The sequence below is a fragment of the Melopsittacus undulatus genome, chromosome 2 (genome assembly GCF_012275295.1).
Source record: "Melopsittacus undulatus isolate bMelUnd1 chromosome 2, bMelUnd1.mat.Z, whole genome shotgun sequence".
NCBI classification, from domain to species: Eukaryota; Metazoa; Chordata; class Aves; order Psittaciformes; family Psittaculidae; genus Melopsittacus; species Melopsittacus undulatus.
In genome coordinates, this window is record NC_047528.1 from 9,354,727 (window position 1) to 9,890,210 (window position 535,484).

Genomic DNA, 535,484 nt, shown 5'->3' on the forward strand with positions numbered 1-535,484 from the left:
TGAGCAAGCTTTTATGTACACAGGAACAAGATGCCGGTGTTAGATTGCTGAAGAGGAATAACACGGGCTGGAGATTGACAAGTGCTTGGCAAGCCTGCGTTCCTGAGGCTCATCAGACATTCACGACTCCTATGTGATGCTGGTGAAGAGCATACTCAAGTGGCTGTATCATAGCCCGGGTGACATCTGGTGACATGCAGTTAGGCCTGTTTGTGTTTTTCTGGGCTGAATTCATTTTCACAATATTTGAATGGAATCCATTTATGCAGAGTGGAAATATTCTGGCATATGCAATAGACTTACAAGACAGTAATATTTTTGGTCCATCTTGTATTTGGTGACAAAAGTGTAATTAGCTGCACTTAGCCACGTGCTATTTATGGAGTGGTTTTCTGGATTTCTGTGCTTTCCACTGGCTCTGCTTCTCTGCTCCCTTCTGATGCAGGTAGCTATGACTGTTGGGATGAGATGAAATGAGCACAGGTACACTTGGCATTTTCCTGTGGTCATAGCTGGGGCTTCTACACAAATGTGTCTGCTGGCAAGAGCTGCCTTTTCTCTCCCTGTAGCAGCTGTAGGGTTTACATTGCTCTAAACAGAAGCTTGGACACTAAGTGGGTTTTGATCCTCTTATATGCTCTGCTTTGGTAGTGAAGTCTATTACTGTTTCTCTACCAAGTTAGTTGGTCGTTCTGCTTTGGTGTTGCTGAAGATAAGTGTTGGGAATTGCATGGTTTAGATTTCTTTATTCCCTGACCTCCCAGAATATGATTGTGGGTTTGGTTCAGCATTTACCTCTGAGCTGAACTGAGGTTTGGAACAGGGTCTTGTCTCTGTTGGGAGTGCAGCTTTAGCTTGTTCTTCAGCTGTGACAGAGGTGCAGAGAAAATAGGATTTCATTCTATAGAAAATGTTTTTATGTTAAAAATCCAACTGCAAACAGCACATTTTGCTTTTCAAGCACTGCTCTTCATGACAGATGTCAGAGTTTCTGTGGAGAGCAAATGCAGGGAAATGTGTATTTGGAATAAAAATCCAATTTTTCCTGAAAGGATGCTTCTGAAGGAAAATCCTCGACTAGGTCTATTGAAAAATCCCCTTTCAGGAACTTTTATGCAGTGAAAGCCCTACAAGTTTATGGCACACCGAGGCACAATGCATGGCTGTGTGTGGTGGACCAGCACAAGTCCACGAGATGCTCTTATGCCAGGGAATAGCTTGGTGCCAGGCATGCTGGACTTAGGCTGGATCAGCGGCAAAGTGTGACCCTTATTGTGATACCTGTAAATAAGAACAATCTTGAAGGCATGTTAGCCTACTGCCTGGTCCACAGCAGCTAGTACTCTCCTGCATCCCATTGGGCCATTCCCATAAGTGATGGGGTGGCAACATTAAGATCAGCTGAGGCTGCAAGAAGGTTCCTCTCTTCCAAGAAATGGTGATAAAACTCTCGGGCCATTTCAGATGTTGAAATCCAAGAGCCAGATAGCAGTTGTGTCGTAGCACTTTGTACAGGACCAAAGTATTATATAGCTGGATATGGCCAGGCTGTGCCACACAGCCTGGGGCTGGGCAAGTGGTCCTTGTTCATATTTTATTGATTGGTAGTGTATAACTGTGTGCCTCCAGTAACTTCAATGGAGTAAACCTGATGGAGTAAACTAATACAAAAAAATTACATGGTGCTTGTTGTAGGTGAGATATGAGTTGTACCAGGAGTACAGTCAGGCACATCCACTCTGATGTCTTATCCTGCTCTTGGTAGGAGCAGCCTGGGGCCACGGATGTGAAACACACGTTTAGCAGCTTGTGTAGGGGTAAATCTGCTTTCTGCAGTCACTGTCACACCCAAGTGCTAACGATTGTTTTGCTGAGAGGGGTCTTTGTGTGTCCAGCTGTGGAGAACAGGATGAACAACAGGGAAAAATGCTCAAGTATGGTTTCCAAATGTTCTTCCACAGGCTGCGCCTCTGGGTCTTGACACATGCTCTGGCTTGGGCTCTGGTTAGGAGTTGTCCCTCGGGCAAGCTGGCGTGTAGGTTAGGTGTTGCAAGGCAAAGTCATTTCAGGTTAGCCTAGTTCTACACGCCGGGTGGAGAAATCCGATGGAACTCCTATTTTTGCTATTTAATTCCCTGTCTTTGGGAGAAAGGCATTCTTCTGGCTCACTTTGTAAATACTTAGTCCCAGTCTTCCAGCCTGGTGATTTTTTGGTGTAAACCCCCCCCCCCCCCCTTTTTTTTTTGCAGAGAAATAATGTTATAATTAAAGAAAATTAAAAAGTGCCTTTTAAACTTGCAGAGTGCCTATCACAAGGTAAGGATAAAAAAAGTTCCTTGTTAAAATGGGCATTCTGAGAGTGCCGTGAAGGCATTTTGGAGCATAGAGGTGTTTTATTTTTAATGAGAAGAACTAAAGAATAAAAAATGGTAGCCTTGGAGAATTGCAGATCAAAGGTTTCTTCATTGTAAAACAAATGAAAGGTCTCAGTCCTAGAAGTGATGAATAAATTGATAAATTTTTAATAGGAAGAATAGGATATAAATGGTAATTTAATTCTTTGGGGGAGAGAATCATTTAAGCACTGTTTAAAAAGTCCAGATTTTTTTTGTGTGTGTGAAGATTATAATGGTATGTAAGGGGATGACTGGGAAAGCTCATGGTTTAGCCAGGGCTGCTGTGCACAGTGCTGCTTGCACTCACTGCAGGAGTCTGGTTGTGCCCTTTCTATTGAAGCCAGATGGGGGGGAAAACTGAATGCTTAAAGAAGAGTCCATGCTTATCAGTGTGCCTGTGCTTGCCCCTCTGCACCCATCTATTGGCTTTGCAAGAGGTAAAGAGGCTTTGCAAGAGGTAAAGAGGTAAAGCAGTTTGGTGACCAAGAGAGCCCACCCCTGTGTCCTTGTCGCAGACTGCCCCTCTGCTCAGTGCTGGGGATGTGGGATTGAAAATGGACCCTTTTGGGGGGAGAAGATCGCCCACAAGTGGTGGTGGTGGGAGTCATATGGGGCAGACAGGGGATGGGGTGGGAAGTGCAGTGCTGGGAGAGAAGGAATGTGGCCCTCATGGGGGCACAGGAGCATTAAGAAGTGTAGGCTGGGAAAGAGCATTCCATAATGGCATTCACTGAGGGCAGCTCACTGCTACTGGGCTGACAGGCTGATGGGTGCTGCCACATTTGCATAATAATTCCAGTGATGAAGGCCTTGGGGTCCCTGCTGATTGCCCCTCCATCAATCGCAATGCACCGCTATGTAGCCATGACCCACTTTTCACACTCAAACCCCAATTTTATTTGTCAGTTGTGGTGTAGCCTGGCCCAGCTCTATGAGGAGACCTTGTCAGCTCCTATAAGGTGTATCTGCGTGCCATGGCATGGCCAGTGGCTGGGACCACGACCCACCGCCGTATCCTGCCCTGGCTGTGCTGTGGTGCATTGTCTGGGATGCCAGCTTTCCAGTTTGTGTCTTCCATCGATGCTGTCATACTCACTAACTCATCCTACTCATTCCCCTTCCTTCTCTTGGCAGCGCTTTTAAAGTTAAAGCAAAGGAAAAAAAGAAAACCTTTGCCTCTAGCTTGATATTAATTCAGTGATAGTATTTTTTTATCCATTTTTCCATTTCCCAGTAGGATCTTCCCCTTGCTTTCACATCACCCATCTCATGAGCCTCGTGGATGGAGAAGCCTGTGCATGGGGGTGGACTGGCTTTGCAGACCTGGATGTCCAAGCTGTGCCTCGTGGGCCCGGGGTGGCAGCTATTTTGGAGAGAAAAATGTGCTGCTGCTTGCACTAGTGATTGAATTCTGACTTCTCGCTGACCTTACAGCAATGCAGGAAGCAGAATTAGTTGTATTTGCAAGGTTCAGAACAGGAAGAGTAGTTTTGTCAGTGTATGTGTCTCTGTCACAGATACAGAGGAGTATCTGTAATTTTTTTAAGCTAAAAAAGAATAAAAAGCCCACTTTGACTAAAAAGTTCTGTAAGAAAAGGTACTGGTTTTGTTGGCTGTTACATTCTCAAATCAGTTTATACTCAAGAGGCTTAGGAGGCATGATGGGACTTGTTAGTCATGGGCATAAGTTTTTGGTCTGCTTTCTGCTTACTGGGAGTCAAATGTACGTGTGCATTCAGACCTTTGCTGTGTCACTGGATTCCTGATGGTATGCCTAAGCTCTAACAGCTGGTCACAGTGGCAAAAAGCTCCAAACTGAGGAGCAGAGTTAGGCTTTCCAGCTTTAACCCTGTGGGGACTGTAGATGGGCAGTGATAATACTGCAAGGAATACTGTGTGTAGTTTCAGTAGCAGCACTGTCACCTTGTATAAGGAAAGATGTGCCTATAAGTTTTCATCATTTTATTTCTTAGCCTGTATCAACTTCAGATGACAAATGGACCATTCAGTGTTATTGATAAGAGTGTAACTAAAGTTGATCTCTTCCAACAGGGATTTTACTTTTTATCTTTGCAGAGGTTTGGCAAAATACTCATTTCAGGTGGATTCTCGTATCTTGTTTCAGTACTTGGGAGTGCTGCAGATTTACTCTGGCTGATCCAAGTGGCTGTTGTTAGCCCTAAATCAAGCCTAAATCCTGAAGAAGTCAGGATATTAAAGGAATAATGTTCAGAGGTCGCACTGGACAAAAGGGGTTCACCTTAGAAAATTCCTATCTGTATCTAGTTCACTGTTCTCTTTAACAGCTTATGGGTCTGATTCTTCTTCATGTTTATTTTGCAGCATTGCTTTAGGTAGAGCTGCTGCTGATTTTTCACTGATGTGTGAGATCAGAGCAGTGCCTTGTGGTGTTTAACTCTTTGCACTCACAGCAATAAGCTTCTGAGAGCTCTGTTGAGCCCATTTTCAGCAAAGTAATACTTTCTGCACCTGTTTTTCCTTGCTGCTTCAGGAGGGCAGCAATGGGGACCTGAACCTTGCAGTGAATGCTCAGGAGGCTTAGACTTTTTATCAGACACGCTTATATGAATGCACAGATTTATGCAAATTCAGTTCAGTTTAACCCAGTGAAAGATTTTGCTTCTGCAGAGAAATAAACCCTTTGCGTCTCATCAGCTTGGATGTTGCAACAGTGCTTAATGCATGTAAGCCTGAAAGTTCCATTCAGTATGGCCGCATTTTCCCCCTCTCTCTGTAGCCTGTCTGAGAGATTGTGCAGAGTAAACCAACATGGTGAGTGTTGAAAGAGTTTGTGCAATGTATGTGAGGACATTACTATCTTGAATATACTTTAGCTTGACTCTTTCCCACCACCCTGCACTATTTTTAATTATCTTTAACATCTTCATATCAGAGGAAAACTGTGTTGCCTGAAAGCTTTCTTTGTCTGGCATTGTGGAAATGCCGGAATTCAGGTGATTTTTGAATTTAGTTTGCTGGTCCTCAAATCTTGCCTTCTCTAACACTGCGCTCTAGTGACTTGCACCATTGTGTTTGCTGTGCTTACTCTTATCTTCTAGATTTGTGTGTGTACATACTGCTTGTTCAGCTGTTACTGTTCAGCTTAGCTCTTCAGATTCTGGTTGCCTGTCCGTGCTTCAGCCTGTGTTCATTGTAGATGCTGAGTTCCTGCAGTGTTTTTCTTTACCCCTTCGACCTAAGAGACCTGTGCTGAAGGGGTGGCATTGGTGGCAAAACTTCTAATGTCGCTTAATTCCAACTCCCTTTGTCACTGGCAGTGACACTGTAGAGTTGTACAGACAATGCTGGTCTGAGCATCATTTAGTGATGTGAAAGGTGTTTTCAGACATGGTTGGAAATTGAGGAGGCTTCTGTAACTTCCTGCTCTTGCAAGGGGCTGCATGGTGTCTTTGCTTTATTGTGTTATTGCTCTTTAATAACTTTACATGGGTTTAAAGCTTGAGAAATGGAGGAAATATATATGGGAAACATAAGAAGTGTGACAGTCAATCAGATAGCATATGGAAGATTGACAGGAAAAGAGGTCATAGCCATCAACACTATTATAGCAATGTGCAGAGAGAAATCCAGAATCCATGTTGCAAACCTGTTCCTTTGATTGGAAAAGGGAGAATTTCTTGGCACAGCACTTCATGTGTTAAAAATAAAAGGTATATAAGAAGGAATGTTTTTTTCTTTTGAATGTACTTTGCCATTGGCTAGCAAATACGTAAAATGATCATTTAAGACTTCTGTTCATTTAAAGTGACACTTTATTAACAGTTTTATGACCTATGTTTCCAAAACCAATTTCTTTACTTGTTTAGCGGAAATTAGCTTAAACTGGATATTCAGCCTTAACAGAATTGGTAATTTTTAGTCTTTGTGCTTAATATTCAGAGAATCACAGACCAACTGAGATGGGAAAACATCTCTGGAAATCCTGTAGTCTAAACCCCTGCTCAGAGCAGGGTCAGCAGCAGCAGATTGCTAGGTCCATGTCCAGTTGGGGTTTGAATATGTGCAAGGATGGAGACCTCTCTAACCTCTCTGGGCAATGTGTGCCAGTGCCTGACCACCCTAGAAAGCACGGAAAAGTGGAAAAGGGGTTACGTATTTTTATGTTTAAAAAGAATTTCCCGTACTTCAGTTGGTTCCATTGCCTCTTGGCCATTAAAATTTTTCTCATAAGAATAATTTGTATTCAGCCTTTTGTCAAAGTATATTGGTTCAGTTGTGCTTGTAATTTCCTGAAATATTAAGATGATTTTTTTTTTAATAGGGAATGTGGCTGAATCAGTGTTAGAAAGAATTTTGTTTGCAGAAATCACAATGTGAAGATAGGTCTTTAAAGATTAGTTTGTCATTGAATAAGAACTCTTACCGACCTTTCTTTCACATGGTTTTATATGTGAGGGGGTTGTTAATTCTTTTTTCCTCCCAGTTAAGGGTTATATCTATCACCAAAGAGCATTTTATCAGATCTTTGTAGTAAGTTGCCTCTTCACTGAACGTATTATGTCATGCAGTCGAGTACTTACAAGATCAGATTTCTGATTTTTAAAGACTGTCATAAAGTAACTTCTGTGGGGAAAAAAAGAAATGCAGTAGCAGAAGTAAGACCTGAAGCCTCTTTCCCAGCTTTGATCATCCTTAAATAACTCAAAATCACACTGGACAATTCTCAAGTCATGTGCAAAAGTGGCATCTAAGAGATGGAAATTAATAAGAAACTTTCAGCTGTCCTCTGGGAATATGCCTTAGTGCTTCTGTGTGCTTTAAGGCTGCCAAAAATATCCCCAGTAATTCTCAAGCTCTTTTGGCAGATGAAGGCGGAATGACTGGTTTTACAACAATCAAGATCAGATGGTGGCAGTTCTATCATACACTTTTCTATATTAAGAAATACGTACACTGGGAAATAAGCCGCGATCATATGTTCTGTCGATTTGTTGCTAGTGAGTTAGTGTTAGCATTATCGTCTGTAAAAGATGGAAGGCAGGAAAAGTTCAAATCATTCTGCTGCTCTGTGTGCTTTTTATGTCAAATATTCATAATGTGGTTTCATTACTGTCTTGGGGGAAAAAAGAAAGTTCAGTTTTCTCTTTCACCTGACTAATAATGAGCTACTTTCAGACACACTTTGATACTTCTGTGGCTTGGAACAGCACCGGATGCAGAGAAAAATACACCTTTTTCTGCTAAGTCTTTGTTTTTTCAGTGGGAGATGAGCTTATACATTGCTGGCAAGAGATACTGCCTTTGTTCTACAAAGATGTATCATTTGAGCTGTGGGTGAGTCTTGGAAAAATATAAAAGCATTTAATTTTCTATCACAACTGAATGATCTGTGTGAGAAACCCTGGCTCACACCATAGTGTTTCTGCTGCATGTGCAGGAACAACCTGGGCTCTTTTCGTATGTGCCTGTTTCTTTTGAGGGATTCCTACACTTTGTTGTTGTTGCTGTTTTCCTGAGGGTTTTGTTCTTAGAAACAGCTCTAGAATTTTTCTTATAGTTCGCTTTATCTTCAGGCAGTTTCCCAATCCACCAGGGGCAATTGAAAAGCTGCTTCTGCATAAACTGTAACTAAGCCTTATATATGCCTGTAAAATCATATCTCCATGCTGGAAATGCAAAACCTCCTCTTTTCAGGGTGTGTGTGCAGTCTCACTGGTGTTTGCTACCATCACAGTGGTGTGAGTCATCTCCTATTTAGAAATGTAATTTGACTTGCTGAAATGGACAGTACTATCTACCTACAACCTTAGTTCAGGATGACCCTTATTTTCCTCCAGTGTCTTGAACCAGACTCCATATCCATTCTGTCATCCTCGAGCCCAAGATAAACGAATTGGTTCAGATCTGAAAGAAGATTGTGTTCAAGGGGTCATGCTAGTCTCAGTTCCTTTAGGTAGTTTGTTGCAGTGCTACAGTTCAAAGCTTGACTTTTTGCGTATCGGTCTTGTTTACAAGTCTATATAGCACTGAATAAAAGGATTCAGAAATTGCTTTTCCTTTTGGATGGCGCTGTGTATTATAAGCTATAATTACTTTCCTCTGAGATAAAGAACCCAGGTCTGGAGTCAGGAAACAGGGATGCTGCAAGAGCCCAGACAGTTGGTTTGTAATAATTACTCAGGAGTCTGTCGATGGGAAAGCCTGCCCTGACATTCCAAGCATCTGGCCTCTGTCAGGCTGAGGGGGAACCTCCATCCTTTATTTTTCCTCTCTTAATTTCTGATCCAGAGTTTACCAGCAGGAGGAAACCTCCCTGGCCGAACCCCAGAGCCAGTGTGCTCTCCTCTCGGTTCCCCCACGCGTTCACAAGCCTTTGCTCTGCCATCTCCTTAGCAACTCAGAGCACACCAGCAGCACAGAGCCACACAGCCCCCGGGGGCTGCAGCTCTCTATTTATAGGCAGTTGAGCCTGGATGAAAATTTCCAGAGAGCTATGGTAAGGCCTCTATAGGAACAGAAAACTTGTGGGTCCTGCTGGAGGATCTGGCTTGGTGCCGTAGCTGAGAGCCGTGCCCTTTGCGGGATGCTCAGGCTTTGCAGTAAACCACATTCACTGTGATACATAGAGAGCGTTTGCTGTTTGCATAGCTGCTAATTAACCTCTCTAGAATAATTGTCTCTGTAAGCCAGGTTAGGAAGTGAAATGCAGGTGCAAAAAACAACAGCCTGGGGTAATACCATGTTGTAACAAGCAAAGTCTCAAAGATGATGCCATGTCTGTGGGGTTTTTTTTTTATTCCAGGGATAGGGCTTAGTGAAATCCTAGAAAACAGGAGAGGAAAATAGTTTTTCTGAGCTTTGTGGTTAGTTTTTTTTTTTTAATTTAATTTCTTCAGGCTGAATTCTACACTGAAAACAAGATTTAATCACTGGTTATACTGCTTAGTGTTGCTCTGCAAAGGCTTATTGATTCAGCATTTCCTTTAGTCATGTGGCTGAAAAATGAAGTAAAGAATGGGTGGTGGTGCTAAGAGCAACTGCAAGTATTATGAATACATAAGAAATAAATGATAAGTATGAATAAATAAGAAATAAATAATAATCCATGCAAACAGGGTAGATGTTGGCCTTGAGCAGAACCCGTGTTCTCATGAATACTTTATGCTGAGCTAAAACTGAGACATCTATGAAGGAATGTAGTATATTCACCTTTTAGGTGAATCTGAGGAGGTTTTTGGAGATCCTGAAGTTACCATATCTACTTGTCTAACAACTTTGTGCTTTTTTCCCTGGGCAGAATTATAATTAAAGACTTCCATAAGGTAGTGAGTTTTTTCTTGTCCTTGTATCTGGACCTTGTGCACCACTGTAGGAGAATTTTGTGTCCTGACCCTAGGGCTTCCCTCATGGATTTTCCTCATACCCTGCATTCCCTGCCAGTGACTGCTGATGGGAAGAGCCTTGGAGGAAATGTCATTCTGCTTTTAAAATACTATTGGATGTCTCAGAGTCTTCACTATAATTGTTCTCCTGGACTTACTGTGAGAAAATAATGCCTGTCTTAGATATGAGGAGCAAGGGAAGTCCAAAGCAATGTTTAACCTACTCCAGTTGATAGGAATGTGGGAATTACATGCTTTTGTGTGTGTTTCCTGAGGGAAGAAGGAGCCTCTACATGCAAGGAGAACATGGGGAGGTGAAGACATGCACAGTAGAGGCAGGCTGATTGACAGCCCAGCTGGTGCAGATCAGTAATTGGAAATTCATTGCACATAAATCTTCTAGTACTTATCCTGAGACATGGGAAGGAGAATATCTGAGCTCTGAAGCAATTAACTCTTTCAGGGCCATCTGGGGAGATGTTCAGCTTTCAAAGTAGCAAGGCTGTTTGAGTATTTCTCTTTAAAGCCTTCGTTTTTCTGTTGTAGCAAGAAGAATGCTGGTGGAGGAAAAAGCCGCCATGTGCCCCAAATGGTAGCATATAGGTGAACAGCCTTAAATATTTAATGTTTATTTCTTTCACAGTGCAGCTTCAGGTTGTCTTGGGTAAATTCATCTTTGTATTTGGTGCTAAACACATTTTTGCCTTACGAAACGCACCTTGCACATGCTGCCTGCCAATTTCACGTCTGATTTACCTGATTTGTGGCTCCACATTGGTGGGCTTATTGTATGTTTGTCCAGGTGCCAGCAGACTCTGCAACTGTATTTTAAGAGGTCTGTTCATGTCTAAATATTTATATTCTTTTCTCATGGAAAAGACTGATTGTATGTGCTAGGAACTTTGTCCCTGCACCCTCTTTATCCCCCCAGTCCAAGTGTGTTGTTGGTGCATTTTCCTCCTCACTTGATTTCAACACTCCAGTGGTTTCCACTATGCAGCTTTGAATGTGTAATTTGTTTCTGGTGACCGCATCTTTTCTCATTTATTTTGGGCTGCCTCCATTCTGTTACGCACATATTTGTCTCTCCATTAATGTCAATGTGAATTACAGATGAAAAGCTAAGTGTAGATAAATTAGTATCTATGCAGAACGGAAGGTGGCATTTAACTTTCTCAACGATTTGTGTGGGCACAGGACAGCTAATGAATACCTGAGGATCTGAACAAAATGAGCAGTGCCAGGATGTAGGGCTCTCTTCTCCATGGGGCTCACAGTATGGTGGTTGGAGAAGGTGGGGGACAATGCAACTGCACTGGGTTTTAACACCCACTCTTCTGGCAAGTGCTGTGAGTAGATGGAAGTGCTGGTTGTGGGTTTGGAGCCAAAAATCATGGTTGCCTCTAAGGGAGCAGTTGCCAATGTACAATAAGTAGAAGGATGAATAGTCTGCATCTCAGTCCATAACATACTGAGAGTTCTCTTGACTCTAAAACTGTCCAAAACTGTGTTTCTTGCTGTAAAATCCCAGCACTTGGATGAAAGCCTTCTTTCAAGATGGGCCATGTTCTCTGCTTCACTGCCTGTGGTAACACTTTATTCATTTATGTCAGGAGAAAACCTTTTGTCTTCAGCAGAAACAACTTCTGCTTTGCTTGCGGTGCCCTGTAGAAGCATTACAAGAGGTTTCTTTAAAGGGAAGCACTTGGCTATTTTCTAAGCTCACTTTCAAAGTACTCTGAATTAATTATAAATGAGTAAAGCCGTCTGGCTCTTGATTACATAATTGCCTATCCTGGATTCCCTGTAACAAAATGTAAGCTGGCCCAATAGTAGTAAATCAGGAGGTGCTTTTGGAACCCTATCTATGATACGAGCTGTTCTCAGATCTACTGTTCTGATTCTTGCAGGCTGCAGTTCCGTCACCCTTACATTTCCTGCTTTCTCTCCCGGCTACCCTGTTTTTATTAGGCTTTTCTTTCAGCTGCACTTATGTGCCTATATCCTGTTATAATTTCCATTGAAAGTAGTTAACACACGTTGATACAGTGTCTTTTTGTGCTGAGCTAACCCAATGCATTTTATTTATTTAAAGGATTCTAAGTGCCTGTAGTGTCTAAGTGTTTGACAAACACATAAAACCACACAGAAGTCAAGCACTTAGCTGCCCTGAGAGGATGGGTTTTCCCTCTGTCTTTGCCAGGAACATCCATAAACCAAATTACACAGCACATAGTTTAGTAACAATTAAACTTAATTCTGTGCTTTCTATATGGTGAATCGTCATCTCTTGTCTCCACTGTTTGCCACAACATGAACCTCACAGGATATGCATGTTATACCATCAGTCTGTCATTTTCTGTTCTTGTTTTTGTGTAGTGTTGGATAGTGTGGGCAGCAGCTCTTCTCACTTTTGTCACATTTTCACTGGGTTTTACTGTTTTTTAGATGGGATGTGAAGTGACTCAGTGCCAGTGATGTAGATGTCCTTTGCTCTCACGTTTGTATTCTGTGTAAAAGGGCAAGAACAATGATAACCTGTGCCAGAGGAGGTTTAGACTTGATATTAGGAAAAATTTCTTCACTGAGAGGATGCCCAAGCATTGGAACAGGCTGCCCAGGGAAGTGTGGAATCACCGTCCATGGAAGTGTTTAAATACCTCATAGATGAGGCCCTCAGTGGTATGGTGTAGTGGTGGACATAGCAGTGCTGGGGTAATGGTTGGACTTGCTGATCTTAAAGGTCTTTTCCAACCCAGCTGATTTCATGATTCAATGATTCTATAAAGTCTTGGTTTACAAGGTGAAGACCCAACCTGAGTTTCGGAGTAAAGGCTGTTGAGCCCTAGCACAATTGAGCCATGGCAGACATGGTGGAAGTGATGCTGCTCCTTGCTCTGTCCATTGGGGCTGCCTTGTAGTGGATGTCCCAGCCTTGCTTTTGGCCTTTCCACTTGCTGAGGAAGGATGGATTCTAAATGTATTAGGACAATGATAACAGTCTTTCCTACCAAAATGTAATAAGGGCAACTTAAATTTATCCACCCCTGCTATTCTCCCCTCTTCCTTGTGTTAGTTTAGGGAGTTGAAGAAATGCTAGGGAAATGGATGAAGCTATAAATTGTCATCTCTTCTTGTAACAATAACATGGGATTCTCTAAGGATAATGGATTTTCCTAGGCTTTGGTTTATGTCTTTGTTGGAGATAGAGAACTCCATACTGTTGGTTGCCTTGAGAAGCAGCCTGTATATGCTGAGTTACCATTCTCCTTGCCTGTGGGATCTGAAGCCCATGTTGATGGATACTGTTTAGTCCCAGAATTACAACAGAGGTGATACCTATCTATTACTATGCCAAACTTGGAGTCATTTCCATTGAAATTGATTTGGAAGGGGATACCTGATTGCTATTTTCCCCTTTCACTGAGAAGTTCCTCACTTCTACCAGTCCACCAAGATTACACCATCCCAGTTTCCTTTTTCACCTGCTTCCTTCAGCTCCTCTGTGCCAGGACCTGAGTTTGCTTTTGTGGATCATACAGAGCTTTCAGGGCTTGTTCCCACATCCAGTGCCTGGCTTTGATAAAGACACCATCCCTGCCAGGTTTAAACTCCAGCAACCACAGCAAACAGCTTTGCAGGATCTGAAAGAGTAGTTCTAAGCACAAGACTCTTTAAAGATCCACACAGTTCACTTGAGTCCTTCCTGAGAGGGATGGGAGTTGTCACTTGATAGCATTTAGCAAATAGGCAGAACTCTGAGAACATCTGTTCTGAAGATGACAGAAACTGTCAAAACTGTGAGGCAGTTATGCTAATCCACCCTCTCCTAATAGCAGGCCCATCATCTGGCCATGCTGGAAACCTGTTAGAAATATATAGTCTGTTACAGTAGTTTCTTTATTTATTTTCTCTCCCTTCCTCTCTGAGGCATAGCTGAGGCCTGCTACTTCAAGTACAAGTACTTAAAATTGTGGAATATGTGGGGAGAGGGGAGAAGAAAGAGCTTCAGTGAAAAAAAGCAATACCAAAAGAGTAGGAAGCAAGGCTTTAGAGGACAGAATTATCATTTTGCTTATTTAGTGTAGGACTAATATATTTGAGCTACAGCTTGACCTCCAGGATTGCCCCTGAAATGGGAAGGTGAGCTCAGTAGTCATCCTCTCCTGGTGTGCCTGAACCCACCCTGCAAATTGTACCTCACTGGAAAGAGACTCTCAGTGGGACTGTCCATGTATAACACAAGTACTTTTGACCTGCTCCAATGCAATGTATATTTCTGTGAAAATATGTTGATGAGGATTTTGACTGCTTGACCACAGTGGGAGTGGGATGTGCCAACATGCATTGTGCTGGGTTAAGCTGGCTTCCAAAAGATGCTCAGAAGAGTTGCTGCTAAAATAAAACTGGAGAAAGAGTAAAGTATACACGCTTGCAGTGAGCGGGAGACAGAAATCCTAGGCATTTTGTGATCTCTTGCCAAATCCATCCATCTCTTTTCCCACATTCTCTCTCCATTTCTGAAGAAGGATGCTTAGCAGTTACTTTCTGTCTTCAGTAGTAATAGATGTGAGCAGCTGTGATGTGGCAGGGTTTTACATTTAAGCTGTTATTAGCATGTGTTAGAGGGATATATCCAAGCAAAGTGGCACTTAGCATATATTCCACATTGTATGCCAATATCCTATAGAAAGGCCTGACATAGTAGTAACCAAAATTAGCTGTGGAGCCATATCATCATACAAGCTGTGTTTCCTCAGTGGAATCACAGACCAATACACAGCAATTTATTTAGGTACTTGTAATGTTTTTACTCATACTTACATTCCGTCCACTGGGCCCATGTTGTTGATTTTCCAGTAGACAGTTGCTGGTGTGCCCTGACCAATATAGGCACTCTTTGGTCTTCATGTTATGATATAAATCTCTCTGCCTTTGAGCCAGCATCATTTCTAAGCTGCCAAGCTGGAGTAGTGGGGGTAGGCTTCCTTGACGCAGAGGAGGAGCTGAAGCACAGTGACTCAGTCTGCACTGGGAGAAGTGATTGCATAGAAAAACTGAGAAGAGTTGTCCTTTGTTAGTGCTCAGTGCAAGCAGGATTAAGGGTAGGGATGGGAGATATATAATGTAACGCTAAACACATGGTAGAATGGGCTGTGTCAAGCTGGCAGCAGTGTTGAAGCAAGATGGCCATGCACTTTATGGTGCTGAGCAGATGCTCCAGGAGCCGACCTGCAGGTGCCCTGGGAGCCACAACCAAACAAAATCAAGTCATATGAATTTCTTCCAACTTATAGATTCATAGAATCATAGAATGGTTTGGGTTAGAAAGGACCTTAAGATCATCCAGTTCCAACCCCCTGCTATGGACAGGGACACCTCACACTAGACCAGGTTGCTCAAAGCTCCATCCAATCTGGTCTTGAATGCTTACAGGGATGGAGATTCACAGCTTCCTTGGGCAACCTGTTCAGTGCCTCGCCACTCTCACAGTAAATTTCTTCCTTATATTTAACCTAAATATCCTCATTTTTTCTTTTGCTTTCAGATCATTCTACAAGGAGCTTCGTCCATCCCAGTAAATTACAGACATTTCTAATGCTACAGTCAGAAGTGTGAAAAGTGTCCCAGCTAGCTTTTACCAGGCTTGCCTGCGTGGTTGCTTTATGATGGTATGGTCAGTGGTCAGTCTCCGGGATCCTGATTAGATTTATGTGTCCCATGCTCCTGTTTGTTGCTTCACTGGTGTGAACAGCAATGCTGTTCAGTCTACTTTAAAATTAGTTTAGGTTTGCTTATTTGTGCTTCAGGCAGATTTTGGGTACGGCTCCAGCACCTTGCTAGTACAGAACATGAGCATCTCTGGTGGGAATGCTGAGAAATAGCTATTGCTTTTGAAATCTGCACTTTATCTTATTTTCCAGTACCTCTCTCAGGAGAGTATGGTTTGTGCCCACTGACTAAATTGCTTAAAGGCGTGCAAATTAGATTGAGCAAGATTGTTTGGTCAGTTACAATAAAGTGCCTTTGTGGTGTGAATATCAGGCACCCCCAAAAGACGTCAGGACCGGAGGAAAGCTTCTGGAACAATATATAGGTGTTGGTGGCTGGAGGGATATAATGTGCTTGTGGGGCTGTATGTTTTGTGGGTGCAAAATTGTTCCAGGACCTGGTTTCAACCTACAAAAGCCCTTTCCGCATATCTCTCCCCTTTGGAGAGTTTGTTGGCAGCATAAGGGTTGAAAGAAGATGTCCCAAACCCCAGTTCAGCTGGCTCAGGACTGCCTTTGGAGCATGGCTGTTTCTGCACAGAGTGCAGTCAGGACTTTGTGCCTAGCTCCTGAAAGCTCAGGCATGGAAGTGGATTGGAGTGGGTACCATGGCTCCGTTTAGGTTTGCTAGGCCTCTGCGATGGATGCTGCCATGGGGGTAATCATGCAACCCCACAGACTGGTGGCTGCACATTTACTGAAACCCCATTTTCAAAATCGGAAATTGGCCTTTTATCTTTAGTACTCACTACATAATGGTGAAGGGCATTAGTCAGCTGAACCTCACCATGGTTTATTGTGCAGCTGTAAACTGTAATTGGCTGACTAACCTTCTCTGATGTTAAGTGCCTTAAAAGGTTGCTTTTCCTTTATTTTATTTCAGTTTTTGTTTCTGGCTTCATGTGTTCTTTCTGTTTATTTTGCTACTAAAATGTAATTAGAAATTAAAAAGAACAAAGCAAACCTCCAACCCTACTGATGTAAAGTAACATGAATCATCATCTCTTGGAAGTGTGTGTAATCCAGAGCTCTGCAACCTGATATACATCCCCTTCATTTGGTAAATGTTTGAAATATCCCCAAACATTTTTTCACATTCTTGAGCAAAGACCACATCACCATGTGTTCACCCTTATTTCTAAGTATTGATGTCTTGAAGCCAGGTTTTGTTTAATTAAATCTATTTATTTTGTAATTTCTAGTATTTATTGTACTATATCAAATCAAATATAAATGAAGAGAGAAAAACCCTGCCAAATTATTTGCCTTTTAATAATCAAAATGAGTATATTAGAAGGAAAATGTAGCAGTTTTAAATAGTGCCAAAGGCTGTAGTCTTTGAGAACAGTTGAATCAGAAAGTTTAGGTAATGAACGGAGTTGATGATGCCTGTAATAAAGTGGATTAGCTGCTACAAATTGTGTTAAACCATGTATCTTTACATAGCTAATCTCTCATGTTTGCAAGTTTGGTCACAGGTTCTTCAGGAGTACACAGACAGATTGTAGTTCTACAAAGATTGTTGCAAATACTGACCATTCCCCATATAGTTTTTGAAGGAGAAACAAGAAAATCTTCATAGTATTTCCTCTGGAACATACGTTTCTGCCCCGTTAGCAGTCATTAGTCTGCCTTCGAGCAGCAAATACTGATTTTTCTCTCTTTTGGTAACAGCTCTTTACTTTGATACTTCTTTCAGCCTGGACTTCTGTTCAATACTCTTTACAGCTTTGGTAGAGTTGGCTTTCATGTGAATGAAGCTAATTCTGAGAACAATGCAAGCGGATGTCCTTCCTCCAAATTATATTAGGCTACATAATGGGCTGGTTTGTGGATCATGTTTTCGGTATCATTAGGGCACAAGCTCTGCACATGGGCAGCACTGGTGGGCCCATGAATTGAATGATGCTGATATCTGAGGGCCATTGCATGGGGTAGGGTGCCTAAGGGCTGTTGTGGGAGAGCAGGACTTCAGGCAGCTCACCAGGGTGTTTGTGAATGGGAGGAATCTCTTGCCCAAGTCATGGCAACAACACATCCCTCTTTCTTCCTTCCAAGGGTGGTTCTGTTGGTAGCTAGGGACGAGGACTATCCCTATGGCACTCAAAGATTTGTGCATTCAATTAGATGTTAATCAACAATTTGGTCCGATTCTGGCATGCTTGCTTACTTTGAGAAATGCTTTCCATACATTTTTCCTCGCACATATGTGGTGTCCTTCCATGCAGTTCCCCACTGGCTTGAAATGTCCTGCCAAACTGGGGCTGTAATTCTCATTGTGGAGCGATACTGAAATTATTTTCCAGTAAAATAATGTGAAAGATGAAATTTTGTTTGGAATAAAACTTGTCAGTGTATACGCATGCGGGGATTTCTTAGGCAGCACAGGAGCTCCTTAAATGCCATGAACTGTGCTTTGATTCATGCTTAAGAGTTGACTAGAATGATGCTGATACTTCTTTTTTTAAGGAACAAATAGCTTGACTTTCAAAATATGTCAAATTCAGTTGCTTGTGTTTGAAACAAGAACAGTCTTTGCAGTAAAGGGACTTGAAAAGCCTGGAATCAGTTCCCTGCTATTCTCCAGCACTTCTTGCATCTCCTTGGGGAGGCAGTTTAGGCTTTCAGTGTTCAAATCATCATCCCTAAAATGGGGATAATAAAGACTTTCCTAGTGCCTAGGAGTGTTGAGGTGGCAGATCGACTGATGGATCATTTATGGGTTCCAAGAGCACTTATGATCCCCTCTGCAGCTGTAAACCTCAACCTTTCCCAAAATGCAGCTACCCACTGGACCTTTTCAACCTGTGTATAGTCAGTGGATCATTGCAGTCCTTATTGCAGTATTTTTCTGTGTAAATAATTTGATTTCTAGAGTGAGTTTCCCCTGCCTTTTGTCACATGGGGCTTGAAGTCATCAACAGTTCCTGACTGTAACTGTGGGGAAAAGGGCTGTTGCCTGGTGCCTTTTGAGGGTGTTTCCCTTTTTTTCAAGACTTTCCTCAGCTATCCTGGCTGAAGCTTGGCTTCATGTTTCATGCGTTCATGGAATGTGGGCACATTTTCTGTAGCAGATGGAATGTATATGTTCTTTCACTCAGATGGGATCCCAAACAACTTGCCAAGTGCTTTGATCCCCTTGCAAAGAGAAGTGTTCTGTACAAGGTTGAGGCCACTTTCAGGGACACTTTAACCAGCTGACGTTGGCCCCTAAGTTAGAGTTGGGGGCTGATAGGGAGATGCCATTTTGTAGACTGTGGGCCATCCGATTGTTATTATCAGCAGTCTCTGTATCTCATTTGAAATCCAGTATGTGATGCTAGGTCAATAGGAAGCATGAAGCATAAAGATCTGCATCGTTTTCTGTGATGTCCTATGAATGTTTTCTGTGTTTTCCTCTTGTTCAAATTGCAACCCAGCGTTGCCCTGCTTAGTGCTGTTTCTCAGGGATACTGCTTCCTTGACCCTTCTTGCACCAAAACCACATTAGCTAGATTATATTTGTGAAGTGAATACATGTAAAGTGCAGCATCTTTATCCTGAGTACAAAGGCTTGGAATTACGGTAGCTCAAGAAACATGGATTTCATGTGCACAGGCAACACACTTGTGCTTTTTTAGGTCTTCCCATGTAAATAAGCCTTTGGTTTGTGATACCTGTTGGGATGGTAGACCACTGCTTGGGACTTCTGCATACTCCATATTTATCTAACTGTGAAGGATGTTAGTAGGCATCATAAAGAATATGTGACAAATAGTGTGACTACGAGTCACTAACTAGTAGTATTTCATCGTGCTGTTGGGGTTTTTCCTCCCTGAGGTAGAGGGAGAGCCATGACCTTAACATTACTTAATTGGAGGCTTTTTTGCGTAACTCTCCACTGACTTTGGTAGCATGGTTTTACGAGTACTTTAAATTGATCTTATTTTGTATGGAAATGCAGTCTCCAATTAATTTAACAAGACTAATTCAAGTCACTGGTCAACCCAGCTGTTCAATCAAAGATATTGCTCAGTGCTATTTATTTGGTCTGGTTTGAAGATTATGGCCACCCCAGAAACAAAAATGGAAAAGATGGTGTTGGTGAAATCCTGTATTTGTAGGCAGGTTCACCGATGGAGATTGTTAGCTTGGAATTATACTATTATGCTATTATTATACTTGGAATTATAGCAAGTAAATATGGCTTTCTTTTCTTTCCACTGAGTTTCACAAACACAAATAGAAATATGGCAAGGAGAAGGGGAGCTCTTAACCTGAGAATTTCAGGCCAGTTGGATTTAAGCAAACTACCCATTTATTCTTAGATTAATGGCTTGCAGGCAGACTCTATCAGTTGTGGACTGCAGTGCATTAATTTGCAACGGCAAGAGTTAATGCTAGTAATTGCTTTTCCTCTATAGAGAGAGGCTGTAGTAGATTGTTTTTACATGGCAATCTGTGATTGATAGATCAGGGAAAACAGGACCAAAGAAGGTTACTGCCTCCCAGCCACCTCCTCCTTTGGATTAAAATAACTTGCAATTTGTAGGATGCCCTGTCGCACGTGCTGCGGGAGCGAAGCAGTAAACACACTAGGGCTGCGTTCCCTTAAAGCAGTGAACCTCTTACCTCATTTCTTTCATCAAACCAAGCAAGTCATGTTGCTGGAAGGCCACTGAAAACAAGTGTGCTGGTGAAACAGCCCCCAGACCCCTTCAGCAAACTTCCTGTACGGTCAGGCAGCGGACCTGATGAAAGAGCCTGTTTGTGAACCTTTGGATTCCTTCCATTGATTTGTAAATCCACTTTAATAAAGTACTGCCCAGGCTAGTGAAATGAGCAGCTGATGTTGGGCTTCCATCAAGTTCGTAACAAATAATCTGATGCAGCTTGTATCACTGGTGCTGCAACGTGCTTTTTAATGTATTTTTTTCTCCGCTGCGTTGGATCATTTGGAGACTGGGGGAGTAGGGAGAAGAAAACCTGCCGTCTCCATCAGCTACACATTACATGGCTGCTTTATTTTTCACTGCTGCTAAAACTCTGCTTATTTAATATCGATCATACCAAGGAGCCAGCAAAGTACGGTGTTAATTGGGTCCACTGGAATTCTTGTCCCTTGGGAGGGGAGAGCTTCCTAGGCAGGGAGGGCGGAGGGAAGGAGGGAGGGAAGGAAGGAGGGGAGGCAGGCAGGGAGGAGGGGACCCACTGTGCGCCGCATAAAATGTAAGTGCACTAGGACATCAAGGCTTCGGCTTGCAGCGCTGGAAAGCAGTCGCGGCGTTTCCCACCCGCCCCCCTTTCAGAAATCAGGCAACTCGGTTCTGTTTTTAGTCTGGTAGCTCTTCTTGCATTAACAGCTCCTTTCTTCTCGCTTATTTTTCTTTCCCTTTTTTTGTCTTTTTTTTTTCCCCCTTTGTAGAGCGTTTTCTTTCTTTTTTTTTTTATTGTTTTCTTCTCCTTTCTGCAAAGCTGCAAAAGCTCTGCTTTGAAAACTGCTGCCCCAGAGTGCAGTTGCTTAGCTGTCCTGTCAGCATTGTTCTAATGCTCATTCCATATGTATGTCACATAGGAGCAGTACCCTCCTCCTCTCCCTTCCCCCCGTCCATGCATTTGATTCTTTTTTCCCTTAAAGACTGTTATTTTTATATATGTATTTTTTCCCCCAAGGCGCTTGCAAACAGGGGCATTCAAACTGCATGATTCTGTGCTATGGTTACTTCCACAGCCAAGACCAGGTTTCTCTTAGAAAAAGTGTTTGTGCCTTCTTTTTCCCACTCCCTCTCTTTCTTCCCTATAAGCACAAAGACTTTAAAAACTAAGATCTGTAGTTCCTTTTGCTTTTCCGCGTTACCGTGACAGCATGTATCTCTGTTGCTGAAGAATGAAGCAGGCAGGCTGGAGTTTTTTTCTGTTCAGTGCTTTTGGGACCACTAAAGACAAGTCCGCAGAGAAATATGTACAGCAACTGTGCCAACTGAGTTTCTCATGCCTGTTATCTGTCACTTATTCTGACTAAAAGGTAAGGGGTTCTTTTTCCGTTCTATAGATTTCTTGTTAAGGTCTTTGTGCATTGTTTGTGCAGTGTCATTTGACATGTGCAACTAACTGGCTCAGGAGGGAGGTGGGTTATGGAGGTTTTTGTGTTAAGGTATTATCGGGCATCCAAGAAAAAAGCTCTTTGCATCAGAGGAGGTTAAAAAAAACACCTTGTTTCTTGGAATTTTTCCCCTTTTCATCTCACATGTTCCCTCCAGCTTTCCTTGCTCCTGATTGAGACATAAAGCCGGGGCATTATCACTGCTGCTTATCTTTCCTGGTGCTCTTTCTCTACCTCAGCAGCACACGCACCCAGTCTGTGTGTGCGTGCGCATGTGTGGGGTAGAGCATAGCCCCTTTCCATGGGAAATACTTGGCAACATGCACGTTCTTCCTCATTTACTGTAACTAAACGTCTTCAAACACTCTTTGCAAGGTAAGAATGCCTTAGTTCAGCACACTGCAGCTTATGCCTGTTTAAAATTATTACTTGGATTACAGTGCATACTGTGGAAAGTTATTAGTTTCCACAGAGACCGATTTAACTGGGGGGTATGTGTGCAGCGGTTCAGTTTTGTGCTTTACATGCACTGCTTGTGGGAGAGTATGAAATGTTATTTTTTCCCTTAGTTCTTGGGAAGGGTGAAGTTTACACTGTCTGTTAGGCATAAGTAATGAAGTTATGGCTGAAATCGATTAAAGCTGTAGAGAAGCATATCCTTACAAGGCTTTTCAACTTAGCCTTGAGAGTCAGAAGATAGTTTATGAAAGCATTTTTTTCTATTGCACTGCATTGTAATATGCAGAAATGTTAGTGGGAAGGTGTCTTCACCAAGCAGAAAGAGCAGCAAATGATGTCTGGGCAGGATCATTATATCATTTATGCATTAGAAACCTGTTTAATCCATAACCTTGGTGTGCACTGCTTGTTTGTGTGTGTGTGCTGGATGCATCTTTCAACAGCCTCTTAGTTCAAGAGGGCTTTGTTTTATAAAATGTGTTTCAGCTTTGCAAGCAGAAGTGCACTCTGTGACTGTCCCCTTAGCTGTGACACGGTCCTCTTATATAGAGGCTGAGTTTTTCGGGCTTGCTTTGGTTTCTTTCTCAGGTATTTGTGTTCCTACTTCTTAGCTGTTACTTCTCTGCATAGAAAATGCATCTTCAGGGTGTTCATTTCTCGTGCTTTGAAATGATCAGTGGCTGAGACAGTTGACCAACCTCATATCTAATAATACCACTTTACCTTGAAGGTTGCACTGCTTGTTTGAAGAAGTAGGAATGGCACCAAATACATAATTAGTTTAAAAACAGTCTAAAAATGCAGAGTGTGAAGGAAGAAAGTTCTGTCTGCAGGCATTAATTTCTTTCTTTACTGTAGCTGTTTATAATGTCATTTCAAAATCAGATTATTTCCTAACACATGCTCTGTGACTCTCTTTTCCCATGATTGTTGCTTTGTATCAGCACTGAGAAAACAGTCATTTAGATAACAGGTTTTCATTGACATCCTTTCTATAATATAGAAAGGAAGAAGCAGTAATAAGTTAAATTGGCATCTGCTAATTATACTGAATACAGATTGTGAGCTCTGCAAGCCGTCCCTTGCCTTAATGCTGTTAGCATATTTTAGCACTGGCAACCAAAAGAAAGCAACTGGAATGTTCCTGCTTGTTGTTTTATGAGGGGAAGTAAAAAAGATGACTTGCACAGAAATGTGAAGTTTGGGTGGGTTTTCTTAATGTTTATATGCTGGTTTTGAACAGGAGGGCATCACATAGTTTGGTAGCACTTGGTAGAACTGGTTAGAGATGCTTGAGAGAATGACTTGTCTGGTGATCATTAGAATTAATTTTGACCCTTGGTGACAAAACCATTGTTGTCCTGTACAAAACTTGGTCTTTAGGCAGGAAAGTTTGAGTGTTTCATAGTCAGTAAATACCTGTTTCTTTTGGGTTTCAGAGAAATGCTAATCAAAAAATACTGTTGTCTTCTGAACTTAGCTGTGGCTCTTCATACTAAGAGGTTATTCTGCTCACCTCATCTCAGAACCCGGAGTCTTGCTCTCCTGTGGAAGCAGAAGAGCAGCACTTCTGCCCAGATGTGCTCATTCCTGCCTTGTGGCTTTCCCATGTGCAGCAACATCCCTGCCTGGCTGTGGCACCGAGCCCTGGCTCAGGAGATAAGGAGCTCAGCTGGTGGTGGCTTTACCACCGGACACGCTCCAGCCCTTGTACCGTTGGCAGCGGCAGCAGAAGACATGCGAGCGGTTATGGTGGGTCAGCCACTAGAGGGGAGACAAGAGCTGCGCTATGTTAATGTCTGTCACCACAGAGCACCACATACAACGATGTCTATGTGTGGGTTTATGGTATGCGGTGGAAAGAGCCAGCCTGTCCTGCATCCTCTGCGTGCTGGGAGCATCCAGTGGTGCTCGTGTGGGGCGTAGCATGGGCTGGTACAAGCCCTTGTCCTCAAGGAACACCACGGTTCTGGGGTGAATGGTGCTCCCTTGCAAGTTTGGATATAGCAGAAATGTGTCTATGCTTGTCTGTTGTTTTGTGTGTGTGGATCTGTACAGCCTCCCTCTTGGGTGCTAGTGAGCCCAGCCTTATTGAAAGCATCCAAATTCACTCTTGCATCTCTGTAGAGGAACTTTTTGCTGAGGACTTGACAAAAGCAGGAGGCTGCTGTTTGTTTGCTTCTGACATCTGTAGATCACAGTGGTACGCTCACAGATTTCTTTAATTGGAGTTAATGGTGAGAGGTGGCTGGTAGGCACTGGCTCAAGACCTCAAAAACTAAAGGAAGTATCTTTTTTTCCTTTCTTGGCTGCTTAAATCTTCTTTGGAGAAGAGAAGGCTGCATGGAGACCTCATAGCAGTATTCCAGTATCTGAAGGGGGGCTACAGGGATGCTGGGGAGGGATTCCTTATTAGTGACTGTAGCAATAGGACAAGGGGTAATGGGTTTAAACTTAAACAGGGGAAGTTTAGATTGGATATAAGGAAGAAATTCTTTACTGTAAGGGTGGTGAGGCACTGGAATGGGTTGTCCAGGGAAGGTCTGAATGTTCCATCCCTGGAAGTGTTCAAGGCCAGGTTGGACAGAGCCTTGGGTGATGTGGTTTAGTGTGAGGTGTCCCTGCCCATGGCAGGGGGGTTGGAACTGGATGATCTTAAGGTTCTTTCCAGCCCTAACTATTCTATGATTCTATGATACGTAAAACTTTTACAGGTAATGATGATTTGCCACATAGATTTATTGTAAATTGTTTCATCCTTCTGTAGAACTTAAAATATTGTCCTGAGTGATGGGAATGGGCCCACGGGGAAGTATCCTCTGCAGAGACATAAAGCAGAGTGGAGGTGGGAGTCCTCCAGGTCAAGGTGAGGTTTCCTGGGGGTGGGCAGCACAGGAACCATGTGTTTTGGTGTAGTGTGTTACAGCAGTGCTCTAACTCCTGTCTTCATGTGAGCCTCATTTTGCTGAAAGTGGTGTCAGAGTCTTTTTAATAAGATGTTATGATTTTTGGCTTCAATCTTAGGTTTTCTTACTCTCTTATGTACATGTGTGAAACACAAAGCATATTTAATGAGAGAATACTTCAAATGCTTCCAAATTAATTAAAAGCAGTTCCACATCTGGAATAAATCCAGTACCTTTCATGGATGGCTTTTTCTTCATGGGTTTTCTCTCTTGTGAGAAGCCCTGTAAATATCCGTGTGCGGATGCTTGTGGAAGCTGAAGTGGAAGAATCCAAGCTTATTTTACAAAAGGGAGAGATCTGAAGCCCACAGAGATCAATGGGATCTCGTCCTTTATTCCAGCAGACTTCAGATGAGACCTAATCATATATACAATTATGATATGCCTATGCACAGTCAGGTATTTTCAGGGTACGGGTCTTAAGGTAGCTTTGCAAGTCTTAATTAAAATGTGTGGTTCCTCATAGTTTAACTGCTGTTTAAATGAGTGCAGGTTTCAGTGGGGCTTGAATTAGGCACCACCAACAAAAAAAGCGGTTTTATCATGAACTTTTTTTCTTCTCCCTCCTCTGTCTCCAGAACTAAATGAAATGATCAGATTTTTTCTCTATGGGAATGTTGTGGTATAAACTGACACCACCAAGTGACCTAGAGATAGGCTTATTGCACAGATAAAAATGCAGGGTTGGGTTGTTTGAACTGCATTAGCATCAGAATAAGAAACTGCAGGGCAAGTTGGCTGAGGTGGCCATGCAGAACTGGGGAGGGTTCTTTGGAAACCCTCAGAGCTGGGAATTCTTTTCCATAAATAAATAAATCTGTGTCCCGAGCAATTAATGAATACAGAAGTCTGGGCAACTTTTAAGCTGTTTGGGATATTTGAAAAACCCATATGGTGCTCATATTAGTGTTGTTGATTTCCATTCCCCCCCCATTATTTCCATTTTAAGGTGGGCTTTTATTTGACTTTATTTTTGCTGAAAGATGCTGATGAGAATGTTTTTGCCAGCACTTTTCTGTAACACCGCTGTTAACACCCACATCAGTTCCAGCATGTGTTGCAGCAACATGCTGCCCCTGAAACTTTTGATCCTCCAGATACAGATCGGGATTGCAGGCAGCTTAGTGCATCAAGGACTTTGTTGTTGGACTTGTCTTTTGGCTGCTTGTGCTGGTTACTCTGGGGCTGCCAAGGAAATTATCTTGCAGGGATCCCACTGTGAATGCATATACAGCTTTTCTGGGGGATCTCAGTGTGTTTCACAGACCCAAGCTAATTAAACCTCATGACACTCATGGCAAGCAGATAAGCACGAGCCACAGTAAGCTAAAACATAGAGGTGATGAGCTCAACTTTCCCATGGTAGTGAACAATGACATTCCCGTTTAATGGAGTTGTAGGTGCCTTGGAAATGAGGCCACTGGTAGCTTGGCTGGAGAGCTACTGTTTGGAGATGTACTTTGTGGAGGCAGTTAATATTTGCAGTTTTACAATCCAGCATTTGCCTTTTAGAGACCAAATTAGTTCAGATCCCCTCAATGTTTCCTTGCTGGTGAGTTCATGGTGAGTCTACATAAGCAGCAGCACATTGGGAGGTTACTGAATTGTCCTCTTACCCTTCTAGACTTGAGTTTTCTCAATTGTCCAGCTTTGGTTGGAATCATAAGTTTTAAATATCATTCTGCATTAAGTGGAAAGTCCCTGACTAAGGTGTGCCAGCTCTTACAGTGCTAACAGCTTTTGGAAATTGCTGTGCTTTTAACTTCATTGGGGTAGTGTTTCCAGTAATTCCATCTCTGATGTGGCTTTTGAGAGAGGATTGATATGCTTGAGATTACTGATGTGGTCACTGTTGGTCATAGGCAACAGAAAAAAAACAGTGCTGGTGAAGTGGACAATCTGGCAGTACAGTTAAATGGAGTGGGAATGAGAAAGTTCACTTACTTAACTGCTTCAAGTGCACAGTTCTTTCAAGTACAAGAGTACCAGACAATGTCTTTAGAAAACAAAGGTTTAGCCAGTCTGGTAACTCATTTATGTAATTATAGAGGGGGTTTAAAGAAAGCAATCTAAAGAGGGATGTAGGGAAGCATCAGATAATTATGGTACTATAGGCAGGTTTGCAGATACAGGGATACAATGCGTAGGTTTCCATTAGGGCATGCTGTACAACTGGGATATATTGACAAAGAGAGAGGAAAAAGCAGTAGTGAGAGAAAGCGATGGCTCTAATTTCTACAGCCTTTCAAGAAAATGTCTTAGGCATAGGAGCCAGCTAAAAAGGTTAATTGGGCAAGATCAGTTATTGTGCTGTGTGAAACTGAGCTTCAGAGCCTGAGAGGAGAAAGCATCAGACAAAGCAGAGAGGTGTTTCATGAGATGAAGCTGTTTGTGTGGTGGTGAGAAATGAGGATTAGCCCCAGTCTGGAAGAGGGGAGGTATAAGGAAAGAGACAGGATTTACTGAAGATGTCAATGTTGTTTCAATGATCCAAGATCCTCAAAGCGTTGTGCAGACGGAAGGAGAAGGGCAGACAAGTTGTCTTTTTGTCTGCATAAAGAGGCAGTGAGGGTTATAATGGGAGAGGAGTAAAGTTTGGGAAAACCAAAGGGACAAGGCACAAAAGAAAAGGTGTCACAAAGACAATAGAGCCTTTTGTACCAACTCAGCACAGTGCCTGAGAGCATCCCAAAAAGTGACTGAGTTGTACTCCAGCTGGGCAGGGACTGGCAGCCAGGTTATTCTAGCACTTGGCTATCTCTGCCTGAGGCCACACTGGAAATGCTGTGTGTAGCTTAGGCTAACTGCTTTTATATAAAGTGTTACAGCCATGGAAAAGAATGAGCCAAAGGGAATGTAAAGGTCACAGAGAAAGATTACAGGGGCATCCAACGGAAGAAACAGGGATGTTGAGGTATGTGCTCTTATAAAGCTGTCACACGTGCTGGAAGGGAGGAATACCAGAGTTCATCCACAAAGTGACGGGGTGGTTGAACCTGCTGGAACAGCTTTGTCCTCAGTGGCTGTTGGGTGGAATAAGCTGCCACAGAAATGAGGAGAATAAATGAATGCTTGCTGAAATTGAGACTAAAAGCTGATGATTTGGCATGGTTATCTAAGTGCTAACATCAAAAAGCAGGAGTTAATTTTGCACTGGCCTCCTTGCTGTAGACCTGCCTGTCTTCTTGGGAAGCATCCCTGAGAATGAGCTGTTGATAGTGAAGCACAGGCATTCATTTTTAAATTAATTTGAATAATGTGGGCATAAGTCAGTTTGTGTTAGCGCTTGATGCTAATGAAATGGATTTCAGACCATCAGGCTCTGGGGAAGAGCGGAGCTTCAGCATTTCCCATTGCACATTTCAGTCTGCTGAGAAGTTGGAGCAAAGGGCCGCATCTCTGCTTCATTTGTTGCTGGTTATGCAGTTTAATTAGTGCCCATCATTACACATTTCTGAACAACTCTCAGGAAGCTGAATATGGGCTTAGTGAAATCCGTAACTGCAGAGGAACTCTGTAACTCGATGCTAAGAAAGGGCTGTTCATACGCAGGAGACAAAAGGGTCCTTTATGCAAAAGTAGCTTGTTAGCTTTTTGTTTTTAAGCTGTAGCATGTCTAAGCGATCAGGGTGTCACACACTAATAAACTGGCCAGCCCTCTGGAATAGACATTCTTGGTGGTGATTTAGAAGGTGCATTTATACAGTAGTTTCCAACTTCATTACTGCGCTGTTTCCTTGGATACTGAGTGTTTTGCATATAATTACGAGAGGGACATTAACAATGCTTGGTGGTTCTAATGGTTTTAATAACATTTCTCATATTACCTGGTTAGTGATTCTCTTTTTCCTTTTAATTTCCTATATCAAAGAGGAAAAACAAAAGGAAGTGATTTCTGTCAGCTAATTTGCACAACTTCTTTTGAGCCAAGAACAGGTTTTATTTCATAAAGTGTGGAAATCCTGCATGCTGTTTGTAGAATTATGTCGCTGAATGGGCTGTAAATAGGAGTTGAAGTGGTACTATTCATCGCAACGTCAAATTCACACTGTTTGGGAACAATCTTACAATAGTAAAGAAAAAGCTGTTTAAATGCTGGGCAGTAAACAAAATTTGTTATGGGTGTGAAAGCATTTAAATACTTCATGTGTTTATTTAAGACTTGGGTATTTTGATAGTGCTCAGTATGTTTCTCGAAGGTACTTTCTGCTCTTTACACACCATCTTGGTTGCCTCAACTCCGGCTGTTGTTTGACAAACAGTTTGATCTGCCATGGACATGGAAAGGATCCCTCCTGCCTGCCCAGGCGCCCGTTCCCATCTCCCTCCCTCCCTTTTATTCACAGGCATATTTGCAATAGGGTAGCTCAATCCACAGGGAGAACAAAATCAACAAAATATACTCCAGAAAGGAGGGGAAAGGAGGGAAAGGACTTGGGAGGGGGGGATAAACCCAGGACAGCTGGTGGCTATGGTGGCTTATTCGGCTGTAAAGTGATCATCAAGCTGTGCTCGAAGTGATTGTGCCTGAGTATAATTTGGCTTAGTTGTGCAGGGTGTCTGCAGCACTTGTGAAGAAGGTTGTAGGAGCGTCGGGCCGTGATGCCTGGGCTGCAAAGGATGCATTTGTATGCGCTTGAGGAATGTCTGTCCGGGAGCAATATTTCTGCATGTCAAAAAAGAATTAATGCTTTTGTGTTCTCTGAGACTGCATTGGACCTCAGGATATCCCCTAGAAACACAGCAACAAGGATTTAAACTCTTAAATGACTGTTAACTGTCACAAGCTATGTAGTTACGTGAGATATGAGGGCAGCTGGGCATGATGAAATAGGCTATATGTGTGTGTGCAAACACCCTCCCCACACACACTACATGCGTGCTCACTTATTGAAACTGCTTTTTAAGTTCAAACAATTTTTTTACTGATAAAAGAACTACTTTATATTCCTCCCAGTACTTTTTCTTCAGAGGAACAATTGTATAGTTCATTTAATAAAATACAATCATTTTTCCAAAAACCACAGAATACAGAATTTAATACAGTAGCATTTGACCATAAATTCTAGGGATACATGTGAGATGGCTCTTTTACAGTACACTCAGTTTTATTGCAGTCCTCATAGTGGCTTTCATATGCCAAAAGCTATTCAGAGTCTTTTCTTATAAAAGTGCTATAGAAGTATATTATATCCACAGACATTTTGTCCTTACCCATTATAGTTTCACAAGCAAGGCATGCTTCCTTTTTCCCCTTTCTGTATGGATGTGTAGTATTGCTAGGTTTGCTTTAGGAAGCTGATGCATTGCTATTTTATAACTCTTCTGCCTTTTCTGTTCCCTACTTTCATCTTAAAAATACAGAGAGAACAGGTAGTGCAGCTTCAAATAAGACAGAGTTATTCCTGATGACTTTGATTCTTTCACCTTTTTACCTTTCTGGAGATTTGCAGGGGTCAGATTGAAATTGGCAGCTGACTTTCAATCAGTGCGTAGCAGAGCTTGAGGAAGAACTGTACGCAAGTAGTGCCTTGCTATGTGAAACTTCATTTTCAGTTGAGGTTTTAAATTCAGCAGCAATGAGCCTCACTGGGCTAAGAGTTGTTATTTAGGCTGGAAACTATTTTATTTCAGCTGAGCAGCTTTCCCAATCACTTATCAGAACAAAAAGGATAGGAAAATGGAGAGCATGTGGCTGGGAGACACAGGGTGTGAGTTTGCTTCTGTGGGATGCTCTAAGAAGGAACATCCACATGCCTTTTTATAGGGCAGTCCCTGGGAGCTGTGCACCACCAGCATGGCACCTTTGGCACAAGGTGGGAGCAATGAAGCAGCTTGGCACAGCCAGGCCTGAATTTTTAGGGATCTTGTGGGATTATATGGGTTTGCCAGCACTTCCTTCTTCCCTCCTAGTGAGCAGACAGAAGATGTAGAGCCAATGGCTTGCTGTGTTTTGGGGACATGGATCAACAGCTCAGGGATATGTGACCTGCCCCATTTATCAGTGAGTGCTAAGGTGGATGTTCAGCATTGTGTGATGTGTGGTGTCCCCAGCCAGTGTTTGGTGTGCATGTGGCATTTGCTTTCTGTCCAGAATTTGAGGGTACAGGCTTGCGACTTGACCTTGGGCTGCAGGTGATCCTGACTGCAGGAGAGCAAATGGGGAAAGGTGAGGCTTTAAAGAGATGCAACTGTTCTTCCTAGTGGCTGCTGTTTTCAAAGATATCATGGGGTCACAGAATCACAGACTGGTTTGGGTTGGAAGGGACCTTAAAGTTCATCCAGTTCCAACCCCCTGCCATGGTCAAGGACACCCTCCACAAGACCAGGTTGCTCCAAGCCCCTGTGTCCAACCTGGCCTTGAACACTGCCGGGGATGGGGCAGCCACAGCTTCTCTGGGCAACCTGTGCCAGTGCCTCAGCATCCTCACAGTAAACAGCTTCTTCCTAGTATCTAATCTGAATCTCTCCTCTTTCAATTTGAAGCCATTCTGCCTTGTCCTATCCCTGCATGCTCTTGTAAAGGCTTTCTTGTGGGCCCCTTTAGGGCGCTGTTGTTGATACCCCTGCCTTAGTACCCTCCATTTAATAATCAGTGTCTCCAATTCCAAGATCTACACATAATTTTGAAGACTGAACCCAAACTCCTGACCTGTGAATAAGTGATGAGTTTTGAATGGTTGCCGCTAAAATGGTAGTGAGAAACATAACTGTGTGACCCTCTGTTCTGGAGATGCAGGACAGTGATGCTGGCGAGCGTTACTTTGTAGAGAAACCTCATGCAGGTGCAGAGAGCAGTGTACTGAGGTGGTAAGAGCTTGCAGGGCAGTTGGAACTTGATGATCTTAAGGTCCTTTCCAACCGTAATTAGTATATGATTCTATATGGGGTGTCTTCCATGTGGCCTGGAGCACATGGGCTGGGCTGCTGTGCTTGTTTAAAATGCCTTTCATGGAGAAAGGGCAGATCATAGCACTGTAAAGCTGTTTTCCCAAGTCTTCCATGCAGGAATGCTGTGGATATTTGAGGGAACATGTTTTTCCCAAGGGAAGCATGGAGCTTTGTTAGTGATGAGGGCTAAAAAACCTTTCAACTTCTTAAAAAAAGGGAAAATAAAATCAATTATGATTGTGACATATGAAACTGCTCATAATGAAACGATACTCTTCCTGAGGTTCTGCCTGTAATGCCAAACAGTTTAAAGGCACTTTTCCAAGGTGATTGTTGAAACTCTGTATTAAGATATACCTCATTTAATCTAGCATATGCTGATTGCCATGAAGAGATTTTCAACAGATACTGTACCGTGGTGTCTGTTATTCTCCAGGACATAAATAGCTGCTGGACTGTATGTGACTGTGTGGGTAGCTGGCGGCTTATGGGTAACCTCTTTTCTGGCACAGAAATAATGGGCTGTTTGTTCCTCCAGTTGAAGTCCTGATGTGTTTTGATGTTTCTGATTTACATTTTTAGTGCTGTTCCTGATACCATTCAGTGTTCTGGGAATGGTCTTTAAACTTGGTGTTTATTTTGGAGCGTTGGTTTTCCAGCAAACAAATATGTGATTAGCAATTAATGGTTTTGCTATAAATAAACAAAAAGGGAACAGTTCAGCTTTAAGTAGTGATCTCTGCTCTGCTGAGCTTTTAATTGGGCTGTGTCTGCAAAGTTGAGCCTTTCCAAACACGCAACAGGCTTTGAGGGACTCCCAGCTGCGGTGGCTGAACTGGACGGGTTGGAAAGCTGAAGCTGTAGTGGTTTGAGTTAATGTATGGTTAGCTGAAAAATGGTTATCATCTCAAATATCTCTGCATGAGCCAGCTATTAGAAGAGGGCAGAAGTGTTCGTGGTCTCAGTATGGATGTGATGGAAGTTCCAGCATGCAGAAGACTTTCAATGCCTTTCCCTTGCATGCTGCTCACAGTGGGGTGGGTGCCTGATGTAGCTGGTACCAGAGCCAGTGTTGTGTGGCCAAGGCAGATCTGTCTGAGCAACACCAGCACTCCCTTGTATGCATCAAAAATAGCGTATTATAATATCCCATTTGAAGTAATGGCATTCAGCATCCTATATGGATTCAGGTATTTCTGATGTAGATATCGGAAAGCTTTCTTCCTTGCAGTGACCAGGCCTTCACACATGGGCTGGAAAGGAAGGACATTTCTAGGTTTGTGTCATGTTATGTTTGGTTTAAGGCTGACTCCATCTACCTTTCTGTTTTCCACATATCTGCAGTGTGGATTCCACTTACTTGAAAGAAACTGTGATGTATTTGACCCGATATATCTGTGAGTTGCTTATTAGGCAGGCTAACCAATTTCCATAGCCTGAGCTGGATGTGATTTTAGGAAATAGTAGCAATAACCCTGCCTCTTTTAACAAGCAGTAACCTTTCTGTTGTTTTTTTTTTATTGCACAGCAATTTAGCAACCACTGTATTGTATCAGTGATTGTTTTTCTCTGTGTTTTTGTGTACAGTTAGGTTAGGGTTCCTTAAGTTTTCAGAGGCTACTTCATCAGAGGGCCAGTGGGAGGCTGGTTTTGGGAAGCTGCTTTTAAGAAAGGTGGCTGCTCTGCAGTGCCTGGAAGGCAGACCCATGTGGCCATCTCTAGTTGGTCATAGACAACACAAGTGAGTTGCTGCAGATGCAGCTCTGTGTTAAGCCTGTGGCACAGAAGCAGGTGCCAGCACCCTGCAGATTCCTGCCCTGTCGAGAGAAAAATGTTCACTGCTAAATCTGGGTTTTGTTCTCAGATCTCAAACTTGTTGAGAATCTCAATCAAAATATTTGCTCCTTGCACTTTGAGCATGATCTCTCTGTATTGCAGTGTGTCACAGCCATCTTGAAGAGAAGTGACATTGCAAAACCAGCAATCCCCTTCTTACACCTGAGAAAGAAATATTTTTTTCTTTCTTTTTTTTCCTCTGGAATTGTAAGATTTAGGTTTTTCTCAAGTGGTTGTTCTGTTCAATTATGGCTTTTGCTTTTCTTAATGGCACCTGGATGCATCCGTATGTCTTCTTCCAAGACTTCTTCCTGTATTGCTCAGGCAATGCCATTTTCTCAGGTCACTTTGTGTGTTGCTCCTGCATGGACCAAACACAACCAAGTTATGGTAGAAACTGGAGGATCACCAAACCTGGCTGCACATTTGGACAACAAGCCTGGTGGGCAAGACGATGCCTCTGCCTGTGTGCATGGTAACTGTCACTATGCTGGTTAGTGGGTTGTGTCCCACAGTGCTGCTCACCAGCCCTTCTCACCAGGTCCCATGCTCTCTCTCTGTTCATGTGTGGAGTGAAATGTTTTATTCTACAGTCCCTTTGTAAAATCCTTACTGAGCTGTCATTATTTTGACTCAGCATCTTGTAATCATAGAATAATGGAATGGTTTGGGTTGAAAAGGGCCATTAAAGATCATCTAGTTCTCCAGAGTCTCCTGGTCTCTTTTATACTGTGGTTTTTTACTTGGAGCTGTCAACTGAAAAGAAGCTTTTGTATATTCATCTCTTTTTTGAACACCTTCCTTTTGCCCATATATAAAGGTCTGGACCATTTGAGCTGCCTTACGTCCACGCACAGAGTGTCTGAGGGAGATATATGTATAGTATTTTCCCCCCCTGAGAGTAACAGCTTACCCCAGTTCTTACACCTACATACCTATTATGGCCCTGGAAACAGTAGTTGTAAATCTCAGAGACTTCTTTCTTACTATAAACTATATCCAAATAGTTTATACAAGCCTGTGCAAGCTGTCAGAAGGAGCATGTGCAGCATCCTGAACACAGAACAGACTGGTGGCAGCACCTTGGCAGCGTCTGGAACAAGCAGGAGTGGGTTTCAGGAAAACTACCATGGAAAAGAGTGCAGGATGGGAACAGCCTTGAGTAGGAAAGATGACAGATGCTTTTATCATCTGCAGGGACACATCTGCATCAGTGCTGCACTGTGGCCCTCCTAAGTGCTCATTCCATGGTGCTGCATGGCAGGGTGTGATCCTGCCTGTGGGTCCTCAGCAGCAATTCAGGAGGATGAACAGAGCCCTGGCCCCTGAGAGGCAGAGCTACAGCTTGGTAAAGAGCTGTTTATGGGGATCCTGATTAATGTGTGGCAAAGGGAGAGATGGGGAAAGACCAGCAGTGACAGGAGTGGGACTAACCAGTCCTAGATTTTTCATATTGACGTTGCACCTAGAAAGAGTTTCCAAGCCAGGGCTCCTTGTATGGGAGTCAAAGTAGATTTATGATATAAACTGAAGGAAAACCAACCCCAAACCACCAGATAAGGTCAAATTGTATCCTTGAACGTGTTTCATAAGGAAGCACGTAGCCCCCTTGAAAATAATTGGCTCATTTTGAAACCGCCCAAAGCTTCCCCATTTTACAGTGATTAAGAAGCAGGAGCCGGGGGGAACTGGAGATACACAAAGCATGAAAACTGGATATCAGCCTTTGTTTCCTTGGGGGCAGACCACCAAGGGACAAGCTCAAATCCCTTGTAAGGTGGCTCCCAGGAATTCGCTTTCAAACAGATCTCGCACGGAGGCGAATTATTCCTCCTTTCTCCCTCCCCTGCCCTTTCCCCAGGCCACATTTCATCCTGGAGGGGGAAGGGAGAGTCCAACAGACCCTTTGCATCCTCTCCCTGGGCAGACAGACGATGCCTGGCTCCTGCTCACAAGTGGAAGCATTTGCTCATGAACTGATACTCGGCAATAATTGGTGTTGCATGGAAAAAATCCCAGCACCTGCTAGCAAAACAAAGTTATTCATAACATACGGCTGGGTGGTTAAATCTTCACTTCCTAGGGACAGCCTGAATTACACTCAATACATGCTGAGCAGCCTTTCTCCTGTGTGGAATTATATGCAGGCAGCAGGAGGATTTGCAGCTCTAAGGACGGTTAGGATTTATAGCGCTGTCTTCTGCAAGGACTTACTCTGCAGAAATGGTCGTTTTGTGTTCATCTTCTCTTTTTGGGATAAACACATCATGATATAATCATATGTATGGAAAAGCAGATCTTTGTGCTCATCAGGGAGCAGGTAGCCCTGTGAGTATATCCCCTGTTGTAAATCTGTTGGTGTCAGTCAGGTTTTTTTCCCCCTCCTGCCTAGAGTTGAACACGCATTTCTAATTCACTTCTGTATGGCACAAATTCTGATTTCTTATTCTGTTTTCTGATTCCTTTTCCTGGTCAGTAGATTTTAGCTTTTCCTAGCTGGGTAAATGAATGTGGAGTGTAGCTCAGGGAAGGTGTCTGGCTAGATGAAGTGCCTTTTAAATGTGTTTTATCCCATATTCTCCTTTGGCAGCATACTAGCGATACTGGTCGTGTAATGAGGGGAGGGTATGAAATCCATGGCTATCTTTGGTCTGTGCCAGAGCTTTGCTGGTAGAATGATATCTTGGTCTTTAAACTCCATGTTCCTTAAATACAAATTTCCATGACTTTGAAAGTTTTCCATAGGTCTATGCTATTAAAGAGGCTTCTTCCAAGAGGGGGCACTGATGTACATGGGCTCCTACCTCCTATAACAGATTGTGAAATACATCTTTTCCTATCACTGATGCAGCTTGACCAAAGCTTTTAATAGGTGACAACTACAAACCAGTTAAGATGCTCTGTAACCTTCATTGCACCCTTTCGCAGGTCCTCATAACCTAATCATGCAGGAGTTTTTGTTGAAACAGATGCTTGTTGTTGATAGAAAACAGCACTGAATAAGGGGCTTCATTCAGGCGCATGGATTTGCCTGTGTGACAAGCTTGTAAGTTTAGTGTTTTGATGGTTACACCATAAGAATAGGGTACTGCCAATGGTGACATTTGAGTGAAAGGAAGGAGTTACTCCTAAGATTGAGGTCACTTCAAACAAAATCAAGAGCTTCTATTCTTGCTGCAAATGCATGGCTTTACTCCTATTAAGACTTGGTGTGCATGTGAAGTTAATGTTCTTCTGCCTCCTAGAAGGGACTTTTGTATTTTCAAATACAACTTTTTTGCTGTAAATCTGTTCATGTAAAAGAATTTAAATAACTACCTTTTGAGAGAGAATTGTGACAACTCTCCTGACAAAGGAGCAATAATTCCAAATTGACATATTTTTCATACCATGAAGTCACCATGTTCTTCTGTGTGAGGAGGCACTCTCCCTTTCCCAGCTTCTTCAAGAGAAATAGCAGTCAAGATAAACATCTTCAAGTGAAGGTTTTGTGACCATTTTTTCCCATACCATAAATATTCCCATATCCATCATAAACATCTTGACTCTCAGAAATTTGTCATCTGGAGTTTTGAAACTGGTTTTTCTCCTCCCAGCCTAGAGGACCCTGCAGGTAAAAGCTTTATTGGGTCCATTTGGTGAAGATGAAAGTTTAGGCACAGATCAGTTTCTTCTCTCTTCTCTTTCAAAGGATCTGTAGAAAGTCTTAAATAGTTGTGTTGTATTAGCTTGTCATGTTGCCTAAGTTAATTTACCTGACGGTCAACTGGAACAATCCTTTTCTCGTATGTGTAATTGGGCTTGGAGGGTAAACAGGGAGAGAAGAGAAGGGATTTATTTTCCCGTTATGGCCAGCTATGGCCAGTAAAATCTTACCCCAACTGCTTGTTGAAGAAGTTTGCCTGCTGTATTCATTGTATTCTATAAAAGTCCTTTAGCTCATGTTTATGCAGGAGGAATATGCATTGTTTTGTTTTTCAAGGGCTTTTTTATGGTATGGAAATCTTTAGAGTTAGAAGAAGGAGCCTAGGGAGAAGGAATCCAAGGATCACACAGCACTTGTCTCATATCTGCACATTGAATTAGAGACACGGTTTTGGTGTGCAGGCATCGTGGAAGTTCTTGGGACTTGAATCTTCCCTCGCAGTCTGGTGGGGTGTTAAGCTTGGATGCAGCCCAGAGGCTGCCAGGGCAAAGATGAGAAAAAAGAATGATGCTCGTACCTCTTGCAATTCCTCTAAGGAGCACCAGCCACCTGCAGGTCTCTACAGCTACTCTGAAAGGTTTGGGTCACATAGTTAATCTTTGTTCAAGTAGAGAAGGAAAGTGACCAGATGGAGAACTGAATGTGAAATTATAGAGTGATATGAAGTTCAGATTTATTTTAAAGAGTATTAAGAATCAAGACACACTATTCTGTTTCTCCATTCCTCTTTCTCACTTCAGTGCCAGAGTACTTAATGTGAGCCAGAGTGGAAAGATGGTGGACTCCTGTGCTATCTTGTCACCTCCTTGCTTATTTAGGAGGTTCTTCTTTTAGTCTGTGCTCTTGTTAGAGTGGTTTCTTTTCTGCAGACTAACCATGTTAAGCAGTACCAGTGGATATATATATATATTTTTAGTAGCTCCTGCCCAAACATTATAAAATCAGGCAAAAGTAATCACAACCTCTCTCTTCATTTGAAACCATAACATTTTTTTGACAAGAAGTGCCTTCAAAGAAATGCTTCTTAATTTATGGTGGGTTGCTTTGTACTTTGTTTCTGTAACCTATCGCATTACATTTCCTGTGCGTTGAGTATGTATGTATTATGAGCTCTTAAAAACAAATATCCCAGAAGAAAGGAGCTCAGTAAATGAATAAACATTCTTGGGTCTCACAAGTGGCAGTTTAATAGCTCATCCATTGAGACTTTCAAATAATATAATGATGATGACCATGTAAATATATGGATAGATGAAAAACTTCAATGAGGAGCTTGTTACAACTCTGCATACCACATCTGAAATGAAATCAAACTCTGAAAGTGCTGCCTGATGTGAAGGTCCAATTTTTCCAGTGCCAACGTTGAAATTATACCTAAAAATACAGAAGTTGTGTGTTTGTGTGTACATATGTATACTTAAGTAAAACATGCACTCAGGGAAGCACACATATATACTTATGTTGTTCGTAGGTGGAATTTAGTGTTTCAGGAGTGATCCTGATTGCACTGAACCACTAAAACTTTTTAGACTATTGACATGACTGAATTTACAGCAGTGTGTTTGAGATTAGGTTTTAGCCCTGACTTTCTCTAACAATAGATAAATGGAATGGGAGCATAAGGTTGTCATGTTATATCGCCTGGGATATACACAACTTTTTCATTAGGTTCACCTAATCACATAGCTTTGTAAATATCTATTTCGATGCCAGTCTGCCACAGCAGAGTCTATAACCTTGGTTAGCCTTGGGAGCAGTTAGCATGAAGGTAGGTAAAGTTTTACGTATTTTCTTTGCTTGTAGCAATGAATTACTCAGGAAAACTGATTTCTGATTATGGTGGACCTGGAAACCTGATGTTTATGGCTATGAAAGGTGGAAACAAAACATTTCAGGCTGAACTATGAGGTCGATAGGAGAAACTAGAACACCAAATGAGATGTAAATAGGATAATACAATTAATTTCATTACACCAGAGAGACCTACTTCTGAGAAGCTGCTGAGCTCCAGTAAAAAGAAGTCTGGGAGTTCATATGAAACATAACATCAATCTGCATCATAAGCCAACAAAAAAAATCACTTTCTCTTGGCAGTGAGGAGAGGCTGGTATTGCAGTATAGATGGAAGATGCTGAAGTGCTCTTGGTGAAAGGCATCAAAACAGTGATTTGTCTGTTGAGTATTTTAATAATGCCTCATCACAGAAGAGGCTCAGCCCGTTGTTATATGTTGGGTTTCTACAAATTAGAATTTCTCATTCCCCTTGGCTGGCTTTTCCTTGGCAGCATACTGTATATTGGTTGTATTTTCTACTTGAGAGCATTGTCTCCCACGCTAGGCTGAAGCAGCAGCTTTTAGTGGCAGTACTCAAAGTGATCACATAAAGCCCCATGAAAATAAGGGACTTTGAGATTTTCACACCGGTGGATTAAAGTTGATGAATGCTTGTTGTGCTGAAAAACAAGGTGTCACTGCTCTGATCTTTTAGCCGAGTGAAATGACAACAACAATATAAAAGGCTTTCCTAGCTGAAGTAGAAAAATTCCATCCTGGGTCTCCTGGGTATCAACCCAGAGCATAGGGAGAGCACAGGGAGACTTGATTCCTCATGTACACAAAGAATATTGGAGAACTGTGCATATTTGATATATAAACTGTATGAGATGTTAATCATAGGACTCGTGATACGTGCTCAACAATTGAGTGGGCATATTGAGGAAAGGACCTGCCACATGTAGTTCTGTGGGGATTTGCCTGTTACTAGGGAATGCAGGTCCAGGAGATGATAGAATCTTGAATTTATATTATCTTTTTTAAGAGTTTCCTTCTTTTTTATTTTATGGTATAATAGAAAAGAAGAAGAAAACAAAATAGGGGGAGAACTGCAAAAGCAAGTGTATTGAAAGATGAGTGCCTTGACAAACACTTGGGAGAATTGATTAAATTGATTAATGTGTTAAGCAATGGGGTATAGACTGTGGGATCAGGAAGTTAGGTGTTTTGTGTGGACATTATAAAGTAAATTGATTGTCATTAGTACTTAAAACTGCAGTTGCCATTCAGTTCTATTGGAAGTGATAATTAACTTGAATTCAAATTCCAAAACTTGCATGCAATTTATAAATCTCCTTGGGGATGCTGAAATCATGTTGGAAATTTAAGTTCACTGCTGTCATTATCGACATCTTTTCGTATCTTTTTCCAGTGTGTATTCTAGAATGGAAAAAGCTACGTTTTTGAGCAGCTTTTTAAATGACAATGAGGACAATGTGTGTGTGCAGTGGGTCTTTCAAATAATTGCCTTTTAAAATTGATTTTTATGATTTTCACGAGTAGCAGAGAATTTACTCTGTAACAAAGAAGCTTATTCACACTGCCTCACTGTAGGCACCTGCCTCGTTTCCTCAGGCACCTTTCTTCTCATCTCAGTGGGAAGCAATAAGCAAGACCTGGCTCACAGCTTCTACACCCTCCAGTGTCTTCAGCCAGTGTCTCTGCTTATGCTGTCACTGTTTAACCTCCCAGTTTAGATCACTGAAGTGAGGCACTGAGGCTGTTTCAGAACAGGACTGTATGGAGGTACTCCAAATCTTCCTCAAATGGCTGCTTATTAATTGCATTTGAATATTTACATTTATAATGAGCCTTGTGAAGTCAATAGAAAGGCTCTTGCTGCTTTGAGGTGGCTGGAGTGGGACAGACTGGATTGAGACTGATGGCAGTGGAGCCTTATTTGTAGCCAGATTCTGCTTGGGGTTACCAAAGTGAAACACAGTATAAGCTGGAGTTCACTCTGAGCAAGGATGCGTTCATTCTCTTGCTGGTCAGGCTGGCCTGTGTGTGGCAGGACATTAAATTTAAGAGGCCTTCACGTTTCGTAGGTTGGGATGTCAATAGTATCCAGCAAATAGAACATTTATTGGACATACAGAAAAAGCTGTTCCATCTGTGGCCTCATTTAATGTATGTTACCCAGTGTTACTTGGTGAAAAGCTGTGACCATAATTACAGATGTGTCATGGTACATATGCAAGCGTAGGGTTACATCTTGTGGGCTAGATCAGGTGTACTGTTTCCTAACCTGAGTCTTCACCTGGGAGCTTTATTGAGCAGTTTTATTTTCTTAATTATATCTCGCCTGTTCTAAGTATCTGGGTATGTGTATGCATATATATGTGATTGCATTTAATTAGCTATAATTCTTCCTTAATTTTGGTTTATCTGAAGGTAGCTGTAGTTAAACTAATGGCTGGGTAGTGACTTTTACGTGCTACTTGTTCTTGGTGGCTCAAAATTCATCAGCCTTGTGATCTTCTTTAACTGTCCATAAAAAAAATGGTAACATTTGCCTATCACAGCACTGCACACATAATAAAAATGCTGTCTTCTTTCCAAACACTGGAACTAAAAATGACTTTTCAGTATGCTCTGAAAACAAACAAGTTTAGGCTTAGTTGGAGCTACTGGTAAATAAAAACAATAATTTCTGTATGTGGTTCATCTTCTTATATAAACTTATTCAAATGCGTGCATCTGATTCTCATTTTTTTCACTGTGGTTGTTGGCTGTGTGCATGTGTGTATAAATGCAGTAGGATCTCAGAGTTTTTTATGGTATACAGTTATGTATATGTGTGTCTACGTGTGCATGCATACATATTACACACTCACACATGAAAAAATATAATCCAAAACAGATGTGGTTGTGTGTATGTGTGTGTATATAATATTCTTCCTTTATGTTTTCAAGATACATAGTGACTATATGTTATATGTATTTTTAATTCGGAATTTAATAAGTAATTTTGACCTGACACTTATCATCTATTTTGTGTTTTCTCTCTCTCTCACAGGGTGAAAGAATGATGTGATGGAGGTGAATATGGGCCGCTGGTCAGGCTCACGGCCACCTCTGTCATGCCTTGCCTTTCTGATTGTTAAGCTCCTGGCCTCTGTTTGCCAGGTTGTTCATGGGACCACTCCACTTGGCTTTCACTTTACACATTCCACTTACAATGCTACGGTGTACGAGAATTCTGCAGCCAGGACTTACGTCAACAGTCAAGCGAGGATGGGCATTACCTTGGCTGACCTTTCGTGGGATATCAAGTACCGGATAGTGTCTGGTGATGATGAGGGCTTTTTTAAAGCAGAGGAAGTCATCATTGCTGACTTTTGCTTCCTAAGAATAAGGACTAAAGGTGGGAATTCTGCTATTTTGAACAGAGAAATCCAGGACAACTATTTATTGATGGTGAAAGGGTCTGTCAGGGGAGAGGACTTGGAAGCATGGACAAAAGTGAACATCCAGGTTTTGGATATGAATGACTTAAGACCTTTGTTTTCACCAACCACGTACTCTGTCACAATAGCAGAAAGCACTCCTTTAAGGACTAGCATTGCACAGGTAACTGCAACAGATGCAGATATTGGGTCCAATGGTGAATTTTATTATTACTTCAAAAACAAAGTTGATCTCTTCTCAGTTCATCCTACAAGTGGTGTTATCTCCTTAAGTGGACGGTTAAACTACGATGAGAAAAACAGATATGATCTTGAGATTTTGGCTGTGGACCGTGGGATGAAGCTTTATGGAAACAATGGTGTAAGCAGCACTGCCAAGCTTTATGTTCACATTGAACGTATAAATGAACATGCACCAACAATAACTGTGGTAACCCATATTCCCTTCCCATCTGACAAGGAGCCTACCTATGCAGTTGTTAACATTGATGACCTAGATGAGGGAGCCAATGGAGAAATAGAATCTGTTTCTATTGTGGCTGGAGATCCACTAGAGCAGTTCTTTCTGACTAAAGACAGTAAATGGATGAATGAATACAAAATCAAAGAAAGAAAGCCTATTGACTGGGACAGCTTCCCATATGGTTATAACCTGACTCTCCAAGCAAAGGACAAAGGATCTCCTCAGAAATTTTCTGCGGTCAAGCTGGTTCACATTGCTAGTCCCAAGAAAGATACTGCCCCCATGAAGTTTGAAAAGGAAGCCTATGATTTTTTGATCAGTGAATTTTCCCCTCCTGGTGTGGTGGTTGCAGTAGTTAAGCTGATATCTGAGCCACAGGGTGTGGAATACAGACTATCTCCAAGTGAGGAAGCTGAGTATTTTAAGATCAATCCAAACACAGGCCTTATTACTACTGCTCGTCCTTTGAAAATCATTGATAAGGACCTTTATGAATTAGAAGTATATACAAACAAAGGCAGTGATTTAAAAGCACACGTTATTGTCAGGTTAGAAGATGCCAACGACCACACTCCAGAGTTCCAGCAGCCCTCCTACAGTGCATTCGTCAATGAAAGTGTCCCTGTGGGATCTAGTGTTTTGGCAGTTTCAGCAGTTGATAAAGATATGGGAGAGAACGGATACATAACATACAGCATTGCCAGTCTGAACTCACTGCCATTTACAATAAACCAGTTTACAGGTGTCATTGACACATCTGAAGAACTGGATTTTGAGTCCTCCCCAGAAAGCTACAGGTTCACTGTGAGAGCTTCTGACTGGGGTTCTCCCTACCGCCACGAAAGTGAGGTGAATGTCACCATATACATAGGCAATGTCAATGATAACAAACCCCTCTTTGAAAAAGTGGCATGTCAGGGAGTGATTTCCTCTGATTTTCCAGTTGGCGGTCACATCACTGCTGTTTCTGCAATAGACATAGATGAGTTAGAGCTTGTGAAGTACAAAATAATCTCTGGAAATGAACTTGGCATTTTTTATTTAAATCCTGACTCTGGTGTCCTGCAACTTAAAAAATCTCTAATTAATTCTGGCATAAAGAACAGCAATTTTGGCCTTAAGATAACGGCAACTGATGGAGAGAACTTTGCTGATGCTATGTTTGTCAATATTTCGGTAGTTCATGGGAAAGTGTCTTCAAAGACCTTTAGCTGTAGAGAAACTAGAGTTGCTCAGAAGCTAGCAGAAAAATTACTCAAAAAGGCAAAAGCAAATGTGAAGCTGAATTTGGAAGACGGTTTTCTTGATTTTTATTCAGTGAACAGGCAGGCACCGCATTTTGACAAATCCTTCCCTACTGATGTAAAGGTTTCGGAGGATCTGCCAGTTGGTGCCACCATCCTGAGGATAAAAGCCTATGATGCAGATTCAGGCTTCAATGGAAGAGTACTTTATACAATTTCTGATGGTAATGTAGATAGCTGTTTCAACATTGACATGGAGACGGGGGTGCTTAATGTTCTTATGCCCTTGGACCGTGAAAAAAGAGAGCTTTATGTCCTTAATATTACAATTTATGATTTAGGTAATCCACAGAAATCTGCGTGGGGACTGTTGACTGTCACTGTGGAGGATGCAAATGATAACAAGCCTGTTTTTTTACAGGACAGTTACTCAGTTAATATTTTAGAGAGTACAAGCCTTGGTACAGAGATTATCCAGGTAGAAGCCAGAGACAAAGACCTAGGAGCTAATGGTGAGGTGACCTACTCAGTACTGACAGATACCCAGCAATTTGCTATCAACAGTTCAACAGGAATGGTGTATGTGGCTGATCAACTAGACCGGGAATCAAAATCAAACTACACACTGAAGATTGAGGCTAGGGACAAAGCAGAGAGTGGCCATCAGCAGTTTTCTGTTGTGCCTCTGAAAGTGTTTTTGGATGATGTCAATGATTGCTCTCCAGCCTTTATCCCATCCAGCTACAATGTGAAGGTCCTTGAGGACCTGCCTGTTGGCACTGTCATAGCTTGGTTGGAAACTCACGATCCAGATCTTGGCCTGGGAGGTCAAGTCCGTTACTCGCTGGTGAATGATTACAATGGGCGGTTTGAGATAGACAAAGCAAGTGGTGCCATCCGCTTGAACAAAGAGCTTGATTACGAGAAGCAGCAGTTCTATAACCTGACCGTGCGTGCAAAGGACAAGGGGCGCCCGGTTTCTCTCTCATCGGTTTCTTTTGTGGAAGTTGAAGTGGTGGATGTTAATGAAAATCTTTATACCCCCTATTTTCCTGACTTTGCTGTCATTGGATCTGTAAAGGAAAACTCCCGCATAGGTACAAGTGTTTTGCAAGTTGTTGCTCGAGATGAGGACTCCGGAAGGGATGGAGAGATCCAGTATTCCATCAGAGACGGCAGTGGCCTGGGGAGATTCAGCATAGATGAAGAAACTGGTGAGTTTCTGATTTCCTTTTCCCTTTGTAGAGGTTTTTGCACAAGCAAAGCTTAGGAATAATTATGTTCTACCTTTAACAAGAAGTTCAGTTCTTAACAGGCAAGCTGAAATTATAAATAAGGATTATCCAGGTATAGTGATGACATGATTTAATTACCTGGTTACATTCATCATTCTGTAGGTGTGAAATAATACATGATCCTTTTCAGCAGCTATTTGATCACTCCATTTAGAAAGCAGTGATAGTTACAGAATGACTCGCTTCTAGTCACTATTATCTGTTGATCGTTGTAAATTACTCAAGGCATCTCCACAGAGTCACAACACTCATGACCTTGAGTGCAGTGTTAAAGGCAATGAAAGGAAACAAGGAGCATGAAACAAGAATTATGTGATCCTGAAACCTATTTGTGGTCTTGTCCTTGTTGTTGTTGTGAGTCATTTTTCATGGGAGTTAGCAGTCTGAAATGATACGCCATTCTGTATAATATGCTTTCTTGTGGCACGGTGTTCAGTGTTGGCATGCTTGTGAACAGGTAGAAATACAGGGGACAATGCTTAGCTGTAAACCAACTATTCTAGCTTTCCTTTAGTGGTGGTAGTATGGTGGACATTGATCTTAGAAAACACTATTAATAGGGGAAAGATTTTGAAGATGCTGAATTTCACTGCCATGCCACCATATTGGAAAATGTGGAAAATACGAAGTGTAAAAGGCTGTCTAGTAAGCCGCTTGACAAACTGGGTGTTTAAATGTCTGATAGCCGTGGGGAGTCATGCTGCAGCTGTGGAACTAGGACTAGTAAGGAACATAGAAAATATTAGTCAACAGTTTCAGAAATTACATTAAATATGTTAGGTCTGTGGGTTTACTGTGGTTTAAGCAGACTTTGTATGTCTTTTTCTAAAGCTTTTAATTGAGAATGTGGTATTAAAACATAAGATGAAAATGTATGTTTTGGCAAATTCAAACTGTTTAATCAAATGTCAGCTTTCTCGACTGAACATTATGAAAAACAGATGACATTGCAAATGCTGCGGATCGCATCTGAGCGTAAGCAGGGAAAAATATTTTTCTTCTATTTGTGCCATAGTTTCTCTGCTGCAGCTGTGCACAGATGATAACAGTCAAAACCGTGTGTCCTGAAACATCAAACTTGAGTGTCAGAAGCCAAGAGGGCACCTACTCTAATTTCCAGAAACATTATGAACTCAAGAGTCCTACAGTGCTAATAACAATTGAAGGCATTTGAGCAACATTATTTACCCTTTTGAACATGAGTTTCAGTTTCAAGCTCCTACATTTGAAAGTTTTAGCCGAACTGCTTTTTGAGTAGCATCAACTTGAGCTAAACAGGTTCCTTATAAAGCAATGGGATACTGGTCCAACTGCTGCAGTATTGCTCTGGAAATCTCAGGATTCAGCATCTATTGCACTGAAAGGAATTGGTGGGGGAAGTGTAAGTTAGTTCATGTTGCTCATTATTAAATGAATCAGGGTTGTAACCCTGTGCCTAGGTAGGTAGGGGTGTTACCCTGTAGTAAGTTAGGGGCCCTGTTCAGTAAAGCAGGAATCATGGAGCTGCTGGAGAGGGTCCAGAGAAGGGTCACAAAATGATCAGAGGAATGAAGCACGTCTCCTATGAGGAAAGGCTCAGAGAGCTGGGTCGGTTCAGCCTAGAGAAGACTCTTGGGAAAAACCTTATTGTGGCCTTTCAGTTCTTAAAAGGGTCTTATAAGAAAGATGGGGAGAGACTTTTTAACAGGGCCTGTTGTGATAGAATCATGGAATAGTTAGGGCTGGAAAGAACCTGAAGATCATCCAGTTCCAACCCCCCTGCCATGGGCAGGGACACCTCACACTAAACCATGCCACCCAAGGCTCTGTCCAACCTGGCCTTGAACACCACCAGGGATGGGGCATTCACAACTTCTGTGGGCAACCCATTCCAGTGCCTCACCACCCTTACAGTAAAGATTTTTTCCTTATATCCAATCTAAATTCCCACTGTTTAAGTTTTAACCCATTCCCCCTTGTCCTATCACTATAGTCCCTAAATAAGAGTCTCTCCCCAGCATCCTTGTAGGCTCTCTTCAGGTAGGACGAGGGGTGATGGTTTTAGACTGAAAGAGGGGAGATTCAGGCTGGATATGAGGAAAAATTTCTTTACAGTGATGGCGGTGAAACACTGGCACGGGTTGTAGATGCACCATCCCTGAAGACATTCAAGGCCAGGCTCTGTGCAACGTGATCTAGTTGAAGATGTCCCTGACCATGGCAGGGTGTTGGACTAGATCCTTTGAAGGTCCCTTCCAAGCCAAGCTATTCTGTGATTCTATGATTCTATGTTCTGACATGAGTGGGAATTATTATCAATATTCCACATTATCCATATTCCATATGAAACATAATTAATTTCTTTCCAGAACTGAAAAAAAGCTCAGAACTCCTAAACTTTTAAATTTGCAAATTTTTGTCTACCATTCACTCTTTCACAAGTATTTTTATGAAAATCAGCCTGGGCTGTTTCAAGAAACTCTTCCAAAGACATCAGATAACCCAGCAGATCAAAAGACTATTGGATTCTTCTTCTATCTCTTTTCCCCAACTCTTCAATACAACTAAAACCTTCTTGAAACCTACTTGGAGAACACTGGTGAACACTTGATGCATAGCTGCAGCTAGAGCAACAGGGAGAGCAGGGGCTGAACGTTCAGAAGTTACTCCAAGTTACGCTGTTGTAAGGCCAGTGCAGAACTTGACCTGCTGTGTCAAATAGGGCACAGCATTAATACTCTGCTATTGAACTGGTGGCAACTTAAATGCTGCTGAATGATGAATCAGCTTTCTAGCTGTAGAAGAGGACTCAGATCACATACTGAATTAATTTACCAAGAGATAGCTGTTTATTTAGTTTCAGTGCAGTTCATTTGTCACTTTTAAACTGACCGACTCTATTGGCTTGTGCATCGTCTCTCCTGAAATTTGTGAAGGTAAGCAGGAGCACGAAGTACAGCAAATCAATATTTTTTTGTTGCCTTAATGAAAAGAAGACTGCAGTATCCATTATAATCATTAGGATATAAACTGGGCCAAATTCATCCTGCTATGTGAGCAGGCTGGACTCCAAGCAAGTCTGTGATTTTAGCAAAATTCTGCTCAAGTACATTACTTTTATTCTTCTGCAATATTTCATCTTAATGGTGTCAGCTCCTATGCTGAGCGTGAAGCGCCTGGGCTCCCTGAGACACTCTAAGGAGAGGATAGTGTGCAGAGATGCCCAAGCAGAAACTGGCCCTCATGGTGGATCCACACCACACCATGCTGCCTCCCACTTGGCATGGTGGCATTGTTCTTTTTCCACCATAGATGTATTTAGGTATATACAGGTGCATCTTGTGAGGAAGGGCTGAGGGAACTGGGGTGGCTTAGTCTGAAGAATAAAAGGTTCAGGGGGACCTTATTGTTCTCTACAGCTACCTGAAAGGAGGCTGGTCTCTTCTCCCGGAATAAATGATAGGACAAGAGGTAACAGCCTCTAGCTGTGCCAGGGGAGGTTTCTATTGGATATTAGGAAAATTCCTTCACCAAGAGGGTGATCGGGCACTGGAACAAGCTGCACAGGGAAGTGGTGGGATCGCCATCCCTGGAAGTGCTCAAAAAATGTGTAGGTAAGTCCCTTAGTGACATAGTTTAGTGGTGGACTTGGCAGTGCTGGGGTACCAGTTGGACTTGCTGATCTTAAAGGTGTTTTCCAACCTAGTTGATTCTGTGATCTAACTGAGCTTGACCTGGATTTGGTGTGGGGTCCGGAGCAGGCTGTTCTCAATTCAGGTGTGAACAGTCTTCGTGGTGAGCAAGCTTGGGAGTTCACTCCATATTGGCCAGTGTGGATCTCTCTGCATAGAGTATATGTGCAGTTCTTGGTGCTGTGGCAGTTTGGTAAGAGATGTGACATGAGCGGGGAGCCTGGGACTTCCTTCCCACAGTGCTGCTTTTTGCCTTGTGAATTTGCCATATAAGATTGGTTTTGAGGATTGTCGTTGTGTTACAGCATTCACTGCTAAATGCCTCAGTTCATGTGTGGTAGTAACCAGAAGCATAGTGAGTGCCAGCTAGAAGTATTTGAGGAAGTGTAATTTTACTTGAATTTGGTCCCACAGCCTTGTGAATTACTTCCAAATTTGTTTCAGTGAATTTATTTTCCTTTTCCAGGAGGCAGAGCCAGTATAAATTTATAAATCAATGAAAACTCTCCTGAAATAGAAGGCAGCAGTTCCTGACCTCCTCCAACACCATCCGTAGTTTCTCACTAGTACCTTAGCCAGCAGACTAAATTTCGCATGGGTTTACATCTCAACTCATGATTCATAGCTAAAAATCTGGTTTAAGACTTTTCTGGAGGTAAAAAAAAAGAAACTTTTTCTTTCATAGAGAACTCTTATTTATTGATTCCTTCCTCAATGGAGACTGAGTTTGTTGTAAGCCTAGGTGTGTCATTCGAACTGTCTTAATTGGGCTATTTATTGGCTGTTGGTATAAATGTCACAAGCTTGCCATTTAAGATACCCGCACTGAGGAGCATATAACATGATCCTGCCATTTATGGGTTTTCTCTTTCTTTCTGTCTTCTCCTTCTTTATTTTTGCATCCCTCTCTTTTTTGGGCTCAAGGGATGTAATCTATATGATGAAATATGATCATCCACAGTCAGAACTAGTCACTACAGGATTTCTTCATAGTCAACAGAGAGAAATGGGCAATTGAGGAGCATGATTCATTTTACCCTAATGTAAAAGTAGGAAATCATTTGGATAAATCACATCCTAAAAATGAGCAAAGGTCTTTTGTATGAGTAGCTGAGAGACAAAAGTCTACACTAAACACCTTGTTTTGGTCAGATGTCACCCATTCCTGTTGCCTGTAAACCCAGAGGGGGGCCACAGAGATGCTCAGAGGGCTGGAGCACCTCTGCTCTGGAGGCAGGCTGAGAGAGCTGGGGTTGTTCAGCCTGGAGAAGAGAAGGCATGGGGAGACCTTAGAGCAGCTCCCAGTGCCTAAAGGGGCTGACATGAAAGCTGGAGAGAAGCTTTTGATAAGGGCCTGTAGTGGTAGGACAAGGGGGAATGGCTTTAAACTGAAAAAAGGTAGATTTAGATTAGATAGTTCTTCCTGGTGAGGGTGGTGAGGCACTGGCACAGGTTGCCCAGAGAAACTGTGACTCCCCCATCCCTGGCAGTGTTCAAGACCAGGTTAGACAGGGCTTGGAGCAAACTGGTCTAATGGAAGATGTCCCTGCCCATGCCAGAAGGGTTAGAAATGGATGACCCTTAAGGTCCCTTCCAACCCAAACCATTCTGTGATTCTAAGATACACTGTCAGGTTTACATCCAAGGTAATTTGTGATGACTACTTTCTACCAGCCTAGTTTCAGGAAGTTATCTCTCAATATGATACCCACACATAAATGTGCTTCTAGAAGTAAAAAGTGGAAAGAAGGTTTTTAAGGGTATAGGTGATGAGAGTTACACAACTAATATTTTATGTTTTTCATTTTCTGAGAATGCTTTGCTAGACAGAACATCCCACCTTCTTTTCTGTCTCTTGAAGTCATCAAGATCTGATGCTTTGATCTTACTTGTGGAAGTGGGTGGTAACCTTCCCCTGCGCAACTCAGGCTATGGAGAAGCTCAAGCCATTTCTTCATCTCTAGTAGTGCTTCCTGCCTGGTATGTTCCTCCACACTCCTCGCCAGTCTGCTAATGGCAGTTCTGTAGAAGATAATTGTGTAAAAACCCTCTGTATTTCCAGATTATTGTAACACAAAATAAGGAGAGATCTGTTTTTATGATTTTCATGGGATGGCAGTGTGCTCTGAGTTTTCATCAGTATGATAGCTCTCAAAGATATAACTACTCTTCTGGAAACGGTCTCTGTCAGAGGTCCTCTACTCCTTTCTTAAAAAGCTTTGATTTTCTCAGCTCTGGTATGCACATCCCTCATGGTGCTAATACACTACAGCAAAGTGGCGCATTTTGTCTCAAGAGCTGGTGGTAAGTCCAATATATGCGTATGTGTTTATGATACCACCTACCTTGGGTGACTAAATACCATCTAGCAGTACCTCTTTTCTGGCTGCAGCGGAGACTTGGACTTCCTAACTTCTCAAAAGGTCAAATTAGATGAGATCAGTCCTAGCTTAAATGATGAAGTCTTTCTTTTAATGATTTGTGGTTCAGCTAAACAGCACTTTTGACTCAAGCTCCACTTTTTAGTTTGGCACGTGTTTCTGCTCCCTGCATGGTTGATGTAACAGCCTGGCGTTCAAAGAGTTTCTATATTTACCCCTACACTACGCATAGATGTACTAGTAATAGCAAATGAACAAAACGAGTTCTAGAAAAGCAGAGAGACTAGACACGCTCAGCGTGTTCTGCTGCAGTGACTTCTGTAGGCTTGGTGGGAGTTGGTATGGCAGTGCTCCAGGCTGACTAATTCCCCTGTATAGGTGGGAAAACTGAAGCAATAAGTCTGCTGCTGCTTCTTAGAAAAGAATTGAAACATCTTCTCAAGTCCCATTGAAATGGAACACAGAGATAAAATAGTGGTATTAATGAAATGGTTAGGGGATCTTTAATGTTCTTGCAAAGCCCATAAGTAGGGACTTAAGCAATGCTTTCAGAACTTACTAACCTCATTTCCTAAGGTTATTTGGGAGTCTGAGTCCTCTGATTTTCACTGGGACTTTAAATTTAGGCATTAACCAGCACTAATTTTCACCCGATAAAGGCCTTCTTGATAAGAATGCAAGCTGGAGATGACCCTATTAACTTGTTATCTTTAGGTGCTTTCAGCCCTGAAATTCAAATTAATAAGCTAAGCCTGTCTTTCACAGAACTGAAATCTTGCAGATAATATTAAATGGAGATGGAGTTCAAATTATTACAGACTACATGGTTTTATTTGTGGTGCTAAGGATAGCAGTCTGATCTTCTATTTTGATACCTTTTAAGGTACCTCAAGAGTGATAGAAATTCCTGACAAACTGTGACTTGAGTCTGAAAAAGAAGCCAGTCGGTGCTGGAAAACCCTAGTCATGGCTTCAAACGGTTAATAATGGAAACTAGAAATGCCAGATGATATAGTTTACACTAAACCAGACCTGCCTGCAATGTTATACCTATTTGGCAGAAGGGAATATATTTATTGCTTCGGACTTCTCCCATCTTGTCACTGTCTTCTAAAATGCTTTTCGGTTATTGTGTATGTAAGTTGAAGGATAGTTTCATTTATTACAAGTTGAGTGGTCTGATGCATATTTATGTGGGACCATTACTAGTATTTCCTTTGAAACAAAATTAAGTGAAAATGAAAATACATTGTGGTACATGATGGTTTTGCCTCTTGCTTGTTTAATTTTATGAAAGCTTGTAGGAGCTGGTGGGTAAATCCTGGCAGACTCACTGGTAGAACTGAATTCATTGTAGAGTTTTGAGGCGTTGCTATTACAGATGTTCTTCATTTTCCTGGTAAGTGTAGGCAAATTTCATTGCCCACGACCAGTATTTTTGAGACACTTAATTATCCCAGACTTATAAAACCAGTTTTCAAAGTAACTTCAAGCCGTACAACAAGAGAAGTGTCAATGGGTGTTTCTGGGAGGTGACTCTGGAAAGGGGGATGCTTGCAGCAGCCACTCAGGACTGGATATTATCCGTCCTCAGCCTGGCTGTGAGCAGCCTCTCTGGGAAGCAGCATGCCAAGCAGATCACAGAGCATGGTCCTGGCCAAAATGTGGTCTGTCATCCTGTGTCTGTGTCAGGCATGAATAAAGCATTCCTGGGAGCAGCTATTTCTGAATCTACAGTACCGTGTTATCGTTGCTCTGCAAGTTATCTCTGGCAGCTTTAAACAGTGCAGGCTTTCCTTAATTTATGATTTCCAATTTTAGGAAAGTAATTGTTAACATTTTTCTTTTTCTTTAAAAGCAAAAAAAAAAGAAGTTTTGGTGGAAAAACAAAAGTTTTTTTATATATTCTCTGTGTTTAGAATGTCCTTGTCATTTGTAGCCGTAAATTAGTAAAGGAACAAGGCTTGTCTTGGTTCCATTGGAGTGAATTTGTTTTAACTTTTTATTTAGTAATATGAACCCTAAAACAATTCATCAGCTTACAAAAACACTTACTTCAAAGGGCCCTTAGTATCATTCTGACATCCTTTCAAAGTTTCCTAAGTGAGGCCAGTCGTGCAGAATTGTTCCATTCAAGCTGTTCAGCTTTCTTGGCTTTACACCCCATAAAACAGCTCACGGTGTACAGTTTTATAGCTAGCTGTAGTTTGCATGTTTTCCCTTCTTTGGAAAATGTTTAGAGATTCTCCTTTATTATTCAGGATGCTCCTGGTGATGGCACATTTTGTATCAATCTTCAAGTAATTTATTAATAACTAATGTGCAGTTTGCATTTCCTCTTAACTTTTACCACCCTTGAGATTTGTTTACAAGAGTATTTTGCATTATTGTGTGTTATATTGTTCTCTCCCTCAGTGTGTAAGCCCAGAGTGATCCCTACATTATCCTGTGCATCATCATCCTTTATATATTATACCCAGGTGCTCCTGCAGAAAAGCTTATGTTCAAAGTGCTGCTGGTGGGACCATACTGTAAAGTAGTCAGATAATACTAGAGGAAAACTGACTCCAGTGCCTGGTGCTGAGCCTGAGCATCTGAGCACCAGCTTTATCCTGGCATCACTTCAGACCATGTTTTGCCTTCCCATGTGAGCAGTTTCTTGTAGTTCAGGGAAAACTGGATAAAAATCCATTTTAGCTCTTCCAAGGCACCAGTGGAAGCCCAGAGGCACGGAGAAGTGATGTCGTTAATGCAAAACTGCAAGTTTATGAGCATGTGGAGAGCAATATGAGCAGTCCTGTCTTGCTGGGATGTACAGAGCAGGATGTTTCAACAGTGTCTAAGATTACATGGAGCCACTTCGGTGTGCTGCCTAATCCTTTCCTGAAACAAGTCCAGAAGAGAGAAACATGAAGTGGCAAATAAAATCAGGGACAAATCCTGCTGTCTGACCCTTGCAACACATTGTGGGGCTTATAGGGAGCAGTAGAACTAGAGAGAGTTAATCAGGAATTTGTGGAGCAGTTTGGAACAGAGGCAGGTGGTGACAGTGGACTGATCAAAAATAGAAGTCTACATACCAATTTCCCTGCTTCAGTACATAGGCAAGCTCCAGGATTTACCTTGGAAGCCAGATTAAAGGGTACTTTTTACAAAGCTGTTTGCTGTTCAAGGACTACAAGTAATGGCAAATCCAGCACTGGCTTGGAAAATTCTTCCAATCTTTCATTGCTCTCATTGCTGAAAAATTATGTTCTATTTTAAGGCTGTTTGGCTAATTTCAGTGTTGAGAAATTGGAACTTTTTAGGTCTTTGCCAGCAAGGTAAAACTGAAATAAAATAATCATACTCTTCCACTCTCAGATCTCTTTCTATTCATACATATATGTTTACCTGAAAATAGATGTTTGGATGAAGAGCTTCTATAGCTCACGGAACAGATTCTTTTAATCTGTAGTCTGCTGTTTAATGTAAACATATTTGTTACATTTCATACACTTATGGTGTCTTATTAGCATTAAAGTGTTGCCAATAAGAAATAACTGAGAGAAAGCCAAACAGAGTGCATGTGGGGAGGGAGCTTTCATCACAGTTGGTTTGCATTAGGCATTTGCGCTAATGCGTTTTTTGTGGTTCTCAAAATTAAGCTGTCCACTGGCATTGACTTGATTGTTTTGTCTGTGGGTAGATCCCTTCAGCTGTGGTTAGGAGATTGTCACACAAGTTGGGTATGAACATGGTGCTCAGCTAAGGGGAGATGAGCCCGATCCTGGGTGGTGGAAGCTGGGTGGGTGAGACCTGCCAGTGGTACCTGCCCTCTGTTAGGCAAGTGTTGCTGCAGTGTACCTGGGGAGCAGGAAGTGTGTGAAGATGTAGGACTTTGCTTGGTTTCCTCCATGCTCTCTACATTGGGAGAACAAGAAAGAAAATGGGAGCATGGGTTTTCTGAGAGCTGTGGTACCCTCCAGAGCATCCCCCATCTAAATGACTGGAGACATCAGAACATGCTGCAGAGCTTACCTGCCCCCTCCACTTATTGATGTTTTTGCTCTTGATGGCTGTACCATGTCCTGAAGATGCTACCAAACTTTGTAGGCAACTTTGTCTCAACTTTGCAGCTTGGTTACCCAAAGACCCATTCAAGAGGGAGGCAGCCTGAAGCTGTTTCTCTTAGGAAATGTTTTCAGTTACTTTGAGGATACTGTCATCTTGGAGTTGGGCAAAATGTGCTCACTGTACATGTAATAGTGAAACTTCTCCGAGGTGATGGAGCAGAGAGGTGTGCAGCTCTGGAGCTAAGGAGATGCTGAGGTTTGGGTCTGGCTGCTTTTGCCAGTGAAAATCACGTTTTAGTTATAAACCTAAGCTCATGACCATTGCTACTGATGAATAATCATGCTAGCAACTGTAAGGAATGAAATTAAATCTTGCTTTAATTTATGTAAGGACTAATTATGAAGAAGTGTTTACATTGGCCTCAGGGTAATCTGATTGTATGTGGTTTCAGTAGCTATCTGCTTCCACAATGAGATGCTCAGATCTGCTCATCTTGCACAATTGGAGCTTTAGATTTTTCAGTTTTATTGAAATTTGCATAGCAAATTAATTTGTGATTTTAGATCATTGCAGCCCATAATGAACTGCGTGCATAATTATTTGTGGATTTTTCTTCTTCATTTGAAATTTTTACTGAGAATTCCTGTTCTGGGAATGTAACTTTACACACAGGTCATTAAAAATAGTTTTGCTTCTCATCACTGGTGCGGTTTATAAGATAAAGATTTTGCAAAAAGAAGAAAACAAACCCTAACTGTGAATCAGTTAAAATTTTAATATTTTTTCCCCCAAAAGCTTTATTTTTATGTGAAAATAACTATGGGATTTAATTAAATTTGCCAGAATACTTCACAGTCCCAGAACACCTTTCATCTAAAGTACACAAATTATTTTTCACATTTTAATGAAGGAAGCTCTTTGATGTACAACGTTTATGTAGTTTCCCATTTTACTGTAAGGGTGTGAGAGGTGCAGATAAGTTAATAGTTTGATTCGTCTTCTTTGGCAAGTGGAGAAATTGCAATGTAGAAATGCATTAAAATAGTGGGAACTTGAAGTGCTCAACATCTCTGTGAATGCCATAGCACACAGTGGTGGATGGGAAAGATTGTTCCAACTCTCAGCATGTCTTTCCATGTGAGACCACCCTTCTTGCACTATAGAGGGTCTTGGAGCTGGTTTTAAAAGGACTGGATTGAGATGGTCTGTAAGGATGAGCAAGTTTGTGCTGCACTGCTTCTACTGGCCATATTAGTTGTGGGGTTTTAACATTGCCTTTATTATCATTAAGCAGTAACTCTCAGGTGATGTAGATTGCTGCCCAAGCCATTGTCAGTGATTAGCACAGCTTCCTCTGGGATGATAATCTGTGGGGGAAGGAGCCCCAGATAGTCACAAGCAGCAGCAGCATGACCAGATACAGGGATAGCTGGAGTCCCTGGGCTGCTGTGGTGGTTCCATGGGCTAATGGCAGCTGGAAGGGGATCACAGCAAAACCTCAGCAGAAACTCTGGGGCTCATTCTTCTGAGCATCACTTGGTGCTCTGAGCAGCTACAGCATCCTTCTCAGGGATGGAGCAGCCTCCTTCAATTGAACATTTTCGGTGCTGCTGTTCAGAGCCACTCACCTCATCCTTCTCTTCAAGGAAGTCCTGAACACAGCAGGCTCATCCCACATCAAGCTACTGATGCTGCTACCTTTGGAAGCCTCACAGACTGTTTATGTGTGATTTTTATTCCCATAGTACCAGTGATGGCAAAGTGTGTTCTGTACATTCAATACCTACATGCAGAGCTAATGGTATGCTTTCATCTCCATGATGTGCAGTTACACCAGCCATTTGCTAATGAGATTAAGTGCTTTTTGTGAGTGTGTGGCTCCTTTGCATCCCTGTGTGGCTCTGCCTTTAATAAGGTATCTTCCTTTTAGGAACTTGTAGTTCAGGGTGGGCAGCAAGCTGCTTCTGAAGTGCAAAGTGTCATTCTGGAGAAAGGCAAAATAAACAGAAAGGAAGATTGTGCTTACAGTGACGTTTGGAGGTGAGATGGGGACTATTTATGAGGCAGGAACAGGACTGTCATTTAGCTGTGCTGTCTGAAAGATAAATAGCAAAATCTGTTTAGTGAATGTGACCTAATGAATTTCGGACTTCTGACTCTAGAGTTTGGCCCCCATCAGTTTATTGTCAAAACCCATTGCTGCTTCCCTCTAAAGATGGAAGGTAATACCTAAATTATGTCTTAACTATGTGAACTATAAAGATTGAATTTGTTGATGTTGAAAGTGGAAGCTCTGCTGGTGGAGGTCACTGGCTGTAGCTGTTGCTGCAATGCAAAGTGCTGTATGAATTGTTAGGAAGACAGAAGGGTTTGTGTTGCCTTTGTGTAAACATACCAGTGTTTAAAACCTTTTGCATATGTTTCGGCTCTTGGATTAGGTTTTCCTTTAATTGCTTAATCTTTCATAATGAACATTAATCTGTCACTGGCAAAGATAAAATCCAGCTAATTCTCAGAAAATCTGTTTCTCCTCTGTATCCACGAATTTAAACTCCTCTGGTACCATTTGGAAGCTGTGTCTAGAAATTGAATGCGGTTAGGGATAACCATGTGGTCACAGGGAGGGTTACTAGGCTGCTTTACACTGTCAGTCATAATCCAGTCCACTTTGACAAGGGAGTTTTGGTTCTCCTTGAAAGTTCCTGGATGGGAACCTCTGGCAAAGGAGCTGTGATCCCTTTTTCCTAGTCATCTGTATCCAGGAGATACTGCCTTCCCCAGCAGGGTTCCTAAAGGGCTGATGAATACAGGAAAATAGACAAACCAGTCTTTTGTGTATTAACTTGAATTGCTTGTGAAGAATCCCATCTTCTCAGTAAAATAAGACTTTTCTTCCCAGCTCCCTTTAAACCTGGCATACATCTGATCACAGTGAAGGCAGCCCATTCCTTGTCCTGACTGCTGTTTTTTACCTCCTCCCAGCAGTGGCTCTGGTTTTATACCTAGCCACTTGGTGAGCCAATTCAGGAAAGCTGCAAGAGAAGAATTAATCTCTTCCTGAGTGAGGGTATCAATTCCCTGATAGGATTTATGGGCCCCACAAACACCAGGCATTTTGGTGGAGGTACATTTTGGAAGGAGAACAGGTACAAAGCTAAGACTCGTGTTGCCCTTTTGATGTTTGTGACCCTATAAGCTTGAGAGCATCCATGCATGGAACTATAAAAGTATAGCTCATGTCATGTTCAGCTACTGCTGAGCCCAGGACACTCATCCTGAGCCACATATAGACATTTACAACTTGCCCATGTAGGAGAGCTGTAATTCCCTGTTTTGTAGAGGTTGCTCAATGGAGTGTTGTTCTAATAAGCTGGAAGGAAGGTGGAGAATGGCTTGGATATAACACTTGGTGAGAGCTGCTGCTTTGTCCTGGCTTTGGTGTGGAAGAGGCAGCTGTGATGGAGCAGGCAGGATGTGTGCACAGATGGGGATTTGGTGCATTAGCTGATTAGGATGCTTATTTGCTACGTGGTGTTTATGGCGTGGGCCCCTGAGCCTCAAGCTGAAATCACAAGTCAGAGCAACTACCAAGATGCTCTGACTGGATGGATAAAGCTGCTTACTGCATGTTACAGAGAGAGAAGAAATCCCCCTGGCAGTGCGACTAACCTTTTCATGCCTCACTTTACCTGTCTGTACAATAAATCTAATGATCATCACATTGTCAAAGGCATTTTTGTGCCAGTTATGATGCTTGCATGATTAATGGCTTTAAAATGCTATGAGTGATTTTGATGGGAACACGTATAAAAATGCATTGCAGCAGTTGTGTGTAATGCAGTCACTTGGTATTTTGAGTTGGAGGGTGTTAAAGGAGAAGCCCCTTGGGGACTCAACTTCTTTCCCAGTCTAATCTCTAAGGAGAGCTGTAGCATCGCAGTGACCTATTTAAGCTATTACATTTATTCCAAATAATTAACTACGGAAATGTTACATTCACTGCAGTAGACAAACCCAACAGCCGTGTGCTCAGGTTGCCCAGTCATTCCTTTCAGTATTCCAGAGGTGAATGATGCTTTGACTCCTGATTTTCTGCAGTGTTGGGTAGAAATACAGAATATATTTCAGAATCAAGTGAGAAGAATCTTTATTGTTGCTCTATGCCTGCTGTAACCACTGTGTCTGTTTGGCCTGGCCAAGAGACTGGCCATAGCACCATGCTGCAGGTAGTCCAATGATGGTGGAGCTGATGGCCAGATGTGGAAAGGGCTGTTGGAAGTTCCCCTTCATAAAACACTCCTTTGAAGAAATAAATGGCAAACCATTTTGGTGGACTTGGGAGTTTCTGGACCATTGTGGTCCTGTCTCTCAGGCGCTGTGGGAAAAGGATGCTTAGGTGTTCCTGAGTCAGGTAATACTTTCAGTGATACCAGAAGTAATTTATGGAGGGTACAGTGTGAGATGGAGCTCTGCTACTAACCAGAACCAGAGGTTTTATGATAGATTATCCCCTGGAGGATCTCCAGCCCTGCATGACCAGTGGTGTGCCCAGCTGCATGACAGCAAACAGCAAAGCACGCAAGAAATGTAACTTTTGCATCCATGCCATGGCTTGATTCACATAACATGAGCATAGCTGGATGGGAAGGCTGCAGGTGAGGGTGTGCACACTGGGAGCTTGGTTGATGCTTCTCTCTTCATTTGCCTTAATGAGCAGTTTCAGCAGCTTATAGCTAACCTGCCTGCTTAGGGTAGTTTCTGTGTCAGTAAGGAGCCCTGCCATGGTGTCCTTGTTTTAAATCCAGTATGAGGCTCACCAGAGAGGTGACAGGAATTAATCCAAGCAGCTAATTCCCAATTTTGGGCTCAGGGCCAGGCAGTTCAAGCAGCGTGCTGAAGCCAGGGAAGCACATTAATGCTGCCTGCAGCACGTGATACTTTGGCTCAAAAATTTGCTGAAGGAATGTGTCTAGCATGGCTTCACTGCCTTGCCAAAGCATTTGCTGTGTTATGTGGCATAAGAGACAGTAATAGGTCTTTTAGAGAAGTATGCTCCGCTGTCTCATATTCCTCCCATTTTTCCACTGTTTCAGTAACTGTACTGACTTCTACCCCGAAAGCAGAGCTTCAGACCTCTCTCTTCTTTCATGTGATGTTTGACCTTCTCTGCTTTATTTGAATTTTTGTTCTATTTTGTTGTTTTGTGGGGTTTTTGTTTGGTTTTTATTTCTTACTTCAGTGCATAGGAGCATCTTCCTTACAGTACAATCTAAATTTCAAGCTATTTCCTATCAAACCCCCCATTTTCTCCATGTTGCAGTGCTTTAATTCCAGAACCTATTTGTTTATTTATTTGCTTCAGTTTTTCACTAATCTGAAGCTAAAATGCAAGTTGGAAATCTTCCTGCAGATATCAGGAATCTATTGGTTATAGTGGTTGGGAATAACCTCAGCTGCCACTGTCACAGCCCAGCCTGGTTGTGGGATCAGCGCCTAAGAGGAGGTGCCTAAGGATTAGGGAAACACAAAGATTAGTGATACTACAGCCTTGGTTGAGTTGTTTGATGTCACTGAAGTTAATTTATTTATTGAGTTATGTGTTTTATAGCTGTGGAAGCCTTGGGATTGGAGATATTACAAAGACTTTAAAGAATTATTAAACTACACAGCAATAGGATGTCTTTCCCAGTCCCTAGTCATTCATATATTGTCCTTCTTTTTGTGTGTGAAAATGGCTTTTGTTTCTAATCAGCCAGTAAGGAAGTAGGTCTCTAGGTGGTGATATTGCTAATGGTGATAAGCAAAGGCAACATGGGGAGGGAACATGTGCTGAAGCTAATATTCCCTGGTCCTTGTCACCAGCCTTCGGTTTGACTTTTTCATTTGCAGTGGTGATGAGTGATGTTAAGAGTGTCTCCTGGGCAACATACTGCCTGTGTGGTGTGATTTATGGACTAGTATTTTAGAGGAGCTGCACTATTCTGCTTCATTCTGAAGAGAGCTTTAAAAAAAACACAAAAGTTGGGAAAATATTATCTGTCTTTTAAAAACAAGATTCATGAACAGATGTATATATCTATTCTGTCACCATACAGATGGGCAGAAAATGTTTAGTTGTCATGGCAGCGAAATGTACAGTATTGCAGATGAAAAAGAAACAGGAAAAAAAAAACCAACCCAAATTACTGTCTTGCCAGTTGTTATACTGGCAGCAGCTGCTGAATTTGAGTTTTATTGTCCTGAAACTTCAACTTAAAAATCCTCCAGATCATGTTTCTCATCAGTGGCAATATCTGCATCCCGTAACCTTTCTGCAATTTGCCTTTAGAGCTCTTCATCCCAGGAGGCATTGGCCTTTTCATCTCTAGTTATGTATTTAGATATGGTTTCTCTCTGGAGTGGGAACTGGGCAGTAAGCAGTACACAGATATCTCTGCCCTCATGAAGAAACTCCTAGATGAATTAATGTTTCTATTTTGCTGTTAATTGACATTTCCATATTGCTGAGTGTGATGGGTTACACCCTTAATGTTAGGGTGTTTAGGCAGTAATCAAAAATCTGGTGTATTTGTATATAAAATGAGCAGAAGGAAATGAGTGCATTTGCATTATTTGTTGTGATATTCTGCACTGAAAAATCAGTCTGTGAAAATTACTTGAGACAATTCAGATCACTGTGTTATAGTGTGGTGTTATAATGGTGGCTTGGGAAGTGTCCTTTCAAGGGACCCCATTGCTCACCAGCATGGGGTCAGGTTGTGTTGATCACCCCTAGACCTGGCTGCTCAGGCTGTGGCAGTGATGGACCTTGAGGGTGGCCTTGGTCCTTCCATAACACCTGAGATGGGCATATGAGCACCCATTGTGTCTGCACCCATGCAGTGCTGCTCTTTCACCTGGCTCATAAATACAAGGTATGTGCTAATATCAGCAAGAATTAATGGGCACATGAAAGGATAGTAACAATTCAGTTGTTGTTTATAGTAAACTAAAGGAGATTAAGGTTAGATGTAAGGAAGAAATTCTTTCCTATGAGGGTGATGAGGCCCTGGTACAGGTTCCCCACAGAAGCTGTGGTTGCCCCATCCCTGGCAGTGTTCAAGGCCAGGTTGAGTGTTCAAGGACAGAGCTTGGAGCAACCTGGTCTGGTGGAAGGTGTCCCTGCCCATGGCAGGGGGTTGGAACTGGATGATCTTTAAGGTCCTTTTCCAACCCAAACCATTCCATGATTCTATCATCAAAATTACTTCTACTGCCATGTGCTGCTTGATGCTTTTAGACTGATTATTAAATTGTTTTCCAAGAAAGAGAAGAAGAGTTTTATCTTCCACCTGACTTCACTTCTGGGTGCTGGTACCAGCTATCTGCTCCGTGGGTTTTGTGTAGTATTATCAGTGTTTAGGATGCATCCTCTTAGTTACTGCAAATATAGTGTAGCCATTCCCATTTAAATGACCATTTTTTATCCTTAGCTCCTTGAAACAGTGTTTTATTTTTTGAATAAATAAACAGCGTGCCAGGCTCCCTGAAGGTCAGAAATGTTTACAGAGCTCTTCCCTGCTTTGCTTTTGTTTTCTCAAAACAGAGGAAAAAATAAACTGGGATTTCTGGGATTTTAGGATTAGTTAATATATTTACCCAGCCTTTAAAAGGTAATTTTCATGGGATAGAAAGATCTTGTTTACAATGTGTATAAAAAGATTAAAAGGAATTAATTTAATTGTGTAAAACTATTAAGTAATCTTCTGCCTTCTGCTGTGAACCTATTGTACCTTCAGCTCTGTTGCACTTTCTATTTTTACTTCTTCTTAATCTTCAATTAAGTAGAAAGCTTTCTCCCATTTTTTAAATTCCATGTCTTATTCCCTTCCAAGCCCTTCTCCAGCAATATTATACATACCCTGTATGTATGTATGTATGTTCTCTTCTCCCATCTATTTGTCATGGGGTTTCTTATTGTCCCAGCCACCAGCATGGAGCCCTGATTCAGTTAAGTGCTTTAAACCTATTGAAACCATTGGGATTTAAATATCTGTCTGAGTGTTTTGGAATGGGATTAGCCTTACTGAACTCAGCCCTTTTTGAAGGCAATTTTCAGTCTCCATCTTCAGTTGTGAAAATGGAGAGCTGAACCAGAGAGAAGATACCACTGAGAAGAAAGATGTTCTCTCAGTTAGTTTGCAACCACTGAATATTGAGGAGCTTCTGCTGATATGGTTTAGGCCTTCAAATTCCTCTATCATTCCGAATGCCTATTGCCAGAGCTCAGATCCAATGGACCAGTCATAGAACTGGCCCACCATGGTAGGTCCATCTTCACCAGCACAAGCTTGTTCCTACTGGAGGAAGAGCAGTGACTGAACATGGAGGAAGAAGTTAGTGGCCAGCCTTGCCTTGATGTAAATGCCAGTGCTTTAGTTCACCTAACATGACCATGTCCCTGCTGCAGATGATTTCTCTTTTCCATATCATCTCCTTCTTTCCCAGCTGCTGTTTGTTTCTTCTCTTTCCTTTCATGATCCTAAAGTCTTTACTCCTTGTACACAAGATGCCAGCACTGTGATGTCTTCTGCCTTTACTCACAAAACAAGACCAGTAAATCTTTGTGTTGAATTACTGCCAGACAATCACATTGCCTCTTGTAATGGTCTCTGTCTGTCTTTTCCTAATGACTCCAGGCTTTTCTTTCTGGGGGTGGCAGACAGAGTGGTAGCTACCCATGAAAGGATGTCTCCTTGCATGGACCTAGTCTCCACTTTCTTTTATTAACCAGCTTTATTGTGCTGTTGCTATTCTTCAGAGTAGCCCATGTAATGAAGGAGCACAAGTGCCACTGGAAGTCAGATTTGCTATGTCTTTCTTTTTTGTTAGGTTTGAAAATCCAACCTTATTTCTATATGGGTAGTAAGGTCAAGAATCACAAGAATACCGTTGTCCTCATGCTTTCCTTGTGCCTAATTTTATGTGTTTCTGGGTCAGAATTTGTATTTGACCTTAACTAGGGCCAAGTTCTTCACTGAGCTTAGTCCTAAGCTTAGTCCTTAACTGGCATTTACTCTACCTCTTCCACTGGAAGGGTTCCTCCAACAGAGGATGGCTCATTTTTAGATGGTTCCTGCCATGGCTCTTGCTCAAAGTGTGGCAAACTGCATCAGTCCTGCAGATAGAAAACTTCAACTGTAATTTTCACTCTGTGTGCATATTACTCGTGATCATTGGGTCTGATCTTCTGGGTACGTGCTAGAGCTCACTGCCTTCTTGAAAACACTCATGCAGCGTGGAAAGATTCATGGATATGATCCCTCTCTAGTTCACAACCGGTAAATGAGCTAATGATGATACATCTTCCCCTCCCTGCTGCACTCAGAATTTTTATTACAAGGCCAGTGTCATTTGTTTTCATCTCTCACAAATCCTCCCTACATCCTTCCCCATCATTTCCTTCGAAAAACACCTACTGCAGTGACCTCCATTTGACTGCAAAATTGAAACAACTAATCAGCAGGGCTGGTATTGGTGAGGTTTAGGAAGTGTTGTATCCTACAGACCCCTTTCTAGCTACATTAGCCCCAAAAAGGCAATGCTTACATTTTTTAAGCAGTCCAGAGGCAGATATTTCCTTATATGTGAACATTACGTTTGTTTTTAGAAGTAAATTGAAGGACTCAATTTGAGTCTGTTTGCAAAGTGTAAAGTTCACCATTAGTTTAACCCATTACCCTCCAATCTAGTAGGAGTCGTGTAAGATTAAACATGTTCAAATGAAGAGCTTTGTGGTCTCAGGAGTATCCTGCATGATATTTTCTGTGTGAAAATCTTAATTTTCAGGATCCTGGATCCTGAAGGAAGGATCAGGAAAGATCTTGGTGTCCTCTGGCTCTGCCTGTAGAGTGAGCCCCACCATGAGTGTCTCCTTTATGAATGGCATTTCCACATGCCCACGGCACACAGAGTAGTCATAAATCCTACTTTAATGTCAAATGCTTGGGTGTGCATAGCTCCTGTTTCAATAGAAGCCAGGACATGAAGACTGGAGCATGTGCCTCAGTGGAGATACTGAGTTTTGGAAGGTGACTTGGCAGGTCATGCTCTTATCTAAAGAAATACATTTTAGCTGAATTTTGAAAAGGACAAATGTGTGTCTGCATTATGAATTTAGTACTTAATGTCAAGAAGTGAAGTATGGGTTTGGCAGAGCTGTGTCATAGATGTCCATGAGAGACTCTGGCAGCCAGAGCTGAATGAAAGAGCAGATTTGTGGACTAACATCCCTGTAGCGGAATTGTTTTGACTTTGTGTAAAATTTGTTAAAATGTGTTTTTATTCTGTTTTGGTGGTGGTACGTGACTAATACATTGGATAAGTGCATGAGTACAGAAGCCTGCTGAATGGGGTATTGTTTTTAATATAAATAATTCATTTCCTGACTTTTTTGAGTACTGGATGAAGTCATTAAAGTCAGTGATCAGAATTACTTTGACCGCTCTGATCACTTTATGCTTTTCCTCACCCATTGCATTATGACCTTGGGCCCCCCCAATGTGGGGATGTTCACCTTGCAAGATTTGCTTTACTAGCAGAAGGATGTGTGACTGTGTTTGGGCAGGGCATAGAAATTCATGCTGCTTTTTCTCAAAAGTACTTTTGATACTCAAGCAAAGTGCAGGAAGCCTTTTCCCTTCTCCATCTTGGGGAGACTTTGTGCACAGGTACCTGCCCCTCTTCCCACAGCGCACGATGCACTGATTAAGGATGATGTCCTTTCTGCCAGTTTGGTACCCCCCTCCTCAGCCTCATCATTACTTCAGTGATGTCCAAGTGTCTTGCATGGTGACAAATAAGCCCTTTCAGACATCACTAGTTCGGAGAGCTGAAGCTGAATCCTGACGTGTCCCTGGGCTCTCCCTGAGACCATGTTTTTAGCTGAAGTTCATGCATTTGTTTAAATAATTATATTTTTAGCACATTAGAGGGCCCCTTCCTTCCCCCCCTTGTCTTCATACCTTATTAGTCATTCCCAAAGTAAATACTGTGGTGCCTCCCAAATTACTTGCGCCATGAGGGAATGCAGTTTTCTGTCTCAAGAATCCGATCTGGTTTGTGCTGCATGGGAATGATGGATTTGTCTCACGGATAAATTTACAGGGAACATTTTTCATAACTGTTTAGCTTGGGGCATGTTTGTGTTATTGAATCAAATCTCACATTTTTGGATGTTTCTCTTTTTTTGGAGGCTACTACTGTCTCATTCTTTGAAGAGGAGCGGAGTAGCATTTCTAAGTGATGGACTCCTTAGTCCTTTGAGGGTACCATTCTCTCTCTTTGAGCTACCTATTTCTTATATTCCAGCAATGTGGTATAATTTGGTAGCATTTTGCTCCTTTTTGGTTGACTACCAGTTCCTTAACTGAAAAAAAATGGCATTATTTCAGCTTTTAATATCCTTCATATGTCTCACACTTTGGGAATGCATATTTAACTCTCTGGAGCATTGCTCTCTGGAGTTAGCTGGCAGGAAATGCTCGCCATGAGATAAAGGTAATCAAATGATGAAGCTGCAGTCATGCTTTGAACTCCTGATTTAATGAAAAAATCCCCCAAACTATAAAGTGTGCAATTATGCTGATTTTCATGACATTTAGGTCACAAATGGATTCTTCCTTGTGTATGAATGACATCAATTAATACCTGCTATAGCTTTCTGCTAAGACAGAGATTTAACAATGCTTTTATATTAAGTGGGCATTACTTCTTGCTAAATTGTGAAGTGAGTCTTTCTGTATTACTTCTTCCATCCAAATACCTGGAGACATCCTGCTTTGTAGGAATGCTAGAAGAAGGTTGTGCCATGGAAAGTTCCTTCTACTGGGAGCATATCTTGGGGAATAAGTAATTTTAGCTTAAAAAATATAAATAATATTTTCAACTAATTTAATCTTCTATTTTGATGAAAGTATAGATTTATATGGAATATTTTATAATGTTCATTTCTATATTGTTGAATGACGGCTATAAAGGCTGTAGTTCTCCGCTTGTACCCAAAAGGTTTAAAATACAGAAGACCAAAGGAGAGATGCCAAATTCCCTGGGCACTTCATTGCTAGCATCCAGAATGAGTAGGGCAATACTGCTCCGTTTAATGCTGATATAAATCTGTCTATTGCAAAGGTGTGGTACGTGGCTAATGTGAGTGCTGAAACTGGAGTGGGTTCACAGACAAATACAATCCAGGCAAATTCATAGTACAGATAAAAGAATCTTTGTAACATATGGTAAGAGCATTGCACAATTAAATCAAAAGCCAAAGTCCAGCTGAGACTGGGAGGAGAGTAAGGAACCAGGTTTCTGATGTCCTCTTGCTCTTAGATGAACATTTTTTGCCCTTAAAGTATCTTAAGCACTTTTAAAGAAAGTACTGTTTCAGTGGTATGCAGTACATATAGAGTATGTAATAGGGTATTTCATATATATATGAATTTTACATATCTTTAAATGTATGCAAACTGCATAGTAATACTTTTCCTCAGGTTCTTTATAAATCTCTGTCGAAGACACTGCTTTTTCTCCCTTTAGTGTCATGTTTTGAACATCCTCCACTGTTACTACTCTATGATATTTCATTAATTCTGACTACATTTTGTTGGCTGAATGATAAGTACGGTTCTTATTTCTGCAGAAATGCTAATAAAGGATGGCATGCCATATTTGGGATTTTTATTGAATCTAATTAATAACAAAGTGAGTCAATCAGGTAACATTCACCTTGAACTTTTTCCTTGAAAAGAAGATAATTTCTCATCTCTTGCATTTTTGTATTAGGCAGAAAATTTCAAAGTATATTCTGGCAGCTGCATTTGAATATCTTTGTAGAATCTAGTTACATATTCTGTTTATAAGCTCGCTGCTAAGTGATCTAATGAGCACAATACCCATCTCTTGCCATATTTTATCTCTCTGATTCTTTACAGTCAGGAAGTATATCTGGATTCATTCACCATATAGAGCCATTGTCAGCTGGTATTGTTTAGTATGATAGGAAATAAAATAAGTTTCTTTTAAAAAACATTAAGTGCTGACAAATTATCTTTTTCATGTTTAAATCCTTGTATTTTGCACTCTGAAGAAACCCTTCATTTTAGGGCATTCAGTAGAAAATTAGATCAGTGCTGTAAAATAATGACAGTATTTCACAGCTACACACTAGTTTATATTGCAGGGTAGTGCATATGCAAAAGTACTCACTTTTTCCCTTAATGGAGTAACTGGATGTGGATTTTGTTGGAGTGTTGCCAGCTTCAGCCAATTTTCTGTATGAACTATTAGGACAAAAAAACTCCTTAAAATAGGTATTCAGAACATGATGTTATGGACATAATTCATAAAGCTGCAGGAACGATTTCAAGAAGAAAAAGTAAGGCTGTATAAAATTACATTATAAATCTCGAGCCGGGGAGGGGAGGAGTGGGAGGAAGATGTCAGAAACATAAAGAAATTACCCTGGTCTTCAGGGAGAGAAATGTTAATCCAACACTGAGTGTCTTTGAAAACTTCACCCTTTAGTATTCATATACTCATGGCTCTGCCTGCGATACTGCAGACTGAAAGTGCATTAAGAGTATGATTAAGTTTGCAAAGTCAGAAAACTTGCAAGTTAGAGAAATGCCTGTGCAAATGTGGTCCACTCTGTAGTATCAGCCACTCTGTAATTATGCTATCAATACTAGTAGCAGTATGTTAGCCTTACTTTGATTATTGAAAGCACAGTTTCTTGGGCACTGTTCATGACTTTGCTTTTCCCTTATCATTCATTTGGGCCTGATTCACTGTAAACATTCTTGAGGATCGTCTCCAACAGGACAAATTTCATTATATTTAACAGGCTTCCTTTGATGCTTTTTACTCCTCACTGTGTATCTGTGTTTCTTATCATTGGGACCCTAATTAGCTGTGGAAGTTAGGGTTAGGATTCAGCCCCAGGTGGAGATTGGCAAGTGTAAATATATGGGCTTGATGTCAGGGCTTTCTGAGTATGAGCCTGATGAAGGGCTAGCAGAGTTATTCCATACAACACAGCATTGCCTGCCCAGTCTCCTGCCAGAACTGCAGAGGAGTATCAGTACATGCATGATTTCTGGCACATCTTCCTGTCCCTTGAGGATATCTCAGATAACATCTGGGGAACTTTCAATATCACTGGATGCCAGTGAAGAGGGAACTGGATTTTTGGATGTTCTTTGAGCGTGAGGCGAGTGTAGGTGTTTGGCTCACATGGAGCCACCTCATTTAGGAATCTGAATCTGGACTTGGACTCCAGCCTTGATGTTAATGTTATTAACACATTGAACATGGGAGGGAGAGGCCCAAAGAAATGAAGACAGAAAATATGCAGACTTTTTCTTCTTGGCTGTCAACTCCTCACATTGCCTTTTGCTTCCTGAGCACATTTTGCTCACTGTGAGCATGGGATGCCCTTCCAGATGCTGCCTTCTGCAGCGGGATCCAGTGGTCAGCAGCAGCCTGGACCAAGCTCTCCAATAACTTCAGTTACCTCTGTACCTGACTACCACTTCTGAACCTTTCTTTGATATGAATCATGGAAATGCCATGGTCTCATAGAAAATATTACTGGTTTTTAACACTTAAAAATATTTTTCAGTAATACAATTTCTGTTATTAATTTAAACTGAACTATAGGAAAAGGTTGAGTTGAAGGCAGGTATGTGGTAGAGATGGTTTAGTGAAAAAAATGTTTAGTAATGGGGCAAACTTTCAAACAAATGAAGAGACGTACTTCTGAAATTAGTTTCTAGCAATTTTATTGCCAGTAGAACAGCCCAACTGTTTTAGCCAAGCTAATAAAATGTGTTTATAAAATTGCATGTGTACACTTATTTTATGATATGAGAGGAACACCGAGCGTGAGGGCTCCAGTTTTGCAAATTGGCTGTTTCCCTAAGTTATGTATAGAAATAAACTACATTTAATGATTGCTGTGAAATGCAGTGATTGCACAGGGAAAGCAGACATGGTTGTAAAGATAACGCTAAACTGAAAAGGTGACTAGTGATGCCTGTAATGAGATTTGTTGTTGTTAATCAGCATATGTTAATCACAGAGGGGTTTTTTTTTTATTAAAAGCTGCTTGAAATAGTTGTCATATTTACTAGTAATCTTCACAGTGGTATTGTCAGCACACTTTGGTTTTACCACTCTTGAGATTCTGATGCCTGATATTAACATCTTTTAATAAGTACAAGCTTGGTCTAAGCCCCATGGGGTGGGCAGGCTGAAACCTTTCTTAGCTGTAGGAGCAAGAATAAATCAAGAAGAGGTTTATCTGCAGCCGACTCTGGATTATATATTTGATACGCTTCCTCTGTAACAGGCCCTTCTGAGATGCTGCGGTTGGTTTGTCCTCTGGAAATGTCTTTCTCCACTGGCTGCACAGTTGATCAGACCAGATTGGACTAGACATTGAATTTTTAGACACATAAGGATAGTTGGAGAGAAATTGTACCCTTAAATCAAATACAAACCGACTTCCAGGACTACAGAAAAGGACACCAATCTTCTTGCTTAACATTAGCCTCTTTCGTTAGGAAACCAGTCCCAGGAAGCTTTGGGCTTTCTGGTCTGCTGTCTTAGTTAATCTTTGTTTATTTTGCTGTGGCCAGGTCACATCGACCAGTATGTCCATGGAGGAGAGTCCAGCTGTGCCCTGGGGAGGAAACAGATCAGTGTCCTATGGAGCTCATGTAGGGCAAAATCATGGGAGTAACAGGAATACCATCCAGAAATTTCTCAACCTTCTGAACACAGAGTGAGATTTAGGGATGATGCACATCTGTTAGTCAGTCCTTGAGTTATCAAATCAAGTGTCAACTGTTTCTCCCATCATGTTTAGGTCTTCTGGACTTTCCTGTTCTGCTTCTGGTTCTGCTCCCATCTCATTTGAATGGACTTAATCTCTTCATCTGCGCTGTATTTTCTTTTTGCCATGATTTTAGGTGCATTAAGGACTCTTTGTTTCATTGTTAGTCTTAGAAAAGCATGGCAACAGTTTTACTTTTCTGAGATTTAAGGGAAAAAAAGATGTTATTTCAGAACAGAAGAGCTTGATGTACAGGTAATTTTAGTCTTTTTTGTTTGTTTGTTTTTTGTAGGAACTTCAGTATCTGCCAAAAAAAGATTTATTTTATGGTTTTGTGTCCTTGGAGAAGAGGAATCTTTTTCTCTCCTTCACTTTAACCCAAAATTATGTCAGAATTTTGTGAGCTGTAAAGAGGAGCTTTTATTCCAGTAGATTTCAAGATAAGGTCTTGCATTTTTTTACATAGCTGATTTCAGGTTAAGACCCTAATTTAAATGCATTTGAAGTCAAAGAATGTTTGTTTCTTTTTACTTTGAAAGCAAGATGGATTTAAATCAAAGCTTGTAGAACAGTTCGGATATGTTCTGTAAATTGTTTGTATGAACTATATGAGAATAAATAGCAAGGAGCTTTTAACTCTTCCTTTCTAATTTTCCTTGGGTTTTAACTTGTTTATTCAGAAGTTAGAGTATCAGTTGTGGTATTTACACTGTACAGAAAATCAGCTGCTCTCCATGTTCATTGTTTTTCATGCTGTGAGATGTCCGACAGTCAGGGTGGATGGAGAATCAGAGAAGCGGTTATCCTGGAGTTTTCCCTGTTTTCTGTCTCTATCCTCCATCTCTTACAGCTTGCCTTATTTTCTCCATCTGGTATTTATAGCAATTGTAGCAATTCAAATTTCTTTTTCCTCTTATGTTTCCTCAAAAAGTAAAATGAAATAAAGAAGACCCCAAATGCTGCCTCTTTCTGCTTGAGAAGTTTGAGGGAAGTGCCTAGATTTATGGAGGAGGTTTCTTCCTCCCATGCCTCCTTACTGCTCTTATGTTACAGGATTGCTTCTGGCAGCATTTTCCAAAGAGAAATTTGGAGAAATGTGTAAGGGCTTATGGCGTTGTTTGCTGTAACAGACTTTTTCGTTTATAGCCCTGGGCGGAGAATGTTGCCATCTGATATCAGCTTGGTAACTTGCAGGAAGTGATTTGAAGGTATCCTGTATTTTATAAGGGCTTTTTTCATCTCTTTTTAAGGCTGGGAATATTTATCATTATTGATGTTAACCATTTTGGAAGGGATATTGGGTCTTGTGCTTCAAAGTTTCGTCCAATGAGTTCTGAATTACCTTCTGTTGTGGCCTTATGTTACTTTAATAATAACCTAAACATCAAATGAGATTGAATTCTGGGTGGTTTGTAACCCCACTTGTCACTGCCATAACCCTGCTTGTGGCTCTGGGTTAGACCATTTTTGTGACTTCTGCTCCTCATGTACAGTCTTTCAAAAGTGATTATTCCATGTATTTTTATAGGCACCTGCTGATGCAATCCTTGAAGAAGGTCAGTAAACTGGTGGTATTTTTGGTCTAATCTTTTTTAGATGAAAATATGGTGAGTTTTCAGGCTTTAGTTTGTATTTTATGTTTGCTTTCAGGTTTTATTTTTGTGGCTTAAGATTTAAATATGTAAAATAGTGTAGCCTCTGAAAAAGACAATTCTTGCTTCAGAAATGAAAATCCAGAGGCTATGCCATGTATTTCATTTGAATGTGTCGCCTTTTTGGCAGGTGTCAGTGCCAAAGGTTTGGAGAGCTCCTCTTTCTCCAAGCACACTGGTTTCCACTGGTGCTGCCTGTGTGTGACTGAGATGCAGATGTGACTGCTGAAGTTTCACCTTCCCTAGTGAATTACTGACCATGTGAACAGGGAAATGACAGAAGCAATTCCACTAAAAATGAATAAAATCCTTGGGGTTTTGGTTTAGATTACCCAATAAATTTCATTCTGTTTCTAAGAGTAACTAGAACTGTCCATTAAGGTAAACAATTTCACAGTCCATTTGGCATCACACAATGAAAGACTGAGTTCAGAGATTGCTCAGGTACATCCTATTAGGCAAGGGAAGGAGCTCTGTTAGTGTTAGTATTTTATCCCTCTGCTAAAGTTTCTGGAAGTGGAAAGTCAAGCAATGAGCAAGAATATTGTTTGTCTACATTTAATTTAATCCCAAATATGTAGTGGCAAGGAGCCACAAAAATGGCTTCATCCTTGGTAGGAATTAGTTTCATCTGGGAGTATCTTTGATATTTTGAAGGCTCTTCTTTCTGGAATAGATCCAAAAAGCCCAAACCGAGACTAAGAACCCAGCAAATTTGGGACAAGATGAAGTCAACTGTTTCAGTTCAGGGTTTTAATTTTTGTGTTGTAGTTTTTGTTACTTTTAAGCTGAACTTTTTCAGTGAACTGAGAAACACAATTTTTCATTCTGAAGCTCTCAAAGTAGAAAATTCTTATAAATTTTGTTTAAACTTCTGACTTGTGAATTTATTGAATTAGTTGCAGGTTTAGCAAAAACTAAGAAAAAAAAAGAAGAAAAAGAAGAAAGAAAGGGCAAATGAAAGGAGAAAAGAGACAAAAAGATGTGTGTCCAACCGCTAAACATTTTTGGAGTAAAATCCCAGGCTGTTTCCAGTTTCTCTGCTGTGTACAGCTTCCTATGAGTAAATGTCATCTCTTCTCTGGAGAGCAAATAGCTGCTGTAGTGAGAGGAGAATCTTCAACTGTTTCACACTATTATCTCTTATGTACGCAGCAACAGTATCCACAGCATTTTAATATGTAAGTCAAAAAGTTGCAGTTTGGAGGCACACATAGGGGGCCTCTTTCTTCAGGAATTATAATGGGAACTGAAAGGATTACCTTACAATAGACTTCCTAATCTTTATAGAGCTAAAATAAGATGATTTCCATCCCTGCTGTTCAGGTTCAAATATAAAATCCCTGCTCTTTTTATATACCTTTTAATCACAACATTACTCAAAGAGACGGCTGAAGTGATGTATTTATGGTTGTTAATAGAGACAAACAAATTTCTTTCTTTTTCTTCCTCATTCAGGTTGGGTCTGAAGCATTTATTTGAAATGCTCTATTAGTTGTAGCCAAAAATAAGCTGTCTTATCCTGCTCCTTTTTTTTTCCCATGTCTTTTAGGGAGCTCTTCTCTTGCTCCTTATCTCAGGAGACCCCTGGGTTTCATGTTTCTGTGTAATAGACTCGTGCTAGAGGCTTTGCTTCCTGATCGTGTACTGTGGTTCAGTCTTTAACATCTGTCCTTCATAGGAGCAAAAAAGTGATTTTCCCTACTTTCATCCCAAACCTTCAATGCCTGCTGGTTTACACCCTGCTCAACAGAGGCTAGAGGGCACATCTCAACATCTGCTTGTTGGTTGCATCCCTATGAATCACAGAATCACAGAACAGTTTAGGTTGGCAGGGACCTTCAAAGTTCATTTAGTCCAACCCACCTGCAGTGAGCAGGAACATCCTCAACTAGATCAGGTTGCCAAGAACTACATCCAGCCTGACCTTTAATGTCTCCAGAGATGGCACATCTACCACCTCTCTGGGTAACCTCTGCCAGTGTTTTACTACTCTAATTGTAAAGATTTTTTCCTCCCATCCAATCTGGATCTCCCTTCTTTTAGTTTAAAATCATCACCCCTCCTCCTATCACAACAAGCTACAAAGTCTCTCCCCATCTTTTTTACAGGCCCCTTTATGTACTGAAAGACCACAATAAGGTCTCCCTGTAGCCTACTCCAGGCTGAGCAAACCCAGCTCCCTCAGCCTTTCCTCACAGGAGAGGTGCTCTGTTCCTCTGATTATTTTTGTGTCCCTTTTCCATCCTTCTGATCATTTCTGTGGCCTGGTGGAACTGTGCCAATGGTCACCCACCAGTGGGGACCAGCTGGGCTGCTCCGGGGCACCCACATCTGGATCCCATAGCACTAAAGCACGGAGCCTCAAGGTGCTACTCTTGCAGCCATGCTCCTCGCACACCAAAGGAGATTTACTTACCTGACCTTCTAGCTACAGGAAAGGTGATGTAAAGCAAGAGTGACTGGAGGTGTTCCAATAAGCTTCGGGCTCAGATGGGATGATTTGGAGGCTTGCCAGCAAAGAAATATATAAGAAGGTACAAACATAGGAAAGAAAGAAAAAGAAAGTGTAAACGAAGGAAGCCAGCAGCTTGTGTTAATTGTGATGGGATTTGGCCTGGCTTTAAGATCATTGGAGTCTTTTCTCAGCTCTTAAGATTTCTTTCTTTTTGTGGTACATTCTTCCAAATTAGTATTTAGTCATAATCAGGAGAAGGGAAGTAATCCTGTGGTACTTTGCACTCCTGAAGGCTGTAATAGAGCCATCTCTGGGGGAAACGTGCTGTATTTTACTTCCCGTTATGTTTTCTACTGTTTAGTCTGTTTTAGTTCTAAACCACTTGCTTCTTGTGGACATTACAGTGCTTTGCTTGAGAGGCATTTGGATAACAGTCCATGGCCAGATGCAGAATGATATTCCTCAAATGGCTCAGGGATAACAAAAGTTGTGTTCAGTTTCCGTGTTACTGAATTGCTTCACCTGGAGTCAGCTCATTTCCCCCTGAACCTTTGGAACTGACACAGCAACATGCTCTTGCTTCCTCAGAGGATGTGAAGCCTTCTGGAGGAAGATGTTTTGGGGTTTGTTTCATGGGTTTTTTTGTTTGTTTTCATCAGAATTATTTTGCAGTTGTAGAACCTTAGTTTGCTTTGTTTAACGCAAATTGCTGCATATTAATGGGTCAGAGAAAATTTGGTCTCTCAGAGTGCATGTTCTTTACCAGGGGAGAAATACATGGGGCATGATATGTGTTATATTTATTCTTCATCTGGGAAGAGCTTACTCTTCCCCACATTTTGTACTGCTTGTAAAGTACCAGTCCCACAGTAGCTGTTATTCCCTAAACTGCTCATATTTGACCCATATTGGCTTGCAGACCCCCAAGAAACCACTTGTGCTCAGTGCAGGGTTAAGTGGGCTACCACACTGCCTGGAGCCTTTCGGAGATGCTGGCTTGGCTTGGCATCCTATGGCCTTTCTGAGCAGCATTGGGGTATTTATTGTCAGGATGCCTGTCCTTGCAGTTACAAAGTCTGGCTTTAGAGTAACTTCGAACACCTCTCAAGACAGCAATGGGAGTAGGATTCAGCACCGTCTCTTATTTTTAGGACAATTGTAGCAGATACATGGATTCAAAAAGGACACAAAAAACCTTACTAATTCTATGTAAGATCGGGGGTCTCTGTCAGTAATCCACCAAAGGGAAGCTCTTTGGAGATGCCTTGTTGAAGGTCTGCCCTTTCTTCAGGAACATCTGAGGATGAGGTGGGATTCACCCCACCTGACTTTAGCTATCTGGAAGTTAAATGCATAATTTTAGGTAGTTTTCTGGGCTCTTGCTCTAATGAGTAGAAGTAGTCTTCAGGGCAGTGCCATCACTCCTGAGTCGGTTACCTGATATGGTTTGTTGTATGGTTTTGAGATCCAGTCATGGAGAAGAAGCATCTTTCCCTTAGAAGAGAATATTTCTCTTTGAATTTGTTCTTCACAACAGTGTGGTCAGTAAGCAAGATGGGTCAGTTCTAGTTCACCTGCCTTCACAGCGTGGGATGGCAGGTAAATATCATGGTTTTCAAGTAAAGACAATCAATACTAGAAGGAAATTATTTCTGGGAATATATAAGCAGGCTATTGGCTCAGTTGGAATGTTATTGTTTTCAGAGCAAACCTTGAAACAGTCCTTAAAGGACCACAGGAATGGATGTCATTTTGAGTTGAGGTTAGCATCTCTGTCCCACCTCAGTACTCCTAAGCACTTGATCCGGATGACTACTAAAGTTTGCTCACACTGCTCCTGCAGTGAAATCCATCTATATATAGTGACTTCAAGTAAACTAATGGACTTGGTTTTATACATAAGCTCGTTGATTTAATAGATATTATTAAGCATATAAAGGTTGAAGGAAAGTTAGATAAAGAAGCCAGCTAATTAATCATGCAGACTGCGTGTTTGTGCCTGAGCTATATTTGGTGTCTGCTTAGCAAGTAAAGGGTGAGTAGGCTTGTGCTTGATTACATTCAATGAACTCTGTTTTGGCAGGGGGGTGAAAGCAGGTTTGTATTTACTTTTAGGGACAAAAGCAGCACTCCTTTGACATGTGAGTTGTACTCTTTAACTGCTTACATCCCTGTTTAGAGTAATTTACACCCACCATGCAATTTACCCACCGTTTTAAGCGCCTGCAGGATTTGGCCCCAGCAGATTAACATGCATTTACAAATCCAGCTGGCTGTTTGGAAGCTCCCAAAGGAGTACTTGATTGCCAATTACACTGTTTCTCCTTTCTATCAAATTGCCAAGAAACAGTAACTCAATTGATTTAAAATTATTTCTATCCCACACAGCCTCTAAGCCTTGCAAGCAGGTTATTATGCTCACTTGCATGGTGGTGTTTCACCCCCTTGAATTGTGTTTTTGGGATTGCTCATCATGTGCCCAGTTGGACTCTATTTAATAAGTCGCTTGTGCTATGTTAGCTGTTTCCTATCAGATAATTCTGCTTTCCTGTTTGAAAACAGTGTGTCACAGTAAAAGCAAATACAACAGGTGTAGATTTGGCAGGTAAGTTTCAAAGCAGTGATAGCTGTTTATTATTCTGTTTAAATGAAATAAAAAGACAGTTATCACAGGCACAGAGGAGCCAAGTTGCCTGTCACTGAGAGAACAAACTGTGTCTCTGCTTATGCTTTGCAAAACTATTATGTTGAAAGATTAATAAGGTGATGAAGGCAAGGGCTCGAAGTTAAGTGATGGTGGGAAGGCTGCCCATGGTGCCTTGTCTCTCCTGTGTCCTGCTGTATACACAGATTTGAGTTTAAAGAATCTTACAGTCATTTTTGCTGTGAGCTGATTACTTTATTCAGTTCTCTCCTTTAATGATGCTTGGGCTTTGAGTGACTGTTCAACTTATTTTCCATATTCAATTTGAAGTGTATAGAGCAGCATTTGAATAGAGGATCATAGAATCATAGAATAGTTAGGGTGGGAAAGGACCTTAAGATCAGATGAATATAGAACCATAGAATGATTTGGGTTGGAAGGGACCTTAAAGATCATGTAGTTTCAACCCTCTGGAGTGTGGGTACAAGCTTCCCATTAAGCACTTGATTCAAAGTAAGTGTCTATGGCAGGAGAAGGGTTGGGATGCATTTGCCCATGAAGCTTTCAAATGAACTCTGTTCTTCCAACCCTTTTTCCTTCTCCCTGCCTGCCTTCCAGCTTGTGTAGCAAGTGGTACGAGCATCCTCATGAACAATAAGCCCTTTGCAGGTCTGTGGTCCTGACTTATCTGAGAGCAGCTTCATTGCCCACAGGCAAGGAGAAAACAATCATAGGGGGAAGAGCTCAGGGTTAAAACAAGTTGGAAGCTAATTTCTGTTTTCCAGCACTTGACTTTGCAGTAGGGATTGTGTTGTTTCAGCAGAGTTTTCAGCATGTGATTTCCTTGGTTTGGAAAGGAAAACATAGAAGTACCCTTGTGTGGCAATGATGAATGGCAAATACAGTTAGTAACAGTCTAGTAGAAGCCATAGTTAGGCATGTGTGAAACCCACTCTTCCATCAGACTTTGCATTTTTTTCCTATGAAATACTGAGATTCAGGAATTTTCTCACTGTAGGCTTTGAATGAGAGCTCATTAGGCACAGGCTTTTTATGCCTGTCCCTGGTGTAACTTTTTTCTTATCCTCTCCTCCTCTTGTCCTTTTTGTCCCCTGTTTTGGCTCATCTGTCCAGCCTAGTAATCTGTACTTTGCAATATTTAGGTTTTTGTTCCAGTCCCATCCTCTGGACTCTATAACTACCTCCTTTTCCTTCCTTGGCTCGCATTCTCAGACCTTTTTCTCCAGTATCCAGAAAACTATGTTCTTAGTTTTGCAGGAGTCCTAGCTTCCTCCTGTACTTTAAGTTCTGGTCTCCTCTTCCATCTTCTCAGGTTTTCATTCCCTGTTTTTTTTTTCCTCAGCATCCTTGACATAACCTCTTCTCCCTATTCTTCTTTGTCCCCCTCATCCTCACTTGCAAGTTTAATTATTCTCAAATTTGTGTATGGTTTTTGAATCATTCCTTTTGTTACCATCTTGGGAGACTGCTGAGAGCACTGGTGTGCGTAAGTGCCTGCATTCAGCTCTGGACAAACAGGTAGCAAAGTCCAGTACAGCCAAAACCAGCAGTATCACCCTATTTGGAGTGGATCACACCTGACTTGCAGGGATATTGCACAGATCAGCTCTGAGCTTTTAGAAAAAGAGCAGCGAGTGTTTGTGAGTGACAGTTTTTGAAGGCTTATAATTTGGGAGAGAAAACGGACAGCATTTTAAAAGAGGAAAAATCAAATATATCTGACACAAAGGCTGCTCCCATGCCAATAAAAAGTCCATCTTCCAAAAGACATGGATAGTAGAAGTTTTCAGACAGCTCTGATTTATTATCAGTCATAATGAAGTAGTTGTTCTGCCTTCAATAAATTTCAAAGGTGCTCACCATGGTGCAGGAAGTCTGGCGTGGAAAATCTCAGCCAGTTACAGGTTACAGTTTGGACAAGTAGCAAGTAAGCCATCAAAACCAGTGTTGTGTGAGGCATTTTCAGGCAACCAAAACACCATCTGGTGATACCAACCCCAGCTCTAACAAGCGTGGGTTTGTGCATGCACCTGCATAGCACAACCACTTACTTTTCATATAGCATTTAGTACAGTCGGCTATCAACAAAATCTTTTCTTGCTTAGGAGTGCTATGCTTTAAGGTTAAAATACCAGCTTAGTTTTGGACAGCTGTTCCACTGGAATAGAATAACCTCTGTTATAAATGTGATAGTTAACATTTATTCAAGGAGTAGCTTAGAAAAGCAAGATAGAGATGTCCACAGTGTCATGCAGAGGCACTCTGTGATTCAGACAGGCTGCAGCCTGCTGTTTGCCTGTGCTCCCTGGAGCATTGCTCAGGCTCACTCAGTCACCAAGAAGAGGACAACTTCAGTAATGGGCAGACTTCTTTATACAGGCGATTTGTAAAGCCTTTGGAAATAGTATTAAATAAACAAGACACTATTATACAGTTGACCAGCTAAGTTGAGCTTTAGCCAGTAATCCTGCTTAGTAAGCATATTATCAGAAGGAATACCTAGTCTAGACACTTCTTGTGATTTTTAACTTTGGTATGTGGTTACTCTGAAATAACAGGCTTTGAAAGGAAAATTGTCTGAAATGCTTGTTCTTTACTGCAAGCATTACAGACCTTTGAGGAGAGAAAACATTAAGCACTAAAGGGCTCTTCAATCTCACGGGGGAAGGCATAGCACAAAAGGGGTGTCTGAAAGCTGGGACAGACAAATGTGCATGGGATGTGAAACACATTTTTAACAGTTACAATCCATTGGAATAAATTATCATTGAAAGTGGTGTTTTTTTCTTTCTGTTCTTAAGTTAAGGCTGGGTGTCTCGATGACTCTTGGTTTAGCCCAGCAAAACTATGCTTCAGTGAACACAAATTATTGGAATCTGTGTGGGAGTAGCTGGTAGTGTATGTTTACCTGTAAAATACAGATCAATTTTCATGAGTTGATGGAGTTTTCTGAACTTAAATATTGGGAATTTAACAGCAAATGCATGTCCATGCATTTTCTCAAGTTTCTCAAGTTATCCTCCATGTTCCTTCCCTTGATTTCTAGCTTGTTTGTACATGCACATTGATGCAGAGAACTCCATACTTTTGGTTTTGATGGGTTTTAACATCGTCTGGAGCCTCACTGTGTCCAGGCACAGGTGATATCAGAAGTGTGATGGTGTGTGAGAGGAGTGAAATAGCCACTTCCCTATAACACAAATGCCTCCAGCATATCTCAGTGCCCTTATCTTGCACTCTGCTCAAGATCTCCTATATGTATTAGCCTCCAGCCTGAAAAGGGTTCTTCTGCTTCTTGATGAATTGGCTGTGAGATGTGGAAACCAACCTGAGTTAGTTCCAAGGAAACCCATATTAATCACACCATCATGAAAACCATATATGGCAAACCCAGCAGCTGCTTTCAAAAGCTTTGGGAGACTTTAAAGCATAGGGACAAGAGCCATACTTACATACTTCTGACAGCTAAATAAAGCCTTGGTGGTAAGCATGGAGCTCCAGCAGGCAAATGACATGAAGCATCTGGATTCCCTTATTGTATCCTAAAAAAAAGAAAGAGATTTGAGCCTAAGGAAAATGATCCTTGAATCTATGAGCTGAGAAGGGACCCTTGTGGGGATAACAAGGAAGAATCCCTTGGGTTTAGGTGATACCCGGGACTGGGCTCTTGGGATCACATGCATGCATTTACCTGGCCACCAGTTTAACTCAGTTTAGGTAGATAGTCAGGATCTTGTTGCCTCTGCCTTTATCTTTGAGGTGGCTCACAATGTAATAGGGCAGATTGAAACCTGTGTTGAACAGTGACTTTGTTTCAGGAGGTGTGCCCATTCTGTGCCTTTGGTGAGCAGGGATGAGGAGGAAGTAATAACATGCATTGGACTAATTGCACCCTGTGCCCAAAAGCAGGGGTACAGGAGGCTGCAGATAGCCTGGGCATGCTGAGATCTGGCATTGGTGAGTGTTTGTGAGTTGGGCTTTGCAAGGTGCATAGCATTGCACAACAAAGAAATTGCATGCAATTAAAATAATGTTTTGTTATTAATTATTTAAATGTAATTAAATTGTGATTAATTGGCTGTGTAAGATCATGCCCACACCTAAACTCTGCTGTGGCTCTGCATAATGCTCCTATACACCAGCCTTTCTGGAAAGGCAAATCCACTCATTAGGAAGGTGTTCCGTTGCTCACTTTGTTCTGTTTTTTCCTTAACATTTTGCCCGGGGGGGACCTGATTATTCACTTGCAATTAGAGGAAATCACAGCTTGTTGAGAGTGAGTTGGTGTGGGAGCAATTTTCACCTGCCTTGAAAGTTGTTTTTGTTGGGTTTTTTAATTCCATCAGTGAGTTAAGCTCAAGGAAGAAGTATTTGGAAAGCCTGTGCTTTATGGAGGGACAGGACTCTGTTCCAGGAAGGCTTGGTTTGTTTAGGGTTTCTCACCTGCCCTTCCTCTGGCTCAAGCTTGTCTTGTTGTTTCTCTCCTTCCCTCCCACCCATCCCATTCCCTCATTGCTTCACCTTTTTTGTTTCTCATTCCTTTTACATCCCAGCAACACGTTCCTTCTTCACCCTTTTGTCAGTCATTCCTCACTTCTTCCTATTTCTCATTCTGTCCACTGCTGCCCTGGTTACTTCCCCCTTCTCTCCTTTCTGTTTCTATTTTACCCTTCTGCATCTCCCAAGCACCACATAATGAGGAACAGATTGGATTCCTTACTGGGCTCATCGGCGAAGAGCACCATGTTGATGCCAGGTTGAGCTGATATGATATGATACTACAGACAGGAGTTGGAAATAAGTAAACGTGGTTATTGTGGCACATTGAGATTCTTGGCTCTGCCCCAAGGGATTTATAAAAACTAAAAGAAGAAGAAAAGTGAAGGGGGGAGGGAGACACCAGCTGAAGAGTCTGTTGCAGCTCACTTAGAAGGAAAAAAACCCTTGCAGAGCATCAACTATATTTTTCTGGAGCTGATTTTGTAATGGTTCCATCAATCACGCTACTTTATATCATTGGATAACACAATGAAAATAATGTGCTTTATACTTCAATTTGGAAAGATCTCCCAGCACCACTGGGAGCAGATTCTTTGAGGACTCCATAAACTGCTTGCAAGATAGGTGTTGGCATCTTATCTGGGTATCACACATAGCTGATATGTGATATTTAAGTTGGTTGCATGTTGTATATATATATATATATATATATATATATACACATATATATGTATACATGGTGTTTTCAGTTTAGAGGAAGCCTACGATCTGACAGTCCAATACAGATATAGTATTTATATAGTTATTGATGGAGAGCTGATAACCTGCCAGGTACTTCTACAAATAAAGCAAGCTTGAGCATGATCTGAAGTTAATGGCATTCTGTCTTGGTACCCATATGCACTATTTATTCATGGTCTTTATTTGATTATTTTCATCTTTTCTTGGCTGTAGAATCACAAAATGGTTTGGGTTGGAAAGGACCTTCAGATCATGTAGTTCCAGCCCTCCTGCCATGGACAGGGGCACCTTCCACTGGACCAGGTTGCTCCAAGCCCCATCCAACCTTTCCTTGAACACTGCCAGGGATGGTGCATTCACCACTTGCTTGGACAACCCGTTCCAGTGCCTTATCACCCTCACAGTGGAGAACTTCTTCCTTATATCTAACCTGAATTTCCCTTGTTTAAGTTTGAACCCATTGATCCTTGTTCTGTTGCTGCAGTATGATGAGTAAATAGATAATGTAGGAATAAACCACCCATGCCAGATAGAGATTTGGTGGGTCCCCTGGACAGTATGAACTGCTGGGGGTGGGGGCTTTGAGTGCCATTTCTTACCCTACGAATGATATATTGGAAGATTTTAAGCAAATCTATAGGTCCAAATTCCCTTAAAAGTATATAGGCAGCTCCTCCTGAGCTTGGACGGAGTCTGCTATGGAGTATTTCCAAGACTCGTGCTTCTATCTTCTAGCAGGGATAAAAGTGTATTTTACTGAAGCGATGCTGATGATGAATATGTTAGCTGTCATGAGGGCCTTCAGTACAAGGGAGATGAGAGCCCTCTCAGGATAAGAGTACACTTGAGGCTCGATGGTGTTTTTATTGGAGGCAATTGGTTGGGACAATGAAACATCAGCTCCCCAGGGGAATACTCTTGCAAAATCAACCTTTCTTCTGGAGGCAGTGGATATACTTTGTCATGATGGTAGGGGCTGATGGGCTTTCAGAATTGACCCTCTTTTCATTGCATGCATCAGCCAAAAGGAAAGGGAAGCAAATGTCAACAACAGTGAGGCTCATCCCAGGTACAGCAGTGCAGTCAATGCCATTTTTTGTAAGTATTCAGCACTTGAGGCTCCACTCTGCATTTCAGTCCTCCTTCGTTCCATATGTGAGTGACAGCCTTGACTACACTGCTTGACTGGCATTTTCTGCTGCTAAAAACATGGTTTGGGCATCATCCTACTGTAGAAAGGCATTATATTGCCAGTGAGGTGGGAGAGGGGATACACAGTTCTCAAGGTTTTAAAAGACATTAATGCCATTGTCAAGATTTCTGAAGTAAATGTTAATCAGGGCTTTCAGTATGATTATTTACTAGGACTCATCATCCTGGGTAAACAGTTTAACAACTTGCCAGTTACACTGCTGTACAGTGCACTGGGGGAAGTAAGAAAGGAACCATAAAGATGTGCTAAAGTTCAATAAGCCCATCCTAAGGCTGCTTTGCCCTGTAGCATTTGATATTAAATGGATCTGTGATTATTTAGCAGAAAATTAATATTGATAATTATAGGGGTTCTGTTAAAAAAAGGAGAACAAATACTGGTACACACACAGACTGCATCAACAACAAATTTGTGTTTCTGTGAAGTTTGGCATTTGTTAAATGGGGAAACAAGCAGACTTTTAGGGATGCATTATGTGTCTTCTCACATGCATATTAGAGTGAAATCACTCTTGCTTCAGGTGAGATAGTAATATGTTTCTTTTCTTGACAACACTTCAAAGTGTTCTTTGCTGTCTCTGAGAGGAATGCTCACATGAACCTTTCCTCCACAAACTGCCACTTCTATGGGCAGTGTGTCAAATAATGACCTTATTCCACATGCTGCAAAACAGAGCTTTCTAAGAATCTGTTTTTCACATTCCAAAGAATGTAGATCTAATCTCTGCCTCGTGATGATATTGATGTTTATATTTCTCTAACACCATTAGGCATCCTAACAAAAATGAGTGGAACTCTTCTAGCCCTTCCCCCTTCTCCCTCCACTGCAAAGCCCTCGATCTGTATATTGGCTATAAGATGATATTAGTCTGATCATATAGCATGCAAACTCATACTGCACCAAGTTTCAACTCCATCGCACATTACCCATTTTATGGCATTATGTTTTCTGTAGTGAGACTATTTTCCCTCCAATCTGAGATGCAGTCCTCTTGTGTTTACATTAAACCTTAGCAATGGTGCCCTAATGTATTGTTAGATAGTCTGGCTCGACTGCCTCCCTGCTTTCACAGCTATAATCTTGGGCATTAAGTGAGATGGCCAGAATTTGTGTTGTGTGGTTCATTCCTGCCTGCATGGAGCAATGTGTGCGTGCAGGGAAAATGTTTTGCTTGGTAGCATTTTTGCTTTTTGTTTTTAAGTATGCATGCCTACTCCATGCCTGTATTCCTGGAGGAATTAAATCTGCGGTCTTGGACTTGGCCCCAAGGATGCCCTTACTGTAGTGCACTGAGTGATTTAAGCCTTATGGTAGACATTCTATTATGCTGGAGACACAAAAGCAGGTCTGAAGAGAAGTATCTGTGTTGGGCTCCTTTACAGTCCTGCTTTATGCAGACAGAGAAGGAGAGGACACATTTTTCTCTCACCCCTATGGAAAAGCCTGGAACCTGCAGGATGCTATGGGGAGTAGGATTCTGGAGGGTGAAGAAAGTGCTGCCACCGTCACACACAGTAGTATCTGGCCTGAAGTAGATAGGTGCTTGGCGGCCGTGGAATTGCCCAAAGCCTCTTCCATCAGTTGAACCTCAGTTCTTCCCATGCATCTGACTGCTTTGAGTCAAAGCCTTCAGATCTGGCATGGCAGAAAGCCATGTCTGGAGGATGGCCAGAGCCACCATCGGTGACTTCCAGTGGGAGGCTCCTCAAGGCTGTTGTTCTGTGCTGGGATTTTCCTGTTTATTTGGTGTTTTTTTAATTTTAATTCATTTTATTTTCCCATTTCTTCAGGGATGGTTTCCATAGTGTGCTGTGTCTCAGAACAGTGAGGAGCACTAGTAGCAGAGCTTTGTTTGTGGATTTTACTGTTTTCCTTTGTTTTCCAGGGCAATCCTTTGGGAATTGTTTAAATACAACATTTCAGCTTACACTATCTTAGTCCTGTTTCTTTCCCATCCCATAAAGAAGACTGGACGAAAGAAACACTGTCAGATTCACAAAAATCTTGAATAAAATGAGCTAAACTAAGGATAAACCCCTAAGTAGTGTAAGGGCTGTATCTACAGCTGACCACTGTGTTTGGGAATGAAGTGGAGTTACATCCAGAAACAAGGGGCACATAGTTTCCAGGGTGTATAATAAATAGGGAGGGGTATTAGTATTTTGGGAAATACCCATGGAAATTTTCATTGCAATAAACACAAAAATGGATAAAGCAAACACGTACAGTAACTGCAGCATAATGTCATCTGCAATTATTTCTGAAGTCTAAAGCAAACAAATGTGATGTAATGGAGAAAATACTTTGAAAGCCAAAAAAAAGGAGGAAAAAAAAAGAGGGGGTGTGCCTAAGTCCATGGATCGTGCCTTTTTTGTTTGTGATAAATATAGAAACCATCTAATATATTGTCCAAAACTCCAACAATTTCAGACAAAGAGTACCAAAAAAAAAAAAGAGAAAAAATTGGCTTAAAGCTGGGAAAAAATAGTGTCTGGAAATACTGTGGTATTTAGTGGGAGTTTTAATCCAAGAAAGTGCCTTATGCTTTGTTCTGATCTACACTGAGGGCTTTGTGGTGTGACTGCCTGCCTCTGCTACACGGTGGTGACAGGAGGGTGGTGAGCTGTGCAAATGGATGCATGTCCTGGGGGATGTGCATGACACAAAAATAGCTGTAATTTCTCACAGATTCAGGCAGAGGTACCTGCATTTCAATACACTGGGATTAGATCACCCAGCTGCTCAGTCCCCTTGGGGCAGTGTCCCTGCAGTGGCTGATGTGGTGGGACCCAGTGTCAGTTGTGTTACTGAAAAGCTTAATACTGATGTGTCAGTATGGACTCAGCCCCCAAATGTCACCCTAGGAAATAAGTGTTTTTTCCCAACTTTTAAAAGATTCTGATAATTTTTATGATCTCTACTCACCTTTTGCATGTAGTGTTTGCTCTCCTCCAACTTTGGGCATGGATATATTTGGATCAAGAGGGATTTTTGGAAGCAAATCAGGTTGTGCTCACTTTGTGGGCTTTGGTTCAGGTTGGGAATGGTCTCAGAGGGCCCAAATCTGATTTGTTTTCAGAAAACTGAGCTAGGTTCATGTTCATATGCACGTGGTGCACTCCAGCAGCGTGGGTATGCAGCCATGGGACCAGGCTGGAGCACAGCCCTTTAGAACACATTGGGCTTCTCAGAACCCATTACTTTGCTGTACAGATCCACTGCAATTGCATCTTAAGGCTATGCATAGTTTTATTCTATCTGATAAAGTCTTGGAATTTAAGACCTGAAAGGACCATTATTCATCTTTCTGAATAATGGAACCAATATATTACTCAGTGATTCTTTCAGCTTCATGATAGCACACACAGCTTAGACAATTTTGGCCTAGGAAACAATGGATCAATTTACAGATTAATATGATGGATTTCTTTCTACTCTCACTGTGAATAAAGGGTTCAATTCTATTCTGAATTTGTTGGCATTTTCTTTTTTTATTCACACAGTTGTTGACAACTGCTTTTTTGGCCCTGTTTGGATGGGTTTTTTTATCCCTTGTCTGCATCTTCTTCCATACTTCACCTGTTTTTTAGGTAAAGCCAAAGGCATTGCTCCATTGTAAAACTACATCATCTATAAAGGTGGTTTGTGCCAATCCAGGATTGAGAGACATATTTGATAACATGAAGTCTGCTGTTACAGTGTACTTACATTTTATAAGGCTTTGGACTTGGTGCCAACTGGTGTAGACATAATAGCATACAATGGATTTAAAACTGTGGGATATCAGTGAGGAAGTTGTTTCTCACTAGATACTTCTGGGAACAGTTCTTGTGCTGATGCTGCTCAATATTTCAGTATTTTTAATATGGTATGAAATCATTGCAGATGACATAAAGATAGGTGAGGGTGCTAAAAATGAGGAGATCATTTGTCAGTGTGGGCAAAAAGAGCTGATTCAGTCCTCTAATGTGTAAAAGAAGGTGAGAGGAGGTTCTATCTCTGAACTGGCCAGGGCAACATTCTGGTGCTGGCAATATGGTGCTGAGCAGAGACCAGAGGAGACTTCAGTCACTGCAAAAAGACACAAAAGCAAGGACTCAATGTATTTGCTTTTGTCAAAGAGAAGGTTGCTTGGTGTCTTCATCCCTCCATGTGGATATATGTGGAAGAGTTAGTGAGACTGGAATCTTGGTGGTTCTCTTGGTGGAAACATGACAAGATCCAATGACTGAAAGTTGATGTGAGAAATCTTTTCTCTGGACTGCTACTTACTAATGAAAGCCACTAAATATCAGATTGGTTGCAGAGGAAGGTGATTGCTCATAGGCTTTGAAAAGGATTAGTTATTTCTGAAAAAGAAAAGCATTTATATATTACTGGTTATTTGTGCTTTGTGCTCTTGACCTTGAAATCTAGAAGTGATATATCCACCTGCTCATCCTGGCCCTTAATATCCCTTGAGGAGAGTGAAGATTACCTGTGTAGCCTTCAGGAGGTTTTTAATACTTGAGGCTCTCTGTGTTGCTGATAAATATAATCAGTTCTGTGTTTCTTTTCTCAAACTTGTTTTCTACCAGGGTCAGAATGGATGAATCGCTACTTTCTTTCCCAACACATGATTACTGTGGGATGTGCTGGGTCTCTTTGTCTGTTTTTTTCTCTTGGCTGAGATTTTTCTTCTTTATTCTTCCCTGTGGAGGGAGGGTCCTTGTTTGGAGGTAAGAGACTGAATGAATGCTTGGTCCTGTCAGTTTGGCCAGGGAGGCTCAATTCTGTGGTCAAGATCACAGCAATAGCTGTTTGAAGGGGAGCAGAGATTTTTCCATGGCGTGATCAACAGAGAATTTGGAAAAAATTCATCCCTGCAGCAGGGCTCATTCGTCATCCAGGGCTGTCATTTTTGCCATCTCTTCCCTACTCATTTACTGCCATGTCTCTAGTAGGAGCTGTGAGCACCAAGGCCACTTCTTGCTTTCAGCTTCAGACATCTTGAGATCAGTTCACCTTAAGGTCAATGGCTGAAACGTGTCTGAAGAGTCACCTAGAAGTGCAAGCCTGTGCATGCAGACCTGGGAGAATCATGGGTGTTGAGTACATAAGTGTTAAAGATGCCCATGTTTTGGCCCTGTGAATCTGTGGAGATTCCAGCAGAAGCCTTGCTTTGTTTCTGCTTATCAGCTTTATGCATCAGCAGTGAGAAACCAGTGCTATTTCACTTGGGAAAGACAAACGAACACTATCTGTAAACACTTTTCCCCAAATAGTTAGTTTGACTCTTGGAAGCAGTTGTGGACCTCAAGACAACTTGACAAAGGAGAGTAGAAACAGAGGACGGCTGTGGGTCAGATCACATAGAGAAGGTTATCTCTACAAACGTTAGAGGCCAGCAGCTTAATTTTGATTGTGTAAATGAAAGCTTAAATCTGCAGATGGCTTTGATAAGGCAGCACATTGATTTTTCATCTCCTGTTTGTTATTACTGTGAGGTCGGGAAAGGGCCCTGCGTTAAGGATATCTGAGAGGAGGAAAAAAAGCAAGGAAAGAAGGAGGAAAAAAAGTGTAAAGTCTTCACAGGCCCAAAGCTATAAAGGGAAGAAAGCCAGTCTTTCTAGAAATGGCACATCAAAGCAGCTTCGGGGGATAGTATCTGTTTGTATTCCCACTGTAGTTCCTCTTTGCCACTACCACCCCCGGAGCACGTTCTTGACCTCAGCAGTAAATTATTACAGTAAACGCTTTTGTTTTTATGTTTTTATTTTGGGGAATGAACAAAAAAGGTGGTGTCGGGCAGGGGGTGGGCAGGCAGACAGGGAAAGCAATGTTTGTCTCCCCTTGCGACGAAATAGAGCAGTCTATAATTATGATTTATTTAGTTTCGATGTGCGGCACACGGAACTCTCCTCTGAGCCGCATTTCTTACTGTGCGGATCAGGCACTAAAATGCAGCTCCTGGTAACAACTGTGATTGTTCAGGTATTTGCAAAATCCCTTGGAAATAACAGAATTACTTGTGGGTTGGTGGATTTGTTGGAGCTTTTTTAATGCTTTCTCCCACGTGGAGAGGATATTATGTGCAGCTTGAAGTCTAGTAAGCAGTCACTTTGATGTTCTCTTTCTTTTCTCCTGCCTCTTCACACTGGAAAGATAAGATAAATTCTCCCTGCCAAAGACAGATTGAGTTGGGAGGGAGCGGGGCAGTTGCCCACTGCTCACCCTTGCTGCTTCTTCACATCTCAGTGCTCCTTATTTGGAGCTGAATTTGCTTGGTGCCTCACCAAAGTATCTCCCTCCAACCCAGCCTATTAATCCACCTGCACTTTAATTTTTACTCCTTATTAGGCACAAAAGGGCAGGTGATTTAAATACAGCTATTTAAAATGCATGTGCTGTTCTTACACAAAGCGTTGGTATTGTTTTAGTGCCTCTTTTTATGTCTTCCGAGATGAAATCAGCAGAGGATGGTCAGTGAATTTTGGCTGAGTTTCTGTGTGTGTTGGCTACCGTTCAGAAACCCTCTTTGGCTGGCTGCAGTTCTCTTCGTCTCCAGTCTATCTTATGAGAAGGTATTTGCTTTTAATGATTCTTGCCTTGTAGCGCTGCTGGCAGCTGTTATGCCATCCCTTTTCTGAGTGACAGCCCCCGTCCCAGCCTCTGCTGCAGAGATGAATATGAACGGTTGCCTCCGAAACATTTTAATCTCACTTTTGGTTGTAATGAAAAATGGGTAATCAAACCCTGTAAATCATCGCCAGGAGACAGTAAACACTGCTCAGAAGTGTTCAACACCAGACATGGATTGCACCTTAACCTTAAATCATCGCTGCCCGCACCCAGGCAAGCTCATCGCTTTACCAAGCTGGCATCTTGGAAAGGTGCTTCATGAGTGATGCCAAGGGGTGACTTGTGCTCCCGTCTGGCTGAGCTTATTTGAGCTTCATTTCAGTTTTGTGTTGGATTTTGGCTGTGGCTGGCAGGGTGGCCCCTCACCATGCCTGGGACTCTCTGGGACAAGCTGGCCATGAACAGCTTGTGTGAACCAGGCACAGGTCTGCTGCACAGGCTGCTGGTGTGAAAGAAGAAAAGGATATTTGCAAGGATCCTAATGGAAACTTGTATTGATCAAGCACCTCTGTAATCTTTAATGGCTCTTTATACGAATGCACTGGGATTTGAGCTGAAATGCATGTACTCTGTAATAATTATAGTCATAGGATGGTTTGGGTTGGAAGAGACCTTAAAGATCATCCAGTTTTCACCCCCCTGCCATGGTCAGGGACACCTTCCACTAGACCAGGTCACTCAAGGCCCTTTCCATCCTGGCCTTGAACACTTCCAGGGATGGGGCGTTAATGACTTCATTAGGTGACCTGTTCCAGTGCCTCACCACCCTCACAGTAAAGAACTTCTTCCTTAGTAATTTCCTAATAGTTTCTTTCTTAACAGCCCTCAAAACTATTAGTCTGTGGAAATTTGTCAGTGAAAATTGGCTTAGTTTGCTGAAAGAATAATTCATCTGCCTTATTTTCGCATGGCAGTTATGAGACTTTATAGCAGCATTAGGAAAAATTAATGCAAAAGAATGTTTTTCATTCCTAAAAATGACCTTTCCCTTTTTTTTTTGCCCAGCAGTCAGGCACTTGTCAAATGATGCCAGTAAGTGAAATTCCTGAAATGCATTTGCTGCTGACCTGAAAAACTCCTGAGGGAGATGCTTATGGCACAGACATCATGCTCAGACACCTTGTACAGCTGAAATTTGTTAAACTGCATGAAGGTTCAGTGTTGGTAAAGGAAACAACCCAAAATCTCTAAAACTGCTGCCAGCGTATTAACGTCAATGTTTCTGAGATAACAGAAAGTTGGAACAATTGAGGTGGAGGCCATATGTTGCTGTTTAAATACAGCTTCATTAAATACAGCTTCATCAAGCCTTTCATTTTTAATGCAAGCAGGCAGATGCTGCTGAGGGTGTCACCTGCACCCCACCATCCAAGGGTATGACCAGGTCTGCCTACAGCAGCCACAGGGCACACAGGAGCTGGAAGGGGTTTGTGTAGGCAGTCAGTGGAGGATTAAAACTACAGACAAGCTCATGCCAAAACCCACCAGAAGCAGACTTATGTTGAATTCATCAGGCTTTGGATGCAGAGGTGGTTTGCTGGGGTTTCTTATTTTATCATCTTCATATTTGACTTAAATTATAAGCGCAAATGAAATGTAAAAACCTCAGCAAAGCTCTATTAGCCCAGGTTTTTCCTCTGTCTTCCTGATCATGTGCAGCTCCTGAGAATTTAAAGGGACCCCCCAGAGGCAGTAGGGGACTGGTAATGGCTGAAGTCATGCAAGTCCAGACTTCAGGTCAGGGGAGGCACCAACATTGCTGAGCATGCCAAAAATAGGTTTTGACTACACGTGTTTCTAGGTGATAATGTTAGTCTATATCTCCTAGGTCTTCAAATAATTTTCCTATATTCAGCCCTATTTAAAAAGCATTGTAAAAGCTGTTTTTCATCTGGTAGGATGAGGAACTGTTTTACTGTTACTTTTTATTCTTTTCTGTATTGATGCTGTTTATTTGGGTGTAATTGAATTTGGGGGTTTTGCCAATTTTAGGTGAGCATCTGCTACTTTTTACTGGATGAGTATTATCACCAGCAGTATGTCAGAGGGATAATCATAGGTAAATAAAGAATGATTAATAGTCTTATCACTGTCGTTAACAGTTTTCATAATGCTAATAGCAGCAGTTTAAGGATATGGACAACTGATTATCTGGCTGGGGTTGATGACAGCTTTCATCTAGGCTTTGCTTTCTGTGAAAGGTTGTACCTGATGATCTTTTGAGGTTCTTTACAACTTGGGCAGTTCTGTGATTCTAACATCTTCTGAAATGTGTATATCAGCATCTCTCAGGAGTCCTCCTTCCTGCTCAGAAACAAACCTTGCTTAGTAAGAAATCTGTAAAGTAACATTTTTTTTTTCTACACCTATCATCTGCAACCATTGGACTATGCCATTGGAAGATGATTTGGAAACTGCATTATCTGAGCTATCATCAAGGTGGTGGTTGCTTTTCTAAGCCATGCTTGTGCTCCAGCTACACTCAGATGATCCTAGCACTGCCTGGCCCTGTAAAACCAGTGGAACTTTGTGAGTCTGACATAGCTTCCAAACCTGCAGAGCAAACAGAAAGAAAACTCATCCTTCAATAACCTATTTCCACAGCCCCAGGGAAAGTGCCAGGTGAGCAGCTGGGACCTCAGTTTAATGGCAGCTTGCAGAGTTCTAGCTTTAGTCTGTTTGCAGAGGCTTCTGTGTATGGTTGTGTAGAACTGGAGGAAGAAACCCCATTGCTATCAGTAACTTTGATACCATTATCCTCACACAGAAATACTGAGACTTGTTACTAGCTGAGGGTACCACATTGATACAGATACTACAATCAAAGACTGTGTAAGTATTGTATTATCATTTAAAGGCTATTAAACAAAGGTGTAGCAAAGATTAAATGATATGGTTCAAGGATCTTGCAATCACAGCCAGTGGGCTGAATGCATACTGGAGAGAGACTAGGAAGGGGGAAGCCACACAGAGTAGTGTGAGGTCTGTTTGAAATGGGGATGTTAAGTCATGCTCCCAGAAAAGAATGACAAAAGAAAATGAATGGAAGTGTAATGTGTCTGAGTGCAGGTTGGAGGGATTTCTTATACATGTACAGTTTCTTTCTGTTGATTTAGATATAAAAGGAAATTTCTATTCTAAAGGAAAAGGACACCTCCACTCACAGAGTCTCTCACACATACATAAGCCCATGCCATCAACAAGCAAATGGTTACAATGCTTCCTCTTCAACACTGGGCATGGCAGGGTGGCCTGCAGAAAGAACAGTATTTCTTCCATGCCCTTTCAGCTTAGGTCTGTGCTGATGTTACCACCTGTGCTCTATAAGAGCTGTCTTTGCTGTCGCTGCTGACCTGGGGATTCAGGCTAGCAGACAGAAAGATGAAAGACTAATACCTTAATGCATTTCATGGAGCCATTCATTCCTCAAAGGGTTTGCTAGTAAATGCTCCTGCTCCTTGGAGTTCTGGCAGGTTTTGATACACTGTTAAATGGTGAAGATGCATTTTCACACCTTTTTTTCTGCTTTTCTTGTGGTCATAGCGCTTACAAACTCAAGTTCCTGTCATCTTGTCCTCATGTCCTTCAAAACTGCTCCTATTGTGTATCATGCATATTCAAGGAGCTGTTTAATTTTGCTTAGCTAAGGCGATTTACATGCTTAATTACCGCTCATAAGCTTTTCCAATGAGCTCTGTGAAGGAGCTGAATATAAGAACAAAAAGGGGGGGGGGGAAAGGAGGAGACATTATAGAGGCATGATTCTCTCCAATAAATAACCACAGACAGCTCTGGATGTACTCAGTGCCAGAGCTGCCTGTCCCTGGGCAGGAAAAGAAATTCTGGGGCAAGTGAAATCAATAAGTCAGCACTTGGAAGTAAACAGTGTCAAAGTAATACCCTGGAGCAGTTTTCTGAGGAAAGAAAGATCAAGTCAGTAACAGAGCTTGCTGGTTGTTTTTGTGAAATTGCCTTTTTTCCAATGGGAATTGATGTGGGTGCTTGTAATGCTGACCACGAGAGCCAAATCCAGTAAAAATATACTGGGATTGCTTGTCCCATGTTGCCATTTATTTTTGCTGTTGACTGATTTTGGTCATATCCTGAAGGGTTCAATGTAGGCAACCTTGAGGGGATGGATTTCATGTAGGATTGCACTTCAAAGGTGTTATTTTCTATGTCAGATATCTTTGAGTTTTGTGTTGTGACATTTCTGGAATCAGCTGGGTTGCTCAGCATTGGATCTGTAATCCCTGGATTTGACTATAGTGCTACTTTCACTTGCAGCAGAGATATTAATTAAAACTGATGGGTTTTAGGAATAATTGAATTCCTTGAGACCCTTTTGCTTTTGTCATGGAGAAGGAAATTCCTCCACATGGAAAGAGTCTGGTGTGTAGGCAGTCCTAGGTGTCTTCTGGCAGGAAGGAGAACATCATCCTTCTGGTGCCCCTTGGCCATCTGTAGCACAGAGTGAGAAGGGTTTGGCACACTGTGCCAGTAGACAGTTCTTGGAACATGAGGGTTTGGGCTCACCAGGAGCAGGATATGGATGGGCTATCATGTACAGCAAACCCATGTTGCTTTCCAGCTCGGTTCCTGTCTCTGAGCACTTTGTAATCATGGGGAGGGAAGTAATTAGCAAGTAGACTAACAGGATGAAGGTGTTACAGAGATTTAACTTCCTGGAGAACAACTTCCCATATTGCGGAGGGGGGAAGGGAGGGCTGGTTTGTTTTGTTATGGAAAAGCCAAAATTTTCCAGCTGAGCTCCGGCTGACATAAGGATTGCCTCTGTCTTCCTTTCTAAGAGCTTTAACAAGCAGCTGATTTATAGCTTCCAACAGTAAAGTGTATTATGAAGGGGAACCTTGCTGAAAAGCAGAGAGAAGCAAACACAAAACAACTTGGAGATGCACACAGTAGGAGTGTGCTGTTTCTGAGCAACCTGTCGCTCCTAGCAGTAGTTGGTGGCTGAGCCTCTCTCTCCTGTTCCCACATGTTTATCTATCATACCTCTGTGTATGTCTTTCTATGTGTGTACTTAGATTGTGGTCATTGTCAATCCTGGCCCTGTGTTGAAAATCAAATCTGGAGCCAGAGGAGACATTCAGTCTGCTCTGGTCGTACCCCAAGTGGTGGTAGGGCTCCCTGTGGATGCCAGGATGTGCCGAGGATGTGGTTTCCTCTCTTGACTAAGTGGTCTCCATATTATAAATATTTTAAATGAGTTTTGCACAATAAATGAACAGGATTTTTTTTTTTTGTTAAAACTTGGTTTTCAGCCCAGGTAATTTAAATAATGACAGAACAGAACCTCTGCAAACTTTTCACCCTGGGATTTGTGCAGGCTGCTTCCCAGGTTATGTGCTGCTGCTGCTGAGCTTTCTTTTTCATCTGCTGTCAGTACCTTCAGCTCATAAGTGAGCTACAGATTACCTGTCAAGGCTGGGCTGGTTTACTTTGCAATGGTAATGTGAAGCTTCCCAGCATGAGGAGCTTGGGTTCTCTGGCTGCCTTTGCTCCAGAAAGTGTCAGTTTCAGACCTTTGGGACACTTGTAAGACCAAATAGTGCCTTCTCAGAGGCCCCTTGGTCTTCAGGCATGATATTTTAAATTGGTTTTTGAGTCAAAGGTTAAATTTATGTCTTCATCCCAAACATGGAGTGTTTGTGGGGTCGATGGGTCGATCATTCATATGGGTCGATCATTCATATCACTAAATATAAGCTTGCTTTGCTTGTTTTAAAGGACATTGATTTTGTGATTACCCCAGAGATAGCCACTGAAAACCTCAGGAATTTACAGCTTAATTGAAATCCAAATATTGAATGCTGTAGGAATGTGTCATTAGGGAGCCCGGTGATGGGTTCTGCCATCTAGTGACACCCACAAGAAAGAAGGAAATGTTAACAAAAACAAACCAGCTCCCACATCTGAATATTTGTAAAGGCTGCTTGCTATGACCCTGGGTCATAACCAATGAAACACCTCAGGCACAGTGGTGTTGTCCTTGTCTGACAGCCTGGCTCAGCTTAGCTCAGCTTTGCTTTGGCCTCCTTAGCTGTGCAAGGAGATCTGTGCAGATTAAAACCACCCTATGTTTTTACTGGTTTGAGTATTTACTCTTTCAGGAAGGTTGAGTCAACACCTGGCAATTAACTCTATAAGGGGTCCTGTTCTGTGTGTTTTGGCAAGCAGGACCAAACAGCAGTGCCCTATCCATGGGGAGCCCTGTACCCAACCAAGTACTTAAATGCATGAAGTCTTGAAAAACATTTGTGAGATCTTAGAATGCAGGTCTCACGGTGTCCTTCAGTTCATCCTATCTATCTAAAACTAGTTCTTTTCCCTTTATTGATCTTCCAAAGGGCATCACAGCAGGAGCGTGTATCTGTTTATTGGGGGGGTGTTTGCAATTGCTAGTCCTCCCTGGGCCACAACTTGGGTGATGCAGGGCACAGCACATTCACTCCACTGGAGGCAAGAGTTGACCACTACATCAAATGGCAATGAAGTGCCAAGGAGGACAGGCCTCCCCTTCTCCTCCTCCTTCCCTGGGAGCATTGCTTGGCATTTGCACATGCCTTGGCTCTCTGCCTGTGATTCAGGGGCACAGGGATGCTTATAGCTCACAAACCTTGTGAAAATACAAAAGCCTGTTTCAACTCAGAAACAGACTTCAACTTGGCTTTCTACTTGTCTGGCCAAGTGCTGGCCAAGTTTTTTCCATCTCTTCTATTTCTTTCCTTCATCCTGTCAAAACTTTCTCTTTGAAACTGTCTTTTTATTGTCTTTCTATATGCACGGTCTTTCCTACCTAAAGGGTTTAAGCTGTCAGGAGTTCCTATGTTTTTCCAGGGCTGTTGGTATTAAAATTATCTCTATTACTGATGTTTTCCAAATCTTTTGGCTCAATTCAGGAATGAAGTAAAATCCTCTTGGAAAGTTATGAGGCATATGAATAGTTAAGCACACGCCAAACTGTGGGAGCAGGGCCTCACATAACCCTGTTTCTCCTGTCTTTGCTTCTGTAAGGTCTCATGGCCTCCATGCTGTCAGTCAATGTTAAATAATGTCCTACCAGTATAGAAGAGCAGTAATGACTCCATATCCTCAGTCACATCTGTGCTCAGTGAATAAAACTATAAAGCTTCTATAAGCTTGACGCATTTGGCAAAGCTCTGGGGCTCTAATCTTAACTTTTTCCTGCTCCAGCTGTGTTATATCCCTTAAACATGAATAAAGACCTTTTCAGTCTTAGAGTAGAAGACAGCCAAGAGAGGGGGGAGTGGAAAGGAAAGGGAAAAAATATAGAATTGAGGTATTTTAGATGGCATTGAGGAGATGGATTTTGCTGGAGGAGTCTTTTGCTGAAGATGAAGCAGGATCTAATTGAAGAAGAGGTGATGTGATCTGACCTGTGAGCCCTTTCCTCTGCACTGACAGACTCAAACTGTCACTTGTCCACAAGTTTAACTCTGGGAGGGCTCTGATAACTGTTTTAAAGGACAGCATTGGCTTTGCCACAGGGGAGTTGGGGCTACGTGGGCTGTCCCACCACCTCCTCTGGTGTTTAGGCTGAAGCAAGGAAGCATCTGCTCAGCATCATCCACCTGACAAGCCCCTGATGCCTTTACGTTGAACAGAAATGATTGCTAAATACACTGTGGAGTTAGGAGCAAATTTAAATGAATCAGGATTTCACTGTCATCTTGACCTATTAATTTCCATTTGTGAAGACAGTGTTGGGGGGCTCTGGGATGTCCCTCCTGTGGGTGATGGTGCTCCTTGGGAAGAGATGCAGGGAGACCGAGGTGATGCAGGAGGACACCTGGGAGCAGCTCCCAGCAGCATCAGGCCTGGTTGGGGTCTTTTGAAGAGCTGAAGGTAGAAAACAGGGAGAGCTCATGTGGTTTGTGCACCCAGTTGGATTATTCAGGTGGTGACCTGTCTGCTGTGCAGAGCCTGCAGGAGGGAAGCATTAACACATGGAAACGGGGCAACCACAGGAATACATTTGTCTTGCCATTGTTTTAACCTGGGTTTGGGAAAGGTGGTGGTACTGCAAGAAGATATTGCTTCCCTGGTATCATGGTGGCTGCTTTCTAATGCAAAACCTCTGTTTGTGTTGGCATCTGAGCAGCTGCCAAAGTGTTGTGTGGTTTAAGACATGACACTGTCATGTGCTATTTTTCGTGCTGCTGTGCTGTATTTTAAGTAGCAGCACTTGTCAGCACACCTAGCATTGGAAAGCAGCAAAAAGAAATTACTCAGATGCATTGAAATAGACAGAAAAATCCTCAGAATACAGCAAATCTTCGGTTATTAATGTCTAAGACATGTTCACTTGTTATTGTTTAAACAGAAGCTATTAACCTTTCTGTCCCTAACACTTATTCTTTCCCTACTTTTTTCTGCTCGTGCATTTTGCAGCCCAGATAAGCATTCACTGGCTAGTTTTACTAAATGATTTCTTATTTTCAGAGGTGAGGCAAGGAGCATAAACGTTGATGCCCCGGTTTGTATTAAAGAGGTTGTAGATAATTAAGCAGTTGCCAGGGCCTGGGCAGTTTGTTGATGTGGTTTTTAATTTACTGGTGAATGAATGATGTTCTTCAAAGAGAGCTGTCATTGGGGAAATCAGAGACGTACTGAAGCACACTTGTGTTGTCTGTGCTGTCATGCTCAGTGCAAGTCCAGCAGTATTATAATGAAGCTTATGGGCAAAGCTAATTATGCATCTGTCAGATGCTGTGACAAATGCTGTGTGCATCCCTGTATTAAACTTGTGAAAATCTGTGTCAGGTGTGGGGGTTTCAAGTTGTATTCACAACAGCTCACCACGTTGTGAGGTGTAGATGCTCTGTACACCATCTATAATGTAAGAGACAGGCATCTGTACAACAAAATCAGAGCTGTGGTGCGTTGACCCTGGCTGGACGCCAGGATAGAGCCAAGCTGCTCTATCACTGCCCTCCTCAGTTGGACAGGGGAGAGAAAATGTAAAGAAAGTCTCGTGGGTTGAGATAAGGGCAGTGAGAGATCATTCACCCATTGCCATCATGGGTAAACCAGACTCGACCTGGGGAAAATCAATTCATTACCAGCCAAATCAAAGTAGAATAATGAGAAATAAAAGCTAAATCTTAAAACACACACACAGATCCTCCCTTCTTCTTGGGCTCAATTTGACTCATGATTTTCTCTACCTCCTTCCCCCAAGTGGCACACGAGGATGGGCTGTGGTCAGTTCATCACACATTATCTCTGCTGCTCCTTCCTCTTCAGGAATCCTCACACTGTTCCCATGCTCCTGCGTGGGTCTGTTCCATGGGTGCATCCCTCAGGAGCAGACTGCTCCAGCATGGGCCCCTTCCACGGGCTGCAGGTGAAGATCTGCTCCACTGTGGACCTCCATGGGCTGCAGGAAGACAGCCTGCTTCACCATTGTCTGCACCATGGGCTGCAGGGGAACCGCTGCCCTGGCACCTGCAGCACCTCCTCCTCTCCTCCACTGACCCTGGTGTCTGCAAGGATGCTTCTCTCACATATTCTCACTCCTCTCTCCACCTGCAATTGTTCCTATGCAGTAACTTCCCCCACTTCTAACTATGTTATCCCAGAGATGCTCCCACCATCACTGATGGGCTTGTCCTTCCCCAGTTGGTGGGTCCATCTCGGAGCTGACTGCATTGGCTCTACTGGAGGACACGGGAAGCTTCTAGCATCTTCTCACAGAAGCCACCCTTATAGCCCCCCTGCTATCAAAACCTTGCCATGTAAACCCATTACTGAAGTGAAGAACAAAAGATTGCCACAGCATGTGGAACTAACCCATGACATTTTGTAAGACAAGGATGGAATTTGATTTGCTTAAGGGATTCACTCTGTGAAGTGTATGACTAACTTCCCTGTGTTGCTCTGAAAGCCTTGTGCATCAGTCTCTTGAAGCATTACTTCTGAAGTGTGACGCTGAAGCAGCCCAGAGCTGTGTTAGGCAGGGAAAGGAGACACAGAGAGCGAATCCTGTTTTGCTGTAAATAGAAAGGGTTCTGGTCACAGTCCCCTGTAAGGATACAGAAGAAACCCTCCTATGGACCCAGGGAGGTTTGCTGGTAGTAGCTTCAGAGGGACCAGGCTCTTGACTGTCCTTGCATTTGCAGGCATGCTGCAGTTCTTGCTTCCCAAAGTTATGAGGGATTGCAGTGTCAAGTCCTCACAAATGCTGCTTGTCTCTGCTTTGCCCCCATTGCCATGAGTTGAACTGCTTGCTGGTACTTTCCAAATGCATGGGCAGCAATGACCAATTTCTGGTGCCTGATGCAGAGTGCAATCTCACCCCAGTCAGAATTTTGTCTTATTTCCATTAGGGAGAACAGCTTTTTCTTCAGAGCAATTTCCATGAGACCAGATACAGGCTGCTCATTACAAACAGAACGATGCTCGAGCTCAGTAACCTGCCTGGAGAGGACAATGCCATTTAAAGCCCCAAGTTAATGAAAAGTCCACAGCACACATTTGATAAGCTTTGTCATCCCTTTGTCTGCAGATCATAGACCCTGCATTTTAATTTACTATACATAATGCTTTCTTAATGAGTTCCAGTGGATAGCCATTGAAACATGGTACTGCAGCTGCCAGCATGATTATGAAAGAGAGGAGGTTATTTGATTTACGTGATATTCCGTTATGGTAACTAATATTTGCAGACAGGATACAATAGGGGAAGTAAAAAGCCCTCCATTTAGATTTTGGTATCTCAGGCCTAAGGTGCTAAATCAATTTATTTTTCATGTACGTGGGCAAACTGCTAATTGAAAACTAATGGAATTATAGTTGAGTCTTGGAAGTCTTGAAAGACTCCCGTTTGCTTTGCACCATAAAGTTCAAGCAAACCAGTAACACTACCAGGATTTTCAAAGTGCAAATGAGCTGCTTAATTTAGTACCCAGAAGCATTTTATAGACAAGGTCCCTCATCTCCTCCACAGTTTCAAAACAGAAATGAAAATAACCAAAACTTGGGAACAACAAAATTGTAATGCTGTGGCAGAAGGGATGCATTGCTGAGGGTAAGCTTTTGTTTTTCAGGGAGTTGCTTTCTTGGCCTCCTTTCCTTTTCTTCAGCTGGGTCCTGTGAGCAAGCCTTTATCTGGAGCTCTTTGTGTGTGTGTATGCTGTTCCCCTTTCCTATACATCCTTGCATAGCACCACAATGCTGTCTTCTCACACAGAGGCACTATTTAAAGGGTTTATAGGGTTGTTCTGTTGTTCTTCCTGTTATTTTTTCCTTTTTATGGGGCTGGGAGCCAGGATGCCTTTGTGTGCTAGGCAGTAAACAGAGTGAATTGCTGTGCTGATCATTTAGACTGAGTTTGTATGTGGTGAATGAACACATACGTTTATGGTGGGATGATACTGTGGGACCCAAGTCTAGGAACAGATTTACATTCTGGTGCCTAATTCAAGACACAAGCTGCTGGAAAAAAATGAATGTGTGAATATGGGATGTGTTAAGTTTTGTACGATGGCAGCTTCTGGCATTTTCCAAGTTAGACCACTTGACTTGACTGTCAGCATTCTTAGTGGTTTTCTATTGTTATTATTATTGCTGTTGATCTTATTAGGATTTTTATTGTTGTTGTTATTATTCCTCTATGTGTTTGGAAAGCCAAACAGGGTTAGCAGGGGGTAAGACATGCCTGTGGGTTTTGCAGATACTTGAAGGCGCTCTGAAGTGGTGAGACTGAGATTTCCACATTCTAGTCCCAGGTGTGGGGAAGGGAGTTGTCACAAGGCTTCACACTACATTGTCCTCTCATTTGTCTGTCCTAGTCCATCTCTGTCTTCCCAATATAGTGCTCCCAAGTTTTCCCTTTCCTGGAATAGGCTGCCCGGGAAAGTGGTTGGGTTGCTGTCCCTGGACCTATTTAAAAGACATGAAGATGTGGTGCTTAGGATCATGGTTTAGTGGTGGACTTGGAAGTGCTGGGTTAATAGTTGGACTCAATGATCTAAAAGGCCTTTTCCAACCTTAACAATTCTATGATTCTATGATCATATACCACATAGTATTCCATATAAAAATACCCCTTGCCCAATGACTAGCAAGGTGTCTGGAGCAGCAGTTACAGGAACATCTCACCCTGGATCTGCAGTTTAGACATCATGAGCATCCTGATGAGTCAAACACAAGTGCATCTCTAGTCATCCCATGAAAATTGCAATTTTCCTCACCAAATTTGCAAAACAAAGTATTCTATCCAGAAAATTAGATAGTTTTGGCTTGGCCTAAAACGAAAGAGTGATAATAATTAATTTTCTCTGATATAGATCTCCAGTATGGAAGTTTAAATGCTGAATCGTTTAAATTTGGCAAAGTGCGAAGGAGCAGAACCCTGCAGCCAAAAGCATGTACAGTAGTGGTGAATGGACTTGAAGCTCGCATTCCCCATCTGTAGAGTGTGAACATATGTCTGTATATGCATTGTGCAAGGCTGAGTCATTAGTGTTACCCCTTTGCCAAGACATGGAGCCTCTGAAAGAATGAGAACTGTATGTGAAAACACACCCGTTGCAAGATCATAGGGATGTGGCAAGTGGGGAGCTGCAGGAAAGCTGCAGGGATGCTCATGTGTGTGGAGTGGGTTTTGTGTGAGAGGAGATTAAATGGATACAGATTGTGGCTTGTAGAGAGGTAACACAGAGTGGAAATGCCAGAGATAGCATTTCTGAAGTGGTAAAAAGCGAAGGTGGAAAGGTGTGAGTTTTCATGGGTGTGCTTCTAAAAGGTCTAGGGATGTCAAATGAAATGACCAGAGCAAACAAGGAGAGTGTGTTTTCCTCAGCACCACATACTGGGATTGCACAGCTCTGCACTGAAATGGGTTCACAAAAGGGCTGCAGAAAGTCATGGGTGAAAAGCCTTCTGAGAGCTATTACTTACCAAGAAACAGTTACTTCTCATGGCTCAGGAATCCTCTGATTTTAGCTTGCCAGAAGCTGGTATGGTCTGCCTGGGCAGGTCTCACTGTACTCATGTAGCCTTCCATCTGGCTTCAAGCAGCAGCAAAAATGAACTCATGGTTTGGTTCAATCCAGCCATCCTTCTGCCTGTTATTTTGCTGAGCTTTTAAATTAGTCCTTTTTCATATATTTAGATGTTTATGAGAAGCTATTGCTTTACTAGAACTGTAATTAAACTCCAGAACTCTTTATAACTCCCGTTTGGAAGTAGGTCAGTTTGCACTTACTTGTCTTGAAGGTTTTTTTCCTTTTTTCATGTCTTAGTTGAAGGCTGACTTACCATCTGCCTCGTCTTGGCAAAGCAAAGGAGCGGAAGATAAGATTTGTAAGATATAATTGGGCTATTATTAATCATTTATCTCCCGTGAGGTAAGTCACTGGCAATTACCCACGACCATGTTTCTGCATCTTTGTGGTTTTCTATGGTAGACTTCAAGTTCAGAAAGCCTTCCCAGTTAAAAAAGTCCCAATAAAAGACTCATGCTCACTCAGATACCTTAAAATTCTATGTGGACAACAGGCAGTTGTTTGCAGGGCAGCAGCTGAGTGTTGCACACTTGGGAAATCATGGGGTGAGACAAGCATGATGCAGGGATGATTGCTCACCCCCGGGGTATCACCAGGCGGTTAGGCTGTCTCCCCTGCTGCTCTATTGCACTAGGTTATCAGTGACATGTAGGAAAACAGTTGTGTATAGTCCATGCTTACTTCACCAGGTAGGATTATTTATTGTAATTTTAGCATAAGAAATCTCCATAGTCAAGGAATGTGTGAATTCATGCATCCTGTGTTTGTCATTCCATAGACATAATCAAGAGTTTGCTGATTTCCTCCGTTTTGCAGTGAATTTTCAATAAAAAGGTTGAAAAATACACATTTCCTGCAACATCCCCAAAGTAATTCTGCTTTTGGTCCAGCTTATTGAGTTTCTTTCCCTCCAACAACTGGAGGCTAAATGAGCAGAGGCAGCTTCCCTCCTCCTTGAAGCAAGACCAGACAAAACGCTGCCTTTAAACATCAGCATAGTCCCTTGGATTAATGGCTGCACCCAGCAGCTAGCCATTGCTAACCCTCCTTTTTATATATATAAGAAATTTGTATTTGAATCTAAGTTATCAAAGACAAAAAAACAATTGAGATGCTTTTTCCTTTGCTGTTTGTTGTTCCAGGCCTCCTGCCATAAGTTTTTTTCTGACTTGAATACAAACTGTTCTTCTTACAGCTTTCACTTTGAAATGGTTTCTTTGTTTTATCTGTGTTTGTGTGCGTACGTGTGCTTTTAAAAGCTTGCAGATGTTTTTTTGTCACCTCGTCATTATAGCTAGCCATTATTTTTGTGTTCATTTGGATTTTGGCTCAAAAGTAAGGCCTAGAGGAGCAGGAGATTATTGCTCAGTCCTAGGAAGGGAGGAGATGGGTGTTTGGAAGCAGATGGGAACATGTAGAGGTTTCAGTAGCGGAGTGTAAGAAAACAAATGCCACAGATTATTAAAACTTAATGAAATGAGGGGCTTGTATAATTATTGCATTTGCAGCTTAAAAGGAAACAACATGCCATAAGTATAAATTAACCTTCATTTTTCATCATCTTTCTCTACTAACAGCTATTGTTATAGGACAAAACACTATCTGTTATTTTTTGCTCTTTTAAGGTCAGCTAAAGCAGCTGACAGCAGCCCACTTTTCCTTTGCTTTCCCATGCATTTCATAGCTGTTGGACACTGCAGCCTGCCAAGTTGCTTGGTGATTAAGAATCAAACAGGATAGTAAAGTTTACAAGCGTGAAGGCTGGTAGCACACAGTGTGATATTGGGTGTCTGGAAATGTCTCAGTCTTTTTGGCTCAAGCTGTAAAAAGCCTGTTGGCCTTCTAATTATTTCTGCAGACCTATACTATTATGACTATTTTCATATTGTACAGAACTGAATGTTTAAGTTTGTGGTTGGATGATACCTTAATGAAATAATCAGGCTTTCTGACAGCAAAAGGAAAGGAGAAAGAAATAACCTGTGACTTCTAATATGGTTCACAAGGTCTTGGAGAGGTTATATCTGTGCTCCCACCTGAGTCAGACAAACTGGTAAGGAAATAGAAAAATGACTAGTCATGGGAGTAATAAGACTGTTTTTCAGTGAGAAATCTTAAAATTGTAGGATTTGTGGTACTTAATTTATCAAAATAGATGAAGCAGTGATTGGTGAACATAGTAAAAGCTTTCACCCAGTACAGTGCAAAGTGCTGTGGGTGTCTTCACTGCAACAGAGAAAGGGGAAAAGACCCGAAAGAGGGGAGGTTGTATCCAGATAATGTGAAGTTGGATGTCAGAGCATGAGCCACTGGAACAGACTGTGCCCCATCTCCCTGGGTCTTCAGGAAAATCAGGAATACATAACCTGCATAGCCCAGGGTTTGAAATTGAATCAAGGGTTATGAGTGAAATTATGTTGTCTGTCTTATATGAGAGGTCATATTAGGTAATCTAATGATCCTTTTTGACCTTAAAAGCTATTATTATGCACCATTATCCATTTCAGTTATGGATAGGCCACATCTGTTACACATAGTCCATGGTTATGATACTGTTTGGCTGGAGAAAAAATGTCAAAATTAATAAGTAGAATCTGACTTTTATAGCTTTGTACCAGATTTCTTTGGGGAAATTTCCTGAGGTCTTTTATTTTTAATATAGATACAGGCTCTGGCTTTGGTGATTTGTCTTGCTGCCAGATAAAGTTTGTTGAAAGGAACATAGTGATTAATGGCACAGACATTTTAAAATTCTTATGAGATGGGCTAAGATTATTATTTTCATTCTTAGAGTTTTACCATGTAATGTGTGCTGTCAGAAGATAAGTGCGATGTGACTTAATCATCACTTGGGGAGAAGCCATTAGTGATGAATCCAGTACTACAGGCGATCGTGTAGATGACTGAATAAATAGTGTTCTTTCTGTACTAGCATATTTTACACAAAATACCATGGTGCTGGTGTTTGACTGCTACAAGTTGAATGAGTTTTTGCAAGGTTTTATATCTCACGAGGACAGCAAAACCGCATAAGAAGCAGATGACTGAAGTAGGAACAGTGTAGTCCTGATTTGCAGAGGAAGAAATGAGTTTGGTTTGATACTCTCAAGCCCTGGAAATGGGGTAAGAACCTAGCAAAGCAAAATAGACATGTACGAGCACAGTGAAAAGTAATTCAGCTTTGAGTAAAGGTTTTCTAAGAGTCACAGGGTCAAAGTAAACTTGAATTTTTGTGTTCTGCAAAGGGATAATTTAAAATGTATTCCGAAAGTAAAGTTTGTTTAAAAAGCAGATAAGGATTAGGGTGAAAGTAATTTAGGGCTGGGCACAACACAGGGATATTGCAGCTATTCCAAAACAAACTTAATAAATGCAGTATATCTAGAGGTACAGTTAACCTTACAAGAAATCAAAGATGTTAAAGAATAGGAGTGCAAAATCAGTTAACCCAAAGAATTTGAATGTGTTCTGTAAAAAGGTCAGGTAATATCTGTATGGTTACAGTGAGTGAGTAATACAGTTTTATTCTTCAAGTCCTGGAATATTTTAAATTGGTCTTTTAAATAATGTTTTCCTCTTAACTTGTACCTGCAGGATGAAGATATGGTTAGAGTAGGGTCTGAGGAAGGTTGCTACCAACTCATTTTCAATTGATTTTAGTTCATAAATGACAAATGACCCTATTTATGAGTTCTCAGAAAATGCCATCTGAACTTTCTGCTTTGTGGGCAAGATGTGGTATATTCTATAGTTTAGGCTTTGCTTTTAATTTAGAACTCAAAGTAGTCTTTATCAGGGAAACTAAGTGGCACTTCTAGAGTGAAAGATCTGCAAATTGTTAGAATTTTATGTGAAAAATGACTCAAGAAGACTTTGAACCTGAGAGAAATGTTACAGGCAGAATTGCCAAGGGAATGGGATGAAGCTGGGTATTTGCCTGAATGTGAGTTGAATCCTGCAATGGGGCTCAGAAAGGGAGAGCAGAAAGAAAGGCAGAGTCAAGAACTGGCCAGAGAAATTCAATGATGCATCTATTCTGAATGGAAACCCAAGCAATGCTGATGCAGAGCAGTAGCTCACAGGTGGGTGAGAAGGCATGGCAAGTAAAGGACAAGGAATCTCTTCTTGGATACCAGTAATTGGGTTTTTTGGGTGGGTACGGGAGCCTGGGTACCACTAACTATGCAATTAGTGAGACAGTGCTGGAAGAAGCCATGAGAAACACCTCCTAAACTGCAGTTGAAGGGATATCCTTCTGTAAGGAGACTTTCTCATGTTGCTGAGCTCATGCAAATCCATATCCCTGGTGGACTCTGAGGTTTGTGAATTGTGGAAGTGGTCCAGATGACAGGGATATTGATCAGTCTGCTGCGGAAAATGCAGATCCAGTGATACATTCAGACCCTAGCATGTGCCAGGACACATGGAAAGGGAATATCTGACCATTGGGACTGTCACTGTTTCACTGGAGCTGTTGCTAGAAATAAAGCACATTTCCTTGGGATGAAGGGGGATTTTGGCTTGGTGTAAGGCTGCTTTAGTGGATTTTGAGGCAGCAGAGCACTTCACAACCCTCCTGTAAGATCAGGAACAGCACAGGACACCGAGTCCACCATATGTTCATGTTTAATAGCAGTTTAGAAGTCTGTGAATTTTGCCTACGGGATGCCTAAGACTCTGGGGTCATGTAAATTGAAACAATGCAAACTTTATTGTGCATTTAACTTAATTTAAATACCTAGAAACAAGCACAGGGGGGATTCTTACCAGTTGCGGTTATTGGTTTTAATAAATACCGTTGTAATTGAATGTGATTTAATAAAACCAGTTTATTTCCAGCCTTTTGGAGTGGGAGTGTGACTCCCTGAGGGGAAGAAACAGAAGGGGTTAATCAGAATAACGTTTATTCTAACTCAATCAGTATTAGTGAGCCACTCAAAGAAGTAGGTGGGCATTTGGTTTCATTCGCACCAGCTACAAACTGACTGATTAATCTTGGTGGTGATGAAAAGGTCTGCACAGAGAAGGTTACTTCACTTGTAGATCAGTATCATGGTCTTTTTCATAGGGATTAATGGAGGAGAGTGGTGACACTCCTAGTTGACCCTACTGGCTTTCAGAGCTGAGGAGATGCTGGCCACGGGGCTGCATGTCCATGGCTTTGCCCATCAGTGGTCCTCTTTGTGTTTTATTCAGTGCAATGTGGTCCTTGATCTTCTGCAGTCTAATGTGATCTCATCTAACATAATCTGTTTGTGTTCAAAATCCCAGTTGAAGTTAGAGGCAAACTTAGTATTCATTTCAGATGGTAATCCTGGAGAGAGGTGTGTGATTGCCATGTGTTGTTTTAATAGCAGATTCCCTAAAGCCATCACCAGATTGGTCAAATCTGTGTTGCATTACTTGTACCCAGCCTGTTTTATTAAAAACATCTGGGTGAAGCTAAAAGTTATCTGGCACCAATTGGATATCCAGCATCTAAAAGCTATCCACTTGTTTATGTAGTATTTAGGGATCAGAATAAATGCTTTCATCATAGTATCACTGCTGAGGAAATCAGTTTTTAAGGCATAACTCAAAAGTCACTAATAAATTTCCTCGTAGAGATGCCACCAGATAAGTAAAAGGGGTCCGTGACACAGCATTTAAGGTATTAGTCTGCTTTAGGTATGAAGGTGGAATCTTTATTTTGCTTGAAATGGCATAAGGGCATCAGAGATGGTTTTTGTATTCCATAGAATCACGTGGAATCTGTATGGTTATTACAGAAAGAAATAGGATCTCTAAATTTGGGGTAAGATCAAGGAGAGATCTTATAGTTCTGTGGCCACCATAATATTACATTTTTCTAAGCTTTGGAAAACAGTGTGTACGGTTTGTGAAGTGTAACAGTAATTTCTTTTTTGATGAGGGCTCCAATTACAGTGATTTTATCTTATGATGTTTGATTGTGTAATCTTTAGAAAACCATTTAGACATGCTGAAGCATTAGCACCAGGTGTACGGTACCATGAAATCTGTTATAAAACAGCTGTTAGCATCGCATTTGCCAAGTATCTGTAAATAATTGAAAGACCCAGTTAAGAAAATACTTGTTATTTATGCAGTATCACCTTGTGAATGCTGTGTGCGGTAGCACAGCACAAGCTGTGTATCTATCTTGCTGAAACTTCACTGAGAAGCCCAATACTCTCATCTGTAGGAAGCTTTGGTACTTGGTAATAATTGTAGTAAAGTGATTAATGGGATCTGGTAACAATAGTCCTTGGAGTTTGATTGTCAGTGAAATATGGAGCTTGTGAAAGCGGTATTTCTGGGGCCACTGAAGCTTGTGATCCTGATGGCAGAGTTCGCAATCAGTGATATAATAGTATACAATTGTAGAATCATAGAATATTTAGGGTTGGAAAGGACCTTAAGATCATCTAGTAATCAGTGGTATAATGCTAAATAAAAGACAATAATGAATAAAATGATAATCAATGCTATAATAATAAATGATACCATAGTGATAGGAGAAGTGTGTCAGAGGTACCACACTCCTATAACCCGTGAGTCTGGGAGATGCCCATGTGCCATTGTCCTCCTTTTTGTGCACTGACAATGAACAAACAGCCCACCAGCTGCAAAGCTTGTTTAGAAAAGCCCAAATTTGATTCAAGATCTGAAACACCACAGAACATGAATAGAAGAGTATTTGATAATATCTTAATAAATATTGTCCTTTGACAGATGTCCTATGAATACTGTATTATCCTAGAATGAAAATGAGATTAAAGATAAAAATGAAGAAGCTGGCTCTATTAACACTAAAGGTCCTCTGCAGGTTTCCCTATCTGGGCCAACTTCTTTGTGTCTTCCTCCCTCAGCGGGTCCATGTCGGTTTATATTTCATCAGATGATATACATTTTAGTCTTTACAACTTTCTCCCTCTCATTTCTCTCCCGTCATTTATTATTTAGCCCTCTAAAGCATTTTATGCCTTTGTGAAGTGTCATAAAAAATAAAGTTGATTGCTATAAATATTGTATTGTGATATTTCTATGTTTCTGACCTGTTTTTTTGTTGCCTTACACAGCTAAGATACTAAATATTAGCTTAGATTTAATGCCTATTTGGCATTAATGATGTACCTGCGTATGTGTAAATTCAACTATATGTCCAATGAAGTTAAAATTCTCAGTGTATAACTGTATTGGTGCCTGTTCATTAGTGTGTATTGCAAGCTGGACAGATTTCTTGTTTACGGATAATTATTTCCTGTGGCATCAGAAATTCTCCAGAGTGCTGGTTTTAATTTAAAAAGGAAAATAAAAAATCATATAGTTGGTAAAATAGTTTTACAGAAACCCTGCGCTTGGATTCATAGCTTTCATTGGCAGCAAGTGTTGTGTATAGCACTTGGCTGTCCTGTTTCAGTTAATTAAAAGAATAGTAAAAATAAAGCAAGAAATAACCTCAGTTTGAGTCAAGTTTGTCCATTTCTCTGGATGTCAGTTTTTTCACTAGGTTGGATCCCCAAACTGATAGATGTATAGCATTTTATTTATGGTATTTTACTGAGGTGTGGAGACCTGATGTAGAGTCATGATTTCTGGTTTTGTGCCTTGAATATGGAAGCATTTCATCCCCCTCTCATTTACACCAAGGAGGAGGTGACCAGTATCAATAAGAGAGAAGGTTCACATGACTGACATTAAACATGGTCAAGGAAGACCATGCTATATGGAGACCTCTGTTATCTAAAGTGCCAGGTAGACAGAACTGTGTATTTATAACTGAAAGCATAAAATGGATTATACTGGAAAAGAGTGGTATGTGGGAGAGAAAGTAGAAAGCAGAGATTACTTTAGGTACTTGGAATGAATCTTTCTTTAATCAGAGCCCTGGAGAGAAAATCCAAAGATTTAAAAGGTAGTGTGGATCGAGGCCAATAACAACAGTTTATCAATTTTAGTGGGCTTAAGTTAATCTTAATGCAGACAGAGAATTTCTAATAAATTAATCCTTAAAAAGAAAAAAAAAAAGCAACCAGGACTATGGATCTCTTTATGCAAGATAAATAATAGGAAAGGAAGCATTTCTCCTGATAAGGTGACAAGTGCAGAATAATCCTGAAGATGCCTTTACGCACAGTGCTTTGGTTAAGCAGGCTAAATATTTATGGAAATCACAGGCAGTGGAACTTCTGTGCTACTTTATTTCCAGATGAAGGACATTTGAGTCACCAAAAGAAGAGCGTTGAATAAGACTAGTGGGTTTTTACAACATTAGTTTGAGTCGTTAGGTGAACCCGGGTTCCATTTACACCATTCATGGGGTGGGTCTCTGTGGGGTGATGTGCCAGATAATATTGTTCCAAGAGGAAAATATCTTAAATGGAAGTAAAAAAAAAAAAAGAATACACTAGTTAGTCCTATGATCCTTTGGGAAACCCCTTCCCACACGACAGTGTTTTGTAAGTCTTTGGAAGGTGTATTTTCCACCAGGAGATTTCCCAGCCATGCAACATACATACAAGGATTTGGGAGATGGCAATAGAAGTTGTTCTGAATGTCTTAGTTCCTCCCTGTCTTCTCCAGCATTGATGAATGGGAGAAGAGGTTGAAAAATGAAAGCAAAAAGAAAATAAAATATTTCTAGTAGTTTTTCCCCCAAACCCCATTTTGCTGTCTCAGAAAGGCCTGGTTTTAACCAGGCTGTTTTTACGCAAGGTGAGCAGACCCAGATTTTCACAACAGTGATGCTCAAGGTATTGCTCCTGGTATTTGCAATACCTGCAGTTGAAACGAAGTGCGTAGTTCATGGCTCAGAGCTACTACAATCAGGTTATTTGCAAACCTAGTCAGAAATGACAAACTGGGGGCAGCCTAGGCATGGAGGTTTTTGTAAGGGTTGCATATCTCAGGAAGGTCAGATAGTTTCCTCTCCTGTATACCGAGCTTTCTTGCTGGGAGACCGTAAACTTTGAGAAACATGGCTAGCAACACTCACCTCTTATATTTGTATTTTTCAACCCAATCTGCAGATGGTTTCATCCAGAAAGCTTATTTCCTTTGTACCAGTTCTATCTTATGAATATTTCAGGGGAATCTGTGCAAAAGAAAGGGGATTTTTAGCTGAAACGCTTTTCCTGCTTTTCTGAACTGTGCACTGTCATCCTGTTGTCTGAACTGTAACTGTTCTGCATTGCTGGTGCTCTGGGAGCAGACTGCACACTCAGCATCCTCAGAGATCTCTTCTTTCTCTCCACTCCCCAGTAGCCCAAGGATATCAGGTTTTCTGACACAGCTGATTTTTGAGTACATCAGAGATCAAGATTTCAAAGCTAGTTTGTATACAAGATCTCTAGGATGGCAGAGCACATTATATTGTGGTCATCTTATTCTTGCTGACATATCCACGTGATAGAGTTTGTGTGCGTTTGTGTATCTGTGTCTCTAGGGACTGTTTATTAAGGGAAAAATGTGCAGAAGAGCCAAAAAGAGGGACTGAATATCTGGCATGGTTTCTCTTGAGATTTCTTCCTCTTCTATTAACCTTTCCACCATAACCACTTTTGTATTTCTGGTCTTAATTAGAATTTCGAGTGGAGCTGTGGAAGGAGCGTATCTATCCCCCAGTTGATTCCTCCATCTGATTTGGCATCCAGAAATACGTTTCTTAGGAATTAATTATAATTGCTTTTGATGGAAAGCCAACTTTTTTTCATGTGTTAACTGTTAATTCTTAGCTCATTTAACATGTGATTAAATAATGATGATAAGCCTGAATGCAGGCTTTCTGTATGTTTGTGATTAGAAAGGTTGTGTATTTCCGACTTGGTATGGCTACGTGGCTATGGTATGTTAGCGGTAAGCAAGGAGGTGCATGCTTTGGAGGGGCAAGAAGACAAGATGATACCTAAAGAGGCTTTTAGGCTTGTGTTGGTTAATGAAAGGTTCAACTACTACCTTTTGGACTGCATGACTACTTTGCAGTCTGCTCTATAACCTCCCCAGCTGTATTCAGGTTGGAGAAGTTTATTGCTGTGGTTTATTCTTATTTCTCCTCAAGAAAATGACACTTACTTCTCGACAGCTGCATGTTGCTGAGGAGGGGACAGGAGCATCTTGTTTCTCGTGAAGTTTTTTGCATCATAGGGACAATGCATAACACCCAGCTTCTGTGTCGGAAAAAGATGCTGTAGCCTCTGCTTTGGGCACTCCCCATGAGAGGCCCCTGGAGCTGCGGATTTTCTTTTTTTTCTGGGTTTTTCTGTATATCTTTTTGGTATGCCTGTTACTCCAGCTTCCAGGAGCAGCTCCTCATGCTGGTAACTGTTTTTAATCCTTGTCCTTTGCTTGACAGCCAGAGATGTCACCCAGGTTCTTCAAGACAGGTTAAAACATCTTTAGACACTTTATAACTATGCTGCTGGAATCATTTGTGACTGTCAGGGAAAAAGCCTTTACTGGGTGATTTTATTCTGAAAACTGACTTTGTAAAAAGAGATGTAGCTGTCCAAGCACACATCTTTGTCAAATTCACTGAGCTTACAAGTGCGGAAGAGCTTTTCCTCCTGCCAGGTTTAAAAACTCATCCCAGTGCCAATCACTACGTGGATTGTTTTCAGTTGAGACCAACAGTTTGTCAAAGTCACAATGGTTGTGAGTAAAGAAGACAAAGGCTTTTCTTTAGCTCAGTGAGTGTAGCTGTGTATAAGCTGTACTTCTGGGATGTAGGATCCTTCCATAGCCTCATCATAAATGGGCAAAAAGTAGGTAAAAGATACCTTGTTAATGTCAAACACTCGTTTGTGCTATTAATTTAGGTGATGGGATTTTTTGCGACAGCTTGCAGTATGATATGAAAAGTGGGACCCAGAAATGCTGTGTGGGTAAGTGCTTTGTGCAAGTATAAATTGCAGGTTATTAGCAGGAGATGCTGCTGGGAGGCACGCAGTGAAGGCAAAGCGCTGCACACCTCTGGAGCAACTCTGACAGGCAATCACTTGCAACAGGCTCCAGCACAACTGTACAGCCGCAATTCAGCTGCCGCTTAGAAAGGGGCAATCAACAAGAGTTGAGGAATCGTCACTTTGAGTCCATCTTTTGGGTCCAATGTGATTTCTTTTCAGCTAGGCATAAAGCTATCCAGTTTATCTCCTAGACAGTAAGCAGCCAAAGGAAGGCCTTTAAGTGAGTAGTGAAATAAAAGAAGGTTTTAGACTTGCTTAGAAACTTCCAGGGCTGCCACGAAATCAAGGGTACTTTTGGTTTGCATTCCATGATTAGCCTTGTCAAAAAGGAGTAAAAATTATGTTTTTTTAATAATAGAAGTATTAAATGTCTAAACTTTATCCCCTCACTGAGAATTGCTGTCTACAGTGCCTGAGATCATCCTCAGCTTTAGCCCTGACCTGGGAGCTCCTGAACTCAAACTAGGGCTAGAGATACAGCCGAGAGGTTTTTTTGTTTCATGTTGCTATGTTTTTGTTCCAGGATGAATTGACTATCTTTGTAAGCTTTTAGCCTTTCCTGACCAGAAGTGAGCTCTCTATGGAAGAGGCATTACCTGGGATGGGATAGAATAGATGGTGAGATTGCTAGTAGTTGGTTTGGTTTGGTGGGGGCTTTTGGTCAAGATCACAAGATGCGTTAAGAAGTGGTGATGTTAGATAGTGAATGAAGTAGCCGTATTCTATGAGACCAAACTCAGAGATGTTTTACCATGGCCGAGAGCTCTTCTTGAGCCTGTACTAGTTATAAATGGTGGGACACACATCATGTTGCAGGAGGAAGAGTTATGATTTTGAGAATATTTGTTCTTTTGCAGTATTGCTTAGGAACTGGTTGGGAAGGTATAAAAAATTACTGGAACCTGGATGTGGCTAATTGCCAAATCCTATTACATGGCAGTGGATTGATTTTCATGATCAGCAACCTCAACTAATGCTGTGTTTGCATAACTTTGTACGATATCTTCAAGGAGGTGAGAAAAGGAACTGAAAACATCCTTTTTTTTCCTGTGTTCAGGCATTTGTTGTCCTGTATCTGTGTGCAGCAGATTAGCAGAGGAAGGACTGTGTAGGGCAGCAATTGCTTCCTTCTGCCCATGATGGAGATGACATCCCTGTTCCACCCTCAGGGCCCCTCAGAGTCAGGCCCCTGGAAGTGATTATGAAGTCTCCTGGCAATTGCTGTATCTCTTGTGCACACTATGTCAGGCATCCTCATTTGCACGGGCACCACTGGTTTATTTATTGCAGTGTAATTGCTTGCTGTGTTTGTACTGCTTTCAAAAGCTCACGTAAATGATCCCGCTCCACTCAATCCGCTACGGTAAATACTTATTCCAGCGTACTCTCTCTCACCTTGAATGTCCTTTATCACTGAAGTAATTCGATTCCTCACTTGGCTTTCCTTGATAATCTTTCTATTCCCTCTTTAACTACTTCAGCCCAGTGAGCCGTCTTCCTTTGGGAAGCCTCTCCTTTTTGTGCTTAACTGTGCTTTACCCAGTGGCACACTAAGCTCCTGTCTCTTCCCCACCAAGGAGACACCTTTTCCTCACCTCCTTGCCACTTCTGCCTTTATTTTTTCAGGATACTTCTACTCCTTTAGGAAACAAAGAAAGAGTTTAAGTGGTTACAATGGTCACAATAGTTGTATTTATCTCTGCCTGTGGTCCTCATTCCTTTGCACCTCATGCAGGAGAGACATGATGAATAAAACCCCCATGTAAAATTGTACTTAAAGAGTTACAGTACTGAGAGCTCTGCTGGTTTCTCGCTATTATTATTTTTAGCTGTGGCTCATCCTGCCTTGCTTGGCTGACCAGCCTTTGGTCCCACGGCTCTCTTCTGCCATCTAACCTGCAAAATCTCAGGTGGGTTTTTTCACCTCCTCCCCAGCATGTCTCTCTCTTCAGTCTGATTCTTGCTTTGGTGGCATCTTCTTCATCACCCTTATCCTGGATTGGGGAGTTTCATTTGTAATCGCACCTGCAGCACGTCCCTTCAAGTCCCTCAAATAGGTTCTCTGAGGCATTTTCTTAATTCCTTCTGTCTTCTTGTCACTGAAGGTGCTAGGCAGGTCACTAGCAAATCATCACATCATCTCAAGTAACGTCTTTGCCGGTATACCCAACATGTTCAACTGTTACTGTTTGGACTTCAGAGTATTGTTTACAGTTTACTTCCTCCCCTCCCTCCATCATTCCCTAATACCTGACCCCCTGTCATGGTGCTTGTTGGCATTTTAAATTTTCTCCTTTTCTAAATATCCTTTAAGCAGATTTTCTTACTTTTCTGTGCTCTCCCTCTGGCTCTTTTAATTTCAGCTGTCAGTTCAGTAACAGTGACTGCAAAGATCCTTGCAAAGTGCACCAAGGTGCAGGGCTTAGTGCATCGCAACCTCGCCCCTGGTATTTGCTTTTCTTATTATGAGAGGTGAGCAATTACATAGGTAATTTTTACCTAGGTGGTCCAGCAGTTTCATAAGGAAAGCTGTGAGTTATATAGCAGACACATCAGGCTGTAGGTATAAAATTTTGCAGAAAGCATCAGTGTGATCTTCTTTGCCTGAGGCACAATGTACATGAAAAGAAAGGCAGGGACAGAGGGAAAACATCATTCTAATTTGCCACTAGACAGTTGAGCTACAGTGAGCTGTAGTGAAGATTCTGTCTGAAGCATCAGCTTAGTAACACAATAAAAGGCATTTTTGTTCTAGTGTCTGTTGGTGATAAGGCAATAGTTTCTCTCAAGTTAATAAATTTTAATTAAAACTGCACACAGTGATGTGAAAGCAGCGTTTTATTTACCTCAGCCCTAAGTTAAGGAGAGAAATCTAGCACAATAAATAGGATGGGATTTTTCTTTTGAGCCTCCAAATTCATTACAGAAGAAGTGAATGGAGACCTTTGGTGGAGGCTGATATGATGCAATAAGGAATTGCTGTAAAATTAGGAAAAGTCCAACTTCTCTTCAGCATCTTCCAGATAGGAGGTACATTTTATTGTCTGTTTCCTTTGGGAGTGTGCTCATTACAGTAACCATCAAAATAGGAGTCCTTCATCTGGAGACACTGCTTATGTTTTCTATCTGGCTGTTTGGGGAATGAGATCTTTAATTAGTTCAGGATATAAAATATTACACAGATTTCCCCTACAACTCTTCCTTTGTTGCTGGGGTCACTAAGTGCAGCCTTTTTGTAATTGTGGTTGTAATGCTGTTGTCCTTGTTTAATCCTAGCATATATTTGTTGCCCTATAAACTGTCAGGACATATTTTTGCAGTCTGTAAATACCATAACAATTTGTATCCCAAAGTTGATAATAAATACAGTGTAAACAGTGATCTGGTTGACACATACATGTTATCCAGAGCAGTGGAGAAGTTTTATAGCTGCCCTTACAGCAGACTTTTAAAACCAGAGGTTGAGAACTGGATTTTTTGCAAGGGCATGAAAGATTTAAGATTGGTGTGAATGGCATTATGATTTCATGCAACATTTGCTGAGAGGTTATTGCTGTAGTCTTAATGGAAATTCAGGCAAATAGACTTCTTGGGAATGGTACTTGTTACTCCTCTGTCCATGTAGTAAGTGCAGATGGCAGCAAGTCAAAGTCATTGCTTCTTATAGCCAGACAGAGCTCAAACCAGAAGGGATAGGAAGACACAATAAGAGTATACCGTACTTTGTTTAACCTAGGTGCTGTAAATGCAGTTCAGGTTTTAAAACAGAATATGTGAAAGGATGCTGTGGCTCTGTGGGTAAATCTGGAAAGCCTTTTTCCAAACTGCTGACACACAGAGGCCTCAGAGGGCCAGCTGAGGAGGATGTAGTAGGAGGGCACAGCTCTTCCCCTTGGCCAGGAGTAGCAACCAGTGTTGTTTTGGGATGGAAATTACCTTCTTTGCTGTTCCATGTGAGACCCACATGAACAAACCTTATTCTTCCTGCTCTTGACTTCAGTCCCTTGTGACCTCCTTCGGTTGCTGTTCGTGCCACCTCGCTTAACCCTGTTTTCTTTCTTGGCATCACTTCAGCTTTCAGATCTGCCTTTGTGTCCCTGGACAGCAAAAAAATCCACAGTTCTCCAAGCATATCTCTGCTGCCAGATGCCCCTTTTCCTTTTTCCTCCTACCCAAGCGCCTTATTCCTGCTCTGTATTCTGGCTGCCTTCATCTTCCCACTGCCAACTCTCTCTTTTCTTGTTGAATTTCTGCCCTCTCTACTCCACCGAGATTGCAGTTGACTAAATCCACAAATTATCACCTCCTGGCCAAATCCCAAAGCGTCATGCCTGTCCTTGGCCTTGCCTTGTTTTCATGTTCACTGCAGTTGACCCCTCTGTCCCCTTCAATTCACTCTTTTCTCTGTAGCTCTTGGCAGCTACGATTGCTTCGAAGAATGGCTGGTGCCTCTTATCTCAGAAGTGTGTTGTTCAGTGCCTGCCTTGGCAGCTGTGTCTTGTCCATATCCCCCTCATCTCAATACTTAGCAAGGCTGAAGCCTCAGTTACTTTCCTTCTCCTTCTGTTCCTGATCACTTAGAAATTTCACGTGTTTTACTGCATCAGCTTCTCCTTCCGTGCTGACTGCTCAGAAATAATACCTTTTAATATAGAAACTTTCATTCCGGTTGGAATGAAAATTGGTATCTATTCCCAGACACCCCCTGCTAGTTCATTTGCAAGTTGCTGCAATCAGTTTGTGTATTATCCCTTCCTGAAATCCCTATTTTGTCTCCAATATAGGGGGGGGGAAATACCCAAACCCATCTCTTTTAATCTGGCTGAACATAGATAGGTCATTCGATGTTACTGCAGGATTCTCCTTCTGCAGCACTTCCAAAATGCCTTTGTGTATCTCTGCCCTTAGCACCAAATTGACCTAATGGTTGACCTAATGATCTCTGAAGTTGATGCAGAATATCTTTTGTCCTTATGCTCAGTTCCTGATTACCTCTTTGATACAAAATGTTGCTTAAAAATCAGAGCAAGGAAGTCAAGTTGTATTCCACAGGGTGCATTCAGGTTAAACACAACCTCTGCATGTCTTACAGTAGAATATACCGAAAAAAAGACAAGTTTAAAGCAAGATAGGCAACACGTTGGTGTAAGAGCAATGGGAAGAGGAAAGTCAAGAAGAAACAAAGGACTAATGTGATTATGTATTAAATGAGGTGCTTTGAGAAGACTGTGTGGAGACCTCATAGCAGCCTTCCAGTATTTGAAGGGGGCCTACAGGGTTGCTGGTGAGGGACTCTTCATTAGGGACTGTAGTGATAGGACAAGGGGTAACGGGTTGAAACTTAAGCAGCAGAGGTTTAGAATGGATCAAAGGAAGAAATTCTTTACTGTTAGGGTGGTGAGGTACTGGAATGGGTTGCCCAGGGAGGTTGTGAATGCTCCATCCCTGGCAGTGTTCAAGGCCAGGTTGGACAGAGCCTTGGGTGATATGGTTTAATGTGAGGTGTCCCTGCCCATGGCGGGGGGTTGGAACTAGATGGTCTTAAGGTCCTTTCCAGCCCTGGCTATTCTATGATTTCACATATGTATAGGAGGCACATTGGTAGTGTCAAACCATGTACACGGAATGTTGCTGGTGTAAAAGATGGCAAAACCTAGTCCATGAACTGTATCCATGCTCTGTTTTCAGGAGCCCACAGGGTTCAGCATTAGAGACCATCTGGAGTTCTCCTTAAATACTTGATTTTGCTCAGAGTTCACCTCTGTGGTGTTACTTACAGATTTCCAGCAATGCTCAGAATCTAATCATTTTACTGCTGCGGTAACAACCTGTATTGTAGAGATTGCTGGATAATAATGACAGTAAAAAGTAATTCCAGCAAAGTATTCAGTTTATGTATGGCTATAACCTAGTAGCTTAATATTGCTACTCTCGTGGAAACCATGTAAATGCCTGGTTATCTATACCTATTTAAACCCCCCCACCACACATTTATTCATAGCAAAAATAAAAATAAAACATCAGTTTGTCACTGGGGAAAACACACCCTGCATTGTGCTATTATAGGCCATGCATGTATTGAGATTTTGCAGTCTCCAGTCCTTTAATCATCTGAGTTAATAGCCTGTGCCATTAGACTGTGTGAGCTCGAGGGAGGCCTCCCCTCCTCAGTGCAGTGCTGTGTGTGCTGCAGCGTGTTTACCCACTTTTGTCAAACTTGCTCCATTTTTGCCTGTTGAGCAGCTGAGCATGTGTTGTAGCAAACTCACGCAGTCCATCCGTGAAACTGAAGATGCACTGGTTAACAATGTGGGAATTTCGTGCAGTTCTTATGTGCAGTCGGGATGTCAGTGCTGAAGTTGGTAATGTGTATGTGTGCCTGTTTGTTTTGCCTTTTTTAGGCTTGTTTTGTCTGGCTGTTGTAAGAATTAGCAGATGTTCCATTTGATTCATGACGCTGGGTGTCACCTCCTGGAACTGGTGTTTTAATTAGGTGGCACCAGATGCTTGTTTGGTAGCGAGTGAGTTGAGGCATACTCATGCTGGGAATGCCAATGTCTTTGCAGTGCCATTGCTGCTTGGCCTCTCATTTTGTCCTTGGAGCAATGTATGTCTCTCTCCATTCCCAACCTCTGCTTTACTATTAGGTTGTGCCTTCAAATCCCTTGCAGGGACCTTGCTTTGTGTGCCACAGTGCATTGCTTGAAAGTTACTGACCAGCCAGAGTAATGTTTTTGTCTTCCCAGGGACTTCACTGATGGCATGCAGGATCAGAAACCTTGGCAGCAGTTCCTCTTGGAATTGCTAATTGAGATAAAGGCAAAGTCTGAGCTGCTGTTCTGTGGCATGGTCATAGTGCCAAATAACAGAGATCCTGTAAACTTCTTCCTGTGCCAGCACTATCCAGATGTAGCCTTTGAGAGTCAACTTGGGCATGCAGGAAGTGGTGATGTGGTCTTTAGCTGGGAGTCATTGTGTCCATCAGACATCCAGACACAGTGAAACACCATGACTTAGTTCCCGTGTAGTGTTCAGTTTATAAATGGCTGCAATATAAAGTTTAATTTTCTGCTCAGCTGAGAGCCATGTGGATACCTTATTGTTGCTGTGTGCATCAATGGCACGCATACATAGCAAAATACTCCTTAGTTAAGTTCTTGGAGACTCTAGTGCAAAACAGGGAGAAGAGTTGATTTGTCTGTCACCTTTTTTCTTCATCATAGAAAAGGTTAGGTTGGAGGGGAGCTTAAAGATAGCCAGTTCCAACCCCAGGATAGAGCAGCTTGTATTTCTTGTTCCTGACTGCCTCTAGACGCTACTTAAACTGCCTCAACCTCCATGGATCCCTATTTCCACTTTGTAATGACCCCAGAGAGTGTTTGGGAGATGCCTGGTGCTCACTCATGCAGTGTGTTTCTATGCTGCCAATGGGCAGCCTTGGGGCACAGCTGCCCTGCTGCGGTTCATTGTAATTTTCCCCAGACCTTACTAGCACAACTATCAATACCAAGCCTTAACCTTAAGTTGAAGCTGTTTGGGGTATGTCAGCACCATTCACAGTCACACCTCTGGAGTATGAACTAGAGTACACCCCATTCAGATGGTTTGGCCATGGATCTTTCCATTCTAGACCCTGTTATGATGATTGTGAATGACAAATTTTCCTCTTGAATGTTTGCCTTCAGGGTCCCAGAAAATTAGTGTTTTACTTGGTATCAGTGGTGCAAACATTTAGTCGTTCAGAATGAGCACGAGTGATTCATCTGTTTATTCTTAGAGGTTCAATGCCTGACCACAATATGTTTTCTTAAGTTTTACAACTTAATGGCAGCCTGGGGTGCTGTATTAATTTTACTTTACTGCTCCAAGAGGCTAAGATACTGCTGTTCAGTTCTCTCCTGCTTTAGTTTAGCATTACTCTGTGAGATTAAAATGACTGCTTGCTAGCTGGAGCTTTCCTCTTTCCCTTCTGACTGTTGTATTTCTGTTGTATTTCTGACTCTCTGATACCCCTCTGTTAAATAATGCACAGGCACCTGGCTGCTGGGAGTTATATTAATGTTTGTCAAGAGCTTCTGAAGTGATGTTGTATAAGGTCTAAGTATTTTCTAAACAATGCCATCCTTCAAACACTCCTGTACCCTGAGTCCTGGGGGAGGGAGCTTGATTGCAGACCACCACATTGGAGATTATTCTATCTGGAAGTAAGAAAAAATGACTGCTGAAAGCTGCCTTGTATATTTTCTTCTCACTGGCCTGTCACCCTGTACCCTCCCAGGGTCAAAACAAATCTAATTCCATCTTGTAGCAGAAAAAGCAAATAAACCCAAAGATATTAGTGTTTGTTACTGGGGTTTTGGTCCTCACCACTGTATGTTTATAAGGTTTAATGGAAGATATTTAAAAGTACAATGGAACCGACTTACCTGTTCAGGAGGCGAGTTTTGAATTGCAGTTTCTTGAGTAAGCTTTCCTGAAGGAGCCAGCATTTATCAAGCGTGCTGTCAGAGTTTTAGTGCTCAGTGCTGGACAAGTGGACACGTTACATCTCAGTTAAGAATGGAAGATAAATGGGTGGCAGTAAATGGAGTTCATAGGTTAGAGGCATTTAATGGAAGAAATGGAAATGAAAATTGGAAAACAATCTAAGGGATCTTGAAAAGATAAGAGCAAAGGAAACGCAATTAGAGGGAGCCTTGCTTTTCCCTGCTGTTGGATCTGGGATAATTTCCTGGGCTTTGTTTGGTTGGGTTTATTGCTTCCACAGTCGGCAAAGTTGCATTATAAATAAATAATTGAATTCAATTTTACTGTTTGCTTATACTGATGCATTTCAAACAATGAAAAATATCATCTCCATTTCAAAATTGTGTATAAATAGACAAATAGACTTTTTCTATCTTAAGTGCAGCTTATCGATTAGCCCTAGGCAATGCCCATGCTGGTATTTCTGAGTGTTTAAGAACTTAAAGCATAAAATGCAAAGACATTTTTAAAAGCTAAAATATTCAAAAATGCAAATTCAAATGCTAAGTGTTTATTAAAGCTTTGAACTGGATACAGTGATGGATTTTTAAGACAATCCATGCAGAGAGAGCATACTATGTATTTATGGTCTTGCTATTTACAGAAATGAAAATAAGTCACTTTCTTTAGCCCTCTTTCATTTGGAATATATGTATCTGCAGGGGGATGTGTATGTGTTTTTTATACACACCATATCTGTCTGCATGTATATACAGTATTTCACCAAGATGAATGAGTGTGATAAAGTGATAGAAGTTGCTGCAGTGCATAATGAGCACTTAAGGGTTGTGTCCATAGCAAAGACCTTATTTGCTGTGTCTTATTTCATTAGGGCTCATGCTTGTGGTTTCCCTCAAGGGATCACAGAGTGTATATTGGTACTGCAGCATTTCATTATTTACTTTATCGAAATGCTGACTTTCCCCTCCTCTTTAGGGAGCTCAGTCCGCCTCTTCATAAAACACTCTACAATTGAGCTGCTGCAGTTTATGTGCATGTACATATGCACCAGCTGGGGAATGCAATGTTTACTGTTACTGAGTGCATCAGAGCCTTGCCCCAAATAAGCAAGGGAGCATATGGGTGGATGCTGATGTCTCAGCACCCGTTGGGTGCCAGGCTGCCCACTGTGCTTCCCAGCTTTTTGAGCAGGTCCACATCTCCTGGAACAGGGCAGGGAAAGCAGGCACAAAGTACCATGTTTCAGAGGACTCTGATGGTATAAAGGCTGAGTTTTCTGTCTTAACATGAAAGGCTGCACTTTGGAGAGCAGCAGCCAGAGCACATTTATTTGTTTCACTCTGTTCAGAGCCAAAAGGAAGCACCCACCAAGTCACTGGCACTGTTCCCAGTGATCATGATAGGGTTGTCCACATTAAGGCTTTTATGTACTGCTCTGATTTGCCACGGTCCCTTGTGTATCTCAGCTTCCCACTCCCTTCTGTTTTCTTGTCTGCAAAAAAGTATCCTACCAGTGGAAGATTTTTGAAGACACATGTCAGACTAATGCTTCCCCGAGATTAAAAGAATGGGGCTTTCTACCAATATACTCCAGCATATTCCCTTACACTCTCTGAAGCTTGGATTTATTATCACATAGAGTATGGAGAGTGAAACAGAAGTACATCCATGGTCTGTCTGTGCAGGGTCCGTGCCAGGTTTGCTGTTATAACCCCAGCTCCATTTCTTCTCTGCAAGGTAGAAATTAAAGTTCTGACTGTCTTAATGATCACCTGCAGATTTTTTGTGGAGTTACCACAAGGTTGTTTTAAGGGGTTTTGGAAAACAATCCAACATGGAAATGAATTCTAGCTCTTTTACTATTTGCAGTTACAGATATGGCTGTAAGTGAGGCAACTCCCATGCGATCATAGTTTAAGCTGAAACAAGGACACGTGCAAAGCGTGTAGCTCTCTCTAAGACCTTCCTATTAGAAAGATGCTTAGAAGCATTCAGGATTGCTCTTGGCAATTTCTGTGGATACTTTTGCTATACTAGGAGAGAGTCGGCTTAGTTGTGGGAGATCTTTGAACACTTATGTCTGCCTTTGGTGAAAGATCTATATTGTTAGGCTAGATGGTGAGAAAAAGAGGTTCAGAGAAAGTTGTGGGAGCAGCCTGCTGTCTTCCACACAAAAGACCATTAACACCCCCCTCCTAACTTTCAAGGAAGGTGAGAGTATTTGAATTACATTGAGGGCAGGATTTTGGGGCCAGTGAAGTGCAAAAAGTGACTTAGAAGCTGATGATTTCAAGTAGGTGGCTCTTTTGCCTGCCCATTTGGGCTTCAAAAGACTAAACTCTGCAGTTACTTCAGTAGGGCTACAGTGAAATTCAGCATGTAGTCAAGGCCTGGACTGGACTGAACTGAACTGTCCTGCCCCTTTTTGCTCATTCTGCAGATCTGCATGTTCAGGTTTCAATTAAAGGCCACTTCGTCAGTGGCCTAGATTGTCAGCTCAGATGAGGGCATCAGGAGTTTGTTGTGTGGTTTGTGGTATGAATTGGTAGATGCCAGCTTCTCAGCCACCTGTTACCAGCCAAGCACAGATGGTTGTGGCCCTCCTTGGTTAATAATGGAGTTATAGCATGGATGAAAACATGATGCCAGTTTGGTTTCCCTGCAGAGGTTCGGCACCTATGGAAAGAGGACTTGCCTTGCAGAGGGTAATTCCCCATTAGTAAAAGAGGTGTAAGGTGTAAGAACTATTCCTGTACTTAGGAGTGCAACCAGACCTGCTCTTGTACCTGTTGAACAAGGGAAACTGAAATCCCATAGCTTCTCAAGCAAACAGCAAGAGATGCTCCAAATCTTTTTGACGCTGACAGGTGATTTGAACAAAATTTTGGCCTTCAGGCAAACCTTTTGTGTTGTTTTCTGCTGCAGCCACTGAAACGTCTGCTCAGAGCAAAAGCAGCAGCTTGAAGTAGGTTTACACCCTTTGGGCATGAAGGATGAAAGCAAAGGGATGTCTTCTTCAGCCTCTCTAGAGAAGAGAGAGTACACCTGAAAGTGTACTTAGGAAAAATGGAAATGCTTTGCTTCTCGGCAGTTTAAAGCAGTAGTGCTGATTCAAAACAAATCATCCCTTTTTTGACATGCTGACTGTTCTGTATCCTTGCCCCTGTATGGAAAGCCAGTGTGATACAGAGGAAAAAAAACTTCTTGGCCTGAGGAAGAGTTCTACAAGTGGGCTTAGATAAAACTTCAGGTTTTCGTGCATCCAGTCTGCATTTTGCTGGGAAACAGAGTGTGTTGCCTTTGAAAACAGCGAAATTCTGCTACAGCATCATGGGTAATATTGATGAAATACATACTGCTTGGAGAGCCCTTATCCACTGGAAAATTCACTCAAATTGACACAAGGGCAATTGATTGTTTCTACAAAGCCATGAGGTTGGCTACCTTAGAGCCTCTTGTAATCACAGAATCATAGAATGGTTCCTCCTCGGGCACAGAAGGGGTCCAGGCTGTTTGCTGCCTGCCACCCTTGTGGTGCAGGTACATCCCTCCTGATGCTCAGCCTGTGTATGTTGCTCCAGGCTCACAAGTTATCACAGACAGCAGATGTGCTGCTTCTAATGCCTTATACACATCTCCTGAACAGGCTCTTTGGTTTCTTGCATGTCCTTATATGTGAGAAGAAACCAGGAGCTGCTTCTTCATTAGGTGTATTCCTCCCCTTTGTAGGGATGCCAACACAGAGGCTGTTGGGCAACAAGAGTGACTGTAGGAGTGGAGACGGGCAACTCAGCAGTGCTGCCGCAGCCCAGCACCATCCAGTGAAGCTCCTAGCTGGAAGCGCCTTAGAGATAACAGCTGGACAGTGTTCACAGATCCGTAGTGCTTAAAGCCAAAAGAAACAAGATCATTTGGTTTAATCCCCTTTATATAGAATCATGGGATAGTTAGGCTTGGAATATTTCTGTCTGTTGTATATCACTTTTATACCTCTTTACTGGGTGATTTTTCTCTAACTAAAGCATAGCTTACATTAGCCACGAAACGTTCCTCCCCAAACAGTTTGTAGCCCTCATTTGCAGATGTCTAGAGATAGGAAGAAATTGTTCCGGGAGTTAATCACCTGCTTTAGAAAAATAAATAATAAAGAAGGGTATCAAGCTGATTGCTAATTTTATTTTTCCTGGCTTCAGTTCCCAATCATTAGATGTTGTTCCACCTTATTTTGTTAAAGAGCCCTTTACTTCCCAGTAATATTTCCCCATGAACTTTGCATAGATTTTTCTCATCAAGTTGCCTTTCCATCTTGTTTTTAATAAGCTTAGCAGATTAAAATCGTAAACTGTCTTTACTGTAATTCATTGTCTCCGCTGCTTATATTCATTTTGGAGCTCTTATTTTAAAATCTTCTGCTATTTTCGTGACATGTTTTGTAAAATAGACTCGAGTCATGCATAGTACCTGAAAACACAGCTGTGCTGTGCAGGGGGTTTACATGATGTGCTGGTACTGTCTCTGTGCATCACAATCTCCTCTTTCCTGCAGTGTTCATGTTCAAGTGCAGTGTAGCTATTAAACCCCTTTCAGAGGTATTATTTCCTTTTCGACTGTTCTTCTGGGTTTATGTCTGGATCGAGAGAAAGTTAAAGACAGATTTCAGGGTTAATGGGACTTTTTTCATAGGGTTGCGCATTTGCTGTGGACTGAAAGAAACAGCAACAAAGGGAAGGGAGGATGACTCTATTTCCAGTATAATGTATAATAATACTCTATTTACAGTGTAATATATATAACTAAAAGGTGAACGACATTTACTAGGTTGAATATTCCCAGCAAAAAGCACTTATTGTCTGCTCTGGTCAGCCGTTCCAGGCAAACACTGCAGTACTGAGATTCATCAGAAGAGTCAGTGCATCTTTATGCTGTAATTGAGGCACTGCTTTGCTCTCCAGGGCAGCCTCCCCCAGAAACTAGGATTCCCTGCAGAGCTGCATCCACTTCCCTTCCTTACCACCACCTGCAGCAGATTGACACAGATTTTGTATAAGGGTTCTCAAAACAATCTCTCATACTGTAGGCAGTACAAAAGATACAGAGCTCCATGTAAAGGAAGAGGACTCTGCACACAAGTCCCTTTGCCAGGACTTCTATTATAATCCTTTTTAAGCATCCTTTGCCATTTTTCTCCATCTCCCTGCTTCAGTTTTGCTCGACTTTTGATCTCATTTCTAAAATAACCAGGAGCAAACCCTTCTTTTTAAAACAGCTTCTCACTCCTCCTCACAGAGGACACATAGGTCTGGCTTTGGTCTCTATTAATCTACTAAAGAGGATGTACAGAAAATCTGGGTTACACTGGGCATTGGCCAGACCCTTTGGGAAAAAAATGCCTCATACAAACAGGTTATTATGGAGGTCTAACAGCCTTCATCACTGGAGCTAGCAATGTGAGGATTTCTGCTGATGCCATCCCCATGTTCAGTTTGGATGGGAAAGATGCAGAGGTGGGCCCAAGGAATGCTAGAGTTTCGTAATCCTGGTGGTGCTCAGAAAACAGGGCAGAACTCATTGTTTGCTGTAGGGACAAACAGATACAGAGGGATAAATGCATACGAAGAGGTTTATTGAAGAGAATTCACAGTTTGTAATTCATGTAGAAGTGGAAAACCAGGAGCCGTAAGTGCATTAAAAAAGGTAAATAAATGAGTAATCAATAGAGTGAAATTATCCCATGAACTGTTGTTCTTCAGGGTTGCATTAACCATGTGTTCCCACACTAGATCTTCCTGAAAGGGTTTATAAAAGCTTGAGTTGTCTGAATTTTGCACGGCACTTGCCACAGTTGCAAAAATGCACTTTTCATTTGTTTTCCCTGCTCCTTTGGCTGAAAAGTAGATCCTGCTCATGTCCACTGAATAGCACAAGGTTCACCCCATAAATAGGCATCGTATTTTGCTGTATCTCTGAGACCGAAGAGCAAGGTGGACCTACCACCATTAAAGGGACAACAGCAGCATCCCCCTTCATAAAAGTTGAATGGCATGGCTCAAGCCATGCAGGTTGACAGCACATTCCGTTGATCAGAGCAGTGTCTCATGCATTGTCCCGTTGTTCTCAGGCACTTGTAATGAGTAGGAAACAGTACCTGGCAGTGGTTTAGTCATTCCTAGAGCTTCATGGCTCCTCTCAGCCTGGTTTTACTGCAGGGTTTTATTGTATTGTTTGGCAGAGATGGAGTGAGTTAAGCTTTGAAAGAGATTATTCATAAATGAGAGGCTCTCTTTATGGGACTTGTGCTTTTGAAGGCAATTTGGTTCATCCAGAGCTGACCATTGCGGGTTATTTGTTTATCCATATAAGATTGCTCTTTTTTTCAACACCCAAGCAAAAGAAAATATTAAAGGAAGATGGATATGGATATTTCTTTAAATAAGTAGAGGGATGTGATGGAAGATACAGAAACTGTAATAGAGCCTAGTCAGGTAAAAATGTTGACACATCTTATTTCATTTAATTCATAAATGGAAGAAGATAGAGAATTTATTTGACTAAGCCTCTGTTTCAGTGTCTTGATGATATGTTTGGAAAATTGCTCTGGAATTGATGTGTAAGTGACCTTGAAAGATGCTGTATTTAAGTGATAACTCATTTTGAGGTCAAGTTGTAAGCGTTCTCCCTCTGCATCAAATAAAGCAAGCAAAGGAAATCAGTAGCACTGAATTTAAGTCATGTGAAGGTAAAGAAGAAAGAATGTCATCTCAGTACTCAAAATATAAGTAACCTAGAAGGTCAGGCACCTAATCTGAGATGTGCCTGTATGTCAGTGCCATTAAAATTCTGCTTTTCTAGGAAGCCTGCCCTCGTGGCAGCAGTTCTGTAGCCCGGTGTCTCCTTTGGGACATGTGGACAGCTGCGGTCAGACCCCTGAGAAAACCCAGTCCCTATGATGGGTGTCACTGCTAATTCAGTGTGCAAACATATACCCTTTGAATCACATTATTAATATAGATATAAATGTATGTATATATATATACACACACTCCATGTTTGTGGTTATTCATATATACAGCTAGAAAAAGATACATTCATAAATATTAATATATTCATGTATATTATTATAAACAACCATGTTAGCATACATATATATTTAGTCTCAGTTATTTGATTTGAGGAGGTACTGGCCAGGCCTGAACTTGATTATTTCATTTAATTAGTTGAGCTTCACTTCTACCTGTAGTAAATGAAATAAATGCATTTGTGTTTTGGAGCCTGAGACAGGCTGGCCGGGGTCCCTACTAAAGCAGGACACCATCCCCAGCCTGGTGTCAAGGTCATGCCCATGCGAGCTGTGCTGGTGAGGCTGTACCTGATTGAATGACCCCCTGCCAGACCTAATGGTGTATCCAAGTCTCTTTAGTATAGCAGACTTCAGCTGTGCTGTTGGCTGGCCCAAGGCTTCAGAGAGTTTTCATATGTACCTGAACTGGATTTCAGACCAACCAGCCAGACTTGGTCTAAACCATTGCATGGTGGGGGTTTCTTCCATAAACAGAAGTGATTTACAGCCTCTCTGTACACTCCGTGTTGTGTGCACAACAGCAGTGGTGGTCCCTGCTTTGTAAAGAGCCCACACTTGAGATTGCTCCTGCAACACATAGTAGCACATCATGTCCAGTAAGAGTTATAAACTGTACATTATCTACCCACTTATTGATTACATGAGGATATATTACATTTACTAACATGTTGAATGTCCTTGTCATAATCCTGGCTGGGTGTGATGTTGATGATATTGTGTGTAATAACATGGTGAAAGGTTTATTTGCAGGGTAATCCAATGTCAGTAGAAATAGCATTGCTGAGGATTGGCTTTCTAAGTCTATTTTACTGCTCTGGGAACTCAGATAAAATATTCACTGCAGAAACTGCATTTTGAGGTAGCAATTCATTACCTCAAATTTGTACATTCAGAACATCAGTAAAAAAGAGAAAATTAAAATTTAAGCCCTCAAAAGGATTGTTGCCTGTCTTGTGTTGTTTGACCAGCATGGTTTATTATATGTGTTTTATATTTGAACCACACAAAAGAATATTAGGAAGTTCTAGGTATGTATAGCCTCACAAAGTCAATATTGCTTTTGGACTCATTCCTGGGCATGATCTAATCTCCCTTTAAGTCAATGGGGATATTTCCATTCGCTTCAATAGGAGTCGGGTTTGTGTTTTAATATGCATTAAAGCCTACAAAATTTGTGCAATAAAATTAAAACGGGAGGCCACACTTTGCACAATGGGGGACCCTAAATGAAGGCGCTGAAGTAGCATTTAATCACCAGAGTAAGGAGCCTGATTTTCAAAGCTGCTGGCTGTGAGCAGTGGGGGGGATGAGCGATAAGTCTCCTTCATGCTCCAGTTGAGTTTGTGGCTGATGTGATACCGCTGTCCGTATTCAACTGGCACTGGTGATTCACGGCTCAAGAAGGCTTAAAAAGGGGGTGAATATAATGTGTGGTTTATTCTGATTCCTACTGGCTTCGGTGGCCCCATTGTGCTGAATCAGTCTGGCATTGGTGCTCAGGTTCATGTGTTCGTTATGCTGAAACTGTTTCATCCTGGGGGTTATATTTACAGTTTATCCTTAATGGAAATAACAAAATGAATACATATATACATATATACATATATATATACACAGAGCCGTTTGATGAGAAGGGCCTAAACAGAAAAAAAATGTATGGGTTAGACGTAATGTTAGCTTTCAGAAATCATACATTTTCTTCCTTAATAGAGTGTGAAATTCATGTCTACAAATCACAGCATTTTGGTTGATTTTACATTCGTTGGTTTGATGAATAATGGGCTTGCAGCATTTTTAAACTTTTCCTGCCCATGTTAGCTGTCTGCTAAGTGTCCTTCAACAATCACACCTTTGCTCAGTGGAAGGAGTCTGGATTAGCTCAAACAACTGCATTTACACTCACAAGACTGTATGATCCCTCTGTGCAATGACATGTAAGGGGCAGGATCGGTCTGGAGCTTGGAGGCAGGAGCATGGGTAGGTGGCTGTAAAGCCTTCATCTTGTTGCAGCGGGTTGAGGTGTGGAAGTTCCTTCTTCCCCACCTCTGTATTTTAGACCAGCAAATTTTGGATAAAATGTCATTATTCAACAGTTTTCTTCTAAAACTGCATTTATTTATTACTGTTTTCCCAGCAAAGCAATGCAAGGAACGTTGGCTGATGGCTCGGTGACAAGCAAGGTGGTTTGTTTACTGCCATGAGACTCCCAGTCTTTGATGATGCTCATGAATAATTAGTAGCATTTTGGAATAAGTGATTTTTTTCTTTTCTCCCTTTAAGGGATGAAACAGAACCCCAAGTACTTTGCTGTCAGTAGGCATTTCTGGTTGCCTTATTCCTGTTTTAATATGGGGACAAACCAGGTTCTATATGTAGCTGGTTTGCACTGAGTCCCTTTGTTTTGAAGCTGGAAGAGGGAGAGGCAGGTTCAGGGCACAGGAAATATGTTTTTGTAGCACTTTGCACTACATGGCCCTTGCACATATTGAGGGTGACTTTGTACGTGCGCTGGGGCTGGAGTCAGGAATGTGCATCCATCACCTTTAGTCCTCAGTCACCTTAGAGATTATATGTTTTAATAACTACAATTTCAGTTGCACTAGTGAGCATCCAGCTTTGAATGGGAAGGGTCATGCTGCACTCTGGCAGCTGCAAACATCTGGGGTGCCACCTCCATCCTGCACTGCAGATTGTGCTGAGAACAGGTTTTGCCTTTGCTGCCACTCACCCCTCTTGTCCTTTCTATCAGGCTCTGGGAATAAGGGACCATTCACCTTATATGGCCTTTCCTAATTTCCCAATCTGAGAGGCAAGTTTGTGCAATTAACTCATATTCCTGAAAAGGCGTGAGAGAAGAAGCATCATTTTGTAATTGAGGCTCTGAACAACTGAACAACTGAGCTGAGGGTATTCAGGAAGATGTTCCTCTGCAAAACCACTGCAGTATTCTGAAAAGGAGGTAATTGAGGGATTTCCAGTGGTACTTCTGTATGATAGAAGTTTCTGAAAGAGTAGCAGATAGTTTCAAGTCAATCCTGTTTCTGTCTGTGCAGGAATTTCCCACATCTTGTTCATCATTTGCTGAGAGTATGACTACTTACACTGGCAAGTTCTAAAAGTCGGGCTACTGAATCACTCAGGAAAACCATATGCTACAATATGGTTTTGTATGTAGGCAAATAACTTGGGTAGAAGAATAAGTTATATTGTCTTATCAGTACTAAGATGCCAAATGATGGGAGATTCTGCCCCATCCCTGGCAAGGAGTTGCTGCTGCCAGATGTCCTCTGTGTTACATATTTGCACTCCCCTTTTCCTGCCATTGACTCCCACCCATCAGACCTCGATTTGCTTTTCTCAGCTAGATTAAAGAGCCTTGTTACTCCATTCTGTCTTTTCCATGTCCAGCTTCTTACAGACCACCAAGTTGTCTTTTAATCTTGCCTTGAGAAAGACTAAACAGAATTAAACTTCTTTCAATGTTTCTGCTGTTGAGAGTATTCAGGAAGGGTGATCTAACTTTTAGAAAGAAAGTATGTGTGAAGCAGATATCCATGGTGATGGGCACCTATGTAAACACCCAGGCTGACAGCTCCAGTAAACACTCTTTTACAGAGCTGTGGCAGGTCCATCTATCATGCTACCTATACACAAAGTACTGTCAAATGTGTAAAGTAAACAAACAGAGGACAAAAAGGAGGTGAGGAAAGAAATAATGCTTTTTGCTAATCTCTTTCTGTTCTAAGAGCCTCTCAGGTTTCTCGTGACTAGTAAATACATAACCTTCCGATCAGTTTTGAGTAGACCACATCATTTGAAGTGGTCTGTTGAAAAGTGCAGCGACTCAGTGGCAAAGCAATGAGGGAAATCCAGTTTGCCAATTCTTTGTCCACCTCAATAGCCACCAGCTTCTCAATCCCTTTTTTTCTTGCATTTGCCCTCCATAATACAGTGTCTCAGTGTGTGCCACTCGCAGGAGCCGTACAGAAAACATTATCCCATTATTTTCCCAGGGAAAGAGGGAAAACAAGTCTTTAAGAGAAACAAGCCCGCAACCTTTGCATTGCTGGCACACTGCCATGCCCAAGGGCTGCACTTAATTTACATATAAATGTACCCAGGATTTTAATCAGAAGTTAATGCACCCTGTTGTTATTTTCCACTTACAGTGTTTGAGATGCGCGTGGTGCTTGGCGAATCGCATAGGGCAAATGTACTTGGAGGAATGCAGCAGCAAGTGTATTGGTGGCACTGCTTCTTGGATTGATGGCTGGCTTTATTTCTGAGGCTGCCCTTAGCCTGAGGAAACGCTGGCTTCAGTCCTTCAGGGATACAGAAAAATCTGACTGAGGGCAATATAAAGAGCTGGTTTACAGACTGCTCGGTTGGATTTCAGCTGCCTCATGTAAAAATGCATTAGTACCTCTGGTGTACCATCCCAGTGGACAACAACAACATCTGTTTTTTTCTGTCTCATTCAGAAATGCATCTGCAAAAGCTTGGAATTTTTTGAGTTGTAATCACTTTGGAATTTTCAGGATCTCTGCTGGTGCTTCTTCTTACTTCTTGATTTGTTTAGCTCAGGTGGCTTTTTCATGTTTCTCTTTTAAGTAGCAGGCAGCTGGGAAGAGAACACCACAAAAACTGTCCAAGAAAAGCCTTATAGAGATGCTCCCAAAGGTCTCTCCTTTCCTCTGCTCTCCTGGCCCTGAAAACAAAGTTCTGTGTTTCTTTAGTATCTGTTAATATCTGTAAGCTCCCATGAGACCCCACTTGAAGTACTGTGTGCAGTTCTGGTGTCCTCAACATAATGAGGCTATGAGGGTGGTGAGGCACTGGACTGGGTGGCCCAAAAAAGTGGTAAATGCTCCATCCCTGGCAGTGTTCAAGGCCAGGCTGGCCAGAGCCTTGGGCGACATGGTCTAGGGTGAGGTGTCCCTGCCCATGGCATGGGGTTGGAATTAGATGATCTTAAGGCCCTTTCCAACCTAAACCTTTCTATGATTCTGTGATTCATCTGGAAGGTGTCACCTACATGGACAGATGAGCTAAATATTCAGTGAGCATGTGTATTCTTTTAGCTACTAACTTTAGACACATATTTGGGTAGATTGCAAGGAGACACTTTGTGCAGGACTTTTGAGAGCATGGTAGAATATGTTCCTGGGTCAATGGGATGGTTTCCACATGGAAAACCTGAAAGGAGCAAAGACCTTCTTTATATTTATTAAGCTGCTGTGTGGTGGTGACAAGTGAAATGAAAAGACATATTGAGGAAAATTAATTAATTCATTTCTGGGACCTTCTAATAAATCAAAACTAAAAAGAAGAACTAGTGTAGCAGACCTGTTGGCAGTTGCTAACACTTGCTCAATGATCCTTTCCTTCCGAAATACAGAAATGGAAAGTAACTGTTGCCAGGAGTCATAAAATGAAAAACTGACTCAGAAGCTAGATTTATTATCAGCTCAGTATTGGTGAAATTCAGCTTCATAAACAGGTTAATCGGCTAAAACCTACTGTGCTCTCACTGGGGGGAAACCTTACTTATTTCAAATATTGTTTAAAAATCTAAAATAATTCTTCTTGTTTCCTGGATAAATCACCATCTGTAGGAGCATTAATGTTCATCTCATTTCCCTCATCCTTGCCCATGTGGGTTATTCTTTATTTATTTATTTCCACAAGGTCTCATTTATTATGGGCTCTTCTCACCCCTGCGATGTAATTTCTCTTCTGGACTTCAAGGCATTTTTATCACAGTTCACTGCATATTTCACCCATGTTTCTACAGAAAGTCATTACATAGCACAGGCTTCTGCCGACCAGAATGTTTAGAATACACTCTGCCTTTGTCTTCCGGTGCTGTGTCGCTCATCTTTGTTGGGTGAATATATGTAATCAAGAAAGATGTGGATCTAATGTTGCTAGAGAAAGTCCTAAGCCTGTACATGGCTGCAGTTGGTTCTGCTCATTTCCCCTTCCTCTCTATATGGTCGATTAAATGGTAGGAAAATACTTGCCAGTTCAAATTAGCATCAAAAACCAATTTAAAATATCCAAAATTTGGAAGAAATAGGTAAATAATAATAATAATAATAATAAAAATCCTATAAAACAAGTGAAACTACATCAGGCATCTCTGTACCTGTATGCTTGGTTCTGTACTGCTCCATCTTCAGAGCGAGTTGGATGGGGGTATGAGGAACAACGTCCTGATTCCCGGGGGACAGGCAGCATCCCTTCTTGCTCTGTGGGCTTCTCTGTATTACCCCAGGGGTGGCAGTCCCTTAGGATGAAGTTAATATCACTCAACTCCTGCTGCTGCTCCTCAGAAAAGCAATTTAGTAAGTTTGTAAACTCCAGTATAGAATGTGTTCTGCTGAGGAATGTCTGGGGAAGCCTGCACCAGGGCAGTTCATATTGTTCAAAATCAGCGGCTCTATCACACCATCAAATTCATCCCTTCCGCTGATGTCTCACAAGCACAGGGCCATCATTTTTATAGCTGCTACTCAAGACATAGGATAGACTTAGCAATTAATTTTTAAATCAAAGGTCCTGTGTGAATCCAGTGTCATAAGGGGATTAATTGCTGGTATAATTTAAGAATCCAGATTTGAGGCATAACTTGTAAGACTGAGGCTAAGGAATAATGCAGATAAATTACACCTGAACTTTACATACCCATTAAGAAGGACTACTGCTAGGACTGACAAGGAGGATCTTGGCAGCGTGCACTCTGCAGAGTGGGTCAGCATGGAGCCTGCACCCTCCTTAGCAGTGCCCAAAGTCTGCCCAAAGCACCACTCTGCCTAGTCCAGTGTCTTGAAAGCCTTTCTAAGAGTTGATGCTATCACAGAAAATTTCAGTGCAGTCTGATGCTTGGAAAAAAGACCCAAACCAAAGCCAAAAAGGCACACACATCCCTTATTAGCACTGATCTTAGAGCACCTCTTTCCTCAGTGAATAACTGATAATGCTGTTGTCAATAGCATCAAGTACCATCTGAGACTAAATTCAGGTTTATTGTGTTATCATTTTGCCCTTCAACATCTTTACCAGTTTTCATATACTAATGACATGACTTGACAGCCTGCAAACTGTCTTAGTATTTCTCAAGCTTGAGATCCACTTTATTAATGCATCACCCAAGTTTAATAATGCTGTATTTAGGTAGGAAAATATTTTTGGTATTTGTGTGGTGGGAAAGTGCATTTGTTTATTTTGATGCTGGTGTGGTTGTGTGTGTGGCACTGGTGTATTTGGTCCTCTGCATTTGTGGTTGGCGCTAAAGTCAGTGAAGGTTTAGACTACACAAATAAGAGTGGGTCATATATTACTAGGAGGTGTTTGTGGCTTAAGGGCCATATATCTGTTTGTATAAAAGCTGTCCTGATTTTGGTGTTCATGTCAGGAGGAGGATGGATTTGTGCATCACTTTAGGTAGAAATGAGGTGGGTGAAGTCCTTAATGGCAGAAACCATTATGAGCATGGAGTGGTACTTGGATGGAGTGCTGTATGCCATTCAACTCTGCAGCTGTGTTCTACAAAAAACACGCTTTCTCTCATCATTTCATAGTACCAGATAGGAGACCAACTGATGTTTTCTTACATCAGTACTTAAAGTGGTCAAACCCATCCTTCCTCCATGATAAAAGAGGATATAATTGTGGTCTAAGAACTTCTACTATGTGAGTTTTCAATTGCTTGTTATCTAGGATTTTGTTATTGTGCAGTGTATCATAGAATCATAGAACCATCTCATTATTAAATTTACCATTTATTTTACATTTTTGAATGGATTTGTTTTAAACTGCCATCCAGTTTTCTTTTTTAGCAGGGGAACTGACATGAACTTGGAAAGGGAAGCCACTTTCTATTGTGCAATTCATTGTCAATGGTGATATCCCTCTGTTTATCCTTTGATATTTATAGACATTCACCAGAATCTGTATAAAATGGTTGATTTTAGAAAATCAGAAAATTATTAATTGATTAATTGATTGACTGGTTAAAATTATATTGTTTTCTTCTGCTATTCTGCCAGCTACAGTCCCAGCAAAGAATGGGCTTTGAGGTTAGGACACTTATGAAGATCCCTCTTTCTGCCTACCCCCCTAAATTTCTTGGGACAAAGGACTGAGACATTGAGTGGGGTTCAGGAATAAATGCCCAAGTTCAAGATTCTGTTTTCAGTTTTCTGCACAACTTTATCTTTTCTAAGGGTGGAGTATTTTCATACGCTGAGTGCATTTCAAAATAGATGTGATGTTTCATTAACCATATTCCTGAGATTCTCTGCTTGCTGCTTTTCTGCAGGAGTTATCTACACAGCAGATATTCTTGACCGAGAGACAACCAGATCCTACTGGCTGACAGTGTATGCAACTGATCATGGTGTCGTCCCACTCTACACTACCATCGAAGTCTACATTGAAGTGGAGGATGTGAATGACAACGCTCCTCTCACCACTGAACCTATCTATTACCCAGCAGTCATGGAAAACTCCCCAAAGGATGTATCTGTCATTCAGATCCAGGCCCAGGATCCTGACTCCAGCACTACTGAAAAACTGACTTACCGAATTACAAGCGGAAATCCCCAGAACTTCTTTGTAATCAATCCCAAAACAGGTAACACAATCTTGCTGCCTTAGGGTGGTGGGAAAATGCAGTTTAAATATTCATCAGCCTTGCTCCCCTTTGGGATCCACTGCTGTTGTATTGCTTTCCAAAGCTCTGTTTTCTGATAAGTTATGTATCTGCAGCATTTTGTATGTGTCTAAACCCTCCTTTTCTTCAGTACACGAACCCAGTAGCAGATGATATGCTGCAGATGTGCTGCTGCAGCCATCACTCTTCTGTAGGTCACCAAATAACTTCTGGCTGTTACTTCTTCCCTGTGTCTGTAGCAATGAGACTTTGCTACACTGAGTTCGCAGAGCAATGCTGAGAAGCAGATTCAAGCCGTTGCAGTTTACAGAGCAGTATTTCATCCTTTGTAACCTAGAGTAGCACCACTGAAAGTGAGCGGCATGATGGTTGTCCAGCACGTGTAATTAGGCTCTGCATTACAATAGCTGGATGTGATTCTTCAGCTTGTTCTATACAAAAAGAGAATTTAAATTACCTAAAAGCTCCTCTGGCTTTTAAAAAACATAAAAAAAAGAAAAATCTATGTGTTTACATTGATTTGTAACAGCTGGGGGTGTAGCCTGTGGGTGCAGTGTTGCAAATACAGTGTTTGTTTTAAGTTAAAGTGCTATTGTTAGCCGGTGTGGAGCACTGTGGCCATGCAAACTGGCTCTGCATATCTCTGTACCCTCCGAGATTTTGCTGAACCAGGTGTCGTAGGTGTCTTGTTGATCAAGAAGTCATTCCAGTGGGCTTAGCCTAAAGTTGTGGATGCTCTGATGGATGCTTGCCTGCAGGTGATCCTCACTCCAGTGTGTACCTGTCAGTCCCTCACTCATCTAGCTGATGGGGACCCATCAGCATGGTCTGGAGCTAGCGAATAGAGGGTGTCTTCTGCAGCAACAAGCTGGCCTTCATCAAAGTAGTTCAGAGGATTCACACAGCTTTATGCTGGTTGTAACACTCCTGGTTTTGATTTGTCTTTTAAAGTTTATTTATATCTGCTGCAAATTTCTAGCTAGCAAAAAACCAGAAGGAATAGATCTGAGAGGCAATATTTTTAATTTGGTGTATAAAAATGGTAAACTAAATAGGCTTTCAACATTTGGCTGGGCAAATCCTGTTGCAATGTGTGGCATACGAAGGGGTCGGGATCTTTTCAGGCATAAGCCCAGGTGAAGAATCATGGAGTATGTATAATCACTGTGTTCAATCTGCTGAGCCCTAAGGCATATCTCTCACTTATTTTTAGCACTTGAAATGGCCGAAGATGGCTATTCCATCTGCATCTCTTCTCCCCCTCCCCACCCCATAAATCCCATCTGGGCAAAGTAGCAGTTAGGACTCTGCAGTCTTTAATGCTTGTGCTTCCCTCCTGTTGGCTCCTCTGCAGAGCAGCCTGTTTAGCACAGCTCTACTTATCCACATGGCAGTCGGTCTGAGCCCATGACCAGGACAGAGCTGGGCACACGGCAGCCCAACAGCACCCTAGCCTGGTGGGGTGGCTCCTTATGCCACTGGAACAGTTTGCAGGGATACCTTTCCCTAACAAAGCAGGCTTCCTTGTCACAGTTAACACTGATGATGGTTCATCCATTTTCTGCTGTGGAAATTACTGTCTGAAAACTTAAAGACTTTAGGATAAGTAACATTGCTGCTTGGGCAACTCTCAAAGAGCCCTTTTTGTGTTCAGGGAACATCCTGGCTAGTGATCTGTAATGGAGAGGATAAACCATTCCCTTCTACCACACAAAGGCAGAGCAGTGAGAGCCAGGCAAGGTTGCCTCCTCTGGTTTAGTTTTGCCTTTGAAAATGATGGGATGGAGAGAGTGTGTGTGCACAACGGTGCCTTGTTCTGGAAGGTTGTCATTGTGGACACAAGGATTTCAACCTCCCTTGGGAAGTATTGGCGAGTGTCAAGCTCTTCCTGCCTGCCCCTGACATTGGGTGGCTTTATCCTGATGGGATGCTGATGTCTGAGGAATAAAAGCATAATGGATTTCCCTAGAAAGTACCCCTGTGGTTTCTGGCCAAGCTTCTTTCAACCATCTCCCTGCAGTGCACTAGTTTGTCTAAGACAGCAATTCACACTGTAGTTGTTTTATACAGGCGACTTCTGCATACACAGGAGAGGTTCAGAGCATTCTGGCCCTGCATGCTCACTGGAATTCAGCACAGCACTGACTCATGTAGTACTTTGCACAGTAGCCCTAAATGAGACAGCATGCTGTATAATCAAGATGAAAAGGTTTAACGTGAACCCAAATATGTGGCGACTGCTGCATACATGGTCTGAGCGAGCGGTGGTCCTGCCATCAGGGTAGAGCAGTTGTTTGTGAGAAAGGGGATCTTCTATTTACTGTGTCACTTTGGAAGTTTAGGCAGTGCCAGCAAACTGGCATCTCGCTCCTGTGAGTAATCAGGTGCTGAAGACAGCATCCTGCATTTTTACATCCTTGTGTGGGAAGCAGCAGAAGTCAGCCTCAACCGGAGACAGGGAGTTGGCTGGAGCACTCGGATGCTTTTGAGGTACTGAGAAGTTACTCCTATTGCTGACTGGTTGGACTTTGCTAATGTGCTCAGGGTTAAACCTCTCTGTCAGAAATAAGCATCCCCTAAATGCAGATTATGCGGAGGCTCAGGAGGGCAGGCCTGAGAGCAGAGTTTGGCTTCCTTCACTGCAAAGAAGCACGGATCATGGTTCACAGATCGCTTCCTTAGATTACTTAGCTCTATCGCAGCAAGAAATTTCTCACTGTTGCTGGAGAATAAGGCCTTGTCCTCCTGTGCTCTCTTTCTTATTTTAGGACTTGCTGCACTGTACTCAGTTTTGTTACAAAGCGCACAGTGCCCAAGATGTGTCATGGCTTGTGGCATGTGTCTGGTGGCATTTCAGGCATTTCTAGCCTGCCTGCAGATGATGTGGTTATCTGCAATGCTGATGGACACAGCACAGCCTGGGAAAAGTTGATAATCCCATCTTTTTATGTAGTCCTTGCCAGCACAAAGAGGAATGCCCTGGGTGTTGCTGCACCCTGCTTGTGGCATGTTCTTCTCTGTCTTTGCACAGACTAGTGCTCCTTCTCAGTGGTTGTTGGAGCTCAGCAGTGACTTGAGCTCCAACAGTGTTTGTCAGTGTTGTTAAATCTGACTTTTAGCTGTTTTATAGCTTGTGCAGGTCATGCAGATTCCCAGAGGCACATGTACCACTATGTGTGTTGCTACCTGATCACGGCATGAAGGAGGGAGATAGGGAGTACAGGTTTTGTTCCCAGTTTTGATACAAGATTATAATTGCAGCCAAATCTTGGAATGTTAATTGATTATCTGGATAGCAGAAGTAACAATACTTGTATGCCGTGTCTATAGGTAGAAGAAAGCTTTTAGTAGACAACCTGTCACTTCGCTCAGTTTTATAGACTGGCACAGTTCTGGGTGGCTATTTTAGGTGCTATCAGACTGCAAATACATCGCATGCATTTGGATCCATTTGCAGGCATTTTTCAGACCTTTCACAATTATCTCTTGCAATTTGCTCTATGGGCTTGAAGAGAGAAAGAGTTGCTCCTGCAGGAGCCAAGAGCTGCTAAAAGCTGCTGAGAGCAAGACTTTGGCACTAAAGTCACCCTGGGCAGCTTGTGCTGAGAGCATAAGTACACGTGTGTGGTGGGGGCTCTCCCTTGTGGGCTTGGGGTTTAAATAGGTGCTCTGGGGGAGGAGAATGGGAACATGAGAAGCCTTGCTATGGCTAGGTATGGAAAGGCAGCGTGGGCAACCTCCCATGAAGGTCTTTGTTTTCTCACCTCAATTACTTTTAATAAAACACAGCTGAACATCACTTTGCACCTCAGCCCCACACTTTCGTCTCGTGAGCTGATATTCATAGGTACAAGCACTAAGTGAATAATGCAGCACATGAGTACGTGTGAAACCATACATCATTCACACTGGAGAACAAGGCAGCCTTGTTCTGCAAACTGGTGAAGGCTGCTGCCTAAGTTTAGCAGGCCCAAGAGGGCGCCTACAGGGATGCTGGTGAGGGACTATTCATTAGGGACTGTAGTGATAGGACAAGGGGTAACGGGTTCAAACTTAAACAGGGGAGGTTTAGATTGGATATAAGGAAGAAATTCTTTACTGTTAACGTGGGGAGGTACTGGAATGGGTTGCCCAGGGAGGTTGTGAATGCTCCATCCTGGCAGTGTTCAAGGCCAGGTTGGACAGAGCCTTGGGTGACATGTTTTAGTGTGAGGTGTCCCTGCCCATGGCAGGGGGGTTGGAACTAGATGATCTTGAGGTCCTTTCCAACCATAAGTATTCTATGATTCTATGAAACAGGGATTTTTCTTTATTGTTGGTAAAGAGGTGTTCCAAGGCAGAGTTTTGTGAGGGGCTGGGTAACATGTTCTAAAAGTGACTGTATGGGTTACATGACCACAGCGGGGGAAAGGCATCCTTCAGTGCCTTTGTTTTGTAGCTGTGTTGTACATACAGCAGTGATGGAGGCATTCCCAGTGCTCAGCATTGCCAGCAGCTACGAGTCAGCCTGAACCCTAGTGTGGCTGCTGGGAGAGCCAAGTTTCCCTCTTAACCTGACTATTGTGCTGTGGAGAGCTCAGGTTTGCTTTGGCAGAGCACAGGGACACAGGGGTTTGCTCCTTAGTGGGTGGTTTACGATGGAGATGAGGAGGAGGAGGAAGGCAGACCTGCTGCTGACAGTCTCCTAGCCAAACCTATTGGAGTGCCACAGCTGCCCCGAGCCGAGTGAGTTATTCTGGGGTGAGAGGCATGTGAAAGGAGGTAAATAAAACAGAAGATGGAGTTAATAAAAAAAAAAGTGATTGATTAGGGCTGTAAATTCTTATTTTTATAGCATGTATACGGATGTTAATTTCACAGCACAGGGGTAATTTACTGCACTGATTTATTACGTTTCTATGCTCTCAAGAAAACAATGGATTTTAATTCAAGCCACTACATTACTTTGTTCAGTGTTCCACGTATATTGGACAAATCCAATAAGCTTCTCTTCAGTCTTACATAGATTAGTTTAAGAGATTTTAACTAACATGCCAACAAACCAAATTTCACTCTTGTGCACATTGATGTTAATGAATTTACTCTAAAGTTAAGCTGAAATGTGTCTGAAAAATCCAGTTACACTTTGCGTAGTCTCTTTCTGGCATCTTTTAAATAGAGGCAGAGCCCTGACACTCCCAAAATAGTATTTGCTGCAGTATTTAAGGCAAGAGGCACTAGTGGGTTTAGAAATAGTGTATGTAGGTCAGTACATCTTTCCAGAGCAGCAGTTTTCTGCCTCTGGAAGCTGTCTCTGAACTGTCACATCTGCACCTAGATTTTGAAAGAGACTGGATATTTTCATGCTGAAGGAATATTAATATTTATATAAGCTAATATAGGGTTAGTAAGTGTCAGAATTTAACTGGTATGAACGCTACTCTTCTCAGTAGGTTGGGATTTGTTTGCTTTTGTACTCACTAAGCTAGCCAGCATAGAAGCCTGCTGGAGCTAGATTCCACGTTTGCCCTGCTACACTAAAACGTTTCACCCTCCTGCCACACATCCTGATTCTTACAGATGCTTTTGCTTGGTTTGTCCCAGTAAATCCTCACACATCCTGGCTCTCACAGGCTGAGCCAAATTCAGTGCTCTGCTGCAGCACTGTGTCCTGAAGAGGCACCCAGTGCCTCTCCTCAGCCCAGAAATAGAGGTATGCCAGAGAGAAGAGAGAAAGAATAGTGGCTTTTGTATTCAGGAGAGCACTCCTGGGACTCTGGCAAGTTCTTGTTCTCCAAGCCCCAAGGTTGTCATGTGTTTTTCCAGCAGTAGTAAAAGGATAGTTAAATACTTCAAACATTTTCAGTTCTGCTGGGATTTTGCAGTAGATATCATCTCAGGGCAGCACAGCTTCCTCTGGTAGGCAAATTCAGTGATCTCAATAATCTAGTTAGTAACATTCCTGTTGTACTGTAGGTGATGCAAAAGGCCATACAGACAACAAATTGAAATGAGGCAACTTAGTCCCTACTACAGCCTTGCATAGTGAGCGAGAAGGACTAACATACATTGTTCTGTAAAGCAAGCATCATTTAAAACTTTCCACTATGTAATAATTAAAAGTAAATGATGGAACATTTGAAAAGATTAAACAGAATTACTTTCTGATGACATTTCTAAGGGATTTTGGATCAACAATATCAAGCTAAACTTAGTACTTCTCTAGCACTGGAAACCACCTCTATAGCACTGGAAGCTCCTGAAGGTGCCTGGTAGCATCTCTGACACATGTGTTGGCTGTGGAGCCCTGTTTGGCAGCTCTGTGTGCAGTGTATATTGGCTATGCAGATCACGTCATGCTCACTGCTATTCATCCTGTAGGTGTTCCTGCAGTTCAACTGATGTGTTCAAGACCATAGAAAACCTTGTACTGGGAAAAAAAGCATTAATTGTAGGGCTCTCCAATCAAAGGTGACTGAATTTGAGGAACAGGTCTTCCTTCCATGGTCTTTAATGCAGCTTATACAAATGCTGCTCTCCAACAGTTGCAGAGTCCAGCTCAATACATTCATCACTGATATGTAGCTATCCATAACCAATACAGATTTTTACAATGTAATTCCCTTAGCACATTAGCTGGCTTTCACCTTCTGTAATTTATGTTGTATCAACACATGCTAAATGATCTACTCTCTTCGCTTTCACTTATTTAAAAGCATGGCTCTTAGTGACTTCTTTGTAATCTGCTCACTGTTTAAAATTGAGCTTGTGATCATTCTAAAAGCTTGAATTTCTGCTTTTGGATGGCTCATTCGTTACTAGATACCATATTTCCAGTGGTTTGAGCCCAGGGTTAGCAGCTAGCAAATCAAAGCACCATGGATGTCGGCGTTACGTGCTTAATCACAGTGGGACCTAGAAGCCTGCTAGGCTTTTACAGTGTGTTAGACAAAGTTCCTGCCTCAAGGAGCTTGTCATAGTAACAATAATAATAGTGATAATTAAGAAAAAAGAGGAAAAGAAGAAAAAATGGGAGAAAAGGATGTAAATCATCAAGTCCATCTGCTTGCCAGTGCACATTTATTCCCCAGAGTAACTTTTCAATTGACTCCTGAGCTGCAGCCCAGCAGTGACATGAACTCTTCCTTTGACTTGGAGTGAGTCACCTCACCTCACTGTTTTTCCTTTTATTGTGCAAGTGGAAATATTTTCTTACCTCATGTGATTGTCCTGGAAATTAGTTCACAGTAGACAGTTTGCAGATCAAATAGGCTCTGAAAGTGCAAGCTATTGATTTTTCAGGCCTCCTGGCATTAACAGACATCCACACGCAGTCCTGTGTTTGGAGGCATATAAAAACAAAGAGGAGCATCACTTCCGAAATGGTAGGAAGAAGAGGAATATAAAACATTTTTAGGATAAGTAGATATAGTCTGGTGGTCAGAACACTGGTTCCACTGCAAATGAGAAAATTTGGGCTGAGCCAGCCCTTCTATTCCCTCCTTACTCCATATATGTTATCTGTGGAAAGGATAAAGACGTGAGCACCTTGGTTGAGGCTACAGTAATGCTGCTATTAAAAAAAAAAATAAATCCAGCTTTATCATCTCTCTTGAACAGACCTGATTTCTGTGGGGTTTTATTCCTGAAGCACTGAATACACTGAATGCAGTGGAGATGGCTGGATGTCTCTGGTATCAAGTGCCTCTTTTAAAATGGCATTAAAAGATACAATACTGCTTGTAAAGGCCATTTCTTTGTAATCAGCATATTTAAACATGGCTTATAGAAATTTTAACCTTTTTTTAGATCTCCATGATGACTTTTTTAGTCCTCTTTTACAAAAAGAATCTTCAGGAGTGTTCCCGTTGCCTGAGCTGGACCATTGTGTCCTCACTATTCATTGCATTATCATTTTTTAACCTGAACTCCCCATTAGCTTCACTAGAGACTTACATCTTAAAGGTGACAGCAAGGCAAGGGCCAGTGAATTGGTGTTTGCTGGTGGAGAAGGTTACTACCTGATAACCTTCCTGCCTCTGCACCAGTTCCGGAACAGCAGTAATTTTGCCACTAATCTCATCGGTCTTGTACATTACAGCAATTATTATTTCCAAAGCCATCAGCAGAGGATGTCTTCTGTCCTATACAGAACTAACTTTGGCTGTCACCTTAGCTGTGAAACCGATGTTTCCATGTAATCTGTCAGTCTGTTTTCTCTATTCAGATTTACAGAATTATTCAGAACCAGTCAAGAAACCATGTGTCTTTTGTCAGATGTTGTACTATTCCTTCCCTAATTTGTAATAAGATTAGACCAATACCATCAATAGAATTATTATCAATGGCAGAAGCATGGTTGAGATTACTGGGTGAAACTGTAACACAAATACTAAGTCACAGCCCTGTTAAATGTATGCACAATGCATATGCTATAGATACTTGTCATATCCTGCCATACAGTGTTATGACAATAGCAGTGAATGCCCTGTGTTACAGTAATGGCTTGTGGTCGAGGCCTGAACTCTGGCAGGAGGAATTAGGTTAAGTTTGGGATGCTGAAATGTGGAGCCCATGAGCATGGTGTAGGGGTCTGGAGAGGTACCTGCTAGAAAGAAAAAGAAAGCAAAACTGTGATGTTAGCACAGATGAGGTGAACACTTGGGCTGGAGATGGAATTCTTTTCCTTTTTATTTTTCTATTGCTTTTTAATCAATCAGGTTGCATTTAGCTTTTGCTCAGGTACTACACGTGTCTGTGGTCTCTGAAAATCCCAAGCAGACAATATTTAATCAGCATTTTTACCTTTTGTTCAGGGACAATGAATGCACTCAAATTGCCATCTGAGTGTCTTCAATGGTGTATCTTCACCTTATTGTGTGAATGCTTTCTAATATCTCTTTATGGATCGGAAGTTAGAGCCAAGGACTGTAGCTATGGCTTACTCTTAGTTAACATCCAGTCCTTGGTACAAAGAGAGATAGAGTTATTTCCTGTCTGGGAGAATTAAATTGACCTATGCTACATTTGGTGAATATTAATAAGAAAAAGAATAGCTGGGAAATGGGACTGAGAAGGCAACCGTGAAGACTGGTGTGTTTGCATAAGCCATCGTGATGTCAGTAATCACTATTAATCCTGTTTTGTCTTCCATCATGTAGGAGGTTGTGTCAGCACCTACTAAGCCTCCAAAGCCTCATAACCTCTCAGTGCAGCCCAACCAGTCTGTTCAGAAATTAGCAGCGGATTTCTGTTATTCTTCCTCTTTTCCCTCTGACTCCGTGTCTCCATCAGAGTTACGCTGTTATAACCAAAGATAATTATTTTCTGTGAAATTACTCTCCCCTTTCCTTCCCCCTTCCCTTTATGTTAATGAGAGCGCTTTCCTCTCCCTAGGAAGATTGACACAACTTTGAAGATAGTAGTGCTGTTGCCAGTTAAGTGTGTGACCTTATCTGTATAATTGTACAGATCGTGCTGCCATATGTCTAGATGCACAGAGCTTAATTTAACAGGAGACATATATGTATAAAAATAAATCAGTATCTGGGGGTTAAATATCAGAAGACCCCCCTAATCACAGCTTTCACATTGTAGAGAACTTTCTGCAGAGCTGTAAGAGCTCTGAAGTTGCATCTTAAAAGAATTCTCCCTGCAAGGGACCCTGCTCCTGTAACCTTGATTTTACATTATCATCATGTGGATTCTGCAATGCCTGTACTTCCTCACCTGTTGTGTTTACATGGTTTCTCCACCCATGGTAGTTAAGTCCTTCACAGTGTATGGTGAGATAGAGCAGTACCATTATTTCTGTTTTACAAGCAGGGAACTGGGGCAAGAGGAAGCACCTAACTCATCATATACCAATAATAAAGATTTGGTCTAAATTTGGTTTCAAAGCCACTGGCCACATGTAATACAAAGCCTTACTGCCACAGGTCCAGCTCAGCTTTCCCCTTGATTGCAAGGCTGACCTGGCACCACTCTTCTCCACCATGTGCACAGAAGTTATCTGGGCATGTGGCAGCCACAGTAGCACTTATTTCCTATCTTATTTCCCATTCTATTTCTTATCCTGTTTCAACTTAACCCCCATTTTCCATCCCTGCTTTTCGGCCTCTCCTCACCTTGCTTTCTCTCTTGCCCAAAGGCAATCCTACAGGCAAGGAAGGATTTCAGCTTGCACAGGGACAAGGATACATGGATGGCTGTGATGAAGCCTCCCAGGCATGTAAGGGCAGAGCTGACGCATGTCCTTTGACTGGGTGAAGGTGCCCCCTTATCCATCAGCTTAATGCAGGTGTGGTCCTAAGCAGCTTGCCTGATGCTGTCAAGGAGCAAGGACACAAACTCTGAGCCCTTAAGTACCACACTACCCTCCAGTAATTCTTTCTTTCTCAGTATTACATCAGCTTTACATTCTCTTTCTGTGAGAGAGCACGTTTGCTTATTGCATCCTGTGAATATGAGTCAATGTCATGATCTGCTGTGGGTTTGTTGCCATCTAAGAGAAATCTCATGGTTTTGTCAGATGAGTTAGGTACAAGGAATCTGTGCTGCAGTCATCTATTTGTATGATAATTAGTAGTCATCTTTTCAGATCTTGAAGGGAATTTGGTTTGAAAACTAAGTATTATTATTTCCTGGACTTTAACTTACCAACAGTGTATGAGCAGCAGTGCACACTGACAATGTTTTTAATGTAGCCATGATACCCAAAAGATGTCTCCTCTTCAAGAGAGTGTTTTGGCTGTAATTAATTTTGCTTCCATTCACCATATGCTCATATATCCTGACCTTCATTTGAATCACAGACCCTATGGTAAAAAATGTGCAGTTTAAAAACAAAGAAGTTGCTTAAAGAAGCACAGGTGCTTATGTTACTACAGTTTCAGCTGACTGAAATAGTTTGTGCCACCTGAGAATTTGACTATCATATCCTTAAAAAAGGTATTATGGAAAGATGCTTTCCTATAGATGCTCAAGTTATTTTTGCTTATGTGAGAACAGGTGGGGTTTTACTAAATCTCTGAAGAAATGCAAGAAGGGATGGAGCATTTTCTCTTTTTCCTTATTACTCTATGTGTTTGAGGAAGTTTTTGAGATAGGACCTGGGAACCTACTTCAAATGACACAAAGAATAAATGTTGCTAAATTGTATTTATTGAGTGGGTGTGAATTAGATTGACTAAACAGAGAATAAATGCACACAAGATTGCCCAAAGTAGGTGCAGGGATGGAAGAATGTTTGAAGGCATTAACAGCTTAGATATGTGCAATGCTGTAGATATTTTTCAAGTAAGTCTATAATTTCTTAGGGGAATTCTCTTGTTTTTTTTATTTCTTTCTTCTAACACTTAATGTAATCCAAACTGATTAAGAGAATGTTATGTATTAAAGCAAACAACCACATGACCAGCATTAACTGTGGAGTAGTCTACTGGGGCAAACTGCAGCTTTGGCTCAATAAGATGCACATGACCTGAATTTTATGTGTGGAAACTCCTTGGTGTGAGCTGGATTTTCTTGCTGAAGACAGAGTCCTTGACTGAGCAATGCACAGCTCAATATTAGAGCAGTAAATAGGCAGGATTTAGATATATTCCTCTTTTGGTCAACTGGATGGAGAGGCTTCGTCCCCATTGAGTTCACCTCCAGTCTGCAGGTTCATTATCTCCTCCTGCTAACTGGTGTGAAGGAGGGAGGATCTCAAGGGCATTTTGTTAATTAAGCCTGTAGGAAGAGGCTTCGTTTCCACCTCTGAAACTTCTGTTTCTACTTTCTTCTTGGTGTCATGTGCAGAATAGCAGGATTTTGCAGTTGTCGGCCTAACCTATCTACCTAGCAACTTAGCTAGCAGAAGTGGAGCAATGAGAATGTAATCAAAGACTTAAGGAGAAAACAAAAATATCAGAAAATTAATGCGTAGAGAGAGGAGAGAGGTCATCTGTGCTTATAAACAAACACTAGGAAAAGATTAAAGCATTAGGGAAAGAATATACATTTTGTTGAACTGACTGTGTAAAGGCAGTTGCATCACACAGAACATAGTCCATGTCTATGGACTTGGCTTTTGTCATCATGAATGCTCACCCTCACCTCTGATAGTTCCTTTGAGTAAAAAGAAACAACCCAGAAACACATCCTCAAGATACCTTACTCTTTTCACCTTCAGTCATGCGAGAAAGGAAGAGGGTTTGTATGTTCTTTTGTTTGGTTCTTGTTTGTGGTTTGTGTGTGTGTGTGCGGGTTCTTCATTTAGTAATTACAAATAATTCAGAACTAAGAACTCTGTGAGGAAAAGCAAAACCTGTGCTGCCTTTTGGTAAGCCGAAATGATGGCTTCATTTTGTAGTATTTATTTGCAATATTGTGCCACCTTCGTCGCTGCAGTCATGAGGCGGCACCCCACAGTGCTTGGCAGGGTAAGTGGAGTAAAAAGATGGTTTCTACACTGAAAAGCTTGTGGTGTAATGGGAGCTTGAGACAACAGATGGGAAAAAACAGATGGAGATGGAGCAGAAATACCGACACAGTATTGATCAGTGCTAAGTTTGTTCCTGAGCACTCCTGGTGTGAGAAGGAGTGGAGACCAGGCTTCTTAAGGAGCGGACAGTTTCATCCCTTGCTGACAAGGTGCTGGCATGTCTTTGTATGCCATGGGATTCATCCTGGGGCTGCAGCTCCCAGTGTCTTGCAGAGCTGGAATGGAAAAAGTGCAAGGATTTGCCCAGATTGCATATAGGATATAGGTATCCTGCATCTATGGACCTGTAGAGAGATTTCCCTTCCACTCTTTGAAGGGGGTGTGTATGTGTGTGCATATATATAAGACATATAAGATATGAGGTATAAGATATACAATATAAATTTAGATTTTTTCCCTGCCTTCCCCTTCTTTTCCATTTTCATGAGAAAAGGAAGCAACAGTCTTAAAATAAAAGGCTTTACCTGCTGTTTCACTGGGGCATAAGGGCAGGGGCACCTGGAAAGGCTTGAGTTTTCAAAAGGCTGAACTTTTCAAACATGATGTCCAGTTGTGCTCCTGAATTTGTATTTGATAAAGCTGGCTACTCTCCTCACCATAGTTAAAAACTAAAACAGTTATGGAGCATGTCCATCCTTTCCTGCCACACCATAGCACAAGGGATTTTGTAGAGGGGATTTAGAAAGAAGCCTGTTGTCAACATCCAGGGTAGGATCCAGAAAAGCATAGAATTGTAGAATCATAGAATGATTTGGATTGGAAAGGACCTTAAGATCATCCAGTTCCAATCCCGTGCCATGGCCAGGGACACCTCACCCTAAACCATGTTACCCAGAGCTCTGTCCAACCTGGCCTTGAACACTGACAGGGATGGAGCATTCACAACTTCTTTGGGCAACCCATTCCAGTGCCTCACCACCCTCACAGTAAAGGACTTCTTCCTTATATCTAACCTGAACTTCCCCTGTTTAAGTTTAAGAAAGACCATTACCCCTTGTTCCTTCATTACAGTCCTTCATGAAGAGTCCTTCCAGGCACAGAGGTGAGACTGACTGGTCTGTAATTCCCCGGGTCATCCATTTTCCCCTTCTTGAAAATGGGGGTTATATTTCCCTTTTTCCAGTCATTGGGAACTTCACCTGACTGCCATGATTTTTCAAATATGATGGCCAGTGGCTTTGCAACTTCATTTCCCAGCTACTTCAGGACCTGCGGATGGCTTTCATCAGAACCCATGGACTTGTGTACATTCAGGTTCTTAAGATGATCTTGGACTTTCCTTTCCTACAGTGGGCCTAAGGACTTCATTCTCACAGTCCCTTCATCTGCCTTCCAAGACTCGAGTGGTGTGCATGTAGACACATGTATCAGAGTTAAGAACCTAAATTTTACTCAGCTGCCTCTGTGTAGGCAGCGGAACTGACTGTTAAATGATGAAGTCAGACACAGCCTGATTGTCACATATTTTCAAGCATGTCTGGATCTGTTTTGAGCTGTATACTTAAAAGGATCATATCACTGGGGTTTTCACTCGCCTTTGTTAAAATCTAAGGTTTGCACTACCTTCCTGTGAGGAGCTGAAGGAACTCAGTCTGTGTAATTTGTCAAGAAAAATTTAAGAGGTGATGCTTTCACAGTTCGTGTGTGCCTGCATGGGGATAGGATTTCTGACAGAAGTTTTCTTTCATCTAACAGATAAAAGGCATAAAAGTCAGTGAAAGATGAAGTTAGAGAAATTCAGACTAGAAATGATCTTATTCTTCTGGCTCAGGGTAATTTTAGCTGTAAAGGTGCTTTTCCAACGTTATGGTCCAGACGCAGGAGCCGAGCGGTTAAATTCCCCTGTCCATTTTTATCCAAGAGCTCAAAATAGACATTCTGATCTAGACTGAAAACCTATTACTGCATAATGAACACAGTTTAACACAAATGACCATAGCAGTAGAGGCGCTTTATGGCACAGCTCTGTTTTGCGCAGAAAGCTGTGAGTGAAAACCTTGCCTCTTCTGAGAATGGATAATGTATATTCAAATATTTTGTGTTCCATGTTTTCCTGCTCTGGCCTTCCTGAATACCATTATTGCTGTGCAATGCCATAAATAAATCAGCAAAAGAAAAAAAAAGTGTTATATATATTCCTATGGTGATTCTAAGAAGATAGAAATAAGAAAACGTTAACACCAACTTGCCTCACATTAGAAACACAATTTTCTTGTTCCAACACAGCTGAAACATTTGCAGACCACATTCCTTTTAAATCCCTCTCTTGCTGATAGCAGAGTGTAATGGAGCTTTTCGGAGCTCTTCTTGTTACAAATTTTTGGATTAAAAAGTTTCCTATCTGTTACAGAACAGCAATAAATGCAGTCAGTGGGGTGTGGGGTAGGAGTGACTTGTTCCATTCTGGGAGCATGTAATATTTTATCAGCTTGCAGCCTTCCTGCAATTTGGTATGCTGAGAGAAATTAATTTAACTGTTTACAATATTTAATTTTCAATAATTATTCAAGCATATATAAGTAGAGACATTTACAGTAGGTAGTAAACAGATGGATTAGCAATTGTGCATGTAATTAGAAATTACACTTAAAATATATGAGTGCATTTCAATATTCAGTTGCCTTTAAGAATAAAAAAAGGTATAAATGCAACTCTGAGTGCCTTAGAAGTGGTTTGTAGAGTCCACAAAATGCCCTTCCTAAGTGAGGTTTTGCCAGAAGTATTCACTGAATTGAAATTGCAAGTTGTGTATACTTTGGGTTTTTTTAAAGATAAGATTAAATTGTTCCGATTTAGTGGTATTTTCCATGCAGGTGGTTTGGAATCACCACAGGGTCACTTTTCCCATTCTCTAAAGATATTCCCTTTCTATCACTGCATCCATGTTGTTGATGGTGTGAAACTAGGCACACCACACTGTACCAGCCCTGCCTCTTCTAGAGGTCCACTTGAGTCATGACACTTGAGAAATGATTGTGCTTGTTAGAAGATAAATCTTTCCCAGAAATTGCAGAACTGTGAGGATGTGAAAGTACCATAAATGAATAACAGCCTGATCTTATTACTTTAGAGTTTATTCTCTTTTACCTTGGATTATGTTGCAGTCTTTCATTCTATTCAGTAAAAACTGAGTTGGCACAGCAACCATGGGTAAAATCATCAAAAATACCTGTGAATGATTTTTAGAAGTGATGATTTTTAAGAATCTTTGAAATATGTACTTCCTTCGAAAATACATACTTCCCAGATTTCCATTTGGTCTCATAATGTAGTTCCTGGGTTCAGTGCTTTGGTTCCGTGCACTTTGGTGCTTACATCAGCTTGTTCAGATCAACATCAGTGCTGGTATAGAAGAATCCCAACTTCATTTTCTTTGCTCATTTAATCTTTTTAAACAAAGCAACAACCCCACTCTTTTGTCTCATGGATACTTGTGAAAAAGTGACTATAATTGTGCTGTAACACCTTCAAGGAATGAGTTTTATCCAGCTCTCAGTGAAGTCAATGGGATTTCTGCCATTGCTGCAGATGGGTGTGGGATTGAACCCTTAGTGATTATCTGAGTGTGAAATGAGAAAATATATTTAGCTGGGTTCAGATGAGACTACTGGAGACAAATTCTCATCTAAGAAAACAGTTGGAGCTAATTTCCATGGCCGTCCAGCATATTGACCATAAATCATGTAATGAGTATAAAATACCCTTTCCCCCAGTGTACATCTCCTCCCTTTAAGGACATAGAAAAAAAAACAAGACCATTAAAGTCTGATGCATTTAATGAATTACAAATTTTAACATTAGGAAAAAAATAATTAATTGAATATGGTAGTTCCTTCTCTGTAGTCCTACTACTGTTATTTTTGTGCTATTATTGTACTACAGTTTTTTAAATTACTGCGCTGTTCACTGTTGAAATACTATTACATTTCTTTATTTGCTGATGGATTTTTCCTACACTTCCTAGCATATTGCATGAGGGCTCCTCTGTTATGCCTGCTTGTGATATTTTCTGTTTAGAGATGAAAGCAGAGGTTTTGCAGAGGTTTGCAATGAACAGGTTCATAATCTTAAGGTCAGAGGGTTATTAGATCACCAACTCTGACCCCCTATGTAGTTCAAATTGTAGAAAGTTATCTAGTTGCTCCAATACTGAGATGTCTAGCTCGTGTTTAGCTAGAGCCTGTATTGCAGGAAGATACTGATTTAAAGGCTACAAGACCTTTTTCTCACTTCCCCTGATGCTTATCTCCTGCATTCTTTGAAATGTCTGGTTTACTTTTCATTGAATTTGCCTGCCTCTTCTTTCCAGCTGTTTGCTTTGGTGGTACATTTCTCTGCTGGAATAAAGAGCCCTTTACTCCCTAGTAACTTCCCCCTGTGCAGCTACTTATGTACATTAATCCAATTATTAATTAATTAAACACAGTATAGCTCTTTAACGCAGAGAGGGAAAAGAAGCACTGATTTTATTAGTGCCAGATTGTCATTGACTTATATGTAGGAAAATATAGGTTGTTCTGCCTCAGTAAAGCCATTTATGGTCACAGTCCAACAGTGACCTCCAAAGTCCTTCATCTCCAAATCCCCAGCATGCAGGAAAGACCAGGGTCAGATGTGGGGGCCTGAAGTAGCTCCAAGCACCTTCCCAACATGAGCAACAGCAGCTGCCGATGCAGCAGAGAAGACATGCCAGGCTATCATTCACAAAAATTATTGCTTGTGGCTCTGGCTTCCATGATAAGATCATAGCTGCTTAATTTCTTTTTGGTGTAGATAGAAAGTGAATGCATATGGCTTAGCCATTTGTCATCCACAATGGCTATTCCCTCCTTCCCCAAGGGCAAATTAGTCCATTGCTTTTATGGCTAGCGATGAAAGCTTTTGGCTTGGGGTACAGCACCCCATTTAATGCTTCCTTTACTGTCAAAAGCTGAAAAAAATTGGTGTTGCATCTAAACCCATCCATAGCAAGCATTTTGAGGGTAGAGAATCTGAACAGATGTCAGCTTTCTAAGCTTCACAGTACAAAATTAAGCAAAAATAAGATGAAGGCCCAAGATCTAAAACGTACAGCAGATGCTTGTATAAACTCCCATTTGTTTCCCCTCTTATACCAATGACTTCAGATTTGTACACACTGAAACCTGACTGATGTGGGTTTATCAGTCACAGTTAATGACAGATGTTGTATACTGCAGAAGAAGAACGGTACAGTGTGATCCATCACCTTAGCACTGTGGTCACACATTTGCCCACCAAAGAGCCAGTGCTAGTGTCCAGGTTGTTGCTTACTGCTTTCCCATCCAGTCGGGGCTCTCTCCTACATACAGGATGATACTCGCTTCCTTACCCTCTGGTAAAACCTTGCTAATGGCACAGAAACCAATTAAATAATTAGACAAAGTCGTGCTTTTGAAAATGGGGCATCTTGGGTGAGGGTTTGGCTTTAGCTGACATGGGAAAACAGTGGGGGAATTGTGAGTTTGAACTTGGCTCCTCTGAGCTCCTGCTACAAGTCTGAACTGCAAGATGCTGCATTGCGTTTGCTCTAGCGTGTTGCCAGTTAACTGACTTGTATATTAACAATTGCTTGTTAATGTGAAGCGGGGGGTAATTAAGATCTGGATTCCCTCCTTAGCTTCTGCCATAAGACTCTTGCACATTCTGGAAGTGTCTCTTGGGGCAGCATCCCTTGTGCAGAGGTCAGAACTGTGTCCCAGCCAGTTGACTTCATGCCAGTGGTGCAGGGCTGAAATCCTGGCTCAGCCCCCAAGAAGATACTGCAGCTCCTTAAGAGAATGGGAATATCTGAAGCTCAAAAGGAGAATACATTTTTGTTGTTTTCGTTTGCCTTCTGTCTTAGGGTAGACTGAACAGATTTCCAACTTCAGATCCACAAATATAGCTTTTTTTTCTGGGGATTGTTTGCATTTTGTTTCTTGTAAATGAAAGCTGAGTGTCTCTTGTAGTTACAAGAGACTCAAGACCTGGAACTTCAGCTAAAATACTGAGCATCAGAAAAGTGATTTATCATCACTTCCTGCAAAACACAGTGATGATAAGTCACTTGACAGGGCCCGTACCTGACTGTAGTGTGGTGAAGTAGATGGTGACACTTGTGTATTTTGCTCCTTGCAATGAAATTCTGTCTGAAAGCACAACTTTATGACTGTGAGCAGCAGCAGTAATGATCCTCTTCTTCCTTGCAGTGGTCTTGTGTGAGTTATTTCATTACTGCCTGTAATGTGCTTTGAGACCTTGGATTGAAGAGCAGGATGATGATTATGGCAGTTTAATAATACTGTTTAGAAGGATGTAATATGCTGCAGCACTGGGTTTCCCAGAAATGCGATCTGCATTCAGTGTAAATGCTCTCTCCATCACCAGAGTCAGCTCACAAAGTCACACTTGGCATTACTGCTGCTCTGTCTTCAGCAGCTCTTGAGGAGCTCAAGGTGCAGCAGGGTGACCTGGGAGCCCCTGGCTCTGCATTAGGACATGGTTTCAGGAGTGGTTGCCCTTAGCCATCATTTTCACTGAGACCTTTGTATTTAGGGCTCCCTGGTGCCGGGAGAGGTGATTTGCTTTGGGGTACCACACCTATCCTTCTTCACTGGTTTCCATCAGTGCCTGTTTTTGTATCACTCCATGCTGAGAGGCTGTCATGACACTATTTGGGTTATCCCTGTGGTTGATTCCAGTCATTTACAGATTTTTGTGATTGCTTTCAAAGACTTCTCGGTGGCTTTACTCTCAGGTGATGGTCAGCTATTGCAGCCTGGTCTGCTCAGTCTCAGAAGGAAGCTATACCTGCTGCCAGACATTTCAAGGAGTTGTTTGGTTTGAGACCAAAGCAGTTTCCCTTTTTCCTTAGGCACTGGAGCATTGGGGATTTCATTGTCCCCTCGCGGCCCAAACCTGCATGACCAATTACCTGCTACTGGCAGAGGGACTGCCACCTCCAAGGCAGCTCCTGCTCTCCATGGGGGACCTGCCTGTTCCCAGGGCTCTCTGTGTCCATGTCCCTGCCAGCCTGCCCAAGGACCCAATTCATACCCCTTCACAGAGAGATTTGCAGATGTTGCAGTATCGCTCAGTACCTGGAGAAGAGCAAATTTCAAAGTATCCTGCAAGTTGAATGACATTTTTCCATCCATTTCTATGACCTTTTATATATTTTCCAGCTTTCAAGACTGTTGTGCTCTTGTACCTATTTATCTTTTTTATTATTATTATTATTTTTCACAAAGACAGATGTAAGGTTATTGATAAAACACCATTTGCCATTTACACTGGTGCCTGAAATAGCGTACTGCTTGTACTGTAGAGTCTTGTATTTTGTTCTGTTTTAATCAGACTTTTAGGTGAACCTTTAATGCCACAGCATCTAAATACTTTCCAAAAATGCATTAACCCAGGAAGATACAGATTTGTTCCAAATAAGAAATAATATTAATACACTGTTCAATACCCAAGTTGCATTAGAGTTTGTGTAAACAAGAGGCCAAAAAAACCCTTCAGCATCCTTCTGTAATAAAAACAGAAAGGCCTCTAGAGGGTAGTTCTTACCTTTCTTTAGTTGGAATGGGTGAATAATTCTTTGAAGGTCCAACAGAAAGAGCTTAGGTGCCTTAACATAGTGTTTGGAGACTCACCATCAGCATGGTAGGTTAGTTAGCTCCAAACCGGGTGAAGACCAAAAAGGAAGGGGAGACTTCAGGGTGGGAATTACCGTGACTTTGACTCCTTTGCCCTCTTTCCATCTCCCATTCCCCATCTCCCACCACTTCTGGGTATCATGGGACAAGTAGCATGAGAAGTCCATTACTTTCCTTTTCATTTCTAACCTTGGCTTAGCAACACTTTCAGTAATGAGAGAGGAAAGAGAGGTGTGAAATGATGTATATATATGTTGGCATCCAGCTTGTTTTTATCTTTTGCTTGCCCTGGGTCTGGCACAATTAGTCTTGGTCTACACTTGGGGCCTCTGAGAGCTGTCATAATATAAATGATGAAAATAACAAAGCTGGTCTCTTCCACCGGAGAAGTCATGTAGGTTTTTTCCCTCGCTTGGTCATAGAAAATGAGAAATGACAAGAAGCTTTCAGATTTGGCTTTTCAGATTGATTCCTGACCGTGAGTGTCATGCAAGACATATAAATGCAGCTTAATGATAAATTCCAAAGGGATAGGATGAATTAGGAGGGATGTATCTGAAAATACAACATCTTTGCTAGCCAGCTACATGTTAGGATGTAATTTCTGACTGATTATCATCAAGTAACAATTAAACAACTTTAACCTTTTCAACCTCCTGTGATTTGGTGCATTAATGAAAAATGTAAGGCAGAGCAGGCATCCTTCTGAAGAGGTTACACAGAAAAAAAAGATGTTGAGTGAGACTTATCAAGGTTTAATTTACATAGCAAATCCAGTTATTACTCAGATTGTCTTTCAGAACACAGTGTCCAGAGAAAGAATGTTCTTCTGACACTACTTAATGATTAGATTTCAAACCTGAGAGGAATACAGTGCCAGGCATTGGTGGGTTTTTTAGTTGCATTTTTCCTTGTCCTGTGTGTTAAAAAGGAATCCTAGTATAATTTTAAAAGCAGCATCTTAATTACCAATTCTTACTTTTATCATAAGACCCTTAATATATATATATTTTAATATGCATATAATTAACATACATACCTCTATTTTTGCAGGTAAACAGAAAATTTCATATTTGTAAGGACACTGGAAAATTAGACTTAAATTTCATCATTCTGTCCTGATTTTCTTTAGTAAAAAATAAAACAACTGTCGCCACGTAGGCTGAAAAGTAATCTGCAGTGACTAATCGACTGCAAACATACACCAGTCTGGTACTGAAGCACATAAAATTGCCAGTCATTTCTTAAATCAGGGTCTCAGTATTTCGTTTCCACAGTTGCTGTGGGCTCTAGCTAATGCTCGCTTTTCAAAAGTCATTAAGGAGGAACACGTATGTAGCTATAGCAAAGAGCAGATTGATCAGTTTAAGCTTTTTTTTCTTTAAAGGTGGACAAAAAGGGTTGCACATTTTGTGTATTACAATGATCTGCTGAAATGAGGCTGTGAGTCTCTAAGTGCTCGGTCTGTTCTGCCACTGGTGCAGCTGTCAGTGTGTATATAAATAGGCTGTGTGGGTTTCTCTGTGCTGCAAAGGCTCTTAGATCATGTTGGCTTCAGTTTAGGGGTGTTTCCCAGAGGAAGCATGGCAGAGGCAGGCAGCGGAGCTGGGGTCCGGAGGCCACATACAGCAGCCAAGAGGGGAAAGAGATGAGGTGGTGGAGACCATCCACACAAGTAGTTTGGAGGAGAAGCCATAAAACCCATTGGCATTTGCAGTAGGTGATGATCAGCTGCATTCTCTAACCTCTCTCCACAGCAGGGACTTGTCTAATAAGGGGGAATCTTTGTGACAGTCCAAAGAGGCACCATGTATTCAACTTCAGTCCTGTTTGGCGCTTGTCTTGTGTCCCAGCCTCAGCTTTGTCAGGCATCACACAGTGGTTTTCAAATACTTCAGAGAACCATGGAATGGTTTGGATTGAAAAGGATCTTAAAGCTCATCTAGTTCCAACATCCTGTCCCCAAGGCAGGGATACATTTCACTAGAGCATGTTGCTTCAAGCCCTATCCAACCTGGCCTTGAACACTGCCAGGGATGGGACAGCTGCAGCTTCTCTGGGCAACCTGTGCCAGTGCCTCAGCACCCTCATAGTGAAGAATTCCTTCCTAATATCTAATCTAAATCTCTCATTTGTCAGTTTAAAGCCATTTCCCCCCCATCCTGTGACTACCTGCCCTTGTCAAAAGCCCTTCTCCATGTTATATTTATTGTCTTAACTTCTGGGCTGTAGCCACACGACTCCATTAACGTAGCTTCTACCAATCTCATATGAAGTGCATATCAATGTTTTATATCATATGCTGCTAAACCTCAGTCAGCTGGTCAGCACTTAACTACTGATATGGGGAGCACTGCAGAACCTGTCTAAACATGGCTGTGTAGGTGTAGGCATAAGGGATGGGCTGAAACACAGACACTGCACAAGCTACTGTTGTTCAGGCTGCTAGAAACAGAGCTTAACATTTTCAGACATAATACAGAGCAAGTGCCTCAGTTTTGACTGTGTGTGTCTGTGTTGAGAGAATGCCAGGGGATGGGCGATGGGAAGGGAGGCTTGGTGATGAGGGATGTGTGTGATGGGAGAAGAGAGGAAGCTTTTTAATCTCCCAGGCCATACACGAGCAGCATGGTAGCACTCACTCAGTGTCCCAGCACTGTGAACTTATAGCAGACACAGTGCCAAAGTGCGGATCCACCTCAGGCTCAGTTCACACTCACTGTGGTGCAGAAAGCAGTTGGTGTTGAAGAAGAGCCTGAAAAGGAGGGATGGGGAACATCTGCTGAACTTCACGTTGTAAGGCTATAATCAGAAATCATTGAAAAGAAGAACACAGCTTATCTGCCCACCCCCTCTGTTTTGTTTATAAATCTCATTCTAGTTAGAGCAACCTCATAGTTTCTTAATTCTCCAGGTCGGCAGTACTGGTGATAGGGAAGTAGTATCTTTTGTGGCTTTCACCTGCTCTGCTTCATGCTATTAAAACCTGCAATGACTCTCTAGGTCCAGTGTCCCAGTGTCGTACTTCTGTTGATCAAAATTACTTCTGGGCTGATAAGGAACAAAGAGTGCAGCTTCAGAGTGCCCTGGGTAGCTTTTTTAGCTCCTAAGCTGTTAGGAGGTAGATTAATGATGAACACTGCAGCTTTGCATAGTGCTTTTGAACAAGATATAAAGAGACAGTAAAACACACGAAAGGGAACTCTCTGAGTCGTTGGTCATTTTGTATGCTGTCAAGTGCCTTCGTACAAATCCTGTACAGTTCAAGCTTTCTTCTGAACAGCCCCTGGATATAATTGGTGAAGATGTCTCTCAAGGCAAGTTTGAAAAAAGGACAGACTTCCCGTTTTCCCAGTGTTGACCTTGACCAAAACATCCTGAAGTCCTTGCAGAGGAACAGAACCTGATTAATGTCTCAGCTTCAAGGTGAAGGAGGGCTAGTGGGAGGCTGTGGCTGCTTCTCAGTCTGTCACTGTGGTGCCTGTCACACATGCTACAAAGCCAGGCCAGCATGATTTTGGTCCACATTAAGTATGTGTTTGAGGTTTTTCTCTGCTAGAACATCAGGAAAAGATGCTCACAGTTTTAATAGCAGATTTAAAAGATGGGTGGTGAAGATCATCACAGTTTTAATAGCAGACTTAAAAGGTGAGTAGTCCGTGTTCTTTGTTACAAAAGACACAGTGGAGAGGAGTGTCAAAGCATTTCACCTCATCTATTCTTCATAATAGAAGGAGAACTCAAGATGTAGGAGCTTTTGATTAAAAATATTTTCTTTTCTGGACAGTCTTTGGACACCCAATGTGTGCTTTGGTGTCTATAACAAACTGAGAGAACATGAAGCATTTCATTGGTAAAAGGCATTGATTTTTTGAAAAGTCAGTGATGTCACAGTGTATGCAGTACTTGTATTTTCTTCCTGTTTTCAATGTATGTTGTAGCTCTATAGCCATCTGGGTTTCAAGAGCAAACTTTCTATAGGTCATTGCTTTTACAGAGCCAACAAAGTCTATGGCTCTTTGGTTCCAAAATGCTACAGGATCACTAGGACTGTGAATAGATACAGACGAGATCCCTTGCAGAAAATATAGTGTGCATAGAATGTGTGTCATATATTTAAGTATTGAGTTTAGTTTTATCAGGAAAAAAAAAGGATTTTTGTAAGCATAAGGTGAAAGGTAAGAACCTGGTAGTGTGGTGCCAAAATGTCATTCGAGAAGAAGTTTTAGCACTTGTGGTGGTTGTATTTTGTGAGAAACAGCTTTGTAAAATTCATTGCTCAGAAAAACCTGAGAGTAGTGTTGAATTGTTTTATATGGAGAAAGAGACATTTCTTTGAATTCATTGCCATACATGTCGAAAGGGCATATGCACACCTTTGTTCATTTATTGTTATTTTAATCCCTCTTCTTATATTATCCAGTTACTCTGTTCCTACTTTTATTAACTGCTATGAGGCAGCAACTGAAAGACATACCTTATACTGCAGTTGTTGAACTGTTCAAGGAGAGGCACAAGCTCTTCAATATAAAAGGAATGCCTAAATCTAAGAGATAGTTTGCCTGAGGCTTTCAATATTCCCTGAGTGTCAGCATGTAGAAAGTACCAACACCTCTGGTGGGAAATGTACATTTGTACGGAGTACGTGTGCATTACTCTCAACTCAAGTCTGCGTGAAGATAAAGGGGAGAAGGATTCAATAAAAACAGTTGGGTGAATAAACCAGAGTCTGTTGCTGTAGATAAGGCTTTTTGGAATGGAGTGTGGTGCACTGGGTGCAGGAAGCTGGGTTACACGGGTGATGTTTCTAGTGCAGGCTGCACTGTGAGGAAAGTAGGGCATTGAGCATATGAAAGAGAGAGGTGTGCTGAGCTTCATTAGGGATTCTAGTCACTTCCTCAGTACAAGAGAAGATAGACAATGTATTTTGCATGTTAAGTCACTTCAGTTTTTTCCCTGTGTTTTCCACACATAGGTTAAACATCCTTATTTTTTCTTCAAATAGAGGTGGGTGTCTGTGCAAGACAGTGACATCTCTGAGACTGCATATTAACTAGACAAGTAAATGGTGGGATTATTTTAGATTTACTTTGGGTTTTGATTTAAGGAAGCTCTTTTCAACTACAACATCTTTTTCTGCGCTAGTGTTACTGGACTATTTTGGATCAAATTTCACTAACGTGTTCACTTTCAAAACCAGAAGTGATGTTCATAGCTTTTCCTGCTGTTGTACATGGTACTTCCTCTACAAGCCTCAGTATCACAAGCTTCTTATTTTGGTTCTTTTTACTCAGACTTCCAACCCAGAATTCAGTTCTGCATAACCTAGAGTGTTTGGCATCTCAAAAGATGCTTCAAGGAATTTCAGGATAGCAAACCAAATGCTACAGTTCGTATAGCTTTTATAAAGGATATCAGGGTGCCCAAACCTACTGGAGTTCTATGAATGAATTGGATAAATTCAGTTGATAGAGTATATTGTGTTTTTGTAAGGCTTCCTGAAAGGCCTTTCAACAAAATCTGTTAGAAACCCAAAGCTGCAAAGTGTTTTCTGTCCAATATTTTTGTCACGGTAAAGGGTTTCTGCAATACAATTGTATCTTTGTAGTTCTGGGTGGGATTGCAGGCTACATTCAGTCATTCAGTATTTAGAGTGAGAAGCCCAGTAGGATCTTTGAATTCTTTTTCACCAACCTCCTTTTTTGGTTACTTATTTTTTATCATTCATTTCTTTCATTAATTTTTCTTTCATTCATTTTTATTCATTCTTATTCTGGAAAGTCTGTTCTGTGGTTCTCAGAGGCAGCCACTGCTGTCTGTAATGCCATGTCCACCCTGCAACAGAGCAGCAAAGTGCATCCATTGATACTAAAACTGTACCTTGAAGAGGAAATTTCTTCTGAACCTCTAGCATGGTATCTCACCCATTAGGAGCAAGTAATGGAAAGTGCTGGTTGGAAGCTCAGAGTTCTTAAGAAGGAGTATGGGGAGCTGTCATTGTTGTCTTTACAATGTCTTTACTATTAAGCTTTATTTTTGAACTGCTAAAGTCAGGAAGGATGGAGGAAGTTAATCTTTGATTTAGGTCTTACCCATCTGCTTGAAGACAGGTCCTCAGGGTCTCAGTTTTTACTTTGATTTCATACCAAGAGAGGATTTATTCCGTGGCCCTGTAGATTTGAATACTTTCATTTCACACTCAATAAAAGGTCTGTGGAATAATCTGTTTTACTGGAATAATGTTTCTTCCCATCACCTTGTTCAGTCCTGTCCCACTTTGTTGCCAAAGCTGAACACAGAAGAAGAAACAAGAACCGGCAGAGGAAACTAATGCAGTTCTCCTGTGAATGTTTTAAAATTCAAAGCCAGATGAAAATCTCCATTTTGTGAGAAAGTATTTGTATGTTCCAATCTTAGAGTTTTGAATCTTTTTTATCTGTCTTTTAACTTTGATTTGATTATTGCAAAAGGAGAGCGTATAATTAATGTAGGTTGAATATAGCACAATGCGTAAAAACTGAGGTCTTCAGTGCCCTGCATATCGGGGTAACTCAGTTGATTAAGTTAGGATCATGTTGCTTGAAAACAGCATAGGATTGGTTCCTGGAATTATTAATAATTGAATAATAAAAGTAGGAAAAAAATACTGTGATATAGAATCACAGAATTGTAGAATTGTTTAGGTTGGTAAAGACCATTTAGATCATGGAGTCCAACTATTAAACCAGCACTGCTACATCCACCACTAGACCATGTCCCTAAGCACTACATCTGCATGTCTTTAAAATATCTCCAGGAATGGTGACTCAAACACTTCCCTGGGAGCCTATTCCTATGCTTGATAACCCTTTTGGTGAAGAAATTCTTCCTAATATCCAACCTAAACCTCTCCTGGCACAGCTTTAGGCCATTACTTCCCATCCTATCATTTCTTACTTATGAGAAGAGACCAAAACCCACCTTTCCCCTTCCTACTTTCAGGCAGTTGCAGAGAGTGATAAGGTCCCCCTGAGCTTTCTTTTCTTCAGGCTAAACAACCCCAGTTCCCTCAGCTGCTCCTCACAGGACTCGTGCTCCACTCTTCACCAGCTCCACTGCACTTCTCTGGACACACTCCAGCACCTCAATGTCTCTGTTGTAGTGAGGGGCCCAAACCTGGACACAATATTCGAGGTGCAGTCTCACCAGTACCAAGAACAGGGGGACAATCACTGCCCTAGTCCTGCTGGCTATGTGTGTATGTATACTTATGTGTGTAAGTCATACTTACATATGATTTCATTACTGTACTCCTTTCTTTGTAAGGTAAGAGGAAAAAACATGAATGCGATTGATTAAAAAAAATGGGAGTAACCTATTATTTGTCACGTTTCTGTCTGGTATAGTTCCATAATTTGTGCTTTGAATGTATAGATATAGAATTCTGAATATGTGAAAAAAACCCTCAATATTGTCATTACTTTACATTAAAAATGCATTTTTCTATTCCATTAATAATGCAGAGTATTCTATACAAAGTGTAGATGGAAAGGAACATTGATAAGTATAGTTAATAACTGAAGATAGATGTAACGTAAATATTTTACAGTTATTAAAACTCAGATTTGCCATCTGGAGACTGAGTTTTAAACTATCAGAAATGGTCCCTTCTGTTTTATTTAGCTGTGACCACATGTGGGTCAGAAGTAAGCAAGGCAATGAGGTTAAGATCCTGAAAGCAGAGGCAATGTTCCAGCATGCTGCTGTTTCCCTTGTAGTTTATGTTCTGAAATCCACCCAGAGATTTAGATCCAACACAGTTTAGCAAGTCCCATTCCTGGATGAGAAGCAGCAATTACCACTGTCTTTCAGAATTAGTACAGTTATGATATTCTAGTATTATAATGAGTAGCATTATGAGATGCATTGCTGAGCACAATGTGTTACATTTTCCAAAGAGCCCTTGCACCATGGGATTGTGTTTAAAGACCCTACAGGCTGGTGTTTGTGTCTTCTGACTGCCTTGCTTCTGCACACACTTAATTAATAGGTTAGTAGGCAGAGAACTATATGAAATATTTATTTTGACGTGATGCTCTGCAATTATGCTTTATTTTGTTTGGTTGTTTTTTCCAACATAGATCCAAATTTGGAGCAGAATCCGCCTTTCATGAAACATCAACTTGTCATATCCCATTATTATGTTGTTGTTTTCTTCACGTCAGTCATTTTTCTCTGCAGCAGCTTAGGATAAGGCATAGTTTGTATCTTCTCTTACTAATGGTTGTAGAGCTGTTTTGAATCCTTGCCTGTTGCATAGTACAGTAAAAACCTTATGTGCACATAGAAAAAAACCCTTGAAATTTCCAACATAAAGCTAATGTGTGAAAGAGATTTTTTTTTTTCTTTTCCCCATAGTTAATTCTTTTGGTAGTAGTAATTCACATTTGTTCAGTAGCACAAATTAAGCAAGACTGCATAACCCTTGTGCCCCTTCACATGTTTCACTGCTTGTATTTGCTTTATGCTCAGAGCAGGGTCATAAAATGCTGAGTACCTTGAACTCAAATGGTAAATATTCCAACTGAAGTACAGTGCATCATTAAGTAAAAGTAAGGACATTTTCATTTTAAAAGGCTACAGTTGCATGGCAGTGCTGTTTGGCTTTAGGGAGGATGATCTCTGCCTGAGCACAGCCCTGTTCTGCACAGTGGAAGCGGCTGGGAGGGTCCCTTGGGCTGCATCTTGCCCATAAGGCACCAAGGCACAGAGGTTTGCCCTGTACCAATGATGTACTTGTCCCTGGCTGCTGCTTTCTCTGAACAAAGACACACTGAGCTCAAGTGAGAATAAATTGGTGCACGTAATGTACACAATGTCACTCTGATGTTCAGCATGATCCCAGTCTATTTATAATCTATGAAACTGATATATTGATATTCAATAGTGTATGAATTCAGCCAGCTTCTTGTAAGATGAGTAATAAATTTCTGTGATGTTCTTTCACATCTCTATTTTAAAAATGCTTGAAAACCAATATCCTTGTCTGTGCCTTATGTAGAATCACAATTACAAAAGGGCAGTGATTTTTGGAATAATGAGTCTGTTTATACACTGATCACACTGCCAGTTTCCTCTTACTGCCTCCTAGAACAATCCAGTAATATTTGTATGGAAGCAGACCTTTAAAAATAGTGATTCTTGCATGAAGTTTTAGGAAACCCATTGAGTTCATCCACCCTGAATCTACTAAAGCATGTGCTGTTCTTCTTCCTTGAGTAGTAGGAGAGATACAAAACTCACTACTCTTCCCAGCACCTCACACTTGGCAGGCAGGCTGACATTCCTGAGCACTGGCCCTTGTATAAAGCTACAAATCCCTCCATTTTCTTGGTTTAATTGGCCAACAGACCTTCTCTTTACCTCCACTGTGCAGCAGATAGCCCAGACCGCTCCTGCCCAAGCACAGTCGCCAGCTCTCCTGGGCATGGCTTTGAAGACTCTGAGCACACTTCAACCCCTAAACTGAATCAAGACAAATGCAATGCAATAGTCAGTGCTGTGTGCATCTTGGAACGGGTGGATGCCACCAGGGAAAGGAATGGGATGAAGTCTTGTTAACCTGATCCTTTATTTTAGTTTTGTCATGGTTTAAGCCTAGCCAGCAACTAAGTACTGTGCAGCCGCTTGCTCACTTCCCCCATACCCCACAGCAGAATGGGGAGGCGAATCAGAAAAAAGTGTAAAAAACCCATGGGTTGAGCTAAGGTCAGTTGAATAATTGAAATTAAAGTAAAATATGAGCATAAAGCAATAATAACAATAATAATAGTAATAGTAGTAGTAGCAATAACAATAAAATAATGAAGAAAATATATATATATATGTAGAGAGAGGAAGGAATAAACTCTAACCCCCAAGAGAAAAGAAACAAACCAAAAGTCAAAAGCCCAAGCGATGCCCAGTACAATTGCTCATCACCCACTGACTGATACCCAGGCTGACCTGAGCAGTGATCGGTCTCTTCTGGGTGTCTCCCCTCAGTTTATATACTGGACATGACATGCTGTGGTATGGAATACCCCTTTGGTTAGCTTGGGTCAGGTGTCCTGTCTCTGCTGATTCCCAGCTTCTTGTACCCCTCCTCACTGGCAGAGCATGAAACTGGAAAGCCATTGATCAGGGTAAGCATTGCTGAGCAGCAACTAAAACGTCGGTGTTATCAGCACTGTTGTCAGACTAAAGCCAAAGCACATCACTGCACCAGCTACTAGGAAGAAAAATAACTTACAGCTGAAACCAGAACATTTTTAAGATGGGTTTTTTTGGTTTGGTTTGGTTTTTGGTAGTTCAGGTTGCTGTCCTGATCAGCTAAAATAGGCCTGGATTCCAAAAGGCAAGAAATTAGACTGCACGTGATGATGTCAGACTCGACTGGAAAGGCACAGACCAAGATTCACAAAATCTTCAGTTTTCAGAGAGAAAGTAACTAAAAACCAGCGGTTCAGTTCCCTGACTCACATTTCATTCATTTAATACATCAGTTTGTATTTTCTATACTTAATCTATCATTCCATAGTTAAGTAATGCATGATTTTAAAATACTGTCCATGGACTTTGTAATCAAATTCTTGTTAGCCTCCTTGTGCAGTTTGATAGAGGAATAAAACATAACCTGAAGGAACAAAAGAAATCTAGCAAGTTAAAAAAGAAACCAACAAAACAACAAAATCACAAATCCAGCATAGCAGAGCATGGAACTACTTTGAAGTGGTGCAGATTTAATGTACGGTCCTGGTTAGAGAAACGTTTCCAATTTAATGTATAGTTACAGTTTAGTTACAATTCAGTGTTTTTAATGATTACCGACCACTGGACTGAAACTTATTTTAGGGGAATAACTAAAAAGTACAGCTGCAAAACGAGATTAGAATTGATTATTTAAATGAATGTTTCCTGCTTGCTGATTTAAATCGTGATTAAAATGGGTGATTTAAGTCATTTCTATTTATATCATTTTGTGCAGTTTGAAGACTGGAAATCCAAGTCCAGAGACATTATTTTCTCTCCCAGAATGACAGAACTGCCTCTAGTAAACCACAATTAAATTTCTGTGTCCTCTTGCCTTCACTAGTTACTCAAGGATGCTTTTGTCTCCCTCTGCTTAAACAAAGTTCATTTGTATCCCAAGTTATCTAATTACTGTTTCCTTTGGCCTCTTCATTCAACCTATATATTGATTTTCTTTTTTAGCCCTATATGTCTTTTGTTTTACTTGTCCTTCCTCACTTCAATGCTTCCTCCACATCTCTTCCCAGCACTTGGAGGAGGAGGATATCAACAGTTCTAAATACTAAAGCCACTGTAGTTAATGAATTACACTCATCAGCAAGGGGATGAATGTCAAATGCTCTTGACTTGGCCCAATGCAAAAATCACCATGTGTGGGTAGTTTATTTTACATGCTTGCTTTTGCATTTACAGCAGAGTAGGAGAATGCACACGGTTGTTCAATGCTAAATCTGTAAACTGCAGCATTTGTTTGATTGTCCCCCCTTTCTTATGGCTGGCTGCCTGTCTCATGGTTTAGCATGACTTAGTGTGGTGTGGTCTGACTTCATGTGATAAAAGTTTAGTGCTACTTTTTCAGTTTCTTTTAAGGTAATAATCTTACACAGCTGGAGAGTTCTTGTAGTCATTGCAAACAGAAGACATGAGAGCTTTCACTGTAACCTAGAGGTTAATCTCCATCAAACCATTACTGAAAATACAAGAGATCATAATGAAATCTTCAGTTTTTTTTAATATCAGTTGCCTAAAGCTTGAAAGAATGAACATGAGAAGCTCTCTGACTGACTTTAAAGAGGTGGAAAATGCACAGATTTCGTTCAGTCAGACATCCAAGGTTATTTTTTTTCTTTTTGGAACATAATTCTTCTGATAAGTAAATTTGGTGATGTGTAATGGAAAGTGGAATATAAAATGCACTATCCTCTCCTCTTTGTACTTCTGTTTCAAACCTATCAAAGAGCAGTAGTGGTACTCCTGGGGTTGAGGACGTTCAGGAGGTTATCATCTCATTACATACTGTAATTATGTGGGGCAGTTTCATAGGATGGCTGGAGTTTGGTTGTGAAAAAAGCCTTTTAGCAGGATCCAGTCCTACTGAGTAGTAAGTGGAGTTTCCTCAAGAAAAGGGCTTTTCTTTTTTTTTTTGATGGGAAAAAAATAAAATTGAAGACTTGCAGCTTAAGGAACCAGTATTATGCTGCCGGTGTCCCTAAATAAGCCAAGCGACTGACCTACACTTTAAAGGATTTTTATATTAATGTCAGAAGGGATTGAGTCATTCTCCTTCAGCTAAACAGCTCATGTATCCTCTCATACATCCTTAATAAAGAGAATCCGCACTGGGGCGATTCATGCTTCCATCAGGTTCTGCATCAAGAACAATTTGTCATGCAAGGAAGCATAAGTAAAGGAAATCAATCTCTCAGAAGCGAATGAGACTGCAAGAACTCCTATGCACCTTCTCCAGAACAGGTTGGTAGGTAGCATTTGGGCACTGAAGTCAATGGTTCACTGTCTCATGGATCACAAATGTGGCCGTGGTGAAGGAAGGTGCCTTGGCAAAGGAGAGCTTTTACTGTGGTCTGCCCAGGCATCTGCGAGCAGGGTCTCACACTACACAGCACTTTCACTTCAAAAAGAGGGCATTTTTATAATAGTTTAAATAATTTATTTTCTCAAAAGTGTCATCAGACAACTGTTGCATCTGAAGGTTCTGTGTGTGCTCTTAGGAGATTTCATATTGTAGTGAAGGGTTGGATTAGTTGAGGCATTTGGTTTGTTCTCAGAAGAGCAGCTATCAGGTTCAAGAGTAAGTGCAGGGATGGCCAGGAATTGCCTTGCTGCATCAGAGGGAAGCAGAACATGGAGATTTTCAGTCCCTCCATCCTTCTCACATGCTGAGCCAGCACAAGGAACTCAGATACAAACTCCACAGGGGAATTAGGAAAAGATAGAAAGGCCAGCTTCATCCAAGATCATTCAGAATTAATACAGCACCAAATAGGCCAGATTTGGCAAATTCTTCTTGATGTATTTAAAATGAGATGAATTATCTTTCAGTTGCATTAAAAACTGGAATGAAGGCCTTCAGGCCTTCTGCTGTTTGCTTGGCTTTCTCTCTTTCTTTTCTTTCTTTCTTTCTTTCTTTCTTTCTTTCTTTCTTTCTTTCTTTCTTTCTTTCTTTCTGGTAGATATGACAAAAAAAATCATAATGTGTCTCAGATGCATTATTTTTTGCTGCTGAAGATGATTTTTCTGGATAATTTTAAAAGATTACTAAAGCCATTCTGTGTCAGAGCTTTCAAGCTGCTGATGGCATAAGCACGTGTAGGACAGGCAAAGACATATTTCCATTGATCCTGGAGCCTGCTGAAACAGTGTGTCTTTCCAGGTCAATTTTCCAGTGGAGATGCCTATGGTAATCAGTTCAGAAGTGCTAACCAGCATTTCTGGAGATGCACTGAGCTCGTGGTTTCTGTTTAGTGTGAATACTGACTTACTTTTTATAGAAAAGTGCTTATTTCCCTTAACTCATGGTTGTAGCTATTAATAACTTCTTCAAGACAGCTGTTCAGTTGAGCTTTCTCCTAATGAACTTGATAATAAAAATCCTGCTGACTTCCAGGAAAGTTGCTTTGGATGCGAAGTTGCATTAATAGGAACAGGTTTGCTGCCTGTTTCACTGATGCAACAGAATTTGGGGTAGGGGTGATTTCCTGTCTGTCCTCTTTGCTGTAGAACTAAATGTCAAACTATTTTCAAGGCAGTTCTAGGTAATTTCTACTTTCAGTAGAATTTAGAACTTTGCCTCTTATAATTTGAGCATAACAAGGGAAAAAATTTCACCGTCCCATAGTTTTGCTATATTTTTAACTAACAGTGTCTCTTAGTCGAGTCTGAGCCTCAGTCACTTGCTTTTCCAAATCGAACTATTAAATACCAGTAGCCCTCCTTCTTATATCGGGAGAGTTGAAGCACAGAATGGTCTGAGTTGGAAAAGACCTTAAAGCTCATTGAGGTCCAATGTTCCTACAGGTTTCAGGGACACCTTCCACTAGAGCAGGTTGCTTCAAGCCCCATCCAACCTGGCCTTGAACACTGCCAGGGATGGGGCAGCCATAGCTGCTCTGGGCACCCTGTGCCAGCACTTCAGCACCCCCAGTGACAGGGTATGGTTAAAAAAGCATGGATTATTCATAGGTTCTTGATGATTTCGGCTTCATTAAGGCAGGGGTGATAGTACTGGAATACCCCAGAGTTGTGCTCAGAAATTCTGGTGATTTAAAGTAGAATTACGTAAAAAAAAAAGGCAAACAAAAGCCTTGTATATATTTTGAGTGTTGCAGTCACTGTTACACTCAGTGGGATAAAAGATGGTAAGATAAAGGTTTTATGCTTTAGGGAGGAAGGGAAAATAATTCTATGCTTTGATAAAGTTGAAAAGACTATTTTCCTCAATGGAGATTAGGCTTCCGCAGCCAGCTATATTGCACCTCTGCAGGAAGCATCCGGCATTGGACATTGTTAGGAGCATAATACTAGATTACTCCCAGTGAACCACTCTATTCTTTCAAATAAGACTGTTATTGTCTTAAAAATTATATAGAGGAAATAATATCCAGCTAAGCAGGGAAACTGAGAAGAAATTAATGAAGGGCAGAATATGGGTTACTTGAATTAAAACTGTAGGTACTTTTGAATGCAAGGCTCATTGCTTATTGTAACACACATACATCCTTATTGCTTCTGTCTATGGATATTTAGCAGTCCCTGTGGCTACCTCCAGACAGCAGTTCACAAAAGTCATGGTTTGTGAAATAGGAACCAACTGCATGGAAGAGATTATTTTCTGCTTAATCTTTTTTTTATTGTTGGAAGTTTTAATCTTACAGCATGGACTTCCCATACAACCTCAGTTGCCTTCATAATAGATCCATCAGAGTAGCTGTCATTTTTCCATGGCAGTGACTAATATTCAAACACACAAGAACAGTGCAGAGGGATGTGTTCATCCTGCTCTTTCATCAAGGATTGTCTTTTTATTTAAGCCTAACCTCAGTGTGTCTCCATTTAGATTATGGTGTGCAGTTTGAGCAAGAGAAAGCACGCTACAGCAACCAGACAGCCAGACAGACTTTTATTTACTTGCTGGTGGAAGAGGTTGGATGACTGTATGTTTATTTAATGGTAATAGTGGCAGAAAATGAGCTGTGCTGGCTTTAAGACAAGTTGCCTCTGCATATTACCTCTCTGTTGCATGGGGTAGGAGCTCTTAAAGCATGAAGAACAGAAATGAATGGTCCGATAAGTAGAGATCGTTATTGTATATTATTTTTTAAGGGCTATAGAATACTTCAGGATGAAAAATGGATGATATGTGAATAGCCAGATACGATTGATTGTTAACCTTAAGCATCAAGCCAAAAATACCTTGATTTCCTGGAACCACAGATGTAAATCTTGGCAGAATCACCTCAGTGTTTATCCATTCCTGTTATGTGAATTAAAAACTAGCCATTTTATTGTGTTTTCTTCTCTTGGATGAGATCTTAATGACTGAGACCCCATCTGATATATGTGGCCATTACACTCCATTACCACTTTCCGTAACAGCAGAAATTTGCCAAATCACTTTAGGCAGAATTTTGCCTTACATGATGTGCTGTTTACTAATTGCCTACAGCCTTCAACGCAGTTGTAGCTATCCATCAGGGGAATGCCTCTTTGGCAGTGCATATCACATTGAATGACATTGAGTTTCTGATCATCGTAATAGGCTTAGTTCCTCCTGAAGGATATGTGGAACTTGAAGGTGTCAGGACTACATGTTGTTTCTAAACTTTCTAGATTCCTCTGCTATAAATGAATTCATCACTTTAACTTACCACTATTACTACGTTTGAGGTAGGTTTCCTAAGGGTAGCTCCAGAGAATGTTCCTAGGGAATCAAGGAGTTTGCCTAATCAGGAAAACTTACTTTGTAGAGTCTCTAGAAAGTTGTTGGCCTTGCCACACTAAATCTCAATGTGATATATTACAGGCAATTTTGGTGAAAAATAGATACGTAAAAGGACCCAGGCATACTGTTCTTACATAACCACTCAAACATACACCTCATACTCTCCAGCAAAGTTCCTTGATGAATGTTGTATTCGCAAGTCATTGACTTTAAGACCTTGAAAGTTTGAGTGTAGGTTTTTTCCTTTATTTTTAGCAGCAAAAATAACCACATTTGCATCTTTATGACTTACCCCTTTTAGCCTTGCTATTTGGACAGCCAGTGTATGATTTTGAAGCTGCTGGGTTCTCGCTGGGGCTGGCGCAGGTCATCTTTAACAAGACTGATTTTCTAATAGTTTACTTTAAAGGGCAGAGATAGCCGTCAGTGTGTCGTTTCATTTGATACTTTCTGACAAAGGACAGACTCATTTTCATCATTTGCTCAAAGTGGTCTCCAACAGTAAAGCTCCTGTTAGAATATTATTTATGGAACACACAAGTATTACGAAGTCCAACCTGATTAACTAAAGTGGCTCTTCTCTGTAATCCATTACTCTAAGCTGATTCTTGATAGATGGATGGTTATTGCCCTGCTTGCATTTAAAGTAGTTATTTTTTCCAGTTATAAATTTGCTGTCCATTATTTCCAGCTGTCTAAAAAGCCAGTGAAATCTTTTTAGAGAACTTTAGAGTGTTTTGAAATTAAAAAATATGAGATGTGTTCTATGTTCATAAAGAAAACTACAGCAGAAACAATTAATATGAAAATAAATAAAGCCACAACCTTTCCTAATCACCAGAAATAGAAGGGCGGCTGTCTGGCATTGACTATTCTTGATGTAGTTATAGTCTAACTGTGTATTACTGTTCGTTGCTGTTTGCCCTCTCAGAGCATGAGCAGCAGTACAAAGCAGATGTGCTCTTGGAATTCTTTTTGTTTGCCTATGGACCCCATTTCTGAACAGGAAATAGATACTCAGATCTTTCTATGAGGTTGATACATACTTTATTTTTGTGCTAACAATTTGGCTTTTCTCTGAAGAGAAAATACTGTTATGAAGAGAAAATGCTATTATCCATCCAGTCCGTTGAAGACACAGCCTTAGGGGCCTGGTAGCAATATTATGAAAGATGCATGCAGTACACAACTAAAGATCAGAAAGTTTGGGATCACTTTTCCATATTGCAAGAACTTTCTATGCAATATGTACAAGCTGGGGGAGATGTTTATAAAGCAGTTTCTTCATAGAAGAAATAAATAAAACAGATGTCTTAGAAATGTTCTTCTCTGCTTCTGAGACCACTACAGTGTCTTAGAAACATTATACTCCCAAAATCACATCTGAGCCTATGATGCTTCCAAAGTCTTATTTTTTGCTGCCTAATGCTTTAGTCTCCTCCTTATTTATTTTTTGTTCACATCCCCCCAAGGTCCCTAGTATCCTTGTGCAGTTTCCTCCAATGCAGTAAATTCAAGTGTGCTCTTATCCAGCACAGGAACTCTTCTACTGTTTTCAGTGGAAGTACCTGCATGAACTGGTGTCTTGGTGCAACACTGGACAAAGGCTTGTGAAGCCTCCACTTCATCCAAGGAGACCACACTTACGCTGTGGTCAACCCAGTGTTCATTTACTTCCTGTATGTTACTACATTTCAAAATAGTGAATAAGGAGGTGTACTTCCAGTTCTCGTGGACCACTGCAGGAGCTTTGAGATGAACACTTATTAAGAGGTTCTTCAGAGCTCATATTTTTAAAGTAGTGCTGAGTTCAGCTTTAAAAGTCTATTAATTTTTGTTTGAAAGTCTAGTTACCACTTTAATAGGCAGCTTTATAGTAGAAGACTGTTTAAGAAAACTGTAACTATTCTTTTAAGATTAAGTCGCCTTGTGGCATCAAATGTGTAAGACCAAACTGAAATGGGCTTGTAGATAATCAGCATTTCTAAAAATCAAACCATTTACCTAGAAGTCTAGATAAGGCTTGAAACACCTGGATTTTAACCAGGCAGCCCAATTTAAAAATGCAAATCTGGCATCCTTGTGGAGGCAGACATTCACAGAAGACACATGTGTCTAGATATCTGCCCAGTTTCTAAAGAACTTGTAAAAACCTTGGTATTACAGATCCTGATTTATGCCCGTCTGGAAGTCTGTTGGGTAATTGCACTATTCTGTTGTCTTTCTGAAACCAAAATGCATCTATTTTGGTTTGCAATGATAAATCTGATAATAAAATCTTAATTGGAAAAAAGCAATTTGTGGGAGCAGCAATTAGCAGTAGAACAGCTGCTTCGTTAAAATACAGATGCAGAGTAATGGCTTCTGAATCAAATGGGACTTGGTGAACTCTCTGGTGAAGAGGTTCCTCCTGACATTATCGCACATTCCACTTTTTCTCAGCATTGTGTTTTCTGTTGCTTATGAGCTTGACTTGCTTTAATACAACATTATTCAAATGTCTCTGATACCCATCTCAACGTTATCCAAGCTTTTTCCATGTAGTCAGAAAGCAATTACATAGCTCATATTTAGTTTATTTACAGTGTCAAACTTAGTTGCCTGCTATGATGTCTGAATTCAAGAGAGTGATTAAAAATTCAAGTAGTCTGTTGAGCAAAGCTGCTGATCCATGGCTTTGTGCTGAGAGCAGTATTAAAACCCCAGCTCTGAAAGCTGTGCTTAGGTGTTGTGTTGACTGATTGTCCCTGGATTGCTCAGGAACTGTTATCTGGAATTCCTGGACAGCAGCAGGTCTCAGTTCCTGCTTTCCAAATTTGATGCCGTGCCACTGTTGCAGGTTTTCTCTTGGAACTGCTTCATAAGCAGAAGTCCTGAGTGGATGTCACAAATTCTTTGACATTTCTCTCTTTTCTTAGTAAAGACTCTTCCTGGGCAGAGGTTTGGGATTGGAGTTTTATTTGTACAAAAGATGATGAGGAAACCTGTAATCCCACTGGTAGACCCTTCTGTCTGTGGACACCGGGCTCCAAGGTTCAGTTTTCATCAGTGCTGAGCAGCCTGTAAATGACCATTGCAAGAGCTGAAACCTCAAATATCTTACACTGCTGAGATCAGCCCACCTTCTAGGGACCTGCATTGCAAAGGCTGGGTCAGCCTTACCACATGGAAAGGTATTTCCTCTGTAGCAGACATTTGATATTACTTGAATGTATAAACAGCTGCATGGTTTTTCAGTCTCTCCTCTACAGCTGATACATCGTTTAGGCCTTTGTTTTTTAATGCTCTTTAAATCCCTTTCCCAGATGTGTGGGAACACTGAAATCATGTATCTGGTTCCTTTTGTTGGCATGATTTGGGTAACAATACACAGTTGTTTCATGTGGGGGGACAATACCAGTAGAGAGATTCATACTGAAAACGATTTAAATCAGAACATGAATATTTGGCAGTCTACTTACCATAGTACCATAACTATTAGGAGGTGTTGTCACTGTTATGGTGACCACCAAGCAGCCTTGTGATCAGGGCACGGTATTCATTTGAAAACTGGTGATACTTCCCCAGGAGAGGTTTCTCTTTTGCAGCCCAGTGCTATGCTCAACTAAAGAGACAGTGAGTAAGAACCTCAAGAAAGCCTAAAAGCCACATTTTTAAAGGTGTTACTTCAGTGCTTACAGACAGAGTCTTAGACACTTGTTTGCCATTTCTGGTTTAGTGCTTTTGAATATCCTATTGTGTCTGTCTGGATGTTCAGAGACAAAAATACCTCTGCAAGTCAGCTCTCATCCTGAATAGCATATTCACTGGGGCACTACATGAGATTTCTATATCACTTTGTTTGTGGCTTTCGGGGTTTAGTGTTGTTACTTTGCATTGCTTAGTGTTACGCCTGCATTAAGCAAGTTCTGTAAGAGTTGAAAGAAATAAGAAAATTAATTCTAAGTATTCATTATTGAAAGTAATGCCAAATACATTATTTTCAGACAAAGGTCATAGGCTTTCAAAGCCTTTTTAACCACAAAGTAACAAGCCAAGAACACTGGCATCAGCTTTCCATGTCCTAAATGAATGGGCAGTTTAAGCCTGACTTGCCACAGAGCCCAGCAGTCTGTAGTCATGCTGTTCTGAAATGAACACAACATGCTCTTCAGTTAGGCTTTCAGTGATAAATACCCCATTTTCAGTGTCTTCAGTGGCTGTATAGGGTGCAGAGCAGCTCAGAGTCTAGTCCTGGGTACTTACTCGGGGTGTATTTCTTGAGTGCTGCTTTTCTGCAGCTGGGAATACTCAAAAAGATCATGTTCAGTTGCTGTTATGAATTACAAGTACCTGCTATTGTAATACTATACTCGCTTTCAGAATTAACACCCTCTGGAGATCCCTGCTTAAATACAAAGTGTTGCTCTGGAAGGTGTTTCTAAATACACCCAAACCTCTATATTAAAGAGATATCGTGACAACGTTTGGAAGGGAATTTTATGCTCTTCATTTCTCAAATCTGTTATCTCTGCTTTCTGAGAAAGGGTTTGATGGGAAGGACATTGTTGCTGGTATAAATCAAGAATATTTCCACCACACTGTGATTTTTTTATAGCCTGACTTATCCCATGATCATCTGATTTGTGTCTTTGTCTCTGTGGCTGAGTGTACCCCTGATATTTTATTTTATTTTAATCCATTGATCAGCACCAACCTTGGCAGCAAGATAGACATCTTAAAGATGATGAAGCTCTTTCAGGTGACATAAGGATGAGTAATGACGGGGGGAAGAACATACAGAAGCAAGTGAAGTGAATTTGTGACTTATTGGAAAAGCTGCATGATGGTCAAAAGGTTGAAGAGTGCAAAGCAGAGGGATCTTGAGATATTGTGACCAAGGCCGTTTTGCCAGGTTTTCATTCTCTTAGACACCAGCATAAATCTACCAGAAGACATGACCCCTGCGGTCTAGCTAGTAGCTGCTAAGCAGTACCATAGGCATGGGGCATTGTTGTAACCCTTCACAGTGTTAGTGATGCACTTCTGGGCACTGCTGTATGTCATGTCTGCTCTCAGAGCACCCACTGGGTCCAGTCCAGCTCAGGACACCATGACAGTACAGGTCACAGGAGGGTAACACCACCAGTGGCTAACAGTACAGATGTAAAGTATCACCTAAAATGTAGAATGTGCAAGGCTATATTTTGACATATTTGACCATTACTTTTTTGATAATAATCAATCATGTCAGGGTGATAGTGATATTGTTTTCTATAAACAGTTTATCTCATTAATAACACTTTTTGATGCTTGCAGTTGTGATTCCACCATAATATTATCCATGAGGCAGGCTGCTTGCTACAGTTCCTTTGGATGTGACATGCCAGCTTTAATAAAGCTTAGCAATTTCAGGCACATAATGATAATCAGTTTGGCTCGTGGGCCCTGAGGAGGCATTAAGTGGTGAGGTTTTGGTCTTTTCTTGCAGCAAGAAACAAATGTATCTTAAAAATAACTCTGGTATTAGATATTGGCGAAGTGCAAAGCCACTTTGCAGCAGAGTGCAGAGTGTGGGCTGCTGATATCTACAGCTATTCAATACCACAAAAATATTTTAAGGGCACTGTTACAGTTAGCTCTCAAGGATGGGAATGAGCTCCTTGACAGACACTTCCCTGGCAAGAGTAGGGAAGTGACTGTGATAGGAAAAGTGCTATCAGATGAGCAGTAAGAGGTGTTGCTGCTTGGCTTGGAGCTTCATGGGGCTGTGACTGGGGCAGTTCACCAGGGCACAGGGGAGAAGATGCTGCAAACCCCCACTGCATTGTCAGGAGTATGAAGGAGGCTCCAGGGCTGTTTCCACTGACACAAAGCTGAATGTATGACTCTATTTCTCCCCAGAGACAGCTGTCATACAGTGTTTGCTTAGCTCTAAAGTTGTTGGTGGTGACAGCCTCCCTGCACTGCTTGTTAGCAAGATAAGCAGCAGTGATCCTCCGTACCTCCACAGTGACCAAAAGTCCTTGTCACCACTTCATTTCTACACTGGGATAAATTACACAGGTTATCCTGCAGAAAAAATATATGTGTTCCTGTCTGAATATCATTGGTGCTTGGTGTAGGGGCTTGTGTAGCCATGACTTTGGAAAGGTTTGATGGTACAAAAGGAGGGTGAGGGGTGAGCAATGCAGCAAGAATTGCTTTTTTGACGATTCACATTCTACCCTCAGCCTCAATTCACAGACATTTTTACTGCTAAACCCATCAATAAGTGGCTGCCAGAGCCCTGATGACTGTCTTATAGGCTCTCCTCTCACCACAACTCTCAACACCATTCATCAATGGTGAAAGGTGACATTAATTGATCTGCTAACCCTGTTCAGCACCTCTCGGAGCCTGGCCTCTCACCACCAGCAATGACACTGCAGAGTACTGAAGTTGACATGTTAGAAACTTGGCTCCGTTGCCCTGTCAGCATAAACTTCCAGAAAGGCTCGAATGACAGCATGGAGAGCCAAGCCGTTGATGTTAAATCTAGCAGCCAAATGCACTGGGACACTGCTCTCTCCCTGGTTTGTTTTGCAATCATCACTGATACCATGAGTCTCTCCGCAGAGCACCATGCTCCTGCAGTGGCCCTGGAGGAGTCTCCCTGGCCATCTCCCCTAAGGTCCGCGGTAGGGTGTCCCATGTCCGACTGTGCACGGATGTCTCCCATTCCCTTCTTTCAGGATCCCTGGAGCTATTACAGCAGTTGCAAGAAGGAGAACAGATATTAGGAGGACACTGTGAGCAGTAGCTGCCTGGCCACACGCAGAGAGCTGCAGCGTGAAGATGCACCATCTGACCAGGCGGTGCTTGCGGATAAGTGCTAAATTCCTCTTCGGCAGGAGCCCAATCTGTTCCCGAGGCAATTATCAGCCTTTCATACTGCTTTTGCTCTGGGATCCTCACAAACTGATGGGCAGATCCTGAAGCACATGTGTGCCTGCTGGCCTCATCCCCCTGATCCAACAGCCCGTCTCACTGATGGCACGTCTGCTCCAGCTTTGCTTGGGCAGAGGAGAGCAGGAGTCCTCCACAAGAGCAGATGGCCTCTGCCAGGAGGGAGGTGAATTTTAAAGTGCTTGGGTTTTCTATCTAAACTACAGTTAATAGATAAAATGCAAACCATCTCAAACTACTCTTACTGTCAGGGTAGATTTATTCTGCTCTCTGGGCTTGGAAGCTCATTCGACTTTGTGCTTCTTGTGAACTGGGCAGTGTGTGTTGTCTCTGTATTTCTCTCATTATGTTGCCTATCTGCCAAAGGCATTTCTCACTCCTTTGGTGGCAACTGGTACATTAGCTAAATTCATCTCCTTCCAGATGGTGATGCTGCTGCCCTGCCTGTAAGCATACACTGCCTGAACAGCTCATATCACTCCTGTTCTTCTTCTTTACTTGATATTCAGGCTGGAGGCTTCCAAGGGATTTTCTTACATTAGGTTTTAAATGACACCCTTTCACTGGACTTGTGATCAAAAGAAAAAGCCAAGCTCATTTTCCCAGTAAGTGTCATGGTAATGAGAGCAATCTAGGCTAAACTGCAAGGGAACTTTTTAACTGTAAGAATAGTTAAGCATTGCAGTGAGGAAACATGAGATGCCATGAAACACCCTCAGGAGTATTAGAGAATATCTATAGTAGTTAGAGTAGTAAAGAGAATATGTGTTGTGATGGGCTTAGGTATTGTGGACCCATCTTTGGGGCTGTGAGATGGACAAAACTTAAAGTCCTTCTGGTCTTGTCTTCAATATTAGTTTATTAAATTTATTGATTAATGGGTTCTGAACATTCTCTTCACCCTGGATGTGGGTGCCCAGTCAATGAAATGCCTGTTAAAAACAACAGCATAGTAAGGTGTATTTTAAAAGGCAGTGATAACTTTCCATTGTTGAGAAAAAAGCTGTACCTATGTGTGTGTATATATGTATGTCTTCAGGCTCAACAGCATAAGACAGTGTACAAATCAAACCCCAGACTGTGATGTAGGTAGAAGGCTTTTTGCTTGCAAATAGTAATTCAGTAATAATATTTTGGGATGACTGAGGCAATACCTGACCTAAGCTGAGTCAAAAGAGGTGTACTACACAGGTACTACTACACAGGTAGGATGATGAAATACCAAGCTGTATTTTTATCCTTTTTTGTCCTCAAAAAGTAGGGTATTTTCAGTGCCACTAAAACCCCACATGAGATGTCCAGCCCCAGATGACAGATTTCCTGTCCTCAGTGTCTGCATCTCAGTGTTGCATCACTTGAGAGAGCACAAAGCCATATCAGAGGTTTGAGTAAGAGTGAACCAGTTTGACCTGCTGTTGAGAAATCCCTGCTGCTGCACAGGATGCGCATAGCTTGGAGGCCTGCACACCCCATGATGTCTTGCTGCAGTCTTGGCCCCTTTTGTAAAGATACTGGGTCAGCTTGTCTGCCTTATGTAGACACTGTGATTGGAAGTTGCTCTGGGCTGTCTGGTGGTGGGTTGATCTAAGCTACTAGGGCAGTCTTCTATCTGATTGTCTCGACTGCAAGCCTCAGTTTTCATCCAGGTCCCGCAGGGACACAAACTTTCATCCCCGTCACTTTCCAGATGTTACCTCTGTCTACACACACCCATGGTCTTGGTTCAGATATTAAATTATTTTGAGCTCAAGAGAAGGTTTAATGCACCATTTTTGTACAGCTCTCGAGTACTTATGGATGACAAGTTGTTATGACTGCATTCATGGCCCTGGGTTTTAACTGAGATGGAATGGGGCATATGACAAGTTAAATCAGATCAACGATTTGAAGACACTGACAGATTACCAGTACTCACATCGTTATATCCAGGCTGTATGTCCAGGTCAATAACAGCTAAAGTGATAAATCTGCCTATCATGTGATCATGACTTGTGATAAGTCGTGCTCTTAGCAGCTGGTTGTATGCATAAAGTGTTAGTAGTTGGATTAATTTTGATTTATCACATTAAAGTTTTATTTTATATTGTCCTGATTTACATAAGCATTCCGATGAATCCTGGAATTTAATTTAGTAAGAACCTGCAATTATAAGTACCACTGTGAAGATATTATGAGAAGTCTTAAATTTCAGAATTCACTGACATTTCCTAAAAATTGCTCTTAGTTGGAAACAGACTTTCCAAATTTACAAACATTGCTTTCAACAGCTTCACAGGTATCTGTTTTCAAACATGCTGAGCCATTTAAGACTCTATGTCACCTAGTTTTTGACAGCAGTAATACAAATGTTTGTGCTTGAGCTTTTTCCCCATAATTCCCTAAATGCTCACTGAAAACAGACCAAATTCAGGCATCTGTGTGAGGACAAAGGATATTCCTCATTGACTATAAACTAGATAAGCAAGCTGTAGAGATCTTCACTGTATGTGCCTGCTTTTAGAGGGCTCCTACCCCCTGCATCTCTTGAAACATTGTTGGGTGCAATCCTTGTCCATGCAGCCCTGCATCTCATTGAGCTACCTTTCTATCCCTGCTCTTCTAAAATATGTTGGCTGTGCCTCTTCACTTTGGCTACTAAGGGGACAGCTTTCTTCTTTTGTGCATCCTGAGTCATTTCTTTCTGCCTCTGTCATTTTCAGCTTCCTCTCCCAGTATCATATGTGTCCTTTAATTTGGAGGTACAACACTGAGGGAAACCTTTGTGTTTGGATTTATATAAAGTAAGGCTACTCTTCTTGGCATAAGCTTCTGAAAAAACAGTCTTTGTAGACCTTGTCTGCACCAAATGTTCTGCTGCTTCTCGCCCAGACATCTGTGGTTCTTTGTTCCCAGTGTAGTACTTGGGATTGTACAGTCACAAGCACACGGCTAATAAAGGCAGGTGAGCATAAAACCACGGGAGGGTATTGTCAGAGTCACAATAAGCAGTTTCTTAATGCTGTGTTGGTTCGCAAAATAGAAGAGTGACTGTTCCCTTTGAAAATGTAGTTCGTCAGCAGAATTCTTTAGTGTGTTTTTCACAGTTTCCTCAGAGTTGTCAGTGCCTTTTTATATGTGAACTGCAAATAGCCTGTAGTATTAAATGTTTCATCACAGTTAGGTACAGTATACTCATCAGTTTGTAGAGTGAGCTTGACAAAAGGCTCTTTGTTTTTGTGTTCAAGTCACATATTTTTAATGCAAAATCTGTTTGGTCTGTTATGTGGACTTAAATTGATGCTTTGCTTGTAAAAATAGAAAAAAAAGAAGAAGAAACTAAAGCTGTTAGGGATTTAAATGATTTTGAAATATCTTCAGCAAAGATGTAGGATGAAAAGCTGTATCCATGGAACAAATGTTTAGAACATAAAAGCATGTGTATGGCTTGTAAGGAGCAATCGTTGGTCATGGTAAGCTTTATTCTACCACCGATACTTTATTCCTTCTGAAAAAAGGTGTCTTTATTTCCCTTTAGAAGCACCCTTAGAGAATCTGGTGTCATTAAGGCATTTAGAAGTTTTTTACTGTTCATTTTTTCAAGCACTGAACAATCAGAATTAAAAGTAATGCGAGATAATGAACCTGTGCTGCTTGTAGCCTCAAGTTATGGAACTTGATAGGAAAGCAGCTAATGAGAATATCCGCAGTTGTACTAGGAAGGATAAAGAGAAAACAACCCAATAATTATAAACCCTCATGATTCAGAGCCAGCCGTTAATTGTCAGGGAGGTACCAAGAAACATCCACAGTGCACAGGGTACATATTCTGATGGCTTTTTGTAACTTCTTCAGGAACATCTGGTGCTCATCCCTGTTAAAATGAAGGTGGCAGAGACAGGAGTTGCTCAGGGCACTAGTTGGCTATCATAAATTTAAAGATGAAGATGCTGATTGCATATTGTTTAACAGCTATACGGAATATTAGTTTTCTCTGTGTTGTTAATCAGTCAGTGGAGAAGAATCTGTAAAAAGAGATGGTATAGGACTGGAAGCAGGAAATCAGATGTGTGCTTGAAAACACATTTGTAATAGTGACCAGGATATGTATAAAGTAGGAATCAGACAATGCACAAAGACAGAAAGTGTAATAAAACCAGCTGTACCATATATTGTTAAATGACCCCCAGTGGTTTAGGATTTAAGCTCACCATTATGTCTATATAGATCATGACTCTGGTATTGCTCTGTAATTACCTACAGTACAAGGTAAAAGACATGCTATGTCTTGAGCTTGGCAGGAATGTATTTTAAGAGATCTTTAACCTTGAAGCATTTTGAAGCAATTTGTCCGGTCCCTACAAACTAGGAATGCCTGCTGCTTTCTGTCTAACCCATGACATGGTTATCCTCATAAAAGCAGACTTACTGTTTAGCTCAGCCAGTCCTGTGCTACTCATTCCTATTACATTTTCTAAAGCAGAAGCAAGGTGATGGTCTTTATTCACTTTAGATAAACCTGCAGTGAGTTAATAGCAGCAGCATGTGTACTAATTGGTGATTAAAGCAGTAAAATGGACACTCTTTGCAAGCCTGAATAAATCCTTCAGCAGAATATCTCTATAGTATTTTTAGTAATCACTTACTGGGGCAAAAGGTAGCCAAGCACAAATATGCAGAGGATTTTGCTGTTGTTATGTTGCCCTCTGTGCAACATGAAACAGCAGGGGAAATTAAAGACTTGATTTTACCTTGTGATAGATGATTGTGGCAAGAGCTGGGGGCTGACCATCCAGTGCTCTGCTGCAGTCTAATAATGAATTGAGAATGCATTTGTTGACCTCTTCTCAAATGAAATTTGTCACATAATCACAAAGACTTCTTTTCACCTTAATCCATTTTTAAAGAAGATTTTATAACCTTACATCTTCAGAAGGAAAGGGAAATAGTCTATTAATTGGTTAAGTTTTCCCTTAACTGCTCTTTGCTGGCAACCCTCAGAAGTCTGGTTCGACTGATTATAAAGAGTGATCATCTTTGCTTGATGATAATAGTTACACTGAGAGTGAGATTGATATGACACTAAAAATTACGAGCATTGAAGGGGTCAGCAGTGAAAATCCTCAATAAGTTTTCATCTAACTAGCATACCTTTTGGTAGTGATTCTTCTGAGTAACATAAAGAAAAAGGATATTGTTTGGTTAGGTATTCAAAGCTTTGCCATTATTCTGAACAACACTGAACTGACAGGGACTCTTTTTGCAGCTTTTCCTGTTTTGTCCTGTATCATCTCTCCTAAGAAGTGACCTTGGCAACACAAATTGTAGATAAACATTTTTAACTGATGGAAAAAGTCTAATTCCTGATAGGCCAGTTAAAAAACCAAGTGTATTAGCTCTGTGATTCAGAGGGTCACTTCCACAGATATTTTATGCACTTTATCTACTGCTGATCTTAGCAGTGTACAGATCTTCCAGCAGTTGACTTCGTTGATTTACTTTAAATTCATGAATCAAGCTTGTGATGGTTCACACAGCTGCACTGCTGTGCAATAAAAGTCTCCCATAAATCACACTATGTGTACAAACGCGTGTGTATTTCTACGTACAGAATTCCAGATTCCTCACAGAATAAAAAGAACACATCTAATACAATAATTGTAAGAATCAAAATTTACTTCTAATTAATGTATTTCCAGTTTATTCAAATTGCAGCAACTGCTTATTATTAGACCAGTTTTAACAAAAATCTAGATCATCAAATTTCTGTAAAGGCTCATTAGTAGTACAGTAGAACTATGTTCACAAGTATCTGTCCTTTCCTCTGATCTTGTATTTCCATCCTCCAATGCAGTAGTACGTTCAGTTGTCAGGGCCCCATGCTGTTTGCAAGAGGAGTATGATGTTGAGGGATGGGGATTTCCTTCTCCTGAGTTTTTGATTCACTCAAAATTACTTTTCTCTGTGGTTCAGCCTCACAATAGTTCATAGGTTGCACTTTCCTATTGATTCCCTGGGTTAGTTGCACCCCAGTTACTTTTGCTAATTCTCCTCTGCATAAACCATGATCTATTTTTTGGGGGAAGGAAAGAATCAGTTATTCCACAAAGCTAAGCAGAACTGAAGTTAAAGTAAATTAGGTATTGATGCAACTAAAACAAGCTCCAAACCACAAGGCAGTCAACAAGGCAAAAAAATCACAGGGTAATTTCACTTCCCAGCTGGGTATACTAGACAGTAGGAATCTGATTGTAGAGAAAGCAGCAAGCACAGCAAAAATTTCTTGACTTTTGCAGGTACAGCAAAAAACAAGCTAAAACATGTTCAAGACCAGGAAAAGCCTAACAAGATTTGGAGCTGGGCATAGCTCATGCAACTAGTTATTACTGTAGAACTTGAGATATGGGACAAGCATCAGCATTTACCCACAGGACTTTGGCTGGGCCATAGGGCTTCTGGCCATGTGGGGTAGTTTGAGTCTTGCCTTTCTCAGGACTGCAAAAAGGTGAGTGTGGGAAGAAACTGATTTACAGCAAAAAGCAAGTTGCAAGAAGGAGATGACAGTATCACCCCTCTGCAGCATGATTTACTGATGCTTAAACACATAATCCTAAAGGGAAAGAGTAGATTTAGTTTCCCCCTGCATCTGTAAGGTCCCTAGCACGGGGTCTCCTGCCTTCCTGGAAAGCATCCCAGCCATCAGGCTGTGTCCCAAGTCAGTGGCACTCCCTGTGCTAAATCTGGACAGTAGATCCTTCACCAGTGTTGCATGCAGGATTTCATTACCACCCAAAACCCTTACAGCCAATGGTGCTTGGTGTGCAGTAGCTTTCCCATCGACTGCCGCTGGCAGCAGGGGCTCAGCTTCTGAAGCTGCATCATGTTTATGAGAGGATTTGGAATTGAGCAGCTCACACCCCTCTCTCCCCTCAGGGCACAAAGAAGCCTGCAACAGACTGCAATATGTGTTATGGGTGTCTTGATGGAAATGAAGCCATGGTGAAACACAAATGCTCAAAGAAACATGGCTCCAAAAAGAGACTGGCAATGGAAAAGGACGGGTAATAAAGTGTGATGGCCCTTTTCCATGGATATATTGACATGTATTATGTAGTATTATAACAGATTGGAAGCTTCTGAAGCTGAAGTGCAGACAACATGCTCTCAGTACCCATGGTTGTATACACTCATGTTTAGAGTCCTTGCAAATATGAAGATATATTACCTACAAGTTATTGCACACCAATTACAATATAGTCTAATGGAATACAGATGCTTATTTGCTGTCATGAAGCAGTAGGACCATTAGGAACCTGAATTCTTTCTCAGTCCCTGGTTCTGTCTTAGACAATTCCCCATTGAAAGTCTTTCCACATTATTCCTTCACGCTTGAAGTACACAGTGTTACTTCACTGTTCTAGACTTGACTGCATATTGCCAGGCATTTTTAGTGGAAAACATTTGGAGGGGTTTCTGTATTCCTAGTCCTTTTTTTTTTTTTTTTTTGCCTTTGGCTTCAACTCAAAGCTTCCTGCTTCCTTTGTATAGCCAGTCTGCAAAATGGACATACTGGAGGGAGGGAAGAGACACAGGCAACCTTGTCCTTCCAGTTCACATTCCAGGTCCAGTATTGAAATGCAGACAATTGTTGACAGAGTGTAGATGGACATAAAATATCATAAAACCAGAGTCTAACTGGAGAATAGAAGTAAAACTGCTCTCAGACTGGTGGTAGCAGATGCTGTCAAGCTTGTAACAGTTGGAATGGAGTATGGGCTGAGTGAAGAGGAGGATTACAGATGCACCCCTTCTGAACAGAGCTGTATAGTTCATCTGCTCTATTACAGCTTGGGTTGACTAGAGATTTCACTGAAGCAGAGCTGATTTCTGCCTGCCAGAGGTCTGACCTCAGCACTGACTTTGAATTTCAGGGGAAATTGGAGTAAGTAGACAAGTGGTTGATTGGCATGTGAATAGAAAAGCCAGGAGAAATAGATGGAGCTGCCTAACATCAAATATCCTGTGTTGAGGAGTAAAGGACCCATTGCTTAGAACAAAAACGATGAAGTGGGATACGCTATGTGTAAGGAGTGTTGACTGAACCAAAGCAATGGTATTAGTACAAGAGCTTATGTAGTGCTCTGGCTCCTCTATCAGTGCTGTATTCCCTTTGAACTTGTGCTAAATTTATCATTTCTAATTTGTTAAGAAGCAGCCATGCTTTGAACTGCTGGGAAACCAGCACCAGCAGTTCTGGATTAGCAGCGTGCTCTGTTTGATGCACGGCTTGCTCTCCCTGTGTTCTCTCTAGCTCAAAGTCCCATGGAAACTCTGCTGAGTTTATCTCTCAGTCGTCGTTTCTCTGAAGCAAATCAGCTTGGCAAATGAAGCGAGATTATTTGTAATAATTGTGTCATCATCTCTCCTCCAAAGAGATCTCTTGGGGCAAATGTTTGTGAATTTATCATTATTTGGAATGCAAACCTAGTTTTTTCCTTAAGAACTACAGGAGCCAGTAGGGTATGCCTTAACTTCATCCCTTATGAAAGCAATGAGACCAACAGGAAAATGTTAACACCTTGTGTTGATAGAAGAAGCAAATAGGATTTTGTGCACATTTTGCCTGTTAGATTCAGTTTAAGGTTCTGCTTGCACCTGCTCAATTTGTTAGGCTACAGATGCCAACATTTTGGGGCTGGGGAGAGTATTGCACACTGCATCTTACTACCCTCCTGTATTTGAATGAGTGGGGCACTGTGACAAAACATAGAGTACCTGAAAGACCCGCTGGCTCATCTCTATACCAGAATCAAGAGCACATGCTGAGGGTTTGCCCAAGGGCCCCTTTCCCAGCTTGGAGGATTAAATACATTTCCAGTCCAAAAAGTGCCATAAAGTCTGCAAGCATCATCTGGGAACTTGCTTGTTGGGAGAGGTTTCTTCAAAAAAGGTTATGTATGGAGGAAATCTACAACTGAGGGAGGTGGTTCTCCTCGTTCATTGGTATCAGTTGGGTGCAATTACACTGTTCATCTGCTGGGCTGGAAATGGAGTGATTAATGGTTTTATACCATAAAAGAATGTAATTGGGTCCTGCTGTTTCTGTGCACATACAGCTAACATATTGATATTCCTTGCTATTACCCCCAGAATTGACACACATGAGCTAGTCTCAATACCTGACAGCAGTCTGTAAGAAAGGCGTGCTGCTTCAGAGTAATGATACTGAGTTAGAATTATGAAGAATGGGGTTTTTTTACTAAAAGATTTTTTTTCTCTGATCACCACTGTCAGCTGAAGTCATGGTACAGCTTGAGCACAGGGAGGCAGTAACGTGGGCCTCCATTCTCTTACTTGGCTGCTTGTTTTCATCAGACTCATAGGAACTTGGATAGAGAATACTCTCTCTCTGTCAAAAGAAGGTTTAAATTGGCTAAGAAAGAAAATGTTATTGGGGAAGAATGACAGGCACACATAATGTGTTCGCTTAACTCTCAGCTCTTTGGGAACAGGGACTCTGAGGTTTGCAGTGTGTCAGCAGGTGTAACTTCTGATGGGCGAAGCTGCGTTTCACGGTTCAGGAAGCATCGTCAAGATGTACATATTTAGGAACTCCCTACCTGCTCGCATCCTTTTTAGATCATGAAGCTCTTACTCTGAGTTACTTCGTTCACCACCATTGCATCAGGTGAGTGTGATTGCTTGGCTTTTATAAAGGGGAAGAAGAATGGCTTCCCAAGCAAGATTAACTATACATGCATTAGAAGGTCAAGTACCACTCCTTAATCTTCACTTAGGCGCCATTTGGCATCCGGCAGAGATTGCGAGAGAGAGGTGTAATGAGCCATCTGGGTAGTAAGAACTTTTTGGGTGAGCTGCTACATGGCTAAGCGGTTCTGCCAGCCGGCATTGAGGCACATTTCACAAAGCAGTTTGAGAAGGCATTTAAGCATACTCCTAAAGCTAAGCATATTCTTGAAAACAAGGATACAAAACCATATGCGCGGTGTGTTTCCCTGAATTAAAAACCTGGGATGAAAAAATAATCTGAAAACCAATGACTGGAAAAGTTCAAGTGTAATAACCAGCTCAGGTTTAACAGAGCTATCGAAAAGACACAGATTGTAATATTCCTTATCTGTATTGTGTTTCCCTCTTGTTAGGAAATTGTCCAAAGTCCAGAGGGGCAGGAGTTGGGAAATTGCAGCAAAGGCATTACAGACCACAGCGTTTTCAGTGACTCTGTGGATTCAGTTACCTGTCATCCATGGGTCTGACTCCTATCTGTTTAACCCATTTTCCCACTCTTGCACTATATTATATTTGCAGCACAAGTTTCTGAACCCATGACCAAGGCAATCTCCTGCCCCAGCTGTGGCTCTCAGTCATGGTGCTGTGATCACAAATCTGCCTGTCATCCAAAAAACTGGCAAGCTGGCAAAATGCAGCAGCATCAGTACTAATATCTGATCAAATTTGATATTTCAACCCCTAGTGAAAAATGAACTGTCAACTCAATTACTGTTCGAAGCAAAACACACCAGTGCTGTTGGCTGCAAGCCATGCCGTTATTGGGACAATTGAGTTTTATGCTGGGGAATGAAATATAGTTATCCTTAGAGTGCCTGTCTGTATGCACACTGCACTGCAGACCTCCGCACACCTCCAGTACACAAGTGCCAAGACTGTTTTCCTTAGTGTATCTATCTGTCATGTGTGTATGAAGATGCTTTAAGCACTCTGTGCAACGGGGGGTGTGGATGATACTGCATAGTTACTGCTGTCCTCGTCTGCTGTTATTCAAGAGGGAGCATTCACAACCTACATATGTCCTATGAATGTGTTCTTCCTATTCCTTTGGTCTCTTCTTTTCTTTGTTTGTTTGTTTTCTTGTTTTGGTAATTTATTTATTCTTATCTACAGAATCATGAAAGGTTTGGATTGGGGACCCCTAGAGGTTATCTAGCCCAACTCACACTTGAAGCTGGGCATAAATTAGCTTTGATTAACACCTGATGTGCATCTACCAAGCACCAACAAGCTTCTGTAAATAAGGATTCTTCTAACTGATTCAAACCCTCCTTTGGTCAGCACTGTGGGTCCCTTGAGATCTTTTGACGAGAGGTTTATGTGTTGGACTCCTGTGTCTGTGGGAATCGTGCTGTCTGTGTATTGTCCACCTTTTGGACAGGAAAGAGCATGTTGGGAGGTGAGAGGACTGAGATATATGCACTAACTTCAGTGGTGCAAACTTGTAGTGAAATCAAAGGCCAGAGCATGGTTTCAGAGTGACAGATTGGCTGATAGGAGCATGGCTTTGTAGCCTTGCACTGAATATTGGTGTTCCATACTGATAGACTTGACCTTTATATTGATGGATCTGGAGGCGTCACTTCATTTTGCAGAACTACTCTCATGAATGATGCAGCTGCAACTGCACTGCTGAGGCTTCATTCTGGTCCAGAAGTGTTAACCGTGAATTCCCCGTCTTTCCAACTCCAGGTGGAAACTCTTCCTAGTTTTCTGGTCCATTTGCATTTCATACAAAAACAGGCTTTCCAGGCTCTCCCTGGAAATGGATAACTCCTGCAGATATGATAATACTGGATAATACTGATAATACTGATAACTCCTGCAGATCTGAGAACCTCCCAAAGAAGCCGTGGGAGAAAGAAAAGATCATAAGCCTTTGATTCTGCCTGCTGCTGGCTCACCTTTCCTAGCTTTTTGGCTCTGGAGACATGTCCTGCCTTAAAATGGGTCTTTTGGCTGTGGGCCGGCCTTCCACTTAAAACTTGACTCCATAAGCACATCACACCACCAAGGATGTATTGGTTTTATGCAGTAAACCCTCTCCCACTTGGTTTTCATGTTCCATCACCATAGAATAAGAGTTGTTTTCTGATTTGATCTCCAGATTGTCTGACTCATCTCCATTGATGAGTAGTCATCGCTCCATCAACATAACAGGTTGGCAGGAAAGCATGAAGAGGAAGTCCAGATTTACAGATTCTCATGGAGCACTCAGCCAGTTAGTCCTATCCTCTCATCAGAGAGCAGGAATGGACAGGAACAGTGTGGTAGGTGCCTGCCACTCATGCATTGCCCAAGCAGAAGTCTGACAAGCCCCTTACAGGACTGTAGTTCTCTCTTTCACACCTATCTTTTCTTTCAGTAGCTCCCATGGCCAGAAGAAGAGTGAGACTGTGATGTAGCACTCTAAAAACAAGGATGAGACTGGAAGAACTGGAAGGGAAGGGGCAGGGGAATAGAAAAAATGAACCACAACACAATCCTGTCTTGATTTTGTGTTTATTTTTCACTCTCAAAGTACCAAGAAGACCTTATTGGTCTTTGAGATTATCGATCGTGGAAGTGCTGGGCATGAGCTATTTGAAAGTCAGGACAGTCCGGAAGGAGAATTATTTGTACTGTACCTGTGTAAGCACAGTTGGGATAGCATTCACCTCACCTGTGCTTAGACATCTGCACCCTGTGTCCCTGTCACACCATGCTTACAGCTTGCAATACAGGAAATTCTGGATATATATTAGAAAAATGACTTTTTCACTGTGAGAAGGATCAGACACTGGAACAGGTACCTGGAGAGGTGGTGGAGTTTTCATCTGTAGAGATATTCAGAATTCAGCGAGTCCTTTGAGCCACTTGGTCTTTTTGACCTTGATTGTGAGTGAATTGAGCTATATGTCCTCCACACGTCACTTCCAACCTGAATTATGCTGTGTTTCTCTGACTCTGTAATCAGTAAAAAGAAATAGGCCACTCCAAGGCACAGCCTGTCTGCTTTACAGATGTATCATTTAGGGAAAGAAGAAGGTCTCTCAAAAATGTTTTATTTTGTCGTCTTAACTGAAGATTAGAAGAGCATGCATTTATCTCACTATGGTAGAAAAGCACATAAGCAGTTTCTGTTGCTTAGCCTGCAACCACAGAAAAAAATCCCTGCTGAAGTCAGAGATGGTGATCGCTTCCTGAGTAGTGGCTGGTTTTACCATTTTTTCTTCTGCTTTTAATATTATCTGTGATATTTCCTTGCATTATTATCTTTAAAGATCTTCTTTTTTTTCCCCCAGACTCCACGATATTCAAATAGCAAATAGTTCTGTTGTCATGGAAATCCTTACAGAATTAGGCCACAAAGAGTTACAGTGGCTCAGGAGCCAGGTGATAGAGGCAGTCAAATGGGAAAAGAGAAATCTCTTTTTCTGCCCCTGCTGCCATAAGTATTTTTCCCTAACGAAAGGGATGTACTAGGAGTGGATGTCTCAGAAAACTCCTGTCAGGTATCTGCAGTCCTCTTTTAGGCCTGGATTCAGATCTCTTGTCTTCCAGCAGGAGGAAGAAGAACTGAATTCCAGTCTCACATATCTTAGCAGGAGGAATTACTCTCTGGATAAGGAGGTGGGAGAATTAAGATGGCCATGCTCACCTGTCCTTGTCTGGGTGGTTTGGCCAGCTCCATCCACACTTAACCAACACTGCCACAGCTAAATGAGGTGATAGACAAATGGTTGTCTTAGTAGAAGGAATTAATCTCTGGACAAGGAGGTGGGAGAAGTAAGATTGCCATGCTGGCCTGTCCTTGTCTGGGTGGTTCGGCCAGCTCTAACCACACTTACCTGGCACTGCCACAACTAAATGATGATAGACAAATGGGTGCCTAATTTATTCGCATCAAGATCAGACAGGTGTGAAACTGTTTCCTCATCACACAACAGATATGGACCTTGAAATGTGGACAATGATGGGAATTTAGGTGTCTGGCCAGGAGTATTGGGAAACCTCTCTATCAGCATGGGAGCCTGTGTTTATCTTCTGAGCTCAACACTTCAAAGTCTGGTGTTGCAAAAAAAGAAAAAGTTTAATAAATTACTGAAATTGTGAATCTTATTTGCACAGAAGCACATATTTAACTTCAAGGTGATGAGCAGCCCTGTAGTGAATGCAACAAAGTGGACTTCCCAAGGTGCCTCCCAGCATAATTATCATGTGGTCCTATATCTGAAGTATTTGGCATGCAGTGCTTAAACCTCTGTTCACAGGGCAGTCAAATTTAAATGTTTTCCGAGTTTAAGCAGTTTGCAGGAGGAAGGTTGTGTTTGCAGAACTTTATCTAGAGAAACCACTGGTATTATTATCAGAAAGCCAATCAGGGTTGAACCATGAGAGCTTTCACTCTAATTTTAGAACTAATTTTGATACTCCATTTATTTATGAACTTCACAGAAACAGTAGAGTAAAAAGAAAACATTTCAGCAGGAAAATAGTAATTTACATCAAAACTTGGCCACCTGATATGTCCTCCCTTAGTTCTCAAAAGTGGGGGGATTTTAGGAGCAGCTTTTAGCTCATTACTTTCTTTCTTGCAGGAGGAAATATAAGTTCCGTAACCTATAATGGTTTGTCCGGGGTAGGGGTGGAAGAAGTTTAGCTTATAATATTATGACCTTATCTGCTATCTATTTTGGGACATATTTTTATTAATTCTCCATTAAATGAATTCAGTGGTATGCATTATTATACTGTCATACTTTTCTGTGGCATGCTACCTTTTGTCATGTGGTTAGCTGTCCTGAGGGCAAGAAACCAATAAAATTACATTCTTGCTTATTACTTGCACCACTGCCCTTTCGTAGCCCATCATCAGCCTATGTGTTGCCTAGGTCAAAAGTTAATTAGAATGACTGCTGCTTTGTGTCCTATAAAAGATGATCATTATATGTACAGGAAAAATTATATATCTCTATACATACATTTGTCAGCAGCTCAGCCAGTTGTGCCTCATTCTTTGTTTTAGGAATATGGGACATTCAACAGCTATGAAGGGGGTAGAACCAAATGCTCAGGAGATCAGCAACCTGTTCACCATGAGTGCACTGGTTCTCAGAAATGCTTTAACTCTGCTAACTGAAAACTGTTCTTTGCACAAAATTATCCCTTTTTTAATTACTTTAAGCTCTTCCATTTTATTTATGTCAATCACTGGAGGAAGATTTGTGAAAAGATAGCACAGAACAATTCTTAAAATGCCTGGATATGAATTGTAAGATAAAAAACTTAATTGCAGTTTAGACTTCAGATTTATTTGAAAAGGGGATAATGATAGTAATTACCCAGTTTGAGTTTTGTAGAAGGCTAATTAGATCCCAAAAGCATTTGTATGCACGAAGCAAACCATAAATACAAAAGACCATCTGGTCCTTATCAGCTTACAACATTAACACTGTCTGTAATTATTTTTTCTATATTGTTTTGATGTTGACATTTTATGATGCAATACATCTAGCCATGGTTAGGGAATAACCTGTAAATGCTTTTTGTTGGTTGCTGGGTTTGGGCTTTTATCCTACTTTTAAAGGCATTGGCTAACTCTAGGAGAGCAGGAAAACAGCCTAGAGTTTAACTACTTGCACTACAAACTGGTCAGTGTTTTAAACTGAGTTTGATTGTGGGGTTTTAATCTAAGTTGTTCTATCTGCTTTTTCCAGCATTGGGGTTCAAAAGTAATTTATGAGTAAAGTGAAGTGGGTTTATCAATCGGTGAAGTAGTTGTAAAGTCTCTAAGCTGTTTCACAGCAATAGAGGGACTAATTCTGATGCCTTGTCCAAGGATTAAAGCCTGAAGTCTCAATCTGACTGTGTTTTTAACTCCAACAGGAAAAACCGTGGCCTTGTTAAAGTGATGCGTTAGCACTGTGGTGTTGCAAGTTTAGCACCATCTCTGGTCCAGGGCCCCTCTGCGAGAAGCTGCATGAGCTTGCACAGCAGGAATGTCCCAGCAGGATCTTGGTCATCTCTGCCAGCACCAGAGTGGTGCTGAGCTGCAGAAAAAGCTGCAGCAGCAGATGTGGAAAGAGTTAGGTGGGCTCTATAAAGCATGGGGAGCAAGACTGGCTTAGAGCCTTAAAGAGGTTTTGAACATGGTCAAGCCTGAGTTATTTACTAAAACTAAACGTTGTCAGTCCAAATCTTGAAATCTGACAAGAGTTCTGTGTTTAAAGTAACAAGTTGTCCTGACATTGAATCTTGTATAAAAAGTGTTTTGATGCCAGGTGCCTTTACTTGCCTTTGTACAAGAGGCAGGATTTTCTTTGCAAGTGTGTTCTTGTTAGCTGCAAAGCTTGATATCTCTTGTGCTGCAAGGTCTGTTATTGTCATATAATCTCATTTAACAGTGCACTGAATATCAAACAAGACTCAGGCCTGTATGAATGTCCTGTTTTGAAAGGGCAAAGTATGGAAAAGCAGTGTGAGCAGGAGTGTTGTATATGTATGCCATTTATTTTTCATGTCTTTTCCGTATCTCCATGTTTTTTTTGTCTTGGAAAGCCTAGCCTTTGTAGATACTAAGAACCTCATTCTGCTTGTGCAAGGCCTTACCTATCTGCCCCATCATACCCCATGCAGTCTGGTGTCCAGATTCATATACCTTGTGTAGCCATCAGCCTCCTAATTCCATATAGAGAAGGGTGAACCTGCCCGTGGCATCATGCTCTGCGAGTCTCCACAGCCACTGTCCCTTGTCATAGAATCATAGAATAGATAGGGTTTGAAAGCACCTTAAGATCATTCAGTTCCAACCCCTGTGCCATGGGCAGGGATGCCTCACACTACACCGCGTTCAACCTGGCCTTGAACACCACCAGGGATGGAGCATTCACAGCTTCCTTGGACAACTCATTCCAATGCCTCAGCACCCTCACAGTGAAGAACTTCTTCCATATATCCAATCTAAACTTCCCCTGTTTAAGTTTTAACCTGTTACCTCTTGTCCTATCACTGCAGTCCCTAATGAAAAGTCCTTCCCCAGCATTCTTATAAGCCCCCTTCAGATACTGGAAGGCTGCTATGAGGTCTCCACGCAGCCTTCCCTTCTTCAGGCTGAACAGCCCCAACTTTCTCAGCCTATTATTCATTAGGGACTGTAATGACAGGACAAGGGGTAACGGGTTAAAACTTAAGCAGAGGAAGCTTAGATTGGATATAAGGAAGAAGTTCTTTACTGTAAGGGTGGTGAGGCACTCGAATGAGTTGCCCAGTGAAGCTGTGAATGCTCCATCCCTGGCAGTGTTCAGGGCCAGGAACTAGATGATCTTAAGGTCCTTTCTAACCCTAACTATTCTATGATTCTATGATTCTAGTCCATGATTCTATCTTCAAACAGGAGGTGCTCCAGTCATCCTCCAGATCATCCTCGTGGCCTCCTCTGTACTTGTTCCAACAGTTCCGTGTCCTTTTTATGTTGAGGACACCAGAACTGCACACAATGCTCCAAGTGAGGTCTCACAAGAGCAGAGTAGAGGGGTAGAATCACCTCCTTCGACCTGCTGGTCACACTCCTTTTGATGCAGCCCAGGATACGGTCCCATCATCATTTCTTTTCACAGACACCAGATTTGAAGAAGATAGTGCTCCTTAACAAAATGCCACTGAATATCCTGGAATTACGTGTGTAATCTCAGTGTTTTCACATGACAACCATCTACTCGTCCCATGACCTAGATCTTCTGGGTGTCGAACTCTGCTCACATCACTTTTGTGTGACTACATTTTCATAAAGCATGAGCACAAACCAGAGAGCCAGCCCCTGGAAGTTACCAAGAGTCTGTAGCTAGAGGAATGCAACCAGGGAAAACAACAGTTTTACAGCATAGAAGTGTGTGACTTCTCAGACCTAGACTAGTTGCATCACTGTCACCGTGTGTGGCATCCAGAAGGTTAAGCTGTACAGTAGGAGCCACAAGAAGTAAGTTTACTTCCTAATGCAGACTGTCAGCAAAAAAGAATAACAGAGTTTTACTGGGAAAATTGCTTTGTGGATTATTGTGGAATCGTCTTGTTTGAGTTTTGTAACTGTCTGTAGGAAATTGCATGGGATTAGTCTTGGAAGTAGTGTTGTGTGTGTGAGATGGATGGACCTGCGGTATGCAAGGGTAATCAAAGTACGTGCTTCAGGCTAGTGCTGGTGCTGGGAAGGAGCATTCATACTGTGGCAAAACCTTCTCTTTTGTTGTCTGCTTCTTCCTGTGGTTGTTCCAACTCTGAGCATCCAGTGCCTGCTTCCCCCTCAATGTAATGAGATCTGCATGAACTTCCTCCAGGCTGCAGAAAACGTGGCTCAGTTTTGGGTTTCTGTGTGTGAAATGATCACTCAACCAAATGTGGAACAGCATTTCTGGAGCCAGGCTTCATTGACTGTGAAGGGATGCTTGTGTGGTTAATTCTGTTAAGACAGCATTGGTGTTTCTTGCTGAACCACAATCGGATTAAACTAGCCAACATATAACTAGCTAACATAAACCTGGAGGATTTCCAAGGTGAGATTCTCCATGAGTGAACTCCCAGACTGGTGATCCAGTTTAAGCTTTCTCTCAGAGCCAATACATTATAGATATTTTGGTTTGCTGTGGTGCAGTGCCCATAGGAGGAACAAGGAGCTTTCTGTGTGTTTCAACAGACATGCCTTGAGTTGGCTGTTCTCTGAGGGGTTGGCACATAGGTTTTTTATTCATCCCTTAGGCAGAGTTAGGAGCTCAGGGCTGGCCATCCCTGCTGGTGTCTACCAGTACTGAGACATCTACCTGTCATCAAGGGTAGATCCACCGGCACCTTCTTGAACTTGCTGCATCTCTTCTGTCTACAGCTGCTGGTTTTCCAGAAATGCATAGGGAATTATATCAAATTAGTATCATTGAGGCAGTACCCCTCTGTTAAATTTTATCAAAATTATCTAATAAAAGCAATTGAGAGCTTTTATCAGGAAGGGGGATCTCACCTCAGAAAAAAAGTTCACTGAAGGGCACGTTGTGAACTGAGTATCAGTCTGCCGGTGGCATTGTATGTCAACAAGAGAAGGGAAGTGGATTTTACATCTTTGTTTAATTAATATAGACAGAATCCATTCAGTTTCATTACCAATTTTGATTTGATGTGGTGTGACCCTGGCAGTCAAATCCTGTAAATAAAACTGTAGTTTACCTACATTTCTGTCTGACAGGAGCACTAACCTTGGCAGTCAAATCCTGTAAATAAAGCAATACTAGTTTACCTACATTTCTGTCTGACAGGAGCACTAAACTGTAGCATTATGACCTATTATCTAGCATTACCATTCAATGATGGTTTGGGGAAAGAATCTCCTTGCAGATATAATTTGTTACTTCTTTGTCTTGCTAAACTCTTTGAGTGACATTCAGACTTCAAGAGTAATTATATTGCTTCTCATAATAGACGTATCCATTCACAGAGCCTTTTAGTAGTACTTAGGATTTCTTGACTGCGTTTGTCTTTTATCTGTGAAGCTTACTTGCAGTGTCACTTCCACTTTGGTGCTGGAGTTAATCTCTGGCACCAGATTTTCTCCTTTCTTCTCCCTAACCCTCTCCCTTTACCTCGATGGGGGAAACCATCTCTGTAGCTGCAGGAGCTGAAGCTCGGTGTGGTTATAAAATCATAGAATGAATCATAAAATCATTATAAGAACAGTCAGGACCATGAAGGCAGCTCGCACCATTGCACCTCCCCTTGTTACAGCCCTTGTTAGAACCCTGTTCACCTGCCCTGTTGCTGACACCAGTTGTCATCATTTGGCTGACTGTAGGCTGACTTTGTGTCTTCCTCTCTCATCAGCTGCTTGATAGCTTGCTGATCTGTTTTGTTTGCAGTGTGATAGGTTTGAGCATACTGTATTATTTATAAATGTTTGGTAATTTTCTGTGTCAGTGATGTATGCTTTGGTGCTGCTTCAGTCTTTCACAAACAGGCTTGACTCAACGTCTTTGTCTCAGCTTTAGAGCATTCCCAACTGGTTACTCTGTGTACTTGCTTCTCCTTGCTGCAGCTTTAAAAATGTTATTGAGGGCTTGTGCTGAATGATTAATTAAATTTTCATTAGGATGCTTGGTCTAATTCTCATCCAAGTTACAATAGCATGAATGGAAAGTGGTCACAAAGCAGTCAGTGGAGTTAAGCTAGCACAGAACTGGAGCACGAGTGCTGTTGTCTTCAGTTACTTTGTCATATCGTAGATCTTACTGAAGAGTTTCCCTACAAAACCTAACAATTTGGAAATATCTTGTTTTGCCCAATCACCTTCCATTGGTTTTGTTACTAAATTTATGGTTTACATTTAATGCCCCAGAGTCCAATCTTGAAATTTGCTGACACGGCTACAGCTTACCTCAAACTTGCATCTTACGTTTTAGACCTGAATCAAGACAGATTACCTGCAGTATATTCTGCATTATGTGAGGATTAATATATCTTCAGAGAGAGGAAGAAAGTAGTGTTTCCTAACCCCTAGTTCTGTCCCCTTTGGAAAGATGGGTTGACCTTTTCAGAGCTCAGTGACTCTGCCCTTATAGAGTTGCAAAAGGGTTTGCCTCAGGAAAGATCTGCAGAGCAGCTATAAATCAGCCTGTTACCTGCACCAGTTTGCCCTTTTGCTTCCCTCCACCTCTTCCTGACTGTCCAGGCAGATACAAACATAATGATAACTTTGAATGGAGACCCCCAAAGTAGCTTTCCATGACCTAGCTACCATGTCTAGCCATGACAGATACTCACTTTTGTAGGTGTAAGCATCAATTATTTTATGTCCTCCTGAGAAATCAAAGAAATTTGGCCCATGTAGCTTCAGGGTACCCATTTTTTTACATCCTTGTGTGTGTATGAGAGAGACAATATTCTGTGTAAAGACTGAAAAACAAGATGTGGAGTTATGAAAGCTCAGGGGATTTGTGTAAATCCTTCCTGTTAGTCTACTGTGTATGTCGTATTGCATTGAAGAACTGCCTTGATGTGTTAAAAGTGTTGATAGATAATAGTGCTTTCTTATATGCTGCTCCAGTCCGCAGTGTAAACTGCATTGTAGCCACAGATGCGGAAAGCTGTTTCCCCAGGGCTGGGGATGGACTGTTGGTAACTCCTCTTGATAGCCCAGCCTTTAGTAGAAAAAGAGATTAATGGGACACAGAGCTATTGTCCACTAAAACCTGATATTGTCAAAATGAAACATTCACCTCCTAATTTGACTGTTAGTAGTATATATGTGAAGATATGTTAATGATGTAGGGATTTTTCATTACCTTTGTAATTCTTGTCTATTAAAGGGATAGCTTAGCATCTTCAGAGGAAGAAGTAGATTTCTGTAATACTCGTTTTTGAGGGCAGAATAAATCAAGCTATTCCTCAGCTTAACTGGAAAGCAAAGAGTGCATTAGGAATAAGGAGAACAAAAGATCCCCAAGAATTATCACATAAGACCAGATGGGTAAGCAGAAGTGTAGATAACGCATAAACTTATGCTGAGAAAAAATCATCTCGTTTGCAAACAGGCACTGAAGAGGGTGCCTGTGAAATTACTGAGAAAAGATATGCTTGATCCCCAAATTTAAATGATGGCTTCTACTTGACAGCAGCTTTGATTACTCCTTGGAGCTACTCAAGCGAAGGAGAAACTGATGCAGTTGTCAGCCTCATCACTGGCTTAACTGGACCCATCATGTTCTGACAAGTGTATCAGGTACAGATGCTTATAAAATTTCCCTAATAGGAGAGTCAGACAAGTCTATCTGATGCATCATGCGTGGAGAGGCCACCATCTCTATGGCTTATCCTTGTTTTCATCCCATCCTTTTTCAGTAGAGAAGCTCAATATATTCCATGCAAGACCTTTACAGGTTATAGCCTCAGAACTCTGTTACTGCATTCGTAATATGTATGTGTATACATATAATATCTCTGTGAGCCAGAGATGTGTAGCCAGAGATGTCACTACATGGTTGCAAAGTGTCAGACAAAAAGCACAAACTTACATTCAGCAGTTAGTGGGAGGGACACTGTATCTGGTAAAATCTGTACCTGACCTCAGGATGGAAAGAGGAATTTTGCCGATAGGGCTGACTCCTAAGAATTGTCTCTGTGCCAGATTTAAACACACAAGTATTATCTATCCTTACTTTAAAATCATTAGTTAGATTCAGGCTGATTATGAAAACAGTTCATTATGGAATAGTTACTTCATCTGAGGGGCACTCAAAATGAAACAATGAACAGGAAAGTGATTTCAAAAGATGCTGGTTTTTCAGTCTTCTAAAAATCTGATTTCTTTAAGGTAGCTCCATTTGTAGCACCCAAAGTTATTATATCTGAAACATTAAAAATAGTTATTGAAATATGGCTTTGTCCCTTATGCCTAAGAGCATAACTTGGGTTGTTGTGCTTAGCCTTATTTTCAATTACCTACATTTCCTTTAGGTGCAGATTTGTTTGCTTGGCAAGCTGGCTCTGAGGGAGATACTTCCAGCATGCCAATACTCTGCTTCCATTCAAGCCAGTGTCTTTTCCAGTTTCTAGCAATAATTTGTTCTAGATGTTTGTGTGGCCTTTGCATGGATGTGAAAGAGAATGGAGCCCTGTGCCACACAGCAGATGCAAGCCCTGGTTACTGGTGATCGCTCCTCCTGGCCTTTGGCTCTGATTTCTGAAGGTAGAAACCTCACCAGCACATCAAGAGTTACACCTGTCCTAAGAAATAGGATGAGTTTGTCCAAATGGATGTGAGTGATCATTTATTCCTTTGCCAGGTAGCTAGTGAACTGATATGACAAAGCCAAAACTCAAAGTTTGGCTGACCCAAATCTGTTAGCTCACTGTCTTCCTTCTCAGAGATGTTTCGGGAAGAAGAATTATCATTTGTCTCTTATGGGTCCAGCAGCTACCCAGACTTTCCTCATTACAGTAAAATAGGTCTTCAATATCAGTATAGCCATGTGTGAAATTGTTCTTCTAAGTGCTAGTTTAGACAATGGTAATGGCTAAATGTGCTTTCAGCTCAAGTGTTAAGCAAGAAATAGATGTTCTAGAAATACATTTCTCAGTTGTTGATGGAATTGTCACAGATTTTGTCCAGTTTTCTAAATGCTGTCTATAAATGAATCTTACATTGGCTGATTTGGAGAGGATAGAAAATACATGGCCATATTTTATTTCCATTTAATATAGCACATATCCTTTGGAAAGATGCCATCCCATGCTACGTGCCCTGCACTCTGTATTCATGCACAGATGCAGGCACTGGGCGGGTGAGGTATAGTAACCAAACTCCTAAGCTACAGTTGTTGCAGGAGGGGAAATGTTGGCTCTTGATTTCATTGGCACAAAGAGGAGGTCAGTTGTTAAGTGTTTCAACTTACTTGTAAATTGTTTTATTATTCTGTTGCCTTTGTAATACTCAAACAATCATCGTTGCTGCGGATTGATGGTATTCCTGTATCCTGGCTTTACAGCAGAAATAGGAGAAGCAGAGGAAAGGATATGCTGAGAAGTTTGCAAGAGGGAAGTAACTTGGAGTTATTCTTCTTGAAGTATTTACTGCCTTTCACAGATTTTTTTATGGGCTCCAGGAGAGATTTGAATGAGGTGTTAGGTTGAAAACTGAACTGAGAGGCTGTTCCTTATGCAGGGGAAGATGGTATAAAGGAATGAACTGTTTGACAGCTGGACTTTGACTCGTGATGGGTATTTTTTTACAGGAGAGTGCGAATCCCCCCCTCCTTTGCCGGCTGCTCAGAATACAGGGCCAGGCATGCAGGGGGTCGCTGCTCACTTCTCTGTCCTTGTGCTGGGAGCAGTTGGATGGGAACCATGCAGGCAGCTTCTCCTCCTGCCTTTGGACTCTCCACAGAGCCGGGGCAGAGGGAGCTATGCTAAGCTGTCTTACTGTCCTGGGTCCGTGGTAGGTGATGACATAGGGAAGCATCTGCCTCTGGGATGCAATAGAGAAGCATGGGGATAACTGGGACTTGGGGATATGTGCTTCTCCTGGAGCTCCTCTCCTTGTGTTCAACTTCTTACTCAGACCTCAGCTTACAGGCACTATGCAGCCTATAAAAAGCAATTAAAACATAGCAGGTAATCCCCCCTGGCAACCCTTGAAGGCTTGCAGAAAAAACTCTGCAAGTAAATTACTGCTTTTAAAAACATCAGCTTGTATCCACCACATTAGTCCATTCCTGAGCTCAGCATGAGGAAAGACAAAAAATAGCATTCAACCAAAGACTGGAGTTTTGTGTTGTGTTATTTTTGTTGGGTTTTTTTGCCCCCCCCCCCCCCCCCCCCCCCCCCCCCCCCCCCCACTCTAAAAGCTCAGTTATTTTTACCTAACAAACAACATTATTACCCCTATAACTCTCGGTGTTGGCACTCGGGCTCTGCGTCGCCGGTGTCTGACAGCTTGCTAATAATGCAGCGTGGTAGGAGCAGGTCCTGTGCCAGCAGCGATTACTGCGAGCAGGCGGCAGCGCGATGACAGCCTTGAGAAGCGGCAAGCACAGTCTGAGAGGTGACATCGGAGGGAATTTCCCAGTTACTTCTGTTTCATTATGCTTAGGGTGATGGGAAGGTCACGCAGCACCCGCGCTCCTGCCCGAAAGGTGCCAGGTCACCTTTTGCAGGCTTCTCAAAATAGTCCCTTTATAATTAGGGGATGTGATTTAATTTTATTGTAATTTTTGAAAGATAATAAACTATTGACAGCTGAGGTTGCAGGCTGAATTTAGCCATAATCGCAACCACAGATGCTTGTGTTTTCACACAACTAGCTGTACTCATTAAGTCTTCCTGTATAAACAGCTAAACCTTGAGACTAAATTGCCAAAAGAAACCAAGGCTTCTGAATACCAGTGTGCTGCTGCTCAGGAACCTATTGAATATATCTGAATGAGCATGGGGAGAGAGGGGAGAAGAGCAAGAAGCAGCGAGTACAGAGTTTTAGTGATGGTGTTGACCCTGAAGAATGGGATTAATCTTACTTAAAGTCACCATTTCAGAGTTAGGCATCTATGCTAAGCCAGACATACAGACTCATCTGTAGGTAGTGGAGAGGGTTGTGGTCTGGACTGCAGAGTAACCTCTCCTGTGCCTCTTGCAGCAGAAACCTGGGTTGCAGGCTTAGGGCACCCAGACTCGCTTAGCCAAAACTAGACATTTTTTACCCTTTGTGGTGCCTGGAATCATATCAGTTGTAGCACTAATCCTATTTCTGTGACAGCATGGGGCTGCCATGATGTAGCTGTCATAATTTTACCTCAAAAGATGTTTATTTCTTTCCCTGTTAGAAGATGTTTTACTATAGAGCTATCAAACATATCGAACAGCTTCATTTAAGGCTGTGTATTCTGGTGGTATCATTCCTGTGGAAGGGGCAGTGCAAGAACAGAGACACAATATCTCCTGTGGCTGATGCATCTTGTAGACCTCTATCCGAAGCCAACTCTTTACCTCCTCCATTGGGGCAGCAGGGCAGGGAAGAAGTGAGCAGTTCCCACTCAGGCACTGGTGCTGGTGTTGGCTATGTATTGAGAAGGGCAGGAAACCGTATATCTGCTTGCAGCCCTGGGCACCCACTCATTCAAGAGCTAGTTGGGGCCTAATTATAGCTCCTTAGTTCTTCCAGATTGGGCATATTGCACAGTCAGGGAATGACAGTACTACAACAACCTTATATGTATCAACCAAGAAACCCTTTTTACACTGAGGATTTTCAGTTGGTGGCATTCCAAAGTTATATGTCACTTATAAAGCACAGGAGAGAGCATGAGTATTTTTCATCCTTGGATGATTTGTTTGGTCCTTTGAGAAGAGGATTCTCACCCAGTGCCTTTCCTACAGCTCCTAGTCCTCTGGGCTGGGCAACCCATTCAAACATCTTCCTCTGAGCAACAGGTTTTGTCCCATTGGGATTCTGGGATATGCAGGCTGTGGAAACTTGAGTTACATGCAGCATAAAGAGAAATTCTTAGCCAGCACAGTGGGATCCTCAAATCTAAACTCCTAATTTTAGAGAAAAAAACATGGAAATTAAAAACACTATAATGAAGAGGTCTGGGGTTTTTTATTAAAAAAAAAAAAAAACAAAACAGAAATGTTGGAAAGCTGAGATTCAATGAAAAAATCCCTTCATTTGATGCCCAATTTTGTCAAGAACACTTGGGAGGAAGGCTACCATTGGTGCTGAGCAGTGTAAGAAGGTATTAATTAGCATGGCTTAATGTCAGATAGGGTCTGGAAAACAGGCCATATAAGATGAACATGAAGTTAAAGTCGCGGAGAGTAGGTACCTAAACTGTTCTTCAGTGATTTGTCCCCATTATCATATTGCAGGAACATGCAGACAAAGTAACATTTCCTTTTTCTCCCTCAAACTGGGAAAAAAAGCATTCCAGATGTGGTCATGGGCTGCTAAATGAGAAGCCCTGGGATGCCTCAGGCATCCACAGAACTTGCAGGAGAGCCACATCTCTCTTGTACAATGTCTGGGAGCCAGAAGTTCCCAGAGTGTACGAGTTGAGCACATACTGATGAGCTCCCTGCATCACAAGCAGACACCTAAATTCAGGTGTCTTAGTCTCAAGATGAGTCCCATCTGATGTTTCACGTTTGAAGATATTTCAACTACAGATCCACTTCTTAGAAAGGAAACTTGTATTTGTGTTCCTCTCTTCATTCCTAAGAAAAAAAACACAACTCCAGATGAAAGTTTTGCATGCTTCTGGAAACCTCTTCCATATATATGTCAGTTTTGTTATGCATTTTCCATATTTATGCTATATATATTTTAAGCATGACATGCCCTTTATTAGTCCTAATGGTATAGACCATTTTGGAAAACACAAGATAGCTGTAAATGAGCCTTTGTGCCTAGTTGGTCTGTGGTATTGCAGTGTTTGTAGATAGTGCTTTGGTCTTTCCTTGCTCATGCATATCTATGCACAAGAAAGTCACTGCGCTCCTCTGTCCAAGGGCAGCATTCCTGCCATTGGAAGCTCATTTTTTTTTATTAAACCTCTTTTTTTGTTGTTGTTTCTGTGCGAGGAATTTCTTGTAGTTTCCCGTGAGATTGTTCTAAGTATTATTTGGAGAAAACAGATAAAAAGACCAGGAACACAAAGCTAAGCAAAATGTGAATCCATTATCGCACTGATGGGTTCAGCAGCCTCTTGGCAAATCCAGTCTCAGCAGAAAGCACAATCTGGTTTTCTGTGGTTTAGAGTTAAGTTTAACCCATGGAGGGTGATTATAGAAGAGGGGGGTGTTGTTTATTCTCCCTTTGTCAAGTTACGTACCATACAGGGCAGTTTCTCCCAGGAAGAGTTGACAAATACTCAGTCCAAAGCAGTCTTGATGTATATCCAAACCTCTCTCCAAGCGAGGCCAAGCACTTTGGCAGGTCCCTTTTGCATTGAGGTGCTCGAGAGCTGACAGCCGAGGCCCTGCTGAATGGGCCAGCACAGGGCCAACACTGATTAATGATGCAAACACAGCCCTGAGAAGCGATGCTTGAGTAAACAGGGGTGATGTCAGCCCTAGCAACAGATGGCAAAGCCCCTTCTCCCGCGCTCCATGGGTCACTCGGGTGCTTGGAGCTGGTGAATGCAGAACAATAAGGGTAGCACAGGGTTAACCGGCACTTTTATCAGCATTTTTGTGCTGGCTTAGCTCTTTCACAGCAAAATGTCAGTGGCTGAATTGATTATTTTTTTGTTTTGCTGTCCAGACAGGAGAGAAAAGTGGCCACAAGCAACTTCTAGCTCTTGGGGCCTCCTGCTAAAAGGGGCATAATAAACATCCTTCCTGCAAATGTGGCAAAAGCAATTGAAGGTGGAGCTGTTTTATAGGGGTTTCTGATGCTGTTGCAAATTGTTATGGGTCAGTTGCCATTTCTAACATAAACCTCAGCTGCTCAGGGTGGCTGAAAATGTCTGTGTTAATTGCCATTAGGTTGGGGTCTTGTCTGTAGACACAAGTTGTATTGCTTCAACTGCACTGGTATCATTAAAACGGTACAAATACCCTGAAGTGAATGCAGTTGCAGCAGTATAATTGAGCATGTTTATCTCATAATCTATGCTAGTATAAAGCACCTTTATACCCATATAATTGCACTCACTGAGGGCTATGCCAGTGTAAATGTTTTGGTACAAAAATCAGTAACTGGCAGAGTTGGATGCAGGAGGCTGTCTGGGGTCTGGCAGGTGGGAAGTGAAGCACTGCAGCCGCTTCCAGAATGAATACTCAGCTATTTTTGGTTTTAATCTATCATTCTTGTCTTGACCTAGAAATATAAATTGAGTGGAAAGTTGAATTTATCTCAGTGGCAGAAATAGGGGTCACGGCTGCTGTCTGCCTCCTTGAACTCCAGTGGCCAGAGGATGCAGGAACCATCTGAGCTTTGGGACAGAGCAAGTCCATCCTTGCACAGAAACATAGAAAGGAGCCAGCATAGGATCCTGAAGAAATATCAGTGATAGAGAGTGATGTAGCCTCAAGCAAGGAATTCAGAGCTGTCTCACAACCTTCTGGTGTTTCTCTAATATATTCCATATAGCCATACTGGCAGCCCCAACTCTAGAAGGACCTGGAGTGAGAAACAATCCCATTCTGCCTCCCTCTCCTACCTGCTGGCTTTTATAACTTAGGACATGGAAGGGTGGGACTCCCCCTGTCAAACTGTAGTTACCTCCACCTGAGCTAATGTTGTAAAGTGTCTTTATAGTGATTGGAGAGAGACACCCCTAAACTGCTTTTTCATAGAATCATAGGATGGTTTTATCTCCTCTTATCTTGGATATTTAAGGTAAAATATATAAGTCATGCTTAAAAATGCCTGCTTCTCTCCTTTGACTATAGAAGGTAGAATGCAGCTGGGTGCAGTGAGTCTTACCTGCACTCATTAACCAGCATTTTATTCTGGTCCATGGCACCTGTGCTAACCCTTGGGTTTGAGAGGGGTTTTGTGTTGTGGCTGGGGAAATCCTTACTGAGCCCTGGAGAAATCCACTTACTAAAAATGCATTTAATCTTACTTCTTTGTCTCCCTTCCTTTAACTGACAAAGCAATATTATTTTGGGATATAAGGTGTCTTAGTGGACATTTAATGAACTGTTGTTCATTTCACTTTTAATGAACTGTTGTTCATTGTTTTGTTACTTTGCACTATTGCTGCTTTGATTAGTTTCTGCCTGCTCATACAAGCATTGCCTCTGGAAGAGAAACTGCTACTGCAGCTTTCTGCACATCCCTGGTTTTGCACCAGCATCGCCACTCTCTGCAGTAGCTATCCGGACTGTACAGGTGCTCCAGCAGTGAACTCAGCTCTGTGTGTTGCTGTTAAGAAATATTATAGCCCTTTTGAAAACTGTGTTTTGTGTTCATGTGATTAGATCTGTGCCTGTCCTGGCTCAAATGGACCCCATCCCATCTGCCAAGCAGGCTCCAGTCTCTGCTCCCAGTTCCTGCATGTCTCTATGATACCCCAACACACTGGCTCTGCACTCAGTGCAGTGTGCTGGGGCTAGAGTTGAGCCTTTCAGAAGCTGACAGTGATTTCCTCCATTTTTAAATGTTCTAAATGCCTAATCCATTTGCCTTTTATCTATGGGTTGTTTTAATTTCACCAAGCACATTCCAGGTATGTACTGCAGGTATGATACTGTCTTTTTGTGTCCTGCTGGACCAGTTTCTAGACCTAGAGCTGTGCTATTGCTGTAAAAACAGTACTGCTAGTAAAATGGATAATCTGGGTGAGTAAGCATGCTTAATTGACTCATCAACAGTTATACAGCACAAACACTTACAAACATCATCCCAGGATCCTGCTGTGAAATGCCACTCAGCCTCTTGCCACATGAAGCATAAGGAGCAAATGCTCTGCAAGTTTGGAGAAGGTACAGAGTCTTAGCTTTAAAAACCCAGAAACTTGTGTTTTTTCCTTTTACAGAGACCTCTATCATGTTATTTGTACTTTATTTTTTACCTATACTTGCCCACTTTTTATCCCTAGAAGTAATCCCAAAATTGCTCACATTCTTAAAACACAAACCTGGGAGACTGAAGATAAGAGTTTTAAATGTGCTTCTGCTTTGGTTTGCACCAGTCTTCAACATGCAGTTTCATAGGTGAGATGGAGAAATCTATTTAACCCATGGAGGAGTTAACCTCGTATCTCACACAGGCTTTTGGTGCTGAATTCATTGACATTTATGAAGTGAAGTGTAACCTTTGTGTGCTAGGTGTTGTTAAATAACATGATGTTGAGGTTCTTAGATTTTCCTGGATTTTATTTTTTAGTGTTATTTTTAAGTGCCTGTTGAAAGCTGTAAAGCCACTGAAGAATTAAGCTTTATTTCCAACTTGATAAAACATATCAAAAACTATGGAAAACTGAAGGAACATAGTGTTGTTTTCAGTCCTGTGTCTTAGGCAGTTTTATTCCCTTTAGTACATGAATAGAAAAAACTTTAACTGATCTGTAAATCAACCCTTTGATGCAATAAAACTGCCAGAAACCAAAACTGCTCTGGCTCAAATGATAGACACTTATTCTGGCTGACAATTTATACTTTTAATTGAAAGCTACAGCTTTTGAAATGAATTGGACAGGGTGAAATCATCACAGCCTTAGATGTAGACAATGACAGAAGCCAGTATGTTCAGTTCTCTTCGTTGAGGTTTGTAGCTCACAGAGAAAGCTGCTGATCTGACTGGATTGTGACTGAAGATATTTGCCCTTCAATGAATAATGAGCTTGCAATCACGTTTTGCTGGGATAGGTTCTTTGTACAAACGAAACTTAAATCAGAAGGAAGTTAAATCTCATTTCTTCCTCTCCAATCAAAACCTTCATGCTTGAGCACCTTGTAGAGAGGAACATTAGGCTCACATTTCTGTAATCTTATTTGTTATTCAAGATTTGCTCCTGATAGCTTAAACTGCTGAAAAGAAAACCCCACCCATACAGCCTCAAAAAAATGGAAAATTGATCCATTTTCACCACTTTGCAAAGCCTTTCATTATGAAGGGGGAGCAAAGCAAGTAGAAAAGAACTGCATGCATCCAAAGTCACCAAATCTTTCCACTTGTTCCCAGGGCTCGGACAACAATGCCATTATGAAAATAGCTCTGAGGAGGAAGAGCATGCTGGGTAATGAGATGCAAATGAGCACACCAAGCATCCCACTCTGCTTCAGAGCCTTTGTATCCAGTAGTGCAATAACAACCAGCTTTTGAGTCATGATAGGTTAGCACAGAATAGGTTTCACAATGGGTGTGTGTATTATCCTCATGGTTCTCCTCAGCTTGTGGTCAGCAGGATAGTTAAACGTGGCATCCATTTTACTGAGAGGTCATTTAGATTAAAAGTAGCTGAAATAAGAGTGTCACAGTTAAGTGTAAAAAAACTCAGTGTGACACCATGTGAAGAGAGAAGGGCATTTTTCTATTTAACTTTCTCAGTAAGTTGGTTTTACCTACTCACACTCTCATACTCTACACACCAAGGCATTTGTATCCAAGTGCTGTGGTCTGGGTGACTCACAGGGAGCTCAGATTCTCACTGTGTCTCTTGGGTTGTTCTGGACTGTCAAGGAACTGAGGTTTGGACAGGTCTTTTACAACATTTGGGATTAACAGTTATCTTTTTATCACAATCTTGCTTACTTCTGTCTCTGTAAATCACTGATCACTTTCTTCATCTCCTCACCTTGAATATCTTTAGCGATATCATTTGTCTTTCTTGTAGGGTGTTAGTATATGTGACGTGCTTTAACCTTGTTGCCCTCCTCCTGTTCCTGATCACAGGACTTCTGTTGACAAGTCACCAATGTTGAGACCTTATCAGAGCCCACTGCTCAAATATAAACAGCCCATTCCCCAGAGTTCACCTGCTTGACTGCTGTCAGTCATCTCCTCAATTTATCAATATAGACTATTCTTTTAAACCTGATTGTTGTTTCTTGGTTGATGAGAAAATGAACATGAGCTGGCAGTGTTCGCTCGAAGGCCAGAAACCCAACTGTATTCTGGGCTGCATCAAAAGGAGCGTGACCAGCAGGTTAAAGGAGGTGATCCTGCCCCTCTACTCTGCTCTTCTGAGATCTCACTTGGAGTATTGTGTGCAGTTCTGGTGTCCTCAACCTAAAAAGGACATGGAACTGTTGGAACAAGTCCAGAGGAGGCCACGAGGATGATCAGGGGACTGGAGCACCTCCCGTATGAAGACAGGCTGAGAAAGTTGGGGCTGTTCAGCCTGGAGAAGAGAAGGCTGCGTGGAGACCTCATAGCAGCCTTCTGGTATCTGAAGGGAGGGACCTATAGGGATTCTGGTGAGGGAGTATTCATTAGGGACTGTAGTGACAGGACAAGGGGTAATGGATTGAAATTTAATTAGGGAAAGTTTAGACTGGATATAAGGAAGAAATTCTTTACTGTACGGGTGGTGAGGCACTGGAATGGGTTGCCCAGGGAGGTCGTGAATGCTCCATCCCTGGCAGTGTTCAAGGCCAGGTTGGATGAAGCCTTGGGTGATATGGTTTAGTGTGAGGTATCCCTGCCCATGGCAGGGGACTGGAACTAGATGATCTTGAGATCCTTTCCAACCCTAACTATTCTATGATTCTATGATTCTTTTGGTGCTTCTATTCACATAAGTTTCCATTACTATTTGATCCATATCCATCTTAATTTTTCTGATAGGGACTAGTACAGGAGGAAAGCAGCTAAGGAGACTTGATTTACTCAATTGGGAGAACTAAGTAAGGAACAGAGGAGTAGTTTCAATTGTTCCTTAGCCTGAAAGCTAGGCTATGCAGGTCTGAGAGGACCTCAGAGCCCCATTGTGTGACCAGGAGAGAAGAACAGGTGAGGCCTGGATCAAGACACACACATCCATCTATTAGCTAGGTGAACATCATTATCTGTGACCTTCAGAGGATGAAAGAGTGGAATATGAGGACTTGTGCACTAATCAAGAGTTGAAAGGAAAAGGTACAAAGTGTAAAGGAGATGTGTATAAGCAGTGATGGAGCAAAACAGCAGGGCTGTGCTTCAGGCAGGAGAAAGTAAAACACAAGTGGTGGTTGTCTCTACACTGCAATACTTCCAGCAGCAGCTTGTCACAGGCTCTGGACACATCCTGTGTTCCAAAAGCAGTCCATGTAGCAACATCACTACATCCTCATTTATTAGGTGATAGCTTGCACTTGCTGCCCTGCCATCAGCCCCGGCAGTGGCAAAGGCTTATGTAACATGCCCTGCTTTCAGTCTCCTCTTCTTTGCTGGGATTGATGCATGTTCACATACTCCCCAGTCCACATTTCCTTGTTCCTCAGTCCCCTCTATTTTGTTATCCCAGTCCCTTCAGGTTCTCCTTCAGTCACTGTAGGAGTTGTAAATCAATCAGTGTCATTGTTTAAAAGCAGCCATCAGGTAAGGTAGGCAAGATGCTGCTGAGATCCCCAACTAAACATGGGAGGTCTTGCTCTTCCTCTGCTCCCTCTGCCTGTGTACATGGAAAGAGCTCAGCATGAGCATGCCACCTCTCACTTTGTGTCAAAACAAGAGCATGTTCTTTGCAAATAACTGATTCTGCTCCGTTACTGGTACCCAGGCCCCACTCAAGCCTCTCTGCTTTGATAGCTGTTTGGCAAGGCTGAAGTACTGGACTAGCTTTGCAGAGAAAAGCAGCTACTGCTCTTGTTATAGTTTTATTGTGCAGTTTTGCTATTTGTTACATGCTGAGCCACTGAAGTTGGGGGGATCAGGGCTAATACTGTATTTTATCCACTGATAACAATTTAAATAAATCCCTGCATAGAGAAGTGGAAAAAAAAATGCAGAAAACCCTGGAAAGCAAATGAATTCATTCCAGTCTTTAAAGAATTTATTTTCTTTACTTACTTAACAATAAATTTTGGACAATGCTTAGTGCTGTTATGGCAGAGCTTTATCAGATTGTTAGTTAATAACAATATCTTACTCCTGCACAAATCGTTTTTTCCTTTATGGATCACAAGGCACTTCACAAAGAATGACATCAATTGCCCCAGTTTTATAGGAGGGAAAACGGAAGGATGGAGACAGAAAATGTCTCATGTAAGGTTACAGAGTAGGACAGAGGGTGAGCTGGAAAGCAAGCAGAGGTGTCTCAGTGCAATTTCTTAGGCAGGAGACCACCTTGGGAAGGGCAGCGCATCTTGACAAGTGCTGAGGTCTGTCTGTGAGATGCATGTCAAGAAACACGGCCATATATCTTTTCTATGAGGCTTCTTTCCACAGCCCTGCATTCTGCCTCTGGATCAGGAAGGTCACTTTGCCAATGAATCATTCTTTTTATTAGAGATGAAGATGAGATTGAGTCGACCTGGGGAATCTGCGGTTAGCACAAGGAGCCGCTCTCCCAGCGCTGTAGCTTTGCTGAGCTGGAGACAATTGCTGGTAATGAGGGATCAACGCCTTTCTTTTGCGTGCAGTCGGGATAAAAGCCGGTGTTGTTCTTCTATTGTCAAGAACAGCCCTTGGGTTGAGGATATGTGTGTGGAAAAATGCAAAATCACTTCTCTTTAAAAGGTAATGAGGGTGTCTAGATTAGGAGGAATAACTGACAGCTGTGCCCTGCTCACCCTCCACACCTCCTCCACAGCTAAGAAAGGAAAATGCCAGGACTTCATCATGCTGTGACCTGTATATGTGTTGTACAAAAGCATGCATTGGAGAGGTTTTTGTTACTATATTTCCCTTCCTTTGTCATAACATGTTGGAGAAGGAGATTGAACAGCAGTCCATGATGTATTCAGGCCCACGGTGCAGAGTATTTGCATAGGCCCTTTACACTAAAAGTGGCAGCACCTACCCCCACCACGGATGCTATTATATAAGTCCTCTTTCTTGCAAACAGTGAAATGAATTAGCATAAATTATAAGCAGAGCCTAGTTAGGCTCAGTTGTCACTTGTGCAGAATTATGAGGCCTTTGTGCACAGAAAAAATTAAAGAAAATTGTATAATGATTATGTGTGCTGGTTACTAAGCTAGCCACTAGTTACGTGTATTTATAGCTATTCCTGCCAGTAGTAATTATATGCTAATTATAACCCAAATAGAATTCAGTAATTTCTGCTGAAAATGAAGGCGATGCAGGGGGATGTTAAAATCTGTGCTGAGGCATCATATTAGCAGTTAGGTTTTTAGGCGGTGCTGCACAAGAAAACAAAAGAAGATATGAACGCTATTTCTATACTTACATACTCATTTGAGCCTAGATAAAGGATTCGAACTTGAAAACATTCTTATCCCAAAAAACTTCCATGTGAAGAGTTTGAAGAGAGCTAAGTGCCTGCATGACAGTCCCTCCAGGGCATTTGCTCAGTTGTTTCAGAGCATCACAGCCCTAAGAGATGACTCAGGCTACAATGACACCATGGCAAAGTTGTCCATCAGTGCTGATAGAGGAGCCAGTGCAGCTTGGGCACTTAGACTTTACTAATCTTTTCATTTTTATTAATCTTTTCATTGTATTTGATAGTGGCTTTACCACCCTATCTCTAAGAAATCATTTTTGTTAGAGTAGGCTTTTGGGAGCTGCAGTTTGAGCAGTTTTATGGTCCAAAGTGACCGCAGTCAGCTGGTGGCTGTGGTTTGATGCAGGCAGGTTTGTAGTCTTCATCCTGCTGTCCACAGCTATTTGGGATTTGGCTACTTCCCAACCAAACCATCGCTCCCATAGCAAGTAAGAATAACTATGATAATCTCCACTCCAGAAATATGAAAGAACTGCCACATTAAACTAAACTCCTAGCCAGTAATTATTAAGGGATATTATTAAATCTGGGATTTGAACCATACAACTGGGAGATAACAAATAGGGTGAAGAAATAAGCCTTGCAGTCACAGAGCTATTTATCTAACCTCTGTCATCTGCAAGGCTTTCAAACATATTTTGAAGAAGGGCAGTATAATTAAAAACATGGAAATAAATAGAAATGGGATGAAAGTGCTCATGGGTTTACCAGAAGTAAATTGTCTCAGCCTATCTTGATGTCACTGCTAAGATAAATGATGTTCTAAGAAATGCTCTGTATGTCATCTACTTGGACTTCAGAAATGCATTTGATACGGTTGCGCTGCAGAATTTATGAGGTATGAGGACATGGAGATTAATAGTTGAATTGATATGTGCATATGGGTTTGGCTAAAGAGGAAATAAAAATGATGAGTCTTGAAAGAGGAATTTGCATGCTGAAGGGCATACGTTAACAGATTAGTTCAAGTATTGGCAAGGCAAATTATACTGTTTGGTGGTTTCTTCAATGATGCTGGCTTCAAAAGTGGGATTTTACTCTGATCCAGAGGTAGCAAGTGTCATCCAAACAGTAGAGGTGGGGGGAGAAAAAAGGATCCCTGGGGTTTTGGAGAGTAGAAGTTCATTAGCAGAGTACACAAAATGGTACGTTTGAGGAGCAATAACAAGACTGAGACTCTCTTCTGTACATGCATCCACTCAAAGCAGTATTTAGGCTGCTTTAGCAGGGCTATGCAGATGTTATCTGGAGTGCACTGTTCATCCTACATCCATCAGACTTAGGAGGGATGAGAGCAAGAGGGAGACAGTGGAGCTTGGCCTGTTTAGTTGACCAAAATGAAGGTGCAAATTGCTCATAAATGCAGTCTGTCTGGAAACCAGGTCTTTCAGCTGTGCAGTAATGTTCCTTCCAGGAGGAATGTGGGGAACAGAAAAATTGGCTGCTTTTAAAATGGAGAACACATAGGAGAGTGGTGGCTTTGCCTACAGTTGCTGAGGACTGTGCTGGCTGAGTTTTGAAGGGACAAAAGGGAGTCCCTTCGAGTCCCCTGTTCCACTGAACAGACTGGCACACCATATTGTCATTCTAAACAGATTCTAGGAACAAATAAAGCCAGGATCTGCCTTTAAAGGAAAACATAATCCAGGTTCTTCATCAAAGCGAATGTTTGCTGTGCAGAGTTTTGATATTTTCAGCAATAAGTTGAGGGAACTCTTTAATTGAAGGGACAACCAAAGAGGAAGAAAAAGGGTTTGCTTCAGGTTCTTTTTTGTTGGGGTTTTTTTTCCAGATATAGCCACACATTAGAAAACGTAACTGTTTTTAAAAGCAATCAATTTTTATACCTACTTTGTTTCAAAAAGGTTGTTTCACTTTCATTACCACCTCAGGAAAAACAATAAAGCAGCAGCCCTCCACGTAATTGCACGGGTTTGACTGGTGGGTTCTCCTTGTTCAATGAAGTATCATTCATTTAGATCAGAATACGGTCCGTCTAAATTAGAGGTTTACATATGTAATTATATAAAATGATATGTTTGTTTACATCTCCAACTAAAACGTCCATCGTTTTCTATCATTTATCTTTGAAATTCAATTTAGTTTTGTCGATCCCTAATTTATTGCAAGAGATGAATGTGCTGTTAGAGTGTTTACAACGCCTCTCACTGCCTGTGGGTAATAAAATTACCCTGGTTATAGCTATTCATTTCAACATTTCTGTGGTTAGGAATACACGATAGTTTTACTTGCCTGAATATATGGTAGAAATCCTAATGCTGTTTATTGTGGCTGCCCTTTTTCTTCTATGTAAAGTCCTAAATTTGCTTTCAAAGAGTAGTGGGACAGTTGACAGCTGATGGCTGTATTTCTCAGTGGATATGTGCTCTTTTCAGTGTTTAATATATACATGAAAATGCTGTGTGTACACACCATTGTGTGCACTGTTAAGAAATATCTGATATTTCTAGTAAACTCGTCTGTAAACCCATACATTCCCTTATGGATTTCTGCAAATTGAGCCTTGGGGCTCTGTGAACAAGCAGTGTGTATAACCAGCCACTGAATTTATGGAACATTTTTGGAAAAGCAGTGTTTGTTTTACTTATTCCTTTTGTCTGTTTAATATGTTGGGTTTAAAGGCCTGTGTTTTCAGCAAACAATCCCAAGGCTATTTTCTCCCTAAGCAGATCTTTCAAGGGTAACTCTACAGAACATTTCCTTTGATATCTTCATGTGGTTTTCTTTCAGTATCCTTGTTCCTTAAAGTATCCTTGACAAGGGCAGACTGGGAAGCATATCCACTTTGGATTATGACAGGATAACATTAGTGTTGTGGGATGTTCAGAGCATCTCATGAGGAACAAAAACTTTGCAGAGAAAGCTCTTGAATTTTACATTTTTGTTTCTATCTCAAATGTTTTCTTTGAAGATGAGGATAAGTATCTTAATGAGGAGAAAGTTTCTCTCAGCACCTAGGGACTAGAAAGCTTTGAAACAAGACCTCGATTATTCCACCCGGACCATGTCTAGATAGGAGTTATGTATAAGCCCTATAATATATGGCCCTGTCCTGCCGGGCTGTTCTGTGAGTGGAGAGGGTATATGTATCGCTATGGTCTGCAGCCAGGCAATACATCTTCTAACTCATCCTACACTTGTAATGTTTTAATGAAATGAGTTTTATGAATATGCATAGCAGAAAGGAAAAAAAAAGATGATTTAATAATGGAAAGTAAAACAGGTGGTAAATTCAATCCTTTCAGTCTTTTGCTGGGGAAGGGAAGGGCATTGCTTTCTTACCTTCCTACCTCTGTGAAGACACTCAGCCTTCGACTTAGAATAGAGAAGGGTATTTGTCTTCTTTTACTTTAGCCTGCTCGTTACCTGTCATATACTCTTTTCATATTTCATCTAAACAAAGTTTGGAAATGAGGAATTAATAAAAGAGTTCTTTAAAATTTAATTTTTTAAAAAATTTATTCTTTATGCCATAAAATTTGCAACACTCCAAGAGACAGCAGTAAAATTTAGTGTCTCGCCATACCAGATTCTCTTATCTTTTAAGCATTACATCAGGTAAGGTTATCCATCCACAGGTTGAATGAAAATAATTTAATTTCATAAGGAGAAGGCTATTGAACTCTCCTTGGCTTCATAGCCATATTAGGCAAATTCAATCTGTGTTAGAAAATAGCCTGCGGCAAACTGATTTTTGGACACTAAGTGCCATAATATTGAAAAATATGGGAATTTCTTCTAAGCCAAAGGTCAGTTTAGTTCGCTATCTTGCCTATAGCTGTGGGCTGTTCTGGATGCATAGAGAGCAATGATCAGAAGCAGCAAACCCCCAGCAAGTTTCCATCTGTGTGCTGGTGTTCAGGCTATCCAGTGCGTAGAGATTTCTTTAGCCACAGCCTTTAATAGCCATAAAAGGCTATTAGCCATAGCATTTAACAGCCCTTGGTGAATTATTTTTTATTGTGGCTCTCAAAGTCCGTGAATTAATTTGTTTCTCACACAAATGTTTAATATAATGTATATATGTTGAAAGAAGGAATATCAGTAAACCTTAGAGCTAAATATACCTCTATAAATATGTGTATTTGGGGATAATTTTTAATATTCAACTTATTCGGTCTATGTAAAAGGTCACATACAGACATACACATACTCAAATATTAGACTGTATATACAGTATATATGTAGGTATTTGTATAGCATGGTCTATCAGCTTAAGCACACACAGACATAGAGGTTTTATTTGCATGAGAACCTTTCTGTGAAACGAGAGCTAACTGAAGGCCAAGCATGGGTTATTGAGGTGGAAAATCCTAATTGGCAATTGACTGCTCTAATTAAAGCACTGAAGGCAGAGTCAGCAGGCAGGTTTGCATTTGTCCAGGTGCTGTCAACCTTTCTGAGGGCAAGAACAGAGACAGCAAATGCCCTGAGTTTTCCAGAACAGAAAGTGTTAAGAAAACAAATGCATGCTTAACTTCCCAGCATATAAATTAAGGTTTATGTGCATGCTCTACTCTGGGTGACTAGTGTTAATTTATGGAAATTCTAAAGCAGTGTTTTCCAATAGTGCATGATCCTCAGCTGACAATCTGGGCTAGTGTAGTTGTGGCACTATTTACCTCCATCTTTGGTTATCACCTCCACCTTGATCAGCATCAAATTCACCTCAGTTTTAAAAAGTCACCATTGGCTTTTACTTCTCCACACTTTGTCTGCACTTCTCAAGACTCTCACCTTGCTTGCATGTTATCCTGTATTTAGAGTCATAAGAATAGTTAGGACTGGAAAGGACCTTAAGATCATCAAGTTCCAGCCCCCTGCCATGGCCAGGGACACCTCAAACTAAAATATGTCACCCAAGGCTCTGTCCAACCTGGCCTTGAACACTGCCAGGGATGGAGCATTCACAACCTCCCTGGGCAACCCATTCCAGTGTCTCACCACCCTCACAGTAGTTTCTTCCTTATATCCAATCTAAACTTCCCTTGTTTAAGTTTTAGCCTGTTACCCCTTGTCCTATCACTACAGTCCCTAATGAATAGTCCCTCCCCAGCATCCCAGTAGGCACCCTTCAGATACCGGAAGGCTGCTATGAGGTCCCCATGCAGCCTTTTCTTCTCCAGGCTGAACAGCCCCAACTTTCTCAGCCTGTCTTCATATGAAAGGTGCTCCAGTCCCCTGATCATCCTTGTGGCCCTTCTCTGGCCTTGTCCCAAGGAGCAAGTGACATTTCTTGTCAAGCTAGTAATAAAAATAGCCAGAAACATTAGTATCACTATTAGCTTTAGGCCATCCTATTAAATATGTTTATATTTCCAGTAGCATATAAAACAAACTCTGATAAAGATTGGCAAAAATGTCAGAATTCAAATTAAATATCGGAGCTGTAGTGAGATTACGTGGCAGTATCACAACCTCCTTGGGAAGGAATGATTTAGGTATGCAAATATAAATATAGTTACTGAAATCTTAAAATGAAAGCTGTCGGCCTCAAATTACATTTGAATATAAATTTGTTTGCCTTGTTTGTCTATTAAATAAATTAATAATTTTCTGTGTTTTTTTCACATGTTCTTGACTGAAAATAAGAATGCAAAGATTGCATTCAATTGAGAGAGACTCCTAGTATAACTTTACAGAATTTCTTTGATTGCAGTGGAATTGCATTAAATTGAGCCTATTACCTGCATATCTTTAGAGAGCAATATATACTTTTGGGTATTTCTCAGATAAAGACATTTAGCATAGCCACAAGTTTAAGCATCCAAGCAGAACTACTGTTAAAATAAAAAATACAGTATATCACAAAAGACTCAGCTTGATACAGAACATTATGCCACTTCTAAATAACAAAGCCTATCTTAGGTGACACAATCAAACCAACAAACTGCTGCTCTCCTTTTCATTTTTGCTGACTTTATTATTAATAAAAATGCTTTTTTTCTACCCAAAAGAATTATTATAAAGCATTAGTTGCACTGTTGAGTTCATAAGTATTATGTCATCTTCAATCACAAAGGATGATCCACATGTATCCACACACATACCTGGCACTAATTCTAAAATATCAGACCTATGATCAAGTTACCGTTTGCTAATAAGTTGTTTCTTTGTTTACACTCTACCAACTGCATGCTTCACTCATTGCAAATGTGAAGTAACTCAGGTGGGTTTTGATCTCTTTCACTGAATTTTTCCTTTTTTTCACTTTGTATCTTGATGTGCTAAAAGCATGTCCCAAGCATCAGTGCTAAATGTTGGTCAGATGTCTTGATCACATGTCTCAGCCTTAATAACTAGTGATTTGTTTCCAAGATGAGGCATCAGCTGAAGATTGTATAGGCTGACGTATTAGTTAAAATGTCAGTATTTCCTAGTGTTGGCCCTGTTCTTTCTTCCATATCACTGTAACTGCACTTAAGCTGTAGGGCAGGTCTGCCTTGTTGCCCACTTCACATCTCTGGTTCTCCCATCCAGATTATAAGGTGATGGGGTGAAGGACGTTGTCATTTCTTCTCTGTCCACATGCTGAGTTTCCTTTTAGAGGGGAATGGTACAGGAGACAATGATGATCCTATCCAGTGTACAGTGAGGTGTTGGAAGTATGTTCCCCAGTCCATGTCAGCTGGGACTTGTCATCATATCCTGTGATATAATGGGAGATGTTGTGCAGGGTGAGCTTATTCACCTTCCAGCATTTCCAAACTCTGTAATGGAAGGAAAACAGTATTTCTTCATTTGTTAGGGTGGCAAAAGTTCTCTGACGGCAAAAGTGATAGGTCTCTGATAGCAAAAGTGATAAGCAAGTTATATAAAAAAGCATATAGTTACCTCAAGCAATGTTTCAGAGTTTCACAAAACAGTTCTTTAGTATGTCCTAAGGAATAGATGTGCCAGGATGTGTGGAGAGATGCTTCAATTCAGACACTCAAAGAAAAGTATGAAATGCTGAGAATAGAATCACATAACCTTGCTTGTGAGCTGATGGTTTTATTGTAAATAACTTCTACGGAGTTCAGTTTTCCTCTTCACTGTCATGACTCTTTAAGAATCATCACAGTTATGAATATCTTTTCCTCTTTAACAGGACCATGATTTTTCCCTGGAAATTTCAGGGAAGCCATGTGAGAGGTGTGCTGTGAATTTTGAAGCCTGTTAGTGGTTTTGACTACTTTGTGATAAATCTGTGCTGTATTTCCCAACTGGCTTTGGACAGTTGTCCAGATGGCTGTGTTTAGAAGAGCTGCAGCACATACTGAAGATGGGGAAAAAAGAAAGGGTCATTTTTTGTCACTGTCCGCTTGTGATTTTATATCTTAAACAGCCGGGCAGCCTAGCATCATTTCTTTGGGTTTGTTTTTCTCTCTAAGTTATTTCCTTTAGATAATGCCTTTACACCATAACAGAGTATGACAAGTTAATTCAGTTAGGGAAGAACTAAAACTGAGATATATTCTCTTCTGCAACGCCAAGTTTCTCTCAGTTGCCCTGATATCTCAAAAATAAATTTCTACATCCTGCTAAATATTACTATTATTATGTTTCTATGGCATAGAATACTGAATTCAGGAGGGAGAGACACAGTACGGTTTTCATAAACCCCATTAAATGAATTTCTTTGATACTAGAGTGCTAAATCTGTGGGTAATCTTAGACATAACTGGAATGTAATATTATTTTGTTTTCAGTTTTGGTGATTTAAATGGTATTCCTTGAAATATAGTTCTATAATCTGAAAGGACCAGATACACATCCAGCCAGGAGACTGCAATGAGCCCACCGTGTCAGATGGGAGAGCTCCTCAGGGAACAGGACTGGAAACTAGAGCCCCATGACTGCACACAAATGACCAATTATTTATATAGAGTGTTGTAAAAAACTAATGAAACTGCCCAGAACTGGTACTTGTATGTAGAGCTGCCATTAAAGCAAAATCAACTAATTGTGCTAGCACCATACTTAAGGATCTGATCTGCAGAACTGATGGTGATGGTCTGGTTACGTTCCCTTTAGGACTGACTGTTCAGTATGCATGCTAAATCTGTTCAGAACTGCTATGCTTAAAATATAGGCAGTTTTATCATAAAGACATGTTCATATACCTCTTCTAGAAGGAAATTCATGTCTGAAGGCACTCTGACCATTGTTGTGGTCCAAAAGGCTCTACATTGAAAAAAGGAAAAGAAGAAAACACCCTTCAGTGATAACAGCCAGGTTGAACAGAGCCTTGAGTGACATGGTCTAGTGTGAGGCATCCCCCTGGGTGTCACTTTCGTGGTCTAGTAGATCTTGTAATAAGTCTGGTATACTGGAAGCAGAGTGGACTTCCCTTTGTTCATTTCATCCTGTTACTTTCCAGCCCTTCTCACCAAAATAGATACAAAGTGGTGCCTCCGAGGAGAAGGTGACAGTGTATGGGAAGCTGTAGTTGTAGAAGCTTTCCAGCACTAGAGGTGTTATGTAGTTGTAAGATGTTGCTGATGTTTTGGGGTTTTTTTTGAGAATTTAGAGTCATCATGAATTTCTGTGTAGATGCTTGGCTGCTCTGATTAAATAAGTATATTATGTAACCTAGGGAGTACTTATTTTCTTGTCTTTCTTGGTAATCTTAGAGACAAGAAATTCTTGAGATTGGCTTTGTTCATTGGCAGTTTCTGCAAAACTAGCTTTATCTATAGGAAAAGTTGATCCCTTTATGCTTGTCAGAATTTATGACAAAACAAGCACATGTTGCATTTTCCAATCTAAAGCAAAGTTTTGTATGAGGGGAAACTCAAATCTGCCCTTTAAATCTCTAGTGAGAGTGAAAAAAACCCACTAAGCTATATTCATCAAAGATGTGTGTTTCTTTCCTGGAGGGAACTTTGTAAGTGTTTCATTTTCTTTCCTTGGTACAAATCTCACAAGACTTTAATAATTTGTGAAAGTATATTACTTAAAAAAAAAAAAGATATCTCGCTCATCCTTCTGTAAAAGGGTACTTTATTTTAAAGGCTCAATTTGAGCATGGAACAAATTGATGAAATTGTCGTACAAAACCTTTAATGCGTTAGAATGATTACATTTAGAAATGATTATGTATACAAGTAGTTATTACAGAAATAACCTCCTTTGTCAAGTATTCTTGGCATGGAAGTAATCAGCATCTTATCCCATTAATTGTTTGAGAACTCTGAAATCTTTAATGAGTTTTTTTATGGAAGGTTTCAGTCAAATGCAAATGACTCATTGAAGCACTTAATCACAAGACAAATAGTGATTCCTTAGGAAGTTTTTAAATGTAGCGTGTTAACTGTAGGTACAGAGCTAACTGCTTTTCAGTTACTTTTCTCACATCATTTTTCTTTAAAGATCCATTGTTAGTCAGAAATTCATAATAGCTGGACTGAGAAACAACATGCTTGACAGATGTCAAGACATCTGTGTCTGACACAGCTTCAAATAGATTTTTTCCCTTTGAGTGTTAAAAAAAATGTATTTACTTCTGGTCGATAGAGACATGTATTTTTCAATGGATATTGACAGTCAAACATCATCCTTTTTTCACAGGTCTGATTACAACCACGTCAAGAAAATTGGATCGGGAACAGCAAGCAGAGCATTTTTTTGGAGGTAAGATTAAGTGGAAAATATAAGTTAAAAGGTTAACTGATTTTTGTGGTTGAAAAATCACTCCTTCCTGTTCCAGGAGAATAGTATTCTCCATTCTCTCAATATATGACTTGCACAAAGATGGGAATTGCCTGGTTATACAGAAGAAATAATACATTTTGCAATTCTCAAAGCACAGGAAAAAATTGACCAAATATGCACAACTCTTGTTTTCCACCTTTCACCTACTTCGGTTAAATCTTTTATTGCAGCACTTAAATTCTATTTGTGGCAGAAGTTTATAATACCCAGAGAAATTTTTAATATTTTTTTTAGTGTTGGAATCACCACAACCCTGCCAAGATTTTCAGTCTCTCAGGTTAAACACGTTACCTTCAGTTTTGTGTCTCAGATCTAGCATACAGGCTATTCTTCTGCATGAACGGAAACCTTGATGTTGCTCACATTCACTGCATCATCAGAATTCATGAATAGTTTCTCATCTTCCACTTATTTGAACTATCAGTGACAATTTTCAAGTTAAAAGTTGCCCTTTAAAAAGAGTCCCTAAACCATTCCCTTGGCCCTTAGGTGAATGTTTGTCTTTGTAAGTAGCTCACATATATTGGATGTGGAATGGTAAACTTGTTTACTACATGTGTTTTCTTTCACATTGCTGTCCATCATGCTGTGTTTTTTCCCCTTTGGATAGAAGATCCTTGACTATGTTCTCTTGTCTATTTATGAAATAAGGAATTCTTGATTCATGTTTGTACAAGGGGAAAAGAACCATATTGTCCCACATAACCATTCCTACTATGTATTTTAGGAAATCTCTTCAAATCCATACAAGTAAAAAAGTATCTGGACAAAATAGTTCCCAATGTAATCACTATCTGACAGCAAAATGTAGTTAGATATATTTTTGCATATTCCATGGTTGTTTTTGTTTGTTAGAAATCCTAAATTGTTTTAGGCAGTGTAGAACACAAGACAAGGTTTAATTTATTACTCTACAAGTTTGTTGGGCTTTTTTCTCGATAATTCACTGCAGATTCTTGCACATTCCAGGCCATAAATAAATTGAGGGAAATAAAAGGATTTTCCCTTTTCCAGGATTTATTAAGTTGGAAAGTTAGTAAAGTAATCGTGTGTTCCAAAAACTGCAAGCTTTACAGTTTATACTGTCAGAGAAGATTGCAAACTGAATGAAACTGGCGTCAATTTTTAAATGTATCTATTCATGAGAATATTAGATCTGTAAGTATCTTTTCCAGTTACATGTTTGCCTCAGAGACCACGCCAAATCCACATTTGCCAGAGGATTCCCATACAGATGGGGAAGTGTTACTATTAACAACAAAAATAAAAAACAATCACTTACAGGAATTAGGCTTTAGTCATCAATACAAATTAAAATATTTCTTCCTCTGAATTATATCTCTTTCGAGAAAATAACCATCTGCAAGTTTTTGAGGACTCAAGATGCACTAGAGGGAAATTGGTGTCATAGGATGCTCCAAGGCTTGTGAATGGGGAGTGGAGAGCAGGCTACGGAGAAGAGAAACACCTGAGCAGGGTGTCCTGGGGAAGCATGGAGAGAACCACACTGTTGTAAAAGAAACCTGGGAATGGCGTGTAGGAAAGGGAACGGAGCTCTGATGGGGACATGGCCTCAGTGACCAAATTAGGTCTTTGAGGTGCTGATGAATCACTGCCTCTTGGGAAGTGCGTTCCTGGGGATCAGAGCAAATAGGCTGCTGGGGATCCAAAGCCAGGCTGACCTAGCTGTGCTTGTTCTTGTAACACACTCAGAAAACGTTTTCTAAGATGCCTGTCTCTCTCTCTGTGTAATTAACCCCCTGGAGAGGCCTTAATTGTCAAGACAACCGTGGTCTCCCAGTAGTACAGTATTTCCCTTCCGGCTTCATTTCATACCCTTTTTCCAGTAGTCTGTCTGGTATAAAAGAGAGCAAACTTGTTTCCCTTTGAAAAGCTCTGAGTAGTGCTTGACCTGGCAACCCTTTCTCCCCTTTCCCCAGTGTGTGTTTGAGGCAGTGACAGACTCTTCCTAGATACAACTTTTTAATTACTTTTAATAAGCCTGTCTTTTTCCTACCAGAATTTGACAGGGACGTTATACCCATAGCAGCCAATACTTACTGAGCAAATTCCATTAGTAACAGTATTTCCATCTCTTTCTCAGAAATTGTTAGGGAAACAAGGTGAGATAAGACAGCAGATGTTAGTCGTTGTAATTGTGTGTAGTGCCAATGCTCATCCAGACCTCCACCTGCTCTGGTGGTAATGGTAATTGTGTGTAGTGTCAATGCTCATCCAGATCTCCACCTCATCTGATGATGGCTTAGGGTAGCTTTTTGGGAACTACCTGTCCCTGTCCATATTGGAGAAAACATTGACTACCAGAGAGCACTGGATATTGATTTTTAAGGCTGCCATGCTTAGGAAAGGTGAATCTAAATGACTCACCTTGTAAGTACACAAGAAGTCTACTTTAAAGTAAGTACTGAGCTCAGGTCAGCTGTGCATATCTTCTTCATCGTCCTGTATTTATCTCATTTGAATGTATGGACATGTGTCCACATGACTTTTTTAATACTCTGTACCACAGGACTTACCAAAAAAGTATGTCCCAGTGTGAGTGCAGAAACATGTCAAGACCCTGAGTTAAAAGATGCATGAGCAAGACACTCTTTTAAAATAATTGAGATTTTTTTGTGTGGGTTGGGTGGGTTTGGGGGTTTCTGGGTTTTTGGGGGGGAGAAGGATTAAAAAAAAGTATTTTGTCTCCCAGATTTTTCATTGATTGTGGCACTTTCAGTGCTTTTTTTTTTTTCCAGCTCTCAAGTTGAGAGCTTAATTTGGTTGTTTTGGGGGTTTTTTTTTTTGGCACATTCATAATGTGTTGTATGAATGCAGGTTTTATTCACTGATTTCTATCAGGTAGAATTTTTTCTGCTTAGGTTTAAATTGGATGGTCTTGAATTTTATACAGGATGGTCTCTTGCTTTAGTGGATTCTTACAGTGGTATGGTTCTGCCTGAAACAGGAGGAAAATGACTGCTTGATTAAGTTACTTTATCACACGAAGCAAGCCAAAAGCATTTGCTTCATTTCACAGACTTTCATAAAGATTCTGTAGTTGGGATGAAGAATTTACATATCCATCTGAAGCAAGAAATGTAATTCTGAGAGTTACCTGCTTGTTTTGCAAGTAAATGATATAGTGATGCATTTCTGTGAGGTGTAGTTGCAGGTTTCAGCTGATCTGTCTTTATTCTCCTTCAATAATTGGACATATGACCCTCTTCTTTCCTTCTTTTACTTCCTTCTTCTTCTACATGTGCTGTCTTCTAATAATTTTTATGTTAACACTTGATTCTGTCTTCAATGGTATTATGCTAATTTATTTAAGCTAGAAGTGGAGAATATTAGTAGAGTTTGAGCTATAAAAAAAGCACGGTAAATAGTCTGTCTGGTTTGTTCTGCCCACATCTTTCATAGATGCCTCCAACTCCTGGTCTGACAGCTTCGCAAACACTACTGGTTTTGCTATGTGATTTTATGCAGCAGCTGCTGGAGTGATGGATGTTGAGTAACAAACGTAAAAGCTAAACCATTTCATGCAGGATCTGCATCCTTGCATTGTGTCAGCTAATCATGAGATGTCCAGAATATGAATAATTCCAGGTCTGCTTTCCAGTATATCTGTGTAGTTTGATGGGAGAGGATTGTTGAAACTGGGCTGCAGTTCATTGACTTGCACATTCAGCCTGGAGGGTGGATCTGAGCATGTGCTTTCTCCCCCTGAGTGGTTTCTGAACATGCTGTTATGGATGCTGGGTTCCTCCTGCCTCCATCACGGAAAGGCTCTGCAAAACACTTCCACTGCGGAGTTCAGTTTGCTGGGAATTGCTTGGGCAAGACCTGTGGTTAGCAAAAGAATGAGCCAAAAGGGCTACATGCTTCAGTGTGCAATTCCAGCAACAGTCATTGAAACTTTATGATTGCAGGGATAAATTACCTGAGTGAGAGATGACCTTTTCATCCTCTTGATAACAGTATATAGCAAGTTGATGCTGCTGAAGTGCTGAGGCTATTTAGTTTCTCCTTGATGAGCACACGTGATACAGGCTTTTAAGTTATTTAGCCAGTTTTGAAAATTGCATTGTTAGTGTCTCTCTGTTCCTGCAAACTGTTTAAATTTACCACTGTGGTTTTATTCAGAAGTAATCTTTTAACATTTGTCATGTTGAAAACCTTGTCCATTCAAAGCCTTTCTAAAGGATAAAAATAGGTGTTAATAATCACAGTCAGAACTTTAAATCTCTTCAAGAGTGATGAAGCAACTGAAGACAATACTTTTTAAAATACCATTACAACAGCCTCAGCCTTTCACAGTTCGAGTCATGTACCACAATTATTGAGGAGGAGAAGTGGGAGCAGAGTGTTGGCTTAGTGCAGCTAATTTTTAGCCAACTTAGTGTTATCAGAATAGTAGCAGTGCCTCTCAAGTGCCTGCAAATCAGTATATACAAGCTTCATCAATCTTCCTGCTGTGATGCTTGAGTGTAGCTCTGAGAAGGATGTCAGTAACAGTGCAAGGGGTAGTAATGAAGATAGATTGCTAAATTCGATGTGTCAAAATACACGGGCTGAGTGAAGTGTATTGGTTTTCTATTTACTGTAAGTACACTAATAGGGTACAATAAAGTGTGTTACATGGGGTGTATTTATATGCAGTAATTAGAGGGAAGCATAATAATCTGCTGTAATTGTAGTCTTTTAGAAAGAATTCAGATTTTTGCTCATTTAATGTGAAAATGTAATTGTGAGGGGAGTTCTGATGGAGGGACTATCATTTGGAATCTGGTCTGGAATATCACAGGGGAAATTGCTGCTGGAAATTTACAGCCAGAGTTTGCAGGGAAGAGTGGGTTTTAAATCTCGAAAAGTAGCATTTTAAAATAGCACTGCCTCTCAGTTCTTCCCACAAACACCACACTGATGGTTCAGCGTTGGACTGGCGCTGTGTTCTCTGCCATCCTCCTCTTTTCCTGCAGCATCTCCCATACAAGAACTTAACAGATTTAATCTTGTTTTACTTATGAGCCTATTTAGTGAGGCTGTAGCCTTTTGCTATTGGGGATGCCTGAAGTCAGGGGTCCTTTGTGGGAACTGCAGAGTTTTCTGAAGGATATAGTCAGTTGTGTGGTAATACACTTGTGTATTTTTACAGGAGAAGTACAAAAGATGAAGTTCATTGGGTTTATGTAGCTGAATACTGCTCTGCAGAACACTGATTGTTAAACCCTGGATTATGAATCTGTGTAAGCATTTGTTTCATGGATCTTTAGCATTGCCCACATTTGGCAGAGAAAGCTGCATTTTTTCTCAGTGACATGCTGATGATGGGGTAAAAATGAGGCAGTGTGTCTGATTGAACATTTTGTCTGAGGTTTATATGGCTCCAAAGGCACATGCCTTCCCTTTTAAACATTGAAGCCTATCAGATGATGCAAGGGAAATTAAAGAAAGAGGTAAAAAGCCTCTTATTCCAGCTTGAACTTGAAAATTATTACTGTCTGTGCTTGCTGGAAGTAGGACTATTATTTATTACTTCGGAGACACTTGAAAGGATTTTTAGTCAAACAGTAGCTATGTAGATGCAACTTTCTAAGAAGACAATGAAACCTGTATCAGTATGTCAGCTTTGAATGGTGACCCATTGACCTTGAATTTCAGCTTCAAATGTGGGGGTGCCCTGGGTTCAGCAGTAACAGTCATTTTTTCTCCTTCTTAGCATAAGAAAAAGGAAAAAGAAAAGAAAGGGAAGAAAATAAACACTTCTAAAAAAAAATCTGACCCATGTTTGTCTTGTACCATCTCTTCATGGGTTTATCAGCAAAAGGTGAAGCTGCCTATGGGATAGGCCAGTGTGGTGGTGGATCTAGCAGAGACCTGAGTTCCCGGTGTAGAACGAACACGCAGAGTTCGCTCATCCCATGCTTCAGATTTCCATCCTGTGCCTGTGTTCTTCAGGAGTTGTTAATCTGCACCATCTTCCTAGAGACACATGGGGCTGCATCAAGTTTGTATTTTCAGAAGCAGCCAACAACTCTCCAAAGGCAGGGGATGATGGGAGGTTAAAACCCTCTTTCAGAGCCAGATTTGCATATGACATTGCACACTGCTTTCTCATGTGTATTCAGGCAGAAAGTCTTACACAGCAAAATATGGGTATAGTCCTAGTGTGATTCATCTGTCTGTGATGATAAGTGGTCTCTTCAATTAACTATTGTCTCTAACTAATGTGATTCAGTAAGTTGAAGAATTATCAAATGCATCCCTGGAAATATTACTAGTTCAGTCAGTTGTTAACTGAGTGGCCTCAGTGCAAGAGATATGAACAGGAATTGTAAACTGCAAAATAATTAAAGCATGGCATTTTTATGGATTGTTCTCTCTTCCTTGATTACTGCAAATCTCAGTAGCTCCCAGATGTCCCTTTAATTTAGGTAGGGACTTGAGAAGTAACACAAACAACAAAGCCTAAGCATTGGGAAAACTGAGTTTAATAACATTTTTCTTCATGCATGTGGAATTTTAATTTTGTTTTAGTATTAAGAAAAAGATCTTCATAAAATAATAATAATAGGGCAAAATGAGCTTGAATTTAAAATTAAAAAAAAAAAAAAAACGTATGTATTTAAATTCCTTAATGTTCCATTTTAAATTCAGGTAGCCAATGGGAAATGTACACACAACTCTGATGACATAATTTATACCAAAGGCAAAGAACAGGAATGGGTCCATATATATCAAATAGTAGCAGTGGCCCTCAGCTCATTTCATATATTCAGTGAAATACCAACTGAGCCTTGAGAGACTGGAACGTCTATGACATTTCCACAAAATTTGTAGACTTTAATTCAAGCCTGAGGATGACTTTTTTTGCTTTTTGCCTTGTGCTTATGGCTGATTTCAGCCTTTATTTTTTTAGGTACTATTCATCTAATTCTTTTAAATCTCTCAAGATTAGATTGTTTAACTTAAAAATATTTTGCGCATGCTGACATAAATATGATATCAAGGATAAACACACTAGTGACAGCTCAATTAGTCCATCACTTGTATCCAAGTTATCTTGGAGAGTGTTTAAGGCAGCCAGCTAATCTGGTACCGTACGGAAGTTCTTACATTGCAGAATTTTAGTCCAGCATTAAAAATCTCACGCTTATTTGGTTAATCCATTCTATTGATTCAGGATACCAACAGCAATGAAGAAAAGCAGTCCTCTTTTCTATGTTTAATGAACTTCCTACATCAAAATTCTTTGTAAGTCAATACACAAAATTTTGAGGTTTTGTTGTGAGTGCTTGACAATTGTAGAAATTAATCAAATAGTTTATAGACATTTTATAGACCTATTATAGGCTTCGGCTAATTTATTTGGGTATTACAATAAAAAAGCACAGCTCATTTATTCTTTAGTCATCCTTTAGCTCATGGAAGAGAATTGATTTTCCTAGTTCATCGATACATACAATGACAGATTCACCATGTACAGTGGAATGCAGCCCTAAGTATATTTTCAACAAAATCATGTTTCACCAGATAGTGAGTCTGCTAGAAACTGGCAGGGATCAATTGATATCATGAACCTATTATCCATTTAGATGAAGAGTTGGCACACTATAAAGATCCAGATGATTTTGCAGGTTTGTGTTTTGAAGAGCATGCATGGCAAGATCAAAGTTGTCCGTGGCTGGGGCTTTGGTTCACAGACTGCTGTCTACTGTGGTAGCTGTGTCACATTAGAAAAGACACATCTCCGATTGCCTAGAGCTTTGCCTTAGTTAAGGGATGATTTGCATATAGCTGGAGTTTGCAGAGGGGAGGGAGCTTGTTTTACAGATTTCATGAATCACTGACCTGAACTGATGGGTCATGAAATGAAGAAATGAAAATCCATAAAGCACACTGCTGTCAGCTTTTTTCATGCTGGGCATCAAATGCCTCTTTTAGCATTTTCCTTGTGGACCCACAGCAATCTAGCAGCAGGTCTTTAAGCACCTCATTGCTTGCAAGCATGGAAGGAGATATGAAGTGTATTGTTTAGTGTGCTGTCCTTTAAGGTGTTTTCTGACACTTCTAAAGCAGTAACAGAGAAGGTGGGATTGTGCCAGGAAAAAAATACAGCCTATGGGTTGCCAGCCTGCATGGTCATGACCATTTCCTGGGAGCCTAGAGGTGTATCAACATTTCCTATACCCTCTGAACCTAATTAAAATCTCACTGGATTTAGCATCATGCAGTTGTGAAGTCAAGTAGTGCAAGAAATTGCCCTTTTGGGTAACTAGCATTATGTTAAGACATACATGATGTCACTGTGAAGAGGACAAAGTCTTATTTATTATCCTGGGGGCTAGCTGAGTTCCTTTGCTTACCCTGAGTAGTGTGCTTAGTCTGGCTTTAGTAGCAGTGATTTTCTTGAAGTTAGAATGATAGAATCATAGAATAGTTAGGGTTGGAAAGGACCTTAAGATCATCTAGTTCCAACCCCCCTGCCATGGGCAGGAACACCTCACACTAAACCATGTCTCCCAAGGCTCTGTCCAACCTGGCCTTGAACACTGCCAGGAATGGAGCATTCAAAAGTTATCCCTGATAAGCCCCAGGATGAGAGAATTAGACACCAGCACCCATAGATGCATTATTCCAGGTATGTCTGGAAAAGGGGTGAGTGAACACATGAGAAAAAGCAATTTAAAATATACCCAACACCTGCTGTTTTTGCTCTGTTTGCAGAACTATGAGGTGGCAGAGCATCAGATCAATGCTAATGGGATAGGAATGTATTATTAAGGCACCAAACATTATTGTGTGGCTTGAGAATTAGGTCCGCACCCAAGTGTTAAATGCTGTTGAAATAGAGAGGGATATATTAATGGTCTTCTCATTTTATTAACCTCCTCATGCTAATCTTGTGTAGACAAATTCTGTGGTTAGTCTATACCGAGTTCTTCTTTTCAAGTCAGGATTTAAGAATTTGGTCTAATGTTGCTTTCTCACTGAGGGATTAGCTCACAGATTAGCTCAGGGTTAACGGGTTTTTTTCTTCATTGTGTGTTTCTTAAGATCTGTAGCTCTCTTTTTTATGGGCTAGAGCCCACCTACCAGGCCTAAATTGGTTGGATATACCCTTTCAGGGTGTCTCTTTTGCCAGGCTCCGTGCTTGGCAAGACAAAGAGTCATTGTGAAGGACACGCTGCTTTGCTAAATCTTCCCATTTGTTTTATGAATGTACCAATGTTTTAATCTTCTGCAGAAGCAGCAGGAAATCTTTCACATGATTTGAATCTATTTTAGATGTACAGAGCCTTTGTGTTATCTGAAGCATGTCTGCTTTGGTGCTATATCATGTTTTCTGTAACATTTGCAATACCCATCAGTTGCCAGACTGTTAATTTATGTCTGTAAGTGTTTGAGCACACACATGCATACACACACATTTTGTGGAGGTGTCAGTTTCTTCCTAGCTAAGACCAAGCTGAGTGTTGCATATAAGGTAGGGGAGCATCTTCTTTCTCAGTTAGAAATACATTGCATCTGTACTGAAATCTTCTGTGGGCATAGGAAATCCTAATGTGCCTTTTAATTAATCTGTCATTTAGAAACATGCCCTTAAACAAGTTTTGCATCCGTATGTCCTTTCCTCCAGGGTGATCTGTACTCGGCTCTTGGGAATTCATGCTTGTTATCTCAAAAAGTAGTTAATTTGGGGATATTTGCACAGCCATCATTTATAGACAGCAAATCCAACCACCCTGCAATACATCATGTAGGGACCCCAACACTAAATCTCCAATTCCTTTTACTTGAGTAGACTTTGGTTTGGTTTCAGATATGGCTTTTGATCACAGGCTTTTGCAGTGTCCATGGAGTCTAACTGGAGATGGTCCCCAGGACACCCACAGTTTAAACAGTTTCTTTCCCAGATCATCTACACATGTGAGCCCTTTGGTTTACATTCTACCTCTTCACAATGGAAAAACTGGAATAATTCTTTCCTTTTGCAAGTTCTATTTGATTTTACTATCTTCTCTTTTCTCCATCATGGTGAAGATTATCCTTATTCTTGAGGTCTACTCTGTCTGTCTAGAGTAACATCATTGGGTTTTATCAGTGTTCTTCTGATTATTTTTTGGTAGGTTGGTTGGTTGGTTTTGTCTCCATCTTGTTAATGCTTTTCTTATCCAGGGTCTCATAATTTCCAGTATTGCTGATGTGCTGAAAACTTCATTTCCCAAAATGCCCCAGTCCATGCACTTGGTATGCACCTTGAATACACATTTTCTTTGAGTCTTATTGCATCCCTTACAGTCTTCTCACCAAAGCCTGTAATGTGTTTCAGTATTATGTATTTTCCCTCTTTATCATATTCACAGATTATGTCCCTCTGCCACATAATCCTCCAACATTCAGCTTGAGCAAAAAAGACATACGGGAAAGGGTAGGAAAATGTCATGTAAAAACATGGTAGTCTGAAAACACTAAGCATTTTCTTTTTATTTCAAATATAATTTGTTACGGCAAAAGTGCATCATTGTGTGAAATGTGCTGAAATGAGGTTGGAGTATTCAGCATAATTTTTGACATGACACAAATTAAAGTATTTACTAGACACCTAGAGATAAGAAAACCTCTAATCAGGTTGAGAATCAGCTTAATAAGCAGATTTGACACCTTTTTCCTCCCTAAATATATTATCATGGAACATAGGTATCCTAATGCTTTTCTCATCTGACTTCAGCTTGATAATAATCAGAGACCAAGCAATTTTTTGCTTTTTATGAAGATATGATTTAAACAGAAAAGTGCAAAGGCCCTGAAGCATCAAGTGCTATGAAATCTGCCCTCCAAAGCAATAATTTTCTTATCCCAGGCAAACAAATTTCAGTTGTCAGGAAACAGATTAATCTCCTCATTCTGAAATGTAATATTGCTGTTTGCTAATCTCTCATGATACGGAGACACTGAAAATGTTATCATAGCAGTTCATTTTATGTTCTGGCAAAAAGGACTTTCTTTGGCAAGGGATATTCTAAATACTCAAGAGCCAGGATTAACATCAGTAATTGGAAGCAAAAAGACAGAACCAAAATAATGAATTATTTTTTTCTCACATTGTCTAGGAAAGTAAAAAATACAAATATTACTAATAGCAGTCTGTCAATTCATGGCTTCAACTTCTTTGAGGACCAGCTTGTATCCTTAATACAGATACCAACAAATAGCTTAATACTTTCTGTCATAGCTTCAAATATATTTGCTTTTCCCTATGAATCTTGTTTCCTTCCACTGTCCTTCCAGACTATTTTAAGGTGTTGTATAAATAAAAATGTGTTCTTAACCCTCAGGGCCAAACAGCAATTTTAAAGGCTTAATTGAAAAAAACATGGAAAATTTAAACGTGGTTTTACATTGCCACAGTTTAAAGAACACTTAAAATATTTCTAGAAAGTTGTTTTAGACTACATATTTTAGCTAAGCAGAAGTGATGCTTTACTGTGTGGTTTGTCAAAGTGTGCCAAAATGGCCTGGCCTCTGTTGACTGAGAGAGATGCAGAAGGCAGTGAGTCAAGTCTGTTAGCTCTATGTCAAAAGAAGACCATAACGTATACAAGAAGGAATAGAAAGGTGAGCTGACATGTGAGGTTCACTCTCATATAGTCCTTATCCTCCTCACCAAAACCCTGTTGTTCATATGGGTCTGTGCAAACTCTTTCCGTGTAGTTCTGGCTGTATGTTTGTGGGATTAAACTGAATACTGTAGTCCAGGTTTTGTCTCTTCCTTTTTTAGATTGGCATTTACCACATATATGCACAGTTAAGGATCTTTCACTCTTCTTGTTGGAAAGCACTTGATGCCTCCTGAGTGCAGTGTTAACTGTAGCACCACATCTAGGGAACCGCATTTTAGAGAGTAAAATAACATTGGGTTTAAATGCCTTCTCTTCAGGCATTTAATACTTATAATACACGTCTCTCAGTGTGAAAGTATCAATTGAAAGCTGTGGCTTTTTTAATGAAAAGAATTCTGAACTGTTCAGAAGACCTGTTTTTTTTCTGCAGCACTAGGAGGCTGTCTGGTGATGGATCACACTGGTGATAGGATGCCCAGCTTCCTGAGAGCTGCTGAGCTCCCAAAAAGAAATCCTTGCTGCTGCAGCACAGTTCTCAGCATGAGGCAGTCATTTATCCTGCTTCTTGACAGAGCAAATTACCCTACTAGGAGCTGTGGGCTGTGTTTTCAGTACCTCATTCCGTTCCTGCAGGGTTAATTTGCCTTTCCTTATAGGAGGGATGCTCCAGACCCTAAATCACTGTAGTGTCCCTTTGCAGGACTTGCTCCAGGAGCTCCATGTCTCTCCTCTACTGGGGAACCCAGCACTGGGCACAGTATAGTTGTGATGTTTTAAAATCATACCTGCACTGTAGGAGCAGGATGTAATCTTCTTATTGTTCAAACACATAAAGATCCCTTTCCAGGACTCCAGGCACTGCACAATTAATTACTTATAATAGTATTAACTGATTAATTAATATTAATAACCTGACCATTTTTAATGTGTTCTATTACTCAGGGAAATTAACTTTTTGGGGCAGGACTTCTTATTTTTTTTTTCCCTACAACACATTTGGAATGTTAAAGCTTTGGGACAGCATTTCCTGTTGTATTGTTACCCCCAAATGACCTAGCTGCTTTACACACAGTGTGGTCTTGGCACGTTCTGAAAATTATTTATGTACATCACTGCTTGCAAGATTGCTGGCTCTATCTGTAACAGACTAAACAATGGGGGTAAATTACATTAAAGGAAAGAATTGCTTAGGAAATTGCTGTTACTTTAAAGTTAACAGAAGAATCTCACTCTTCTCTGGGTACTACAGTAAGATTCTTCCTAGTCACTTATAAGGGATATAGTGATGGTGGTGCTGCAGTGGTGAAAATCTTCTCTACCCTTTAGTAAAGTCGTACAGCTTTCAGGTGCTTCTTATAGCACTCATCTCTTCGTTAGATACTACAGTGATAGAACAAGGGGCAAAGGGCTCAAACTTAAACAGGGAAAATGTAGGTTAGGTATGCGGAATAAGTTCTTTGCTGTGAGGGTGGTGAGGCACTGGAATAGGTTGCCAAGAGAAGTGGTAAGTATGCCATCCCTGACAGTGCTGGAGGCAGGGTTGGATGGGGCTGTGAGCAACCTGGTCTAGCGTGAGGCATCCCTACCCATGGCCAGGGGGGTGGAACCAGATGATCTTAAGGTCCTTTCCAACCCTTCTGTGAATCTAACTTGAGCCCAGGCTGGGCAAAAGCTGAATGAGAAATAAAAGCTACCAAAATGAAGTTGTTGAGTTCTAGGCACAGCCCTGCCCTCATCCAAATCAATGGGAAAATCTCCATTGATTTCCACTTCACAGGATTTCACAGCTGGCCAGGTCCTTCACCAAGAAGGTATCTGTAATTTTTTGGCTGCTCAGACAACATGAACTCAGTTCAACAGAGAAACACTTCCCTTTAGACTTTCCCTGTGTGTGTCTATCCATGTAGTATGTATGTAATCCACCACCCATGGTGTGGATGGGAATGCAGAGGCTATTCAGGTTTTTCTGGAGGCTTATAGAGGTTCAACAGAGCTGACAAGAGAAGTAAACTAAGTGAAAAAGAGGCTTAAAGTGAAGTGGTCCCTAAACGTTCACTTAGCTATGTCAGTCTTGTCTAGTGAAGAAAAACCACAAGGATTTTACTGTGTCTGATGAAACAAGAGTCCTAATGCACCCATCAGAGAAGGGGCTGATGTTTCTCATCCTTTATCATTAGAACAGTTATCTGAATTTCAGTTTCAGATCTTTTGCATGGCATATAATAACTAAGCCTGTTTTCTAAGCTGCTTTCAAAGCTGAAAATTGAGTTTGGAAAAAGTTAAAAGATAGTCCAAGAATATGAGTTTTGCCTCAAAATCGCAATCTGCATTTTTTCCCTGTGTATAATCCCATGCTGGTTCTCAGCCAGTTTGCAAAAATGACCCTGTTCCACTGTAAACTGGATAGTAGATATTTATAGGACACTTAGAATCGAAGACAAGTGGAGATTGAGATAATAAGGCTTGTCTGTGTTGCCTATTAGATGAAACTGTGATTAAATATGGCCCAATTAATGCTTATTATCTGTCTAAAATTAATTTGTCACAGAAAGTTGTGAAGTAGACATCAAGAAGTCAAGCAGAATTTTTTATTGCTAAAATCAAAGCAATTATTGATGTGATTTCCTTTAACCTGGTCTGACACAACCAGAATGATACTGTCATTCAAAAAACTGCCTTGGGAAGAGCCCGCAAACCAACCTCCTTATTCATGCGTATCTGCTTTACCTTATTTTACTTATATTCCATACTGATTTTCTAAGCATTTTTTATGCTAGTTCATATGATATCTTAAGATGTAGTCCTCATCTGACTCCAAAAGTTACTTTATTCAAACAAGTATGAGTATAAAACTTCACTTTGCACCTCATTGCTAACCAAAGAAACTCCTATCAAATAACTTGAATATCACAAACAAAAATCATGTCTTCATTTTTTCCCTTTAGACTAATGAAAATGGTCACATCAGTCTTCCTGTTTAGTGACTGTTCACTAAAGCCACATACATTTCTGAGGCCTAAAATGTTTGTTGTTGCTTTTTTTGCAAATTTAGATTATGAGATTGAAAGTTGGGAACAGCCTGTACCCATTAAAGGTCTGATTTTATATACTTTTTACCTGGCTAGGAAGTAAATTTTTTATTAGTCAGGTTTTTAACTGTTAAGCTTTATTTTGAACATAAAACTGTAGAAGCTTCATTTTTATCCTGAAAAAATTGAAATTGCATTTAGAGGTCAGAGGTTACTCGTCAGGCTATCAGCTATGAAGCTGTCTTTGAAACATTTTACATGTATGTGTGGATGGAGAGCATTTCTCTTGCATATTGTGGGAAAAATAGCCTAAGATGGAACCTTGATATTTTCAGCACTTATTGATGGGCCACAAAATCTTTTACCTTGAGTTCTGGCTTTGCCTACGTTGGTACTGATCAAAGGCTTGTTGGTGAGTGATGGATTCTATGGTAAGGCGTTTTTTTGGGGGGAGGGGGATGGGTAATTTACCAGCTGTAGTGACATTGCAGAATGCATCACCAAAACTGGAGTTCTGTAATGCATTTCACTTCAGTGGTCCCCACCCTGACCTGGGGACCTGGCAAACCGCTCTATGTTCTGCTCTTCCACCACCATCAAGCATTAACCACCTATCTCTTTGGGGATTTCATTCTCTTTTGGCGTTTCATCTTAAGCCCTGATTATTTCAGCAGCCCTGTTTGCAGCACAGATGCACAAACAGTTTATTGGCAGGTGAAGGTGGCTGCAAACTGATGACAGGGGAAGAACAAATGGCTGGAGGAGGAGCTGGAGATGGGGCTGGGTGTATCTTAATCTGCCTTTCTGCCGAAGACAAGGTGGTGTCATCCCCTGTTAACACAACCAAGTGCTACTTGTTAGAGCATTAAAAAAAAAGTGTTATCTTTCTTTTGAAAATACTTGGTTCTGCTTCATATAAAGTAAAGAACTTTAAGGAATTACAGGGTGTATCTTTGGTCTCATTGGTGAATTGGGGAATTCATTTGGCCGCTGCCTAAGTAATAACAATATTGTTTTGAACCTGACCATCACAGAGCCTCACCTAAGGGTGTTTCATAGAATCATGGAATCATAGAATATTTAGGATTGGAAAGGACCTCAAGATCATCTAGTTCCAACCCGCCCTGCCATGGGCAGGGACACCTCACATTAAACCATATCACCCAAGGCTTCATCCAACCTGGCCTTGAACACTGCCAGGGATGGAGCATTCACAACCTCCCTGAGCAACCCATTCCAGTGCCTCCCCACCCTAACAGTAAAGAATTTCTTCCTTATATCCAGTCTAAACCTCTGCTGTTTAAGTTTTAACCTGTTACCCCTTGTCCTGTCACTACAGTCCCTAATGAATACTCCCTCACCAGAATCCCTATAGGTCCCCTTCAGATACTGGAAGGCTGCTATGAGGTCTCCACGCAGCCTTCTCTTCTCCAGGCTGAACAGCCCCAACTTTCTCAGCCTGTCTTCATATGGGAGGTGCTCCAGTCCCCTGATCATTCTCATGGCCTCCTCTGGACTTGTTCCAACAGTTCCATGTCCTTTTTGTTGAGGGCACCAGAACTGCACACAGTACTCCAAGGGGGGTCGCACAAGGGCAGAGTAGAGGGGCAGGATCACCTCCTTCATCCAACATCAGAAGGCAAGGGCTGTCATCGTGACAAAAATTTGGAGTCCAAATAGTTCCATCTCCCTGGCAGTGTTCATTGTAAGGTTGGACAGGGCTCCGAGCAACCTGCTGTAGTGGAAGGTGTTCCTGCCTATGGCAGGGGGTTGGAACTGCATGAGCTTTAAGGCCCCTTTTAACCCAAACCATTCTATGATTCTGTGTTTCTATGAGGAATTGTTTCAAAATAAGTTTTAATATTATAGTTTAGGACAGAAGACGGTATTTACTTTGAAGACTGATAGTTTTAGTTCAAGTTATTGCTTTATTGTCATAGAAACTGCATGACACAGTATTCCAAAGGGCAAAGCAGAGCAAGCTCCTTTGTACATTTCCTTTTCTCAGAGGAAGTGAAACACCACATACCACATTAGCATGAGGCAGAGCTGCTGACTTACTGCAAAATAGATGGAGGGCTATTGCCACACACAGGAAATCACCTGCACGCAATTTGAGAATTAAAAGAGTTGCTGTGCCTTTATTTCACATCAGTTTGAATGTCTGGGGACCTATACTACAAACTGATACAGCTGCACACTGAAGCAAGGATGTAAAGTATATATTGCTTTGCTGCTTGATTAATTAACTCCACTGCGACTAGTACTATAGCTTGATTAAATTTTGGCAATATATCAGCATATATTTTTGAGCACGGCATTTCTGTTGTTAATTAAAACATAAAATAAATTATTAATATTAGGGAAAGATCTTGGAAGCATGGATAAGATCTTATGTCTTTATTAACAGCCAGAATGTTTTTCTCACATGATTACACATATTGACTGGTCTAATTATGAAATGGGAAATGTTGGGGACATATAACAATCTTCATCATTTTGAAGAAAATAAAAAAGGTGCATTTCCTGCTTATACTGAAAATGAGAATAAAGTGACTTTTGTGGATAAAAATAGAAGGGTAATTGAATATATGAGAAAAGAGCAGTGCAGTGAGCTTAGAAGCTGAAGCACACCTCTTTTGAAGTACAAAACCTGAGAGCTATTCTATTTCCTGAGTGCTGAGATAAGATTTTGGAGAAGGACATTATCTGTAGAGGGGAATCTGGTAGAAGGGAACTTATCAATATTTGATCATAGGTGTTTCTTATCACAAGAAAGTAAAATCCACAAATGGCTGAAATAGATACCCAGGTATGAATGGAATTACAATTGACATGGAGATTACTACCAACATTAAACTGTATAAATATCTTAATTTGCAAGCATTATGTTATTTAAAGTTGCTTGAAGTGAAATATTCTCAGATTTGACTGCTCATTTTCTGTTCACAAAACTCTCTGATTGTAATCTTCACTATCAGCAGGAGCTAAACACCTTCAAAGTTTAGAGTAAAGATCAATACAGAACTTTAATCTTCTTCCTCATTCAGAGGCTATGAGGGTACTTACAATTCTGTTTAGTGATAGATTGTTCCTAAAGAGGCTTCATATGCCTGTAAAAATTATTTTAAGCAATTGCCTATCAATCTTTATCTTGTTTGTAAGGTGTCCGTCTGAAGGTGGGTCCTTGATTCCTTGAGTCCAGATATTATCAGAGGACTATTTGAATTATATTCTTCTGCTTTTGAAATTTTCATTCATTTCATTCTGCTGGGGTAGCATATTCATTATTGTAGCCTTTTGAGGAAAGAAAGGAAGCTCTTCATGTACTCAAAATACCTTTGTGGTTGTTGTTTGGAGACTGAGGTTGATGTTCCTATTACGATCATCTCAAACTTTCCATTTGCAAACTGTTCAATGTGGGATATGATCTGTGTAGTTTCAAGAACCACTTCCAATTGTTGTGTTATCACCTAGAAGCTCATGAAAAGTCCTAGGTGTGCAATGTTGTCTCTTACCAGATGATTTCTGCTGAATCATAAGTGATTAGACACTACTGTTGGGCATTACAGGTTAAGATTTTCTGTGTTTATCTCCATCACTAGAAGTAGGAGAATATTTGTACTTCTATATAGTGATCAGCTTAGGGTCACTTCCGAGCAAAGTTTTATTTACAGTTTCATAGAATGAATCATAGAATAGTGAGGGTTGGAAAGGACTTAAGATCATCCAGTTCCAAGCCCCCTGCCATGGGCAGGGACACCTTACACTAAACCATGTCATCCAAGGCTCTGTCCAGCCTGGCCTTGAACACTGCCAGAAAAAAGTTTGTCAAAATTAAACTTATAGGAGCTTGACATTCCTAAGGACTGTAGTTTTATTTTTAGTAAGTGAAAAGAAGGGGGAGATACTTTCTGACATTGCCTAAAGGAAGTTCTTTTAACATAGGACAGGCTGCTCTGGTGTCATGGGAATTTAATAGACTAATGGTTGGTTCTGCACTTACCTTGGCATCTATCCCTTATAGAACACTATGAATACAGCCTGATGCACAAAGGCTGCCAGGATCTCCAAACTGCAATGAACTTTAAAAGTAATGCCCACAGAAAATTACTTTTTTTTTCCTCTTAGAGTGTCACTGTCAAGAGTTACGCATTCATCCTTGTGTTGCTACTAAAGCTAAAATACAAGTCTTAGGTTGCTTTTCAGAGTTTCTGACTCCTGTTTACTGTTTCAATTTTCAAAAAGTTTGTAGAATAAAGGATGACACAGTATAAATATAGCAACAGAAATAGTAGCAGTAGTAGTAGTAATATATCTGAGCTTTTAAGTCACTCAGTCTGGTATTTCATTCTGCCAGATCGTTTGGTTACCATCCACTGGTCTCAGCACTTTGAGTCTGACAAAAGCTAAGATTTGAAGCCTCTAAGACTTTCTCCAGTACACTTCTAATATTTAGGTTTGTAGATACTGCAGGGAGCACTTAACTCCAAATGAAAAAGCCTCCCTTCCTTCCTTCCTTCCTGTCTTTTGGCAACACAACACTGAAATTACCTGATGTCATCGTTAATTCTCAAATGGTATAACAGACCATTATGCACTGCTTTCTAGTTTGAAAGTGGCTGGAAGCCATTGACTTTCCTAATCAGCCACCTAGAGTGTTTGTGTCAGTAATAATCTGTATTTAAAATGTACTCTAAATTATTTATTTCTCATAGCTGGCCAGAGTGAATGGATTAATGTTTTTATGATTGAAAACGAGAGTTCCCAGTTTAGCACATTGTAAAAGAAATAAGGAAAGATGGTCATACTGATATGATTGGCTCTCTTTCCTACAAGAAGTGTTTAAGTAATTTGTCTTTTGGGACAATGCTGCATTCTGTGAGGATAAGTGAAATAAGCATCTGCCCACTTCTTTTCCACAGGTGCCAAATAAAGGATTAGAAAGAAAAGTTGCCTAGTTTGCTACAGCTAACTCAGTATTTATGTTGAGAAAAGAAAAACCTTTTATTTTCCTCTTCTATTCTGTATATCTTTGAGCTATGCTGCCTTCAGTTTGTAACAACAATCCAAGATGTAGTTCAGTAATATCATGCATTTCAGAAAAATATTTCCTTGTAAGAATTTAGCTGCGAATTCAGTATCTCTCTGAAGTAGGCAACGATAGTAATTCAGTGTATTTGACTTTAAAGTTCCATTTATCCCTCAATGAGCTCTCCTTTATAATCTTTTATTTCTCTTACTTGGGCTGGATTCCAGAGTCTCTTACAATAGGTATTGCGGCTCATTTGCGCATTGGCAGAAGAAACAAACCCATCAGTCACTAACAGCAGGGGTATGCCTCAGCTCTCAGGCTCCTTCTGATCATTTTTTCTGTCTTCAATAACTCAACCAGATTATCTTTTCTAAAGTTTTCTAAAGCAAAATTGACATTTCTCATTGAGGGAAGGGAAAAACTTTTACCTGAAAGCCTGATTTATGCACAATCTTCAGATGAGACGCAAGCATCTCAGATCACTCTTTTTGCATTCAGCAGATACCACATGAATTAAAATAAGCAAGCAAATATGACATCTTCAGCATTTAGCAATGCTAATGACAGTAATGTGGCAGTGCCTCTTAACTTAAAATTGGGTAGGCTGAGTACTTCCTTCTGCCAAGGAATGATATGGAAGAAGATTCTCATTCTTCTTGAGGCTTGATAACTCGCATTAAACACCTGCTGATTGTCTTGTTATACTTGTTGAAGTAAGATCCCCGCTAGCTACTCTCTCCAGCTGAGTTAATAATTACCTTGGAAGTCATGAGCTTTTGTTAATGAGACACAACATTGGACTTCTAATTCAAGAGGGTGGTCCTCACAGTTGCATTTGCATTCTGAAATAAGTCAAGAGCTAAACCTCCTCCAATTAAGTTTCACAGTCCAGTTCTTAGGAGTGACTGACTCAAGGCAAAATGATTTATGTCACCAGTGTTGAGTTCTGCTGGACTGGTATTGTGTTTCAGCCAATATTTTCTCCCTAGACATCTCCTTCCTGCCTTCTCCGTGCTCATAAAGAGAAGACGTTTTCACATCTAATATTCTGGCTGCTGTATGTTAACAGTTAATACTAACCTTGGTTTTCACTGAGAAGGTCCACTGCTGTGGAATTCCCTTTTTAGTTGATCTGTGGACTTGAAAATGAACATGAACATGAAAGAATATTTCCTCAGTCCTGTAGGAAAGGTAGTGTTAATGTCTATAGAGCAAACCTGTTAAAGCAGATCCTGCAGAAGAGAATGAAGTTGCCTTACTTGGATTTTGAGAGTTCTGTTATTTTGCTGAATTTTTTATACCCTGGAGAAGGAGATATTTTTGTGTGGTTTTCACCAAAAATATATGTCTGATGTAAGTAAAGGGAATTTCAGAAGCCTTTGTCCTGGCCCATCCAGCTGAAGGAATGTGTGAATATTGTTACTCCAGCAAAGAATTTTCCAGGTAACCGGTACATATATGTGTGTTGGTTGACATGGTTCAGTAAAGTCATAAACATTAAAGCCAAAGGATGAATGCAGATTTCTGGCAGAAAGTGCTCATTTTATGAAGAAAACTGTAGTGGAACTGCCTGTAAGTTGTGGTAAAACAGCAGTGATGCCTAGGATTTCACCATGGAAGTTGTATATAAAATTCTATTATTCCTGCTCTCTGATTGCCCTCAGACACTACTAATCATGCCATCACTTTCCTTGTCAGGTATTCTACCCCTCATCAAAAGACCAAGCCTTTGTAGGGTTGGTCAGAGAGTCTAAACTCAGCTGCTTTCATGACTGTATCCCAGCCATGAGAGGTCATATCTTCTGCTTAGGCTCTGTTGACACAGGACAAGCATCAGTACCTAACCAGAAGAGCACAAGGGATAGCAGCTGGCTGGTCTGTCTCAGGTTGTGCATGGGCCAGAAGCGGCATGTCTGGACCCATAGTGTATGGCTACCAGATTTGGCACATAGACTGGAGGAGGTGTTTGGCATTTAGAAAAGCACATGCTGATCAAGTACCCATTCCTCATCTCCATTAGAAAGGTTTTAACTCTGATCCTCACCATTTCCCCATCACGATTACTGAAAGATTCACGTCTTGTCGTGTTTTTGATGGCACATCTTGATAGGCGTATATTGAGACGGGCTGTCATTCATCTGCATCACCTTCCTTTGTTTGGTTTTTTTCCCCTGCCATGCCATCTGCAGGTTTCTAAACAAAAGGACCTCACTGGTCCCGAATTACAGCTTCTCTCCTGGCAAGATCTCCTGTGCCTTGCACATCTGCTTTTCACATTTCCAGAGATACCAGCTGTGAATTAGCTTGTGTATCTTTGTCGTACAAACATCCCAGCCTCCCTCCCCTCCCTGGTTACTTTTCACTGTAATTTCCAGCTGTTTAAGGATTTTGCTGAGAACTGTGCTAATATTTGAATCAAAACTGCCTTAGTTAGAGGGGCCCCCAAGTGCTGGTGTGATACGGTATCCTGGTGGAGACGCTATTTGCAGAGTAGTGTGCTGAATGACCTCTCTGGTCCTCTCCATGCTGGTCTGGGAACAATTTTGAACTGCCAGCAATTTGTTGTTTTGTTTTAACGTGTTGAGGGGCAGTTTTAATGTGTTTTCTATAGGGACAGAGAACATTTTTGCATCTTTTACCCTGTTTATAGCGGGAAGCTGAAAAGCCAGGCTGCAGTCAGGCTGATGGAGCAGAAAAGAGGTGTCAGCCAGGGCACGGATTTACAGTTAGGGAAATAACTGCATTGCTGGTGTGAGTGCAAGTTAATTAATTAATGTACATCATGCTTGCAAAGCGGGAGCTTTAACTCATGCTTCAGCTCCCGTGTCTGGCGCTTGGAGCTTTTTGAGTGGAGCTGGAGCCTGTCACATTGAAAAGTTTTGAGTGTCACCCAGAGAAAAAGGCTTACCTCGTACATAATGTTTTTACTCTCTGGTGACATAAAGTTTTAGACAGAGTAGAATTGACTAACTTCAGGCCTTCTGTGTTAATTTCTTCTAATTAGCTGGCATTTCACATTACAGCCATCGCTATTTTCAGTTAGCTGTCAGCAAGTACTTTCAGTGCAACTTTTCTGTTATTGAATGGATTTCCCACAAGTTTGGGCTTACAAAAACAAACAAATGTTAACTAACGTGCCACAACACTGTATTAGGCAGGATTTTAGCAGTAACCTAACAAACTGTGAGACTATGTAGTGGTAAGAGAGGAGGATGGCTTCACTTCTTGAGCAGTCTCTGAAGTAAGTTTTTAGCATAATTGCCTGACTGCCTATACCACTGTGGTTTTCAGAGATTTTACTATTGCTATTGCTTGTAAACTTTTTATATCCCTCCTTCTCCCCCCCCCCCTTTTTTAATGCTAGAAGGTTAAAGAAAACATCTTTTCCTAAAAAAAAAAAAAATTAAGTGATGTTCTGTTCAGGAAACATGCATCCAGAATCTTGCTAGAATTTTCTGAGCGTTAGAAAAATTAACCCCCAAAACAGCATTTTGTTGGCATTTTTGACCAGTATTTAATAAGTGCATCTCTGTATCTACTAAAGCTTGTGCTGCCTGGCACCACTGATTATTGTATCTCTGGAGTCAGCAAAAGTCCTGAAGATTTTTCTTTGTTAAACTGTGGTCTTGCAGAGAGCTTTGCCAGTTGCACCAGAGTAGATCAGAAATAGGAGGGATCAGCCTCCAAGTGGGACAAAAAGTATTTATTGCTGACAGCCTGTAATAGGAGAATTGGCAGAATTGGCTTTTTTGTTTCCTATGGAAGCTCTAAAGTTCTGGAGTGGTGGAGAGGTTGAGTTCCCCAGTGGTGTCACTCAGTGGGTGGAAAGGCAGATTCCCAACCATGTGTGCAGCCTTTCAGCATTATAAATGCTAGTTTGGGAAGTGTGGGGATTGGGAACTGGATGGATGAGCACTGGCAATGAGCTGCCTCAGTGGTAACTGGAAGATGGTGCATTGGTGGCTTTGCAGGATGGGGATGGTCCAGCCCTATCCAGCTCCCAGCACAGTCATCCCCATCAGGAAGTGGCAATCCCAAGTGCTAATTGCTAATCCTGGTAATGGTTTCAGGAGTGAGAAAGGCCTGAGGTTGTTATGGGAGAACAGGTTCCACTCTCCAAATGAGTTATGGGCTAATTTGGGGGATTTTAATTGGCACTATGTAGTGCCCTACCACTGATTTTTCTGTAAATAAGGGGTTTCACTCCCTAAGGTTGTCAGTCTTCTCCCTTCCACTGCATCAGTTTTTAAAAGTGTAGTCAAATGCAGGAAATTGAAAAGGTCTTTTACCTTTATCATAAAAAATGTTGTAGGTTTTCTGCTGATCTCAGTACTTAACTGGGGTTACGCTAAGTTTAGACTACTTTTTGGAAGGAGGGAACAAAAGCAAAGGACATTATTCCCAGAAAACTTTTTGTTTGCCTGAGGATTGGACAACAGGGCTGCATGTTTTGTAAGGAAACACAGAAACACTTAAGGAAAATGAAGCATCGAAGACTTACCCAGCGAAGCAATAGATGTGCAATGATTGGTATGAGCAGGGAAGAGGATGTGATATCTTGGCTCACTATCATCAGAAATTGCTACTGTGGGAATTGGCATGTTAACATATGTAGCTGAAAGTGAATTTTGAACTTCTTTCATGCAAACAGAAATAACTTTCTGCCTTATTTCTTTCTCTTTAATAAATGCAATCGCAATATTGAGGGAGAAGTTGGAAACATATTGATTGCATTTTGAAGGCATATTATTAAATCTCTTGTTGAAATTAGATCATTTCATTTTCACAGTGTTTCAGACTGAAAATTATTAGTAGTTCTTTTTAAGTCGCAGCTAAATTACTAATTAACTTTTGTCTCAAAGATTTTATTTCTCATGTGTTTTTGGCATTACAGTACGCTTAACACAGCAGAAATTCTTTTGCTAACCTGCTTCTCAGTGCCCCTTAAAATCATATAAAGCAGTCTTAGAATTAATGAGCTGTCATATCTCAGGTAATGAATGAAAAGAACTGACAGAAATCCTCTTGTTGTTTAAGAAAGTCTAAGTAATTAATGGGAAAAAAATGACAGATTCTCTCAAGATTGAAGAAAAAATGCGTCTTTCAAATTCATTGCTTGACTGAAGAAACGTCAGTGTATGTTTCCAGAAAAGCAGGGATCCTGCTTAATGAGTTAATTCCAGTTTTCTGAGGTAAACTTGAAGAACTTGAGATTAAAGGATTTTATGTTTTGAGAAATAGATTTCTCATCTATTGGTGGTTTCCCATTACAAGTTCATCTCAGAAGTAAAATATCTTCCGGATTCCTATATTTGCCATTGTGGAAATATCTGAGTTAGGCACTGAGCATGTTCATAGTGAGCATGTCTTGTGTGCATAGATTTTGTAAACTCCAAGTCAGACTTGGGAAGCGAAGGGTGTTTCCTTACATTTCCAATTGATGAAGTCCCACTGTACTCATTCAGAATAACCTCTACTGCTGCTGTTTTTCAGGTAACCGTCTCAGATGGGGGCACATCTCCCAAGCAGTCCTCTGTTTGGGTGGTGGTCCAGGTTCTGGATGAGAATGATAACAAACCTCAGTTTCCGGAGAAAGTCTATCAGATCAAACTGCCAGAGAGGGATCGTAAGAAAAGAGGGGAGCCAATCTACAGAGCTTTTGCTTTTGACAAAGACGAAGGCCCTAATGCAGAAATCTCATACAGCATCGTGGATGGAAATGATGATGGGAAATTTTTTATTGATCCCAAAACAGGGATGGTTTCCTCCAGAAAGCAGTTCACAGCAGGGAGTTATGACATCTTAACAGTAAGTGTCGATTCATTGATGTGCAAACTCATGATCTGACTTCAGAAATAGGCCCTCCAGTATAAAGAGTAATACATGACTGAATTCAGTGTATGACCTATATCTAGGATCTGATTGTACTAAGAAGTCTAGTATTGACATACAGCTCCTGCCAAAAACTTGAGTGAGTGTTCATGTAGTGAGCTATTAACAGACTGTTCAGTCAACTGGCAAACTGTTGGTGTAAGTTGTTCCCTTAAATATGCAGAAATGAAGACCAAAGGCTTGCCTGCTCACAAAGTTGTATCATGTTAAACTGGACAGATACAGCTATGAATGGTTATTCATCTTTTTTGTGGACACAATTTCATGTCCTCATGGGGAAATGATTTCTTTCTTGTATACTTTATCCAAGTTAGGTGGCCTCAGGGAGGAAGAGTACTGTGTAGTCCATATTGTAGTACCCTTTTCACATTAAAGAGTGTAAGTATGATGGCAACTTCAATTAAAAGGAATCTCAGTCAAAATACTTCTGCCAGAACTCAACTCAAACCACACAGACAAGGTCAAAGAAAGAAAGAAAACAAGATGGTGGTGTTGATGTAATGCAGTAAGAGACCTGAATGTGTCCTCTTCATCTACAGCAATAAGCAAATAAGTTGTAGTTAAGGCACTGCCTACCTTGAACAGAGCAGGATAGCAACTGTTAGCACCAGACCCACAAAGCACATCTCTAGAGAAAAAACTGCCAGGAAAATATTTCCCATTTTTAACAGACATAGTAACAGCAGATTTATACCAGTGGTCCTATGTATCCAGAAACATTTCTTTTAGTTTTAAAAGAAAAAACCTTTTGACATTTATGTTATTCAGCAAAGCACTGATATTGTAACTTATATTCTCCCTGTTGTTTGTTGCTGCTCATCTTGTCTTTGCTGTGTTAAAACCATGAAGCATACCAAACCTGAAGTCTGTCCATTCCTCTAGAGGACATTATAGTAAAAGAATTAGCACCAAGCAGGGCAGCTCTTAATGAACACAACAGAGAGGAGAAAGCAAAGAAAATAAATATGGCAAAGAATTAAATCATATTTGTTTTGGAGAACAGTGGAAATGATCTGAAACTGATTTAGCTCAATTAATGATCCTGAAGAAGGCAATGTAAGGAATACCAGTCTTATCTGCAATACAGATGCCATTTAAAAAGCAATCAAATATGGTCTGGCTGAGCATGTTTTGCAAGTGCATGGCATCCCACATCATGATTTAAACTTAAACAGAACAAATTCAGGTTAGACATAAGGAAGTTCTTTACTGTGAGGGTGGTGAGGTGCTGGAACAGGCTGCCCAAAGAAGTGGTAAATGCTCCATCCCTGGCAGTGTTTAAGGCCAGGTTGAACACGGTCTTGAGCGACATGGTCATAGGTTCATAGAATCACAGAGAGGTTTGGGTTGGAAAGGACCTTAAGTTCCAACCTTCCTGCCATGGGCAGAGACACCTCACACTAGATAGGCTAGTGGGAGGCATCCTGGCCTAAAACAAAGCATTTCAGTTTAAAATCAGTCTTTTCAATGAAAAGTCAAAGTGTAATGGAAAAAAAAAGAGAGAACTGTGAAATAAGTGCTTATCTTTTTTCCATGGATTTTACATACAGCATTTCAAAGGCCATTTTCCAAGATGTCATGTTCGTGCAATAGAATTAGGTCTGAACTGTCCAACTGGGATGCTCACTCGGAGTCCTCTTTTCTTTGTATCTGCCAGATAAAAGCAGTGGACAATGGCCGGCCCCAGAAATCCTCAACTGCACGCCTCCATATTGAGTGGATAAAAAAGCCTGCACCCTCGCCTGTACCCCTGACTTTTGATGAACCCTTTTACAACTTCACCGTCATGGAAAGTGATAAAGTGACGGAAATCGTTGGGGTGGTCTCTGTGCAACCATCTAACATTCCCCTCTGGTTTGATATTGTCGGTAAGTTGGGAGCCAGTGGAGTGAGGAAGCAAAGCATATGTATGTATGGTTTTGAGAGCAAGAAAACTAACCATGAACTGTGCCCCCTGCCCCAAATTAAGCCCACTTTTGTAATGCTGAGATGAAAATGCTGTTTTAATATAGCGATAACAATAATAATGATACCCCTGCTTTTGTTATGACTCCTTAGCTAAGCTGAAAAAAGAGCGCTGTATGGCTGAATTGTTTTTTTTTTCGTACTATGTTATTTACTGCAATCTTAATGTTGTCTGTCATTTAAATTCTATTGTCATACTTTGCTAATCTCATTTCTAAATGTATTTATGGTACTTAGACTTGCTGTCCCTCATTTCTCTCTTTCTTCACCTTTTTTTCTGCATTCTGTTCTTTTTTTTCTGCTTCCGACTGCCCTGCTTCAAGGTGGCAAGCATGCTCGAGAGATGTTCTATATTCTACAGACAGCTTGTGGGCAGAACTGTTCAACAGAAGGTACCCTTAGTGCAAACACATTTGCTAAAATACGACTATCCAGGCTGCCTTTTATTTTTGCAAGTTCTTTGAGACAATTTATATTACATCTTTCATAAATGCCTGTGACAGGATGTGATGCGACACATGGATGTGCTGTGTTTCTTTCTATGACAGCTTTTACTGTATTTGTGTCCAATTATTATCATTTTATTCACGGATTTTCCACAGTTTATCACAAATAATTAATTCAAACTTTTCACAGTCCAGTGCCATCCATTTAACTGTGAAACAGAATGGGATGCATCAACATATGGGTTACAAATGGAGCCACCAAAAGTTTGTCTTGAATGCAAGCTGAAAAAGAGAAATGTGTTTTGATGTGAGATCTCAACCACAAAATTGCCTTACGTAAAATTGCCTATAAAAATAGGGAGTGAGAAATATCCTTAGCAAAGAGGAGAAGCCTGAGAAGTCTTAAAATCACAGGGAACTGCCAGTAAGGATGTAGCTGCTAAAAAGATAGGGAGCTGAGGGTCTGACGTGGTTTGCAGTGAAGAAACAGTCAATGTTCATAAGAATCTATTTCCCACTTCTGCTTTTGATTCAGTTATGTCATTAAAATAACTCATTTAACATCTCCAAAATGAGACTTTCCCCAGCAGCACAATGACCCTACAAAGTTATTGTGCTACTTAATACTTGAAAATACTTCTACATAATGCCTGTATACCTCTGGATGTAAAAAAGTGTCTGCACAAAGTGGTGTTATTTAAATGAAGGCTTATAAAGCAAATACTGTACAAAAGATTATAGAGAAACAAAAAGCCTTTGCCACAGACTTAGTGGAAAGGGTGCATCAGCAATCTTTATTTACTGGGACTGAGCCTGGCTCTCATTTCAGCATAGCTGTTTGCGGGTGGGTTTAGCCAACAGGAAGGGCAAGGACCACAAGAGAAAGGGTCTGTCAAAGTCATTTTCATCCACCTTTTATTGCTAGTTTGTGCAGATGACAGACGGGAACAGCAATATTTCCTCTTTGAATGTGTAGCATGGCTTCCAATATGCCAACCACGTTAAAATTAAACCCAAAGCTATTGTCATGTTCTAGTGTTCCTGCTAGCCCCTGGGGAAGGACAGCATATGTTTCCTACATTTTTCCTCCCATTCCCTTGTTTTTTTCAGTATGCTACATACAATTTATTAGCTAATGTTACATTCCCTTTGTCTTCCTCACTGACCCTAACTTTCCTCCCAGGAGAAATACACCTTTATTGATGTTTTTGACACTTTTTCCCATTCGAACTTTTTGCTGGACTCCTCTGCCTTTTGCAGCTTTTTGGTCCTTTCCTTGCTGAATTCACCAACTGTCATTAAAATGCTGCCTAGTTAAGCACAAAGAGAAGCCCCCACTCTTCTGCTGCATTCTTTTACATTATTAGAGTGGCTTGCAATCAAGCAACACCTTATAATAATATTTCCTTTTCACCTACCAAACTGAGATGATACTTTGTCATTTGTTGTGACCTTTGTGAGTAAAATAGTTCAAATGATTTAGAAGAGCTTTGCTATTTAAATAACTCTAGTGATATTGCTATAGGCTGTAGCTCCTGCTGCTGCAAGATGCTGCATCACTGCAGGGGGTCACAGAGACAGAGCTTCCCTAGACTTAATGAGAAATCCATGACCCTGACCATCCAGTTCAGTGCTGTTACCATATGAATCTTGTCATTAAATATTACTGCTGTTATAAATAATAGCACTAACAACAGCACCTGTTTCTGCAGTACGAATATCCACCAATCCAGGGCATGCAGAAGATCCTGTTGTTCCAGACACTCTGCATACAAGATACACCCCAAGAAGTATATTGACACAGCACTGTATATTTAGATTATCTTTGCTGCCATTAGTCAATGTCAGTATAAAAAACACTTTTTCTCCCTGTTCCTCAATATCACCATGTGGAAAAAGATGCTGGTACTTTCCTTCTGGGGAACATTGAGGTCTAATGCTGAAAAGGCCAGTGAGAGACATGGCTTATTAGTAGAAGTTAATTGTCATGTATGGAAAGCTGTATGGAGCTGCTCATGCAAGAGATGGTTTGTGTGCTGCTGTAAAACCTAGGACTGATCCTGCTCCATCTGGTATTTTGTGATTTTGGACCTGCGTGCACAGTTCACAGAATGTCAACAAAAGCCCTGAAGGCTTATGTAGAGGCATGGTTTAATATAGAGTTTGCAGCTTGACCTTTATGTTTATGACCTTTTCAAACTAAATGGGCATTGGAATTCCAGAGGACCCCTGTTTTAATGCATAACATGCACTTTGTCCCAGCAAAAAAAAAAGGACTGAGGGAGGATGTAGTTTGGCTATGGAGTATTCTGTCTGCCTAACTTCAACATCTAATTTGCACATAAATTATATGTGCTTTAAATGACTGTGTAAGTTCTTCAGTTATTGAGCACCAAGAGAGGAAAGTGCTGTGCAGGCAGGAAGATCATCATCCTTCCATGGGCCAGAGAGGAACAGAATGCTTACCTGTTTGTTTAATTGGGAGTGGTTGAGATCTCATACCTGGTTTTTGTTTTCAGACTGCATTCAGCACAATTCTAAGTTCATGCAGATCCCACAATGTGAAAGACATGAACATAGGTGGTTTCAGTTGAGTTAAATTTATTCAGTCATCTATGGGCAACTAATTTTCAAAGGTAAATCCAAAACAAGTCAGAGATCTTTATTACTCCCATGTAAATTGAGCCCTCACTGTCTCTTTTCTTTGTTAGTGGTGGGAGTGGTGTGATGAGTACTTTGACACTGGAGCTAAGCTGCATGGTGCTGGTTTTTGCTTAAGTAGCATGTTGCACATTTCTCTTATTCTCCAAACAGGCCTCCCTCTATCTTTCCTTCTTCCCCCAGTCTACACCTTTATAATAGCAGCCAAACCATAAAAGCTTATCAGAACATTTTATCAAGGGTGTTTAAATGGCAATACTTTTACTATCTATTAATTTTAATTAATTGTTCATTGAATTCACAGTGCTACAAATACTCATTAATGTCAAAAACCTGTAGCTCTCTGCCCTCCTTTGAATTACGTTCTCTGAGAACTAAAATACTTTTCTGATTTTTTTTCTGCTTTTTATGCCCTTACTTTCAGCTTCTTAGCAGCAAACCCAAAGCTTTGGCTCCCTTACAACAGTTTTATCTGAATATTCATTCTGTATTATTACTTCTTCATAGCTTGATGTAGTAAATAAATGAATAAATATTTGCATGTCATATTACTAATGTTTCCTATGTTATGATTAACAAAACTCTGTAGCTGAATTTGTATTTCTTGAAGCAGTCACTAAGTTTATTTAATCTTTTTTTGAAAATAGAAAGCCTGGAAATTTTGGCTTTGCTTCTTTTCCTGAAAATCCTGAAAACTCATCTTGGAGTTTTAGGGTGAATTTCTTTTCTGCTTTTCCTCTGATTCTCTGCTGTCAGCAATGTGACTTGTAGCAATTGGCCCCATTTATCATCACTGTCCTTAGTGTTGTTTGTTTACTTTGGGACAAGACAAGTAAGAATCTTCTCTGCTGTGAGAAAATGTGTTTTAGAGGACCATTCTCTAAATTGGATCATCTCTTCTCTATTCATTCATCATGGCGTGGTAGGCCAAATGAGACTTGTGAGAGGATCTCAGTCTATCTTGGCTTTGTTAAGTTTGAACAACTCTATGCTGTTTACCACTAAAGAAGACTCTTGTCGGGTTTTAGCTGTATTTGATTTGGGAATGTCTTCCAGAGTTCAGCATAATCCATCTTTGCATCTAAGACTGAACAAGTCTCATTCTCCAGTCATCAGATATTTCTGAGATGTGTATCCAATCCTACTTTGTTGTTCCAGTGGAAAAGAGGGGCAAGGCCTTCTCATGGGACTCGTTTGCCCATACGTCCTCCAGATTTGCTGACATGTTTTCTTCTCAGAGGAGAATATCTGTTCTCCACAGCAGCATAATCCAATCTTAAACTGCATCAGCAGCTAATAGGGAACATAGAGAGGCTCCCCATCTAGAAAAAACGCAAAAAAATCATTGCTTGCAGCAAATCCAAAAGTCAGAAATGTAAGGAGAATATGTTTGGAGGAAAAAAAAAACAAACAAAAAAAAACACAACCAAAAAAAAACCCATAACCAAACCAACAAAAAAAACCAACAACAAATAAACAGAAAACCCCAACACCAAACTGAAATTGAAAAGGAACGGAGATGCAGAGCCCACATTCTGCAAGACCTGCATTATATCTTGCCTTAGGCAAATTCTCCAGCTGACATCTAGAAACCCTTTCTAACAGTTCAGGAAGTTTTCCTTGGCCTGTCCCTTAAGCCAAATGAGTGTTAAGCTTTACATCAGGAGATCCTCTCCTGTTGAAGATGCTGGGGAAGGACTCTGAATAGGGTCTGTAGTGATAGGACAAGGAGTGATGGGTTCAAACTTAAACAGGGGAAGTTTAGATTAGATATAAGGAATAAATTCTTTACTGTAAGGGTGGTGAGGCACTGGAATGGGTTGCCCAAGGAAGTTGTGAGTGCTCCATCCCTGGCAGTGTCCAAGGCCGGGTTGGACAGAACCTTGGGCAACATGGTCTACTGTGAGGCATCCATGCCAATGGCAGGGGGGTTGGAACTGGATGATCTTAAGGTCCTTTCCAACCTAAACCATTCTATGATTCTATGATTCCAAGGGTCAGTGCCTTTTTATTTTATTTTGTTTTTTATTAAAAATATTTTTTTTCAAAGCATTCAGGACTTTTGTCAGGAGAAACAGTACATTCATAGACTATAAAGCTATGAAACAAGTTAAGAATGAATGTAACACTTCCAATTCAGCCAGCAAATGTAACCAATGCTACTTAATACTAAGAACACAATCTATGGTCCATTGGCTCAGAGGTGCCTCGGTTCACTTTCATGAGTTCTCCTTCTTGATCATACTATAACATATGTTAAATTGAAAATCAGGGCTGCGCTAGAAATGTCTCACAAAGCTATAGTGAGGGCCAGCTGATAAGATCTTTTGTATCAGGGGCTGTTTCTACAGCCATCCTCTTTGGTAACAGCTGGAATTGGCTAAAGTTACATTGAAAAATCCTATGCAAACTACAACATGCTTTCAGATAACATAAAAAGAAATCCTATTGTAGAAATATAATGTTTCCAGGGCTTAGGCAGGAGTATTAAGATCAATCTCAAGAAAGTAAGGGTGGAAATCATCTCATTTAACTTCAGGTGTCCAAAGTGTAGACATAACTGTCTGTGCTGGGTGTCCTTGGGAATATTAACAGTCAATCTGAGAGAAAAATTGAATGAGTTTATGAATTTTTATCATCCCAACATCATAATACAAAATAGGCATTGCAAGTAGACCTGGACTCTTCATGAGATCCCACTCTAAGTGCTTCAATTTAATCAGAGTAATTTAAAGGAAATATTTAATCTGTATTGAAGATGTATCAGCATTACATTTTAGCCTGCAATGGTATTACAAACAACAGTTAATCCACATCTCTCTGAGGTCATTCATGGTAAAATGCTTTATCAGGGCAACCCATCTAGCCAACCTGCCAATTCAATCATTTTGCCTTCTTTGTTGTTGATTTTCCCAAAGTGCCTGAGGAACTCACAGTGTATTGGGTTCATTTGAAATATTTCTTTCCTAATGCAATTGCAAGGACATTAGTAAAGACAGCTTCTGCATATCTTGTATCTGAAAGCAGGTTTTAGCAAACAATAAAAAGAAAAGCGTGTGCCATATGTTGGAAAATGGAACAAGTAATAAGGATTCACATTAATAAAACTGAGCAGCTGAACAAAATTTCATCATCCTTAGCCCCCTTTCATCCTAAGATTGTGATCAAAGAAAATGTTAAATGGCCACAGAAACATTGGCAGAACTGGTAGTGCGGGAGTTTACAGCACTGCAGATGAGCTCACTTCAACAAGGAGTTCCCAGAGTAGTTCAGCTGCAAGAGTGTTCAAGAGAAGAATCCTGTTTGTTTTCACACAAGAATATTCTCTCCCCTTGTGCCCCTCCAACACCCACCTTTCAAAGATAAAAGGTGCTTTGCGTGCTTCTCTGGGTGCTTCATAGTAGGCCTTGCATAGACATACCATGTTTATAGCACTCTTAGAGTTTATACCTAATTCATTAATTATTCTTCAGTTCTTAAGTGCATCTTCAGAAGCATTCATCATATGAGGACCTGTTTTGAGGGTATGTGAAGGCTGAGGAGCAATACAAAGTATTTCCAGACTGCTTATAGTTCTCCAGGTGAGAGTCAGAGCCCAGTATCTCAGGCAGTATTCCCAGGACATTCAGCTGTCTGAATGGTTCTTCATCTGTACACGGTCTGTTGAAATGTACAGACTGAATCAGGAATAAATCAGGATTTCATTCCAAAAAACATTATAATCACAAATCTCACAGCAGGATGTTGTGTGATCCATCTCTTTCTCAGTATCTGATGCAGTTTCTGCCTTGTTTAATAGAAAATTAATGTAAAATAAAGTGTGTTGCCTGGTTAGTTACAGGTGTAGGCCAGATTGGGATGTCTGGTAAACAAGATTTATTTGTTTGTCACTAGACCATTTTGGAAGATGTGAATAATATATACAAAATCTCATATGGCACATTCAGTTCTTATTTTAGGGAAAGAACATATCTCACTTAATGAAAAAGGCTTGAAGAGCTCAGCATATTTGCGATACACTACATAGTACCCTGCAAACCCAGCTCTAAGAGGAAGGGCAATTAAAACATTTATTGCTAATCCTTCCATGCAACTTCTTGGAAGTTTTAAGGGCAGGGTTTCTTCAGAAATGTATGCCAGTTGATAGCATGTAATTTTTGATTGCTCATTGAGATGGTTATTAAGCATCTTGAAGTACAGACTTTCATTTTTTTTTCATGGTTATCAGTATGAAACATTCTTTGTCAAGTGCCAGCTATGCCAAGGCTAAGATTCATTCCAGCAGAGAACTTCCTTGCAAGAACCTCCATCTCTTTTCTTCAAAGGAAGCTTTTTTCAGAGTTGGTTTTCATGGTATGAGTTTTTCTCAAGTAAATCACTTTAAAACATTAATTTGGAGATGGCATCTTTTTCTTCCAGCCTAACTTTTAAATGAATAAATGAATCACTGAAGATATGATCAAATTATAAATACCTTGCTATTACTTAAATGTCAAGGACAGTTATGCTTTTATTTTCCTACTGTCAAATACTGTTAAATACAATATATATCTCAATTGAGAAAAATATGCAGTTTGAGCTTACAGAATAAGGTTAGGGAATAAGCAATGCTTCTATCCACTATAACTCACAGTAGGTCCAGTGTCTTCCTGGAAAACCACAGCTGCATCTATTATGCTTACAGCTGTATCTATATTCAGCATAGGGAAATCTGATAGCAAATCAGAGGCAACCTTGGATCATTTCAGTGGGCAGAAGTTCACCAGTTCTGCTTTTCCTTGGTGTAGGTCACCTGTGCTCTTATTCCTTCTTTCTTCTCCCCATTCCTGAATGGCCTCCAAAGCAGATATGGTTAGAACAATGCTTCTTCTAGCTTACCCTTTCTTTGCAATAGCTTATTCAAGAAGCAAAGAGAAAAGAGGGTTTCTTCACATCAAGAAATTCAGGGGCTGTGATTGCACTGTGATTCCTTCTAATCTTCAACTTCTTGGAATACCAAAACCTTTTTCCTCTCACTAAATGCATGGCTGTTTCTGAGAATAATGTCTATTGTTGGTCAGCAAACCATGCAGATGCAAGACAATGGCAGAGCAAGTAATACTGTTTGATTCTCTGTCCTCAGCCCTAAAAGGAGAGCCATTTTGTGATAATACACCACTCCTTCAAATATATATCTATATCTGTATTATATTACACATGAGCTAAATCAATGGAATGGGTGTTTTTCTACCTGTGGATCTAATTTCAAGAGGTTTTGAGAGCAGCTCTTCCACCAGTTTTATAACCAGTGGAGTTTGAAAGCCTTTTCCGCTTTGTAGGACTTTTCTAGCTAGAACCCGGTTCTAGCTAGAGACCGTAGCTAGTGCCATTGCACTGCTGTGTGATGAATATATCTTAAGTTTGTTTGTCAGCAGTGTTGTGTTCCACCTCTCCCGGTCGCCAGCCTCCAAAAATTGCAAACTCAATTCAGAATAAATTCCACTTTATAGATGAGTGAGTAGGAAGCAGCTTAGCGGCAGGGAGCGTGTGCTTTGCTTTTAAACATAAGAAGCGGTTGTAATTTATAAAACTATAGCTGTAGCTGAGAAATCCGGTAACCCTTTAATCTCAAATTATTTATGGCTTTCTTTTACTTTTAGTAGACTTTTTTGTTCCTTTTTCCTTTTATTTTTTCCTTTCACCTGAGACTCAGGAGGGTTTCCCACTGCTGCATCATTCAGTGTGTGATAGGATAAGGGGATATTAGTTTCAGAACAGTGCTTTATGAGGGTTTTTTTAATGGCATTTAGGATGTGTATCCTGTCAGATCTATTTGAATAATTCCTAAAAGACTAGTAGAATTTGACCTTTGCCGCCAGTAATTATCATTGTCCTTGAAATTAACACGACGGATCTCTATTTGCAATTTCTTTTTAATTGATTATAATTGTGGTTTTTAAAGATGCACTTGATGGTATTTGCACCCACAAGCATCCATGAGAATTTCCTGAAAAGAAAATTTGCAGAATTAAATCCTCTTAAAATGATTTTTGTGCAACAAGATAATTGTGCTTGTTCATTATCCAGACTACAAGGGCACACATCTTATGGGCTTATAGCCATTGGATTCTTTTTATAGGCTCAGTTATGGTTCACTTAAATATACTGCTAGACTTTTTTTTTTTCTTGCAGTGCATTTTAATGATATCTGCTTTCCAATATACAAACTGTGCTTTGAAATATAAATGAGTTATGAACAAAGAAGTGTCACTAGATATACTGTGTATGCTAAGGCAAGCCGTTAAGATGGATGCCAGGAAAGAGATATGCCCACTTCTAGGAAATTTTCAATTGACATTTTCCAGAGATGGCTAATTTAATTGTATTTTTTGTGCAACAATTAGGAGGGAATTACGATAGTTCTTTCGACGCGGAGAAGGGAGTGGGCACTATTGTCATTGCAAAGCCCTTGGATGCAGAGCAGAGGTCAATATATAATATGACTGTGGAAGTCACCGATGGAACAAACATTGCCACGACTCAGGTAGAATATCACATTCCTTTCTTGGCAAGTTTTTCATTTGTTAGTGGAACGTATATGCTATAAAAATTCATAATTTTGCCATTCAAATAAAACTTCATCCTTTGAGGCCACTGTTAACTAATGGAAGGGATATTTTTCAAAGCCTTTCCATCTGGTTGTGAACAACTGATGTGAAGGTTTCATAGTGTTATTTCTCCTTTTGTCCCCTTTGTGCTCATGCAAAAGTGATTTGCCTTTCTCCAGCTGAAGGAGTCCCTATCACAGATGGTAAAGCTTAGATTTTGACAATTGTACCACCCCATAATGGTCCAAAATACAATAGTGCGTCTGTGGGGTTGGGGAATATTGCTATTGATTGTATTAAATGGAGTTTATACCCTTTTATCCTCCCAAGACCCAAATGTAGGACACAGGATCAATTGTTCAGAGAAGAAATTGTTCTGAGGCAAAACTTAAAATTCAGAGGATCTCTCCTTTTAGTATCACTGCTTGCAATTACATTGTCTTCAGGGGAACAGCCCCTGTGAACCCTGTAAAATTAAGCTTGCTTATCAGCCTCAGTGCCTTTGAGCAATTAAAAAGTCAGGTCAGATAAATGTGAAGAGCTGGGTTAATGCTGGCTCTGACACATCATTGTCAGAGAGACCGTGATGTGGAGCCTGGCTATCTGTTCGGTGGGAACCAGTCTGGTCCTGACTCGAGGGACAGGGGCTGTGAAGTCCACATGGCACAAAAGAGACTCCCAAGAGCAAAATCCTTCAATACGAGGTGGAGTTGGAGGGGTATGGATTAGCTAGGGCCTGGAATCATACATCTGAATTAGTGCCCAAGTGTAAAGTGTGTCTATAGCCTAGATGATATTTGACACATAGGGAAAAATGCATACTGGTAGAGGACCCCTGTGTGCAGCCCTCAAATCCCAGATTAAATGTGGTTTATAGAGGAAATGAGAAAAATATAGGTGTGTGATGTTATTTGCTTCTTTATAATACAGAAGGAAAGCCTGAACATATTTAATGCTTGCATACATCCATGCACGTGCAGATGCTTCTGTTTTACTTTGCCTTTTTGCTCAAATGGCTCAGGTGTAAATCTGTACTCAGTGAGTCACAACAGTAGCTTTCCTACAAGACTGTTAAGTCATTGTGTGCTTTCTCAGTCTGAATTCCTTTGAAATTTCCTTTGAAAATTCCTTTATCCCTAATCCCTGAATACCCTGAGTATCCCTATCTGATAATTTCTCTTGATAATCCATTCCTAATAAGAAAACATCCATTGATAGTAAGTTAGATGTTGGGAAATACGTTATTTTCCCTGCTAGTTTCAGTAACCAATTGTATCTTTGCTAAAAGGATCCCTTATTTTTAACTTGATCATATCTGCCTATATTGCCTGTTATGGTTTTCTCTACTCAATTAAATAGCTCTTTCAAAACCAATATTTGCTCTCTAGGAAGGCACTTCCTCAGAATAGTCAAATCACCTCCCTGTCTTCTGGAAGCCAAGCGAAGGAGAATGATTGACCTCTTCACATTCCCTTTCCATAAGGCATTTTCTTCAGCCCTTGAGTAGTTCTATTGTTTTGCTTTGGTTTTTAATCCCAGTGGCACTCTCAGTCCACATTTCAGAAATGTGGTGTTGAATCCCTAACACATTTTTTCTTTATCACAAACATTTCAGCCAAACAGATATTAAGAAGCACAGAGTATTTCAAACATGACAGCTACAAGTAAATTTTCTTCTCGTGGATATTATGTTTATTGTTTTTGCTGCTTTTGATTTAATAAATTGACCCCCATGACAGTCTTCAAAGCCTATTTTGATGAAAACCCTACATTTTTAATTAAAACATATGGTAAAAACACATTTCAGTAAAGCTGTTGCATTCTAAAAGAAGCATAAGCATTCTCTGTAACTGTGATGTGACCTATTTAAAAATGTAAGATAGTAATTTAAGATTGCATTAGGTTCGCATTGGTAGGTACAGACCCTGTTTCCTCCACCCCCTTCTTTCCTTGTGGATACTGTTCAAGTTTTTAATTGTGGCCCAGACAACATCTGAGAATGTGTTTCTTTTTGGTCTTCCCAATGGAGATATCAAAAGTGATCATTATCTCAAAGCTAGCAGAAGTATGGCCTGCCTAATTATCTCTCCCTTTTACAGAACTTTCATACTGTACTTTTGATGGTATTTGGAGTCTTTAGTTACCTTATTAATTTTTATTCCCTTTTAGAACTGTGATTAAAAAATCAAACCGATAGGTTAAGTAAAATATGTCATAGAGTCAAAAAAGCATGTACTGATGGCTTTCAGTAGGCTTGCTCTGAGTTTCGATAAAATGCGTTGTAAGTATTGTGTCCCATACACATAGTACCACCTGCATTTTTAACTATCACTGCAAGAAGATATTGTAGAAGAGGAAGCGAGTAGAAAGCAAATGTATAAATTCATCCCTGTGTATAACAATAAAACAATATAAGGCCTCCCTCAAAGTGTGATGGTTTATTATAAAACAGCAGATCATTCACATGCCAAATGTAACAGTCTTGTTTTTTATTCCATCCCACCTGTTTCCCTTTATTCCTTCCTGGGCTTTTGTCTACTACACAGTTGGAGGTGGTAAAATAAAGCATAAAAATGCCAAAGATTTTTTGCTTTGGTAACAGGATCCCTGGCACGGATTCGCAGAAGTTTCATCAGCAATGTTCCTGCATGCCTCAAGCTCTGATAAACTGCTCACTTCCTTCGTGCCTTACTATGCACGTGGTTCAGTATCCTACTGTGGGAGGAAGGAAATTGTTGTGATGTAAGAGTTACGTCTGTTGTATTAGTGATGAAAAGCATCACAAATATTTAAAACAAATAAAACAACACGATTCCTTTGTAACTGAAAGCCTGTTTGGTTTGGGCATGATCAGGAGTGCGAAAAGGAATCTCCAAAGTGAGAACCAAAGCAGCAGGACTTGAGATGCTGCCCATCCTGTGGAGCCCCAGCCATGATGGGGAGGGATGGAGGAGGCAAAAGACAAATATTAACCCCTTTGATTTATGTATTTTGAGGGTGGGTATAAAGCTTCTAGGAAACCTGTCTCCTGGCATAGCTAGGGAGAGCTTTAGCTTTTTTTTCTCTTAGCTTAACTCATGATTGCCTAAGGCCACATGGTAATTTATTAAAGGCTGAAGGCATACGTTGACTCTAAATCCTTATGAAACATGATTCCCACAGCTGCCAGGCAAGCTGTTGGCCCTGGGGAGCAGACGGGGCTTCTGTGTATAGAATCCTAGAATAGTTAGGGTTGGAACCCTGCTCCTCGCCACCACCACCACCTCCCTTCAGTCTGAGAAAGGATCTTTTGCCCTTGTTTGAACATAAAAAGGACTCTCCCAGCAAGAAGTCAGTATAAAGGCAGCTAAATACCTTCTCATGACACAATTTTGACTAACTTTGACTGTGTAATGTAAGAGGTTCTCTTGAACATGAGTCAGGTTTATCCCAGAGCCTCCTTTTTTAACTGAACAACTCAGATCCTTTACATGCCAGCACAACATAGGAATAGGACTTATTTCTTTGTAGTGCATACTACTGAGTTTAGCAAAAAATACCCACAGAAGTAGGGTACATTGGGGAGCAACCATCTACATGATGATAGTTTTTCACTTCCATTGGGAATGCTGTACTAGCAGATAATTAATGTTTTAAGAACAGACTCCTGGAGCCATGGTATTATATGAAAAAGACAGTTTTCTTCTTGTTATTTTCTCCTTTTTCATCATCCTAGCTGCAATAAAAAGGTGCTTTAAAACATGAAGGCTGATGTTTCCGAGCTAGAAGGCAAAAGGTGCCTCAGTTTTACATACTGCATTCATCTCACTATTTCCCAGTAGAGTGAACATTCAGAGAGGAACATGCAGTTCCCTCTGAGGTTTTGTTGATCAATACTTGTCACTTGTAGTACCTTCAGCTGGAGCCAACCAGGCTGGAAGAGCAGACTGAAGAAGTTACTGCTCATTACTCCTTCTCTGTCTGTCTGTGGGCTTTAATTTATTCTTCTGCTCAGGACTGACCTTTAGCTTTGAGCTTCAGGATACCCAAGCTTGGTCTCACCTTTTAAAGAACACCTTTTCCTTATGAGGTTGTTTCTTAACAAAAAGGAGCAGATAGAACACCCCAGGTGGTTCTTTTAAATGAATGGTAAAAAGCTTTTCTTAAAGGACCATGGCCAAAATGTAGAAAAGACATAGAGCCTGCCAGAATAGGTTCTGGACTGTGGATTATTCTAGGATGATCAAAACACATGGGATTTAAATTCAAGTTTCATGTTTGCTCAGTTGGATGTTTCCTCCAAACTAGAAGCAACCCAATCCTTGATTCTTTTTCTGTCCCATACAGCAATCTCAGCACTGCTTTGCTGTGAAAAGGAGAATTTTTCCCCCCATATTAACATAACACAAGGGGCATGGTAAAGTATAAATAACAGGCCACAGAGGTGGATAGGGAAACTGTTTGCATTTTTATGGTGAGGTTGGGGTTTGGGATGCGAGAAAAACCTGTCAGGAAGTAGCAAATAAAGCTGTGTGGTAATGCTATTGAAAGCAATATTAAATCAAAATAGGTTTTCAAAATCTGTACAAAAGCGTAACCTGAGTTTAAGCAATTGAGGCTCTTAATAGGTTGTACTACAACACTGTGCCCAGACCAAGCAATTAGCCAAGCAGACTCTTCTAGCTTCAAATGTCTCTAAAGCAGTTCCTGGCATTTATCCAGTTTTCCCTCAAATAAGTTAGTGCCTAAACCAAAGGTATTTGTTATGGGCAACATTAAAAACAGCTTTGGAGAGACTTCCTGCATTAGGTTTTGTCCTGCTTTGATTTGATTGTATTTCTCTAGGCCTTTCGCTTACCATTTTGAATGCAAAGTCTTTGCTAATGCTCTGAGTGTTACTTTGCCTAATTTGTAAGCTTGGAGGCCCGTGAATCCTTATTTAAAATTTCCTTTAACTGTGGGAAATAGGAAGTGAGCAGGGAGAAGCAAATCTTTTATAGTGAGGCGCTTGTTCGGACTATAAATTAGGCTCTGCATAATGGGAGCAGAAGGAGGCAAGGCTGCCTTTCTGAAGCCTGCGACGCGCGGGAAAAGATACGAGCTTTCAAGGATAACCAGGCAGAGACTGCTTTGCTGCATGTTTGCTTTATGAGTGTGGAAAAAGTACTTACAGCTAATGTTTGTCTATAAAAAGTTGTTTAGTCAGTAACCTTGCACAGTCCTCAGCAAAGAGGAATCCCTACTTAGCAGTGAACAAATAGTAACCATTCCCATTCATCACCTTCTGGAGATGTGTTGGAAAACTTTTAAAGCCTGTCTTTGATTTTACACAATGGGCATTGTCACAGCTTAACACCACAGACACCTACACAGTAATAAAGGATATTTATGCAACACAGCTCATTCCTGCCATATCTTCCTTTTGGAAGTAAATGCGAGGAAAGTATTAAATTACAAATACACTGTGAGTCTTTGAGTTGCTTCAATACAATAGCACTTCATTTTGGGTCAAAGACGTGCTAGAGGCTGGCTAAAGCTTAAGGCTTCAAGAAGCAGAGCGCTGGCCCTTTTGAAGTCAGTGGGAAATTTGCCAGGAGTACCAAGATTTTATGCTTAAATTTGGCAGCCGTTAAATGAATTTGAGTAACTTTCCTCATATTAATGATCTGGTGGCATTGGCTTACTCTATTTTACATATGTTTGTAGGATCAGGTTTTCTATGAGCCTGGTGTTTGTGTCAGCGTGACATTTGTCTGTCATCAAAGGAAAAAATTGCCCCCCTCTTTTTAAATAACACCTTACTAGCAGTCATCTGGAGCAGGAAATCTGCATAGGAAGGTGGCATTTTAAGTGATCTAATAAAAGAGGGGTGGCTCAAAAATAAACCTAAAACATCTTCCCCAGCTTTTGCCACTGTATTTCTCCTGTGGCTTTGGTAAGTGATTTAACCTTGCTGAAAGGGAGTGTTTTCCTGGGCAAAAGGATGGGAATAATAATAGTCATTTACTCCTCAAAAATGTTGTAAGGACTGAAGGACTAGTATGTATTTTAAATGGCATTCAAGTTCCATTTTATTTTACCTAATTTTGTTTCAAGTAGCTCCCAAGACAGTTAAATTTTTAAAAACGCAGAAGAATTCCATTTTCTCCTATAGCTTCTGGGTTTAGCTGAGCTCCATATAATCAGTATTCCCATATATAATCTAACTTTCTTTTCTTGCAAGGAAAATCGACCCCCCGTCTACTAAAAGAGAGACCATAATGTTAAAATTACAGTTGACTCTCGGGAATTTTGAGGGACAGATGACAAAAATCAGAAATGCGCTTAACTGCTTTAATAGAAGAAATTGTAAATCAATAATGACCTCTTTATTCATTAGCATCTCTAACCCACTGCCTTCCATCTCCAGATGGAAGTGGCTGTTGAAATGCGGAGTATGTAATAAATAATGCGTATTTTCAATGTAGATCACTTGACAAATCATTAAAATACTGTCATCTCTGGGGAGGATGCTTGCCACTTAAACAGGCACTTGAAGAGTTTTACAGTAGATATGAAGTGAAAGGAATTCAAAAAGGGGGATAAAAAAGTTCTTTTCTGGAAACTATCAAAGCAATTTTAAGTGCGTAGTTCCCTCTGACAGCCACAGTGTATGAGGTCCTCAATTTTGTTATCTTTTCCCCTCTCCATCCCTTCCACTTCCAAGCACCAAATCTCCATATCTATGAGTGTGTCTCAGGGCATTAGGTTATACCTTTTTCAGTGGGAGGAAATGCTGCTTTGCGAATCCACACTACAATTTCCATAACCCCATGGCTTACCCTTGGTCTCTGATGCTGATCTAGACCCACTTTACTTATTTTTTGCAGTCTAGTGAAGGCATAAATCATGGAGCTGTGGCTTGCACAGTCACTGTGCAAACTTTGCTGTGGATAAACCTTTATGCTCTTCTCTGCTTTCCCAATTTGCCAGTGATCCCAAAACACATTAAATATGATGGGAAGTGAACCCCAGCACTGGGGTAGTCACGTGCCACGCAAACAAACAGCATGTCACCACTGTAAAGGACCTTTAAGTCACACTGTTGTGCATCTGTATATTTTATGTTTTCTTACAGAATAGCTTGAGCCTACACACAGCAATGTTAAATTCACAGAGCAAGCCTGTCCTTCACACATCATCTTGTGTATTCAAGGTAGTTTGTGCTGTACTAGCAGAATCAACAGAATCAAGCATGCTCGATATTTTCAATTGAATCCATTTGAAAAGTTTTGATTTCTATTAGACTATCTAAAGTGATACATGACCAAAGTTTTAGGCCACTAATGAAAAGTAAAACAAGTTGTGTTGTTGTCTGTGTTAACAAATAGTAAAATAATCCAGCCATGTTACAATGGCAAGGACTGAGGGTATCAAAACTGGTGATCAGATTACCCACAACTCATATTGCTTCAGTGTATCTTCGTTATACCAACAGATGTGGTTCAGCACTGGCTGTGTCCCACTAGAGTAGAGTTGAAGTCTTTCATTTTTTCCTCTGGCTTTCTTTCGTATATTACAACTCATTTCTTCACATACTTTTCTATGGGTTTGGTGCTTTTTTTCCCCTCAGTCAGATCAGAATCATGCCTTTATATTTTGTGAATCAACAACAAAAATATAAAAAGCTATGTAACTATTCTTCATTATTACAGGTTTAGCAATGTATATTTCCTCCCAGTTTTATTGCTATCTGTCCAAGTTTAAACCATAACTTCATATAAGCTTTGCCCTGCTTCACTGTGGCGTACCATTATCTGGTGAAAATTAAATCGTATGGAATGCACTGTTGAAGTCCTCCACCATTTAAACTTACAGAGCATTTTATTTCAGCTTTTAAACAGTTCCCAGGCTAGATCATTACAACTGCTGCTTAGAATTGCTCATGTTCCTTCTGGTAATGTGTTCTGCAAACACTTCCACATATCATGGAAATCTAAAGTTTCATTTCTCTCCGAGGCCAACATCTGTTTGTGCAATATTACAGTAAAAGTATAACTGCATTTTTCTTCTTTTAAGAAAGTATGGGTGAACAGGGCTTGATCATACAAAGTCATAAGCTATTTGGTTAAAAAAGAACCAAGTACTTTATAGAAAAACAATTAAAATACTGTGGCAGATGGGTCAAGTATCCTCAGCTGAGGGAAGAGTCCTGCGCATGGCCTTTCCGGTGTCATTCGTTGGAATATTACTCTTTTCAAAGTCTTTGAATAAAAGATTGTTCCATTTAATTCAGTATAAAATTATGTGTGTGCTTTCACAGGCATATTCTGCAAAGGATACTTTTGTTTCCAGTGCTGAAAAAGAGGCAACTCCTTGCGTTACATACAATGTAGTTTTGTCAAGGGGTTTGCTGCCACACTGCCCTAAGTAGTCCATAGTATACAAAGTCTGGAAGGCAAATTTTCTCCAGGGAATGACTCTTCCAGTGGTGAAAAACACAAAGACTGATCAGAGCCACACATTGCATAATATTGCGTAGTCACATAAGTTTTGAAAGCAAAGGCTGGAAAACAGGCATTCTTATTAGTTACCCGGGTCAGATTGTGGTGTATTGAAATCAGTGTAATAGGCAATAACTGCAGCATCCTTGCTGCCTTCCCCTCTTTAAGTTTCTTTAAGGATAAATACTGAGGTTTTATAGAAGCAAATGGCACTGTTCATTCATTCACATTTTTAGCAGAAGTTCTACTGTTAAATTGCAACAGAAAGGAGGCAAATAGGTGTTCAAGGGGAAGGAGAATTAGCTGGCAATAAAGACAGCCATCACTGGCAAAGGAAAAGCAAGGATGAAACCATAAAAATAATCCTTCCCAATCACCAGTGCCCTGGGATTACCTGTACTTGGTGGTATGTATTGATCTATGGAGGGTAGGCTTACATGATTATGAAGGCATGTCTCCTGCTCTTTCCTCAAGTATCAGTGTTCATAACACAGTATAACCTGAAGTCTCCCCTGCTAGCATGACTTGACATGGCTAATATGTCCAAACACAACATGCTGGGCAGCAAACAATCAGGATTTAGCCAAATCTTGATTGTATAAAAAGCAGATTTAAATAACATTAAAAGTTTCTTTTATGGCCTTATTAATAGTGAAGGGAAAAGGAAATCCCATAATAGCTCTAGAAGTCTGCTAGACCAGAGCAGTTACAATGGATGAGAAAACCTTTCCTATAACATTCCTGTAGGAATGTTTTCCAATCTACAGATACTGAAAATATGGACTTCATCAGAGTCTGAGGAGGTCTTATAATTAGAAACATTTTTGCCTCCAAAGTCATATCCTTCCTATTTCTTTTGATCTGAACAGTAAGCACTTAATATTAAATTATGTTTCTCAGTCTCACTATACAGCAGCATAACATCATCAGCCATCTACAGTAAATTACATTTCTCTAGGTGCCTGTTCAGTACTTTGACTAGCCTGTAATAACTTCAAATGTTTTTCTTTTATTAACTGTAGGTTCTTATAAAAGTGTTGGATAACAATGATAACGGCCCAGAATTCTCTCACCCAAGTTACGATGTCACCATTTCAGAGGACATCCTCCCTGATACTGAAATTCTGCAAATTGAAGCTATAGACAGAGATGAAAAGCATAAATTGAGCTACACTATTCACAGCAGCATCGATACAGTCAGCATGAGAAATTCAGAATTGATCCCAGCACTGGGGTACTCTATACTGCTGAGAGATTAGACCACGAAGCTCAAGATAAGCACATCCTTAACGTCATGGTAAGAATGCAATAGTCACCTAGCACAGACACAATCATTGCTACTTCAGATGCATACATGCTTTATGTCTTTGCACAAGCAAAGGACTCTTAGTGCAGTAAGTACTCATTAATTTCATCTTGCCTGTCCTGCTGTGTGTTTATTTTACATTTTTAATTTGGATTTTTTTGGGAAACTTACTGTGACCTCGTTGTATGGAATATGATGTGATTTGCTGTCTCAAGGGAGAGCAAGCAGGAAATTATTTAATCTCTTGGCATCTGGTGCTCTCACTCAAGGTAATTTTCAGAGTTTCTCAAGTGAGGCTGAAAGTTATTTGAGAAGTTACTCACAGGGAGATAACTGCTTTCTGGCCACAGAGAGTGGCACAGCCTTTCTGGAAAGAAGCGTTGTTCAGAGTTTACTTTTATGGACTTATTTCAGACATAAACTCTTCATATGCAAAATAGCTTTCATTTGGGTATGCAGAAAAAAAAGTTATCACTTTTGTGCTTGGTCTGGACAAATTACAGAACATAAATCTGTGTATTTTCAAGTGAAGACTGTGTATTATGGTAATAAAGAAAAGAGTCTGTGTTACATTAAACATTCTAATCCACTATTTAATCACTTTAAGACACCTGCAGAGGAGATCTTTTTTTTAGGAATAGTTCATTATGTGTTAGGTATAGGACGATCTTTGGGCAGGGACCCTAGAAATCAGAGAGCTGCTGTGAGATCCCATGAGCAGAAACTGAGTGGGGTTCTTGGCTTGCAGAGTAACAAGCTGCTAGTGTTTGGCAAGCAGGCTAAGAAATAAATATAACTGAATCATAGAGAGAAATAGATGGCAGAGGTCATTTCCTGATGCTTGGGTTTGTTCTCTACCTGATACAGTAGGTATTTTGTTCTGTTAAACAAGACCCAAACTTTTGGGGATCATGTTGGCAAGATTATCAGTATAGCAGTGCTGAGATATTTTGTACGGGATTGAGGGGACTGTGATAAATGATACCACTGTTGGGAATATTCAGCACTTCTTGGGGTAGTTCCTACTCTGTTTACTATTGGTATCATCATCTTCAAAAAGGTGAGTACATACACAATGATGAATAAGTCTGTTGTCAGCTACAGGCACTGGACTGATACACAACTGATCACAGTGGATAGAATTGTTTGTTGCTCTTTGAAAGAAGGAATGATGAGCGAGGTTTATTTTTCTCTGCTATAAAGCAGGGAATGGCAAGGAAAAGGCATGACCATTTAGCATGTATTAAGATATATTTATGAATTTTCACTAGATGGATATCAAGTGTCTTATGCATTTGTTCTATAGGTCCGAGATCAAGAATTCCCTTACAGAAGAAACCTGGCCAGAGTCATCATAAATGTAGAAGACTCAAATGACCATAGTCCGTACTTCACCAGCCCATTGTATGAAGCCTCAGTGTTTGAATCAGCAGCAGTTGGATCAGCAGTCTTGCAGGTCACAGCTTTGGACAAAGACAAAGGAGAAAATGCAGAGCTCATCTACACGATTGAAGCAGGTTAGGACAGAGGTTGAAAATGAGACTGTGCAGCTGGGCAAAGGAGAAATCTTCCTGTTGGCTGTTTTTATTTTGAAGCTATTATATTCAAACCCCACCAGAATAGAATATCATTCCCATTCGCTAGATGGCTTTTATCTCCAAGTCATTGCTTCAGAACCATCACAGATGATAGTTATTGAAAGCTACAGCAGTGACTTCTTCTCAGGTTGCTGGCTTCAGTCTAGTACACATTGGATCCTCCATAATTAAATGCCACCACAGCTGGTATGTCCTGGCATCTTTGCCAATATTCAAATCAGAGGAACATAGAGATTAAGGCCAAGGCTATGCTAAAAACTCTGGTCAGAACAGCCATAGCATTTTAATGGAATGAGGTGTCTTGAAACTAAGGGAGGGAAAACTAAGGGAAAATTTGCTTTTTTGTTAAGTTCTGGATATTTACATTCAGCACATAATCTGTACCGAAAAGTTTTCCTCTGCAAGTGCAACAGCACAGCCATGAGAAATTTGCATTATCTCTGCCACACATGCAAATGAGTGTAACTTTCTCTGGCATGCATGGATTTGAAGTTAAGCATTATCTCTGAGATAAACCATTAACATATGTACAAGGAGGATGTCTGGAAATAAGAGAAGGAAGTAGAAATTTGTAACCTTTGTTAACAAATCTGCAGCCTCATGTACTATAGATTGTCTCCATATTAATCAAATCACAAGCCTTTCCCAGCATTAGGCTTTTGTCCTACAGTATCATTATTTATCCCTATATTATTTTAAAGACTTGTCAGGAGGATGGTTTAAGTCAATTACAAACAGGCTAAATGACAAAATAAGTAATGAAACAAGAATATTTGCACCATCTCATATTGATTTAACTTCCTATATTTCGAGCTTACACCTTAAGTTGATATAATATGTATAGAATCTAACAGAAGACCTAAAGAAATTTCTTGTCATTATCATGTATGTTCTGTGGAAAGTAGAGTCCCTTAAGCACCTCAGGAGGTGCTTAAAAGTGTTTTACATCTAAAAGTGGTGCACTTTTTGTGCACCCTGTGGTCCTGTAAAGACCTTAGCACTACAAAATGTTTCCCTTATGCACTGCATTTGGTCTTACCAGTTATTTCTCAGTATTCTCCAGTGGCCTTTAACTTGGATCAGGGGAAATTTTACATGTGACTAGGCAGGACAACACTGTGCCTTAAAGAACAGATTCAGAGCACATCAGATCAGGTTCCTGGTGGAATACTTTTCAAGACTGTTCCCACCTTTTTATTGACACCTTTTACTATTACAGGCTCCAACCCAATTATCTATAGGTGCCACCACAATGTAAAGAGCAACCTGACATGCTAGAAGTATGGCTTCTGTACACTGTTAATAGAATCATACATGGTGCACACAGAAAATATGACGATTAGAAAGGATGCTTTAGCTATTAGATAGTCCTTTTTAATCTACATTTTTTCTCTTTTCTAGAGGCTCTCTCTTCCATTACAGCCTTTTTCTGTTTCATCATGAGCTCTCCCTGCAGTGTCAGGCTTCAAACTTCCATTTACTGTGAGCCACACATTCCCCCAGTCTCATATCCACATGTATTCCAATCCTAGATTCATCAAAATTCAGTCTTCTGCTGCTGTATTTTCTATAATCCATAAAACCTGCAATTGACGATACTGATTTTAACTGCAGCATTCAGATTGTACACAGGCCTCTTATTCAGGGGAATTACTTACATCACCTTACACATGAAGGAAACAGCTGGTAAAGAAAGTAGCTTTTGTGTAATTTCAGAAGAAGTTCCTAAAGAAGAACCAGCTCTGGCCTTACATGAGACATTCAGTGGCTAAAAACCATCTGCATTAGCATACGCTGACAAAATAACTGCAGCGACATTTGTAGTGTCTGTAAATGTGACAGATACTATGATCTATATCAGAGGATGTAGCTCTGGCAGAGTCAGCTCCTCAGTGAATAACACAGTCTTTGTTTTAGTTAGTAAACTTTACTGATATGAAAGGATGGATATAAATAGAAAAGCATTACCAGTCGTATACTGAACTACGTACAGTAGTATGTAGCTTAAATTAGCCTCCGAGCCCTGGAATTTACAACATATAGTGAATTATATCTTAAAAATAGTTTCATTTAGGTTTTCGTGTATTTGGTATTCCAGTTACGATTGTCACAGTTGGTATGTACAGAGCACAGCGCCTGTAACAATTACCATTAGAAGAAATCTCTTGTTTATCAATAGTTACCTGAGTCATATTTCTCTCCAGGTCATGAATGGATGCTTGACTGTAGATTGGAAGCAATTCTAGATTTTAAAATGTAAATTACAGTAGCAAGAACACATTATAATTATTAGAATCACTATAACTCAATACATGCTGATTGTATTTAGAATCAAATTCAGAGAAAGAGTCCGTATGCTTATACATGCCGTAGACATATGCAGCATCTTATATATTACGCAGGCACACAAGGAACTAGCAAAATACAGATTGCCTAATAAAGGTGATCTCTACTTTCAGGATAAGAACACATATCAAAAGTTTTGTATCTGTCTTGCTGAAGAAGAGGTTGGCAAAAAGACTGTAAAAAAAAAAGACCCCAAAGAAGGTCCATGATCTCACTGCTTTCACCTTTATGCACTCAGTGATATCCCTGCTTTCATGTTATAACAAACACATGACATTTTCTGCTAAATCTCATTCATCCTCCTCAGAGATCATATGATAAACCCTTGTGCCACAAGATACTTGAATCTCTGTTCTATGCTATTTGCTCTGGTTTATTTTTCTAAATGCCACTTTAACCTTCTTACATTCAGTTCTTTGAGTCTTAAACTACTGTAATCTTCTCTACAGTTGCTTAATATCCACTTCAATTAAGAGCCTGAGTTGTTAACCATTTGTCATGTAATTGGCTTGTTAGCCTCTGATCTAGTTTCTTTGCCTTAGGTGTACATGTATTTGACTAATTCCCGTAATTTAGGAATGTTTTTTTCCCACTTCAGTAGGAGAAATGCACATGCAGCAGCTGCTCAGATGCTGATATTCAGAATCAAGATACAGATAGCAGCATCTGAGATTCTGAAGTTTTAAACACCTATACCATGTGCTGAGTTACTTGATTTTCAGAAAAGAAGGCTGGAAGAGCCTTTAGAATTATTTTGTGTTGGGGATTTGTTGTCCTTTTTTTTTTTTTAATAACTGCCTTTGACAAATTGCAGCTAATTGCTCCTTGTTTAAAATACCATCAAGTACATCGTATTGCATTTCTAATTTGTTTCCAATGTTTGTGTTTTAGGAAACACAGGAAACACATTCAAGATTGAACCAGTTTTAGGGATCATCACACTACTGAAGGAGCCAGACTTAACCACAATGGGACAGTTTGTTTTGTCAGTCAAAGTGGCTGATCAAGGTTCTCCACCGCTATCTGCAACAGCAATTGTGCGGATATCTGTGACAATGGCAGATAATTCCCACCCCAAGTTCACTCTCAAGGAATACCAAGCAGAGGTTAATGAAAATGTGGATATCGGTACTTCTGTCATCTCTCTTTCTGCAATCAGTCAGTCCACGTTAGTTTATGAGGTTAAAGATGGGAATGTGGATGGAGTCTTCACTATAAACCCATATTCTGGAGTGATTACCAGTCAAAAGGCCCTTGATTATGAACGTGCTTCTTTCTATCAGCTCATTGTACAAGCAACAAATATGGCAGGCATGGCATCAAATGCCACTGTGAACATTCAGATTGTGGATGAAAATGATAACCCTCCAGTTTTTCTCTTCTCTCAGTATTCGGGCAGCATAAGTGAAGCTGCTCCTGTGAATAGCATAGTCCGGAGTGCAAGTAACAGTCCCCTCGTCATACGTGCCACTGATGCTGACAGCAACCAGAATGCTTTGCTTGTCTACCAGATTGTTGAATCTACTGCAAAGAAGTATTTCACTGTAGATTCCAGCACAGGTGCAATCAGAACAATTGCAAATTTAGATCATGAAACAATAGCCCACTTCCACTTTCACGTGCATGTCAGAGACAGTGGGAATCCCCAGCTTACAGCAGAAAGCCCAGTTGAAGTGACCATTGAGGTAACTGATGTTAATGACAACCCACCAGTCTTCAGCCAGGCTGTATTTGAGACAGTCTTGCTCCTGCCCACGTATGTTGGTGTTGAGGTTCTCAAAGTCAAGGCTACAGACCCAGATTCAGAGATCCCTCCTGAACTAACGTACAGCCTAATTGAAGGCAATATGGAACATTTTTTAATTGATTCAACCACAGGCATACTCACCATCAAAAACAATAGCCTCTCCAAAGACCATTATATGCTAATAGCAAGAGTATCTGATGGGAAATTTTACAGCACTGCTATGGTGACAATAATGGTCAAAGAAGCCATGGATAGTGGGCTACATTTCATGCAGAATTTTTATTCCACTTCTATCTCAGAAAATAGCACCAATATCACAAAGGTTGCTGTGGTGAATGCTGTTGGTAACCGCCTCAATGAGCCTTTGAAATACAGTATATTAAACCCAGGTAACAAGTTTAGAATAAAGTCCACCTCAGGAGTCATTCAGACAACTGGCATCCCCTTCGATCGAGAGGAGCAAGAGCTGTATGAGCTAGTGGTGGAAGCAAGCCGTGAACTGGATCACCTTCGTGTTGCTCGAGTGGTGGTGAGGGTTTACATTGAGGACATAAATGACAATGCTCCAGTGTTCATAGGGCTTCCATACTATGCTGCTGTGCAAGTCGATGCTGAGCCCGGTACCATGATATACAGAGTGACAGCTATTGATAAAGATAAGGGTGAAAATGGTGAGGTGTCATATCTTCTGAAGGAAGACTATGGACATTTTGAAATTGATAGAGAATCTGGTAGTGTCACTTTAAAAGAAGCCTTCAATTCCGATTTGTCTAACATAGAGTATGTGGTTGTCATTCTTGCAAAAGATGGAGGTAACCCATCTTTATCCGCTTCGGTAGAGCTCCCCATTACTATTGTGAACAAAGCAATGCCTGTATTTGACAAGCCTTTCTATACAGCTTCCGTGAATGAAGATGTAGAAATGCACACACCAATTTTAGGCATAAATGCAACCAGTCCAGAAGGCCAGGGTATAATTTATATCATTGTCGATGGAGATCCCTACAACCAGTTTAATATTGACTTTGATACTGGAGTTCTAAGTGTCATCAGCCCACTGGACTATGAAACAAATTCTCTCTTCAAGCTGGTGGTGCGAGCCAGTGATGCCCTCACTGGTGCTCGCGCTGAGGTCACTGTGGACTTAATCATTAATGATGTTAATGATAATCCTCCAGTATTCGAGCAAACAGCTTATAATGCTACTTTGTCTGAAGCATCTTTGATTGGAACTCCTGTACTGCAAGTTGTTGCTATTGATGCTGACTCTGACAATAACAAGATTGTGCAGTATCAGATAGTCCAGGACACCTTTAACAGCACAGATTATTTCCATATCGACAGCAGCAGTGGCCTAATTCTGACAGCCCGCATGCTGGATCATGAACTCATACAGCAGTGCACCTTGAAAGTCCGAGCAACTGATAATGGGTTCCCACCACTAAGCAATGAAGTTCTTGTTAGTATCTCAATTACAGATATGAATGACAACCCTCCAGTTTTTAACCAGTTAATATATGAATCGTATGTGAGTGAACTGGCACCTCGGGGTCATTTTGTGACTTGCGTCCAAGCCTCTGATGCTGACAGCTCTGATTTTTGACAGACTGGAGTACAGCATCCTATCAGGAAAATGATCGGACCAGTTTTATTATGGACAGCAAGAGTGGCGTTATCACCCTTTCCAACCATCGCAAACAGAGAATGGAGCCCATGTACAGTTTAAATGTCTCTGTGTCGGATGGGCTGTTCACTAGCACAGCTCAGGTGCACATACAGATCCTTGGGGCCAACCTCTACAGTCCTGTCTTTTCACAGAGTGTTTATGTTGCTGAGGTTAGAGAAAACGCTGCTCCTGGAACTAAGGTAATCCATGTGAAGGCAACAGATGGGGATTCAGGTGTATATGGCCAGATAAGCTACTCCATAATAAACGACTTTGCCAAGGACCGATTTTTAGTTGATAGCAATGGACAGATTATGACAACTGAGAGGTTAGACCGGGAAAACATACTGGAGAGTGATATTGGTATATTTTTGAGAGCCCTCGATGGAGGTGGCAGGACTACGTTTTGTACTGTGAGAGTCATAGTAGTGGATGAGAATGACAATGCTCCTCAATTTATGACGGTTGAATACAGAGCAAGTGTCAAAGCAGATGTTGGGAAAGGTTACTTGGTGACCCAAGTGCAAGCAGTAGATCCAGATGATGGAGCCAATTCCAGAATTACCTATTCTCTGTATAGTGAAGCTTCTGTTTCAGTAGCTGATCTGCTTGAAATAGATCCAGATAATGGATGGATGGTCACCAAGGGTAGCTTTAACCAGCTGAAAAACACAGTCCTGTCATTCTTTGTCAAAGCAGTTGATGGTGGCATTCCTGTAAAGCATTCCCTCATTCCTGTCTACATCCATGTTTTACCCCCAGAAACTATTTTGCCTTCCTTTTCTCAACCCCAGTATTCTTTTACCATAGCAGAAGACACCCTCATAGGTAGTACTGTTGACATTCTGCATGTGGTGCCTAATCAGGGTGCTTTGTATAGCACAGTTAATGGTGAGCTGACTGAAAACAACAGAGATGGGGTTTTCATTATAGAACACGACACAGGGCTCATAAAACTGGATAAGAGACTTGACCATGAGGCAAATTCTGCATTTCACTTCAAAGTTGCAGCCACCATTCAATTAGACAGAGTAGACATTGTGTTGACTGTGGATGTGGAGGTTAAGGTATTGGATGTAAATGACAACAAGCCCATGTTTGAAACCGCTAGCTATGATGCTATAATAATGGAAGGGATGCCTATAGGAACAAAACTCATGCAAGTTAAAGCTGTTGATGCAGACTCAAGTGCCAATGGGCAGGTCACCTATACACTTGCAGTGGAATCAGAGCTGGAGAAGATCACAGAAGCATTCACCATTGATAGCAACAGTGGCTGGATCAGCACCTTGAAGGATCTGGACCATGAAAAGGATCCTGCTTTCACCTTTGCTGTGGTGGCCTCAGATCTAGGGGAAGCTTTATCCTTGTCATCAACCACCTTGGTCTCGGTTACTGTGACAGATATAAATGATAATGCACCCATCTTTGAGCATGATGTGTACAGAGGGTCAGTGAAGGAGAGTGACCCTCCAGGGGAAGTCGTGGCTGTTCTTAGCACCTGGGATGAAGACACATCTGATGTCAACCGGCAGGTTAGCTACCATATTACAGGTAAGAACCCACTTGCATGCTTTCTTCACAAAACAAGCTTTACTGAAGAACTGTGCCTGTGTCCAGTTTTAGGTGAACATTTAGCAGGGTTTCAGCTAAATTATCACTATAAATCAGAGAATTGCATATCTCTCTGTTGTATTTCATTTATTTATCTATTTCTAATTTGGACGGAATGTGCAGCAACTTGCAAGGCTAAAAAGAGGGAAGGGGCATGAATGTGTGTCTGTCTATGTCATGCTCTATTTTCCAAGATTAATGATTCATTATTTGCTTCAGTGCAGTGTAGTGTAACCCATCAACCGATCATAATTGATGTGTCAGCTTAGAAACTATCATGACTTAATGTTTTCAACCAAAATACCATTATTGGGGGGGGGGGAGGGAGAGGAATAAATTTTACGTTGGAAGGAGTGGGGCCAGGAATGTCATTTCTTATCAGCACAGATTTTTAGCCATGGAAATAGTGACCCACTTTAGAGGCACTGGTCAGCTGCCATGCATTGTGCCATGCACAAAACAATTTTCATTACATGACTAACATATTTGTCAAAGTGTGGTAACATTGTTCTTTCCTGTTGTGCTATATCTATTATCATTCTTTTCTCCTAGACTCAGGCTGGCTTTGTGTATGTTATGAGTGATGGGGTGCTGCAGTTATTTTTCTACCTACAGTTTGCATTGTCCAATAGATTTTACTAGGGAACAGTTTTGTCACTGCCTTTAACCTTCACAATCCAAGAGCTACTATTAGCAACCTAGTAATAACCAGTTTATTGGACAAATTCACATTTTTCTGACTGGATGGAATTAGAATTACACAAGACTGCATATAGGAAGCAGACTATGAGCAAAAATGACAACTAATAGGATGACAGTTTATATATTTAGCTCTAGAAAACAAGGCTCCTACTCCTTTGTTAGCTATCAGATTGGAAATGGCTGTGGGAAGGTGTGTAGGGAGAGGTCTGATATTCCAGTTAGCAATAGATTGCCTGTGTTACAGATCAGAAGTAGCATCATTCAAAGCAACCAAAATTCATTTTGACTGTTTACTTAAAAGTCTAGGATCAGTTTAAACGTTTGCAAAGACAATGCGCTTATAGTGTGATGTGTTGTAGGATACTAGAAGTAGAGACAAAAATAGTCTTGTGGATAAAGCACAGGATTTGGAGGCTTTAGGCAAGGTGCATTAGCTGCCAATGCCTCATCCTAGAGATTTTTTAGTATTTGAAGGAGGTTGGAGATCCCAGAATAGAAAGTACTACAGGAAATGCAAACCGTTGTCATTTGTAACAAGGTGTACCATGATCATTAGCTGAAGGTAATATTCTCTGTATTCTGAAGTCTTTCAGTCATCTCTTACAATGAATTGTGCTTTTATTTACATAATCATGTTTTCTTCACATCCCTGTGCTGCTAATTTAGCAAAAGCTGGACTTTTGAATAATAACTGTCCTATGTCTCAGTAATGATAGGTTGTTGTGTACCTTAATTTCTATCACAGTTCAAATATGTCAGATATTTTGCTGGTATTTTAGTTTCTGAAAGCATTAGATGTCAAAGCCCAAAACTTTCTCTAATGCCTTCTGTACAATTGCTAAAGAGTGTGAGCTTAGACATTCCACTGTCTTTGAATATATCCTTTGAATTTGGGGACACAAGGAGAAATTAGGTTCTTTTGATTAAAATGTCAAAACATATTAAAGTATAGTTTCACTAACAAAATAGTCTATTCACACGTTACCTGAAGTTGAGCTCAGGAACTGCTCTTGAATATTTCATGGAGTTAGATTAGGGAGATGATTATTCAAGTGCTGTGGCTTTCTGAAGGCATTTTGTGCCATAGAAATTTCTGTGAATATAATAAATAAACTCAGAGGAAAACCAGGACACTGACAAAAAGGGAGAAGAAAATAAATTACGAGAATGACATCATTCTTATGGTGGATACATAAAAAAGAGCTTTGTGCAAATGCACCTGGAGAAAAGTAGCACGCAGAAAATAGATGGAAAAAGTCATCATTTAGGAGATGAAAGAAAGAAACATTCTGGGTCAGACATAATCACTGAAATCCTTTGCATTCTTTTGAGAAATGCATTTATTGCAGTCTTCTGGTTAACTTTGGAAAGTCGTAGATATATTTTGGTTTTAACTCTTTCCGTTTAGGATTGGTTTCCATGTTTATTGCCAAGTAGTCACTATTTTCAAATCCACCTTCATCTGCATTTGATAGGTGGTGGGGAAGAAATTTGCACTTACCCTTTGTTATTTATAGTTTGATAGCAGCTGCAGATGTTCACAAAGCAAAAGCATTATATATAAATCTTAATAGAAAATTAATAGGAAGTGCAGATGACACAAATGCACTTAGGGAGCACAGTAGTTTTCTTTGAAGGCTCATTTGAGGTCATTGCCTATATCATTTGAGGCTTATTGGCTAAAACCAGGACTCTGCTGATGTTTTGCTGACATATTCAGCCAGTCTAGACCCAGCCACATATTACTGTGCTTTAGGAGTGGTAAACTAGGAAAAGCCATCAGAAAAACGTCAGTTGCTAAGACTTTGGTACCATAAAGTGTTTTGTGTTCCTCAGTGATTTTAATTAGGCTCCATCAGGCACATAAATCTAGGTACAGACAATAGTGTTTAAGCTTGATTCAGCTGAATACAATGAAGATGATAGTGTGTTTTGGAAGAAAGAACTGGTATTGTACATAGTAGGTTTTTTCGCTGGATTGATTGTCCTGTATGAATGAAGCAATGTTTTTGTTTATTTTATATTTGCAATCCTGGAGTTTTGGAGAAATGGATGTTTCAGTGTTTAGGGAGGACTCGTGGTGTAGGCTGAAAAATAGTGTCTGCAATTTTACAATAGTAGAGCTTAGAGCATTGGGTTTATCCTTTCAGCAGCTCAGTAAACATGCAACATCTGAAACTGGGAGTAGTAGATAAACCTACTGGGTTTATGTAATGTAAATTGGGAATTAAAAGTACTTAAATAAATGCATAAATGTAAGAGAGAAACTAAATGAATATGTTAGTGAATATTCAGTTCACTGTCCCGAATCAGGACATTGCAGTGAAAACTGATACTGTTGGCTTCTAGTTTTCAGTTCTTTTTTAGCTGTTATAATTCCCTCTGTGTGTGCTTTAGTAATGATGTGTGTCAGGATTTGTTTATTTTGGATCAGTGTGTCTCTGCATTTCATTTGTATCTGGCTGTTTTCTTTCTTTACTTAAACTTGAGCTTGATTTGGCTTTGTACTATTTGCTGACTAGGGAGGGAGAGAGAGCATTATTTAGACTTGAAGTAACAAAAGATAAAAGATAATGCTGACTCTTTTAGCCTCAAAGCCTTTCTAAAAGTTACTGGAGTGTTTTTTTTTGTAGCCAGCACTTCACTGTTGTGACATTCAAAGCAGAGCATAAGAAAACTGCCAGAAGATTTTAAAGAATCCATTAATACATGGAGTCAGGAGGTTTCCATTTAGAAAAGCTACATTATTCAGAGCGAAAAACTAATTAATTAGAATGCCCCTAGGAAACTGAATCTGCTTACATATATTAGTGAAAAAGTTAATTAATCACTGCAGAATGAGATCTGCGTCAGGACATACGTATAAGTGCTAGAAAAATGGTTCCTTGGGCCACAGCGTGGATTCTTTTTTGCCTTTCTGGGTTTTTTAAGACTGTTAACTTGATGGTATTTTAGTGTTTACATCTCCTTATTTCTTTTACACTTTATAGTACAACTTCCACCTCTGTCTTTCATTGACAAAGGATACAGCAAGTCCTGAGAAGCAAAAAAATATTAGAGAGGTAGCACTAATGAATAACACATACAGGTAAAACAGTTACACATTTGCTGCTTATAGCACAGGTTTATTGGTCATTCAGATTGATCCTTTTCTAGTGGAGTAAAAGCGTGGAAAAAGAGATCCCAAAGACCCTTTTTTTATACATGTTTCCCAAATTCCTATGTATGATTTAAAAGCTATTCAACAACAACAAAGCAATGGTGATTTTAAAATTGCTCCAAGCTAGTGTTACTGCCAGCTATAAAAGCCACCAGCTGATTTTAATTAGGTTTTACCTTTCCTCTTTTCTTAGCAATGGGATATCCATACCTTGAGTGTATTGCTGCATAGTTATTCGTGACAGTTAATCATTTCCCTTTACAAAAGGACTAATATGCAGGAAAGCACTGATTGATATCACGAAGCTAAACAAGAATATTTAAGACCATTTATATTAATGGTTTACAACATTAAACTCACTATGACAAGATTACAGCCTTTCATAAAAGAGAGTTAAGCTTTTTTATGCTGGTGTTGAACTGAATAGAATTTAATGTCAGTCAGAAGGGTTCTACCTTCTTTGAAGTCACATTAAGATTTGAGTCAGTGGACAGATTCTCACTAACTTGGACTGTATTCAGATCTGTCCTGTAGTGCACATCAGCACAATGAAAGACCCTCTGTAGGAGAAATGCTTCTATCACACAACAGACTAAACCAGGTTTTACTGAGTCATAGAATCATACAATAGTTAGGGTTGGAAAGGACCTCAGGATCATCTAGTTCCAACCCTCTGATGATTATTGCAGAATGTCATAGAAATCAGTGGGAAATTTTGGATCTGCTTGGTTTTGTGATCAGAAAATAAAACTGTGTTTGAGATACCAGTTTGATGCTTGGTATGATTAGAGGGTCTTTTATAATTAGAATGCATATCTGAACACTTTCCGGAAACTTACTAATCATAATGTGTTTTTTTGACACAGCTACAGATAGCACAAATGGTGACACTTTGCAAGAAAAATTTGCACAGCCTGTCTCAACTGACTTAGTTTTCATAGTAACAGAAAACAGTGCATATTGTCACTGGTAGCTAGTGAAGAAGGCATAGATTAGCCTGTGACCTCGTTTCTGTTTTTTGATGTAGAAAGAATTAGACTTTCTTGCTTGGTTTTTAAGATCAGTTTCAAGTTCAGTTCTTTTCTGCCTTTTTTGGTTAGAAGGTCCCTGGGAACTGACAGAATTGTGACAGCAAAAGCAGCAACAGTGACACCTAATCACTTGACAGCAGAGGAAGCTCAAATAAATCCAGCTTTGGATTTAATTTTAAATACTTATTTACTCAAACATTCAACACAAGTACTAGAGAAGAAGGTTTAAGAACCTGGTCTTTCCATTGAGCTTGGATAGATCCTATGACACATGTCAGAACCCTGAACAAGTTTTTAAGCAAAAAGTACACTAGCATGCCTTACATTCTTGATCTTGTTACAAGAAAGGACAAGCATTCCCTTAATATTTTTATACCATTTTTAAACATGGGAAATATGGAAAGTAATTCTCAGATTGCATTTCTGCATGGGAGAATACAAGAGAGCTTAATAAAGTAGGGAAAGAGCTGGAAATGGGGTTAGCTGGAATGAAAGTTCACCCAGTGGAGCAGTGTAATGTTTTATTCTCCTCAGTTTTTATAGCACAGTAGTTTGCTATGACTATAGTGCTCTAAATAATTAAATGTGCAGATATGTTTTTACAGACCAAGGTAATGTTAGATGCTGGGCACAGAATACTGGGTAGTTGGCTTTACCGGCTTTGGCTGGGGTAGGACTAATTTCCTTCATAGCAGCTGGCATGGGGCAGTGTTTTGGGTTTGTGACCAAAACAGCATTAATTCCATGGGGATGTTTTAGCTATTGCTAGGCAGTGCTTACACAGAATCAAGGCCTTTCCTATTGCTCACCCTCCCCACTGGTGAGTACGTTGGGGATGCACAAGGAGCTGGGAGTGGACACAGGCAGGACAGCTGACTGCAACTAACCAAAAGGATATCAGCAGCAATAAAAGCAGGGGAAGAAGGAAGGGAGGGACGTTCGGAGTGAGGGCATTTTGTTTTCCCAAGTAACTTGCAGGTGATGGAGCTCTGCTTTCCTGGAGATGGCTGAACACCTGCCTTGAATTTCTTGTTTTGCTTTGCTTATACACACGGCTTTTGCTTTACCCATCAAACCAACTTTATCTCAACCAACAACTTTCCATTTCAATTTTCTCCCCCTTCTCTCTGGAAGGGGAAATGAGCAAGCGGCCATGTGGGGCTTAGCTGCCTACTGGGGTTAAGCCACTTTAAATGTTGGTTTAAAAGATTTTACTGTCTGCTCTGACAGAGGGTTGAGACTGTGTTCAGGGAAAGATGATTAAAGGTGATCTCTTCATGAATCAGGCAGGGGACTGTAGCACTTCAGATGAAAGAGTGAATTATTAGAAACATTAACTGTGTCCGCCTTGATTATTGTACCCTTCTGCATGTAGCATGTCCTTGCTTCCTTCTTTCCTTCGGATTATGTGGACCAAAACTTACCCTGCTCCAACCTGCTTTTTCACCAGGCAATTTAATAATGTGGAAAAGCAGCATTGCCAGGTTCGGTGTCAGTGTTACAGCACATATAAAGCTGTCCTGCTTCATCTCCTGCACTCCTTTCACCAGCTTTCACTCTCGGATACATTTGATCTAATTCTACTGCTTATATTCGAACTGCTCCTCAGATGACCTCTTGTTAGAACTATTTAATACTAATGTGTCTTCCTGTGTCGTGTAAACTTTTTTTAAAACTAGAATTTTAATGAGCAGAACAGCACAGCTGTATGATAAAGCTTTCATTAGAGGATTCCTTAATAGAACCCACTTCCAGTCCTTGATTGCATAATCAACAGCTAATGAAATTGTCTTGGTAACAAGAGCTACAGTGTATTACATCCTCTCCCGAGACTAAGTGGAAAGACAATTGTACCAGCCTGAGAGAAACTATTGATTATTCACAGTTTGAATTTGATTGCCCTTATGGGGAACTAAACAAGAGATCATCTTCAGCTCTGCTAAATGGATTTTCTTTCCACTGAAAGTTATTGGTTCACTTTCATATGAGGCGTTCAGGGGGCAATAAACACAGGGAGCGTAATCTTATTACAGATTTCCTGAGCCTGTGAGTTTGAAAGCACCGATCACTGTAAAACAAATCACAGCTGCTTACTTCAGGTCCTCTGTGATGTTTAAAGTAGGTGGGAGCTCTGATGGGACACCAAACCATTCCATGTTGCTTGTCTTGTTGCAGGAGGGAATCCCAAAGGGAAATTTGCTCTGGGACTGGTTCAGAATGAGTGGAAGGTTTACGTTAAGAGGCCCCTGGATCGGGAAGAGCAAGATGTTTATTACCTGAACATCACCGCCACGGATGGCCTCTTTGTAACTCAAGCTGCTGTGGAAGTGACCGTCACTGACGTTAATGATAACAGTCCAGTTTGTGAACAGGTGAGTTGGCAATACCCACAGCAGCCAACTGCTGTATTGAAAGTGATAGTTTCCCTATGGGTGTCCCTACTGTTTACAGGTATTTGCAGGTGGTGCCCATTTTCAGTGCTTAAGGTCTTAGTTGGAGAATCCCGAGTGAGGTGCAAGATAAAGCAGTCCTGTAAAGCCAAGACTGAAATATAATGGTCTAATAAAGCTAGCACAAGAGTATTTCTGCAGGGGCCTTAGCTGGCTTTAGGAAACAATGAAGCATTGAGAAGTGGCGGTGGGTAGCCACTCTTCCCTGCAGAAGGAATGTGCTTTCCTTTCACAACAAGTGTGGAAATGTCTGCAATCTAGTTTAAGTCTAGCCTTCCTAAACCTGGCAGATGCCAGAGACCCAGTGGAAAAGCCAGAATATAGTTTGCTCTTATGTTGTCAGCGTGTATGCACTGTGGCCTGACCACAGCTTATTCTGTGAAAGGAACTGGTATTACTTCAATAGAAAGGTCTGTGTGGAAGAAAGTCAGGATGAAACCCCTAACAGTACTGCTCACAGTATCTTTTATATATATATGTGTGTGTATATATCCTCATATAATTCCCATCACTACATTATCACTGATAGACAACTGTCACTTCAAGCACCACTCTGGGGAATCACAGACTGTATCTCCCTCAGATGTTGCTGGGTGAGATGATAAAAACAGTTCCCTTTGGTAGCACGCTCACTAAAGTTTCCATTTCATGGATGTTGATAAAACAAATGGAAGTCAGAAAACAAGACTTCATTTAACACCTAAGACGAGCCCTTTCAGTAGTCATAATTTGGCATTGGCTTTGACACCTCAGAGCTTAACAGTAATTTGAATTTCTAGGAAAGGGTTATGTAAAGAAAAATTGTTTTCTGTGTAGAAATATGAACTATGGAGAGTTTAAATAAAGGTTGTGCAAAGACTATAAAATATTGTTACAGCATGGCTTACATTTGTTTCTGTCTCTAGGTTGCATACACAGCACTCTTTCCTGAAGACATTCCATCAAACAAAGTCATTCTTAAAATCAGTGCTAAAGATGCTGACATTGGGTCCAACGGTGAAATTCGCTATTCTCTCTATGGTCCTGGGAACAATAAATTTTTATTAGATCCAGAAAATGGTAAGAACACAACTGAACGTTTTTGAATAGTCTTCTTAATCCCTCAAAATCAGCGGGTGCTAGTTTCCTGAACTAGAGTTGTGTTACACATTCCCAGCTCATGTCCAGCTTTTCATCCACCAGTACTACCAAGTCTTTCTTGTTAGGGCTGCTCATCCCACAGCCTGTATTGGTACCAGGGTTTTCCCCAACCCAGGTGCAGGACCTTGCACTTGGCCTTGTTGAAGTTCATGAGGTTCACATAGACCCACTTCTCGAGCTTGTCCATGTCCTTTTGGATGGCATTCTGTCTCTCAGGCATGTCAACTGTCCCATTCAGCTTGGTGTCTCCAAGTTTGCTCAGGGTGCACTCAATCACACTGTCTGTGTCACTGATGAAGATATTAAAAAGTACTCATCTAAATATGGACCCCTGAGGGACACCACTCATCACTGATCTCCATGTGGACATGGAACTGTTGACCACTACTCTGATTGTGACCACATGTCTAGTTCCTCATCCACTGAATAGTCCACACATCAAATCTGTAGCTCTGCAATTTAGAGAGAAGGATGTTTTGGGGGTCTATATAGATGACATCTGGAGCTTTTCCCTTGTCCACTGACGTAGTCACTCCCTCATAGAAGGCCACTAGGTTGCTCAGGCAAGATTTGCCCCTGGTGAAGCTGTCTTGAATCATGTCTCTGTCCTCCATGTGCATGTCCTAGAATATTTATGGTACAAAAAAGGGGAAGATGCTCACATGGTTCTCCTCCAACCTTAGACTTCACTTCTTCCACTTCAGTCCATATATATTGGTATTTAGACCCTGTAAAAAAAAAAAAAAGACATTAATTTTGTACACATATTTTTGAGGAGAAAGGATGTCTGTAATGAATTTGTGGGCACAGTTCTTGCACATTTGGCAGTTGGTGTGGAAAAATATACTGATCACAACTAAGATCTAGATTTTATGGTTGTTATGAAGCAAAGCTAAATAAAATAATTTTCCTCTGAATAAAAATCCCCCCCTTGTTATTCTTAGGAATTTGTTTTCCATAATGATAGACTAAGTCCTTCTCTGTGCAATGCCTCCTCCGCCTGACTAGCAGGAGGCAGGACCTGCTATTTCTGTAGTGTTACTGATGAAAAAGGAGGTGTTTGTAGATCTATACAGTGTATGGAAGGGGAAGTATTTCCTTCTTCAAGAACAAATTTTGTATTTAACTGGAAATTACACCTTTTACAAAATCAATCCAGAACTTTTCTTTCAACTAGTACTGGCTGTTTGCCAATATGACAAAGTCTGGCAGTTATCTGGATAAGGGGTAAAGCTCTCACAGTCTCAATAAGATGGCTTTTTGTTGCTATTCATGTTTTTTGCAATACCTGTCACTGTATGAGAATAAGAAGTTTGTTTGAAATGAGATGCTAGAGTTACCTATATGAATTCAGAGCCAGTTGGATATTGCTTTGTGGGGAGAAGAGGAGGGGTGTTGATGTTATTTTTGAACAGTAGCATTAGAAAACTTCAGTTCATTATGGCTGCTGTCACTAGATTCAGGATATTTCTGTGCCTAGGACTCTAGAGTAATTGAAAGACAGTCTTGGAAAAACATGGTGGTGTTCATATGGGTGAAGGTGCTGGCTTTCAAAAGCCACCATTGTCATCTGTGCGCTCATATTGGCAGCTCACTTGGGTAAAGAGAGTGAGAAGTAACACTGCTGTGAGAATGGGTTGCCCAGGGAGGTTGTGTATGCTCCATCCCTGGCAGTGTTCAAGCCTTGGGTGATATGGTTTAGTGTGAGGTGTTGTTGCCCATGGCAGGGGGGTTGGAACTAGATGATCTTAAGGTCCTTTCCAACCCTAACTATTCTATGATTCTATGATTTTAATCCGTTCATTGGAATAAGCAAGGTTGATTATTTTTTTCTCTTTTTTATTCTTGTGAAATGCATATTTTTGAGATACATTATCAAGAATTAGCAATGCTGCTACAGTAGTAATGATGCTGCTGCTTTTAATTAATTTTAGGTGAGCTCAAATCCTTGGCCCCTCTCGACAGAGAGAAAATCCCTGCATACAACTTGGTTGCCCGAGCCACAGATGGTGGTGGCAGGTTTTGCCAATCAGAAATTCATCTTATTTTGGAAGATGTTAATGATAACCCACCAGTGTTTTCATCTGATCACTACACCGCTTGTGTCTATGAAAACACAGCCACTAAAGCTTTGTTAACAAGAGTCCAAGCCACGGATCCTGATGTTGGTGAGTAACGCTGTGAACAATAATTAATGCTCAGGAAAACTCTGTGGTTGCTGGAATAGCAATACAGATCATATTTTTTATTGCTGCCTTTCCTCCTTTTACTACTACATCCTTCCCATTTTTCTCTCTTGTATTTCTTTAATACTAAATGCTTGTGGCTGAGCTTGACATAATGGTATTACAAACAAAAAAGCATCATAGCTGCCACACAAGCATGTAGTCTTTTATTGTCTTGATGGGTGATAGCTATGATTAGGGATAAATGATAGTTTTGGGGTAAATTCCAACATTTTTCCTCCAGTGGCCTCATCTCTTTTCTTGAGCCATGGTTTTGAACACCCATGCATTTGTTTATGCAAATAATATAGTTACATGCCATAGGTACCTATATCTGATTAATCACAGCTTTTCTAGAGTCTTATACCGCTATCACTCCCATTTGTTCCAGCTGGTTAACTTCGCTTAAAACTATTGTTGTACGCTGTGAATGTACGTTATAAATGTTCTGGTTATTTAACTGTGCATTCTTTTAAAGTGTGATAGTTTATTATATGAGGACCTTAACCTTGAAATCTGGGCCCAATTATAAATATTTAAAGGGGAAGGGTTTTTGCATAACACAGTGGTAAAACCTACTGAATATCAGATGGGTTTTTTTTAGCACATTAACTTCAGTTGGAATAAATAAATCCCTTCGTTTATTTTTCCTCCTGTGGTTTTGGAGATGTTTTGTAAAAGCTGCGGCCCAAATAACTTCACATAAAATAACTTCACGGAATGAAAAAAATATTTCATGTTAAAACCTTTTTTTAAGTGCAGTGCATGTTGGATGTCTCAGTTCTTAGTAATAGAATTCATGTAAATATACAGGAATCAGTAAAGGAGCAGCAAGCATTCATCAATGTACCCATGAAGAGCTGGATTAAGCACCTTGGTTGAAAAATCAAATTTAAAGTTACGGTGCTGTCCTGCAGTGAAAAGCCAATTAGTGATAGTAAACTACTGAAGAGTGTGAAGACCCAGTGGTGTTGTTTCTACTGTTGCCTTAATTATCATTTTCCTCATAGGTGAGATGGCATTCAAGGTGAGAGGGGAGATAGAAAGAATTAGAATAAGAAGTTGTCAGTAAAAGTTCTTGCTACCAACTCTGCATAATGATATGGTTAACAATGAAAAAAAAAACAAAATAAGGATTAAAATAATGAGAGCTAATGGCTACATCCTCCTTCTGAAACTAAATAAGTTAAAGGGATGTGTGTGATGAATGGGAAGGAGCTCTGTGCTTCCTTGATGATCGACCTGAAAATCAAAGACATTGTATCCTATGAAAGTGACTCTGGTCTCTAAAATTGGATTTTGTATTCATTGTCATTCTGTTTGTTAGTCCATACTAAAACCACTGGTTCCCTATTGCTGCATATTGAATGAATTCAGGTAGTGTAATGTTCCCATCAGGGAGAAAAATGTATTATTGATATTCCCAATGGGCTATGATATTCCTGTAAGGTTTTGTGGAGCATTATCCTGAAAACATCAGTGGAGCTAGTAATCATCATACAAATCAATTTTTAACATTCATGAGAAATCTTGCAATCAGTCTTAGAATCTTCCATTCTTCTGCTTTGGACTTTACAGAGCCATGTACTGTAAGGATAAGAATATGCATAGAAGACATTGAGATAAAACTTGAGAGAAGTCAGTTTGTTGTCTGTAACTAAACACAATTTAAACATAAAACTGAAAATTTTGTGGTCAGGTGCTGTTGGATAATGAAGACCATTTCTAGTTAACAGGAAAATAGTGTTATATCTGCCTTGTGCTTTTGATATCTCTCAAAATTCCTGAACTCATAACATCCTGGGAAATTTCAGGACTGGAGCACAAATTGGTGGTTTATATCTTTGTAATTTGGATACATACTTAGAAACTAGCTGTGCCAGATGGAGACACTGAAGGGGAGATGTGATTCTTCGTCACAGTATTCAACAGAAGGAAATAGCTTTAACTGTAGTAGCACACAAGATCATTTTACATAACCTCTCCATGTAGTTAGGTATCTCACATTAAGTGATCACATGAAGGACAGAGTCCCTCTGTTAAGATATATATTAGTAACTTTAATATAAAACAAACAATCATAGAATGGTTTGGGCTGGAAGGGACCTTAAAGATCATCCAGTTCCAACCCCCTGCCATGGGCAGGGACAGTTTCCACTAGATCAGGTTGCTCCGAGCCCTGTCCAACCTGGCCAGGGATGGGGCAGCCACAGCTCCTCTAGGCAACCTGTTTTTTCTTCCACACTGCTTCCATTAGAATTCCTAATATTTCCAGAAGATAGTATTTCCTGCTAGTTCATCACCAGGATTGAAAATGTACAAACTAAGAAATATAAGGAAATTGCTGGGTTTACAGTTTTTTAGGGAAGTTCACAGGAGTTTCCACCTCCCACTGTCTTCAAATCAAAGTGCCAAATTACTCCATCCTTTTCAAATTAAGGCATGAGAAGAGTTTGAGTGAATGCTGAGTTGTAATTATCTGAGCAAATCCATCGGAAAGAATTAGGGTTGTGCTAGAGCAGCAGCACTGAGAAAACCTACATGGGGCATTGTGGCTAGCACAACATTAAAAAGCTGATGAACTTCAAAATAAACCTGGAGCCCAAAGCTGAGCTGCAGGTGCATATTCATTTCCAGTGCTTCTCGTGCTTTCTGCTTGCACAGTGTTGTGGCCTTGCTCACAGAATACAAGAGTGGATGATAGCATAGTCCAAGCTCAGCAGCACTTTAAGTGATGGTTAAGTGCTGACTTCCAGCTTTGCCTTGTGAATGACCTCCATACTCAGGCCTGATTCCATGATGATTGATGGTGTAGTATACAAAAGGCAGGAGCATTCACTGCACTAAATATGAACAGTGAGTCACCTGTCCTTCTGCAGTCCTCTTCATCACCACCGGGGCATTGGCAGTTCTACACTATCCACATTTGCCGTCAGTTTAGTGACTTCACTGACCTATTGATTTTTTCTGGGTTTATGATTAATATAGAGTTCTAATTTCACTCAAAGAAGGAACGACCTTGTCAGCCAGCTCTCTCTTGCCTGCCACTGAGAGGCTGCCTTCCAGCCTCTGCATTATCCTAGCAGGTCAAAGGAGGTGAGCCTGCCCCTCTACTCTGCTCTCGTCAGACCTCACTTGGAGTATTGTGTGCAGTTCTGGTGTCCTCAACATAAAAAGGTCATGGAACTGTTGGAACAAGTCCAGAGGAGGCCACGAGGATGATCAGGGGACTGGAGCACCTCCTATATGAAGACAGGCTGAGAAAGTTTGGGCTGTTCAGCCTGGAGAAGAGAAGGCTTCATGGAGACCTCATAGCAGTCTTCCAGTATCTGAAGGGGGCCTACAGGGATGCTGCTGAGGGACTCTTCATTAGGGACTGTAGTGATAGGACAAGGGGTAACGGGTTGAAACTTAAACAGCAGAGGTTTAGATTGGATATAAGGTGTGTTGATGTGCAGCCTGCAAGGAGCCAGCTGGTGCACAACATATGTCTGGCAAGCCAGATCTAGGAGTTTCTCAGAGACTGATCTGATTCTTTCTTGAATAGCAGCGCACCCTAAACAGCAAAGGATTTCACCCGTTCCCTTGCCCAGCCACAACATCCTCCTTTGCCAGCTGCCCTGTTCTTTGACATAGTTATTTCCATGCCTTGTATGTGTTACAGTTCACGGTCCGCTTCCCAACAGGAATGATGTGTTCCCCTGTCCAATTTCTGCAGACTGTACAGATAGCAAATGAGTCAGGAAGGGCCCTCACTTTGGGCTGAAGGTGAGGACCACAGTGCTGTGCGTGGTGACAAGGCAGAAGTGATGCAGTTTGGATGACCTCACTAGAAACGTGTCTCCTGGGCTTGTGGATACAGAGGTGTGATGCTGCAGGGTTCACACAGTCACAGAATGGTTAAGACTGGACAGGACCCCTGGAAGGTCATCTTGTCCAACAACCCTGTTCAAGCAGGGCCACCTACAGCAGGTTGTCTAGGACTGTGTCCAGATGGCTTTTGGATATATTCCTTGCGTGCTGTGCAGTGTGGGCACCGCAGCAGCCCTCTGAATAACCAGAGACCTACGCCATGGATACAGACAGAAGCATAACATCCTCACCATGACCTGGTGACTGGCAGAGCGGTGCAGACAGGCAGAAAACCCTCTCTGACTGTTGGTTCTTCCCAAGCTGGACATAGTTCAAAGAAGAATCACTGTCAGATGAGATTTAGTTTGGAGAAATATTCTACCATATCTAATAGCAGATTTAATAGCATTGATAATGCAACCTGGAAAAATAAGCAGGGTGCTATTTTGTCAAAGCATTTTGTCACATTTGTGCAAGGATGCCCAAAATTCCAGGTTCCCAGCTTCTGCTGTAGGCTCACAGCGCAGTGAGAACAGTGTGAGAGGTTTACTTGCTGGTTGAAAAAAAACCCTGTTTAACTAGTTTGGGGGTGGAGGTATTTGAATAGTGACCCTGGTTTTCTATTCTTTGCTCTCTGTGAGGGAAAACAATGGGTGTTGAAAGCTTAAGTCAGAGAGCCAGGGTAAGACTTGAGACTATACAATCAGGTTCTATAGGTCAGTTGTGGTTGAAATTTGGTTGTGTTTATTAAAGAGTTGCATAGAGTTAAATATTATTTGGACCAAGATTTATGAGAAGGATTCTGTAATCATCTGATGAGTGCATTTGTGTTTAATGTGGAGAGTTTAAATCGATCAAGCCTCTAATCAATCTGGTTCTTGGTGTGGGGAGCCAATTACTCACGTCTTTGCACAGAGTGGTAGAGATGCAGTGAAAAGGACTCAGGCCTTCTGGAGGAGCTGTTTATCCTTCTCACTAGCAGATATCGGCTCCCTAACTCCCCCAGAGAAGGACAAGGGAGCAAACTGTGGCACATCATTGGCCTGGTGAGCATCTGGGGAACCTGGCAAATGTGGGGAAGGGTTTCCTTCATCTTCTGATGGAAATGTTTATCTTGGATTTCAAAGACATCTGTGATAAAATTGATATTTGCCCTGCGAGGTTTGACCTCGGTGGTTTTGATCTTTCAATAAAGGCTTGGTTTGACAAAAAATTCCTAAAATCAAACCCTTTTCATGTGCAGGTGCTCAGGAAATAAGAGATGTCTTTTCTGGGGAAGGATGGTAATATAACTTGTTCAAGTTTCAGTCAATCCAGTCTGGATTGTACCTACCCCCAGGAGGGTGGTGAGGCAAGCATATTATATCTTCTTCTTCTCCTCTCCTTGGGTTAGTAGGAAAAATGAAGAAAGCATTAAAACTATAAAAATACGTATCTGTCAGAAATAATGGCTGAGGAACATGCATCATGCTCCAGGGTTTATCACTGTTTGTAGAAAGTGGCATCAAAGTGCTGGTATGCACAGTTCAGAAGAAAATCACTCCATTAGGTTGTTCAGTGGGTCACTGCTTTCAGGAACCTGTGCATGGAAGTAATGAGTATGGACTTCAGTGGTGGGCCAAGTGAGATTGCATAAGTGTCAGAGAGGAAAGCAAGACAGCCACAACTTGATTAAGAGGCAGTTCTCTGAATTATGTATAATGGCAAGTAACAGAATAATAGAAATGGTGAAGTAGATATTGATTCTGGCATTTCCTGGCAAAACCAATATGCAGCAAACCTCTACTTAGCATGTTTATTTATGCTGGGCAGGTCCCTTAAAATGGATTTAGAAACTTCTGAGGTATTCAGAATCTGAAAAAGAAGAAAACAGGGATCGAAACATTAATAGAAAGAGTAACAAAGATGATAGCACAGAAGATTCACTAAAACCCAGCAGCTAATAGGCAGATAACTTTGGCAATGATGCCAGCACAGGCTAGGTTATTTCTGGATATTGTCTGAGTTCTTTTAAAATAAATATTTGCAAGATACTTTACATAGGATGGCTCATTCTCTTTAAAACATGCATGGAGCTTCCTATATCTTTACACATGTCTTTGCCTGAATGACTTTTATAATAGTCCAGGGGTTAGTGTGCTAATGCAGGATATGAAAAACCTGAATTATTAATTCCTTTTTTTTACAGCATTGCTGTGTAGCCTGGTGGATAAGTCCCCCAGGACTTATTCAATTAAAAGCAATAGCCTGTGGCAATGTACCTTTGTACTTCTCCCTGGAAATGTGTCCTTGCCATTAGACTTCTGTTCCATACAGAGAGTGAGAGGGCAATGCCCCACTTCCCCCAGTAGGCTGGTTAGTCCTGAGGACTCCTGAGGTACAGATTCACCCAGTGAGTTGTTCAGGAGAAAACCTAGCTTTTGCCTTCTTGATAAAGGCAGAAGCACTCCTAGGAATGCAGAGAAACAGCACATTGGGCCCCTGAAAAATTGCCAAATAAAATTTAATAGGCTCTGTGAGGTCTTAGACTTACCTGGTGTTAGGAAGTAAACAAACAAGGTGTTTGGGGAGTGTGATAGAAAGCTTAGGTTTCTGCCTAAACAAGCCCTGCTTCATATTGCTTATTTTGCTTCCCAGTGCTTCCCAGGCACTCAGGAGACCTAATCCTGTTAGTCATTCTATATGACCCTCTTGTAGGATATGTCAAATGGCCAGATTTTTAAAGCTTCGTATAGGTAGTCAGGGGAACTTAGCCACTCAACTTGCATTGAAATAATGAGTATATGTGTATCAAGATGACTAAGAGTCTGTGTTCAGCAAGTTCAGCAAGCAGAAGTCATCAACCCAATCTCATTTCCTTCTGCAACATGCAAAGAGAACATACAGAAAGAAATACGGCTGGTATGGCTTAGGTTTAGTGAGGTTTTTGATATTGTACCGCATGTTATTTTTATAAGCAAGCTAGGGAAACATGGTCTGCATGAAACTGTTGTCAGGTGGGTTTGTAATGACTGTTACACTGGAGGGATAAGTTAAGAAAGGTGATGGGTGCAGCATTCCTCTTATTTTCATTCCTGGATGGTTCGGTATGCATAAGATCTGTATAGCTACATGTCAGAAAGCAGAATGGGGCTGCAAGTACCCTGGGTAGTGTCAAAGTCGAAGTTGTGGGATTTAACAATGGAAAAGTAAGAAAAGTGGTATGGAAAAATAAATTCAAGTCATCAAGATAAATGTGAAATCCTGTGTTTAGCCAAGAATAACCAAGAGTATCAGTGTTGTTTGGGTAACGACTGGCTGGGCAGCAGAACTGCAGAGAAGCAGCTGTATTATGGTGAACCACAGCCTGAATGTATGTTTACACTTTCATAGCAGTGTGAAAAGTCAAATATTTGAATGAGATGAGTAAACAGGAGTAATGCTAGAAAACAGAAGTAGTTCTTTCTGTTTACATGGTGTTGGCAAAACCTGAGCTGAAAGGTTGTGTCAAGTTCTGGGTACAGCACTTCCAGGAAGATGTGAGCTACATGGAGATTTAAAGAAAGATCACGGGTCTGTAAAATGTGTGCTACCAGGAAATACTAAAACAGTTGAGAGGGGGTGCCAGGAAAAGAGAACTGAGATGATAAAGTATAGCAGTCTTCAGATGTCAGACAAGTAGCTCTGAGGAAGGAAGTCAACCTACGTTCTTTTTCTCTCCTTGGCTTTTATTATTCTTATTCAATTTCAACAAAAATTTAGGACAAGATTTCTAGTTGTAAGAAAAGTGAGGCACAGGAGTGTGTTATCCAAAGAGGTTACACAAGTTCACAATCAAAGGATAGGCCTCTGTTTGGGGATAAATTGCATCCATCCTTTCTTTGTGCAGGGATAAGTTAGATACCTCGCAAGATTCCTGCTGTCATTATACTCTGACATTTCTATTCATTTCTTTACTTTTTGAGATTTCCAAGACATTGTTAACAATATGGAGACAAAGAACTAGACAAGGAGAACTGTACCTCTTGGATTATGTTGGCTGAATAAGCTCTGTATTTAAACTAAATTACTGAAACATACATATATATGTGTGTGTGTATTTATATGCATATATACATACGTGTATTTCTTTATATATACAGGTATATATCTGTTCATTCCATTGATTCAGGATACATTACCAATGTTTTCAGCTGCAGTGTATAAACCTAGATCACATGTATGCAAAGTGGCCTCTCTCACTGCAGAAAAGTAATCAAGCTTCTGCATGATCAGCACAAGGAAGTGAATCACTCAGGGGTGCTGATGGAAACAAGTATTCAAGTCCAGTCATGTAAGCCAGTACCCTGTGCTATGTAAAACTCTGCTAGAAGAGCGAAGGAGGGTGAGCCAACTATCCAGATCTCATCTTCCCACCAAAAAAAAGACAACAACTGACCCAGCTGAAATGGAAAGCAGGAATTTAGACAGCCATGGAAGTGATCACACCACTAAAAGCTTACACCTGCCATTTCTGTCTAGCATTTCCTTCAGTAAGGGGTTGGTTATCTTCATCTCTGTCCTCTGTGTCCCTGCTTTGATTCCATGGTACCAATACTCTGCTGGAGCAGTGGTGTGAGTAATGGCCTTTGGGGTTAAGGCTGTAGTGTCCCAGCAGAAAAGGGGGCACAGCAGTGAAAGCCTGTCTTGGTAGCAGTGTTATGGATTGAACTTGGCCAGCTATTCTGCTTAAGCTGTAAAAATCACTTGAAATATCTTTCCCTATTGGGCTATATATTCTTCTACAGTTCAGCAAGGTACTTCTGGCAAGAGTTTTGCGTTTCATTTCAAGATGATGGAGTATTATAAAATCTGATTTCGTATTCATCTTTCGTCTTGTTTTCTGTTAATGAAGTTGTGAATAAAGCCTGTTAATGAAGCCTTTTAACTCACAGCAATTGGTGTGGTTAACGTTTGGGTAAGCAGGAAGTGCCATAGGTACACGCTAGTGTCAGGAGTCTTACCATGAAAAAGAGAGGCAAATGGAAGCACAGTAATCAGATACCAGGCTTGCAAATCACTGCTAAATTGACAAATAGCTTTTCTTACAGCTCTCTCTCTGGACAGCTTTCTAGTTTATTTCTTGGTTGTTTATTTTTAATGCTTGCCATTATTTTTCTTTCTGTAGGTTTTCAAAATGAAAATGAGCAGATGACAAAGTTAAGCGTTATTTTCCAGAGATAAACACAGATGAGTGGGCTACCTATATTTGGGGAAACACATTAAATCATAGAATTACAGAATGGTTTGGGTTGGAAGGGACTTTAAGGCTCATCCAGTTCCAACCCCATGCCACAGGCAGAGATATCTTCCACTAGAGCAGGTTGCTCCAAGCCTCATCCAACCTGGCCTTGAACACTGCCAGGGATGGGGCAGCCACAGCTTCCCTGGGCAATCTACCCCCTCACCTCACCACTCTCACAGGGAAGAATTTCTTCCTAATATCTAATCTAAATCTACCATCTAGTAAATCATTAGTTAAGGAAGGCAGATAAAAAGAGAGACACACTATGTATGGTCTTTGATATGTGTAAATTGCAGTTTGTGTGTGATTCAGCCAGCCTTTAGTGACCACAGCATTTTAACTGGTGTCAGTTTCGATCAAACTGTGTTATAACTCCACTGTTTTCGATCAGCTTCATTTCAAATACTGTGTTTAGTTTTGGTCCCTTCGAGAAGGACATTGAAATGCTGGAGCAGGTCCAGAGAAGGGCAATGAAGCTGGTGAAGGATCTGGAGCACAGGTGTGATGAGGAACGGCTGAGGGAACTGGGGTTGTTCAGCCTGAAGAAAAGGAGGGGGGGACCTTATCACTCTCTACCTGAAAGGAGGATGGAGAGAGGTGGGTTTTGGTCTCCCATGTAACAAGCGATAGGACAAGAGGAAATGCCCTCAGGCTGTGCCAGGGGAGGTTTAGATTGGATATTGGTTAACCTTTCCTCACTCTAAAGGTTGTCGAGCATTGGAACAGGCTGCCCAGGGAAGTGGTGGAGTCACCATCCCAGGGGTATTTAAAAGACATGTAGAGATGGCACTTAGGGACATGGTTTAGTGGTAGACTTGGCAGTGCTAGGTTGATGGTTGGACTTTATAATCTTAAAGCTCATTTCCAACCTAAATGATTCTGTGAGTTAGACAAGGAAAAATCTCATACTCCAGAATTATAAAGAGGTGTTATTTTATTTCCCTAGTGCTATTTAAAGAAGCAATGGCATAGAATATGTCAGTGTGTGACATTCAGTGCATGCCCCTTTGTTTTATTACAGAAGAAAACAAGAAAAACCCCTCTTTGAAGGATGGCATTTGAGGTACTACACAGCTGTATGTTGTACAAGCTCTTCACACCAGAGATTTGGCAAAGGGCAATATTCTATCATATGCTAATACAAGTCCAAATAGAAAATGTGCTTGCTTATTCCTTTATTTAAAAAATGTACTGCAATCCTCTTATAGTAATAGTAATTCCTGCAAAGCTTTCCATGTTCAAATAGCTTATGTTTGTGATTGGCACCTAAGAAATCTGAGGAGTTTAAGTGGATAAGTGAATAGATACAACGCAGTTTGCAAACATTAATCCCCAAACAGCTGTGGACAAGTGATGTGGGAGGATTGCTCTCTTTGCCAGCGCAGGAACCATAGTGTTGAAGCAGTTGTTTCCTTTCAACAGAAATCCTCTCCTTTTTAATCACAGCAGAATCTACCATTGCCTCCGGGGATGCCATTGGCACACACTGGTGGATGCTTCTCCCTCATCATATGGTAGCCCCTGGACTAAAGCATTTTGAATTTCTGTAGAAATATCTTCCTACTTCAGCTTTGCCCCATGCCCATCTTGTTTCCAGCCTCAGGTCAGGAAGCTGAGTGGAAAAAGCTATTGATATAACAACACTTCCTTCAAAGTGCTGGTTTTGCCACACCTTTTCAGTGGGTTACTTTTCCTCCCAGGAAGCAAGCATTAAACTCCAGCCCCACAAAACAATGTGGGAGAAGTTCAGCAGGTAGCTGAGATCTGCTTCTGTATTTCTCCTCTTCTGCTGCTGCATTCAGGCTGAAAGCCACCAAGGGCAGGTATCTGTGTCTCAGCTCAGATCCTCTGCCCTGATCTTCTGTCTCTCCTTTGCATAAAATGGCATTTTCACCTGTAAGAGCATTTCCTCCAGGTCCCATGGGAAAAATAAGACTGGTTTTGTCATCAAAGCAGAGTAGTACAAGATATCCCACATCCCTGGAACTTCTGTATTCTTCTCTTGTTTTCCTTGAAGGAAAAATAAAAGCATTTCCCTTCAAGAAGTAACTCCTTTTCTGCCTAAAAGTCCCTTATATGAGAGATGATAGAAACTAAACCACCACAATCTCTTTCTGAACTGTCCCCACTGTATGATCATTAGCAATCATTTATAAAAATATAATATTTTGCTAATTAATGGACATCACTTTAAAAAGTAGAATGCAAGGAGAGTGGTCAGATTATAGGGCAATCAGAGTGCAGTTACCGGAGTTATTGTATCCTGTATGTAAACACACCCTATGTGGTGCAACATGCACCAAATTTTGTCTTTGCCCACTTGTCTATGGCAAGGTACTCTTGTTGAAGTTTTGGGGTGTTTCAACATACAAGTCATGAGTAGGCCATCTCCCTTCTAGCAGTTTATGTCTTTAAAGATTGTAGTATCTAAATATTTGGTCTTGTGCCCAGGTAAGCTGTCGTGAGTATAAAATAGGGTGTTTGTGCCAGACTAGAACCCAGAGAGCCCAAAGGCTCTTCTGCAATCACAGACACATACATGAAGGAGGTGTGTGTTAAAGTCCCTCTTTCAGAGAAGTATTTAATCCTGTGTAGAAGCTGGCAAACATCAAGAGAGCCCAGTACAGAATACTAAATAGCTTTATAGTTAAAACTCATGTAGGTTGGGTGATCAACTGCATGCTCTGAATCAGGCAAAATCCCATTTTCCAGCATCACTAGAGATCAGTTCTAATTACCAGCTCATTAATTGTTCTCATCAGGTCTGTCACTTTTCATAAATGGAAGTTTCAGGAGGATTTCTAGCAGGAGATGTTCCCCTGTTAGAAATGTAGGCACACCTCCATCCATTTAGTCTCTCAAAACCTTCCACTTACCAAGGTTTTACTCCTTTGTCACTTTTGTCAGTCTGGCTGATTGTCATCCGACAGAGCATTTGAAAGCTTATTGAAAGATTAAATGAAGAGGTGAGTGTGGTCTCCACCAGGCTGTATTCAGAGTCTAGGTGTTTCAACACATGAAAGGGTCTCTGACTAGTTCATGGGCAGAGCTCAATTCCTTGTCTGTAGGACAGGAGTCACTTCCTCAGCTACTTAGCCTGCTTTTACTGAAGGATGGCCTCTGTGTTTTTCACATTTGGGATGCCATGGTGAATAGAGAGGTTCTGCTGTGATAAAAATAAAAGCAAAACACCTGTCTCATTACAATATTGCCATTTAAAATTTTCCTTATTTTAAAGACACATGAGTGTATGAAATACAATCTGGTGTCTCAAGCACTGCATAAAAACGTTATTCCCTGAAGGGGCCAAATAGTAATTCCAAATGCTCTCCAAGTACGGTCTGGAACTTTGTAGTTGTTCTAGCTTTTATGTACATGTGATTGAAGAAAGAGTCTCCCAGCTCCCCCTTGTGTGGATGCTCTACTCCTGCTACATCAAGCAGAAAACAGCTGTGATTTGTGCTGCTTTTGATCAGATATTTCTACAATGCTTTGCTGCTAGATAGTAGAATAATACTGCCACAAATTCTAAATTAACAAAATACGCCTAGCAGGGGTTGGTAGCTCTTGTTCTTCTGATTAATGTCAGCCTTGTAAAGTTGGTTCTCAAAAAGAGCAGCAAATGCTCAAGTGAGAGATGTTAAAAACAGAGACTCTTCATTTTAGTGGACCTTTGTGTTTTAGTTATAATCTCTTAGTGAAGCACCTAGGACCAAATCACAGAATCAAGTAGCATCCAGGGAGCTGAATTAGCTCATATCTGTGTTCACTTTTAATTAGATTTGAAACGGCTATCCCACTGTAGTCAGCAAGCAACCAAGTCAGTACCTTCCCCTCAAGCCTTATTACTGACAACAACCTTAGCATAGAGCTGCATATTCAGCAGCTGCGTGGATAGGTGTTATGTATCATGCAATCCAGACAGGATTTGAAAAACACAGAGCATCTTTCATAAAACTCAGTTTTTGCTCTCAAATCAGGGGAGTGGGGGACTTCCCTTTCTGAAATGTCCATATTCTGGCAGGAGTTCTTTGATGCAGATTTTGTCTAACAGACATTGTTGTCTTATGATAATATTTTTCTGCTCAACGGTAGAATCAAGGCAGCAGTGGTAGAAAGTACAGTATGTGCCACCTGATGTATTTTTATGGGTTTATTTTTCCCTTATGTACATTTCTATTCCTTCAAGATGTGCTCTGAGACTTTTCCAATTTCAGCATTCTGCCTGTCTCATCTAATTCAATTGTAAGCTGTTTTGGGCAAGGACCATATCTGGATTCTGCTTTCAAGTTTCATTACACAACAGTTCTGCAAAGTGATTTTCCAAAACAAAAAAAAAGAGATCATGATGAGGGAAGAGACTTAACTTATCCACAGGAATATAACGAGAACAAGGGATTTGGAAGAGCAGGTCCTGGTCTCCCAGTCTTTCAGCAATACTGTACCTATAGGCACGCCTGCCTCCCTGTGGTGCACCCCACCTGAAATGATCAGTGCGATAGCAGATTTTGCTTAGGGTTTCTGTTGGGTAGGAAGAGGTTCTTCTTTTCTTCACTTTATCATTTTCATATGCTTTTCTTTCAGGTGTGAACAGAAAAGTTACCTATTCCCTGGCAGACTCTGCAGATGGCTACTTCTCAGTTGACCAGTCATCAGGAATCATTATTTTGGAGCATCCACTTGATAGAGAGCTTCAGTCTTCCTATAACATCAGTGTGAAGGCCTCAGATCAGAGCATTGTGCTGACCTTGTCCTCATTTGCCACCGTTACTATTACAGTGCTAGACATTAATGACAACCCCCCTGTGTTTGAAAGAAGAGATTATCTTGTGACAGTACCTGAAGACACCTCGCCTGGTGCTGAAGTCCTTTCTGTTTTTGCTACAAGCCAAGACATTGGTACTAATGCTGAGATTGCCTATCTCATCAGATCGGGAAATGAGAAAGGGAAGTTCAGGATTAACTCAAAAACAGGTTTGTATGGTGTTCCTTGTTTGTAATGCAAAATGAAAGCATCAGAAAGTGTGAATGCTTTGGGGAAAGCTCTTCGGTCAAAACGTTTCCAACAAAAAACTCATGGCTTGTCAATGTGGAATTAGTTGCACAGTTAAAAAACAATTTTAGGTTGGAGGGTGATGTAAATTGTAGTCACACTCAACTGCCCCAGCTCGAGTGGAGAATACTTTTCTCCATTAGTGTGTCTGTTGAAGTCAATGTAGATGTGACAACCCATTAGCCAAACTGTGTAACCTTCACCATTATGAACACTGCAATATTTACCCTCTTACCAGCTGAGTACAGCCTCAATTGCCTCAACCTTAGCAAGCATCAGGGCAGTGCTATCAGGACCTAACGTGATTAGCTGACAGTCCAAGCATGTGATTGCTGTTTATGCAACTACAATGACTTATGTTGCTTCTGATTCATGTTGTCTAACAGTTGACTTCAGCTATAGTTTGGGTTTTGGGTTTATTTGGTTATACATCACAGATTTTTAAAACATGCTGCTGCTTCTTATTAAGAAATACTAAGAAAAGCTACCTTATTTGGTGAAAATGGCTCCAATTCTTCTCCAGTTTCCTTTGAAATGTCTTAGTGGGATATATTCTTTATCCCTATTGAGGTTTTAATCCATCAGCAGTAAAGTGTGATCCTTCTATGCTTCCTGTAGTGGATCCCCTTACTTTCATAACATTCAGGATGGCCAGTATGAATCTGTATTTTGAAAGCTGGAGGTGTCACTTGTTCGAGTGCAGCTGTAATAGCCAGTAACCTGCAAAATATCAAAATGATGCATTGTGTCATTTATATTACTGTGTGCAAAAATCTCTCTCCACTCACTCTACAGAGGCCACTGCCTTACATGTAAGGGACTTAACATAATTGTGTGTTGTCTGTTATCTTCATAATGTTGATTAGTGCTAACCAAATTTAAACATAAATATGCCTAGACAGCGATACTTAACTTCACATTTAACAGTGAAGCCAAGGAGATAAATCAATAAAAAACCATAATGAAGCTTAATCACATAGAGAGGAAAAAAACCCTATTTATTATTCATTAATGTGTGACAGCTCCATTATTATCAGTTTAGAGGCAGGAGCTCAGTTTCCAGACAGCCGGGTGCTGATGTAGCATGCCTGATCAGGGCTTGAAAAATAATGCCTTTCACACCATTTAACAGTGGGAACTCTCTGCTAGCCACTTGGAAGCTTCTCTTCAGGGCTTCTGCTTCCAGCAAGTCATGCTGAAAGGTAGGATTCATTTGGAGAGAGCCCAGACAAGATTAAGAATGATCCGAGGTGTGTAAAATGTGGCTTACCAGGAAAGACTGAAAGAATTGAGGCTGTTTAAGCTAGAAAAAAGAAGACATGCTGTTAGTATTCAAGCCTGTAAAAAAATACCTGTGAAGAGGAGCGGAATAAACTGTTCTCCCTACCCATTTTTGGGTTTAAATTGCATTTTGATTCAGTTAAATGATAGGAAAAAAATCCTAACTGTAATGATTATTGAGTACCGAAGTGCATTTCCTAAGGTTAGGAAATTGATATCATTGGAGGTTTATGGGAACATTAGGTACAAGTACATTCAAGAATGATTACGTTTAGCTGATTTGTGTTGGGCAGCAGCTGGACTAACTGACCTTTAAGCCACCTACACCCCTGAGCATGATGGATCCATATCAGAAAGGACTTAGCTTGCCAGGGTTAAGGATTTGCGTTTAAGTCTTTTCTGCCATGCCCAGTACTACTAGCTCCTTTAAGGCATCACTGATTATCTGTACACAGCCCACTTCCATCTACTTGTTGGGGTTACATAGGAAACAATTGGAGGGCTTGCAAAAATTCATTTCCATCCTACAGGAGCTCTAGGTGCATGGAGTAGGTCAAGTTACAGAGAATGTTAGTTGAGATCGTGTAGTGAGGGAACCCAAAATTTAGAAACCTAGTTGAGTGGGGAAGTCCCTGTTTACTCACATAAATGATAGACAACTGGTTCCTCAAAGGTATTCATACCCCATTCATTTGTATTTCATTTGTGAGAAGTTAATTGATGGGAGTGAATTTCTGTTGACTCGTCAGGGCTGATTTCCAGAGTTGGCATCTAGTTCTCCCACAACTCTGCATGAGCCCAGTTAAATGGTGGATTTGGCCCCCACTTCTCCATCGATAATATGCATACAGTGAAAGCTATTTTCATGAGAAACGATTCATTGCTTCATGCCTTGTGAAGGTCCTTCCTGCAGAGGCAACCCAAGTACAATTGGCATCATTCTTTATCAAACAACAGAGGTAGAAACCTGACCAAATATTTTTACTAGGTTGGGCAGTGTTAGTGTTGTATGTGTGCCATGGGGATAAATAACATGGTGTACTGTTTACTACAAATTCCTTAGTCCATAACACTATTTGTTTATCTCTGGCTGTTGACATTCCCTCCCTTGCTTCAAAGGAGTGATTTCCATTTTGGATGCTTTGGATTATGAAACGTGTAAGGATTTCTACTTAGTAGTGGAAGCAAAAGATGGAGGTACTCCAGCCCTGAGCGCCGTTACGACTGTAAATGTGAATGTGACAGATGTCAATGACAATGCACCAAAATTCAGCCAGGCGGTCTACAGTGCGGTCATCAGTGAGGACGCTGCCATTGGCGAGTCAGTGATAATGGTGAGTGAGGCTGTGGCCAGCCCTTAGGCAAGACAAAAGCCTCTGCCACACAAAATCATAATATCAAATAGGTTGGAAAAGACCTTTAAGATCAACAAGTCCAACCTTTACCCCAGGACTGCCAAGTCAAACCATGTCACTAAGAGCTTGTCAACATGGGTTTTGAACACTTCCAGGGACGGTGACTCCACCACTTCCCTGGTCAACCTGTTCCAATACTTGATCACCCTTTCAGTAAGGAAATTTTTCCTAATATCGAATCTAAATCCCCCCTGGCACAGCTTGTGGCCGTTACTTCCTGTCCTGTCACTTGTTACTTGGGATAAGAGTCTTGACCTTTAATAAAATACTGCTGCACTGGTTAATAATGTCAACTGTTGCATCTTGAATCACCCTAACTGTTCTCTAGCCAATACTCTGCATCTGCTACTGCTTTCCAGGCTGCTACCAGTTTTCTCCCAAAACAAAGTAGTAGTAGTAGTACCAACTGTCTCTTTTTAACCCCAATATACTGTCAAAGAGCAATGATATATTTAAGGAATTGCATTTCATGAGTCATCTAGAAACAAGTGGATTTTACTGGAAAGGGAAAATTCAACTTTTCAGCGAAATGCATAGTATTTGCATGGTCTGGCATGCAGTGTGCTATACCCTAACGTCACAATACAGACAAACCTCACATCTTGGAACTTTTGGATCAAAAACGAAAGCGTTAAACAGAATATTAAGATTACAATATTGTGTATTTTTTAAGGCTTGAATTTTGAAAAGGCCCAAGGGGAGTCTTGTGTCAAAAACTGATTGGCTTGATGCTTGGCTTGATGCTGTAGAGGTAGCAGCTCAGTTGTAACTACTCTGATGGAATACAAAGTTTTATTTTTGGGGGTGTTAAGTAATTAATGTATCCTATAGATTGCTTAATATTACTTTTGCTAATTTTCACTCTTTTCTCGATAAAGTTGATAGCTGAAGATCTGGACAGCCCATCCAATGGCCAGATTCATTTTTCCATCGTGAATGGGGATCAAGACAATGAATTTTCGGTTGATCCTGTTTTGGGACTTGTGAAGGTTAAAAAGAAATTGGACAGAGAAAGGGTAAGACATGCAGGACTTCTTAACTTGTAATGACTTACAGATGTGTATTGAACTCAACTCTGCTGCTAACTTGTTTTGAAGATGGTTCCTGTGTACTCTGCAGTGATCAGGCAAAGATGCTCCAACAGGTCTTTCTAATGGTAGAACCATGGAATGGTTTGGCTTGGAAAGGGCCTAAGATCATCCATTTCCAACCCCCCTGCCATGAGGGCTTTGGACACAACCAGGGGTGGGGCAGCCACAACTTCTCTGGGCAACCTGTGCCTATGCCTCACCACCCTCACAGTAAAGAACTTCTTCCTTATATCTAGCCTAAACTTCCCTTGTTGAAGTTTGAGCTCATCACCCTTTGTCCTATCGCTACAGTCCCTGATGAAGAGTCACTCTCCAGCATCCTCATAGGCCCCCTTCTCCGCACAGCTTCTCTTCTGCATGCTAAATAGCCCAGCTTTCTCAGCCTGTCTTCATATGGGAAGTGCTCCAGCCCCTGATCGTCCTCGTAGTCTCCTGGACTTGTTCCAACAGCTCCATGTCCTTCTGATGTTGAGGACACCTGAAATGTACACAGTACTGAAGGTGGAATCTCACGAGAGAAGTGTAGATGGGCAGGATCACCTCCTTCAGCATGCTAATCACTCTTCATTTGATGTAGCCCAGGATATGGTTGTTCTACTTCTTACCTACTCCAGCCCTATCCTGACCCTATCTCCAAGCCAACTGCTCTGCAAACATTCCTATCCTGCACCAGCACAGCAGCAGAGGCCAGACTGGGGTAAAAAACCAACCCTGGATTTCTGTGTTAATGAGCTGCCTCCTCTCCTGTGCATGCAAACACACACATGCACCAGTGTGTGCAACACAGTGATTACAACATACTCCAGATTGTGGCAGCAAGCAGGGAGCTGAAACCTCAGCCATTAATTAGTGCTGTACAAAACATGTCACTGGGGAGGTGATATGAAGTGGCCAGGCTGTACCAAAAGTGAAGGAGTGCTTCATTAAACAGATTCTGCTGCTTTGTTTGCTCTCTGGATCATTCATTCAGGATGATTTATCACCATTTTGCCATAACTAGCAATTAGCAGCTTTTGGGGAAAAAAAACCCAGACACAATTGCCTGTGCTACTAGCAGGGCAGTAGAGTGTTGCGTGGCTTCGAAAGTCCTGCAACATCTATGCGTCCTGCCTCCAACCAGTGCATCCATTAAAGTGGGGAAGCTGATTGCTGTCTTCAGAATATGGGCTCAGCTGGAAAAGCTCTCTACTGGAAGAAGGGCTACTGCTTAATATGGTGGCAAATATCTTTTCTGTGCTATCACAAAGGCAGGATGGAATTATCAGGGTTTGGTCTGAGAATGACATTACCACAGACTGACAGAGACAGGGAAGTAACAATGGCTGTGCATGTTACACATATTGCTCTGATATATTCCTCTTAAGTGGCACAGACTTCACTTCTTAATATGATTTTATTTAGTGTCTGAAGTGCAGTCATGTACGATTGCATTCAGACACACACGTTTGCCCTCACCAGCATGTGCAACTTTAATGCCAGCTCTGTTAAATCTGCATTTCCCAACATTTCCCTCGTTTAAAATAAAATATTGTCTTTTTCTGTGCTTCCTTGGCACATTTCCTAGACACAGGTGTTTCTGACCCCTTTAGGGAAAATGATACATGATGCTCCATCTGCTGTAGATCCCCAAAGGCAGTGCTGACTCCCAGGTTTCAGCGGTTTAAAGAAACTCATTTCCAGAACTGCAATCACATAGAAACCATGACTTTTTGCCATATACCTTTCTGGGATACACTGAAATGAAAGCAAACACACAAAAAATTGGGGAAAGATCCCACTAAACTGTCAGTCTTAGCTAGCACTAGAAATTATTGCTACAAAGTTGGGGGGAGGGGGGAAGAATATTGTCTGCCTCAGTTTCTCGACTTTCCATAGTTCAGGATTCTTCCTCCCTGCTCTATCACTGTGCCTCCACCAAATCACAGCATTTCTCCTCCTTACAATTCCAAAAACCAAAAACCTGTTTCCTTTTTCTTTAGGTTGGTCTCACATCCCAGTAGAGCCCCCTTGTTTCATACACTTGGCCTCCTACCCAAATGGCTTTTATTTGTCTAATGGCTTTGTATTCCATCACACTTTAGCCTTACACTGTCCCCCTCTTCAGGGGGGTGCTTTTTCCCCTTACCAGCCCTGCATGGTGAGGCTGGAGCTGGGTGTTTTATCTGGCACACATTTTGCCCTCTGCTTGCTCCCCCATAGATGTATTCATGGGCAGACATGTCAGCAGCAATCCTTGTCGGAATAGGAGCAATATACAGTAAGAAGCAGTTGTAAGACCTAAGGAGTCCAACATAAGGATATAGTTCATAAAATCAAATTGTCATCCGTAAGCTGTGCATACACTGAGCTTTAACAAGTTGTCACATATGCTCACACCTCACGCACAGGCACATATGTGTGTGGAGGACCCAAGGATGATGTGCTGAACTGCCCACACCACGCTGAGTAGTTTATGTCTGTTGCAAACAAAGTCCTTATCTTCTACTGAGTGGTTTATAGCAGCCTGTTGCTTCAGACGCTGTTGCCCTTAGTAGTCCCAAATGTTTCTGAGTGTGTGTTTAAGCCAACTGCCTGTGAACTTTTCCTGGTTCTCAATAGCAGTGTTAGAAACATTGTGTGTCAAACTGAGGTTGGCTCTAATAAGCAATTTATATAACAACCTGGAAACCAACCACAGGATAAATAGAATCAGGTCACATATCCCAGCTGACACCTAGGAGAGATGAAAATGTTAGCTACAGTAGTAATGGCTGAGTTTGGATATTATCCATCATTTATTTTTTGTCTGCCTCTTTGTTTCAAGAATGCATCATCTGATACAGTCATTTTAATACCATAAAGTAGTTCTGTTTATTGATAGCCTTATAAAACAGAAGTTGGGACACCATAGCAATGATATAAGGAAGAAGTTCTTTACTGTTAGGGTGGTGAGGTACTGGAATGGGTTGCCCATTGGAGATTGTGAATGCTCCATCCCTGGCAGTGTTCATGGCCAGGCTGGATGAAGCCTTGGGTGATACGGTTTAGTGTGAGGTGTCCCTGCCCATGGCAGGGGGGTTGTAACTAGATGATCTTAAGGTCCTTTCCAACCCAAACTATTCTATTATATTATTATATCTAACTATTATATTCTGTAATGGTATACTAAGGGCAGGGAAGGTAATGAGGCCAAACAGCTTTACTTAGAATGTCATAGGTGGTGCGCTGGATGTAAAGAACATGAGTTACAATTTAGGACTGCTTTCATGATTATTTAGTGTTTTCACCTTTTTGCAGATATCTGGTTATTCGTTAGTTGTCCAGGCAAGAGACAGCGGCACCCCTCCTTTGTCTTCATCTGTGACAGTCAACGTGGACATTTCCGATGTGAATGATAATGGCCCTGTATTTACTCCAGCTAACTATACTGCTGTAATTCAAGTAAGTTTATCCTGCACATAAGAAACTTCCCTGAATTTCAAAATACAAAAGCATTTGGTTTCAGTTAAGTAGCTTTTGATGATTTATCTGCAAAAGTTGTATTGAGTGATCTTATCTAAAGGAAAGTATAAGCACATCTTCCTTAAGTCTTTGGTGAGTTTCTGTCTGCTGAGGCTTCTAAACAGTTACGCATTTTACCAATTCATCCTTGTTGTGCCAGGTACTCTGGCCTCAAAAAGTCTGAACTGGGATGAGTTTGCACTTTTTACACCTTGCTTCAGGGTGTGAGACTAAATGGTTAGCCAGTCATGATCAGACACAGTATCAGGCAGAGCGCATCTGTCCCTGGAGATGTCTCTGCTGCCCATCCATGTGGCACAAGAGGTGTCAAATAGATGCTTCTTGTGAGCTGCCATAATGAGCAGAGAGCATTTAGTTGAATATTCTTGCTAGTGAAGCATTTTATTTTATGATTGTGATATATGTACCATTTTAATCCTTTTCTTTATACACTGTGTATATGTGTAAAGGAAAACAAACCAGTGGGCACAAGCATTTTGCAGCTGGTAGTGACAGACAAAGACTCTTTTCACAATGGCCCCCCTTTTACCTTCACCATCCTCACTGGCAATGAAGAGGAGGAGTTTACGTTGGACCCTCATGGTGTCTTAAGATCTGCAGTCATCTTCAAGCACATGGTGGCAACTGAGTATGTGCTCTGTGTACAGGTATGGCTTGGTTATTGCATCTGCATAGAAAGAAAAACCCTCATAGTGGTACATTGCCTGTATGGATTGGTTTTAATTGCCTGTATTCTACGAGTAAATAACATGCATTCCAGTTTACAAGAACACAATATGGTATATTTCCTTTGATGTCCTTAAACCTAATTTCATATAAATATAAACAGGCAGCCAGCCACCTTTCCAATTTCCTCCACATGAAATAAATTTCTTAAGCAGCAGCCATTATGATTTAAGATTTTCATCTTTTTTTTCTGTAGCTAAGTGAGGAAAATAAACAAAAATGCATTACATACTTTTAAATACACCACAGAACAAATGACAGCAAAATATTGTTCTAGGAAGGAAAATCACTTCTGCTTTTAAGTCATAAATTCAATCAAAAATTTTTGGATGCCTACCAAGAACTCATGAAATCACATTTCCAAGGTCAGCTTAGCTTTTAAAGAATGTGGAAATAAGATATGCAAAAGAAGTCCAGCTCAAACTTACCTTTAGAGTCATTGTTGGGCAACTTGGTAACCAGGGTAATTTTGATTACAGAAAACTGTAAATCCAAATGTAATTTTTTCCACCTTTCTCAAACCTGCCAGAGAAAATGTACTAGGGTTCATTAAATAGGCAAGTCTAGGGAATGAACAACACCTCGTTATTGAAACAGGACATGGTCCTATAAGCTAAGTCTGAAATGCAGGGTTCTTCCACTTGCTTTGCTGGATTTGATTTCTGTAAACACAGCCTGTCTGCTCCTTTGCATTAACAGCATTTAATCCCAGCAACATCCTCAGATAGTCACAATTCAAAAACTATAAGCTCTGACACTAATTAACAGTTGAAATTGAAGTGAGTTTTACAAGTTTGCCATTTAATATTCCTGAAACCTATGTTTTGAGCCTTGTAGGAAAATAAAAACAACCTTCACCTTTCATTTTTACCATGCCTTCATCCTGAAATACCCTTCCTTCAGGGCAACTTACTAACCAGAGTTTCAGTACAGCCAAAATTTGACATGAGAATTAAATTTAAACAGTATCCTTTAGCTATATAGATGCAAGTATGTCACATAAATGAAATATTAGATCACAACATTTGAGATGCACCAACATGTTCAGAAAACCATGCTGTTAGATTCCGGAGGCCTAATTCCCAATATTATTTTCTTTAGGGATTTCTGCAATGAAAATGTAATTTATAGTTTCCTGTTGTGTATAGACCATAGAAATGTTTATTTCCATTCATATGTGCCAGAATGCTGCTTTCTCCTTCTCTCCTTCTCCATCTCACTTTCTCATCCTCCTCTATCTTAGGTTTATTAAAAAGTAATGTTAAAATTGAAAGTGAAATGGGTAGTAATCTCTGTGCACATATATGTGTCCGCATATACATAAAATTGTTTTTAAAGGACTTCAGACAGCCCTTTCAGGAGTTAAGATGAGTGAATTTTAGCATGTCGTAGAGTTACTAATCCTTTCCTAGTAATGTCCTTATTACTGATACCATCCTGCTTTTGTTTTGTCATTCAGCTTGTAAGTTTTCCTCCCCATGTCCAAATACAAAGGTCTTTGAATGTGTGCTACATCTCAGCCCACTGGTAGTAGTGGTCTTCTTTTCTTCTCTAGAGCGAATGAATGCAGTATATCTTAATAGTGACTACAATGAAGCATTTTCCTTAGTGCAGGAAAGGGTACTGATTCAAGTTTGCACACCTTTCTGTCAAGATGGCCTTGCATATTTCTGTTATACTTGCTCTTTTATTCTCTATAAAAAAGTTCAGATGATGCTATCATACGTGCTCTGGGTTGTACAGTCATCTGTCCAAATGCAGTGCTGCTCTCATATTTTATCATTAGTAGCAGCACAAGCACCCTATTTAGTTTTTGGAGGGTGATAAATTTCATTTACTTCATGAATGTTTCTTGAGTGCTTCAGGTAAAGTAGTACAGCGCTCTGAAAATCTCTGAACTCGCTCACATGCACACAAGTTAGGCAGGGTCTGAAGCACTTTGGAGCACACCAAAGCAATGCACAAACTGACACTGGTATTTCACTGGGCTTAAGTCTCTTTTCCAGGGTAGCAGCAAGCCCTGACTCCGTTTGGTACAGAATATACCACACTGTTGGTATATTCTCTGTTGTGAAAACGACAGGTGATAGCTGTGGGAGCCTGGGAACATTTCAGTTTAAGTAATGAGACATTCTGCTGACACATTTCTCTCTGCAATCCACTTAGATGAGATATCTGTGCTTCCCTAAAGAATTTGTAAGTTCAGCTGCTAGAAATGACTGAGATTTTTCTTTACATACATATTTTTCAAATGCATTTGGGAAGTTCTTTTGAGCTGTCTTCAGAATTACTGATGCTGTGAAGATACGTATAGCAAGAAGTTATGGTTGCTGGCTGTGTTAGATGTGTGGTTTATTGTTTGTTTGTTTTGTGTTTTCTTTCCTAAATTACATTAGGCAAAGGATTCTGGGAAGCCTCAGCAGGTTTCCCACACCTATGTTCAGGTGAGGGTCATTGAAGAGAGCATTCACAAACCAACTGCCATTCCACTGGAGATTTTCATTGTCACCATGGAAGATGATTTTCCTGGGGGAGTCATTGGGAAAATTCATGCCACGGATCAGGATGTGTATGATGTCCTCACATATACGCTAAAATCAGAGCAGAAAAGTTTGTTCAAGGTCAACAGCCACGATGGGAAGATCATTGCCCTTGGAGGGCTCGATAACGGCAAGTATGTCCTGAACGTCTCTGTCAGTGATGGCCGGTTCCAGGTCCCCATTGATGTTGTGGTCCATGTTGAGCAGTTGCTACAAGAAATGCTGCAGAACACAGTCACCATCCGTTTTGATAATGTTTCCCCAGAAGACTTTGTGGGCCTTCACATGCATGGGTTCAGGCGTACCTTGCGAAATGCAGTGCTTTCCCAGAAACAAGACAGCCTGCACATCATCAGTATTCAGCCGGTGGCAGGCAGCAATCAGCTTGACATGCTGTTTGCAGTTCAGATGCACAACGGTGGTTTCTATAAGCCTGCCTATTTGATTCAGAAGCTTACCAATGCAAGGAGACACTTGGAAAATGTGATTCGTATTTCTGCTATCTTGGAGAAGAATTGCTCTGGACTGGATTGTCAGGAGCAACACTGTGAGCAAAGTCTATCTATTGATTCACATTCCCTGATGGCCTATAGCACGGCACGAATTAGTTTTGTGTGCCCCCGCTTTTATAGGAATGTGCGCTGCATGTGCAATGGTGAGTACTACTCCTTCTTCCCCTCACATCTTTGCACATTATGTGATAGGATCTGTTTTATTCCTCTGATGCAGATTAGAAGGGGCATTTCAATTCAGTCCGTTAAAGCATGACTGGCTGATGTACTGGGGGAATTGATTTCTCAGGCTCAGGAAGAATTGCTCACGTTTACTGATGTAAATGGAAGTTGATGAACTTTGGCCTTTTACAACAAAGACCTCCTTGCTACAGGCTCTCTAATCAAAGACATCAACCAACTTCAGGGGGAGGGAAGGAAAGGGAGGGAAAGGGAGGGGAGAGGAAGAGATGTGGTTTCCCACCCAGTTGGTGCCACCACTGGAATAAACCTTGTAGTATGACCATGGCAGAACATCCTGGTCAGCACGAGCATGAGCAGTATCCAAGGAAAAGGACACCTGACCTAACCCATGCAGGGGGAAAGGCCTGGCCATTAATGCTGTAGTACATGACAGGGTGAGTTTCAGGCTGCTCCACATTTTGGCAGAGATTTCATATGGGCATGTATGACAAATAGACTCAAAAGACAATATTCCTTATGATTCCACACTTGGAGTTTAAAACCTCAGGCAATTGCAATAATAGCTCAGTTTCTTTTGTTTGCCAGGCTATTTGCTCTGCATTCCACTTCATTTAAGAGCAGAGAAAAAAGCTGCTGTAAAATCAATACATCTAAGTCTCCCTCATCTTAAGCACACATGCACTTGCACACACACACATACACACGCACAGAGCAGCACAAGAATGCCACAGCCATGTCTCCCAGTAACCAGCCTTTGTATCTGCAGCAGTCAGCAGGACTTGGTGTCCTACCAATACTGCCATAGAAGTTCAGTCCTATGAAAGCATCAGATTTCTCTATCCAAAGTATTTTCGTGTGCGTTCAGGAAAAGACTGGTCCACTTTTAAGTAGTAGCATTATGAGTTTCAAACAGATGTATTATAACAATAAACGACACCTGAAAGGTTCTGAAATAAAGGATTTTCGCAAGCTTAGAGACAGTGCTGCACTATCTTTCAGTTGAGGTCAGAGGCCAGTGCAGGAGCACTGTCTATAAACTTTCATATTCCCCAAGCCATAGCTTTGTCTCATTTTTGTACCAGGAAATCACAAATCTTTATCTCCATGGGGATAGTGATAGCCCTCACTGTCAGAAATGAGGTTTTTGGCAGCCAAAATTTTCACTGTTTATAATTTCATTTTGCTACTTATTAAAGTCAATAATGATGTATTATTCCCTTTGGATACTAATAGTGGATCTGCCACATAATCCCTTAACTAAGAAAAAGGACTTTGCAATGCAGTACAGTTCTGATCCAGAAGCTCTCTCCCTTTTCCCTCTCTGCACAGTAAGTTTGCACTGAAAGCACAACAGTCAGCTGGGACAGGGTTTTCCAAATTTGCCTGTCATGTACCAGCCAATCCTCAAAACACATGGCAGGCTGCAGAAAGGCAGTGAGCTTCTACAGACTGCCTGTGATCTCTGGCCTCTGGACTATTTATCATGGTCTTTGAGACTGCTGTATGGGAACAGTTGCAACAGGCAGGTTGTCCTGGTCCAGCTGGAAGGGTTCCCACAGCTCCCGTTTGAGCCACTATATGCTGATTTCCCATGGGTGATCCACAGGGCGCAGGGTGGAGTTGTGCATCTCCAGTCCATCATCCAGCCTGTAATAGAAATGTGTCCAGAGGTGCTGACTGGTGTGGCTACTGAAGAGGTGAAAGCCTTGATGCTTGTTACTTACATGGAGCTAAGAGATCTTGATGGGAAGTAAAAAACCCCAGGTTTTGCCTTTCTCTGCATTAGTTAACACTTCAGCCTCTTCTACTGTTTTTAATTAAAGCAGCCACAAGAAATGTTTTGGTATTTAGGTAAACACACAGTCACACGCTGTGTTTTATCACATAGGACGTAAAGCAGACTTCTGAGGGTATGTTAATTAGATTATGTGTGTATAGTTTTGCTTTCATGAAGGCTAAAGACTAGGCCCACTAAAAGTTAGAAAAATGCAAATCTTTGATCAGTAGTTCTTGCCCATGCAGATAAATGCAGTACATCAGAAAAAAAGCGCACAAAATACTAGCATAAATCTATTTGGGCTTGTTTAACAAGACAGCATTAGTAGTATATTGTCAATATAATAGAAGTATTCTACTTCCTTTGTTACTAGAGTAGCTTCATGTCCAGTAAATATTCATAGCTTGCATGAGAAAGCCATTAAATATTGCATATGTTTTCCAGAGATCTGATTCAATTATGACCCAGAAAGCTTGAGTTTGAACTAATTCACTCATTCTTGAAATATGTATCATACTTGGAGTGTTTTTCCCACTGGCAGATGTCACAGATATGCACAATTTATGCATGCCAGCTGTGCATAACTTACCTAGATTACCTTTGTGAGCAAATAGAGTTATCTAACATGAAAATGCAGGCAGCCTGTAAAAGCAGGCAGTGGGTGAACTTGGGAGGTTCAGCAGCTCAGGTCTGGACAGATAACTTTTAAAGTCCGGGTGCATCAATCTAAGCTCTTAAAATCAGTAAAATTGAACTGAAGAGTTTTACAATAATTGAGTTTCTTCGATTTCTGGCTCATCTGCTTGTGTGTGTATGAAAAATACGGTAACAAACTGGGGCTTGTTTCAGTGTGGCTATAGCGGCTATGCCATTGCCACGACATCTCTCAGTGCTGTGGGAAATAAAGGTAGGAGGACTGGAAGAAATGTATTCATAACAAATAGTTTGTGACATTTTCAAGTTTTAGAAGCAAAAATCTGTCCCTTGTTTTTATCTTTTTCACAATGTAAATTCTTTTGCATTTAGACAAAGATGAAGGGAAGAAGCCGGTCTTGTCAGAGCTACTTTGATGTAGCATTGTTTGGCATTATAATCTTACAAAAGTGAAGTTACATTAATAAGTTTATAGCAGAGGGTTGGATTGAAATCTTCTTGACAAACATGCGTATATATTTACATCTGAGCTGGCCACTCCAGGCCCCATTTGCAGACAGTGGAAAGAATGAGGTATTTTTAATGATGTGATACATCTCTCCCTAGATGTCTAAAATCAGTCGGATGAATCATGCCCTAAAGTTAGATGAGATGAATTCCATTTCAAGTGTTTAACATGGTTCTGGATTAATAGTTTGAAAGAGTTTTTCTAATAGACCCAGAAGTGTTCAGCAAAAGCACAGTCACTCACATCCACGTTATTTAATCAAGTGAATAACAGTCTTGGACCAGTTTCTCATGAAACCAGGTAATTTAAACTTTATGGAACCACTTTGAGCATTTTGTGAATGTTCTGACAAAACATTGTCATGTGTCATCACTGACTGTGATGATCTGCTATTGATACAGGACCTAACCTTCAGAGGTGGTTTGTGTCTTCAGCTCCACAGAGCACAAACTGCACACTGCCTCTTAAAGAGTCCTGGGTGCTCTTCAGGGTTGCACATCAGGAACTCAATTCCTATGTGTACAACACTGCTTTTCACACACATCCTAAGCCTTAAGTTGTTCTGGCAAAGTAGTCAGGAAAACTGAAGACAAAAGTGCCTGTGTTTGGGAGAAAAAACCTGCAGGTAAATCTGACTGATCTGATTTGTCTATAGTCCTTTTAACATTGCACATGTATAAGGAGAGATGTTTCTCCCTTAGAATATCACTCATTTTAAGGCCTGTGCAAAATCTCATATAAAACATGAGAGAACTGAAGCGTGAAGTGAGGGCATGACAGTACAGTCAGGGCAAGAGGAAATTGCTGTCTATCACTTAATGGTCTTAAGGGAAGCTATGATCAAGGAATGGGTGGAAGAGGTCAAATGTCTCAGTTCTAAAAGTGGGAGGTAACCTGATTCACTAGGACATGTTGTGTGACACAGAGTTTTTCAGGAACACTTCAGCTAACTGAAGCCTGTAACTGACCTGGGCAGAAAGGAGTTTGTGGTATCTGCATTGATATGTATACAGTAATTGTTGCTTACAATACATGGTCACCAGGCTCCAAATTGCAGCTCATGAGTTGACAGTCTTCCCTCCCCACTAAATTAGGTATTAGACTGTTTAAAATTCACAGTTTGGAGTTTGCTTTGCATGTTTTCTGTGATGCTGGCCTTCAAGAGCTATCTTTCAAGCTTTCTTCTGCAAGCAAGAGGAACAGACTCTTTGTTAAGTAGTCATACAGATTCAGGAGAATGGCCTAGGGAAGAACACCAAGTATCACAAGGTTCAAGTTATAATTCTTGAAGCAGCCATTTTCAAAATATATTTGTAGTCCTGTAAGTGATCCTTCTTTGGGGGAACAGAAATGAATTGTCTCATATTGCAAGGGAAAACTGTTTTCTTTTTCAGTATACTAGTAGGAAGATTGTAATACTTTTACCTTCTTTTAGAGAATTAAACAGACAATGATCTATCACAATCAAGTGGGTCTATTCCACCTTTTCTTGCCATGCATTGATTGATGCTACCTCGTGTGTCTCTGTGATACCCGGTAGAGAACAGCTTTATTAATACTGTGAGTTTCAAGCGAATGCCATGGATTGCCTGGATTTGCCTGCAGAAGAAGAAAAACATCAATTCAAATCTATATTTCTTGAATCTCTTATTGGATGGTAAATAGACTGCTCTTCGGAGTGGAAATGCGACATTAGAATAATTGCATTTAAACTCAGGCTATCAGTCTTTGATGTGGGCAACGTAACCTTGAACAATTTCACAATTTTGCTCCACGTAGTTGTGAAATCAGCCTGAAAATGTGTGTTAACATGGGCAAGGCAATAACGCAGATTCTGCACTTACAGCCATGCAGGCAGCCATAAAGCATTTCTTCTCCCAAGTCTGAATATTTAAAAGACTCTGTGACAGCTATGAAATCCTGCTGCAGCAGGATGAATAAAAAGTTGATTTGCTTGTAGTTTACCAAAAGAACTTCTCTTGGTCTGCCAGAATAAGCAGTTCTTTAGTGTATCTATCTCCACAGATGCACTAAGTATGTTAGATCCTTTACATATATTTTTTTTGACTGTGAAAGGATAGCTCTGAAGTGCAAATCAGAGTTTGAATCAGCTAAAAAAGCTGGCAGAGATGGATAACAAAGTAAATTGCTGCTTTATTGCTGAATGTCAAAGATACAGGCGGAGGTTAGGGGATGTGAAAATTTGTGGAGCCACATTTGGAAATCTCAGTGTCCCTTTCTGCATTCCAACACTAATGAACGGTGGGACTTTTGTCCAATGACTTGTCTGTCAGCTATGGAGAGGTTCACTTGAATTACAGCCTCAGAAAAGGCTTAAGTGTGTTCAGATTTGTACTCTGCATGCAGCAGAATGATGTGTATTTGTCACATGAGAGTGAATTAAAATAGCTGAAAACAAATAGAAAATGCAAGGCAGCCTATAGGGTATTTCACCACTTGTTACAGTTTCATAAATAATTGTTACTTGCCATTGAATTCCAAAAGATGGAGGGGAGGGGAGAGAGAGAAAAGGGGGGAGACTGTTTAAAGAAAACCCACCAAACTAGACAAAACATCATATTCTTTGTTAAATTCTGCTGATCTTACATTTAAATGGAATATAGTTCTGCAGTGCAGAATCCTATTAAATGACATTTGTTTCTTGATTCTGTAAGGCTCAAAGTATGACTGCATATTGGAGCTGTTGCTCCTGTTAATGCTGCCTACTAAAGTGATTAATAAAGATTGCCATGCATCATTTTCTAAGAGTGCTACAGGCAGTACTGTAAATCGTTTACTGCATAGACCTCTCAAACAAATGTTTGACAAAGGAGGCGAGGATGTTAAAGATTAAATTGACTGTGCTGTACATCAAGCAAGACATTTACAGTCATTGCCATATTTGTAGTCAGCCCATGTCCACTTTGAAACCTAAAGTAGTAATTTTTCTTTTTCCAGAAAATACAGTGCCAGGTAATTTCAGCTATGCTTGCTATGAGCCTGCTTGGCTTGTACGAAAGTGTGAGAGCAATAAGTTTCTTTCCTTCATTACTTTTGGAGATATACTCTGTGACAGGTTGATTTCCTTCTTTATAAATGGTAAATAAAATACATATGCTCCAAACGTAAAGTAGTTTTGAATGTGATAAGGGTCCTACAATAAGCAAGTACTGCCAGTATTCAGAAAGTGATGGGTAGAAAGGTGCTGACTTTTCATTGTTAAAATCATCACCTGCATGTATTAAGTAAATGAATTTGATAAGCAAAGCAAGAGACACCTGTCCCTTCCCAGCAACTGGCATTCACTGCTGAAGCTCTGACTGCAAATCAACAGAAGCAAGGGCAGGAATGCCTTCTTTCCTGCACTTAAAGGGTACTCTCATAGCAGCTGCACACAGATGTCTAACAAGATGACCCAACATAGACTAAGTTCCTTATTGCAACCAAAAAAAGGACGACTGTTATGGAAGTGATCTATTCCTGAAAATTCATATATTAAGCTGCAATAGCTGTATTGTTTTTTGCATTACATGTCAGTGTTTGCAGATATTATCAGATTATGGCACTTAGAACATATTAATTTAGACACTCTAAGTTATATAGAAATTACAGCCAAACTCTATGGAATGCAAGAAGTTCCTTTGATACCAACAAGCTTCAAAGTAAGCCCTTAACATACTCAGCTTGATGGATGTTTAGAATGTAGGAGGTTTTGAAGAACCTGAATGTAATTGTGCCATGCAAATATTTTAAGCATATTTAAAACTCAGTATTCATCTATCCCTTCAGATTACTTCCTTTACTTACAGAAGTTAGTGGTAGTTCTGATTCACCCATTCTTGGGTAAAATTAGATTCCATAGTAATAAAAGATTTTTAGGAAAGAATTGACACTGGCATTCAGAATAATTTTACCCAAATTCTGCTATTCCCTAAATACAAAAGGACAGATGGTTTACCTTATTTATAATTATAAATGCAACTGCCTATTTATTGATCTGCTTCTTTCTTCAATTAGGTAATGTCAAGGAATACAGTCAATTTATTCTTGATTTTCCGAATTTGTTCGCTTTCAGTTGTTAGCATCCAGAGCAAGTCATCCACTTGATTCTTTTTTTCTTTCCCCTGGATATGTGCAATTCCAGATACAGCAGGACTTATGCAGTCACAGACAGAGAAAGGAGAATAGGTTTTGACAGCCTGGGCAAGATGCACAATAGGATGTGAGACCTCAGAAATGTCAAGAGGAATAGGCAAGTTTGCCTAAGCTGTACAATCAGACTGGTAGTGTGTCTTGTGCAGTATGAACATGAATAGCCCACCTATCATTAGGTAGCTCAGGAATGACTTTTTCCTGTCTCCTAGGGAATGCTACCTCCTTAAATTTGCTTCTCATGGGTGTCCTGGGGCAAAAGGAGTACATAGCTTCAAGTAATTTTTTTAGCTTATGTCTCCAAATCCCCTACCCAGGAGGCGTTGTGAGAAAATTAATGGCCCAAGAGCCACATCACCAATTAGAAGATACTTACTGCTTGTAACAGTTGTTTTTGTAGTATGTTGCCATGGGGTTTAGGGCAGCCTTTGAAGAAAAACTGTATCGGTTTTGCTGCATGCTTATTCAAAGTGTATCTTTTCTGTGAAAATTGGGGTGTTTTTTTGTTATTATTATTAAGCCATTCTTTGCTTGTACTGAAGCGTGAGATCAATAAATGTCTTTCGTTGCTCTTGTATTGTTGCAAATCATGCTTTACACTGTGTATCCCTGACAGTATTTTATCTTATTGCAGGAGGACTCTGCCCAGGGTCTAACGATCCCTGTCTGGAGAAGCCATGCCCAGGGGATATGCAGTGTGTTGGGTATGAAGCTAACCGGAGACCCTTCATCTGTCAGTGCCCACCAGGGAAGCTTGGCGAATGTTCAGGTGCCTGTTACAGCAGTAGAAGGGGATATACTTGAACAACAAAGTGCTGCCGTTATCATTTTGTAGGTAGAGATGCCACTGAAGTCAGCAGAAGATGTAATACTTAAACTTTCTCAGCACTGGCACTCAGTGTATCTGTTTATAAGCCCTGTGAAATACTTGTCTTTATGGGGCTGTATGAAAATAGTTTTCCAGTTTCCATTAGGAAATTCCCACTGACTTGATTGAACCGCAGATCAGTAATACTGGCTGCTGAGAAAACAGGATTTTTCCTAGAGAGTGGTATGCCAGATGTTTTGCTGCCATGGGCAAAGCTCTATAATTAACTCTTCTTCTTACTATTTAGATTACTGAAATTCCAGTCTTTATTAATGAAAACAATATACCATACCCAAAAGAAAGTTTGAAGATGTTTGTTAGACCTCTGCAGCTGTGTGGTTCCTGGGATATGGTTGAAAGCCAGTGAAATGAAGCTTTCTGTTGACTTCAGTGAATCCAGGGCTGCATGGCAGAGGACATGTGCTATTTCCCTGATGAAAACACAGCAGATACTTAGCTGTATAACTGTGGCCCTGGGCAGTGGTTGAAGAGAACTCATTGCAAGGTTTTGACTGGCATCTGCCCACACCTAACTTCATACCCTTAAGTCAGCTGCCTGATGTAGAGACAGGTTTTCTGACTCCCTCTGTTATGAGGTGAGATGGCTGTTAAAGGTGCTGAACACTTGAAGAAACCTCTCTTTTTATATGTATGGAGAAATAGAACTTTCCTCCATCCCATGAAAAAATATTTCTTAAAAAAGTACAATATGTTTTTGTAGTAGGTGCCAGCTTTTTTCCCTGTTACAGTTGGGTTTTATTTATTTCTTCCTAGACATTTTCATTAGCTCCATAAATTCTGCAGTTAACTTGACAGTTGAGGAATTATTTCATGTGTCACTAAAAGAACGTGTGTCTTTTGAAAATGGTTATTTCAGGCCACACTTCCCTAAGCTTTGCTGGGAATAGCTACATTAAGTACCGGGTTTCTGAAAATAGCAAGAAAGAGGAATTCAAGTTGGCTCTCCGTCTGCGAACCCTGCAAAGCAATGGAATTATAATGTACACCAGAGCGAATCCCTGTATAATTCTGAAGGTAATTAAAATAACTTTTTTTTTCCACAGTTGTTTTTCTTGATTATGTGTATTCTGCTGGCTGTTAATTTGGGGAATGATGTTCTAATTTCAGCTGTAGATGAGAAAATGAAGTCTCATCTGTTTCATGCTAGCAGGGAAAGTGAATAATTTCAACAATGGCAGCAACAACAATCAAAAAGCAGATTTTTAGTGGTACTTTACTTGGAAAATGATCCATTGGGTGCCGTTCATTATAGAAACATGATGTTTGTCTGCATGCAGGAGCCAGTCTGCAGGAGATCTAAGATTTGGCTATTTCTATCATAGAATCATGGAATCCCAGAATCATAGAATCCCTTTGGTTTGGGTTATAAGGCACCTTAAAGATCGTCTCATTCCGACTATATGGTCCACTTAACCATATCTTCAAAATCATGCCTGCTGAGATAGCTGTTCTTCCCCTGTGTCTGTGCCCGTGGTTAGAGGATATACCCTCACTGTTATCAGACTGCTTAGAACGTGTCTCCTACTGAATGTGATGATTTCCACATACTGTGAATTAAGATTAGTTGTTGAGAGAGGCATAGAGTAGCTGGAGATTGATATCTAATCAATATTTCATTGATAATCTCTCCATGCATGTTTGTTCTTTGTTGTATTTCTGTGGAATGGCAAGTATCTGCTGGATGGAAAGGGAGTGTGAGGCTCATCCAAGAGCCTGGATATATAGTATTTCTGCAGGAGCCTCTCAGGTACAAAATGAAGACATTGACTTTTGTAACTCAGCCATATCCTATAATTCAGCAGTGGGAGAAATGGCACAGAGCCTTTTGTGTCTGCATTTGCAATCTTCAGAGTTCTTTTGGCTGAACGTTTAAATAACGTTAAAATAGCTAGATGAGTTATTAATGGGAAAGAAATAATTTTATAACTGTTAGACTGAAATATTTCATGAACAAAAGTACTGTCATTCACCGGGGACTCTCAGGGTTGTTCAGATTTGTACAAGACGATTAAGCTGTGCTTTGAGGCACATAGAAATGCGCAGTTTGAACTTTTCAGTATACTTTTGTTGTTCAAAAAACCCAAAACAAAACTGCAGGTCTGAAGGCCTTTGAAGTCATCATCATGGTTGCTCGTAGCATGTATCAGTAGGGAATGTCTGCAATTCTGAAGTTTTGAAAAACTTCAGTTTGGAAAAATTACAAATGGCCCTGCTGGAAGGTGCCACTTGAAAACAATAGGAGTTGATACAGAGGCAGACTGAAATGGAGTTAGAATGATGATGATAGAATTTATTTTGTTAGAGTTTAGTGTATTAAACTATCATGATTAAGAAGTATGGCAAGTCAGGTGACCGGCTGCTGGGTAGAAAACTCCAGTTGAAGTTGGTAAATTTTGCTGCCAAAAGAGAAAAAAACATGCTATTCAAAAAATACTGCAAATAAGATCTCTCCTCATTGCAGTCACCTGGGCTGAGTTTTGAGTTTTGGGGTAGGGCTTTCGTGTTTTCAGTCACCACTTCACACAATCTTAACCATTTTGCTTTGGAAGATACTAGTAGCTAGAAATAATACTTGAAGGAGCAGTGGCAAGAGCTGCAGCAACTCTGCTCCGATCTCAAAGGCCAACCTCCAGGTCATGTTGCTGTTTCCTAACTCCAAAGGATTTCCAGCTCTGAACCCATCTCAAGAGGCACTTAGTAGAGAACTTCAGACTCATGTCCAGTGAATGAGGTCCAGTGTGGTGAATGGATGCAAAGCCTCTGTTTTCTCACATGTGTTGAGCAAAGGAGGACACAGGGAATTCCCTCCCTGAGCCTCACACTTGGCTTTTAGTTAGGGCAGAATTTCCTGTTGCAGTGGGTATGGCCTTTCCCCAGGTCTGGCCCTGGGCTTCTACTTATCAGACTAAGGTCTCACAAAAGTGCTCTATGGAAGATGAATGGCATTATGCTCAAGAGATATAGGTGGCCATAGCAGTTCTCTTTAGGGATGGCAGCTGATTCATGAACTGTACTTCAGGTATCCCTAACTCAGATGTTTTCAAGCAAGTTCCACTTAGGCTTTCTAAGCATGTGTTTTCTCATTTGTAAACCAGAGGTAGAGGTTTTTATTTTTCTTAACCAGGTACGTATGTTGTGAGATAAGGAGGCACTCAGAATTGAGGCCATTAAGTAGATTACTTAGAGGTCTATAAATGTGAAGTTGTTATCGTTTGAGCATTGCTTTCAATTAAATTAAACATGAGGAGAAGCTTTCCAAATAGAGGATAAAGGATGGGATCCTGTGCTCTTTTGAGCACTCTGGCATCGCTCCAGCAAAGCACTTAATCACTTGCTTAACTTCCTGTATTTGAAGGCAATTGGAACTACTCATATACCTTAATTTTAAGCACATACTTAAGTGTCTTCTGGATTAGCAGCAGAGGGCCAAGCATCATCACTGAGCATCTAACAAAGGCAAAGGTGGAAGAAATTTAGACCCACTATATCGCCTGAACCTATGGGAGGACACGCAGAAAACACCACAACTACTGGGACGTATTGTGGTATTGATTTTTTTTTTTAAGCAAGTATCTCCCATTGCAGTGTGTTTAAAAATCAATGCTGCAATATGGTTTTTGGTGTTTTAAGTGACCAGCTTAATTTTGGGAGCTCATACATTTGTGATAACTCCAGGGATGGAAATATTTCATAGTCGTAACACAATGTCCTCCTTAGATGAATAATCAATTCCACAGAGTGAACCACTTGTCTACTACTTTGCTGAAAGTGTACTAGCTATGCTGTAGTGATACAGTATAATAAGGGTGTTATTTATTCAGCTGTTTCAAATAAAGCAACGCATCCATTGATTTTGAGAGGTTAGCCATTTTTTTGTTGCTTGTTCTTGCTTTTAAGACAATTGAAGCAAAATGAGATGCAGGTCGATGGCCTTTTTTCTATTTGAAAAGATGCGGTATGTCAAAAAACAGTATCACCATTTCCTTTTTCTTGTTTCTGGGAAAAGTAAAATTTAACAATTTGAAACATTACAAACCTTTTGCAGAAGAGAATTCTTTAATTCATTTCATTTCTTTTTCAAGGAATATAGTGGAGATTTTACTTTAATTTAGTGTGAGGTGTCCCTGCCCATGGCAGGGGGTTGGAACTAGATGATCTTAAGGTCATTTCCAACCCTAACTATTCTATGATTCTATGACTTTTGAAATGTAGAGAATTAAAAATAGGTAAATAAAGACTTTCCTATCATACCAGAAATGTAGCTGTTAAATGGTAAAAAGCATATGTTCTTCTGTCGAGGCAGTTAATGTGAATCTTTGCATGGTTTAGTTAAGTGTATGTTATACATTTTAATGCATTACTGCTGCTGCATGGCTTATACGGGATAAGACTGAAGCTTGGATATGATCCCAGTTATGGCTGGAGTTGAAACGAGTAATATTTTAATTAAATACACCGTTTTACACAAACGAACCTGAAATGTAATTCGGCTAACGAAATATTTCCCCAGACAGATTAGTAGGCAGCATGCTGTATCCATGGTGTGGGACTGCAGATGGACTGTGTGAGCCAAAGGTGGTCTCAGAAGAACCATTTCATCATTTTATTACCTGTGTTGATACACAAATATGGATGCTGGCCAAACATCTTAGCCAGGCTAATATTCTAATATAATTTACAATATGTATTTGGCTCAATTTTTCTCATTGAATGGAAACTGTTGAAATGTAACAGATTGCATCAGCTTTTGGAGCCTTCTCCATCCTTTGTACTTCTCTGCAGGTGAGGAATTTTGTGTTTGTAAGAGCACACACACTTAGGTATGCATTGACCTCACTGTCCCAGTAGTTACAATGAGGTAGTGTAGCCCAGAAAGCTCTGAGAGGTGGAAGCTTGGTGGGAATTTTCTGCTCCACTAGGATGAAGCAGCATCTCTCTGCTTTCACCTTGGTGCAGCAGGTCTCTGGCTGCATTGGTGAAGGGTTGCAGAGTTTGCATCTCTCTGCTGTGAGATGGAGTGACTCAAGCTCTCTGCTGTGTTGCATCACATAGATGGAGAGAAAAGCAGTGCCACATTTTCAGTCCTGAACTAGGAGTCTGATGATACCAGCTCTCAATCAAACCAGTTATCCCACTGAAGTTATTGTCCAGATAACAGCTGAGTTTGGACAACAGCATTGACCATTCACTGGATTTCCATACTATTTGCTCAAATGTACCTCATTTAGTAAGAGTTTAACTTGATGTTCAGTGTTTCTTGGTACCGGCGTCCAGGCTATCAAAGAGCCCCCTCTGAGGATTGAACAGTGTTCCTGACATCAGAGCAGTTATGAGTAATGACAGGGATACCAGGGATTAATCAAGAAACCAAGATTGAATTCTCCTTCCTTAGGAAAAGAGACTGTTTTGACCTGTTGAGTGGAGGAACCTTCTTCTCCCTGCCCAGCCAGGCTTGCTCCTAAGGAGGAAAAACAGCAGCCCTTTGCAGTACCCTCTCCTTGCCAGCTTTTCCTGCCTTTCTTCTTCCTCCTAGAGGCATGGGGCCATTAGGGGCAAATATTTCCTCCCTACTCCATTACCGCAAGGCCTGTGACCATCTGATTAATGAAAGTACTTTTATGGTCCCATTGCTATGGGTATCTAGACATGTCACAGTCTTTAACGTATGTGTCCATAAAGCAGTGATTTGAGGTAGGGAAATGATGTTATCCTTCTTTTACTGATGGAGACCTGAAACTAATGACTTGCTTGAGATCTCAAAGGAAGAATGCTGCAGCGTGTGGATTCCTATGTATATCTATCATATCTTAGGCTAGTACCGTAAGCATCAGACCATCCCTTCCATCTTTCACTCCATCCTGAGGTGGGGGTTCCTAGTGCTTTTTTAATAAAAGGAAGGAAGCAAAGCCTTTCAGACAGTATATATTTACTGTGTATTGCAGATCATCTGCTGGTAAAAAGAAATAAAAGTGGGTGAGAAAGATGGATAAAACATATTTTAATGGCAAATCTTTTAGATCATCATTTCCCATACAAATGGTGTAATATTTATCCCAGGTGCTTATATGCAGTGTTGTATTTATAAAGATAATTGGAAAAGCATGTTCTGTTAGTAAGGGTAACAGACATGCAGGCAGTAGGTCCTTCAGGGTCTAAGCAGTCTTAGGGGAGGTATGTGTATATTATACACAATCAGTACAGCAGTTTCTATAGGAAAAAGCCTTTTGAGTAAGAAGCAAGTTAACTGCTTATCCAATGATGGCTGCTTTTCAAAGTGTAATATGTTGGCATATGTTTTTCTAGAATATTGATTTGTACTCCTGTTGAGCCAGACCACACTTTCTGAGCAGCGTCTGCAAGCTTAGTGGACTGTTTTGTTGCACAGGGAGAACAGAAACTACTGCTCCATCTCTGGAGAGAAACCAGCTCAGTTTGTCAGGGCATCTTGTTTACCAATATTCCTCCTGAGCCGATGGTTTAATAGCCCAATTTCAATCCACAGAAATAGTTTACAGCTGAGGGTAAACAATTAGGGTTTTGCAAGAGAAGATTTTCAAATGAAAAAGAAGCCAGAGTTATATTCCTATACATCCATTAGCCATTTTTTGATTGAGCTCTATCAGTACCAAGCCACATCCATCCCTCAAGCATGTAGGATTACAACCATAGATTTAATTTCTTCCCAGTTTCATTACATCCTACAGGTCAAAGACTTCAAAATAGCCAGCTGTCCATAGCAGGGGCTAATTCTTGCTCTTCTGGCCCCTTCATGTATATCCCTCTAACACCCCTTATGCCATGTGTAGTAAGTAGGTAGCTGGCTTTTTTAAAGACCTTATCTTGGCATCTCTCCCCCATCCAAGTGATTGCAGAGTGGTGTGGCTTACACCCCACATGCCCAGTGTGACTTGGTTTGAGGTTATAGCCAGTCAAGAGACTGAGGTTTGGAAAAGAGAAGGAAGTGGAGAAGGAAGTCCAGAGATCATTAGAAGTCAAGATTTTACCCTTAACCTTTCTCCAAGCAGTTTTATGAACCTCCAAGGACAGTAAAATGCTAATAATGGCACGACAGCACAGTCTGCTTCTGTAGATTAACATTTACCTTCAAGCCACATCAGAGAAGAGTTTGAGCACCATTTCAGATGCATGACAAGGGATGTCTCTACCTAACACAGCTTCAAATGACTATTCATGCCAGAAGTGGTCAAAAACGGCCAAAGAGAAATGAACACAATGCAGCCTTCTCACATCTGCATTAGCCATGCAAGTTTAGCAGGCCACCAAAGCTCAGTGGAGGGGTTCTTGCATTGACAGCTATGGCAACTCTGTTCTGCTCAGGGAGATCAGTAGGATTGTGTACAATGTGTGCTGCAGAGAGGGATTAAAAAGGACACAGCCCCTGAACTTTTCAGAGGGATAAGTAATGGGACAGAACTGCCTTGAGATGGGGTTTGCAGAAATAAATACTTCCTAGAGCATGACATAAAGGTAAAATAATTGCAAGAGCTTTCTGAGAGCTTGAATCCAATTAATGTGTCATAAGAAATTATTTCCAGCCTTGTCAGCCATTTTAAACTTATCTGCCATCTGTTAGAGAAACCTAAAATCTTTGAGAAAACTGCTAATCAGGAAAGCAGCACTTCATACCTATTCCCTCACTCTGTCCTTTGCCTGCCCCAGCAGGCTAGCACAGATTTTCCCTTTAAGAAGACTGCAGATGGGTGAGGGACAGGATCCCTAAAGCCATCAACCCAGCATAAGTATGAGGCAAGAAAGAAAAGTACAACAATCTGATATCATCTGTGAGATACACACAGAGCATGAAGTATAGCACACTTGGAAAATATCTGACCTAAAGGCCAATCAGAATCTTACTGTTGTACGTAGTGAAACTGGACTTACTAATCTTAGGGACAAATCTGCTCCTCACTAAGATGCTCCAAAAGGGTACAGAGGTACGGGATGTGTGCATGAGCAGAGCACCCTACATCCCCAGCTGAAAACAGTGGCTGCTGACTTTGCTGCAAGCCTTTCTCAAACACCCAGATGTGGTTCCTTGCCTTTTGGTAGCATCAGCTGCCAGGAGGAGAATCACAGCACACAGGTGTATGATGAGACAGCTGCTCAGAAGCAGAACCAAGAGCTGAACATGGGTCTTGCAGTTCATGCCCAGTGCAGTGAGACATATTGTTATCCCAGTCCTTGCCTGTGTTCTGGATATATATGTTTTCTATATTTTCATTTTGCCTGCTTTAACAGCTTCAGGTGAATTCTAAGCTGATATTCCCAGGTATTTCTTGCTGATGATAAAGGCACAGCTTTTTGCTATTTCAGTGTCATGTAGGAGAACAGCTTTAACACTGTGTAGAGACTGTCTAGAAGTCCACATTCTCCATGCCAGCATATTACTGGATGGCTGAGTGCCTGAAGCACTTTGATTTCTGTTTCTCCCCCAACAGACTGTCGATGGCAAACTGTGGTTCCAGCTGGACTGCGGAAGTGGCCCGGGAATCCTGGGAATTTCTGGCAGGGCCGTTAATGATGGAAGCTGGCATTCGGTCTTCCTGGAGCTGAACCGCAATTTCACAAGCTTGTCCCTGGACGACAGCTACGTGGAGCGCCGCAAAGCCCCCCTCTACTTCCAGACTCTCAGCACAGATAGCTCCATCTACTTCGGTGCCCAGGTCCAAGTGGATAACGTCCGCAGCCTCACCGACAAGAGAACGACGCAGGTCTTGAGTGGCTTTCAGGGCTGCCTGGATTCCGTTGTCCTCAACAACAACGAGCTGCCGCTCCAAAACAAGCGCAGCAGCTTCGCAGAGGTGGTTGGCCTGACCGAGTTAAAGCTTGGCTGTGTCCTGTATCCTGATGCTTGCGAGAGGCATCCCTGCCAGAACGGCGGCACCTGTACCAGCGTGCCATCTGGTGGTAAATATTTTGCATTACTTTATGGATTTCCCTCCATACACTCCCTGTTTTCCTCTATAATTTATTGCCGGAGATGGTTTTATGCCGCAACATGCTTGAAAAAATCTCATGAAGTCCATAAAACTCTGATAGGTATTGCAAATTGTGTAAAAGCTGTTTGCTCTATAAATAACGGTGGAATGGCGCCCCTTCTCATTGCATTAGTGTTCCAGAAGGAAATTGATTTATTGGCTGTTAGGATAATCCTATTTCTATAGAAACCAATAGAATTAAAATTACTGTAATGCTCACTTGGATTTTTCAGGATCCATTTACAGCACCGAAGGCTGTACACAAAGATGGTGATTTCAAACATCCATCACAGATACAGTGGCACTGTTGCCTTTCTCTGTTTCTGAAGCTGTCACAAATAATTACTGAGCTGTCCACAAACACCTAGGTCCTTTTGTGAGTGAGTAATTTGATTACATGTCTACATGGAAAATAGCGAGTCAGCCCCATTATAAACCCCCTTAGAAGTGTATTTTACGGCCTCCTCAGAGGCCTGAATGCTTCAAGGTCTAAGTAGTATTATCCAGAGTTTATAGGGCATTGATTTAAACTGTGCTCATGTTGGAGTTTCCTACCAAGTGGTTATATGGTGGCTTGTGTGATTTGGTATGAGTGACTTACTACCCAGTAATGCAGTACACGAGTTACCAGACTGCAATAACAGTCAGCATCTTAGCAGGAAAAAAACCAAATGGCATACCTGTGGGAGATTCCCTCTAGGGCTGTTTTATCTCTTCAGTGTGCAAGTTTCCCTTCCAGTTCTCTGTATTTTATTGGCAAGCAGCATTGCTCACCTTTTCTGATAGACCGAAAATTCCTCTGAAAGGGAGGATGCTCAGCAGAGAAGTCTTCTGCAAGTTCAGAGCTTTCCATCCACTTATTGTCAATGGTTTTGGTCATGGCTCCCTAGGGAAGTTCCCACTAAACTCTTTTTTTAATGGGGAACATTTAGCCACTGTCCCAAGGCTTTCTGCTTTAATGTGTCCATGCAATTCCCTTCTACCCATAGTTATTGTTTGGTTTAGGTGTCCTCACGTTTTCTTTCTGACCCCCCTTCCTCCCATAGATTTTTCTGAACTTTAGGAACTTCCTAAAACTTGAGAACAGTTTACTTTTCCAGGCTGAAATCCGGTGACATCTGAGCAAAACTAACAGACAGAAGTTTCTCATTTGGATTACCCTGCCCTTGTAGGGTAAACCCTGACAGTGTGGATTTTCTGATGCTGAGCTATCACAGCTAGCATCTCCTCTGGATCCTTGGCTTTCATCCAGCCACATCTTCTCCCATGCCAAGGCAAATGGTGCATCAGGAATGCTATCAGCTTTGCTGTGGGTGGAAGGAGATGGGAGGACAGTTGGGAGGAATGAAGTACAGCACTGGCAAGCCAGGATTTGATGTGCAGCACAAGGACAAATGTTGCTGTTTGTGTATGTCTTTGAGGGTCTTCATTTACCAAAGGAAGTTAAAAAGAGAGTGTTACACAGCAAGGGCAAAAGTAAATCCCTCTGAGGCAGAAAGATGCTGCAGCCACTGAGAGAATTGCTAAGCAAAATTATTTAAATCCCTAGGAAATACAGCTGTAATATATGCATGAATGCAACATGGGTTTGATTCAGACTCCATACTTAATAAATGAGGTTAACCATTCGCCTAGCATCCTAGGAAGCATGAGAACAGCTCTTTCTATTGATTTTATTTCAGTCTATTTACAGTATTGCTCAGCAATCTCGTGATGAGTAAATTGAAACCTTTCTAACTAAAGGCTTTACAGTAATTCTTTCTTTCCCAGCGCCACGTACATGCCAATTCACACTGAGGGGAGATGCAAGGTGGGGGAGAAACAGGCGGTGCTGAAGGTTGGACCCATTTTAGTACCGGAATGGCATGCACCATTTTCATGTCAACATAATTCGCTGCTGGAAATCAGGCACGGAACTGATTTAAGTTGCCTGTGTTCCTGCCTCGGCGAGGGGCACGTGCCCTGCAGGGATGTTTCAGCTGCCTGCCGCTAAAAATCTGTCTGCTGTTTTTACTGCCTCAGCAGTATATGTAAATAAAGGATTGTTATAAAGCCATAATTCCAGGGCAATGGGCCCTGACTGTATGTTGGTGGTTCTGCAACCCAGCCCACAAGGACAAGGCTTGGGCATTTTTCTTTCCACCAGCAAAGCAATGCCGTTGTTAGTGTCCTCTATGTGCAAAAAGGCCACATAATTAAATTCCGTAGAGCTGAGAGTCCAACAGGATTGCACATGGATGCTGGTGAGGGACTATTCATTAGGGACTGTAGTGACAGGACAAGGGGTAATGGGCTCAAACTTAAACAGGGGAGGTTTATATTGGATATAAGGAAGAAATTCTTTACTCTAAGGGTGGTGAGGCACTGGAATGGGTTGCCCAGGGAGGTTGTGAATGCTCCATTCCTGGTGGTGTTCAAGGCCAGGTAGGACAAAGCCTTGGGTGATATGGTTTAGTGTGAGGTGTCCCTGCCCATGGCAGGGGGGTTGGAACTGGATGATCTTAAATCCTTTCCAACCCTAACTATTCTGATTCTATGTTAGTTGTGAAGCCACAAATTGCAGTGTGCATTTAAGAATCATCAGCCACTGTATTCACTGACGGAGACATTGACAGCTGACCTTCATTTAACATATTAAAAAAGTAATAACACTTCATTTTTTACCTTAAGAAAGAAAATGGCAGCTTTTTTCTTTTTCTGGGGGGAAGCATTCAAAAATATACTGTGCAGAGGTTCTTTTCCCAATTCCAGGCATTCATAGAATCATGGAATAGTTAGAAAGGACCTTAACATCATCCAGTTTCATCCCCCCTGCCATGGGCAGAGACACCTCACACTAAACCATGTTGCTGTTGCCCACGGCTCTGTCCAACCTGGCCTTGAATGCTTCCAGGGATGGAGCATTCACCACTTCTTCAGGCACCCTGTTCCAGTGCCTCACCACCCTCACAGTAAAGAACTTCTTCCTTATATCTAACCTGAACTTCCCCTGTTTAAGTTTAAGCCCATTACCTCTTGTCCTGTTCAGTAGCATCAGGATCTCTTGACTAATATCTTTCATGATATTAACCTTCTGTTAAAGTTTCTGGAGAATAAAGTTTCCTCTTCCTAAACAGAAAGTATTTGGCATATTGACAGGATTTATTTTAATAAATAGAGCCTCTAATTCGAATTTAACTGAGCAGATTTCATGTACTGTTAACGTCCTGTCTCTTACAGAAACCCTACTGTGCTTTATAAGAAAATTGAGAGAAAAAGAAAGCTCAGATTTATAGCTAACTTTAAAAGAAAACAGTCAAACAAAGGTTATCCAACATTATAATGTGAAAGAGTTGCTGGTTACATGCCAGAAATCAGAGGGGCCATATCTAATTTACATCTAATTTGCATAAATTGATCCATAGTTGCATTCCTGTTGTGAGTTCCTCCGTTCAATAGAAGTGCCTACTGCCCTGCTCACCATTAATAAAAAGCTGCTTCTCATTACCTTCCACTTCATCCTGTGGTTATGGGAATAGGGCAATATTACAACTCTGGAGAACTGCTAAAGCGATGCTTTGTGAGCACTGTGATTGTATCCATGCTCCTGCTGTTAGGTTTCCTATGGGTAAATCCAGAGCATCTTCAAAGTAACCTGGCTCAGGGACAGTGCTGTGCATGGGCTGCATAGAGCTCAGGACATATTGCAAAGGTGTTGTCCCAAAAAGAGAGCTGGCACAGAGCTAGTAATGCTGACTGTCTGACCTCTGCCTATTGAACAGGAGGACAAAATCAGTCATAGAATCCCAGACTGGTTTGGGTTGGAAGGGACCTTAAAGCTCACCCAGTTCCAACCCCCTGCCACGGGCAAGGTACTTTCTGGTAGGCCAGGTTGCTCAAAGCCCTATCCAACCTGGTCTGGGGATCTCAGCCTGTAGGAAAGCATGGATAACTTAGATGCTCTGGGAAATCACAAGAGCACAGGAAAAACTCATTGCTTTCAAAATGTGGTTTCTGGGTGACCATGGCATGCACTCATGTGTTCCCACGGGACAGAATCCAGTTCTGTGGCAGCAGTGTATGCCCAGAGTTGTCAACAGTTAAAGAGAGGTACTGTGTGTCCAGGGACTTCGCGGGGAGATCCCATGCATCCTTAAAGAGGCTGGGAAAGGGAGACGAGCACTCACTAGGTCTGACAGAAGGAACTACATAGCGCTTTAGGACAATTTTCCTGAGAGACACTGGAAACCACAGTCCTGACATACAGGCCACATTTTTTCCAGACTTTTGGAGACCTACCCATAAGTACGGGTCAATAAAGCTATTTTTAAAGAGAGCTGTTAGCATTTTGAGGCCTGACAAACAGCATGACTCTCAGAAACAGCTCGGCTCTTTGGACTGAACTTTCCCAAGAAAATTCAACCAAGTGTTTAAAGTGTGGTTAAGCTATAAGCTGCTGAATAAGAGGTCTTAAAATGGGAAATGTCACACAATCTTAATAATAGAGTAGCGTTACCACGTCTGCCAATGGTAAATGTATGTTTATCTGCATGAATAACAACATGAGCAATCACAGCAATAGAAGGCTTTACTGTAATCAAATGCAAACACTGAGCCAAGGTTTTCAACCACAGAGAGAAACCTCGTGCTTGTAAAGCCTGCAATTGTAAGTATAGTTACTTCCTTTGAATTTGATCAGTCCTATACACATCTGGCTTTGATTGAAGTAAATGGCTTATATGAGTAGGCAATTTTATTTGAGCAGAAATATTTACTGAGTCAAGGACTGTGGGCAAAGTGTGAGGACAGAAAGTCATTGCTTTCCCTCTCCCCATTTCTCCCATTTTTTTTCTTTTTTTCCTTTTTTTTAATGAATAGAATTAAAATCCAAACTGAGAAAACAGAACGTGGCACTTAGATGGCAGATCCAAGGCATGTTTTAAAGTTGGCAACATTAACACAGAGGTGGTTTTGAGGATTAAGTGGTTCATAAGAATGACATCAGGGAAAAATAGGTGTATTAATAGTCATGAACTGACCTGGTCTTGCTTATGTTCTTGATCTCACTTTCTCACACACACAAATAAACCAGCATGCTGCAACGTGAGAACACCACATGCACATCAGTTAATTTTTAAAAGCTTTTTAGAAATTTGGGGTGGTTTAATCTTTTTAATAGCTACGCTTTTAGACATCTGGATTTAAATTCCCACTTTCAAAGCACATTCATGCGAATCCTTTTCATAAAAACCACCTGTTTAATGAAGACTGAGGTTCATTTTCCCACCAACTAGTGGCAAGAGGCAGTCATCTGCTTGAAGACAGATGAGTGCAATCTCAAGTGGCAGGAATATGTATGGTTGAAGATAACACAGTTCGTGAAGGCCTGGTATGTCTATAAACATACCAAAATACAAATGCTGGGAGAGGTCCTTTTCACCTTCAGTTCTTCTCATCAGTTAACTTGCCATTGCTGTGAGCAGGCCCAAGGCCAGGCTTCTTTCTGGACATCGAGCTTGTCAGGTCTAGGCATACAGCAGGGAAAGAAGCTACAAGGGGAGATAAAACAAGAAGGCCAAAGCACATAACAGATAAAAGCCAGCTCCTTTTGCATGCGATAGATGCAAACAGGACCATACACATGTTCAAAAAAAGAACTGGCAGCAGTTTGTAGCATCCTCTTTAATAAAGCCAAGTAAACCTGAGGATAGACAGACATTCAGATGCTCAGAGTGGGAATGCTACCAACAGAGCCGTTCGCTGCATAACAGCATCCCATCTGCTGATGGCACCATGCCTGCCTTTTGCCACTGTCTCTGCTTATTAAGTGCCAAGTAAACATAGGTATAGGCAGGAAGCCTGTGTAGTGTCCTTGCTTACAGCATGTTGCTCTTCAGTAGGGTCTGAGCTGAAAAGTCCCTTTAGCTCTGAACAGGGACATGCCAACAAGGCAGGAAGAGAAGTTGTTGGATTCAAAGAGAGTTGAGGATCAGCTACATAGAGTGGATTCTAATTAGTGGAGAAGCATGAGAGAAGCATAATAAACAATCAGAAAGCCCAAGACTATGTGTAAGCAAGGGAGGATTGTGTCTACATAATGTTTTAGATCACAAATGAGCTTTCATGTGAATCTTCTGGTCACCTGCTTTCACTCTGCTTTGGTTCCCACTGTGGAGAAGTCAGGTCAGGACCAGGTTTCTTTCTGGACAGTGCTGAGCTGGAAGATGGACACCAAGGGCACAGCTAAAATGATCCCAAAGTGCTGAAATGTCTTCACTGGGGGTCCTGTGTCCTCAGCACCAGCTGTTTTGCTCCACAGACCCACTGTCGTTGCTCTGCAGGGCTTGCTAATGTATGTAGAGCCTAAAAGGGCTATACTGTTGCCCGTAGCTTGTTGTTGCTCCCAGATTAGCTGTTGATACAGGCTGTTGTGACACATGCTGAGGGTGTTGTGGTCCCACCCCAGCACCACTGCAGATGTGTTTACCACACTTTCTTTCTTTTTTCACTGGTTCTCTCTAAAGAAATGCAGTGATAATATCACAAAATTTGCCGCCTTGGCCAGATCAACATTTTGATCAGCATTACTGTGCAAAATGAAATATTCCCGTCTCTTGGAGGAAGCTCAGGTGGACTGTATTGATCTTAAATGTTGATGAATTTCCAAGGCTTCCAGTACCTCCACTGTGAACAGGAGCAAGCCCTAGGTTGCTTGAAAGCGTTTTTTCATCCCCTGCTGAGAGGACAGAGCTCTTTGTCCTCAGATGGGGAAGTTCGCTTGTTATTCTTGTGCTAAATGGGTGCAAAGAAATGCATGATACATAAGCAGGTTATTGAAAGTGTGATTAAATTCAAAGCTGTTTGCAGAACCCAAAATGCACTCCTGACCAGAAGGGCTTTCTTTATGATTGCGCTTAATCCGTGGCAATGTAGCTACAATGTGCAGTAGCGGGCAGAATTACAGCCTCCTCTGAGAGGTTTGGACAAGCATAAAAAGGTCTGGCAAGTCTGCTGGCCCAATTGATGTAAGCTGTGTACTGAGCCATCGTATCAGCTCTTCACATCCCTACTCCATGAATTTCGACATATGCTTTGCTGTGTTGGAGACCTCCTGGGTGAATGCTCGGCAGCTCTGAGCATGTGTGTCACTGGGAAGTTCTGTCTGTTGCCAGAGGCTCAGAGTTGGCAGGTGTATGGCAGTGCTTCCAATGACAGGAAAAGTCAGTGATAAATATTGTAATGTAATACTGCCTTGGTTTGTTGCCTTTTTTATTTCTAACTTTGATCCCTAATCTTAGAATCTATGCTGAATACTTCAGTCTTCTAATATCTGTGTTCTACCATCATCAGATCAAATTCAGTCAGAAATATAGGCTATCAAAAGCACATTTTTCATTTTGGTCTTGTTCATACGTTGCCCAATTGATCTCTAACCCATCTGGAGCATTCAGTTTCATCTCCTCCTAGCATAAAATGTTAATTGAAGTTAATCCATCTTTAATAAAATCATTGGGCAATAATAATAATGAATAAATCCATGTTCCTTTTATACTTGGTGGTAAAAGGATTTTTATTTCTTTTTACCAAATCAATATTTCTCAAGTTTTCTGCAGTAATAAATGTAACAGAATATGTTACAGAGTGAGAACCCAGGAATTAATCAGCTGCAACAAATACAAGACGTGAAAAGAATGCAGCTCAAAGGCTTTGTCTTACAAATGACTGGCAGCTAGCAACTTAGGTATGGAAAGTTGGCTTTTAGAGTCTCTTTGAAATTATGAAGATTTAAAGCATCAGATAACAAATAGAAGAGCATACTTATTCTGCTATTATATAACAGAACAGATTTGTTTATGAATAAAGTGTTTTATACTTGAACATTTTCACTTCACTTAAATTCATTGAAACCATAAAAACATATATAAAACATTACTGTAAATTTTTGAACTATAGATGTCACTGTTCAGTCATAAACTGAAGCACTGAAACAGCCTTACTTATTCATGCTGTGATTTCTGCCAACAGTGTCAGTTCTGTATTTCTTCAGACCCAGATCTCTGCAGATCCTAAAAGTTGTTTGCATTGTGTGAGTGACCCAAACATAATCTCATCTTCTGATCCTGACCAAACGTGCTTTCTATGTATCCTCATTTCTTAACCCTGCTGCCTTGAAAACAGCAGTGCTTCTATCTCCATTCTTGTAGCAGACAGCAAAACAGCATGATATTTGAGTATCTATTTCATTTATCTTCAATTAAATAGGATTGGACTCTGGACTGAATATGCCAGCAAGTCTGGTTCCAAGTTTATTCTCAAAAGCCCATCCTCATGAAAGTATTCAATTAGAGTAACAGAACAAGACACACTTGAATGCATAGGACATAAAAGATGTGAGAGTCAATTCAGAATTGCTTTTGCTTCTTGCCTCCACTGGGCTTTCCCATATTGTTTCCATTAATTTCTTCTCTTTCCAACTGTTCTAGAAATCCCTGCCTTGTTCTTACAACAGTGGCTTTTAAAATAAGTTTGGGTTTTTTTCAGATGTATAGATGCAGAAAGTTTTTAAAAGTATGTTTAAAAGGCTCACCACTGAGGGATGATATTTCAACTACATCAGCTTGATCTCCAATAATTTTGACACTGAGTTGCACTCAACCATTTCAGTACTAACTTCCAGCAGTATTAATGGCAGGAAGATTCCTTGCTCCAGTTGCTTAACATGCTGTACTCAGTAACTATGTGACCCCCATCACTGGAGCTTGACCCTTGCCTAAACATCTGTTTAGGACATTTGGGTTGTGTAAGTAGTTTCTTTCAAAAATCAAAGGTTTTTACAGATGTCCAGGAAAATTTTGCTGGTTCAACAGCTCTAATCTAGGAGTCCTTCCATCCCAGGGACTATGTAAGCTGTCCCATGGCTTTCACAGCCTATATGTTCCTTGCTCTTTTTGGAGTGAAAAAGCAGTCAGGTCTTGATACCCAGTTCACTACCTCACAGGATTTCTTTTTGACCTTAAATAAAGTTTTTATTAATGGCATTGTGCCATACAAAATCACAAAAAAAGAGGGAGAGAGAGGTATTTGTCATTTGATACTTGGCAGAGTGAACTGATGAGTTAAACAATTGTTTTTTACTCTGGTGTTGCTCTTCTGTTGGCAAGAAGCATGGAAGTAGGACTTTGATCCCCTATAGGGTCCCCTTCCACTTCAGTGGAGTTATGTCTGATGTATTGCAGCCAGTGATTAATCAGTGTTTTAATACCACACACTGCATATAAGCAGCTCTGACTAGGGCTGGCATTGCTCAGGTCTGCTGGTATTACGAAGTTTATAGATCATGCCTGCATGATACGCTTCATGAAAGTGGTTTATCACTTTCCTATCAAGTGTTTTATCACTGTCACATCCCTACTGGTTTGCCCTTGTGAAAAGCAGATGTGGAAAAGCTCTCAGCTGATGTGTTTTTCTTTGGAGAAGCCACAGAAGAAGCATAGGCTGCCACTATCTGCAAAGATGTTCTGTATTTTCAGAAACACTGGGAGATGCATTCTTGATCTAGGATAATTCTTTTAATCAAAGTTGCTCCTGGGTGACATTTGTTCTTACTCGGATTGCAACATTTGGGATGGTCTGGGCTGAAGCAATTCCTGCAGTCCCTGGCTATAGACATGAGCTCCAGTTGTCCAAATATCCCAGATAAATGAACTTGCAATTGGCGTTAGTGTGGACTACACAGCCATCAAATCATAGAATCATAGAGTAGTTAGAGTTGGAAAGGTCCTTAAGATCATCCAGTTCCAACCAGCCTGCCATGGGCAGGGACACCTCCCGCACATACCAGAATGAGTATAAATGCTGCCTTCCCTGAAAGTACAGTATATTTTTTTGGATTAAAGTATCAAAATGGATCCCCTTGCTCCTAGAGAGATGCAGTGGTAGGCTTCTCATTTATTTCTCTCTGTCCCTCACCTCCCAGGCTACCAGTGCAACTGCCTCTCCCAGTTTACAGGAAGGAACTGTGAGTCAGAGATCACAGCCTGCTTCCCAAACCCCTGCCGGAATGGAGGCTCATGCGATCCCATTGGCAACGCTTTCATCTGCAACTGCAAAAATGGCTTGACAGGAGTAACGTAAGTGACCCTCCCCAGGAGGGCAATGGGAGCTTTTCAATTCAGTGATGGTGGGCTTTTTGATCACACATTTTGTACCAAAAAGCTATGATTCACCTAGCAAAAGAATAACCCGAGGCTTAGTGCTTATTTCAAGTCTAATGACAGCTGAGAAATCCATGAGGCTCATGTGTTCAGAAATGCATTTCTGAACACAGCCACCTAAATTATTGTTTCAGGATGTTATCTCCAGACAGTTTTCACTGAGATATGCACACGTAAGTGTTAGGGGCTTTTTGAGCATTTTTGAGCGTTTGAGCAAAACTTTACTGCTATGTAATGTTTTGGGGGAGTATTTTAAATGGGTCATTTAATCACTTTAGTGCTAACATAAAAGCCTAATTCATTGCATTCATTTCTTCATGTTTATTTTAAATCCCAGCTTTGATCACATACATGTTGTAGGAACAGAAAATCCTCTGACCTGTCCATCAGCATGCTTGTTTCTCATCTAGTTTGCCTGCTGTTTATACTTTCTGTTCTGCCTTGGTTTATCACCCCTTCTTTTTTCCAATTCACCTCTTTTTCAGGTTCCTATTCTTTTTTCCCCTGCTTGTCTAATATTTGCTCATTTTTTTCTCCAGGCCTAAATAATTTTATGCAGTTAGTGTATCTTCCTCTTAAACAAGTACTCTGATTTTTTCTCAACTGTTTTCTCCTTGAATCCTCCTAATATTTTGTACCGAATCCCATGGGATCATCCAAAAACAATATAAAAAGTCTGAGATTCCTTGTTACATTCAGTAAGCCTGATTAGGGCCAGGGAGCTTTTTCTTATCATATGCTTTAAAAACGTTACTTCATTCTTGATTTTTCTATTTTATTGTCTTTAAAAGCCATGGAAATGCTGTATAAAAAAATAAATGCTATTAAATTATATGAAAATATTAAGATCATTTGCCAAGCACCAGCAAGGTGATACCACTTTGACAAGACCAGTCGTCATGTACAAGCTGGGCTTTTTTCCTAGGTGTTCTCCTAATTCCAAACTCTCCTTTTCTTTTAAGGTGTGAAGAAGACATCAATGAGTGTGAAAGAGAAGAATGTGAAAATGGTGGCTCCTGTGTCAACATATTTGGTTCATTTCTGTGTAACTGCACCCCTGGCTATGTGGGGCAATACTGTGGTCTTCGCCCTGTGGTGGTCCCCAATATACAAGCTGGGCATTCATACGTTGGCAAGGAGGAGCTGATAGGAATAGCCGGGGTCCTGTTTGTCATATTCGTGTTGATCATCCTCTTTATCATTTTCCGCAAGAAAGTATTCAGGAAGAACTATTCCCGCAACAACATCACTCTGGTGCAGGACCCGGCTACAGCCGCCCTGCTCAACAAGAGCAACGGTGTCCAGTTCAAGAACATCAGGAACAGTGGAGACGGCCGAAATATCTACCAAGAGGTTGGGCCTCCACAGGTCCCGGTGAGACCAATGGCCTATACCCCCTGCTTCCAAAGTGACTCACGGAATAACCTGGACAAGATAGTGGATGGGCTTAGTGTGGAGCACCAGGAGATGACGACGTTTCATCCTGAGTCCCCTCGAATCCTGACAGCCAGGCGCGGGGTGGTGGTGTGCAGCGTAGCTCCAAACTTGCCCGCTGTGTCCCCCTGTCGCTCCGACTGTGACTCCATCAGGAAGAGCACGTGGGATACCGGGATGGAAAGTAAGTACCGCTGTGTGCTGCTCTTGCTCTTCCTTGCCATAAGTAAGGGTTGCCGTCAGGGTGCAGCAGGTACAGTGGCACAGGTACTCTTAATGCTCCAACTTAATACATTTGCAATTGTTACATTTCTCCAAGAAATGATTTGGTTTCATTTTGAAAGGCTGTAATTAAGTATACAAGATCTCTACTTCTATGCATTAAGGATGACTAAATGCATTTATTCCCCTTGTTCAGAAAGCACATATGAGTAAGTGCACTGAGTGTTATTCCTTCAAGTGATGTAATCATCTTTCTATTGGAAAAACAGTAATTTAGGGCAGAATTCTCAGGTATAAACTCTGCTATGTTTGGGCAGTTTATGTCCCAAGGGAGTTAAAACATTTAAACCTTCTGCAATATGCAATCCTGTTTTGCAACAGGGACAAATGAACTAATATTCTCTACTTCCAGTGTCTATGAAATGAATCAGAAAGTTGTGTAGTACTTATAGGATCATTTCAGTCCATTGAATTCCTATCTGCATTCAGTATCAGAGTGATCACAAAATTTGTGATCCCCACACTTACCCTGTGTGTGCTCTGATGGTTTCTCACCTGGTTTCTTCACACAGTGCCCCCTCTATTCCACAACAGGTTGTTGGAGATGCAGCGAACTTCACATATTCTGTCATAGCAGGAAATACCAGTTTGCTAGGACAGAGTTACAGCCCTACATCATCTATCCTTGCAAGTCAGAATATGTCATATGGACTGAGAGATGTTTGCTTTAGCATATTGTGGGGGTTAAGATATTTTATCTTTTAATAGTTTATTTTAATGCATATTCAACCTCATTGCAACTCAGCTTGAACCAAAACTGTCAAATACAACTACATCATCCAGAAACTTTCAGTCCTGTAGTTTTAAGCAGTAGGAACTGAGGAATAGTGAGAGGAATCTGGCACTGCCCCATGCCTGTGCCCTGACCTGCACATTTTTATCTATGGCAGCACACTGGCTTAGGTCTGCTAGTGAAAAACAGGACTTATTTTCCATGTCTTTGGGCTGTATGTCAAAGTTGTGTTGTGCTTGACCTTTTTAATTATTAAATATAGTTTTGCTGATTAAAAGCATCAGCATGCCATCCCCTATACGTGCTCTGTTCTGTATTCTCCTGTTTCTGCCACAGACGCTGCTGGTGTCTGTATGAATTTCTGCACAGCATGAGGCCACGCCACGAAGATGGACCTCAGCTATCAAGGAGTGGGAAGCAGTGCAGCTTCATTACTGCAGCACTCACTCCACCTACTACATGCCCTGCTTCTCAGCAGGAGCAAATCAGCCCTTACTGTATGGAGATGCCCCATGCTGTGTAGAAGTATCTATAGCGAGCAGATGGAGAGATGCCCTTATGTGTTTGCAGCACCTGAGCTTGTTCATTTATAATTAGCTTCAGGTATCTATCTCAGTGATTACTATGGAGGATAACTTTTTGTGTTCCTTATTATCACTCATATAATGTGTAGCTGAATGTGTTCATTCATGTGTGTTTAATTACGTGAGAATTTATACCATGCGCTGCAGTTACGTGTCTAAACTGTAGAGCTGTCAGGACTGAATGTCCCTCATGAAAAGCAATGTAAATTGAAGCATAATCTATTATATGTCAGTGGTGGAACCATTAAAATCTGATCTAAGGGCTGCTGATAGGAATAATAAGATGCACCATAACTTTACTGAGCATTGAATGAGCCTTCAGTGAGGCTCTCAACTTAGGAAATAAACAGTAAAGATAAATGTAACTGTACTATCTTGTAGAAAATGTTTATACCACATTTTTTGTTATTGTTTTCTTTGCTACATGTCATCTAAAAAGGCAATATTGAGTACAGATGTTTCTTCCTTGATTACTGTGGTGTCAGCCACTTGAAAGACTCTTTGGGCTTCAAACACTTCAGGAGTCTATGTATCTTCATCACCTTGTTTGATGAATAGGTCATTTCCTCTGTTTGAAGAAAATAATTTTATTCAGACAAAATATAGAAGGCTACTTGTTGGCAAGTTTTAAATGGCTTTGTGGTGTAAATAGACAAATATGCATACCTAGAGAGTACCACTTTGCTTTGTTTTTGCTGTCAATGAAGGTAAAGGGGTTGATGACGCTGAAGAAGTGACCTGTTTTGCAGGAAGTAATAAAGGCAGCAACTCTGAAGTACAGTCCCTCAGCTCCTTCCAGTCTGATTCCGGTGATGATAATGGTAAGAAATGGATTTATGTTTATTATGCTGAGGAAAAAGCCATTCAACTCTCTAATATTATTTAAAATATTTAGGTGACATCTAGAAACCTTTTAATGATGTTAGAAGTTAGAAAGTCCTGGGTCTTTACTTTGTGTCCAAGTTCTGAATTATAGGAATGTAATTAAAATCTTGATGCTTGGAGTTGTATCAGTCTTTACAGTGAATTAGAGGTATGATGCAGCAGATTTGCATTGCCATGATATAAGTTGACTAATACAAGTTGCAAGTGAAACTGTAGAATTTCTATCATTTTGCCTCTTGGAAGAGGATGACTTTCATGTTTCTTCAGTCAAATTAAAGGGAATGTGTGTGCTGTTTGCCAGGTTTCATTCATGATTCCCACAAATCTCTGCTGGTGCTCAGCAGCAGCAATGAACAGATGAGCCAGTTCCTGGTGGCTTGGCCTCTCCCTGGCAATCACAGCTCAGCAAATAATAGAGCACCATTAAATCCTTGCTCAGTGCATGTTCGTTGCCTGTTCTTCATGTCCTACATCATTATCTCAGTGGGTGACATGGGCAGAGCCATGCACAGCCTGAAAGAGGCCTGCAAAGTCAGAGCAAACCTTTGTTCCTGCAGCCCATGTATGTTGAGCACTGGGTCTGAGAAAAGGCAAGATGTTTCTGCCAGGAAGGGATGATGGATGTCAGGGAAGCCTCATTCAGATACATAGAAAAAGATTAGCACAAAGAAATTGTATTTAGTCTCCTCAGCTGCCGGTTAATGAACTGTCTGGAGACTCAGTTCCTCGGTCATGTCATGCAGCTCTTCCCTAGGTACTCCTAAATGTTGGAAAAAGCACTTGAAGCAAAGTGTACTTGCAGTTCCTTTTGGTTCAGCTGTGGCTGACACATCATGAGTATTTTTGTCAAGCTTCTCCATGCTTTTCTGCCCCTACACTCAAAACAAAGCCTTTAGTGATTTTTAGGATAGTTTTTATAATTACTATTTTAATAATATATATTTATATTATAATAATACATTGCCTTTAGAATAATTATCCAGCTGGTCATTTATTGTACATAGTTACTTTTTATGTCTCCCAAATTCTAATTAGGTTTTTCAAGCATCTGATCCTGCCCCATTTAAATTGCTGACACAGTACCCACTAAAGGTAGATTGGACCTTCTGTGCCTGCTCATTTTCTGTGAAAGCTGCATTTAAAATGCAGCCTTTAGAGATAACATTTCTAGTTCAGGCTCTAAACAAATCCCTGTCTTCAGGGAGAATAAGGCAAGCAACTTAAATTATCTGAGTTGTTTGAGGTTAATGCAAGTCTTCATTCTCTGGTTTTCTTGCAGCAGCAGGGAAGGTTTGCAGTGAAAGAGCCTAAAATCAGGACAAGGAGTAATGGGTTTAAACTTAAACAGGGGAAGTTCAGGTTAGATATAAGGAAGAAGTTCTTTACTGTAAGGGTGGTGAGGCACTGGAATGGATTGCCCAAGGAAGTTGTGAAGGCTCCATCCCTGGTGGTGTTCAAGGCCAGGCTAGACAGAGCCTTGGGTGACATTTCTACTGCATTTAAATGAGTCTGCTCCCCTAGGCTTGCTGAGAGTATTGAACCACATTTTTTGTGGTCAAAAAGCAAAATTTTTACTAGTCACAAATATAAAAAAAGAAAAATCAAAAAAAGGAGTTGTCCACTTTCAGCAATAATATTTTGAGAAGTCATTTTAAAGGCAAGCTGTTTTGAAGGCGGGGGGTAGATGTGACAAAGGTGTATTTTTAAGTTACAGTTTCTCTTCAGGCCAGTGGATGGTTGTGCTGTGAAATCCAGGGAAATCCTGTCAATAACAGCAGTTTTTACCCCTGAACAATGCTGTATTTGGCTATTGCCTTGCACTGAGCTGGGGGAGAGCTTGCATGGGATAAAGTTTCCCTCCCTTCCATAAACTCCCAACAGAGGCAGTCCTTAGTTGCAGTAAACACTCTGCTGGCCCTGATTTTTGACCTCCTGTTTTTCACTTTCAGTTCTCCTCTTAGGGTTTACAGCTGCCCTCCATCTCTTTTCTCAGCCATAGGGAAGCTAATTACATGGAGTCACTTATTTTTCCATAATGCTTATTATGCATTGTCCAATACAGCCCTCCCTTGTACAGTTACCAGTGCTGTACGTGACATAAACATGCTCAACATGGACACAGAACATGGCTTCTTTGGTTTATCAAGGCTGGTTTTGCCAAGCCTTCACAAGGACTGCAGAAATTGGATGAGATCCCTGATCCCATGCCCCAGTTTTAACAAAGATGTCAAAATATCCAACATATATTTGAATGGCACTATAACTGTTGTTTCTTGTGACCTTGAAGTCTATTGGCGGTATGAAACAAAAGAAGTATGTGTGGACCAACATTTCTGATCCCCTCCTTAGCCTGCTCCAAAGCAATTGGTTTTCTCATAATTAAAGACAAAGGAAAAGGCATGGATCCAGTACCCACTGAACCAGAGCTTTCCCTCTGGGAAAGGACAGGGGTGTTAGGTGATACAAAATGCAGATTATCTAGAGGACCACACATTCTAGGCCTGTTGGACTCCACGTTAAACAATAGCTCAGTCTATATTAATTATTTTAAGGGAAAAGTGTGTTTTAATAAAACACCTGCATTTGTGAAAATGATCTGTTAGAATAAAACTTGAACCAAACCTGCATGGGTGTGTCCTCCTAATTATAACAGTACTGCTTAATGTCCCAGAGGTATTACATGACACAGCACAAGCAGTAAATAAGTAAAACATGCCTCTTAGGAAATAGGCTGAGCTTAGCGCTGTTTCAGATGGTGTGATAGCCTAAAAGATAGTGATCCTTGAAGCGCATAGTACAGTCTCTGGAGACCTTTAAGCCAGAATGAATTAGAAATTACTGTCAGGTAGACAAGATACTGCTTTGGTTAATTGAATCAGCTGGCCAGTCCGCTTAAATTTATGAGGTGATACACATCATCCCATGTGCCTTTCTGGAAATGCTGGTACAGAATTTATCACCACTGTGAAAATGTATGGGATTATCTGAAATGAAATGTCCTGCAAGGCACCACATAAATCATGCACTGGTCAGCAGCCTTTTTTTTCCCAATGTCAGTTCTGTTTGAGAGAATTTATTGTGGTAACTTATGATGTGTGTTTTAAATACTAACCTGAAGCTGTCCTTCCCCTCCCTTTGTTTTCTGCTTTCCCTCCCCTGAAAGCTTCCATAGTGACTGTCATACAGCTTGTCAACAATGTAGTTGACACTATAGAAAATGAAGGTATTTAAACTTTTTTCTTTCTTGTTATGCAACAATGCTTCCTGTTTTCATTGTGAAACATTCCAGCAGAACCTCACTAATCTACACTGACCAGCAAACCTGTGGCAAGGATTGGGTTTTGCAGATCAGCATGTTCACCACCAAACACCAAAACACCAAAGAGGTGTACCACAAACTATCTGTGGGTAATTTGAGGTGGTAGAAAAGGTGTCAAGGCCTTCATCCTCTTATGTTCAAGTCAACATTCCTGCTTGCTTATTTCCATTGCTTTCAGAGAAAAGAATTATGTTGATGATGGAGTCAAATCATGAGATTATCCTGGCTGTAGAGATACAGGAAGATTGTAAAGTATCCCAGGCTGTAGTAGAGCTGGGTTAGGCATTCCAAAAGGCCCACATGGAAAAGTGGTGGTAACAAGTGGCTGGTTTCTTGCACATAGCACTGTCAAATAGAAGAGATGTAGACACATCTCCATGAACGCCATGTAGCAAGGCAGCTTGCTGCTGCTACCTTACCCTGGGGTTGACATGCCCATTAAATAGAGCATGGCCATCAAGGGACCCAACACTCAGCTCTGCCACTGACCTATTTTCCTCTTCATAAAGCACTGAGGAAATGCGATGTATTGTAGGTAAACATTACTTTTATTTATTTCTAAATGGGAAAATGCCAACTCAACATCAACTCAAGTTATTCACAAGTCCAAAATTGTATTTTACTTCAGATTTTAAGACAGGTTTTGCAGACTTCATCTAATCCAGTCTGAATAATGCTTAAATACAATCAAGTAGATTATTCTGTGAAAGGACTGATTTTTTTCTTGAGCCAATATCACGGTAATTTTGAAAAGCACTTTTACTCACACCAAGTGATGGCTCCTGAGTATTTGTCTATAGTGTATTTAATGATTTCCTGAAGAGTAAGAGTGCCATTCTTTTCATTGTCTACTACAATGCAATACTAGCCAAGGTTAATTCAAAAATAAAGTCCCATTCAAAGCTAAGGAAATAGCCTTGAAAAGGAACGACAGACACAGCAAATGGCCTTGCCTTCCTAAAGGAAAGCTTAAACAAACACATTGGCTCCCCACCATGCTTTACAGGGCAGAAAAAGCCAGTCTGGCAGCAGTTTCAAGAGGCTGTCACTGAAAATGCATTGCCCACTTCCCAGTTCCCTATATGCAACTTAGGAACCTGCAGTGGAGCTGGTGAAAGCAGAGGATCCCAGTGCATGATGGGCAGAATGAGTCTTGGTCCTAAGGGAGCTGCCAGGGGTTGTGCGAGTCAGCAAGTTAGCGAGGTTCTTCTGGATCCTGGATCCACACAGCTCGGAGGGACCTGATGCATCTCAGGTGCAGTGTCATTACTGACCAAAAGACAGTGAAATCCACTTTACAAAGAAAGAACTGAAGGAGAAGAGTGGTTAGGGCCGGTTCAGACACTGCTGCCAAACCAGCAGTAGCCCCAACCCTCCTCACCGCAGCCTAACTCAGAGTGGGTAGAAAGCTATTGTCTGTCTAATGAGCTAATGAAGAAATCATCATCACCACATGGGCCATGTGGTGATAAGCAAGGGCAAGAGTTCTGTTAGTAGATGGAGGCCTGGAGAACAGTCTTGTCTGCCCTCATCTATGGCTGAGCCCCAGAGGTTACGTGCTGTAATGCCATAAAGGCCCTTTTATCTGGCCTATTTATTTATCTCCAGAGACTTTGCCCAGTGATTTCTTGCATGAAGCCCAGTAACATGTGGCTGAACAAGAGCATCTCATCTAGAAAACGCTGCAGCTTATCCCCTGCTCTTGTCTCACATAAAACCTCTTTCCTTGCTCTCTCCCCCACCCCTGCACCCTCTCCATACTGGAATGCCTCCCTCCCCACCAGCTAGCATGGCAGTGCAGGTGGGAGGTGGGTATGGGGTTGTGGGGCATTGCAGCTGACAGCCCCATTAAATGGCTTTGTATTCTATTCTATTCAGGTTCTTATACCGTGCCCATCACCATGGTATCTGAGCCCAGGTGGGCCCAGATTTGTTTGAACCGGCCCTGAGAATGGTAGATTCTTATTTTTCTGTTTCAAAGTGAACAAGTGAGAGAGAAATGTACTTTGCAGTTATAAACCGTAGAGATGGTGGATAGCCCTTTATGTATTAAGAATTCCAGCTCTAATGTAATTCCATATCTGTTCAGTGAGGGGAAATAATTAAGATATGGTAGAAAAGGAATATAATAGATATGACAATAATTTCTTTATATATGTCTGCATTTGTCTGGGCAAGTTTATCTTGTATGCTAAAATAAAGGACAATTAAAGATCCTATTAAAATGACACTAAGGCAGCTGTACTTTAGAAATGTGCATGCAGAGTTTTGTATTTTCACATGTTATACAGTGCTGGTAACAAGCTGCAAGTTACCAGTTTTTACTTTTCACTTTGTATCTGACAGTGTCTGTTATGGATCAAGGACAGAACTACAACAGAGGTGATTTTTCTGAGACACTTTCTGCCTGTTGGACTGGGCTGGGCAAGGCACTGACTTGATCTGGTTTTCTCTTTAACTGTGTTATGTGTCCTCTTTTGTTTGAATTCTGCTGGGTTCAAATGCTGCATGAAAATGGCCAGCCACTTTCTTTTTTATTTCAGGATCCGATTTTCAGTCAGTCACATTATTTGCTTGCACACTTTCTTTCTTGAAATGAAGTCATTGGAGGTAGAAAGGGAGAAGACTAGGTGTGATACCATAAGCATGGTGACTGCACTTAGGGGTTTTTTCAATTAACTGTGAAAAGCATGAAGTCTGAGATTTTTTGTCATTTTGATTTCTTGGACTCATAGTTTCTAATGCAACCCAGTAGCATCCTAAAGAGCACAATGCCTGGGAGTGGCTGTGCTTTGTTTCTTTGCTTGTTTGCATTACTATCGTAATACAACTTCTCCTGCCCTACCCTTCCAGTTAGAGCATGGCTGACGTGTGGCGGTGGCCTGTGGCGCATGCTGTGATTTGAACGTGCTGTGAGGACTGAGGCGAGTGCATGCAGGACACTTCATTCTCATTAGTGGTGCCATCCTAATGGAGGGCTGTGGTTCTCTTTCCTGCTGCAGCGTATCATTGGGATACCTCTGACTGGATGCCAAGTGCTCGCTTGTCCGACATCGAGGAAGTGCCCAATTTTGAGACGGCAGATGGAGGCTCGGCTCATCACGGCAGTACCAGAGAACTGGAAACAGATTACTACCTTGGTGGCTATGACATTGACAGTGACTATCCTCCCCCCCACGAAGAGGAGTTTTTAAGCCAGGACCAGTTACCACCTCCTCTTCCAGGAGATTATCCAGACCAATATGAAACTCTCCCGCCCTCACAGCCGGTCTCAATGGCAAGTACACTGAGCCCTGACTGCAGGCGACGGCCGCACTTCCACCCTAGCCAATACCTCCCTCCTCATCAGTTCCCCAATGAGACGGACACCACAGGGTCTCAAACTGGGAACGAATTTAGTACTTTTGCTGTTGGCCCAAGCCAGAACACAGAAAACGTTAGTGCAGGTAAGATGCCCTTATCCTTGCACAACTCTCTAGATGCCTCCTCCTCTGATGTCTCAGCCAGCTGCGGCTTTGATGACTCTGAAGTAGCCATGAGTGACTATGAAAGCGTGGAGGAACTCAACCTAGAAAAAGTTCACATTCCATTTGTGGAGACCCAGCATCAGACACAAGTGTAAAGGAAGCTCCCTTCTTCTTCCTCCTCTTTGTTTGTTCGGGGTTTTTGTTGGGGTTTTCGTTTTTGCCATTTGGTCCAATTAATAGTATAAATATTGAGAAGAAATTTTGCTGAAGGTGTATCTATATATATTGGGCAAGGCAGAAATACAGTATAACCCATTATTAACTTGTTCAGAAATGATACTGTATGTGCAGACACGGAAGAGACCAGTTGTGCTAAATACTATACATCACGAAATTGTTACAGACAATCTGGGGAATATGTACCTTCTATTTATTACCAAGAGTAAAACTCCACTTTTGAGGCAGGGGGAAACAATAATTGCTAAATAATTTTTCCCTCCCCCTAAAGTTTATTTGTATCTTTATTTTGTATTGTATTATTAAAAGTGTTACAGTGTTATGATCTCCCCACAGTATTAAGAAACTGGTATGGATCATTCCAAGATACCCTGGTTCATGGCATTTTGTGTCAATGAAAGAGTGAAAGCTATCGATGGCTGAGGCTGCTGTGTACAACACATCAGATAGCTAAAAAAGCATCACTTACAAATTAACTTGTCAATGACAAGTGACCACTCATTTGTCCATAAATATCTATCTATAGTTTTCTTTGTTACATAATAGCATTTCATTCTACCTTGTATGCATATAGAGCAACATATATACAACATATATATTTACTCCAAATTGGCCTGTTTTGGTTGCCATTTTTTTAAACCTGATGTCAGGTGCATGTGCATAACTTCACCCATGAGGACTTCTAGAAATGTCAGATTTTGGCTCTGTGGTGGCCCAGTTTTGCCCCAGCTGTGTTTGCAAGGCTCCCTTGACTTCGGTATGCAAAGTGAACATATATCTGGAAACACCAGGAAACCCAACTACCTACAGAGCGCTGCTGACTTCATTGAAATTCCTTGCTTGGGCAATCACCTATTTAACAGCAGTCATCATGCTACAATTATTGCAGTGAAATTAGTTGCAATTAAGTTGCATATAATGCTGCTGTAACCTCAAATTGTCAGCATAACGTCATTTGGCAAATGTTCATCCTTAGTCTACCGGATGGGTTCTCACTTGCTGTAAACTGACTGACTGTTGGTGGAACTGCACAGATGGGCTGCAGCCAAAGATCTGGCCCTAGATTTTCTGCTGGATGTGTGATTTCGTAGGATTTGAAGACTTCCAAAAGTTGTTTGCAGACTTCAGAATATTGTGGTGGGATGGCGAAAACCACGGCATCTGTGTGCTTTTATGCCATCTGATTGGAGTAAATGGCCTTTCACACTAATTTGGTCTGATCAGCCAAGTGCAATATAAAAATATGGGGGTTTCACTCAATGTATTAAAGCAGAATATGCATACCTGTTGCTCGGTGCTATGAAAATGTTTTTACCACTGCATTTTACAGCATCTGTGTATCTTATACAGTGAATGTGGGTCTGCAGTCTACGCTGCTGCTGGGGTTTCATCCATTCCCTCCATGGCATAATTCAGTCATTCTGAAAAGCTATTGAATGCATAAATTGTTGTTATAGATGAATAGATTCATTCCTCTGCTGCTTTCCAGGCCCTGTCTCTTGGTCAGACATCTTAACTGGATTGTTTCAGCAGTTGTATACCAGGGCATGTGTTTGACTGACTTGAGTTTCACCCAAAATTAATATGTGGTCCATTCCTTGACATAAAGCAAGTGTTTATTCACAAATTGCCCCCAACACAAAGAAGTTATTAATAGAATGTAATTTAAATAACTGCAGCTTGTAACACTTTTAATAAAATGGGATTTCTAAAGTTCTTGGAGTAGGTACAGTATGTTGCTGATTCCCTCCAATAGCTCATGTAGCTGTGAAAGATCACTGCAGGTATTTTCTTTGGGATCATACAGCAATTCTTCACTAAAAAACAGCTCATTGTACAGGTACATTAATAAATTGAGTGAACTTTTAGAAAGAATGTACTGCACATACAAGTACTTGTCTGCAAATAGTTCCTGTCCATTGAATTTATGAATGTCACTCGGTCTTCTCAAAGTAAACATGCTTCTGTAATGGTGATATATTCTGAATGTGCTCATGGTACATTTTGACTCCTTTTCCCTGATACTATCCCTGTGTTTTCAAGAAGAAAAAGATATGGAAATTTGCATTGTGATTGCAAGGAACTGAGGGATTTGCCAATAAGCCATTAAATGGTTTGGCAGGCCTAGAGGCACAGATAGAGGATGGCTTGCATTGTTCACGAAGTCTATGTTGCAGGGAAGCAGATGCAATTAGATTTATATCTCTTCAAGAGTAGGAACACCTGAGTTTGCAAAACAAAGCTGCAAATTTAGCTGCACTTTTAAAGCTGGTATGACTTTCTGAGAATGTAATGCTCTCTTAGCATCAGGCTGCAGTTTACATGAGGTTCGCTCCTACTCACTTTTGGTGTGAGATATTTTTATCCATTGTACAATTAGTTCTGTTTGAGCCCCCAGCTAGTTCGGAAGTGTGCCTGTCATCTCTTTTCTGTAGTGAAAATTCTTCAGTAAGCCTGAGACACCTATATCTGGGTATATATATATATATATATATATATACACTTTACTGGGACATATCAAAAGTGTCATGAGGAAGAACAGCATGGGAACCAAGCAATTGCTATACAAAAGAAAACTCAGCATTTCTTACCAAGCTTGTTGCCTCTATAATATCTTGTTGGTAGTGAGTTTTACTAGTAAAATATTCATAAATACGATGTATAGTACTTTTTCTGTTTTGATGTTGTTGCCATTTCATTTCACAGAATGCCTACTTAATAAAGTGCTGTTGGGAAGGTGCCAAGGATAATTCAGCCTTCTCTGACCCCCTCATGATTTCTATACCTCAGTATCTCCTCCCCTCCAAATTAAATTGGCCTAATCCATATTCAAGCAGATGCCCCTCTGTGAATATTGGCACTTCTGTAACGTTTCTGGGTTTGTTCTGGCTATTTTTGATAATGATAAGACCCAAATGCAGATCTCAAGGTGAAATACATCTTAAGGAGTAAAGTTGTCATATTAAAATCTTTTGTTAATCCAGATCATTTTATTTTCTTTTTGATTACTGCTCAACATGGACAGGTCATAATCATCTAACCTGGAAGATAACAACACATTCATAACCTAATGTAAGAATTATTGTTCATTTTAATCCATCCAATACATATTTCTTTTTCTGCCTATGATGATTTGTATATCGCTGCTGCTATCATTGCCTGGTCCCTGGTTCTGTTAGAGCTTCATCTCCTATCTGCTTAGCCCGTGTCTGTATTTCAGTTCACATTCCTGTAGATGGCTCCACTACACAGTATTTCCTTTTGGAATCGTCTGTAGGAGAGGTTTCATTGACTTAATAAAGTACTTTTGAGTATCAGTGGATTATAACTCTTAGGATCAAGACAGTCTTTGTTTTCTGTAAAGAAACAACAAAAGAAATAAGCAACGTGTTAAAATGCAAATACATGTTTGTATCAGACATCACTAACTTCAACAGGGGTGTATGAGTCTGAGGGTGCTTGTTCTCTGTGTTGTGATCAGGTTGAGAATGTCATGCACATTTGACAGCCTTTTGGATAACTTGGGCAGTGGAAAGAGCCTTGAAGTGACTAACAACATAATTTATGCTTCCAATACCACATTAAGTGGCCTTATGCAAAAGGAAAAATTAGGCTCATGTTATTAAATATGTTAATTTTTGACTTTGTGTTATAAATATCCTAAAAAAAAAGGTTTAAAAAACCGCAAACCAGAACACAAAACCCTAGGTACTGGATTCGATTGCTGTCCTAAGCCAGTATCTTATAGCAGGGCAAAGAGCCAAAGGTGACACCAAGGAGCTGCAGAATTACTTCCCTACCATGGGGGCAAATGGACTACCCCACTAGAAGATCATCACAAAATTGCCTTCCTCTAGGACCCTCCTATAGGACACAGCATATGAAGGCAAGCAGGAGGATGCTGGAACGCAGAGATTCATTGCAGTACTGCCATTCCATGCAATCAAGCTATTTTCCTAAAGCTCAGTGACATCTTTGATCCTCAGTTGTCCCATGGGTTTCTTCAACCTACAGCTTCAGTAAAAGGCTGGAAGGAGTCAAAGGCTTCTCAGTGCCACTGTTTTCCTGAAGTCAGAAAGTTGCGTGCTCCATCTCTCAAGTGGGCTTTCTCCCTCTATATGTCCCACAGACAGGTTAAATTGTTTTCTCCCCATGTATAAATGCTGCAGTCTAGTCTGAAGTACTGCTAGCCTTGATGTATTGCTACCCTCTCCATTCAGAAACTCAGAGTAGACGCAGCACAGTGAAAAAATGTATGCCACTGAGATGCTGATTAATGGGGAGGCAGCAGCCTGTTGTCCCTGCGAGCCAGGCAGGTTGGAAGCATGAGAATATGACATAAAAATTGTTGCTGATAGCTCAATATAAATTCAGTTGTAAAGAGAAACGTGGGCTGGACAGGACAAATGCTTCAGCTTCACTCCTCATTGGACTCCTGCTTGAAAAAGCTAAATGGATGCTATCGTGTATTCTTACAGCAGATAATAATTGTAGTCATGGGAGAGTAAGTTGAAGTGCCCTGGGCCAGTTCTGCCAAGCTTCATTTGAAAAGGAAGCATCCTTAATAATGGAGATAAACAGCTATTTAAAACCCATTTAAAGTACCTATGTGCTTTGTTGGTTTTTTTTTTTTTTGGAGATATTAATCAATAATGGATGTTTCATAGATTTCCAACAAGAGAGCTACAACTTCAGGTTCATTTTCTGATGGTTTACCATCATTTATCATGCAGTAAAACTGTGCTTTTTTGCCTCTTTGCATCTCTGTTCCTCTCAATACACCAAACTGTGATGTGAGCCTTAGAAATTTAGACTGTTGCCCATTATCCATGACTTTTAGCCTGTGTTTCATAAACTTAACATTTGACATCTCCATTATCAAAGGAGCCAGTTAGTAAATTAGCTGCATCATCCAAGGGATGGGTGGATGGGGAGGAAATGAAATTAACTTCATTTCTCTATGTAATAATGAAAAGCAATAATTGCAAGTATGTCGTGTTACACAAAAGGCCATATGTAATCTTTACCAATGTTAAGAGTGCACTTGAACTGTATTATGGAAAGAGATTGGAGCCCTTGGAACCGTAGCATTCTTCTGTCATAGGAATACCTGAATCGCTATTACTCAATAATGCAAGGAGCCCATACTGCCGCTTTTCAGGAGGTGACAAAGATGTTTAGGAGTGAAAGCAGTTCTCTTTAAAGCACTGTATCGGAAAAGATTGTCTTGTAAATTTTACCTGTTGCAAGCAGGCTGGTTTGTAAAAGATGTATGTTTTGGTGTTTAAAAAGAAGTTTATAAAATAATGTATATAATGGTTTCAAATTGCCAGGCTTTTGTAGATATTTGATGCCAATCAGGTCGCTTTAATTTCTTTTTGTTTGTTTGATATAATTCTAAAGAGTCATCAAACTTGGTTTAAACTTTTAAAGTAACAGCAAAAAAATAAAAAGAAAAACAAAAAGGTTTTAGATTTTAAAACTTTTTAATCATTTCAAACTGTACTGTAACTTTCCTTTGGGTTCAGCTCTTTTTGTTTAACTTTTTTCTGTTTTTAAGGAGATGGTTTTTATTGACTTTTTTTAAATGAATGTGTTTTGCACAAAAAAAGATAGAGATATGATTTTTATGCCATTTCAAGTAGGTATTAAGAATTCATTTCTCCAATGACAACAAATTCAACCTTATGCAAAAGGGAAGGTTAATCACTTTGAGTGGGTATATTCCTTCATTCAGAAACTAATTGTTCCTTCATAATTGCTGTTGGCAGTATTGTCTTGTGTTCTTTTGCTATAAAAACAAAACAACAAAAAAAAAGTGTACAGGTTTGTAACTGCCAAAATTTGCTAAAGTTGATGGTTAAAACAAGTTTTCCAAGTAAACAGAAAGAAAAGCCCAGCTGTGTTGACTATTTCTTGACTTTTCTCCTACTTCCAAAGGAGCAAACAAGATGAGACACATTAGTTCTGCAAGGAATGTAGTGGTTCATTGCCTTCCTGTGTAGAGCACTGCAGAAAATGCTACTTTTTATGACTCTTCAAATTAATTCCATTATTACATTATCCACAGGGGCCCCTACTCACACTGCAGAGCTCTCTTACCAAGAGGTGCTTACCTGGTGTGTGTATGCTAAGGAAGTTGCCTAATTAAATCCACATACTCAAATGATGCAGAAGGCATCATCACATCATGTAGCCATAGCTCCATTGATGGGGACAGCCCAGCTGCTTAGTGGGGTACAAGGGGTGGGTGCATAAAGCAGCAGCCTGCTCTACAGTGCAGCAGGGCAAATTTGCCTCCTACCATGGGCATCTCTATCCTTCAGCATTGTTGCACTGGGACCAGCTGGGACAAATTCACGTGTAAGCACAGGCATAATACTCAAGCCTGCTCAGAGGGTTGCATTCAGGGATACCACATTTACTTTTCCTTCCTCACATCTGTTCAGCTCCCCAGCCCAGGCTGTCCCAGCTGGGCTGGACTGAAGCATGGCTAGCTGTAATGTAAGAGGAAGGGGATGTTCCTTCCAGAGCTCTTTGAACACCCTGCCATGATGCATCCAGGAGCACACTTCATGCTGTTGGGGAGGAAGGATGCTGCCTGCAGCATAGTATCCCATTAAAACATGTAGAACTCAGAGCAGTGTCTGAGCCATCCTGCCAGCTGGGGCACCAACACCCTTTCTCAACATTCTTGAAACAGGAGTGTAAGCTATAGAAAGGCGAAATTCCAGCTCAGCATTAGAATTCTTTCTTTCTTCGACAATAAGGGTTTTTTGCTAGAATGAATGAGTCCCTTACATTAGCCACTTTCCTGTGTAATTTTCTATTTCTGTATTCCCTAATCATAGAGGTGCTTTGACACAATCCTGGGGTAATATTTGAGGCAGCAGAAGGAGAACAGCAGTTCAGTGAGGCTCAGTGTTACAGTGAGACAGAGCAGAGCATTGTACAAGGAAGTCAGAGTAGTTTGGATAACATTCAAGAATAAATGACTTTAAATACTTGCCTCTGTTTAATATCCAAAACTAGAGGTAGGGAATGACATCAGTTTGTCTTTTAAGTTGGAAAATAAGAGAATTGAGATGGCAAACAGGTCAAAACGCATGTAAGTGACTTCCCAAAATGGAACAACCACCACTGGTTGTCCCTTGGGCCAAAAATGAGCTCTTTCTTCCTTCAATGTGTTAGAGTAACAGGTTGTGTAAACTTGCAGTGTATCCTGCCCAACACAGTGGAAACCACCTCCAAACATCTAATGAGAAAAAAAAAATGAGGCAGAGCAGATACTAAAATGACAGCTCCAGTGATTTCAGTGGACCTGGAGTTATTTATGCAGAAGCCATTTCTTTAATTGCACAGAACATCTGTAATGCAAAACAATGTGAAAATCAGAGTTAGGTGCCTGGCTGTGCATTTCCAGCCCTTCTGAAAACCTTGGAAGACTCCTAGGGATCAGCCTGCTGCATGTGAAGAGAAGACAGTCCTTCCTATCTGCAAACTTCCTGAGCATCTCCGTTTTCAGATCAAAGAAAGACCTTTCCTGGCTGGTAACACCTTTCCTGCTTCCACGTTTCCTCCTGCCTGCCTCCACTGTTATCACGCAATGGGGGTGAAAAAATCAGTGCAATGACTATAACTTTGTCTCAAGTTCAAAGAAGGCAATTTAGAGCCCCCCTACCTGTTTTCAGCCTGCAGTCATACACTGCAAGGAAGAAAGCCTTTCCTAGAGGGCACATCAGCCTGCTGAAGGAAGGGCTCCTGTCTGCAGAGGGGAACATGCATGGTTTCATAGAAGAGGAGGCAAGGAAAATGTAGCTGCAGGTGAACATCCAGTTCTTCTGCTCTTAGTTTAACTCTTTCAGATGTGTGTTACCTCCAGCTTTCTATAGATATATTTAGCTCATGTCCCCAGTTAAACTTGCTTTCCTAGGCTTCCAGAGATTATCTAAATATCTTCCTTCCAGCATACGAAACCCTCACTCCCCTGGTTCTGGGGTGGAGAAGAGGTCATCTAGTAGGGCTCCTTATAGGACTCAATGAGCCAGACACATAAAGGTGTGATGACCAGCCCTGGCAGGGAAAACCTTCATGTCGCCATGGCCGCTGCCACGTTACTTATAGATTAGGTATGTCCACTGCCAGCTTGATATGACTTTTAGCTTCCAGCATCTTTGGAATAACTTTCTACAGCACACGTAACTTGAGCTCCAGCTAGAGCAATGAACAGCCAAAGGCACCTCCATCAGATGTGCTTTACAAGCTAAGGACAAATCCACCAGTCTCTGGGGACACAGCTACTCTGAAGCTATTGCCTAGTGAAGAAGGAAGGTACAGAGAGCCAGCTGCACAGAGCCTAATTCCAGATGTCCTACTTGGCTAGTTCTTGGCTTGCTCAGACATGCCATGAATCGCTCCCATGAATCCCAACCTATCGAGCAGTTATGTGGGAGGGTTTGCAAGGTCACTTCTATGGCAAATAAAAAAGAAACTGTGAAGAGGCTTTTTTTTTCCCCTGAGCCATTTTAAGGTATTTATTTTACTTGAAATAACTTAGAAAATTAAATACAAGCAGCACAAGTAATTCAGCCTTGAAACACATAAAAGCTGATGTGCTGGTTTTAAGTCCACTCCTGTTGTCTTTAGTAACTTCACAGGGTCTCCCTGAGAATGGGATGCTTGTAACCCAGCAGCTGGGGCATTACCACTGCTTAAATAGAAGCAGGAAGGGTTTCTCCTGGAAATTATTTGTTAGGGAAACTTAAATATGCTATTGGAAGTTAGGTGTGTGTTGATAGGTTGCAAGGAGACCAAGTTCCTGCTGTTCTCCATCCCATTTAGAGCAAAGCAGGGTCAGCTCTTTGTGTAAATCTTGTGGTCAAAGATTAATACCTGGAGTACTGGGGCTGCTGCTTGTGGGGCTTCAGTGCAAAACTGTGCCTTGTGTTTCCTTCCCAGTAAAGACCAAATGCAGTCATGGGAGAAGGATTCCTGACATCTACCTGCAGGTATCCACAGTGATAGTTCCTCCATCTAAGCCAGTCATTCTTGGCTTCTTCTTATTCAGTGAAAGTCTCTAGGATGCAAAGTCATCTAACCTATACCTATTGTTAATACATACTTTAGAAGGACACCATCTGAGATGATTTTTGTCTTCAGTGACCTTTAAGGATTCCAGAGGATAATATCAGCCATGAGCTTCTCTTTGGGTCCTATGGATTCCACCCCCAGTGCATAATTTTTCTATTGGGAATTTTTAATGCAATTGTTTTAAGTATATTTACTGCTACAAGACAAAGAGATAAGTAAACTGGAGATAGACCAGAAGACAGCCATGGAGAGGGTCAGGGGCTCGAATATATGACATATGGGAAGAATTTAACGGATCAAACTTACTCTGTTCTATCTATTTGTGTGCTAATAAATAAAGTATGTTTTCTGTTTTACTGAAATTCCTTCATTTCCATGTATAAATATTATTTGCCTTTCATGCATTACTGGAAACATAAATCTTATTTAATAGATCCTCAGGGAAAATTACCTTGTATTATCTCTGCTTACTGTCCACTTTTCATAATGCTAATTAACGCAAACTTCATGTTACTCTATGAAAAGAAACCCAAAACAAACAAAACCAAAAGTTATTCCTGAAGCAAGAAGACAATGCTCTGATTAAGGCCTGATTTCCATTTTTAAGTTTTGATAATACATGCTGGTTATCTGTCTGCTGTTGCTTGAATCCACACATAGCCTGATGTAACCAGCAATACTCAAGGTATACATCAATGCAGCTGGTGAGGTGGGACCTGCTCAGTATTTAGAGTTAATCAATTATTCCTCCCTCCCTCTCTTAAAAACATGGAAGTGTTTAGGAATGTTGCTTTCTCCACTGGCCTACCGTTGTTAACCAAGTAGTATGGGTTCCTGAACAGACATTCACTACATAAATCTCATGTTTCCAGAGCAGGAAAGAGCTGTATTTCCTCCACCTGTGAGCAAAGGGTCTACACAAACCTAAACTAGTGTAACAGCAAGAAGTGGTATGCTTATGTACTCACAGAGCTGATGTTACTATTCAAATACAAAACAGTGGAGATCCTGGATCAAGATGTCCTGAGTCAGCATGCAAGATCTTAAGCTGTGGAGAGTCTAATTCAAAGAACAGAAGGTCTGGAGGCAGCCAAGAATGCACACCTTTTTTATATTAAAAGCTACTGGCCATCCTCTTACCATTTCCATAATCATCTCCTATTAGCTAAATTGGACAACTTCTGGAATGACAAGAGGATGTGAGCTTACCATTCCCTCCCAGAGGTGCAGGACTTCTTCAGAACACAGTAGAGCCATAGACAGAGGCACCAGAAGGACAACAGTGCTGCAAGACCACAAGAAAATACAGCACTATAATACTGTTCAGTGCTGGGCTTTGTGCTATACAACCCTTTCATTTTGGGAAATGGCATCATTGTTTCCTAGGCCACAGGTAAGGCTAGTTTAATTCTTTTGATCATTATTATTGTTCAGTGGTAAATCAGAGCCATTTAATCAAAGAGTGACTTGCAAGTAATAGCAAACAGAAACAAATTCAGGGGAACATAAACATTCACCTTTAAATGTACCCAGAGGCCTGTTCAGCTTGAAAGCTGGATACTGCAGCTTGGTCACCCTCTTCCAAGCACAGTTCACCACTGTGCTACAGCCTCTGTCCCGCTGTCAGGTTATTCTCTTGTGCTGTACATAGGTAGGTGTGATGGCAGCACTCCACAAATGGGAGTCCAGAGAACGTGGAGAGCTGCCTTGCTCCAGCTGATGGTGCTAATGAGGCTGTTATTGTGAAGCAGTCTCTGCTTAAGGAATTCTATTTAATTTAATTCATTATTAGTTAACAAGATCTTTTGATTACTGATTTGGGTAGCAAGGTTAGAAAGGAGAGAAAAACATAGCCAACTAAACAAAAAGCTAGGGAAACACCTCTTTCACAAGCTGCAGGATTGTCCCTGCCCTTGTGTGGGCAGTCCACAGCCACAGTTCCTCAGCACCTTTTTCCAAGAGCATCTGCAGTCATGCCCCAACAACATCTTCCACCAGTTTCATTTTGTGTCTCTTCCCATGTGCTTTAATCCTTACAACTGGCACCTTTCCTTAAATATGTTTGAGCATGAGATTTTTTACCACCTGATCAGTTGTTTACATCATCTTCAAAGCTGAACGGCATCAGCTCTTACCAGCACAGGGCAAACCCTAACCCTGACCTCCTTCCACACAGATCACCCCTGTACCTCCATGCCACTGAAACGCTGAAATTTATCCCCATCAGAATGCCCTCATTTCATTTCCACTCTCTTACTTATCTCCATGCAGACACTGGTTTTGACTACAGTGCCAATCCTTAGCAATTCCTCTGGCTCTTTCCCCTCTGAGATCCTGGTATTTCCTTCTTTTTACCATGATAAGAAAGCAGGTGCATAGTAACTAAGAAGGCCACAGTCATCTCTCTGCTTCCTTCTTCTCTACAATTTCCATAACTCACATTAACTCAATTTTCAGCAATTTTCATACAACCACAAATCAATGACCAGTGGTTCAGGTAAAAGCTGCAAAACTGACAGTACCCCTGGTAAAGTTGTTTGGTCTGTGGTAAACACAAAGCCAGGTGATGTGGTCAGAACTGATCGCTTCTATTATTAAAAACAAACATCCATTCACGTAGATAGGAAATGAAAAGTCTGAGATAAAATTCCCTTTGGTGCTGAGCAAACCCTGTCTGGAGAAGCCCGTGGGCCATGTCTGCACTGTGAACACCACCACAGCATCCTGCTCTGCTTGGCCAAGGTCTGCAGCTGGGCACAAGAGGTGCAGCAATGTTGAACTTTGCTGGTAGCTCTTGAGGGAGAAGGGGGTGATTTATGAGCACTAAGGAAATTCTTGAGGGAGAAGGGGGTGATTTATGATCACTAATTCATCATTTGCAGTATTTTATTCTTACTTCACCACCCGCTTTTTTTTCTTTCTTAAACTGTATTTTTAATCCAGGGATGTTCCATTATATTGGCTGCAATATCAAAAGACTAAAACTTCAACAATATCACTTTCTGGGGGGATTTAGCATTTGCAAAGAAATTACTCATCATGCACTCTGTAGGAAGAAAGAAATTGTCTTCCAAATTGCCAAGGAAGGTGGTTTTTTCTTTCTCTTCTTTTTCCTCTGTCTTGTTTGCTCTGGTTTCTTGAGCCAGAGATGATTTTGACATTAGATCACTGCTTTGACGTGGTTTCTTCACAGGAGGCGAATTTTAGGGGACAGTGGAGTTTATCATGCTAAGGAGAATTACTCATTGCTTACAGGAACAAAATAAAAGAGAAAAACTTCAAATTGTCAAAAGCACTCACTAGAAACTCATACTCTGAATGGTTTTGATAACAAAAAGGTCTACAGCATATTCCTATACACATACAGATGAGCAAGGATAATGTCTAAGCTCTTGGCAGCACAGAAGACAACAGCATAGTGGCTTTCAGCTAGGTCCTTAAACAGAAATCTGTTGAAGTGATATGACAGTGACATCTTGGGATTTGTCATAATGAAAACTGTTGTTGGGTGTTCCTGCTGCTTCTCACAGAACTATTGTGCTAACTGCTACGTAAGCTCTCATAAAGACACTGCCATAGTCTCGTGGGCCTCAACAACAGAAGCCAGTAGTCAAGTTCTATATAGGAATGAATCAAGTTAGGTCACTGAATTTCAAGGTTATGGCCTCTTGAAAAGCTCAGTGTCAATGTGGGCTTTCAGGATTTGCAGGAAGAGGAGTTACTCATTTATGTGTTGATAAGCACATGAAGGCTTGCAGCTAAATAATGCAGTTACTCATCCTGGTTCCATAATCATCCTAAGAAACTTAAAAAAATCCAAGCTGTATATTTTAATTTATGGCTCTATAATAGACTGTAACCAAGTCGGTATCTCTCAGCTGACCTTTTAACTGTCTTTCAGCATGTTGCTAACATACCTTTCCAGTTGTGAAGTATGCACAACTGGAAGAGTTATGTAAAACTCACCAGAAAGTGTAGCCGAGTACCTAGTGTGTGTTAGGCAACACTAAAATAATATACATTAAGTTATCTCAAACTTATCCAGTCCAAACAATGTCTCCCAAGAAATGTTCTATTGGTTAGCTGCCTCAGTGGCAATCAAAAGTATCCTTCTCCCTGTCGATCCAGAGCCCTTCTGAATTCTCCCTCATGTCATAGAATCAAAGAATTCAAAGGCTGAAGATGGAGAAACAGTACTCCTACAGCTTCTTTCCTTATCTGTGAGGAAAGGTGCAAATCATTGAGCTGTCATATTATCCTGACCTCCTACCTGGAGCACTGAGCAAACTGACAGGCAAACAGCAAATCTCTGGAGCCAGGGAAGCAGCAAGGTGGAAGCCAACACTAAAACATCTCTGTGCTTCGGTGATTACTTCTGTCTGTCTGTTGTTGCTCAGTATTCTCATTCCTTTTCTCCTGAAAGGCTGGACCTTGCATCAGTCCCTGTTTCATTTGTTATCCTCTTTCTAACCTTTGCTTTCTTGTTTGGATGAAGAAGCAGAAGAATATATAAACAAAGAAGTAGGATGAGATGAAGGAAGAGAATAGCTCAGGGAAACCACATTGAAGCTACGTATGAAAAAGCAGCTTTAACTAAAATAATGTTCAAGGAGGAAACAATAGTCAAGTTGGAGGAGCTGTTTTCCTCTGCAGTGTCTTGGCTGTTCAGAGATTCTGGTCATGACCTGGCTGAGTCATAGCAGTGGGGGCTGTTATGTAAAACCCAGGATAGTGATGTTGGCATTGATGTGGACCCAATGCACAAATGCAAGGTGGCTCGACAGCGAACTGCTTGTATATGCCCTTTCCTTGACATCCTTATGCCCTCCCACGTGCTCTCCATCTGTGCAGTTCTCCTTTTAACAAAAAACCTCTGCTAAAATGAAAAAAAAAAACACCTACTGCTATGGTTTCTATTGCTCATGCCAAGGGGGTTCTTCTTGTTTTCAGACTGGGCTCATGGTGTCAGTTATAGCATGACTTTCTGACATGGCAGGATCCCACAACACCTGCTTTTGTCCTACAAACTGTTTTCATATCCAGCATACTTTGATCATCTAGGCATAGAGAGAAGCAAATTGCCTGGGAGCCACTGCTCTGAACATAATAAGATGGTGCTGTCAGGAGCCTGAGGTGGCTGTGATAAGCAGAGGCATTCCTCCTCCCTGTTCTCTTTCTGCCTAAGGAGATTGAATGGTTTGTTATTCCAGATGTATATGTTGCATCATGTCCCAAAGCGCAGGGTGGTGATGCCTCCATCTTCCGGATGCAGTGCAAGCAAAAGCTGGATAACTGCAGTGGGCTGATGATCAAACTGCCGCTAGACAGACAGGCTCTTTTCATCTTTTGCCCTCTCCCAATTCCTGACTCTAACATAAAAACTTCGCTCCTCAAAGAAGTTAGTTTCTTTTGTTAAAACTTTCTCTGAAAGCAGATTAGAGAGGCTGGAACATCCCCCGTGCCCACAGAAACTCACCTGAACCAAAGTGCAATGTGAGCAGTAAATAAGCAGCGTTTGAAAACTTAACTTGTGAAACTAGGCTAGAATGCAACAGAATACTGCAGTGAAGAAAGAAACCTGATAAATATGTTTGTGCATAGCCACAACAAAATTGCAAGAAATTGGCTGCTAGGGCAACACGGACTTCCTGGCCATATTGGTAGTTATTTCCTAAAATCTGATGAACATTTTGCCTACTTGGGCAAATTGTCCTCAGTTAAAATGGACAATTTGTGAGATCCTCTATTACTGATCATTTTCTCCTTTCCCTCCTTGGGTTTCCAGTTTTACGATGAAAAAATATATCAATATTCGGTGGGAGAGGAGGAGATTGACATGAAACAACAAATAGACTGTAATCACTGCTGGAAGGAGGAATTCCTGATAAGCATCCAAATACTGATGAAAGGAACAGGAATTCTGATGACAGATGCTGATCGCAAAGAAAAACTCATTTATTATCCTGTCACGTCATTTTGGTGCTTTTAACGTCATTGTCAACCAAGAGCAAGAATCCAAAATAACTGAACAGCTGCTTGGTTCCATTTTTCTTGGTATGGAAAGGAAATCTTTGCTTCTACTCCCACTCCCTGGATAAGTACTTTCTTTGATGGGTTTTATTGCATTATAATCCTCCTGGTGTATATGTGAAAGCAATTGTGTGTATAAATACACAGAGCAGCTGTAGCCATATTGGATAATAGGCCTGTAATTACTTCTCTGATTTAAAGCCTAATAGTTTATTCCACAACTGTTGTGATGCATCTTTATTAATATTGCAATAATTCTGATGCCCTTTTGCTGAGTACCATTGTCTCCCAAAATAAATGAAGTACTTACAGTAAAGGGATAATTAGGATTTAGCTCAGTGTGAAAATACTTAACTCTCAATGAACCAAATCAATCCATTTACAACAGGAATTCAGGAGACGGGTTATGCTAAATGTCTGTAGCTAAGCTGGGGACAGATTCCAGTGATGAAAAATGTATTATTGTACACCATGCTACCCTCAAAAGCCAAAAATCAAGTTTTGAGGTTTTTTCTTTAAAAAAAAACAAAAACAAAAACCCAAACCTATTGTTATAGAATTCAATACACTAGAGGAAAAAAAAAGAAAAGACTGAATTAAGGGAGTAAGACTTGAGTCCATTCAGAGACTCTATTGCCTGGGGCTTTGCTTAGGTATGGAAGGCTGTAGAAGAGGCTGTAATAACTCAGGTAAAAGATCCATCTGGACTCAGAGCTGTGTGAGGACTTGGAGCACCTATGTAAACACCAGTGAATGGATACCTACTCCAGTTTTGAAGCCCACACGAGGCTAATGCACAGTGATCTCTGGCTGTTGCCACCAGAGTATAAGTGTCGCCAAAAAGACATAACCTCTGTCCAGGATCTGCAAAGGAGGGTTAATTTTTGGGAGCAGGGACATGTGGTGCAGAGGAAAAGAAAAGAAACCCTCAGTGGCAATACAGATTGCCCAGGGAAAAGCAAAAACATGACACCATGTATGACACTTCCCACTAGTAGTCTTGGCCTCTAACTATGTTCAGTTCTGGAGTTGTAGTTAGCTGGATGTTGTTTGGACATTTGTAACCCTCAGTAAGGTTATAGATGTATTACTGGTACAGAGGCAACACTGCTGTACAAATACAGGTGGCACTTTGGGTTGTCTCTGATGCATCTGGTAGTTCACTTCATCCTCCTTCTTCCATCATGAAAATATTTGATCATAGAGAGTTTGGAAAGCTTTGGCTTTTGCTTCTTGGTGTAATATAAACAAAGTAGTAAGAGGAACATGGATTCTTTACTGTTAGGGTGGTGAGGTACTGGAATGGGTTGCCCAGGGAGGTTGTGAATGCTCCAACCCTGGCAGTGTTGAAGGCCAGGTTGGATGAAGCCTTGGGTGATATGTTTTAGTGTGAGGTGTCCCTGCCCATGGCAGGGGAGTTGGAACTAGATGATCTTGAGGACCTTTCCAACCCTAACTATTCTATGATTAAAACTGAAGTTCCTTTGTGCCACTCTATTGAAAGCACGAAAATAGAATCAGGGTAAGACTACTCATTTAATTGGGGCTTTGAAACAACTTAGGTTTCTTAAGTGATTTCTCATGGCCCTAGATATCCTCAGTAAGTGAAATTTTACTTCCGCTAAAGGTGAACACATTTACTGGTGGGCCAGGACTGTCCCATTGTGAATTGATAACTGAATTTGCTAGAATTTCCCCAAGAGTTCTAATAGTTACAGATTTGCTGCACTTCTGATAAACTTATTGGTTTAGTTAATAACAGTACAAGGGGAATGGAAGGCAGCAACTATGATGCCAAATTTTATAAATACAGATCACTAAAACGACCTCTGCACTGGATCCACATAACTGGAAAGTATGACAGAGACTAGTATTAGAGAAAAGTTAGCACTGATTTGGTTGGTTGAAATAATCTGCCACAAATCTACTTGAACTCTTTGACGTATTCACAGATTATCCAGAAAAGTGGTGTACCAAAGAGTGCATGAACTGCAAAGTTGTTCAGGATAGTCAAAATCAAAGCTGACTGCAAAGAGTTGCAGGAGGTTATTGCAGTTCTTGGTAACTGTATGATAAAATGTCAGATTAAATTTTACGTCAATAAATGCCAGGTACTGCAAATTACAAAAAATAGCTCTAACTATGTGGATAATGAGTTCTAATGGTGTATTTTTATTCAGAAAAAAAAGAATCTAGGAGTCATTGTGAGCAGTTATTGCGAAAATTAGGTTTTCTCTCAAAATATCAACGTAGTGCTTAGAAATTTTTCAAAACCGGTCCTTATTAGGAATTGTTAGGAAAGCAATTGAAAATTCAGGTAAACGTATGCTTCTGTCTAAATCCATACAGAGCCCTTATCTTCAGTTTTGCATATTGTTCTGGTCTTCCATCTCACACAGGACTTATCTGAATTTCAGAAGGTGCGGAAAAGATTAGCAATAATGATATTCTGCCATACAGGAAGAAAATGTATATTAAGATATCTCATCTTAGAAAGAAATAGCAAAATGTTTTATGATAAAGATCTATAAACACTGGAAATATTGAACATTGTACAGAGAACATTCCTAGAAAACAATCATTTACTGTGTTTCCTACCACATATAAAGAATTAGAGGGACCCATGGAGTTCAGCAGTGACTTTGAAACACACTTAAAGCAGTATTTAATTTTTTTTTACATATAGTTAAGTTGTGAAACTCTTTGTTTAAATAGTTATGGAGTCCAAAAACATAAATGGAGCTCAAAATAGGAACAGAATCATATGAATCTCAAAAAGCAAATGTTTCATAGATCCCTCAATGGCTATTAAACAAAATTGTTTGACAAAAAACTGTCTCAGGTATTTCTGAGGAGACTTCCCCAGTAGTAAGTATCACTGCATACTGGGAGTTATCCTATTTCTTACATTCTTTCACTAAGCATCTTGTGCTAGTCACCATTGTAGGCAAGACATATGTGTTGTTAGTGTTATCCTACATTCTTATGTTCATAAATTAATATGTGCTATGGGACACAAAACCCGGTGCTCCTTTACAATGTGAGGCTGGCAGTATTGACCTAATTTTTATCAATGTCTCTTCAATAATTACCTGCTTTTTTGTTTTAGTGAAGTTATGTGACTTCAGATAGCCTTCTGTCGGCTGACATTTGTCTTGCACAAGATTAATGGCACTACCACAGCTGGAATCACAAGTCCATTTTTGAGCCATGCTTTTTTAAATTATAGCTGATATACTCTGTGCAATTAGTGTTTCAAGATTTTGAGTTAACTGTCTTGCTGAATATTATAATAGGCACTGTAAAACTGCATTGATGTTCATTTACATTCATTACCATTGCTGACTTCATCTGCCACCACGTTCCTGGGACAGGTTCATCTGAAGTTCACACATTCTGTGTAGTCCCTGGGTATGACTTGACCTGGCTGACATGCTCCTGGAATAAATTACAGCTTTCACTGATTAGACAGGTTCAAGTGCAGCTGTAAGAGCTGCCAGATCATTGAGGACTTTTTATGTAAGCTGTACACCTACAACTTTTTGGTAGTAAGTTCAATATAGAAAAAGGAATAATTTTTCACTGAAGCTGATTTTCCACCCATGCAGCTGTCATTAGGGTTCTCTACTGCCCAGGGATGCTGAGAATATACTGTTACGCAAAATATCATCTTCACCCCCTTCAGTTTTCTGTACACTGAACCTTACTGGCATGGCATGGATCTATGATGTCTTCTATGAAACAGAGGTGGTTCCATTAGTCTGCAGAAAACCACATTTTACTGCCACATTTAAAATGAAATAGTAATTTTCACTGTACCATTGGCTTGAGATGATGTTAGCTGGGTAACAAACAGCCTCATGTTAGCATTTCTCAGTCTTTCCTTTCCAACCTGCCTGATAACAACATACTAGCGATGAACATATCAAAGAGCACATTCAGTTCTTCAGGTGGAGAACATGTCCAGCAAAATTCTTCCCTTTGGTCTCCAGCCAAGTGTTCTCAAACAATAGATTGGTCCAGTGTCCTAAACTGGGTCTGTAATCAAAATTTTCTGTAAAAACATAGTTAAGATGGCTCAACGTTTGTTGACCAGTTTCAAGTACATAAATAACAAGACTTTCGAAGTGGGATTCTTCTCATCTATGTTACCTCCAGTTTAAATACCTTCCAGAGGTATATCAGCATCTGAGCTAGCCACTGTCAAATTCCCCTCTTAACTCAGAAGAGCAATTTTAGGACACAAAACACCTTACTTGTTTTAGACATCTTCATTTAGGTTAGATAAACTGCACCCACAAATTCATATATCGTTGTCCTTTCCGTTCTTTTTCCTGGCTTAGGGGGCTTGTTTTAATGATGATGATGGTGATGTTAGCATGGACCAATTTATTCTAGACTAAATTCTGTGAAAGTTCCTCCTTGTTCCCCTAGTGTCCCATACTAGTCCAACTCCAGAGTTTCACCTTCAGGTTTACCTCCTATGAGTCAGTCCCCTGATTTGTTAAATGTGACCAGGCTTACCACCTGATGAACCTCCTGGTTCACACAACTCCAGCAGTGAGCAAGGCAGCCAGAGATAGCATCATTCAAGTATGTAGAGCTGTCTCTGGAATATTTTAGATCCATTTCATGTACATTCCTTAAATTTCACAGAAAGCCCATTTTTTCTTTTATGGGTCATGCAGAAGCACGCATCATATTCTGTGGAAAAGTGGAATGTTTAGAATGTTGTGTGTAGAAAGGTGGTGTTGGTGCAGGGCAAGGAACACTGTAGTTGCTCTGCACATCACATTAAAATACTATTTTCTACATGTGTCATGTAATGCTTTAGATTCTGCTCTGGTTTACAGACTCTGAAAAAGTACCATTCAGAGGCTGGGTGAAGACCTTTGGTCCCCATCCAACTACACAAGGTAAGGGACACAAAAAGAACAGCCAGCATATGATGTGTCCAATCCACCCTGCTTGTTTCTTTTCAGAAACAGTATAGTGAAGTCATGAAGGGAAGAAATGAAGAGACAATTGGGGTGTTGTAGAAAATTAGCAGTAGCAGCTGATTGAACCTGTTCCAGCTCTCTCTTAAAGCAGAGTATAGAGTACTTGTGTACTTGTGCAAAGAGAAGGGATCTCTTTATGAAAAAAGAAAGGAAGCATCAGGCTGCTGAACTAGTGGTAGATGCACAGGAAGGTGGGTCTGAAACAGATCCATTGAGTTTCACGTTGAAAGAAATACAAGGATGGATCCGAAGAGAGAAAAGACACAAAATGGGAACTTTACTCAAGGGTGTCTGGCTTTTTTGTGCAAAAGGAAAGGGTTTTTAGACTCTGCAACTACTGTATCAAGTCACTGTGCTATTGGTGACGACTACAAGGCCACCCATCCGCATGCAAGTACAGTCCGATTTCAAGCATCTGCTTTGACATTTAAGTAGATGACTCATAAAATGCTGCAAGTATCTGGAGGCAGGGATGCACTTCACTTCTTTTTCTCTTGGCATCACACTCTTCTAAAATAAAAGAATGCTTAAAGAGTTTGCACCAGTGGATCAGCTTACTTTAAAAACAAACCCAGAACCTTTCATTTTCAAGCTTGTTTATGAAAAGTTCTTAAAGAAGACTCTTGAGTTACCTCTCCTTCAATATGCTTCTGAGCAGTCATTGAAAGGGGAAGGGAAGGAAGAGCAGTACATGTGTGGAGATATATCTTATTCAGGGTTCAGACAGAAAGAGGTAGTTTACAGCTGATTATTGACTGATAGGTGTAGAACTAGGAACTTTTCTGTATAGCAATATATAGTCACAGCCAAACTGAACCACTTAAATGCCACTGTGTTCAAGGACAGGTTTGATGGGGCTTTGAGCAGCCTGGTCTAGTGGAACGTGTCCCTGTTCATGGCAGGGGAGTTGGAACTAGAAGTGTCAGAAGTGTGCACACAATAAATTTTGGCTCCTCCACAACTAAACTGCTAAAAGATTGCCAAGACTTGTTTGAAAGTTATTGTCTAAGCATACTACATCTGAAAAGATATGAATGATCCATTATGGTGTGTTACCTGTTCCACAGAGCAGAAAGCAGTCATTTTTACTACAGAAACAGAGCCCATGACCTGGAAAACATCAAGGTAGCAATTTTTGCTCCTACCATACCCGGTGCTCTGTTCTTCATGCTTTGTATTTTAATTTGTGTATTTTTGTTCTGCTTCACAATAATGTACCTATTTTCCATCAACATGTGCTCAAAGATAGAAAGCTTGTGTTCTGAGCAAGTCTTACAGATTAGATTTTACAAAAGATTTTGAGTTAGATAGTAAGGAGGTATTCAGTAGAAGAATGAAGCCATGGCTCTCCATCACTGCAATCTTTACAAGAATAGTCTGAGCAAACATGTATGGATAGTGTCATAATGATGAGTCTGACAAGGACTTCCCAAAACCCTTTCTAATATGCATTCCACTATGGGCCTGCCTTTTCTATGCTCTCTGCTGAAAAGGACCACTTGTATTTCAAAACCACCATGCAGGTTTCTGGTTCTGTGTTTGATTGTTTCAATCAAGAGCAATACTTACCATAATGCTAGCAAGTTTGATTTTATTGGCAATGCTCAGCATGCAGCAGCTCCTTTTGATTCCAGTGCCTAAAAGAAAACTGATGCAAACTGTAGGAACCTGTTAGCAGTATCTGGAAGCCATGAACCCATGATAAAAGAAAGCTGGGGTCTAATGCCTGCTCTTGCATAGACTGCCAGCACCCCAGCAGCACTGGAACTTGGCAACAGGGACAATGGGGACAAGGCAGACATGGAAGTGTGCTTACCAGTAAGAGCTAGAGGGAGGGTTTTGTTTGTTTTTTAATGCATATCTATATTGGTGAGCTCTGGTTGAAAACAATTACCAAGCATGTCAGTCAAATCCATGAGTTCCTCTTCTTTTATGTACCTGTGAAAGAAAGAAAGAAACCGAGCATAGCACAGAATAAAAATAGCGTGTGTGTCATCCTGTGTCCCGCTGTCAAGCACAGAGCTCAGATCTCTTCATCAAAGGTCAAGTCACCTCCTGATTGTGGACGAAAACCCACTCGCTTACAGGAAAAGAGCCAACTGTGCCCACACCTACACTGAAACATCAGGTGTGTTATTAGAGGAGCTCCTGACAGCATCTCAGCTGCTGAGAAGGGCATTTGTGCTGACCCCCTCCCACACCGCACACAGCATGGGGTGCTGGGCTTCCACACTGGCTGGGCATAGAGGGACTACTTGAGTGAGGCAATTGCATTGAACAAGGAGAGGGGGAAGCTGAGGATGGACAATAAGTAACTAGGGTTTAAAACTCTACTGTTGAATTAAATAGAGATATCAAAACAGGGAGAAATCTCTTTTAATAATTCCCTTGGTCATTCAGACAGTGGGTTTGACTTCAACTACAGTAAGGACTAACAGTACCAGCTATTAGCTATTAGGTATTAGCTCAGATTTCTCAATGCAGGCCCTTTCTGTTATTCCCATAGCAGAGATTGCCTCTTCTAACACTGAATGCTCCATCCCTGTCAGTGTTCAAGGCCAGGTTAGCTGCAGCCTTGCACAAGCTGCAGTGTACCTTCCCATGCAGGGGGTTTAGAACTGGATGATCTTTAAGGTCCTTTCCAACCCAAACCATTTTATGATAACGTGATTCAATGATTTTTCCCAATCCATATTTCTCTTTATCCTCCTGCTGCTGGTATTTCGGAAGGTGGAGTCACCCACAGATCTCTTCACATATTCCTGGGATACAGTTTGAAAAAGCCTGTATTCTTTGGATGCTAACTAAAGCAAAGTCCTCTCCAGCCAAAGGACATTTGAGTCTGCTGCTGATGACATGGGAGCCTATACAGGGACTTGCTGAAGGCATCTCAGGTTTACCTTGAAATTCAAGGCAACACGAGAAGAAGCTCGTGATTGGGAGGCAATGATGGGACAGCAATAATATGCATATGACTTCTGCATGCTTGAAAAGGGAAAATGGAGACAGACAATACTCTCCCTGGAGACCTTGGCCTCTGGACCACTTCAGTCTCACCTAATCTCAAAGGCCTGTCACATCATTGCAGCTTTAGGAAAAATAATGTCTCTGAAGCTGAAGACAGGATGGAAAACAGTCCATTATATAAAGTGCTAGCAATTATGGTTCTTTTATTCATTCACAGAAGTGACACATGTGCCTAGAGCAGGATGTTTCTCCTCATAAAGTGTCCACTTACGTCTGTTCAGACCCCTTCCTAGCCCTAAATACCAGGCCGACTTCTAACATTCCTGCTCAGATAAACAGTGTGACCCCTTTGGTAAATGTAACAAAAGATGAGGACAAATGTGCTAGTCCCACAACATAAGGTTAACAGCAGTCTGGAGGAGCAGAAAGCAGGCTTTTTTCCCATGAAGCATAATGTCTGACGGCATGTTTTATTTTAGCATAAGCCTACAATAATATTCCCATTTTATTTTATCACCAACATACAGGGACCAACAAAGGTATCCCTACTCCTGGCAAGCAGTATATTACTATGTAAGCTGCTCCATTATTCTATGATTCTTTTTAATGGCACAACTTCCAGAATAATATATTAAATTTACATTTGTTGTAAGTAAAATTATCACAATTTGGACATGTATTACAATAAGGATACTGTGAGTTTTTAAAGGTGAGGATGAGGTCTTTCATTTTAATGTGTTTTGTGTAATATGCCTGAAATATTATGACTTGTTTCACAATGCGCATGAAAACAGAACTGTTCTCTTAATGTTAATGATCCTTGTTAGATAAAATAGAAAGCATCTTAAAAATCAGAACCATATAAAGACATCAATATTTTCTAATGTTCTTGAATAACAATCTAATAAAATTAATATATCTTTCTATTAATAGGGCCATTTTCATTTCTTGGGCTAAAAAGCAATGAACCATGTACAACAGCAGAACCTGCAGTCTAGGGAGCACAGAAATTCCTTGACCAAAGAGATAAAAAGATTTAAAAGGTTTTAGATGTTAAAATGAGTGTTTCTACAAATTTTAAACCTCCTCTCCCTCACAGTGTAGCCACTTGAGCATCACAGTTTCCCTTCCCCCTGTTGTGCCAACAGAGCTATAAAAGGATCAGGAGGGTCTGTAGTATGCTTTGGTTTGGGATTAAAACAAAGCAAGGGAAAAAAACACTTTTCTTGGGACCCTGATGATGTAAAAAATGCTTTGGAGCAATCCCCTAAAACTATAGCACACACTTCAGAAAAGGGGTGATGTTGTTGCCCAGACCAATAGGGGGTTCAAAGCAGAATGGCCAGGGACAAAAACCAGAGGTGAGGTTCTGCAGGGATTTCAAGTTTACTCACCAGCACACGTCTGAGCTAAGGACAAGCCAGAGGATGTACCTGGTGGAGCAGCTCAGTTTAAGGGAAAGCTTTGCTTTCCTCACTAAAGCCTTTACTGTGCCTCCATCCTCTATTCAACCTTTGGCTGGAAATAGAGAATTTTATAGTGTGTCTTTTTGCATCTAGCAGTTAGGTCAGATTAATATATGTTATGAAGGTAAAGGACAGTAGCTATTTCATGCTTGAATACTTACTCCCAAGTAAACATCTTTATGCAGATAATTTTTCAGGAGCAGTTATTCTCATGTGACTGCTTAGCCTTGAGCAGTTGTGAGTGCTCACCAATTTGCACCAATAATTGCACTTGCAATTAGCTTACCTAAACTGGCACAGCTACTGTGGCTTAGATCTGTTGTGCTAGAGGGAAAATGTACAGGTAGAATTCATCACCATTCTTCTGATGAACACCTTGGTAAAAAGCACAACAGTTTCAAAACAAGTTCAAGTGTTCCATGAACATTCTGGACTTTGAAAAGACACTTTTGAGACAGAAGTGTTTCCATTTAAAATGCACTGGCTCTCCCTTTGACATTCCCAAGGCATCCATGCGTTCTGGAAAAACTTGGTATCCAACACAAGATGATACAAGACTTACTTAAACTTTGCAATTTGCATTTCTTTATCTGAATACTTTCACGTTTTATTCCCTGAAAATATACATGGCAGATCATAGAATCATAGAATACCAGGTTGGAATGGACCACAAGAATCATCTGGTCCAACCTTTCTTGGCAAAAGCATGGTTCAGACTAGATGTCCCAACATCCTGTCCAGATGAATCTTAAAAGTGGCCAGTGCTGGGGAATCATCACTTCCCTGGGGAGGTTATTCCAGTGACTGATTGTTCTCATAGCAAAAAAGTTTCCTGTGTCTAATCAGATAATCATCTTCATCAGTGTAACAGAGCAAGAGAGAGATCCCATAGGCCCAAAGTCTGTATTTCTGCTTTCCTTCCTTTCCAGTCAATTATTATCTTTATTATCAGAGTTCTGCCTCAAGACCCCAGCTGAGATTAAAACTCCTTCAGACAGGATGCTGTGCCAACATACAATAAAGATTTTATCATAAGTTTGAATGATTTTGCAGTCTTTCCTACTGGGATTGAGCCAAAATATCCAGTTGCTTATTCCTAAAACACTGATACAGAAGTTAGGCTAGACAAGTCTTTCTCTGCTTAAGATCAACCCAAACTCTCTACCAAGACAGGTGAGATGGTCAGATTAAATACATAATACTTTATTTATGAAAATAAATAACAAATGACAGAAAATTAATGTATTTTCATCAATGTGCCCATTTAGTGAAGCTAAACTTGTTTTTTCTTGTAGGAGAAGGTCTAGACAATGTAAGTTGTCTAAACATCTAATTTCAGTGTTGTGGGATTTGGTTTTCGTCAGGCAAAACTAGCTTTTCCTTTAGAGGTTTAATTTGAGCCACAGACTTTATGAATTAGAATTAAAATTAGGACTAAAATGTACCTAAAATCCTCAAGATGACTGAGAATACTCAAAATAATTTCTGTTCACAAAGAAAAATTTAGATTCTCAATTATCATTCAAATTTAAAGGTAGTAATTGTTTTGATTTGTTGTTTTCTTTTTCATACTGAAACATTTTTGACATAGAAACAGCAGCTTCTGAACAGCTAGATACTCCCATCTCTATAGAATACAGTTATAGGCAGCCACATGAAGGAACAAAGGGATACCTGATGTCTCCTTACCCTATTTGGGGCCTGTTAGAGGAATGAGCCCTAAACACTTAAGGTAAAGTCTATTGGGAAAGAAGAAATTCTTTTCAAGCAACCCTCTCTGTTTCACTGAAGGGGACCCAGTGGGCTCACTCAGGTATAGATATGTCCACTGCAGGCACCTCAGGGTGAGATTGTTCCTAACCCTGGTGTGGGCTGTGTTCCCACTCAAAAACAGGCAACCTGTTTGCAGAAATAACTGCAAATTTAGACTTTTTACTATTTCTTTTATTATTTTTTTAAAAGCTACGAGGCTTTCAATCACTAAGAATGATTTCCCATTGTAAGATCTGAGGTTTACCTCTTTGTCCCAACAGATGCAATTTTCTCTGCACAATGCCCAGCAGATTTTAGCCCCAGTAGTCTACTTAGAGGGTTTCCTTTGTCCTTAAAGTAATATCTGTACACTGGATGCACGCTGATGTGTCTTGAACAGCTCTCACAAAGGTTTCCGATTCTCCAAGTAAACTGGGGATGCTTTCCTTTATGAGGATGCTTTTCTTTCTTGAAAAATAACTGCTTTTCACAGGTGTGCTGAACATCCTCAAAATAAACTCTCACTTTGCTTATCATGCATCTCCCTGCAAATCTACCCAAGTTCTATCTTTCAAATCCTTTCCTAGAATATGTGGGTTTGTTTGTCCTTTGCACATTCTGCAGGATCTTGCTAATCTTGCAGTTCACTCTACATAGACTCATGGAATAATTCAGACTGGAGAGGACCTTAAGATCATCTATTACTAATCCCTGACTTGAGCAGAATGCCTCACACTAAACCATGTCACACAAGGGTCTATCTGACCTGGACTTGAACACTTAGAATCATAGAATAGTTAGGGTTGGAAAGGACTTTAAGATCATCTAGTTCCAACCTCCCTGCCATGGGCAGGGACACCAACCACTAAAGCATGTCACCCAAGGCTTCATCCACCCTGGCCTTGAACAGCGCCAGGGATGGGGCATTCACAACTTCCTTGGGCAACCCATTCCAGTACCTCACCACCCTAACAGTAAAGAATTTCTTCCTTATATCCAATCTAAACCTCTGCTGTTTAAGTTTGAACCCATTACCCCTTGTCCTATCACTACAGTCCCTAATGAATAGTCCCTCTCCAGCATCCCTATAGGCCCCCTTCAGATACTGGAAGGCTGCTATGAGGTCTCCACGCAGCCTTCTCTTCTCCAGGCTGAACAGCCCCAACTTTCTCAGCCCGTCTTCATACAGGAGGTGCTCCAGTTCCCTGATCATCCTCATGGCCTCCTCTGGACTTGTTCCAACAGTTCCATGTCCTTTTGTATGTTGAGGACACCAGAACTGCACACAATGCTCCAAGTGAGGTCTCATGAGAGCAGAGTAGAGGGGCAGAATCACCTCCTTCAGCCTGCTGGTCATGCTTCTTTTGATGCAGCCCAAGATACAGTTGGCTTTCTGGGCTGTAAGCACACACTGCAGCCAGCTCATGTTCATTTTCTCATTGACCAACACCCCCAAGTCCTTCTCTGCAGGGCTGCTCTGAATCTCTGCCCAACCTGTAGCTGTGCCTGGGATTGCTCCGACCCAGGTGTAGGACCTTGCACTTGGCATGGTTAAACTTCATGAGGTTGGCATCAGCCCACCTCACAAGCGTGTCAAGATCCCTCTGAATGGCATTCCTTCCCTCCAGCGTATCAAAAGAACCACAGAGCTTGGTGTCATCGGCAAACTTGCTGAGGGCACACTCAATCCTACTATCCATGTCACCGACAAAGATGTTAAACAAGACCAGTCCCAACACCAATCCCTGAGGGACACCTCTCGTTACTGGTCTCCAGACGAACATTGAACCATTGACCACAACTCTTTGAGTGTAACCATCCAGCCAGTTCTTTATCCACCGAGTGGTCCACCTATCAATCTGATGTCACTCCATTTAGAGACAAGGATGTCATGTGGGACAGTGTCGAACGCTTTGCACAAGTCCAGATAGATGACGTCAACTGCTCCACCCCTGTCCATCACTTTTGTAGCCCTGTCATAGAAGGCCACCAAATTGCTCAGGCAGGATTTTCCCCTAGTAAAGCCATGCTGGCTGTCACCAAGCACCTTGTTGTTTTTTGTGTGCTCTAGCATGCCTTCCAGGAGAATCTGCTCCAAGATTTTGCCAGGCACAGAGGTGAAACTGACTGGTCTATAATTCCCTGGGTCATCCATTTTCCCCTTCTTGAAAATGGGGGTTATATTTCCCTTTTTCCAGTCATCAGGAACCTCACCTGACTGCCATGATGTTTCAAATATGATGGCCAGTGGCTTTGCAACTTCATTCGCCAGCTCCTTCAGGACCCACAGATGGATTTCATCAGGTCCCATGGACTTGTGTACATTCAGGTTCTTAAGATGGTCTCAAACCAGATCCTCTCCTACAGTGGGCCCAAGGTCTAGGTTTTCACAGTCCCTGTGTCCACTTTCCAAGACTTGGGTGGTGCAGTCAGAGCCTTTGCCAGTGAAGACCGAGGCAAAGAAGCCATTCAGAACCTCAGCCTTCTCCAAACCCTGTGTATCCAGTTCTCCCGAAAGCTTCCAGAGAGAGCCTACATTGTACCTAGTCTGTTTTTTAGCCCCTACATACCTATAGAATCCCTTCCTATTATCCTTAACATCCCTAGCCAAGTTTAATTCTAACTGGGCCTTAGCTTTCCTAACCTGAGTCACATTTCCAATGAGCCCTTCTCTGTTGGTGAGCACGAGGTCAAGCAGGGCACCTCTCCTCGTCGGCTCCTCTATTGCTTGCAGAAGGAAGTTGTGTTCCACACAATCGAGGAACCTCTTGGATTGCTTGTGCCGGCCATACCGTCGCTCCAACAGATGTCAGGGTGGTTGAAGTCCCCCATGAGAACAAGGGCCTGTGAGTGTGAGGCCTATCCTATTTGTCTGTAGAGTTCTTCATCCACAGGTTCCTCTTCATCAGGCGGTCTGTAACAGATCCCCACAGTAATGTCTCCCATCACCGATTTTCCCTTAACCCTGACCCACAAACTTTCTGTTAACTGATCACCTGTCCCCAGACAGAGTTCCATACTCTCTAGCCTATCCCTAACATAAAGGGCAACTCCCCCTCCCCTCCTACCGGGCCTGTCTTTTCTAAAAAGCCTGTAACCTTCCATTCCAACACTCCAGTCAAAGGAGCCATCCCACTGTGTTTCTGTGATGCCTATTATATCATAGCTCTGTAGATGTGCCCACATCTCTAATTCCTCTTGCTTGTTCCCCATGCTACGGGCATTTGTATAGAGGCATCTGATCCGAGCTCCAAATGAAGCTGGCTCATCGGCTGGAGCGGCTGGAATATCACTACATTGCTCAGAGTATTTATTATAGGTGCTGGCAACTGACTGGGTGTGTTGGGGTGGAATGATGCTCCCCTCCCCCAGCACAACTAGTTTAAAGCATCCTTGACAAGTCTGGCAAGCCTCCCAGCAAAAACCACTCTTCCCTTTCTTTACCAGAGCAGCTCCACCAGACCCCAGTAGGCCTGGCCTACAAATGTGGGCCCCATGTTCAAGACACCCAAACCCTTGACTATGACACCACCCTTTTAACCATTTATTAACCTGTCCAATCCTCCTTGCCTTTGGAAGGTCCTCCCCTGTGTCCTGGAGAATTGACAAAAAGACTATCTGAGCTCTACGATCTCTAACCACCTCTCCCAGAGCTCTGTAGTCCTTTTTTATACTCCCCAGGCTACTACTGTCTATATCCCTAGCACCCACATGTATCACTAGAAGTGGGCAATAGTCCATGGGACTTACTAGAGCAGGCAGCCTCTCCACAACATCCCTGATCCGTGCCCCATGTAGGCAACACACCTCCCTTGCGACTGGGTCAGGCTGACAGATGAGCACTTCTGTCCCTTTCAGGGCAGTCCCCTACTACTACAACCCGCCGCTTTTTCCTGGCGGCACCAGTAGAGATCTTCTGTACCAGTGCACCAGCCGACTGTTTCTGATGCAAGTGCATTTTCTCATCAGCCCCCTGCAGGACAGCAAAGCAGCTCTGGGTGGGTACAGCAGACTTAGGAGGAAGCCCCTTGCTTCTAATTGCTCTCTTCCTCCTTTGGTTGGTTTTTTTTTTTTTTGTTACTAATTCCCAGCTTCCCGGGTTAACAGCCTCCTTCTTTCCTCCATGAGTTAGAGGGGAAGCTTGAAGCCCCTGCACAGTTTGGGCCTGGAGCAAGGAGTCCTGCTTCATCTCAGCTTCCCTGGCTTATAGGGATGGAACATTTACCACTTCTTTGGGCAATATGTTCCAGTGCCTCAGCACCCTTACAGTTAGAAACTTCTTCTATCTAGAGTAAAAAACTTCTTCTATCTATCCTGAACTTCCCCTGTTTAAGTTTAAACCCATTACTCCCTGTCCTACTGCTACAATCCCTGATGAAAAGTCTCTCTCCAGCATCCTTGTAGGCCCCCTTCAGATATTCATTATAAATCTGTTTTCTTTCTGAGCAGCTATTTTTTCCTGCCTGACAAATTCTGACTGCTTTTCCTCAGCTTAAAAAAGTAACTTCAGTAGTTCTGTTTCTCTTTTTTAAGTCCCTGATACCCGGTCTGGACTCAGATTCTGAAAAGCATCCAAAACTGTGTATTCCTCTCCACATTCTCAAATCTGTTATAAATGATGCAGGAGTTCCCCCCTTTCTTTCAGCTTCTCCTATCAAGCTGTTATCTTTCAAATGCACTGTTATTTCTCCGAGCACAGTATTCTTTAAATAGCTATGACTGTCTAGCTGTCATACTGTTCCTCACTTAAATATAGCTATTAAATCTAGTGTGTCCAACCCACTACTATTAAAATTAAAATAGTTCCCTTTCGCATGTTTTGCTTTCCAGAAGGTCTATTTGCATTTATGAATGGACAAAATTCTTGCCAGTGATGTCTCCAGCTGGAAGCATTTCTGGACAATTTGAGGTTCCTCGGGGGGGTTTCCTTTCTGCTCCATTTTCTCAAGTCTTCTCCACTTTTCTATTTCCACTTCCACTACCACCATGCAGTGTGGCTACTGTGATGATTCACATCAATCTTGCTTCAGAGTACATATCTCTGATGAGTCTTCCATATAACAGAAGATAAATGAATAAAAACTGAAGAGCCTGGTGGGGGGGGATGGGGGGTGGAGAGGGGGAGGGAATTTTCATGCTTCATTCTTTGTCAGGTTGCTCATTAATAAAGCAAGATGAGCCAAACCTCTTAAACATCTAGTCAGCTGTATGACCCAGCAATTTCTACATGTCTATTATAAATGCAGAGTTTCTTTCTGTAGGGTTCTTCCAACCACTTTTCTAAATCAAGATAACATGATTGTGAAGAAGACTCAGGGACGATATGCTGGGAAACAGAAAGAAAGCCTGTTTCACACAGCAAAGATAAATCTTGGGATAAGCATGTTATGTGAATTTGGCCCTCCAGGTAAGTAGTAAGCCATTTAATTCATCAGTGTTCATTTTAATTCAGCAATACATTTCCTTTCAAAAACAAAACCAAACCAAAAGAACCAAATTACTGATCTGGGGGCAGATGGACAAGGAGGAATTCATGCCAGTGCCATGGAAATGCAAGGTTTTGCTGTAGCTGTTACATCTCAAATTATACTATAAACACTAGGTTGTATGAATTTCAGATAAGTGGTTTATTTTTTGTGCAATGAAGAAAACCATCCAGATATTGTTGATTGTGAGACGAGCTCTCGCCTTCCAGATTTTGCAGCTGGGGCTGCTGTAATTGGTCTGATGGAGGTTCTGGCCTCCTTCAGTGCTGAGGAAATTGTTAGTGAGATGCATTGGGTTTGGTGATTAAATCAACCTGTGTGGTCTTGGCTGACTCAGAAACTAAGCTGATATTTCCAGGAAGAGAGTAAGAGAACATTCAGAATGAAGAGACTTTCTGATCTGGAAGAGAGTTCAAAGACACGTGGCCTGCATGTCATTGTTGCATCAACTTCCTTTTTTATCCGTCTTGAGCTAGCCGTTGGTACAGAAATGCACTCTTTTAACTTATAAGTAAAATACTGTTTTTCCATTTATTTTAGGCAGTAATGGATTCACAATCACCGTTTTCCTAGGATGTCACACACTGCATTTCTCAAATGAATCCGCTGAACTTTTAATTTCTGGAGGCTGGAAATTTTTTATTTCTAATAGGCCAGAGTGAAATTCACTGAAACTTTTATCACAGCAGAGACAAAAAAAATCTTCATTCAAAGAGAATAATTATTGTTCAAGAATAGTGCTAAGAAAGTCCTATATAAATGAATGAACAGTTTGTTCCCTGGAACATTGTAATAGGTATAATGTTTCCTTTTCCAAGTGTCACCTAGCAGTCCGTGATGGTTACATGACTCAGACCACCTATGTCATAGGCACAGAGAGCTCTAAGTGCATGGCTGAGTGCTAACCCCAAAGCTGAGGTCTGTGGAATGTTTCATTACTGGAAGCAGTACAGGTATTTTGGGGTGATGCTGTGCTTGAACTACGGAGCTGGGAGGGACCATTCAGACCTGTTTCTGAACTTGAGCTGGCAAGTCATTATCATACTACACTGACAGCTTCCTAGAGGCTGTATCTGTGGTAGGAGTGAGACCTCAGCCTTCTCAGCATGGAGAATTTGTTCAGACCTCATATATTTGTATATATGTACGAGCTAGTTCTTTCTTTAGCTGTGTTCTTTGAAGCCAGCTGCTTTGTAAACAGATGTGCTGTCACTCTAAGGAAGCAAGGTACCCTGGTGTTCACACAGCATGCTGGAAGAAAGGTTGTGCTGGTGCCAGACATGGAGTAGCAAATCCATTGCTCTGTGTCTTCGCATTGCATTCCAGTTCCTAATGAGGATGCATCCAGAGACACATCCTGACTGCCATCTATCTCCAGGTAGTGGACTCAAAGTCATGTAGTAAGGTGCTCCTGTTAATAAGTCATAGTACACTTGCAAGATGTTCAGCAGGTGTCCAAGCTGATTCAATCACATCCATCAAATAAGGTAAGCCTTGCTTCATTTCCTCTGCTCCAAACCATGCACCCACTCTTGTAAGAGAGCACAATGACTGTGTGCTCAATGGAGTACACTGTGATCCACCTGGCTTGCTAAGATAGCAAAAGAATATCCACCGTGTTCACTGGGTGATTAAAAGTTAAGAAGCTCCAGAAATGGCTAGAAGATAAGCTGCAGAAACATGTGGAGGAAGAAGTGAGACTCCTGCCTTTTGGCATAAGTCAGCTGTTATGCCTGATGGAAACATAGCTCTGTTCAAGACTGATCCATGAACCTGAAGCAGCTGTAGTTGAAAAGAAAGGATGACAATGAATAGGTATGGCTTATAAAATTGTAAGGAAAGCCTCCAGCACCAGAATCACATCAATACTTACAGGTTTGTTTCTGTCAATAGGGATGTTGATCTGATGTGATACAGCACCCAAGGCCACTGTGCTTCCAGCGAATAAACCACAGGTACAGTCAGACCCACGAGCCAAATCATCAGCTCTCCAAAGGAACCTTTATGAAGCTTTCAATTATTTTTGGGAAAAGGGATTGGGTGCAGATTTTATGGCAACTTGTGCAATATGGCACATAGACTGGACTTCAGACATGATGTTTGTGATCAGGGAAGCAGGAGATAAGGTATTTTGTAAGATATTTTCTGATTAAAAATAAAAACCAAAACCTGGGCATGGAAAAGAGGGTACTTAGAATCATAGAATCATAGAATAGTTAGGGTTGGAAAAGACATCAAGATCATCAAGTTCCAACCCCCCTGCCATGGGCAGGGACACCTCACACTAAACCATATCACCCAAGGCTTCATCCAACCAGGCCCTGAACACTGCCAGGGATGGGGCATTCACAACCTCCCTGGGCAACCCATTCCAGTGCCTCACCACCCTAACAGGTGGCAATGCTGTTGTGAAGACATGAAGAGGAGTGAAAGGTGTAGACCAGAAAAGCAGCAGAACGTCTCCCCAACTTCTAAAAATGTAAAGTTTTGTAACTTTCCACAGCTTTCAGCAAGACTGAAATAAGCTCTTTCCCTCAACAGTACAATGTAGTGCGTGTAAAGTTTATGTCTTGATGGGAAAAAGGTTGCTGTGCTGCACAGGACACTATGGTGTCTATCCCGTACACTGAGTGTGGTGTATCACCACCTGCATTATCAGGGGTAGAGCCATACTTTGTATTGTGCTTTGTGAGCAAGATAGATGTGGCAGAGAAGCCCTTCTGAGAACTCTGTTAAGGAGGGATTAAAATAATTGGAGGTTTCTAAAAGGGATTTGAGTGGGTGGGGAGAGCATGGCAGAAAGTGTAAAGCTGAAGAGATTCATCATTAGGTTCACATTTCAGATTTCAATGACTTTCAACATCTATTGATTCTTGAATCCCTTTCAACACCTTCGCATCATTAGGAAGGTAAATTACTGACAAGAACTGAAGAAATTGCCATCATGTACTGCTACAAAAATACTGTGTGATTAGCATGAAGTGAGTCATGTGTTTTTCACTGTGTGGGAGAAACCTTACCTGCCTGGAAATATTTCCTTATCCTATATAATCCTTTCAGCGGTACACTCTTAACAAATGAATGCAGGGCCACAGTGCTCTCAGACAATTGACATGTTTCAGCTGTCTCCTTAAAAAAACCCAGTTCTTGGTACTTCTAACAGTGGTGGAGGGAGCCACTTTCTGCAGTGTATCTAACGGAGTCTTCTTTGACATAGGGAGTATTACAGGTAGGTTGAGAAATTATGCATAAGAAATTGTATGTCAGTCGACAAGAGCTCTGTGACATTCACTGCATGGTGTATAGCAAAAGAATAGCATAAAAAAAATTGTTTACAGCCTCAGGCCACAAAATGTACAATCTCATATGGGAGATCTCTTCCAAAAGTGTGAGCATAGTGATTCCTTAATCAAAAGGATATCCTGCAAAATGAAGGTAACAGCTCAAAGTTCCTGAAGGGATACCTGGTATTGTGCATGCAAATCCACAATACTTGCATTTGTATTCTAATACTCTTCCTTTTTGAGGCTGCTGCCTACAAAGAGTAGATGCAGTTGCTTGGTGCAGGTCCTATCTGCTAACATGTGTTTTCCATAAACAAGTGGCACTGTGGTATAAAGATCTCCATATAAAATATCAGCATTTGTACAATGAAGATATTCACAATCTGGCTCTTCCTTTCGCTATGCATTCATGTAACAACTGACTTTAAAACTCTACTGTATCATTTTAATGCATTTTTGTTGACTAAAGCACTGGACAAGGTTCAAGGTCCTGGTGAACCAAGCCCTGGTGCTATGATAACTATCTGTCAGAGGAAAGGAATGAAAAGTCAGGCTCCTCCATCTCACAAGGTGAGACTGCCTGGAGCACAAGTGTGATGAGAAACAGCTGAGGGAACAGAGGCTATGTAGTCTGGAGAAAAGAAGGCGCAGGGGGGACCTTATCACTCTCTACAACTGCCTGACTGGAAGATGGAACAAGGAGATGGGTGGTCTCTTCCCCCAAGTAAGGAGTGATAGGACAAGAGGTAACGGCCTCAAGCTGCACCAGGGGAGGTTTAGATTGGATATTAGGAATTACTTCACTGAGAGCGTGCTCAGGTATTGGAACAGGCTGTCCAGGGCAGTGGTGGAATCACCAGCCCTGGAAGTGCTCAAAACCACGTAGATGAGGTAGCATGGTGAAGGTAGCAAGTGATGGTCTTGGCAGGCCTGGGGTAGCAGCTGGACTTGATGATCTTAAAGGTCTTTTCCAACCTAGTTGATTCCATGATTCTATAGAATTCGTTTTTCCCTTTTGTACCCATACTACATTTTCAATGGGGCTGATTGATTACCTTTATGAGACCATTACTATGTATGTTTTTCCAACTTTTTCCCAAGAATAGTTTAGCTGCTAAACTTTAACTCTTTGGCCACAAGTCAGAGTGCAAAGACAGTGTTTAGTTATAGGTTACACAGTGCAGCGCTTTATCTGGAGGAAAAAGCTCACAGTGTTCAGTTCTCTTCCAGACACCAGTCATCATATGCCATAATCTACCCCTACATACTTCTCCCCCAATCCTCTGTTTGCATTTAGAAAGTGAATGTTACATGAGTTTTAATATTTTTTTTCATTCACTTTAACCCTAAAATGTCCTAAAATGGTACAGAAAGAAATCTCTCTTCCAGGGTTCATTTTTTCTCATCACCACAAGCTGTGGCAATAGCACCCCAGCCCTAGAGTGGGTACCATGACAATATGAATCATGACAATGATTATGAGATGGCTTGAAATGGATGGAAAAGTGAACAGATACTTCTAGCGTCACCTCAGCACTAAACTATAACATTTGAAAGCTAATGAGCTAAAAAGGAACGAATGGGAAAATTAATAATGCAATGTAGAGTGGAGCATTCAAGAGAAACTTCTCCTCCCCTGCATATCAGGGCTAATTAATGTGATCTATTCTAATAAAAATAACCCTAAGCAGCACTTACTCATTTTTAGCATCCCTTATTCCAAGTTAATGTATAAATGCTCTTTGTAAAACTACAGAACTACAGGACTTGAGTAGTTATGAATCATGACACTTTAAATGACACTTTCAACTGTGCAAGAAAGTCCAAGGACACTGATTTTTCAAGTGACTTATTGTATTCATACTGCTATTAAGGAGTCAGTGGTTGTTCTTCTATCAAATACATGCTTTTTTTTCTTGTACCAGTGCATGTGTTATATGCTCCCAAAAGAAGGCTACAAAGGTTGGACCAATTTTTGCACTAATTTATAGTCCTTGCAACCTTACTGAAGTCAAAGGGGTTGCACAGGATGTAATTGGTAGCAGTTTTGGCCTACTCTGTTAAAATACCAGCAGTGGGCAGAAAATTGCTGTAATGATCACCACAGAATACAAAGTGGTCAACTCACCTGAAAGGAAACTTTATTACATTCTAAGAATAAGAGCGCAACTTTCAAGCTGAAATAAACTTGCAAGAAAACTAGTGGAAGTCATGAATATAAAGGTTGCACCTAACCACTCCCACATTTACAGACACTTCCCTTTTCTTAGAGAATAATAATGCCTTGTTGTCTCTTTATTCTGCATTCATAAAGTCATAGAATTATTTAGGTTGGAAAAGACCTTTAAAATCATCAGGTCCAAGCATAAACCTAACATGGCTAGGTCCACCACTAAACCATGGCCCTAAGTGCCGTATCTACCCATCCTTTAAGTATCTCCAGGGATGGTGACCCAACCAATTCCCTTGGCAAGTATTTTTGATTAGTTTATTCATACACAGAATCATGGAGTGTCACAGGATCATAGAGGGTTTGGGGTTGGAAAGGACCTTAGAGACCATATAGTTCCAACCCCTTGCCATGGGCAGGGACACCTTCCACTAGAGCAGGTTGCTCCAAGCTCTGTCCAACCTGACCTTGAACACCGCCAGGGATGGGGTATACACAACTCCTCTGGGTATCCTCATCACCCTCACTATAAAAAAATGTCTTCCTTATGTCCAGTCTAAATCTACTCTCTTTCAATTTAAAACCGATGTCCTTTATCCTGCCACTGCAGGCCCTGGTGAAAGGTCTCTCTTATAAGCTCATTTTTTATATTGAAAGGCCACATACAAATACAGATACACTGTGTGTGAATGCTTCCTAGGAAATGTTCTAAAAAAGAAGCAAACTGATTGAAAAAGAAGTGAAATTTCTTTTCAGCATTCCTCTTGGTGGAAGAACTGGCATTAAAAGTTTATTTTTAACTGTAGACTAACTAGAGAAGGAACTGCTGACAAAATAAACAAGGGCATGGTAAATTGACAACTTGATAGGGGTTTTTCCCCCTTAGTTTGGCAATGACTTGAGTAAAATAGCACACACACTGTACATGGGTAGCAGGTTTGTTCTCTAGATGTAATTATCATAGGTAAAAAGTTTGGAAATGAGTTGAAGCAAATGTCAGCCTGATTGTTGGTTATGCTATTGTGTATGACTGGAGAGTATTAATTAGGAGGAGATGCTAGTTATTTCTCATTAACATCAATTGTTCCTACATCAACAACTGATACAAAGACTCTTAATAGGCAGACTGCTGAAGAATTCAAAATGGAAATCACTGAGTAGACTGGCTGTCTTGAAAAAATTGCATGATTTGACAACATCCACGAGTCACCAGTTGGTTTTCAAGGCATAGAATCATAGAATAGTTAGGGTTGGAAAGGACCTTAAGATCATCCAGTTCCAACTCCCCTGCCATGAGTGGGGACATCTCACACTAAACCATATCACCCAAGCCTCTGTCCAACCTGGCCTTGAACACTGCCAAGGATGGGGCATTCACAACTTCCCTGGGCAACACATTCCAGTACCTCACAACCCTGACAGTAAATAATTTCTTCCTTATATTCAATCTAAACCTCCCCTGTTTAAGTTTGAACCCATTACCCTTTGTCCTGTCACTACAGTCCCTAATGAATAGTCCCTCACCAGCATCCTTATAGGCCCCCTTCAGAGACTGGAAGGCTGCTATGAGGTCTCCACGCAGCCTTCTCTTCTCCAGGCTGAACAGCCCCAACTTTCTCAGCCTGTATTCATACTCACAATTAAATTAATTGAATGAAACTGACAATTAAAGAACTTTATGATCTATACATGGCTTGTCATGAAATTTTGGCTGTTAATAAAACTGTGTGTATTGCAGTTTATTTGGACCTTCTGTAACAGAGGAACTTAAAATGTGTCTGTGTGTACACATAACTCGTGTTATGCTTGTATAAGCATTTAAATATATATATATATTGAGCAACCTTCACTCTACTTCCTTCTGGAGTTAATAGATGAAGAAAGCCATGAGAAAAATATGGGAAATTCTCCTCCCATTGGAAAAGAGAGAGATTCCTCTCCAGCCCCACGACTGGAATGCTGGGATGGAGGGCTGCAGGCTGTTCAGGAAGGATAGATAAGGCAGGCAAAGTAGAAGGTGTAGCATTATACATAAGGGAGAAGTTTGATTGCACAGCCCTTACAGTTAGCGGTGATGTGGTTGAGAGCCTCTGGGTAAAGCATTAGGGGTATAGAAAACAAAGGAGATGTGGTAGTGGGTGTCTACTACTGATCACCCATCAAGGATGTAACCACAGATGAGCTATTCTATAGGCAGACTGGAGAAAATTCTGCATTAGTAACCTTTGTCCTTATGGGAGATTTCAACTTCTCAGACATCAGCTAGGAATATCACACTGCTGTGATAAACAGGTCTTGGAAATCCTTGAAGATTGTAGGAGGTAACTTCTTGTCAGAAGTACTCAGACAACTAGGAAAGATGCCCTCCTAGACTTGCTGTTTGTGAATAGAGAAGGACTCCTAGGGGTTGTGATGGTAGGCAGATACCTCGACCACAGTGATCATGAAATGGATCAGTTTAAATTTTTCAGTGTAATGAGGATAAAGGGCAGCAGCAAAGAAATGTGCATCCACTACAATTTTGCTTCCTTTCAGGTCTGCAACAGTGCTTGCACAGCATCTTTGTAACATGTGAAAAGTGTATGCCAAACAAGTGTAAGATAAGAGAGATCTTGTCTGTTAGCTGCATCCTGATGTTCAAATAGATCACTGCAACCTGCACTCAAGGAGAGGACCTGTGGACAAGGTGAATAATGATGGCTGGTCTGAATCGCTCAGGTGTCCTATACTCAGTGTTTATGCAGGCAAGCTGGAGATGGAGGCAAGAGAAGACACAATTCTAGGGGTATAGGGCAAAATCCTCAGTGAGTCACTAAGCCCTGCATAACACAGGCCACTGTATTTCACCCAGGTATGCATGGGCAAGCCCTGTGCTAAACTAAAGAAAAACTTCCAGACTGAAGTTCTTATCCAATTATGAAGATACCAGGGAACAGAGAGCCCCTTGCTGGTTTGTTCCTTTTGTTAATCACCTAAAATATAAGAAGTTCTGCCTAACACTTCATTTGCCAAAGATCATTTCCATCTTCTGGCATTGGTTCTTCTTACTACCTTCTCTCTGATTCTTTAAAGCTCAGTATTCCTCTGTGATGGTCTTATAGATTGGAAACAAGAACTTTGTCAGGTTATGTTTTAACAAGTTAAACATACTGAGCTCATTAATTTGGCCCCAAAGAAGAATTTCCTTCAGCACTCAAATATTTCTGTGGTTCTTTATTGATCACCTACAGATTTTAAGAAGCAATCCTGAATGGGTGCAATACTCCAGGGCTGAGTTACTGTATTCCAAATAAGCAATGGTAAAATGCAGTCTGAATATGTCCACTAATTATTACCCTGACTATAGATTCAGACATGATGCTGGTTCTTTGTAACACCCCATCTGTTTGTCCAAGTAGTCTGTCCAAGCAGCCTGTAAAACACTTTTCCAACCACTGCTCCTTATGAGTTACTGTCCCATTCTGTGTAACCACTTTGTTCTTGGATTTCCATATGTAACTCTGCTGCTGGCTGCACTAAAAAGCAGCTTGGATGAGTTAAGGGTACTAAGCAGTCCTGATCATTCTGTCTGTACATTCTTGTTTGTGGTGACTAGATTGATCTTCAGTTTGACACTCTGCAGTGAGTTCAGAGACTGGATGAAGCAATATAATGGCTTAAACTACCACAATGAGTTTACGCTTGATAATATCAGTCATTCATGTTCGAGATGCCATTCCTTTCTGAATTCAGCATCATCCTGTAAAACCTCAGGGCTGATGTGGGGAAAAAATTTGTAACATTTTTTACCTAAAAGGGAAAAATAATTCAAGGCAAGTTGCTTCTGATCATTTTGCATTGATGGTAAGGAAAGCGAAGGCATACATCAAAGTACCCAGCCACTCATTAACCACTGCCTCTTACACCATCATATCAAGGTATTGGTTAACAATCAGTGAGGAAACCAATATAGAACTTAAGATTTTCAGTCCCTAAAAGTGACTTTCTCAGACTTCAGTAAATACAGTTACTCATTACAATAAGGTTTTAAATTACTATTTTCTATATATGTATTACTTTATATATGCTAAAAAGAATATGACAACACACCTGCCTCAATTTGTTTTCATCTTCCTTGGAGATGGGTGATTGCAGCTCTGTGGAACATGCTACATGACTTCTGTCTTAGGATTTGTAGGTTGTACCCAGTAGCAGAGGTTCTGCACAAGATCTGCTATCAGTCAAGGTGCAGCTTGCCAGTGAGGTACAGCAAATTGAGGGGAGGTAACTTTGGGAAAACAGATTTCTACAGGTTTCTAAAGGGTATGGTTTAGGCAGAAGAGTGCTTTAATGGAGTAAAATGGACAAAAAAGGTGTCTTAACTGATTGATAATTAATTGATTGATTGATTGATCAGTTGATTGATTCACTGAAGACTTTATAAGCTGATGCTGGTGAGAGGGACTGGTGTTAGTAGACTTCAGTGTCCCACTGCTTGCTAGATGAGACTGAAAGAGGAGGGCTGAGCATCCAACTGACCCTGTTTAAGGGGAAGAAAAATGGAACCTGTGTTAGAAGAACTGGGAGCCCATGCCCAAACAGCAGCTGAGAATGTTTAACAAATGTGTAAATGAAAGGAAGTCACTGTGTAAGAGTTAACTAAATTAGTATTAGTAATCATTGGTATTAGTATATATAAATATGTATATAGTGTTCAAGACCAGGTTGGATGAAGCCTTGGGTGATATGGTTTAGTAGGTGTCCCTGCCCATGGCAGGGGGTTGGAACTGGATAATCTTAAGGTCCTTTCCAACCCTAACTATTCTATGATTCTATATATACACATATATTTACATATATATTTATATACATATGTATATTTATATGTACATATAAATATGCTATTAGTAATAGGCAGAAGATTGTCCTGCCTGGAGTTTCAGCTTTTGTTCCATTTGTGCTGCAGTTGATCTCCAGAGGCTCAGCTTGAGGCTTTCAGCATGGGACATACTGTGAGTAACAGCTTCTGATTCTCTTTCTCCTTGTTTTTTCTTCCTTTCCCTCTTTTACTCATTGTGCTCAAAGCCCAGGCTTGAGGCAGCAGATGGGTTTAACAGCATGGAGTCAGCAAATTCCAGTCATGATGAACTGAGAGAAAAAACCTAACTTAGCTCTGTTGATACAAAGGCGAATAATTGCTTGTGAGTCAGTGGAGCTAGGATGTCACTCTGTTCATCTAGACTCCTCCAGAGTACTTGAAAGTGGAAGCTCTGGGAGGATCTGTCACTTCTGATGGTATTCTTACAGAGATTCCAAAAGATGTTAATGAAGTAAAAAATTATCAAGATGGTAATAATTATTTTCCATGAAAAATCGTATTAACAAGCTGGGGATTGTTATAGGCATAAAGCAATGGCAAAGTAGAGAAATTTCTGTTTGTGATGTATCTTGACTTCCTTAAGGACCATCAGGAATACTTTCTGGCCATTAGGAAAAGACTTGGGCTGTACCCTATACATTAACATGTAGATTTTAAAAGTAAACAGTAGGTGGCCTCAGAACATTAGTATTGCTCTTCACTGGAGCCGATGTGAAGTGAGGGCAGGAGACCTGCTGATTCTCTGCGGTTGGGTACAGCTCCTTCCCTGACTGCCCGAAACACGCTGAGGTGCTTTCTGCAGCGCGACACTATTGCTTTTACCTGGTACAGGGCCATGTGTAAACCTTAATGTCGGCTCATGTGACCTAAATTTGCTTTGTTGTTTTAAACACATTTTGACCACTGTCATGTCTCAAACATTAGAGAAAATGCATGTATTACACAGAGAAAATGAGGAGATGCAGTTCTTATTATGAGGCATACCAGCTGCCTGTGGTGGTGAAGAAAGACTGGAAATTCCACTTGCTGATTTACTGACGAATATTCTCTACTCACACACATTGCTTTTCAAACATTCAATGAATAACAACTTGTGTTGGGTTTGGAGATGATGACTGAATAGCCACCGTGGACCACTCTGAGAGTTGTCTTTTCTTCTTTAAGAGAGTTTTTGCAGACAATAAAGAATCCAGACCAAACATATGGGCCTCAGGGTCCAGAGGGTCAGTCTGCAGTCTTGATCAATGTTTGATCCCCCCAACTGCAATTTATACTGTCAGCCTCTAGCTCTGTGCCCAAACTCTTGTGCATCAGGAGAATCCTTGGTCACAGAGTCAAGACCCTATGTATGTATGTATGTACGATGAAATTCAGTTTGCAATAGATTAATCTGTTCCACTGCTGCTCTTTCAGACTGCCAGATCATTTCAACAGCTGGGAGAAGGAAGATTTGTTATTGAATCTGCTGTTTATTTTGTTAACTCCTCAGGAAATACAAGTGAAGTTAAACAAATCGAGAGAAGCCTTGTGCTCTAAGGAAGTCATTATAATCCATATTGAGACATGGGGAATGAAAGTGCAACAAGTCTCATGTTTTCCTTCTCTTCTTTTTTGGCCAGCGTGAACATCAGTGTGTCACCATAAAAGAATGTTTATTAGTTAAAAGCATAGTGTCCATCTTCAGTCCACCAAGCACCTGAAGAGACTGGGGCAGCACAGCAAGGGACTGTCCAAGTAAAGGAAATCAGGATCCTGCTGCACACAGCCCCTGTCTTTGTAGAAACATTCAGCAAGGGAAAACCAGCAGAATATTGGAATTTTCCATGAAATCTTGCAAGCACCTTCTAACATAGGGCAGAAGAGGAATATCTGCCTAAAGAGCCGAGTACTTTGCCCAGATACAGCTGCAGCCTTTCCAGCTGTGGGATAACACTTGTCTTTTCCAGCTCGGAATGCACACAATGGCTTTGCTGCCCTATACCCCACTCTACGGAGCATTCACAGAGATGTTTAATATGCCCATTCAGTCCTGTACACAGATTTTAAGAGAGGCAGCTCTTCCTGTTAGAAACCATGAAAAACTCAGTGCCAGAATCCCTCCAGTGCTCTTCAATGTTTTGCAGTTGCATGTTTTATAACAGAAATATCACATATAACATTAACTGACTGCTGGTTGACTACCTGACATTTATACATGTTAACTAAGCTTGCTTTTTCACTATGTTCTTGGTAAAACTTGTCCAAATTTAGCTTGAGTATCTAGTTTTGATCAGCACTAGAGCTCAATGTTCAATGCCTCTTCATATATATAATTGCTTTTATATTATTATAATACAATCAGCCAAGCCAGTGTTACTGAGACAGTGACCTGTGGAGAGCTGTAGGAAAAGCCCTTTGTTCCTCAGCCTTTGCCTCCCTGGAGAGTGATAGTTCCCTATCCTAATCCCACAGGCAGGCCAGCCAAGCAGTTTTTCAACAGGCATTCAAATGACAAAGAAACATCGGGTTTGCCAGCCTGGGGATGGGGCTGCAAATTCCTCTCCCTCAGTCTGTAAAATACCATAGACTTTAAAGGCTAAAATGTGCTTGGAGCAGGAGGGAAATATGTTCTTGGTGCTTCCAGTTGCTCCACAAACAAAAGTTGCCATTAGCTCATCCTTAAAAGCGCAGGAATCTTCCACACAAAAGGGGACAGAGAAAGCAGCTTTGCCTGGAGGGGAAGTTGCCCTCCCTCTCTCTCCCATTTTATACTGCTGTATCAAGGATGGTACCAAGGCATGGATGATCTTCATGTCTCTGCCAGAGAGAAGCAGCCCTGCAGAAAACAAACTGGCAAATCCAGCCTTTCCAGAAAAAGGAGGGAAAACTGCTATGGGATTGCTGCCATGGCAGTAATGAAACTCTGAAAGAAGTAACTATAATCATCCATTAGGCAAGGCTGGAGCTGCACATGAGGGCTGGCTGACACTGCAAAGCCAGGGCCAGTGTTGGAGGGCCAGTGTTGGAGTCTGCCCTATGTGTCCTAGGTTGCCCCACTGCCCACAGCAATCCCTGTATGCAGGGTGCTTCCTACAGCTGGATCCACCCTATTCAAAGAGGTGCCTGTTCAGCCTGTCTCCTTCCTTTCCTGGGATGCTCTGCACACCTTTATCACCTCCCCTGTATAGTAGCTACCAGATCAAACTGCAGCTGCATCGTAGATACCAAGTCAGCTCTCCAACTTGCAGTAATGAGCATGAGGTTAATTACTATTTGACCTGCCTGGACAGTGAATATATTAGCAATCTATTGAGCCTGTCTTTCACTTAGTATCCCATGTGGAGCAAGGGAAGGGCCTGGACAACATTGTTCTGCTATAGCAATGGCAGCAATCAGCATTTGGCTCATTAGAGAACAGGATTTGACCCGCCTGAATTCCAATGAGTGCTGACATTTTGCTGAGAATGGAAATCCTCCTGAAATTTCCCAAATCCTGTCCTTCCATTCCACTTCATCTGCATTATCCTGCTGCTGGCAGCACTCCAGTGCATGGGAATCCCCAGAGTCCTCCGCTGCGAGTGATTAGCTGGCAGTGCAAAGCAGAGGGAGAGGATGTGCAATTTTCCCTTGCCATGGAATTATCATCCATGTGTGAGATAACAACATCCTTCATTCATTAATGTGATTTCTAAAGAACCCTGCAATTTCATTTGCATTACAACTGGCGCTGGCCTAACAATATGGAATGTTGTTTAATGAGTTACCAGTCCACATAATTTCACAATTTGGTGTTTGGGGGTTTTTTGTTTATTGGGCTAGATTTGTACTTGAATTTAATTGCTATAATGCCACTCACTCATCTGGAACGATGCCGATTCAGGCTGTTGCGTGTTCAGCTCTTGGTTGAGTATCCATATGACTTTTGCATAGGCTGAAGATGTCTTCTAAATTGTAGGAAAAGCTCAGAAAGCACGAAAATACAGTATTTCAATTTAAATAGCACATTACTGTTCTAAAACTGTGAGAATGTTTTTCTTCTCATATCCTTAGTTTTAGTGTCTGGGGTGGTTAAATGTTGGTCATTTTCAGCAACTTTGGTGTAGAGCAGAGCTGAGTCAAACATGTTTTCACATGGTCCTCTGAAGAGATGCTATGTTCAGGACATATGAATCAGTGCAGGAAATTCTGTACCTTGTTTATATACTCTGGACTGTAGCATAGACTGCATCTTCATCATGGAACCACAGATCATGAACGGTTTGGGCTGGAAGGGACATTAAAGATTATCCAGTTCCATATGCCCATGAGCAGGGACACCTTCCACTAGACCAGGTTGTTCAAAATCCCACCTAACTTGGCCTTGAACCCTTTCAGAGACGGAGCAACCCTTCCAACATCTTCTCTGGGTATCCCGTTCCAACATCTCACCACCTTCTTAGTGAAAATCTTTTTCCCAGTATCTAATCTCAGTCTCCCCTCTGTCACTTTAAAGCCATTCCCCCTTTTCCCACCACTGCATGCCCTTGTAAAAAACCCCTCTCCAGATTTCTTGTAGGCCCCTTAAGGCACTGAAAGCTGCTGTAAGGTGTTCCCAGAGCCTTCTCTTCTCCAGGCTGAGCAAGCCCAGCTCTCTCAGCCTGTCTCCATAGGAGAGGTGCTCCAGATCATCTTTGTGGCTCCCTTGCTATATTAAACTGAAGCCAGTAAGCATCTTGCTGAATGACTAGCTTGCCATGAGGCCAGAGAGAAAGTCTGCCTGAGTCTCTCCTTGGTTCAATGGGATGTCTCCCTTGAAGGCCTTAAACCATAATTGTTATCTTTTTTTTTACCATAATTGTTAATTGTTACTTAATTGTTACCATAATTGTTACTTAATATTTGTTACTTAAACAGGTAATTGTTACTTAGCTGTTCATGCAGGTTTTTTCCAAGTTCAGATCCCTAGATGATGTGAGACTGTGGGTCTTGGTCCTGCAGGAGGCTGTTTTCACAATGGGAAGCTCAGGGTTTGTGCTGCAAAGGAAGACTTTGGGGAACTGTTGGAGGGCTGTGCAGGACAGAGGGAACCAAAACTAAAGCAGTCATGCTCAGGTGGTTTAAGAATAGGTTCAGGCCATGTGCTGCTCCCCTAAGGCACTTGGGCAGTCTGTCAGAGAGCACAGCCCCAGACCAGACTGCGGACACACTAGCAATGCAGCATCAGTCCTGTGCCTTGGACCATTTCAATAATATAGGCAGGACCAATTCCTTATCCTTTCTTATTTTTCTTTCTGTCATAATAAACTTCCCAGGTTTCACTGATGACATTGCAACCTGCACTGCAATTCATCAGAGACCTGACTTTTATGATACAAATATTAGGCTTTAGTCTATGACAGCATCTCACTGCTCTCAACTCAAAAGCCACATTCCAATTATGCGATTACTAGTGTGAGATGAGATGAGCTGAATCTTACTGAACATTGCTCATAGAAAAATAAGTGGTGGATGTTTGGGTTAGGTTTTAGTTCAGCTGTTGGCAAATCTTGAGCAAACCACTAAAGTTTAGTGTCTGTCTGAAAGCAATAATAAACTCAATCTGTCTCTTAAATGGGGTAGTACAGGACTGCAGAATTCTTTTGAGAGCCCTGGCTTGGAAGTGCTGCTGTGCAAGTGTAATAAGAAGGTACAATAGCAGTTTATAACTGTGACATGCTAATGAGAAGAAAAAGTGAAGCACAAAGCTTAAACTTGTAAATAATTCCTAAAGTGTTATAAATTTCCTCACTTCTTCACAACAAGCAGCAGGACCTGTATCCTGACAAACGTGGTACCTCATTCAGGGAAGTATAATGCACCAGAGGAATTCAAACATAAAAATGTTCTTGGAAAAGACACATAACCAAGCCTTGAGGGAAGATATTATTTAAGGAAAACCTTGCAGGAGGAGGGAGAGGATAAACGACACAGAGAAGTGGGAAGCTGGTTGTAGAGAAAAGATAAGGCTGGGAGAAACAAGCGGATATGTCCAAATATTTTTTCAGTTACACTACCATAAGTGAGTTTTCCCCCAGTAGTACTTGCTTTTGGAGAGCTTAGATTTCTCTTTGTTGCTTTTCTCCTAATAACCGAAGGACCAGCCAAAACCAGAAAAAGAGAACCATATAGCGTGGTCAGTACTCTGCTGAGGGCTTACAGAATTAGTCATTTCAGAAGCAAGGAGGGTGTGTGGGTGCATTTTCTTCCTGTGGGATGGGATACAGTTTGTTTTTCTGAGAAAAGAAGCAGCTTGTTGTAATTTTCAGCTTTGGATTTAACGAGATGAAGAATCTGGATGATTACTCTTAAATAACTGACTGCACATGCCAGGCACACATGTTCCCCCTAATCAGCATCTCTCACTGGCCCTGCTTGAGATGCATTAGTAATCCAGAATGTAGGTCTAGATGTAGATAGAACATGTCTTATGTCATAGAATTATAGAATCATAGAATCATATAATGGTTTGGGCTGGAAAGGACCTTCAGATCATCTAGTTCCAACCTCCCTGCCATGGGCAGGGATGCTTCACCCTAGACCATGTCACCCAAGGCTCTGTCCATATGTCCTTACACTCTCTACCTTACACATCGCACTTTGGTTTCCAGGTTGAACTCACCTGCAGAGTAAGGTAAAGTTTGCAATCACAACATCTTGGCATACACATCCCACACCAGCTATCCATGGTAAGGTGGAGGCCAGGCATCAGAAGGAAGCTGGTGGGATGGGGAGAGCAGTGGCCTCACAAGACATTACCAGAGTGATCCTGGCTTCATATGGAAAACAAGAGGACTTGCAGGAACTTCCACTGGATGAGTGGAAGATTCAACAAACTTAGAATTCTGCCAAAAGGGAAATACTGGGATGGCATTCAGATGGGTGTAGACAGAGCAGAACAAAATGCCAGCTGACTGAATGTTTCTCTGTTGTCTCATCTAATGTTTAATACCCTTTTCAAAGTGTGACACATACCAGCCAAAGTGTGGGAGGTAACTCTATATCACTGGCCTAAGTTTCTTCCCACACAAAGCAAATGCTTTTATTTCGGCCTACCCTTGGCTTTCACTGTGAGGATACACAGAGACAGCTCTTCACCTTTCACAAGATGCATTTGCAATGCAAAAGTTCTCTCATACGTAATCTGCATGCTGAAAACAACAGCAGGTACTATAAGCCAATAATTGACCTACTTTGTTATTTTTTTTCCTATTAAATGAAAACAACAGTCCGTTCACCCTGGAATTTTGGAAGTCAAATACTCAAATCCTGAAGGATTTCTACCATATTTCTCCTCTAGCTATCAAATTCCAAGTTTATTCCTTAATCCTGAGGTAAAACGTGCTTGTTAGCAAAATATTTCCCTTCTCATTAGTCCCCATTGATATCAGCATCAGTTCATCTGCCGTATGTTTCACATTGTAAGCTTTGCTCTAGATACTCCTGAATTCTGCCTGGAAAGCATGAAAAGAATAATGAATCCAATAAAATCATAAGTACAACACATTCCCGATTTAATTCTCATGTTTGCCATCTTGACAGATTGCTGGAGTGGAATCTCAGTTTTACGGTTTCCCCTTCAAAAGAATTCTGAAGAAGAAAATAATGAAACTAAGACTTTTTTTACCTTGAAAATGTGAGATTTTTTTGTCACAGGATGTCATGTGCATGGAGATGCAAAGGCATTCTGCTGAGTCACTCCCACAGCTGCACCACGTCAGTTCTATCAGTTCCAATTCAGAAAAATGAAGAAGTAGCACATTTTTCACAGCCAGAGTATAGTGGGAGTGAAGACACAGGAAGGGATTCCTCAGCATAGTTGTGCTTGTGTCCCACTTGGGAGATACATAACTTGTGGCATTTAATGCTGAAATAAAAGCATCATGTTGGACTGTCCCCACACAGCATCTATGTGTGGTTTTTTGTTTATGAACTGAGAAAATTAAACAGGAACCTTATAAATTCAGATAGCACCTGACTACAAGCCACACATGCTACTTTGAGTTGTGGCATGTCATATATCCATGAACTCTGTGTATGTTCCAAACGACAAGGGAAGTCCTGGTCACACCACGGTACCAGTATTTTACCACCCTCATTGTAAAGAATTCTTTCCTCACATCCAGTCTGAATCTCCCCTTTTAGTTTAAAACCATTACCCCTTGTCCTAACACAACAGGCCCTGCTGAATGTGAAGGATGTGTAAGTGCTGACAGCCATAGTTAGTATAAACCCTAATACGTATATTATACCAAAATTCATAGAAACTTTTTTCTAGGATGGAACTCCTTCATATTTAAGAACCTTTCATATATGTAATCCTCTACATAAGAATTTCTGCAATGCCTGCTAACCTTAAGAAGCAAACAGGGTACCCAGCCCCTCAAGACAAGGGATTAAAAGATACTTAGTGAAGAATGAACCAGTTTCAGTTCTGTCAGTATTCCCCCAGAGGGTGGAGGTGCTGCTGGAGCTGCTTCCTCTGCAGTCAGCCAAGGCTGTTCCTTACAGAGCAGCTGAGAACAAAGCTGAGATTCACATAGAATCCTAGTGTCATAAAGTAGTTCGGGTTGAAGGCAACTTTAAAGGTCATCAATTGGCCAACCTCATACTTTGCAAGAACAAACTCAGCTTCGCCCCTAATTTGGCTTGTAAGAAGCATATGTTTGAAGGTACCTACCATGCCCTGCAATCTGTTTCCAGTGGACTGATTGGTCTCCCCACCTCAGGCACTGCTGATTCACCCTTAGTGCCTGCTTGTCAATATATTTTCAAGGTCTGAAGGGCTCTGCACTGAACTGTAACAATCATTTTGAGTACTAGTGACATCAACTATCAGGAAAATAGAGAAAAATATTCTGTAGCCCATGCAGCTCAGTGTTTTGTAATAGCAGGGGTTAGGAGTGGAAGGAGCAGTGTTGTCTGCACTCTCCAGTACCAGCATAGAAAAACATGAGCCTAGAAAGACATGGTACCATCTTGGGTTGGTAAAGATTGATGTAGCTTCAGTTCTGTTTCTTTGCTATGTGATCTGTCTTACCAGAGTCGGTTCTTATTCTACACCAATTGTATCTACACTGCATATGTGTGGAGCTAGTTCAACAGCATGGTCAGCAAGACTGGATGGTGAGGTTACCTGTCTGCTTCACCTTGAGTCTTGACATACCTGTCTTGGCTACTGCCAAAAGAGACAGATACATTAGAAGGTTATTGTTTCTCACACCAACATCAGTGACAGAAGGTTTTTCTCAGGCTTCTATCCCATCTCCTGAGGCTGCCATATGGTGGAGTTCTTGCCAAGTTTATTCCTATCCACACTCTAGTAACAACCCCCTTTTTATATCCCTATTGGTCTTTTTAGCCTTCACACTCTTCAGGAAAGCAGATGCTGGGGTACCATCCCAGTGAAGTATCATGATTCTCCTTCTGCAAAGTTCATTCTCCCTTCCCTTCCCTTCGGGATTATTTGATGACACATTTCCTTGTTCAAACCTATGGAAGCCAAGAGAACATATGGTCCATAGTTTATAATAAACTCCTGGCAGTCTGCCTCTACGGATGTTTTAGCACATTGTGGGGACTTGATAGCTTGCAACATTTCTTTCTCAGACAGATCATTTCCTGGTAGTTAGTGCTGGCTGTGTTGACAGCTGCAAGTTTGTGTTGGGACAAAGAAACATTTACATGTAATGAATAGCAGTAAAATGCCTGTGTGATACAGCAGTGAGAGGTACAAGGGTTTGCACTAAGGGCTGGACTACTGGCCTTGAGACAGTGAATGAAGAGTTTTTTCTCATTGTACAATACAAGTTGATTCCCCTTTTCCACCAGATCATTCATAACCCTTAAACACACTGGCAACAGTCATGTTAAGTCCATTTTCAGGATAAAGGATTTCCAGATTCTGAGCTCATCTAGAGAAATTCCATACAGATTTTTCTCCATGGGTATAGAAGATATGAAGTTTCTTCTGTAGTCACTGATTCTTGGCTTTGAGACACAACTTAATGCCCCACACACAGAGCTTGATGCAATTGCTTGCTGGTTTTGCTGCTGGAGCAGTTCCAAAAGTGATTGCATTGAATAAAGGGGCAGCTGTATTATGTCATGTGTAGGATGGGATCTGCTAAAATGAGATTGAAACCGCACCATGTGCATCCACAGAAAGCATCACTCCATTCATAGTCATGTCCCTTCCTCTGTCCTCAAATTTGTATTTTCCTTTTACAGTGTTCATAACTCTTCCAAGATTTAAATTATGGTTTAATTACTTCCTCTACCAAAAAAAAAGAGGATCTGGACTAAAGGCAGTATCAGTTGCCTAAAGAGAATTGAACTAGAGGGAATCATGGAATTATAGAATTGCTTAGGTTGGAAAGGATCTTTAAAGATCATCCAGTCCAAACCCCCTGACACTGACAGGAGCATATTCCACTAAATCAGGTTGCTCAAAGCCCCACGCAGCCTGACCTTGATCACTCCTGATGAACCACAACTTCTCTGGGCAAGCTGTTCCATTGTGTTCAACCACCCTCATAGAGAAGAAATCCTTCCATGTGTCCAATCTAAATCTAACTTCTTTTGGTTTACAGCGGTTGCTCATTGTCCTGTGACTACAGGCCTTGGTAAGAAATCTCTCCCCATCTTTCTTATAAGCCCCCTTGGCTGCAATGAGGCTTCCCTGGTGCCTTCCGTTCTCCAGGCTGAACAACCCCAACTCTCTCAGCCTGTCTTCATAGGAGAGGTGCTCATTTTTGTGGCCCTCCTCTGGACCCACTGCAACAGGTCCATGCTTGTGCTAGAGACCCCAGAGCTGACTGCAGCTGGGGTCTTACAAGAGCAGAATAGAGGGCAAGAATCACATCACTCAACCTCCTGACCACATTTGATGCATCCAAGAGTACAATTGTCTCTCTGAGTTGCAAGTACACATTGGTGACTCATATCTTCTTTTTTGTCCACTTGAGATGCTACAGGGTATGAGGATGCTATAGCATATCTGTACCAACATAAAAAAATATGGCATAAGCCATGCATAAGACCCATGCTAGTCTAGGTGGGCAGCTGAAAGACAAGCAGAATAGTCTGTGTGACTAATGTGTCCCTAAACACCTATTCAGGCAATAGAATCACAGCCATGTGAAATGTAGCTTCCATATTGCTTTGGTCCTTGTCTTCCAAATTCCTCTTCAGGGACAGGAACTTGTCTTTCTGCTGCTTTTATACACCCAGCTGTATACTGTGGATGGTAAACAGAGGTCAGCTACTTATAATTCTTTGCCTCCTCCCCACCCCATGCAAATACTTCACCTCAGCATCTTAAACAGGACTTGTTCTTACAGAGAGCCAGCTGCACGTTCTGGCAAGGTATCAATCAAAGCAATAAGACTGAGAACACACAAAAAAAAGCCTATTCAATTTATTACACCTAGTTTAGATGGTTCCCACCCCCATCCCATCGCCACCTGTTCATTCCTGCTTCTGTGAAAAGATCTGGGGTTTGAAAAAGATTTCTCTCAGAATCATGATTTTTTTATGATCTGGATTATTTCAAACTTCTGAATGCAAGCACAGTTATATGACCATGTAAATCCACAGAAAGGAGTGGATTTAACCTGTGATGATGGGGAAGAAGAGAGAGGTTCATTCCTTGTTGGGGGGAGGCTGAGGGTAAGAGACAGTAACTAGCTCTGAACATTATCCTTGGAGAATTAGTTCATCTGGGTCATGCACTGAATGCCTATGCTTCATTTGTTGACATGAATGTTGGAGCAGTTTGGAGTTTTGCCACCTATTATCCACAAGTGCTAAGCATAGCATGGGAGAAACACAGACAATATCTGCCACCTGACCTTTATCTCGTAAGATTTGTCTTCCTAACCCTGACCAGAGCAAATTCACTAACCTTATCTTCAAGTTATTGTCTTCCAAGGACAGGTTTCTTCTCATCTTATGGCTACTTCCTAAAAGTGACATGTCCAGCCCCAGTGAGACATCCATGGTCCTCTGAAAAGTGAAATGGTAGACACCTAGATTAAGTATCTAACAAAGATGTTTTTCTGAGAATAAATATCCTGATTTCAGGCAGATTGAATTGACTCAAACTATCAAGTCCTTTTTGAACACAAACCTGATGGAGTTGTAATTTTTCTTTTTTTTTTTTTTTCCACAGAATTCCAGGTCTCATATAGTTCTCAGTTCACTTTACTCTCTGAGAACAAGGTGTCTTTGTCCTTGTCTATAGTGACTTTAACCGAAAGTCAGCATCTGATTTCTTCAGTATTCAACTAGGTTTGTAGAAACCCTAACTTGCCCATACAGGGGCAGAGGAAAAGGGAGTGCTCTTAAGGAATCCTGCAGGCAGGAAGCCCACCAAAAACCCCATAAAACCTGATTGAAGTGATTTGATGACAAAAGTGACAAAATCACATCCTCACCTTTAGATCCTGCTATACAGAGGATCACATTGCTCCTGTCAAGCAGAAAGGCCTTAAGGCTGGTGCTGGTTGCTTTGATGCATACAGTCAGCATTGCCACTACCAATACTCTTCTGCCCCTGATACCTGCTGGAGCAACCTGCCAGGGCTGAAGCAGCTGAGCTTGTGTAGGTACAGTGTGCTGGTAGTTTATTAAAATAGCCTTCAGTCTGCTGCACTTTATGTCCCAGCATATGAATACACCAAGATGCTATTAACCAGCTTCCTGACAGCGCTGATTTCTGCTATTCTGCATAACTGGGTGCATAAGAAGTCTAGCCATGAAGATCAAGATAAAAGTATCCATCACTTATATTGTGTCTCATGGGTTATGAGGTGGATGTTAGATGCTAATGTATGGCCTCAGATGAAATGGGCTTTGAATTGTCTATCTACCAAACATATCACCGCACTGTTGTTTTTTATCCTTCTGCCTTCTGCCTCCAACAGGTCATTAAAGTTGCTGAGGACATAGGGTGTGACAGATAAAGGCTGAAAAGATCAAGGTATTTATAAAATTGGTCCTTCATTTGCAGACTAAACCATTCAGGTGTATTCTGAAATGACATTTTGAGGTGATGGCTGTGTATAATAATTGCAGACATTATGTATCAAGGAGGGAAGAATTTCATAGTTTGCCAAGATAAAAAAATGGGGTTTCTGGAATAGGATCCTTAGTCAGAAAGCTTTGAAAAAGGAAGATGGGAAAGAGATGAAAAATACAATGCCATGGTACCTCACATGGATGATTGACTGCAGGAGGAATCAAGGGGAGCCGAAAATGAGACTGCGTTGGTATGATCTAAGCAGGCATCAAGAGGAAAAAGAAAGACAAAGAGACATAGTCTTGAGAGTGGTGGCGTACTGTGATAACAATAACTGATGGCATCCAAACTGGACTGCAAAGGTCTTTTAAACACCTTTGAAATTCACTCTGCTCCCCAGCTATGCTGCTTGTTTCATACTCCTAACTTCCTGTTTCCTGGGTTTTGTGCAGCACTTACCACAAAGGAGCATGAAATACTATTGTTTGGCAACGCTATACAAATGAATAGGCTTTAAACCTATTCAGCCCTCCCCGTGAATGAATGCATCTTCTTGGAGTGAGGCTGATGTCACTCTCCCTAAGAATCAATGAGTTTCTTGGAGCAGGGGCTTATATATCCTGTGAATTCCTGTACCCTTCCCAGCCTGGTGTCTGCAGTTTACAGTCGCAAAGTCAAGGTTAATCTTCCTGGAAGTGATGCCTGTAGTTCCCTGGTAGCCCATCAATTAGCATGACTGGAAAGGGTTGTTTCTTCATGCTTGTCAGATCTGTGTCTCTGTATATTTTGGTTTCTGTCTTCCCCTTTTCCCTTAGTTGACAAGGTGCCTGATCAGATAACCTTGCTGGAATAAATTCGTGCCTCTGATGGAATCCAACAGCTGGAAGCTGAAGACAGGTATATTCTGACTAGAAATGGAATGGCAACTTGTAACAGTGAGGATAATTAAGAAAATGAGTTGGCAAAGTTTGAGGATCTGCTTCCACCCTCATGGTCTCACCTGCATTTGAAATACAGAGTAGCAGTATTGATAGCAGAATCTCAACACTAAGCTCTTAAAAAAATCCACCTTTAATTTTGACAGAGAGCTTTGATAGTGACCTAAACGTTCCTCCACCATTGCTATTCTACATCAATTCTTTTTACACTGTTGTAGAGCAAAATAATCATACAATTTTACCTGGTAAAATACAAAGAGGATTCTGATAAACTAATAAATGAGGAAGCAAAGGAACTAATTTAGAAGGAAGCTCTCCCAGGATGACCTGGCATGTGCTCAGGACAATGTTCCTTTGTACAGGCTGGAAAACAGAATCACTCATACGCTGTCACATTAATTATGCAAGCATAAGCAAGCTATGATAGCAAAAATAGGACCTAAGCAGTGGGTGATTGTGAAGCAGAGGAAGGTACACCACTGAGGTGAGCTTCTCTCTGCAGCCATGCCTGTGTAATCACACTGAAATCAATGCGATTGAATAGCTACACTTGAGGACAGCCTTTGGCATAATGTTCCAGGAGGTCAGTCACACAAACAGAGCAGTTACATCACTCAAATCAAATAACATTTGGAAAATGATTGTTTCAGAATCAAATGAGCAACCCACTCATGAGATACAAGTCTTCATTTCTGAGCGACTCCTTTGCATGTGTCCTCACAGTTGTTCACATGAAAGAAGCTTGCAGCTGCATACTTACATGTTTCTTACTTTGACCCATTATTAAGTATTTCTTGAGCATTTTTTGTATAAATTAAAGGGGAAAACATTGAATGGTGAAGATATGAAGGGAAAGGTGGGGGAAGAATTTGTTGCAAGGGTATAATTGCATAGCTGTGGGGGGCTGACCACAGCCAGCAGGTGAACCCCCACCCAATCACCCACTTAATCCCCCTCAGTGGGATGGGAGAGAGAAAAAAAAAGGCAAAAGCAACAAAAACTCGTGGGTAGTGATAAAGAGTTTAGTAAGGCAAAGTGGCACATGCATGCAAAGCAAACCAAACCAAGGAATACGTTCACTACTTCCCATTAGCAGGAAAATATTCAGCCACTTCCAGAAAGCAGAGCTCCATTGTGTGCAATGGTTACTTAGGAAGACAAACACCATAACCACAGGCATCCGCCCTTCCTCTGTCTTTCTCTGTGCTTTTATAGCCAAGCATGATATCATATGGTGTGGAATAACCCTTTGGTCAGTTGGGGTCAGCTTCCTTGTTGTGACCCCTCCCAGCCACTTGCCCACCACCAGCCCACTCACTGGGAAGAGTAGAAAGAAAAGGCCTTGACACTGTGTAAATGCTGTTCATCAATAGATAAAACCCTGCTGTGTTACCAACAGTGATTTGGTCTCAAACCCAAAACGAAGTGCCTGCAGGCTGCTATGAAGAAAATTAGCTCCATCCCAAGCAGAGCCAGGACGAAAGTTCACTTTTAGTTCTAATACAGTCAGTAGCAAAATTAATGCTATAAAACACTGCTGACAGATGCCTTTCATGAATGCTACTAAAATCTTCTTCTGGCTCTGCTCACACTGATCCCTCCACAGGCAGGAGGCTGCATTTTTATCCCCAGCAGCTGCAAGGGCAGGGAGATAAAAGATGTATCCTTACTGACGAGTGGCTGGACTGGGATATGCCTCTCAGTTCCAATATGTTGCTTTCAAGATATTTTGGTTACTTTACCGTCCTGTTTACCCAAACTCAGCTAATCAAAATTCTTAATTAAATAAGGATTAGTTTTACCCCTCAGGACTTGACAGTACTATTTCCTGGATCCAGAAAACCACAAGTCAATATCCTCTGGACAGCTTCCCAGCACAGCGCTTGGAGAGAGCCTCACTGCAGCTTGCCGAAAGCCAATTATGCTCCAAGTTCCCACATATCCCACACTCATATAAGGGATGACAGAGCCAGCTTTACAACTTCAGTTTCTTGTCAAGCATTTAATTCAGCAAACTCCCGGTCTCCTCCTTAGATTACCTGAAGGTGTAAGTTGTCCCAAACTGCTCTTCCAGGTTTTGCACATTTGAATGTATTTGAGCTCCAAAAGACTGCGTTTGTCTGAATACTCTCTTGCTTTCCTTTATATCTCACCTGAAAACACAGCAGCAGGTGTGGTGTGGACATAAGTCATCCTTCACTACATGCCTTTATAAAGCCCAGATTGTGACTGGGAAGATTCTTGTTTTCTATTTGTTTCAATATACTGCACATAAGATGATGCAACAGAAGCTTCTACTGGGGAAATACATTTGCAGTGACATCCGTTCAGTTACAGTACCTCTGTTCTATGAGATGCCATCAGTGGTGTTGTGATGCATGCAGGTAGCCAAGATGGTTTTGGAAATTTTGTATGTCTTTCTAGATGTATCTAGATGCATGTGTTGCATTAAGAGTATAGAAATGTGGCAGAAAATAAACCTCATTTCTTTCCAGCTTGTCCTCGGAGATCAGAGGGACTGGGGATGTCTGGGCTTAATTTCTGGTTTCAAATGAATTTGACATTATATGTGATTATGATCAATCACTATTGCAGATTAATGACTAGCATGGTTTATTGGAGCAACAGAAACAGATTCATTGATAAACCCATTAACTGCATTAGCACTAAAATTCAAAAGCTAGGCAACAATTACTTGAGCTCATATGGAAAAACAAAATAAACCAAGTTGCAATTAATTAAAGTATCATGTGGATATCACCCGACATAGCTGGAGGCACAAATCTTACCAAAGAGGCATCCCTGACCTGGGGAGGAGGGAAGAGCAAGCCCATTGTCCCGGATGTGCAGTTGTATTCTCACCCTCCTTCGTGAAGAAGTAAAAAATGCCCAATTTACACATTTAGAGCAGTGGAGGTGAGACTGTACTAAAACAATTGACTGCCATCACAGGCGGTGTGGGGGACCCCCCTTTCTTGTTGTTGTGCATTTAGATGTGTAAATGAGAGATAAAGAGAGTCCTGACTAGGACTGGCCAGGCACTGCATCTGTGGGACCCAAGGACAGAGCAGAGACATGGCTCATCAGCATCACTCCCTCTTCCATCCTGCTGATGCAGGCCATCTGGCTTTCATCACCTGTATCAGGATCTTACAGTTCATTACTTCCTTCATCACATCTTTCAAGGCCTCAGGCCTCATTCCTACAGTGTGTATCATATAAACCCTATATTTTATGAAGTCATGGATCTTAGTTTAAGTTCTACTAGTATCTACTTTCCTCACAATGTGATGTGTCTAGGTGTAATTATTGGCACTTTCCCTGGGACTTAAGTCACTCTTGTAAAGACTAAGTGCACTACAGATGAGCACTAGGAAAAGTTTTAATTAGATTTAAAAATAGCAAAATATTAAATTAGTAACTGTCTGAATTTCAGAAGATTGTCTTGATAAAAGGTTTGAAGTCTGTGGAAGAAATCTGCAAATTGAATTGAAGCCGTTATACATTTGCTACATCGGTTTCAAAAATTATTTTACATTTTAGAATATTTTTTATGCTTAAAATATTCACTTGTTTTGCCCTTTCACATGTGCAGATGCCTCAGTTTTCATTAATCCAAAATGTTAAGCTTCAAAGGATGTATAAAATCTTCTCCAAAGTGACTTTTTTACTATTGAAAATGTCACTTTGAAGGACAGTAGTTTGATGTCTTCAAAATTCTAACATATATTATACACCCCCTTCAGAAACTCCAGCTCTGTGATTCCCCATGATGCAATACAGTCCCCAGTCTTATAGAATGATGAAGCTTCAGACCTTGAAACTGGAATACTGGAAAGAAGTTACTGGCCCAGAAATGAATGTTAATCATCCTGCTGTCAAGCTGATTGAAAGAATAGTTCGCTGTAGAGAGAAATCATTTATCCATGAGGACAAACAGAACACCATTTTCAAATGGCATTGTACACCCTGAACTGCCAGGGTGAAACTGCTGAACATGCAATAATCAGAGATCTTCAGAAAGAGGCGTGATGTAAGAGAGTGGGTTTCCAGAGCACTCAGAACATGTAATTGGATGGAAGAAGATTAAAATAAATGTGTACTTCAGAGTAATGACAGACTTTGCTGAATATCTTATTCCAATAAAGAAACTGCTATTAAGCATGGAGACTTACCAAATATTGCAGTGCTTATTAAACTTGCCAGCCCCCACAAGCCTTCTTGTCTCATACAGTCATCTCATGTTTTAAATACCTCTTGGACTGCCTACTCGTACGTTCTTCTGGGTCTCACAGCCTGGTTGGGAGGGAGTTTTTAATGTTTAATTACCAGATGTGTTACAAAGAACAGTGCTTTTATTGCCTGTTGGGAAGGATGACTGTCATCAACTTCAGATTTAAAATGCTTCCATCAGATATTCAAATTACAGACTTCTTGTGTCCATCACTGTGGAGATAGAGCTCACGTTACAAAAGACTTCGTATAACAAGATTTCCTGTGAGACAGCCAGAATCTCTGTCTGTAATTGCAAATCTGTTAAATTAAATAGAGGAAATGGTAACTTTTAAACAGAGGAAAACTTTTGCCCCAGAAAAGAGCATCTTTGTACTAGAGAAGCTAGTACTCAGCCAGAGACCTCATCTATCATGGGTTTGTCTTCACACCCTTTTGATGCAGTTATAAAAGACAAAACCAAACTAAACAAACAGAAATGCAAACAAATTAACAAAAAACAAACCAAAACCAACCGAATAGAACCAGTACTATTTGAACAATGAATTATGTCATTTTCATATGTATCATACATGGAATTACAGTACTGTTTGCTCTGATCCTGGTGGTGCCTCTAAGCGGGAAGATTTCTGGACCTGTCTCATGTTCCTCACTGGTGTCAGCAGAGCATCTCACAGTTCCACAGGGATGTTAGGGGTCCTGATTAAATCACTTAAAGGTGCTAAGAAGTAGCCAGCAATCCTCTTTCCCCATGGAAGAAGTGCTGTGTTGAAGAGCTGTGGCAAGCTAATTATCACTTGAAGTTGAGTAGCCCAGTAAACCCTGAAATAGGATTATCTGGTTAGAGCAGTCTTTCCCTATAGTTAAGAATAAAAACCATCAGTGTATTCAGACAAAGCAAATAGGTCAAGAAATGGTTGGGAAGCAGTGGCTGAAGGTGTGCGTTTGGAGAACAGGCAAAAAGGAGATGGGTGAGAAGGGGGCAAGCAACTTGTTTTCGTGTGATTAGTTTCTTCATGCTCTGCACCACATGCCCTATCATCACTGAGCCTGTGTGCTGCATTTCATTCTTCCCCTCTGCTCTTATCAGGATTCAAAGTTTTTGATCAGAACTATCCTCTGTCTCCTTTTAATCCTGCAGATGAAACCTGTGATATCCTTATGGGAACTAAAAGCCAGAACCAGAAAAAGATGTACCACCAGCAGCAGGCTTATCTCCCACTGACTCCCTAGTGTCACCAACCCTCCCATGTCCTTTTCCATGCTCCCTCCACACCATTTGGTAAAGCTGGCTCTTAGCAGAATTAGCCCACCTAATCTGCACAGATGGTGATGTACAGATGGGATGATACAGCAAGCCCCAAGACTGATAAACTCTCTAGCACACATGGCTGTTCACTTCTCAGCATGGTTCCCCTCTGCTTAACTGAAAGCCATACCCCCTATTCTCCTTCTCACCCTGTCCCTTTATTTGCCTTGTTTTGTTGCCTTTATTTTAGCCCCTGTGATCCTCTTCTCACCTCTCACTGCAGTGCATTATTTTTTCATGATCTTTGGCATGTTCCCAGCCACTTAAATTACTCCCTGTACTTATCTCACACATTTTCCATCTTCTCTTACCATCTTTCATCATACAATTTTTAATTGGTGACTATCATTAGTTCCAGGCTACATATGCATGCAAGATCCATGTGTTCAGTTTTATCTAGTTATCTGCTAAAGCCTGATCTGGATATCTCTAGTCTTCACCACTTAATCCATGTCAGGGTGCAAAAACCTTGCATCAGTCTTCAGTCTTTTACTGGTTCTTTAATGGTCTGTAGGCAACTCTCATTATCCAACTGCTTATTAGCCATGCTCTCAAGCTTGCTATTGCTTTCACTGCACAGTAATAATAAACAGCCTTCAGGATTTTGATGCCTGCATGGCACTTTATTAGCCTTAAACTAAGCTACTGGGGAGACTCCCAGAAAGCAGATCAGTTTCCTTCTCCTCATTCAACTTATGTGTCCCTGTGGTTTCACAGAATTTAATTTGGGCCTCATTTGCTTCAGGTGCAATTTTCTGATGTTACTTATTTTAAAATAAGAGGTTTCATTTCTGAGCTGTAGCAACTGAAGCATATCATAAATATGCATTGGTAACACAAAAATTAACTTTCTATTCTCCATTATCTATCTATCTATCTATCTATGTTACAGCAAATAAAATATAGGCATCTTAATTATTTAAGTTCCTAAAAACATTTCTAATCTTTTATCTTTCTGATCATCTCTCTACATCCTCATTTTGGGCTAGACACTACTTATCAGCCAAAAGAACAGAAGTATAGCAATATCCAGTGAAATTAGTAAGATTTTTAGAAAAAGGAGTGGGGCTCAATAGCACTTGAGAGTTTCCATCATAAACCATTGCCTGCTTCTCAAAACTGGTGAGCACTCATTGCACAAACATAGGAAAAAGGCCAGTACCTGCCCTCTCAAAATAAAACCTAAGGATGGGATTAATCTTCTCTAACTTTAGCTGTCTAAAAGCTAAGTCTTAGACTAACCTAGTAAGAGAGGTTCATCCTGTTCTAAAAGAGATGTCTAAGTAGAGATTAATCAACTGTGAGGTACCACATGAGTCACTCTCTTTCCCGTGGATAACAGATGACTAAACGACTAGCCTGAATGAGGCACTCAAGACCAAGATGTGTAAAGTTAGATAGATGAACAGTATCTCAAGAGCCTGGGCATCTGGAATCCTTATCCTTCACTGGTTATTATTTTCATAATGTTCCATCTGTGGAATTTAGTGTTTCCCATAATTCAGTATCAAGAGAGTACTCATGAAAGCTCTCTGATAATCAGCTTTCTCCCGCTGGTTGAGCAACAGAGCAATACAAATTGGAGGAGCTCCTGATAAACAATGCTTCTAGTTACTTAGTTCATCCAGCTCCTGAACAGTGTCATATTAATAAACAAGATTTTATTTCAAAACCATAATCTACTTGTTTGCTCTCTAACTCTAAGCATTAGCAATCTTTATAGCTATAATACTCCATAATGTCAGGGCAACTGTGCACTACAGCCCAGTGGCCGTTGGCTTTGGTTGTTTCACATACATACACAGGCACAGCGACTTCTTTAGTCAGTAATGAAAGCACCTGCCATCCACTCAGGAAATGACATTTGACCAGCTTTAGGTTCCCTAACAAGCAATTCAGGTTTTCTGATACTGACTGAGTTTGTTATTTCATTTGTTAGAGAGTTTGCTTGTCAGCAAAGAAGCAAAATGTTACTGTACAGTATATTCACCTAAATAACATTTAGTTCCAGCTGGTTTAGTCCATTTTTTGAATGTTCTGTGAAAGAAAGTAAAGCAAGAGGAACAGAACTTTAACCTTAGGGCGTTATAAAATATTACATAAAAGATAGATATGGACTTGTCAGAGTGAATTAAGTAGCTGCATTGAAGTTAGAAGGCTCAGCTGAGCTGATAGCCAACCCACACAGTAATGAGTCATTTTTGCCCCATCACCAATGTAAGCACGTACGTAAGGCCTGTGGAAAGTGTGTCATACACATCTAGCCAATGGGTACAGCTTTACTTCTGAAGAGAATAAAGTTACTCACAGCACTTAGCTTCTCCTGGGACTCCAATACCCCATGCCCACAGTATCACATTGACATTTCACAAGCAGGAAGAAGTTACTTTTGTTCTGCTTGGCCGGCTCACTTATGCATAAATGCAACAGCCAGAGAAAGTAAAAAGAATATGAAGGGTTGTGGCTTCCAATTGAAATGCCTCTACTTAACACTAGTACCAATTCCAGTGAGTTATTATTTAATATTTAGAGTAGAAAAAATAAACCGTATTTAATGAGCATGCAGAGTGCCGCAGAACCTCAGGGATCTGGACATAAGAAAACACAATATGTGGTTGCCAAAATGCTTATCAACACAAAAGACAAACCAGTGTCTTAGTCAACAAGCAACACTGTTCAATTGCCCATATAGAGACATCTAATGTAATTTAGGATGTGACAGGGCACTTGTGCAGCTATGAAGGCTGGCACCTGACCTGGAAAAGGCAGCAGTTAGTCAGAAGACTTTACAGCATCTCGAATTCTACTAGCTCTTGACGTTTAGCAAGCTAAACTGATTCCTAACACTAAGTGGAGCCTCCTCCTATAAACCAATATATCAGTTTGCAGTGATTTATCTTCAGGCTGCTAGAAACAGAAACCAAACCCCAAATAACATGCCCCATCTGCTTCTATTAGGCCTGATCCTTCTGCCCCCAGGTATGAGTCTTGTCAAGCACAGTCTTGATGCATTTGCACAGAATTGGCATATAGGACCCATGTACTGCTGGCAAAGCATCTGGAGGTCAAAGATAATTCCAGGTTTCCTTAGAAACCTGCTTGGAAATAACTGAACAATTTTAATCATCTAAATTCTCATTATAACCAATGAATGAACTAACAATAATAATCACTGAATGACAGTACAGTGAATGTAAGCTACAGAAGAATTTAGTGATGCCTGCGGTAGGGTGAGCTTCTCTGCTTTTTGAGCTTCTTGGATTGCTGTGGGAGCTCAGACTCATAACTTGTCTCTAGACACATACATTTAGATCTTTGCCTCTGGGCCTGTGTCCTACTTCATTTCTGTGTTGCACTTCTGCACATACAAATGAAGATAGTAATAGTTGCCCTTTATCAGTGGCACTGTGGCAAACAGTCTTGAAACCTCACTTGGAGTATTGTCTACAGTTCTGGTGTCCTCAACATACAAAAGGACATGGAACTGTTGAAACAAGTCCAGAGGAGGCCATGAGGATGATCAGGGGAATGGAGCACCTCCTGTATGAAGACGGGCTGAGAAAGTTGGGTCTGTTCAGCCTGGAGAAGAGAAGGCTGCGTGGAGACCTCATAGCAGCCTTCCAGTATCTGAAGGGGGCCTACAGGGATGCTGGGGAGGGACTATTCATTAGGGACTGTAGTGATAGGACAAGGGGGAATGGGTTGAAACTTAAACAGCAGGGGTTTAGACTGGATCTAAGGAAGAAATTCTTGACTGTGAGGGTGGTGAGGCACTGGAATGGGTTGCCCAGGGAAGTTGTGAATGCTCCATTCCTGGCAGTGCTCAAGGCCAGGTTGGACACAGCCTTGGGTGCCATGGTTTAGTGTGAGGTGTCCCTGCCCATGGCAGGGGGGTTGGAACTGGATGATCTTAAGGTCCTTTCCAACCCTAACTATTCTATGATTCTACTGTTCTATGATTCCTTAGCACATCAGAAGTATTGCTGTAGTGGTACCATGAGTGCAGCCCCATGAGCAACTAAAGAATGCAGTTAATCTAAGCAGCTTGTATTTGGTAAGTTCACTGTTCAAGAGTCATCATAGGATGAGATACCTGCAAGTATCTGTAATGTACTGACATCACTGGAATCCATTTCTTGGGATTGAATGGAACTAGGGATAGATCAGATCCAGTCTTCTGTTTCCAATTCCCATTTCCTGAAATTACCAGGCCTTGGCCAGCTGACTTGTGGAAGTGTGCACAGTCACACCCCCCTATCCTAACCCACTACTGTGACTTGTGATCAGTTGGATAATACTTCCCATGCAATCACAGCACACAGCTGGAGAAAATTTTTCCAGGTTTTTGTGGGTGTGAAGGATAACCAGGGTTTTTTCTTCACTCAGAACACTACTCAGTAAGTTTCTTTGCTGAAAGTTTCTCTACATTTATCACAACATCATGGTTCAGTCCCCTAAATTAAAGGAGGAAATAGTACATGAAAATTTGATATAATGGGAAGATTAAATACTTTCCTTCCTAATTGCACTTCCGTCATCTTCTGCTGCGAGACTCTTGTTGTTTCCTGACATTGTTAAAATGACATGACAATTTTCTTAGCCTGTTTCTCAGGCAATCTCCTTTTGATATCTTGTAGCTCTTTTTCTGCCTGGGTATGACAAGAAAGAGAAAGAGATAAAAAATCACCACAGGAAGACTCATAGAGCCTGAAAATTGGTTTTTCATTCAACGGAGACAAAACTTTCCACATTCATAGTCATAAAATGATTTGGGTTAGTAGGAACTTTTAAAAGTCATCTAGCCCAACCCCCTGCAATAAGTACACTGGGACATTTTCAACTAGACCAGGTTGCTCAAAGCTCTATCCAGCCTGCCCTTGAAGGTTTCCAGGGATAGGACATCACCACTTCTCTGGGCAACTTGTGCCAGTGCTGCACCACCCTCATCGTGACTAATTTCTTCCTTATATCTAGTCTGAATCTATCCTTTTTTAGTTTAAAATTGTTGTTCCTTGTCCTGTTGCAACAGGCCCTGTTAAAAAGTCTGTCCCCATCTTTCTTATAAACCCCCTTTAGGTACTGGAAGCTGCTCTTAGGTCTCCTTGAAGCCTTCTCTTCTCCAGGCTGAGCATCCCCAGCTCTTTCAGCCTGTCTCCAGAGCAGAGGTGCTCCTGCCCCCTGATCATCTTTGTGGCCTCCTCTGGACTTGCTTCAACAGGTCCTTCTTACATTGGGGACCCCAGAGCTGGAAACAGTACTGCAGGTATGGTGTCACCAGAGCAGAATCGCCTCCTCTGATCTACAATGCTCACATTACAAGGTCTGAGTGTCCAGACACACAAAGATGGGTCCGTGCATTATCTAGTCAGACTGCAATCATATGGCTTCATACAGACTGTATGGTATTTTTAGATTAAGATTGAAGGGAGATATTTGGCTTACAGTAATAATGTTGCAATTAGCTGAAATTTTAATTGGAAAAGGGTCCTCTTTGGAAGGATGAAGAGAACGCAGTCAAATTAAGAATGAACTGGTCTGAGAACAGGGAGAGCTGGAATCTCTCCCTAACTCCTTTATAGTTATAAGCAGAAAATTTTGCTGTCTGTGGTCAGCAGAAACCCAAGACACCATAGACATGAATCAATACTGCTTCTATCTGAAAGGAATAATGACCCAGTGCTTCAGGTATTAAAATAAGAATAAACTTCTTAGGAATAAGGTATAACCATGATAACTAACCTTTAATACTGTGTAACAGCTTAGGCATCCCAATTCTGGAACTGAATCATGCCCTAGAAGTGCCTCAGTGTTGTCTGTGGAAAGCATGGTGACTAACTCAGATATGAACATCTGCAATGCAAACACTTGGTCAGATGAGTCCTGCCTAGACACACCAGAAGAGTTTGCACTGTAAGCACAGGGCAAGAAGACAACCAGGGGGGAAGTATAAGTATGTCATGTTCACATGGGGGATTCCAGACAGACTTAGTGAACTCAGTAAAGTGATACTGAGGAAGACCATTAACAAAATCATTCTTTGACATCAAAAGGTTTTGAGGGGTATTTGATCACAGAGTTGACAGAATTAATCATGTTCTCACACTTACCAAAGAAATGTGTAAATTATGCCTTATATTTAAGTTAAATTAGACCACACTTTGGCTGTATACACACTTCTAGACCAAGTGGTAAATGCTCATCATCACTTTTTAACTTTGTTGGCATAACTTTTCTACATAGGCATATCAACAGAGCCATAAAGTCTGTGTTGTAGTCCAGTTATTCATTGGCATTCTCCCTTTTGAAAATGCTGTGATATTAATGAAATATACCAAATCAAGCCAAAGAAAAATGTTACAATGATATTTTTGTGCTAACATTGATGATCTGCCTCTTCCAGGTTTCAGTGAGTTTTCATCTCTTCTGACATTATCTCTTTGTAGTAAGTAATTGTTAATGAAGTCTGGGAGATTACTTGTAATGTTGTATCAGCTGATCATGTCCTGTGGCTCCATTCCTGCCAAGAAGAAATGAAATCCACAGACAGTTCTGTCCCACACACTCTGACCTCTCAAAGGACACAGATGAATCATAAGCCGATGACGCTTTGCTTTTAAACTAGCTATTGTTATAGCAATTGAACAGTAGAATTTGGATATTCTCCATCAGAATGAATATGTATTGGCACCTATTTCTCTTAAACCTTTATTTCTGACAAAATAATAGCTGGTTTTAGCTACTCTTTTGGAACATGTATTAGTTTTACATGTATTATATACAAAAATCCCAGACTTTAGGAGAAATTGTTGCTTTCCTCATAGGAAGGTGAAACATGACTAAGCTCCTCTTTAGTCCTGGAGTTAATACCTGCACATATTAAAGCTATATATATTTGTTTAGGAACATATACTACTCTTTTTGGTATATGCTATATCTCTGTTCTTCTTTCACTGGGCCTTGTAAATGTCCTGCATTTTCTTTGAGGGGATATATACAAACTGCCTCTATTCCATAATCCAGAATTTCACAGTGACATTTGGATCTGGTACCTTGCCATGTTAGAACAAATAAAAAATGACTGCAAACAGCACCAGGTGACTTTTCCAGAGCTATATAAGATTTTTCTTATATCGTCTCCTGGATGTGTCTTACTGCTCAGGAAGGATCTTTCTATTGTAGAATGTCTATTTAACTTTTATTTGGCTTGGATCAGTCAGACTTGTTTTCACTCTATTTCTTTGCAATAGAGTAGCTCGTGAACCTCCATCTATGTCGTACCCTCCACAGTGCCATAGAAGAAGCTGCTTGCCCAAAAACAAGTGCAGGAACAAAGAGGGCAAGATGTCCCAAGATAATAACGGAGGAAGCAGGAAAGCAAGAGTCAAGGACACAATGTGCTTTTTAAAGTTCAGTCTTCTACTCTTCTTTACTTCTCCAAAGAGTAACCTTTGGGAGAATGGTGTACGTAGATTCAACACAAAGTATATACCAAATTCCGCATAATACATACATAGGTAGCTTATATAGCTTATAAAGCTCTATGTAAATTAATGCTTATAGTCAACTGCACAATGGCCTCTAGCCTGAGACTTACTAATTCTTATATTTATTTCTATTTTATTGAAAATTTCATGAAAGAGTTGAATGAGCTTTCTTTGGACTGTCATTATTTTCTATTATGCCTGTTTTAATTATGCAAAATAAAGGTAAGATGATGTGCAAATCTCTGGTAATGTTCTTCATGCATTTGCTGCCCTCCCACAATACCGTAAAGTTGCAAAGATGACTCTGAATTACCTACAATAACTGGGGAAAAGGGACACTGGAGGGAAATAAGGCAGGAATCCAGGGTGGATGTCATTCAGGTGCTATTTTAAGCAGCAAATACATGTACCTCAGCCTTCTGCTAAGGGCACCCGTCCACTCAGCAGTAGGTTATTTCTCACTACTTTTATCTTCAAACCCTAATTTGAGAAAGACTTTAAGCATGTTAAACATGCTGCAGGTATTTCTCCCTCTGCTACTAACCATTCTGTCAACAAATACTGGATATCAAGTGGCTCTGATGGGATAAATCATATGTTGCTGAAGTCTGGCAATGTGCTTTTGATTTGAGGCCTTCAATCTTTTGGCAGAACTCAGTGACCTTGCAGTGCAGTGGGCAATGTGCCATAGCACATCTAAGAAGTGACACAAGGCCTGGTTCCACTGCTTCTGAACAAGTCACAGAAAAGAGATACGACAATTAGCTATATCTTGACTGAGGTGAACTCTGGTCTATTACATATAATCTGAATGGCTGCAGAGTGCATGCAAGAGAGAAGAGTGTTCAGACTAATGGCTCCATAACCTCAATATTAATTTGTAATCTGTTATTGCTTAAAATACCTTACATACAGGCATGTTAGATGTATTCTTAACCTAATTTTTACTACATAGCAGAGGACATGGCTCACCTCAGGTTGTTTTTCTGGATAGGTTTTACTGCAGTTTCTCATTGCTACTCCTTGTTTCTTCAGTCATTAATGGCATTTTGCACCAACTAAACTTTGCTAGAAATCATGGCTCCATCTTTGGCTGTTCCCAACCCCTACATTTGCAGTAGCTGTGAAGGAAGATCAGAGATTGCATAAAATGCCTTTCCAGTTCTTCTCCCTCCAATCCTGGATGCATCTGAATTGCAATAATGTAGCTCTCATAGCTACTGTTTTGGGGAAGTTCCCTCAAAGGGGTACCTATGGTGTGGATGTAACTCCTTAAGACAGCATGACACCCTCATCCTCAGCAGTTTTGCAGAGTTGCTTTCCTGCCAGGCAGTGAAGTTCTCAAATACTCTCATTGAGGAAGGGGTAACTCATGTTTTCATGCTGAAACTTAACGCTGTCTGGAAAGGATGTAATTCCCCAGGCCAACCTGTGTGTGTTTTCAACTAAATGCCTTTATGGAGCTGTAGCTGGGTATGCTGCTGCCTTTGTGAGTCTGTTTTACTGCTCCTATATACTTTCCCTACTGTTTGTAGTAACTGCTCCTGTGAAGCTTGCACTTCTCAGAATTGTTTTGGGGCTATTCCTTTATTTGCTGCCATTCTGCTGCTGCACTTTCTCCTTTGTAAAATTCCATTTTTTCTCCCTTATTTCAGCTTCTGGTGGGGCCTGTACATATATTTTTCCTCTTCAGGTTTGTACATGAAAGTGATCATTACCTTTTGCTCTTCCAAAATCTTTCTGCCTGCAGTTGGATATGAGACAGCAATGCCCTGACCTCTCTAAACCTTTGCATTTTAGTTGATGCAAATATTATGGAGAAAGGTAGACAGATAACCCCAATAAGTGATCTTAAAACAAGCCGTGATTCATTCATCCTGACCGAGCACTGACATTACCCTTCCACAACCTGTGCTGAGAGAAGTGGAAGCAGGGTTGGTGTCTGCAGTTCCTGGGACTTTGCTTGCGTGTCTGGAAAAGCAAGAGAAGATGAGAAAAACTGAATTATGGACAAGGCTTTTAACAACATCATTTAGCTGTGAACTCAGCCCTGCAGTGACTGCTGGGTCAGACCAGGTGATCTCCAGAGGTCTTCCACAACCTAAAATACTCTATTGCTCTGTGTGTCATGACATCAAGCTTTTAGCTGAATAGCTCATTTTGAAGCACTGAGATCGAGTTCACTGTTTATGCTTCCAGTCTACAGACGAGCTAAACTCTCAGTGAACAAATTTCAGTTATCTGGGGAAAATGGGCATTCTAAAGTGTAATTTATCTCATCTTCTTTAAAAGACAATTTTAGAATAAGAATCACCCAGGCTCTAAATACAGACATTTCTCAGACTTTACCCCATGTTGTTTTGTAAGTACAAGTGTGAATACCAAATCAGTACAAAGTTTGTCACTATGGGGAGGTGTAATCCATGTTTTACTATTCCCATTGCAAATGCTAATGCATAGAAAAAGACACCAGCAATGCTTTATGATATAGTAAAAGAAGAAAAACAGGACCATCGCACAGTCTTATGTGATAGGTACATAATTCAGAAGTATGGACAGGAATACTATGCAAAGTGAAAATCACCTGAATACCTTCTTTTCACTTCTTCAATCAATGCTAACTAGCAGAGATTTTGATCATGTGATACCATACAAACTGGGAACATATCTGTGGTGGACCCACACTTATGTGGTTTGGCTCTATTTCCCAAATTTCACAAGCCCAACTTATGTCACTGGTATTTCTTCTTAGTTTTCAGGGAGAAATCCAGAGACTGCACTACCACACTGATGGTAGTGATCCTCTCTTCATGGTTTCAGCACTCAGAGGATATATAGTCCATAGACCAGCCAGTTCCTGAAGCGCGCTGTTGAAATGGGGTTAGTTGGTGGCTGCTTTGACCAGGTAAGATTTAATGTGGCAACACTTAAACTGTTGCCATTTTAATTACCCAATTAGAACTTTAAAAGCTAACACAGTAACAAATAGCAGATTGTCACCCCACTTCTGTTTAGGACATTAGCAATCTCCTAGAAGATATGCCAGAACTTTGAAATAAAGCAGCAAAAGAACATTTTATTTCTTTTGATTTTGAGTACACAGTTACTGTGCTGACAAAATAAATGCAGGAACACAAGTCCTATTTCAGCTCTTCCTGTTCCTGACAAATTTTTAGTCTGTGTTCAGTGTAATTTCTTAGCATCTTCCCAGCTGAGGCAGTTCTATCAGCTGAGGTGTGCAGACTTAATTGCTTTGTACTGTGTCATTCAGTGCTGTGTGTTGGTGTCTGCTCTGTTGGAGAATGCCTGGTCACAGAAATACCCCTTGCACTGACAGCAAAAGGGGCAGCAGTGTTCCCAATGGTCATTTGCTCCCATGGGGCATCAGTGCACAAATCAGTGTTCCCAAGCTCCCTTCCATCCTGAATTATCCCACAATCCTGTGACTGCATAATGACTTTGACTGTCATCAAGCAAAAGACTGCCTGTGGTAAGATTAACTTGACATGGGGTATTTTTAGAGGGCAAGTAACTAGAGAAGGACAACTTCTCCGTGTGAGCTCTCCAGTTTAGCTGCATTGGCTCATGCACTTGTACATTTGCACTGACAAATGGTACCGTGTGGAGCTGTCCCTTTTTACAGTTTAAAACACGAGCAGCTGGGAAAGCCCATACTTAGTCATCTTTCTGGATATATCCTTCCAGGAATTCTGCAGAATGGCCATATGTTACCCTGTCAAAAATGGCACTGCTGTTACCCACAGAGAGGAGAGAAACAGTGAGGGGAATGTTCAGAGACGGATGCCGAACATGATCTTGCTTAAGTAACCCAGGTCTCTTCTAATCTATGCTATTACCAAATACATTTTTAGCAAATTAAACAGATGCAGTTCTATCAGGCTGTTGTGTATTTTTCTTAACACATACATTTGTTTAAATTTCCCCAAAATTATAAATATTATAAATATTGCTCTGGTAATATCATGTATCTTTCACACATTGATGTATTTTTCAGTTGTAGTAAGATGATTAAAATGTAAATGCATGCCTTTAATTAAGCATAACAAAATTATATGAGCATTTAGATAAGCTAGAATCTGTTAACATTGTTTTTGTATGCTTAGGCCAACAATGCTGATATGTAAAGAGCATATAAACTGTAATACACCTTATTGTAAGTGAAGGGTTGTTGTAGCTTTTAGTGACATTTGTCATTAATATGACAGAGATTTATGTTTCGTGCCAGTATCATTACACCTATGGAAGAACTATGAACCTAACTGAAGGAGTCTCTGGATCACAGATCCCATTTTTCTTAATGGGAACATTCATCTCCTTGACATCTGCTGGAAAAGTAATGAAATGGGATGCAAGAAACCCAGATTTCTGAAGGGTGCCAGGTCTCTGGATGAGTCAGCTAGAACTATGAGCAACTGGATCTGCTGTTCACTATCAAGGAAGAACTGGCCGGGGATGTGATACTCATTGGCAATCCTGGCTATAGTGACAATGAGGAACTGGAACAGTTTTGGTGAAGCACTGGAGCAAGTTGCCCAAAGAAGTGGTAAATGCTCCATCCCTGGCAGTGTTCAAGGCCAGGTTGGACAAAGCCTTAGGAGACATGGCCTAGGGTGAGGTGTCCCTGCCCATGGCAGGGGGGTTGGAACTGGATGATCTTAAGGTCCTTTCCAACCCTGTTCTATGATTCTATGAAATAGTGGGTTTCAAGGGCTTGAGGGGACTGAGGAATGCAAAGAGCTGAATACAGATCCTGGACTTTGGACAAGCAGACTTCAGTCAGTGAGATCCCATGGGAGACAGCACTGAGGTGAAAAGATGCTCAAGGAAGCTGTCAGGTCTCTAAATAGAAATGTAGATAAACTGTATGAACTCCAGCATAGGGTCACTAAAATGGTCAGGAGGAGACAGAGCACTTGACCTGTGAGGAGAGGCTGAGGAAGCTGGGCTTGCTCCAGATGAATAAGAAACAGCTTCAGGGCAGCCTAGCAGCAGCCTCCCAGTACCTGTGCATAGGTTTTTAAGATGGACCCAGGCTTTTCACAGCTGTGTATGGATTGAAGACAAGAAACAATGGTCATAAACTGTAAGAGGAAAGGTTCCAACTGGATACAATATGATCTTCAACTTTTGGACAGTCAGGTACTGGAAATGGTGGTCAATAAAGGTTAAAGGAATATCTATCCTTGAGGGTTTTACAAGATCCAACTGGAAAAAAACCTGAAAAACCTAAATAACTTTGTCTGCTACATTAGCTGACGCTGCTCTAGGCAAGGGATAGACCAGTGATCACCTGAGGTTCCTGCCAACCAGAATAATTTTGTGATTCTTTTGCTGCTGTCATGTTGTCTTGCAGTCAACAGCTTCAGACTGTGCCAGACTCACAGAGTTAAGAGGTAAAATTCCGTGGGGTAATACACTTCTGACAGCAGAAGTTGTGAAAGTTACTGAAATAGATATACCATAGAAAACCATTGTATGGAAGACGAAAAATAGAGATTGTTGTGATTGCATTAGAGGCCTTTAAGGACTTGAAAATCAATACAGAATCACACCAAGTGGTGACTAGAGAGCATGACTATGGCAAGGGATGAAGAATGCCATAAGCTTATATAAAATTATAAATAAAAAAAAAGCCAAAAAAAAACCCTCAAAAAAAAAAAACAAACCAGAAAAAATCAGCTTCACTTCGTGGGTTATGTAAAAGTAATAACAAAAGGCTCTTACAAATGTGTGAAATACCAAAAATAAAGGAGTCCATAGGCCTAGTAAAACATATTATTATTTGCAGAGAAAATAATATAATGATGCAGAGAAGGCTGAAGTATTCAGAATCTTCTTAGATTTTTGTTTGGGGAAAAATGCTTACTAATGATTCATGTGAACTTCAACAAAGGGAGAAGAATGTGGGCTAGAATGCAGAAAGAACACATTAAATAATGAATTTGAGTGGGCAAGGCCTGATGGAGCTCACAACAGAAATTATACCAAGCCTGTCTTCTCTGAACCATTTTTTCCTAAGAAATGGAGTGGAGCAAATCCCGTACCTATGACATATAAAGGGAAAGAATGCACACATAAATAAAAGACCCACCATTTAGAAACCATTTTTGAAACATCTGGCAGTCTGAGCTGCACTTGTGTAAGTTGACAATACCTGACACTGATAGGATCACAGAAGTAAAGAATCAGCCGAGCAGTATTACTCATAACTTGAGGTCTGCTTTTAAGCAACCGATGGGAAAAAAAGCTTATTGAATTTAGCATTTTTATAAGCTGGGCCAATTCCTTTTATATTTAATTTGAAAGACAGTTTATGAAAAAGATGTTCCCTTGTCAATTATGAAAGCTGGTTAATATAATTTTCTATAGACCTGCAGGTTCAAAAAGAGGCAACAGCTATATTTCAGTTTAGTGAGCTAATATAAAACATCTGTGCCTTAACACACCTCAGGTTTATAGAAGTTCTGCACCAGGTACATTTTTTTCCAAAGCTCATATCAATCTTTATTTTAAATTTTGTCATTACTACATTGCTAATTTTCTCCTATGGAGATTGCTAAAGTATATATAGAATCATAGAATAGTTAGGATTGGAAAGGACCTTAAGATCATATAGTTCCAACCCCCACTTTTTCTGCATACTACTCTCAGCTGACTGCATGATTCAACATAGAACATTTCTGTTTCTTTAATGATCTCATAACTGATTAAATGCTGCACCTGAGAAGCACTTCACAGCTCCCCTTATTAGAGTTCAGAGAACACAACTCTTGGTTACCTTTTGGTGCTTAAGTATGCTGGTGAACTTAGTGAGGCCCTCAATCCATTGACATGTTCAGCTTCCTAAAAAAAATCTTTAGTTAAATGAAAGATTTTGGCACAATTTAGCATTGAAAAGAGACCTAGAATTAAAAAGAGCTTAAATCTGAACACTTTAAATCTCACCTTAATTTCATTTCATAATCAATCTTGATGAGTCAACGAGCTAAGTCTTATTAAAAACAGAGGACTCTTCGTTAGGGACTGTAGTGATAGGACAAGGGGTAATGGGTTCAAACTCAATCAGGGGAATAAGGACGAAGTTCTTTACTGTAAGGGTGGTGAGGTACTGGAATGTGTTGCCCAAGGAAGCTGTGAATGCTCCATCCCTGGCGGTGTTCAAGGCCAAGTTGGACATAGGCTTGGATGACACGGTTTAGTGCAGTGTCCTTGTGCATGGAAGGGGATTGGAACTAGATGACCTTAAGGTCCTTTCCAAATGAAACCATTCTATGATTCTATGATTCTAGATTGTAAAGCTATGCCATAATTTTTGTTTATTCAAGTTGTCTAGGACTGAGATATGAATACTCTAATCCTAAGCACTACAAACCCAAACTAGTGGGCAGACCACCAACTGGTATGTATTGCAAGTCAATTAAGCTGCAATAGTTTGCCAGCAGAGGATCTAGCATTCCTCCTGAGATAATAAAAATTAAACAAGTGGAATCATCTCATAGCTCTGAGTGTTATTATGAGTTAACAGCAGCTTCTGCTGTTTTGAATGCTGGGTGCTAAACGCCTTTAAAACCTCTGCATCACTATAGATTTTCATAATGCTGAAGAGTCTAGAAAAGCACACTAAGTACTAACACACAGTTCATCAGATAAGTGTTATTTGTATGCTAGAAGATAACTGCCAGTTTAGATTATGTTGGTGGATTAAATGCTAAAAGTAATCTTCTCTCATATCCCTTTGGCAAGTCCTTTCCAACACTTTTTTGGAGAAAAATATTAATTGTGATTAATTATAATTTAAGAAACAGTGATTTTCAAATTGGCATTAAAATATGTACCAGGCTCTGAAGATTCCATTTGGCTTATTGCTGTTCTTTATTTATGGCTTTATAGCAGTTTTTGGAGATTGAATATTTTTTTTGTTTGCTGGGATATAGTAACAAAAATGTTACCAAGATCTTCAAGCACTTTTAAAGCCTAATTAAATCAACATTAAAAACAACTCCAGTGACTAAGCCTAGTAAATATCCAGTCAATTTCATTGATTTTAAGCAATACCTTAATGCAAATATCATTAAGATATTTTAAAATATCGTAACGGAGACCTAAGGTAAGATTTTTAAGCAATTCACATAGTTCACATGCAGATATCTCTGTGCAGATATCCTAATTTAAAGAACTTAATTTCAAACTGAATCCTTAACAGTTTTGTCTTAACTCTGGTGCGTACTTTACCAAGCTTGGTATACCCACATGCCATGGACGAGATCAGCCAGCTTCAGAAAACAGTAGGATGGCCTAGAACCATCAATGATGCTTAAAGCAAGAGAAAGGAAAACTAGTAGGTGTTTAGAGGAGACAATGAAATTACACTCATGCCCATTATATGGTATAATAAGAAGCAGTGACACTCACTGTAATTAGCAGTGGTAACTGTGGTACATGCTCACACTCTTGATGACACTCTGAAGAAGAGAATGGGAAATACATGAACTCAGTGAGCTAGAGATCTTTAGTCGTGTCTCACTCATCATTAACACCTCTATGAGTCATTATAGAATGGTGAAGACATTACATGAACTTTTATTCACTAGCTACTGCAAGCTGCATTGTTTAGTTGCTGTTCTGACTATAAAACTCATTTCTACTAAAAGCTATGAAAAGAAAAATAAAAAAGAAAAATGACAATGAGAAACATTTCTGGTTTTCAAGAATAAACTGCCAGTCAGGCACCCTCTTCACTGCAGTACCTATCTGTCAGCTAAGTTAATTAGCAAGTCATCAAAGAAAATGATTTTTCACCTTCCACATAGCTTGAATTATAACTATAATTTGACAGGACAGACTTCAGTTCTATTTGCGATAAACCCAGTATGTCATGTGAGGATGTTTCTCATCATCATTTCAAGGAATAAATATTACTGGGGCTCTAGCTGCCAAAATCACAGGGACCGTGGTGAAAATGCTTACTGATTTGTGCCAGGTATGTACTGACAAACCATTCCTGCTCTGGTGTATCATCCTGGACGTACTGCATTATTACTGGGCATTTGGCCTACTAAAGGATTTTTGCATCATAGGAGAGGAATAGTGTGGACCAGAGGGCATGTGGGATCCTGTGTGTTTAACACACGTTACATGGTTGACCTCAGTTACGGAGGATGGGATTTGGTTTGATAACCCCAGTCCTGTGCTCCTATATATATAGGGACCCATGCATGTGTACTGAGCAATGTCTGGACACTGGCCATAATCTTTTTTAAAACTTCTTTCCTAAGCTCACAGGGTACATCAGCAAAACCCCTAATAAACTCTGGAGAGACATGAGAACTATAAACAGGTTCCATGTATGAGCATGCCTGAATGCAAGACCATGTGCCACCAGTCCGTCAGATACTCTAAGGTTGAGACTGGCTGTGGTCTTGCAGGATTTAACCCCAGCCAGCAACTGCTCACTCTCCCCTTGCCTTTGCTCCAGTGGGATGAGGAGGAGAATCAGAAAAAGGTGAAACCTGCAGGTTGAGATAAGAACAGTTTAATAATGGAAATAAATGAAATAATAATAGTAATAATAGTAGCAGTAGTAATAATGATAATAATAGTAATACTAGTAATAATAATAGAGAAAAGAGGAAGAAAAACACTTAAGTGATGCTCAGTACAATTGCTCACCACCTACTGACCGATACCCAGCCCAACCCAAGCAGTGATCAATCCGTTCAGGGTGACTTCCCCCAGTTTATATACTGGACATGACCTGCTGTGGTAGGGAATACCCCTTTGGCTAGTTTGGGTGAGGTATCCTGTCTCTGCTTTCTCCCAGCTTCTTGTGTCCCTCCTCACTGGCAGAGCATAAAAGACTGGAAAGTCCATGATTGGGGTAAGTGATACTGAGCAACAACTAAAACAATTGGTGTGTTAACAGCACTGTTCCCAGACTAAAGCCAAATCCAGCACTGTAGCTGCTACCAGGAAGAAAATTAACTCTACCCCAGTGAAAACCAGAACAGGTCTTTAAAATGGGAAGGAGCTGAATCATGCAGAGTTGTGTTGCTGTTTTCTTTTATAGAAAAAGAAATGTGGAGAGTTATATTTGTTACATGCTGTATTATGTGTGTGTGTGGGGAGGGGGGTTGGGGAAGTGCTGTTTACATAGAAGCAAGATATGTTTGGTGTAATACCTTTCCAGAAAGAAATAGCAATGAGAACAAAGTGAAAAAAAGCCTCCTTGGTTGTGGCTGTTGTGTCCTCTGATCACAGAAGAGCTGCAGCTAGAGCACTGGGTAGAGCTAGCAAAGGTAGATGCATTTTTTTCACACCCAGCACGTTTGCTTCCCTGCTCAGCTCAGCCAAATGCCACCTTTCTCACCTATTCTGCTTCATGCCTTATCTAACCTGAATTTAATCTTCGCATTCACACAGGTTTTACAAGTTTGCAATAATCTCTTAGCACTCTCTGAGCCATACTCATCTCGCCTAACCTTACAGCTAGCAGGATTAGGCTTCTTTTAAAGAGAGAAACTGATTTTTCAGGTGTAGATGTCAAAATAGGCAAAATGTTCTTCACCCTGTATTTCTGCCCTGTCAGAAACCTGCTATTCTGGGCTTCCTTTCTAGTACCTGCACAACAGTTTGAAAGCAGATAAATATGTATCATTAATTTTAGCAAGATCTGGTATGAAATCATTATTAAAAAGCCAGCCTACTCCACAGTTTTCCCACTTATCTGTTCTTTGAAGGTCCATGCTTCTATTTTTTGAAGGTGTTCTATGTCAGGATACCTCTTCATGCACCCAGCTGGAGCAAGCAATTGGGGATCATAAACTGGCCACCAATGACCACCACAACTGCTGATGTCTATGGTGAAAGCCTCCCTTGAGATGTGGTTCATTTGCGTTATGTTAAATATCTGTTTTAGCAAAAAGCGGAATTTCACCAAAGAAATGCCTACTCCACTCATTTACAGTTAATGAGAATGTGAACATGTAGTTCAATAGCTGAAAATATCACTCTCAATCAGATGAATCAGCCCTAGGTTTCTCTGACACATTGTTTTCAATGCAAAAGACACCTTATGAAAAAGAATGAACTTATACAACTGTAGATAAATGGAATTACACAGTTATCTTAAGCTTTATCCTAGTTTCATTATATTTATCCATATTGCCCTCAAGAAAAGAGTTAATAAAAGCTATGGAAATGCATGATAGAGAATAGTTATAATTTTTATTTTGGTGTTTCATAGTGACTTGTGCATTGCATACCAGTTTCCTTTAGGATTTTCATTTCTAGCAGAGGAACTATATTTCATGTCTTAACACTAAACACTGTCAGTGCTCAACAGACCCAGTGTAATACTGATAGCCTTTTCAAGACAATGGAACAGCAAAGAAGTTTCAGTCTCTTTTGGAATAGTACTGGACTGACTAATCAGCATAGTAATGATACAGCAAATGAATCTGCTTCTTTCAGCCTTTTAGCATCAGCATAATTACAATGAGCAAAATAACTTCTGCAAGTATTCATAAATACTCAATATCAACTTGCAGATATTCTGAAAGAGCAACTACTCAAAGCATCAAAGAATTAGCATGAGCAAAAGTGAACTAACAGAAATCCCTTCTGGCTTGGTCTCTGTGTACAGCCTGGCACCAGTTACCTGTACTTAGGTTAAAGCAGATGGAAAATAAAGAAGAATGAAATGAAACTGAAGAATCATTCTGCTCATCGTCTTAGCTATGAGTCCATAAACTTATCCTTCAGGGAAGAGATTAATCATGCTGACCTCATATTTTCTGGTCATCCATTCTGGATGCATGGGCATTCAGGCGTATTGACAGGGGTAGATAGACTTTGGGAGATACAGACTCTCTAGTCTGTTGTAAACTTCCACTGGAATTACAAGGCCTCATCTTCACAAGATAATAAAGATCCCTTCTTAGTATTTCTCACCCTATTACTAAAGAAATAATCCAAGAAAAATTGTGCTGATACATCTGTTTTAAGAGCAGAATGGAATTAAAAAAAAACAACCTTTGTTTTAAACACATTATTTCCTTTAGCAACATAAATTACTTCATTAATTTACTGATATGAAAAAAATACTTGGTTGATGGAAGAACTGAGTTCTGTGATGCACAAAGATACACTACAATCTTTTCTTTAAATGAGTAACTTGGACTTTTTTTAATGCAAAGATATTTTAAATGATAGACTCCCCTGCTCTTTACAACTGTGCTTAATGCAGTCTACTCATGAAATAAAATGTACTCATACACATACGCACATGCACATTTATAGACACAGAAACCAGCTTCAACTCTGGAGGGAATTTTCCTTTGAATATCAGACACAAGATTCCATAAACCCTGGCAATTCTTCAAACAAAACTGCAGCCTTTCTGCATATGAGATCCGCATACCTGACTCACAGGGATGTCAGTCTTCTTCATGTAAACAAAGTTTGAGCTAATTGGTATTTTATCCATTAGATTTGCTTATACATCATATTTCACACTTCTAAATATTCTTCTGGCATGGAGCTGCTCCCCACTGAACATCAAGGTGTTTTGCTAACACAGTTTTCCATCCTTACAGAGTATTTCACAACACTGTAAACTTCATGCCTTAATTATCTTTTCCAACACCTGCCGTTCTGATATTACCAAAACCAGCTAACTCTGGCAAATAGAGAGCTTGTCCCTTCCTTTGCTCTTAGATCCTTTCTTTACTCAATAAACCTGGGCATCTTTTGTCAATAAACCTGGGCATCTTCTAGTAATATTTAATGCCAAATGGCAATCATAGGCACGCATAAGGGGGGGTAAGGATGGGTGATAATTTGACAGAAAGCATAATTTCAAATTAAAGGCCCCTGTAATGGCTTTATAGTCCTTCCTGCTGCCTCCACAGGCACACACATTGCTATCAAGTGCAACCTTAAATATAATGTCAACTTCAACAGTTTCCTTTCCTGTTACTCCACTTTTATCCCTTCCTACTCTAACTGACTTCTCATTTAAACTGCAAATGGAACAAAATGAGAACACAATTACAATGCAGAAAAGAGTACTAGAGATGTTAAAATATTTCCATTTTCAGCCAGAAGTGATGTGCCATCCTGCATTCTGCATTTCCATTTGTTGTGCATTCAAGGTTTAATGCTCATTCTGCGCCATATCAAACCCCACGTCACACAGCATCATAGTCATTTAACATCAGCATTGACAGGAACATGAATAAGTAATTGCATATTTTGCAGGCCTGTCTGAGCAAGGACATGAATGAGTTAAGACTTTATTTGATTTATACTTGAGAGCCTCCACAAATTCTGCTTTAGGTTGCAAACTTGACTTGTTCATAGAACCTGGATATCTGGTAGAAAACCTTAAGCCTCTTCCGGAGCTTGGTTTGCCTCTCTTAATCTAGATTTTTCATTATCTTGACACAAATATCTGTGTCTAACCTCCAATCAAAAGCATTTCTTGGAATATAAACTGAATTTTCTTTATTGTAATACAATGGATTTCTGCTTCCTGTCTCCCCTGATCATTGTGAATGTGGAGAACAACTGCTTATTGTCTATTTTATACCAACTTGTTACAACCAGAATTCTGTCTTCATATTTTCTCTCGTGTTTTCTTTTTTTGACTAACATATTCAATTTCTTTAGACCTTCCTCTCATGTCATGCTATCTAATCCTTGTTTATTCTTGGGCAGAGCTCTGAGAACAATCAGAATTTGTCTACATTTTACTTAAGATATGATGCTTAGACTATACCCAGTATTTCAGTAAGACTTAGCTTAGCTAAGTGCTTAATAGACTGAAAAAAATACCCGTTTTGCCATTTCCTCTTCCATCAATGCAGAATTTCTTGCATTTCAGGAAAAAAACATTGTACTGCATCTCACTTTCTCTCATACATTTGTTTGTTTCTGACCTATTGCACCCCTAAATCCTTTTTCTGAAGCTCTTCAGCTGAGTTACTATTTTTATACTTGTGTGTTTGATCTTCCCTTCCTAATGTTCATTCACCACAACTGCCTCTATCGAATTTAATCTTGTTGATTTTAAATTTTGCTCCATGCAGTCTGCTGGTATCTCCTCACCTACAGAAATTCTTGCACACAGCTTTTAATGGTTGAGTTCTTTAATGACTTCAGAGCGAATTTCAGTAGTTATGAACAAATTGAATCTAACTTATCTAAACGTCTTTAATGCTTTCTTGCTCTATCTTGCTCTGCACCTCTACATTGTCATTAAAATTAAATACCTGATGATAGTTGACATCACCTTTTCTGCACTGACTCAAATGAAACACTGTGTACCTCAGTCATTCCTGCAGTATCAGTCATGTATATCTCTCCACTGTTCCTTTTTTTTTTCACTGCTTCTATGGTGAAAAAGCACAATACAGGTAGCAAGCAAAGGCTCAGATTGACCTTCCCTTTTGAAATTAAATCTAGCTTGTTATCACAATGGGACATCAGCCATCTAAAACACATCTCTAGCATGTTTAAAATGTAACCAAGGTCAGACAAGAAAATATCTAATAAATCACTTTGCAACTCTGCAGAGTTGTTCCCCCCATGGTTTTGAGATGGCAGAATACTTACTGGGCAAAAGATCTTCCTTTTCTAATTAAGCTGCATTGTTTCTGGTGTGCTGATGAAGAGAGACCCACACTCAGCTCTCCTGGATTAAAAGCAAAATTCACACAAAACATTTTCTTCTTTTTGAAGATTTTGAGGGTTTTTTTCTGGCTATCAGATGCATCTTTGAAACCTGGAAAACCTAGGAGAAATGTGGAGCAGCATATAACTATCATATTATATGTTTGGGGTTTTATGCTTGCTGCTGTCCTGACTCTGCAATGCACTAATTGTGGGTGCATTTTTGTACTTGAAAAATTTTTATCACAGGTAAATAACCATGGACTAGAACAACAAAGCCAAGAATTATGTCTGAGAGGTTTAAAGATAAATATATGAGAGCCTCATAGAATCACACAATAATTCAGGTTGAAAAGGACTTCATTAATTTTATACCCCAACCTCCTGCTCACAGCAGGGTCAGGTACCTGACAAAAACCCAAACCTGATTACTCAGATCATTATACCTTTGACTCTTGAAAACTCCTATGAAACCCCATGCTTGGACTCCACAACCTCTCTGGACACATATTGCTGAGCAATTTTTTGAAACACTTGAAGCTGTAGTGTGTAGTCTAAGGAAGTTTGCAAAACTATATTAAACAGTAGTTTATGGACCTGCAGTATGCTACAATGTTGGGAGCTCACAAAGTCTGAGGTGTCCTCTGAGTCAAAGGTCTGTCAACCACAACTGCAGGATATTGTTGCTGTCATTCTAATGTGATCTGTACACTATCTTCAAAAAGCTTAACAACCCCAGTAACTCAGGTAATGATGCACCTAAGCTTATGTTTGACTAAAAGCCATCAGTGTCCATCCTCATAACCTTTTTGTTGAAAGGAAAAGAAGCTTTAGAATAAACATTTTTCTTCTGATCCAGCTACTGTATAATCTCTGCAGCTAGGAGATAGGGGATGTGCTTTATTATACAGACTGCATGTAAGTGCATCAGTCTGGGAAAACGTGTGTGATTATGTAGAGGAATTGCATAAATTCTGCTATTAACAACACTGATCTCCTGCCTAAAGGTAATTTGCTTATTTAAAACAAATCACCCTTTTAGCGTACTAAAATGCATACAAAAGAGCAATCCAGGATATGTAATTTGGAGTGTGTCATTAAACAGCCTCATGAATTTGCTCATTTAGAGCAAAAAAATGTTCACTGGAGCTCACGTCTCTACTCTGAAGGATTCACATCACTACCAAGATTTCCACTTACCTCTTGCTGAGATATTCAGCCACATGGTCAAACTAAAGCATATTCAAACGTAAATACTTGTTTGCTGGATTAGAACCACTGTTAAACCAACTGACGTATTACAGAAACCTGCAAGGTGATTGGACTTTGAATTTACTCTTCCACTGGCTGCAGTATCAATTTGCTTAGTTCTGAATTTTAAAACTATGGGAGTTTTTAACTGCAAATCCAATTTTTCTAACAGGGGTTCTGAAAATCAAGGTGAGATTTGTCCTTGCTGGTCAAAATCTCACAATCCATTCAGGAATATCTTCACAGAGAAGATGCACAGGAGGCTCTCAGAACAATTCTATAGGTAATGAAAAGAATGCAGTATGATGGTGTTCATTTCAAAGCGTTTTCTTTAATAGGGATGGTGACCATTGAGCAGTCAAGAGCCCAGTTGACTATCAGAGATGAAACTGAGTCTGCAGGACTGAAAATTCAACATTTTTTATGAATTCAGCAAAGGCTGCTGCTGAGTCACTAAGACACAGAAATATGGCACTTCTTTATTACTATGATAGTCATGTTTTCAGCTCATCCATTGTAAGCACTTAATGGATTTGGTATAATGGCACTTGAAAAAGTAATACAGATCAAAACTGTATGTGTCCTACCATTATGTTACCAAAATAAGTTTTGCTGCTTCTAGAGTAATCAGAAAGTAAAACATTAAAGTTTTAACATGCTGTAAGGCAGGTGAGACTTATTAGCATGGTCAAAAACAAAGCTAAAATATTTCTGGTGGTGGTTCAAGCCCATTAGTGGTACTATAGTATCATTTAATAATTAATAGCACAGTAACCAGTGCCTGTCTGCAGTAGGCTGTGAAACTGATGGAGGAATAAGTGTGTCTTCAGCCATTCATGGAAACATATAGATTTAATACGATAAAACTCCCTTGCCTCCTGATCGGACAAAAACCTCAGTTTTTTGTATCAGTTATTCCACTGAAATCTCACAACACCTTTTCAGATTTGTATTCTACTGAAATACAATTTAATCTAAAATAAACTTTCCTTTGCCATTTGTGGGAATGCCACATAAATATTAATGCGTGAAAACATTCCATTTATCATTGGTTGCACTCCCCAACATACATCCCCTCTGGCAGCCCACTGCTGACCTCACTGACAGGGAAGAAGCAAGCCAGAAACCTGCTGAAGACAGAAACAGCGTTTTGCTCACATTTATATCACTTCTCCGAGATCAAACGGTAATTCCTCTTTGCTCACCTTCTGCCACTCAGCCTGGCCATTGCTGTTGGGATGTATTTTTCATGGCAAAACTAAAGTCCAAGTGGAAGACTGAAAGAGCAAATGCATGTAACAGCGTGTAACTAGATAAGCTGACTTCTTTGTGTCAGTTTTAAACATAGTGCCACCACAGCGTGTTCCAAATTGCTTCCTGAATTCTTCATTTGACATTCTGCTTTCAGTCACTTCCCTTGTGTCAGCAAAACAAAGTCTGGCAGTAATTTGTTTCTTAATGTTTGTGTTAATAATCATACCAAGTTAAAAAACAATTCTGAACTGTTTCCATAGGTATACCTCCAGGCATTTTGTCCAGTTAATGAATTCTAGTCTATGCATGAATAGTTAACATTTACCATAAATATAATTTTGTCCTCTGATATGATTTTGTCCTTTCTGCTAGGAGAGTGCCAGAGAAAAGCATGATTATTACAGCACAACAGATGAAAAAGTAGTTGAAGATTCTTTTGAACTTTTCTGAAACTAACACTAAACTAAAATCCTAAACTACATGCATAATTTCAACATTAAGTAGAAAAGTCTAGTGCAGTGGTTGGTTTAATACCCATAAAAACACACCTCACTTCAAAGAGTTTAATAGATGAAACTCATGTGGAATGAAGATCATCAAAAGAGCACTACACCACTTCAGGTACTACAATGATATTTCTCTCTTAAACACTCTTACACTAATTGAAGTGGTGTTTAGAATTCAGGTTGACTATCACTGAAGAGAGATACATCACTCTAAATGCATTACCCCCAAACAGCAGCTATATCCAGGGTGGCTGATAATTCAGTGGATCAGCTTGTGTTATTCAGGAAAGGCAATGGATCCAGACAAGAAGTTCCAATTTACACCATGGTCTACTGTTCTGTCTCCCACCCCTGAGAGACATAATCCACCTTACATTGCCACCAAATGGCACCGCACCCTCAACCATTGTTGACTCACTGGTACACCTGTTAGTTATCAAAGCTAGACTTTTCTGGCTCTGAATCATAGGTAACAGTGGAAAAACAAGCCCAGCTAAGCACATGATGTGGTTCACATGATGATGATTATCAGAAAATTACCTATTTTAATCAAGCAATCACCAAGTCTAAAAGCTTTTTAGTCCCATGAGCTTTCCAGCTCCAGTCTCAGCTCTTACTTCCTTGGCATACAAGAACCAAGTGGGTACAACTATGTAGTTACAGATTGAAGCACCCTAGGAAATGGACCACTGTAACCTAAGGTTCCTATGGAAATGGGACTGAAGATAATCAGGCCTTCTATTAACACATCTGTCCTTCTGTTAGTTTCTCCCAACAATTTTAAACTTCTGTTAAATTCCACCAAATTTGAGCCATGGCCTGGCCTCAAGCTTTGAGGTTATTCTAGAAGCTTTGTGAAAATCAGGAGCTGGCTAGAAGAGACAGAACCAGACTTCTGCTCCTCTGGGAAAAAGACAGCTGTAACTCTGTGTCTTGTGCATGTTGTGACTGTCACCTAACTGATCTCAAGTGATACCTTATGTCTCAGCTGATATTTTGACACGGTGACAGAGCTCAAGACAGTGCAGTTCATACTGTTTGGGATAACACTGGAGGAAACTGCTGGTGAAGTAAGAAACTTGACCCCCTCCTTTATAAAAAAGGTTGTATTTAATTTGTGAACTCATTTGACTCCCTAAAGCCAATTATACCTTGATTCCAAATTTCAGCTCATGTTGAACTCATGGTTAACCCTGTGAAGTAGACCATCTGTTATGGCTGGTATTGGCAGAGAACTGCAGGCTGTTTTCTATGCAGCTTAGGCCACCCAGGACAGCTTTGAATTAATTTAAACAAAAGACAATAAGCTCCACAACAAAATTCAGTATATTTTAAATTATTAACTAACCAACTCTCAATTCTCTCCCAGAAGTACATAACAGTTTCCTTTATCTCACTTTAATGTGACAAAGGAGACAAAGAAATTAAGTTATTAGCTCCAGTGTGGTGGCAAATCCATGGGTCACCACTAGGACTTCAGAACCTCCATATTGCCAGTTCAATGCTCCCCAGCCCATCTTGGCCTTCTGGCTGTGATAAAACTAGCAGGTGCTTGAGAAAACAAGCTGAAGGACAGAGGTAACAGCTACATTAATGCTACGTGAACAAGGGATTGTGGCAGCTGCCTTTAATAGTTGTCCTGGGTTCAGCAGTAGCAGTCATTTTTCTCCTTCTTAGTAGCTGGTGCAGCGCTGTTTTTGACTTTCAGCCTGGGAACAGCACTGATAACACCAACGATTTTAGTTGTTGCTAGGTAATGTTTAGTCTGACCAAGGACTTTCTGTGTCTCATGCTCTTCCAGGGAGGAGGGGAAGGTGGGAGGAAGCAAAGACAGGACACCTGACCCAAACTAGCCAAAGAGGTATTCCATCCATACCACAGCACGTCATGTCCAGGATATAGAACTGAGGGCAGTTCCCCAGAAGGGCTAGATCACTGCTTGGCCAGGCTGGGTATCAGTTGGTGGGTGGTTGTATTCTCTTCCCTTGTTATTCCCATTATTATTATTATTATTATTATTATTATTAGTGGTAGCAGCAGTGGTCTGTGTTATACCTTAGTTACTGGACTGTTCTTATCTCAACCCATGGGCGTTACATTCTTTTGATTCTCCCCCCCATCCCTCCAAGATCAGGGGGAGGAATGGGGGGGGGGGGCGGGGTGAGAGAGTGACTACATGGTTCTGAGTTACTGACTGGACTTAAACCATGACCATAGTATAAACCAGTTTTCTGCTGGCTCTGTTTTTCACCTTAAAAATGGTGATTATGGAATTAGCCTTTCACCCTGAAAAATGTAAGCTCAAATGTTAGTTTGGGTCATGAATGAAAATCTGTTTCTTCCATTCCAGCTTAGCACTTACATGTTAGAAAACCATGACTCAAATTGGCAGAACAGCCCCAGGAGCAAAATAGCAACAGTAGCTTGTATAAAAGTATACATAGAAAGTGTGTGTGTGTGTATATATAGTAAACAAAGTACATATATACATATAACTACCTACACTAAAGAATAGGAAAGGTGGAATAGGTGAGCATATTTAAAGATAGGTTGGCTCTGAAATGTTGACACTGAATCCAAACCAGGAGATTGAGGTTTAGTTTTAACCCTGCAACAACACCTTAGAGTAATTTTCACCAAGTGAGAGGCCCCTTTAATCACTAGCACTGAAGTATCTGTTTTAAGCTAGTCATCAAAGATCCTCTTCAGTTTCAACAGAAAGACATACACAAGGTTACCTACTCCACCTGCCTTCCATAACTATCCAGTGATGACAGTACTTCATTTGGAAGTAGATATCTCTCTCTGAGGTTGAGACATACCCAACCTAAATCCCTTCCCGCTCCCCATCTTTGTTTTTCCCAATCTATTTAAATTGAAATTTCAAAACCAGGTGACTTTTTATTGACAGTTCTCAGCAGAAGGATCCTGTTATGTACCATGAAAATTCAATGTTATTGAAATAGGAAAAAAAATATTGAGAATAGAATGACAGATCTCATTTTATGGGCAATTACCAGCAGGAAAAAATGGTTGGAAAATTATGGGCAAAATAACCCTTTCCACACTAAGGCTTTGGTGTTTACTTCAAAATGTTAACAGTACATGGGAAAGAATGAAAACCAGACCAGAAAAAGTTGGTAATTTAATCTTCTGTTCCTATTGATAAGACACTCTTCTTGATTAGAGGAGATACACTTTTATGTACAGCACTGGACAGCCAAACAGGCTTTCATTTGAGCAGTGGTTAGGTTCAAGATGACTCAAAAATATAGAGTACTATTTAAAAACTAAAAGCAAAATTGGGTAGGAAATTAAGTGTTATGGAAGTCCAAACTCCAGCCTCTGCCATGGTGTACACTGTGAAAACAGGCACCTGACACTGACAGTTACAATTAGGAATATGATTTGGAGAGTCTACATTTTAGCTCTTAGTCACCAAATTGCTCTTTAGTCTTGTAGAAATATGTGGTCCTTGTAGCAATGTGTACTAGCATAACAAACAGAGAAGAGACAGGATTTCTTCTTTTGATCTACTGTGACATCCCAGATTCAACAGATTTCACCAAGAGGAGCCTCTGTCCTGAAATGTCATTCAAGCTCATGAAAATTTTGACCTGTGACAGATTGAAGATGAGTCCCTTCAGAAAATCAAATCAGTGTAACACGGAAAACAAAGCACATGGATGTATCTGTAGGAAGCAGCCATTTGTCTTCAGAATAGATACTAAATAAAAGAAAGGCAAACAAGAGAGTATAGCGGCTGGCAACAGAGCGGTGAATGGAATATTTGATTGTTCCACCATCCAGGAATTCCTGGTCTTATCCTGCAATATAAATATAGGAAACTAGATTGCTTTCAAAAAGAAACACAGAACAGTTACTTTTCCCAGAAACAGAATAAAATTTCCCCAAACATAAATATATAAAGGTCTTAGCAATCCAGCTTTGAAGAATATAGCTTTTCTTTGAGGTGGAGTGTTTTCTGCAACAACAAGTTATTTCATATTAATTGTCACAAGCAATAGCTTAAACATGTATTTTATGTCCAAAGAGAATTCACTTAATTTGAAATAAGGCTATTAAAAACCTGAATAAGAACACCTACAGATTATTTAAAGTTTAACATTTATAACTTATCCTTAAATAGATAACACTAAATAGTAATTCAGACGTATGTTACTGATACATGGATGAAGAGTGGGAATTCAGATCAGCTGAAAACCCTGTTCTTTACAGGTTGCTGAGGCATAAGGCTACCGTTCTGATGCCTACCTACTTGTTTTCCCACTGACAGGTGCCAGTGCAGCCACAAAAGACAGTCTGCTGCCAAAAACAATCTTCCGAAGCCAGCAACACTCACTGTATTTCACATTTTGTAGCAGGCTCACACTTCAGGCCAAATTCAGGCCACAGCTTTCTAATTTTTCTCTAAATCACTTGGCACACTTTGGGAGCCATAAAACAAAATGAGTGATGATACTTAACAATTGTGTGTGGCAGGGAAAATATATGGTGTTCCTCTTGCATGGATGAACTGCAAGCTTGGAGAATGCCAGGAGCAAAGCCTAACTTAAGAAGTCAAATTTGTGTTTGGGGACAGTTTAAGCTTTTGACAAACAGTTAAAGATAATAAATCCTGTAGTAATAACAGACAGCAAATGGTACATTTCTCCCAAAAGCACTTATATAGACACCAGAAAGATGCCCAGAGAGCCTGAGGCATGAAAATAAATGATAATAAGTTTTCCATAACATTGCAATAGGACAAGAGTAGTACATAGATAATGGACAGTGGGGATACCAACTTTATGAAAAGGAAAATTGGAGCTGGGGTAGATAAAGGGTGACACTGTAATGCAAACACTCTTCTTAAAGGTAGATTAGTATTCACTGGAGAAAAATCCTTCTTTGTACTGATAAATACAGAAAATAGGCATTTCCTTGGATAAACTCCCTTTTAAATTTCTGAAGAAGAAAAATCAAGTAACTTTTGCTTCCATAAAGAATGAGCCTATTCTGTCAAATGTCTAATTATTACTTTCCTATGGCAGAACTGCCATAATATTGGCAGGAATTTATTTAGTATTATATTAATTGTGTATACTAACTATTCAGGAGTGACAAATCTCAGAAGTCCTTCTTTAGTTCAAGCCATGAAGCCATGAAAACTCCATCTGTAGTTTGAAAAGGATCATGTTGCCTTACATATTGCCTACATTAATCAAAAGCATCTGAGGTATGATTATTTTTTTAATGAGTGTAAATAAGACTGGTGCAAAAAACCACACACACACTTTTATGTTGGTTCCAACCAGGACTACTTCAGTGTATCTAAAATTGGTTAGGAATACATTTAAATTGAACAACAATAAAATATTTTTAATTTGGAAAAAGAAGTACGCACAATAATACGTAGCATTTTGATTACATCAATGCACAATTGAATATTGGAAAGTCTCAAAGAATCAGTGTGCTATGGCAAACTATTCACTGCTAAAGAGGAGAGAAACTTGCCCATTCTTGTGAAGTAACTCAACGAGGCAGCCTATTCCAAGATTTAATTCTTGGATAACTGTGAGGCATACTTTTGTCTGTGTTGAACAGCCACAAAGAGAATACAGGTACACAGCAACCTCTTCTGTAGGATGTTGCTCCTGCATCACTCTCAGAAGTGGGGGCAAAACCTGGAAGCAGGACAATGATCCAGTGTAGCCTGGCTGGCCTGAAGACAATGTGGACACAACACCCTTCAGTTGTGTCTGCTGTGAGCAGCCCTAATTGTCAGCACATGCTGTGTGAACCCACTGGTACGCTGCCAGCAACACCTGGAACTATGGAAGCCAGGCTGGAAGCCAGGCATGGAGACGTGCAGGGTCTGTTCTTTGTCACAAGCATCTGATTTATTTAACGCAAATGAGCACATAGGATCTGTCACTTTGTGATCCCAAATGAAGCTGTGAGTTTCAAACTTAATTCCAGAGAGAAGTCTATCGATGCTCCTGCAGCTGGAAAGGAGAAACCTCTGAAACACGTTTTCAAAGCTGACATCCATTCGGAGCGTGCCCTGTCCGTGACTTTTCCAGTTACCTCCCTGCGGGCGTTGTCCTTAGCGTGGATCTGACAGAACGTTTTGTTCAATCGCCAAGCACAGGAGCACGGCAATGGAAGTGTGAGACCTTTAAACCTTGTTGTGTGTGTCGCACGGACTAAAACGAATCAGAAGAACCCGTCCGGACGCCCAGAGCGCCTGGAGGCGGTGAGGGAGGCAGGAAGCTACCAGGAGCAGCACCGAAGGAGAGGGACACCGCCGCCGCTCCCCCTGCCCGCTCTTTCGCCGTCACCCAGCACCGCCGCTACCGTTGCCCGTGGTCCGGGCCTCAGGACCTGCCGCCGGCCGGACCCCCCCTCACCGTGAGGTGAGCCGCTCCCGTCAACCGACACCGGCCACCGAGGAGGCGGGGCCAAGGCGAAGTCCCCCGCCCCCCGGGCCCTCCCATAACGCCTCCGGGGGGGGGGGGTCCGCGGCGCTAGCCCCGCCCACAGCCCCGCGGGGGAGCGGGAGGGGCAGCGCGCTCGGCGCGGCCGTTAAAAGCGGTCCCACCTCACCGCACGCCCAGTCAGCGGGGCGGCCGCGCCGGGAACCGGCGATGCTGGAGAATGGGTCCCTGAGGAACTGCTGCGACCCGGGCGGGAGGGTCCGCTTCGGCTTGGCGGAGCGGGAGGAGGAGGAGGCGGCGGCGGGGGGAGCCCCGCGGCCAGCCTGGGTGGTGACGGCGCTCTCCAGCGTGCTGATCTTCACCACCGTGGTGGACATCTTGGGCAACCTCCTGGTCATCGTCTCCGTCTTCAAGAACCGCAAACTCCGGAACGCAGGTAAGGAAGGGCCCGAGCCCCGCACCTGAGCGGTAAAGAGCGTCCTGAGCCCCGCTTCAGGAGGCCGGCCCGACCGGAGAGTGTCTTCTGGTGGGTGCGGGGCCTTCCGAGCGCTCAGCGCTCACGGTACTTCCTAGCACGCTGCCCCCCTGCCCTGCCCCAGCTCTGAATGGGGAGTGCAGGTTGCTAACGGCTCTTAACGAGCCACCGGGAGTCTCTATGGAGCTACTGATGAGGGGAAGCTGTGTTAAAGTCCCTGAGACAAAGAGCGCGGTCGGAGGAAGAAAGAAGGAACTTTAAAACTTACTTAAGGTACTTCAGAAGATGCTGTGGTTATGAGGGAAAGCAGCGCAGCCCGCTCTTCATCGGAGTTCACGATAGTCTTTCACAACATTGTCTTTACTCCTCACCGAATATCCTTCAACCGGAAAGCAGCAAATAAAGGGGGTGTTTGTCTTGAACTGTGTCCCAAGTTTTTATTTATGTGCTGTAATGCGGCTCTGTGTTTTTTAGTTGCTAAACTTATTTGCTTTCCCTTCTCATCTTTGCTGGGCTGGTTACACGTGCGTCAAGCTACCAAACTCTGTAGTCAGCACCACCTTCTGGGATCTGCCTCCCGGCCAGTCTGTACTCCGCTTCCCGTCTGTCCCGCCGCATGGAATGCTTTCCCCCCCTCGCCCAGTCCCGCTGATGCCGCTGGCTCTTACCTGATGCACGCAGATCGGCGGGTGCTGCCCGCGTCCCTGCCCTCGGCTGGTGCTGGGTACGGCTGCAGTGTAACGCGCTGTCCTCGAAATAGTGGTGTATGTAAGGTCCTCATAGCGCTAAGTAGTTCCCGAAGCTGCTGCTGCTTCCTGTCCTGAACGCCACTGTTTTACGATGCGCACGCAGGTCGGGGTAACAAACTTTGCGGAGAGATGAGAGTGATCCGAGGCACAACGTCCCCTGAGCTCGGAGCCAGCGGGCTCCGAGTCCTACCGGCACAGCTCCGCACCCGAAGGCAGCGGGCTGCTTCCTCCCCAGAGGGGAGGGGGGAGAACTTGGCTTTCCCGGATGATTCCTGTTCGTTTGTTTGGGGTTGGGGTTGTGTGTGTGTGTGTGTTTCGCTTCCCGAGTGCTTTCGTTTTTCCCGCGCAGTGACTAGCTCCAGCTGTCAACTAGCAGAAGGCACTCATTCATACTTAGGAAGAGATGCGGTTTATAGAGGGATGAGACTCCCTCTCCCTAGTCATTACACACCTTACTGCACGCCAGGGATGCGGGTGGGTCCCAAATCCGTGGGGCTGAGCGATCGCACCGCACGGAGCAGCGCCCAGCTTGAGGGCGGCTGCAAGTGGGATCTGGGGAGAAACGGGTAAGGAATGGTGAGGGGCACAGACCTTTGGCTTGCGCCTGGGCTGCGCATTCCAGGGACCAAGGCGCTACCGAGAGCAGCAGAGCCCTACACGGGTCTGTAAAGCCTTCCTCGGTTCGAGCTGGGGAAGGCGGCACACCAGGGAGCCGGAGACCTCAGCTCCGCCGATCACAGCGGGATGGGGGGGACCTCCGTCTCCCGGGACCCATGTGGGTTACCAGAGGCCCCCGGTAGGGGGAAGGCGGGTTCCTGGAGGGATTCGCTCCTGGGCTTCGGAGGCGAGAGGCAAGGGAAGCGTCTCTCGCTGGAGAGCGCGATCAGCCTGAGGTAACAAATTCCGCCCAGGAGGAAAGGGAGGCTGAGTGGGGCTCTTATCTGAGCCGTTTCCTTGGTTCAAACGGCAGCAGAGGGGAGAGTTTGGACTGGAAGAGTGATGCCTCAAAGTGTATGTTTCAAGATGCCGATCAAAGTGCTCTGTGGCTTCCTAAGGCTGTTGAAATAACACGTGGTCGTCTTGCCCAATTGAAATATCTATTAATTGATCTCCTGCTAGGAACATCCTTAATGTGCTGTCACTGACCCTAGTATCTTTTCATCTTTTATAAGGATCCTGAGGAATAGCAGGGAGTTCCTTCTGACTAATTTTCCTAAACTTAAATACTATTTAATTTGCCAGTTCTTAGTTTTGCATCAGGGAGAGATGGCTCATGGGGGTGAAGCTTGAAAGGATAGTTTGGTAAATGTCCATAGAAGTATTTTTCATAAGAAGGGAGCAGAGTGGAAGAGGAATGCAAACTGACTTGGATGGAGTGAAGGAGGGAATAGGGAGGTGGTGAGGAGCCAAGATAGCATTTGGAAGCCCTTAGCCTCTGATAAGGATAAAGAGGATGAACAGGGAGGCGGACTTATAGGAATTCTTTTCTGAGCAAACCAGAAACAACATGTTTGTACTCACAGGAGGAGTGGATGTGGTAGAAAGTTAAATAGTGAGGAACTATGGCATGAAAGGAGCTTAGACTTGTACTATGAGGTGTCAGAGAGGAACAAGATGAAGCTAGTGGAATGGTTGCGACAAGGTCCAGATGACCAAAGGAAAAAGGAAGAGCTATAGCACCACAAACACTCAGTTCTCCTTGAAGAAGCTAATGAGAGTTTTACTTGGATGAGTTTGGGACTTCAAATATGCCACAGGTGTACGAGGAATAAATTAAGCAGCTCTGCCCACTTCTCTAGTACAAACAGTAATTTTCCCTTAAAGCAAAACAGGGCTTTGCATGTTTCTAGGATTTATCAACACTATTCTGAGCTAAGCTTTACAGAGAAATCTGATAATTGCAAACAATGTAATTATGCATCACTCTCCTTAAAGTTAAAGCACGATCAGAAGTAAATCTATTTTAATGCTGTTATATAATGAGGGGCAGAAGAACAGAGTGAAATAAAATAACCCATTAGCCTTCATGCTGGTAACTATTAAGCTCAGCAGAAGAGAAATGGAGAATTGGTAGGATTAGTGCTTTTAAAGATTGCTCATTCACTCCTCAAACAGTGGGAATTTTGCCAGCCTTCCAATGGAAGGATTGTTTCATAGCATACAGAAGCCTCTTTCCCACGTCTAAATTTGTTTTTGGAGGGGGAGGGGAAGATTTGTGAAGGTTCTTCCAAGTAATGCATAGCCTAATTGGTATGAATCAACATGCTTGTCCTCTTGCACAACTGCACCCAGTCTTTCTGTGAGAGGCTGAGCAATTTTCTGATCTCTAAAAATGATTCAATTTACAGAAATTAATGATTTCATAATTTCTATTCTGGGATGTGAGTAACTTTGTCCAGCACACTATAAAATTAAATAAAAGTTTATATATCTAAATGATAAAATAAATTAGCCTTTCTATTTGAAATGTCAAATGTGATATGAATTTTCAAAAGCAACTATTGATTTTGGGTGTCTTCAAATGAGTATGCCCAGTTGAAGATAGCTTTTAAAGTGCTAAACTTCTGAAGTGCTGAAGTTTACATGTACTCAACAACCACTGCTGGATGATCAGGTATCCTGAAGGTGCATCAAGTCAATCAAAACCACTAGATGCTTTTAAAATTTTTCAGGATACATTTGTATAGCCATAGCTATAAGCATAACATTACGGGCAGGGATAAGAACTAGGTAGGACACATTTCAAAAGATGAGGCATCTCCCACAAGTGAGAGCTAGAGAAAACTATTTGTATTTCATTTGCCTTAAGGCCAGCATAAAATCATGTGAGAGGTGAGAATTAGTCATGTTAACTCAATATAATTTTAAAGACCAGTGAGGACTTGAGATCCTCTAACTTTAGTCAGAAGTCTTAATGTTAACCTTTGTGCACTGCCAAAGAATGCAGAAACTGATCTTTTTAGTGCATTGCACCAACACTTTTCACTCTATCCACTATTTTCCTTTCTATGTATAACAGCTAAAATGGCAGGATAAGAACCTTATTTCCATTGGCAATGTGCTGTTGCAGCACAAAATATATCAAAATTCATGGGTTTGGTTGTTTTCGGTTTTACCTGTAAGAACGTGACTGTGTTTGCTTGTTTGCTTCTATCTAATTTGAGCTTGGCTATAGAGATGGACTATACCTCTCGTATGCACATCTGTACAACACAAAACATTCCTACACATAGAATTGTAACAAAGTATTTGTCTCCTAAATAAACATTTTGGGCAATATAACCAAGTCTAGTAGTCTTTTTCCCTGCTATTTCCCTTCCCATAACCTTTACTCTGCATCTCTGTAATACAGTTAATATGTTTTCTCCATTGCTATACTCTGGTTTCATTTATTCTTCGTCTCCTTGGCCACATCAGTTCTCTCTTTCTCCTTTATTCCTCCCCTATTATTCCTGTCCACTGGGATAGAGGACAGCTCTCCTGGGGTGGAATTCATCTCTTAGAACATTACAGTGGAGATATCTGTTTCTGAGCTTCTTCCCTTGGGCTCCCTTTATAATAAACTGAGAAAAATAAGCATTTTCAGGAAGTAGTTAACTTACTTTTGACATCTATGTTAGGATGACATGATTCAACTCATGAAAGAGTTTATTCCTCTTCACTAAAAACAAGCAGAATCAAGGGGGATTACCTCAACATAGTCACCTATGTTTGGGTTAGAAGAAGTCAACATATGAAGTCAGAATTATGTCATTCTTCTAGTAACATGTCAACTTGCATGTTCATGTGTACATATTTTCCTTCACCCCACAGCCTGTCCTCCAACTCATCCTATTGATCCAAGTAAGACTGAGAGAAAAAGAAAAATCGTTACTGATACAACTGAAATAAATGTTGAATATGCTTCCTGGGTCTAGAAACCATCCAGTGTCATTGTTTTTTAATAACGGTAGTGGTGCTGACAGGAATATATTGTGAGCATGAGATCCCACTGTTATGGTTTCAGCTTTTGTACTCCTGACTTCTTGAGCCCTGGATCTTTGGAGTTCTCAGCCCTGGAACTGTGTGTGTTTGGCATTCATATTCTCTCTCATGTTCAGGATTGAGCCTTGAAGCTGCTTAGTATTAAGAAATGGAACATGGGAACATTACTTCAGCATTCACAGAAGTTCATTGAACTTCACTTAAAATAAAGCTCTCCTATACTTTTGTAATAATAATGTGGTTCAAACATTATTTTATTTGAACTACATACTTCTTTGTTGCTAATGTATAGTGGATATTTTCATTTGTAGACCTATAATTGTCATTTAACTGTCTGGTAAGAACTCTTGTGATATATTAATGAAGAATCAACACATATTTATCTCTCAACCTTTGTTTTTGCTTTTAGTTCCCTGTAATTAACAAGGCTCTTAATTTCCCTGATTGTTTTAGGCCTTTCAGTTAAATCCCAGCTGAATTATCCCAGCTGAATTAATCTGTCTTGGACAAGAGAAAACTGAACTGTTCATAGTAATGCAGGTGAAGTAGCACCAATAACTTCAAGAAAAATAATATTCAATTCTGTTCTGTCCTTTCCTGGATGGACAAAATAGACTTGCTATATGTGGAAGCCACATTTTCCTTTAGTGAGATAGAATCATGTAGATGACTTCTCTTGGTGCAGTCACTTGCTAATGCAGCTCTTCTTTTTCTTGTCTTTTCAGTCCACACAATTATTGTTCCTTCAGTACCTGACCTCACCCCTCATGCTGTTATACACTGTCCACCTTCTGCTCTTTTAGTCCTTAAGGAAAAATTGATCTTGACATTTCCCTATATCAGTGTGGGCTCTCAACTTTGCATTATCCCCAAATTTCATTAGTTCTTTTTGTGTTTTGTGACATAATACTTCTGAACCAGACAGAATTAGTTCAATGTAGGTTATCTCCCTTTGGTCCAAAAATTTTCTGTCATCACCATCCAGACAGTGGTGGCAACAGACCACGTGTGGTACCCTAGCATATGTGCTTCCAAGGCTAGATCAGTTTAGAGCAACCTCCAAAGTACAAAACATCCAAGTCTGGCTTTTATTTAATAAAGATGATCAGATTACTTGGTACAGGCACTTTGTATAAGCTTACATTGAATTTTATTCCATTTGTCTTTACCAGCATCTTTAATTTTTCTTCCCATTTTTTTCTGTGGCCTTGCCTATAATTAAGAAGCCGGAAGATTTCTCAGTACATTCTTCCTTTGCAGCTGATTTGCCACCTTAAATACAACCCAAAGCACATACTCTATGGTAGGCAAATTAATCTTCCAGAGGTGGCAACACTGTTTTAGTTTTGTCATTACTCCCTGACTAATTATTTTTCTGATTTATTGCTAGCACCATTCATGTGAAAAGAAACAGCAGTTGTGCCAGCGCCATAGCAAGAATGAAGGAATGAGTAGTAAAGTGTGAGAGCACCAAAACTGCAGGTGAGTCATGGCAAAACTGTGCATGTGGGAGCCAAGCTCTGTGCCACACAGCCTAAGAGAAATTAGCACATACCTACTGGCAGTGAGGACCACAGAGCCAGAGACCTTTTTACGGGTCCTTGAGATTTATTGCAGATAACATCAATATCTCCCTTGCCAGCTGCTTTGTCCCCAGCATTATTGTCCTTATTAAAAACTGTAGCAAAATCTTTCTTCAGACCAGCATCCATTTTCAGTTGATTTCAGATTACACTTTCCCCAGTAACTCCTCGTTCCTTTTTAACTTTGTTGATGTGGTTAAAGGGCATTTGATTAATTTTAGAAGTCTTTGCAAAGCCAATGAAGTTTAGGGGTTTTCCCAGTTCCCCCTTTATTCAGTTTTGCTTTTTCTAGCAGTGTTCTTTTGTGGACATATCTCTCCTTATTCCTTGTAGCCTCATTTCTTGCCACTGGCATCCTTGCCAAGATAACTTTTTGTCTGGTTAGATCAGGAACTTTGTTGTTTTGAGTTTTTTTTGTCCCACTCTTTGGATGCAAGTTCCAGAGAATTTTTTTTCTCTCTTTAATATGAAGAAATGCCAAGCTTATTCCTCATTTAAGTCCCTAAGCCCCTCAATACAGTTGATTTAACTTTCCTAATTAGCTTCTTTTATTTATCAAAGTGTTCAAAACCTCTTCTAAGTTTTGTCTGGTTTGTTTATTCTTGCATTTAATTTAAACTAAATAGTATCATCTGCTTTCAATACAACCTTATTTTCTATGTCAGTCTCTTCAGGAATGTCTCTGTTCTTTATCAAAACAAAGGCCAGGGTATGCTGACAAATAGAGTCTATATTGAGAAATCTACAGGGTACAAGTCCAGAACGCAACAGCCATCAGTGTGTTTATTATGCTCCTTTGCATGTAAGGAGCCGCAATGTCCCATCATTAAATTGTTTCCATTAGTATTTCCCTGTTAAAACAGAGGTAATATCTTACTGAAGGTTTCTGCATACATCCCTGAACATAACATTGTCTTTAAACAATGTGCCTTTGGCACAGCTACAGGTTGGGCAGAGAAGAGATTGATCGATGAGAAAATTAACATGAGCTGGCTGCAGTGTGCACTCGCAGCCCAGAAAGCAACCGTATCCTGGGCTGCATCAAAAGGAGCATGACCAGCAGGTCGAAGGAGGTGATCCTGCCCCTCTGCTCTTGTGAGACCTCACTTGGAGTACTCTGTGCAGTTCTGGTGTCCTCAGCATAAAAAGGACATGGAACTGTTAGAACAAGTCCAGAGGAGGCCACGAGGATGATCAGGGGACTGGAGCACCTCCTGTATGAAGACAGACTGAGAAAATTGGGGCTGTTCAGCCTGGAGAAGAGAAGGCTGCGTGGAGACCTCATAGCAGCCTTCCAGTATCTGAAGGGGGCCTATAGGGATGCTGGGGAGGGACTGTAGTGATAGGACAGGGGGTAATGGGTTGAAACTTAAACAGCAGGGGTTTAGACTGGATCTAAGGAAGAAATTCTTTACTGTTTGGGTGGTGAGGCACTGGAATGGGTTGCCAAGGGAAGTTGTGAATGCTCCATCCCTGGTGGTGTTCAAGGCCAGGTTGGACAGAGCCTTGGGTGACATGGTTTAGTGTGAGGTGTCCCTGCCCATGGCAGGGGGGTTGGAATGAGATGATCTTGGGGTCCTTTCCAGTCCTAACTATTCTGTGATGCTATGATTCTCTGAAAACTCTTATCCCAAAGTAATTTTGATTTCTACCAGGATATGAGAATATTACAGTATTTTTTAATTAAGATTATACATCTTTCAGCTAATATTTATCTTCTCTAATGATTGGTGCAATCCCATTCTAACAATTATTATTTCCATGAAGTTTGGTTTTAATTTCTCACTGGTTTCAGATCCCCTATTTTGTTGCATAGGTTCCTAGTGTTCTGACTACTGCTACTTTTTATTACTACTCCAGTTGAACTCCTCAGTCATTGAGCTCTTTTTTTCTATATTTGTTGCCACCACCTTCCTGAAGCCAAAATTTCCCCTGGCCTTGGTGTTAAATGAAGAAATTTAATGATTGTTCCACAGACTCTTTTCCCACCTCTCAATTTCAAGTTCTTTTTATTCATTCTGCCAGCTTGGATTTCAAGCTGGTCTCCCATATGCTTAGGTGAAGTCTGTCCATGAAGCATATGAAACCTCTTCTCAGAGAATATCTCCAAATGATCAATACTCCAAGTCTTTCTATATAACTTCCAGAATTATTCAGTCGTGTGCCCGTGACTCATCTCAAACTTCTAATTACACTTTTCTTCTTGGAGAGAAGACAGAATAAGTTCATCACTAATTCTATCCTCTTTGCTGTGTGACTTGGTTCAAACCAAGTAACCAGCCAAGAAAATAAATCTTCAAAGTTACTTATAGAATAATAATGTTAAATTTTGTTAACTTCTCAATAATTCCAAATGTAAAAGAGTAGAGTGAAAAGCCACTATTATTCATTTGCAAATCAGGAAAATTACCAAAGGAAGTATCCTTCAGCAGAAGGAAGTAAACCTTTCAAGCATGTTTGGAAAATGTGAAAATCAGAGACCTAAGAATGTTCTAGATGAGAAGAAATCTAAGAATACCAAAATTTTAAACATTTTGGAAGTAGAAAGTTTGTAAGGAAATTATCAGCCTAATGGGATTTAAAGAAATATTTAGGAGTGCAGAAACATCATAAAGGAAAATAAAATAACTTCTGTATCAATCTGTATCACACGGAATCCTGGGGAGGTAGCTTCTTCAAAAGCAATAAGAAATGGATTTATATGACACTGTATATAAGATAATGGAGAGTGTTAGCAAAGTTAAACTAGAATTACCCATTTTCTCATCATCTAAAGAATCATTGCATGAGACCAAGGAGATGTTCAGCATAATCTGGAGATGGAGAATGCTAAAATGGAGGTCACTTTGTCTCAAACACTAAATAAACTGTGGAAGCCAGGAATTTGGTAAATTTAAAGAACTATTGGCTCTTCCATGAATATTTAGAGTGTTCCCAGTCATAATAGTTAATGCTACCAAAACTGGAGAAAGTATGGAATGTATTAGTGGCAGATGTAAAACAAACTCTAGTAACTAAGGATTAGGGTAAAATGGTAATCTGAAGCCGGTTATTCCACAGCTATAGGGTACCTATAGGGTTCCTCCTTTGAAGCTCTGGCAATACCATATTGAATAATAGCTCTCAATTTTCTTCTATCCTATAAAAGAAGTGATCAGTATATTGACAAGCAAATAGGAAGTATGTCACCAAGATCAACTCCAAGAACCTTTCATTTTAGAATATAATGTTGAGTTGTTAAAGGGACAGCTTACATAGGTTGTGCTTATCTTGAGAGAAAATGAAATTATAAACATTTAGTAGGACTGGAGAAGTATAAAGGTTTCCTTGAACCTGTAATAGAAGAATTCAAGGGTGTATTTACATTGTGTATTTCATTTGGCACAAGTCCTCTCTACCCAAAAGGAAAACCAAAGCATGATGGTAGTGTGATGCTTTGCCTGCAACACCATACCCAGACTCTTCATAGGTCCAAGACTAACACAGTCACACAGCTTCTTTTTTTCCCCAGCTTAGAATATAAGTTTCCTTTCATCTCCCTGAAAAACTGAAGCAAACGTACTCCCTGATACAGGAAATTAGAAGGACCTTTTAGCAGCTGTAGCATGGCAATTCTAACGTTTTTTAGCAGCATTCCCCTTGCTTCCAGTTCTCTCCTGGACTCTGGACTGGCATTTATTTTGCAGGACACACTGACTGCATGAGGCCTAACCTCTCTGCAGGAATGTTCTGTTCTTGAGTGGACCTCTTCTTGAGTTCTATTGATTCAAGGATTCACAATCAGGCAAAGAGCTAAGAGACTGTATCTACTCACAGGACTGCTCATTTTGAAAGATTATTTCTAAAACCTATTTTAGCAGATGTAGATTCACCAGATGGCTTGAACCATTCTATTGAGGATGTTATAGGAGACTACATTCATCTCATTGAATCAGTGATAATCTGTTCTTTGCCTCTAGGAGTAAATTCTACTCCTACTCCAATTCAGATCTATTCTGAGTGCCAGTATCTTCACTTATGCTCCAGATTTTAGCTTCTCAGAAGTTATCCTTTATAAGCACATATTGGTACCTTGATATAGACTGTCAAGTCCATTGCCCTTTTCCCAAGAATATATATGAAAACAGCTGTGTTATCCTGAGCTGATAAAACAAAACCATTTTTTTTCCTCTTGCTGAAAGGAGGAAATGCTCTGGTAGTTCTCATCTACCTGGAAATCAATCCGAGTGGTTGTTCTAGTTTTTAAACTCCCACCTTGATATGGGCAAGAAACAGATTTTCTGCCAGCAAAAGCCAACAGAGATGTATCTGAATTGCTCTGGGTGCAACTTCATTGCCATCCTTAACAACAGTAAGTGCTTTGGAATGTTCTGGTTTATTTTCAGTCTCAATACTGATAAGGATTGAGCTATATCACAGAGCCAGCGTTTTCCTGACATTTCAGCTGCATGTGGGACAGTCATGTATTGACATGACAACAGATAACAACAGCCTAAACACATTCATCAGATGACTAGGAACTTGATTGCTACGATTCTTTTAAAATTACATATTAATTATAGAGGTATTTGATTACACTGTTTAATAAATGCTGCTTAAATTATGATTGAAGATAAAACATAACCCTTCTTACACAGTTACCAATTATTCAGTGTTTTTTTTATGCACTTGGCTCATTTTCAATGGTTAAATACCTCTATGAAGATTATAATATAACATGACACTTCCACAAACATTGTCATCCTTCTGCTGCAGATCAACATGTGTTCATCTGTTGGTTTAGCTTGCCATATTTGCACAAAGAGGGCAATAATTGTAGTCAGAAATTACCACAGAGCCACTAGAGCTAGCAATCTGACTAACAGGAAAAATATCTGCTCAGTACATCAGCCTTGTAAACATAATTATGTTAACTAATTGTAAGCTGGAACTACCATTGAATTGTAAAATATATCACTGAAAAAAGACAGGGATCTATAAATGGCATCATCACAACTCTAAGATTTGCTCAATTCCTGCCTGAAATTCTCAATGTCCTCTGATCCTAAAGCCAGTGCAACTTTTCAAGTGCCTCACTGCATTTCATTTGAGTTCAAATAGGGAAAAGAAACTTATGTCTGATGGCTATCACCTGTGAATATGTGTAACCCAATCAATCTAAGTGGTTTTACTTCCTACTTTTTATTCAAGTAAAAATAATCTGCTTACTGAATATTATTTAAAATATATTTAAATATATTAAATATCTTTTTAAAAAATGTCTGTTCAAGCTAGTCATGCTGTGCAGATCCACCCATGATGAAGTTCATCGGTGTTATACTCTTTAGGACTTTTTAAAGATATCCTTAGAAGTAGACAACTCTATTCAGCTTTTCTACTGAGAAGTAGAATGATGTTATATTAAAACTGCTTTAAGGCAAGCAAAGACACGCAGGTGGCATAGTGACTACACGCCAACTGGGAGCTATCCCATCTCTCCTTTCTGTGAAGTACAGCTTATGGTTCTTAAGACTCCTGGGAATCTATGTTCAAAAGACCATGCACTCAAGCCAACTCATCTAACATCAGGCGTTACTCACTGGAATGTACAGGGTGTAATTTTGGGATTGTTACAGAGGAAGTTTCACAAAGCACCTTAGGTGGAATTTCCATCTTCACTTAGCCAAACCAAATTTTGCAAATGCAAAACAACATGCAACATTAATACACCTTTGTATTTCCTTCCATGTTGTCCTTTAAAATAGATGGTCACTCCTTTTAGCCTCTCACATAAAATTCCTCTGTTTCTTTATTATGTTATTAAGCTACACAGTAGCTGCTACTGCTCTGCTCTGAAGGGAAGCCATTCGTTGCTGAGGGCATTTTTAGCCCTCATTCATTGAAACTGTTGACAGTTCTGAATTCAGGCTTAAGGACTGCATCCTTCACGTATCCAAGAGCTGCCAAGAGTGGTGGGTGTTACCCACCATACTGAATACAGAGATATGCAGGAAGAGTCAGCACACCATTACTTTTGCATAAGCATGGAATGAAAATAACAGATTTTCCAAAATATTCACAAACCAAGGATCTTCTGGGCATCAAGCTGTTCAGAAACATCCCCCACTTTACACCTATGTGCAAAATTGCTGAATTCCATTTTCTACAGAGTTAGAATTCACAAAAAACAGATGTGAATTGCTTTACACAAAGAATGTTTGTATACATTCCAAAGCAGAGATGAACTTTCCTGGAGCTTTCTGTCGTGGTTTAAACCCAACCACATGGTCTCTCTCTCACCCCCCCCCCCCCCCCCCTCCCAGAGGGATGGGGAGGAGAATCAAAAGAACGTAACTCTCACAGGTTGAGATAAGAACAGTCCAGTAACTAAGGTATAACACAAACCACTACTGCTGCCACCGATAATAATAATGGTAAGGGAAAAAGGGAAGACAATACGATACCATCCACCGAAACAAGCCCGACCCAGAAGAGAGCAAGCTGTTCTGGGGAACTCCTAGTTACCTCCCTGGGCATGATGTGTTGTGGTATGGAATACCTCTTTGGCTAGTTTGGGTCAGGTATCCTGTCTCTGCTTTCTCCCAGCCTCCACTCCTCCTTGGCAAAGCATGAGACTCACAAAGTCCTTGGCCAGAGTAAACAATCCTTAGCAACAACTAAAAAACATCAGTGTTATCAGCTCTGTTCCCAGGCTGAAAGTCAAAACACAGCGCTGCACCAGCTGCTAAGAAGGAGAAAGATTGACTCCTACTGCTGAACCCAGGACAATTCCCTACAGGAACCAGCTAGCTATACTATTAAAATGTAGCTACCAGATAAAATTGGTAACTTCACTGGTAGTAAACCAAGTAACTAACTGGTAACTACACTGAATCAGCTAACTACATTATTCAAAGTCTCACCAAAGCTGATCTTGCATTCTCTTCTGAGTAAAATGCTGTGGTCTTTCAGATCATCAGTGCTTCATTCATGAAATATAAATAAAAATCATCCGCAAAGAAGGACTGGGAGGTACGTACCATAAGAGATGCAGCTATGTATTCCTTCTTTTATCCCCACACGCTTCCAGTGCCACTGAGGCCAAATGAACTTATTTGAAGAGTTGAAACACCTTCCACAATATTTCCAGGAATTTCATGTATAATTTATTTTCAATACAGGATCATAAGCCTGTGGGTAGCCTCAGTCTACGAGAATATGTGACAGATTTCCAATTAGTGTCTTATTCCTGGCTATTGCCTTTTGGATTAATTATATCATAACCTAAGCAAAGTTTGACTTAATTAATGGTTGGAAGACAAGCAGTCAAAAACATTGCAGGCTGTTATAAGAAGGTACTACTTCTGATTCATTAATAAGGTAATGAATAGTTGACAGAGTAACTAATCCTGGAAACCATTTTCAAAAACATGGAAGACAGGAAGGTGAGTGGTAGTAATCAGCATGGATTACAGATAGAAAATCACACTGACCCAACATGATAGCCTTCTACAATGACATGATTAGCATGACGGGAGAGCATTGGATGTTGCTCACTTTGACTTTAGTAAAGCTTCTGACACTATCTCCTCTAACATCCACACGACAAAGTAGCAGTTAGATAAGTGGAGAGTGAGGTAGATTGAAAACTGGCTAAATGACTGGGACTTGTGGCCAGTAGTGCAAAGTCCAGTAGGAGGGCAAGCCACCAGTAATGTGCCTCAGAGGTCAACACTGAGACCAATACTGTTTCGCTGCACAGATGATGCAGCAGAGTGTACCCTCAGCAAGTTCACAGAAGATACAAACTGAGTGGCTAATGCATCAGATTGTGTTGCCATTCAGAAGGATGTGGCCAGGCTGAAGAAATGGTCTGATAGGAACCTCATGAAGTTCAACAAAGGGAAGTGTGGGGAGTTGGAACTAGATGATCTTAAAGGTCCTTTCCAACCCTAACTATTCTACGATTCTATGATTCTAAGTCTTGTACCTGGGGAGGAACAACTCCAGGCACCGCTATATGCTGGGGTACATGCAGCTGGGAAACAGCTTGGCAGAAAAAGATTCAGTTCTGGCAGACAAGCAGCTGATCATGAGCTACCAGTGCGACCTTGCAGTGAAGAAAGCTTGCAGCCTTGTCAAAAATGAGCTAATTTGAGATCCTGTAATTATGCCTTTATTTTGATAATCTCAAAACAATATAATCCTCTTTGTCACTCTTATGAAACACCTGGTAGGCTAGGACCATAGAGACCATAGAATATGCTACATGGTCAGCTTCCTGATTAAATATTAAGCAAGAATACCTGGGCTGCTTACGGAGAGCAAACAAGATAGTGAAGTACATGACCCTTGGACGGATCATTCTTGTGTAATATATATAAAAGTGATTTCCATTTGATCCTGATTTAGTAAAACTGACATTGGTTTGACCCAGTTTGCTGGTCTATTTATGCAGTAAAAGAGATGTGACTCGGTACTTCATGCAGATGGAAGTCACCCACAACTCTTTCTGGATCACGGACTACCAGATTGCTCCTTTAGGCTGCAGCTAGTACTTCCACAAGGAGTTATTCTGAATGGCTGGTTGCAGATCACAGTTCTCAAAGATCATCAAAGCAGCATGTGGAAAAGGATTCTGCAACCTGGGTAAGGGCAAGCTGAAGCTAGTGAGTATCTGGATAAGGAGGAAAATTCTGGCCTTGCTAAAGCCAGTTAGTTTCCAACATTGTTTTTGCTAGGATGTGGTGCCTCTTCCCTCTTTTTGTGTAAATATTTGTCTGTAAATATTTGTTGGTCCAGTTTCTGGTTTTGGCTCAGACCATTATGTCCAGTCAATGACTGTTCAGATTCTGCTGCCAGAAGGAATCTGAAGACACAAACATAAATAAAACAGAGCCCCACCTACACTAATCTGCACTGGGACCTTCTCTTCTGACCAAAAAAAAACCCCTCTGTCTTACTGTTAATGGCCACATCTTTTCTCTGCCTACATAGTAGCAGGTACAATCTTAGATACCTTCTGCTGTTTACTAGATCAAGTAAAGCCCTTACCTGTTTTAAAATCAACAGCATCTTCCCCCTATTCCCTAATAAATATCTTGTATACCGATTTCTTATTTGAACAGGTCACCCAGAGAGGCTGTTGAGTCTCCAGGGCTGGAGACAGTCAAAACTTGTCTGTACATGGCCCTGAAAACCTGCTGTAGTTGACCCCTCTTTGAACAGAAGGGTTGGACTGGATGATCTCTAGAGATAAATTGCAACATAAATGCCTTTGATTATACTGGTTACGTCTATGCCTACCACCCTTCATTTGACTGTCTCACCATGATTATGGTCCCAGGCATGAAACATTAATTACACAATTCAGAATCTACTTTCAGTGCTGGACATCACAGGACATCACAATGCTGGACTCACAGGCCCAGGCAGAAAAGAGGTTTTTGTCTAGTCATTTTGCAAAGCTTTTACTGGCTCTCAGAAAATACCTTAATTCGGGAAATGATCATTACACACTGCCTGTAGTGAGATGAAACACAAACCAGCCAATAGTTCACAAGAAAATACACAATTGCTTCCTATAAAAGCATTCTATTTACTTATCTATTTACATGCTGTTTACAAACCTGTGAGTGTCATTATAAGATGAATCATGTCATTGTGCTTTGCATTAAGACCTTGTTTCCAAAAGAAGCAGATGGCACAGACTGACAACAGCTTCTAAAGACATCTCCTTATGCATGTACAGTGATGAGGCCTTCCAAAATCTCAGAAAAAAAAAAGGTAAGGCTTCCTCGCTGAAAGGTTATAATGGCCATTTTCATCAAGTATCATCTGTTTTGTTCCTTAGTGAAAGAGAAAACAAGAGAAGGGAAAAGAACATCATAATGAAGGGACTCCAGAGAATGTTAAAAGCATTGGGAGCTTGTCAACATAAGTGTTCCCCATATTAGATGTTCCCATATACTATATTTGCTGCAGTGCATCAGATCCAATTTTATAGAACTCCAAGACTGTCTTAGGATCTCCTACTATATTTGGGAGTTGAACACAGGAACCCCTAAGAGTACATAGCAGCAATAAAGGGCTTAGATTTGATTTGTTTTTCCATCTGTAACTAGTTTGCGTGTACATGCTTTACATGTACTTGTTTCTGGTTGTGTAGCTGTCACATGCTGAGAGTTCTTCATCCAGAGCCCCACAGAACAGTTGAGTAAACCACTGTGGAAAATATGACCTCTGTATCTGCATTTCCATAAGAGGAGATCTCAACATTTGTACTGCTCAAAATGCTCTGCTCTGTTTAAATGCCTTATTCTGTACAGGGCAAAGCTACAAGATGCATCTTGTCATAGCTAATCAGATCTCTTGGCTAACTGGCGTTGAGTATGTCCCATAGTCTGCAGTTGTCCCAATTTTATTCACTTGATATATCTGCTGGATATTTTTAGTATCTTCTGTAATATCTTGAACCTTACATTTCAAAATAGAACTTTTTTCTGTTCTGTGGTTTGTTGTTTGCTCTTGGGTATTTTGGTTGGTTTTTTTTTTTTAGTTCACTTCTTTGTGGTTTAGGGTTTTTTATTAGTTTTAATTCAACTGATCTCCTGGTGAATATGAAACAAAACCAAACCAAACAAAAAAGCTTAACAAAACAAAACATGGTTTTTGTTTGCATTAATTTATTTTCATCTTTCAATTTCCTGTCCTGCTTTCTAAAAGAAGGCAGCAGATAAGTTATTCAAAGGACCCAAACATTGTTTTGTTGCTCTAAGAGAGAAAAAACCCAACATAATTTCCTTTCACACAAATTCAGGCTAAAGACTGTAGCAAAGATGAAGGTAATAGAAGGTAATAGTGATGGTAATAGAAGATGAGCTAGCTTTTCACACAACATAAATAACTATCTGTCAGGACACAATAAAGTTTTGTCAAGAGATTTTAGCAGTGAACTGTCCTTACTTTGTTTGCTTCCCCACTCCAGTCTTTTATAGCTGATCTGAAACAAGTTTTAGGTTCTTGGGTGTTTTTTTTTAGTTGTTATTGTTGGGGGGTTGTTGTTTGTTTTTTTTAACAAAATAACATCCTACAAAATGCTACATATTTTACCTTTTTTTTCCTATGAAATGTAATATAGTGTTGGGAGATTGAAAAAGAAATATGTTATTGGCAATAATAGGTTGCCTCGCTATTTATAAGATCTGACTAGATTGAACCTGTTCTGTTTTGCAGCTTTTCATATTAGCCCCTTTATCTGCAGTAAATGAATTTTCACGGTTGCAGTTGTCCATGTAGGTTTCCTATTCTTTCTTGGTTGAAGCAATCGACAGCTTTGATTACTTCAAGTGAAGAAAATTAAGCTGATATATACTGACAGATACAGGAAATACAACTTCTTTCATGAATTAGTGAAAAAAAGAGTCTTTTTGTTGTTATTTAATGATTGTGCTCAGCAACTGGAGGTTTGTAGCTGGGCCATCACTGATGCCCATAGTGGTAGGCACTCAGAATATATGTCTTGGCTTCATTCCCTGCACAAAAAGCAATAGGAGTCTTAACAGAGACATTCTCTGACCATGAGGGGCTTTTTGCCATCCTAGGCTACCCTGGTTTTAGTGTGAAGACACTGGCGTAAGGGAACTTCACCCACATGCCTGCTGCAAAACGCAGCTCAGTTGGACATACAGAACAAGGTTATTGTCCCTCAAACATTTTATCGGCAAAACTGGGCTGGCTGTGTAGAGGAGGTGTTGGCAAGCAGAATGTCACATTGTACCACTCAGATTACCATAATGGGGGAGCCCAAGGAGCTGTACTTCTGAATGGTGTCACTGAAGCCAACTGTCCTCATCACAAAAGCAGCTGTATTGGTAGGGACCAAGGATTTAACTAGCCTCATACCCTATCTTTAACTGTAGATGTAAGCAGGCACTCAGGGAAAAAAAGAGAACAGAGCAACCCTGTGTGATATTTCTGCATCCTCATCTTGTGATTCCTTCCAGCTCAGATTATTCCCTGAAATTAGTATGTCTCTTTGGTAACCTTCAACTGATGTCTCTTTCAAGTACTTTTCCAGCCTTTCCTTGAATTACAGGTGAAATTTATTGTATCTGTAAGATCTGTTTACTACATATTGCAGCAACTATCCCCTTTTGTTTGCTTTGAATTTGAATGGATTCACTTAATAGCTCTATCTCTTTCATTGGCTCCACCCCCCACTACCAGAATGACACTATGGTGTCATTTTGGAGCAGTGAGCTGGACAGGCACTATCATTTTCTCCAGTGTGCCTAACAGAGGTTGTATTATCTAATAGAGAAGAGCAAGGTTCATGAGCCTGGAGTGTTCTTCCTACTCTATGTCTTGAGCGAGTCCCTGCACCCATCTATCTCAGTTTCCCACCTATTAAATCGTGAGAAGGATGGTTTTTTTGTTTGTTTTTATTTTGAAACAAACTGATGGAGAGCACTCTACAACAGAAGTGATAACCTGTGTGTTCTGGTTCTAGGGTGAAATGCTTGAACATAACCTAGAAAGAGACAAGCACGCTAACCCCTGAAGAGCAGCAGGGCTGGTGAGTAGGGCACTCTCTTGTGACCATGGGAGACAAAAGATCAAGTCCTTTACCCAAGAAAGGCTCTTCTACCCTGAAAGTGTCCAAATCACTAGGTGGTGGTGAATCCTCTAGAAGAGCCTGTCTCGTCTCTTCTGCTTCCTCTTTTCTCTCTGAAAACACCCAGTACCGGGAAAGTTCCTTTACTCTCAGAACCTATCAGAAGCCTAGAAAAGTATTTAGAACCCCATAAACGTACTATCCGATTAGTGATCAGGCTTTTGCTCTGGAAGAACCAACCACTTGCTTTTGCCTTCCGCCTTACGAGTTGGTGTGATGTATTGTCTCAGTTGTGGCTGGAGCACTAGGTGGCAATAGAGAGTCACCACTGTCCGTACTCGCACCAGAAGTAGCCACAGGAGAGCAGTCGTAGACCAAGGGGTTACAAACCTCAAGCCTTTGCCAAGTTTTTAACAGGACGGCTAAAACTACTTTTTTGCTCCTTCAGGCTAGCATAAAACTCATGGCAGCAAACGCACAGCGAGCACCAAAGCTCCCATATTTAGCCAGAGAAGCCTGAGAGCATACTAAAACCAGAGGCTTTGTTTACAGGGTTATATTCATACCTAGCTGCCAAGCATGATCTCAAAAACATAATAATCATAATAAGCGCATCTTAGGTTCCTCTTTTCAGCAAGACAATGTTGACACCTGTGAGCTATGACTTATAAGCCTAAATTTCAGCTCCAGCAACCAATTCAGCACCCGCTCAGTCTCAGTCTTAGCAGTCTGCAAGCCACTAAGCCACAACCTCAAGCTACTTTTTGCATGTTGAGCTTCTATTTGTGTGAATCCTGCATTCTTTGTGTTGTAGCACAGCTTGAAAAAGGGGCGTACACAGCATATTCCAATAAGCTACCCCACAGTGGGGTGTTTGCTTTGTTTCATCTCAAAACTAACAGGTCCTCTTCTTATTCTCATCTTCTACATAAAAGCATAATGCTTTCATCCAGAAGGTGGATGACTAAGTTTTAACCTATATTTAGCCTGGATTCCAGACTGTTCTGTGAAAACATTGGAATCTAACTTTCACGGTATCTAGGTCTAGATTATTTCTGAACAGAAAGCTCTCCCAAAGCTGCACAATACAAGGATAACTGCAACTGTAGATACTGCCCTTCTGCTCTGCATATAGAACAGTCCTGATGAGTAAAGGATTCCAGGAAGGCTGGGCTTACTTCAAGAAGGAACTCTTGAAGGTGTGGGAGCAGGCTGTTCCCATGAGCTAAAAAACAAGCCAGTGGGGAAGAAAACAGGCCTGGCTGAACAGAGAAATTTGTCTGGAGCACGAAAGAAAAAGGCCCTTTGGAAGAAACAGCAGGCCACTCGGGAGGACTACAAGGATGCCTTTAGGATATGCAGAGAGAAAAGTACAAGGGCCAAGGACCAACTAGAAATTAATCTGGCTACTGCTGTAAAAGACAATAAAAAAAGTTTCTATAAATACATTAGCAACAAAAGGAGGACCAAGAAGAATCACCATCCTTTATTGGATGCAGGGAAAACATAGTAAGAAAGAATAAGGAAAAGGGTGGGGTACTTAATGCCTTCTTTGCCTCAGTCTGTAATAGTAAGACCAGTTGTTGTCCAAGTACCCAGTCCCTGAGTTGGAAGGTAGAATCCAAGGATTCTGGGAGTGGAATGAAGCTTTCATAGTCCAAAGGGAAATGGTCAGTGACTTCCTACATCACTTAAACACAGATAAAACTATGGGACCAGATGGGACAAGGGTGCTGAGGGAGAAGTGCTCACCAAACCACTTTCCATCACTGATCATCAGTCCTGGCTAACCAGGGAGGTCCCAGTTGACTGGAGGTTGGCTAGTGTGATGCCCATCTACAGGAAGGACTGGAAAGAGTATCTGGGGAGCTACAGGCATGTCATTCTGACCTCAGTGCTGGAGAAGGTTATGGAGCAGATAGTCTTGAGTGCCATTACTTGGCCCATACAGGACAATCAGGTGATCAAGTCTAGTCAGCATGGGTTTATGAAAGCCAGGTGCTGCTTGACTAATGCAATCACCTTATACAACAAGGTGACCCACTTAGTGGATGAGGAAAAGGCTGTGGATACTGTTTACCCAGACTTTACTAAAGCCTTTGACACTGTTTCTGACAGCATTCTCCGTGAGAAACTGGCTGCTCATGGCTTAGATATGTGCACTCTTCACTGGGTATAAAACTGGCTGGATGGCTTCACCCATTCACTGTGGTGGTGAATGGAGTTAAATCTAGCTGATGGCTGGTCACAAGTGGTGTTCCCAAAAGCTCAGTACTGGAGCCATTTTCATTTAATATCTTTATCAATGATCTGAAAGAGGGGATCAAGTGCACCCTCACTCAGTAAGTTTGCAGATGACACCAAGTTGGGTGGGAGGGTAGGAAGACTCTGCAGAGAGATCTGGAGACTGAGGAAACCAGATCTGTTTGAGAGAACTGTGGTTGTTTAGACTGGAGAAAAGGAGGCTCAGGGGAGACCCTATCACTATGTACTGCTACCTGAAAGGGCATTGTAGTGAGGTGAGTGCTGGTCTATTCTCCTAAGTATGATGTGATTGGACAAGGGGAAATGCAACAGGGGATCTTTAGATTGGAAGTTAGGAAAATTATCTTCCCTGAAAGGGTGCTCAGGCATTGGAACAGGCTGCCCAGGGAAGTGGAGAAATCACTGTTCCTGGAGGTATTTAAAACATGTGTAGATGTAGTGCTTAGGGGCACAGTTTAGGGATGGGTTTGGCAGTGTTAGGTTAATGGTTGTACTCGATCTTGAAGGTCCTTTCTAACATAAATGATTCTATGATTCTACTCTCAGTGATGATAGAGAATTTTCCTTATACATACCATAGGGTAATTACACTCACCAATATTTAAAGAGTTTCACAGAATATACATTTCCTAGAAAGAAATTACTTAAACATTCAGCAGATTGAAGACCAGCCTTGGCTCATTGTCTGTTATATTTTTTTACTAGAGTATCTAAAATACTGCAGTTGTAGTGAAAACATATTGCCTGTCTCTTTCCATTACATCAGCGTCTGCAGTATATCCTACTAATATCTGAAATCATGAAACATAACTACAAAAAATCATATCACCACTTTCAAATTGTCATATTCAAAGAAAACACAAACCCATCTGGCACTTGTTTGAAGCGTTATGTTAAACCTTCTGTTAGTAACACATTGTTGAACATTATAGTAGATTATCGTGTCTCGGTAAACCAGATTACCCTAGGTCTTGGCTTGTATCACAGGGAATTCAAATGTCAGCGTGTGAAAGACTCAATTCTCTGCTCCACCTGCTGCTGGTGTCTATTTCTGATGGCTTCATTCCTGCTGAAATGAATGGAGTTTCATCTGAAATGAGCTAGCAGGTTTTAGTTTTTCTGATGGATTGTGAGGGGAAAGAGTTGATCCAGGTGATTTTAAAGAATTTTAAAAGTTGCCTATTTAAGCAAAAAATCAAGAAGCACAAGAGCGTAAATACCATAAAAAGTACTTAACAAAGAAGTTAAAACTGAGTCAAAAATTAGTATTGAGGAAGTACAAAGCATCAGCCTTTCCCTAGGAGCAGCTAACATCTTCCCGCATGCCATTTGTGCCATATTCACTGACCTACTCTAGAAAGAGAAACAAGAACCTGACCAGTCCTTAGTTCTCCCTGCCTGCCTGGTGCCAGCAACTTCCATACCAGGCCTAGTGTCAGGATCAAGATTATCTATATTAGAAAGAAGTGATGTCACACCTGAGGGAACATTTTGGATGCAAGTGGCATATCACTCACAGAAATCTGGAATTATGATTGAGACTGTAAACCTTTGTTTTCCTTCTTTTAATAATTTGCAGGAAAGAACTAAAAGATTAGACCCTCCTTGTGTATTTTGTAAACATTTGGAAAACTAGAGAAATAAAAGTATTTTGTATGTTTAGTATTTACATGAAAGCACCTTACAGAATGGATGATATCATGCATCCCTGAAAAGATATCTTGTGTCTTTGACAATAAGGCTGTCTAAAGCTAAGCCCAGATTTTGTCTTTATACATCAAACACAATACGAAAGCTATTGGTAGCCTTCCAGAACAATCTTTTAAATTCCTTATGAGTACAGGGTCTACAGGAGTCTGGCAGAGGATTGAAGTGTGAGCTAGCACTAGAGAAATGCCTAGTGTGTACGGGCAGTCTGTCAGTCTCACGTCTTGAGGATGTCTATTACTGTGAACTGTGCTGAGGAATTATTGTCTTCATTTGACAGACTCTCAAGGCACTTACTTCATTAAAGTCAAGACCTTGCTCCTCTTCCTTTCATACAGGTATCTACAGGTAGTTGTCGAAATGATATCATAGAAAACTCTAGTTCTTATAATTCTGGGTCAGTATAAAAGGCTATTTAATCATAAACAGTACTGATTTTTAGAGGATTTTTAAGCCTTAAGCCTAAAGAAAGAGCTTTACCATTTATATTCCAACTGAAGACATAATGAACTAAGAAATCTGCAAGCGTAACTCCTTATGGTTTCCCTTGAGGTTAGGATATGGAAATGGAAGCATAAAATAACTATTCTGAGTCATCAGTCCTTGCTATTTGGAAATATCTACCAACACATTATACCAGAGGAGGGGGCAGATAAAAATGCAACAGTCTGCAAAACAGGCTGAGTAGAAATAATTTTCCTGTCTTGAAGCTGGGCCTTTGTATGCTAAAGAAAGCAAGAGTAATGTATGCAGAAGAGTACACAAGGACAAACATGACTTTAGCCAGGAGGAAATAGAGCTAAGAGAGTGATGCCTATATGCAGTGTATAATAACTTGTTAAACTAATGTGTACTAACCAAAACACCACCTAATAAAAAATAAAACACCATTATATATAATTAATCATTTTAGCCAGTTTGAAACCTAAGAAAAAAGAAAAACCTTTAAAAATGGTTGGTGGTTGCAATTAATTCTGGGTTTGGAAGAGATATTTGAAGTCAATTGTCTTTTTGGAAGGCAGATGCTTAGCCCTTAAAAGTCCTGAACATACCAAAAAGATTGTTCTGTGATTAAAATTGTACAATATTAAGTCATATCAAAATTACATGAAATGTAAGATGTGTGAAAGTTCCCTTTTTTCTATTAACTGGGGTAACCAAACCGATGTGCAAGAATACTTCATGAAATAATGGTCTAGTTCTGTTGCATCCAAAGTCAATATCAGGACTTTCTCTTTCAAGCATTCAACTATCAATGTTTAAAACAGTGTAATTGGGCATCCTTTTGAGTTCCTGGCTAGACATCTTGCTTTAAGTAGCTACTACTTGTAGTTAAGGAGTCTTTTCATTACAGTAAGAAAATTTGTTTCCTATAAATGAATATAATCTCGGTCTGATGAAACCAAAATCAAGGAACAAATTCCATCAGGTAAATTATAGAAATAATGATGATAATTCCGACTAGATGAGTGTTCTGTAGTTTCTACTTTGTCACAAACAATGAAAAATTACCTCTTTGGTTATCTTATGGATGTAATTATAGCCACTCCAAATGCCGTGTCGCAGGTGTGTCTAGGGACACTCCCTTTCTCCAAGCACTTAAAAGACATCAAAGACCTTTTATTTCTTAAAATGGTATTTATGTTTTTTTTATACGAATTAGAAAAGTTTTTCTCTACTTTTGTAGATTATTCATTGCAGTAATATAATATTAAACTTCATTCTGCAGTCAGCCATGTAGAAAGGAAAAAACATTTGACCTTACTTTGCAGTGCACAATATGAACATGCAACCCTGGAAAAAGCTATAAAAGTTACAAATCACTTGAGGCCTTTATAGATATTGCACCATTCTTCTTCTGTTGCAAAATGGTATTTTATGATTTTGACAAGTTCATTGCTAACTGTCTGTATTCACTGCAGCTGGAATTTTCAAGAAGTACTAAATTACACTCAAAATTTTGAAATCCTTTTGCCAAATGCATTTACAGTAAATTTCCAAATATGATTGAAAAAGCTGAATGTTCCCCTCAATCGTCTTCCTAATTTGTTCAATCTTTCCTCACAGATCATTAAACTAGTAGATATTTGCTTTGCTCTAGATTAGGTTTAACCAAAGTTTACCTCTGTCTTGTAGGGCAAAGTCCCAGACTGGAGACACTTTTCTAATGCTTTAAAAATCCTGAGTAGAAAATACATGGTTTTGCGTCTGAAAATTACATTTACTTTTTTCACAACATCGTGACATTCCTGAACTGTATTCAGTACAGGGCATATGAAGCCAGAAGGAAATATCTCTTTGTGTAGCTCTAACAACATACTCAAATAGACCCCTTCAACCCTAAAGCAGGGAGTGACTGTGGGCCTGGGAGGGCACAAAACCCAGCATAGTACTATTGGTTTACATCTTGCTTCTGAGACAAATAACATGGAATTGCCTTACATTCAGTACTGTATCTGTAAACTGTAGCTATAGAAATATTTGTGTGACCTTTAAAGTATTACAAGAGTGAGACTGGCTGCTAAATATATAACAAGGAACTGTCTAAAGTAAATTATACACGGCTCTTGAGATAAGACATGTTTCTGTACCTACAGATAGATAATCACACTTCCTGGTGAGGTTCCTGACATTCACTAGCTGTTGTGCAAACACTGATGATCATGATCTTACCCTTAAGTGAATGGGAGAAGGTGAGCTCCCCATTCTTTAATTCAGGTTAACCAAGCTACAGATGCAGAGCAAGAGGGAACTTGGGTCATTCTTTTGAGGAGTTAAATCATACATGGTTGTTTGTTTTATGGCTCCCAGATAATGATGTCTTTATCCACAGCACTATATTTGTACTTAAATGGGAACTGCTTTCCTAGATGAGGATTGGAAAGCTCAAGATTTGTAGAACTGAGGATCTAACTGCTCTTTTCAGAAAATAATGATGTTCCACACATGACTTTAAATGCTACTTGGGTATTTTGCACATCTATTGATGCTGTGAATGATTTCAAGCAAAAAAAAATAAATGAATAAACAAACCAGAAGTGTGTTTTATGCTAACTAAATGCTAAGAATCTAAAGTTTGTACCTCTATTTTCTGTTTCTTGGGAAGTTCCTAAAGCATGATTTCACATTTGATATTTCAGGAGTACAGTTGACAATCCTACTATTTTATTAAAGTATCCATAGGTACAATACCCAGAAACTGCAAACTGATAAAAAGGACACTGTTTAAAGAGAGACGATAAGTCTCCACCATACCACTAAAGTTTCTTTAAATGCTGTCAGCTGCAAAGGACCTAAAGGCTCCTTCCATGTATTCAAATACTTCCTTTTGCATGAATGCATTTTTCCTTTGTATAATTAAATACACCTTTCTACAGAGGGTGGTGAAGGCAATTCACCCTTCTTTAGTCAATCCAGTGGGAAAATAACTGCAATACGTGTAGGCCATTCACACAGAAAATATCTATAATATAGACTATTGTGTAGCAATTTAGAATATACATAAAACAACACATCCTTGCAATCCCTATAGTCCTAATCTGTGTATATCCTTCCCTTGTCAAGCCAGTTAGCATTACAGATTATAAAGGCATAATGGCTTGCCCACCTGGTACAATTTAGACTTGTTTTCTTTTCCCCATTATTCAATCCAGCTGTGGAGTTAGCTACACTGAAGCCTATCAACACGTGCCAATACAATGGCTTGCTGATGGTTATGTTTATTAAAGATTAAAATAGAAAGGAAGGCTATAATTAAGTCACTGACAGATTTGAAACATCATGTTGCTGCAGACATTTATGGGGTGCTCTAAGCTGAACTATAAAATTACTTTCCATAGAGACCTATCAGTTTTATATACCTGTTGCTTGCTGACATCATCAATAATTTAGCATTGCAGCTACCTGAAATAAAATATCACATTTTCTTCTCATTCACAACTATGCTTGCTTTCAGACTTACATCTCTGCATTTTTCTCTCCCCCAGGTAATGCATTTGTGGTGAGCCTAGCTTTGGCTGATCTGGTGGTGGCCCTGTATCCATACCCACTGGTGCTCTTTGCTATTTTCCACAATGGATGGACGTTGGGTGAAATTCACTGTAAAGTGAGTGGCTTTGTGATGGGACTGAGTGTAATAGGCTCTATTTTCAACATCACTGCGATTGCAATAAACCGATATTGCTATATATGTCATAGTTTTGCCTATGACAAAGTGTACAGCTGTTGGAACACGATGCTGTACGTCTCCTTAATCTGGGTATTAACAATAATTGCAACTGTGCCAAATTTTTTTCTTGGCTCTTTAAAGTATGACCCACGCATCTATTCATGCACATTTGTTCAGACTGCAAGCTCCTACTATACCATAGCTGTTGTGGTAATACACTTCATTGTACCTATCACCATTGTGAGCTTCTGCTACCTTCGAATCTGGGTTTTAGTGCTTCAAGTTAGAAGACGAGTCAAGTCAGAAACAAAGCCAAGACTAAAGCCGAGTGACTTCAGAAACTTTCTTACCATGTTTGTGGTTTTTGTGATTTTTGCCTTTTGCTGGGCACCTCTAAACTTCATTGGACTGGCTGTAGCCATTGATCCTATGGAAATGGCACCCAAAGTTCCTGAATGGTTATTCATTATAAGCTACTTCATGGCCTATTTTAACAGTTGCCTTAATGCAATAATATACGGACTACTTAACCAGAATTTTCGGAATGAATACAAAAGAATTTTAATGTCACTGTGGATGCCAAGGCTTTTCTTCCAGGACACATCCAAAGGAGGAACTGATGGTCAGAAGAGCAAACCTTCTCCTGCTTTAAACAACAATGACCATGTGAAAACTGAAACTTTGTAAACTTGTAATAGTCAATGCAAGAGTTTGTCATGGAGAAACCCAAGAATATAGTTGTTATGTTCCATTAATTCTCGGTAACTTTTGGGGGCTTTCCATTTGGATGGCACTTTGCGGTTGGAATACTGCCTTCTTGATAAAGCGCATTGCTCTGAACTCATGATTTGTATACGATATCAATTTAAAATGTACTTCAGAATTAAAGGAGCAGGTGAACACAAGCTGTTTGACTTCTGGGAGATGAATCCTACTCCCAGACGTATGAATGAGTCATTTTTTTACTTCAGTGGGACTTTACATTCTTTATACAACATCAGATACTTGTCTATGGCACAGCAGCTCATCAAGGCTATGGAGTAATATTTTCCACCCTCCTGTATCTAAACAAAGAGGATGAAGCAGATAGATACAGTCTCTTCTCCACACATAAGCCAAACATTGCATTTCTGTGCATGTACTGGTGGTAGTAGCAGTATCTCTGAATCAAATTTACAAATTGGAGAGAATATTTGTGTAAAAGCAATTAGCATTAGATCCTTTTCTCACAGGTTTTTCGTACTTACATACATTGAAATTGGCAATACAGTGTATTTACATTCATCTTTTGTGGTTGATTTTATGGTAGATAATATAATACAAATGGTTGATTTCTTACATATTTACTTTACACAATATTCTTCCTTTTGAGAGGATTGAATTTTCATTGTGCTCCATTTATTTACCTCAATGTATACATCCAATGTCATTTGATGCACACTTTACACATTTGCAACTGGCTAGAAATTATGGCATATGGCCTGTAGTTATCTGGAGTAGCAACTAGTCAGCAGGCAGGATATCCTAGATCATCTGCAATTATGCTAAACCAAAAAAAAGAAGGCCTTTTGACTATAATGGTAGATGAGATAGATGCTCACTTTACACGTCTACATCTGATCTTGAATAAAATTCATGGTTGGTGTCTAACCTAAGATAACCTTCAAGGTTCCTTAGAATGGGCATATGTTTCCTTTCATCTGTGATGATAAACACACATCCAGGGATGAAATTAATTGCTCTGTGGAGGTGCTGTTCTCCTTTCGTTGGCTTTAGAAGGAGCTTTGATTACTAGTTCAAACATCTCACTTTGGATAGCTAGACAGGGATTTACCTTGCCTAATTGGGAATGTCTCCAGTGTAAGTGTTTGCACATAATGTATTTTCTAAATTCCCACTCTAATCCATGGAGTTCTAGGAAATGGTTAATCTGGATCTGAAACAGGCATATTCTCTTCCCCATCCCACTGGGGCAGGGCTGAGAGAAAGTCAGCGCTTAGTTGCTGGATGGGCTTAAACTACAGCAATGATTTCCCATTTTCTTTTCAAACTCAGTTTAAATTCAAAGTAAATTCTTCTTTTTCTGGTAACACACTGTAATAGTAAACGTATAGAGCAGATTCCAATCTGAGCCGTACTCCACAACATCATAGTAATTTACACAGTGTGGTTTGTATTATCTCTAAATCAGATTAAGGATCTGTGTGTAAATACACAGTCAGTGAAGGTATTTTAGAATACCTGAAATGCACATTATTCTTACTAGTGCTGTTCACAGGAAAGGAGATGGGATTCTGGTAAATCCATGTCAAGTAGTAAAATAGGAAATGAAGAAATTCAGGTCAATATTACATTCCAGTTTAGGTTTCCTGATCTGGCTATTATGGAATGTATTTCTGTAGTAGTGTTAATTTGTTAGCCAATATACTGCTCCTGAAGCCAAAAAGATGTATGAAACATCACCCTTATGTTGCTACACTTACAGAAAAAATAAGAACCACAGTATTTTTAATGTTCTATTTGCTTCCAAAGGTCTGTGTAAAGTACAGCAAAGTAACAAATGTGATAATTCTTCTAAGCTTCTTTCTTGCTTTTCAGATAATTTCTGATAAACTCTGAAGTTCAGTACCCTAGGACTTACAGAGCATTAGCTCGATGAAAACTGAAAACTGTGTGAATAGGAATAAGAAAGAGATGAGACAAATTTAAGCTGGTGGTAGATAGTAAAAATATAGTAGCTAAAAGTAGCAACATTAATATGTAACCTACATATTAATAGATAATATGGTTATGAGTTGAAAGTATATTCAGGAACAACATATCAGCTCTGTGTAGATTTATGTATCTTTGAGGAAATAATTATTATTTCCATTACATAAAAATATTTATACCAGCATATCAAATACAGACACTTTAAGATGGAGAAGGAAGAAAGACACATAAATCTAAGGCCTTGGGACAAAGCCTGTATCCAGAAAATCTGGAGCATTTTCAAGCATGTAAAGTTAACTTGATTAAAAAAGTGTTGTATTTTTTGTTTATTATAAGAAATAAATCTATTCTAGAATTGTTCTTACAACAGAGCCCTGATTAAAAAAGACCCAAAATTTAAGAACACATTTAGATAAAAATTATTACTATTATTTCCCAATTGTATTTTTAAAGAACTGCACAAGCCTGGGCATTTTCCAATGAATAAACAGCTGTGGAAGATTGTATATAATTCTTAATGCATATGTAACAAAATTGTGGTCATCTGACGAATTTCTTGCATTTAAAGGTATTTGCAAATTTAATGGAAAACGTGGAAGCCTACTTTCAGCCATCTATTGACACTCTGCTATTTTAACTGGATCCTGCACACCTGATCTATAATAATGATAATAACCAATATTTTGACTCAAGTTATAATGAGCATACAATGGGACTGCTGTGGATGCTGGTTATAGAACACTTAACTGATTCCTGTTCATCATCTTGTTAGTAACACCTCCAGCTGTAGTGAGAAACAAACTGACTAAAACCATTTTTTCAAACTCTGTTTTTATAAATATTTTTGTGGCATAATTCTACTTTGGAGTAAGAACTGCACTAAATGCCTTGTCAACAAGTGTCTACTCTGAATTTAACATCTGGAGTTAGAGGTGGAAACCACAAAGGATATGACCCGCTGTGTGGTCCACCAGACCTGGTCACAGGTAGAATTGTCATATTCATTAGCTGTAGAGATTTCTGTGCTCACCCTGATGGCTTTAGTCCTTGAGGATAGTTGGGAACATCCTATGGAATATTGTTGGTGTCTTCTCACAGAACAAGTTAATCTCATGTCATTAAGCGGGCAAAACTCCAAATAATTCAATGGCTGCAGAATAAAGCCTTGAAACTTCTATATGAAGAATCATTCTTTAGGAGAACAAAGAAGAGTTGTTGACAGTAATAGCACTTTTAAAATCATATTTCATGTCTGAAATACAAACCAACTGATTTTACTCGTCTGTCAACTTACTGAGGTTTCCTTTTACCTACAGTCATGTGATAAAACCAGATAAAAGCATAACAACTGATATTATAAGCAGTGATAAGTGAGGTCTGTTGATGCCAGCTGTGTTTTTTAATTGCAAACTAACGAACAGTGAAGTTTTGTCCTTAGCAGAAAAACCTCATGGCAAACCACTTGTTTGCATGTATTTACTGTAAATATAACAGTTTAAGAGTGTAAGCACTGGTGATCCCAATGCTTTTCAAATAGCAAACCCTAATTCAGGCTTTAACAAACTGCAGCCTTTTTGTCACGCTTTAATTGCTGTCATTGGAATCAACACAAATATTGTGTTCTTCAGGCTAGATTCCTGCAAGGGTTACATAGTTTTAGTCTAGTGTTTTAGACAATAGCACAGCAGGAATAGGAATATCAAGCAACATTACATCATTAAATATAGTGCATCAAAAGATTTTATGGGCTTTTTTCCCCCTTTGCCTTGAAGTGGCACTAATCTTAAATTGGGTGTCATTGCAACACCATGAAAGCCTGTTCTGCTGCTAAATTTCAAGCAGATATTTAGTATTTAAGTGTATATCATATAATTAGCATACATGAGCTATAAAAAAGTTACTGCGGTAATTGTTCTGGATACACTTAGGCCACTGGTTACAACGCTCAGTTTTCAGCTGGAAAAGCAAAAAGTGAATACAATGGCTCTAATAGGCCTTTCTGCTGTATATCATATATTTTTATGGCATTCAAGTCATCTGTATTAAAGCACATTCTGCATATGGAGATTTTTTTTCCCAGTTTTGTTTGTGTGGAGAGTAATTAAAAACAAAACCAAAACCCAGCGTGACAGTGTCCCGTATATAGAGACCATCTTTCAAATTCATTACATGCAAGGAATTAGAAGGCCTCAAGCACCATTTCTTTGGGGAAAAGTATACAGATCCTGGAATTTTATGCTCCGTCTCGTTCTCCAGCTATTGCTCCAAAAGATACACTTGCCTGTTGAACAGCTCATGCCATCATTCTTCATTTTTCCTATGAAAAAAAAAAAGAAATTGCATGGATTGAACTGAAACCTTTCAACCAAAACCAGTGTTATTTGAAAGAATTTGTTGTGCTACTGATGTATTTAGTTCTATGTTGTCCCTACTCCACCCCAGAGGCCCAAGGCTTTGTTACAAGAGGGCTTTCATCCCATGTTCTTTGCAGCCTGAAGATTCTCCCTCATTTGCTCATTTCATTGGAACCAGAAAAGGATTTTAAAGTAAATTCGAATGTGACATGTGTTAGAAACAATTGGAATAAATGTGAGTACTTTGTTTCCTTTTTTTCCCCTAGATTATGTTTCTTATAAGTAGTTTGAATGGGATGCCTTATAGTTTAATAACACAAAGCTAAAACGTGCAGTATTTTTCTTGGCTCCATGGAAAACTCAAAGTAGAGAATATTTGCCTGATGTCCTACAAGTATTAGTATTCCTAGCTTAGACAAGACCTTCTCAAGACCAAGGGAAGGACAAGAAGCCAGCACTTCTGATGGCTTTTGATTCTGGCTTCCCAGATTTGCTCCACTGAGGTCCTGGACTCTGCTCCCACTAAAACCCCAAGAGCAGTCCATACCCTCAGCATTTACGGGTCATGCTGAAGCAGCTGAAGAGAGAATGGTAGCTCCATAATGTACGGTTCCTTGTTCCTCATGATTCAAAGGAACCTGAATCTTCCTGAGATCTGTGATTCCCACTGGTCCTGTATGGCCCATATGTGTGAGTGAAGGAAGACCCAGCTTGCAGAGCTGCTGTGGCGTTTGATATGGTGGCAGCATACACATAAGGATAGCTAATAAGTATCAGCTACACTTATATGTGGACAAATACTACTGTACATAAACATACAAGCTCCATAGAGTTGTTATGTCATAAAAGACTCAGCAGGGTGGGATTAAACTATTATTTATCATGTTCCAAAGCCACTATGAGCCTTTAGGAGGGATGCAATCAAGAAATGAAGACATAGCAGCTGCATTGGAAAGTCTGATCTTAGATCTTCAATTTGTCCCATAAAGGGAAAATCTTACTTGAATTTTCCTAGTCCATCCTTGAAACCTATTTTCCAAAATTTAGGATAAAATGATCACTTATATTGGCAGAAATGGATAAAGGGATTAACAGTTCTGTAACACAAATGACATTTTACCCTATTTCATCTCTCATCAAAAGCACATTTGGAGTCATGAAGGTAAAAAAAGTTTCTTTTATTCTCCCCCAAACATCATTACCTATGTATATTTTAAAAAATGGCATAAGTATGAATAATATGTGTCATATCATTTATAGGGCTTTTGTATTAAAAAATGTATTATTTCTTTAGGAGTTCCGTATTATAAAAGGTGTGTGTACTTTTGGAGGGTAAGCGCAATCTTCTTGCATTTGGCCATAAGGACTTAATGCATTCTTTCTTTCCAAGTGGCTGACAGCTCACTTTGTTGCATTTAAGCAGTGTCTTCATAGTGCTAATTGGATAAATTGTAACACAGTTTTTAAAGGAAGAAAACCTGTTTTTTAAGTTGTCTTACAAGAAAACACAGCTACAGGTTGGGCAGAGAAGAGATTCAAAGCAGTCCTGCGGAGGACTTGAAGATGTTGGTCAATGAGAAAACGAACATGAGCCAGCTGCAGTGTGTGCTCACAACCCAGAAAGCAACCATATCCTGGGCTGCATCAAAAGGAGCGTGACCAGCAGGTCGAAGGAGGTGATCCTGCCCCTCTGCTCTGCTCTCATGAGACCTCACTTGCAGTACTGTGTGCAGTTCTGGTGTCCTCAACATAAAAAGGACATGGAACTGTTGGAACAAGTCCAGAGGAGGCCACGAGGATGATCAGGGGACTGGAGCACCTCCCATATGAAGACAGGTTGAGAAAGTTGGGGCTGTTCAGCCTGGAGAAGAGAAGACTGCGTGGAGACCTCATAGCAGCCTTCCAGTATCTGAAGGGGCCTACAGGGATGCTGGTGAGGGACTCTTCATTAGGGACTGTAGTGATAGGACAAGGGGTAACGGGTTCAAACTTAAACAGGGGAAGTTTAGGTTGAATATAAGGAATAAATTCTTTACTGTTCGGGTGGTGAGGCACTGGAATGGGTTGCCCAGGGAAGTTGTGAATGCTCCATCCCTGGCAATGCTCAAGGCCAGGTTGGACAGAGCCTTGGATGACATGGTTTAGTGTGAGGTGTCCCTGCCCATGGCAGGGGGGTTGGAACTGGATGATCTTAAAGTCCTTTCCAACCCTAACTATTCTTGAAAAGCAGGGATTTTATAATGTCATACTTATTGCGTGTCTTCTTTTGCCTAGACGTGCTGATAGATCTCACCTGCTGTGCGAAGCACCAGGAAAAGAAGCAGGCACCCAAGTGATCTTTAGGAAAGCAGGATAAAATACTCTTTGTAATGTTCATCTTTCTTCTCTGCTATATGACAGCAATGAGGGCTGAATCATTTCCTATGGTTCTTCAGAGACATTAGCTGATGGAAGGATAACGCAGACAAGTGTTTCAGATCTGATTGAGGCTAATCTGGTCACCTGAGCATTATGTTAGGTTATTTTGAAAGAAAGAATAAACTAAACCTAAGAGACCTTTTTCAGATGCCCTCATTCCACGTAATCATTGCATAGCTTGTTAGGGAGCCCCTGTGATTCTCCATCATAGCCCTTTTCATTTATATTGACTGGATTGGCATAGGCAGCAAGATATACTTTATGGGTTTCAAAAGCCCGGGATTCTCTCTTTGAAGGTGCAACTGCCCTTTGTAAACAAATCACATCCTCAGCTTTGAACTTTAGCAGCAGTCTGTGATTTTAAAACTTCATTTAAATGTTAATGTGTTATTTTCCAAATTTCAGACTTCTAAACTGCTGCGTGGTTTCCAGACTTCACAATGAAGGCTTTAACGTTAAAATGACATTTCCTTTAGATTATACAGAAAGGATTCTCTGTAGTTACATAGAGAAAAGGGAAAGTCGAGGGTTTCAGCAGATGAAAATACACCTGTGGTCACAGTTGAATTGTTCACTGAAGCTACAATAAAGTAGAGAAAGGCACTTGGAAAAGACCAATTAAATGCCCCATGTAGCCACAAAACAAACTCAAAGCCTCATCCCATGCTGCATAAATAGCAGCAACCTATAGCTACAATTGATTTATTTACAGAAGACATATATGTACAGTTTCTAGACTCAAGACCAAACTACCAATGGTAATAGTGATTGCTGCCTTTTGATGTAGAAGCCTCCACAACACAGATTTCATTTTTCAGTACCATAGTAATAATCATACATGGTTACAATAGGGCATCTCTTCTGCCACAAGTATATGTTCTAAGTACACAAAAGGCAACAAAAACCATTCTGAGTTTGTGTCACGATAAAATGAGAAGGAGGTCTCTTGACCAGAGTGGAGTCAAATAAAAGTCTTCAGGAGCTGAAAGACAATACAAATAAAATGATCAGCTGCCAATTCTGTCCATTATTTACTATTTATTTCCTTCATTCAGTGCATCCACAAAGTTTCAACTCTTTTTTTTTTCCCTGCAGCAGAAAGAAGCAACAGGAGATGTATAAAACATCTACCTATACACTGAATTTCTCTCTGTATTCAGGGATCAGCTACAAGGACACAGTGGTTATGCTTACTACAGGTACTTCATCCAAACAACTAGATTCTGGGGCATCCTTGGGTTAAAACAATATAGTTTTAGATTTGCCTGATTCCTGTGCATAAGCAGTCATGTTAATGTCTTTTTGTAGTGGATTGAACCATGTATTAGGTATATTAAACCACTAACAACTTATGAGTATATGGGGTCCTACAGATTTGCTAATGACACCTCCTAGTTGCCAAAGGGCAACACATTTGTAAGTTGCACAATAATTTTCTAGACCCAAGTCCTCAAGATACAGAGAGTAGGTTCACTGGTTTTAGCTTGATTTCACCAATGCTCCTTCCTTTTAGCAGGTTTTTAGTGTACTGCATATGTAATATTGGCTACAGTCTTCCTCCAAAGATGAGTATAATTCCAGGGAAATAATTCTAGAATCACATTAAGATAAATCCACAACAAGCAAACAGTATCAAGATCATACCTATTCCTTTTTTCACCCTTATTTTCAGGTTTTCAGGTCATGGACACATATACTAGTTTTTAATCCTAAACTGAGGGTACTTCACAGGCTAAATAATATATCAATTTCATGAAGGTGACCAGGTTTCCTTTCAGATTAAGGTACTATATACAGGAGGCAATGAGGATGTATTCTAAGGCACATATGACAAATGACCTGTGGGAAATGTGTAGACTTCTGGACAAACTCTAGGGCATTTCAGATCACTTAAAATGCCTTTGCATAGGTTGGTCATTTGGAAAACAAGGAGTTAACAGCATATATCCTGGCGGACAAGAAGGACTGATGGACAGGCAGCAAGACCCCTCTGTGAGTTGTTTGTTTCCTTTAATCAAAACCAGCAACAAAACCAAAACAAAGACTCAACAAAGGGGTGGTTTTCCCACAGGAGTAATAAGGAGGTGTAGTCATTATAAGCAGGATTACAGAACCCTGTGGAAGGTAATTAAATGTTTCCTGACATACTGCACAGTTGTAATTGAGGTCTGCTGGGGCAAAAAGTCTTTGAGCAGTTATTATTTACTCACTAATTCAGAAAGGTCCTTTTTATTTACAGCCATTTGGGCTTAACTAACTACATAGACTATTTATAGTATCTGAAGTCTGCTCACCATTCGTTTGGAAACAAATACAGCACATCCACAGTAGGTAAGTTAAAACCCTGTATTATGTCATCAAGATGGGGGGCTAGAGCTTTCTACACAGCTCCTACACAGACCTGAATCATACTGTGTGCGAAGAGGTGGACAGGTCTCCCTGTCGCCTCTCCTTGACTGACTCAGAGGGGCTGCTTGACCCCAGAATGGGGAGGATTTCCTGCAGGGAACCTAGCAAGGAAGCAAGCTAAATCACATAGGCAGCTGACATGCAAAAACAAATCAATGGAAATGCTTAGGATTTTAAAGCTTTACAACCTGAATAATGCAGGAATTACTTTCAATAATTAGAAACATTAATGTAGCTTTGCAACATCAATAATAAAAGACTGACACCAAAGAAAACCTCACATTTACATTGCTGTGTTGTAATGGGCTGTGGAGATTTGGAAAGTGATGGGAAACTCTATAGGCCATGTACCAACTAGTTTTGAATGTGGTAGCTACATCCCTCAAAATTAAGGGTCTGTTTGAACTGGTGTTTTCAACTTTCTCCATATTCCTACGTCACCACTTTCCTTGGATAAAGCAGTTCAAATAATGAGTACTTTGTCAGCTTCATTTCACACAAGCATCTTTAGTACAAACACGTATCAGTACAGCAGTTACCTTTAATAAGTGAATGACTTAAAGTGATTAAAGAAATCGATTCAAATTAATTCAAATTAAAATAAAATGGAAAATAATTGCCAATAATAATGTCTAATGTCATTTAAAGCAGGTCTTTTCCTACAAAAACCCCTCAAACCTCTAAAATGTTTTCCAACAAAATCATGGACCCCTAGAAAACCAATTAAGCTAATGGGGAACTGACAAGCTTTTGCAGACCGTGTAGAAGTCTGTAGTCTCCAGTGATGCAGAGACCTCAGGCTGAAAAATCACATCTGAAAGAGATACAATTCCCAAGACTGAGAAGCATAACACAGTATAAAAGCTCAATAAATTCAACTCAGGTGTCAGTGGTGGATAAAGCTGAACTGTGGAGGACTTGACACATAATTCAATAAAATGTCAGCTCTCCAAGGAAGAAGACAGAACAGTTCCCAAAATAACCAGGGGAAATACCTCCACTCCAATCAAAAAGGGAATTATCTTAAAGATAGACATGAGGTTTATATTGCTCATGTTCTCCATTTAAATTACCTGTTAGGTTAGATTAAATCCCAGCAGTGACTCAGTCCTTACTGTTCTGTTCTTTATAGATCAAAGTTAATTTGAAACCTTGCTGTACATTCAATAGTAGATTCTTTTCCCAAAAGGTATATATATTACGTGCATAAAAAACACCATAAGATTACTGTCACACATCCTGTCTGTGGCTGACTGATGAAGATGTTTCTGTCTGTGGTGTATAGAATCATAGAATAGTTAGAGTTGGAAAGGACCTTAAGATCATCCAGTTCCAACCTCCATGCCATGGGCAGGGACACCTCACACTAAACCATATCACCCAAGGCTCTGTTCAACCTGGCCTTGAACACTGCCAGGGATGGAGCATTCACAACCTCCCTGAGCAACCCATTCCAGTGCCTCACAACCCTAACAGTAATGAACTTCTTCCTTATATCCAACCTAAACTCCCCCTGTTTAAGTTTTAACCTGTTACCCCTTGTCCCATCACTAGAGTCCCTAATGAAGAGTCCCTCCCCAGCATCCCTGTAGGTCCCTTTCAGATACTGGAAGGCTGCTATGAGGTCTCCACGCAGCCTTCTCTTCTCCAGGCTGAACAGCCCCAACTTTCTCAGCCTGTCTCCATACAGGAGGTGCTCCAGCCCCTGATCATCCTTGTGGCTTCCTCTGTACTTGTTCCAACAGTTCCATGTCCTTTTTATGTTGAGGACACCAGAACTGCACACAATACTCCAAGTGAGGTCTCAGGAGAGCAGAGTAGAGGGGCAGGATCACCTCCTTTGACCTGCTGGTCACGCTCCTTTTGATGTAGCCCAGGATACGATTGCTTTCTGGGCTGTGAGTGCACACTGCAGCCAGCTCATGTTCATTTTCTCATCGACCAACACCCCCAAGTCCTTCTCTGCAGGGCTGCTCTGAAACTCTCCTATACCCAATGGCTGATCATTTCTCTTGACATCCATTGGCATAACTCTCTAGGTAATTGCTTGTTAGCAGAATTCATTCAATAAAACTAGAAGTACAAGAGATCTACTTTAAACTGTTAATGAGAAAGTAGTTCATGTCTAATTGGATTAGACAGCAGTTCCATGAGCACTTATGCTGGCAGACTCAAAGTCCGAATCAGTAGCTCAATGAAGAATGAGACAAGTGAAGCTCTATAAAGGTCTGGACACATGTGATCTAGGATAGCAGGCAACATGGGAGATTCTTTCTTTGTATGTGGGCAAGTAATGTCATTTTAAATCACACAAGACAATCTGCTTTTAGCCTTTTTCTTCAGGAGTAAGAACTTGAAGAAGGAGAATTGGAGTTTGGGATTGCAGCAGAAAGAACCAATATCCTTCTGGATGCCTTCCAGGCAGACTGGAGCGCTTGGGCTTGGTGGCAACATGTCCTCTAACCAGGCACCACTGCCTGAGGGTAGTAGAGTGCAGGAGCAGGTGAACATAAGAGATTTTACTGTGTTCTCATGAGACCTCACTTGGAGTACTGTGTGCAGTTCTGGTGTCCTCAACATAAAAAGGACATGGAACTGTTGGAACAAGTCCAGAGGAGGGCCATGAGGATGAAGACAGGCTCAGAAAGTTGGGGCTGTTCAGCCTGGAGAAGAGAAGGCTGCATGGAGACCTCATAGCAGCCTTCCAGTATCTGAAGGGGGCCTACAGCCAGTGGAGAACTCCCCTTCTTGCTGAAGCAAGTTGAGGAGTTGTTTCTGAAAATTCCAGCCTTGAACTTTAAAAATCTGATTGCAAATGCACAGCATTTCCTGCAGTGGTCAAATCATGTAGCAAACTATGAAGTAAACTTAATAACCTTCATTCCTTTAGGTACATATATTAAAGATCTTCTCTGGTTGTATAAGCTCACTCTGTATAAGCTTCATTCTGTCGTAGCTCTTTGCCTAATAGCTATGGAGCAAGAGTTGTTCTGCTCTACCTTGCACCTTTATTCCTCTGTAATGGCATTGTGTTGAAAAGGCAAAGCTACAAAATACAGTATCCACTTTCAAAAGCTAAGGCACTGGGAAGTAAGCAGTTTATGAAAGTCAGATAGAAATAAAGATTGAAACAGAGGAGTCCTGGTTCCTTTGTAGAGGAGAAAGCATCCCCAGTGCTTCCAGATTAGCCAAGGCCACACTGCAAGTGTTGTACGTTTACAGAACTGCACAGCCTTCCATTTTTAATTAACTCACGACTTGTGTTACTCAGAGGCCAGTGACTGGAACCTTGCTGTGCTCAGACAGCACCATCTGACCTGCAAAACTAGCGTCTAAATGCTGACAGCAGGTGGAAGAAAAACAAGGTTATAATCCTCCTATTATAAAAGGGAGCCAAGGTTCAGGAAAAAGCAAGCATTTTGTTCGAGGTGGCACAGAGGTGCTGCAAACCTATGAAGTGAACATGGGTCACCGAAGCTGTAGGCTACCATCTGAGAGCTGGTTGCGCCCCCTTTTGTAAGAGGGAATCTTCTATGACCTGAAAGGTGTTGAGATTGGTTTGATATAAATAAAGACCACGTTCAAGTCAAAAGCAAATCAAGGAGTAAGAATTCGCACACCTTCCCTTTCCCCACTGCCCCTAGAGAAGCTCTCAGCTACACCAATGTCTCCACTTGGCACCAAACATTTCACAGAATCACAGCAGGGCAGACATGGGAAAGGACCTCAGGTTGCTCAGGAGAGCACGTCAGGCCTTAAATATCTCCAAGGATGGAGACTCCAGTATATTTCAGTGCTTGCCACGATGTAGTCAGTCTACAGGCCACAGGTGGGATGACAGTGCTGGGGTTCCTAAGGCAGCATTTTGCATCAGTGCCTTACTCTTTTGTCATGTGGTGAAACCAAAATCCCTTTTTCCCCAAGGACTGGACTCTGCCAGCCCAACTCAGCCAGCTGCAGTTGGCAAAGCCAGGATCTACTCGCTGTGAATAAGATTGTGAAGTTCTATAGAGAAATAAATCTAAAATAAAAAAATAAATTAATCTTTACATTCCGCTCATTTCCCCCTGTGGGCAAGTGTCAAATCAGTGTCTTCATTAGCTGTAATATGTTACTTGCTCTTACTTCCATTCAAAACAATTGCTTAATTTCTTTATCATGGGCAGGGAGGGAGGAGGGCTGACAGAGCCAGCTCTTTGTACAAGGATGGGTAGCTTACATTGTGAGCAATGATAGTTCTTGATTACTTTGACCTTTCATCATTATAACTTTGCTTAATATTGTAATTAGAGTATGTGCTTCATTTAACCAAGACTGATAAAAACCAATTCCTTCATGGGTACTTTTATACACCAGAGATGATTGAGAACACAGTGAATGAGTGATTTTCCATTTCCTTTTCTGTATCCTCTTTTTTTTCAATGTATTTTAATTTCAACACAAGAGAACTATGAAGTTAGGCCAAACCTCAACTTACCTGTATCCTTCTGGTTGGCAGGTTGAAATGTATCACTGGGACCATTTAACTTAACTCCTTGAAATCATCATTTGGGACAGATAAGCCACTAGCACTTTAAAAAGGTGTGAAGGAAGGAGATGAATCAGGGCATGAAAAAAGTATGCCACTGGTGAATAAGGAAGGCAAATCCAGTAGAACAACTGAGGGAGCCTGAGATATGCCATGATAAATTTAGGAGTACCTTGGTCACTTATCTGAAAATTCAAATATCACCTTCTGGAATAATCTTTTGAGCAGTGCTGGAGATTTGCTTTCCCTACATTCATCAGGGTAAAGGTTTGGCTGAATGTTCAGAAATACTCTTGATTCCACATCCAATGTATTACTTTACCTCATGCATGCAAAAAGCTAAAGTAAGGAACCCACTGTTAGCTACTTGTCACAAGCCTTCTTTCTTAAACACGTGCTTCCACAGAATTGTCTAGGGATGCAGAAATGCAAATTGGAGACTTTGTTCTTTTCTATTCCTTTTTTTCCCCAAATGGCATCATTTTTTTTTTTTTTGGCTTTGCAGGCAGCAAATTCCACAAAGAAATGACCCTATCTGTTTTAGAGGGAGATGAGCAGGAGTACTAATCCCTGTATGGAAATCATGCGAGTTGAGCGTAAGGTCAAGCATTCTTAATCTTCACCTATGCAGAACCATACAATTTAGTTTTAGGTTAAAGTGTTGTGCAAGCATGGCCCAATAATGGAAATCCCTGTTAAAGCAAGAGATTAACAAATGGTAGTTTTATCCAAAATGACCAGACACAAGCAGAAATAATTATGCACCTATGTAGAGAGTCATGAAATGCTGAATTCTTGTTCCACCCTGCTCTTTTTATTTAGAATGTGGCAAGTTTAAGTGTCTCCATTCTACAACCATATAACATAGCAAAGACAGCATGTTTAGGAGCTTATGAAGTTTATCAGCAAAGCCTAAAGCCTTACCTAATTCCCAAGAAGAGCATGTATGTCTTCTCCAATTGCTCTAAGTGCACAGAATTCAAGTGTGTGCTTTTCTTTGCAAGAGGCATCTTTCGTGGCAGCAAACAGGGGTTTGCCCCAGCCTTTATTCTGGAGCCTCCACTCCTTTACGATAAGGCCTTCCAACTAATTTTGTGCTGTAAAACTCTGCTTGCCGTTTCCAGTAAACCACTGCATTTTCATTCTCCTTTTCCGAAGTACAGCAGTATAAGTAAATCAGTATTTCTCACTACTAGAAGCACAATGTATCTGACACCAGATATTAACCAAATATCAAACCCTGTGGAAAGAAGGTCCCTAAAGAAAATTGATTCTTAAAAATGAGTCTGTTTATCTTAGTGGGTCCAGAGAAAAATAGCTCAGCCAGCAACCCTCAGCAAGATGTTTATCAAATATGAAGGCTCCTGACAATACTCACCCTCATAAGTGGTGAAATGAAGTCATTTTTAATGGCAATAAATTACTTTTTAATGAAAGAAAATGTCAAATAAACTTTTCCTCAGATAACTTCAATATAGTGCAAAGCTAATGGCTATGTAGGAGATTGTTTGGAGTACAATAGAGACTGCTATTCTAAATCAGCCCCTTACCAAGACAGGAAGGAGTGACTGGTTATTTGTATTAGCCTCTAATATCCAGTATCTGAAGGGGGCCTATGAGGATGCTGGGGAGGGACTCTTCATTAGGGACTGTAGTGACAGGACAAGGGGTAATGGGTTAAAACTTAAACAAGGGAAGTTTAGGCTGGATATAAGGAAGTTCTTTACTGTGAGGGTTGTGAGGCACTGGAATGGGTTGCCCAGGGAGGCTGTGAATGCTCCATCCCTGGTGGTGTTCAAGGCCAGATTGGACAGAGCCTTGGGTGATATGGTTTAGTGTGAGGTGTCCCTGCCCATGGCAGGGGGTTGGAACTTGATGATCTTAAGGTCCTTTCCAACTCTAACTATTCTATGATTCTATGAAACAGAGCTAGGAGGACTCTCACTGTGCTGGTTTGGCTGGGATACTTAATATTCTTCATAGTAGCTGATATGCAAGGAACACTTCCTTTTCTTCACGAACACACTATACCGTTTTATATTAATACACCAATTATGTGAATTTTCTCTCCAAGTCTGTTGGTAAATTAAATTATATTTTGATAAAATCCCTGAATAATTTCGTGTTCACAGATGTATTCCCCTTGTTTTTTATCTTATATATAGAAACCTAAAACATTTGGCAGCCTATGCTATGATTCTCTTTGTTACTCCTAAACCCTGTAATGAATAAATATCTCTTCTAGTTTCCTCGTCTTTGCCCAAGTCAGCAAGTCAGCAGTGTTCATACTTATTTGTAGTTCACTATCCCATGCTAGTTACGGACCTGGATTAAAACTCTCCTCAATATATTTGCAGAGCAATCTTTAGTTTCTCTTCCCCCTTTTTGTATATTGGACTCTCATCACTCCATGAATGACTCATGAAATACTCTGGGTAAATCAGTGAAAGCCCTTCTGACAGCACCATCTGCTCAGCCATACATTTGTCTACCAGGTACACCTTTATGTGGATGTGTTTTGTGCCTTCACTGGTGTCCCTTCACTGGAGGGACAGATGGAGTCCCCAGTCCTTCACTTTTTCTTCCAGCATCTCACAGTCATTTTGAGCCAGTGTAGTATCATTAGCAGGGCTCACATGACTGAGCAGAACCATTCCTTTGCCGGTGGTCTGAACGTGAATCAGCAACTTTCAGTTATATTTCAGCTTGTATTTTTCTTTTCTAAGTGTTCCTTATTCTAATCAGGTCTCAGGCATATTGGCATATTTATAGTGAGGTCTCAGTTCTTATTGGCTATATTATACTTTATTTATATTAGCATTAGTTACTGGTTTTCTGCAGCTTCATCATTAGTACCCTTAATCTTAAATTTTATTACTAATCAAAACCAAGTCTAGTAAAGAATGAGAACATGTTAACACAAATAATCATGACCTCTATAAACGTTCTAAGCAGTGAAGTAACCACTGTATATCAGCACATCTGCAATGCAACTCCCTCAAACAAAGATTTTCTTGGCCTTAATTTTTCAGTTTGCATTTCCTAAACTCCTCAGTAAAAAGCCATTTGCCATAAGTGACCAGTTAAAGTTCTCAATGAATTCCAACTTCTTTCCCCCTAAAAGTACTATACTTGGCTTCCTGTTTTTGCCTGTTGTAACTCTAATATCATGCCATGAAATCCACAGTCCTTACATGCTTCAACAGAGATCTCATATCCCATTTCTTGACACAGAATGTGAAGTGATCTCAGACCAGTAACTGGGCACTGCTGACAGCTTTATTTGGTTGAGGTTCAACACAGGGCGCTAGTTCATTCCCATCATTGGATTTCCAGGCAAGAACTGAAAATCACACAGGTCCTTGATTGTAAAGCCTAACTAATCAAGTATAAACACTTCTTTTGCTGTATCTCCTTAATTTTATGAGTATCTCTTCTCTCTTTATTAGACTGAACAATGCCAAGATAACTCATCATCTTTGAGAGACAATAACAGTGAAGAGCTCTGGAGAAGCCCGAGTGAAGAAAAGCTGGACTTCTTTTATTTCACACACTTTCTATTTCTGTTCCTTCCTGCATCTGTTTTTAATGGACTAGAACGCATCTGTTAAGTAATAGTTACTTTGCCAACTGTTCCTTTAAATTATTACAGGATCCTAGATCTACTAAACAGGAAGAAAGACAAAAGTTAATATCCTTTTTATTTACAAAATCAAAGCTATTGCCTCCCATGCCAATACCAAAGAGTGATAAAACAAAACAAACTTTGGCTTGCATCCATGTTTACATCCTCGTGTATCTTCCTAAGCTACAGTGTGGTGACATTGATCCACTTCACCCTAGGGAAACTTCCAAAGGAAATCCCTTTTGAACTGCCTTTTATGACTTATTTTATATATGCTGTATTTTGACTTCCCAAGCTTTTTCCAAATTATATTTGTTGAATGATATATTTAAAGATTCCATAGTACTAAATTCTAGTAGAATTTGGTAAACTTATACTTCAATTGCTAAATCTTTACCCCTACAGTGTGCTAAGACCATGACTTTATTACTATCTTACTTTCACTTTCTACTTTGTTGCTAGTCAAAATTAATTCCAGTTAACAATTCCAGCTTAGTATTCCTATGCAGCTGACATCTCTGTTGCAGGAAGGTGCTACACTTCTGTGGGTAACATGCCAACTTCATTACATCAAGAAGCTAGTGTCTAAATGAAGAGGATTATTCAAAGTCTGCTTCTTTTCTGTCTTCATATCTGTTAGTCTGGAAAAAACCTTAGTAAGGTTAATGCTTTGAGCAGCACCTATTGAGAGCACTAGACCACCTGCAGTACAAATTATCTGTTTTCCATTATTTGGAAACTTTAATCTCCATGCAATTAATCAGAAGTACAGGCATATTTAAAGGTACATTCTTGTGGCTGTGAGGAAGCTTCTTATTTGTAATGTAATAGTCTTTATTCCTCACTTCTTTATTCCTCACTGTAGACAGTAGAAGGCCACATGCAGCCTCGCCAGAGGGTGAGTCCTGGCTATACTGAGCTCTTGGCCAAGAATAAGCAATTTAATTACTGACAACAAACTGGCAAATTAACAGCAGTCACTCAGGAGCTGACTGCAGTTACAGGAGGTGGCTTCTCCAGGGTACTCCCATTAGAAAGAGAAGAACCAGCAGCCAGCAACCTGTGGTACAAACTTGTAGTTTTATTCTTTTATGTTGATTTACGAAATAGAACTTCACAACTCACAGAGAGTTATAAAGTAGGTATGTTCATTGCAGCTCTGGGTGCGATGGGGATCACTCCTGCTAACTCATACACCAAGATCTCAACAAGCTGGATATTTATTATACACAAACGTTCATATTTATTAGGTTCCCGAGAGTTAGGAGGCGATATTACAATTAGTTTAGGTACTCATTAGCATAAATCTCCTCCCTTTTGGCACTTGCACATTGCCCTCCAATGGTCATGGGCAGCGGTCTTCAAGATGAAGTAACCAGTCTTCCTCACGGTGTACTTTTCACCCTTGGCACAGTTTCCCCAGCTGGCAACATCAAGACTTATAGACACTAGTTGAAACAAATACCTGTCAGACATTCATCTTCTTGAGGGAAAGGGTCTCTGATTTTAAACAATGGGTTTTAGCTACCTATTGTATGCTGGGTTATAGTTTAACTGGCAAGAACAAGAATATACCTGTTTCCTATTCTGAGCTAAGACAATGCATAGTTTGAAGAACACTCTTAACTCTTTCTTTAGTTCATTACTATTCCTCACATCCATGTAGCAGAGACCTAATACATGCACCTGCATTTTGGTAATGCCCACAGCTATATATGAAAACCAAGTGGTGAATGGACTTGTAGTATATGCAATCCTCTACCTATCTCTTTCTGGCTGCAAATTGTTTTCCATTAAGCATCCAGCAAGTAAGTTATTTCTTTCAGTGGTCCTCCAAACTCAGTACTAGTGTAGCATCTTCCAGCTCCCCTTTGGTAATGAGTGGTTTCCATTTATCCCTGGGGTGCAATCCTTTTTTTGCACTCCTGCCAGAACTCTGAGGTACCTTCATTGGTAGTGACACTTCCAGGGTCACTTCCAGTATACAGTTACTTCCATTTCTTTTATTAATTCCAGTGTTAGTGACACTTTCAGTAATTCCTGCAAAAGATGCAATTTGTCACAGAATGCTAGAAATACTGAGGTTGGAAGGGATCTCTGGAGCTCATCTGGACTCACCCCCAGCTCCAAGAAGGACCAGACTCAACTTATCAGGGCCTTGACAAGTAGTTTTGAATGTTTCCAAGGATGGAGGTACCTCAGACTCTCTGAGCACCCACCCTAGTGCTGCACTATCCTCATGGTGAAGGCTTTTTTCCTTCTACTGATTCCAAGTCCCCTTGTCACAACTTCTGTCCATTGCCACCTGTCCTTTCACTGCACACCTCTGAGGAAACATTGGCTGTATATTCTCCACAACTCTCCTTAAGAGAGTTAAAAACTGCAACTAAATCAACCTTTAGCTTCCTTTTCACCAGGCTAAACATATGCAGTCCTCAGAAGTCATAACCATCTCCATGTTAACGGTCTTCCACTGTGCTCTCCTTTGTTTGTTGATTCCTGTTGCGCATCAGAGACCCCCAGAACAGACAGGGTAGTGCAATTCATCTCTCTTCTTCCCTAGTGTGAATCTCAGAAGTTCAATGTCTGGAATCACAGCTTGGTTTTGGTATTGCAGAGCATCCAACACCATGGGGCTCTGCACCTGCATGGGTTTTGTCTAAAAGGGGTAAAAAGGTTAAAGGCTTCAAGCCTGGAAGTGTTTAACATGCATGAAAAGCACACAGACAAATGCCTTCAGGACTAGTGCATCAGACAAGCAAAACAGGACTGAAAGTATTAGAACTATTGATGAAAGAAGAAAATAGAAAGCCATTAGGATATCTAAATTGTGGAATATTTGTAAAGCATGAAAGCCACGTCCACATGCTGAGACCTGTCAAGAGTGCAGAGACCATAAGTTAAAACCTGTAAAATTAATCAAGCATGTTTTTTCTGTAGGCAGAAGACAGCTGGTAAGTGACCCTGGCCTCCCTGCTGAACACCAGGCTCACTGCTGTGCACATTTACCTTCTACTGAAAGATTCATGAGCCATTTCTCAGCCAGATGGAGGAGACTCAAGGCTCCATCCACAGGCATGGGGGCACCAGGTGAGTGGTCCAGGCTTTAGCTGAGCCCTGCAGCTGAACTGGAGGACTCAGAAATTAATCACAGCATCCCAGTCAGGGGTGGCAGGAGGTACTTAAGGACAGCAGCTCCAGCCCAGCAACCTCCTCACACAGCTGAGGACCTGGGAATGAGCTGGACTCTACAGAGCATCTCCTTTTGCATGCTGTCAACAGCAGCTTATTTGTAACTGCTGCCTAAAACCTGCCTTCACAGAAAGGGTACACACACAGGAATTACATCCTTTTCTTTTGTTCCAATACAATTATCTCACCATGGCATAAAATCATACAAAAATAAAACTTAAAACATTTTTTTTCTGTAGTACCATATATATATATATTATAATATGGTTCAGCATGTCTTACCTTTAAAATAAACCCTTTTTTTTCTCCTGTATCATGAAAATACAAAAATAACAATGAAATAGAATGTTAGTCTAAACTGTCTGGCTATGACTGACAGAATGTACTTTGGAAAGGTTCATTTTATTCTACAACATGAGATGAAAAAACAGTTGTCATCACTCTCCTGCAAGACAGCCGCTGTAATTTCTGCTTCATAAGGCTGCAATTACTGTGAGATGTTAAGTCCCCTCTAAAAGATGCTTGAACTCACTGCAGGGCCATTATAATTTATCAACATCACTTCACAGAGATCTCGATGATTCTTCTGCCACTTGGTTTCAGATAATATGGTCTCAATGACTTCAAGTTTCATTTAAATGTCAAATTAAGATTACATCTCCAGCATGGCTAAATTCTGACCACTCACTTTGATGTGAAATTATATGGCTAGGTTGATAGAGCCCACATTCATAAGCATATTGCGTCATTTTAAGTACCCAGAGAAGTACATAGCTTTGTCTAGAAAGATAAAAAAGGATAGTAATGGAAATCAATTCAGGACATGAATCTTAGATGACAGTCGTCCAGAGAAGAGAGAAACTGCAGAGAGCAGCATCTTTGATGGAGTATTTCTCCTGCATTAAGGTATAGGACAGGTATAAATTTATGCTTGGTATATTTATATCAGTTTGGTTAGCAAATCTTCACAAGTGTGCTGGTTTTATCTGGGATAGAGTTAATTTCTTTCATAGTAGCTACTACTAGGCTATGGTTTCAATCTGTGCTGGAAACAGTGTTGATAACACAGGGATGTTGTAGCTGTTGCTGAGCAGTGCTTACACAGAGCCAAGGTCTATTCCTGCTCCTCACACCACCCAACCAGAGGAGGCTGGGGGTGCACAAGGAGTTGGGAGGGGACACAGCAGGGACAGTTGACCTCAACTGATCAATAGTTCTTTGGAGATATTAAAAAATGTCTATACAAGGTGCTAGGCAATTGGATCTCAGTCCTTTCTAACCTCAACCATTCTGTGATTTCATGATTCTGTCTGAAAAGGAATAATAGTTAATTTCCCTTATATAATCTTTCAACCAGCCTAACAGTGTCAATATCAGGTCATCTCATCACATTAATGAAGGGTGGGATTGTTACACTGGGATGTCATGGGTGGTTTAGTGATTGAGAGTGAACATCATGTGCTGTTGGGATGAGGGAAATCAGGATTGCCAGGCTTTATTCCTAGTATCACTGCTGTGTTGATGGATGAAATGGCTTAACCTCTCTGTGTCTTACTTAATCCACATGAATAATGTAAACACATTTTATTCCTTTATATAATTACCACTGGATGTGGTTTATCAATTAATGTCCTTAGCAAGCTTGGAGATCATTATGTGAAAGGCATCACATGTAGTACTAACATCAATTATTGAAGCAGGTATATTAACAGGAGATAGAGATTAGCAGGAGAGAAATAAAGACCAAACTAAGACGTGCTTTATGGGGTTGTATAAGTGATTGACACAAATATTGCTTATTAGTTAAATACAGGCTCTAAAACGCACGTGTTTGCAAGTATTTGATATTGACAAACACAGCATCCATTTGACCAAGTCCCAGGCTCTCTCCAAACCTCAGAATAAGAAACTGAGTCAAAACATAATTAAGAGTGTAAGCGCAAAACTCTAAAAAATTCATGTTATCTTCATTAAAGCAGCCTTCCTCATGCAGTCACTTCAGCCACATATTCTTCCTTCCTCTGAGCAAAATCAGCACCACTCATTTGAAATAAATAATTGAGCATTAAATCACAGAATCACAGAATGGTTGAGGCTGGAATGGACCACGAGTGATCATCTACTCCAACCTCCCTGCTCAAGCAGGGTCACCTAGAGCACATCACTCAGGTTTGTGTCCAGACAGCTGATGAATATCTCCAGGGAAGGAGACACCACAGCCTCTCTGGACAGCCTATTTCAAAGCTCAGTCACCCTCACAGCAAAGATGTTGTTTCTCATGTTCAGGTGCACTTTTTATGGTTTACAAGAGAGTCCATTGCCTCTCATCCTATTGCCTTACACCACTGAGAAAAGCCTGGCCACATTCACTTGACACCCTGACTTCAGATACCTACATATATATATGTATTTCTCATATGTAAGTGAACCTCATGAAGTTCAACAAAGCAAAGCACAAGGTCTTACACCTTAGTTGGGACAGTCGCAGGCATGGCTATAGGTTGGGCAGAGAAGTGATTCAAAGCAGCCCTGCAGCCAAATGGCTCATGCATGAACTCTGTTCCTGAAGGACTGCACCCTATGTAAAGGACCCATGCTGGAGCAGTTCCTGAAGAACTGCAGCCTGTGGGAAGGACTCACAATGGAGAAGTTCATAGAGGATTGTGTCCTGTGGGAAGGACTCCATGCTGGAGCAGCGGAAGAGTGTGAAAAGGAAGGGATGGCAGAGATTACATGTGATGAACTGCCCTCAATCCTGTTCCCTATCCTCCTATGCCCTGAGGGGGTGGAGGCAGAAAAATCAGGAATGAGGTTGAGCCCAGAAAGAAGGGAGGGGTGAGTGGAACATATTTTAAGGTGTTTTTCTTATTTCTCATTATCCTACTCCGTTGTTAACTTGCAATAAATTGATTTCCCCATGACAGTAATTGGTAAGTTATCTTCCTGTCCTTATCTTGACAGATGAGCTTTTTCATTGTATTTTCTCCACGTATCTTGCTGAGGAGGACAGTGATAGAATAGCTTGGGGGGCACCTGGCAGCCACCCATGGTTAGCTCATCACAAGCAGTTCATGTGAATTGAACTCATTATGCCAAGCCTCGTTATACTGCTCTTACCAGAACAGCAGCATAACGAGGCTTGGCATACTCATCTTGAGAAACAACCTGACCTGTACCCATGAGACTTGAGTCTGTAGCATCAAAATCAGAACATTGCAGTCAGCTTGGAATTTCCTCCTTTTGAGGAAGTCTGAAGGAGTAGGTAGTATAATGGCTTGGTCAGTGATCAGGAATGTTACCCAGATAAAAATAACAGAACTGATGCACTGCTGGTTCCCAGCAGACTGTGTCTTTCCCTTGGAGGAAAGGGACTTTGGAGGTAATCTGTTCCTGTTTCCTCTGAACCAAGGGCAGGCTTTGGAATAGGAGGTAGATTGGAAGCATCCCGTGGTGTACCATACCTTAATCCCAGGGACCATTAGTAGTTAAATGTATTTCTATCCTCTTCAATCCACTGCTTAATTCCCTGTTAAACCATTAGCTAATCAATGACTACCTTTGAACACCAGGGTTATACTCATAAAGTTAACTTTAAAAAAATCAATGATAAAATTCCTATTGGTTTGGGAAAGCTTTAAAAGAGGTAATTTAGAATCATAGAATAGTTTGGGTTGGAAAGGACTTTAAGATCATCCAGTTCCAACCCCCCTGCCATGGGCAGGGACACCTCACACTGAACCATGGCACCCAAGGCTTCATCCGTCTTGGCCTTGAACACTGCCAGGATGGAGCATTTAGAAACTGATTCTTCAAGGGTTCAGTTCTAGCAATTGGCAAGGGCACAAAGAAAACCCTGAGCTTCCATCAGTGCTATAAATGTTTTTATAGCAACATTAAAGTGACATTTTCAAGGGAGTTCAGCACCCCAGATTCCCAGCCTGTCTGAAAAACCTGCTGCTTGCTTGGGACTGAAATACCTGCTGAGAGTTTGCATCAGTCACTAGCTTTTAAAGGCAAAAACTCTATGCCACCTATTATAAGCAGAAGGGGATTGTTCAGTGCATACTCAGTATCAAAGGAAAAAAATAATATTTTCTGAAGGAAAAAAAAAACACAACAAAACATTTTAATGAATGATTTTGTGTTTCTTTGCCTATCCATTAGGAAAAAAGGTGGAAGGTAGTGGAAGAAAACTGCAAGGAGAGAAATAACTCTTTAGGGAAATGCTAATACCTAACATCCGCATTTATATTTTTCAGCTCAGAGGCTGTTGTGTATACTATAATACTATAAAGGAAAGATATAAAATTGTGATTACTTTCATGCCTAACAGCCAAATCCCATTAGTGAGGAAAAATGTGTTTGACCACTTTTTCTAAGTTTAAACTGCTAACATTTTTCATGCTTAATCTTCAAATTATACCTTAAAAATCCATCATGGTCCCATGCAAGGACCCCCACAGACTCTGGGAAAATGAGCCAGGCCACTGGTTGGTTATAAAATATTCCTAAATAGCTTACCATGAAGGAACAACTAGCCTTTGGCAATTACAGAATCACATAATCACAGAATCCCAAGGGTTGGAAGGGACCTCGAAAGATCATCTAGTCCAACCCCTCTGCAAGAGCAGGGTAACCTACAGTACATCACACAGGAACTTGTCCGGGCGGGCCTTGAATATCTCCAACGTAGGAGACTCCACAACCCCCCTGGGCAACCTGTTCCAGTGCTCTGTCACTCTCACAGTAAAGAAGTTCTTCCTGATGTTAACGTGGAACCTCCTATGCTCCAGTTTACACCCATTGCCCCTTGTCCTACCACTGGATATCACTGAAAAAAGCTTAGCTCCATCATCCTGACACCCACCCTTTACATATTTGTAAACACTGATGAGGTCACCCCTCAGTCTCCTCTTCTCCAAGCTAAAGAGACCCAGCTCCCTCAGCCTCTTCTCATAAGGGAGGTGTTCCACTCTCTTAATCATCTTTGTGGCTCTGCGCTGGACTCTTTCAAGCAATTCCCTGTCCTTCTTGAACTGAGGGGCCCAGAATTGGACGCAACATTCCAGATGCGGCCTCACCAAGGCAGAGTAGAGGGGGCAGAGAACCTCTCTTGCCCTACTAACCACACCCTTTCTAATGCACCCTAGGATGCCATTTGCCTTCTTGGCCACAAGGGCACATTGCTGGCTCATGGTCATCCTCCTGTCCACCAGGACCAGGAGCTAACTCCAAAACCAGGAAGTATTTTTCTGTGCCTTAAAACAAGGTATGGGGTTTGAGTGCTAGATTCCCAAAAGTCTGGAAAAGAGGCAAGACCAAAGCCTCTTTTCCTTCCATGGATTAGTCCTTCACCAGTTACACCAGTAGAACTTGTTCCAGTAGCTCTAATAGAACCACTTGTGGAGATTTTAATAGCAAGTAGAGTGGAGAAACACACCTCACTGCAATAGCTGTTACCTCTGTGTTCCCTAGAGAGACCCTGCCTGAAGTGTGACCCAAATGCAGTCATGTTACACTGATTGCCATAATGAGTGCTGCTATAATTATCCACATAGTGGGCAATTCCATTCAATCTAACATGTAGTTCATGTCAGCTAGTCTAAAGCACATCTTTGCAAATGCCATGTGTGATGCTATCCCACCAGCAATCAGAATTAAGCCTGCTAATTGAAATAACAAGTGAAACGCCCAATTACTTTTAATACTTCCTGATGATTTCTGTAGGGCACATTGTGGAATCCTGCTGTGATTAATTGGCTGGTTGCAAGGAGATAGACACCTGAAGTGTCCCACAGTGCTTTTACACCTGATTATTAGCACACTGGATCATCACCATGACTTGAAAGCATTCAGATGGACAAGAAGAGCATATTGCTGTCAAAATCCCGGCATAGTCACTGGCTAATGGGAAGAACATATGAGGTTTCATGTTTAACATGTAGCAAAAATGACTAGTCATACAATCTTGTTATATATGATGTCTAACAATTCATCTTGTTGCGTCACAGACTATGAAGCTAGTAAAAGACAGCAAAATCAGGCCTGATAATTTTTTTTGCTGGAGACAAAAACAAGATTGCTGTTTAGTTGCTTTCATAACTTGAATACCAATAAAGTGTCTATTCTTGTGTGTCAGCCTCTGAGTGATTTTTTCCCCCTTCTTTGTTCATGTACCCTCCTCTGTTTTTGAATTACCCAACCATTATAACTGTGCATCCTGGAATCCTCCTATTCTGTGACTTTTTTGGATGTATGAGCACTGGGAGATGCTTGGTCTCAGGACATAGGTTGTTGCATACAGTACCTCTTTCATGACTCCTCAACTGCTAGGTACATCTTGTCTCTTAATGAAAGTTATATTCACCAGGAATAATCACATAAAAGCCACTAAATATTCTCAGGCCTGTTGCGAGCCATGCTCCCCTTCATCAGCATTTTGCCTTCCCTCTTCTTTGGGTGGTTGTTTGAGATGGAGTGATTCACACTGAACACCTTGGGATATCTTCAGCAGATAGAAATAAGATGCTGAAAACTAATTTAATTAAAAATGACAGGAACAGTGTGTTTACTTGTCTAATCTGATTTATTAGTGGTCCCCTGCCAGGTAATTTGGATGAGATTCCAGTCACATGAATATGTTCACATGTTTGGCCTCTCACAGATATTTAAGAAGAAATGCAGTGTAAGAAAAATCTGGCCAATTCACTTTCTTTTTACCCAGTTGGTCCTTTATGCCACCACTGAACATATGGAGCACAGTTAATGTGGGAGATCTGAAGACCAAAGAGAAAGGCAGCTTTAAGTCAAATTAGCTCTGGCAAAATTTAATTTCTTCTTCTCTGGAATTATTTCTAATATTAAGGGGTTTTTAATAGAAAATTCATAACAGGCCCATAACTGGATACTAAGAGAGTGGGTGAGTTACGCCTTCAAACATCCATAATTCAGTGACTGGATGTTGCACAAGAGGAATGGACTGCAGAAAGCAGGCAGGTTATTACCAATGTAAACTTATAGTGTAGTATAATATTGCCATTGTCACTAAGAAGCTGCAGGCTTTGTACTTAGCTTTTAAGGCCTTGGAAGAAGGCTGGTCTGGCTTGGTCCATCTGAGCTTTCCTTGACCTGTACAAGCTGCACGAACTTGACAATCCACAGCTAGACAAAACTGGATTTAGGGGTAACAAAGAATAAGTATTTCTAACAAACACATGTAAAATGCACCAGATACAGTAAAATTCAGACATAATGTGGAGTTGCAGAGCAACGAAGAAAGGGTGATGTGTAAAAGTGTGTTAGTAACCACAAACATGGCCCCATGTGGGTTCTGAAATGTGGGAAATCAGCACCATGCACATTCTAATCCTCCAGCAAATTACTCTGAATGCTGACAGCTGGCCAAAATGCCCCCTTTGCCACAACAACCAAAGTGAAACCAGGGGAAGAGTAAGACAGAAAAGGTCTAGAAACTAAGAAGAGTGAGGATAATAATTTTAACTGCATTCCTATCATTATTATTGAAGCTTTTTCTCCATTGAAATATTCTTTTTCCTGTAATAATAAGATCTGGACTATCATTGATTCCTGGATTAAGCTTCAGATTAGACAGACTTCAGATAGAAATCCTATTTCAAGTACACTAGCAACAATTTCTTGATTTATAGATGTTTCTTCTGAAATTCCCAATGCCTTACACACTCCCTATCCCTTCCTTATGCTTTGCTCCCCTAACTGCACACTCCAGAGTGGTGGCCATGCTGAAAATGAACCAATGTCAAATGCGGTGTTATATCCAGTGATTTGTTCTGGGAAGGTAGATAAATTTTGCAATGCATCAGAGTGAAGGGAAGATTATCACCAACTTCGTTAATGCAGGAACCCTACTTGGTTTTATTATCTGAGCATTATTAGCATTTCAAAACTATCTCATTCCAACAGAATGTAAAATGCAGTAATAAGTACCTGTGAGACTTCTATAGCTATGTCCTGACAGTACAGCAGCAGCATTTTTTTCTACTCCTATTTATTCCTCTCTATTATACACACACATTTGTTCCAATGTTCTTTTCTATTTTAAGTATAAAACTAGCTGCATTTTAGGAAACGAGTTTCAATGCTGTTTATATCTGAAGTGGGTCAGTGATTAAAATAAAAGTTGTATTTTCAATGTAAGCTCTCTTAAAATTACTATTCTCTGTGTTTTCATATTTTAGTGCTTATGGCAGCATGGGAAGTAAATGCCATATATGAAGAAACCTATAATTTATCCTTTAATACTTTTCCTTATCTAAAATATATTTCTACAGCATATCATACGAGCTAATTCTAGCCCCGTTTACACATATACAACACGACCTTTCTTGATGGGAAGCTGAAGATGCAGGAAATCTCTAACAAGACACCATATGAGGTTATTTATTTAATCAGAAAAATGAAGAGACATCACGTCTGAAACACCTCTGCAGGGTAATTTTGTACAACATCCACCTCACAATAAGGGAAGAATTTCAGGTGTGCAGGCTGCAGGCTAAAGCTGTGCACTCATTAGGGCAGAGAGAATTCTTTTGTTCTTTGCTTATTCAACTTATATAGACATCTAACTGATTAAAGTCTTCTATAAGCACAGAAAAAATCAAGTATTATACACTTCTTTCTCTTTTAGTTCAAACTTACCTGAGCTGTTGGTTTATTTTGGACTGAAGAAGACTTCAGCCTTGCTCATGATCCCAGAGATTATCCAAAACCTACGATCATGTTGAAGCTTTGCAGCTCTGTAGTGTCACAGCTCCACCTGAGGCTACAGCCACCTGGACCCCATCACAGATGGATGTCACACACAGGTCAAGATACTTGTGTCCAAGTTTCCAGCAGCTTAATGCTTGCAATCATTTCTCCCTTTGGTAACATTTCAGAGGTTTTTCCTCAGTTTGGGGTTACATTTTCTGAAAATAAACCCCAAATGTTTTGTCTGCCATTTCCATCTTAATCACTCCTTTATTGGCGAAGCGTAGGGATTGGGCATCTAAAGCATCCCATGGGATACATGTTGGCTTTTCAGGGCAAAAACTCATTACTTGTCAAATTCATGTGTTTTTACAAATAAATTTTGTTTCTAGCTATCCATGTTAGCTGCTAGATTTCCTATGGCTCACCAGCACTTGGATGGTTCTGAGCACCCCATGTATTGCTCAAGAAAGCTGGAGCTCAGGGTTAGTGCTGGGTATTGATCTGACTCTAATTCAACCTCATAGTGAGTTATCCAGCACCCTGGAGAAAAAAGCCTGGAGCCATTATGTGATTACTCACTTTTGCACCCTGAACTTTGCTCCTCCATATCTATGCTTTAAAACTGGGAGTTCTCCTACACCCTGGGAACCATCTGAACCTACCAGGACAATTTATCCAGCCCCACCATCATGCCTGCTGGTTTTTGTCACAGTGGGTCTCCCAAAGGCAAGTTATTCTGACAACAGCAGGCTTTCCCTGAGCATCCAGCCTGGCAGCAAGTAAGGATTCAGCCACAGGGCAGATAAGGGGTTAAATTCATCTGGTAGTAAGAAGGGGCTGGCTGGGGGAACCCAGTGCACCCCAGAAAACATCAGGGCTGTGCAGCAAATCTGGATCACCTAAAGAGTGCAGAGCACAAGGTTTTCTCTGCCACATGAAATCATGGTTTGTCACATCACTGCCTTGCAACAAAGTTCCAAGCCTTAATCTGGATTTATCTCTTTGTTTTAAGAATAAGCATATTCTTACTTAGGAGCTGCTTCTGGCAGTGTGGTGAGGGCCATAATGGGAGAGTTGGTATGAACGTACTTTCTCCAAACAAGGAGTGAAATAATTCCTTTAAACTGTTAGATCAGGAGCTGAATAAGTGTTTGTCATCTAATTTCTGCTCTCCCACACATTCAGTGAAGTCAGTGAAAATTTAGGCACCTAAAAGCTGTTTGGGATTGACTTCAGTCTCCTAATCTGTCGAGAAGAACGAAATGTGAGTTCTGTACTTCTCTAATAAGAAGTGATCTCATTGCAATCCACTTATTTCTGCAATTACATGTAGCTCATTAAGAGTGAGTTATTTCACTTAATTTTTATCTCTTACCAAGAAAATCCTATTAGGCAGCTAAAGGCAAAAGTCAGCAAGCAAGCAGTCAAAATAAACTCTTGCTACAATAAATCAATTGTTGTGTGCTGAGTTTTATTCATCTTCAGACTTTCTACTCAAGAGCCTTCACCTAAACCTGTATTCTCATCTACTGAGACCTCTAGTAAAACCTTTTGCAGAGCTGACACTCCAGAACTTGCTAGTTTACCACTTTGTGACTGACTTTCACCTTAAAGTTATTAAAACTACAGCAGATGCTATGCTGCTTTACAGTTGTTGACCCATATTGATTTGTGGTGCTGTGTTGATCATGGATTGAGAAAAGAAAAGCATCCTAAAATGAAAAATAGAAAGGAGGAAAGAAATGGACAATAAAACAGAAGTGAAGACTGTTGCCCCTCCTTGGTACTGATGCTGACAATCACACATGGCCTCTTGGTGATGTGTGTGGTGCATTGGTCAGTGAAGCTGTGGGGCATCTCATCAGCCAGACTCAGGGTCTCTGATAAGCTTAGTGAGTACTTCCACCAGTTCCCTCAGTACACTTGGAGTTATTTTAAACCATAATACAATGCAGTTTTTATTAGTGCAGGTCTAATGATACTAACACTCATAGTCCAAATGAATCATTACAGAAGAGCTATACACAATCTGAAATTGCTATACACAATTGTAGGGTTACTCAGTAGGTATTCACAGAGCTGAACTAGAACAAGATAGGCAAAAATCAATTGGACTACACTGCGTAAATAACATAAGAAAAAATATCTGCCTCTTTCCAAATGTTTCCAATCCGAATATATTCTGAAAAGTGACAAAGAATCAAATCTTCTGCCCTTCTCCTTTGAAAACCCGTTGGAAAGTAACCAATTTGAAGGTAAAAACACCAAAAAGAAAACTTCACAATCTTCATTCTTCCCTCTTTCATTGGCTTGGAAGCTGAGAAATATCAGGCTTATTTCTTCTTGTAGGACTTTCACTACATTTGAAAGCTTTTTTCCACATAGAATCAAGCAGGTTGGAAAAGACCCTTAAGATCATCAAATCCAACCATTATCAGTTACATTATAAAAAACTGACAGCACAAGACACTGCAAAAAGTCATTGATGATGCAAAGGTGATGTTATTTTTACAAAATACTAATTAAAATGTGAACAGGAAAAAAGCCAAATTAGCATCCTACCCTGAATGCAGAGATCTCACCATCACCTGGTATGTGGGGAGGCAGAAGCCACAGGCCAGGGAGGCAGCTCTCTGTCAGTTTTTCCCAAGAATATGACTGTGTGAATTGACGCTGCATTGTCAAGTACAGAAACATCACTATGACATTATCAAACTATCAGTGAATTAATTAACAGCAATGCTCTTTTGCAAACAATAAGGTCAGGGAAAATTGTGCACACAGAGTGGAAAGAAACAGCCCTCAAATTGATTTTATCATCCTCAAGGGATGGTTTTATTATTCATGGCATGAAATAACTCAATAGCATTATTCCTACGAGAGTAAGAAATATTTTAAATGCTACCAAAGTGTTTAGTATGAAATCAGCTATGGAAAAGGCCATTCATTTCATCCAGGAGGTCATCCATGAGCTGATACTGTCCTCAGCTCTTCTTAATCAAGAAGAGGTCACTATTTTACCCCCTGGTGACTGACAGCCTTCATGGTGTTGCTGAGAATTCATCATAGTCATGCTGTCAGAAGGCCAGGCTTGCTGCCTGTAGCTTTGCAAATCCAGAATCTAAGGCTCTGCCCTCATTCAGTCCTGCACCCTTGAGATCAGACTCCAGTTGGAGTGTTGCCTCCACTGCCTGCCCTTTCACAGCTGAGACCTTGGAGCCTTTGCACCCCTACCGTCCCTGAAAACCTCCATAGGATAATTCATCTTCCCTATGACTTACACGTGGAAAAAGCTGTTATTATCTCACTTTCATCTCTGCTAATCTTTGTTCTCCAACTGAATGAGCCATGAAACCCTCTGGCTACTCAGCACTGCTGCCGTCCTGGGGGATGTGAGCACTGAGAACAAGATGAAACACCATTGAATTACTCACTCTTTCTTGTCTTGTCCTTCGGCTTTGAACATCTGGCACTCTGAGGTGCTCATATTGCCAGCCACCCTGAAGAACATGAATCATCCTTTCTTTCTCCCAAATCAGAGACTGTAAAAAAGGAGGGGGGAGTTAGAACATCAACAGATAAATGCTGATACTTTCATTTAACTTTTTAATTTTTCTTTTCTGCCCCTGAACTTAAGTTCTTAATTTTGTCTTTGATAGCAAACACTCGATTCAAGTATGATTTTGAGATAAGAATAAAGGAGAGTGAGCAGAAATGCCACCAACTTCAGAATCTGATAACCTTACAAAACACAACTACTTCTGTCACAGTGTTTTTCTAGCTGTTATTGCAAGGAACCTGATTTTACTGCCTTTGTAAACAAGCACAGCACTAGGATCCCTGCAAAACAGTGGTTACCAGCTTGCTGAAATGTCCCATGATATGAGCTCCTCCAAAGGAAGAATCCCGACATGGTATTACCAAATCCCATCTTCCTTAGTCTCCTCAGCAGAGGCAGTGATCCCGACTATATCTGATTCCAAGTAAGCTCATTTCAAAATCTGAGCTGGGGGATTGGGACTTTTTAAAGTGTTTTGAAGAAAAAAGAGAAAAGCAAAAGCTGACAAAAAAGGGAAGAAACTTTCTGTTACCCCTCCAAAAAAAGTCTCTTTCAATAAGCAGCGATAGGAAACAAGGTAAAACCCACTGAATTGACCATTTTTGGTTCCAAACCTAAAATAATGTCAGCAACTTGACAATTTTAATAGAATCTAACAACTATTTGTAAATGGGCAGACATACAAGAATCTGTCACTTAGAAGGACCCTCTGCTTTTTATTGTCTCGTATACTCTGTCCATTTTAAGATACAGGGAGAGAACAAAAGCAGAAGATGGGTCTTTCTTTTCAGGAAAGGATGGGATTAAAACAAAATGCCTGAAAGAAAAGAATATTTGGGATATCACTGACAGGTGGTCACAGCAAGCACAGTAAGTAATCAAAGGTGTTTGTTAGCTGAAGGGTAGATCTCCATGCTTTTAGTGCTGAAAGTCTGTCTCCTGCGATGCGTATGGTCAGCATCTGTTACAGAGAGCAGTAAACCAAAGAAAGATCTGAGTAGCTTAGGGAAATTCTGTCATTTCCACTTTTGGTTTTGGAAAGAACAAGACAAAAACTGATCTCTGTTTTGCTGTTTTGCTTAGGGGTTGGTTTTATTTTTCTACTAAATTAATTTGGAAATGCTGACTTTTTATTTTGAGGCGTATCATTAAAATAACGTATTTTGAATCTCACAATATTGACTGCTGGTTTCATAGGACACACATAAATCATTGTTAGAAGTCTTTTCAATCTTAATAACAGTTTTGCTTCAGCTATTGCCATGTATAAACTGCTCATCCATCTTCTTTGCCTCCCCTGACCATATTCTTTGGGCTGCTACCAGAATATCCCCACTGCCCTTGATAAATTTCATAGTTAGTCAGAATAAATCAACACATTATCTACGAGTCTCTAGAGTCCTATACCCAGAAGTAAATAAACCATCCCCCTGGTAAGAGATACCAAGAGAAATGCACTCCAATGTCAGTAACTGATTCAAAGTCAACACTTCCGAAACATTTTACTCTATTGATGTATTCAGCCATTAGAAGGACATTTTGTCTGAAAGAAATATGAAAACTAAATGTTTCATTTTGTTTCCTATGAAAAAGATACACTAAAATTTAAGTTTTCCTATGAAAAATTTAAAGCAAAAAATCCATATTGTGATCTCAATCTCTTGACTATTAATGTCAGGGTCCATTGATAACAAATGGGCAATTCTGATTGTTTCCTATAGAGGGCAGCAAGATATGTGTTGGCAAATCCTTTCTGATGACAGTTATCTGAGTGCAAGTGACCATAACTAATACTCTTTCTTGACCATCCTTGATAAAGATAATAATAAGATAAACATGCTAAAGATGAAGATAAAGATAATCATAAAGATAAAAATAAAGATAAGATAAAGATGATGAAGATAAAGATAGATAAAGATGAAGATAAAGATGATAGATAAAGATAAGATAAAAATAAAGATAGAGATAGATAAAGATAAGGTAAAGATGATAGATAAAGATAAAGATGTCATTATCCAACTCACTGTTAATTATCCAAGCAATTACCCTTTGTAAAATTATCCAACCAAATTATCCAACACATACTCAAGTGCTTCAGCCACACCTGGAATGCTGTGTTCCCTCTTGGTCCCTGCTATACAAAAAGGATGCGGACAGGCTTGAGAGGATCCAGAGAAGAGCCACATGGATGATCCAAGGACTGGGAAGCTGCTGTATGAGGAAAGACTGAGAGATTTAAGGCTTGTCTCAGCCAGGAGGAAAGAAAGCTTGGGGGAGACCTTATCACCATGTTCCACTATTTAAATGCTGGCTACAAGGAAGATGGAGACTAACTTATACAAGGAGTCACACAGAAAAGACAAGGGGTGATGGGCACAAGTTACTCCTGGAGAGATTCCAAGTGGACACAAGAGGAATTTTTTTCACAATGAGAATAATCAGCCATTGGAATAATCTCCCCAGCGAAGATTCAGCTGGACAGGGGGCTGGGACATCCAGCCTAGTCTTGCTTTGCCAGGAAAGGTTGCGCCAGCTGATCCCTGAGGTCCCTTTCAACCTGGTGTTCTGTGATTCTTTATAAGGCAAATAACTTTCAGCAAAAGGACAGGAAAAACACAAGTTCAGGTGAAAGACTGAGACACCTGAGAGTTTTCTCAGGCTGAAGTTTTCTAAGGAAGAGCTTTGGATCCAGCAGTGTTAAACAGGCAACTTGAAGTCAAACATCTGAGCCTGTGTAGCAGGGGCTGCGTGTGTTGAGTTACCTCTTGGCACACACTGTTTCAGATGGGTACAGGTCTCACTTCAGTGACTTCAGCATCACCGTAATAACTCAAGGTCCTTTCAAATATAACAATGGAGTTCTGGAAATTGGTGGTTCTTCTACCACAATTTTCATCTTCTGTGGATAAAAGTCATAGATCTCTATAGCAGAATTATTACTGTTTGTTTGTTTTAATGACTTAAAGGAGTCTATTTCTTCTTGGGCAGATCAGGCTGACTTTATGATTCATCTTGGATTTGTCATTGTAACCACTCCATGCTCATTAATCCACTATGAACACATATATCTCTTAAAAATCTTAAATTAACAAAATGTTTTTATACTCATTTTAAACTGGGTTGATGAGACTGATTTAAGATGTAAATAAGTGGGTCATATTGGTCTTTATTACTGTTTGCAAAACCTCAACTGAAAAACACCATCTTCAACTGCCAAAATATCTTCTCATTGAGACTGAGTTTCAAAAGGGGACTTTTCTGCCCCAAGCAGCACTATCCATAGCAATTTTATGCTTTAAGAAACACAGCAGAAAAATCCTAATTGCATTGCTTTTGGCTGTCTGCTCCTTCTCTCATTCGTACATCATTTATCTTCCTTTTAGGAGGTGAAAACATCAGCTCATCTGTAGGAGGACAGCTGTTTTGAAGCAATAGGTTCCCATTAATACTCTTTTTTTTATATTCTCTTGTGAGCCATCAAGGTTCATCAATAATTTATATAGCATATAATTATGTAATAAGGCACAAGTGGGCAGATTTCCTATAGCTCTTCCACCCGCACATCAACAAGGCTTTGTTCCCTTTAAGGCCTGAAGTATGTGTAGTTATGGACCTATAAAACTTCCCCTAAAGAACCTTACTGCTCTTGTTTTATGTTCTTTTAAAATATCTTGAGGGCTTTTTTGTCTGGAAAAGAGGAAAATTCAGGCCTCTCAATAGAGAATGTTCTTGCTGCTTTGGTTCCATCCTTTTATATGTGAGTGCATTAATAAATAATACAGTGCTGTCCTGCACCAGATTGTTTTTCTAAAACCATTGACCAGGCTTCGCAGGAGCACATCACAGGAAGGAGAACATGGGATCTCAATGCAGCAAATCAGAAGTCATTGGGTTTGTTCCTTCCTACTTTAGACAAGACACCTCTAGATGGTCCCGTTCTTGGTATTCCTTTGTTTTCAACAGGATTCCTTTCACATTCATGCTCTTAAAATCACTCCAAATGTCATGTTTTCAGTCCTGCAGTGGGGCAAGGTGTGTTTGCTGACTGAGAGGATTCTTGTAACTCACCTGTAAGCATAAATACTTGCATCCTATTGTGTATCCAGGATTTTTTTTGGCTTTTTAGAACTATTCCTCCACATCTGTGGAAATAGGAGAGATTCAGAAAAAATACCATGAGTACCATGAATACCATGAGTTGAACACCATGTTCCATTCCTGGCAGTGTTCAAGGCCATGTTGGGACAGAGCCTTGGGTGCCATGGTTTAGTGTGAGGTGTCCCTGCCCATGGCAGGGGGTTGGAACTGGATGATCTTAAGGTCCTTTCCAACCCTAATATTTTATGGTTCTATGATTCTGTGAACATTCGTCTTCTTATTTACAAATAAATCTATTTCTTATTGTAGCAAAAATTTCCTTTGTGCTCACCAGAGGCTTCATTTGTAAAGAACAAGCACAGAAACAGTATGAAGCCAGTCAAAAAATCCCAGTCTCTAACGCAGTAAATGCCTTCAGAAATGGAATCTCTATTCTGACAAAATACTTCTTCTCTTTAATGAAAAGCTAAAACATTTTCAAAGAAAGCTGAAATCAAAGATCAATTTTCTGATGCATTTGAAGCTAAAGCTCTCCTGGAAAAAAATTAAACATTTCCCAGTCAAGACTCATTTGTTGTCCAGCTTTCCAAATCTCTTCCCCTTTTCCCATAGACTAAGCTGGGACCTCTTTTTGCCCAGGGGTTTGTTTTCTCAAATATGATAGGAATTACTCTCTTTTCACACTAATATAACATTCACAACACTAGGGCAATGCCTTTGCCACACATGAAGCATTGTTGTGCCTGAACAACATGCTGAATTTTTCACACTTAAGAGCCATTTCTCTGTTAAAGTAACTGTTTGCCCTGTGCTAAATCTCTTTCAGGCCTAAAGTGCTTCATGTGTATTATGCCTGGTCTTCCTAGGTCCACATACAACTCTTCATCCAGCACTACCAATGAACCCTCTGTGCCAGGACACTGCAACAGAACTATACTTTGGAGGGAAATGCCTTTTGCTTGAGTGATAGCTCAAACTCAGGTTTGGTCTTACTGATGCCAAACAACATCTGTATCAGGCAAGCTACCTGAAGAGTCCTCCAGCACAAGACTGCAGGAGAGATACTCATCTGGAAGATACTGATTATACAGTCAACACCCCCATCTTCAATAACTGTGGTGATACTGGCTTCCTTGGTTACTTTTTATAGGCTATCTGGATGTAAACCTTAAAAACAATGAATGGATGTCTTCAATAAAATAACACGTTTTCTACCACAGAAGAAATCTGCCGGTTAAAGAACAAACAAGAACATAATGCAAACCTGTACCATTTTAGCAAATCCATTATTTTCACATATAATTATTTCCCAGCCTGTATACAAAATTCTTTGAAAATAGTTCTATTCTAGCAGCATCGGTACAATGGAAAGAGATGAAAAAAGAATGGTATTTAGGCATCTGAGTGCAGGGAGGACCAGCTGCTGCTGAAGGGAAGCCAAGAGCTGAGGGTAAACTCAGCACAGGCCATGCCCTCACTGACCAGGTACAGTCCTGAGGGACCTGAACATGGCAGATAGCTGGGACTGGTAACAAGGTCCTTTGATAGCCCCAAAACATAAATCAAGACTGGAGTCATCCAGGGAGCCCAGTCAGGAGTGAAACAAAATGGGCCAGAGACAGGGCTGGACACAAGGCTACAACACAGGTGTCCATCCAGGAGCTGGGGCTGGAGACAAGTCTGCAGCGTGAGTCAAAGTGGTTCATCCAGAACATCAGAGATGGATACCAGAACACTTACAGCACAGTCAGAACCAGTGAGGCCCATTGGTGCCTGATGTTAGGCAAGGGCAATGCAATTTCCACTTCAGCCACTGATTTGCATGGTCTTGCAGCAGTAAGTTAACTCTGCGGGTTTCACTGTACTTTGTAAAATAAGCATAATAAAAGCTTGTGCTAACCGCACAGAAGGGAACTGTGAGAATAATTCACCGTGTTCTGAGGAACTGTTGAATCCTCAGGCCAATTGTGTGTTACTTGCCAACGTTTCTTAATTCTTATAAGTGCCAATCTAAGCAATAGGCACCAAATTCTTTCCTTCCCTAAAGTCACTGAAGACAGACCATGTTTTGCTGTTATACCTGATCACACCACATGTGACCCAAATTTCCTTGGGATTACTATTAAAATGCAGGCCTATTTCAACCTGCAAAATCACTAAAAATAGCCAAACAAATAATTAAAAGTACCTTTCAGCAACAAAAATTAAGCTGTATTCACCTAAACACAGCATTAAGCTTAGCCAAGTATCAAGAAAGCACAATCTCCTGCACTTGTGACACATTTTCGATGTAGAAAAGGGACACTACACATAATAGATGGATGTCTGTGATGTTCAAGGAATTGAAGCAGCAGGGGTCAGTTGCAGACAGCAGAGCAGAATAGGAACCATAGCTTCTGGAAACTGTTTCCCATGGCTGGTACTATTGCCACTGTATGACCTGTCACTTCATTTATTATATTTTTGTCCATCTTATATCTTATTTACCTGGTAAGAACTACAGAATTAGTACTATTCATGTGGGTATAATACTCTGTATAGTTGTACCTAAGTGTGTTTGGTAATGCTTAGGGTTATCATATAGAATAACAGAATGGTTTGGGTTAGAAGGGACCTTAAATCTCATCCAGTTCCAATCCCCTGCCACGGGCAGGGACACCTTCCCCTAGAGCAGGTTGCTTCAAGCCTCATCCAACCTGGCCTTGAACACTGCCAGGGCAGGGGCAGCCACAGCTCCTCTGGGCACCTTGTGCCAGCACCTCAGCACCCTCACAGGGGAAAAACTTCTAATCTAAATCTCCCCTCTGTTAGTTTAAAGCCATTCCCACTTGTCTCAATCACTACATGTTCTTGTCCAAAGCCCCTCTCCAGATTTCCCTCTAGCCCCTTCCGGCACTGGGAGCTGCTCTAAGGTCTCCTCCATCTCTTTTCCAGGCTGAAAAAGCCCAGCTCTCAGCCTGTCTCCATAGATGAGGTGCTCCAGCTCTCAGAGCATCTTCATGGCCTCCTCTGGACTTACTCCAATGGATCCACATCCTCAATTTAGAGGTCCCCAGACCTGGATGTAGTTCTCCAGGTGGGGTCACATGAGAGCAGAGCAGGAGAGCAGAATCACCCCCCTTGACCCGCTGGCCATGATTCTTCTGGTGCAGTCCAGCATACGGTTGGCTTTCTGGGCTGCAAGGGCATATCCCCTGCATATATTAATAACTGCAAGTGTGTATGTTGAGTTTTCTGTCAACCAACACCTCAAAGTTTTTCTCCTCAGGGTTCCTATCAAGCCATGCTGTGGCTGTTAGCAGCTGAAATTTCACACTTAAGAGCTATTTTCCCTGTTAGAATAACTACAGACTCCTTTTGCCCTGACTACAAGTAAGTAATGAGCATGGGAAGAAAACAAGAGGTACATTTATACCTAGAAATCTGTACTCTGCAGAGTGAAAACTACATGAAACTGTGATCAGAATGCCATAAACATGTGGAATAAGCTCAGAATGACAAAAGAGACACAGCAAAATCACCACAATTGATGAGTGCGTCAGAGTTTTAGAGTGCTTGGAAGGGAGAAGAGATGAATGCAATCATTAGTCAACGATGCAGTTTTATACAAACAGGTACAGTCAGGAATACTTAAGAAGGCTGCAGAGACAACGTTTGGCCCATCACCATGTGTACCAGGCTGTGAGCCAGCCTTACCTACCAAGAGAAATCAATGTAGAAGAGTTATCTGTTTTCCAGGAGCATAGCAATAGAACATTATTGAACTTTAATGCAGATATTCCACAGCTGAGATTTGCAGCAAAAAAAAATCTGGACTTTTATGGAAACAATGAGTTACCTCCTAAGCCCTTGCAGAACTCAGTGGTGGGCTGGTTGGTCAGCAAACCAAATCCCTATTCTCCTGCTCACACTGGGGTGTGTGCCCATTTTCTTGTTACTTCTGTGTTCTCTCCAGAATTATTTAATTGGAATTTTTTTTACACAATAACACATTTTGGGGAGACAAAACCCAGACCAAACAAACAACAAACATCAAACCATTTCTGAAAAGGGATCTCCATTGATCTGGGGTTAATGTGTAAGAGTTTAGAACCTTCTGCAAGAAGTTTCCTGTGTTATCACTCTACACAGGGCACATCCCCAGCACACGGCATTTAGAGCACTTTGCAATATTTTAAGACTTATTTGTGGAAAGTAAATTAAAATTTTTTTTTTTTGGGTTTGGTTTTTTTTTTTTCCTATTGAAAATACACATTAGGAAACATTTCCAAATTACTTTTGGAAGATGCAGGTCCTTGTAAACACAGAGCTCTCTTTGGGACCAGTGTGTTCAAGGATGATTACTTACTTGGCTGTCCATCTTGTTCCTGCACATTGCCTAACAAACAAGTTTGGCAACATGCCATTGTTAAGCTTCTCTTTGTGAAGCTTATTGTTGTCTGAATGTGCAATGAAGACATGTGAATGCTTAAGCTCAACAGGAAGGTAAGTAGGTTAATGATTTTGTATGGTGCTTTTTAAAACAGTATCTCCTTGGTTTCGATGTACAATAACATCCACCAATGGACTGCGTCAGCAAGCAAAATTTTAAGACAAAAAAGACAAAGAATGTAAATAAAATTATGTTGATTCCAATGCAGGAGAGAATTCAGAGAGGTAAAAGCCATAGTGGGTTCATCATCTTTAAATGCAAGACATTGCAGGATCATTTTAACAATGCCATTGAAAACAGTGAAGTAAATAAAAGTGTCTGCTTAAAGAGAATACAATTACAGATTTACTTTAGTTGATTACCCATTTTTTTACTTTTATGACAGCACTTGCAGTTGCCCAGTAATTTCAGTGGATTGAGGGAATGAATGCCCAGTTTTCCATTACGTCCTCTTCACTGCAGTATAGTGTTTACACTCAGCTTTTTGCCTCAGCATTCCTGGAGATCCTCAGAACTATTAAGTCTCATTAAAATTCATTTTTTTAATCACTGAATCATCTTCCTGATCTCCTCTTTAAATATATATCCCAGGTGTACTGTCACCATGCTAAGCAGACAGCAGTATTTTATAACACATCCTTTGCCACATCTGCACGTGGTACCTGAACCCAGATTTCCTAGTAAGAAATGATCAGTGAATTAAACATTCATATTGCCTCTTCCCTAATGGCACATATGTTTTGTGTATGTGTTATATAGGCAGTCATACATATACTTAGTGTGGCTAAAGAAAATAATCATCACTTTTAGTCCCCTGTAGGCCAGCATGACAATGACCCTTATTTAAATCTCAGTAATGATATAAGGAGGATTTCCATTCAAATGTCCACTTGGCTTTGGGGCAGGCAGTCATACACACCAGCAGAAAGCCACCCTTCTGATCTTTGGCCATGGATCTGTCCATGGGCTAAGTCATTGCTAGCAGTTCATGTGTCCCACTCATGAGACACAGATGAGAGGAGTCTTCTGAGAGGCAGGACGGGAATGGAGACAGCCTCAAAGCCTTGTATTTGTGATTGGAAAAAAAAAGTCTTTTAGAAAGTTATTGCCTAATAATAGAAAATTGGATAAGCAAGAGAATCGAATGCTCTTTCCATCCAGTACCATCTTTCCAGCCAGGTTGTTTTTTCATCAATGATACACCTGACTTGAGAAGATTGGAGTGGAATGGAGGATCACCTGAAAATGCAGGTGCCTGTATTTAAGCAGATCACCTTTACAGCTGATGAAGAGACTTTTAAAACCCTAAAGAGGAATCCTGATTTAAAACATCTTTTACTCATCTGTCACTTTACAGGGTCCAAGGTGACAGCTTAAGCCTAGACATCTGCATTGCCATAAGAGAAACTAAGATGCGCTGCCCCCTTCTGTGTGCTCGGATTTTTTCCTGTTTGGCCTGAAATGCCCTTTAAAAATATTGGAAAGCAAATGTTCTCTCCTATTTAATATGCATTATGTTATCATTCAGGTTTACATGGCAAATCAATTTAATAAGATGTAATTAAATTATTATCTGTATCATCATGTATAATTATGTGTACATTATGTAAGGCAATAAAATTTACTAGAGACTTTTGAGGTTTCGAGAGCTTGAGTATCTCTGCAACTTCTGCAGGGCAGGTGAATATAAGCCCTGCTGGCAAAAAGAAGGAGACAGAGCAAAAAGGAAGCATCAAAGTGGAGAAAATACAGCACAAAAGCAGACTAGTGATGGAAGAATACAGCAGTCAGCATTGTGTGCACTGACATCTAATGGCAAACCAGCATGTCCAACCTTGCTGAAACTAGTGGATGTCAGCATCTCAGGATGCCACTGCAAACTGGATTGGCAGCTACAGCCTTAGTTCTTCCATGGGTAAAACCTCCTATGTCAAATATCCTACAAAGAGGTCTTTGGGGCTCAAGGGTGAGCAGGAACACACCCAATCACTTCTTATGGGTCCTAATTCACAGTACACAACTACGGCTCATTTCTACATGTGTTTGTCCTCTACAAGTGAGGTCAGCCCTTGCCCCAAGGACAGCCTGAAGATGCTGAGGATGGTGCAGATTCTCTGGGACACCATTTCAGTTATTCACAGTGGAAGGACACAGAGACATCTCATTTGTACAGACTCCACACAGCAAGTACTGCAAGCTCCACTGTGGCAGTGATCTCTCCTGTTCACTCCAGATATTTATCTGAAAACAGAAAGATCTCTGAGAATGCCTAAGCCAGATCCGAGATGTTTCAAGAGAAGGAAGCTCATGTCAGGACTGATGAACTATAAAACCAGCACAGTCAGATGGATAATTGCTTTTTTGTTTAATTTGTGTCCTTGCTTTCAATGTTGGGCACAGCTAAATGAATTTTTATTGTGGATTCATTTATTTGAAATATAAGAATAATTTATCAGAAGATTTGTTAGAATGTAACACAAGATGATGATAGCAGCAAGATTTCATATCCAAAGACCAGTAACAATATACCGATAATCACTTTCCCGTGAGTGTAGTGCCATATGGTTTGGAAGCCTGAATTATCTAGGAGACACAACTGCAACCTGAAGACATAAAAGAAACATAAGATACCAGAGGCCAATAAAATAACGATGTTTAAACTCTTACTATTACTGGCTTGAATGGCAATGAAGGCTGTGCTGGGTCATTGCAGAGTGTTGTTACGAGGAAGAAAATTCTGCACAATGAGAGCTAAGCCTTTACGGACAGTGAGTTTAAATTTGCACACTAACATCACTAAATCACACCAATCCACATCATTTGAGAGTCACGCTTCGGGTTTATCTGATGCCTTTAGATGAAAACAAAACGATCTTTGACAACAGTTGTCATTTGAAGAAGAAAGAAAAAGAATGAAGAATAAGAACATCCAGATGCAGAGAGACTGTTCTGGAGCTTGCACAATACTTAACCTAGGATGGAAGGGTGTGCAACATTCTTTTTCAGTTAATGATAAGCCGTGCAACACCAGCACTAAAAGCACTGGGTGCTCGGTAAGAATATTCTCCCTACCAGAAAAAGATGTTTAAAAATATTACTATTAAATCATAGAATCATAGAATCACAGAAACATAGAATAGTTAGGGTTGGAAAGGACCTTAAGATCATCTAATTCCACCCCCCTTGCCCATGGGCAGGGACACCTCACACTAAACCATGTCACCCAAATGATCATGAAGCCATTTTATTCTGCCTGTGCTAAGTACAATGGCTATGGGAAATGGTGCTCTCCTCTGAGCACCCCATCTCTAGGTTGCAGCCATGCTTCACCTGAGATATTTTATCTATAAGCCTTTTTCAGACAGGACAATTGGTACATTTCTTGTCCATTCACTAAGGGATGATGGAGGATGGGATCACCAAAGCTACCCACCATCACTGACAGTCTTGATAGCAATGCTTAAGCAGGAGTGACCCATGGCAGAGACAGCTCCTGTGTCCCTGTGTACAGCTGCTTGCCAAGCACTCCCAAGCCTCTCCAATGAAACTGCAATCACCAACAACCCAACCTGCAACAGAAATAGCAGGCAAGATTGAAAGCACAGACAGTGCAGTTTGTCCAACATCAGGCAATAATTAGGTGATGTTTAGTGAATGCTGGTCGAAAGGGTGGCTTGGTTTTCTCCTATCAACCTCTCAGCATTTGTCAGACCACTTAGCTGTTAACATACTCAAGGCTTGTCTAAAGGGGCCTGTCCTTTGACAACAGACTTTCAAAGGCTACTGCAGTATAAATGTCACCATGTTAAATGCTACCCACAATGCTACCCACTCTAGGCCTTGTGTTGAGCTTTTACCCTGTGGCTCTTTTCATTTGTTCTGCTCTGTTTCTGGCTCTAGACCAATTCCTCCTTTAAATCTCCTTTTGAAAGGTTCAGCTTGAGCACACTATTCATTTAACTACTGACAGTGGGTTCATATGCTCAAAAGCACTGCTGCAGAGCACAGAAACTCAGTCATGCTCCTTGATGAAATACCCCACAGTTTTTAAAATGACTCAAGGAAAAAAAGCATTTTTGGCTGTTTTTGACTCTATCCCCAGTGATTCATCCACAGAAAATATGGAGCTATAGGGTGTTGGGAAGCCATTCTGTAAACTAAATGAAACCTGTTGCTTCGGTTTAGTACCAAGTTCTGTGTCAATCCTAGGACAGTCTGAATTTAAGCCTGGCTTGAGCTTGCGTGAATGAAGACACTTACTTGCTGTCTTAAGATGCAGTCATGAACTCTATGGAAGACTGGTACCCCTTGACCTGCAACGTCAACTGATACACAGCACACATCACCAACAGAGAAGCTTCAGAGGAAGATGCCCAGGAGTTGGAAGGATTAAATCATCTGTGCAAACTACTCAAGGATTAATTGATTGCCTCTAAATGAATTGGGCCAGAGAAAGGAGATAAGTCTGGCAACTGAGCACTGCTGGAGGGATGCACATCTCACAGAAAGATGGAGTCAGTGCAAGATAATTTATAACAGTGAGACAAACTATTCCACTGGACCACAAAATTGAAAGAGCTGAAGGAGAGTGAAAAAACTTAATGCAATAAGTTCTTGGTAGCTCAAAAAGGCTGTTAATAAAGGAAGGATGAAGCACCTGGATTTAGTCAAATAAAACAGATTCATTGACCTTCTTCACACTAAAAAAAAGCCCTTATTCAAGACTATTGCCACCATGGATCTAAATCAGAGCTGCATGTGGAAGGGTGGGAAGGATTTTGCAGCACTTCTTTTGACATCTCTTTTCAGGGGGTGATTGATTCACATCTGGTGTCATGCCCAGTATGACTCAGCTCTAGCTGAAATGACCAAATAAAATATTCTGTGATAAGTTGCTCTGAGCTTCTCTCCCTTATCCCCTTAGAGAGCAGAATAAAGGAACACAACCTAGTAACAAAGCCAAGGTACCACCTGCCTGTTGAGAGTGTATATGGGCTGAATCATTCTTGCTCCCCTCCAACAGGAGGAGTCTCCAGTTGGGTGGGTTTCCCATCCCATGTATCCCTGAAGGGGAAATGAAGTTTAGAATTAGCCCCAGCATCTTGCTGACACACTGCAAATGTCATCCCTGAAGAAGAAGGAACTTAACCTAATGTGAGAAAGCAGACTGGGAACAATTCAAGCTTCAGGAAAGGAAACAGTGACTGTGCCTGGAGGCTGCTCCTCTCCTGACAGGATGTACAAGGACCAGAGTATTAGGTATGAATCAATGGCCTCTATACAGGGGTAACTAGAGAAGCTTGTACTGCTGCCAGTTCATTAGCAGTGCAGAAGAGAAGGCCCTTCATCAGTGATGCAGACATTTGCTAGAGGGGAAACAGTTTATGCTCTTTTAAATCTGCCTGTTCTGAAGAATTTCTCATTATGAAAGGCTGCAGAGGAAATTACAGTTTTGTTAATTTATTTTTCTTTTCACTTTGTGAGTACAAAATGAAATCATTCCCTTAATGTGTTATGTGATACCTGCAAATATATGTAAGAGAAGACCTGGGACAAGAAGCAATGCTGCCTACAAACCTGTGAGACTGATGAGGAAACTGAGCAGACTAATACAGAAAAAGTAATTTGTTTCAGATACTACAGCTTAGCCAATGTGATTTGTATTCCTTCCCCCCCTGCCTTCTTCTTTCTTCCTCCAGGGAATAGTTTATCCATTATAAAATGGGGTTTTGCCAGGATCAGTTGTTATTAATGAAAAATCCCTCCTGTCTGAATAAGTGTTTTACTCACAAAGCTATCACATAAAAATTGGGAATGCAAATACTGCCCTTAATTTCTTGAAAGGAAGCAAATGATCTATTATCCACATTTAAAGGCTGATAGCTGCCTAGACCCAGAGACATTACAGGATACTTTCAGACTCTCTGAGATACAGTAGTACATTCAAGAAACCTAATATTCAGGTTAGAAGAGGGATTACAAGCACATTTTCCTCTGCTTTGCATCTCCCTTAGCTCTGTGAATTCAGCCCAGGGGCAGAGATAGTCAATGCTGCAGGAACACCCCATATCAGTCTCTGCACATCTGGCTTGAACAGAAGGTCATAGAGAAAGCCTGTACAGAAGCCAGACTCCTCAGCTACAAGAAGCACTTCAGAAGTACCAAACCAGACTGTTAGGACACTAAGAAGTAGGATCACTTTCAGACCCACCAACAATTGAAATGTAGCTCTTACATCTCCTTGTCTTCTTCTTTACCAGAGCCACACTAAGGATGTTTGAAGTGCTATACCCACAAGAATAGGATGCTATGAACCTTAATGCCTAACTCTTAACAGCCTAAGTCTTTAATAGCCTACATGCAACAGAAGTCACCAACCCAGGCAGCATGTTCCTTGCAGGGCAGGCTTGAAAGCTACTTTTCTACCAGGGTAGGCTGCAATTCAACACAGAAGAGCATGGACCAAAATACTCTCATTTTAGGGTAATATAGGTTGGTTTTGCTTCAAATCTTGCCTTCTCCTAGGTAGAATTTAGAATTTAGAAATGTAGAATTTAGCAATCTTTAACATTCAGTACTTTGTTTTCATTGTCACGTTTTCTTCCTTTCCTCCTCTTCCACAGTACGTCCCTAGTTTTACTTCTCATTCCCATCCCAACATCTCTGTCTTCAGCCAGCTCCTCTCAGTGCAGGATATGTGATTGTACTAACACATTATTCTCTTCCTTCTGCATCATTACTGAAGACATGACTTGAAAACCAGAAATTACAAAGACCTTTGGTTTACCATCTCACTCTGCCAAAAGTATTACCTGAGTCCTAACCTTATGTTTTTCATGCCATTTTCAGTCCCAGGAGAGTTTCATATTCAGGCTTATCTGAATTCTTTCCTAGTGTGAGTTTTTCAGATACTGCATTTCATGCTCACTGCTTCAGGAAATATAGCTCTAATGTGCTATACTCCAATAGCACAATAAACCAAATCAACTGCTTTGCTTCCAATGACTCTTTTACTAATTCTGTGGGGAAAAAATGTATCTGGCAAGATTTATTCTTTAAGAACATACTATTTTTTCCCTCATGCTTCTGAGGACCAAATCTTTTTCCCTATTAGGCTGGAATACCCCCCAGAAATGTAACTAACTTTATGCCAGCTTTCCACTAGGTATTTTATCAAACTTTCTTCAGAGCCAAGAAGTTCTGGATATTGTCCTTAAAAAGTATTTTCCATAGGAACATACTGTTTTTTTCTTGTTTGGGGTTTTGACTACTCATTTGAGACATCTTGGTTCTCATTTGCAAGTGTATTTATTGACACCTTTGTTAGACACATACAAGTACTAGCAACTCTTTAAAACTACTAACTTTCCCTTCTTTCCCCCTGTACATGAAATACAAACACAGTTTCACTGTATTGCAGGCATATTATGGGGAAAAAATATGTTACTGTAAGTTAAGGACTCAGATACTGTGCTAGTGAAGCACATACAGGTAGACAGCTCCATAGGTATAATCTATTTCTTCCTCCTTTCCCTTACACTATTGAAAATCATTACACTTCAGCTGTGGTTATATTACTTTATGCTAACACATAAAATACCATTTTCCATTCTTCTATACTTTGTCCTTCACAGACTCAGGATGGGTTGCTGTCCCAGAGGAAATCACTGAAATGAGGAACATGAGGAAGATCAGTTTTATGCAATAGAAACCTGACTTAATTATGTCTCAGGGGTCTCTGAGTTGATACTTCTTGACATCTAGTTGTTCTGTGGAATATGCCCTGTTTCCATGTATCACCTGAAAAACAAGCCTAAATCTCATTAAACCAGTCAATTAACATGAAGAGTGCTCCATAATGAGGTAACAATAAGCCTTCGAGACCTGCTGGTCTTTTGCATTCCCATCAAGGGGAATATATCAAGGTTCTCCAGCACTTTGTGCTGCAAACAGCACCACTCGTAGAAATGATTTCTGGACTTCACATCAATCAGTAGAAGGAAGCCCATCAAAGCTCTGTTCTGCCTCTGTGAAACTAATGCCATAAACCAATTATTTTTACTTCACATCTATAGCCCAGAGAATTCTCTCTTAAGTTTTCTCCACATTTGTCTTCTGGTTTTGTGGCAATAAGATCAAAGATCCTGGTGAAGGGGTATTATCAACAGAGCTAGTCCTTTTTATTTTCAAAACCAAGTTAAAAACAATGCAGCGCCACATACATCTGCCCAAGGTTCTTTTAGTCTTTTGTTTTGTTCTCTGCAAATACATTTTTCTATTTTATAGCCTAGCTGTTCCCTTTCTTTCCAGATGAAAGGCTATAAATGCAAACAGATTCTGGAATGAGGCCTGAGAACAATAAAAACACCGAGTAAACTAACTTAACCCACCTAATGCCACCAGTTATCACAGTTGGTGTTGACTATGTAAACAGGTTCCTGCATGAAGAATAAATCTAATGAAGCCTGATATCACACAGATTTGTGGTTTAATGATGCTCACAGCCTCTTGTTTCCTTCCCTCCTTTAGCAGAACTCCCCATCCATTTCCTAGAAACTGAAGGGGCAAAAGCTGGTGCAATGCTTGCAAGGGTTTGGGAAGGCTGTTGCTGGGCCAGCACACTCCATGGGCAAGCAGGATAATCAGAGTAGATGGCAGTCACATTGGGTTCATTGAATGCCTTCCCAGAGTCACAGTTGTGACAAAACTTTAATGAGTATCTTTGACAAAGTTTCAAAGGTGATGGCTATGCCTTTTGTCAGATTGGTGAATTGGGCCAGAATGAGTTCGAGGTCAGTGAAAGGTGATATAACAGGTAAAGATCCATTTATACAATTCAATAATTCCATTGTCTTGGCACATCAGGCTAAAAACCTCAATTTTCCTGAAGAAAATGTCACCAGGAAGGAAATAGTGCAGTCCATACGCAATCTACTTTGTGGAGAGAAACAGAAACTTGACGTATTTATCAATCAAAGAGAAAATCAAGTTGATAATTCAGGTGTGATTGTTTCACACCTCCATGAGAAATGGATGCAGAGGATTTTCTCTGCAATATATAAGTGCCATAGCAAGGCACAAAGATCACAGTCTGAAGCTAGGACTTAAGTCTGGAAACAAAATGCAGGTTTAATCAGTGAATTAAATGTAAAGATAAAATCACTGCAGATACGTTTCGTAGTGCATGACGGAAAAAACAGCAGATGTAGTCAATGATGGAAAAAACAGCAGAGTGGATATTAGTAAGAGAGAAGACATCATTCAGAGCAACCTGGCATTGAGGAAGTGATTTCACTGAAACAAGTGCAAATTCATATCCTGTGAAAGAGAAATTAATGAGTTATGCACTGAGTGGAAACAGTAAAATCTGCAAGTGTTATCATGGACAGACAGCTTAATGTGAGCACACACTGCAGGCCTGTTGTGAAAGACTACAGAAATAAGAGATCACAAAAGGTACTGTCAATAGCTCAATCTGTTTTCAAAGGCAGTCAATAAATCATCTCATTCAGATTTTGGCGTGCCTTTATGGGAGAAAATAGAATGTTCTAAGTCCTGAATGGGGCTTTAATCTGGTGAGGAATAAAAGAAATCATTTTAAAAGATGTCTGGAAGCAAAAAGGAAACAAATATAAAAGAGAAACTACAAACAACATTCTAGCAGAGAGGGCGACTAAACTCTTAAACAAAATGCCAAAGGAAATGTTGGATTTTAAGCTGCTTGATGTATTTGCATTGAATGAGATATATGTCATTCTTGCCTAATGACCTGATGCCTTTCTGTGTAAGAACTGAGGTTTCTGGATGTCGAGCAACAGTCTGCAGTGCACCAGGCTTGGGTTTGGTGATCTCTGGGTACCTTTTTCATCTTTAAGCTATATGAACATGTGAATATTGTTGCCTTTACACTTTCACAGCTGCTCCTTTTCTTATTTCAGTCTCTAGCCAAATCGAGAAGGAAACCAACACTTTTTGTCTAGGCTTACAAAACTGTTAGATGTTTTATTAATAAACATACATTTCTGCTCCAGCAGCTGAATTATCCAGTAATGAGCAAAAGGAGAGGTCTTAGTCCCTTACTCGTGCTCCTAAGCTATATATCTTTTCATGTTTTCTGCAAATGCAGTTAAACTCTGCAAAGTATGAAGTGAAACCAGCAAAGCAGAAGTGTGTTTTCTGTGCATTAACACAGCATGCTGGAAAATACATTCTGCAGGTTTTTCCTTGCATTGCCTGAGAAGCTATTCAGCAGCCTGCAATTATGCCTTGTAGATATTTATTTTGTGTCTATAGGTATTACAGGTCCAGTGAAAACTGATTTAATAGAAAAGGTAAAAAAGAATGCTCAGGTTTGTGAGCTGTAGGTAATGCAGTTATTACAGAAAAGTTTGAACCTTCATCAGTCTCCCATTAAAGACATCATTTACAAGGCAGATGCTAACAGCAGTGTTCACTGAGGTGGCAGATCGACAAGACAGATAAAGAAGGGTCAGCTCAAAAGAGAAATGTGTTCCCAATGAACAATTCACCAGCCTTAATCAGGATCTGCTGACAGAGAGGTATTGGGATGGATAAAAGCCTCTAAACTACCATCTTCTGGATATTTACAACTAAACTAGACAAAGCAGGGGTACGTATATTTCCAAGCAACAGTTAACTGCTGAGCTAGATGTCGTATGTATCTTCTGTTTCTGCTTTCAAACTACATTCAGATACACAACAATAAGATCATCAAACTAGCCCTGAGCATGGAGTTTCCAGCCTAAACCTGAGCAATCCCACCAGCTGCTGCTGCAGGAACAGGGAGAATGTTCTGTACATCAGTGAGAAAGAAATAGAAAAGGACAGGCCGAGATCTGCAGGTGCTTGTCCAATATATGTCAAGGGCTGTGCTTGGAGCCCCTTGTGCTGCACTGCACCACTTTTGCAGCACAAGTTGAAACATCCCTAAATATTTCAAACTACAGTTAAGCCAGGAGCTCCTCACATGGCTGCAGAAGGCAGTGCTTTACTCATAAACTAAACATATGAAGAGTGAAGCTACACTTGCAGATTAAATCATCAAAGCAGTATAGAGGCTTAGATGCACATTATCCTTTGCTAGCTATGAATCCTACAGAGAGCTAATGGCAGCATGACCCTATATCCCTAAAGGAGTTCAGGAAAAATGAAGAGGAATCTTACCAAAAGTTTCTATGATGTTCTAACTTTCTGTTAAAAAGGAAGATACAAATAAATAGGAGGTAGCTATTTTATAAAACACAGCAGTAACATTTCTTCATTACATCAACAAAGCAAACAGTAAATTATGTTGCCTGCCAAAGTTTTGATGGAGGCAATTGAACATGAGATGAAATTACTGTTTTACACGGGAGGATGTATTGTATGGGGAAGGCAAAAAGCAATAAATATCTGTATCTTGCAGCAAACATTGCCTGAAGGGAGCCACCCATACCCACATTTATGTATACAGAGCATTGAACATCTGCCATAGTTGTCTGATGGATGCTCCCTTCCCAAATGTGTGAATATAAACTAAGGTTCTGAAAAGTAACTAGCAGACCTGGGGAATCTCACTTGCATGCCTGACTTGAGATATTGCAAAACAGAGCCTGTAATTCAGACAGTTCTGGGTAATTGCGCCTCTAGTTTTGTTCTTTTAATATGAATACATCACATTCCTGATCTTGAAGTGCCTTCCTTTGGTAGCAAAGAAGGAGGGAAAGCAGTAAAAAAAGAAACCAGAAAGAAAGGTACCAGATTCTCACTTGCTTAATGGCAAGTGAAATCATAGAATCATAGAATAGTTAGGGTTGGAAAGGACCTTAAGATCATCTGGTTCCAACCCCGATACAAATCTTACTTATTTCCTCAAATAACACTGGAAATACGTTTTAGAGGTGTTTTGGGACAATTCACAGTGAATCAAAGCTGTCTGTAAGTGAAAACACTGAAGACCTTAAATGAGGGAAATGGATTTAATTGCTTTATTTGCCTATGGAGCCCAGCACCCTGTGTTCAATGCTAGTAAGAGCGTTACGATTTCCTGTTTGACTTCTGAATATCATGATGGCTTTATATCTTTCAATCTTTTGATTCCTATTTTCTGAATTGAACATTACTACTTCTCTTGCCTCTCCACCAAACCTCTAACATAGCACAGAGGAGGAGAGTAAACTGTACAGTTTCAACCAAAATAAAGAAACTATTTGTCTTACAAAGAGAGAGATGTGACAGTGAAGTGTGAAATACAGCAGTGAACAACCACTGTGAAACCAGAAGCTACATAGTTTGAAGAGCCTAGGCAAGCCAGTCTTGTTTCCTGCCACTGCAGGACAAACTGCACATTTCATCTGTCTAAGCCCCAGAAGAAATACAGTGCACTTGAATTAATACATTTTATTGGCATTGTAATGCCTGTAAGGGATCATTTCTCTTTAGGCTGAACAACAACTGTGGCTGGAATATCACGATGTCAGCCTGGCCTCCAGCAGTCCCAGGATTCACTGCCCTGTTCTGTATCAAAAATTAGGAGTGTTATAATTCAGGACATAGAAAAAAGGGTCGTTCTGCTGTATTTTAACTAAGAAATGGAGCAATTTGAATATAATAAAGGAAAAAAGCTCCATACTATGAATAAAACATCTCCAATGGAGAGGCCCAGGACCATTATTAAAATGTCCGACAAGCTCCTTACACACTGCAGCATTGCCTCCAAAGCAAGAAAATGCCAACATTTACAGGACAAAATCATGGGAAGCTGTAAATAGGAACTGGCACTGCATGCGATAGTGCAAGGCGAGGCGTGTTACAGAAGTAAAATGAATGCATCTTTAAAGAGGAAAGATCATCAGCTGGGCTGGTGGAAACTGATGGAAACAGAAGCTGTGAGTTGAATGGGGGTAAGTCCCAGGAAGAACAAGAGCTTGACCATCTGATGCAGATTTTAGTGAATGAAGACAGATCCAGCAGTAGTCTGAGGCAGCAAAAAAAAAATAAGGGGGGAAGGTGAGGAGTCCAGAAACAGCCTGTAAAGATCTTAGGGAAGAGCTGGGGCCACTGCTTGCTGCTGTGGGGTTCTCAACAGATCAGTACAATCTCCATGGGAGGATGTCCTGATTCACTTGGACTGCATCCAGAAAGGCCTTCCAGCTTCCAGCCTGGATCTTCATCTCAGCTTCTGCAGCTGTATTTCAGCTGAAACATGGCCCAGGCTATTCCTGTTCTCCTGCAACCTCCCCAGCCCAAATGGTGGGTTTTCCACAAGAGAGCCACAGCCCACTATGGCCAAGTCTTTGACTTTGGTGACTGGAGAACCAGACCCCAGGGCACCTTCTTTCATGAAGTCCTCTAATGAAGAGCTTCAAGCCGTCTAAGCCAAACTTTCCATTAGCGTCTCAGGTTATTCCAGGGCATGCCAGGAGATGAGATTTTCTGCCCAGTGCCTTGAGCAACTTTGTAAGACTTGGCAGGACATCTAGTGCCTGTGTTGTAGGCAAAAAATAGCTTGAATTGTGAATGTGGAGAGGCAGCAGATAAGTAGATGTTAATACGTGTTGGGGGATGAATGTCCAAAACTGAGCTTTTGAACTCTTTCAATTAGAAGGCTGCTACTTGCTTACTGCAACTGGTAGGGGCTGGTTATAAAATCTGACAACAGCTGGGCTAAACAAAAGTGGTAAATCCTGAATCCTCCAATTAATAAAGAAACCTGAGACAAAACCATCAGTCAATGAGGCAGATGCGTTGAGCAGGAACATCCATTAGACCAGGTTGCTTAAAGCTCTGTCCAACCTGGCCCTGAACACTGCCAGGGATTTTATTAACCACGATGAAGCATGAAAAATAGAGCACTGGGCTTTGGTTTTCTCAAGGCTGGCAGTTGAAAACAACAAAAAAAAATGTTCTGTTCTGCAAAGCAACTGTATTGGGTATGAAAATCGTCCAAAAAAATGAAAAAACTGAACTTTCCAATGGCATTTTTATCTCAACATTTAGAAGAATAGATCCATCAAAGATATATTTGAGTTCTGGGGTGTTTACAATACCATTTTGGAAAGCTGCTGAAAACTAAGATAGAGAATCAATTCTCCCTATGTGTGTCTGGGCAGATACAGATGGGAGTCCTTCCCAAATAAAACTTTGTTTCTGAGTACACAGGTTAGAACAGAACCAAAAGGACTTCACTTGCTTCAGTAGTTTTGAGTTCAATCTCAAAATCAAATCAATCCATCAGGCTAGGAGTCAAAAGATTGTCCAGTATAAATCATCCATGGAAGCTATGAAAAGCACTTGACAAAATTCCACATCCACAAACTTAAAAGAACTATTGAGCTGTTTACAAAACACTAAAGAAGCCATTGTCTAAAGAAAAGGTGTGCTGGGCACCTGCGACTGCAAAATCAGAGAAAGGCCAAACCTGAGCAATCCAAGCCACAGTACAAATTGCCAGTAAGCACATGTATGTATATGTACACAGACATGCACTACACAGAAACAAATGCACACGGCCAGCAACAAAGATCAACACACACTGGAATCACAATGCTCTCACAAACAGCACCAATAGCCTGATTCATTTCCCTTTTCTGGCTGATCAGGATGAAAGGCTGTTAGTGGAAAAAATATACACATATATGCACACATACACACATGTACATATATAGAGACACATTACCAACCTCTCCAGCTTCTGGTTTAGACATCCAGTCTCCAGCTGCTGACACTGAAGAAAATGGTTATAAAT

The 535,484-nt window shown here is 40.8% G+C and overlaps 2 protein-coding genes across 3 annotated transcripts; both read left to right on the forward strand.

The window, feature by feature from the left end:
* Positions 1-21,177: 21,177 nt before the first annotated feature.
* FAT3 (FAT atypical cadherin 3) lies at positions 21,178-363,830 on the forward strand. Its single transcript, XM_034073958.1, is given in 32 exon segments — positions 21,178-21,535; positions 42,324-45,635; positions 139,450-139,764; positions 227,569-227,620; positions 252,887-253,211; positions 254,953-255,163; positions 255,584-255,652; positions 264,751-264,890; positions 274,439-274,619; positions 274,622-274,713; positions 276,029-276,239; positions 279,558-282,010; positions 282,012-282,044; positions 282,046-283,633; positions 290,762-290,958; positions 291,942-292,095; positions 294,111-294,344; positions 308,101-308,490; positions 310,970-311,184; positions 312,144-312,281; positions 315,633-315,776; positions 316,307-316,504; positions 318,980-319,778; positions 327,544-327,678; positions 328,655-328,812; positions 336,258-336,726; positions 346,753-346,906; positions 347,953-348,608; positions 350,731-350,844; positions 354,072-354,131; positions 356,574-356,609; positions 357,230-363,830. Coding segments are annotated over 31 exon segments (13,836 nt in total). The 5' UTR covers positions 21,178-21,535; positions 42,324-42,340; the 3' UTR covers positions 357,850-363,830.
* Positions 363,831-451,358: 87,528 nt separating this feature from the next.
* On the forward strand, positions 451,359-484,012 carry MTNR1B (melatonin receptor 1B). 2 transcript variants are annotated; one of them, XR_004080672.2, is made up of 3 exons: positions 451,359-451,591; positions 470,437-470,502; positions 478,500-478,631. XR_004080672.2 is itself a non-coding variant. In XM_005149701.4 (2 exons), the coding sequence occupies exons 1-2, from the start codon at positions 451,366-451,368 to the stop codon at positions 479,366-479,368; spliced, it is 1,095 nt and encodes a 364-aa protein (XP_005149758.2). In that variant the 5' UTR covers positions 451,359-451,365; the 3' UTR covers positions 479,369-484,012. The 2 variants fall into 2 exon arrangements, 1 of the variants encoding a protein (XP_005149758.2); XM_005149701.4 differs by lacking the exon at positions 470,437-470,502 and having other exon boundaries at positions 478,500-484,012.
* Positions 484,013-535,484: the final 51,472 nt, after the last annotated feature.

Excerpts from the sequence above, each read along its gene's own strand:
- MTNR1B (XM_005149701.4), top strand. The coding sequence starts at position 451,366 with ATGCTGGAGAATGGGTCCCTGAGGAACTGCTGCGACCCGGGCGGGAGG. Across the intron at positions 451,592-478,499 it reads CCGCAAACTCCGGAACGCAG|GTAATGCATTTGTGGTGAGC; the intron begins GTAAGGAAGGGC and ends TCTCTCCCCCAG.